Below are 445,036 nucleotides of genomic sequence, written 5' to 3' on the forward strand. Positions count from 1 at the left end.
TTCTCTAATGGAGGGCTTGTGCTCCCTGCAAAGGACACAGAGCATGAATGCCAATGATTTAAATGCAGCCTTGTAATACCAATCAGAGTATTATTTTATTATGTCGATGGCTTTGCAACTGCCAGTGAAAGATGGATCTTCAGGCTCTGACCAGATGTACTTTACATTTAATTGAGGGAGACTGATATAAAGCTATTCTTTTGTCCCTTTAGAGCCTGCTACTCAAAAAAAGGGGGGGAGGGGAAGGAAGTGATTCATTGGGATACTTCAGCAAGTTTGCAGTTTAATTGGTTCAAATAGAATTCCCCCCCCCCAAAAAAAAAGAAAGCCAAAAGCATCCTTTGGATTTCCATCCAATTCTGGCATTAATAGAAACATCTGCTTCATGTGAAACGTGTCACAGCCGTGATTTACGCTCTCCAGTTTCACTTGCAGGTAAAAATAAAACATCTGCTATTGCAATCAAGTCTGCAGGTATTGGTCCAAACAAGCAAAAGTTTAGGTACTTAAGGGGATTTAATTGAAACCTGTGGAGAAGTAGTTACAACTGCTCAGGGGGTTGAAGCATCTGGCAAGTAGGCTGTATGAAACGTCACCAGGGGCTGAATTATCATTTGTTGCTATATTACAAACTCCCCTCGGAGCCTTGTGGATGTAACCTGTCCTTTTCTAAGGTAGGACGTGCTCCAGGCTTGGCTCCAGGACAAGAAATATGGAAGCGAATCACATCCTACCTCTGAAAGCCAGCTCTGCGTTTCCCATCGCCCCTTGGTCTCCCCAAGGAGGGCCCGTGCAGGTTGCAGGATGGAAATACAGAGATACCGCTCAGAAAATGACTTTTTCAATAAAGCCAAGCAGCCAGCGAGCCTGGTTCTTTCTCTTGGTCAGAGCTGGGAGCTTAAGATTGCTGAGAACACTGACCCCAGTGCCCCCAGAAGGGAAAGAGGAGCACTCTGCATACTGCTACACATCACCTCTCCAGGAGTGAGAGATGAACACTGCAGCCAGGGGGAAAGCAAGCTTTTCATCTCACTTGTTTAATGCAATCTCACTTCAGCCACCTGCTGACCTATGTTTGAGGCAATGGGGAGCAATAACGCCCTGCCAGAGTGATCATATGGCTCATATGTGTTAATTGGAACTGCATGGGCTTCAGCTGAGCTTCATTTAAGAATGCTTTAAAATATTAGCAACGCAAGGTGTACACAGTACAACACTAAACAAGTCCAGGGCCGAGGAGTCAATGAGGGCCTTCATAATTGGTTGTGTGGATTGCGTGATGGATTCAAATCAATTTTGCAATTGGAGATGTGGACTAAGAGACAACTCAGATCTCTGTCCCAGCTTTGCGCTGCTGCTGAGAGCATGGCACTTCTCAAGCCTGATCCTTGCTTGGCTTCTGCCTTGCTGCAAGTGGCCACCAAGGGCAGCCAAGGAAACTGTCCTGTGGGGCCAAATCAAACAACGGTTCTCTCAGCCCTGATCACTACTGTAAATATTAATTGAGAGTCTGATAGGACTTCTTTGTCTTTTCATGAGAACCACAGTGGTGGTTTCATCCCGGCACTGGGACAACAAGCACGTTTGTAGGTCAGACGAAAGGCAACCAGGTCAACATTGCTCCAGGAGCCAGCAAAGCACAGGATGAGACCCCGGCTTGTCCTCTGGTCCTCAGCTTTCTTACACTGCTGCTGCTTTGTCAAAGAGGCTGTAAGGATTTGGGGGTTTTTAGAAGCCAAGAGAAATGTAAGCTCCTGTACTTCATAGTGGAATAGGGTTTTTTTTTCTGTTCGTGTGAGTTGGTGAAGGAAGAAAAATGGTTGTTAGATGGCAACAGCACATAGCATGATTTTACTCCCTCTTTCTTTGCAGACAACAGCTGTGATCTTGCATAGCTATAACAAAATATCTACAGCATATTAGAGGGGAGTGCAACAGAGAAAAGGAGCAGTGGGGAATGACAGAAACGAATTTGCCAGAATTATTATTCCACAACAGTATTTAAATGAAAAAAAAAAATCACTCTAATTAATTTAGTTGTTCGGGGAGAGGGAGGAAATAAGGAAGATGGCACTGAAATAGTAAGAACAACATTAGTATGGGACACGGCCAACACTAACTTACTCTTGGCTTTGCTCCTCACGCAGCTTGCATACGCAGTGCTGGTAATGAGGGAGGATGAGCAGCCCTGCAGTGCTGGGGACGGCCTCTTTAGGGGCCACATCATCCAAAATGAGCCCCCCTCCCAAATCTGTGGGGCTTGGGGGGAGCCACGGGAGGCCCTGGGTCACCCCAAAGGGGTATTGTTCTTAGAACAACCAGTCCTGTGTCAGAGTACAATCCTCTGGCATCTGAAAGCCAGTATGTGGCAAAATGGGAGGATGGGGCAGCAGCCACATGCAGCCCAGGATGAAGAAAAGCTGTGGCTGATGCTTGCAGCCCAGGGAGCAAAACCTGAAGCCTCTCTATTGTGCTGGGTTCCAGGGGTGCAGCCCCCACTTCATTTCCGACTGCTGGTTTAAAAGGCTTTTGGAAATGGGTCATCACCAGGAAGGTGGTGTTGGGAAGTAAGAGAAATCAATGGTGGTGCTCCCCCAGCTCTTATGGCACAAAGCAACAATCTGATCATCCACCCCAGCCTCCAATTTAACACAGGCTCCTGAATGCCAAGCATTTGGATAGAAAGGAAACATCTTTTAGAAAGAGTTGAGCTGACTCGGAAGAAAGGAGTGCACCTTCAGGGCATGAGGGAGGATTTATGGCACCGCAAACAAGAAAAAATCCAAGTGAAGACAGGGTAATAATTGAGGCTTTTACCTCCATTAGCAGGTCAAGGTGAACTCCCAGCCCCTCCACCGTCTCTGTCCTAGTTGCCAGCTGAGGGGTTTCACACAGCCCTGGGCTTTATTGTGCAGCTGTGGTTTCACATGCAGAGCAAAAGGGAGGGGTGTGCAGTGCAGGATGGCACACCTCCTCCATACCCACACCTGGTGGTTTATTCCTGTGCAAAACAGCCATGTACTGAAGTTAAAATGATACCAAGAAGACTGAAATCCAATTAAAGCAGATCCCTCAGGGCTGCACATCCAATTAGCAGAGCATCTTTAATTACACCCGTGGTGTTTCATCGACCTACGCAGAGAGGACCTTGAGCGCAGAGCTGCTGTCTGCCTGGTGACCCATATCCATGAGGACTGCTGAAGATTTCTAGGCAGCAGTGACTGGTGGTGCTTTAGTATAAACCAGTGCGTGTTGTCATTTAAAAGCATGGAGATACCAGGAACCAGAGCAGGCAGGTCTAGAGAAACCCAGATTGAGATGCAGTTAAACAGAACCTCTTCCTAGGCACCTTGCTGAAGGCTGCTCTTTAATTGAAGAAAGTAATATCTTTGCAGAGTTGCTCCCTTTGCAAACATTGCTCCCAACTGAGAGGTTTCTCCTGAAGCAGCAGGACCCAGCAGTGGGAAGCTGTGCTGTTTTGCCCAGATGCTCCATGAACCACAGCAGGCACCAGCCTGGTGCTTCCCAAGGAGCCCCTCCTTGCTGGGTGGCTGCAGTGGGAGCTGGAAGATCCCTCACTTGAGCTGGGTACCCTAATCCCATGGGATTGCCTCATCTATCCTCTGCTAGCCATAGGAGCAGGGCAAAGAAAAAACAAGGACAACATTTTCAGCATTTTAATAGCAATTTTCTCTAACAAGTGATAGCTGGAAAGCAATTGAGATTCAAGTGATTCTGAAAGAGAACAGATTTTCACCATCCTTTGGGCAGAGGGGTTTCCCCTCTTGCACGGACTGAACATTCCCTGCTTCCAGGAACCTGGAGGCTGAAGCATTTGAATTCATTCTGTTGAGAAAACGGATTAAAAAAAAAAGAAGTGCATATTTTCAATCCAAACCTTAAGAGATGCCAGAAACACAAGAATACCTCTGTGAGTTTCTCAGCTCTCTCTGGCATCTCTGCATGAAGTACTGGAATCCAAAATGCCTTTTCACCCTTGTTCTGGAGCATAACACCAGCAAGCAGCCAAACCCAGCTGAGAGCCAGCCAGGCAGGCTCAGAACCTTAGCCCCAAACCTGCTCACATCCATAGTCAGGCTGCCCTGGATTGCAATGGGCTGCAGGACCTCATCCTGTTCCCTAGTAATTCCTCTCTAAAATCCTGTCAAAGAGCCCGCAAAGCTTCTTCTTTGCCAGTTGTGCACACTGAGGGCTGGTGTATGTTAAAACCTCACAGATCTCATTTCAATGCAAAATCATGTCAGACTGCACCAAATCATGCTATCCTGTACAATACTGACAGGTGCCCAGAAGCAGGTGTTTCATGTCTTCACATGCTCCTTCTCAAGTGTTTCTTTAAATATCTCCAGCCTCAGTAAGATGAGCAAAATGGGAGACCTCGAGCTTAATCAGATTAACAGTTACCATCCATTGCCTTAAAGCAGGCTGCCGTGCTGCTGAATTCCTTCTGCTTCAGGATCTGGGGAAATCAGAGCTGAGCAGCCCGACAAACAAGGGCAGCTTTAGGCTCCCTGGAAAGGAGGAGGAGACCAATAGCTGGGGCTGACTTCTTTATTCACTTCTTTATTAGCCTTCAGAGCCTCCCTAGGAATTATGAAAGCTTCCCCAGGGAGCGCAGCAGTGCAAAGGGAGCATTTGCTCTCAGAGCGATGCCTCGTGCTGCAATAACACTCTGCAAACGCGCTGGAGTTGCTGCACCCGTTCCCTCCCTCTCCTGGGCAGCCAGGCTGTGCTCCTTTAACCTGCTCTCCACGTCTTCGGCATTTGAGAATCCTCATTATAGACTCAGCAAGCAACTTCTTTTATTTAACCCAGAAACAGCTCTTTGCTACGCATGGGTGGATGGCAAAGGCAAAGCTGGTAGGCTTGCTACAAAGCCCTTGGTTGTCAGTCAGAGGTTTGCTGGTTTAAAAGCAGCCTCCTCCTCGTGGCTGGGCTATAAACTGGGATTTACAAAGATGTGGCAGGACTGGGGAATACCACGGGGCTGCAGCAATGAACACATTCAGGGAGGTTTGGGGATGAACATTAGCCTGCGTACACACACCTACCATAGGGCAGTGGAAGCAGCAGGGCCGAGGATGCCATTTCAGACAGAGCTCATGTTGCAGCGATGGCAGGAATCCCAGGTGCCAAAAGGACATAACTCTGCCAGAGAACAGAAAAATGTAATTACTGGACGAGCCGGTGGGGTGACAGCCCTGACCTGTGAGACAACAAACCCATACAGCTCCTGCAGAGCCTGATGTTAGGGATTATTTCTCCACTGCGAATATCCTACACAGGGTAATTGCCTTGCCTGAAATCAGCTGGTGAGAGCAATACAGCACTGCTTCTCATGTTAGGTTTAATGGCAGGAACGGGTGTCATCCTTGTGCTGTTATATCTCTGTACTGCTCATCGGACTCATCCGGATGAATGGAAGCTGCTGTGTTTCATTCTCCCCACCATCCTCCCCTTGCTGTTTATGAGTTCTGGCTCAAGTGAGAGCTTGGACCATATTACAGAGCATGGTGTCCTGCATGGTTACAGGCAATATCTTACAAACCAGGTAGAAGCATGGCTGTGCACCCAGGACTGCAGATATGCAAAAGCCTGGGGTCATGCCGGGAAGATTTTGGGGGGAGAACTTCTGTTTTTGTAAGCTGCAGCTCAAAGCTGGACACGCTGTAAATAGGGATCATTAATCAGCCGTTCAGCAGCAAGTGGCTGCTGTTAGTTAACGTAACAGCATAAATCACTGGGAGCTGTTACCATTTAAATTTGGGTCTAGTAGGGATTACTAAGGAAAAAAGTAACCCTTCCCTGTTTGAAACATACATACCCATAGCTGCAAGCACATGGAGACATACTGGGGCGTTGCTCCTTGTTTTTTCCAGGGAAGCTTTGAACCCAGAGCTTTCCGATGGTTCAGGTTGGGCACCATATGGGACTTGCAGTCATCCATGGTTGTGGTACCTGGGGGAAAAGCAAGAGAGCGGGTCCCCAGGGCATGGCATGGGGCTGGTGCTCCCCATGCATTGCATCCTCCTATCCCTGTGGCAACTGTTTTCCTTTTTTAAAACATAGACTTATTTTATTTGCAGCTCAACTCTGGGTCACGTTTTCAAAAGGGAGTGATTTTAGGATGCTGAAGCCCTCTGCTCCCACACTTGGAAGGAAAGCTGAGCAGGCAGGAAGCACGTTAATTTAAAATACAGCATTACCTGCATATCTCATACTCTCCCAAAATGCCAGCTGCACTCCCTGCCGCTCTGTTTCCATGCCCTGTTTCAGCTCTGTTTAAGCTAAAAGTGGGGCTGAGCCACCCTTGCAGCACAGAAAGACCACAGCAGCACCAATAGCATCATGCCCAGTGTTTTGAGCCCAGTGTTTTGAGCCCAGGACAGCCAGGACTACAGGGATGGACCTTTGCCCCTATCATTAAGTTCCCACCCTGGGGCTTGGAAACAACCTTCAGCCTCCAAAAAAAGTCTTCAAGGAGAGGAAAGGGTTCATGTTAAAAAGCCATGGCACATTTCCCTCCAAACGTGCCCGGTGCCCACAGCCCCAGCAATATGTCTCATCTTGATGAAACCAAGCCCTGATCGATGTCGCAGAGCAGACAGCAGCCAAAAGGCGAATTTAAAAGTGAGAGCTTCAAAGGGACGCTCGGCTGTATGTCTTCAAAAGAAGATGTGCAGGGGGAAAGGGAATTAAATCCTGACAAAGGTGCCCTCATGGAAAGGAAATGCTTCTACGCTCTCTGTGCTTGCTGAAAAAAAAAGGATACAGCACATCGCCTCAAGAGAACAAGGCTTACAGTGGCATGAGTGGTGCCCACGGTGTGCAGGGTGTGATGACAGCTGGCAGCTCTCAGCTCTATTATCCTTCAGCACAGTGGTACCTGATGTGGGGGTTAGTCCCAAGCAGGAATCAGGCGCTGCTGGTATTTGGGGAAGTGGACATCTGGATATTTTTATTTCAACTAAAAGGGAAAGAAAAGGAATGTTATGTTTTGGGGTGGCCCATACATTTCCAGCAGGCTTCATGCTGCAAGGATATGTTTGAAATGATCGTCATAAATCAGATGTAAAGAGAATGAAAGTGATGCTGCACCCACACCTCGGCTCCCCCGTGTCCATCACCATTAATTGCCTCTGTCATTTTTAACCCGTGTTTTGTGTGTGCCTGATGAATGGGCATCCAGCCAGGGAGAACTTCGCCAAGCATTAAGCCAGGGCTGAGGCTTGTGTTAATTATAATTGGGCTATTTATAATAACACTAATATAATCATGATGGTGTAACAGGACTAATTAGAGCGGGCCTAGTAATAAGAGGGGTCACAGTACAGCAGCCCCAGCACATTAGGAAATCTGCAGCCAACTTCTTCAAAGGTTTTCCTGCACTTTCATCCTGCTCAAAGGTAATCCAGCATCTGAAAGGTGCTGCAGAGCTCTGCCTTCTCCCGAGCACCCAGGCTTGCAGCGCGCCAACCATATGTCTGACTCTGCCTGCTAGCAGATTGCACCAAATATTTTCCTTTCTCATCGTGGCTGAGCAAACAAACACCATCTGTGGGACTCGTCGAGGGAAATCCCGGCCCCCTGCACACCAACAGGATGGGACAACAGCTCTGCACATCTGCCATGTGGATGTTGGTGCCTGCCCTGGACCTCTGCTCCAACCTGTGACGAATTAGGACCTTGCCCTTTGGGATCAGATTCCAAGTGACATATAACTGAAATGCTAGATCCCTTCAGAGGAGGCTGTTTAGCACTGAGCATGCCTGTATCCTCCCTAACCAGTCTGCTGGTACTTTTTGGAGCCTGGGGGTCTGGGTGTGTGGCTGATGAGGTGCAGCGTGTTCCCTTCTCAAACCTCAATGCCTTTGTGAATAGAACTCCTGGGGGGAGGCTTCTTCCTCCCCCTTACTTTGCTTTCCATTTGAAACTCCTGTTTTCCTACCCTGCAGAGGGGGAGGAGAAGAAAAACCAGGTGGGTGAACCTCAATTTCACAAAATCCCTTGCAGTTTTGACTGAGGTGGGTATGGAGCCATTGGACCCACATGCAAATTACCCATCACCTCGGGGACTTTGTCACTCACCCTTCTGCAGCACCAGCTCCACAGCACTTGCTCCAGCCAGCTCAGTACAAGTGGCCTCTGGGTTTAGCAATTCGCATGGCGAGAGCAGAACCGATGAACCACAGGCAGCTGCTGCCTTTAATTAAAAATGCCATGTCTAACACCAGCAGATGTTCCTGCTGTTGAGCCTCGACTAATAATTTAACGCTGTGTAATGCAATGCTGACTGTGCTGCTTAGTCTGAAAGCCTAATAGACTTTTTGGTGGTTTATTTATTTATTTATTTAAATTATTATTGCTATTTCCTTCTGGGGATCAAATCCCTCAATATTCAAACTATTAACACTTGCTCCTCTGATAGCTCTAACCAGTTGCTGCAGCAAGTGATTTCCACAGCTCAATGTCTTTCAAGTCCATGCTGCCACACAGGAGGTCTAGAATCAAGCTCATGGGGCTTCCAACTAAGCACAACAACCACCCCAAGGGTGGCCTAGCAAGTGAGCTGAGCTCAGCCTGCGAAGGCTTTGATTCAGACATCTGAAGAAAGAGGGAATTCACAGTGCAAAGCTGCTTCTCCTGGAACGCTCTTTCAATCTTCTGTTTTGACTTGCCGCCATGCAATGAGTCTCATAGCAGTGCTCCACTTACTGAGAAGGGTCAGGGTAACTTATGGGAGCCTTATACTGTCCAAAATGGCTTTTCTCATGCTTTAATTACCGCATAAACCAAATTTAGCAATATATTTCTCACCCCCCCGTTTTCTGCATCATCTATTTTTTGCTCCTGACTGTCCAATTGCTTACAGTAACTCAATGCAGTGGAAGATGTTTCTTAGATTTCCAAGAGCGCCCACTCCTTAACCTTTATAAAACTAGGACAAATGAATCATTGGTGACTTTTACATCTTACTCGAACAAGTATTTGTTTGAGACTGGCTGCCCAGGGCAATACTTTGCCTTAGTTAAGCTTAGTTGTAAATGTTTGTAAATGCTCACACGATGTCTCAGCACAAAGGAGATCGTGCACAACACGAGTGGATTTACCGAGACGGACAATAACCATATTTCAGCCAAGGGAAAGGCAGATGAAGTGCTTACCTGTTTTATTGTCCTATACAGTATATATCGGCACCTCGTATTTTGCAAACATAAATGCCACGTTCACTTAAGAGCACCATGGATCATGTGGTGCCTGTAATTCTGGCTCAAAAGCTTCAAACCGCATTCAAGTTGCAGCTGTGCAGCAGGTCCGTTTGCCCCCTTCTGGCATGACGCACCTGGAGATCAATCACAATCACTCCGGTTGGAAAAGACCTCTAAGCTCACCAAGTCCAACCCCAACCCACCCCCTTCATTTGCACCGACCACATCCCTCAGTGCCACATCTCTATGGTTCTGGAACACCGTCAGGGCTGGTGACAGCACCACATCCCTTGGGCAGCTGTTCCTGTTATCCAACCAGAGCCTCCCCTGGAGCAACGCAAGGCCAAATGCTGGGCGCTCACTTTGCAGAGCAGCATCCTAGCGAGAGGGAGGACGGCATGAATGCTGGGAGCTGCTGCTGTTTGGTGGCCGTTGCTAGTTATTTTGTGAGTTTATCCTTGTTTCCCACAGCTTCCACCCGCCAAATCTGCCCTCTCCGCATCGCTTCTGTGATGAAGTTCCCTCACAGAACAGCCCATTTGCACCGAGATTTATGGCAGCGCCGCTCGCTCAGCGGCGGAGCTTCTCGACGCGAAATGTCAGTAAAGCCCGTAATGTATTGCTCCTGGCACTTCTACTCTATCTTTTATTTGGCTGGGACCATTTCTGCTTGAAAGTGATAAATTCCCGCTGGAGACGCTTTACGTGCCCCAGTAATTACAGCGCGCAGGGGAGGCGGCGCAGCTCCCTCCGAGCGGCCCGCTGTGAGAACGAGCCGCGCCGAGCGGCGGGGCGGTACCGCTAAACCGATTGGCCGCCATTCCGCGCAGCCCCTCCCCTCACGTACGCCCCCCCCTCCAAGCGCAGGAAGCGCTGCGGCCTCGAGGCGGGCTCCCCGCGCGCGCAGCGCTTGGCGCCTGCGCAGTGTAGGCGGGCGGGCAATTTGGAGTGGCGGCAGCGATGCGTGATGTGCTGCGTGGCCGCTCGGGCAACAGGCCGGCCCCGAGCCGCCAGCCCGGCCCCGCCGCCCCTATGGCAGGGTCATGGGCACACACCCGAACCGCGCTGGAGGGGCTGGAGAAGGCGCTGAGCTGCTCTCGCTGGTAATGGCGCCTCTTCTCATCCCCCCCCCCCGCTTTCTCCCCTCGTGCGCCGCGAGCCGCCGCGTTACCACTAACGCTTTGTTTTCTTCCTCTGTCCGCAGTGCTGGTGTGTTGCGGGAGCCCGTGTCCCTGGGGGGCTGCGAGCACGTCTTCTGCCTGTAAGTAGCAATAAGGGTCACCCAGGCCGCTCCGCGCTGGGCCTTGTGCGGCCCGGCCTGGTGGGGGCTGCGTGCTTCCTCCCAGCCCTACTGTTTTCTGAGTAAATAACTTTATCCTAACAGCTAGCCTGAATTCCTGCTCTAATAGCTTAAAGCCATCCCCCCTTATCCTATTGCTGTTAGATAGTATACAAACTTCCCTTTGACTTGCCAGAATCAAACTCCATAACCACAAGGTAGTTATAAAGTAGGTATGTTTAAAGAGTGATGCACATACACCCTGGTGCAAGGGAGATAGCTCCACCTCACTTGCACACCATTAAGAGAAAGCATACTTATACAGTGACAATAACATAAAGATGGTAGTAAATAGCCAAAAGGTTATTTACAGGAAAAACTCACCCGTATGGAAGCCTTCGGTCTGCTGGGAATCGCTGAGGCAGTCTCCACCAAGAAGCAACTTCCAAGAGATGCTGCCTTAGTGCTGGTCAGCCCTTAAATGAGGTCTGGAGGTGGAGACAAGCTCCACCCCTTCTGGGAGCACAGCTCAATTACTCTCACCTGTGCTCCCACAGCTGACCAACACTTGCCTCAGCTGATTAATCAGAGGTTCAGGCTGTGCTTACCAGTTTCCCATACAGTGCTACAGACGTAGGCTGAACTAATATGTAATCAATAGCTGGCAGGAATTTGGATACATCTTCTTTACATTCCTGAGACTCCATTAGCATGCAGTCCCTCACCACTTGCGTGTGCATACTGAGTTGTGGGGGTGGTTGTGGAATGAAGGCTCATTGTCTTAAGGTTCAAAGTCCAGTTGTAAACTTATATCCCAAATACATCACTTGCTGCTGGGTTATTTGTGCTTTCTGTAAACCAAGAAATTCAGCAAACTCTCAGTCTATTGTACACAGTTCTTTTGTTGCTGTGGCATCCACGTGCTGCAATAAAGTTCCACCCTGGGATGGAGGAACCCAGGTCTCAGGCTCACGAGTTGGCCAGTTCTCAAAAATCATTACGCTGTTCTCACAACACTGGGTAACACTGTCCAGGTTAACTGAGTCTCTTCCCGTATTAGGGCTTTCCTATTCAAAGGCAAATAACCTTAGGCTTCCTTTGGCCAGACCAGGCAGAAGAGACATCCTTCAATTCCAGAAGGTAAACTCCACCAATTCGTTCCTTTGCTCAGTCAATAAAGTGCATGGATTTGCCACCACCGAGTGTATCTGTTCAACGATTCTATGACTTGCCCTCAAGTCTTGTACCAAACTAAAGCACTCGCTGTCCAAAAATTTGGCATAATTGCAGTTCTGTACTTGGATTCCCATTCAGTTAGTAATTCAAACTCCAAAACATTATTTCTTTTATCCTTCTATAGTCACATATCCTCAAAGGGCACTGCTTTATCCTGACTGGGTGAGCTCTTTAACTTCTACTTAGGGCTCCATTTTTGGCCCCGATGCCCACACCCCTAAGTGTCTTATTTGAGATTGCTGGGACTCCTGGGGGTACAACATTGTTTTTCCCAGTTTGTGTTCAAGCCAGACTTACAGTTTCTAATCAGTCAATATTGTTTGACCCTTAGCTCCAGTTTTATTAAATTTCTTGCCAGAGTAACCAGGCATGTACAAGAATTTCTGTATTCCCACTTGTTTTCTTATCTCTTATTTAATTAATCCCCAAAGTAAGCCTTTTCTTGTTGGGCAGTAGCTTCTACTTCTGTTACAAAACAATCAATGGGTAGTAAGAAGCTCCCATATCCATCAGAAAATGAACTACTTTATCCTGCTTCCCTAGCTGCAATTTCATCAATGTATCTACTAGTGTAAACTTTCCAAGTTCTCATCGTTCAGCTTTGCAATCAGAGGCAGTTCCTTCTCACTCAGCTTAGTAGGATTTCTCTATCAGTGTCCCATTGCAGTTTGCACACTGCTTTCTTTCCAGTGAGGCAGAGCCCTCTCTGGGCTCTTCCAGCCCATTCCCCCCCCCTATTCCTGGGGGGGATCTGTGGGTCCTACGGCCCTACTCTAGTGCCACAACAGTAACAGCTGTTGTTATTCTCAATTCCCTGAACATCCCTGTTTCTCAATCAGGTGTTGTTGTTTTTTTCTTGTTTTTTTCTTGTGTGTTTGTTTTTTCTCCATATCATACACCTCTCTTCAGTCCTGACATCCCTGTTACACCTTGCTTATCTTTGCCTTCCTCAGCCCGGGTCCTTCCCAAACTTTCTCACTTTCCAAACTCCCATAATTACATTTCACCTCTCCAGAGCCATCCAGAGCTAACACTGGGATTTTGGGTTTCCCAGATCTCTGCACATGAAGGCTATTCTCACATCCAGTGCCCCATCCTCTCACCTCCCCCTTTGCTGTTTACAGCAGCAGTCTCTGACCCTGGCTTTCTCTCCCACTCTGATAGTTCTGCTTGCAGGGGAACAGTGTGGGGGGGTTGCTCTCATGCCAGCACAGATAAACTCACTCTCTCTTTAACCCTTTTTCCTTTGTACACTATTCCACTATTTGTACCCTCAATTACACTTCCACATACCCTCAATTATACTTCCATATACCATTAACAACTCCACTTTATCCCATTCCCTTCAAAACCCACAAATCAAACAACACAGTTCTTCAGTTTCCATAAACACCCTTAATACCGTATGACTTTCCCTTAGCAAACTGTATTGTTCAGTTATAAACATCTCGCCACAGAACCAGCACTGATTGACCCACCTCCCTTACATCTCTTTGCAAGCAGAACTCAATATCACATAAGTGGGTTGATACTCATTCCCTGAATGGAACGGGCATCCCTCTATGGGTCCACTGTCCCCATTCATAAATTCATACAAGACGTAAAGACAGACAGTCAGATTACAGTAATAGTCATACTGCACACTCACCCTGAGCTCTGCTGCATCTCAAGTATTCAACACATGCACTCATAAATCACAACGCTGGCTTAATTGAAATCTGAATTCAAGATGATATTTCGACTGTTCTGATAACAATAATTTAAAAACACGGTACCAAATACGTACACAACAGATCATAGAATCACAAGGTTGGAAGGAACCTACAAGATCATCTAGTCCAACCATCGTCCCTTTTCCATACCTACAGAACACCACTAAACCTCTTGTTAAAGCTGCAGTCGCTATGCTAATAAACGTGGAGAAAGACTCTCTGTCCCTACTGGCAGCCTGTTTACTCCTTGTCTTCAGCTGCACCTTTTTGCTGCAGCTTTCTACTGTAGGCCTGAATACTAAAACGGTAGCAAAAGATACCTTTCTGCTTTTGTAGAACTGATGACAGGGCAGATGCTCTCAGCATCTCTTCCCCATGGAATGGATCTTAATAGGAACAATTCATTTCCATCTGGACACGTGGATGGTTGTCCACTTTTGGTCCGTGATTGCTGTCGAAGGTTCTGCCTTCTGGAGCAATTCTTTCTTTCATTTCACTGCCTGCAAGCGGTGTACTTGAGGAAGTAAACTAATCTCCAGAAGCTTGTACAAAGTACTATGAGAATGTTCATATCTGTCTTATAAAGTGATTTTATGAGGTGTAATGTGGATTGCTGGAGGGTAGCATGACAGTGGTTTAGCAAACATAATTAAATCGTTGGATATCTGAGGCCTTGTGGTTTTATATTGGATAATGCTGACTAATTCTAGTGGGTGAATTTCAAACCCACTGTTGGGTGTTTATTAAGATTTGTCCCTGCAGTTCTGTCTGAGTAACAAAGTTAGGTACCGTTACTGGGTGGTGAGTGTAAAAAGCCAACAGCGTGGAGTAATTAGGAATGTCATCATGTGAAAGTCTTGTGTTTCCTTTGCACTGCCTTTTACAGACTTGGGATGCCTGAGGTCAGCTTTCCTGGAGAATGAGACCTATGTGATTCTCATCTTTGCTTAGAGTGATTTGTCTGTGTCACTTGGGATACATCAGAGCCAAAAGCTGTATGGCAGTCTTTGTGGTGTGAGGACACAGGGCCTTAATTCTGAGGATCTTTGTGCTATGAGAAGACCGATCAGTGCAAAACACAAACACCCAGCAGCAGCTTCTACATTCCTGTCTTGATATTATCTGAAAGCATGGATACTTGTGTGATGTTTAATGGAAAGATGCCAGTGCAGTTCTGCAAATAGTTCTCATAATGAAATAGGTAGTTGTTATGCTTCTGGTACTGTTAGCTGCTACACTACTAGATTTGGGCCGTATCATAGAATCACAGAATGGCCTGTGTTGAAAAGGACCACAGTGCTCATATTCTGTAGAATAGATTGAAATTGAGAAGTAACGCTGGATGACAGCAGTATCAAAAGTCATAAGGTTCTCTCATTGGACTAATGAATGAAAGATTTAAAGCTTGTATCACAATAATGGTATTACCAAGAAACTACAAATGTTAAATGACCTTTATTTAACAAACGGGTTTTTCCTCCATGTTATCTCTTTGTTGTTATCTAGAGACAAACAGCGATGGAACTTCAGCACACCTTGAAAACTGGGATCAAATTGTGGCTGTAGGAATCACGTGATAACCATGACAGCATCCTGGAAAGGCTTAGCTTGCTTAATTATGGCTTGTCATCTTGCCATGATAAATATGTCCTCTCCTGTGCTTGTGACTAGCTTACATTTGCTTCACAATAGTAGTTTGTCAGTGTTGAGGGAAGAGATTCTCTGTGAGCTTTTGGCTCTGAAAAGGCTATGTGTAAGTACAACAGATAACTTACACTGGGTAATAGATGTTTACTTTTGGCTTTCAGATCTTGCATGGGTGACCACATTGGCAAAGGGTGCCCAGTGTGCCATGTGCCAGCCTGGGTGCAAGACGTGCAGATAAACCGTCAACTGGATGACATGGTCCAGCTCTGCAGCAAACTGCGGCATCTCCTGGGTGCAGGCACCTCAGGTAAGAGCAAATACGGCCCTCTGACAGCCACTGAATCCAGACCGCAGTGTTTCATCTTGTGTACTTTGTAGAGAATGAGCAGTGCAGCTCTGTTTAAGATTCTGAAAAGCTGTTAGAAACCATGTTTGGAAAACTTGATGTGAGGAGAGCTGTCTGTATGGATTGCTTGTTCTTCAAATCTGTTTTACGAAGAAATCTGCATGAGCGGGTTATCCATAATTCATTAGAATCTGTCTTTCAAAATTAGATGAAAGTAGGATATATTCCCAAGTCTTGTGGCAGTTAGTTGAGCACACCAGGGGCACAAGATGTTGTATCTTGTGCTCCTAAGGGAAAACAAATGTGTAATATCCCACAGTACACACTTCCTTAGGAGGGTCCATTAAAGGATAACAAAGTATCATCATGCCTCTCAGTGATTTGCATGGTATCCCAGTAATTTTCATTTTGGGGTTTTTACGCACAGAAAACTCTGCTCTCTGCCTAGAGAGAGAAGGGGGCAAGTTTTAATGCATTTATTTTATTCTGGTCCCTAACTGAGCTAGTGTGCTGCAATGGAATTTTGTCCTTGTTGATTGTACAAGAAGACTGCAGAAGCTATACACTAGAAATTAATGTCTATCAAATTTCAGACCAATTGCCAAAGTAGGGAAAAATGAGATGAGTGTAGGTGAATGTGCGACTCTTCTGGAGCCTGGAGAGAAGCCTCTTATATAATACTAAGTTTTAGAAAACATTCATTTAGCTGTCAAATGCAGAAAAAGGAATTCTTGCTTCACTGTTGCTTCTTAATACGTTTGTCTAAATAAAAGATCCTTTATCAATGTCTCTATTCACCTTCATGTTCATTAATGGGGTAGCTCCTTATTGGTATCAAAATACATTGATGGTATGGGGTTGGAAGCCTGTTGTCCAACTGCAAAGGAATATCTTTTCTATAAATTAAAACATCTTGTGGAGCATAGAGAATTCTAACTGATGGCTTATGTGAGATATCAGGGAAACATCTTACGTGGTGAAGGCCTGTTAAAAGCTACTTGGAGGAGAATCTCTGAGAGGAGGCATTTGTGTTGCTGTAAGCATACCGTGCAATATGCAGCTGTTTACAATTATTGATACTGCTTGAATGTTCTGCAGAACTTACAGATGGAGTGACTCTTACAGATCGGTGTGAACTTTCACTGTGCTAGAAGTTGGATACTACGTGTAATGCTGTAGCTCTTCTAAAATGAGGTTTGTGTGGTGTGGCTTAGCCACAGAAAAAATGAGGCTCTTTTATCATTCGTTGTGTTTGGACTTTAAAGCAGGCTCTCGGTGAATGTTTACAAGAGTGTTCTGTTTGAAGCTGAAGATATGAACTAATGTGGAAGCTTGCTTTCCATCACACCTACTCTTTAGCCTTTATTAAGGGTCAGAGGTCTTTTGGATGTTATGCAATGATATTAAGGGAAAAAAATCAGAGCTCATTGTGATGAACAGTTTGGATACATGCATGAGCACTCTTCTAACAGAGTTGTCTCATGCTGTGGCAGATCGTGGCTTCAGATTTTGAGAACAACCTTCAGGATCTTTTGTCACTCTTATTTCTGGTAAATCTGTCACTTCTTGTAGACATCTGTCTTAAAGTTAATGTATACACAGTGAAATATGTATGAGTTTGGAAAGGTGGGCTCTTTTATTTAGAAGTTGCTATTGTGTTCTTACATGGCCACTTCTGCTCCGTCAGCAATATTTTCTACTCCTTCTGTTAGGCCAGCAGTCATATTCCTATGAAGGAAAGGAAAAGAAGCAGAAGAAAAAGCAGTTAAAATGGGAATTGTTTCATTCGCTAGTTTTTGAATATCTGAAAAGGTTAAAGTTGAAGCCTTGAAGTCCCACAGAGCGCAGGAGAGAAATCTTGCCTGCTGCTCCACTGGGATAAAGGACAGCTTTCTGCACAGCTGTGTTTGTTCTAAGAAACAGTAGCAAATAATTCAGGGAAGACTGCACAAAACAGATTATTATTCTCTTTTAATTTAAAGGGAAGCACAACAGATGACAGTACAGAATAATATGAGGGATGTGACCAGGGATGACTGGCAATTAGAACATGGATAGAATATGCAAGCTATAGGTAGCAAAAACTGAGTCTCAAAATGAACTCACTAGTGATGTTGCATCCTTTTCACTGCCCGTTGTTGTATCTTTACGAGGACAGCAGGAATCTGGCGTGATTGTTTCCATAGATGGGGTATTTGTACCTCAGTCTTCAGTTCTTTTGCCAGCACTCTTTTTAGTGCTGCCAACTCCAAGACATCTTGGGAATTGTGGCTGATGGGTTGATAAGCTCTATAGGGGCCAGTTTAGCAAAAACCACTGAGACTAGCTTAAAAAGAAGAAAAATGGCTTCCTTGGAATGAACAAGTTTTTCTGGGCTTTTGCTGGTGGTCTTACAGGTGAGAACATAGCTGCCAGAATTGCTCTGTTGCTTAGGTTGTCTTTTTTTGGTTGAACAAGAATGACACTACTAAAGTTTTGGTTCTGATTAACAGCATAGAAAGTGGACGGGAAAAATAGGAACATTTCTTATGTTTACACCTAGATGTTTGAAGCAGTGACAAAGAGGCACGGACCAAGGTTGAGAAACTTGCCACAGACCTCAGTCCATGCAAGGCATTTACACCGACTCACTCTTTTGCCTTTATTGAAGAGCAAATATTCATTGAATAAACTTCAAATCCAGTGGCTTTGGAAGCAACTATTTAAGATCATGATTTTTGTATAAGAAAGATCAGTGTTTCAGTTGAAGCAATGTTCTCCTCCTCTTGACATGAGGCCTTGGACTCGATGATCTCTAGAGGTCTTTTCCAACCCCTACAATTCTGTGATCCTGTGACTGAGGAGGAAAGGCTTAAACTAGATTGGAAGAATTCCATGGTGAATGTCAATGGAGTAGTTTGAACACATTATCACCTCACTGGATGAGATATGTTTCAATCCTCCACCTTCATTTCAGAGCTGGACAAGTATGAACAAATTTGTGTCACTTCATATTGAAACAGACTTGGACATGTGAGAGATGAGCTGCAGCATACCAGCTCCAATCAGTAAGTCTGTAAAAGCATGCACTGTCCAAAGTTACCTTCAACTTACATACAGCTCTTTCAAAAAACATGGTGTCTTCTTAATTGCTGGATTTAGCAAGGGATAAAGCTCTAGAAGGTGGTTTTGTTATCTCTCATGTATTTGCTTTGTTCAAGTTCAGGTTTTTTCTCTAGAGAAGTTTCCTACTTCACATGAAAAATAACTTCAAGGGAACCTTGGTGGCAAAAATGCATGTAGTCAGTTGCATCAACATCAGATTGAAAAGTAATCTTTCAATCTGTGGGTTATTTATCAGAACAAGTTACAAATCAGCAGCTTGTTTTTTTTATCTGGACAGTAAAGTATTGAGATTGCCGTATTTTACAGAGCTAAGGATGTGTTTGATGAAAGGCTCCGGGTGGAATTACTCTGTGGCTTATCACTTTCACATTTTGAGGACGTCTCCAAACTTTATAGCATCTTTCTCCTGAGGGCATGGCTGTTTCTGTATGAGCTAATGATGAGTATTAAGCGGCCTAATTCTACTTCTGACTTTCTTAGGGAAGAAATGTCCCCATCACCTTTAAATTAAAAGACTAAAGAAGCTGTTAGTTCCTGGAATATTTTCACTTTCTTGTCTACTATCCCTTAGGATTATGCAAGGTGTTTCTAAATACTACAGATGTTTGTGTGATATTCTTTGAAAATATCATCAGAAATGATCCCAGCGGTCACTTGGAGGTGATTTTAACCTAATTCTTTATAATGTGATCTGCTTCACAAAGCATTCCATCCCTCAGCCCTCTTTCTCACACAGAGCTAAAACTTTGTGGGTATTAGTCCAGTTTTCACGATCCTGTCTTGATAGTGGTGGACAGTAGGAGAGTTTAACTTTTGATTAGTCTTCATAGCATTACAGTTCAGTTTCTCGTTTTTCTGATGTGGAGGGGGGAGGATGAACTGTTGTAACAGATTGTGTTGCATTTCATGTATGCTATGACATTTTTCTTAATAGCTAAAACTGAGTTTTTGAATAGCTGGAATTTCTCCCTTTTTCTCCTGTGCTGAATACTTAACTTGCAAAATAATCATTCTTCAGTGAAGGCTCTAATGTTGCACAGATGGTACCAAAGCACTTCCCTTTGATTTTTAATAAGGGACTAGTTTGTCAAAGAGATTTCTCAACTTCTGTTCTGAAACCCATAATAGAGAATAATTTGAAAGGCACACAATGTGCATCATTATATTCCTTTGATGCAGATTAATGATAGCTAAACTACATTTTCTAATTGCTTCTTTTTTTTCCCCCTGCTCTGCTCTGTTACTGCACTACAGCAAAATTTGGAACTGTGGCACTCCAGTTGTATCTACCATTATTTTTGTCTACTCTCAGTCCTTTTTTTAACACTCAAGAAATTGAATTCTCTTAAGTGTCAGCAGTAAGAAACTTGTGTTTATTATGTGCAAAGAGCCTAATCTAGAAAGTATTCAGATAAGCTTGTGTATGTTGATACAGTATTTAGTATATAAGCAACGGAGAGTAAATATTACTTTCAATGTAGGCTCTTTCCAATGCTGCTGTTGTGGATAATCTTTATATTAATATAAATGTTTAAAATCTAGAATTGATAAGTAATGCTTTTCTGATTTACCTTGTCTCAATGAATCTCTAAAAAAAAAGCTTTCTATGTATTAATAAGCCGATTACATCTCAATCATACACAGTCATTTTTCCATTCCTGTTGAGATGCAGGCTCTGTGAGTTGGCTTCCGACTTCAAGACAGGAAAGAATTCCTTTGGATTGATTTTTCTATAAGCAATTTTCTCTGAAGGTAGTTTGACTGAATGCACTTAGCTACCAGATAATTCCCTCTTTATATAAATGAACATTTACATAGTAAGCTGCAACAACTTCCTTTCAGCTTCTAAGCACTGTCTTTTCTCTCTCTGTCCAGCTCTGAGTCCATTAAAGGAACAGATTTTCAGGGAGGATAGATCTGCCATTTGTCCCTCTTATTTATACTCCCTGCCTTGTGAACTTCAGAAACAGAAGAGAGGGAAGCAGAATTTGAGAATGGCATTTCTTAGCAGTTGCTATGCAGAACTGTTCAGGTAAAGCTGATGATAACTACAGAACATTCTGAAAAATGGAGTCGAGTGGCCAGAGGGCACCCACCACCCAAGCAAAGCTGCAGGAGCTTCCCTGAGTTTGCATGGCTGGCCTCTGGTGTGTGAAGGGAGTCTTTCACAGTCTGCCTGGCCCTTTGATCTCCTTCCGTTAATGCCTCCTCTATTCAAAAACATGCTCTCTGACATGTGAAGTAGTCCCATGTGAGGAAAAATAATCATAGGAAAGCATTTTTTTAGTCTATTTTCAGTTGGTGCTCAGTAACCTGACTACTAAGTCCCTGATGAGCTACCAGTAATGACCAGATCTGTTTAAAAACTTGGGGTGAATATTTCACAAGCTCTCTTGCTGCCAGAAGTGGTATATAGGGAGCTTATAATGTAAATACTTAATTGTGTTACACTGCTTTAGATCCTGCTTCTGAAGGACAGTGCTTTTGATGACATTTGTCACTTGGACTTTAAAGTCTTCCTGTGCTGTACACATCAAAAAGAATTCTGGCCATCACAAAATTGTTGGACAAATTACTTTTGCTAGCTGATTCCATTCTTGCTCTTTACTTGGAGATGGCTGGTAGTTCTAGCAAGGTAAACATTTTAGAAGGGAATCTTCTTGTTGTGTAAACAATGAAGGCAAGACAAATAAATGGTAACTCTTATATTTCGCATATGTTTCGCAATCAAGTTCTTTTTCTTAAGATGTTATTGTCAAAATGAAATTGGGTACTACATCTTCCTGAAGGCAAGCGTGCTATGAGATTTGAGCCTCAATTTCAGTCCTTTTATTCTGTTTGTACCAAGCCCAACCCTAAAGGAGAACCAAATAGCTGCAGTTCTGTACTTGGTAATTATCTTGCTGGTATGGTATAGCTTTTATTAAATAAGTAAATGATTGATTAGCTAGCCTCAAGCTGTATTCTTAAATACACTTTCGTCTGATGCATTACATATCCCTCCAGCTAAATCTCCTCGTACCTAGGAGTGTCTTTTAATTTGAGGGGTAAGTAGGGTAGTTTAAATCAGAATTAAGGAAACGTTTAACCTTGAAATGCTCCTTTAAAAGAAAAATGATGTTGGATTACTAATTGTACAGCTATGTTTTAAGTGAAATAATTATAAACATATTATTGTGTGTAATACTTTGTGTAATATCTCAGTTCATCCCGGTTTGTTGTGGAAAACAGGTTATGGTTATGTCCACAGAAAAACAAGAGAAGGCATGGGTAAGACAAATCATCCTTAGAAAGTTGACACACTAAAGGCAGTATGTTGTTGCAATCAGTGTCTGTCTTTCATTAACTAAGACTTTGTATAATTGGTTTTTTTTCTATATATATATATTTTTTTTTAAAGAAAAACAGCACAGTAATCTTGTTTATGAAAAACAGCAGCATCTTACCTGCCTTCCTAGGCAAAATGAATATTGGTTTTGTGATCCCAATTGTTAACACATCAGTAGGACTTCTGTGAGTGGTAATGTAGTTCTGGGGGCTTGGAGGTAATGAAGACAAGGAGATGTACTTGTTGTTCCAGTGTCCTTAGTGTGTCATGTTTACTTCACAGGACTTACCTAAGTAACCTAAAACAAGTTAGATTTCCAAGGAGGAATCTGTGATCTGTTTTAGTTCTCTTGCATTGAAGGAGTTGTTAAGTTAATGTTTAACGTAGAGGTCACTTACTGGTTTTTATTTTTTTAAGCCACTCAGGAGACCTTATAGCCCTTGTTCTCAACTGTTTTTCCCCTTACAGGATATTCTGATGTCATTTTCGCTATTGATTTGTACTTTGCTGTACAGTGTGACTTAAAAATGTGCAATGGAGCAATCTTATGAAGTGTTTGAGATGATCAAAGCATTCCTTGCAGTTATTAACTATCAAGGGTTAGAGGATCAGATAACAGGATACAATTGCTTGTAGATTTTTTATATTCCTCTGACTCATCTGCTCTATCTGTGGAATTAATCAACATTTGTCAGGAATATTTAACATCCTTATAAGCATTTTATTTTTGATTGCTTGCAGTAACTTTGCGTTTTTCCTCAGATAAACTGCAATATTGCTTCAGGAAATTGTTTCTGTACCGATGTCTGTTCACAGGCTACTTTGGTAGACCTGTTTCCAAGGACAACTCTGTGAGAGAAACAGTTTCTCTTGTGAGAGAAACAGTTTCTCTCCGTGTAACCTGGTTAGAAATTGTATGTGCGTGCTGCCTTGTTAACCCAGGGAATTAAGGAAATGTCTCAACCTGGGTGTTTGCTTGCCCAGCAAGGCAAGTGGTTGTGGTACTCTTCTGAAGAGTACTCTGAATTATTTTTCTTCTTCCCTTTCTTTCTTAGGTTCAACGGAATCTATGGCTACACCAACGTGCTCGGAAATTGGAGGAAACAGTAACAAGGGACAAATAAAAATGTGGTTCAGCCCAAGAAGTAGGAAGATCCGATGCATTGTGAACAAGAATCAGCCAAAGACTAGTAGTACTGACCTTTGTCAAGACTCGTCTTCAGTTTATCATTTCTTTCCTTCCCCTGTTGCTGATAAGCCCTCCCAACCTACAAAAAAGCCAACTCAGAGACAGAGTAAGAAGATGAAGAAAAAACGTCTAGCAGACATCAACAGAGTGTGGAGTTTAGAGAAGCCTAAGCAAAAAGGAGGGGTTCAGGAGAAGACTTCCAAGGAAAAGAGTGTGACTATTTGCAGTGAGCCTGTAGTCCTGTGCACTCCAGAAGCAAGTAGTCCCAAAGAGGCACTTCCACAGGAGTCTATACAGGAAGCTGACTCCACCAAAAACTTGGAAGAAGTGGAAGTATCTCCAGAGGTGAAATCCTCAGAGGAGGAAGATAATGATGAGGATGTCTGTCCTGTACAAGTCAGCAAGGAAAAAAACTGTGCCGCAGAGAAATCGCCATCAATAGAAAGTGAAGCAATGCCTTTGAAACGTGGAAGGGAGCAACCAGAACTCCCAGGTACTTCTCAGTCTAAAAGACAAAGAAGTGAGGGGAGCCTTAATGGGAGTTCAGACAGTCAGACTTCCTGCTCAGAGGACTTGTCTCAGGATCGCCCTATTCCCCAAGTGACTGAACCCAAGACACCTGTTCAGGTCTGTGGCAGAGTAATGAAGACGAGAAGCTCTGCAGCAAGAAGTAGTCCTTCACTTCCAGAATCTCCCTCTACTCCATCTACTCTCAAGGCTTGCAATCAAGTAGGAATACCACAGAGTCCTTCTGTGTTCAAGTCTCCTGGTAGTAACCCAATTGCCAGAAGAAATTACAAAGGGGAGACTTTACTCCATATTGCTTCCATCAAGGTAGGACTGTCATCTTCTATTTCACCTTTAAATGGGTTTAAAAAGGCAACATTGCATTTGAAATATCCTGAAAACCACCTCAGCATATGTGGGCAAAGCTCATTATATGGTCTTCCTCCTCTGTGTTTAGTGAGTACTTTCCAACTTGTCTCTCTGACTTCATAAAGAAATGACTTAGAATCACAACGATGCTTATTATTGAGGATCTTAGTGTATTTTACAGTGTTACTTAGACACATGCAGATGGAGTAAGCTGAAAACTTGCAGTCAGCCTCATCAAATGCGTTATAATAGCGGCTCTTTTCTGTGAGGGCATTACAAAGAGTTTGTACTCCAGCAATTGAAATGTTCTTTGTGCTAAATCATAATATAGAAATGCTGTGTTGTTAATCAGCTGCCCATGCTGGTGGAATTGATTCACCTGTAAGCATCCTGACATTTATACCGCGCTTCTCTTTGTCAAGACAAAGGCTGTTCTTGATAAATAACTGTGTCCTCTTTCAAAGGCATCCTAATAAGCCACTCCTGCTGCACATGAGACCTTTTTAAGTGGAAGTGGCAGCTGAGCCGAGTTCACATCTCTTACTTGATGCCATTAATACTGAATTAGGGAAGAGAAAATGAGATGTTGTCCTCACAGGACTCAAAAGCTTTAAAGGATAGATCTTGTTTCTTCTCTTCATAAGTCCTCTTTATTAAAACTCATGGTTACAAATTATCCTTCCACGATTTTCTGGGAATTTCTGAAGGACAGTATTGTGACTCATTCTAAAGATTGATCTACCTTGATGAGTGTTGACACAGTTGTGGTTTCCATGCCTGATGCTTCTTTGGAATACAGGTGCTTCATCCAGGAAAAGAGCATCAGTGTGGTGTATTGTGAGATATGGAGTAAAAACTGATATGCCAGTAAGGTGGCTTTTCATTGTAGAGCATTCTGAAGATGAACAAAAAGAAGATATCTGATGTTATAAACACAAGAATAAATGTGTTGCAGCTGTCCAAAGTTGGTAGTATTGATTGTCAGCATTGGTAATTGTGATTCATTGCCATGAATCTGCTGGGAATGTACAGCCAGTGCAAGAAAACATCATTGCATTCAGGCATCTTCAGTATAAGCTGTGTCATTCTAGATTTCTACTTGTAGGAACCTTGCTGCACTTTATAACAAATGGCAGGTATGTTCTCAAAGAAGTTGGTTTTGAAAATATTTGGTTGCATGCTGTATCTGCATTCCCATTGTGCCTCTAAAAAAATCCCTGCCAGATCTTTGGTTTCTGAAAGAAGTGTTTCTCTTCCAGTGTTGTGTTACAGGTGAATATTCCTTCATGTTTCCGCAGCCTGCGATGTTTTTCCATGTGTGTAATGAGAAAGCCTTGGAGCTGCCACCCTCTCCCAAGTGAAACAGTCTAGTTCTCTGGGACTTCATTAATTATAAAAAATATCTGTTATTTTCATTAGCTGTTAAAGTCTAATACTCTGGATGTAATGAAAGCTAATTGACTTCCCTGCTTTTTCTTATTTAAAATAGATAATTAACAACATTATGAGGCATTAAAATTAAGCGTATTGTGCTGTTTCAAATGATTCTGAGGAGTTGTTCCCTTTTAGTACTTCTACTCTGCTGATAAACTGCATGAAATCAGAATGGCTCTCAAGAAAGATTCTAGAATGGATGAACTTAATGCTGAGTTGCAGTAATAAATGAATATAAATGCAGCTCTTCCCTCAGCACACAGCAGTAGTGTTTATCTTCCTCCATAGTCATTAAAGGTAAAACTTCAGATTAGACAAGATACAAAATGTGCCCTTCTGCACTCCTAATATTCTGACGTTGTGGGAAATTGCCCCTTCAACAGTCAGTCTGTATGGCGTGCTTTGCTGCTGTTCCTCCTTACCCCTTAGACATTGAACAAACAGCATCCTTCACTTCAGCTGCTTCACACTGAGTTCATTCATCCCTTGGTCTGGGGTCTTGCCCGGGCCTGATTCTGTGCAGTAAGTGACTGAGTACTGCAACCAAAGGGAGAAGTGCTTGGTTGGTGTCATACGGGCTTTTAACCCTAATGCTTTGAGTTTCAGTTTTTGAACTGCTAGAATTTTTACATAACTTAATAATTTAAAGGTGACTTTCGGTGGAAAATGTGTATGGTTAATGGAAGCAGTAAAGGAGAAAATGTCAAAAATGTGCCTAAAGGGACACTTGCAATTGTTCTTAACCATCTGTTCTTGTTAGCATCGTGACACAACTGATGTTAGGACTTGTGTTGGGGGAAGAACCCAACATGTTGTCCAAGCCAAGTTGGGATGGTTTTCTGGGTTTATGCCATCAGCATCTGCAGGAGCTAAATGCTGACTGGGAGGGACGTGCTTTCAAAGCTGCGTGAACACCCTTCTCTCTGTAAGCTAATGCAGAGCTATCTTCTGGACCTGCCAACAGATGGCCCCAATGCCTTTCCTGCTTCTGTGACTTTTCTGAGCTCCCTTAAGCAGAGGAAGAGCAAACCCGATCCATTATGTTGTTGTCACTATACATAAGGTCGGTTATGAGCTTCTAATGTCCTTTGCTTTACTTCTTCCAAACAGATAATGTTATGCTCTGTGATAGTTTCTGACTCCTTAGAAGCTGGTTGTAATCTATCACTGATAATGAGATGTGAAAAAAAAAACAAACAAATCAACATTTCCCTCAGCTTTTTAATGTTAGAGCTTTTCTACCCGATGTTTGTCCTATTTGCTTCTGAACAAGCAGCATCTTCAGTTGTTGTGGAGAAAAGGAAGATGGTATAAGTTATTTTTGTGACTGGGCTTTGTCCTTACCAGGTGTTTACCCTTTCTTGTTTAGAACTGACCAGAGCACTAACTATTAGTTTTGACCACTTGTTAACTGGTCACTTTGTATGACCCCCTGGTGCCAGTAACCCTCCTTGCAGGAAGAGCTTTGTGGTGTTTGCTAAGAATCTGCTTCTTGAAATTCCTGCTTCACAAGAGGATAATCAATCAAAGAGTTACTTGGGGGCACATCATCACAGAACGGCTTGGTTTGCAAGGGACCTCAATGATCATTTCGTTTTGACCTCAAAAAGGCATGTGCTCCTATCACGTGCCATAGTCAGAAATGAAGCAGTCAATTCAATGCTATGCTTCTTCCAGTTTTGAGGCTGCAGTTTCTTAATGTATCTCTTGCAGTCCTGATTGACAGCACATCTGCAGTCACTGCACAGCACCGCTGACATGACAGCTTCCCTCCCTTCTGTCAATCTCATCGCAAGGTGCTGCTTGTGGGAAGTGGGTTCCATTTATTTACAGTTGAGGGTTGGGAGGATGTCAAAATACTTCTGTGAGCAGCAAAACACCGATCTTCCCATTGTTTTTGACTCTGTGGATGTTGTTCCGTTGTCCACGCCAGTTATGCTTCCTTTGGTAAAGCTACAGTAATGCTTTACGAATCAACATTTACATTGCTGTTCTGAGCCGCTGAGGTACTTTGGTGCCCACACAAATTATTAGCTATGCTTACTGCGCTAGAGGGGAGTACTGCTGAAATGTCAAACCTTTCCTGTACGTGTTTGCAAACTGAACTTTAAATGATAAGCTCAGATCTTGCTTAATATAGATAATTGTGTCTTCTCTCTGTAGAGAAAGATCTGATGCTGATCTCACCATCTTAGCTGTTTCCGAGTAACTGTTGAGATTTGATGTGTGTCTCTTACCTTGCAACCGTCACAGCAGCATATTCTTAAATTGCTTAGAAATGTAATGTTTGACTGGGACATCTAGGTTGTGAGTATAATGCATGAAACTTTCCTGCCATCTAATTTCCTTGGCTGCCGTAGAGTCAGTGATTCTCAGTGCTCTCTTTGTGAATACTGAGTTGTTGCTTGCAGGATTTATTTGTGCTGACCAGAGTCTGATAACTTCATATTTTCTCTAACTAGAGAGTGAAGACTAACTAGAGAGTGAAGCTGTTTTTCAGCAGTGCTCCCTACTAACAAAAATAAACGGGATTAAGTGTATTTCTGTTGTACTTAAGACAGTATTCTCACATTTTCCTAAGTTGTGCTGTAGAATAACAGTTCCTTGATGCTATGTGAGCTACAGAACTTTGTATATTGTGGAATAAACTTTTTTCCCTGTAGCTCATATTTATACACTGAAAGTAAGTTTGGTTAAGGACAAGGGCAAGATACCAGTTTACACGTTATTGTTTCAATACCTTCCCCTAGGGCAAGTGTTAGCTACTGTCTTGAAATGTCTTCACCAACTCTGCCCAGTAGCTTCTTTTGCCATATTGTTATGGAAGGAGATCAGAGGCCAAGCAGAAATCAGTTCCCATTATTTTCATTTCCTTGCCTATAGTAAAACCTGAATATAACGTGTTTTCCAAAAAAGCAATTGAAAACTGTTCTGTTAGAGTAAATGTCAGAGTTTCAGTAAGAGTCAATGTAAGTAGTAATTTCGGTGTTAAATAGAAATCTTTTCCTTTTGACTTGTGGGGGAGAAACAATCTACAGGAGCTTGTTTGGCTTATTAGTCTGTTTCACCTGCACATGATCCACCAGATCAAACTTTCCATTTCAGGATTCTGTGATTTTAATGTAAAAATGTATGTATCTGGGGAACATGGGCAGCTCCTTCTAACTGAACAGCAGTGATAAACATTTGTCTCCAAACCAGCCCAGTGAGGCTGTGAGTGCCCCCTCCACGGGGGTGTTGATGGGGCTTTGAGCAACCTGGTCTAGAGGGAAGTGTCCCTGCTTATGGCAGGGGGGTTGGAACTATGTGATCTTAAAGGTCCCTTCCAACCCAAACCATTCTATGATTCTATGATCCTAGCAGTTTCCAAATGGACGACTGATTTAATGTCATTGTCACTGCAAGTAAACTTAGAATATTGCATCTCTTAAATTTGTTGTCTTTGTGTGTCTTCATTCCCCTGTAATGGTAATTGTTTCTCACCTACTTAGGGTGACTTAGCAGCTGTTGAAGAGCTGCTGAAAAATGGGGCAGATCCCAACATTAAGGACAATGCTGGCTGGACACCATTGGTGAGTTGCAGACTTCTTGCCTTTCAATAAGATTTCATCCCTCTTTTTTTTTTTCATGCTTTGGTTCCCTTTACACGCACTTAGGTGACAAAGAACTGTTCAAGACAGAAGATGATGACACTGTGAAAGAATTTATTATTAACAGCTGCAGCCAAATCCAACTTTCCTCTGCTGGGTTAGAACCTGCAACTGATCTGTTTGAGATTCTGCAAATGCAGAAGATGTGACTGTGATACCTAGAAAGTGATCGGTTACAGACATCTGTATTTCATGAGTACTTCATGTCCTTCATGTTTTTCTTAACGTTATTGGAAGTAGATGAAGTAGTTAATAGAAAAAATATCACATTCTTGAAGTACAGAAAATAAATAGAAGGCTTTTTTCAGTGACTTCTTTCTCTCCTAAACAGTACTCTTGACTGAGTCTGTAATCTGTGAGGCTTTGTTCTTTGTTCTTAATTTGAACACAATTGGCCTTTGTTCACCTCCTCTCTTGTGCTTGTTATTAGTGCCAGGTTCCAAGGTTAGTTCATGTTGGGAATGTAATGTAGTATTCTTGCATCGTTTTCCCTGATTATCTTTTGAGGGTTTGAAAATGAACATGTTAACTTGTACGACAGAGGCCCTTCATCTGAACTCTGTTTCACTTGAGTTTTTTCTCTTTGCTGCTTGCGGACTTGCCATGTTAGCACGAGGCATGCAACCATGGGCACCAAGAGGTGGTGGAGCTGTTGCTACAACACAAAGCACTGGTGAATTCTACGGGCTATCAGAACGATTCGCCCCTTCACGACGCTGCCAAGAATGGGCACGTGAGCATTGTTGAGCTGCTGCTTCTGCATGGTGCCTCCCGTGATGCAGTGTGAGTAGATGTAATGCTATTTAAGCTGTAGCACCAGCTAGAGTATCCAGGATGTATGATAAGTAAATATAAAGCAAAGCTAGTAATAAAATGTGATTATTTGTAGTGGTACTGGAGATGTTAAACATTATATGCCGTGTTGTACTTAAATCCACTCCTTTTCAAGGTGTTTTGTTTCCATTTCCCTTTGTCCTAGAATTTTTGAAGATGCCTAAATCATAAATAACTGGGAACTGTCCTAGGAAAGTAACAAAACATCCTATTGTAACACTCTTCTGTTGATATTTTGTTACAGCTCAGTGAGGTATGGAATGCTGAACTAGATGAGCTTTGAACTGCTACAGCTGTTTCTTTTACTTTCCCTGCGCTCCTTGCTAGCAGAAGGTGTTTCAGTCCAAACTGCGTGCTGTTAAATGTGGTTGTAGGCATTTTAGTATTGTGGTTGTGCCAGGAGCACCCAACACATGTCAAAAGAAGGGTCTGTGTGCGTGTAACAAGACAGGATGAAGTCTTGCATGACATAAATTTCCTTCTCAGGAGCATAACAAAACATAAGCAGATTCAGTTTAATCGCTTCAGCTGACAGTATTTACTCTTGAAGATCACAGAACTAAAGTATTCTCAGGAAAAGCATGGAGTTTTCAACAAGTCATAGTCTTGAAAACACTGGAGTTGGAGAAGAGGGGAGGGGGAAAACACACCAAATAAACCACCCTAACTGTGAAAAAGGATCAGTTGTTCATCTTCACTTTGTTCTTGAACAACAAAGACCTGCATGTTACACCTTAAGTTGGCAACTTCAGAAACTAATTTTCAAACCACTCATGTATTGCTCTCTGGTTATGTGACACTTACCACTTGTCTGTCTGGTATCTGAAAGTGTAGCACAAGTAACAGCTTTGATGCAAATTTTCAACAGGACTCCAGCACTGCAGGGTTTGCATGGCAGACTCCAAATGCCAGCACTGGGACTTTTCAGGTCTCTTATTAGCCTTAATCTCTGCTGCGTGGGCTTAGATAAACTGAGACAAAGCTGATCCTGTTTCATCTCATTCTGTGTGAGCAAACATGACCTTCTGTTGAAAGAGGAGCTTTTTAATCATGGAAGGGAAAGATTTAAATAAATCTTAAACTTTGCCATAGTTTTCACTGAATATGGGTAGGCTTCAGTTGTGTATTAAGGCACTGGGATGTAGGCTAGGTCACAACTCTGCAACCAGCTACTTCCTTAGTACCTTAAAAATGGCTTCTTCTAAATACAGAGTGTTCTTGACTTAGCCTCCGGTGTACTCAAAATCTCTGTGTGCTGTTTATAAATATGCAAAAATATACTTTCTTCTCAAATCTTTTGGGGAACAAACAGAGCCTTTCTTGGTTTGTTTCATTGCTTTGGCAAAAAAACAGCCCTGCCTGCACCCTGCCCTGGAAAAAGTGAGGCTTCCAATTTTTCTATATGTTCTCTATCCTTGTCTGAAGTGTTACTGCATGTGTTCTGATCATAGCAGTGAAGGGAAGATGTTTTCTTTCCATTTTACTGAGAACATAAGAGACATAAAAAAAGAAGGGATCTAGAAGTGAGGTGTTCAGACTTGAATAGTAAGACTTTACTGACTTCTTCCAAACATTGCCAAGAAACAATATAAACAACAACAATGAATGTGAGACTTCTGAGAATGTCTTATACTTCCTTCCCTTTTCTACTGAGCCCTGCTAGTTTTTAACAACAAATTGCTTCAATTTAAATTTAAAGGTATGTGGTGTGTAAGCTAGAACTATAACACATTTTGCTAAGCTGCTGTCTTTGCTTTAATTCTTTACATGAGATTCAGTTTGGTAATTGCATGAGCTCATCAAGTGCTTGGTGAACTTTTAAGCTGGTTGAGGGCCGTCTTTATCCTAGTGTGTTGCAGTCATTCTTCTCTGCCTCATAGAGTGGGGGAACTTTTGAATGGTTCACTGTGGTTACTCGCATATTTCCTTCAGCTAAACTTGGAGAACTGTGGGCATGAAACATGTACTCAAATGTTACTTGAGATATGCAGCATGAAAATCCCCAGAAGTGGCTGATGCGGCTGTTCTGACCATAGATGTAACTTGATTATGTCTTAATATCCCTTGTGTGCTGGAGAGTTAATCTATTGGAATTAAAGTGAATATTACATTGAATAGCCTGTTTAGAGCAGTGGTTTTTAATTTCAGTGTGAATCTTGATTGTAGAAGACAAAATACATATTTTTAAAGAAATGAAGTATTTTAACTGAATACCTCAAGACAGTTGAGAGCTCCAGGGCTGTAGGGGATTATAGATACATCTGGGAACAAATACAACCACTTTCCAAGGGATCTCAAGGCATGAGGAAGTAACTAGGTATAATAGGAAGCAGCTGCATGTGTTTTGAACAAAGTGAATAGAGTTAAGAGCTACGTCTCTGTCTGGACTTCAGTTCTAGGATTTCGGACTTCCTTGGAAAGAATTGCCTTGGAAGTCTGTCAGATTTGGTAGTTGCGGTGCTTCTTTTACCATTTGAAGTTTCTTCTGACTGGGAATGGAAAATATTATATGCACCAATGAATCCATTGGTTGTCCCACTGCTCTAGTTCATTTTTTTTTAAAGTTAATCTCCTAGACGTAGCTAATTTATTTTTTACAGCTTTTTTTCCCATGTGCTCCCTCTCTTGAATTCTGCCTTTTTCTTTGCTTCGCAGCAAGCCGAGTGATTAGAAAAATTAGGTCTGTGCATTTGCAGTTTCACGGTGCTTTCCAAATGCTTTCACTCAAATGGGCTATCTTGCCAGTTCTTCATGCGCAATAAGTTTAGCATTAGTAAAAATTTTTAGGTGTTAGCAGTCTGAATAGTTGAGTCTGATTCTGAACAAACCTGGGGGAATGTTTTAAGGATCGGCTGTTGTCCCCAGTTATGAATGGCATAGAGGTAAATGTGATTCTGGGGCTTCTGAGGAGCCGGCAGGGATATGTCCTTCCGTCTGTTCTCCCCTGGTTGCTTGTTTCTTGCAAGTTCCCTGAAACATGTAGGAGGTAGCTGTTCAATTTCTTATTTGCTACAGCAATTAGTCTCTTTGTAGTCTCTGAAGCCAAGAATTCAGCAGTGTTCCACCATAAACTGAATCCCATTTGTAAAGCTTTTCTCAAGAAGCTCTTTGATCGGTCAGTCCTTAAGATATCACCTGTCGTCGTCTCATGTAAAGCCTTACTCAGAAGATTATATTGAGTTGCTCTTCATTGGGCTCATCTTTGTTCTCAGCACAGACATCCTGCTCTTTGATTGGAATTTGCTGGAGCCCTAAGAGCCCTCCTCTGAATATTCCTTGATGACTGACTAATAGGAGAGTGTTTGCATCAAAGGATACATCTGACTCTTGAACGTTTAAATCAACTTGCAAAAAGCCCTCTTACACTCTAGTAGAAAGAAGTGTGCCTTAGAGACCTTGTATTCTGGCTGAAGCACCAGAGGCACTTATTACTGTCTGATGGTAACACTTGTGTCTGTCATCCCTCTGAAGGTAGAACTTGTTGGCTCAGCAGTCGTATGGACCCATGCTCAGCAAACACAAACCTGTATGGGGAACATTATTATATTCCTCAAAATGCTGTGTTTGTGTTCCTATTGCAGACCTAGTGTGAATGGTGCCCAATTTCATTTCACAATATGGATTAAAAGTTTAAATCCTCAACAACATGGAGGGTTTCTCTTGTTCTTCAGCTTGGCTGCAGACAGATTTGAGCACGTTTTTTGCCAGTCCTGCTCATGGTTCTAGAAACAATGCATATTCCTAACATATTAGGAATAGCCCTTTTGACTAACTATACCAAGAATGGTAGTAGCTGAACAGAGAGCTATACTCAATATCTGTTTTACAGAGGCATTCCTTAGTTTTTCTTTGTAGAACAACTATTCTCACTTTTCAGAGATTCCCCCCCACCCCCTTTCCCTTCTGATCAACAAACTGCTTTGATACAAATATTCCAAACACTTAAACCCATCTCTTGGGCTGGTGGGCATATTTTTTTGCTAGCTCTGTTTTCTCAGGCTCATCACGGTTCACTTTAACTGTGCCACCTTAACATCCTGTGACTAGCCATTAATTCTTTGCTCGTAAGGACAGGATGGCATTTTGCTGTGCTCTGGTAGGAGATGATTAAAATGTTCTTAAACAATGGGAGAAAGGGGAAGAAGACAATCAAATGAATACAGAGGGACCGGCTAAAGCTTGTATTTGAGCAGATGTCTTCTGCCAATTAAACATAGAATAGCAGTGGCCTGAAGGTAAGTATTCATCAGGTGATTAGTTTTTTCATTCAGTAGTCAAGGATCTTACTGTACTTGTGGGAGAGAGAAAGGGCACCCCCAAATCTCTGCAACTAATGTGATTCCTCCCCCCTTTTTTCATAGCAAAAGTTCAGCCAGCCATCCAGTCTAAAGATGACTTTAGTGTATGTGCTACTGTTGTTTCTCTGCATCCATTGTTCAGAGGAACTGTCCTGCAGCAGTTTGAGTGGGAAATGACCCTTATTTAAAGAAAAGGCAAAAGCTACCCTGATGATGCATGACAAAGCAGGAACAGCATGACAGTATTTAATGGGCTACAACTTCCAGGACTGGGCCGAGGTTTAACCAATTATCTTTTAGTCTGCAGAATTTGTATTAGGCTGGCTCTCTGCTCATTAGTAAGGCAGGAGAGCTCTGGTTGGGCAATAATATGAAACTGGAAACTGCAAAATACCGGAATCTCCCATACGGGGTTTTTGTGGGTTGTAGTGTTCCCAAGAGCTAAAGTCAGCAAGCTGTGCTCAGCCACGAACATAGAAAGAGTCTGGGGTCAGACCTATCTTTTAACTTAGAGGTGGCCAAAGCCCCCCCAGTGTAGTCAGAATGAAGATTTAATGATTTGAGCTTTTGTTCAGGCTGGGTTGAGTTATGGCCTTGTGGAATTTGCTGTAAAGCTTCCTGGATTCTTACTCTGCATAGGAACGTGTGGCTAACTAAGAGACAGCTCTTGAAAGATGCAGCAGTTGTTTGACCTCTTTAAATGTTTCATTGCTTGATGACAAAGCTTGCCAGGTTTCAGGCACTGAGTCAGGGCTTTGTTCTTGGTGACAAGCTTCCCCTTCATAATGAGCTCTTACTATGCATTTTAACAGCCAGAGTTACATGAGGTGAGGAGAAAAGAATCAACTGGAATGGCTGTTATTCCGCATAGGTCAGAACAAGCAGAATATCTCCCAAGGGGGCTGGCAGAGGATTGGGTTTGTTAACAGCACTTACACCTGCAGTTCTGCAGTTTCCAGCTTTTCTCACTGCTGTCCTGCAAATGCAAAGCTGTGTGAGGAAGAGACAAAAGCCATGGCTGTGCTTCATGTTGTGTTTCAAGCAAATCATGTCTTGTCAGGGATGTTAAAAGAATGGGGGAGGTGAGGGGACTTGAAGCATATCTAATAACTATGAGATGCCACGTAGGATGAACAGTTTTCAACAAAATTACCAAAGAAACACAGATTTGAATGAATTGGCTCTAATGTGTTCTGTGGCCCAGCACAGATAAATAAGATGCTTACTCAAATTTTGGATGCGTGAGGGAGCTTCTGCTATCAGGAAGAATGCAGATAGCTTTTCCCATAAAAGCCTAACAACATCAAACTCCGGTGTTTAACTCAATAGGTGCAATCTTCCAGTGTTCCTTTTGTGGCAAGAGGGTAAGCTAAAAATGCATTTTCTTGATCCTGTGAGGCCAGTGAAAAGATGGAAGCAGAAATTTCTGGGACCTGTGAATGATATCAGTGTATCTCAAAAGAGTTTATCAAGAACTATAGCATACTTAACATAGCACTCTGAACATCCCTTATTCTTGGGCCGAATGGAGCAGCTTGTAATTCAGTATCCATCTGTCTTGGATACAATTCTTATTTGAGGCTTTGTGGTTTTTAGCTGAAATTGCATATTAGAAAGTGGTGGTGGGAAAGCTACCCAGCTAATGTGCTCAGTTAGTTGAGAAACAAGTTGCATTTTATTTACTTAAACCCATCTGTGCTTGTTTTGCCAGTAATATATTTGGTCTGCGGCCTGTGGACTATGCAGAGAGTGAAAAGATGAAGTCTGTGCTAATGTTACCAGTCAAGAATGAATCATTCCCATTTAGCCAGCTCTCTGAGGTAAGTGTTTAGTGTGGGGTGTTGTTGTTGTGCTTTTGTATGTTTGTTTTCAAAGAAAAGAAAGCCTAAGTTCATCCTGTAAGTGCCAAAGGCTTGGTCCTGGGTAGATTGTCTAAGCCTCTGCCTTTACAGGGAGATTTAAAGCCGACTGAGCTAACATGGATAGTATTATTTCTAGACTATATGCAGAACACTTACAAACTTCAGTATTCTGTGTTATGGTAGCTTTACCTGGGAAAGTGGTTTGTTATAGGAGAATGGGCACTGTTGTTCCTGAAGTATTGTTCCTTTGCTATTATTGATGTTTTTCTGCACGTTTAAATTTGATCTACTTGCCAAACTGCCTGAGAGCAGCAGTAGTCTTTGCTCCAGTTGCTTTTTTGCTTTAAGGTCTGTTTCAGTATTGTCCTATTATCCCCTAACCAACAGCTGGTAATGTTTCCCTATGAGCAGAAGATTTTACTGCTACATTGAGGAAACCTCCAACACTACAGTCAGCAAAGCTGCTTACACAGAGTTCAACCAACAAAACGTGTGGACAGCAGTCTGTTTAAGAAAAACAAAACAACTTTTTCATCAGCTTCCTGTTTTTGTAGCTTCCATAAACTAAACAAACTATCTCTAAAGTCAACCTTTTTTATTCCTCCTCTGGATCTGGCTTTTACAAAGAGATTTAATGACAGACCATTTCCACTCAACTTGCCATGAATTGTTTTTCACAATGCTTTTTCTTTATTAAATAACGCTGTTAAGCAAGGAAGTTGCATTCTTTGTTCCCAGACACTTGGCTTATACTGGTCTTTCCCTTCGTGCCATTGCAGAGTCCGAGCCAGCCTCGAGATGGACCTCTTGGTATCCTAGGGAGCAGTCTGAGTTCAAAGCAACAGAAATTGCTGAGCAGGCTAGCAACAGTTCTGAAGGCTCGAAGGTGTACTGAATTTAACAGCACAGGTAGGTAGTTTTCTTAAAACAGTGACAGCAGTTCTGCACCTTATCTGTTAAGGTGCTATCTGGGACAATTCCTTTTTATCTTTCTTAACTGTAGTTCCTGAAATCTCTGAATCGTAGCCATAGTCATGCATGGATGGCATGCAGTGTTGCATGAGAATTCAAGCAAGGTCTGCCTGGTTACTGGAGCGGAAGGCTTCTGGGGGAGCCTCGGTTTGACAGTGTATGGATTTTAAATAACAAGCAATAAGTGCTCCTCAGAGACCCCCTTCTCTCTGCACATCTTTTATAAACATTATCTGCTCACGTGAGACATACTGTGAACTTTTTATCTCCTTTAAGTCTTACACAGATGGTGCCTTTAGATAAAACTGTGACTATCAGTTGACAACTTCATTTGTGCTACCTTCCTTCAAATTTAATTGGTTCTTAATTTATTAAGGTGATGGAGCTGATTTAGGCTTCCTTTTTTCTCCCCCTTTTTGGGGTGCTCAAGCATTGCCTTAATACCCCCTTTAGTTTTTCTTTGAAGTGCTGCTTCTGCCTGTGAAGGAAATGCTAAAGTAGTTTTTTTCCTTGTCTCCTTTTACGCCCTAATTACTGCCCCATAACTGTGATTTCTGCTGGCTTTATGTGGTCACATAGTAAGGTCTGTGTCAGAGTTAAAGATAATTCTTCAAAGGCAACTCAGGTTTATGGGGTAAGATTCACATCAATCCTCTAAAAATTTAGTGGAATCTTTAGAACTGTAAAAATGTGACTATCACAGCAAGAATGTAGAAAGCTGCAATGTCTAATAGCACGCAGATGGATTCATATCTTCAACAATCACATAGCAACCAAAAGCAAATTATCACAGCCTGTTTGTTCATAAATAGCACTTGCTTCCTTTTCAGGCATGGTTCTGGGGTTCTGATTTTCATGTGCTTTTATTTCTCCTAGTAACCCACGTTGTTATTCCTGATATTCCAATGCCAAGTACTGTTAAATGTATGATGGCTGTGCTGACTGGATGTTGGGTCCTGAAGTTTGAGTGTAAGTATTAAATACGTGAAATTCTTTTTCTAATTGGAAATGATGGATAAGCTTCTAGAGAAAATTGTATGTGAACCACTTGTCAATAGCACAGAATTCCACACAGAAATGACATGCTGACACCTAACAGAGTCCTGGAATGGTTGAGATTGGAAGGGACTCCCCTCCCTAGGGTCCATCCCCTGGGCCATTCACCTTTTACAGCAGGTACATTACAACAGCTTGCCCTGGGCTGTGTCCAGGCATCTTTTAGAAAAGAATAGCTTGCTGTCAGGAGTGGGATTCGAACCCACGCCTCCAGAGGAGACTGCGACCTGAACGCAGCGCCTTAGACCGCTCGGCCATCCTGACTGTGTGTGTTAATTGCTAGCTTAACATAAAGCGTGGGGTTTTGTTTATTGAATCACCAAAATGAGGACATTTAATTCAGTGCAGCGTCTCCCTTCTTGGTAGTAACTAAGTGTGTGCACTGCATTGTCACACTTGTAAGTAGCAGCAGGGAATGAATTTGTTCATCGCTACCTTGGGGGTGGTTTGTGAAGATTCTGGAAGACCTCCTGGAAGAGAAGGAAGGTGTCTGTCACATCAGTCAGCTTCCTTTCAAATTGATAAGAAATTCTTGCTTTGGGTGTAGGATGAAAGCCTGTATGAAGGTAAGGTTTTGCCTATGTACGTCTAAGGTGAGATCTATTCAAGCTAGACATCGTAAGCAAAGATATGTTGTCAGCTGATATTAACCTCTGCTTGCACTTTCTCCCTTGGTTGAGAAAGGTGCCAGGCTCTGTGCAATCACAGGTAGGAGCTTGCAGGTACAGCAGTCTTGCTCATTCATCTACGAGCACAGAAATAACCCTAACTCTCAGTACTGTTTCTGTACATGTGAGCTGTGCAGACCGGAGTGCTCTCTTGCTTAGACAGTAACTTCCAAGGAAAGATTATTTGCACAGTATCACCTTAGTATGCAAGCAGTTGTTTTTGTCATCTTTTATGGAGCAAATGCTTTGACATGTAGTTGTTCTGTGAAGATGGACCTTGAGTTCTGATTTTTTTCCATGATTTCTAATGCACTTGCTATTACATCTGCTTTCAGTGGAGTTGTTAAAGCCAGCTTCTTCCCTCTGACCTTCGTGGCTAAGTCCTTTTAGCTAATAATCACACTACAAATGAATTAACTATCCATGGAAAGCTTATAGCCAAATTTCATTCCAGTTTTTCACTGTGTGACTAAACATCAGAGTTTAAGGATTCTCTGACGGTCTGGATTTTCCGCATTCTCTAATGCTTATGAAAGTATTGCTTAATGCTTCAAAAGGTGCATAGTAGTTTTACAAATAAGGCTCCACATAGTCATTGGGCTTCCTCAGAGTATTCATTTAACTTCCTGACGGATTTCTTTCTTCTCTTTCGTGATTCTTAAAGGGCTTGTAAAAGCTGTGTTCTCTCAGCAGTGTTTTCTGCAGTGCTTCCAGGAGTTTGTAGCTTGGTAAGCAAATACAAAAGGAAAACAATGTTGCCTTTTACCACCTGCATGTAACAAGAACTTACTTAATATCTCTCACAGGAGACACATTGTTTCTTCTTAAGGAGGTGGGTTTAGTAACTCCAGCTGCTGTGCTAATAAGCGGATGGATGATAGTTTCCTGCTTGGAGGTTGGAATAGAGTGGACAACTCGGGTCACAAGTGAACTTTGTAATTACTGTGCTCAGATAAACAACAACCTGCTGCAGACAAAGACCAAGAAGTCTTTCTGTAGTGAATCACTTTGATGCAGGTTCTTGGCTTCACTTGGTTCAGGAAGCCTGTGTACTTTCTATCATATGTGCCTGTACTTCGTTTTATCTTCTTGCTAGTAAGTTGCTTAGGAAACTGATGTTGCCAATAAAGGTATGTAGCTGCCTTCAGCTGGGTAGCAGGGAGATTAAATTAGACATGAGTTTAAGTCTTTGTGGAAGAACCTGGTATACATATGATTGGAAGAAAAGTAGGTTAAGGTGAGGGTTAGTCAAGGAATATATTTTTTTTGTTTGCAACTGAATTTTGTGTTCTGTGGTGGTAGAGTACTGATTAGTACAATCCTGACTGATAATGCTCCCAGCTTAGTAAGCAACATACTACTTAAAAGTGAGTGATTCTCCTCCCTAGTGGGAAGTGTTAGTAATAACTCATGGGGTCTGATGCAGCTAAGTGCCTATAATTAACAGCACCACTCCATCTGTTCCTACCGGTCTGTTATTAGTCTTCTTCAGAGTCATTACAAATTAAAGATTGTTATAACAAATAATGGGACTCCTGCTGATGGAACATTTGTCTAGGAAAAAAGAAGTCTTTGCTTTCCTTCTCCATAACTTTCTCTGTTTATTTATCATGGCTTTCTGACTCCTGTTTGGATAACTTTCCTTAAATGTGATGCAAATAAACTTTCAAAAGTATATATTCACTCTTGCTTATTTCTGTCACAGCCACTGCAAATAAATGGGAGGAGGAGTCGCTTGTAGTTCAGTGTTCCAGACTGCTCACTTAAAGGAAATTAATGTTCAGACCTACACTGAATTTGTTTAAAAAATAAACACTTAATGAAATGCTGAATATATGTAAAACTGACTGCTGGAATTTCTTTTAACCACATCGTAAGCTGCATGGTAGTGTTATTTCTGAAGTTATACTTACAGCCCACACACAACTATTCCACTTAAAAAGTAATTCATGCTTGCAAGCAAAATCATTGAAGTATATTTATGTTAACTCTTCTACTATAGCAGACTTTCAGGCTGCATGTCTAAAAAAAGAAAAGCAGTCTCCTTCATTTACTTCAATCTTTCTGTATAATTCTGTAGTGCTTCAGTTTGTGTGTGTCTGTATGTGCAGGTAAAATATCCTCCAGCATCACTTGGAGGAGTAATGTGGAGTTTTCCTGCTGTCTGAGCAAAATGTAAGGCCTCTATGTACTGGAGTCAGGATTTCAGCTGTGTGTCTTCTGGGCTTTCCTTTTGTCTGAAAGTGGAAATGATAAAAGGATATCATTGCTGTGGAGTGTTAGATCTTCATGGGTAAAAAATTAGAAAAATTCCACCTTTCTAGTTATATTTTCCATCCATGCTATTCTGTCAGCTATCTATCCACTTTCAGAGCAGCGTAGAATTCAACTGAAACAACGTTGTTGTCGCTGTACTCCTTGCCCTTGACCACATCTTTCATTTGTTTCATTCTTTTATTGCCCTCATTATTTCTGAGTCTGTATTAGGGCACAAAGCAGAGGATCATTGTACTTCTGCAAGTTGTCTGAGACAAAGATTCAAGTAATACTGTATTCCCTGCGTCCTCTTTGTAGATCACAGGGCCATAATTAAAACCAACAGTAATAGTTAATAGCTTTTCAGCTTTTCTTTTGTCTTAAGCACTTATTGTCATCTTTTAAAGCAGGGAATGAGAAACTGGCTTGGTAACAATAGGCATGGAAATAAGCTTGTGTCAGTCTTTGGCAAGGTAGCTGGGAGAATTCAAAGTATCCAATTGCTTTATTCCTTCATCTGCTTTGCTTACTTGGAGCAGCATCAATGACTCAGCTCTGACCACTTACAAGAATGCAAAAAATCCTGCCTTTCTTGTAAGGACTTGGAACAACTGGGAGTTGGCAGGAAGAGCCAGGGGACTGCATGACTGGCATTTCAAGCAAAAGTTTCTCGGAGCAGCCTTCTTTAGGCTATCAGATGAGGGAAGTGTCAAGTTAGTTTGATCTGGCTCTTCTTAGGCTGAGCTATCTGTTTTCTAGAAGTATTTTTAGATGAAGATGTTTATCTAAAGCAAAGCACTTTCTCCTTAGAGCAGCTTAAATTTTTTGACAACTAGAATTTCACACTTAATCTGCATTGGACACTTATTTCAATTGTAAAGGACTCAGAGCTCTGTGGGAGATGGTAGGAATATCCAGTGTGCACATGCGTGTGATTGAGTTGGCCGTGCAGCAGAGAGGAATGTTTCACATCACCCACCAGGGTCTAAACTTCTGCACTCCTACAGTGGCTGGCACCTCCTGGCAAGGAGAGCAGGGAAGCAGTTTTGTGTCAGAGTTGGCACAAATTTAGATTGTACAGCTGCTGGGATTCCCAGAGGAGAAAATAAGTGACATTTAACCTAATCTATTCAGCTCAGGTATGGCTAGCTCTAGTTATTTTTGTTCACAGCTCTGGCAAATGGTGACTGCTTAAAACCATTTATTTTTTTTTTAAAGCGAGGTGCTGATTTTCATATTACATGATCCTAGCTTCTGGCAATCAGTATTTAAGGGCTTCCTCAGCATCTGCTCCATTGTGTTTAATAAATACCACCTGGATTAACTTATTAACTCTCCTTCTTAAGGAGATTAATTTTAGTCTGCAGCATCTGGTGGCATTTCCATCTTTTGGAACAATGGACTGTGTTTCACCAAGTGAGGTCTAACCTCACTTCATGAAGATTTGCAGTTCTAAAGTTACTTTCTAAATCCACAATACAACATGCAAATTCTTTTCTGTGCTATGGCAGAGATGAGTAATGTTCTTAAGGGAGCGAATCGAAGCTAGCTCTACAAAATTCCTCTAACACTTCGTCTCAGTCCAATTTTCCTCCTTTCCTAGGAAAATAATCTCGTCAAGCTTTGCTCTAAATGCATACAAGTCTTAAAACTCGGAGCAGAAGCAGAGAGAGCTGAGGAAGCTGCAATCTCAGCTGGATCTTGTCTGTGTAGTATTTCATCTTCTTTGTTGCTATTGCATCTTTAAAAATTACTCTTAGCTGTTTCAGAAGAAATTTGTGACTAACCCTTGCTCTTTGCTCTATTAGTGCAAATCCAACAAAACCTCCACTAAGCTAATTGAGTTACTGAGGACTACCCTTGGGTATCTGGGTGATTACCTTCTTGGCATCCAGTTCTTCTTGTACTTTACCCTGTTTAAACTGTTTTTGCTGATGCAATTACTTTCATTATAAACCAATAAGACTTACATTAATAAGGATTACAGGGCTCTGATCTTAAATTTTGCAAGTAATGATTTCTTTATTTCCAGCACTGGTACCTACAGTTGTATCAAAGGCCAATTAACGGTATCGCCAGTGGGCTTCCTTTTAACCTCCTTGATGCTTAAATACTGGGAGGTGAGAAGGTGAGGCCAGATGTTCAGTGAGCTAATAAGGATCAGTTTAAGTAGTGGTGCTTTACTGATCTTGCTAATGAGGAGTGGGGTAGAGCAGTATTCTCCCCTCCAAATGTGGTGATGTCAGACTAAAATGCAGTGGTATTAAGCCAAAACCTTCCTCTGCAATGTTTTCTAGGTACCATTAATGCAGCCTCTATTTATGCTAGAATTTCACACAACTGATATTATTTGCATTGAAACAGTGCAAGCATGGAACCATTTAAGAGGCTCTCAAACTTGAAATATTCTTTCTTTTTGGTGAAGAACATTGCCTGACCCTTCTGCACGTGTGACATTTCCTCAGCATCATCTCTTGTCAGGCAGGCAACAAGCCTTATTAATGAGTGCTTGCAGTCTTTCATTAGGTATTGGAAAATAGCTCTGGTCCATATTGAAATGGAAGAGAGCCACTTGTATTGGTAACTGACGTCTGATTCAACTGCTGTGATTAAACTAGAGGACCGTTAAAGTATAGTTGCAGTAATCATCCTCTTTGCTTTTGGAAAAATTGGCAATAGTATCAGGGAATAAACCAAGATTTGCTGAAATCTTGGCTAAAAAGTGATCTCGTTCTGTTTTGTTATTACCCATACAAGGGATTGCAACCTAAGATGTTCAGGAAATCAATTTAATATGGCTACTGTTTAAAGTCAAGGGGCATTGTGCCTCTGACTTAAATAGGAGTACTAAAAGGTCACAGAGCTTCTGGAAACATCCTTATGAAAGCAGTAGAGTGCTGTGTCTTTGAGTACAGCGTGGTGTTTTATTTCCTTTTATATGTCCTCTCCATCAAGCTGAGTGTCATCCTGATTAAGAAGGTATTAAAAGGGAACTGTCATGTTGCCCAGCCACTCATACACATTCGCTGCTTTAAAGTTAACATGATCTACTCAGGAAAAGACTTGGGCTTTATTGAGTCAACTCTGTTTAGCACTCAGAGGTTGTCACACAAAATAATGTCCCTGCCTGTATTAAAAATATGAAAAACTAAGAAAAGCCACCAAAAGGCCTAGAGTGTACACTAATCATTTGCTTGTATTCATACTCTAACAGTGAAATTGAGGTTTTTCCAGCATGAGGTTGTCTTTGAAGAGTAATAGAGCTTGCAGTGTGCCTCCTGCTCCCAACTGACACAGCCAAAGCTGATTATTCTGTCCTGAACTTCACTGAGACTGTGGTAGCTGCTTGGAGTCACTGCATCTGAAAAGGGTAATCCAGAAGTAGTGATGTAGAAGCAAGTGACTTGGCACTTGGTGTGGAAAAGATAAGAAACAAGTCAGAGAGGAGGCAAATGAGAGTCTTAGACAAGTATATGTAATGAATTGGTTAGAAACACAACTAGAGTTTCAGTCTTTCTATCTTAAATATGAGAACGGAGGGATATTTCCGTGCCTACAGATGAGCTGGAGAAACTGGCAGTGTAGAATGGGCAAAAGTCTATTTTACCATTTGTTAAGATAGATTTTTCTCTGATTTTTTTTTCTGTCACAGAAGTAGCTGTACAGGAAGGCATTGTAGCCTTCTGTGTTTATTCAGCCTTTTATTACTTTGTTATCAAATTCACACTATTTATTGATGCTGGCACTAAATGAGTGATTTGTGATGTACTCTTAAACATAAACCTCAGCTCTGTAGTGAAAAATCCTTGAAATTGAGTTTTTGATGGTAAATTGAAATAACACATGCTCTTAATGAATGGACAGCTTTGCTCTTAAAACTAGCTGAGAAGATCTTTTCTTTTCTGTGAGTGATGCCCATTAACATCCAAGATCTCTTGAAAGAATGACCTTATAAGTGTGAAATAAATGGATGGAGGAAATCCAGTAACATCATGATGATTAAGTATTGAAATAGCCTTCAGATTTATTTTTTAGTTGGGAGCACTTTGAGAATAGCTTATCTTTAGACGTGGATGTTATGAATAATAAATGCAGAAGTTACTTTCAAGAAAATACACGACTAGCTTGCCCTTCCAGTTTTATGAGTTCATATCAGTGTTTCCTGAAGAAATTACCAAGTGCAGTTACCTTATACCTGTACATGGAAGGGGAAATATATATTGTAGTATTATCTAACCAGTTGTATCTTTCTGTGTAGGTTTATCTTTTTTAAGTAAATTGTAAGACTTCTGGTACCTAAAATGTGAATTCCTTTTGTATCTTGCCAGTTTGTGTAAAGCAGCAGCAAATCCAGTTGACTTTAAAGATCTCTGTAGATTCGGATTGTATATTGCTACTTATTCCCGTGGGAATCGAGTACCTTCATCATTGATGCTTCGCTTCATAGTCTAGGGCTTTCTTCTCTTAAGATCAACACCCCTGCTTCATTTCTGGTTTTGTTCAGTTGGTTGTGTTTCTTTAGATATTGTGGTTCCCAAATTTGCATAGGAAAAGTAAGTTGCCTGAATAAAAACACTATTTGAGGAATGAGAACTGCTCTGGAAGTTGAACCTTGACAACTGTAATCCTCACAGAACACTTTGCAAAGTTTCTCAGATAATTTTATAAATGAATGCAGGCAAAATGTTCCATCCTTGAATGGATGACCCCAGCGATTCCTCTTTCCAAAGTCAGGTCAGGAGGTACGTTTCACAAATGTTAGTGATACATCAGCATCAGTGCATTTTGGATTGGGGGGGGGTAGAAAAAAATGAGCCTTAAAACAAGGTAAGACCGTGTTGACTGTGAAGGACAATCTCATTATGCAGCAGTGGTAACAAAAATAAATGCCACTGTTGAAACCTCAGTGTAAACCTGCGGATTCTGCTGATCTTGGAGACCTTGAAATCCCATCTGATTTATCTAAGACCATACCTATTCAGAAACAGCTTTGTACTTGCCTTGTAATTGCTCTTTATCAGGCAATTGCTTCCATTTCTTAACTGGTTTCTCCTTGCTGGCTTTGAGTTTCCAAATGTTCAGCCATTTGACATTTGACATTAAGTGGTTGACCTTTAGTAGCAGTTAAGAGGAAGCGCTAATAATTCCATGTGTTTACAACACTGATCTTAGTGTGATATTGCTTCTCTCCATCTAACCTGCATCTTTACAACCACTGCTGTAAATTCCTTTCCAGGTTAAAATAAAATTGCTAAAGCACATGAGTTTTGATGCTATGTGGATGCAGTCCTTTGCATTACAGATAATCCTTTTATCCTAGTGCAGCTGTTTATTCCCTGAAATGAAATGCAAACCTGTTTACAAAAAATAAAAAGACTTCTTGTGTAAATTAATGGTGAGATTTGAAACTAAACAGTGCTTTCCTTGTTGTGGTTTCTACAGGGGTACAAGCCTGTCTACAAAGTACAGTTCGAGAACAAGAAGAGAAGTATGAAATCCAAGGTGGCCCTCAAAGAGGCCGGCTCAACAAAGAACAGCTGGTGGGTTTTACTGCTTGAGACAGATTGTGTTGATGACCTTTGGTTTGTGCATTTTTGCCCTTTGCCACTCGTCCAGGTGCAATAGATGTAAAATTTTAATGTGGCCTCCTACCGAAATTTGATTATGTGCAAGGTGATGGGAAGAACTGCAAACCTCCATAAAGCAGTCATTTTTCTCCATTAGTGGTTATGTTGCCATAACCTTGTCAGAAGGAAAACTCTGTTACGTTTATGGAAGAAGCTGCATGGGACAGAGAGTGAAGGTGCTTTGGTCCTCTCCGGTCAGCTTTCACAGAATCACAGAATTATAGGGGTTGGAAGGGACCTCTAGAGATCATCGAGTCCAACCCCCCTGCCAAAGCAGGCTGCCTACACCACGTCGCACAGGTAGGCGTCCAGGCGTGTCTTGAATATCTCCAGAGAAGGAGACTCCACCACCTCCCTGGGCAGCCTGTTCCAGTGCTCCGTCACCCTCACCGTAAAGAAGTTCTTGCGCACATTCGTGCGGAACTTCCTATGCTGGAGTTTCAGCCCGTTGCCCCTAGTCCTGTCCCCACGCACTACTGAAAAGAGACCAGCCTCGCCACTATAGCTCCCACACCCCAGGTATTTATAAACCTGGATCAAGTCCCCTCTCAGCCTTCTTTTCTCAAGGCTAAACATACCCAGTTCCCTAAGTCTCTCCTCGTAGGGGAGATGGTCCAGGCCCTTCACCATCTTTGTGGCCCTCCGCTGGACTCTTTCCAAGAGATCCCTGTCTTTTTTGTACTGGGGAGCCCAGAACTGGACACAGTATTCCAGATGAGGCCTCACCAGGGCAGAGAAGAGGGGGAGGATCACCTCCCTTGACCTGCTGGCTACGCTCTTTTTAATGCACCCCAGAATGCCATTGGCCTTTTTGGCTACAAGGGCACACTGCTGGCTCATGGCCAACCTGTCGTCCACCAGGACGCCCAGGTCCCTCTCAGCAGAGCTCCTTTCCAGCAGGTCTTCCCCCAACCTGTACTGGTGTATGCAATTATTTCTACCGAGATGCAAGACTCTACACTTGCTTATGTTAAACCTCATCCGGTTTCTTAGTGCCCAGCTCTCCAGCCTGTCCAGGTCTCTCTGAATGGCCGCACAGCCTTCAGGCGTGTCAGCCAATCCTCCCAGCTAAAGGAGTGTAGTCAAAATAATCTGAAAGCTGAAAGGAAAAATATGTTGTGAATCACATCATGTTTCCATATGAGAGCTTCATATTTAACCAGGCTACAGGAGGGGTAGCTGTGACTAATCCTGGGTGACAGTTGAAGACCTTGTTATACTGGAGAACAGTTAAACATAAGCAAGAATTTACCAGGTAAGCAAACTTTGGTCAGCTGTATGCTTATACTGAGGACCTTATGTGTTAAGTGGCTTCTCATGTTGATTATTTTCAGTTGTACTTTCTGTAGGCACTCACTGTTTACTTTCACTTTTTTCCTCAGTTTGGGAGGTCTTGTTTTTATACTTATTCTTATGTTCCTTCCCTTAGCTGCCTAAGCTGTTTGATGGATGCTACTTCTATTTTTTGGGGTCTTTCGCTAGTCACCAGAAGAGCGATCTTGTGGAGCTGGTTAAAGCAGGTGGAGGACAAATCCTGGTTAGGCAGCCGAAACCAGACAGCGATGTGACGCAGACGATCAACACGGTGGCATACCATGCGGAACCTACCTCTGATCAGAGATTTTGCACTCAGTATGTCATCTATGATGCATCTTCTAAATTCAAACCGGAGAAAATTCGCCAAGGCAAAGTCTGGTTTGCTCCCTCCAGCTGGATTGTAGACTGCATAATGTCGTTTCAGCTGCTGCCTGTAAAGTGAACATGCCTGTCTCACAACTAAGACCTTTTTAAAAGTGGTGAATCTTGAGCAGCTGGTCTGAAGCTACGATTTACGTTTTGCACTTGGTAACTCATTTACATGGTCAAAGCTCCTCTGTATTCCAAGATGACTGTGATAGGTTGGAATAAATGGCCTGCCAACGGAATAGGGGAAAAAAAGATGTTGCGTTGAAAAGTTGTGCCTTGGATTATTTACTAACCTTTATTTTTGCATTTATCTTCATGGTAATAAGCATTGGCATTTTATAAGTTTTTGCAAAATGAGGCCTTTTGAATTTTGAGTTAAATCAAGCTTTAGTTGGTGATAGAGCATGACCCTGTTTCTTTTGTTTGGTGTGCTTTGACAAGGATCTGCTGTGTGTGGCAAGACTTCCCAGCCAGGCCAGAATTTGTATGTATAAAGAAAAGTCATTTGCCCGTATAGACACTGATCAGATGATGTGTGATGCTCCTTGTAACTTAAAATTGAACATTATAGGAAATTCTTGGCATAGGATAAGCCTTGTAGAAACTGAAGCAGAACGACTGGCCTGAATTCATTTGAAAGTAAAGTTTGTGAAAAGTCTGTGATAATCTTGTTCTAAAATTCTTTTTCAGATCAAGTCATGCTTTATTCACTTCCATCTATTATCTCTCTTCTGTGTGCGTACTTGAATTCAGTGCTATTTTCTGAAGGTTTTTAAATGTCAGAGCCTTTATTAAATTATGATGAAAAAATTATTTGCTTAGAGATTGATTGCTATCACAGTTACGTGGAAAAAATAATCACAAAACAATTACGCCTTGCTTTGCACCATTGTATTTAAGTGTACTTTGCTGCATTGGAGCAGTACTTGATTGTTGATACTTGTTATGATCAGCTTGTAATTCCTTTCTCAAATTGATCATAAGTTATTGTCAGAATGTTGCTTCTTCCTTCCCTACTCTCAGGAGCTGTAAGCATTACATGGCATTTGTTGCCTTTGTGAATTCCTAACTTAAAGATGTTGTCTTTGCCACGATGTGTGATGAGAATGATGGCTGTGAGGGGGAAAGTAAAGTTGTTTGCGCTTGGTGTTTGTATTGCTTGTAATAAAACTTAGTGTCAGTCACCCTGAAGTGTCTCGTTGCATGAGCTTGGCTGTGGAATAAGTGCATAGTTCCTACGTGTGCCTCAGCAGGTAAATGGAAATGTTAAGTACTTTTCTGTGAACTTGATAAGCTGTCAAGATAGTATCCTATCTGCAGGCTCTGTAGTATGAGTTGTTTTGTGTAAACGCTGCCACTGGAGATCCCGTGCAGATTTTAAATATCCTCTGTAGAGCTGTTGGAAGTACACACTTCATGGATAATAGGTGTAGTTTTCAATAGCACCTACTAGAATTCAGCAGCTGGAGTGTCTTGATCTATCACTTACGCTAGACTGAATCATTGCTCTTCACTAAATGCAGTTCTCAAGTACTTGCAGGTCTGTGTGAGCAAGCAGAAATGTAAGGCTCATTAATAAGTGGAATAACTCATAGGATGAATGTGTTTTGAGTTTTTGTGCAGATAAACACTGGAAGCAAATAAGGTACTGAGTCAATACTGTGTAGACGTGGTCGTTTATTTTAACAATTGTAGCACATTTTAACTTGATGTTTCATAGCACATCAATATACCTAATGGGGTATCCTTTGCAGCAGTAGCAGTGAGTCTCTGCAGAATTCTGAAGCATGGAGCTTTTTTTTTTGCTACCCACAAGGAAAAGGGATTTGACACATCAGGAAACTCTTCCTGTGCTCTTTATGTAGAGGCAATAGATTTACAGAGCTGTTGTTCCTTGACAGCTGAAAAGAAGCTGTGCTAGAAATTTGCCTTTTCTTTTTTTAAAGCCATACTCAACTTGTTGCAAATTTGCTCACATTTAATTTGATTCCTTTGAATCAGATAATGTTAATAAGAATAGTTACTATCAAAGCAGCAAGTTTTGCCTTCATAATTGAAGTACACTGAATATTAACTCTCCCCTATTTGTCTGTCCTTCAGGGTGTGGGAGTCCGGGCCTGATCAACTCATGGGCACTCCTGCAGCACTGGAAGATTTTGATGCCAGAACTGAAGCAATTGTTGAACACTGCTGAGGCAAATGGTAAGCATAAAAAACAAAACCTAAAGTGATGCAGGCTTCTTAATTCAGCGCTGTTCATCATAAGCAGAGGTATAGCACTTGATAAAAGCACATTTGAAAAAAGTCTTGTAGTAAGGATAAATCAAGCTCCTCAAGCCAATGACTGGATTTTGGCTCACAAAAACAAGGTTATAAAACCATGAGTCATGGAGCAAAGGGTGTGCAGGGGTTATTTTTCACTGCCTTCAAGTGAGGGTGCATTAAAGGAAGTAGGAGGCAGGCTGAAAACAAAAGGTGTTTCATATGGTGTCAGCAGAGCAGAGGCACGGACAGCTGTGCTCCCTTTGGAGTGCTATTATATTTTGGCATGGCATGGAGTAGGTAGATCATCAGCAAACACATTAAAGGCTGCTAACAAATTTGGGTATAGCATCTATTTAGTGTTCTGAGAAAACACATACACTTAATGTGTGATTATTGGGTCTGTGGAAGAGGTAAAAATCCAATACTTGCATTCTAGATTATAGATGTTATAAATAAATTGGATGTTTTTACCTCAAAAAATGCTGTGAATCTCAGCCTAATGATTTTCAGGCCACTGCCCTTGAAATTTATCTCTGTTATTTCATTGCAAATTGCTTCATCTGTGGCACCTGATAACACCTTCAGTAGCAATGTCTGCAGTTCAGTGGCATCAGGCTATTGTTGATAATAGAAAGTAATGTTTAATCAATATTGCACAACCTTACTGCATGGTTGTGGTCTAAGGAAGAAAATGAGGTCAGGCCAGTATGTTTTCTCATTATTAGTGTTATTTTTTTAAGAATGGTTCTGTGTATTGACTGAAATATACCTGGCAATACTGCGAAGCTTCCTTGCATTGGTGTCTTGGGTAGATTCTAGAGAATATAATCATAAATAGCTCATGCTAATGCACGTTTATACCTCTGATTACTTGTTTTATTATATCTAAAATACCTTCCCCACCACTTAATTATACATGTTTAAGGGAAAAGAGATGAATTTTCTGAAAAATAAGTACATGGTGGGTGTAGGGGAACTGTTCTGTTGCAGCCTGAACTGAGGAGAACCTAGTGAAGTGGCTGGCTGGCCCAGAGAGCACAGGTGCAAGCAATTAACTTGTACACCCCAGCTGACCAGCCCTCCCTGGCCTCATTTGAAGGTTAGCCTCCGAATGAGGAACATCTGCTGGATGAAGGCTTCCTGAGGAGGAGTGTCCTACAGCCAGAGAACCTGGGTAAGTAAGTCAGCTTTTTTTACTTATCTGTGATTATTAGTATTCCCATGATTCACTATTTATTTGTTATTTGAGGAGTGACTTCGGAGGAAGAAGCAAGTGGCTTGTAAGAACATACAGTGTTAGGGAGCTGGATGTTGCATTGTTTAACGAGTGTTTTGAGGAAATAAGTAATACCAAATTTCATTTGGATACTCTATTTTGTCCTTCATTTTTCCAGCAAATCAGCTCTGTGTACAACAAAACTCCTCCAAATAATCTGCTCGAAACTAAGAAGCATTCAAACTACAGTCACATGAAACTAGGTGTTGGTGTGCATTGTCTAGGGAAAATGTGTAGATGCCCCTTGTCCCTCTGCCTGGGCTTTCTGCCCTGCCAACTGAGGGTGGGCTGGTCTATGGAATGCAGCAGAGAAAAGCTTTTTTGTTTCACTTTTTTTATGTTACTCTATACTTCGGGGCTGGAGGGTGACTTACTTTTGCTCTTGTAAATAAGATAAATTTGTTGTCTGATTAACTGAGATTAACCAGTTTGGCCCTGTTAGGGCTTAAAGTGGTGATGGAGCACCTGGTGTGTGGCTGGCCGTGGGGGGTGGGGGGCGGGCACAGACAAAGTGTTTGCACCTGTGTTCCCCAGCTGGCCAGAAGGGGACAGTCTGATCTGATTGGTTAATTAACTGGCAGCAGTCTCTTAGAGAACAAAGGACGATTCAGGTGTCTTTAATTGCAGTACAACATGTTCTGCCTTTTCAGACTTTGTTTGACTTAGATTAACAGTAGTTTGACTTGTGTTAAATTGTCCTTAAAAGCGGAGGAACACTTGGTATGTAATTAGAAGAAGTCTCGCAGCACTGTGCGATGCCATGGCAAGCTGCAGTGCTGGTATCTGCCTTGCACATCAGCATGGGTTGGAGAAGCTGAGATTTCTTCCTGATGGGCACAGCAGCCCTTGCTCAGGTTTAAGCAGGGACATAGCCATTTGTGTTGCAGTAGCTGTGTGAGGTCAGCTTTATTTGCAGCACAAAAGGTCTGGAAGAACATTTAAAACAAACAAACAAAAAGCACGAAACAATAAATTGGGGGCCTTTTAATTGAATTAAATATTAATATGTATAATGCGATCAATACCATATTGATTGTGTTAGCTGCAATAATGTTTAATTCAATAAGCCTGCGGTGCTGGACCTTTCCCCTCAAATTTATTTTGTGCTGTGCAGCAGCACAGTGCCCATATCCCACATGCAAACAATATAGGAATTGCTTATCAGCTCTGTCTGCTCTCTGCATGCCTGGCCCTGCTGCAGAGCTCCAGTCCTCCTCCTCACAGCTGTGTCAAAGCAGGAAGACTTCCTCCCCTGACGTGCTTCTGAAGAGGTGCCAGCTTCTGGTTTTAAACTCAGCCAACCTTGAAGGATTTTATTTGTGGTTGTAGCAGAAGGTTTTTATTAAATTAAGCTTCATGGGTTTGTTTCACTGAAAAATTGGAGGCAGATGCTCTTCCCACTTACAGTATGAGTTTTGTGGTCGTGCTGTTCTGCTTGCTGTGTACCTGTTGAATGAGTTAGTAAAAACATCCGGAATACTTGTCTTGGTTTGTGTTTTTTTCCCCCAATTATATCTTTGTATGAGCTCTTTTTGAGTGGGCTGTCGGTTTGTGTTTTCAGAAACGCTGCTTGATGAAATGGCTCTTGGCTCAATAACGAGAGATAGAGTAGCCACTCACTGAGTTAGCAGTTCCTGTGGTCTGTGCAGCAGCAGGTGCCATAGCCAAACTGGGCATTCACATTCCTAAGCTTAGGCACTGGGTCTTTGGAATGGAAGCTCACAGACTCTTGTGCAACGGAGCAAGCAACCAGGTGCAGCGGCTCGTTGGTAAGATGATGTGAGAATGGTACACACCACTCCAAGGGCGATGTCTGTAAGAGCCGCAAGTCTGAAGGAAGAACCATTCCTGATGAAGGTCAGCAAGGTAGTGCCAGCTTGGGAGCAGTCTCTGGGTTGCTCTATGGTGATCTGTAACTTGGCAATTTTGCTATGGGTGTGTGTGAAGAAGTGACAGTAGGAGCAGAGGAGGAGAAAAAAGTCTCAAAGGGCCATCAGGTTTCAACCCTCCTGCCACAGGCAAGGCCACCAACCTCCAGATTTGGTAATAGACCAGGTTGCTCGGGGCTCCATCCAACCTGGTCTTGAACACCTCCACAGATGGAGCATCCACAGCCTCTCTGGGCAGCCTGTAAGGCATTCCTTCAAAGATTTCACAGTTGCAAGAAAAATGAAATAAAATCAGAGTACAAGTCAAAGAAAGACCTAAGATTTCATTTTTCTGGATGGCAACCGGTGACCTGGAGAGGTTCTGTGCAGCGACTGAAGAACTGGGAGCTCCAACATCCCAGTTAATGTTGTCCAGTTCCAAGCTGCTGCCCTGGCTGTTGCAGGTTCCTGCTGATGGCTCTAGGTGGTAAATGAATTGGGGCTGGGGTATTCTGCATTTTAGGAGGCTGGCTGATAGCTGTGACTGGTGAGAAAGCTGAAGTGTTTTCTTCTGTGCCGTATAGGTGATAAATCTTTATGCATTTAAAAATATTTGACCATGGTGGCAAAACATGTTTGAGTGCAGTGAAGAAAGAGGCTGTAACCAGCCCTTGGGATGTGTTGCGTATTCCCACACTTAATTAGAGAACATTAAGGTAACTATTGAAACTGTCTTTGCATATTAAATGGTAATATCCACTTCTGGCTTCGTTCTCTCACATCCTTGAAAGAAAAGTACTTAAGTGAAGATATCTTCCCATATATATTGGGACTTGTTTCTGTCAGGAACCTCACGGTCACTGCATGCTCAGCTCCTGGTATTTCATCTTCAGGGCAAGCCTGGGCCCCCCAGCTGTTGAAAACAGATGAGACAAATTGTATCTGCTTGGACATCTCAGGAGTTCTCTCTCCAGATGGCTATTTCCAGGCTCTCATGGCAGTTCACCATGGTGGCCTGCAGCTCCCAGGGCAGTGGGCTTTTCCCCAAGCTGCTGGAGCTCAGGGAGCATTGGGACACTGCTCTCAGCCAGAGGGGTGTGTAGAGTCAGGGTTAGACTCAATGGTGCCTGGGGACTTCTTCCAACCCAGGATGTTCTATGATTCTATAGTTCTCCAATCCTATGGCAAGAAAAAATGCAGTAGCAACAAAGGAGGCTCTTGAAAGCTCTAACTTTGGAGTTAGCAACCAAATTGTACTGCAGAAGAGTCTGCTGCAGAGCTCACCTTCCAAATCTTCCCCTCCCCAGGCCTTTTATTGCAGACTTTCTCTGCCCAGAGCAAATCCAGGAGTTTCTTTAATTGTGTTGCACTTGCAGCCATCTTTGCATGGATCCCTGTTCCTGGTGTGCCTGCTGCAGGTTTTTACAGATGTCCCCTGTATTACAGCTTTTGCACACCATGGTTCCCAGACGTTTCCTTCTAATGGATTTTGCATTAGTAGAGAGTATCGGGAAGTCTAGTACCAAAAGGTTAATGCGCATCCATTAGTCCTTTCTTTCTCCCTCCTTTTTATGTGCTGGTAGAAGGCAACCAATTTCAGTAAATACATTAGGTTTGGAAGGAGTCTGGAAACACTTGAAATTCAGGATGTGCAAAGCTCTGGGACAATTAATATTGTCCTGTTTGAGCACTGTGGGGCTTGCAGATGCTGAGAGATACCTTTCAAGCATTTTCCAGCCTTGCAGTCTTTCTTTTCTTCACAAGCAGAGCTGGGGGCTTTGAGATCAGCTTTTCTATTTTTCATTGAGAGAACTGCTTTCTCTGACTCTGTTTTGAATGAAGCTGTGCTTTCACCCACATGCTCCCAGCTATTAGGCTAAGGACAATATCAAAGTAATTCCAGCTGTTGAGTGGACAGCTGAGCTAGCTTTGAAACCTAGACTGCCTCTGAACCTTCAGCAAATGATTTTCTCCCTCCTCCCCTCAAAGTAGCAATTTATTTCCTGCTAATTGGAGCAAAGTTGAGCCCTATCTGTATCTCATTGCTTTCCCTGACCTGCTCTTTAGACAAGGTCAGGCTTTTCCAGTCTATTACCCTAATGACCACAAGTAGCAAGTGGGAGGAAGGGTTGCCTGCTTGTTTTGCCTCCTGATGCTATGATTTGCAGAACTTCCTGTGTTCTTTAACTGAAAATTTACATTTTAGCAATGCATACTTTTGAAAGCTAGGAATCTGAGTCGTGATACTTTCATGCTCATTATCCTTACATTTAGCACTCAGACAGCATGGGCTGAGACTCCTCACCTCTGGAGACATCTGACTAGAGAGCCACACCCCCACTCTCATTCTGCACCTTCCTACTGTTATTTCCAGATTCCCTGTTGATGTTCAGGCTCTGAGTGCATGTTTCTGCATTAAAACCTGTAGTCCACTGATAAAATCTGCTCTGGTCCTATGGGAGTGCTGCTGTGGTCACCTCTGTGATGAACTCTGCAGAATCATAGAACCACCAAGGTTAGAGAAGACTTCCAAGATCATCCATTCCCACTGTCCACCTATCACTGCTATTTCCCACTAAACCATGTCCCTCAGTACAACATCTAGACATTTCTTGAATGCATCCAATGATCCACTACCTCCCTGGGCAGCCTGTATAGTGCCTGGCCAATCTTCTGGAGAATAAATTTTTCCTTAATGTCCTACCTGAATCTCCCCTGGCACAACTTGAGCCCATTCCCCTTGTCCTATCTCTAGTTACATGGGAGAGGTGGCTGATCATAAGCTCTTTTCAGGTTGTTGTAAAGAGCAATAAGGTCTCCCCTGAGACTCCTCCAGGCTGAACAATGCCAGCTCCCCAGCTGCTCCTTTTAAGACCTGCGCTCCAGACCCCTTGTTGCCCTTCTCTGGACACGCTCCAGGGCCTCCATGTCTTTCTCTTAGTGAGAGGCCCAAAACTGAACACAGCCTTACCAGTGCTGAGTTCATAAGGGTGATCACATCCCTGCTCCTGCTGGCATCGCTATTTCTGATACCAGCTAGGATGCCGTTGGCCTTCTTGGTTATCTGGGCACACTGCTGGCTCATATTCAAACAAGAGTTCCCTCAGCCTGTAGCATTGCCTGGGGTTGCTGTGGCCAAAGCTCAGTATCTGGCACTTGGTGTTGTTGAACTTCAGCCTGGCAATCCAATCTATCCACATCCTGCTGTAGGGCCTTCCTACCTCCAGGCAGATCAATGTATCTTCCCAACTTGGTGTCATCTGCAAACTTACTGAGGGTGCACTCAATGCTCTCATCCAAGTCATCAATAAAGATATTAAATGAGCTGCTGCAGGTTGGTCTATTACCATTCCTAGAGCTCAGTTCTGCAAGCTGCAGGTCTTCAATGTTCCCATGCTCCTGGTGTTAAGCAACTACTCTCCAAATTCTAAGTAAGCTCTCCTCTTCTGGGGGCTCACTAACTTAAGGATAGTCAGCAGAAACACTGGTAGACAAAGCTGGGTGCACGAGCAGCTCTGGGTCTACAAGTGCAAAATGTTACAGAATCTAGGCAGAAAGGAATAAAATAATCTCATGTGCTCTAATTTCACTTAATGAGAAACCATTCACATTTTACTGTTTTTGATCTGTATCTTTCTATTCTGATTCTAATAGTAATTATTAATAGAGAAATCACTTGATGGCTTTCACATACCCCCACACTTCAAGTATCTAACAACCTATTGATTCAATAGCTTGGCAGCACTCCCAATTGAGGAGCTGCAGTTTGATTTTCTCTTTTAAACACTTTGATCATTTCATATGCAAAGGATAATTATTTTTGTGGTTGAAGCAAGGGATGGATTGCAGATCGATGGAGTCTGGAGTGTGCTCTTGTGCGCAATCCCTACTTGGAACAAGTGGTGTCTGTGTTTTCTCATGAGAAAGGTCTTGAAATAGATGCAAGAGGTCCTGGTGGGCTCTCCAGTGAGTACTGGGTGAGTTTGCAATAGCACATAGGTCCAGCTGTGGTCCTGCCCCTGCAGTACCCTATCACAGGCACTTGTAGAGGAACAGAGCACAATAGACAAAGATTTGCTCTAAAAGAAGATAAACAGTCTCTGCAAAGAAAAGTTCTCTGTCTTTGCTGATTTTTTTTGCCCATTATCCTGAGGGGCTTCCCAACTGGTCTGTTAATCATCCATATGCAGCTGAAATGACCCAGTTTGATCATGCAATGCCTAGGTGACCTGAGGACCTATGGGGAATAAGACAGTAGGAGAACTTGAATTATGGTTTAGTAGTTTTCCCATCTCATATATCACAGACTGAAGGCTTTATGACTTCAGAGCTTACTGTATTAATTTTATGCATGAGTGCTTTATTTTTTTCCATACAAGATATATCACTGGCTTACTGGAGCAAAATATCATTAGGCCTGGAAAGGGATTTGGTCACTTACACTTTGTCACTGGGGATCGTTGCACATAGATTATGCAGGCCCATACTGTGCCATTTCTTATGTGTTTATTAAGTGATTATAAATATCGATCAGTGCGCCTTCAGGGGACACTTGAGATCTGTTATTGTAGCAACATTTCATTTAGAAAAATGACACACATGACTTGATTTGTGCCTTGGGAGGGCCTATTGAAGGGCTTGCCTTATAAGAAGGCAGTCTGTTCTGGTGGAATCAGCTCTGCTCCACTGCTGTGCATCTTCTCCCATCCCATGCTGAGTTGGTACATCTGATGCTGGCATTGAGGACAGGAGACTGGATCACCTGGAGTCCTGTCTTGTTTGGGCCTGAGGCATTGGTTTTATCAAACCAAAAGAGCTCCTTTGGTTTTATCTGTATCAGTTCAGGACATCAGTCTTGAAAAGATGACTTTTTAAAAGTGCTAAGCTCTCAGAGTCATTACTGTTCCAGTGATAATGACTGTCACATATATAAACCCATGAAGTAACACAAGCTAAGATAAAAGAGGTGGTGAGCATATCCATGACTGGAAGACACTCATGTTCCATCTGCTTGTGTCCATGGTTCCCCTTCCCATTGCAGAAGGGATGTGCAGGAATGCCCCTTGGAGCTCTTCCATCTCAGAGACCAAGCAGCATCTGCCATCTATAGACCTTGCTTCTGGTTTGTTCCCAAGATGGTTAGTGGAAGGACCACAGCTAGACCTGTGTACCATTGCAGACTCACCCAGCACTCAATGGAGGAGTAACTCCAAGTCAAACATTCAGAAGAATTATTTTCCTCTTCAGTCAATACAGACAGTTTGAGTTTCCAGGAGAAATAAAAATAAGAAACTTGTAAAACACTGCTCATGAGAATAACTGAAGGCTGGGGCCTCTTCTGGAAACTGATGCTTCTTTAGGTTGTTTCTTTTTCCTTAGAGTTACATTTAAAGTGTCTCACTTCATACTTAAAGAACAACCTAAAAATGTAGCTGGTCTCTGTTCCTGTATTCCCACTGAACTTATGACTGAACACTATAAGCTCACCTTTGATTAAGTAATCTATGAAAGAAAAAACAAGTGCTATCTGGCTCTTAAATGTAAATTAATACTTCCATAATTGATTAATGAAAAGGACTGAGATGAGAAGCAGTAGGTAAGCAGCAAGGAGCCTGCATAAATCCATGAACAAAACTGAAACTTTCAACTGCATCCTGAGACTGAGCAGTTTGTGCTCAGGGAAATGGTGTAAATATGATTTGCAGCCAGATACCTGGAGAAGGAGGAATTTCCTTGTGTTACCTGACTGTTCTTTTATTAGTTGGATGATGTACAGTGGGACTATTTCTCTTGGAAATGGCTCTTTGCTTAACATTTCATTTTCCTTCCCAAATTTAGCCCTCGATAGAAGCAAGATGAAACACAGCTTCCTGCCATCAGCTATCCCCAAACTTTATTAATACCAATTGTTGCTGCAAACGACCTGTTTCAGAACAAGTAATAAAGATCTCAATTTGCAGGTAAGCGCACACTCACCCTTAATCACGTGGAATTTCCACAGCAGGGGAAGAGTGAAAAATTTGTTAATAAAAAAATAATAAAATTCATAATACAATTACCTGCTGCTTCTCTTTAGGAATTTGAGACCGCAAGCTAATTTAATGTAATGACATCGGCCCATTTCTTCTTGTACACTACCTTAATGATGTGCTTGTTTGAAGGGAGTGTGAGTCAGCTGTTTTTTGTCCTTTGTTTTTGTGATTTCTAACCTACTCAGTTTCTCTTTTCTCTTTAGTTGTAACAGAAAGGCTCTTACACTTGAAGGTTTCCCTAGGACAAGGCTTGAGAATGATCACCCTCTGGCTGCCCCTGCACAAGAAGGTAACAAAATGTTTGCTATGCCTTATGTTCTTAAGGGTGTTTCCATGCCCTCAAAAACTAATGTAAAAAGTGACTTGCTGAGCAACATATGCAAAGTATCCGATGAAATGGCAGAACAAATATGTGGCATGCATGGATTTCTTGCAAACCTGGCTAGTGAAACATTTCTTGTTGGGTTAACTCTCTCCAAAGACTTGTGTTGACATCAAAGGTGGGTGTGACTTAATTTCCAAGCAAGATCTCATTTCTTATTCATTATCATCTTGTTTCTGCCCTTCCTTATCATAGATTCACAGCAGTAAATTCCCATAGTTCCACTACAAGGTATCACATCCACTGGCAGTGTACGAATGGTAGGTGATTTTGAACTAGGAAGTGGTGGCCTTTGTAATCCACTTTCTTAGGCTGGATGGAGCTCAGATTGCCACTAATGGTTTTGGTGAGAAGTATGACTGTGAATGATGCATTGGTCCCCAACACCCAGCTGCAGGGACAGCAAGCCTGGATCTTCACAGGAGAGCCCAAAAGGGAGCAAGAAGGGACACCTCATCATCTCATAGCCTTTGTGATATCTCCACTTCACAGGAGTTACAGCATGTCCAGTATCCCTACTCTAGCAATTAAATGAAGGGAACTGCAAACCATCAGGGAAACTTGAACTGAGCAATAGTTGAAAGGAAGTGTCTTTCCCTGAGTACATTGCTTAAGTTCACCTCCCAGGCGTCTTTCCACTTCTCATGCTGCTAACAAAAACAGTGGGATGCTGGAGCTTTCAGTAAAACCATGAAGCTAAATCGTCCAATGGGGCTTCCTGTCACAGCATGCTTTATTTTCCAAGTACATCACCATTTGGTTTCTTTTACTGCTGGAGGAGCAGGGATGGGTAACACTACTGTTTAGAAATGCACTGAACCCAAGCATAGAGGACTGCAGCAAGCCAAGAGAATAACCTTGAATCCAGAGAAAGTTAGGGGAAACTTAAAGCCATCTGCTGCTCCAGTGGGTCCCTGCATACCCCTTTTGCTCATGGTTTCTATTCATGCCGATGAAGTTCCAAAAGATATGCCATACAATAGAAAATTGCTTCTTTGGGTACCATAGTATCTTGGCTTAGAAGTGCTTTAACCTTGGCCTCATGCTTCCTATGGGGCCTGTTGTCTTTGCTACAGAAGTACTGACACTAGCCAGGAGCGTGCAGAATTTTTCATTTGAGTAAAATTAAAGCCTGAAACCTTTACTGTCCTCTCAATTCCAGGCATGTTCTATCAGCATTAAATTGAGCTTAATGGACTGCAAAACGAGTGTTTCAGCACACAGGGGAGCGGATTATTTGAAAGATAACAAGTTCCTCACATTTTGTATATCCCCTTCTTCCCTCTTCCCCTGGAAGTGCACACATCCATCCACATAGGTGACTGGGAGGAGGACACTGATTTAACACGGTATGATTCTGTTTCAAAAAGCCAAAGTTGGGTTTTCCTGGGAAGCTTTTTGCTGACCCCTCAAAAGAAAAATCTTAACACAGATTTTATACTTCGAAAAATGGGAAGCAATAGCAGATACAGCTAATTTGCAGGAACCCAGCCAGACTGAGGAAATGCCAAAAGCTGCTAGTGCAAGGCAGATGTTGCACTCATCAAGACTGCTCAGTAATAAGTGAGCAAATATCATCTGTTCCTACATATTAATCTGAAATGATGTTTCAGTGAACTGAGAGGCATTTTTCGTCAGTTCAACAACTCGCCTTCACAGCCACTTCCAAAAACCTCCAAGGCAGGATCCACATCACCAAAGGCAGGTCCAAGCCATCCCAGTGCCCATGGCAAAATGCTTCACTTCTGCAGCCTGCTCTAAGTCATGGCCTTCAGCCTCGTGTCTCAGCATCACCATCGTGCATCACTCAGCAGCAAATAAAGCCTGCCCTTCCTTAGAGTTTTAGTTTCCAAGTTCTATGGTTTGTGGTTTGGCTGTTATTCCAAACACACAGCCAAGGTACTGTCGGAATACTTGAATCAATAATCCCTCTGGGTGACTGGCTAACCCCTATGGCTAATGGGATGGGGGCATGGCTCAGCTGCTTCTTTTCAGGCTTTTCTGGTGTGCCACCATAAGCAGAAAAACAGCATGAAAGACTTCATAAGTGTGTGTGCCATAATGGACAAAATTACCTTGACTGTGTCCTTCCCAGTGCCAGATGCCTCACAATCTAAATGAATGCTGTTAATCATAGCAATAATTGTTATAGAAATCCTACTCTGTCCCATTGCAACAAGTCTAATAGCTCCAGCTCTCTCTCTCTCACTCTCTCCCTCCTGCTGGAGCAGGGTGGGGCCAGGTGACATCTAGGGGTCCCTTCCAGCCTCAGTTCTTCTAGAACAGAAGGTTTATGTGAGAGTTGATGTTGGAAAGTACTAGTTAACTTCTCTTGGTGCTGCTCTACCTGTGCTCTGCCCCCTTCTAGGGGCAGCCAAGAAAATACTGTCTGGCAAATCTCCAGGCACACAGACAACTAATTAGTGGGTAGCTGTAATACTATAACATGATGGAAATAGCAATAATGGCAGGGTGGCAAAGTCCTAGCCTGCAGCAAACAAGGACAAGTTCATACTCAGCAGCCATCAGTGCAGAAATGAAGGAAAAAAAAAATCTGCTTACCTTTAGAAGGCCTCTGATATGCAGGGATCTCCAGCCGGATGCTCTCACCTTCACTGTCAACCCTTAAATGGGGTCTGGGAAGGGGTGGATCATGGCTCCAGCCCAGGATTGTATCCTCTAGCAAGATGGGCTGTTGTTTCCAGTAGTGGTCTTGGTCTCAACCTAGAGCAAGCATTGCAGTCTCAGAACACATGGATATCAGACAGATGCATAGGCAGCACTCACACTTTTAGCAGCTGCCCACATAGTCTTCCTTGCAGCATACCACAACTTCTGATGTAACCAGGGGACAATGTTCTTGGGTTTCAAACCATAACACTTAAGCCAGCATGCCAGCTTCATTGTTTCTTGGTGATTGGAGGAATTGATGACCAGAAACATGGAAGACACATACAGCCTTGTGTTTAACCTCTCTCTACATGACTAACCACAAGTCTCTGCCTCTGGTAGGTTGTGTGTGAATAGTCCATTCGTGGGTGACACTTAACCATAGGGAACCCAGGAATCTCAGGATTTCCCCTAGGAGCTCCTCTTTCAGTGGGTTTGGGGTCCTAGTAACCATCCAATGAATGATTTTATTTATTTATTATTATTAAGATAATTCATTGTAAATGAGTATCTGCCTGACTTAGCAAGTGTAATGTTATAGTGTGATGGAAACAGCAATGATGGCAGGGTGACAAAGTCCTACATTGCAGCAAATGAGGACAGGCCTCAACACTGCAACCACAGATACAGGGGAAAAGAAAAAAAGAAAATTTACTTACATTTAGAAAGACTCAGACACAGAACTCCAGAGAGATACTCTCACCTCCACTGCCAGCCCTTAAATGGGGTCTGGGAAGGGGTGGATTCTGGTTCCACCCCTTCTGATCACTCAGGTACATTGCATACACCTGAGCTCCCCTGGGTTGGCCTTGCCTCTCCCCTTGTTGAATGAACACTGATGGAACCAAGCTGGCTGCCTGCCTGGAGGCTGAGATCTCTTGTGCACATAGGTAACCCACCCCAGCCTTGTGAGGAGAGCACCACCTCTCTCTGTGCTGTCCCAGAGGAGCTGAATTTGTTGGGCTTTGCCTTTTCTTCCAGTTTCCTACTGCCTAATTATGTCTCTTCCTTGTGTCCAGAAGCATGCTGGCAATGGGTTACTTTCATATGCTTTGTATTGGTTATGCACATAAAGCACAGTGAGGCCAAGAATCATTTTCATGTGAATTATTATGGACCCCTGGGCTATTTCATGGGCTATGAGAGCTAGCGTGTATTCTCCCCATTTCACTGTCAGCAGGCAAGAACATTTGGAAGCAGAGTTCATTTAGATGCTCTTTCAGATGCTCCCCACCCACAAATCCCTTCAGAAAATGCAGGAAGTACATCTGCAGATATATGTACGGTAAGGTTAATGTATGAGTGCAGGCCCCTTCCTTTCAATATGCTGTTGCTCCGTTCCCTGTGTTTTAAGAGCTAGCCTTCTACACTACAATGGTAGGCCTATTTTTGACAAATTTGTCATTTTCTTCATTGAATTGCTGTTGCAAAAACATATAATTTTGCTATATAAAAGGCATTCATTCACTATACATTCATGCAGGCCTTCTTTTCACTTCAGCAGTCACTGAAGGGAAGCACATGATGGCTCCTGCTGTGCTGGAGGCTGAGGTGTTGCTCTTTGGCTTTACGTTTTGCAGAGCCATGACTGCTGCTGCAATGGCCACAGCCTCCCTGCAGCTGACATCTGGGATGGGGAGGGTTGTGTCAAATAGGACTCAAGTCATGCACTGCTGCAGCCATTGCATGCTGCTGGCCCAGGACTATTGGTGCTCAGCATCCTGCTACTGGGTGGAGCTGGATGGAGAGTGCCCAAAACCCAGTTCTTCGCAGGTTTAGCTTGGTTTTAAATGTCTCTTAGTTGGGGACAAGGACTTGTACCTGGTGAAGATGTGCAAGTGATGTAGAGATAAGACTGCTTCCACCAGGATGTGGAGGAATTAATCTTGTTTCTCTGTGGCTGGGGTTTTCCTGCCACTGTCCACTCTGTTTCTCCCAGGATAAGTATTCCCACAATCCTTCTTCTTGAAAGTATCACCACAAAGAGCTCACTCTTCTCTTACTCCTTTCAAGAGACTTATTCTCCTTTTTCTATTCATATCTGTTAGAATGTAGCATTTCTACCTCGGTATCTGTACTCTTCATCATTCCAACCCGTTTACACCACCTTTGTCAGCTTTCTCCACTATCAAGTCCATGCTCTGCTCTATTCCTTACTGCCTTCCTTCCCCTTAATGCACCTTCTTCTCTGCCTGTCTCTCATGAATGTGCCTTGTACTTCCTCAGTATAATCCATCCACCCTAACTATGGCCAGTTCAGCTGTTAGGGAGCAGAGTCATTACTTGGTCATCATCCACCCACCTCTGTCTTTAGAATACTGCTATGGTGACAGATGTCCTTAAAATCGAGCATTCACACACACATTGGGCTTTGGAGATGTGCCCCCTTGGCAGCCTCTTGTCATGTGTCCCTATTGAAGTGGGTGCAGCTCTGAGCACAGTCCTATGAAATTGGGTGCTTTCAAAACTGACCCTGATGGTCAGCCCTTGGGGAATGGGAAGGAGCGGGGGGGAGGTTGTGCTCCCCCATCCAATAACATATGTTTCAGACAGCTTTCCCTTGAGACAGCAGCCTCTGGAAGCCCAAGATGAACTTTCCAACAAGATTAAAGAGATGGCATTAATTGCTATCGATCACAGGTCAACAAATTAAATTGCATCTGCAACCGCATCTCTGAAAGGTCTAAATGAGAATAGTAGTTAATGGGTCTGGCTGGCCCAGAGCTGTGATTAATTAAAGGGAGAAATGAACTAAAATGCAAAGGAAAAAAAAAAAAAAAAAAAAGGCAGAAAGACTGAGGTGAGATTGAAACTCTTTGGAAATAAGCGGGTTGTGTGTTAAAAAGAAATATGGATGGGAGTTCCAGTCTGGATCTGCTTTGTCAGGATTGAGATTGGCTGTACCAGAGATGGGGATTGCTCCAAGCACCATAGGTGGCCTTCCCATGGGAAGCTGGGTGAGGTCATTCTGGGCAGGAATATGGGTGCTCTGCCTCACAGGAAATAATGGAGTATCACAGCATGGAATGTTGATGGTGTTTAATTAATAATGGAGAAAATAATAAGAATATGCGGCACGTGTAGCACCGTACTTGTTCCAAGCACTGTACAAACATTAACTACAGTAATTAAGCTGTAATTAATTAGAGTAACTACTAATCAGTGTAAATAATGATGCATCTGGAGGTAGCAAAAGGAGTTTGTGAACGGAAAGCAAATTCCCACATTTGGGACATGGGGCTGAATATCAAATGGTGCCAGTAAAGGGAAAAGATAGTGTGGAGGTTGGGGGGAGGGGGGGGCCTTGGAGCTGCAGGCAGCGATGTGATGGTGAGCTGGGGTGGGGAAATCAGCAGAGGAAAATACACCACAGGTATCGAGGGTTGTTTTTTTTTTTTGCTGGTTCACACACTTTATATTTAACAAAATAATTTTTTTTTAATAATATATTCTTTTACACATCAAATATTGTTTCTAGAACTTCCCACCAACCCTTCCCCCCTCCTTTTTTTTTTTTTTTTTTTTCTTCTTTTTAATACAGAATAGTTTCTTGTTTGTTTGTTTTTCCCTCACTAGTTTCAGGCACGCTATTGTTTGAAAACCTTGAAAAGGGATGGATGGTCATTGGCAGAGAGCAGCTGACAAATCAAGGTGACACGATGGCGTTGTTTGCGGTGCCAGCAGGGAGCACATCCTCAGCCCAAGCACAGCAGTGGCTGCACCGGTGCTGGTCCCACCCCAGCTAAGGATCTGCCCTCTGCTGAAACACAGAATGGGGAAGAAATGAAAATACAAAGGCAGCTGTGCACCAACCGAGACCGCCTCAATGCACGTGCTGGTTGGATTTGCCATTGTCAGTGCTAAGAGCAGGTGCTGGGCTGAAGGCTGACCGAAATAACCACCCTCGTCCTAATGGCAGTGGGCAAAAAGCAGCAAACAAAGTGTGAGCGGTGACTGGCACAGTACTAGTGAATCAGAGGGAGAGCAACTGGCCCCAGCAAAGGAGCTGTGGGAGAACACCGCTCCTCTCCGACCTGGGTAAGATGCCATGCTCTTGACGTCCTTGGGAGGACATGGCCACAAGTTCATGGTGCCCATGTCGGTGTCCTCCACGTCACTGTCCCCACGTGGTGGGGAAGGTCAGCACAGACCCAGCGTTGGGCTCAGCCCCATCCCCACTGCTGGTCCATGCCCCCTCCTGTCCTTAGTGCCCCCCCACAGACACCACGGAGACCACCCGCTGCTTCGCTCATAGCTGTATTGCCCCAGCCATCCCAGCTTCGGCTTAAAAAAGTTATCATAAATAAATCACAACAGCAAAAGAAATGACTGTAGAAAACCGCGATCCGTGCCATCGGAAGTGAGAGCAGTGAGCGAAGCGGCGCCTCGGAGGCATCACCAGCCAAAGAGCTTGCACAGGACATTGCATTTTCTCTTCTTTTTCTTCTCCACATCTCACCACAGTCTCCCTACTGAGTGCCGATAATCACGAAAGCGGAGCAGCTACCTAGGTGCTGGGTACGTGGGGCCAAAAAGCATGAGGGCAGGGAGGGAAACCCTGTCCCGCCAGGTGGCCTCGGTGGTGACCCTGCAGCAGCTGGAGAAGCTGAGATGCGTTGGAGCCGTAAGGGGGTTCTGCAGCTACAGAGCCTGCTTGCCCTGGCACTCACGCTTGGAGCACTGTGCCGGCTTCCACCAGTCCCCGTTGTGGCAGTGGCAGATGTTGCAGTCGTCCACCTTCACCTCAATGCCCGCGGGGATGATGGTGGTTCCTGCGAAGCAGTTGGGACCTGTGGGAACACGGGCACATTGTAGAAATGAGTACACTTTTCTCATTATTATTGTTTTATAATTAATTTAATGACAGTGGGTAACTCCCTTTATTGCTGTGTATTCATTTAGTGCTGCTTTATCCCAAGGTTTGGCTCCAAGCATTGCTGCTGTAACCTGGTGATCCCATGGACTGGAGCCCACTCATCCTGCATCCTAAGCCCCAGTGCCAGAAGACACAGGTGATGTACAGCATCGGGTTCACCAAAGCATTTCATCTCCCATATAAGACTGAACAGGCTGCCCAGAGAAGCTGTGGCTTCCCTACCTCTGGCAGTGCCCAAGGCCAGGCTGGATGGGGCTGTGGGCAGCCTGATTTATGGGAGGTATCCCTACCCATGGTAGGGGTTGGGGGTGGTGGGTGGGCTTTGAGGTCCCTTCCAACCCAACCAACCTTCTGTGATTCTGTGATTTTATGATTTCATGAATTAACATCAGAGTCAGCAAATTGGGGTGGTCACATACAAAGTATCAAGGAAGCAAGAACACATTTGAGCACCCGGTGGCTCAGATAATTGCTCGAAAACGTCACAATGTGATTTTTAATCTGTTCTCCTATTGCATGGGATGCATTTGAAAGATGAGTGGTGAGTGGTGTTGCCTCAATTCTGACCACGTTTAAGTGACATCCCACCCTTTAATAAATGCTTCTTCAATTTTACATCAGTTCCTTCACGTTCAAGTGAACAGAGCCACAGTACAACAGCCTGAGGAATAAGTCCCCAATGATGCCTGCACCAGAACCTGCCATTTCTTGGTGAACCATGTATCACAGCTGCAGCTTCTGCTGGCCACACCCAGGCTTCATCCCAAGCCACACAAGGCTTCCTTACTCATCCTCAAGGCCATAAACACCACGACATCAAATACATTTTATTGTTCTCAAGACCCCTGCTTTGCATGTTATCTGCTGATAAACACAGCACTCGGCACTGATAAACCACTCCACTTTCTCACTGCAGTTACCCCTCCTTATTTGATCTGGGAATTGCAAGAAGGAACCTAACCCTGTTTTGGTCTTGCTGGAAAACTCCTCTGCAATGGCTGTGGTGTTTTCCAGCAACCCCTTGAAACTGTCATTTCTCCCCATGTCTTCAGGGTGTCTGGCTGTGCTGCTGCAGCAGTTCCAACAGATGTTAATTCTCTGCTTCACGAAGCCTGATGGATGCTGCTGTGTTATGACACCCGAGCAGGCTCCTCCATCAGGTAGGCTCATTTTCTGCTGCTAAAAGTCTGGGTCAAATGCAATGGAAAGGCCAATAATCGCAGCTGGCTGCATTTAAAGCTGCAGTAAGTGTCTGTACCTCTTTAATGGGACACCGTGGTTGCCTGCCAGTGTTGGGGATGCTGAGGATGGGCAGGCTCCAAACAACAGCCTGCTCTGCTCTCCCAGAGAAAAAAACCTTTTCATTAACATTTAATAACATTTAAACAAAACACTTCCTCTGAAGATTAGGGTGGTAAGGAAAGGGGAAGATCATTTTCTCTGCTGTTGCCCCCCAGCTGCCTGCTGATCACATCATTTGAGCATCCGGTACTGAACCAACACTGACATGCATTCCCAAACAGATCCCTCTCCTGCTGAGTCAGAGGAAGAGGAGGCAGTGGTCGATGATCTCAAAATTGCCACCAACAGTCACCAATCTCTTTCCTTCTGCACACCACAGCAAGCCCTCCCATTCCGCTCCGTTCCCCCTCTTCAAACAAAAAGCAACATTTCTGCCCTCCCTTTCTTTTAATCAACCACCCCAAACCCTGCTTTCCAGCACAATGGCTGGAAATAGGTCCTGGCTTTCCAAAACTGTCGGTAGCACATAGCACAGCCAGACTAGACCAGCAATGTGGTACTTAATTATTATTCAAAAGAAGAGGCCGCTCAGGAGCACTTGATGACACGTCAAGCACATCAAGAAAGTTATTTGTGGTAACAGCAGACGGAACAAGGAGCTTCTCTGGGCTGTCGTTGTGTTCTAACGGCAGCTGCAGCCCCCATTGCTCTGAAAGCAGGGCAGCAATCAGCCCTTCTCCTTGCTCAGGGAGACGGATGGTAGAAGTTTGCTGCTCCCACAGACAATGTAATTGTGAGATCTGCTTTGCTTAACATAATTAATACTCATAAAAGACCACAGCACTCCAGGCTGTTTGCTAGAACAGCTGTCAAGATTTTTATGGTGATATAGCACAGGAGTTCAGGCATTGTTTTGATGGGAGAGATGTAGCACAAAGAGAAAAAAAAACATCCATTTTGGTTTACGGGAACAGTGACACTGAGTTTTTCAACCCTTATGCCTCAGACTGGATCCTGGAGTGATGGCACACGTTGTGCCACTGAACTCACCTCCTGTAAGGGAGGTTGGAAGGGACCTCTGGAGATGATCAAGGCCAACCCCTCCAAAAGCAGGTTGCACAGGGAAGCATGCAGTTGGGATTCCACAACCTCTCTGGGTGAGGGTTTAATGCTCTCCAGCGTGGTGTCATGTGGATGCTGCCAGTGCTGTGAGTTTTACTGGGCTTGCAGCAGCTCTGGATTTAGCTTTGCGTGTGCAGACAAGCCATAAGAAGGAAGGAAAATGTTAAGCGAATCACTTCAGGCCAGCTGTGATATTTAGGTTTGTCCTAATGAGCATCTTGCACAAAACTAAGCCTGTCGCCTTCACTGCAGCTCCTGACAGTGCCCTGTCCCCTTTCAGCAAGGAGCGGTGCTCTCCTCATCACGCATCCCCGTGTTCCTGCCAGGACAGTCAGCAGGAACAGAGGTTTCCCGATACAGGGAGTTACTCTCCCCTTCCTCCCCTCCTATTTCAGAATGGATGCAGCCTGCAAACACCCCCACGGACACTCATTCAGATGAATGAGTCCTGATGAATTTGCTTTTGGAACACACCCATGAATGCACTAAGGCAAAGGGATTAACTGCTGGCAGTTTATGACAAGCAGGGGGGGGTGTTTCAAGTGCCCTAAGTGTGGGAGCAGATATTTTTGCTTGTCCCCATGATGATCTCAATGTGACCACGCTGCAGTGTTTCCAGAGTGCTCCCAGCATGACTCTGCCAACACAGCCACATGCAAAGCAAGGACCGGGTAAGGGTTGTGCCCAGGAACAAGGGCAAGCCTGCCTGTGGACACCTCCCAGCACAGGAGGATGCAAAACACACCAAAAACCATTAATCACAAGGGATCCTGGCACTCCTCCACATATAGATGCACTCTGGAGTTCTAATGAGGTGATGAGGGAGCAATGGCTGTGATGGCATGGATGGTGACAGAGATGAAAACCTGGGAGGCAACCAGGACCTTTTCTTAGTCCTCTTGCTTTGCCCTGGCACTGATTGCTGGCATTCCCACTGTGCCTTTGCACTCCTGGGGCTGAAATGGTCCACATTCCACTCCTTGGGTTGAAATGCTGCAGGTCCAGGTGGCTGAAGCCAGCTCTTCCCCCAGGCACGTCTGCAGGGCTTTACATGGTCTTTAGAAGGAGCAGCTACCCCATGCAGTTCAGTTCCTTCGTTTACCTTCTAGGCTTGGCTGTAGAAAGTAGAGATCTTGTGTTGCCTGCACTCTGTGACTTCTTCCCTGTCCAGGCTGAGCTCTGTGCTGGGGGTGAGCAGAAAAGCATCTTGTTTTTAATGCCACCCCCACCCACCCCTGATGTGCTGACCCTGCAGGATTTTTTCAGATGTTAATTTTGTTCTGTCGATGCTATTTATGCGATCACTTCAGACTGCAAGAAAAGAGCTCAATTTGTGGCTTTAATTAATGAGTCGAGGAGGGAAGAAGTCTTGTTTTTGCTGCCTCACATCAAGACTGAATGCCCCTCTCACCACGGGGGAGCAGAAGGCAGCAGGTGAAGCCAGAGGTGAGACATAAGGAAGTCAGCTGATGATGCTGAGGTTTGCCTTAATTAAAATTAAAGTTGGTGATGCACCGCAGGCTGGGCTGAAAATACCACAAGGAGACAACAGCCCTGGGGCTTCACTTTCATGTTAGAAAGAGGCCAAAGCTGAAGAATGTCCTAATGCAAAGCATCCTTGGAAGTCTGAGGGTGTACACGGAGCAGTGCTGGGGACATGGTGGCTCCAGGGGGTGATTTCCATGTGCTCCAGGGTAAGACAGACCCCTCTCCATCCAGCATCTTCCCAGCAAACATACCAAGCAAGAACCTCCCTGGGATCCCCTACATTTCAAACCAATTGTGCCATAGGTCAACAGAGCAATGCAGATGTACCCACCACCCTGAGAACATCTGACAGTGGCTGGATGCTGCCTCAACTTTGGGACCATCCTCCCTGCCGTATGCAGAGCACTTTGGTCTTTCAGTCACTCATCAGCTTTCAGCCTTGCCCCAAAGAATGCATCTCTTCCAAAGCCACTCATCAATTCTTGTCCCTCTTTCCTGCACCTTTCACCTCTCCCAATGCCATGCTAATAATGCCCCTTCTCCCCCCGCACTGCCTATTTACATGAGAGGTCTTCCCAGCCATAATTCACATTGCTGGGTGCCTGCAGATGCCTGAGAGTTATTTAATCTCTGCATTAGAATTACGCAGCATCCTTCTATCCTTCTCCCATCTAAATCCACATTGCTCACCCTCACAAAGCACTACATCATTCAAAGGAGTGCACCGAGGTGAGGCCGAGCTGAAAAGCTACATTCAGGCCAAGGGGAAACTTTTGCTAACCCAGTGGCACTGACTGATTGAATCCTTCCTGCTTTGCACCACATTAAGACCATTACTGATAGCTCATTATCATTCTTAATCAGGAGCAGCAAACGCATGCAGGACAGGAGACATCCAGTTGGGAACGTACCACATTACTCCTCCTTATTGATGGTATGGGGCTTAATTTGATGCAGAGACATAACTTTAGGCCTCACTAAGTACTGGAGCAGGAGCATTTTGGTGCAGCAAAGATCGATAGGTGCAATTTAAAGGCAGTTTGTTTAGGGGTGGTGATACCTGCCTGCATGGTATGGATCGGAGCAGTGTGGGCCAACGCGGGGCCATCACTCAGGAAGCTCAATGAAGAGGGCAGCTTTCCAAGTCAGGTATGTTCAGTACTGAATAAGGTACTGAGACAGAACAAATGCCACCTGTGGACTAAGGCTTCACATTTACCTGGCTAAAGAATCACAGAATCACCATGTTGGGAAAGACATCCAAAATCATCCGGTCCTACTGTCCACCTACCATGGATACTGTCCCACTCAGCCACATCCCTCAGTACAACATCTAAAGGAAAAGGATTCAACTCTTAAAAATCTCTCTGAATACAGCATAAGCCTTTGAGGGAATACTGTGGCTTTCTAAAATACAGACAGATTCTAACGGAAGGCAATGAAAGCTGCTCTTGGGTCATTCTAACCTTTCAGGTAAGTAATAGGCTTTTAAAAACCCACCTAAATAGATATTTCCCCAAATGAACTCCAGCCCCTCTGAAGGTACATTAATTTTTTTTAATGGCAAATCAGCTCTTTTGAGGAGGAGAGCCAGCATAAAATGGATTCAATCAAAACAAATCCATTAAGAAAAGCACCGCTGCAATCCTGCACTGTTCTCCTGCACTGTTCTCCCTGCGTCTGCAGCGGTGCTGGGGGGCTCCCTATTATAACCTCCATCCTTGAGCACCTTGGCTAAGAGGCAATGGGAAACCATCATCTATGGGCACAGATGGCAAAGCAACCATTGATCCCCAAGGGCTGGGTCCTTGCTCTCCGCCCGAGCATCTCCATTCCAAGGTGAAGGTTAATGGCAAGAGAAGAACAACTGGGACGTTGTCTCTGGGCCTTCTGAGGTTTTTAGCCAACTCATTCACCTCTTGGTTGTGCCATGTGTGAAAATTTTAATGGCTTTATAGCCCATTTTAACATTTTTATGCCTTTTTTTTTTTTTTCCTGTGGAAAAAAAGCCACATTTGGTGTAAGAATTAAAACAGTATTTCATCCTTAACTGCAATCAGGGATGATGTACGGGGGAGAGCTGGCTGTGTGTCAAATCAATATAAAGCCAGAATTGAATCTAACTTGGTCACTACAGCTGTGCATGATGTTTTATGGCTTCTTTTTTTTTTCCATATCAGTCATAAAATGAGGTGGAAAACTGTGACTGTGCTAATTTCAGACAAAACAAGCCTTCTAAAACCTGGAACAGGAGGAATACAGGAAGTGGGATTGCTGATTTGCACATTTACATGCGTAGTCAAACCAACTTAACCCAACATCAGATGAGGAAGGCAGGGTGGTCAGCTCAGGCAGACAGTAGTGCTGCTTCACACATTAGTTTGGCAGTGGTTGCTTGGCAGTATGAGAGGTGAAAGGGCTTTAGGAATCTGTGTGCTCTGAGGCAGCCTTTGAAACGTGGATATTTGGTGGGGATGGTTCAGCTGGTAGAAAAACGCCTTCATGCTTCAACCAACGCTCTTGACCCCTGGTTTTGCTCTTCTGAGGACCCATTATGCCGCCTGAATGTAATGGTATCCATGGCTTCTGCACAATGCTTCCAAGTGGTGCCCTGCAAAGAGTCAGGCTGCTAATAAAAATGAGTAGAGCTGGTTTTGCATGTGAATGGTTGCATTTAACTAAATCATCAAATGGAAAAGGATTGTGCTTTCCTCTGCTAATAATTCTAGGTGCCACTACAAATGCATTACCGCAATCTGTGTGGGCTTTTATACTCAAGCAGATGCCATGTGATATTATTCCAGCCTGACAGGACAGGACGGTTATTTCATGCTGCAAAGTAGAAACTGGGAACGACTATTAGCAAGCCTTCCCCGCCTTGTCTTCCCTTGCATTCCTCTTATTTAAAACCAGAAGTGGGATTTAGACATTAGAACAGCTACTGACCTGATACAACTTAATGATTTTACAAAACGCCCTAAAAATGCCTCGCTTTAAAAGATTGATGTTTCCTATTGTATTTTTTCAATGCCAATTAATTACTTAATTCATTAGCAATGTAACACAAGAACAGTCTTTGAAAATCCGGTGCTTTGTGTAGATGCCTTTAATTATGGATAATTAAATACTGTGGAAGGACCTGATTATACCTTTGAGCATTTTCTAATCTGGAAAATGAAACATACTCTTGTACTCTTGAATGCACGTAGCAAAAGCTGTGCTCAATGATGGCATGAAATAATGCGAGGGGGAAAAAAATATCCCCCACATCGAGATCCAGTGAAGGGCTGCTAAACCAAAACAAGGTAGGAACGGCTGGGGAAGCTCAAGGAGTCTGCATGTACTTCATCAGGGCTACGCATGGAAGCTGAAGGGAGCCAGCAAGCAAACAGGGTCTGGAGGCGAAGCGACGCGCTGCCTGCTGAAGTTGGGAGCAGGTTTCCAGATGGTCCTTTGTACGTACGGCTGCCATCGCCAAGGCTGCTAAAAAGAGCAAAGCACTTTCCGAATGAAATCACAGCTGACCTTGGAAGATGAAAACTTGCCAGTGCCAGGAGTCGGTCTATTTGTTTGGCTTCGCCTTCTCTTTCCATTTATTTTTGTTTTTATTTTCTCCTTATTCCTCCGCAGCCATCTCAGTAAGAAAGTCAGTGCTCAGAGGGCTGCAGTAAACAACGCCGCTGCCTCAAAAAGAGCTTTAATCTCTGAATAAAGCCAGCAAAATATTTGTTTTGAAGACAGCCCCCCTCCCTCCTGCAGCTGGGACGCACCGCCTGCCCAAGGAGTTTCATCTTGTGATGTTTTTGTACTCGCTGGGATAAACAGAGCAAGGATGCACACCACCATCCAAATAGTGCCAATTTAGCTGTCTGCCCTCGCTGCCCACCCCTTCCCTTCCTCCTCTCCCCCTGCTCCCCATTTACGCTGCCACCAACTCCTCCCTGCACCCCCATGGCTCAAAAGCAACACATTTCTTTCCCCCTTAATTAAAACCCACTGACCACGGCGACGAGTAAGAAAAGGAACTTGTGAGCTCTTTGCTGCTGGTGGTGGTGCTGCTTGGCTGGCTGGGAGCTGGCTGGTGCTGTGGGGCAGCCGGGTTGAGCCCCTCACAAACAGCGGGTTGGCAGAGCTGGGCATGAAGGCTGCAGAATGGGGCTCTTAACCACTGCACTGCAAGTGAGCCATCAGGCAGCAGAACCACGTGCTGCTACAGCCAGTCCTGGGGAAACTCAGCAAACAGCATCAATTTATCCCCCTGATTCCCATCTGCATCTGTCTCCCATGTGTTGTTTTGGTGGAGGATGCTTCCCTTCTGGAGAATCCTTATCTTTATGGAGCATAATCAGGACAGGTCTTGTGAGAGCTTACGGGCAGACTGACACTGGGGGGCAGGTAAATGGGTTTATACTGGCACAAGCTGATTGAGAACACCCAAAAGAGTGATGCATAAACTGCCTATCTTTGTGAGGAGTGGAAATATCAATGGTGACTTTCATAGAGTCATAGAATCACTGAGGTTGGAAAAGACCTTTCAGACCCCCAGGTCCAACCCCAGTCCACCCCATCATGCCCATAGAACCATATCCCTTGGTGCCACATCTCCATGGTTCCTCAACACTGCCAGGGATGGTGACCCGACCACCCCCTTGGTGTCAGTGAGGAAACCTTTGTTTCCCTGGTAGACCCACTTGGGGAACTCAAGCCAGCATCTGGGCAGCAAAATCCTTCAGGTATGGGGGAAACTACTCAAGATGAGGCCCTGGGGAGCACAGAGAGATCCTCCACACTTCTCAGCCCCTTAGTCTGAGAGATCTGGGGCACAGCTTGTCAAAAACCCACAGCCAAAACCTAATTTGGCTCTCTGGGGGGAGCTGTGAAAAGATGAGCTTCTGGTGCAAAACAGCAAATTCGTTATTGTTAGGGCAGACAGGTTTCCATTCCTAATCAGAGTTTTCCAAGTCCTTAATAATTACTGTTTGACAGTTCTTGTAATATGCTTCTATACATTTTTTTTTTTTTTTCATTCAACACGGCTTTAAAAGCAACCAAAAATTATCTATCTCTTTGCAGCACAGGGAGAACATGAGTGCCTTGCAGACACCTCCTGCAGCTCATCAGCCAGCACTGGATCAATCCCATCCCTAGTGGCCAGCAGCCCCTGCTCCAAGCTGGGACACCATGACAAGTGTGGGAAGGGACCGGTGCCCACACTGCCAGCTCTAGATGAGGGATGACGCATCGAGACTCTGCCACGAAGCCATGCAGGTAATTAATCTACATGCAGAGGAGCCCCTGGGATGTCAGCGGTGGCTGCGGTGAGTCAGAGATCACGCGGTGAGGCTCTTCTGGTTCCTCAGCCCTTAAGAAATTGGAGCACTGCACCTGAAAGCTGTGCTTGATGGCTGTGGCATGTTCCTCAGATGCAGGCAGAGGAACCGGTGTGGGATCCTCTCCTGCCTTTGCAGCCTTTTCTGGCTGTGCCAAGAGCTGAGAGGGTGGCACGAGAGCATGATGCTATCTGGGTTTCACAAGGCAGAAAAAAAGCAGCCCAGACAGACACACCGACCCACAGTAATGATGCACAAGAGAACCAATGCAGTACTGAACAAGGGCTCCTCCATCTGCCTCCCCCAGCATGCCCCAGGCATTTGCACAGTGGTCCATATGGATCTAACCCCGAGCACAGGCCACCACCTAGGAGTGCTTCAGTCCCACCTGGTTCTCAGTGCTTACCTGGGTGAGGATGAGAGCCCATCAGGAAAGATGTTTTCACATCAAAAGCGGAGTTTTGAGATCTCTGCTATTCTTTCCTCACTTTTTCTTTTTGGTTTAAGAAAGGTTATCTGAAAGTATCCATCATCAAAAAAGTCCCTGCCCCTTTACCCTCCTTATCTGAAATGGTCTGTATCCCTCCCCTGTCGAGGGATGGCTCACTGCAGGGCAGTTGAACTATGTGGCCTTTAAGGGTCTCTTCTAACTCAAACCACTCTGTGATTCTATGATAAAGATCTGTATGGACAGTCATTGTCCCAAGGTTAGAGTCAGTTCATTCTGGAAGCATTAAAATGGGGGGCTCACTCCCAAGTTTCCCCCCCCCGACCTTTTTAAGAGTAAGAACAGCAAGTCTGCTATCATTGGCCTTTTTCCCAGGCATGCTGCCGTGAGTCAGCACTTTCTGGCCAGCACACCCCCTTCCTCCTCATATACTCTCTACCAGATCCAGCAGTCAAAGCCTGAGCATGGAAGCATCTCAGAGAACTCTGTGTGTGCAGACCCATCTCTCACACTACAACCCTGCGTGTGACATTGGGGCTTTTGGCTTTGGTAACGTCAGCTCCTGCTTTATTTACTCTAAGAGCTCTGAGCTTCTCTACCAGAACAAAACTGCTGCCACAAAACATTTTCAACTGGGAGGAAAACAGGGCTTATTTTATGCCAAATGAGATACATCTATTTACATTAGCTGTGGGATTGTACTGTACCTTCGAGCTACGCGCTGAATTCCTTGTGGCAATCCTGGGTACCAATTGGATGAGCACATCCCTGAGTTTATCTAGCAAGGATAAACCAGGGGAGCCCCCCCCACAGTGCTGAAGATTAGGGTACGGTGGGTGAACTCACTGCCCATCCATCCCTTATTTTGTTCTGTTAGTGGGGCAGGAGGAATCACGCCACACCAACAAAACCAGCCAAAGCAAAAAGCACGATTCTCTCTTCCTCTGGGCTTTTATTTGCTGATGACTAAGCCTAAGCCCTTCAACCTTAGGTATAAATTCTGATCAACGCAGCACAAGGGTTTTCTAAATGCAAACAGAAAAAAAGCCACCAAGTAATTACCCTCAACCAGCCCAGCTCGTTGCAATCTATGCTGCAGCTCTGAGCTCCCAACACCTGCACTGAGAGGGTGAACACCCTGGTGCAAAGTGAGAGCACGAAGAGAGGGGGAGTATGAGTACAAGGGGGTGGAAGGAAATGGATGCTGATGTTCACAGGCAGAAGGGCGTCTCTGGACAACAGGGACCAGCAGCATCTGATGGCACAGCTGGGCTTCTCTAGGCAGCACAAGCAGTGTGTCCACCACGTATAAATAATGCTCTTTCACCCACACCAAGATGTGCTGTAACAAAGTGTGGGCCCCTCCGGCAAACTGTTCCACAAAACTCACCAACTTCTTTTCACTCTGTCCACAAAATGCACTCTGTTGGCAAATCAGGGAGAGAGAAAAGAAGAAAAATGCACTTTGCAAGTATTTCCTAAACCCTCCGGCCAAACTGGCTGCTGAGTGTAACAGGCCAGGATGATGTGCAAATACAGAGGAATACCCGGAGTGAGATTACTGCACTCATCTCCTTTGTAGAGATGTGTAAGTCTGGAAGAGTCAGAAGGCTGTGGGTGAGATGTGGGACCCTACCAATGGAGCAGAGAGCACAGAGACAGATGAGAAGGTGGAGGGAAGGAGAGGGAAGCAGGAGAAGAAAACTTCTTTTTGAATTCTAAGTTTTCTTGCACTTGCTCAGCTCTAATCTTTAATTCATGTTTTCATTTCAGTCTCTCTGCTCTGTAAAGTCTGCATTTCATGTAAAAGGAGCAGCTCAAACATCAATTATTTGACATAAGTCAACCTCTTGTTAAAGTCCCCTACTCTACATATATGTTGGCTCCAATAAAAGAAGTATTAAACATTCATTAAATTAGAAATACATGAAGACAGTGTCATGCCTCTCTTCTCATACAGATATGCCTAATAAGCCCAACCTTCCAGAGCAGCGAAAGCAAAACCATCTCTAATCCTTTTAAAAAGCCTGACCATGCAAAGCACCCCAGTCTTCTGCAATTTGCCTGTGAGTCACCCAGAGAAATTAGCTGCTGCAGGTCAGATCCTCAGTGGGAGTAAATGTGAGTCAGCTCCTCTGCTGGGGTTACACCAAGTACCACACACCTGAGACCTGGATGTGGGTTTCTCTTGCAGCAAAATGGATCACAGCAATGTAATTGGATAAAAACATCATTTTTAGTCTTCTGTGTTACACCCGGAATTCAGTTAGATGGGAACCTGCAATAACCACACCTGCTTGGATTTCAGTACTGTCCAGCCTGCTTGTGCTCTGCCACTGATTCCCAACGTCAGCCTTCTCCAAAAAAAACCCAACCAACCCACACCCTCCTCTACAAAATACCACTATGACGATAGTGGATCTTGAACTGCTGCAGACTTGTGCACACAAATTCCAGCAATGCTTCCCCAAGGGGTCACCCCCGGTAAACAGATGCTTCTTCACAACCATCTCAGTTTGAAGAACAATGTAGACCACGTATAATACATTTCCCACACCTCTGTGATCTGGGTCTGTTTCATAAGAGCTTTGGAGCAAGTCCCATCCAGCAAACAGCTTCTCACCATCCTGCCATTCAGGGTGCTGGAAAACATGGGAACATGTTTAGGATCCTGGGTACAAATTCAGGATAGTTTTCAACTCCTACCATCTCCTTCTAAGCTTTAGGATGTGTGGTACATGCAACCCAACTCCGCTGATGGCAAGTTTTACAAGGTTTATCCAAAGCTCTTCACCAGTTCTAGATGGCTTCCAACAGCTTTGTCCACAGGGTGCAGCTCACAGTCCTGAGTATATTTCAGCTGGAAAATCCAACTGTGTGAGACTTTCAAAACCAACTGAGGGCTTCATGGATACCGCTGCAGTTCACTCTCATCAGAAAATTTGGCATCTGTCTGCCTTGAAACACGTGGCCCCAAGTAATGGAGGAGAACAAACACCACCGAAAATCAATTTCAGTGAAATAACTCCTTTTTAAACAAACAGCAAAGTAAGCATTGAAGTATTTTGTCAGGTCAGTCATGGCCTAGTCCAAATATGCTGCCTTGCTTTCAATCTTGATCTTTTACCAGCTTTCAAATCAATCCCTTTCTTCCTCGGTTGCTAATCAAATCGCTCCTTTAATTGAGCTAACAGAGCACCGTAGTTTATGTTCCTGGTGGTAAACACAAAGAACATTAGCTGACAAACAATCAAAAAAGCATCCTTTGTAGTGGCAGGAATTTTCTCCCGTGTTCAAGCTTCAAAAGCATTGATTTTCTTAGCTAGGCATGAAGCCTTGACTGGCTTTGCTGTCACAATGTTAAGGCAGCTTCTACAAGCTCTGCAAAAATGGAAGAAGACTCCTGACTCGTGTTGGTGTCCAAAATGGAAGACTCTTGATTCAGGATGGAGGCTCTGCATCTGCACATAAGGCTGCGAAGCATCCCTCTGTCCACATGTGCTGGGCAAATGCTGCTTGAAGAGGGGTCAGGCATCCCTCCTCCGGCCCCTCGTGTGCCACTGGGATGGGCTGCTGGTGGTGATGGGGTCAACTGAGCGCTCAAAAATCCATCTGGCTTTCACAGATACTTTATCCACCACGAGCAAAAGCGTGACACGGCCACACCGCTCTACCAGCTTCATTCTCCAGGACCTATGGATGGAGTTGTGGAGTCCAGCAAGGTCCAGTATGGGGATACATCTTCATCTTGGTCGGCCACGCTCAGCTTGCATCTGCACAAGCAATCAGCACATTGCATAGACTTTGACTGAAGGGTTTTTAACTGCAACCTTAAAATCTGGCCATTTCAGGACTTCCTGAAATAAATTAGAAGAGGAATTTTATTTAGTTTTTGTTTGCTTGCTTTTTTCTCCTAAAGGAATTTCCCCATGGCTCCAAACCACCGTTTTCCATAAAGCAAATGAATATGAAGTCTTCTCATGTCCTCTTGCCACATTTTCTGTGTTGTCTCTATTCAGCAACAGTTGCATATAATCAAATGGCAGACAAAGCATCCTCTCCCCCAGACCTTCATCTTTTCCTCACACTTTAAATAACTTTTCTCCTCATCTCATCGATTTTTTTTGTCAATGGCCATGTAAGAAGCAGACGCTTTCCAAAACAATCACCTGGAGAGTCAGCGATCCACATCTTGCAGATAAATAACACGCTCTATTTATGCAATAAAGCACAGGTAACATAATATCCAGGCAATGGGTTATATGATATTAAAATCTTGGCACACTTCAAGATATCTGATCATTCAGAACAATGAAGACCAATGGGGATGTTCCCTCTGTCAATACTGGTTAACAACTTGCACTGTTAATCCATTGCCTTCAATTCAAATGCAATAACTCATTTACATTCATATGGAGCCCTTTCTCCCCCTAAATCCCAAAGGGCTTTGCAAAATTAACACCCGCACTGCTCCTGCAGCACAGTCCCTAGGAGCTGCTTGGGTTGTCTGCTGCTTCAGAAGGAACAGCTATGGCCAGCGACTAAACGGGCAATATCTAAGCAATGAGGTTTTGCTGTGAGGTCTCTCCACCTAAATGAAAGCTGTCTAATTTATGGAAGTAGAATAGGTTGAATGAACGTGCTTTCTCCTGGTGGATGGCAGGTTGGGAGCAGCCCGGCCTGGGGGCTGCCTGCCCATGTCCCCACATCATCTCCCCTGGTTACCCATCTGAAGGCACATGGAGCCGACTGGGGCACCTCTCTGGTTCTTGGGGCCGTCAAAAAAACACCTGCCTAGGAAAAAAAAAAGGCATTTGCACAGACTGCTTACTAGGAAAAGGCAGCCCCGAAGGTCAGTCCCTGGGTGCCGTTCCACAAAGCAGCATGCAAAATCCACTTTGGGACAAATGCAAGCCATGTTTGTTACAGGAAAGGCTGCTGCCCTCGGCTCTGATGGGCTGGGAAGGTCCTCAGGGATTTTCTGGGCAAAACACAAGGTGTGACAGAAGGAACAGGCCGGGCTGCAGAATGCTCATTTCAGATTAACTCCAGCTGAGAAATAATGAGCAGCAAGTTTACGTTCTCAGTAAATTAAGAGAGAAGCTTAGGTAAACTGTGGCTTTACGTGCACGTAAATAAATTATTATTTACTCAGTTTTGTGCTCGTGCCCTTAAATACGAAGAAGCTCGTATGGAATTATTAATATTTATAGCACATTATAATAAATATCTGTAACAGCTTCACCTGAATATACGCTATTTCACCAAGGTAAAATCTGCTGAAGGTCAAAGCAATCTTTTACCTGTTTGTGCAGGGCAGGACCAGCCTCTTTACTTTGAAGTCTGCATCAACTGTGATAATTTGAAGCTTTAATTAAAGACTGGGTGTCAGATTATCTAGGAAACATCTTCCTGCTGCCCCGTATTTCATCAGGGATGGCTCCAGAAGCCCACGCTGGAATAAGCACACTGACCAGGACACATTTAGCTTTTATTTGTCTTACTGTGTAACCAATGCTTTGGTTGTGGGTTGGTGGCATCAAAAATTGAATTAAGAGCAAAAGCCGGACTCCCAAATAGAAAGACGCAGTGCTTATTCTGTTCATCCCTCAAGTATATGAAAGTGCCAAGGCAAAGCCCAATATTTTAGCAGTTTTGTTAATGTATGTGTAAATGGGCGAGGATGCCTTTGAAATGCTCTGAAAGGAATTTCACACTTCAGGGAGGGCAAAGAAGTTTAACAATTCTATTGTGGCTCTTATCGGAAGTTTGAAATTAATTTCCCTGTCACAGCTGTGTCACAGAATCCCCCACGACAACACATTTTTGCTAATGTCATATGATCATTTTTGGATATGATTCTGGAGGAGCAATTTGTGAAACTGGGAGCAGGGTGGGCCCTTGGGAGTCCTGCCTCTCTCTGTTCTCCTCCAGCCCTTCCTCGTGCACTGTCAGCCTCACTTGGAACCACATCTGGTTTTTACTCCACACTTTTTTGCTTCTGCAGAGCAGCAAAAGGGGGACAGATGTGCAAGTGGCCCACGGCTTTGCAAAATGCAGGGGGGAAAGAGATGAGTGATAATACAGTAGGGATTCATCCTGTCAGAGAATCACAGAATGGCCTGGGTTGAAAAGGACCACAATGATCATCTGGTTTCAACCTCCCTGCTATGTGCAGGGTCTCCAACCAGCAGACCAGGCTGCCCAGAGCCACATCCAGCCTGGTCTTGAATGCCTACAGGGATGGGGCATCCACAGCCTCCTTGGGCAACCCGCGCCAGTGCCTCACCACCTTCTGGGTGAAAAACTTTCTCCTAAGATCCAACCTGAATCTCCCCTGTCTCAGTTTAAAACCATTCCCCCTTGTCTTATCACTACCCACCCTCATCCCTACAAATGCACCAGATGCTTCTAGACCACATCCAAAGGGCTAAAAGAAAGGCAAAAAGCAACCTTTCAGTGATGCATAAAGGACTTAACAACCACGTGCCATCATAATGAGAGTTGACTTACCAGGTGGAACAAGTGGAGATTTGGAAACAAAGAGTGCGGGGTCAGGGGGGTAAGAATGACACCTGGGCATGCCTATAGCCCTAGGTACAGGGGGATGGGGACTGTGGGGGAGACTGCTGCTTGGAAAGGCTGTGGCATGAGCTGCAAGACTGCTTGTGGGCAGAAGATATGGCACAGCCCAAGGAAGCCCAGAGATGGGACTCAGCCCTGGGAGGCAAGGTTTTTCTCCTGTAGAGGAGAGAGTTAACAACAGCTGACACACTTTTAACTGGAGAAGCAACAGTGCCTCGAAATAACGTCTCGGGGCCATAATTCTGCAGTCTGTCACTACCAGAAAACATGAAAACCAGTGACCTTTCATCTCCGCGACAGAAATGCTGTGCAGCACCTGGAGCCATCGCCCTCACGATGCGCTCTGACAAATGTGGCCATGGGACCCTCCGAAAATCACCTCCTACTGAACTCTGCTCTGGGTCCCTCACCACGCAGAGCCGGCTTTGTGCGAGCTGCACCGCTCTCAGCGAGGCAAAGGACAACAGTTCGGTACTTCTTTTGACAATAAGGGATAAATCTGCTCCTCAGAGTGCTCTTAAACGATGGCGGAGGGAGGGAAATTGATATTGGCTTTTTATGAATCTTTGGGTCAGGTACGTTCAAATCAACAGATTTTTGCATTAACCTCACTGCTTCGCAGCACTTTTGCCCTTGGCAAGACATAATTAAGAAAGGCATGAAAATCTATCTGAACGTATCGAGAGGAAATTATTCTCCACTTAATGGCAGCAACAGCAAAGCAGGCAGACCAGGCTGCTAGCAGAGCGCAGCAAATGATGCAGGGCTCTGTTTTAACCCCAAACACCAAAATTTTAAGGATCAGCTTCTAAAATGAGGATCTGCACTACGTGTGGTTCCGGGGATTAACTTTTTCTTCCCCCCAACTGCTATATCCCTTGAGCTCTTCTCTTTGCCAGTCTAAAAGGATGACCACAGACACAGAGGCTGAGCTAAAATCTTTTCATCACACTGAGATGTGGCACCGTAATGTCTTCACTGCTTTGGTAGGAAGCAAAAGCTTCTAGATGGAAGAGGGAGGGGGGGAAATAGACATTAAAGAAAAAGGGAGTTTGGTCATTTAAGTAGGACTGTCAGCTTGTGTTATCTTCATGCATTTGTGAAACCAAACTTTAATTGACTGGCTGCAGTGGAGAGCCAGAAGATAAAATTGTGGTCTCAAGATGAGCAGACAGCTTAAAGCATTGTGATCCTCATTCATTAGGATTTGTCAGAGGGTTTCAGAGGGGACGAGATGCAGCCATCTCTGTTATTCTTTCATATGAACTTACCAAAATGTTAGAGGGAGATGAAGGGTAGTCTCTGCTCCTGAAGCTGCATCCATGAAGAGCAACATGGGACAACAGAGATTATTTTGGCACCACCTTATTTCTGTCTCTTTGTGAATTATTTCCTTCTGCTCCCGAAGGGTAAAGCTCACCTTCATTCACTGCAAGCCCTGGTCTCCCTGGCCCCAGAAGCACACAAAGTGTATATGCTGCTTTTAAGAGGGTGTTACAAAATACTTCCCTGCCTAAACCAGTTTTCAGAGAACTTTCTATCTGTGTCTTCAACAGGAGAGGGAAGGAAAGAGTAGACAAAGCCCCAGCAATGAACCCCTTGGCATCTAGCTGAGGGTCCAACCAATACCCTGTGCAACTCCCACTGCAGGGTACCTCTCAGCAGTCATCTTCTAGTGCTGGATGGGAAACCTCACACCCTGCCACGATGGGCCATACCCCAAGATGTTGGTAAGAGCTGGCTACAAAACCTTCTCTCCCAGGTTCATCGATGACAAACTAACAACATTTCCTAGGGATGTTTTTCTGCTTTTCAATGACAACATACAATTCTAAACAAAAACCTTTATAAAACATTTTGGAGCCCAAATCATGATTTCACGTAGATGTCTTGATTTTGTCATACTTTTCCAAACTGCTCAGAATTTTGTCCAGTTCCTTATGTAGGAATACTTTGGATTTCCAATAGTTTGCTTTTTCTCTGCCTTTGAAGACCAGAAAATGTGCCAAAAATGTTATTTCTCTGTAAACATTTTCATTTGTGATCCAAAAGCAACCGTTACTCTTTCATTCTACAGCAGTGATGAGTGCAAGGGGAAATACATAAGGATAGCAAATTCTAAACATGAGAAGACAAGCTGATGCAGCCACTTACATGTTAAGGAAGCCATGAAAAGAATTATGTAAAGCCAGCTCACCTCTCAATCTGTCTTCATATCTCTATTAGGAGAAAGGTGCATTTGCAGAAATGTATGTGTCTAAGGGCTGTGGAATGGGACCAGAGAGACCTTCTTTGGAAACAGATTTATTTTCCAAAGAGGTACTTTCAGCCATCCCAAAGCCCTTTTTGGAAGTGTTGCCAAATGCAAGACCAACTCATGAAACTGTTTCAGCAAGACAGTGAGGGCCAAAGCTATGCACGCAGACTCCAGCACACCACTTACAGTGTTACTGGCTTGGCCAGAGTTTTAGCAGACCCACAGGGAGATTTGTCATTGATCTCAATGAGTTTTCCCCTGGCCTCAAGTCATAGTCACTGGCAGGGATGTACTTGATTTCATGTGAGACCAATCATGAGGAACAAATAAAGCAACGACATGAAATGACCATCACCATCATCATGACTCAACCCTAAAAAGCCTTACTTCAGCCAGCAATCCTACCAACATCAGTGAGAAGACACGGGAAGGGGAGCCTTAATTTTCAGAGCAGCTGTCTCGTGTCTGACACCCACACACAAAGACAAGTCACAGCCCCAGTGCCAGTCTGTGCCAATGGAAGCAAACCTCCTGGCGATGCATCGGTAATGACATTTAATGAAATGTTTCCTTTGTATCTCTGTGAAAGCCAATACAGTACTTTCTTACCATTTTTGCAGACCGGACAACACTGCTCTGGTTCATAGACCGGGTTGACACACTCGGGAACTGCGCAGTCTGCTACAACACAGTGAACTTCATTGCTGGGCTCGCAGCGACACCATTCGCATGGCGAGGGCTAGGAACAAATCTCAAATTAGCCCATTTCCTCCCGTAGCTCAAAAGTTTGCAACATTTCTATCTTGCCATAAGATAAACACATCAACATTTAATACCTCTTGACTGCATTGGTTCATCATGGGTAATACAGATCAACCTGCAGGACAAAATAGTAACATCTGAAATAGGCAACCAGAATATCAGAAAAAGCTGTGAGTGTGATGCTTTTCCCAGAGAGGCTGCATGGTTTTTTTTATATCTTTTGCCAGGAAGACCAAGCTGAGGCCACCAGGTGATACCACACACACCTCTGCTCTACCTGTTTGTTATACAGTGTCCTTGGAAGACCATGAATGGTGGCTCTTCCCAGGAACGGGTGGACCCAGAAGGACATGCTTATCTTCCAGGTCACGCTCATTATCTCACATAGACCACCACAGGCAGCAAACCCCAGGCTATCAGTAAGATGCTTTGGGGCTGGACCTTCCATCCACCAGCCCCTCTGTTTGGGTTTAGCTTCCAATTCTCATAGAACTGAATGGTGTTGGAGGGGCAAAGATGTTTAATTCTGTGTTTGCGCAGCACCTGAATCGAGGGTCTGTAAGCACCCCTATAACACAACCATCATACCTGGCCCTGGCCCCGCTTCTGCCTGTTTCAACAAGGTTTGTGAGAAAGTGCTTTGCACTGAGCACGTGAATAATTAAGAGCCTGAATAACTGCTGAAGTCAGTGAATTTGCGATTAAAGCACCCAGCTAAATGGCTTTGTTTAAGCTCCATCAATTCAAACAGGAATCTATATGCCTCCAAATGGTAGAGTTGTCACTGTCTCACTCTAAGAGAAGCTGTGAAAATCTGTTGAAAAACAGGAAGGAGGGTGTGCGAGGTTCCCACTACTCTTAGGTGTCTGCAAGTGCGATGAGAGGGTGGCAACAGAGCTAAGAAGGGACACCAAAGGAACCTGAAAGGAAAATAACTTCATTTTGGTACCTGTGGGTTCAACATCTAACTCCCAGCTCCTCAGCAATGGTAGATTGCTAACACTTGAGCTAGTAAACGTGAGCATTGGAACAAATCCTGCTTTGCATCTCTGGGAATCTGCAGCAGCGGGATTTCCTCTGCATTCAAAACAAGCAAGTGGACACAAACAAAAAAAGGCATCATCCCTATGCGCTTCAAACCTCAGTGATGCATCACCCACGTCTACAAGACAGGCACAACCCCGTGAGCCCTGGTTCTGGCAGGTAAAAAGCTTTTCACTTCACCTCTGAGAAGCTCCATATGTCTCACGTCAAATAATTTATTCCCTGGAAATTCATTTCTACCTTAAAACGCACTAATTAAAGCCTCCCTTGCTTTGTCTCAGCATCTGCAGTCTATAATTCCCATCACCTCTTATTTGCTCACGGCTTTGGCAATTTAGATAAAATCAGCACTCCTTGAGCAAGGGAAGAAGTCTGTGGAGGTGGAATTCCTCTCTCTAATTATCTTTCCTCATTCAATCCCGCTTTGATTTCTGTCTGGAGCACCAGGAATCTAAATTCATTTGACTGACGTTTCTTATTCAAGGCTATTTAGTAAGAAGAAACAATGCAGAAGAAAATAGACAGAACTATTTGCTGAGGGATCAATAAGAAAATTGCTGCTTTGTTTTTACTCATTTTAATCACTAATTATATGGAGCAGTAGAAGTAGATCTTATGATTCGTGGAGGCTTTCAGTGATGTATTCTTCAGGGCCTGCCCCCACCTCCACTACTCTGGTAGCTGCAATTCTAAGAAATAACGTGGTGCATTTTCAGAACTGCAGCTCAATCTATTGCTTGCAGAGGATCAGCAGATGCAGAAGATGCCCCTGAACGACCGTGCAACTGAGTAAATGAGACATGACATACACATCTTTTGCTATTGTGTTGTCGGTGTAACTTGAAAATGACACTGTAATAAACCATGATGCTGCTTGACACTGAAAGCAGCTTTTCAGGAGGGAAGAACCGCATACAATTATCAGAATAAAAGCATGCCTTGGCAGTGCAAGGAGCAGGCAGACAGCAAACAAAAAGGCTGCTCTGGCGTGAATTGCAGGACTTTCTAAGCCACCTCCTCTTCCTCACCTTACCAAGGTCAAATGACGTGGTCTTGCCTCCAGGATCTCCCTCTGCCTGAGCACTTTGTTCGTTTACTGGTGTCCCTGCACTGTGGCTCACCTCCACAGATGACTCCAGCCTTCCTATGAACATCACAGCACCTTCTCTCACTGTCTGTGCCTTGGGATCATTTTGTGGGATCTACTACTGCAGCTCTGCCAGTCTTCACAAGTTCCAGAATCTGCATTTAAAGATCTATCGCCTGTGGAAGATGGATGGTTTATCCTTTAGTATAAGTTCATCCACAAGTCAACAGCAGTTCCTGAGGAGACGCTCCCAGTCCCTACTGAAAAACATGGCTGAAAAATGACAGAGGGTTTTCTGAAGTATGATAGGGAAAGGACACAAATCAGAGGCTGTGCCACATTCCCACATGGACAGTGAATGCGCTTTACCGTGTCCCATGAGATGATGCTCTGGAAAAAAGTTGCTACGATTAAAGGATCATAAAAGGCTTGGGCTAGAAGATGATTTATACACTCCACCTGTCCAAGGCAGAACAATCTCTGAGAAGGTCTTTAGGGAAGGATTTGTTAAGAAGGATTTCAAGTCATACTGGTGCAGAAACATTCTTTTTCACCATTGTCCATAACAAAAGGACATTCACAGTCACAACAGACAGAACTGCACGGCCCCTTACTTTTCAGTGTGTGTTCTGAGAAATGGACTTGCCATTAAAACCAGAGGAGCAAACTGGTTGCTTTTGTCAAAGATTCCAGTACTGCATTTTGACTTGGAAAAACTGGTGCAAAGTACTTCAAAGCCTTTCTATCCACTTTTTGCTTATGGCGGGGGTGAGAGCACTAACTTTTGGGAGAACTGGTGAGGAAACACCCTCTTTGATGCTACTGTCTGTGCAGGGGACAAGTCAAGCCAAGATGGTTGTAGGTGGACGTAGCCAACATCTGGCCATCGTCCCATGGCTTCTGGGAACAGAGGAAATGGGAAACAGAGCCCAGAAGACCTTCTCATTGGCCCTGCTTGACCTCTTCTCCTACCAGTCACTTAAAGAAGACCAGAGAAGCATAAGGATGTTTACAAGCCACACTTAAGATCATGGCCCAACTTCCATTTCAGTTCTGGGACTACTGACCTCAGGGAGGGCTATGACCCCAGGTCTGGTTGGGGCTGCAGGAGGGAGGAGCACTCAATCCAATAGCAGGGCTGCAGAACCTGAGTCTCAGGTGTTGTCAAATGGGAAACATCTGCAATCCACTAGGCTCATTAACAACAGAAGAGGGAACAAAAATGAAAAGAGAGGATAGAGAATATGCAATGGCTAATAAAGATTTTATGTGAGAGAGCACATAATTATAAACTTGATAGATGATATAAACAAACAAATGGAAAAGGCAGCAAAGGAAACAGAATGAGAAGCAAGTTACGCTCTGAGCAGGGGAAGCCACACCAGCATGGATCCTGTATCTCCTAAACTTCATTCTTACTTCCCAGTATTTTCACTATCTCTAGGAGCAAATGCCAGCACATGTGCCAGAATGATGCTTGCTAACATCACCCAGCTACTCCCCACAATGACAAGGGATTTCCTTCCTTAAAGGACTGGGCACCAGCAGGTCCTTCCCCAGCCCTTAGGTTTCATAGGACCACAAACTTCATACCTCTGAGAGCTCTACACTGGAGGGCTGTAGCCAGACAGATGACACAATCAAACAGTTCTTCAGCCTAAAACACTAACCCTTCCCAGACTCTAGGGAGAGGTGGAGAAAAGAAAATGGATAAATGAATTCACAGTATCCTTGCACTCTCTGCCTATCGCACAATAGCCCTTCATTGATCACACACAGCTACTGCCAAACAGCTACAGAGTAATACAAACTCCACACCTATTATATCACAAATACTTGATGTTTTCTTTGAGGAAGGAAATAGAAAGGCTTTGTGTAAGTGTTTACATCCACCTAGCCATGTTACAATAGACACATACTGATCATCTCACGGGGCTGTTCAAGTTAGTAGGCGGCTAAGTATTTCCACTTAATTCAACAGGCCTGCAATTGGGTCTTCTCATGCTTTTCACACTTAAATAGGTACCTTTACAGAGTGCACAGAATAACTGGGAAATATGCTTGGTTGACTGCAGTAAGAAATGGCACAGAACAGACAGAAACCCAGTGGAATTTCTGGGAACTCAAGGATCCATCACATCACAGCAAGGTGCCAAGACTCTGGGTATCATTGGGAACCTTCATCGAGCTTGTTAACCTTACTGAAAAGGAAATGCTACATACGTATGTGCCTTTTTTAGATTATGCTGCCAAGGCAAAACTGCTGTTCATGGCAGTTTCACTGAACATAGAGCTGCTATGCTTTGTTCCCTGTAAGAGTTCACTAGAAAAAGAAGTGCAGATGCCTTAAAAGGGTAGGAGCTGCCACCATCTCCATTTCTGCTGGTAACAAAGTGGTTCTGAATGCAATGGACCCAACCCGGCATGTCTGCACACATTTGTCAGTCCTTTGCCTTATGTTTGGATCCACTAGCTGTATCCACATGCACCACAGCTCTCTGGCAAGGACTGCATGTGTCTCATCCCTTTGGAGTACTGAGACCCACGGAGGAACCCCAAAGACCATCTTCACCACCACCAATCTCTCCGTCTTTTAGATTTTGAGAAAGTTTGCACCAGTGTTCACAGAGCAATTGCATCCCCTCCCTTCTCAGATGGGCTCTGCTGATGGCATCCTGCTCCGCGCAGACAGAACAGCAGGGGAAGCAGAGCAATGCAAAGCTAAGTCTGTCAAATTGGGCACTTACGTCTTAAGAGCAGCTGTAACTTTTAATGACACGAAGGACAATAGCAATTCGGATGGAGATGATTTTTGTAGCTAGTTTCGGGTGGTGAATTTATTGGCAGGAAGCAAGAAAGGGAAGAAAGTGACAAAGAACCCGATGAATAAAATCGGAGGTGAAAATGGTTTCCACATTACAGCTAAGGTGGGAAGTCATAAACCAGGGGAGATGAATAAAGAGAAACTGGGACAGCGTTCATTGAAGATACTCTTGGACTTGAAATTAGAATCATTTTCATTGTTATTGAAATTGCCTATGATCTCAGGCAGATTAGCAGGAGATTGCAGGAAAGTTCAGAGGATGCTCACAATGGAGAAATTTGGCAGGTGTCAAACTGCAGAGAACAGCGAGTCCCCACCTGAAGGCAAGACAGATTCCAGTGCTGCTCCTTCTGCCTTTACTATGAGCACCACACAGGTCACTGCCTAGACTGTGTTAGAAGTCTGGCAAATGGCTCTGTGCATGTGTACGTGTGTGCCGATATTAGAATGTGCATGGGGCAAAAACTGCAGTCATTTTTGTCACTTAGAAAAACAACCAAACACATCCATCCAACTTGGCAGAGACAGAGTATCAGCCACACGACAGCAACCGCAATGGATTTCCCATTGGTGGAAAGTTGTTCAAATAAACAGTCTGGTGAGTGATTATAGACGGGCATAATGACAGAAAACACCATCGGGTTGCAAATGATTTTGCAACAGGAAAAAAGTACTAAGTCATTAGATAATTTACTTGCAGCGAAATACTGGAGCTGTATCCTACTCACATGGAGAACTGGCAATACAAATGAGATGTGCCATCCAAAGCTTGAAAAATGCTTGCACCATGCTGCAGATGGGCTAATACAAGGAGCTGGATTCCGAGAAGCTGATGCTGAGATGAGATTCTGTTTTAATAAGGGAGACATCAATACAAGACTGGAATGCAGTGACATTTCTCAGTGCAAAAGACAAGGGATGCAAACATGTTACAGATAACATTTTCTATAGGTGGTCACTCCACCCTACACTTAACGCAGTTACACCACAAGGAGTTTGAAGAGGACCTGCCTAATTTGTTTTGCCCAGAGATGCTCTAGTTTGTCAACCAAAGCACTGCTGTGGTTGTTCCTAACTGATACTCATCTATTCACAGCTACCACAGTCTCTCCAGCAGCCTGGCAGCTGGGCTTTGTGCTCCTATCTTTGCTACAAGTGATAGAACCCAAAGGGTTTGTGAGTCTCCTGGGCCTGGAGAGTCGCTCCATTATCAGCTGATGAGAGAGAAACCACCATGAGCAGAGCACCGGCCCTTTTTCCATGGATGCTGCACATCTGCAGGCTCATGGTTGCTTTTTCCCACTCAGAGCATAACAACATGACTCTGCACTTCTGTAGGAATGCTCTCTTTGTTTTGATTTATGTCTCACTTTAATCCTGGCAAAGGTTGTGGACCCCGAGGCAGAGGGAACCGAGGTCTGCACCGCTTTGGTGATGGTTTTTATGACTTATGATACTTTTTCAGTTCAGACATGCACAGGGAACAGGACTTCTTTCAAAAGACTACAAATATGACACTGGACTGTGGCTCGAATGTGGGATGTACAGCCCCTCTTGGACACAGGCAAAATGTCAGTGTGCTCTTCACATTTGTTAGGATCCATGTAAATTGGCCCAGCTGGCTGCTTTCTGCTCTCCATTCCTCCCTGCCTGCTCTCACCATTGCCCACAAAAGAGCTACATCAAGGAGAAATTCTCCTGAGGCAAGGAGAAGGGAACCAAAGACCTGTCTGGGAAGCTGATCCTTTCCTTGTTAGATTTCCTGACAGCTCAATCTGCTGCTTCCTTCTTCATCCACACCAGAAGATGGGAGAAGGAGGCAAGATCAGCAGCTTCTTGCTGACTGCTTTGCTCTTGCTCACCTCCACAAGCTCGAGATTTGCTCAGGTGCTGCAGGCAAGAGCTCCTTACACATCTCTGTTAAAGCCCTCTTGATACTTTACCCCCTTTTTCTATTCCCAAGAAAAGAGATGCTGGCTGAAACCAAGCATATGTCCAAGCAGAGGTCCTGAGCTGAGCTGTTTTTTCCACTTTATGTTGCTGACAGCACAGATGCCCAAGCCCTGTGTCCATACCACGGGTCTATGCCAGCCCTATGCACGTCCGCTTGGGTTTGCTGGGCTTTGGTTTCCTTTGTTCCAGGCTTTGACACTGGTACAGCTTTCATTGCATGCTGAAAGCAAGGAGAGGGCAAAAGATTGTATCAAATGCTGACTTGCTCCTGGTTTTGTCTCTCATTCTCTGTTATCTGACTCTTTCAGTGGTCCAGCCCAACTCGTGACTTTCTGGCAGCTGGCAGTGTGCATGAGGCTTCATCAGCAACAAGCAAAGACCACAGAAGAGGATCTAGATGGGACTGAACATCCCAGTGGGATCCACGTCAATTTTTATTTTGCAACTAGTCTGAGCACTGTCATTAGCTGACTTGCTTAATTACAGTTTTAAAAACAATAACTAGGCTAATTGCCTAATTAAGCGTTATTTTTAATCAGCACAATTCTGCACAAAGCACATTCCAGCAGCAAAAAGCACACACCTGTGCACTCCCTTGCTCCGGTAGGATATGACTGTCTAACCCTTTTGCTCATCATCTGGGAACATTTCTATGGGAAACACCCTTAGTAATAAGCTAACCAGAGGACCTCATGCTCAGCACTCCTACAGAGAGCTCAGGTGACAGAGAGGGACACAGCCTGGTCAAACCAAGGAACAAACATGCCTTTCATTGGCCTTCTCAAACACTGTGTCGGAAACCTTAGACTGGATTCTACCCTTTCTCTGGCCATGCAGACAGATATTTCCAGCCTTCTGGCCATCCCCCACTTCTGGCTGCAGGCAGAAGCAAAGGGCCATTTTCTGGAGCGAATATCTGAAAGCACAGCCACAGCCTTGGCCATACAAACATCGGGCACACGTTCATTCCTGTGTCATATTCACTGGAAGAGTACCAACCCTTTGGGTTTGCACGCACAGGCCAAATTCTGCACTGCACCGAGGGATGATGGACAGTGAGTAAAAATACTCTCAGTCACACTGCTTTGGGTCTCGTCTGTTTCAAATCAGGGGAAAATACACTTGTGGTGCACCCAGTGCCACCCAGCTCTGAGCTTCTGGGGCTCTCACCACATCCCTGCCATCTGGGGAAAACAACGGCCTTTTGGTAGCCAAATCCTCAGTGCAGCCCATCACCTTTCACCTACTATAAAAATACACTTGTAACGCAATGTAAATGCTATGGGATCGGTAGCTGAGCACATGATATGATTTAAGAAATAGCTATCGCTACAGATCAATCTCCAGCATGCCTATCTATTTTCGTATGTTTTCTCGGTACAAATTATGACAGAAATACAGTAAGTCAGTAATTTCAAATTCCTTTGCATAGACACTGTCACTGTAATTTTGCCAGGAGGGAGATAATAAATCATACTTTTCCATCTGACTGATGTTCTGTTTCCCCTGTCTGATTTCAATGGCTCTATGCTATCTTATGAGCTGGCATTGTTCATGGCTCCTTTTATTAAAGCACAGGCACGTTATTGAAATTTCTTTTGTATTATGATTTTCTAGCCATACGTGAAATTGCAGAACACACAAGAAGGGAAAATATGCCCCATTTCTTTGAGTCATAATAGGAAAAGAAAAACAAAGCTGCCGCACATATCTCAGAGTGAAAAATGCTAAGATTAAAATATGGGCCCCATGCTGGCTTGGGTTAGTAATCGGTGCCTTGCAATTTATGAGCAAAGATCTAGAAACCACTATTGATTTGGATCACTGCTTACCAACAGGTTTTACTAACGCTCCTTCTTGCAGTGATGAGCTCACCGTGATCTGAGCGCTTTCCAAGATGTACCAGGAAAGTGATCGCGTGGATGAGAGCAAACAGCTCCCTCAAGAATCTCCCCTTTCTCCCCACTTTGTTTTTGTTTTCTGCTGGCTCTTTTGGAAGCTTCTCAGCCAGAAGCTGTTGCACCTCTTGTTCTCTCACGCTGCTGTGATTGCTGGCTGGGGAATCACTCTGCCCTTCATGGCCTGCCTTTACCCTGTGGTAGAATGTACGTGCTGTATTTCAGGGACTGAGAGCTGCTGGGATGGCAGCTGAATCAACTCTTGACTCCGTTAAGGCCTTTTGATGAAAAGGTATTATTTTGTTAAGTTCTATTAATATAATTGCATTAATAAAACATTTTTTTAAAGAGCATTAACAAAGGAGAAGGAGGTGCTGCTATTCCAAAGCAGAGCTTTTCATAATGAGCTGAGAATTAGTATACAATAACGCCGCGCGTACAGAGTCCCTCATTCATTTTGGATCCTGATTACAACCTGACGATCCCTGCAAGTGCTGCGATCCCTACTGTGCAAAGTGCTGCTCAAGAAGACATCAAGTCAGTGAGATACAGGAGCCTGGGACAGAGGATTACAGGTCATTTGCAGACAAAGATACATTGGAAGGAAACACTGGAAAGAAAAACAAAGGTGAACTCCAGGAGTGAAGTCCTGGCTCTTTTCAAGTCAGCAGAGATTTTGTTCTAGAACAAAGCTAAAATGTGCCCTTTCCCTTTTCTCCCAACACAGTGCAATGGCCCATCCCTTCAGCAATGGGCTGTTCTCTCACCCCTCCACACCTGTGATTTAATGCAAGGCCAAACCATTCAGGCATCACATACAGGCTTTTTGAGCAAGGATGGGCCGGGAGGGGAGCAGTGAAGGGGGAAGATAGTGAGGAGGTGCGGCCTGGGAAGGGCCATCAGCAGAGAGGCAAGAGCAGAGGCTGAGCACTGTCAAAGCCACTGGTTGCAAGAAACTGCAGTTTTGTGTTTATCAGAAAGGAGAAGCAGCACTCAATAAATGTCCCTAGTCTCCCTAGTCCCTAGGTTGAAGGGAGCTGTTGTTCTTCAGACAGAAATATCACCAAGCTGGCAAAGCTGGGATACCCAAAACTCTCCCTTCCCCACCCACAGGATAAAAGCAAATGGAGAAATTCTATTACCTGTGGCTACAAGATTTCTGCTGGTGAATTTGAGGATGGCACCATGCCACAGGGAGCCGTGGCACCAGCAGCACATAACCTGCTGGGACAAGGAGCCAGTTCCCACCTGCATGGCCCAAAATGAAGAGAATGTTTCAAGACATCAGCTTGGCAATCTCTTGTGAACTCATCACCCACTCCCCAGCAGTGGCACTCTGCCACGTATTCACAGAGGTCTACAGATGGTTAGGCTGGATATGAGGGTGTGGGAGACCAGGATGTGATTACAGACTTTGCAAATGGACAAACTAAGAATTTCCCAAAGGCTGCGGCTACAAATGTACCTTCACCCAGGCCATAAATTGCATTTATTAATCCGGGTAGGCACGCACTTTTCTGGCAGTAAGTTATGCAGCTGAGTAAAAACTAATCAGCACTTAGGAAAGCTGTTGTCTCACTGACATTTGCACGATTTTCCATCAGCTGCCAGCGAACATTCATCACGCTGGCGGGACGCTGTCTCCTTTACTTTACATAAGCTGCTGTCTGGGAAGATTCATTTAACACCCAGCCATGTGCACTCCCAATAGCCAAGACTGCTGTCTGGTTTGCTATTTGCTTGTTTTTCCTCCCTGGAAGAAATGGGAGGGCTGGCAACCTCGCTGCAAGCAAGTGCAGGGCTCTCGGGACTTGGACTTTAACCTGCAGGATGGAAATCAAAACTCAAGCAGGCTGCAAAGTGACCCCATGAATGACCACCAGATTCCTCTGGGGAAAACAGACACAGTGCCCAAGACTTGCAGCATCCTTCACACCGACCCCGAGACTGCCATCACCCCAGGACTGCTCCAGGAAGAACTGCGGGAGACCTAAGAGAGCAGATTTGAAGCCAACAAGGAGAGAAGTGAAAAATGAGGTTGGGAAAGAGATCACCATAAAAGCAACCAGCCCTCCTCTTTGCCTGCAGCCTCGTCTGGAGGCACGGATGAGTCCCAGGCAAACAGAAGGGATGGGCAGGCTCCATCCATGCAGCTGGAGCCCAAAGCCCTCAGAGATCTCCTAGGACCCATCAACAGGCTATGAAGATCCTACACTGGCTTACTAAACCATCTGCAAGGGACACGAGGTCTTACAAAGCACGCAGAGAGACTCCTAATGGCTTTAGATTCACAACTGAACTTCAGTTTAGCATTTCATCAGTACGTGTTAAGGGGCACAAGCATAAACATTTGGACAGCTGTCTCAGCTGGATGGCTTGTTGTCGTGTTTATATGTTGTGCTTACGATCACTGTGAGTCAGAAAGATTAGAGGCACAAAATCAGCCCACTAGAAAATAAACAGAAAACTAATTCTTTAAGAAATGGGTCTTCAGAAGTATTCCTTTACCCTGAGATAGTCACAGCTCCTGTCAGTGCTAAGAAAATAAAATGATTAAATTGCATTTGGATTTTTCATCCTAAGCCTAAACAGAAACCCAACAACCAGATGGGAAAACACTCCCAAATGGAATCCTCTCACCAATTCTGATTTCCCAGTGAAAACCAATTTCCTCGAGAAAATAATAATCCTAATTTGTGCAGAGATCAAGCAACTAAAATATCTACATGGTGAGTCAGTCCAGGTAACAGTAATAGAGAAGTATGAAATGTTTGTATGCAGACACACAGGCTGAAAGACACTTACAAAAGGTTTTCAAGTGAAAGCTCTGATGGGCTGCCCAGGGAGTGGTGGAGTCCTGGAGATGCTCAAGAAATGTTCAGATGTTGTACCAAGGGATGTGGGTTAGTGGGAAATATTGGTGGTATGTGGATGGCTGGACTGTGTAATCTTGGAGGGCTTTTCCAACCTTGGTGACACCAGTAACTCTGCTTCCATTGGAAGCAGTCTGGTTTTGAGTTGGAATGGCTGGAGAAAGCCTTTCTTCTTTGGCAAAGACAGAGGTCAGTGTGTGAGGAATGCACTCCAGAAAGTCTGCAGACCCTATAAATGCACCAGGATGAGAGACTAGCAGAGTTCAGAGCCTACAAAAGCTATGGACTGCTCAAGATTTCTTCTACAGACTTGGCTGATAAAGTCTTGGTTCTGTGGAAGCAAACAGCACAATAACCCAATGCTTCAATGATGTCAGCATTTCCCTTCAGAGCAGCAATTTTCTGAATCTTGGAAGGTCTTTGTTCTTTTTTCATATCTCTTTTACCCCAAAACACCCCTGGAAGTGCACACTGATCTTCCACTGCCTGAATCTCCAAGAGGAGCAAGAATTACTCACTCTAGGTAAACACACAGGTTCCCCCTCCCAAAATCAGTTTCTGCCCTGTTGCACAAAGCATCAGACTCTCTGTAAAACAGGTTGAGATCAAGAGCTTGACTACAAATGGAGCTAAAGCTGAATGATCCCACATTAGTCCCAGTCTGGATGGGCCACCACCTACTCTGCCTTTTTGTGAGGATACTGGAGCTTTGCTCCCACACGATACCATGCAGCTGTTGAACACAACACCCTCCCTCCATCAATTCCACTTCTCTGCCTTCTAATCCTTTACCAGGTGGGATTACTTCTTGCAGGTAAAGCGATTAACGTGTCTGAACTTTCTTCACGTGTAACAGGTACTTCAGTGAGCAGGTCCATCTCAGTGTTCTCCCACTGCTTCCCTAAAATCCCTCCTAAACAACTTCTTGCAACCTTCCCAATCGTATGATAGAATAGGATGTGAGACCACTGGAGAACAACAACCATGGGACGCAATTGGGACAGCCTTTGTAGGACAAGAAGAAACTGTGATTAAAGCAGCTCACAAGATCAGCACCTGCATGCTCCTCTGCAAAGCAGAGAACAAGATGAGCAGAATGGCCCTCCTCATGTATTTGTTTTGCTTTGTTTAAGGCTCTAGATTGTCTTGGCCATAGTGAACGATTCCAGCTGCAGATGGATAGCAAAAGATGAATGTAAACTACATATCATAGAAGAAACTAAAATACTACCTTTACTGAGAATGACAAAAAAAAATAGCTAGGAAAAAGGGAATTGCAATCTATGCTACAAGAACTTCCGCAGTACTAAGGTCTATATGGAAGCATTTTCACTGTCAGAGAAGAAAAAACACTGGCCAGTGTATAATGAGATTGGGTATACAGCCACAAAGAGTTATAGGCAGTTGTTAATTAAGGAGGCATGAATTTTAATGCCTCGTGACCAGGGAGAACAAACTTGTGTATACCTGTTGCTTTTACAGACCCCATTCTTCATTGTGACATGCAGCTTTCCTTAGCAGAATTAAAAACATGTAATCAAACTCCTAAGAATGAGAGGTGCAGGTTGTGTAAAGGGTAATGGCATTTGAAATCTGATCTCATTTTCACAACGCATTCCCAAAGGGTTTCTTCACAACTTTTCCAACAGGAACTCTCCTGTTGTAACTGAGCTCCTCCGTACTTCAGATGGTCATCTTACTATCAGTTAATATTCTGCTGTTCTGAACAGCCTTACTACAGTTGCAATGAAAACATTCTACACAGCCTGCAACCTACTTGCATAATTGTACAGTTATGAGCAATAACCCTCAGTACTGTGTCATCATATTCTGTTATCCAAATTGGAAAAGGGGTTATTAAAGAGCACCCAGCATTGGTTTATCACTGTGTTTACAGACCCCCCTGGTAGCTCAGTTCATGCTGCGAGCAACCAGGGAAGTTGTCCAGCATCACAGCATCAGAGCATCAGCATCTCACTCAGGGACTTCTAGCTGATCTGAGTGCATGTGAGGGGGAAGGTGGCACCTTTTGCATTAGTCTGACCTCCATTGCAGCTGAAAAGATCCCCAGCAAGCCTTCAATCAATGACACTAACATGAAAAACGTGAATAAAAAGAAGCGTTCCATACCTTAAATTCCTCCAATATTTTGTAATTTTTTCCGTGATATTCACAAAAGTTTTTCACTTCCTTGCACTCCGGACAGCATCCATTGTGTTCCACTTTTGTGCACTTTGGGTGGATTTTAGGGCATTCGGGTTGATCGCAAACAGGTCCGTCCTCAGTACAAACACAGGGACAGTTGGAATGCCCCGGGAAAAAACGTTCTCCCAGTTTGTACACAAAACCACTGTCATCCACGCAACCCTTCCCTCGGTAGTCATCAAAGATCAGATTGTCATTGCTGGAGGTCTGGTCCCCTTCATCGGCGGGGTAGTCTTCGTGGTTGATGGCAGCCGGTGTGACCAAGCCAGGGATTACAAACAGCAGTATCCAGGCTTCATGGATGTGAAGAGCCATCCCCCTCCTCAGCTTCTCCATGGGATCTCAGGGCTGGATAGAAACGGCTGCTTCCATAAGGAGACCAGTGTCGTGGTCTGAAAGCAAACATTTTTAAGTGAGAACTCAAGGTATTAAGGAACATCGACTAATAAGGGCTATACCTTCAACCAGCATGAAAGAATAAATCAGTGCTTTCAAACTGTGCAGATACCTATCATTGTTTCATTTGGAATAAGCCTCTCCTGAGTTACGTATAATGAGAATAAAGCACATGAAATACATAAATTAGACACACTTCTATAAGCGTATGCTCGCACAACATCTCTATACAAATGGTGGCTCAGAGAATCACCTCATTTTTATTTCCCTCATGTGCAGAGTTTTCTGTTGCAACAGAAGTTAGAGCAGCTGCCTGGAGATGCATGGGATGGATAACCCAGAGGGATCTGAACCCCAGCTTATGTATGGCCTTAACCTCCTGCTGTAGCCACTGTCCCTCCGTGCTCCGTGTGGCACACAGCCCTCTTCATCAGTTGGAGGGGGACTGAAGAACAAGGGAAGCACACTCTGCAGGCAAATCTGCATCCAGTACAGGAGCTGGAGCTGGATTGTACTCGTTGTGTGAGAGGTGGAGCAGCAGAGTTTCACACGCAGCATTTAGGAAGAGGGGCTGCATAAGCTGCCTGAAATACTGAGAGCAGGATGCTCAATGCCTGTGTGTTGTGCAGAGCTGCTGAATCGTGGCTGGAACCTCACTAAAACTTCAGGAGCGCAGCAGCACAGCACAGGGAGCAGCTTTGCCTGGCCCCAGGGCTGAGTTCGGAGCGAGGCTCTGTGCATCCCTGGGTGTACAATTGGCTCCCTACTGTGCCACATCACTGCCCGGCCCCACGAGCAGCAGCTCTGTGGTGGGTTCTGACCCCTCCAGGGAGGACCGGGCAAAGTGCCACGGCAAAGTTTTCAGTGAGATAAGATGTCAGCTCTGTACTGAGGAGGGGAAGCACTCACCAAGCATGGCTCGTCTGTGGGCAGGCAGACGCACAGAGCACAATACGCATCGCCTACACGCACAGCCAAACATGCCCCCTCCACCCCTAGGGGGTATTCATTCCTTCAGCACTGGGATTTTGGACGGACTGCTGGTGTGGAGCAATTCATTCTCCTTAGCTGAAGGAAAGCAGCAGTGGCAGCAAGCTTTACTCCTGGAGAAGCACTTGAGGGATCCTGTTGACAAAGCAGTTTTTCCAAAGCCACAACAGAGGGAGACACCGGATATTACACAAGCTTTATCAAATTCAAAATATATCTTCTTAATTGAAGTGCTAGCTGCAGTCCCAGCACAAGGACCGGGCACCTTCTTACACCTGTCAGCAGCACCTACTGTAACGTGCTGTTCGGGATTTGGGAGGTTCATGCTGCTTTACTCGGCTCGAAAGTGGATGCCCACCTAAATGCTACAGGTAGGCTGTAGTACTGCAGATTGGTGGATATTAAGGAAGCAAACAAACACAACACAGCAGGAGCAAATAAAGTAATTCATGTCCAAGGAAATGTGAAACAATGGAGAGAAGGAGCCGAAGCTTGAGGAGGGACCTCTCCAAATTAAAACCCCAAAGTTCTCTGAAGCTCACAAATAAGAGCACAGTGTTTCCTACAGCCTGTGGCCATCCGAGCCGTCCCACGGCAACTGCCAGGTAGTGATCCTGGAAATCAGACAGACTGCAGACAGCTCTCACTGACAGACTGCAACAAGTAAACAAGCACCGCTCTGCTCACAATTAGTTTACAGCCCAACTTTCTCATCATTTCTCATCGGGAAAGGGACCAGGACCATGCTATGCGCCTGAGTAAAATGCTTCCATCCACCTTCCCTCACCCCGAGTGAACAATTCACACTTACCTAATCAGGCTCGGTCTGAAAGCTGCGAGGGGTCACAGGCCAACATGGACTAAAAGGTTAGACAAAAATTAGTGAAAGCAGTTCCTCCTAATCACATTTTCAGCGTTGACTCACGGACAATCCCTTCTCCTCCACCTCCCATGGCAAAATGCAGGAAAGCGGCAGCCCAGCAACCACGGCATGAGAATTAAGCTTTCACCCGGCGCCGAGGATTCAGAGCGAGCAGCGGCGCGGCGCTCCGGAGGCAGGGATGCCGCGGAGAAACCCCGATGCCAGCAGCGCAGTCATCGCGGAGAACTTGGGCTGGATTTCCTCAGGTCTCAAGTGGAGGGTAGGGAGACGGGGAAGGGGAGGGGGGAGAAGGAAAAAAACCACAACAACAGAGAGATCCCCTCCCTATGCCCAGCAGATCTCTTGCAGTGCAGGATTTGCCACAGCCGGGGAAGGAGGGGGGAGAAGCGGGGCGCGGGGGCTGGCGAGGCGGCGGGCAGGCAGAGGGAGGGCGGAGGAGCCCGGCACCCAGCGGGCCCCACTCCCCTGTGGGGACTCCCCAGCCCCGGGGATGGGCATTGCCACCCCGCCCTCTATTAGTGATAATAATAATAGTAATTAATTAAAAAAAAAAATTATTCTGTTTTTGAGGATGGGTGGGGGAAAAAAATTAATTAATTTTTAAAAAAGAGAGAAAATGGGGGGAAAACAAACAAGCAAACAAAAAACAAGAAGAATCCAGCTGCGGGGCCGTGGTGTGGGGAGCGGCACGCAGCCCTGCGGTGATCCCACTGCTGTCAGTGCTGCGCTCCCCAACTCGGCCTCTTTCCTGCCCCGGCGGCGGCCCGAGCGGTTGCTGCATCCAAAATCCCACCTTGCTGCATTATTAAAACTTCCCGTCTTCCCGCAGGCTGGAACAGGGGAGCCGTGTGCTGCTGGCTCCGCTGCGATACGCTCACAATCGATCTCCTTGCAATTCGGCTGCTCTGTCATTAGGCGTCATTGTAAAGCTATTTCTGCCGGAGCGACTGAATGAGGGATGCTGGATGCTGGGGAAAACAACATAAAGAAAGCCAAAACGGGGCTTTTATTGGGTTAAAACGCAGGATAACACTCCTCTCGTGCAACTATGCCCCCTGCAAACATTAACTATGGAAATGCTTTGCTAAGCCCTCTCTGCTACGCTGTTCTTTCCATGGAAAGCACTGAGGCTGAGGATCCTGAGGTCCAGAGGCTGACTGTGCCGTCGGCAGCCCCTGAGAGCAGCCGCTCTGCCAGGCGATGGAAGGCCACGCTCTGCACTTCTGTCTCGCCGTGGCCCCGCAGGCTATGGAGCTGGCCCAGCCCCGGCTGCACAACCTTCACAGCCCCATCGCTGCTCGCCACGGCCACGGCGTGACCTGGAATGGAAACACAGAGCAAAGTTAGCAGGTTTGGCAAGGGCAGTGGTGCTGGGAGTTTGGAGCTGGGCAGTGTACAGATGAACCAGGTCTTGCACGCCTCCGTTTGCTGAGATAAACGATGGGAAAGTTGAGTAGATCAATGACAATGAGATTGGATTCGGAGTGATTAAGTGAATCTGGAGACCTGGGTATGCCACTCATTAAGGGCTCAGCTATTCCACTTGTGTGCAATTATTTAGAGCCAGATTCTGACACACAGGCAGAGAAGCAGAGAAATAGATGTTCCACTGATAGCTGGAGGTATCAGAATCACACTGTTACACTGCTCTTCTTGAACAGCACTGCCCTAAAGTAAAGGGCAGTTCACAACCAAATTGTAGAGAGGCTGAGCATCCAACCGAACCCGAATACCCTGCTCTGTCAGAGCCTTATGGAAAAGCCTTAAGACAGAATCAGGGCTAACTAAGTCAAAAAGGTTCTAAAGGGTCTGCAGTTTCCATGTACATATTAACAAACCAGCCAGACCCAGGCTTCATTACTCCCAATGATGCAGAAAGTCAGTCGTCCTCCTGCTTAAACACCAGCATGGGTACCCGCTGTTAAGTGACATGTTTAGCACATTTATTTATCCTGCCACCAGACACAGGCTCCCTCCTTTTGGAAACTGTCATAGTCATGAGTGCCACATACAGAAAAATAATAATTAAAAGAATAAAACAAAAAGAAATCAAAGAAAAAAAAAGAAAGGATTGACACATTCATTTCAGAGCCAATGTGGTCCTCCCAGCAAAGAGATCCAGTCATGCCAAATGCCTTCTACTATTGGGAGCAAGTTCAATATACCCTTCAAATGATTACAGCTCTTTTCACGTATCAGTATTTTCCTTCTGAAAGCAGAGGAATGAGTAATATTGACACTGACAAAGTCCATCGGACACTACGGCCATCATTTTGGGGGAGTTTGTGAAAAATGGGAGAGATTTGGGCCATTTCAGTCATGTAAGGAATTCACCAAAAAGCCAGTGGGGAACAAGGTGAATCTGTCCTCCCAGCATGAACCCCATGCAAGCCACAGTGCTGGCTGTGACCAGACTATGTTGTTCATCCAGGAAACACATCGTCCTTCCACTCAGCCTAATTCACAACAATGACTGCCACACTGGCTCACTTGACAACCTGGGAAGCAAACCAATGCCACTTCTCCATCTCTCCAAGGAAACACGTAGTCTGATACTGCTCACAAATGCATTGAGAATAAATAATCATGCGTTACGCTTAGTGTAGTCATGGATGCCTCTGCAGGAAAGGCAACTGGAAGGTAGAGCTAACCATGATAAATATGCCCTATTTGCAAACCTTTACAACTACCCAGTTTCCTCATCTAGAACAAAGCCTGACACAGCAAAGATCTGTAGGATGGATTAGAGTGTCCAAAACAGCAGATGTGAATATTTATTACAAACTCTCTTCCAGAAAGAGTCTTTGCTGACAGAAGCACTGCATATGGATTTCACTTGCAGCCAGGCTCTCCAGGCAGTCGCTGGGATGACTTCTCCAGGAGCCAAATAAATGCCATTTTGCCTGGAGCCCTGACACCACAACAGCTGGGCAGGGGGTTAATGTCACTTTCAGCCTCCTCAAAGCCATAACGAAGTGCTTGTTGAAAACAGAGAAAGACAGGAAGGAGACAAAAATAAAAGGAAGGCTTGGACAACAGCAGCTTGCCAGTAGCTTATGAGGTGTGACAGCAAATGGCACACCTCCCCATGCCAGGGAAAGGGCTTGGGTGCAGAGGGCAGCCCTGGTGAGGAGCAGTGTCTCATCTCCCATTCATTTGGTGCCTACCACCCAGTGATGCATTGCTGCTGCTGGCTATGAGCACGGCAGCTCCTTGCTCTGTAGCAGAAGGATGCACTGCAGATACAGGCAGAGAGGGGAGAGGAATGCACCAAATGAGATCCTGTTCCAACACCCATTGTGTTACTGCTGATCTACACACACATAACACTTTGCTCATTATAATGTAATATTTTGATATAATACTCAGAGCAAGACAGAAGCCTGCAGATAACCCTTCATACACCTTTGGGTAAACTGTCGAGTGGGGCAGGTCTGTGCAAATCCACTGTGCTCAGCGGGTAACGCAGAACTGCATCAAAACAAACAGTTTTTGATTAGAAGATGCAGAGCACCTCCAGATCTCAAACTCAAGGTTGCAAAGACATCCAACTCATGCAAAGCTGCTGCAGATCTGCTGGTACGCCTACAGACCAGCAACATGGGGGATAACCCACCCAAGCTCCAGCCCTGAGCTCATTCTTCCTCCTTCACCTGTGATGGTGGAGTGATGACAGAGCACATCACCATGCAAAAGAGACCCCATGGTTGCAGCCCTTGTACTAATTACATCTTATCTGTTGCTGCCTATTGCTAGAGCAGAGGTATTAATTTTTCTGATGTACCCCTATTACATCCTTAGAATAACATAAGCTCTGACCATCTGGTCATTTGCTTCAAAAAGCATGCAGTGAGTTAGAAAAGGTAGAGAGAAAAGCAGCAAAAGCACAGGAAGGGATAAACAACTTCTGTACAAGCGGTCACTAAAAGGGATGGTGACTTACCCCACCAAAAATGTTTGTGTGCTAAAATGTATTTGGCTGTTTTTCTTTTCTCTCTATGCACAACCAAGCCCAGGATGCGGCTATGTTTCCATCTTAGGGACCCACAGAGGAACCCACTGCTAACCTCTATGGGGTTTAATAGCCCAAACTTTCACACACACGGTGTGGACAAAACCCTGTCAGTTTTGGTCCCTTCCAACCCAAACTGTCCCATGATTCTATGAACCCCACTCCACCTGGAAGCTGCAATGCAGCCCACGAAGCTGTTGGCAGATGGGACATGGTATTTCTGAACATATCTTTTGGGATGCAACTGAATTTCCCATGTGAACAGTGCCTCCCAGCTCTTTTTGTGTCCAGCATTACAGCAAACTCCTGCTGCACATCTCCAGACCCAGAGAACAGGCTCAGTTCCCAGCACCACACAGTCTGGCAGTGCCCTTCGCTTTGGGCACTGATCAATTCCTAAGGCAGTTCTGCTCTTTGGGCTGCAAAAATATTTGTGCCACATAAAAGCAATCAAAGTCACCCACGCTCTTTTATTCCTGGAACTAAAGACACATCTCAACATTGTTCTGAGAACAGAACTGGACCTTAAAATCAATTAGTACCTATGTTGCTACGTGAACACTATCAAAGCTAAAGCCATGTATGCAGGTACAATACAAAACCAATCTTCTAATTTCAACTGGGAGCTAAATTTCAAATAGTGCTGGTACATTGAAGCAATGGAATTTGTGACTGCGTTTCTTCAGAACACAAAACCAGACAAGATTAATTTGCTGGGTTGATAGAACCAAATTACCTGGGGTAGAGGGAACAAGACCTTCACTTGTCAAAAGACAGCCTGACAATTTATATTCCATAAGGTCCTAATAGAAATCACAGCCACAATTACTGTCTTCTTTGTAAAATGATTTTTGAATGAAACCCTGCCAAGTCAACATTCAGTAGTGCTCTGCTGGAGACAGCGACACCTCTGGGTTGGGAAGGCAGAAAGAGAAGGTCAGATTGCAGGCACTGGGCTCTGCAGTCGATAAACACTGTTGGCCAAAGCCTTAAGATGTCACCTGAACACCCCTGCAGCTGCGTTACCCAACAGTGGGATGCACTTGCTCAGATACAGAGCAGAACAAGGAAAGAGAAAGGCAGAGAAGGCGCCTACCTGTAGCAGCAGCAGTGACACCCAGAGTAAAGGATGCTGCATTTGGGTAATTGCTTCCAATACAATCACGGCCACTATTTTAGGCTTTATCATAGGTAATTCACAAGTAGTGGCTTTGCCAGTTGAAAAATACTTAGGCTGCCTAAGTGTAAGCAAGGCATCCATCTTCAAAGATGCAAGTCCAGTTATTTCCTGATTCATTAAAATCATGATCTCACATGGATTTAAGACACTCTGTTTAACATAACTGCATAGAGAAGCCTGGAACCATTACTGACGGCAGAGATGAAATAACGTATCAAAGAAAGAAAGAAAAGCTTTGATCAATAGGGAAATGATTTTTATACACATCAGAACCAATTTAAAGAATTCTCTAGGATCAATTTAGATAGACAGAAATGCTTCTCAGCATTTATTACCTGTGGAGGGAATATTGATCCCATTCATTGATTTTTCCTATGCGCATAGAGCAGTATCTGGTTTTGGTTCTGGTTTTTGTTTTGAAAAGAAAGATGCCCCAAAATGGAAAGTATCAAGAAACGACTTATATTTTAAGGACTTCCATTAATGGTTCAACCAGCGTCATTACTCAGAACTTCTCAACTCCAGCCCAGAAGAGGCACATGATGATCGTTAGTCGATACAGAGAAGGGTTCTGCGGTAACCATGCTCACTGAGGGCTACTGATTCCTTGATTTCCTTCAAGGCATCTTTGCTCAGGATAATATTTGAGTTCAGGCACTCAGCCCTCCTGGATTGCATACTCAAGTACTTCTAGTCATCAGTGGAGCAGCAGCCACGTGCACTGCCACCCAGTCACCCAGCCCAAGGGGTCTCTGGGGGCCAAGGCACCTTCCTGCTGCATGTAAAAGGTACAACACCCCAGTCCCAGCCTCAAACTGTCTGCAGTCTAAGCTTCATTTATAAAACAAAACAACAACCACAACAACAAATGCAGAAAATAGATCAGGGAGGACAAGGCTACAGGCAATTATGAACTTAATTAGCCATGATACTGCTGCCTTGCCATAGCAGAATGTTTTATGGGCATCCTGACAGCAACAGATGACCGAGTCTGTAGTCAGGTCTATACACTGCACCACGCAGAGGTACTCAGATTGATGACACACTGCTCCTCATACTCAGTGAGATCAGGAACACAAAGCACACCCAGAACAGCCCCAGCCAATGGGACCTGCTGCCCAGCCTGGACACAGCACAGCACAACGGCAGCCTTCTGACCATCCTGTGCTGTGGCAGAACATGCACTGCGATGCTGGGATGCTCAGCTGGGGAGCAGGAGGAAATCACAGAGCTGGCACACAGTCTGACTTGGGGCAAAGACAAAGCATTGACTTTGCAGAACCCTTGGAAGGGTGGAGAGAAAGGCAGATGGGAAGGTTTCCAAACACTACAGTGTAAGATTCCTCCTGCAAATGTTAGCATGCTTGTCTAAATAAGAGTAAAAAAAACGTTTAACAGATGCTGCAAACTATGATTGCAGCGGCTGTAGATAAAACTCTTCATTACTGTCACACCATGCAGAATGTTATTTACCAAGCAACCGACTTCACCATACGATAGTTGTTCTACTTGTTTTGTTGGGGGTTTTTTTGTTCCATAAACAGCTTTCAACAAATACAGCAATTATTTCTCATCTTCCAAATGCACACTACGTTCTGCTTAGGAATGCACTTTTTTAATGCTGTTCCAAGTCCAACCTCAACTGGGAATAAATTCTCCTCACTATTCCCCTCCTGGAAATGATGGCAACCTCCTCCTTCCTCTGCCTCCCCACTGTGTTTATTTGTGTCTTTCCTGGGAGAGGACAAAAGAACAGTCTTCAGCAGGCAGTAATTCACTTTAATAATCCTAATAATGGAGACCAAAAAGCAAGCTGGGAAAGAGAGAAGAGGTCCAACAATCTGCTGATAAAGGGTTTTCATATATTGGTATCAAATCAAAAAACTCTAGCCATTCTTTAGCATAATGGCTTTTTCCCCCTTCTCTGAGGTATTTAAATAGACGGAGATCTGGCAAAGCATGCTGGAGAAAATAATCTCAGAATGCACTTAAACTCGTGACTCACCTCATGCAGGTGAAGTCATTCAAACTCAGAAATCATCTGCTTAGATGATGGTAGGATCAGGAAACTGATACCAGTTCCTCATGGCAAGAGTGAGCTATAGCACCTGGTCTGGTAATGAACCAATTCACTATCATTTGGCAATAATCAGATCTGACACAAAGAAAGGCAGCTTTATAGACTGGGTGGGGGCATAGACTGGGTGGGGGCATACAATGCAGGTTTCTTAGACCCAAGTATTTAAAGAAGGCAATAAAAGAAAAGCAAGTGCAGAGAATTTTCTGAGTCAAACTGTTCATTTTAAGTTGGCAAAGGTTGAAGGCGATTTCCTTGGAAGACAGAAGAATCCAAACTGCCCGTGCAGTGTGTCGATACAAGTAAGTGTGCAGAGATCTGCCTTGGATGAGATCTAAGTGTGCAGCATAACAGGGCTGCAGAGAGATGGTTGGCCAGTAGGCATTGGGGACTTCACTTCTTACTGAGAGAGAAATGCAACCAAAATGAAGGGGCATTATTTCCAGAGCTTAAACAGATCTCAGGACTCGACAAATCCTTTTTCAATCAAAAACTCACCAGAAAGTCACTTATAGCAAAGAAAGCGTTTATCTGATAGAAGAAAATCCTTCATATAAAAGAACTTTAAGCTTTTTGTAAGGATTTCTAGACCCAGACCATTACTGTAAAGCTCCCTTTCAGCTGGACTTGAGCTTGTTTCTATTTGATTTTATTTGGCCTTTTGATGGCATTTGGGATTTTGAAAATAGTTTTAAAACAATACAGAAAAGGCAGAAACTTGAGGAGCAGAGTCTTCAAGATGTCCCAGTCTGTTTGGAAGAATTCAAGGAACTCCTGGATACATTCAGAAGATATTAAAAAATAACATATTAAGAATGAAAGGGTAGGAGAACCTCCATCTTCCGTCCAGAACTGGACTTCTCTTGAAAATTTATCCCAAGGGAGCATGTACACAAATAGATTACAGCATTAACCTTTGCAATTTATATGTGGGTGCATCTTCAAGTCAAGTGCCTTGAGGAAAAAAGCAAGTTGAGGAGCAAGGCAAGATGGCACTCTGGCAGCAATCCTTTGGCTGCTTCCAAGTGTGGGACCTCGGTCCCACTGAGCTCTTGGGAGATCTCAGATTTCAGAAGACAGTGTTTGGTTTCCACATCCCCACAGAAGGGAACTGTGCCCAGCAATGCTGGCACAGCAGGGAGCTGGCACTGCCATGAGCTCCTCAATTCTTGTTAGAGAAGCATCTTCAGAGAAGGTGACCTCAGTAACACTAAAATCTTATTCTGAACAACAAGTCGTACTCTTCTCTCGAATGCCTACATCAGAAGCAGCACATCCACAACTGTGCTGCATGTAACATTACCTCTGTAACACATCCACTGGTTTCTTGCTGTTTCAAGAGCCTGAGAAGAAAAATACCATCGCTCTTATTTTAAATAAAAATTTTCATTTAAAATATAAAACTTACTGATGGGTTAACTCGGAAAAATTAAGTTACAGCAAAACTGCTGTCACCACAAATTGAAATTTATTCTGGTTTCTGCGACAAGCGAGATCCCTGAATATAGATTTTAGTGTGAAAACATGCTTTCCTCTGAACTTCCTACTTGACTGCTATGTATGCATTTTGGGCATCAATATATGTCTCATTTTTAAGTGTTCAGCGGAGCTGAGAAAATATAAAGACGAGAATTCCAAGCATGCAGGAACCGAGCTCTGACTAATGGTAACACTGCTTTAAAGGCATTCAGAGAATATGAGATAACCTTTTATTAATTTTCTATTCTTTCTCCTTCCCCACTCTCTATTTTCAGATGCCTGCAGCCATTCAGTTAAAGCCGCTTTGGTCCTTCTTCCTTTCCCAAATGATGAGATGGATAGACTTACGTTATGGAAGAGAAGACCTGGATGTGAGCAATGATTTATTTTTCCCTTGGACAGCTTGTGCAGCATTCTTTCCATTAACTCAACAGGAATGACCAGATGCATAATAGCTTTTTGACACAGGGTGGGATTCATCTCATCTACCTTTGCTATCCCACAGCAGAAATGGAGAGCAGTTCATTCCCATGGGCTCCGGGTGAGCAGAATCCAGAGAGAACATCTTAATTTTCAAAGCAACACACCCACTGATTTCAGACATCTATCACAAGTGACTGCGCACCACCATGGAGGGACTCAATATATCTCATCTGCAGACAGCTGAGGCAGGGGGAGAGATTTAAATCCTGCTTCAAGCCTGCAAATGGGCAGCTCAAAAAAAAAATTTGAGAAAGAAATAGGAAGAAATGCCCTAATTGCTTTGATGGCAGTCTGGTGTATGCCAGAGCTGCTGCTTGTGACCAGGCATTTGCAGGCACCCTGAGGTATGTAAAAGCCACTGAAAGTCACACTTAAATAGGCAATGACCTCTATTAAACCCAGTTCTTAATGATCTGGTGCAATATTCATGCTGTAGCAACAATCCATGATCTAAGCAGCATATGGTAGCAAAGCAGATCCCATGCAGTCAGTGCTTTGTAATCCTAATAGCTCCAAGACAATGGACTCACCTCCAAATACCATCAAGAAACACTTCATTTCTGTCCCTAAAGCTTCTTGTTGTTATCACTACTCTTTCAAGCTTGGAGGATGATGTTTTGTCCACCAAAATGCTTCCCCTCCCCAGAAGCCTCTCAGTTAGTCTGAGGTTTCCCTGATAGCTCATCCATGCCCTGTAGGCTCCACAGATAGCCCCATGGCCAGCCTGAACAACTTACTCCACCTTGTAGGCAGACAGAAAGGTGAGTTCTACAGAATCCTTATGCTTCTCCAACTTCAGCTCTCCAAGCTCTTAAGTTGGTTTATTTTCACCTCTTTCTAAGCTTTCCTGAATTACAATAACGTGATTTTTAATCCTCTCTTTTCCTGATGTTTGCTCGGTATCTAATACAATGGAGCCCTCAGATGCTGCCTGCGCTACCCTGATAATTCAAGTGAAACAGCATTACAGAGCAATGAGCTTTCTTCCACATTTCAACTAAGCAGTATTTTATCATGATAGTAAAAACAGATGCACAGGAAGGGTACGAAAACAAAAAGAGAAACCAGACATAGAAAAACAGGCTCAATAAATTCTTCACTGACTACAAAAGCTCAAAGAATTGACTTCTAACATAAGCATGTTATTGTCAACAGCGGCATCTCTATTAGGCTTGTTCCCTTTCCTAAACATTCCTATTACTGTCATTTCTCAGCTTTGTCATATTCACTGCCTTGACAGCACAGACACTGTGCTGTACAATCTGTCAGAGAGGCCAGCTGATTTCCTCCGTCTTCTGACACTTGCAGGTCTTTAATATCAGGCTGTCAGAACGCCAAAGAGAAAGGCGTGCGCTTCCTCCTCCGGTGCTGCTCCCGTGACTGCCAGCACACACACTTTAATCATTAGCCTTACACTGCTAAGAAATCCTGGCTTTTGTGCCCTTGGAGTCCCATGCTAGAAAATGCTGCTGGCAGAAACCTAGGGCAGAGTTGCACTAGTCAAACGAAATCTTTACGTTCCACAAAGCTCACACTAGTTTACTTGCTGAAACTTTCTTCTCCTGGCTCTTTGAGAGGGGAGCTGCAGTAGCTGTAAGCCTCATTCAGTGGCAGGTGTAGGTGAAACTCAGCTGCTTAACACAGACCTGGACCGTCTGTCTGCAGGTCTCCTGCTACAGCAGATGAGCACAATGGGCAGCACCGTTTTCCACACTGTGCAACTTTTCTGATCCAGTATGAAACCAAGAGAGAAGAACAGGAGCCCAAATCAAGCCATGGCCTGAGGCACTGATGGCACTCACTGCACAGGTGGAAATTCTGCACTCTCCATCCCTGGAGGCATTCGAGGCCAGGCTGGATGTGGCTCTGGGCAGCCTGGTCTGGTGGATGGCGACCCTGCACATAGCAGGGGGGTTGAAACTGGATGAGCATTGTGGTTCTTTTCAACCCAGGTCATTCTACAATTCTCTGGACTCTATTATGACTCCTTGCTCTAGTCCTCCAGTGCAGCAAAATGAACCAGTGTCCAGACCCATAACTACGCTGGGTTAGGTCTTTCTGAATGTGTTCTGTTATAGCATCACACTTTGCATACAAAAGAAACTAAAAAGCTGATAAAGGAGATTTGGGGCCCACAGATACCATACAGGTCTGCAAGAAGCAGGAGCATGCTCTATGCAAAGCACCTACCTTCAGGTAGCCTGAGCTGGTAGAAACCATTGCTACATACTTGTCTAGCTTCTTACGGTCTGTATTAGTGCCCAGAGGGTTCTGATTCATGGAGAAGAATGAAAAACAATCTAAGCCTTTAGCACTCAGATTGCCAAGGAACATTTGCTGCAGGAACCTACTAACTTTCACAGGCACAAATCCACCAGCAAGTGCAGCAGAGAGACATCGCACCGAAGCAGAGACAGCTCCAGCAAGAGCCTTGCTCCCTGCAGTTTCTAGCACTTCACTTCTCCACGCACTGCTCCCCGACTGCGATGCAAAGCGATAGTCCTGCTTTGTGCAGCTTATCTCCTTGGGCTGGCTGGGGCAGGACTCTTACAGCCTGCCCAGCAGAGCCTCGAGGCATTATTAAAAGAGTCATAAATAATAACAAAGGCGTTTACTGCTGTGAGTCAACTGATCTACTGGCTACATGTGAGCACAAGGCATCGACTGAGCCATCGGAGATAACACGCGGTGTCACTGCCCTGGGCTGCCCTGCTCCTCCTGCTGCCAAAGAGCTCACCTCTCATCCAGTGATGGCTAAATAATGGAAGGAAACGTGGCCCGGCTGCTGCTGCTTGCAGTAATGAATGCTGCTGTCGAGTGTAACAAATGTCGTATGTCACAGAGCCATTTATGACACTAATACTGGAGCACTGGATAGCATCCAATAACAGTCTATGGCAAGGTAATGGGACGTAGCTGCAGAGTGTTGAAAAAGGACCCGAAGCTTATACAGTTCTTACATCACCAGGTATATGCAAAACATTCTGTAATACCACACTCAAGTACTAGTAAAAAACAAACAAAAACCCACCAAAAACGCACACTGTATGATACATAACAGATTTTGCAGATTTATAGCGCTTTACATGCAGCTCCCTGCCAAGGTTTTAAGAAGGGTTCACACTTCTGACAGTTTTATGGCATATCTTATCCATTAAATGCTGGAAATATCAGAATTGTGTTTCATTTGTTGTCATGCATCGGCACATTACTGCTTTTATTCAAAGCCCACAACATTTCTAATTCTTTATGGAATGCTTATCCATTGCCTGAGAAGTCACCAGAGCTCTGAAAGAGTATGGCACAGTCGCTGCAATCTGAACGGTCAAGTAACAACTTGAAAAAGAAACTCAGAGAATACAAGAATATCCTGAGCTGGGAGGGATGCACCCCAGGGTACCTCACCTCTAAATCACACCTTGCCTTTCCAGAGAAGAGCTTCATGGGTGTGATTTAAAAGGCTCAGAGAACAACCCTGTGACCAGTGGAACATACCTGGCAACAAGTGACATTGGCTTGGGCAGCTCCAGCCCAGCCTTGGGCATCAAACACTCACATCACAGTGCCCACACAAGGGCGTCATGGTAACACCTGACCATCTCCTACTGGAACCCCCAGGCAGTGCTGGCGGATTCCCCGAGCCAGCAGGCAGGGCAGACACTGGATTGCTGCACAAGTGGGTGCACGCTCAGTCTTTGGTTCAAACCAGACAAGAGGCACTGAAATGGAGACACCAGCTGCAGAAACAGCTTCTGCTTCTGATCTGGAGGAGCAGTTTGAGAGCTCAGGCTCCACTTCCACTAACCCAGCAGCTCAGAACCAAGCACCAGCTGGTCGTGCTGCTGGAACATCAACAGCGGAAGTGAAAGACTCACAAACATTTCCTGATGAAGAGGAAACCAAAGGTTTCCTTCTGAGCTCTACCAAGGAAGGTGCTGGCCAAGCCAGTGTCTTCTCACTCAGCTTCCCACAGAAACTGTGGGTACTGACCAAAAGGGACCAAGTGAAGAGCATCTGGTGGGGGCACGGACAAAACTGCCTCGTGATCGAGGAACAAACGCTCATGGTGGAAGTCCAGACCAAGGAAGCGCCTGTGAGAACATCTGGCTGTACAAGCATTGAGAGCTTTGTTCACCAACTCAACTGCTATGGTTTCACCAAAGTGCCATGGAACCTGGAAAGATCCCTGTCCCTTCCTGAGTTTCTGGCTGAGGGAGTAGCCACTGCTGCCCACAGGAAGGTAAGGACACCCACTAATCCCCATACCAACCGGCCCTCATAATAAACACACAATATCTTGTCTCAGTCAGCCCGAGCAGTAGGACTGAAGTTACCCATTGGTATTGTGATTACTGGCAGGTGACTTGGCACCACATAGTTTGTTCACTTTTCCCATTGGCTTTGGCTTTGTACAGCACTGCTTAGTATCAACTACAGACATTAACAGTTTTATCTCCTAGAAGCAAACCATAGCATCATACCAGGCACTCTGAACAATACAATTCTATCGCAGCTAAAATTAAGACACACATAAGCCTTGTCCATACCCACATTTGCCCTTAGCAGCCCTTGTTCCCGTATCTTCCTGTCCCTCAGCCCCACAATGACACCACCTAACTCTTCTCCTTTACCTTTTGCAGTTATTCCTTTACTCCTGCCCACGCTCCAGGAGAGATTACCCAGGGCTGCTGGAGTGCTGCAAGCAAAGAGCATCCCAGAAGAGAAGATCTGTGGCTGCCCCTGGCCTGCAGAAGGCTCGAATTGAGGGCCCCCAGAGGAGCAGCCCAGGTGCCCAGACCATGCAGAGAGTGGCAGTTGGGCCAAAGAGGAGCCTGCAGGCAGCAGAGCCACAAAGCACACAGGCAGCAGCAAACCTAGGGCCCCTGCCAGCCAAGATCCCTAAGACAGACAGCTCCGGAGGCCCAGCAGGCACTGCTCACAGCCTACAAAGACCTGTAGCAGCACCAGCACTGCAGCAGTGTCAGCCAGACGCCGGGTGCCACTTGTGCTCCTTCACTGCAGGGTGCTCTGCCCTTTGTGCTCCCTGCTTTTACACCTGGCTCTATTCAGCAGGATCTCTCCCAGGCCCCAGCAACGCAACAGCTGCAGGCTCCCTGGGCCACCGTGTCTTTCCTTACCTTCTGCTTTGCAATGGCCACAAGGGCAGCAGCCACAATGATGCTTCCCAACTGGCAGCCTCTCGCAGTCCTGCACTGCCCAATGTGCAACTGCAGCCAGCATGGGGCAGACAATAAAATATTTCAGTAAGAAACTTTTGGTGCTGTCTGGTCCATATTAGCCAGAGTTCAAGCATTTCAACAGCTTTCAAGTATGGTTCTACACTTTCTGCAAAGTTAAGATGCTCAGGATTGAGGTTTTAATTGCAACAATGGCAAGGAGAAAAGCAGCCAACATTTTCATACGCGAACTGTGGATCCCTGATATATATCTCCAAAGGTTTATTCAGATTCATCTCTGCCATACCTTGTACAGTGCTAATGGGCTTGTTAGGGAGGCAGGGTGTTTTTTCTTTCCACAAGAGCTTTAGCAACCTAACCAAAGTAGCTAGGCCAGCATGCATAAACGGAATTTCAACAGGCACTTTTAAACAGAACCTTTTCCCAAAATTGTTTTTTCTGTAATTGAAAAATGTCTTTCAAATGGAAGCACTTAGCATAGCTCTGAACTGTATCCAGAACGGTCATAAACTGCTGCTCACCGGCTAAGGGCCAAGACTTTAACTTCAGATATAAACGCATTAGTGGACGCCAATTTTGCTAGCAGTGAAATCTGGCCTAATATGCTTGATTTTAAAGAGTTTGTTTCTTTATTCTCATTTCTGCTTCCAAAATCAGGGGAAGCACTTAAAGCAGAGCTCAGATGAAATACACCTTGAGAAAACTCACCATTAAACCTCTATCCAAGCAGGCTGTGCTCTGCACTTCAAGCTCAGGAGCGAGCCTTCACCAGGCTCCCTTTCTCTTCATCGCCCACAAACAGAACAAGAGCCTCAGCTCTACCTCCTTCCAGTCATGCTCCTTCTATGACATTGCCCATGAATCACCTTCACCGTCTCTCAGCACCTCATCCACCTAGAAAGTTCTATGCTGAGAAGTCTGGTTTCGCACCATAACAATCCATGGGTGAATCACTGATGAAATCAGAGGTCCTAAAGACATCAAGTAATTGCAGTAAGTAGCATGAGAAAATCATTTAACACTCACAATCTACAGATTATCATAGAATTCATGGGATTCTTTTGTTATTATAAATACAGTTTAAATTAACCATCTGATCCGCTCTATTGAAAAGCAATTTATGGCAAAAGTGCATTAACTAAGAACCAGTTGCACAATGCGGAGACAGAATCAATCCAGGACTTTACTACTGTGCATTCACATGGAGGTGAATGAATAACTGCTTTTAGTTTGATTTAGAAGCTGAGCTGCTGGAAGCAGAAAGCGCATCTGTGATGAAGCTGCCCTGAGCACAACACCAGCAAAGCTTCTGCAGGTTTCTCCGGGCCTGGATGCCGATGCTTTTCAGGAAATCTGGAACTATTATTTCAAAGCTTTAAACAGAAGCTTTTAAACTCAAAATCAAACTAGGAAAAAAAGAAAAGCCCATGGATTGTTGTGGATGCTAAAGGGAGGTTGTGCCCAAAAATTAAATCCCATTTTTCCATAGCACCTGAAAACCAGCGACGCAAATACTTAAAGTCAGTGCCAAGTGTTTAGCATCGAATCTGAATGAACAAAAGAAATCAATGGTAAATTCAGGATTAAGGCCTGAATCTCTTTCTGAGAACATTAAATCAAGCCAGTAAACCTGCTTTTGAAATTCTCTTCGTGCTACATGGATCAGTTCTCATCACACAGACTCCCTCAGTAGGATTCATGGGGTAAGACCTTAATTCCTCTGAAAAGCACAGGCATATTACAAACAGTTAGCATCATCCATTGCCTGTACATGCCATTCCTAGAGCCATTTGTCTTCCGCACAACTGTATTTCAATCATATCTTCATTAGTTACTTGTACTCTATTTGGATTAATTATGAAATGAAAAAGAGTACTGTTAACACACAGCAGAGACGAAAAGCTGGCAAATGGAGGAGTGTAATCCACTCCCTGGCTCTCAGAACAAGCTATAAATCCACACCAGCTGAAAAATGCCACCACTATCTCCGTTCAGCTCCTCCAAGCTTTGCTGGTTGAAAACATAACGCGGTCCTCCCGGCCTTGCATTGCTTACTGGTATTCTTCCCTCCCCAAAATTCCATGTCACCACCTCAAAATCCAGACACAAAACCTGCAGTCGTTGTTCTAAAGCTTGGCCTAAGTTTTAAGTACGAGAACAATCAAAAGGGATGAAGTCTGAGGAGAGATTTCTTGATGCATACTGATTGCCTCTTACACCCTGCTCACTGCGACTTAATAGTAAAGGAAAGCATAGAAACCTGAAGCAATTTCAGATTAACCTGGTTGTACCTGGACTGGTAAATTATTTTTAAGTGTGTAATTAAGAGGCATAAGCTGCTTCAATTGCTTCCAGAGAAGAATGCGCTGTCTGGAGGCCTAAAGGATTTGGTTGAGGGATCGAAGACCAACTACAGAGATCCTAAGGATCCTAAACAACTGTCAGCCAAGATCTCCCCTGGGGGACAATGCCACAGGGTGGTGCTCCTCCAGCAACGATGGCTGGTTCCCCCTGACTTCCAGACTGCAATGCGAAATGGAATTGGCTGATTGATACCAGCCATTAGAAAAGTAGCTAAGCAGCAGCAGGAAGGAGTTAGGAAAAACGGCCTGCCAAGTAAGTGCTGTGATATCCTGAGATGAAGCATGAAGCTGTCTGCCCATACGTTCTTGCCATCGCTTCACAATTCAACATTCTCATTTCCTTCCCATCTATTCTGCAATTTCACGACAGAGCAAAACAAAGACAATGTTGTGAACGCATCTGATTTGCTTAAAGAACGGAGATTCATTTTTACTCATCTCGTTTGTATGTGAATGAACTCTACCGGCTGCATTTATATTGCCTAGTTTGCACAGTCTGGGGCCAACCGGAACGGTTTTAAGTAAGAGTTATTCATTTAGCAGGAGCAGGTAATTCACCGACTACCTGAATTGTTTAGGCAAATTCCCCGTACTATCAAAGCTTTTGCTTCTTATTCGTTTACGCAGTTTATCTGTAACTCTCCAAAATGCAGGTCTAGCATCATTTACTGCATACTCACAGCTGGAAATCCACAGCTGGGTTTTAAAAATCAAGGCATCGGAGGCAAAATACCAGCAACGCTGAGTCCCAAGAGTCATCTCTGTCTGCTCCCACTACTGCCAAGCTCCAGATGTCTGATCTTAAGGGCCTGATGGAGAATAAATACATGTTTTGTGTTTCATTTATCTCTACGTTATTAAACCCTGTTTGTGCTTCTCCCAGATATGTGTAACGACGTGAACTTATTTCACGCCACAATGGATCGTGTCATCCAAAGTCATTATTCCCATTGGAAATGCCGCGGTTGCTTGCAGGCTTGGGAGCATTCGATATTCCTGCCTCAAGATTCTGTGATGGGAATGAAATTCACAGTACGTAGGTAATTACATCTGGTCCTACACTGTGAAGATACAGGCAGCCGGAGCCAAGCATGTCAATACTCTGTGTTTATATTTTTGGAAGATAGGAGAAATTCAATTTAATTCAGCTATCTCCCAGTGACTTTCTGCAACTATGTATCAGCAGATTTTTTTTTTTCCCCACTTTTTTTTTTTTTTTTAAGATAAATTGCATGGTGCGCTATCAACGATACTTTGAATTTAAGAATAGAACCTATTAGTCTGTCACTCTTCCAGAGACACAGACCTTGAAGAGTCTGAAGAAGCAGTCTCAATGTGACAGCATAATAAGGATGTCAGGCCCCCTCCCTCCTCCCCAAATCTTCTTGAACGACATCTTCCCCAGCAAGGAAAATTAATACACTTCAGAAGTTATAAAGTGCAGGAAAACATACACCAGCCATCAGCATGATTTACTAAAATGAAGCAATGTGGAAACCACATTCTTAATCAACTTTCCTAAAACGTCCCCCTGTCTTTTTCTAAAAAAAGAAGGGAAAAAGGAGAAAAAAACAGCAACAAAAAAAAGCTTCATAATGCTTTTACCATGTAGCATTAGATTTGCTAGTGAAGTGTGGAATCTTTTTCTTCTTATGTTATTAAATTTCAAAGACACACTCCTTAGGGCTTGTCTTAAGTCTGTCATCCGCGCTGCTCGTAAAGACTCTTACCACTTGGACAGATCCATCCCTCCCTGTGGATCCTACCGGCAAATCAATCACAGCAGCCCAACCTCCGCTCCAGGCAGGCTTCCTCAGCATGCCAGAAAATGTTTGTATTTCATCACCGCTTAGCTGGCTTTTGTCATTGCTTGAGAGTTGTCTGTATCGCTTAGCGAGAAAGGGACACGCACAAAGGGGTTATCTCCTTAGTGTCAGAGGGAGCGCGGTTCTATTATTGGAAGGCAGCAAAGAGAGTGGCTGGCATCTTGGAAAGGATGGGGAAAAGTTACCAAACTAGGGCAGAAAAACAAGAAAAGGGAATGAAGAAAGCATAAGTGGAGATGGATGCAAACAAGAGGGAAACAATAAAGGATTAAAGAACATGAATCAAGGAAATGTTGCATCAACAGGAAGAAATAAACGTGCTGTAAAAACAAACTGAGGCAAAAGGAAAAGAATCAAAACCAGCAGATTCAACTTAAAAATAAGAAGCAAGAATCATTTTTTATGTTCTTCTACCCACCAATACCCTCTATACTGTTTTTGAGCTGCATGTAGAGGGGAATACATAAATTAATGCCCAGTTGCTGAAGAAAACTAAAGACAAGCAGCAGTTCAAGGAGAAAAGCACCATTTCTGACTTGCTGATGGTAGGAAGCCATACTGTTGGTATTTCTAAGGACCCTGCAGAGGGTCAAGCATCTGAGCAAGCAGAAGACAAACATCCTTGACAATGACTCGTAAACTAAAAGGATAAATATTCCAGGCACTTGCAAACCATCTGTATTCAAGGAAATAGGAAGACTTACCTACTAAGCAAACTTTCCCAACAGGGCATAGGGCATGTGATGGAGAATCAGAAACTAGAGAAGTCTGTGAGTAAACCATGGGATGACTGTCACATCAGGGATTTATCCAGGGGCTGCGCCCAGGTTTGGCATCTGGCAAGTGAAGTATTAGAAGGCCTAGAAAGGTGTTAAAATGGCTAAAATCTCAGGTTACAACATTTCAGAGCCAATACAGGACCAGAACAATAGCCAGCACCAACTACAGACCTAAGAGGCTCTCGAACACAGAGCTGAATTGAACCAAGCAGTCCCAGGAGCACCTTTGGAGAAGTACTGAGAAATGCTGGATCCAACTGCCTGAGTGCAGAGCTTCTATGTATTTCAGAAGAATCAACTGTTCTGAGGAAAAACTAATGCTGCCTTTGCAATGTACTGGAAGCTGAGAAGGCAACTGGTAGTTGACAGTAGCTGAAAGCACTGCCGGTTTCCTGACCAGCTCCTAACAAAGCAAGGCAAAGACAAGATGGATGATGAAGTCCCTAGCACTGAGCAACAGTCTTTGCTATGCAAATAATGTTATTTTGTGTTTAGAGGAGGAAATGCCACTGTACCACAGCAAGAACTGCTGACAGCTTCTGTTATTAATGGTCCCACGCGTGTCTCCTGCCATCTGATGGGCGGAAGATAGTGATCTGCAGGCAGTTAGTGATCTGCACCAAAGTTAGTTTTCCTGACTATTACTTAATGAAAAGGCAGATTTTTCGGAAGATCACAACTGTGTTACTTCGTGGCTGTTAAGAATGCTCTCGATACAGAATTGTGGCCCTCTTTGCCAGGCTACAGCCCCTCTTCATTTCAATTTAGTGTTAGTCCAGGAAACCTGACATCTGCACAACCGCAAATGAATGTGCCAAGAGACAGTGGGGCTGCTCTCAGTCTTCAGGCTGTGGGCTTGTCTACTACAGCATCTGCTACAATTGCAGTTTAGGCTGTGCTGGGGTTAAACCCTTTCATTAATTTTCTTTATTTTTGCCATTTCATGGCTTTTTTTTTTTTTTTTTTGTCTGATTTGTTTTTTTTTTTTCTTCCCAAAAGAATATGCAAGTCATCCAAGTTAGAGCTACGAGAGCAGACCCAGATTCCCTACAGCAGCCATCCAGCCATTTCAAAGACTCAACCTGAAAACTGATCAAAAAACCCCAGAGCAAGCTGCAAGATGACCTGGATTTCTTGATAAATCTATAGAGCCCAACTGGCACAGAGCTTGGTGACTGCTCCAAGCATTTCTGTAAGCACAGTGGAAGAGGCAAACATGGACAGGACTAAATTTCAGTGACAGGTCAGGTGCCAGCAGAGGTGGCTTTGCTGGCAGGCTAGTTAGGGATCCAATTTATCCAACATAATGAACACACTTACTCTCTCCATTCTAAAACAAAATTAGAATCTGCCTCCGAACAGAAAAGTTGCTCAGTCCTCTAATTTACAGACTGTTAAATACACAAAAAGTATTAAGCTTCATAATGTTTGTATGGAGAGTCTAATCATGCTAAAAATTGTGTCTTTATAGAAACCTTCAGGCGCAACATTGCAAAGTGATGGCTGGATTTGCACCTGCTTTGGCTGCTTTCAGAGCTAGTATTAAAGAAACTTACTTTAAAACAGGAATAGATGATGTCAAACCTTTCTTAAATGGAAGAAATGAAGGGTTTTGAAAGTAAAGAAGAAGAAAATTGGCCACAACTTTTGTGTTTTTTTCTTGAACCTTCTGACAAAGTAAAAACAAATATTTTCTACCCTTTGTTTATGAGGGAAGGCTGAAAACATCACTGTGAGGTCAATTACTGTACACAAAAGTGAATTATCGACAGTGCAGGAAATCCTTTCATCAGTTACTGCAGGCTGCTCTCAAAATAACAGACCCTGTATTGAATTACATCATACCAACTAATTTTCAAAGAATATTTAGGATGGAAACACTCAGAAAAAATAAAAGTAGGCAATAAAGTTTCTATCCTGAGATGCACTTGACCCTGGAAAGAGCACAAAATGACCAAGGTGGGAGATGGGGAGGAAGGACAGCCCAGCAAGCCAAGTTGACTTACAGAAGCTCAGCCTATGACTCTACTACTGCATTTGCCTACCATATTATTTAAACCACATGCAATTACTGACAAACAAAAGCAAGTCACAGCAAGGGAAGAACTGGAATAAAGGAATAATTAAAAGCATCCAGAGATTTCTATTAAGACCTGATTTAGAAGAGTCATTAAAAAAAAAATAAATAAATAAATGTTGCCAAGCTCGAACATAATTTAACCCATCAGAGCTCAGCTTTTATTTAGGTAATCATCCTACTAGATTAATATTATGGTTAAAAATAAATGGTCAATATTTGTATTTATTCTAGAGCTGCATTAGTTTAACAGTGCTCATGCTGTGTCCATTCTAGTGGGTGGATTTGTGGTCTAAGGATGCCCCATTCTGTGCCCAAAGCCTCGTCTCAGGGTCTCAGCAATGCAAGGATGTCAGCCCAGCCCACGTCCACCCCAGGTGTGTTCAGCTCTCATATCACTGCACTGCTATGGATTTTCAGCAGTGTCAGCCCAGCATAGCACTGGTGTAATAAGGCAGGGAATCAACCTCTCTCTTTTATTCCTGTCTCAGCGCTCACCTGGAACCTCACAGGCACAAAACAGAAAGCTCAGGATTTCCTCATGAGACAAAAAAAGGTGAGATGCTGCTGTCTAGCTACTGCTTTGCCACAAGATAATCCTTACAAGCATCAGAAATAAAGAAGGAGATCAAACTAATGCATATTCTCATTCGTTTACATAAGGTAACTTTGAGAATAAAGCTGGCTGCAGAATACTTGGAAAGAAATCACCGGAAGGCAGATTTGCTCACCGTTCTCATCTCATGGTCCTTTTGCATGCATAATTCCCATTAACTTGTACATTTGAAACACAGACAAGATTCTACACACATCTGCCCAGGCATCCTACATGTATATTCATTTAGGAACCAGAATAAAACTCCGTCAGGTACTGAATATTTCTCTTACAGAAGACTTCAAGAAATACAATCCACATTCTCTTTTAGATATTATGTTTGAAATTCAGGGGCTGCACTTAGAAATAGGAAGGTTTTGGAATGCAACTCCAGGTGAACCACTGCCCTGCTGTGCCACCACAATCTACATGTTCCTACAGGTTTCTGTATTTAACTCCATTTTGATTTCAGCTAAAAGGTTCATTTTACATAAACAACTCTTAGGAACAGTGGAAGAAAGAGAAGACAGTTTTGCAACAGTTACAATTAAAGTAGACCATCCAGGGCTTTGCCTCCAAATGCTTTTAGTACGAACCACATTACACAGTATCAAATGCCAAGCACTAGGAACTCAGGGCCAATTGGACCTCAACTGGAGAAGTTTGATGCCCACTCAGTTCCTCTGAAGGTGCACTGTGGCAAACCCTGTAAAAGGTTAACCTGGACTGCAATACTTTTAGATAGTAAAGAAAGCACTGAGCACAAAGCTGGGATGAATGCTAACTTAGCGAAGCTGATAGTGCCAAAAGAGTTTCTATCAGGAACAATGAAAAATTATCCCCAGGGTTTAAACTAAAAAGGGCACTGGATGACTTCAGAAGAAGTAAAAAACCTTTTGATTTTAAATCCTTGTAAAGCAAAGTCAAGTTGAACCTGTCACCATAATCTGAATGGCAGCTTCATTTCAAATCCCTCAGATGACCTACAATGTTCTGATTTTAAAGGTTAAACAAGCAACAGAAACACCGATTTATTAACCCTTACTGTGCCTCCTCCCAAACCAGGTGAAGCTAGCAGACTTTGCTAGCTGGAGGCCAAACTTAACACAGCACCCAGCAGCTAGTGACTAGAAGGAGGAAGGAGCTCAGCCCAGCTTAAAATGATGTTTTTTCCCCACTCATCCTAACCTTGCTGGCATCACTATGCCAGGAGGGAGAAAGAGAGTTTGTGTCAGAGAACTCTTTAACATACATGAACACACGATGAAAACATCTTGTTTCCCTCTGCTGTTCTAGTCTGTCAGAATGAACAACTCCCATCCCAAAGCAATTTCCTTCTATTTTATTAAAATGTTTTGTCCTACAGCACACTGGGTAAGGTTATTTACAGATCTCTGATTACTTTTTTTTTCCTTGAAAAAGCCCGGGAGCTATTTCTCTCTTCCCTCCAGAAGAGGGAGGACTTATGCTAATTAAATTCACTTCTCTGTGGGAAGGGAAACATTATTCTGCACTACTCTTTCCATTATGGCCATAGAAGCTCTCCTCTCCTTCACAAAGCAAGAAACACAAAACAACCTTTTCAATATATGATATCCAGACAAAAGGGATAAAGACAAAAGGGTTTAGAAAGATACGTGGGACATATGTAGATAGAGGAGTCAATTCATTAAAACTCTATTAAAGGTACATGAATTTTCAGTATATTAATATTTTCCATTAGCTTCCAGTGAAGGAAGGTCTTTCAAGTAGCTATTCATACGGGCAAAGGTAAGCATGTGCTTTACAATACTTACATAGATCTGGAACAGAATGACAAATGATTTATTACCTCTCTGGTTCTCTTATTAATTAATTCCCTGACAGCCTGCCACTCTTCCTCTCTTATCAATTCACGCACTCATTGGCATACAACCTCTCTCTTTGATTTTTGCCTCCTCTAAATTTGCATCACATGGAGCTGAATGACTGGGTGACAAAGTTCTGGAGATGTGATGACTTCACATCAATCACCAACTTGGCCCATTTTCCTCTTTTGCAGAAGAAAGGCCATACAAGAAGAGCAATAATACAAAATAACTGTCTACCAACCTTAGGAAGGCAATGAAGCTTTTCTTGTAGTGTGTAAGGTTCAACATGGCATTGATCCAAGACTGGCAGATCTCCAGCTCAGGGAGATTCACAGTTTTTCTATCAGAGAAGGAAGACAATTTGACTTCCTTCTGTCTGAATTTTTATCCAGATACATTCTTTAATAAACGCATCAGGAATTGCAACACCTCGCCGCATAAAAATCTATGACCTCTGTAACAGACCTTCCAACAACATCAGAAGGAAAGTGCTGGGTGGTTATGTGCCAGTCCCAGTTAGATGGAGCTGCTTTCCTAAAGTCCTAGGAAACTTAAACATAAAATGCTAGTAACAGTATAAGAAGAACCCATAGACATAGCAGAAGAGCCAAGAATGCTTCTCAGAGGGCTAGAATACCCTCCATTCCTACTGTAAGAAATATTTTAAGCTGGCTGAGATTGAAAAACCAAATCCTAAGGGATGAAAGCATTGATACATGGTATCTCAGTAAGGTTTGAGATTCAGAAGGGAACTTCTGAACAGATGCATGGGGATAGGAAAAGAAACACCATCACGTATAGGATAGATAAGCCCTTCACACTTGCTGCTGACATCCAGCAAAATACAGAACACAGATATCCACGTCATCTTGGCAATGCAAGAAAACCTGCTAAGGGAATCCCAGTTTTATCAAGCTGCATTAGGAATAAGTTGGAAATCTAATCACAGTAAGATCATTGAGTCCTACCACAACCCAATCACACTACCCTAACATCCCTCTGCTAAATCACATCCCTGAGCACCACATCCAAATGGTTTTTAAACACATCCAGGGATGGCGATTCAGCCACCTCCCTGGGGAGCCTATTCCAGTACTTAGCAGCCCTTTCTGTAAAGGGCTCTTTTAAATATCCAACCTAAACTTCCCCTGGCACAACTTGAGGCCATTTCCCCTCATCCTGTCACCAGTGAGAAGAGACCAACCCCGCTCTCTCTGTAAGCACCTTTCAGATACTGGAAGAGAGCAATAATGCCTCCCCAAATAGATAGATAAGAAGTAACTTATCTGTCCCTGAGGACACCCTTTCATTCTTACTATATGAAAAAATAATTTCCATTAGAAACATAAAATCAAGAGGCAAATGTTAAAGAGGAGTTATTTACATCACAAGAACCAATTTCACATCAGTTTAAATGTTCTGTCTTCATTATGCCTTACGTCTGTTAAATTAGGTTAGAATCTTGTCCATTGAGTGCAGAACGGCTTATAAATGAATCTTCCTAATAATATTAAGTAGGAACCCTTCGAACTAAGAATAGGATGATCTATTACCATTTCAAGCATACTTCTGTGCAGGGGTGAGTTTAACAATATAAACAAACTCTACAAAGCATGAGTAGTTTAAAAACATTATTTAGTAAAACCTGAAAACAGAACCAGCGCCTCATCAAAGACGTAGGTTAGGCTTCTTAGAGGACTTCCATATAATTTATTAGAGATGGAATCAAAAGTGTTTGGTAAAAGCCTAATGGAGTTCTGTAGAAATGATTCAGAAATCATGCTGTGGTGAGCAGAGAATACTTTTGACTCTGCATAATTGTAAAAGCAGTGAAACGGATAGAGAATTAAGAGGCAGTTACTTGGCACTGGCTCGGTGAAAGCAGGATGAGCCTTCCTGCTGTGGATCATGAGCTGTAGGTTTCTGTGCATGCATTTAGAAACACCATAGAAAAAAATAAAAGAACATACTTACCTTCCTTGCATTCATTCTGGGGTTCTGATAAAGGGAAACTAAACACAGTGCAACAGAGAAGTGACCACAGCCATAAAAGATTACATATCGAATATATCCTCAATATCCTCCACTACTTGCAATTACTTTCCCTTTTGTGTGCTTACCCCTGCTGCCTGCAAACTCCTTAAAATATCTGATATAAGCAAACATAACTTCTTCTCAATGTGCTTTTCCAGTGTAGAATGATACAACTCTTCAAAAACAAATTAGAAGAGCCTACTTTTGGTACACTGTCTGCAAGGATCTTGCATGTGCAATAAAAGCACCACCAGTTTTTTGTCACTTTCAGAGGTTTCTATCCCAGGCAGCCTACAAGGGGGGAGTCACATGCATTTAGAAGGTCAAAGTATGTTTGAATCACTATACACCGTATTAAAAACAGTTAAAATGAGCCAGGTGTTAGGATGAGATATGGGCAGAAATTCCTGAATTAGCTGGTTCCAACAGTGACATCGAGTAGGCAGAGGAATACAATTTACACAGACATAGGAACTGAAGCACAGGTTTTAGTTTCTGTCTGGTGTCTCCTGAGGACTCACGTTTAAAGCACATTAAAAAGCATCACTTTGCATTTCTACTGGCCATATACGTTTCCTCCCAATTGCAACAGAAAGCAAAGCAACAAAATCAGCATCGTTTCAAGAAAGAAATTACACGTCTAAGTGTACTTTCCATAAATGACTCCTAGCATGTTTGAAGCTATACATCAAATCCTTTGCTCATCTATTCCTATCCCCTTTTAATGTCGTACTTAATTATCTCAGTAATATGTTGTTTTTTGTTTTTCAGCACAAGCTAAGAAACAGTGCAGGATTCATGAATCTAAAAAGTGTTTTTGGCTTTGGCGACAGCTGTATGGGTCTGCACTTGGGATAGCAGGAGGTGTGCATGTGACCAGGAGTGATACCTCCTCCCGTACAACCTCCAGTTTACCTGACAGACCAGGGTTGTAAGATAAAGCCCCAGGATGATTTTTGAGGCCACAAAGATTCTAAAAGTCATTTTTATAATCCTTCTAATAGTATTAAAGAAAAAAATAATGGGACAGCAACAATACTACTGCTATAAATGACTTGGTGAGGAATCTCTCCTGATCTTCACACCCCAGACTCTCTGTCACAGGTACAAGTCTAATGTTTTCATTTATCATCTCAGCAAAGATAAAAATGATCCATTCTTTTGAGGAGCTTATTGTCTTAGGATTACTTCTTCTAAACATATAACCTTATCTATTCAAGGTGGATGCCTGGCTATACCGTGACCTTGTCAATCTCATTAAGTCTTGAACGAATTCTCTCAAATTTTCTTATCAATCAAGGTAATTGCTTCTTGCGGGAAATCCAATCTTCTGTTAACCACATCATTACCTGGTGATCGAAGTCCTCGTGCTCTCTGTAAGGTGGAATCACTCAAATCACCCACCTGAATAGATAAGCTTAAACCCACAAACAAATCTCCAGATGTCATTCCCATTTCAGCAGCAGCTATTCCCCAGTTTATCAGATACCCTGAACACGTTAAATAATTAAAAATACTTTGAGATCAGGGTTTCTACAGCTATAAAAGATGTCTCTATGCTTGCAAAGGCCGTTAGATAAGCAAAACATGAAAAGAAAAAACTCTCTGGAAGAAGTGGATTTTAAGCAAGGAATCAAAGAGTGTAGCGTAGCATAGTGTGATGTAGTATGGCATAGTAATTGCACATGCAACATCTCCATTTTACTCATTTGTGGCTTATTGGCCAGATTAATTCAGGCCAGAGATAAAACACTGAACTTTCAAACACTGAAATACATGAATGTAATGAAGAAGACTGTGAAGAATGGCTTGAGGAGGGCTGGGAGCAAGTGGGGAAACTTGTTGTCCTATTGATCATAGTAAGAAAGATTTACCAAGAGGTTCCCTACTTTCAGACATGGTGCTCTACCAGTGCTAGTGCTCTTATGTAGTACAGATTGGGGTCTTGTGCTAATGTTTTATGAATCATAAATATTTATTTCATGCACAAAGATACATTAGTATTTTACTCCTACATACATCAGAGCTCATTACACACACAAATAAGTGTCTACGTTACACAAATCCCTTATCTGTCTGGCTTTACGTACATACTTGATTTAATGTAAGAAAACACACAATCCAGCAATCCACAGACCCATTTGCCTTCAAATTTGCTGCAACTAACAGCTGCAAAAACATCAGTGCTTTCCACAAAGGAGGGCCCTGGCTGATCAAACCAATCCTATTTGGCTTTCTGAGGCGTTAGGTAAAATAATACAAAAGATGGTAATAATACAAGAAGGATAACGATAGATATCCAAAAGGTTACCTAAAGGGAAAATCTCACTAAAATGGACACCTTTAGTCTGGCTGGAAAATGCTGAGACTGATTACATCCAGTCTCCACAAAGGAGCATCAAAGAGATGATGCCTTAGTGGTGGTCAGCCTGTAAATGAAGTCTAGGAGAGGTGGAGTCAAGCTGCACCCCTCCCGGGAGCACAGCTGAATTACCCTCACCTGTGCTCCAGCAGCTGACCCGACACTTGCCTCAGCTGATTAATCAGAGGCTCAGGCTGTGATTACCAGTTTCCCATACATCAGGAAAACTTTAAACTTTCTCTGGTCTTGCATCCAGTTCCACACAACACAAGCAATTCATCACACTGCAGACCTTATTTTGTACTACAGTAAGTATTTCTCAGTCTGTTAAGCTGCAGATTAATTTCCCTCCCATCTCAAGTCTGGGATGTTCTTGTTTCCTTCTGCTCTCAAACTTATTAGCTTAATAGAATAGCTCAGATTAAATGCATGCAGAGAAAAGATGCCTCTTAGCAGCTAAAATATCTTCAGCTAATATTTGATTAACACAAGCATTTTCCTTGACCACTACATGTCTTGAAGGACCACAACTAATTCATATTCTCTCTTAAAACTTGCAATCACATTAGGATGCACAGCCGCAACAGAAGCACACTTCTATTGGCAGTGTATGTGAATCCACCACCTCCAGCAACCTGCTATTTCTATGCTAAGTAAAGGTGTCCATAGCCTTAAGACAGAACAGATTTTGGGTTGCTTGCAGATCACCCCTTGGCTCCACAGCAGGGTTGTACAGCTATAGTCACATTTCTGCTCTTCCTTTCCCCACCCCCTGTAAACCCAACACCACGACTGAAACAGAATAATCACTTTCATGGAGGCTTCTGTAAAAAAGATCACTAAGAAGAACTGAAAATATGTTATCACCAGAGAATAGCAGCTATCTGCCAGAGGAGTGAAGAGCAAGAAAATGACTGTGATTGTGCTTTACAGTTCACCTTTTAGATGAACACAAGGAGCCCAAGGACAAGGGCAGCACAGAAGAGGTGACGCACGAGTGAGCTAACACAAGGTCAATGGCAACTTTATTTTCCCTTCTATGTGACCTAAATCTTTCCTTCGTATCTCCTGCTCTGGTCTCATAAGGAAAATAAACACTGGGTTTCTTAATAGCCTGCACTTTTACTACGACTACATTTAAGCCTGAAGATGTATTTGTCTGACTGCAAACTTGCTGAAGACACACTTTGCATTTCAGACACATTGGGTCTTGTAATCATCAGAACAAATAACACAGCACATTTTTAAACAAGATTCCTTCAGTCTTTATGGATGACAGACAGAAGTCAAGCATTAGAAATATTCAATTGAAACTTTTTTTTGTTTTTTTAAATGCTTAATGTTCCTTCCCTATAGGTATGTAATGATGCGTAAAGCTAATTCCGAGGTAAAAATAAATATAAAACTATTGCTGAAGAAATGATTGTTTTTTTGTTACTTGTGCATCATATAATTAATACCATGATGCGATCCAACATGTTAAGGAAATAAGAATTTGCCATCAGCAGACTGAAAGAAATTTGTTTATTAGTTTACTGTGATTCAATTTATGAGAATGTGCTTCATTGATCTTTGCAAAAGAACTTTAATTGGAAATGAATATCACAATCTATTTACCACACCACTAAACCCAGTCTGCTACAGCTCATTAAAGCTACACCTGCTACTTAATTTTCCAATAAGGAAAAACTTTGAATTAATACAATAAGAAGCAGTGAGAAAGTAGGCTCAGTAGACCACTGTTTTAATCACAGTGTTCCTTGCGTGTCCTTATGAAATTCTGCTAGGAGCTGATTGGAACTTTGCGTAGCATTTGCATCAGAGCTTGAATTTAGTCACTATGTGTTGACTGCTACTTGCCAGATGCAAAGTCATTCCTCCTTTGCCCAAAAGATCTAAAATTCATATCCAGCATGCAGATTCAGTAGTGAGATTTGAACTCTTGCTGTCACTGATGTTCATGCTCTAAAGCAAGGGCAAAAAGGCCCAAGAGAGCCTACTCCGTCTACCATGCAATCTCTGGGGACTTAAATCACGTCTGTCTAGACAGATGAATCAAGGAAGAAGACTACAGGGTTTAACAGCCTCGTGTCCCCATACCTGCATGCAACCAAGAGTCAGAGCTATCCTAAAGATTCTGGAGTCTGGAAGCTGTATTATTTGTGTGTTTCCACCATCACGGATGGATGAGAGGAGCACATGCACAGTACCTAAATTACACATGCAGTGATTTGAGTGTTTTGATTGGGGTACAGAACATAGACTTCCTCCTCTCTTTGGGGAAAATGCAGGGGCCACTTTTCCCAGATACACTTGTTCTATCTGCCACATTCTTTACTGGTTGGGGCAAGGGGTCTGGACTGGCAGAGAGACTGGGGATGCTGAATCACCTGAGTCCATGTTCTGTGGTAACAATGCCCCAGGATAAGGGTTCTCTCTCACCCCCTTTTAAAAGACAGGGATAAAATAACCAAGCACAGTCACTAGGAGGTTCAGCTGCCTTGACTCAGGCCTTCCCACACCACTCCTCTGAGCCACAGCACACCCTCAGGGCTCCACTCAGAGTTACAAGCACTTACAGTTTGTCAGAGAGGCTAAATACCTCCTGTCATTGCGTGGTGGCCCATGACTAAATGCAAAGACAGTGCTGCTGGCTACACCACAGCCAAAGCAACAGCAGGGTGGTAAAGCAGGGTGTGCTGGAGGAGGAGAAAGGCTGGCTCTCAGTGACTGCATCAGCGCTGACCTGCTGCAGCCAGAACTCTTGCCCAAAGCATCAGTGGTGCCAGAACCACAGCTTGCCAATGCAACACAAAGCATCCCACCATGCAAAAGCAGTGACCAGCTACCAAACATATTCTGCATTCGAGATGAATGAAAAATTCATGGGGAATAACAAGAGGTTGATTTGGACACCTCTGATAATTTTTCACAACTGCTTCACTGGAGTCTTTGCTTTTCAACATACCAACAAAAAACAGCAACAAAATGGACTAGGATGGGGAGATTTCCCCCCCCCCCACTCATAATCAGCTCCTCCTGTTCCTCCTCCCCACGAGTCAGTCATTTCTGTGCTTAAGATTTCATCTTAATTTACTGAAGTTCCTCAACAGTGAGCATAGAAAAAATGCACAGCTCTTCTTGATGTAGTATGTTTACCCTGATTACAAGAAACAAGCCTGCAGTGAAACACTGTGCTCTCCTTCATAAAGCCATTTTCATTTTAACACTGTATCTAATTAATAGGATTCTTCTAACACAATTCCCCTTTGCATAATATTTTATGAGACTCTGAAAAATTAATTCTTTTACAGGTTATACTCAGAGTGCCGTAATTTTTCATTAAAGACGTGTGGTGAGGTCAGCTGTTGACCCCTCATTTTGCAAAAATGGAAGGCAGAACTACCTCAGGGTTATCACAGATGTACCATGTCAAGAAGACATGGTATGGAAAAGCCTCTGTGGGAACTCTGCCCTCTGGTTAGTCAGGCTGTCTCTGACAGAGTTATTTTTTTTCCCCATTGAAAACACTAATTTGTCAAAACTGAAGGTGCTCCCATGAACAGAGAAACTCCAGACTTTGGAAGAATGCTGGGAAAGATTTAGAATGTCTCATTCTGACTTTTGAGGTAGAAAAGGCAGTAGGTGGAAGAGACGGCCAAACCCTACTGAAGGCAGAAGATGGGAGAGATGGCCAGACCCCACTGAAGGCAGAAGGTGGAAGGGATGGCCAGACCTTATCTCCAAGTCTGTCATTTATCTGCCAGGAATGGAAGAGGCTCCACAGGCTGAACGCCATGATGTGCTAATGCCTCACCGCATCACAGATGAAGGAAAGCTCTTTAGGCAAGGCCCATTTTTTCTGACTTTCTGCATAAGCCCATGAGTTGGACCGTTACATTAATTTTCCTGCACCTAAATTGTTCCCTACTGGCTTGTGAAAGTATGATTAATATTCTTTAGTAATCTGTTATTAATTCTTCATTACAGTGTAGTCACACAAAGGCAAGGGGAATATTATGTCTGGTTTGTTGCACCTCACCAACCATTTCAATAAATATCTTAAGGAACGGAGGGTGTGCAGAGAATGAAGAGTACAGGGGACTGCTTACATCCCTACCCGCTGCAAAACAGATCACCAACTTGTCTGATTTAATAAAAAAGTGGTACAGAGCAGAGTTAAATCATAGAGCTGGATGTTGAAAAGTACAGTACTGTGAACGTGTCTTAATATATTCAGCAGTGAGATGGATATGTATTATATACGTTATTTATTTTAGCTGCACAAAGGCAAAAAGGTGGCTTTTATATGCTATACTGTTCTAATAAATATCTTGGCTCCAAAACAAAATTATGTACGGTATTAAAAATGAAGTACACCCAAAACACACGACCTGTAAATAACGAATATCCTATAGGGAGAAAAAGAGCTAAAAGAATTCACCAGTGAATAAATACAACGCAGCATAATTACGGGCTCTTGTGTTTTTCAGCCGGGTACAATCACGCAGTTTACTCAAAAGTCTTCTAATATCCTCTGGGTACATTCTGCATTTACAAGAAAGCTTTCTGTTGTGAGCTCGCTCTCTTCCCCGCCTGGCCCTCCACACACTTTAAATGCACTTTTGGGAAAAAGTCAGCACTTGAAAGGGGATGGATGTGGATCCTGGGAGAAACAGTGAGCTATTTGAAGTTCTAATTCTGTCCATTCACCGTTTCTCAGATACAGGTACAAATTTCACTGCTGTTCACAGCTGGCTTTTGGGCAGCTCTGTGTGGCTTTAGGTCACATCTTATTTGTTAAGCCTATCATTTTTTAGCTATTTATACCTTACGTATGCCTTTATCACGTTACTATTTTGTTAAGACTATTTAGCAAAGTCAATCTTTTAAGATCCCATATGCCATGGCAATCCGAGTACATGCAAGCACACGCTTAGTGCCACCTGTGCCCATTTCCCCCATTACGTACCTCCAAGCAACACCAGCACATATAGAAGCAGCCAGCCAGACAGGAGCAATGACTCCAAGTCACGTTTACGTGTGTGTTAATGCCAGCTGGTTAGGACTGCAGGCCTTCCACCACCAAGTCAGATGAGATCTGCTGGTGTCACCATTTTATCCCTGAAGGCCACAACTATACAACACAGACACTGCGAGCTGGGGGAATACATAAATGTTTGTATTTAGCACTTGGACTCATCTCTTACCCTGAGACTTCTACTAAAAATTCATATTGGAAATCCAGTTAAAACTGAAATCAGAGAGATCTTCTGTAGAGATTATTTACCTTAAAGGGACCCAAATTTAGTATCGTAAGTCCATCTCTCACTGATACAAATAGATTTGCCTCTTTCTTGCTTTGATCAACAGAAACTTGGTATTTTTAAGGCATTTAAAGCATTCCAAAGCATTCCTAAGGAGAAAAAAAAGGGTCCGCTACAGGTTTTGTTTGTAAAGCACCAACCAGTGACAGTGATAAAGCCTGACTGATTTGCTAAAGCATGAAATCAAAGCTTGCTTTGTTCGGAGGATTAGCACATTTTCTTTTGACTGAGCATTTATTACAAAAGGTGCACTTATTTAAAAAATAAAAAGGGGGAATAAATCTTTTGGGATCGAGATCATTAGGAGATTGATTTAAAACTAGGTTCACTCAACCACCAATAGAAGGTAGTGTGAAGACAATGCTTTAAAGCAGTCCCAGGAACTGAAAACAAGCTATCTGGATGTGGGTCTGAATCAGATGAAGAACACTGCTGCTATCAGAGGGAAAGCTGAGCTCTATGAATGAAGGCAGACTGGCTGATCCAAGGTATGGGCTGCAGACAGCACCAGCCTCACGCTGGAAGGGGCAAAAACAGCTGGCTCCCCTGATACGAATTACAGACGCTGGAGTAGATTAGGGAAGACACACATTGTAATGAGAAGTGCTGCAGAGTGAGCACTTGTGTGATGACAGTGAGATGAGAACTCCTCCCAAGCCCACTCTCCAAGCCTTTCCTTCTCCCAGAGCCTCAGCACTGCTAAGAGCTCTCATCACTCCTCTCTGCTAAGCACTTGCTGTCTCATTTTCCTCCTGCTCATCGTTTACCTGCTTCAGCTCCTTTTTTCCCTTTAGCAGCATATTAGAAGTTATTTCCCTCACCTCCAGTTATCTCATCTTCAAGCCTGCCCTCCAGCTGCTGCCCTCCTTGCAGTGGGAGCTTGGTGAGCAGCAGCAGTGTGCCAAGTGCAAGGGTTTGGCAGAAGCTGGTGCTGCTGTGCACTTCCCGCAGCAGTGCCCTGCAGCAAGGCCAGCAGGCGGGACCAGGTCAGGGTAGAAGGGTGCTCTGAGAAAGGACAAGATCCTGAGGTTTTTCTTCCATTCTACTGCCATCATACAAATAAGCCATGGAAGGAGAAGCTCAGCATGAAGCTTTGGAACACGAGTATCATTTAAGATGCACACTGATCACTTCAGAACATGGAATAAGTAGGCTGTGGTCTCGACCCTTGTCATTTTCAACAAATCCTTCATCTTCATAAGTATGTAAGAAAACTCCTACAGGCTCACACACCAAAGGCGAGGCACACCTTGCCTATAATCATCTACAGGTTCTCCATTCAGATGACACTGCTGAGGTATTTAAACTATTTTTGGATAAGCTGATTCACCATTCTGAAAATAGCTCTCTCCAGAGACCACTAAGAGAGCGGAGCAGCTTCTAGATGCCTACAGTCAGCTGAGATGGAGCCTTTCACAGACAGGTAAACAAGCTGTACAAATCAGGACGGGGCAATAGAACAGTTTAACTTCTTCCTAACCCAAGCAAGGTACCAAGCTAGTATATGCAAACTACAGCAGCAATACAAAATAAGTAGTAGAGCTTTGACAAAAGAGAGTGGTGAACGCAAGTGAGGAACATCATCAGATGGATCTGAAAAGTCTGCACTGACGTTCCCAATGTGGGCAAGCGATACAGATTTTGACCTGCTTTTGCAATGACCCAGGAATGCCTCTTTTATCAAGGACGTACACCAGAGAAGCTTTTTTAATCATTCAAATCTGCATATGCTATAGCAAAAAAAAAAAGTAAGAAAATTCTGATTCAAAATCAAATCTAAGTCTGTGAAAACTGTGATTCATACTGCATAGCCTGGGTGTGAAATAATGTACCATAGTGGTTCAAAGCAACTCCTACCAAAGTGGGCATGTATAAAGAGACAGACTTTGGTTACTTTTCTCACTGAATTAAGAGTTTCCTTTTGCAAAAAGCCCCCTCTTAAGTCAACAAGTCTACTCCCAGTGTGAAAGCAGCACAATCAGATCCAGTGCTCCTTATGTATTGATACAAGCACATCACAGGTGCCTGGTAATGACAGTGCCAGGTACCTGCAGCTATCCAGTATTGAAAAGTTGTCATCCTAACACTGAGCATCGGTTGGATTAGAGATGCTTGTTAATGACAGATCCAGACAACGTGCCCAAGTGGAATTAGGTTTCTCAAGAAATCAAAACAATTAAAAAAGCACATTATCTTACTTAGATTAAACATTAAGACACTTCGATGGCTTACAACAGAAAGATTTCCTGCACATTTAAAACAAAACTCCCAATGCAAAAAGAACCAAATTCCAAACGAATTACAGTCTAAGAGAAAAGTATAGGAGCCACTGCACACCTCTGGGTACCTCACCCAGCCACATTCACACCAGCACAACTGACTGCACAACTTGTGATGCAGGAGCTCCATATGAAATATACCACTACAACTCCCTGCTAATAGGATATGTTGCTTTCCTCTCTCCAGGGGACACAACCAACCTTAAATTTAAAGAAATTGTCTGCAAAAAGCAGAGAAGGTCCTTAAATTGGTTTACGGATCATCGATGATCTCACAGCAACACAATCCACTGCAAGCTCCTGTTTCCAGCTTGCCAGGCCTGATAAAGATGCATCTGATCACGGGATAAATGGGGGATACACAATGCAGTTGAAGCAGCACTGACATCATTTTACAAGTTCCTCAGGCTACTTCGTCTGGAATATTGTATACAGTGCAGTTTGACAGTTTAGTCTGAAGCAGGGCAGCTGGGAAGTCCAAGGAGAAGATGAAGGAAGCAAAGAAAAAACACAATGCAGCAGATAAAGAATGGGGTCTAAGCAAGGCTAAGCCCCATCTGATAATGCATACCACAAGAGTAAGCATGGAGGGAGAGAAAAACATCCAGGAAGATAATTCCGTACAAAATGACGGTATGCAACCTCATGTTTGAGGAAGAAAACCATCTGTAATAACTACGCTGAGAATGACACTATAAAATCTCTATGTTTTAGGATGTAAATTGACTGTGGAATAATGGACTGCAAGAAAAGTCAGTTGGCTTTAATAAGGTAATGAGTATATGAGGCTCTTTCCCAGTATGGCTGAAATGAGTGGTTTTCCAGTAATTTCAGTGGAATTTGGAACATATCACACAGGTATGCTCAGCATTTCATTAAGTTTTCACTTATACGAATGTTTAGTTAGCTTGCAATGACTGAAATTACTAGGCATACTAGTATTCACTTTGCCATCCAACCTTTTCAAAGGTCAGTAAGTTAATGGATCTAACATTTAGATGTATTTTACTCTTCACATGTTCCTATTAGCTTCCACAGAGCAGCAACGGGAAAGACTGCTGCAAAGTTCCTTTGTGTGGTTAATTTATCAGCAGAAAGACTTAGAAAAACACACGATATAAAAAGTGTTTCATTTTGGAAGGAAGAGGGAATGGACACAGACATTATACCGTACGGAAGATGGAAAGGCAAATAGAACGGGCAAGACTTGAAATAGTAATGTCTTGGCAATAAATGCCAACCTACGAGAATCTGAAGGCAATGAAAAGAAAAAGCAGATTAAAAAAGGTGCAAATAACATTATTTTGAATTGCTAAAGATATTGTTTTCTCTTTGGAGTAACAGTTTTATCCTGCACATTAAAACGTATGATTTGCTTCATTAATCACACTCATTTCCCTTCCAGAGGTACGGATACGATCACACTGTATTTCATAGGACCAATATAAAAAGGGTGAGCTTTTATTATTTTTTTTCATTCGAGTGTTCAGTCTGATTACTGTGAAAATCATTTCCACCCTAAAAAAGTTTAAATGCTTTGTATCTGAATGCGCAGGCTGCAATTGCCAGCAGCATCTTTTGCCTACCTGCAGTTTCAATTCCAAATTTCCTTTTCTGTCTCAGAAAAGAGAGATTTATTTCTAAACAGGCTACCGAGAATGAAAGGTCTGGTTTCAGATTTTTGGACTCTGAGAGCTGCAGCATAAGTTAAAAGGGAAAGGAGACAAGAGAATGTGCTCTTGTAGAGTGATGTGGCAGTCGCTTAAAACAACACCTATTAACAGAGTGACTAATGAGGACTGGAAAGAAAGGCAATTTACTGGAGAAAGGGGATGGAATGAACATTTTGGGATAGAAATATATGAGGACATTACTTACTGTACCATCCAAACAAAAAGAAATGACGTGCCATTTTAAGACGAAACTCAGAGGCAAAGTTCAGCAATACTGTGGCTTAAATGCTCGGCCCAGGATTCACTACATGAAATTCATTTAAGACAAAGCAAGCTTCTCCTAAATTAACGGGCAGAAAATGGCTTTATGCAGCCACCAAGGAGAAAAGGCAAGCAAGATCACATTGAAGAGCAACCAAGAGAAGAGCAGGAAAATTTCCAGAGATAAAATATGCTTGTGGAGGGTGGCCTGGAAAGGGAAGATGCTGTGCCCACCAGCACCATCTCTGGATGAAGAAGGGGTGTGCCTTCACAATACTTTTTCAGTCACTACGTTAATCAATTCAGACAGAACTGCTTTTACAAAGGAAAACTAGTCCTTAGGTATTTATCATTGCAAGTACTGCCTCGGTAGGAAATTACAGAAGATTCATTAAAAATACGCTCGTGGGCAGTTTCCTGGAAACCGAAAGAAAACAAGAAAAATCTTTAATGAAAATAAAAAAAGAGGCAAAATCATACAAAAGTAATAGAGGTCAGATTCACAGCTGGTGTTAAGTGGCAGGGACTTTCTGTCTTCCCACTGAGGGCGCACTTGTTTGAAGCAGCTGCCCTACCAGAGCAGCAGCCTGCGGTTTTTTAAATCAATTTATCATTCCTACATTCCTTCAGCCCCTGGGAATGCCTTGTCTCTTCCCAATACACTCCCAGTTCCTGGAGATGTGGAAGACAAGGTTGGATGGGGCCCTGGGCAATCTGATCTATTAACTTGATCTAACAGCAAGCAACCTTGTTGGTGACAGTGGGGTTGGAACCTGATGATCCTTGAGGTCTCTTTCAACCCAAGCCATTCTAAGATTCTATGAAACGGGAGAAGAAGAGAAAGAGAGTAAAAGTTGCCATCCCTATAATCACTTTATGCCATTATTTGCTTCTCATCTTTCAAGAAGTCCATGACTGGGATGCAGACCCACAGACTGGATCTTTAGGCCCTGGATTTGTACAAGTAGGGCCTGTACCACTGAATAAAGGTTGCTCAGCATGCTCAAAAAAATCATAAACCACTTCACATGTTATACAACAGCAGCCACACCTTTTCATTACACAAACGTCAACTCTCCAGCAAGGAAAATGGCACAAAAAAATGTCTGCTACTGGTTATGGAAGTTAGATGAACTCCCTGGCGAACTCTAAAGCTCCTAAATCAACAGGAATTGTTCACAGTAACAATTGGTTTTAATGAGTTTGCATCTTAGTAAACTGCAGCTAAGCTTAATATTCATTTCATTTTATGGAATTTGTTTTCTTCCCTCTGATAATTTGTGTGTGTGTTTACTCCCCTAAAAGCCGTAGGTATTATATTTTTATTTGTACGTTAACTTAAATTGCTGCTTAAACAGAAAGGACAGGACTAGAACGATCATAAATGTGAACACAGTCTACTCCAATATTCTCATCCTCTCTGCCACAATGGCATGTGTGCACTTAAAACGTTCTCCTCATTAAACACAAAGTGTTGGAGCAATATAAAATGCTGCCAGCACGCTTCTAATGCATCGCTGCTTTGGAATAAAGCTTTCCATTCTATTTGAGCTCAAGTGGCTAGGTTGCATGTGAATCATTTAAAAAGTACCAACAAAACAAATTTACCTCTGTCTGCAGGACAACAAAGCAAAGCCAAAACTGCAGTACAGCAGGCAAAGGGTAAAGAGAAACATCACCATCCAAGCCAAAGGAAACACTGAGATAGTAGCTGGATTGCAGCAACGGAATAGTTCCCTCCCTAAACCTACAGGCACGAAGCAGCACTGTTAGCATCCTTACAAAGCATCCCAAGGCTGCAGCAGGCTCACCTCCACATCTTTCATGAACTTCCATCCATTCTGTGACCATGTGAGCCCATCAGCCTGAAGTAAAGCTTGCTCTCTGCATTACAGCATTTCTCTGTCCAATTGGCGTTACACAATACAGTGAGATGAAAGGTAGAAAACCAGCCTGGTCCTTCATCTCTCCCTCTCAAAAGCTGGTATATCTTTACCTTGCCCTGGAACCAAATTTAAGGTTCTTCAAATAGCCGAGTTCACCCACGTAACAAGGGAAAAACTCTTGAATTTTGATGCAACATGAACACTATCCAGTAGTACAGAGGTACAGCGCTTTCAGGCTTCATTTTGCTGAAAAAATATAGTTGTTTGTTACTGAGTAGTGGCTGTACTGTGTGAGCTGTTTGGGCAGGATGCATGACAAGCAGTGTGAGCACACTGAAGCAGCGGCCCAGCTCTCTGACAGGAACACTCCTGCAGGAATACCTGTTGGTGTTGCTCTACTAGATGCACAAGCACAGCTATCCCTGCGCAGAGCATGACAGCTCACAGCCAGCTCACACCAGCACTATTCACAGGTATCTCTTTGCTGAGAAACACATTGAGCCAAGGGAGTGATTCTCTGCTAGGAAGGAAATGAAGATATCAACTCAGAATTATAATATGTAAAAATAATTGATATTCTCCTTAGCAGGCAGTCACACTAAATGCAGATGGTGTGCACTATATGATCCCATTTACTGACTATGAGAAGCTTGAAGGCACGCTAGATTCACTCCTCCGAATGGTCAGACTTGGATTATTGTTATTACTGCTTATTTTATGGCACACAAATAGTAAGCCAAGTGCTTCAGAGAGAAGACAGAGTCCCCTTCTCCCAGAGCTGTGTTAATTCATGGACTGAAACCCAGCACTCTGGAGCACTCTGTGCTCTCCTGCATGCTGGCTGGGTCTGGTTCTCACCATTTCCAAGGCGCTCAGAAACCAGAGAACTGAAGGGGAATGGGAAGGGATCCTTCAGGTCAGTACAGCATGAAGGCCTAAGGCAGTTAACACTGCAGTGGGCATACAAAGAGCTGCGCTCACTGCCCTGACAGCCTGAGATGTGCTAATTTATTCTAAAAAAACAAGGACGTTGTAAATGTGAACCTGAGAAGTTCAAGCACAAAACAATATCCAACTTTTGCAGGACAAGGCATGTGTCAGCCATGCTGGCACACCCATGTATTAACAAGGTCTAACACCTTGGGCTTGCAGCCCAGATCCCCTATGCCTTTCTACAACCTATACCTGCCCCGCTGCACCTCAGAGGCCAATGCAGTACTCACCAGCAGAGAAATCACTGAAGGCATCTTGAAGAAGCACAAGACACAACACACCAACAACAATACACTCAGCATATGGCTTCCTTGAGTTTAATTCCTACAAACAGGTTATAGACGATGCTTTAAAACAAAAAGCAGTAACAGAGCTTCTTGGCAAATCACAGTGGAGAAGTCACTGGTAAATGTATTATGGCAAAGATCTGTCTAGATTCTAGCAAAACAACCTCTGCTAGTAATTCTTGCATCTATTATAGAATCACAAAGGCATTCGGGTTAAAAAAGACCACTAAGATCTCCAAGTCCAGCCCCAACCCACCTCAGCATGCTCACAGCCCTCAGAGCCACATTCCTGCAGTCCAGGAACACCCCCAGGGACAATGACCCCAGCACTCCTGGGCAGCTGTGCCACTGCAGCACTGATCTTTACGAGAAGAAACTTCCTAACATCCAACCTGAGCCACCCCTGGTGCAACTGAAGGCATTCCCTGTTGTCCTGATGCTGTTACACTGGAGAAGAGGCTGCTGTACTGCCCTCTGGGAGGTGGCTTCAGCTCAGCTCTGCCCCAGCCTCTGCTGGATGCACATCAGTCACAGCTGGGCTGGAAATTAAAGCTTCAGCTCTGCGCTCTCTACTGAGGCACTGTGAAACCACGATTTGGGTTTCTGTGACTCTGCAACTCTGCCGCTAAAGTTGCTCAGCAGTGGCTCACACAAGAAAAATGTCCTTTTCTCTTTACGTTAATCATTTCTTGGTCTTAATAATAGCAAAGTTAGAACATCCATACAAAGCCATAAAGAACGGCACTGCAGTGCTGTGCGGCTCAGGCACCGCTGCTGCCCTGATGATGGAAGGCATGTCCAGCAGTACGAGCTGAAAGCTTCAATATATCGTATTGCCACAAATCCTGCACGCTGCGTGAGAACCCTCTGTCCAGAGCCAAACCAGAGCTCCAAGAAGTTCACTGTTATGCATGATGGACCCTTCTGGTCCCTCTCTCTTGGGAACTGATGTTTCCAGGAGTTGTCACACATGTCTTGTGTTTAGCAGAGAATAAACCAGCCTGAATGCTTCTTTTACTGTTTTAATTAGGCTCAAGCCTTCATCTGCTTACGTTTTCTTTAAAAAATGCATAAAACTATGAATTAAATATATGCATCATTACTCATCAAACTGTTTATCTCTGTACTAATTTTATATATACACACGCATCAAATATTCATGTGCCCCTTCTCCCTTTTACAGCGCAGTAACTCCTCATTCCTTATTCCCACACGTTTGTGTTTCCATTTGCATTGTTTAAGTTGAAGATCACTCAGGTAAAAGCATCCTTAGGGCATTCTGCCTAAAAATCCCAAATTAAGTGCTGTTTTTTTCCCCTATCCCGGTAGCAGAGAGCTGTCCATATGCTCACGTTAAGCCTCACAGATCTTCGATTACCCCTTAGCTTGTAGTTATGCAGCTATAATGCAGTTTAGATACATTCCATAGCTGTTAATAGCTCAACACACCGAGACCTTGAAGAATAACAACCAAGGTTATTTAGCAGCATAATGCAATAAAACGTAACAGACTTCGCCATGTATGCAAAAGCAGTAAGTACTCGGCTGATTTTAAGGCATATGTTTCTTTAAAGTTCTCAGAACATAAATGATTTAACTGCTGCACACACGCACAGACACAATCACAAGCCAAATTTACCGCAAACTTTGCAGGCTGCAATAAATAGGTAAAGACATAAATTGCTGGTAATTAGGAACTTACTGAAGAGGGTAGTTAGGGGAATTGAGCTGATTCAGAGAGATGAAATGCAAATATATTGGCTTACGTGTACGGGGCCACTGCACCTGTGCCCCAGCTTTCCTACTTCAGCAAGCCCTGTCCCATGCACAGCCCCCCTGAGGGTGCAAATCACAATGCAGCCCATACAGATGCTGTTGGGCACCTGTGAACACCACCACAAACAAACCCATACAAGCAAGAGCTGACTGCCACCAGCACTGCTTTTCCATCACGCTGAACGGTGCTGCTGTCCCACATGGAAACTGTGCTGTCACTAGCACAGTAGGACATGTCAGGCTGGTGAGGCTGAACTCCCATTAGCAGAAACACTTTATCAGTTTCTGGGGGTTCATGGGATGGGCACGGATCTCAGTGTCCCTGCTGCCTGTGGGTGAGCAAACAGCCACATCCTGACTGCTGTTACCAATGGAAACGGCTCTCCACGAATCACTGGGGAGCACTCTAAGCTGTGGAAAAGGGGATGAAGGCTTCATGGGACATCTCCTCCTTTCCTTCCCCTTTCACATTCCTGGTCCCAACCCTGGCATAACCCACATCCCTGCAGTGCTATGTAAGCGGCAGAAGAACCTCTACATAGAAGATATCTAGAGTAAATATCTAGCCCATGAAAATCCTTTCATCCCATCCCACAGTTCAGTAACCCAGCATTGGACTCTGTATACAATTGTTGGTGTTTGTGATTGCTTTAATGACAACACTGGTGCATAGCAAGGTCTTCTGTCCTCAGATCAAGTGAGGGATGGCATCTCGGGAGACAGATGTTGGCCGGAGTAATGACTATTGTTCGGATTCAGTCTATAGCTAAAATAAGCTGTAACACAAGCTAGGCACAAGGGAAATCCATTCAATAAGCAGCCTGAACAAATCTATGTTCAATTAATGTAGCTTTTCAAACACTGTGACAGTGTTTGTGCTCTAAGAAGATGGTTAAGACATTGCTGCCACCAATCATTACGGCAGTTCTCCTTCCTCTCGGGAAGCGGTGTCAGTCCAGGAAGGGAGCACAATTAGCAGTAACGAGAGGATGTGGGGGAGTGCAGGATGAAAGGCAAGGCTGAAATCACTGCTGAGACATTCCTTAGGAGAAAAGGAATTCATGAAGGGAGGATGGGAACGCGGAAGGGAAGACAGAAGAAGAAGTGTAGAGGAAAACCTGAGAGGTAAAAACATGTGGAGAAAGGAATAGGGGAGGAAATACGGAGGAAAATCTAACAGAACAAGGAGGTCGAAGAATTAAAAACACATGCTGTGAACCGTGGTATTAACGCTGGCCACTTTGGGATAGATCTGAACCTTCTGCTGCCCTGCTCTGCCGCCCTTGCCATAATTGCTGCGTTCCACTCCCTTGGTCAGAGCAGATGAGAAGCAGCACTGAGCTGCAGAGTGGGTATTTCTGGGCAGCCAGCTCATGCCTCATACCATGCACAAGGGCTGAACTCTGCTCCCTGCTCCTCCACAGAGCGCTCCTGCTCCTTGTCCTCTCCCCAGGCACTTCATTTCAGGAAACCCTGGGGACTTAGTGCCTCCTGCTGAGCTGCCCCTTCTTCTGATTTAGCTGCAATTAGCATACAGGTTATTAAAGGAGGACTGACAAACACGGGGAGGTCCCGACAGATGGACTAATTACATAAGCCTTATTTCCTTAAGCATCCAGGCTGAAAGAAGGACAAACCACGAGAAACAAGAAATCATGCTGAGAGTACTCTCTAAAGTGTGTGGGTAGAGAGCCAAATGGGAGGATGAGGGAGCACAAACTAAGTGCTACAGGAGTTGAAAGGAATGAGCAGCAGAAGGTGGGGATGCTACTAGAAGGCCCCTGGACTTGAATATCAGCAAAGACAGCTGGTTTTCAACGGAGCATTGCCTGTAGTTATAAGGATGCTACTGCTAATGATGAGAGGGGCCGGGGGGAGAGTTTGGTGGGAACGATCCAGGATATAACAAATGGGGAGAAGAAGTTAGGGGGATGAGGGAAAGGACATGGAAGATAGGAACAGCTGCTGGAGTCTTCAAGGGGTGAAGAGAGAACGAAGAAACGAAGAACAGAATAGATCTCATTTGCACAAAAGTGAGATTCACCCAGTTCAATGTTGCTATGGTGATTTACATCACCTGAGGACACAGGTCCAACTGTTTAAGACGATGCACATAATTATTCTTTTTATTTTTCCCAAATAAGTACTTGCAGCCTGCTTATATATAACGTGCTTCATAATTCAGAATTCTGCCACGGTTTGACAGATGATTGATGTGCTCTCATTACCAGAGCTAGGAGCAGTCTTAACTGGAAACATGCAATTAGGAAACACGTCCTGCAACAAATGGCCTTTACAACTTAAACGGTACCTGAAGAAATGTATTTTAATAGATAGATATGAAGAGAAGAGAAGCAAAAATCACTCTTCAGTAGACTGGTTTCATTAAAAAAGTCAAAGAAGGACAGTGAGCACAGATGGTGCTTCAGTGTGGCACAGACCCTGTGTAGGCAGCAAGGGTTTGGGAATCCCATTCACCATTGCACCACAAACACTTCTGCAACATTTGTCAAGTTACTGAAACCCCTGTGTTTCCGCTTCTCGACTTGAGTAACTGCTGGAACTAAACTTACCCTAAGGATGTATTCTGAGACTTTAGTAATAATTCCTAAGTGCTTGGGAAAGTGCTACATCATGTAAGTGAAGAATGTCATTATTAAAATTGCACTTCAGAACTGTTCGCTAACAAGGATTTGGTCTACAGCTAAAACTGTGCCAAAAACATCATTAGCTTGCAAACCTCAAGGCTGCCATGGCACGGCGTGGGCAGGACACATCGCCAGCCCAGTGGGGTTCACTGCTGCCTCCAGCAAACATCCAGCAGTGCCTCAGTTATGCAGCAAAGCCATTAGCACTGTATTTGCTGCTCTGGGGTCTCACCATCACTGGTGGTTAAGTCTGTGTTGTGACTGGGACAGCTCTACATCAGTTATTTGTTATTTCTCTTGTCTCCAACACGGGACAAACGTTCGTATAACCTGGTATCACTGTTACGTGAGCACCAGGAAGGCTGATTGTGTAATACAAGAAGGCCACCTGATGCCTTCTGACTGCCTGCTAATGCGAAAGGCTTGTTAGCTGCCTGGCTGTCTGGCAAATCTTAACCAGCTCAGCCTCCCAGTTCAGACAGAAGCATTATCACCTTTCTAAAGTAATTCTTACGCAGCAGATGTGTAATTATCCTCCTTCACAATTTCATTCAAGAAGCGGCATTTTGAAGATTTAAGCTCTGCTGTACAAAGGCAAGCCCTTGGACTTACTTCAACCTGCAATTCCGACCCCCTGACTCCCTTCAAACCCAGGTAGAGCCAAAAGAGCATGTGGGAAAATGAGAATAAAAGGAAGATTTAAAATCCTACCACTGGTCTGTGAGTTTCACGCAACAAGAACAGATGCAAATAAGACCAAACTGCATTTGTAGTGCAGGGATTATGCATGCATGAACTGAGAAGCTTACTGAGACACATGGCAGTGCTGAGCCCACTAAAGAGGAAAAGCTAATTTTGATGCCAGATGCACTTGAAAAGTATAAGGTTTTGTACCTTCTATGAAGTGGTGAGGAAAAAGGTGTTATAAAAGGTCTTCAAATTGAAGGCTGAATTTGTTTACTCTGCAGTTTTTCTGCAATACAGAATGTGCCTAACCTTTATAGCTGGGATGCCTCCCGAGGGAGGCACATCTCTCCAGCTGAGAACCATGGGCTTAAACAACATATTCCTGCAAACTGAAAATAGTTATATCCTTGATCTACCTGTTCCTGGATGGCTCTTTTCACAGCTTTTTGGGGCAACTGGCAAATACTTGCCCTGTGCTCACAAACCTTACTGAGGTTTGCTCCAACTGGCTGCAATGGAAGCACACAGACTGTTCCATCTATGTGTGACACATCAAGCAAAAAGCCAGGATTCAAAGCCAGTTTGGGGCTGATTTGCAAACTCTGTACTTGTCTTCTGTTTGTATAAAGATGGGACACTGTGCTGAGCTCTCTGCTGCTTCCCCTGCAGAGCAGTCCTAAAACTGCCTGTGTTGAAATGTAAACCGAAGAGGAGAGATAGAGAAGGGGCTTGTAAGCAAAGTGATTGGAGCTGGATTGCAGTTCTGCTTTGAATGCTTCCTTTCTGTTATAAATAAAACAGCAGCCGTGGCTAATAACTGACCCTGTCTTGATTTCTGATGGTGATGCCCCTTACAAAGTCAGGCAACTGCGAAGCATCCTGGGCCATCAGCACCAGGTGGGGCTCTTAATTGCTGCTCTAACATTTAATAATCGTAGCCAAAACATGAATAATGAAGGCGCACAAATATTTGGCAGGTTTGCACAAACACTCTCTCACAGCCTCTCTTTGTAGCATCCTGCAGGGTTTGTAAGCACACCTCTAAAGCTGGAAAGTTACGTTAGAAAAAAAAGGCATCCATGGCATTCTGGAAAAATAAGGCATACAAAAGTCACTGCAATCAATCCCAATTTCTTCCTGTTAAAATCGTACCCAGTTTTACAGCTTTGTTTTGTTATTTCTGTCAGATCCCTGGATTCATCTTGTAATAATGTGCTCTGCTCCCTCCCCAGAGACACAGCCAGTGCCTTTCAGCAGCAGCAGCCTTCCACAAGTTCCACTTAGCTCACAAAGCAAACACAATGTTTGGCACAATATTTCAAAAAAGGTCATACTGTGCTTCCTAACTTAATGGCCATTTATATTGCTTTACAACATCTAAATTCACACTCTGCTATCGAGTGGAGCCACGCCATCTAAAAATAAACGCTTAAAAGCTGAATAAAAAAAGATGCCCTAGATACCTGAGTTTGGGAGCTTTTTCTGCTTACTGGAAGACAAATTCTGATGTCCTTCTTCGCAAGTCCTTTAAGTTAAGGCTAAGTCCACTGCAAGTGGCAGGATAGATGCCAATGACATTGTTCCAAGGTACTGGGTAGAGCCAAAGGCTCCAAATGTCCCGTAGTCTATCCTGATGCCACCAGCACAACATCCAAGTTCCTTGAGTTTCATATTGACTTTCAGTTTCCTGCTGAATAAAGGAAAGGGCACCAGACCTGTCGGGCAATAATGCACAGACAAATGCAAAACAGGAGTCACAGAGCAGAGGCTGCTGAGCAGCTGAGATAGAAGCATTGGCCCATAGGCAACCATATGAACCAAAACGCTGGTGGTGATGCTTATTTTGCTGAAATGGAAATGTTTAAACCTAAACTTGTTTTCTTTGAGGCAGCACAACCTGATCAGCAACTACATGAAGCCTCACAAGGATTTAAAGCAAGCACAGCTTGGAAATACAGCCACCATCATCTACAAGCCACCCTTTACTGCTTTCTCACACATCCAGAGATAATGATGCATTGAATGAATGCATTCATCTAGATACAGAACCAGCTTAAGGACAGAGGGCATTTCTTTGCAACTTGAACCATCGCTTATTTCTGCATTCCTACTCTTGCTACCTGTGCAAGAGAAGCAGCTGGTGCTCTGCTGCTACAGGTGCGTGGGGCACAAGCAGTTAAAAGCCTGGCATTTCCCACATTGCAATTACCTTTGCTGGAGTACTTGCAGTGCATCCCCGTGCTCCGAGGGGGAATGACTGCAAATGTCACTGATCAAAGTTTCGCCTCCTAGTTTTGACTCACTAGTACCCATTTCATGTCCCTGTCTTTCAAGCCACACCAAATGTTTGCAAATTGTAATATGTCAAAACTTCAGACAGCCCTCACCATCAGATTCTGTGAATCCTCCATCATTCATTCATTCATTCATTCATTCCCATTTACTCAAACCATAGGGTTTCCCTCACCTGCACAGTAAAACAAACCAATCCACAGCTTTTAAATACGCATGGCTCAACTTCATGTTGTCATACTTCAAGTATGTTAATTAGAAGGAATGCTCTTCTATGAATGCATACTATACCAGGCTATGAACTGGCACATCAATATCCTCCTAGATTAAGAAAAGGCACCTCAAGTGAAAAATGTTACTCTGCTTATTTTATATTCCTTTTGAAGGGATTGTGCAATGTGATTGTCTGTAACTTCAAAAACCTACCAAAAGATGAGGAAAACTAGATTAATTTAAAGTTTACTATACCATGTGGTTACTTGCATGCTTCTTTGCCCCTGTGAGCCCTGAATTTTATGTGAGTTATTACCTTGATGGATTACAAACATTGTTTTTCAAATTCAATGCACATTTCACACAGATTCCAAGGTTCTGCACATTTTTTTCCTTCGGGCTGCCAATGAAATGGCAATTAAGGCAAGCTATACAGACGGTCACAAGAACATCTACCCTAAATCCAGAAGGCACAAAAGTCACGTTGAATGTTTCAAAAGGAGGTGGACTTGTGATCATTAGGCAGATCTCAGGCAGCTCCACTCAGCATGTGCCCCACAGCATCACTTTTCAGACTCCCTTAACTTCTGTCCCTTTGATCTCTCCCTAAAACACAGCCTGAGCTTAAAGACAGCCAGATATGCTGGCAGGCTTTTCATCAGCGTCCAAGGCATCCAAGCACTTCAGATGAAGATATCAGTGTGTACTTGAATGTCTGTCTCTGAGCAATCCAGGAACAAGCAGTTGCTCTTCATGGCGCATCAAGAGCATGAGGACACTAACACAACTGGAAAATCTGATTCACATAGCACTGGGGGTGGGAGACAGAAATGGACCCATTTCTTCTCCTTCCCCTAGATGACAGCAGTAAAAACTGCACATTTCCAATAGCTGCTCCATATGGACAGACAAGTGACAGAAGTCAGCTCCAAGAGCACATCCTATAAACACGATACCCTGCAGACCCGCTGTCCTGCACTGAGTAGGCAGCAGAGACAAACAATAGAGACAAACACCGTGACATCCCTAAGTTATCTGCACAAGCAAAGAGTGGTTGTGATGAATCATTTCATCCTAAAAACTTTCTTTGGGCAACAAACTACTTTCGGCACCCACCATTTAAACAAGTCAATTATATTCTTCGGTGAACAGAGAGAATAACCCAGAAATCAGATGCATGCTCATCTCCCACCACATTTTTGCAGATCTATAATGAAAATTTGAGTAACTGTATGCCACCCCTGATCAGAACCATTCTGTTCATTAGTTACAATTTTGAAAGTAAACTTCCAGCCACAGCACCAATTAAATCTACTTAGTTGTGTTTGCAAGTTAATTAATAGTAAATTGAAGTTCTGAATTTCATGCAATTTCTTCTCCCATACATTAAGTTTGTCTCGTGTTGACATTTTGGGAAGATTTTTTTTTGCTAAATTACTTTCATTTAATAAAAGAAGCTACTAAAATGTCCTTGGTGCTGCTTCATTTCTTCATGTCATCCTAAGAGATTCTTCAGGATATATTAACACATATTTTCAAGGAATCCTTTCTCCCTCATTGTGCTCTGGGTAGCTGGTTGCACTGCACTAGCATTAGGACTTCCATCAAAAACTGCACTGAGAAATCCTTCAAGCTCCTGGCTGGCTTCACTCCTATCTACTCTTACTTGTGGGATGCCTTTTCAGCCACCAGCGGTATTAAAAGGAAGGGAAACGAAACATCCCGGTCATCAAGCAAGCAGCTATATCTAAGATATGCTTCTTTTTTTTGGTCATGTTAGAATATTTATGCAGTGGATATGAATTAAAGCTGAAATGCATTGACAGAAAGAAAGTGAAGAACAGTTTAGAAAAAAAAATCAATTATTTCTGGATTTTAATGCTAATCGTCTGGTGGATCATTTGTTCTGTAAGTTTTCTATCATCTTCTTTTTCTCAATTAGCTAATTCCTTCAGAGAATCATAGAGGACTTAGGTTGGAGGGTGCCTTAAAGATCATCAGGCTTCAACCCTCCGCTATGGGAAGGGCTGCTCCCACCAGCTCAGGCTGCCCAGGTCCCCCACCCAACCTGGCCTTGAACACCTCCAGGCATGGGGCACCCACAGCTCTCTGAGCAGCCTGTTCTATTGAATCTCAGTCTTCTCTCTTTTAGTTTAAAGCCATTCCTCCTTGTTCCATCGCTACCAGACTATGTTATCTGCTTTAACAACATAGAAGACTCAAAAGAAGGACCACAGCCTTCCAGATTATACCTGTGCAGCTACGGTGATCCCCCTCACACGGGCTTTCCCATTCATCTTGAATGGATCAAGAGTCAACAGTACAAATCCGCCTCGCTGACCCCCTGGGGATGCTGACATCAGCAGAGCTGGGAGGGATGTGGAACCTCTGGTGACCACAATACCCCGTTCAAGATTGAAAATTGTTTGTTCCAGAGCCCATCATGATCCAGGAGTCAGTAGGAAGAACAAGGAACCACCAGAAATGGAACATGGTCAATTCATTTTGATAACAGCTATTTCAAAGAACAGTTGAGGTCAGCTGTAAAATAACGATATGCCAGCTTACACCAAGCAATCTGTGCTACAAAGCTTATGGAAACATGAAATTTGTGTTAAATTCCACTCTGTTTCAACAGAATGACACCCAGAAGGATGTCTGGAGGGAATGTTAGTTTATGTAGCAGAGCAGCACACAGTTCTGGGTTGCCAGCCAGCTATGTGATACAACTGTTAACAGGTTTTTTTAATGTACTTCCTATAAAAGTACTATGCTAAGTTCTCCAACTTGCTAGTGGACTACTGCAATTTCTTGTCACGTTAGCTATGTAATTCTAATGGTGACCTATCGAATTGAAGCCAGCACAGAGTTGTTACACCAATGCACAAGAAGCAATACAAGGCCAGTCACTCCGAAATAAAACGTGTTTTAAGTAGGTTTGTGATGGTCAGATCCTTCCTGTATGCTCCACTGTGTGCCAGTACGTCAGAAGACATGACAAATGAAGAGATCACAGATCTCCGTAGTTTCTTTGGTTATCGCTGTAAAATAATGCTTCATCAGACCCTCTAACTATATTTAAATTAATTAAACCCATTTATCACAGTAAGTTCTCTGAAGTACTCAAGGATGCAAAGTCAGTTTTTCTTGCTCTATCAAGCATCCCAGTTTTTCTGTGTGAGTAGGATGTGGCCTATAAATTACCATGATGAGTAACTCCATGAGTAAGAACTTGGGTCAGTTTTTCATTAAAATTAAAAGGTCCCCATTCCCTGCTGTCAGACTATCAAGTGCTGCTGCAAAGGGAAACAAAACGCTGTCAAAGCAGAGTGATGATATTTTACATCCACTTGCCCTGGTGTAAGGAACACGTCACGCTGCAGGACATTGTGGGCAGAGCCACTGCGCTCTTTTTCAAGGACAGTAAGTTAAATTCTGATGTTTTAACCTTTACTCCAAGAGGAGAAATAAATTCTCACTGGTGGAAATTCACTTCCGTGAATGCACGGGGTCAATGTACTACTTAATTCCTACATACATCTTGTGAAGATGGACAAATTGCAAGAGGCATGGTGGTGCATCAGTTCTGCCAATCTGAGGGAAAGGCAGCGTTACTGATAATTCCTCCTGCTGATCCGTGGGTTCTGAAAGCTGGAGAAGTGTGAGCAGGCTGTCAACATACGAAGACTGCTGGGGAGAGGCAGACTTTAAGGTGCTTTTTAAAATGCAGCAGTGAAACTTCCTGGCACTACTGAGCATTTTACAAACAGTGTAAGGTGTAGCTGAGCATGCTTAAAGAAACAGCTGGCAATAAACCAAAAGCATGTTCCAAAACAGCCTGAATACTCGCAAGGCATGACTTTGCAACTTCGAGTTGTACGATTTCATGATGGGGACAGCTGGATAGAAGCAAAATATTCCGTGCACCAGGGAATGAACCAAGGAACTGGAACATTCTTTAATTACTGTCCTGCTCATTTGTAAGAACGATAAAGGAGAAAAGCCCTGTTTGAAATGTGACTTCTTTTCCCCTGGCTTCTTTTTCCCTGAGTACCACCTCAGTTTGCACATGGCCTTGGTGCTAGTGGGAAGCACAGGATGAAACTGTCACATCACAGTGTCCACAACACTGGGCAGGACAAGAAATGGCAGCCACTTGCTCTGCAAGGAGACTTGTCACCTCCAGAATGCATTTGTGAGCAATGTGTGCTAAGGAGAGAGCCTCGGTGGTTCAGCTCTGCAACCTGTGCTGGAAGACACTTTGCAGATTTGGTGGTTGTTTACTGATTTATAAGAGTGCCCTTTGCAGGGAGATTTACAAGAGTGTATGAAGCAGAACAAAGAAATGTTCCAAGTATCTCATCTCCAGCGAGCGGAGAGAAGGAATTTTTAATGTTTGACCTTACATGTATTGAAAGTGTAATACGGTTTCATATGTTTTCTCAAATGAGAGAAACATCCATACCCAGAAACTGCAGAGGACATAAACAGTACCTAAAGTGAATTACTGACCTGAAAAAGAAGGCTTTGGGCAAAGATGTGAATATTAATCAACAGCCAAAGAAAAGGAGAAGTCAAGGAATGAGGACTTTTTCAATAGAAATAATGAAGATTTACTTTTTTATCATGCTTTTGTACCAAAAGGAATCTAAAGAAGAATAAAGATGTAAGAAAGATGGATGGCAGAGAAGTCTATTAGAAGTGTTACTGTACTCTGAATAGCTCATAAATAGGTAATGAGAAAGACAAAATCATAATACAGAATTACTGCCATCATAAATAACCTGTATATTCCATAGAGCAGATTACACAAATATCACAGACCATATAGAGCAATACCATATGTAACACATACTATGACAATCACTAGATATGTGAAGGCAAAAAATGTGAACCAATGTCTTTATGGTATAACTCACACAGATCTGCTCGCCGAATTGCTCAGAAGGGCCTTCTAAGACATTGATTCAGTCCACTTGGAGACTGAGGAGTGACACAGGAAACTTTTCCTAGCTTTAACACCCAATGTGAGTGGCTGAGGTACTAATGGTGAATACAGACTGAATTATCCACCCTACCTCCATGGGTTCACAAAGCAACACAGCACGGTGTGGTTAAGAACTGGGACAAAGAGATACAACAAGGAAAGGAAGTGCTCGGCATTGCTTGGGAGCTGCTGAGCTTCTGAGAAACTACAGAGAATTAGAGCTGCATTCAGACTGATGTACCAAAGATGGCTATCTGTGTCCCTGGTGAAGCTGCTCTGAGGCATTGCCCTGAGCCACCGTGGGAGGTGCATACTAACCACTGCTTGGCATCCCCAGGAGCTCAGCACACAAACAAAGACAAATGAACAAGCAGCTGCCTCTTTTTTTTTTTTTGTCTTTTAAAAGAAAAAGGGAACAACCTAGCTCAGTGAGGACAGATGTCAGCCTTCCAAGTGCATGAGTATCAGCTGGTTCTGCGGGTTTCATTGACCTGAAATACAAGTTCTAAGTCACAACGTGAATCTTTTGAACTTACATGCTCAATCCTACTATAAAGATTTGTTTTTAAAGAGAGGATTTCATAGTGAGCAGCAAAGCATAGTAATGATTAATACCCCGATTGCTAGCAAGAGCTCTGAACAGCTCTTACTTACACACACTGACATTCTCTTGCCAAAGAAAAAAAACACAGTGGCATTTCACGTTAAAAACACAATGTTCATTGAAACAGAAAAAGCACTAGCTGGCACTGAGGATAACAAATGACAAGGTCAGCTGAACAGACACAAACAGCCCAGAACATATATGCAACATAGTCTGCAAAGCTGAGATTTATTTAGCCTATGCAGCAACCACTGTAGCTGTATTAATAAAGCTTACATTGGTCAAACAAAAAGGTATTATTTTAAAATTCCTGACCAAATGCAATCATAGACTCCTAATCAGCATTTTTAGTGGGGTTATTAATGGAAGTGCATTAATTAATGCTGGAGACTCATAATTTTGCTCTATTTTTAAGAGAGACTTACTGCAGAAAAAAAGAATCACAGAATCACAGAATTATCAAGGTTGGAAAAGACCTAGAAGATCATCCAGTCCAACCATTACCAATACTTCCCAGCTAAATCATATCCCTCAACACAACATACACAACAAGAACACCCTTAACATACAGAAAACCCAATCAAAACTCAACAGAAGAAGCTGAGACTATGAGTCAGCAACAGACCATCAGCTTGAATGTTTCCAGCCTTCCCCAAATCACCTCAGAGGTAAGAACCTTCCCCATCTTTCTGCAGGGGTGGCAGAGGACAAAAAGCCAAGTTCCTTTATCTGATGCAAAGACTGGGAGCCACTGCTCCCTTTATGCACTCACAGAGGACTTGTGATACTCCAAAAAGGAGCTCAGACTAGCATATAAGGCAGCCCCTGAGCTTGACCAGTTTGCATGTATTCCTCTGTGCCATGGGCTCATAGGTGAGGCAATCTTATCTCGTAAAGAAAACATGTAAATGAAAAGAAATGTGGCGGCTTGATCAAAACTCCAGTCCCCCACCCCCAGGTTACTCTGCAGAGATATCAGACTAGATCATAAAACCTGGTAATGAAAATGGAAAAGGCTTTTCAAAGCCAAAATAAGTTAGGCTTCCAAATATTTCTGGATAGAAATCGGTACGTGGGGAAAAACAGGACATGAGAGAGCGAGAGTAGAAGAGAGTACAAGAATGACACTTATATAGCTGGAATCAAACAAAGCTATCTCTAACAGCTACAGATTTTATAATGAATCTCAAGAGATAAACCAAGAATGGTTAAACACAATGCTGAGTAGGAAACTACACAACATAAACAAGCCCTAAGCCCAGGAGTATTTCTTCATTTATTGAATTTCAAAAGCTATAGGAAAAAGACATTTGATTATCACCAAGTTCTGAAGAGAGAAAAAAGAAAATGAAATTTGCACATTTAATTGTATCCTCTCGCTGAAGTAAGATGAGGTAATTGTGATATTTAAGTAAATCCCACAGTAACTCTCCCATCACAGCTTAAAAATCTGGCCTGGCACATGCATGGTAATATGGTCAGGATCCTCACTGAAGGTGACAGAATAAGATGCAGTCAAAGAGAAACTGTCAAATGGGAAGAAGGACTGGCCCACAGACTCACTGTATGTAGCATTTTCATCAGTTATCATGGCACAAAACCTAAAAAATCAAACTAATTAAACAGTAATGGCATGTGACAAGCACAGCAATCATACACACAAATTGCTGATTGACATTAAGGACAGGAGCAACAAAAATGAAGAGAATTGTGATAGTAGGAAGAGCAAGATCTTATTCTGGAGATAAATACCAATTTCTCCTATAAACTGAGAGTGCAGGAGATAGATGGAGTGATCACAGGGCACTGATGCTCCCTCCAGGTGACACAGCCATATACATCAATGTGATGCACCCTTCTGCTATCACAGTGAGGCAGGAGATGGGGTGTATCAGCGCTTTCGTATGGCACTGGTTAAAGCTCATTTGTAATGCCCTGCACAAATTCCAGCTCCAGGTGTTGAGAAAAGATACATTCAGCTTGGTACAGGAAAGGGCCTTGCGTGAGGAACTGAAGGGCTGATCATCTGAGAAGCATTATAAAGCCTGAGTTATCCATCCCCAAGACAAGACAAAGGCTGACAGAGGATATGACTGCCCAGACAAATTCTGCTGAAATTTAAATACCAGCAAGGAAAGAAGGGCCAATATGCATAGGAGGAGAAAGGATACACTTAATTTGGGGCTGGAACTTGGAATAAAGTTTTTAGCACTCCGGAGAGTGAGGTTCTGAAACTGTCTTTTAAAAGCTAATAATTTTTAAGGCCAATTTTATAAAGAAGGATTATCTGACACATTTGCCTGCAATTACAGGGAAGTAAACAAGCTCACCCAGGAGAGTTGTCTTTTACTTCTGCGTTCTCTGCTCCTAATGGCCAAAACTAGCTCAGTAAAACAGATGGAGCTTCATTTCCTCTGCCAAGCCTTGATCTGAACTTGCAGATCTCAGAGACTAAGACAGCCAGAGACAAAAAGGGAATGCAGTCCACATCCCACCCTGCTGGGCTGCACCACTTTGCCCCTAATAGCACTGCGGATAGAACTCTTTGGAAACCTCTGCAATCTCTCAGCAAAACGAGGCAAAATGTTCTTCCTAGTTCTGAGCACTTTGGCAGCTGCTTTCATCCAACTCTCCCCACCATTTTGAGTGAAGGGTTTTTAAAACCTTCATAAAATCCAAGCATGCATTACAAGAAACGACCATGCTTATGATCTCATGTTATGTCAAATAATGACACATTAATGCCAATTCAAAAACAACTATTTTTCTCCTGATAGCAGCAGGAGCGCTGTACATTATGCCACACACAAACCCAGCATCTCGCTTCAGAATGCAGCAATGTAACAGATGTAACAGCAATGTAACAGCAATGTAACAATGTTCCATCTGACTTTGCACAGGGAGTACTTGGCGTGTGCTGCCCTCAGCCTGCCCTGCATTCTGCTCAGCAGAGGGTTATCCCATTGCCACCACAAAACATTACGTAGCAGACGTAAAAAGAAAGATGTGAAAAAACATTTAATAATACATAATATCTCATGTTCTCTCTCCACTTATCAATTTTTTCTTGTTTGTTTATTTGCAATTGGGCCAAGAGCAACCACTGCCAGAGACAGAACTATTAAAACTGCCCACGACTTACTGTATGTCCTGACTTCCAAAAGGCTATCCCTTAGAATTACACTAAAACACCTCAAGCTCCTCTTTCATAACTCAGAAGCCTTGGAGAGCAAGGCAGCATTTAAGAAAGGTAAATCTTCAACATGCTGAGTAATGTCTTTACTCCATCCATCTTTTACACTGTCAAAACATCAGCTTTTTGCTCTGCCACATTTCCTGTACCCCATACGGCCACTGTGATGTGACTGGAAAGAAAGGGAGCCCACCAGGCACGGTGTCCAGATTTCAGTGGGGCTGACAAGTCTCAAAGGACCCCCCTCCTGCAACAGCAGTTTGTTTGGCAGGGCATTCCTCACGGCCATGACACGAGGCAGTAATGAGCTTCACCAACTGCTTAAAAGACAAAGCTGCAGTGCTGAGGAAAGAAGGCAGAAAGCTGCGTATGATTTAAGAGTGAATCGTGGTGTAAATCTTGCTGGATATTTGCCAGTAAGGAATCACTGATTTGAGCTAGCACGTGTAGAGTGGCAAAAACTGTTTCTGATCTACACGAGGGAACAAAATCTAACCTCTCTGTCCAGTGTCATGACAGGGCAAAGCAGCAGCACCCGCAAGGCAGTCATGCACCCATCCCAAGACACTGCCTTTTGCTTCTGTCGTAACACTAGAAAGAACATTCTGATGGCCTTGTTTGCCATTTCTTCAAGAGCCAGCAAATGAGCAGAGAGAAGTCCATCTGTTGTAATGACTTACGGGCGTCTGTTGGACATGAAACTTGTTTGGGGCCAGTCAGCATTAATGCGATGCAGCAGCCTTCCAGCCCGAGGTCTGGAGCTGCTCAAGATGTCTTTCCCACGGCTCCCGGATATCCAGCAGGCATTTCAGCATCTCAGAAAGCAGGGCTGGAGGGATGCTGAAGAGGTCATTACTCCTTCTGCCATGTCAAGGCAAGATCAACATCACTGCAAGGATCTTTGTCCTCAGAGCTACCAAATGCTGGGGTAGAACTTCCAGCTGCTCTGGTTTCCAGTAATAGTTAGTCAACCTTCACTAGAAATTCACTGATACGAGACAGTTTGCACCTGAAAGGCTTAAGGAAAGAAGAGGTATTTCATTCAAGACAACACAACTACTGCAGTCAGTGCTGATGAGCACTGAGTCCGGAGTCCTTTCTGGACCCTCACCACTACCACTGCTAGCTTTTCTGCTGGCAAAAAGCCTCAGCACAGTCTCTCATTCGTGCACTTCCTGCTTCTTAAACTCTTAGAATGCAAGAAGATGCTTCTCTGATAAAGTTGATATCTAACATGAGAATCTGGAAACATTTTTCTGTACTACACAGAGATACTATGCAGACTAGGATGATTTACATTACAATTCCCGGTCCTACTGTTGCAAAAAGGAGCTGCAGAGAGCTTAGTGCAGGAAACATTTCACTCTGCTTGCTGAGTTTGAGCAACCTGTAAGGAGCAGTTCTGTGAAGGCTCGGAGAGCCCACTTGCTATAATTTGTGCAGGCACAATGCATCGCTTCTAAAAATAGGGCAGCAAGGAATACAGCGCTAAAAAAAAAAGAGAAAGTCAGAAACAAAAACGTATCCCAAAATCTGCTGTTTTTCTGTCTGGCCTGAGACTGTATCTTGTGCAATAAAAGGAGAAATGTGATTTCATGCCCCCAGCACTTTAGTGCCAGGGGGAGTGACAGCCAGCCTGCCTGCTGCCTAGTACTGGTCAGAGAACCACAGCACTGCTTGGGTTGGAAGGGAACTTAAAGAATATTTAGTACCATCCCAACGTCACGGCCACTGCTGCCACCAGCTCAGGCTGCCCAGGGCCCCATCCAATCCGGCCTTGAGCACCTCCAGGCATAGGGGCACGTACAACTTCATTGGGCAGCCTGCTCCAGTGCCTCAGCATCCTCTGAGAACATAATTTCCTCCCAACATCTAACCTAAATTTCCCCTGTTTTAATTTAAAGCAATTCCCCCTTGACCCATTGCTATTAGAACATGCAAAAAGTTGGTCCTCTTCTTCCTTGTAAGGCCCCTTTAAGTACTGGAAGACTACAGTGAGGTCTCCCCAGAGCCTTCTCCACACTAAACAAAACCATGTCCCCCAACCTCTCTACACAGAAGAGGTACTCCAGCCCTCTAAGCATCTTTGCAGCCCTCCTCTGGAACCCCTCCAACAGCTCCACATCCCTCCTGTGCTAGGGCCCCAGTTGGGAAGGTTAGGAGGGCTTACAAATGCTCCAATGTGGACCAGAAGGTAGGCAGATGCAAACTGCTTCACAGTGTACAATTCTTGTGCATGAAAAGGCAGGCTGAAAGGGGATAGGGCAACCACCCCTATGAGCATCCACACAGCAGCCTGAGAGATGGACTGCAGGGAGCTCAGTCCCTGAACGGAGGCCAGTGAATAACACGCCCCATTTGGCAACTGCTTTTTCAAGTGTAAACAAGTGTGCTTTTAGCATGAATCCCCCCTTCTTCTTATAAAAACAAACCAAATTTGCCATATCACCTCATGTTCTGAAGTACCTAAATCCTGACAACAAGCAAAACAAGCACAACTCTGTGTTTTTAAAGAAGCCTTTGCCAGAGCAGGAAGCACGGTTATCACTTCAGCTCTGGATAAGAAGGGTAAAACTGCAGTAAAACTGGGTACTGTATTCTAAGAAAGTAGTCAGATCAGGAGAGCCACTAAGATTACAAGCTACTGCACGACACAGTGCATATTCCATAGGAATTCATATGCTTTTGCCTTTTTAAACACCCAGAGGCATTGCCAGCAGGAGGCAGGCTCCCACCTGGGACACACCACACCAGAAACACAACCCACAGGAGAGCCCAGCATAGAAGGGGCTCAGCAACAGAACAGGCTAGCCGAACCTGTTTTGCCACCACTGCAGCAATGCTGCAGCTTTGCATATAGAAATCTAACCTACAGAAGTGCTAGCAAAGAAGAAACAATTCAACACCAACAAAAAAGAACCAGTACAGTCCTCTACAAAAAAGCACAGCGAGAAGTCACACATTTTTTGTCTTCTGAGACTACTCCTAGTGTGTTTCTGGAGTTAAGGTCAGGATCTTATTAAGTTTTAAGATGTACTGTGACCATGTCTTATATCTTCAGAAATGCCAAGATTTTCCTCACTTTTCCCCATTTATTGCAGCTTATTTCTCTTCCTTTTTTTTTGCTTACTGGTGAGAGAGCAGCACTGGGAGGAACACGTCAGCCAGGCACAGAGCACAGGGATGCTCAGCATCACAGCCTGGATATGCTGGGATAAAGGTGGGCAGTGGGTTTTGAGAGACTTCCCCATTCCTCCCGCAATAAAAAGAGCAGAGCTTGAGGGTTTTGTCAGGGACGGACTGAGTTACATCCACTTAAAAGCAATTTAAGTCCGCTTTACCTGTATTCATCAGATCAATAGCTCGTAGCTGAACTTCTGTAACCCACACAATTTAGAAATCACATTACACAATGCTTATTAAGCCTAAGCCATACGACCTTCTGAAGCTTACTTAAACTTCTAAAGCAACTGATATAAAACTCAGATTTTGGCATCCTCAGGAAAATACATTAATGATCTTTATGCTCATTTAAGATAGACAGCTTCTTCTTGATAGATTCAAGCGCTAACCAGAAAATTGTTTAGGTGATTTCAAGCGTTATTGCTCTCTGATATTAAAGCACCACCATAAGAATAAATAAAATGAAGCAAATTCTTCCTCTGGAACTCACATTAACAGCAATATTCCAAACTCATCCTGAATTCTATTTAAATTGGAGTGGTTGGGGTTGTTTTTTTTTACGCATCTGCCTGGGCCTGGATCGGCTTTCAGGAGATGCTGCATTAGCATATAATAGAGAAGTGCTTCCAAGAGCTCCCTTGTCAGGCATGGTTAGGATTACACACCTTGCCCTTGTCTGGGGAAGCACTTGAGGACCACGTGTCACATCTTGTAAAGTTGATGCAAAAGCCCCGCGTTCAACCAAGCACACGAACATGGGCAAGTTCATTATTTTCAGCACAAAATAAATCTATTCCCTCTACCTGCAGTCACAGAGCATCCCACTCATGCTTTAAGAACACAGTGTGACAGGGAATTAAAACAGAACAGCTGATGTATCATTCTTTGCTCAATCCAAATTGGAAACCTGCATGCCCTAATGGCATTTTGGTTTCCAAATGAGCTCTTTGAATAATATTCCCTTCCCCTCTTTCCATCAGGATCTCCAGGAATTAATAATTTAACCCAGCCTTACAGTAGGCCACTTGAGTGGGAACTTCTGAATAAAACAGTAACTATTCATACCCACATTTAAATTGCTGGGAGGCTTCTGAGGTTCAGTGCCAAATAACTAACCTGTCTTGCCATCTGCAGGGGCTGGGGCTGCTGAAAGGCTGCAGCTCAGTCAGCTGAGCTTCACCTTTGGAGCTGGGGTGAATTTGCTCTGTTGATTTGCGTGGGATGTTCTGCCCGCAGGGAAAGGAGCACATGGAGAACTCCGTGTGCAGGATCCTCTTGTAACGATACACATCTGCCTTCTACACACCACTCCTGAGGCTGCCACTCACTCCTTCACTTTGGGTGCAGGTTCACAGAATGGCTTGGGGACCTTAAAGCCCCCCCAGTCCCAACCCACATGGGCTGGTTACCCCCAGCAGCTCAGGATGTCCTGAGGAAGACCTGAATCCTCATGGCAACGAGCACTCCTAAGGATGGGGCACCCACCAGGGCTTCACCGCCCTCTGAGCGAAGAATTTCCTGCTGGTTTGCAGCACCACTTTGCAGATTCACCCTTTCTGTGAAGGTCTAACTAAGGTCACACTGCTAACTTCAGTGAGCGCACCAACAAACTGCACCCAGCTCAGAAACAACACCATGTAGCAGGAGATTCAGCCTAGGCTACAGCAGGATTTGACAGACAGGATTACAGGATTCAGTGCTATGTCTCTTACGCGCTACAAAGGTACATGGTAGAGGAAAGAAAAAAAAGGGAAACAAAAAAGCAGACTTTTCTGCACTCCACATCACTGCAGAAAGTTGATCTCTCCTGAGCCAGAGGCTGCATGGCTGAAAAGCTTTGCATGTCCTTACTCAAGCCTCCTCCTTCCACTGATAGACGAGGAGGATCCAGATGTCCCAGCCATCAGTGTATCAGGAACGGGGGCTGATGTTAGTGAGAAAAGTGCTGTTACACAATCCCAGATTTTCAAAAGCATCGCTTGTATTTTGCCACTTGTTTCTGTTATTCTCCTCCCGCTTATTCCCAAAGCCAATTAAAATGCAAACAGGAGATTTTAAAGGCTTGAGTTTGATAACAGGCAGCAAGACAAGCAAGGCATGGGACAGCACTGAAATATGGCTCTTTAATGTGTGCGTATTAATAGAAATAATTGGATTTCTAAAGTCTCCCAATTGCAAGCGTCACCTCTTATCGTCCATTAAATCAATTGACATCCTGCACTTGTTATTTCAAAAGTGTTATTCTTATTTCACCAGAGTGCTAAACATACTCTGTTTGCTCTAATGAAAGTCGTAGAGGCTTCTTCTATAGCACAGGCTTAGCACCCTGCAACCAAGACTGCAGCCTTCTCAGCTGCTCCTTCTCAGTACAGGAACGCTTAAGTGATGTGTTTTTATTACTGCTAATGCCAACTATGTCATTTTGCTGGTTGAAGCTGGGACAACTTTGTCACAGAGAGAGAAGTAAGAGCAAAAATGTGCCTGTGTTTCTTTCTTAATGGTTAAAAAAAAGAAATAGAGGAGCACTTTTGTTGTATTTCCAGGAATAGGTGTCGGTGGAAGCTGAAGAACAGCCAGCGTGCACCTTGTGGCCTTCAGCACTCATCACTTCAGCACTGGGGCTGCGTGGAAAATTGCTTTTTGATTCACGAAAAGAAAGACACTAAGAGTTGTGTAGGAGAATAAAGGGATTCCCCCAACAGCAAGTTAAGTATTTCAATTGAAAAGCTGTATTTTCTGAGCAAACAAAGGGAGAAAATAGTCACACAGTTCAGTTTCACCCTTTATGCCCTCAGTTCTGGATTTCTTATGTCTCCATATACCATCTCCGTATATATCCATACACCTAATTATATTGCACTGAGTATTTTTCATCTCAACGTGAATACAGTAATGAAATACAAAAGAAAAAAGAAAGTGTCCCTGCGCTTCACATCACTGCACCAAACGCTGCCCACATTACAAGATGAATAATCCAACAGAAAAGGGCAGACACTGAGGCCACCAATGCCACAGTTCTGGCTCATGCCCCCTCTGTGAAGCCATAAATGCAGACTGAGCACCTCGCTTCCTTCCCTGAAGTGGCAGCACCCAGAGAAAAAGCAGCTTTAAAGATTGAGCTTAATTTGGGGCCCCAAACAGGAAAATGCCTTAATGATAATTTCACAACAGAACTTTATGTCAGTGCATAGCGCAGTTCCTTCAACGCCTGAAACTGCTCATTTCCATAAATTAACATGCCTGGGTCTCTTTTAGCAGTAATCATAACTTTGCATTTCCTGCTTGTAATGGGCAGCCTCAACATAATTACAGTATGTTCCTTGTTTTAGCACTGTGCAGATCCCCTCTCCCTAGTCAAGCTCCGCTCACCACAGCTCTGTATTAGCAGAGACACAAAATGAACCTGCAGAGATTTACTGCACGCACAACACTCTCACATGTATATGCAAACTTGTATTTGCATACCCAAAATGTCTGTCTGCTGCTGCTAGCAAACATGCTTTATTTGTGCATGCAACGGCTGTACATGCAAATTCCCTTCTTCCAGCATCTATTATCCACTCCCTCGCAATCAATTTGTTCCCCTTCCAAAAAATCACTTTCAGATCCTATACTGCTTAGCTTTCACAGAAGTCAATAAACGGTGCCACATCCCTCTCCTCCCTCTCTGTTACGGGCCCTGCTTCTGCTCACTGCACTCGGAAGAAAGGCAGCAGCTCTGGCTCCCCTGCTGTGGGTTCCCTTCCCAGCTGCCTGCCACAGGGCACCCTTTGCTAAAGAAACAGCGTCCTCCAAAGGCACTGCTCCAAAGATCCACACGAGGCACTGGGATCACAGGCACCTGGCAAAGACAGAGCTGGAGAAAATACAGCAGAGACAAGGGGAGAAAACACTGCATAGATACATTGCTTTAATACCTACAGCAGAATACCAATTTTTACTTTCCTTTAGAGAAGCACTGCCCTTGGGAACAAGATGTTGCAGTCTCCATGGCCACATGGACAAGGGCCAGGACAGTGCTGCTGAGGGCTCTGTCATAGGGTTTCTGCTACACCAGGATCTGCAGCTCTTCTGCACTGCTTCCATCAACCAACTCATCACCAGGACGCATACATCGCCCTCTGCCAGCTCAGGACAAACCTCATTCTGGTGCTTCTGCCCTGCTGTCCTCAAGCAGCAGTGATTTTGCACAAGTGTGACCTGCTCGCACCCTCCTGCAGCATAATGCCAAACTATGCACTGTGCTGCCCTAAAGAGAAAAAAAAAAAAGCCCCTCTTGGCTCAAAGCCCCAGCTGTGTCCTCTTAGTTTAATTCAAGGTGGTGACATGCTGACATGCTGGCACAGAGAAGCTGTGGATTCCCCATCCCTGGAGGCACTCGTGGCCAGGTTGGATGGGCTCTGGGGGGCAGCCAGCCCACAACACGGGGTTGGGACTGCATGGGCTTCAGGGTCCCTTCCAACCCAAGCCAGTCTATGATGATTCTACGGTGTCACACCTCACACCTGAAGGAAGAGCTCTATTCTCTGCAAGAACTGTGCTCGTACCAGTTGTAAGAACAGCTAGCTAAACTACCAAAATTTCATTACTGATTGTGACCATTAAACCACTTTCAGATAGGAAAATAAATTCAAATGGGACTTGGTAAGCTAAATTTACTTTCAATTTTTTCCCACGTATAAGGCTTATTTGCCTAATTTAATGTTTTACAGCTATCTTCAAATGTGCAAATACTTCCTATGGTGAATAAGCAATATGAGGAGGAAGAAAAATACATATTAAAACATCAAAAACTCTCATTCTGAAGTTTGCTGTTTATTTCCTTCCAGAAAACTCAGCTAAGTGAAGTCAGGTTCATCATATTGTAGAATCACAGAATGGCCTGGGTTGAAAAGGACCACAATGCTCATCCACTTTCAACCCCCCTGCTACGTGCAGGGTCACCAACCACCAGACCAGGCTGCCCAGAGCCACATCCAGCCTGGCCTTGAATGCCTCCAGGTATGGAGTATCCAGGTTAACTGCCTTTGCATTAACAGTTACACCATTCTTCTGCTACAGTTGAGTATCCCAGAGCTACCTCAATGTGTAACTGTTATTCATTTCAACTGCTAGATCAGCACATGAAGATAAACACACCAACAGCCAACTTCCACAGTTCAATGCTGGTTTTCACCAACTTCCTATGCAGTGGGTGTAATTGTGGAGATGGTGCTTGGTCTAACGAACTTGGTCCAACCAATGGAAGTCTCTGCTCCCTTTAATATATTCTCTGCTCGCTGTCATCATTCATGGTGGCAGCAGCAATATGTTGGCTCATTATGTTGTGCTAATCTCGCTGCCCGATATTCTTTCCCCCAATCAATCCGCTGATTACAGCCAGTTTAAATCTTAGCAATAACCGGGATTCGGAGAGTTTCCAAAGGACGATGGAACTGGAATTAATTAGCATCCATTAGGGGAAAAACAAAGTCCTGCAAATAGCAGAGAGAAACAGAACAGCTCAGAAGGACAACAGTTTTGGAGCAGCACGTGGGCACACCTAGCTTTCACATCCTTATGGAGCAGGACAGCACAGCACCCTCAGCTCTCATCTTCATAATCAAGCTACGGAGAAGTTAATTCTCATACCAAAATTAATTACACCCTGAAATCCTACCAGTGTAGCTCGTTATTGGCTCCAGATCTCAGGCTGTTCTGATTCACAGCTCATCTTTCAAGCCTGCAGATAGGAGCAGTGGAAACGTCTGCCAGGTTATATGTGCTGTTCTACTGACATCACACAGGCAAGAGGAAAACAGTATAGCATTTACACAGATAACCAGGGGGAGTTTATATAGAAAGGGGAAAACAGCACACCTGCTTTCTTCAGACAGTCTTTATGCTGTGTGCTATTAACTCTATCACTTGTAATATTAGTGACTTCACACCTGTGAGTGCTTTTTTTAACTTAAGTTATGGCTTTTCAAGAAGAGAGAGGGGAAAAAAACACACATTATTTTTACCTGGCTGGCATTTAAGGAAATAACAAAAATCTTTCTCACTTTTATGGACAATGGTAACATTTGCAGACCAAAAATCATAAATGTCCTGTAACAGATGCTGATAGCCTCACTGACATGACAAATAAGAGGCATTTAGCTTTTAATGGCTTTTGTAATTCTTTTTCCTTCTGAGAGCAGCACACTGTGCAAAATGTATTTTAGTCATCAGCACTTGGAAGCAACTTGGCCCATTATTATTCTACATTAGCTCCATTTGTTGATGCGATGACAGAAGACCCGTTTGGCCAGCTGTGAGCACTGCTTCCTAACCTCAATCTGAAGGGCAGCGCAGCCACGGGTCCTTCCTTCTGCACCAAGGGCAGAAGGCAGCAGGAGGACCATTTGGGAAGGGATGGCATAGAGATGAACCAAACCAAGGCTAGGAAACCCAATGGACTTCACTTTTTACTTCTGTCGCACATGCATAAGAAGATAGCCCCTCATTCAGACATACAGAAACTGACTAACCCTTCCTTTCCTTCAAGTGAGCATTGGTTGAAAACACTGAAGCGTGTTAAGGGCTCGCTAATTGATGATATATTGCCTTTAATTAATTTTCAACTATTAAAGTTACCTAATAGAATTTCATATTTCTTATTTGAAAAATGACGGTCACACAAAGCAATGATGAGAGACAATTACAATTATCACTTAGGACCATTAATATGTAAATATATGAGTAAGTTAAGACTGCTAATTTAAGTTGCATAATTGCTGGATATTTCTGAAGTTGGAGCCTAATAGGCTCCGCCATTATTCGCATCTATTTTATGCATGTGCTGACAATGATTTTTATTCTTAAAATACCACGAATAATAGCATCACATTCATTTTATTAACTGATACAGGCACCAACGTCACATTCTGTCACTCAGTCAGTTCTATCTAAAAATACGAGAGGTTGAAAGCTTGTATCACTTGCACACCTTCACACTTTGGCTCCTGAGTCAGCCGCAGGTAGCTGGGTGTGAGAAGCAGCTTACTCACTGGGCAGATCGCCTCATAATCACCCAGCGGGGTTTTTTCATCCTTCCCCTGCTACATCTGATATTAGAAACTTTAAAGCACAGATATTTTTCAAAGGTCAAGATAGAGAATGGATTTGATCCAAGGATCCCCAGCTTAGCAATCCAAAAGTCAAGAGAACTCTATCAAATGTCAAGAGAAACTAGAGATTACAACAAATTATCTCCGCACTACTTCTCACTTATGCAACGTGTATGCAAGAGGGATGGTGTAACCAGTTGTTATTCAATGATATTCTACAGATCTCATCTTGTTCCAGATGACACATGTAAAAGAATTTAAGCATGGAAGATGAGAATTTGCTCAGCCGTGATTTTAAAATCAAGACTGTCCTTCAAAAAAACATAATCCTAAATTACGGCTTGCATTATGCAGACCATGAAAATAAATGAAGTATAATATTTTCTGTCTAATTTTATAATCCCGGGACATCCTTACGTTTTGTCTACAAAAGAGTACGTGTTCTACAAAGGATTCTGCACAGATCGCAATGCATTTTCCTCTTGGGAGAGAGGAAAAAAAGATGGTGAATATAGGAGATTTTTTAATTTTTTTTAAGGATTTTTTAATTATGATTTCTTTTTCCTTGAGGTAGATGCAGTGCAAATAATTGAGTGCCTCACAGAAAATGACAAGCTTTCAACTTCCAGAAGTGCAAGGAATTTTCAGTTCTAAACAAGTCTGATGATACTAAACTAAAATCATTAAGATTTCCTCCTCTTTGCCTTGTATGACTTAAAGTAATGCATGACAGTCTTAGACAAGGATGAAATCAGGTCATATCCTATTATCAGCAGGTGAAGAAATTTCTGGGAATGTCTGACAGACATTTAAAACAGCTACCTTCAAGCACTTCCTTCGGTATCATTAAAGGTGGCAGAGTTTCAGCAACAGCCCCAAAAAGTCTGGTTTTATTTCTACAATCTCCATGCTGCTGAAAATTGAGCAGAGATATGGGCCGCAAAGAAGCAGCTACCTTTGCTACTTGCCCTTTATTCTGTAATAACTACAACGTGGCCTTTCTGTAGACAATTCACTCATGTCACTAACCAAGATATAAAGAATAAATCAAGCTCAGTATCTGAGCCATCTGTAATAAAATTTTAACTACTGATACAAGAGATACTTTTCCATAAATTGACTCACCATACAATTGGGCTTGCTCCAAGCCTGTAAGACTTTATCTGCTAACCATTTGGAAACAGCAGATGATGACCCCCTTGTAGTTGACAGAGCCAAGTAGTTAAAAAGAGTTTTAGGCTGCGTCTTCAAAGGCCTCAACAGGGAACCCAAAAGCAGTCTGGATTTCTTTCGCTGTGACCTACTCTCAAATAGGAACCTTTCCTTTAATCCCTGCTTTGGATTGCTGGATAGGTTGGGAGGAATACTTTGCTACAGCTAAACAGTCAGAAAAAAGCAAATCCAGGTTCCTAAATGATAAGAAAGATATATATACACTGAAAATCTACCTAGAAAAGCCACTGTTAGAATAAGCAAAGCAAAAAACAAAAAATAGATTAACCTTGTTTATAAAGAAAAATACCTATCAAAGCAAAAGTCAGCACAGCAAATAAATAGCAGGAAAAAAAAACCAAAAAGCCAAACAACAGCTGAAAAAACAAGCCATAACAGTATGACAATTCCACTACAAAGTCTCTGACGGAAATTCAGTTCCTGAAGGCTACTGAGGAGAAAGCCCAGAGCAGTCTATCCACTGCCCCTTTCTGCAAATTCACTTCTTAACACGATTCAGGCATCATCTGCTCTCACGTACCACTCAGATACAAAACAGAAACACATTTATATGATACACCTTATGTTATGTGTATCTCCATGGAAAGGTGCATGAGTGCAGCAGAGGAATCAAGGCCAGCTCCATCAGAAACTAGCAAAGCCTTTAGCATGCTGCTGCCAGCACGGAGCAATCCAGCATTAATCAGCATCAGCTATTGTTCGCTGTCTCCTCTGTACAGAAGAGCCCCTAGGCAAAGCAAAAAGTACAGAGACAAATGTCTATAACCTCACTGGTCTTAAAAATCTCATCTCCTTCTGCCTAATCTTTTTTTGCCCTTCAGGGAAAAAATGTGCTAACACCCCAAATCCCAAAGGTTTTCAGTTCAAGATCAATCGGTCTAACAGGCCTGGGAGGAGCGCCTCAGCTTCCAAGTATCAAAAGCACAGAAACATTGGACAGCGGGTCTTGTGCAAGCTCCATCCTACCCCAGCTCTCATAGGAAGACAGCATAGTGAAAACACATCCCATACCTGACCCATGGCCATCTTACGTGAAGGGGAAACCGCCCATTTCATTCTCATCTCTGAAGTGTCCACAGGATAAATTCCTTAGTTATCATGCAGTTAGCCACTGCTTAGGATAAAGAGGTCAAATTGAAGGTAAAAAATAATTCCCCACAAGTGATGCAGAAGCCCTAGCAGGAACAGTGATGTATGGAAGTCCACGCGAAATCACTGCTAGGAGAGGCTGGGGAGCATCAATGTTTGAAGCTGGGAAAGGATGCAGAGCCCATGTTCTGCACATGAGATCTATGCCAACGACCCAGCAATGTGAAATGACTGGCTTTTCCAAAATACTGCCCTCTGAATACAGCATGGGAAGAGCACTGCGCTGCGCTCCCTGACTTCAGATGCTGTAAAGTCAAAATATAAAGCATATTTTGGTGGTCAGAATGGAATGACCCACCTGGCAGATGGCAGCAGGCTGTAGGAGAGCCTTCCAAGCACCTGTAACACCACCAGAAATGATTGGGAACTTTCACAAGTGAAGTGGATTAACTTCTTTCAGTTCCATGGAAGCTGGTAAGAAGAAGAACCTTCAAAATTCAAAACTCAAAATCAAAATTTCTTTGAACAGACCAACTGAATTTATTCCTTTCTGATTCGACCTCATTTTGTTCTGCATTTGTTGTGCCCCTACAGTTTATGTCAAGAATTTACACTTTGATAGCCTTTCTACAATGTCAATGAGATATAAAAGCTATGGTTTTGGTTTCACGATAGATAGTTGGAAGGCTTCAGATGAGAATAAAGGAGGATGATGGGGAACTAAGAGAAGAAATGCCTATAAGCCACTGTGAGTCAAAGGTGTATATAGGTGGTTTGCAAACATTTTTATTCATTACAGAATCAGAAGAGAAGAAATTCACGTAATTTTATATGCTGTCAAACATTTGTCTTGTAAATGTTCTAAGAGGCAGCAGTGAAAATATTAATTCTATCTTTTCTTATAAAGGAAAGAGAGAGAACAAACAGGAAGAACATCCTTGAATGATAAAATGTCTAAGGGACCTGGTGGGAATTCTTCACATAAGATGTATTCTTCTTTAGGGAACAGGAGAAGATGTAAACAGATGGGCTTATGTAAGTAGAACTGGCAGCTCCACAGATAGCTGCTTTCTTTTATATATGGTTTTTCAGATTCACCAGCGTATTCCGGACCACTCTGCCTAATTATTCTCAGCACTTTGCCCATTTCATATGCTCACAGTATAATGGCCAAATATAAAAATAATTAAAGCAAACTGTAGTTTAAATCTCAATGGAAACAATCCATTTTATTCAAACAAACCTCTTCAAAAGGGAACTGTCTGTTTTACAAATGTTAGTCCATCTGTTCATGATAACTCCTTAGGAAATATTTGTTTTGCTTAGAAACACCAAAGCAGATTACATATGAGGTATTAGATGGGATGGGGTGCGCTTGCTGCCTTCAAATCACTGAGCATACAAATGTTTTTTTTACTTTTGTTCGTCTGATTTATATGAGGAAGGGCAATGCCTTATTCCACAGTCACAGAGCAATACTTGTATCCATTGTCCCTGGGCTACACTGCAGGTACGTCCTGCAAAACAAACACTAGGGTGTTCCTCTTCTTAAGCTGATGCACCATCAAGTGTTCTGTTTCCATGAAGAAGGCCAGGCTGTACTGAGTAAGGTTCCCCCCTCTCCCCACCAATTATAAGAACAGAACGAGGACACTGCAGAGAAATACAGCTCTGCACCCCCCCAGTGCATGTATACGAAGAGCAGCAGTACGTACAACACACAGCAGGTAGAGCTGTGCTATCTACCATCTTACAGTGACAGGATCATAATGGTCCCTCTGCCACATTGTTACCCACACACCATCTAATGGGGTAATTCCTGGTAATAAAACCTTTGTCTAGCCCTCAGTGCATCACTCTCTAAAGCCCAAACTGATTGTAAATACATAAGTGAAGAGCAAATCAGAGCCAAAGGACTGTAATCTGCATACACTCGTACATAAGGTGAATGTCAGCTCTGTGTTAATGGATATGATTGGGCTCTCATCTATTGAGCAGCCCTGTTTATGTCACTTTGGATCCATTCCACTGAATCATTTAGACGTTCACCTCAACACTACTAAAACTTATAATTGTAGAGAACATCAGGACAAATCACAGAAGTGAACATCAAATCTAAGAACAGAAGAGCTTTCGCAGCGGTAGAAGGAAAACACTAACTGAAAATAAATGAACAATGAATGAAAAGGATTTATTATAGAACACATAACAGTGTCCCTGGATAGCATAAAAGTTTGAAACAAGCAACCCAAGAGCCCCCAAGCCAGCAGGCAGAGGAAATTTAAGCTAGGAGGATACAGCTTCCAGTGAAGGTCTTTGACAAAACGTCACAGAGCTGAGATGTCCAACCTAACAAAACCCTAACAAGCAAAGCAACCCAGCTGTTGCTTTCGTAGCTGAGTCCCCACCAGGTTTCACTGACAAACATTGTGGACAGACAGCAGAGAGCTTGCCAGCCAGCAGGCTGAGGCTGGGCTACAACAACAGCCACCCAGAGCTCGAGAGGAAATCCTTCATTGAGGTCTGAGGCTGCATTTGCTCTCCCTGGAAAGAATCAGCCCTGAGAGATGGCCCTCCAAACCCTGGCTGTCTGCAGAGAACCTGCTGCATGAGGCTCCCGATGCCAGGGGAATGTTTAGTGCTTCCAGAAAATACCATCAACCTTCTCTCCAATCTTTAGCTCTACTGACCAGCCAAGGCTTTGGATGACACTCTAGGAGTATTCCTGGGCAGCTCGGACTAAGGAAATGTTTAATAATGTCTGCGTGATCTGTTCTCACAGACTTCTGTTCTTGTCTCCTTTCCTTGTGTTCTGCACCAGTGACAAAAAAACAGCACTCACTGCACTCAACCTTGTTTCCCCTCATTTTGTGCTACTGTTCCTGCAGTCCTATCAAGCGGTAGAGTTGTCTATTAAGTTATGCAAACACATTAAGAAAAAAATCAATAATAAACGTTATAATTAATTCGTAATTAAACATTACAAGAACATCAGATCAATCACAACACCAACATCACAAGGCAGATACCAGGAATACTCCACATCAGCTGCAGAAGCTGTGAGAGGAAGGCTGTGTGTTCCAAGAGCTAGGCAGCTCAGTGCTAGCACAGGCTGCGCAGGGAGGACATGGAAGAGCCCTCCTGGCCACAGCCTGTTCCAGTGCTGGCATGGATTTGCTATCCCTGTGTGTGACTCAGAGGGTTTATCTGCCTAAATGAAGCTCACAGTTCTGCTGCTCCATCAGCCCATGACTCCAGGCAACTCTGTGTTTTGCCAGTGCTCAAACTTAGCTTGCAAACACAGCTAAAATATTCATCATTAATTACAGTCCCTACTAAAAATGCCCATTACGCATTTATTTAAAAAATTGTTCTGTTGCAGGATGCACATTCCAATTCTCAAATTCAGCTACACTTGTACTCCAAGGATAGTGTTAACGTCTGATCTTAGCATCCAACTACGGATGCACATCCAGATAAGAAGCTGAAGAACTCTGTATTTTATAGACAGATGCCTCTGGTTGAAGGAATCACACATCTTTACCACAAATAATCATCTGTTCAGACAAAGGTGAGGCCATCCTTGTACCAAAAGCCTACGCCCCTCTCCTCTATTACAGATTAGAAAGCCGCTTGTGCATTATTTCAACCAAATGCAACCAGCTTCAGCCATGCCAGGAAGCAGAACTATGCAGAGAGATGGTTGCTGAGATATACCTGCTCAGGCTGTTTTGCTGTTGTTCTTAACATGGAGCAGAAGTCATAAATCTTCAAATAAAATGACTAAATGCTTGCCAGAATCATCGAGTATTCAAACAGGTGCTCTATAAAACCTTAAACACAAAACTAACCAAAGCAGCTACTGAAGCAGGAAACCTACTGAACGTGTGTCAGAGGAATGTTTGGCAGCAAACATTACAGCAGTTTCCAAAAGGAGCTTGGAAATCATCAGCTGGTGAGGTGGATTTCTTTACAGCTCTAATAAACTCGCTCGTACAATAAGGAAGAGATTTAGTTGATGCATGGAGAAATGTCACACCACAGTGAAGAGTTACCGGTGCTTTAATATGGGAAACCACAGCTCAGAAACCTGCTTCAGTCTTTGATGGGGCTGGGAAGCACAGGAGGAAGGGTGACCTGACAACATCAGAACAGGAACAGACAGCCAGAAGAACGTGACATCTACTCTGGGACTTGTGTTACTCAGCATAATAATATATGTTTTGTGAGGGAAGGTGATATTGAAGTTCACTGATAGTGGAACGTTACTCGTGTTTTTTAAGACAACAGCACATTTCAATGACTTGCTGAAAGATCTCAAGGCACTGCGGGCTTAAGTGAGGGAACAGCAGATGTAACCTGATTCTGGGAAACTCAGAATGCCTCTGATGAACAAACACACCCTTAATCACACCAAGTCAGTAACAGACTGTGTGCTGCCCTTTGTCACTCAGGACAGAGATCTTTTCATCACTGTGGATACATCTTTGAGAACAAAACCAGGAAACCTCATTAAGCTTCTATTGAAACCAAGACTTCACCACGTCTCAAAGAGATTGTACAGGGCACTGTTCCTCTAGGAGGAATTAAAGGATTCAATCAGGCGTCTCCTTTCCTTCAATCAATTTCAGAGGGGAAAACCAACACCTGAGTAGATTTTCCCCTACTCCCCAACAGCCTGTGATACTCAGGGACAAAAGCTCCACACAAAATGTGTTTCTGCAAGTTGAGAGATAAGACAATGAAATGAAGTTAAACCAAAAGGAAAACCAAACAGTTCTAACAACCAGGCTGAGCTTTGGAGGCTGGTCACAGAGTTTCTTTTTGTCCTTATTTTCCCAGTCAAGATCATACACAGCATTTTTGCCACAGAAAAAGGGAATTAAATGCTTTATTTTGTTGCCCCAAAATCTTGGCACAACAGCTACTTTCTGCCCTGTTAATGGCCAGGCATTTGCTTGTGCACCCATTTGTGAAAGGACAGGCTATATCTGAAGGCTTCAGAATGAAATCCATCTCAAAAAAAAAGGAGTGTGCAAACTTTGCATTCTCTCTCCCCTAGGTCAGTTATCTAATCCAAACATTGCAATTTTCTCCAAGGAATAGTTTTGCATTAGCATAATTTAAAATGAAACTTTATCCAAAGCCTTAAATTCATTCCATCTGAAGAACTTCAGATGCCCAAATCCCTTTTCCTTCATGGACAAAGATAACAGGCCACGTAAATCTCAAGGTTGTACACAGAAGAAAACCCATTGAACTTTCAGCTGTGGGACAAAGCTACAATTCTTGCTCATCCCTAGTCCTCAGAAGCCCTTGAAAAGTCCACCTAATTAACAGCGTGTGTAGACTAGAGCAAATCCATGTTTGCTCCTGAAGTACTTCCAACACAGTTGGCTCACTGGCTTCAAGGGATCCATCAGGTCCCTACTTGTCGGATTTAAATACCAATCTATGTCTTGTTGAGAGCGGAGAAGAGGAGCAGAGGGACAAATGTTCCAAGCCAGCAGTTTGTTTTGCTGGCCTACAGGCCTCCAAAAATTAAGAGGCTGTTAGTGGCAACAGCATAACTGCTGATATCCTGCACTTTGTCTGACTCGCCCTTTTCCAGCTGTGCATGCAAAGACTCTCAGTCTGGTTCATAAAAAACACCAAGTACTCCCAGGACATCTAGATGGAGATTATATTGCTAATCAATTTATTTTGCATAACCTCATGGATCACTTGCAATTGATGATTAGGCATTTTAGCTCCTATGACAATTTGTCAATAACGTGAAAACAAAAAAAGCATACATAGACAGCATACATAATTTAAAGATGATCTTTTGCTTGAGAGGAGATGCCACTTTCAAAGCTACGAAAAGAGCCAGTTTGTGAATGTATTCCATCTATCGAGTGGAAGAGCTATAGCAAGGTATCAGATCATTGCTTTTTTTTGTAATTACTATATAGGCATCCATAGTGAGTTACCTGTTAACTAAATCAAAGGTGAATAACTCTGTTTTGGAGTTCAGTTATCTTCTAAAAGGTTTACTGAAAAAAAAAACAACAACCAGCAAGCTTGATAAAAATGTAGTTTTTAAGTAGCTATAAGTATGCTATTCAAATTCAACCTAGCTTGTACCAAAAAAACACCCAACTAAAGTGGAAAGCTTAATCTTGCTTCCCTCCTGTTATGGACCGTTTAAAGCTCATTTTATATGAAAATACCTGACATTTAGCTTTAAAATATTCAAAAAGAAAACAGACAATTTGCTTCTAGAAAAAACAGGAATGGTGGCTAAACTGACCCAACTACCTAAATTACTGATTATTTTTTTTCTCCAGTATTCAATCTGAACACTCTGTCTCCTTCTGCATGAGTATTTGCTTCCCCTAAATCAGAATGTCCAATTGCATCTTTTTTATAAGCATAAGTACTACACCCTGCATAATTCTGGATCAATCCACAAAGTTACCAGCTAACGAATGACTCTTGGTTATTGATGAGCAGTGATGAAGGTGCAAATGGCTGCTCCCTTACGTATTACCTGATCCATCCAGTCCTTGGCAGAGAATGCCAACGCTGTTCTTGCTTGCTTGTTGAACATACACAAAGCCCACACAAGTACTAGATCAATATAATATCTTATTTCAGAAATCCTTGCTTTTTATTACAGGTATGACTGATGAATTCAGTATTGATTCACTTCTTTAAATATAATAGGGATGCTCCACTCGGAACACAAGGCCTGGATAGCTGTGAGGCTGTGATGACCTTCAGGAGCCCTTACCCTGAATGTCTGCAGGAAACAAGCTAATCAGGAGATGAAGCTCTTGTATCTAAGCCAGGCTTGATGTGGAGCTGTGTGATTTGAGTGAAAGAAACAAGTTCTCTTTCAATCACTGTAAATATGTTCAAAGTGGGAATTTGCTAATTGTAGCACTCTGTGAGCTGAAAGTAATATAAACAATAAATATAAAAGAGAATACACGGGCCTAATAAAGTCATAAAAGCAGTAAATGCTAGAAATGAGATGCTGAATACATTCATATTTTAAAACTCGTGTCTAGTTTAAGTGGGATTATAAAAAAACAACCTGTTGAAAACCCTTTTAATTCAGTTTGTGGGTAGCTGCTGGAGAATCAAATTTTTGATCAGCTATGTCCCACTTGGGATGCATAAACCTCCAATTACTTTCAGCTTCTGTTAGTTTAATACAAGGATGGCAAAAATCATGTGGACGTTCCCTTCATTTACTACTGGAACAAACAATTTGCTCATCACCATGTTTTGGCAGACTGCCTGAACAGCTGAAACTGTTGCTCCTCCTTGAAGGACAACATTTCACCAGTCAGACAGTAATCTGTTCAACCTGGGGTCCCCCCAAAAATTCCCGACAGGATCATTGCTCTAATGAAGCACAGTCCTGGCTTTCAGAACACTGTTTTTCTGCTGGGTCTATGCATGCAAGCAGGATGGGAATATTCAGTACTACAGTAGCTACTTGCAAAAAGGCTGGCTCTATTAAATAGCTGTCCATCTCCTTTGCACTCGAGGGAAAGATGCATTCCTCTCTAACAAAGATGAAGGGAATATCAATGGGGCTAATCTCTTCAAAGTGCTCAAAGCTCAAAGCAATTGCCTGCAGCCCTACACAGTCCCCACCCTCATTAGTTCAGCAAAGAAAACACAGGCAAAGAAAAATACTACCCTGCAACTAGAGAGAAAATGCAAAACAGGGCTTCCAAGCCACCTCCCTTCTCTTTCCAAAGGACAAACATTTCATACATCTCAAATTATGTGTGTACTGGCAACAAAGTTGTATATTTTGAGAGTGCCTTCTAACATATTTAAATATTGTGGAGTTTGCTCGTGTTGAAAAATGGTTATGACACAACAGAAATACTGCGTGGCACAGCTCTTCTGATCAACAGAATCGAAAAATTAATTGCCAACTTTTTCTCTTTTGTAAAGCTGGAGCAAACAGAAAGCAGAGCAGTGATAGTTCCACACCCCCATGGAACCGGGAGACAAAACCATCTGTCAGTCAACTCATATTTACACAAGTTCCACACCACCCTCTGCCTCCGAAGTAGAGAATTTTATGGCCAGGAAAGCAAATGTTGAAAACAAGAAAGGAAATGCAGCAGCACTGGAGGAAGAAGAGAGAAAGAGAAGAAAAGGAGATTATCAGCAAATAATGAACGCAGCCCTGTGGTGCATCCCTTTACAATGACTGTAGGAATGACAGGTGGTCAACAGATGTCCAAAGCACCCTTCAAAGGAAGAGGGCTGACCCAGGTGTGTTGCTGAGCTGAGCTCACCACCAGGCCAAGGCACAACTTTCTCCAGGGAGGCCACGGATGGATCTCATAGATCTCTCATGCCAACTGGTCAGGCTACCCATGGACAGAACACTGACACTGCTGCACTGCCTACAGCACACAGCTGGGGTAACAGTGCTCACCTACTGCAAGAGCCGGCATTTCAGCTCACAAAGCACTACGGGCCTCTCTCAGCATGGCTGAGGTTTGCCAGCCCACCAGCACTTCACCCTGAGCTGCAATTTGTGCAAATACGTTATTTTTGTAAAACTAGCTTGGACAATAAATGGTGGCCCTGAATGTTTACTTTCTGTAGATCAAGCCTAAAGGAGTCACGCACATTCAGATACTGATGAAAATATGCATCACAGCCCTCTTTTAAAGTCTTTCATTTTCCTTATCCTGTTCTCTGTGTCTGATTGTTGAACGATGCTTCCTTTTGTATAGAAAGTTTTCTAAAGGGGAATTCAAGTTTGGTGTATTTAGAGAACGAGAGAGCGAGGGGAAAGGAAAAAGCAATAGAGACCCTCCATTGTTTGCAATGAAGGAAAGGAAGAGACTTAAGAGAAAAGAAGTAAAACAGGGAGGAACCAGTCTCAGTTTTCAAATTGAGGAGCAAATATTTCAAAGGAATTGGAAAGATGTGATCTATAATAGGGCTTCATCACCCTGCTGCCCTGGTAGGTAGAACTACAAGAAGCCCAAAATGATAAACAACTCAATCATGAGCCGTCTGAGCTCTGCTTGAAAACCTCAGTGCCAGGACAAGTCTGTACAATTATACCCAGACCTATTTCAGTCCATACTAAGCTCTCTGCATAGCAGCATTAATCTGCATTTTTCCAATCAGCTCATGCATGAGCACCCAATGGACCCCTGCATGAGTGCCCAATTCTCTTCTGCATGAATGCCCCACCACTTCACGCATGTCTGCCCGAGCACCTTATGCACTGACAACCAATTAATTCAAACACATGCACCCAATTAACTTCAGGAAAGCCCCATCAGCACATCCAGGGTGCAATATGAGTGCACACGTGGTGCATGAAGGACCATGCCTGCAGTGACAGCCAGTGGGATGAGCTGAGGCCAGGAACGTGAGAAGAGAGACATGGGTCGGCTTCAACTGAGAATGGAACAAGCAGTCACTTTAGTGCTTGGTTAATTCTTCATATTTCAATTCCCAAATCAGTCACTAGAAGTTTGTTTTAATTGGCAATAGCTTAAATTAAAATCAACTGAGTTGATACCGTTTAGACTACAACAGCATGTACAAACACTGAGAATGAGGAAGGACTTAAGCGTTGAACCACAAGGGAGAGAGCACCCTAAGCAATCAATTGCTGCTATCAAGTAATCTGCCCTAGAGATTAAAGAACACAAAGCAATAAAGCATTGTAATGAAAAAAAAGGTTTTTAGTGAGAAATGGGGGTCACAGAGAAAATACACATTAATTTCAGCACATAATCGCACTATGCGGACAAAAGCAGATTGTTGCTAAAATGATTACTGTGGTGAATTCTGCACTAGAGATTCTTCGCCCATCAAGTGTGACTTTAACTGTAAGCAAGAGGGCAAGAGATATAAAAAAGAAGCTTCAGAAACTACACAATTGCCCAGTTTTCTTAATATCTGGATCACTGCAGGTACATGCAGCCTCTCCAGAGGCTGGGGAGGGGCGGTGTGGGCCCAGCCCCCTGTGCAGCCAGCAGCAAATGGCAGAACTTAACTGTGCAGCTTTCCAACATGGGACAGCTTCTTCCAGCCCAGAAAAAAGCCCTGGCATTTGGAGATCAAGCTGTATGTGCTCCACAACACTGGAACATTATTGACCAGAAATGTGAAGGGAATGGACAAAGAAAGAAGAGAAAACACAGCTTGACACCTCAACATGTGCTTGGCTTTGCAGCAAATAGATCTACTGAAACTGAAGTGTGGGAACCCTGTGCTTCCATCCATGTGTGGATCACCCATGGCTTTAATAGTGTTAGAACTAGCCCATGCCTAGTGCAAATGCTAAAGATGCTTCAGCAATGACATCCCAACAAGTCCTGCTAAGTGTAATTCTACATTCAGTATCACAGATACACAAATTCTTTGGATCACTAACACCAAAACCAGACAGCAAACAGTTCTGTCACCCACTGGGCTAACTCCCACTAATGGTCCTGTCATGTGAGGGTGCAATTAAGCAAATTAAGCTGGCTTTCAGATAGCACAGCTGAGCAGTTACCCCAACCCCACCACAGCAGAAAGTGCCATTGGCTCCACAGTCACTTCCTAATACTATCTGTCTTCTGCACCCCAGAGCTCCTATCTTCTAAAATAAACCACTTCCTTATATCAGAAGATATTGCTGACTCTGGCATTTCATTGTTTTCACACTAATTTGCAACCTTTACATTCTTTTAATAGACTCCCCCTCCATAAAAAAAATAGGCACATAGTACCCTCTGAGATGTTTCACACCTCTAGCACAGAGATTAAGGCTGTCCAGTGCAAAGTCAGCTACAAGTGGTGTCCCTCCAGTGTAACACCTTCATCAGTAACACTGACAGTGGGATGGAGTGCACGCTCAGCAAGTCTGCAGATGACATCAGGCAGTGCGGTGCTCTCAATGTGCCCAAGGGACAGGATATGATCCAGAGAGATCTAGAAAGGCTCAAACACTGGGCCCAGGTGAATCCTGTGGGCTAGAGGACCTTTATGGGTCCCTTATGTCTTAAACCATTCTGTGATTCTGTGATGCAAAATCATGAAAACTACAGGTATGTACATGAAACATTCCCTTTTTGCAATAAGTAGAAAAGACTAACTCCATGCATGGCCAGGTGTGCATCCACCACACAAATATTACCAGACCAAAGAATACACTTTAGCCAACGGTGGTGATCTGAATTTTCTTTCCCTGCCTATCTAATCTCTCTTCTCTCTCTCTCTCTTCTATTTCCCTTTTCAAGTTATATTTGAATGTAACACAAAGGCATGTCGTCATAGCTTACTGCTAATAAAGTATAGGTATGTAGATACACTCCACGTCTTGTTCTAAGTAGTGGGACACAAAGAAAGATTCAACTGATCGGTTGGTTCCATTTCACCTTAACTTAGTCCAAGGTAATTTCAAAACCTCAGTGATCCTGATCAGACTAAGTCATGATAGCAAGAGGAACAGAGAAGGCAATCTAAAGTAGAAACGCTCATTCCCAACTTTTTCTTCATTAACTCATTTAAGATACGAGTGTGGCTCTAATAAAGAAGAAAATGGTTTCATCGTCAAACATTTATGCTATGAACAGCATTCAGCTTGTGAAAGTCAGCAAGACCCATCTGCTCTAAGGCCACTGTGTAAATCCCAATAGCTTTCATTCTCCTTCTTGGTGCTATTACTTTGTTGAGCAAATTCCATGCAGTGAAACTAACACCTAGGAAAGGTATTTCCACTTTAAAATGCCAGGTTAACATGTCCTCATCTACATTACGTTTGCTATTATAATTACTTAAAAACAATACAAAGGGAAAACAAATAAAATCTCCCATAAGTTAGGCCTTACTGTCTCTGACTTGAGTATCATTTGCTGATACAGACAAACAGTTCATAAAGCTCTTCTATCATTATTAGCCATAATTTAAATAATTACTGGGCAGGATAAAAAAAAAAAAAAAACCTGTTCAACCATGGCTCTCTAATCTAGTAATTAAATCCACCTGCAGGAAGCTGAACAATTTGTTTCCTGCGTATGACTATTAATGCAGTCAAGTATTTTACACTAGGCAGTATATCACCAGGAGAGACGGAGCCATACAGCCAGTAATTAAGCCACACTTTGATAAGGTCAGAAACATCCACCCAAGCTTCTCCACAGACGGAGGTCTCAGATGAGACAGTTCTGCCAATGCCCATCAGGCTGCTAGTTAAACATGGGATATATTCTCCCATCGTCATCTGGGTAGATTTCTGGCTGTTTGATTTATTTCAGCATAGTTATTACTTCTTGATAAGCCCACACAGGTGACTGACTGAATAGTTTGACCAAGTCCACGTATGGATGAGTACATTATTAAATAGACAACGTAGGAACTGGCTGAATCATTTTATCAAGTTCTCTGTGTTGCAACAAACACATCAATTACCACTCATGCTAATGCATCAAAAGCCATCACCGGATCACTCAAGATTAACTCTGGTTTAGTCAGCCCTAGTCTAAGCCAGAAAATAATTGACAGCAAGTTGTCAGCATAAGCTACACATCCACGAGCTTTAGGGCTGAGTCCCACGCTGCAGTTCTAGCAGTAACCAAACTGGCCGCACATGGCTTTGCTAAAAGATGCTACACCACACCACCCAGATGCAGTGCTGAGAATGCATTCCTGCCAGCCACAGCACCCGTCAAGCAAATGGAAAGCTGCTCCACAACAAACAGGTATCTGCCAACAAGGCCTCCTCTGCGGATAAGTGTTGCCTGTTCAGTCGGGGTGTGCGTGTGGGCAGTGCCAGCATGCCTCACCCCAAGTCCTGTTGAGGTCATGCAGGCATGAAAAGACCACAACTTCTGTGTCCTGAGCAGAAAGAGCAGCTCAAAACATAGATGTTGTATAGGTCTCTCTCAGCCAGATATCTCCATATCTTTAGCTAGGTGTGTTTGTGTCCTTTTACATTATGTCTCATTCTGATCATCCATCTCAATTTGATATCTCTGTTTTGTGGTTACTCCTGCAGAGAAAACCCTGGATTTTATCCAAATGATGGGAAATTTTGCCCATTTAGATTACCTGAAGCCAATAACCTTTCTACTGGAAAGCTCCCATCTGGCTAGAAGCACTGCTGCTGCAGTTTTCAGCTATGTGATTCCTTTGCAAATGACCCAGCATTATGCTCCAGACATGAAATCTTCTTCAAATCCTCCTCAAGAAAAAAATGTGCTCTTGTTCCAAATTACGCACATAAATAGAACAGTGGTTTAATTTGTCTTTAGGAAGCTGTCGAAATGGACAGTGTCAATGTATTTTATCCTTGGAAGCAAAAATACCTTATTATTTAATGGTACAGTAAAGAGATCTGTGAAAATGCTACATAAATACCATAGAGTTTGATGGCAAAGTTTTCTGCCAAGTGGCTCAGATATTGATATTATGTATTCTACAGTATGTGGGTCATGATGACAAAATGTGTTATTAGTCTTTCTCGAAATGATCCCTTAATTCTCCCTCATACTCTACTGAAACATCACATTGCTCGCATATAACACACAATGCAAATGCATACACATTTTAAAATAAGCCATTAGCAATATTTATCCCTTCAGTATTCAATAAGCAATACTTATACATTATCATATCATCTCTCCTTTGAGTAACAATGACTTTCAGAGCTAGGAGCAAATTTTGTGCTGCAATATAAGTGCTTGTCCACGCTTTGGAATAGAGAATTAATATACTTTTTATAACAACAAAAAACAACAGTTTTCCAATAGTCCCTCTTCAAATGAAAACGCACCTTCATTTGCAATATTGCTGACACAGCAACGCATGGCTGATCATAAAAAATACCTGGTTACTTTGTGCACTGTTAGCAATCCTGTCAACACAATGAAGTTCTGAAGTGATTATAAGAGGACTCAGTAAAGTTGGTTATGAAATGCAACTACAGAATTAGCAAAAGAACAAACAGTACTGAAGAATAAACAGCACTGAAACAGAAGCGATCTCACTAAGTTTTCTACTCCCAGTGATCATTTATGTGTTTTACTTAATAATTTTGTAATTGCACTTCTTTTTCTTGTACGTTTTTTCTTCTAAACGGACAATTAGTCCAAATTACCAATCTAGTCCATAGAAAATGAGTGCATTCATCACCAGTTGGTATTAAAGGATGTCTTGTCTTTCAAATGAACACATCTATGCTGCTTCTCATATGCTAGCTAGCTTCAGAACTTCAGAGACATTCCAAAACAAAACGTGACTTAGGCCAAATAAAGTTGTGAAAGCATCCTACCAGAGTGATCGAAGGCGACCTGGTTGGCAGAACGGGGGCCTGTATCCACAGACAGGATGGGAACCGCCTGCCGCATGTCCCACAGCTTCAGCACACCACAGGTATCACCGGAAGCAATCATATTGCTCTGTCCAGGTTGGAAACAAAACCAAGGAGTTAATTAGATATTTTGGCACAGAAGAATGCAAATGATACAGGGCTGCATACCTCCAGATGCCAGGCACTGAAACTTATGTATTTAAGTAAAAATAAGTTAACATGTTTGGTTATCACAGCCTCTTGATCGCTATATTAACCTGAAGACTAGCACTACTAAAGAAAACAGTTTATTAGAAACCTTAAGTAAAAGAGAGAACAGAGGTCATTTTGGATTTTGATACTACAAGAATACGGCTTGTGATTATAACTCTCACAGAGACACAGGATTTACTTCTTATTTAAACCTCCAGTATAAAGATTTGAAATGCCGAATCCCCAAAGCAGCTCAGCTGGTGTGTATTCAGAGTCATTAAAGTCAATGTTTTTTTCCAATTCGTGCAAGGGTTAGAGAATAGATTAACAGATACTGTTTTGCAGGAGAATCACAATGAAACAGAACTGAGACTCAGGTAAAACACTGGTCAGGTGCCACACCAATAGCTTTGTCATATTCAGTTAATTTTTATGCAAGGAAATGCGTGTGGCCGTCTAGCAAAGAGGAATTAAGATCAGAAAGTATCCATTGTGTTCTCAAGCAGCAAGGAACAGCCTGCAAAACACTATCATGGTCAAAGTTTAATGAAATCTTTAGGTCCATTTGCAGGGTACTCAGCTGTCAGAGCTCCATTCCGGCTTGTTATAGGGAACAATATGGAGTAATACATAGAAACAAAGCAGTTATCTGCCAAAATTTAGCTGGCAATGCATAGCATCTCAGCACTCACTGCTTTGCAAAAAAGCACAGTTACCCTATCTATATCGCACCTCAGCAAGTGTGGTGCTGCTGAGCTTGATGGAGGAGCTATTCATTTTACTATCTGTTCAACCATACTTGCCCAACGCTTTCATTTCTACAGTGGTGAAAGTTTAAGTTCAGCCTGTGCAAATGATGAGGTCAAGCAAGCCATGCACGAAACAGAACAAAATGAGTACAATAGCTACAGTCTGAATTGCGGCATGGTTTGATCTCAATCTCAGTAAAGCATATTTTCAGAAGAAAAACATCGCCATGCATTCTTCCCTGTCCATTCCCTATCCTCTTTTGATCTCTTCATTCTATTCACTACCACATTTATTTTCATCCATCTCTGTTACATGCCAAATAGCTGGTAGGCACCACGTATCAGATACACTGAAGGTCCCAAACCATTGCTTAAGTCCTCTCTGCAGGTTGCAATGTGCGGCCATGCCAGAAAGGATTGTCCTGCAGGATCCTCACAGATCCGTGTGAATGAAGCAGGGCTGAACAAACCTAGTGTGGGAGCAGCATCCCTCTCTGCTTGGTGCTGTGCAAACAAGCTACAAAAGATGGTCCTGCTCCAAAGGGTTCGCAGTCTATCCCAGAAACACTATCAACCAGCACCTACTGACAAAACTCTGCAGACTTTCTATCCATTTCTCCCCAGGTGCCGAGTACAAACACACTGTACATCAGTGCAACACACACAGTAGGATATTGTGACCAGTGTGCATGAAAAGGAGCAAATCTCATTCGCAAAAACAACTGAGAAAATACAGGGTTCTGATGGCAACCTGTATCACATGCTAACGTACAGGACTCTGGTGGCAAAGCACTACCTATGATAGCAGGCATTTTCTGTGCCTCAGAATACTCTGCCCACAACCTTATTATCCAGTGCTTTAATTATTACTGATACCTACGCAGTTCCTACACCAAAAGCATACCAAAAGGATTTGTTAATGAGTCAGCTATTGCATTTCACTTCTTCACTTGCCTTGACCCCCATTACACACCTTTTCTAAATGAAGAGATGAAGATGTGGGATAACAACTTCTCAACAGGAACAAATAAACTGTGAATGTAATCAAACTTAAGGACAATTTGATGCTACATGCCATTCAGAGACAAAGAAAGGAATAAATCTTATGTTAAATGAACTCATTTGCTTCTGGCCATGGGCCATTTTCAAAAGCTTTAAAGTGGAATCATTATGAATTCTTGTATGAGATTTTGGCTTTTTCATTCCTTTCGTAGCTACTGTTCCAGTCATTCCCAGAAGAATGAACTGTCTTGCTCTTTGAGAAGATTTTTGCTTCCTGCCACAAAAACATCCCTTTTTATGATGGCTTTTCAATACTATATTTTACCGAACAGCAAGCTGGACTATTAGGGCTTGACTAATCTTCCTACATTTAAAAGCAGGGTACAATGAGATCCAAGGATAAGATGTGCAAAAGGAGCTTTACATTGTAGGATTATCATTCAGACTACATTTTATACTGCATCACCAAAGTTCAATAGAACAGTGGCTGTTCCAAAAGTAATGCCTCCTAAACAGAATTCCTTATGTGAAAAGAACAGCACCCCCTGACAGTCACTGACACTTACTAAATGTTTACAGAGACCAAGCAGTGGGTGTGAGCACGGTGAGGTGGTGGGTGGTGTGTTTCAGCAGTGGTGACAGTGGATCATCTGTGCTGGTGCAGATGATTACGAGTGCAGCGTGCAGCCTTTTGTGGTTCACTGCTGGCAAAAATGCATTGCTAACAGAGGTGACTGTGTTGAAAAACAATGTTCTGTAGATGAGAGTTTGCTCTATCATGTAGTGTGTAGTGTTATTGTGCTCTTTGTATCGGTTGTAGTTTCCAGGGAAATAAACAGGAGGCATCTCTTTTGGCATGACCTACATATGATATTCTCTAATCAAGGAGCGTGTAGAATGATTCATGAAACTGGTGAGAGCTCCTTCCTAGCCTATACAATTAAGCTGGCACTTTTGTGTGTGTGCATGCTCAAGTAATTAAAAATTTATACAAGGATTCAATTAGTTTGAATTGAGAGACTGGTTCCAAGCTGCAACAGACTTTGCCTTTACAGTTCTACCTCTTGACTGCCTTTCCTGCCTCCTAGTACACATCCCTATATTATGGGAGATCCCCTCTACAATGGGTACGTGCAACATAATCTCAATCTCAAAAGGCTCTTAAAAACCATTGTAAAATAATTTCCTGTAGCCTCAGGATGACATCTGCTAATGAGAAATTAACAGATTTATATCATTTCCATTAAGTTTTTTAAATCTTCTTTTCCTTTTTTTTTTTTTTAAATACCTTTTTTTTTTTTCTTTTTTGTTTCTAGTGAATATTAATAATGATTAACAATGAAATTAATCATCAGGTACAAGTTAATTTAATTTCCTGAAGATTACCATATATCATATAACACATGAACTGCAGCAGATAGCTTTATCTAATTTCGACTGCAATAAACCCCTCCCAGCAGTATTCTCATCCAGGTTTTGTTCTGAAGGAAGGTCAGCAGTTGTCCCATGGCCATTTGTGAATATTTTAGGTGAAACAGTTAATGAAGGAGCTCACTCTGTCACTCTGAGAACTTCTTTTGCTTGCGGAGCATCAGGTAAGGATACCGCATTCACAGCTCCCTGCACAGACCCCATCTCCCATCACCTACCTGGTCCTGGCCTGGTGACACAGCACTGCTGGTGTCTGTTCTGTGCTTGAGCAGCTGTAGCTGGAAACTGCCTGTCACGGAGCCGCATGAGGAGCAAACTCAGCTGCCTCAGACTGAGACAGAGTGGGGAAATAAGCATTTCAAAGATGCACCCTGTGGGACACATCCCAAGTCACTTAACTCTACCACCATTTTATATGCATTAAGGTATTTCTAAAGAGGAGGAATCATTACCTCCCACATTTACAGCATGAAGCACATCAGGAACCTGGTGAGAGCTGTTAACCTCATGCCTTGATGTAATACAAAAGCTAACAGCAGTCAGAAAGTATGATGGGGCACAAGCAGCCAACAGTCCTGTGACTGAGCCATCACATCTCGTGGGCTGGACCGAGGCTTTCTGAGCTGCAGAGAGCCAAGGCAGGGGAATCCCAAGGGAATCCAAGCAGGGGTGGATGAATGTGGTGCAGCTTTCACAGGGAAAAAGACTTTAATGTCCTATTAAGCCAAATGAATTATGCAAAATATCACACAGATGGAGGAAAAAAATGCAGATGTGTTCCATTATTAGACTGATGACTAATCAATCACCACCCATTTTTGAAGCACTGGGTTTAAAAGCACTCTGGTTTCAAATGAAAATCTTAGAAAGACACGGAGTTACTTAACTTGGTAAAACTACAGAACAACATGACCACCTTGAGAGTGTGGGGGTATTAATACTTGTCTGCATCAGGAGTGGAGATTACAGGCAGTGCCAGTACCTTCCCATCTGATTTTTCCTTCTCAGTTTGGATCTTACATCACGATCAAATTAACCATATATGCCTCAAGGCAGCTACAGACCATAAACATCTAGAGCTTAGGCAACTAGGGCCTGGTACTCCCTCCCTGTGGCTTTTTCTTTCTTAACCTAATAGATATCAGTTGGCAGGAGGGGAGTCAACACAGATGAAGAGTCTTCTCAGAGCTTCACAGTTGGTTCTTCCAGCTTTATTTGCAGTTGTCAAAAGACAACTCCTCATTCTGCACTGTGCAGTTGACTATTAAAAGTTCTGCAACTTGCTGCAATAATTCACCTGGCTGTTTTTCTCTTAACATTATGGCTCGATGTGCAAGTTTGAGTGCACTGACTGTGCATGCTCTGAGGCAAAAGCAACCTCCCTCACAAGCACAGCTCTACATGCTCTGCAAGCATTTGATAAAAGACAATATCTATTATTAAAAACCATTATGGATTCATAACTACAAGAATTTGCTCCAAGCTCTCTTTCAAGCTCACTTACAAAGCAGTCTCAGCACCTACCCCACTAACTGGAGGGAGATTACTATCTCTCAGCACAACTGGTGTTTTCTGTCTGTGTGAGCACAGAGTAGTTCTGGTCCTGGCACAGATCCTGTTGCTGGCTCTCCTGACCTTCAGGAGCTCCAAGGAGAGAGGGCTGTGACCAAGGGATGAGTGCTGTCAGTGCAAACAACACACAGCATGTGAACAACCAGGCAGCCCCCGGGAGCAGGAGGGAGATCTCTTACCGGAGAAGCACAGTGATGTGTTTGCTCTGTGTGAGTAGTGACCAAAGCCCGTTGTTATTGGAAAGAGGAGAAATAAGTATGTTGGGAATGGGAAAAAAGATGTGGATGAGATGTGCGTGCTGATAAATGAACAGGTATGTGGGCCACAGCACACTAAGGAGCTTAAAGATATCACAGTAGAAATGTTTATCTCATTCCCTTTTTCTCAGCGATGATTTTGTGACAAGGTGAAGAATATATCCTCAAGTGCCATTATTTCTAGATTATTAACTTTATCCTTTCAGAGCATGCAGAGACCCATAAAGAACATTCCTTCTGTTCAACAAAGGAAGAGTTCCATTGAAAATAATCAAAGATGACGGCAGAGCTTTGCTGCAGCAGAATCTCCATTTCCAACACCTTTAAAAATAATGATGGATCATGGGTCTCTCACTTGTTTACATGCACTCTGCAGACTTTCCTCTCGCTGTGAGAAACAGAGGGAACCACTCTTCTCTTTGCCACATCAAGTAGTGTGAAGTGCCTTGTGGTGTTTGAGGAGAGCAACACATGCCAGGTTTGCAGAAGCCCTTTGCATAAATTTACATATGAAACCCAAGATCACTGCACTCCCTGCAGAGTTACTGCTAGCCACCGTTGACATTGCACTTGAAACGGCACTGCAAAGAGAGCAATATCTTTTACAGAGAGGTTTAAAATAATCAATTTTGTTTTTCCTTTTTAACCATCAAAGAAGGGCCTTTGAATTCTGGGAACTGAGCAGCGAGAGGAGATGAATGATAATTGCCATTACTGGCTTTTCTTGCTCTTCTGAGAGCCAACATGACTGAACTGAAGCTGGGTGACATCATTACCTGATTAGACACTCCTGAAAGCAAAATGCATTGCAATTCTGAAGGTGTGCCATGTTCTTGTACTGGGATTTTGTTGTCATTCAAATATAAATCACTTGATTTTCAAAAACAGGGAAGCATTCACTGCAGTAATGTGAATATATACATGTGCTACGTGCTCTCATAAATACATAAATTACTGTTAGTGCCAACAGAGCTATTGTTGAAACTGTAAACTGTGGGCCATTTTACAAAATACAACATCTGAATGGGGAAAAACACCTATGAGTAAACTACAGGTGCTTTCTTAAAACACAGAGATCATCAAAGGAATGTGGAAAGTGAAGAAGTTCAACTTGATATTTGACTATAACGTCCTTGGGCATTCTGTAAGGGAATCCAAATGCACAAGGAAGGAATATCTACACTTTGTAAACGTACTCACGGATGTCTGGATGTTTGGCCCATCTCTGTACTCTTATGAGCACATGAGCGGAACATTTCTCCTGGTTTCAAAGTATTCCAATGACCAGTTCAACAAATTGCATCCCATTGGTTCAAGGTCTTCCTCAAAAAAACAATAAGCAAACTATCAAAACAGAATGATCTGCATTCCTCTCCCTGCTCGATTTCAGCTCTGCATTCTCAATTATTTTCAGATTAAACCATTATTCAAGGGCCTTCTAACAGTGATATTTATTCAACTACTGATTAACTGCATCTTCAGAACAAAGAGGCCTTTCCAATTTTGCCCCTTCTTTCATTCTTGCCTAAATGCAGTTAAACCCAGCCCTGCTATGGAATGAAGCCACGCAGTGCACTGCCAGGTGCGCAGTGCTGCTCTGAGCACTTTCTGGCCACAACTTGATGCTAAGGGGTAAGTGGCTCAAGAGCCCTCTTTGAATGCAAACACTCACTCACTCACCAAACCACATTTTGCTTAATTCTGAGGAATTAGCTTTGTGCAAATGTGCTTTATGTTGGAAGAACTCTCACCTCTCCGCATGGAGCAATGCAAAACCATACCGACAGTAGCCTTCCTACCAGTGTAGGGGGCTAATGCAGTGGGAGCCCATCCATGCAGGTGAGCAGATGCAGGGCAGGCAGCCTCATAACTAAGCTCTCTCCTATCCAAGTCAGTGGTAACAACAGCTTAAATCTCACAATTTACTGAGAAAATTACTGTTGCAAGAGGGAGTTACATCATAAAGTGCAGCGACACCAGCCTGCCTCCTCATGTACTTTAAAACAGTATCTCCTGTGAAACATTGTATATGAAGGTGAGTTTGACTGTAATTCAGGTGGGAAATCGAACTTCAAAAAGCCTGGCTGAATCCTGGTATTCCGATTTTGTTTATATTGTAAAACGACATGTTTAAAGAACAGCTGTTAAAATGAAAAATGAATTAGGCTGGGGCCCAAAATCCACAGCATAAATCTGGCTCTGGGAGGTTGGCCGTGCTGGGCCTAGGCCAGGAAATGCCATTTTTAACAATTCTGATTCCTGCAGTTGCAACTTAGGATAGAGAAATTAATTCTTCTCCTCTAAGAAAGAAGGGCACGTCTCCTACACTGTTCACAGTCCTGCATGCTAAGCAGCGTTTGCTTCTGGGGTTGTATACACAGAGGGTCACATTCACTGCACAACACCACATTCTGCAAACAAAATCACATTAAGGGAGATAATCTCTTATTCTTTCAATTACGCTTATGAGCAAGTGGACATAACAGTGTATTTGTATCTGTAAATTTGAAGTCTGAAAGCAAAAGAGAAACTCCTGCATGGTCAATTCATTAGCTGCTCTTCCTGAGGATCTTTCCAAGGATTACATTTCACCTCAGGCACACAGCATGTTTTTCATTTTGGCTTTTGTTTTTGTTTTTTAAGTTGCTCAGAATCAAATTAAGTCAATGCCATTTAAATATGATGCCACACTTTCTGCTTCAGACATCAGAGCTGTCTGCAATCCAATCATCTGCATCACAGCATGTATGCTGCAACCCAACCACTATGCCTAGGAGGCTCCAAAAAGGAGGCATCCAAAAGCACAAGCCATCACTGATGTAAGAAACGACAACAGGCTAGGTGCACTGTTAGACCCACCAAAAGAAATGTTCAGCTTTTAAAACATCCAGACCTAAAACATTCCAGAATATTTCACGGCATCCTGTAAATCCAGTCAGAAGTTTAAGTAAATGCGTATTTATATAGAATCACAGAATGGTTTGGGTTGGAAGGGACCTTAAAGCCCACTCAGTTCCATCCCCCTGCCATGGGCCAGTTGCCCCCCACCAGCTCAGGCTGTCCAGGGCCCCATCCAACCTGGCCTTGAGCACCTCCAGGGATGGGGCACCACAGCTCTCTGGGCAGCAGTGCCAGGGTCTCGCAGCCCTCTGAGTAAAGAATTTCCTCCTAACCCCTAACCTAAACCTCCCCTTTTAGTTTCCCCTTGTCCAACCAATACTGGACTCTAAAAAAATCTGACCTAGCAGTGGTGGGCAAAATTAACCGATATATTGTCTTGTTCAAATAATAATGAGCCAGATGAGTGTTAGCCATGGCGCAAATGAATTTCATGGCAGATTAAGCAGCAAAGCCCTCCCTGCCTGCTGCCTGTTCCACATTTCTCAGCCTGCCCCATTCCTACATGGGGTACCTGCTGGAGTACAGAAGTCCCACTGAACATGACTAGAAATCATGCCCTTCCTGGCAGGTTGGAAATACCATTGCAGACCCCAGTAGGAGGAAGACAGAATGAAAGCAAATCTCCCCCTGTCGAAGCTTCTGTGTGTTTGCTTTGCTGAACATTATAGGATCTTCTGCAGGTATCTGTACAGGGACGACAAGGAGCACCAGAAAGGGTTCCTGGGTTTAAAAGCAAAGCTAACCCTGTGTCAAATGGAAGGAAGGCATGAATCCTACAGCAGGAGGAATGAGGCAGACTGTTGTGGCAGAAAGAATTGGTGCATTATAACCCTGACAGTAAAGGTCTCTAGGGCAGCATCATCTGCTCTGTGAGCCACAATGAGAACTGCTCTGTCACTGATTCTCCAAGGTGTTCTGCACCTTTGTTAGCAAGCTGCCTCTGTTCTCTGGGACACAGAGATGCAGTGCCATGTAGCACGGTCAGATAAGAGCATACATATTGCTGCTTCCCTAGAGAAAGAGCTGGGGACATTCTTGTAACTTCACAGCTATTTGGTAGAGATATTCTTGTTTGTTTATCCAGCCTTCTATATTAAGACTCTGGTATCAGAGGCAGAGAGCAAGAATATTTACGCCGATCCTGCTAAAGATGGGCCTGTCTGAGCCTTCTGGAGTGCACTTCAGATCTGCTCTGGTCTATAGGCAGCGGGTACCACAGGCACGTACTCGCTAGCTGGAGGGATCTGCCAACAGAAATTGCACCAAGGATGATGGGAAGTGATTAAATGGAATGCCCGGCCAAAGGAAGAATGGATTCCAGGAAAATCACTTCCAAAAATAGGGAGCAACATGAATATTTCAGAGAATGGATTGGAAGCGTATTTTAGGACAGTTCTCTGAGTTCCACCATTAGCAGAAAGAGCTTTTTGCCAACAAAAAAACAGTGTTTTGATGCAGACTTTGTTTCCTGCTGTGACACAGAGACAGAACAGATTTCTTCTTCCTGTTCTCTTTGTTTTACTTCTCACAACTGTCAGTGGGCTGAAAATGGTTAACTAATGATACCAAAATCTGTATTTAAAATGCAGTTCAGTTCGGTAATTATATTCCTTATGCATGGAGACAGAAATAAACTAGAGGAAGAACCCATTAGCCCTTTTGCATGTATAATTGAACACGTTTGATATTACTAGGTAACCTTTGTAAGTAACTGGCTTTGAGTTTATGCAAAGAAGTGAACACTTTGAATACATAAATAACAATAAGAGCAGATACTTTTTTGAGTTTGCATTCTGTCCTTTTCTTGTTTGTGTCTGTGAGATGCAGTCAGACATCCTCAGCTTTATGTGGCCATCCACAGAAACATCGCAAAGATCTGACTTTTGCATCATTTTGGCGCAGTAATGAATAAGAACTGACATCAAATATCAGTATTATTGGCCCAGCTAAATGGTAGCCGACATCAAACTGGACTGTTGAAGAGGTAAACAAAATTGAAATTTTGTTTTTGTTTAAAAACTGTCTGACATTATTTGTCCTTCAGTAAATCAATGGCAGAATGAGATAAATGCTTTTTGCATTTTGGCTTGAGGAGATAAAATCGGGCAGTTGGTACCAAGCATATTTTTATAGTCTTGTAGGCTTTCCTAATACAACCTGTATCTTCAACATTTGTTTTGTTGTATGGAGCCCTGGTAACCTCTGTAATGATTTCTGAACCTGCAAGCATCACACAAACACAACATGGCAGACAGATACAAACATAGGAGCACAGTAATTATACCCTTATCTTACCATGAGTGCATACGTATAAGCACATAAGGGAGTGCATTTTGTTCTAGTTTGAAATTGTAATGATTGAAACAACAACTATACTATTTGTATTTCAGTAGCATATGGTGATTTGCCAAGCTGTGAAAGCACTGTATGAAGTACGTGCAAAACTTTGATTTCCAGTGCTCTTAAGGCCATGCTTAGATTTCCTATCACACAGTAGAAAAGGCTGGACAACATTCAAGAACAGATCACCACTTCTTGTGAGCAACCTATTATATGAAGCTGCACTGCTTCCCCATTTCCCCGTTTTCCCTGATTAAAAACTTGTACAAATACAAAAGCGCTAGTGAATTGAATTTTCATCTTTGCTTGAGTTACACAGATACATATTAATATTCTCCATAATGGGCACGAGAGAAGATAGCCAGGGCTGACATAGATATCCCCACTGCAGCCTTGGATGCAGGAGTGCAGCTCCTCCAGCACCTTCTTCCCATTCCTAGCCTGCATTTAGGCAGTCTTATAGAACCAAATTATTATGTGGGGTTGCCTGAAATCACAGTCATAGAACGGCCTGGGTCAAAAAGGACCACAATGCTCACCCAGTTTCAACCCTCTGCTGTGTGTAGGGTCACCAACCAGCAGACCAGGCTGCCCAGAGCCACATCCAGCCTGGCCTTGAATGCCTCCAGGAATGGGGCATCCACAACCTCCTTGGGCAACCTGTGCCAGTGCATCACCACCCTCCAGGTAAAAGTCCTTGTAATGTTCCAAAATCATGGAAATTACCTCTACAGTGCAGTCTCTAGAGGTTGGGCATCTCTAAAGAGGGCACCTTTGGTTTCCCAGGCAAGGTATGTTCACATATATAAGATACATACACCTTTTAGTGCACTCAGAGACTTTGAAGAGAGGTTGAACATGCACAGCGGCCTCTAAAAAATACATCCTTCCCACCACACATGCACATCTCCACCCAAAGGCTTAGCCTCAAGTGAAAACGAAATACCTGAAACAATTTTCTCAGCATGACAGTAAAAGGGACTGTAAAATTAAGGAAAGATACAATTTTCTACATCAATTCAAAAGCAGCTGTGTGGATTTTGCTCCCATTTTCCCAAACGTTTGACAGGCACAGAACCAGCCTGCCTTTTAATTCCTAATCCAATCACAGCATCAGAAGGCAGAGCAGAGCATCCGTTCGAACAGAGGCACTCAAGCCAGGCTCTCCGCAGAGCTTGTGCCCAACAAGGCAGCCCCCAGCAAATGGCTGCGTATTTTGAGTGCCACACAGCACAACAGTTCTACAGAAGTATTGCTAATCACGGAGTCTAAATGCCATTGAACACTGTACACCTAACAAAAAACTGTTAACTACAGTCTGAAGATGTATGGTATAGTAAATAACTTACATTCTAGGGAGCTGAATGAGAATTAGTTCAATCTCTATAGAGGCATTATTCATTTTTACTTTTTCCTCATACAATACTCTTCTCCTAAAATATCCCTCTGTCTTTGGACACGCTGCCTGGGTAGCTCTCAGATCTAACTGGAAAATGTGCTCTTTGTTTCTGCATTCTCTATACAGCACACTGTGTAATCAGCATTTCATGGTCCTTCAGAACTCCGTTGGCACACAGCAGCCTCAGCTACAGCTATCACAAGCTCACTGAAGTGACTTAGGGGCCTACTTAAACAGACTTATATCCTGGTAAGGAAGTGAACCTTCAGGCTGTTTCACCATTACAAGCGCTGCACCTTCAGAATCCCACCCTGCAGAGAGGACTCCTAATGCAACATGGGAGAATGTTAGTGCTTCAACAAAAGCTTTTTCCCTCAAAAACCACACGTTTTAACAAAAACTTTCTCACCCAGGGACTTATTCAGCTCGCTTAGGGTGGAATATTTTCATTTTATTGGTGGGCAACCAAGAGAGGAGAAGAAAACAGTTCCTTGGTGCTACAGGAGGTTGAAACTTAGAACTTTCTTTGCCAGCCAACCAGTGTCATAACTGTAAGTTGTGCAACTCAGGACCAACCACTCAGCCCTTTCAGTAGTTTTTCTGTATATATAGGGTTAATTTGTGCAGCTGCAATTACAGCTCCTGAAATTATATTCTTCACTCAATTTAATGAATGCTGCTCTGGATGTTTCCATTTTTACTAATTCAAACATTAAGAATGTCAACCAATGATTTTAGTCTAGGGTTTAATGCCAAATATAATATTCTTTACCAAAATAACATGCTTAGCTGGAAGATTATCAGCACAAGCCTTCCAGCTTCCTGTTATTTATTACAAACTGCATTAAAGCATGAGGCTCTCAGTAAATACTCAGGTTAGAGACCATGCTATATTATTGCCAGGTACAGTGAAGCTTTCTCTCACAATTCTTCTTGGTGTCAAATACTATCTTTACTATACTATCATGTTTCAAAACACTGAGAGGCAGGCTGTGCCTGTCAAACATACATACACGTGGCAGAAAAGCAATTAAGATGCCTTGGGAATCCCTATTCACCTCCTTGAAATAAGCCTACCTCACACTTTGTGCTGTATCAACCCCTAGGGTTTGCTCTAAAAACACATACAGTTCCTATAAGTGAATGGTACAGAACAAGTGGATACTGCACAAGAGAAAATTCAGGATCTCCTACAGCTGAAAACTGGTACCTTGCTATGCTTGTAATGAAACAGTAGCAGTGAGAGCATGGGGAGCAGGAACGCTGATGAGGTGCTTTTCAGGAAAGATGACAAAAAAGCCAGTTCCTTAGAGAGGAGAATTCAAGTGGTGGCAAGAAGCAGCACATGCTTTATCATTTCCACACTGGTTTAAAGAGCAGCACAGGCAAGAGAGCCAAAGGAACCATAAACTGCAAAAGCCTCAGTTTCTGAATATTTCAGATGACTTCTAAGAAACATTCCTGTACAAATGACTTACCTTACAAAGTCTGTAAGCATTTTGATCACAGCCTGTCACCACCCCAACCAAAACAACCCACTTTTGACAACAACTATACCATTAACCATCCAAGAAAAACAGCAAATGTCACTGAAGTAAAGTAACTAAAGGACAATGAAAAAAGGAGAATGGTTTAGATTATCTTGCAGTGATGAAAGGAACATGGACCCAGGCACAAGGAGGGGCAGCTTCATTTAACAGTCTCTGGGAATCTGCCCTGGTGGGGAGGTGTGTGCTGCAGCAAAGTGCTCCAGATGCTGAGCTCAGCTTCAGGGCTATCTCCTTCATGAGATGGTGTTTACCAGAGTAAGGAATGTGGTGATAATAATTTAAAAGTAAATAAATGAATGAATACATACACATCAGTGCACAGAACTTACCTCCAGGCTGAATGTAGCATGATTACAGGAGTGCAGGTGACCATAGAACGTACAAACACGAAGACCCTAAGAATTAAACATAAAGAAAGCACGTAAGTTATAGTGCTATCCATTATTCTACATTATCATAAATCCAAAGACCTCAATTTTGTGGCTGTGTGAAACAGAAGGCATACTGTGTGCTGAAAACAGAGTCCAGTTGCTGGAAGAGCAATACAATTCTCACAATTCCTAAGGATTTATCTATCTCCTTACTTCATGTAATTGCTTCCAGAAAAGGTGCATTTAAATATCATGAAAAGAAGTCACATCTACCAAGCAGGAGGGATTGAATTAGAAAGTGTAATCAGTGCTTCCAAAAGACTGAGCCCTGCTCTTAGGCTGTGTTTCAGTATGTGCTTCTTGATACTCCACACACACCATTAAAGTCTTCCTTAAGGAATCACAAGCATGAAATCAAAATTAATTATCTTTTGTCATCACTCACATTAGGCTGTAAGTGACCTACATACTTCAGGAACATATGTCAGATGTCATCACTGATACCTGACTTGCTCTCCCAACGCAGCAAGCATCCAACCACAATATCTCATGCTAAAAAGAAGTCTTCATGTTCTTTGTTTTCATAAAAACCACTGGTTTAACAGTTAACAGCAACAAAAATACAACAGTGAGATTGGAAAACTCTCCTCAACCTCAAGCACTGGGAGAAGACGACTTCATTGACTGTAAGCAGGAGCCTGACAAGCCTGGAAATGAATGACTTCCTGCATGTGGCCAAAATCTGGAGGTCAAGGTGACTCCAGTTGCATTTCCATGGCTCCAGGTTAAAGCCCAGTACCAAAACCTTCACAGAATCTATTTTGTTTAGAAAACAGCAGGCAGCAAGCTACTCCAGCAAGCCCCACTTTGTACGTTCCCATGTTTTTCACTTTTACTTCTTAACTAGTCTCCTCTTCAAGGCCATTTCCGCTGCTGAGATCAAACCAGGAGATCAGCGTTATCCTCATGCAGGTCTCACAAGAGAAACTAACAAAGAACAAGACAACAAGAAAGGCTCTGGATCACTGAAGCAACCCAGTATCTTCAAAAGAGCAAGCGCATCAACTTCCAGCACAAAAAGGTTGTCAGAGTGCAATTCTTTGATTCCTCACAGTTATCGACAGAATTACAGGTCAAACAACCCCTAACAGAACCCCTCCCAGGCAGGGTTACTTATTTAAGTGGTTTTAAATAACAAAGCCAAGCCAAAATATCCTGATAAAAAGAAAATCTGAATAATTAGTATCCGATTATAAACTCACTGCCGGACTGGAAATGTGATCACACAATTCCCAAGATACTACAGATACACTTGATAAAGATAACACAGTTGGAGACAACTATAACCAAGCACATGTGAACAGGAAAGCAAGAGCAAATTTCCAGTACATAAAATCAGCAGCAATATCAACGCACTCAGCCCATGAAAACAGCCCAAGCATCAGCATATGTTTTGTGTGTAAAAAGTAATGCCTGCACAACAAGTGTGTTGCTCAGCAAGGTACGGTTATTTATCGTCAGACACACTAAGACACCAATATACACACAGTAGCCTTTCCATGAACACAAAAAAGCATGCCACCACAAACAGAAGAGATGAAAAAGTGCACGGATGCTGTGCCACACAACGAATGGGAACTTCCTGTTTTCCCTTCTGCCAGTCAATTCAGCATAAACCGCCTGAAAAGGATTTTAATGATAGTAATAATAATAATAACAAAAGCTATACAAAGGGAATGGTTCTGTAAAGTGTTTTTCAGTGTTATTGCTAAAACTTAATTTCCGAAACACCACTTTATTTTTATTGAAGGCACAGCTAGCGTTTCCTTTACCAGCACCTGGAAATCAAAGTCTCCCCCTATTTATCATTGAACTGAACTACTTCAAGGTTCAAGACTCGCCTAGGAAATGCACTGCAAGGCAAAGAGCAGAGGAAATAGGAGGAGCTTGTCTTAATGTTTATGCTGGGGAGGTGTCGTCAATTAGGGAGAGTGGCCATTCCATTGCAGCTACCCTCAAGTCTGATGGGACCATAATCCTGAGAGCGGGAGAGACACCAAAGTGTTGGAGCAGGGCTCTGCAACTGCACAAGGGCACATTTTTGCCCACATTTAACCTCCAGTGCCTATCCAGTCTCCTTGAATCTGACACCCGAGCCGTTGTAAAAGGGCAGTGAATTAAGGAGAATGCATTATTATTAACTGAGTCATCGGGTCTTGATTGAAATATTAATGGAAGAAATCTCAGTTCTATTCACTCCCTAAGCTACTGCCCAATTACATTAATAACCATACATTCTTCCTCTGCAGAAAATACACAGATAATAGCAACAATTCAAAGAAAACAAAATATGAAGGGTTCTGCATCATGTTTTTTTAGATGGCTATTCAGACATGCACAAACACGTGTAATTTTCCATTTTGAAACCCAGAAATTAACATTAGAATCAGCAGTTGGAAATACCATGGCATTATTTTGTGAAGCCTATCAACATCTCGGCTTCCTCTGAACACAGATATTAATTGTCTTGCTTCGGATGGAGTTATCTAAGGGACTTCAGATAGAGAACAAAAACACTTCTATTTTTCCAATGCGATCCAGCACCGTACCACAAAAGCAGACTGACCTTTGGCACTGTGGATCTGTGAGCAGTAATCCTGCAGCCAAAGTGATTAAGCAAGGAACCTAAATTCAAATGATTTTTTGTTCTTATTTTCAAAGGATAAAAGCCTATGAGTTCTGAATCAATAGCAAAATTCTGCTTCAAATCCACCCTCCTGTTTCCATACAGATACACAAATAGTAGGGCAAGACAACAGAGGCAGGAGACAATTATAACATATATTCCACAGCCTCTTTGCACCTGCAGAATTAAGGTGAGCCATTAACTCATTCAACTCAGCAGTTCAGAATTCCTATACTTATTTTAACATACATACAGATTTTACTCATACTTAGTTTAACAAAGCAACCAAACAACCACAACACTTAACAAAGCATAAGTTAAGAACTTTGGGAGAAAGCAAAACACACCCCAAACCTGTTGAGCATCACTGAAGAACTGCTTGTGTTTTCTTGGATTTTAAATGCTCTACTGGATGTGAAAATCTGACAAGAACAAACTTCCTTTGCCAAGTTCAAAAATCAAGATAACAAATCCATGAGATTAAACAAACACATGTAAGAGGTAATTATTAGCTTGATATGATACCAGCTTTTAGACGAGAACATCTGAGCATGTGGTTTATTAGCTAACAGTGCTCAGATGAAAGACCTATTTGTAATTCTTTGGTTCACTTAGAAGTTAAATAAACATTTTCATTTAGACAGACTTAACTTATGGGGTGTTCAAACCACAGGGGACTGAACAGTAGAACTGGTCACCACACATTGTTTACCACAAAAAAGATCCAAATAAAGCAGTATCTCAAAGGAAGTATTAATCCTTAGGGGGAGAGGGTGAATAGAACAACAGTGCCTTGAATAAAACTTCTGACTCATATAGCTTAAAGTTTCTCAGGAAGTCAAATAATGTGAAGCTTAGGAAGCTCACTCCGCAAGATCTAAGTGTACTGCATGCACTAGCTATTGACTCACCAGGGAAGGCTCTCTCAGTCTCTCTTGCTGAATATAGCCAAGGACCTCCATTTTACAATCAAGTGTAAAATGAAAAGGATGCAGCCCAGTCCATCCCTTGCCTGTTCCATGCATGGTCTGTCTACGTGGTCTTTGCACAGATGGGTGCCTGGTTTACATGCACTTTGTGTCAGCGAGGCACTAGCAGGCTCTCCAGTGAATGTATGACATCTCCAGTAGAAATAAGGACGCTGAAGGCATCCCATGCTTTGTAGTGGATTCTTCTGCATTGTTGCCTTTAAGTAGGTACACCGAGAACACTAGAAGGGATTTGGATCTCCTTATTAGAACAAAACCTATATTGCAAGTTTATTTTCCAAAGAGAGTAAACCCACCAGGGCTGGATAAGATGAAAACACAAAAAGTGAAGAAAAGAGTCCGAAACCACTTGCCCCCTCCACTTTCACACAACGGCTCATTTCTATCAGTCCCTTTGTCTCACCCAGCACTGCCACAGCTGACTTCAGAACTCTCCTGCACCCTGTGATGTCCATCTGCATGCGCCTGCCAGCAGCGAGGTCTGCTTTCCATCTGCCCCATCCTGCAACACCTGGAGCACACCAGGCAATGCAAAAAGGTATCCACCCCCAAGAACCTCTGCCAAGGACTTCTAGGAGCACGTGGCATGTGTACAGTAAGCAGGGAACAAACAAGCAAAGCAATTTTACCAGCTGTCACTGCAGGTTTTACTCTATTACCTCAAACACGGGACCTGCAGCACAAGGTTTGTTTCTGTTCTCCTAGCTTGGAAATAGATCCTAAGGGGGAAAATCATGCAGAGAAGACTGTTTCTTGAAGACAGAGCAAGGAAGAAGCCAGTGGATTACTCAGACATTCTGTAATCCAGTATGTGAGGGAAAAAATTAACCTGCAACTACAGTTTGTGTGCTTTACTACACAAGGACTCGCAGGTGTAGCTGTGTACACTGAAGTCTAAACACTTCAGCTGCAGAGCTACTTGCTATTCTTATGCTGATCTTCCTCTCTCACAGACAGCCCCACTTTTTTTTCCCCAGTAATTCAGTATATCTTCCTAAAGAAACACAAGAGAATTTTGAATCTCTTTAAAATGCATGCACTTATACAACAGCTTTCATTTGGGGAATCATAAAAACAGGAGAAAGCTGCTTGGTAATGCTCCAGGAGCTCTGCCAGCTAACCCTAATGCTGGACTCTTCCTCAAAGAGCATCTCCCCTCCTCTTCTGTTAGCAATACTGGCTGTTAATAATGCAGAAAAAGCTAAATGAATCTTACAAAAAGGCTCCTGAATTCCCACGTTTCTGCATCCCTTTCACCTGAATGTAGCATGAATGTGTCCCCTACACCAAACATGCAGTCATATTCCTTCTGCTTAATTGGGAAGAAAAGCATGTTTCTAGGCCAAGACCTTGTATGCAAAACCTGTTCAAAGGAAACCTTTAAGACTCTTCCCTAAAAACACTGGAAGCAGGGGTTTATAGTGGAAATGCTGACAGGTGGGATTCGTGCCAGCATAACATAACCTGACTCTAAGATAAATGTTTCATGAATTAAAAAAGTTGAAAAAGGCTTCTCTGTTCAGCTTTGTTCTTGAGATGAAAGTGAATTATCTTTTTGTCTTCTACTGACACTTGGATTTTTGTTCTGCACTCTGCTGAAACCTGTAACCACAGGCAGTATTTAAATAGACATGGCCATGTGGGATTCTCTCCTCACTGAAATCCTGCAGGAGAAGTTCACCTTCTAACTACAGAAGGAAGGAAAAAGGTTTCCTAGCAAAGAGATGCCCTCCTGTACCTGCTTCTGTGAAGAGAGAGAAGCCATCTCTGCTTAGAGAGACCACAAGTAGGCAAGGCTCCAGTGCACAGTCATGACAGCATCCAGAGACAAGGATGGAGAAAGCTCTTTCCCGCCCCCATTATTAGAAGAAAATAAATAGGGGGGGAAAAACCTGAAAGGTATTGAAATTCTTTCACTAAAAGCAGACCTGTATATTATTTCCTGGGTTGATATTGGCAGGTGGCTTCAGTCACAGAAGCTGCAGCATCTTAATAAGGACTCATAAGGCAGGTGGCCATACATCACCCTGTCACCTCCAGAAGAGCCAGATTCAGCGATGGCATTGCTCCTGCCCAGCGTCACTGCAGGAGCAGCAGTGGCCAGGGGTGTCCTGAACGTTGACATTCACAAACTGCTGATTTCACAAAGCAGGACGAGGCCTTTGTCCTTGACACAATTACTAAATGCATTTTGTTTTGTTAGTTTTTTTTTAAACCATATTTTACATGAAATTAACTCTGAATTCCAATACCTCACAAAACAGCAAATGTTTTCAGGAGAGTAAGACACGAACATCAGAAACCCAGTGGGTCTGTCTGATACCAAATACTATGGGCTCTGTCATTTTAACCTAAAAAAGGATCAAAAAGATGAATTGTAAACTGGCAGAAGGTGACGGTGGAACATAACTAGTTAAGTTCAGTTCAGAGTGCAGTGAAAGCACAGAAAAGAAATATAAAAGAATTTTATGCTGGCTGTGAAAATGAAATGACATGAAAGAAGAACACTGAATATATAAGTTAATTTAGATATAAGAAACAGTGAGCGAGCTGCATGGGAAACCTTTCTTCCTTCTCAGTTGTAAAGGCAGAGGGCCTGAAATTTGGGTTTCCTGCTTATCAAATTTTCCTCATCCTCCATCCAGAAGTACGCACTGTCTGGGCTGCAGGAGGGCTATGGAGAGGCTTGAAGTTGACTGTGTGCATACAGCCTTGCACAGCTGCTGCACCAGAACCCGACTCTCCTACATCTGACTTCAGTGCCCCAGTTCAGCAACTGGTTCTTCGCCTGGTCTTCCTATATGCTGCTGTAAAATACTGCACGCAACAACCATCCAAAGAGAGCAATACAAGGCACTATCTCCTGATCTCATCAGGAGGATGAAAAGTTGAGCATCCGTGTGAAGGATTTCAGGGCTATACAGTGCTATACTCCCCATTTTGGTCCAAGTGCCAAACTGCTGCCTGATGCGACTTCACACCAGAGCATCGGCTATTCCACATAAAAGACAAAAAAACAACTGTTTTTAACTGAAAAAGACAGTACAGAAGAAAAAGCAGGTACATGCACAACAGAGGTTATTAAGTAAGATAAATGAGGTGGTCCCAAAAATGGGGAAGGAAAAGCAAGGCTGCAGAAGATCTTCACATCACAGTCAGTATAAATCCAGACTGAGTCAATGGGATCAAAGTTATCACTTGTCTGAGTCGCTTGGAAAGCATTTACTTTCATTGGTACAAAGGAATTTGTAAGCTCCTTGCGTTCACACTGCAGATTTTGTTCTGGCACTCATTAAGCATCAAACACAACTCAACCAAACTTAACTCAGAGAGAAAAACACCAAAACAAGAAACAGAGAAAAGGGCAAACTTAACAGAACACGTTTGCAGTGCTTTTTCAGCAAGCTGCGGTTGCTGAATTGTACTCTGCAAGTCAGGTCTTTCTCTTATCTCCATGTTTTCCACTCACGGACCCAACGGGGCAGATTAGCTCCCAAAAGTAGGTGCCTCTGCAAAGCAACTCAGATATGAATGGAAGGAAACAAACAGCCCTTTCTCATCACGATGCAGTTCCCAACTACTGCCACTTTGGGAACAACAGCACTGCTGACCTGAGAGACAGATGCCAGAGCAGAAAACCAACCGAGAAAGTTATGCACTGGAAAAACAAGTCATTGAAATAATACAAAAGCTTTGTTTTGAAAAGCCAAATTTTGAGAGCCAGAGTCAAATTTTGACTCAATCCTGTAATTCTCATGTCACTGTGGGCCTTTAATGTTTTCAGTCTCCTGTTAAGCTGAAATACAGATATGACACAAAAAGGCATCAACCTGTTCAATACAGCCCATTAATCCTTCAACAGAAGAATTATTTTAAGACTAAGCTTTATCGTTAAAATTACATTCGATTGGTTTAGCATTGCTAAGGCTATTAATGATTCCTAACAAACTTAATTTAGATGAAATACAAATAGATGCATTTTTTAATACAAGAGCTGGTGGCTGAACCTACAGGATAACAGAGCATGCAACCATCTCTGTCACCTTCAAAGAATCACGTGCAGAGGGCTGAAGGCAGAAAATCTTTACTTGGAATATGCTGTGACAAAGCTGATGTCAAAATGAGTTATAAATGAATGCCTGGCTTGATATAACCTTCATATACAAGAAAGTGGTGAGACAAATATTAAAATTTTGGGGGTAAAAAAATGAAAATGAATCCAAACTAGTAGGAGCACTTTGCCCAAAATGTTCCAATCTGGTGCTAGCAAGGTTACCGGGGAGATAAAATGAAGAACACTCAACATCTGATAAGCAAGAGCTCCTCATCTGTCTTAGCGCTGCTTTCCCAAGGCACTCATGTTGTGGCAAAAGAAAGCAGACAGACCAAGTTATACACCTGCTAGTCCTTCCATAGATACCTTCTGAAATGACAGTATGATTACATGTTACATTAAAGAAAAGTTCCCACAAAGTTCAACCTGTTATAGCACAGGGATGGTATCTGCAACCACAAGTATCATGACGAGGCTCCACACTCTATAAATGAGAGAAACATTATTTAGCAGCTCACAGCGCACAGCAAGCTTCATTTTCCATTGACAAAAAATCTCCCCACAAAACATATTTCCCAGAATTTTTCCCCAAAAAGGGCTGTGATGGGGGACCCGATCTCAGAAAATAAATATGTATCTACACATGAAGCCAACAGGTTTGCACGTATGCAGCCTGAGAGCAGCAGCAGGAACGTAGCCCCAGACAAAAGGATTGCAGCCTTGGGTTTTTGTGAGTTATTAACAGCAGCCTGCTCTGTAATTGTCGGTGAAATAATCTCATTGACACATACAAGTTAGGAAATAGAGGTCTCATTAACAATGCCTCTCGCCTTTATTAGATCATATAAATAACCACGAGAGCCTGCAAAAGATCGATTACAGCCTTTAAACGTTTACAGAACCAGTGTTTAATTAAGACCATTTTAATATGCAAATCAAGCCTAATTATCATCATTTGTTAATGTTAGTCTGCCTGGGCTCTAAACAGCTTCAGCTACAAATATAGTAACAGTATCATATTTTTCCTGCTCTTTTCTTTATTCCTAGGAGGGATGGCAGAGGAAACAATCAAGTTGTGCCACCAGTACACACCAAGGCTTTCAGAACCGCCCTTCCATTTAACCATTTGGAGATGAAGGTCAAAAAAGCGCTCAGCGTAGCATAAAATCGAGCTGAAATGATACGCTTTTCTTCATCCGCTATTTTTCAGAGTGCTTTAATTAATGCATTTTCCTTCAAAGTATGTAACCCCTCTGGGAGCTTCTTTTGATGAAAATCTGCCCTTGTTCAGAGCAGTGATTGAACAGATCGGTTTGCAACACGTTGCCAGTCAGGAGCTGACATTGGGACTTCTCGTCTTCCTGACTCCCACTCTCTGGGAATGACAGGTTAGTTTTACCCTACTGATGATGTGTCGTTGCGCTAGTAATTCTGCTAACCTGCACAGAGAAGCCACAGCACTATAGCAAAGCCCCTGGAAATTCCAGACTGCAGCAAACAAGAGAGCGCAGCCTTCAGTAGCACAATGGGAGGAGCGGTGGGGAGGAATAGAAAGCAACATGGGAGAAAACAAGAGGCTGCATTTTGGTTTTCAAGGAAGTAAAGAATCAAAGCACCCAAGAATGTGCTTTGGGAAGCAATAGCAGAGGGACAGCTACAAACACAGCCCTTGTAAGAGCAATTTCCCAACATGGCTGTTCTCCTGTGAAGCTGTGAAGCCTTGGGCTGGCTGAGGATGGAAGAAAAGCTTCCTACTTTTAATGTACTGTGGCATATTAAGTATTCCTAAGTACACGAAATCCTAAGAAAGAAGAAAAACCAAACCCCAAGGATGTGTAATTACAGCAGGTAATGAGTCTTTCAGAACAAAATGAATATGATGGAAACCTCAAGCACAACTTGCAACGCTCCCACTTCAAACGGGATTGGAGTGGCGTTCAGACATCACCCCAACCACCCTGTGGATGGAAGGACTTCATAGAGAAGTCACATTTGAAGCTCAGCCACAAGAATATGAGCTGCCTACCCACAGAAGGGAGAACCAACAAAGCTTAGTATTCTGAAGATCATTGGTAACTATAATGATAGGTGGTGGTACTTTCCTGCTTAGCTTTCATTAGACAAAATAGCCAGTACCTTCAAAGAGCCTATGCAAGCTTGAATTTCAGTGGCACTTCGTAAAACAAGTGAAAGAAAGAGATTTTCAGGAGAACTCTGCAAACCCAAGAGCAGGAAAGGCTGGAAACAAACACAACCTGTGACACCATGCCACAAGAAACTGCTTTCAGAATGAATGCTCACACTATCCATGGATATCATTTCATGTCCTCATTGTACATTCTCACTATGTATACAAATGCTCATTTACTTTTGTATCCTGCTGAAGCTTTGGCCCCAGAGTCTCAAACCTTGCTCCAATGATGGGAAGTTAACATCTCCAATCCCCCTTCTATCTCTGAGTGCTGCCATGTACACTCAGGAAGATGAAAGAGTACCTGAGTCAGACACAAATCTGATAACATCCTAGGATGCGGAGAGATATCTTGGAGAGTGGATATTACTGTCAAAAACCAGAGAGTTTTAAAAATTAATTTGGAAAAAGAATTATCTGCAGTAGACATGCACATCAACAAGCCTGTTCCATAACAACGTTCAGGCACCTACCAAATTAAATGCCACTTCTTACAGAGCGATCCTCTCAGCGTTCAATCATTGAGGGGCCAAGATGCAAGAAGATAGTTATGGGAATGGCCATAAATAAAAGCTGCAACTTACACTGCACTTCGTGCTGCGGAAGCCTTACTCTTCAACGAAAATGGAACGAGCCCATTTCACAATGTGAAGAAAAGGAAGCGTGCTGGAATACAGGTTTGAAAGCCAGGGGGAGAATCCTGATGCTGCATTCAAAAACAGCGCTAGGCAAAACTAAACTCGATTTCTCAGACAGACCGAGCAACCTGCATGACTCTCAGCTTATAATTTTTGCAGCTCAACATCTTCAAAAGCATGGTTTTGTTTAGTAAATAATGAAATACAACGGAAAGTTTTCTTATCAGAAGACACTGTCTTTTTTAAGATAGGCATCTTAGATGTTGTACTGAGGGACATGGTTTAGTGGGGATATATTGGTGGCAGGTGGACAGCTGGGCTGGGTGATCTTAAAGGTCTTTTCCAACCTTGGTGACTCTATCATTCTAATAATATGTGGCCGAGCAGCCCCCCTAGCTCCAGCATAGGCATGTATCCACCAAATAGGGTGGCACAGGAAGCACAGTGAGATATCACACTGGGCGCATTTTCTCTTCAGTGAACTGAACTGCAAATAAATGACTCAGAAAGCAGCATGAAATGAGGACATATCACCAGTGGGGCTTTATAAATATTATTTGTTAGCAGAAGCAACGCTCCTAACAATATATGACCTGTGACTAATTCGGGGGGGTCAGGATGACCTTTGCCCTCCCCCTGTGTAGGGCATTATTCTTCTCAAAGGAAGTTCAGAGGTTAATGAATAAAGTGTCAGCAAAGAAGAAATGAGACTAAGCAAGAAAACGCTCGTTCTTGGGCTCTGCTATAAATAATGCCCTCATTAAAATTCTGCCTTGGAAGAAAGGCAAGTCCATTAGTCTAGGAGCTAATTTTTACTGGCTCCTTAGATGTATGCATATTAAAAATTCAGCTTTTATAATTGCCAGCCATCAACCACCTAGTCAGTGCTGTTCTTGGAGTTTTTAATTATTTACTTCATTTGCATAGACACTCCAATTTATGATCAACCATTTAGTTATCAAGGGACAGTTTTAGTAATTCCTCTTTTACATTTTTATTTATTCCCTCTGTGTCCCCAGCAGGAGCTCAGGGATGCAGTGTGGGATGAGCTTCGCCCAGCACCCTTCTACCCATGATGGAGCAATGCTCAAGCGAGGGGGGAAGAGCTCACACATGTGGTGCTTGTACATTGCCAGCACTCTGGCACTCTGCTCCAGACCTGTTCAGCTTTGGGTTTTCACTTTGGGACTGCTTTTTCTTCTCCTACAACATGGCTGAGGATAGCTTAGCTCTTCCTAGTGTCCCAGCCTGCCCTGTTCACACTCATGAGCAGACATGGTGTGTCTGCCCAGCTCCTCAGATATGCAAAAAAGAGGAAACATGAGAAGATGTAAGCTGGGAGAGCCACTAGCTCCCCTCCAATACATGCCTGGGCAGCTCATGAACCCTTCACATGAACATCAGTCCTGAAACCCAAAAGGCACCCCAGTTTCTCACTCATCCTCAAAAGCAAAAAAAAGACCGGTGTTGTTTGTCAACAGCAGGTTGCAGCCACAACAGGAAGGATTGGTTTGCAATCCCCGCTTCCATCGTGCTCCTCCCACCTGTACTGTCTGTGCTAGCTTCCTGCAGACAGCAAATGTGAGGGGAGTGGAGCAGCCTTGCCTGGTAGGAAGGGAATTGATTACCAATCCTTCTTTCTGCCAGGCAGAATTTCTTTGCTGCAATTCATACTTTTCAATGGGCAGGCTACAGACAGCCTCCAGATGGCTTTGGGGGAAAGTAAGGGCAATGACACTGGAGCTTACAAATCTATCACTATTATAGAGCCTTTTATTAGGTAGAAGCTTCCGAGCAGAAAAAAAAACCTAACAAAAATATATAATACGTTCCAATTTTTGGCTTGCTGTTTCCTTCCCCTAAGCTCTTTTATATCCTCTTTTCCTCCTGACACCTCTTCTTTCTCTTCTTCCACTGCTTTTACCTCCATCTCTCTTGACACATATTTCATTTATATTTGATTCTGTCCTGCTATCATCTTTCTCTCTGCTAACCTACTCCATCCACAGTTACCTGATATGGAAGTAAAACATGATCTTTCTACTCCATTCTGTTGTCTCCTCTGTTTTCCACATCCAGATCCCTCCCCTCACAAACACGGATGGTGACAATGACAAAGAATGGAACAACGTCTACCCGATTTTTGTTGTCCTGAAGCTGCCCCATTTATCATATTGATTCCTTTTGCTCACGCCAGGATGTCAGGTATAGTACAACAGGACCCACACAGTGTGCACAGAAAGCAACAGAGAGCAAAGGAAGGTCGTAACCCCCCAGCCACAATGCAAAGCATCCCAGTAAGCTCCCTGTATGTCAGCGCATAGCCACTATCATATCAGTGCTTCAATTTTGTAAAGGGAGATCACAAGTGAAGCCCCAGGCAGGCAGAAGAAATGGGAAATGCTACCATTTCAGAGACCAGCCCTGAACAACCAGCATGGTGGCCAGGTTTCATTCCCATCTCTGTCTTCTTCCATGTTTTAGCTCATGTCCTTTACTAACAACCAGAACAGGTGAGCTAAATACTAACTATACATTTGTTGGAGAGAAACAGAAAATTTTTACACAATATACCTGACCAAGAAAAAGATCAGTTTAAAAACGTCAACTGACATGTAAACAAATTTCAGAAGTGTTTCCCACATGTGAAACATCCCCTAAGTATCACATCTCCAGATCTCTAGAACATCTCCAGGAATGGTGCCACCTCCCTGGGGCAGCCTGCACCAGTACCTCAATACTCTTCTGGAGAAGAAATGTTCCCTGACATCCAACCTGAACATCCCCTGCCACAACCTACAGATATTACCTCCCATCCTATTACCATTACCTGGAGCAGAGGCTGACCCCCATCTCACTACAGCCTCTCGAATACTGTGTCCCTTCTCATTCAGACTCTGAAGGAGCACAGTAAGACTCTGGAGGACCTGCTTTTTACTCAAGTGCATTCCATTCTGATAGACCTCTGGTTGCACAGTGTTACGCTGAAGTCAAGAAGAGGAGGGAAAAAACAAAGTCGGCAATGCTCATTTTGCACATAGAATTCAAACAAGGAAAAGATACAAGTTTCCACTTACAACGGATGTTTTGACAGCACCAATTATGGTCAGCATCCTTGGGATCCAGCCCTTCAGCATGAGAGCAGCCCATTGAGGGATGACAGGCTCTGGGCTCTGCACACTTCTTGAGCCTCCATGGGGCTAGCACTGAAAGCTCCATCCCAGGGCGTGACTCTGGGATGCTGCCTAGAATTAAGAGAGCTTTGTAGAATACAGTTGTTCCCACCGACTGTATTTGGGTGAATCACCACTTTGGGACAAAATTCTCTTTGACCAGAATGCTTGCAAACAATGTCAAAAGATGCTCTGTGTTTAGGTTTGTGGCAAGCCCTTAATCACTATCATTATTTAGGAAGCTATACACTACCATAATTGCATTTACTCTATTGATTCAACTATTGGAAATCAAGCCATTCTGACAAAATATTTCTTCTTATTATGCTATTCCTGACAGTTGAACGCTGCTGAAAAATAAAAAGCAGGCAATTATTTTAATATGTTCTTACTGAACAGAAGATTGTTCTAAATTGCTAAAGACAGAACCAATTTATCTAAACAGAATTATTTGATAACATTATGGATTAGCATTACGTAGTTAGGCAGAAGCTATAGACAGAAGCTGCCACTCTTCCCCCATTTCATTCTTAAAAGGGGGCCTGCTTTAAAAACAATCAAAAGATGGTTTGTTTTCTTTAACAGAAATTCCATGTCCTCCTTCAAAAATCTCTCCTAATTTGTTAATGCTCAGAAAGCTTATGTTATTAGACCATATTTGCAATCCATGCCACCTGTACCTGAAAGCTCGATTGTTTCTTCTAAGCTCGTAAGCTTAGGTGGAGATTTATAGAAAAGGAAACAACTCTGGTTTTTCTCCTGGCACTAAGCCACTGTTTTTCTGATTCTGTAATTTTCATGCCTCTGTGCTAAACAGATGTTTATTTAAATCATTTAAATCTCTGTCTTTTCCGTTTTAGACACATTTAGTATTAAGGGATGCTCCCTGAATAACAGCATACATTAAAAGTTAATTAAGAGAAAGTTAAAGGATAAGGAAAGTAATTACCTTTTCCATACCCTCAACAGACATTTATTTTACTTTGGCAGGTTAAAAATGAGAAAATTTGAAATACAGGTATGGAAATTGCCAATACAGACTTTTAGGAAAAAGCTTTATTATCAATTTCCTTACGTGCTAATTAGAAAACACAATCTGATTGCTAATGTTGACTGGGACTAGCAAGTAATGCTTCATTGATTTGAGTCTTACATTACTGAACCTCTCAAATGTGAGTGCCTAAATCAAAGAGCAGATAGTTACAGACATCATCACCAAAACCAAGACAGAGGTTTTGATCATGATGCTATTTGACGCTACTAACTTGTTTTGTAGAAGCTGTGCAGCATCCAGTAATAACATATTAAGCATTTCAGGCTTACTACAACTATTTACTCTTGACTATTAATATAGCGTTTCAGAGAGCAAATAACCACAAAAGAAGTCTATGCTGACACTCCCTGGGGGTGTTCCAGAAACATTCAGATGCTGTGCTGAGAGACATGGTTTAGTGGGAACTACTGGTGTTAAGTGGAAGGTTGGACTGGGTGATCTTGGACATCTTTTCCAACCTTGGTGACTCTATGATTCTGTGACTATGACATGGTTACCATCAGCACTAGAAAGTAAATGGTGTGAATGCATGATAATTTCTGCTGGAAAAGAAGGGGAATTAAAAAAATAAATTAAAAAAATCCACAATCACCTTGATTATAAGGATGAGCACAAAAATATCTGAGAGGTATATGCACAAGGGCACCTGACAAGAGGTCACATGCCTCCCAAAGCACAGCCTCCAAGACAGCATATGCCCCCTGCATCTCCAAAAAGCACTAAGCCCCAGCCCTAACTTTCCATGGCTCCATCCCAACTCATACTCTCACCGCATTGATGACAGCCCTAGATAGGTGGTGGGCTCGGCAGCAGGTCCCACTGGTCTAACTCCAGCTCTGACCACTCACTGCTTTTGCCCAAACCTCACACAAAATAGAAAGCATTTGAATAAAAAGTGGGACTGCGGCCCAGCCATATCAGCATACGTCACTGAGCACCTCCAGCCCCGTGCTGAGCCTGTTCCCAGTGGAAAATCAGACCACTGGTATTTATTCTAATCACCAATAGGGGAAGATTATGTCCAAAGGCTTTGCCGCATTGCTAAATTCTGCTTCCTGCATATCAGCTTTGTCCCAGTGTTTCCAATCTGCGTGTGATAAATGTCTACTTTTTGAAAGATTGTTGCTTCTCTGCAGAGCATTTTTGAGGAGAGAGTGGGGAAAGAAACAATCAGCTGAGTAAGGGACTGGCATGTAAAATACTATCATTTGCAAAATGCTGGCCTGAAATGCACTTGGAGGCAGAGAAGCTGGGCTTAAGCCACAAGAGGGGAAGAAGAGGAATGCAATAATTACATATTTATTTTTAGAGAAAACAGAAAGCCAAATAAACCATAAAACCAGTGTTTACCAGTCAATGCTTTCCATCCTGAAAACCACACTGAGCAATGCAGGAACGGCCAGTTCTCAAGGGATCAACTGGTGGGACCTTTCTGGCAGCCCCTCATTCCTCCTGTCTTTGTGCCAGGAGGCTTCAGGTCATGAAACAATTAATTTAAACTGTGCTGCAGCAAACTGTTGCCAGAAATCTAAACTTGGGAGACAATGATGCTGCTGCTGCTGGGGCTTGTTTTTCTGCCACGGCTCAGAAAATATCTGAATCACAATTAAGATGGACTCTGAGGCTGCACTCATGAATTGAAGTTGATGGAGCCCAGACTGCCAGAAGAGCGGGACACAAAGCACCCAAACTCAGCATTTATGATGGGATTAGTGTGCTCACAGTTGGATTTGGCATAGGACAGTGTGTGTGACTGGGGACTTACGGTAGGATGAGAAACTGCATCCCCAGTGCTTTAATAGATGTGCATCCTCGAGGTATGCCTAATTGTTGTAAGGAAACAAAGGAGACAACAGCAAACACAGGAGGAGAAAACAGAGATGAAATTCTAAGAGCTCCCACCATGCTGACAAGAAGCCTGCCTACAAATGAGGGAGCTCAGGCAAATACTACACTGCTAGAGAACCTAGCTGTTGACTGGAATGATGCAGTAATTCACACCACTGATTGCAACACCATCCTGTTGTGAGTGAAGTGCAGCCCAGCATGGTGACACAGATAGATCTCTAACTGCTTCACATAAATTACAGTATGCAATTAGCACAGCCATACTCATCACTGCCAAGTGGGAACAGTCGGGGCTCTCAGGGTATGGGCACCGCACGCAAGTCATCACTAACAGTTTCCCAGTTACCACACCATCCCATCACTTCATCTGCAGAACAACAAGAGAACACACAGCTATATTTCTGCAAGCTGTGTCTGCTTTGACAGGATAAGGGGAAATGATTTCAAACTAAAGAAGGGGACCAGGCTCTGAGCTGCAGATATCCCTGTTCACTGCTGGGGAGTAGGACAAGATGGCCTTTATGGATCCCTTCCAACTCAAACGATTCCATGAAACCCAGTTTACTGGAGCAATTGTACAACTGTACAACACAAATGAAGTGCTGCATCACTACTGCTGCACTCCCATAGCCCATCCTAATGCCTCCAATACATCCACATTAGCACTGTATAGCACCAGATGCTTCCTTGCAAGAAAACTGGCACCTTCTTCTTCACCATCACTGCACCAACCAGGCCTATGTCATTTACATCAATTTAATTTTTTCTACAGAATAACCCAAAAGGCAGGAATGACTCCAGAAAGACAGAATTGAATGTGTTTGCACTTTAGGACTTCAGCTAAATTACCTTTGGATTATTAGGACAGCAGGCTGTACGATCGCAATACTTCTAACTTTTCATGTGATTCCTCACCTACAGTCTAGGCAAGCAAGAAAGGGTGAAAGGGGAGACAGAAAAGAGATGAAGTCTGGATGAGGAGCTATGAGATATGGTTTAGTAGCTTGTGGTAGCAACGGTAATGGGAGGACAGTTGGACTAGATCATCTTGTATGTCCTTTCCAACCTTGTGATTCTATGATATGTCTACAGTGCATAAGCACATTCCTGGTCATGTAAGGAAGAAGTATCTCCCAGATTTCATATCTGTTTCATATTAGACAAACCATGCTGCTTTTTAACATAACATCCTCAGCTGTTCACTGTGCTTTCAAACATGGAAGCTGAAATGCAATTATAATCAAAGAGTCACATGTTGGACTTAGACCATGAAATCTGCGTGCTGTGCCCTTGGAGGTATCAGAGCACAGCACTGTTTTAACCTCTGTTTGCTGGCCTCTGTGCGTTGAAAATATACTACATTTCTATCATGGACAAAACATTTGAGGTACAAATTACTACTGCAAACTTTCACTATCCATTAATGTGGGCATCCTACTCAAACCATTTAGACAGGTTGCAAAACCAGGACCCTCAACCATTCTGTCACGATGATCCTTGGTCTTTATCTGACTACTCCGTTTTGACTGAAACAGCAAGAAAATATCTTTTTAGCCAATAAGTTGCAAGCTCTGAAATCCTATTTTTCAATAAATAACAGAGCAGAAGTCATCCCAAAGGCCCGCCTGCTTTACAGTTCATGCTTTTTCCCAGATAGTATCTCTTTCTCTATTATAGTAATGATGTGTGAACAGGAAGTTTAACAAAGCCACTCACTGAGGTTGTGTAGAACCAGAAGAGGAGTAAATCTGTACGCAGACTCAATTGGTTAGACTGCACTGATCTATATATGAAGCTGCAGATGGATTTCAGGCAGGGCATACACCAACACTTTCATCTGCTATTTACTAAACTGGAAAGCTGTTTACTGATATTAGATAAGCTGCAGTATTTCTGTTAACAGATAGAAGGTTGGATGCATTTTCTTTTTTAATAGATCTTACTGAGAATGCAAAGTTATCTGGCTGGTGAGTTTCTTAAGTTTAAGCGTGCAGAGCTGTCTAGAATAGGACAGTGGGTTATTCTGATAATACAACAGTTCATATTGGAGACAGAAGTTTAGTGTAGTCTTTGATTCTGCAAATAAAAGCCCATTATCATATATTCAGAGTAGACAAATTTGAGAAGACATCTTACTTCAGTGTGAGAGATCACAGAATTATTTGGGTTGGAAGGGACACTTGAAGATCATCTTGTCCATCCTGCCATGGGCAGGGGTACACCTCCCAGGCTGCCCAAAGCCCCATCCAACCCAGCCTTGAACACCTCCAGGAATAGGGCATTTATAGCTTCTCTGGGCAGCCTGTGCCAGTGCCCCACCATCCTCATCACGTAGAATTTCTTAGTGATGTCTAAATCTATCCACTTTCAGTTTAAAGCCATTACCCCCAGTCCTGTTGCTACACTCCCTAAGAGAAAGCCATCCCCATGTCTCATACAAGCCATTTTTGGCACCAGTGCCAGATGAACAAGGCCAGCTCTCAGTCTGCCTCCGCAGGAGCTCTGCTCCAGACCTCTGAACACCCTTATGGCCTTTCCCCTCTGGACTCACACCAGAAGCTCTTGGGCAATCCAGACAGAAGGAAACATAACTAACTACCTACTTCTTTTCTTCAGCATAACACAGTACGTGCAGGGAGACAGGAGAAGATACTAACGCACTAGGAAAGCTCTCCATAAGAAGCTCATGCCTAGAGTCTGCTCTCCTCAGCCACATGCGGAAAGAAAATTCCACAATTAATTGCGGAAAGAAGACAGATCATTTCATATGCAATGCCTTTAACTTAAAAGACTAACAGATTTACCTTTCTCATATAATCTGAATGATACAATAATGTTTCCCCCCTACTGCCTTGTCAAGAACAGGCTTTAGTTCTGAGCAACCTAACTGAACAAAGCACGACAATTCCTGTCTAGAGAAAGGTATACAGCTGATGTGCACAGTGACTACCCACAGAAAGTCAATTTCCAATATGTCTATAAAGCCATTGGTATCAGGCACCTCCTAGATATCCCGACACACATATTTCTTTGATGCACATGCTTATCTGAATTCTGTCTCCCATAGTTTAATGAATTACCCTGGGCATGGGAACACATGCGAATCAGCAGCCGTCTGCTGAGCAAACTTCCACATGTACACTTCAAACTGTGGCTTAGTTTCCAGTCAGCTTCCATGCACTATCAGCAGAGATGCTGGCCTATGTTTGTCAGCAGGTGCCAGAACAGCCAGTCTTCAGAGTTAGGTACTATCACACTAATTAGCTACTTCTGCAGGGATACATAAGCTAAGCTTTTCAGGGGGTAAAGCATTTGTAATAGAGCTTTCAGCTCAAATGTCTTTTGTTCCCTGGCCTGTCAGGACACAGCTAAATTTCAGTGACAACGCAAAAACTGACTTTACTTCCTCTAACATTATGAGCACTGTCTGAAAAGCCCACAGAACGCAGCCAACACAAAACACAGGAGTTCTTCCTTCAGGGGAAGGTAAGCAATGCCTGTCTGCCTAACTTGCTGCTATTGACAAGTTTTCACTTGTAAATTCAAAACTTTACCTGCTCTTAAGTCCGTCAGCATCACCCCTCCCTTCTGACAACCAGAATCAGGATGGTCCCACTGACATTTGGTGCTCTCTTTGGCCAAAGCTGCTGGTTTCTGCCTTGGTCACTGTTCTGAGCAGGACCAAGCTACGGCCATGGATCTCCTTAGCACTTCAACCAATGGAGCCTGATCTGGGAAGGGAGGCATTAATATTATACCTCCTAAGTAAATTTAGCTAATATTTTTAATTAATGGAGGCATTGTGTGGCCAGTAGTAATCTGGTAATAACATTACTACACGTACACACGCACTAAATTGCTATTTTACTAATGATTCATTTGCTTTACTCTTGCTTCTTTCAAAAAAACCGATTAAGTTGAAAATGACCTTTTGAAGATTGTACTTGCGGACCGATCTTTTCATTTTTAATTACCTACTTTGCTTTAATTGTTAAATTAGGAACTATTAAGAAAGCAGCCAGCTTCATAATCAATAATTTAATTAGAGTTTAAGGACCAAGAAGTCAATGCAAACGTTATTCTGCAGTCAGGCCTTTCCCAAAGCCTTTGCAGAACTTGATTCCCGTTTTGTTTCAAAGTGACATTGGCGACATCAAAATTAAATTCATACGGCCTGCAATACATCATGTGCGCGCATTATAGACGTACACAGGCAGTCAGTAAGAAGTTCAGATCCAGGTCAATCTATTTGCTGCCCAGACAGGAACGCATTCTGCTTCTCTCACTTCATTTCTAAATAATGGGTGACACAGCCAAATGCCATCACACCGCACACTCCAGCAGAGCCTGCTCCTTGCTCTGCATGCCAGGAGCCACCACAGCAAAGTGTTTACTGAAATCTATAGCAACACTTTCCCCCCGGCTAGAACTTAACATATTTTACATTTATCTATTTATAGCTCTCTAATTACTACTAATATTCCAAGATAACCAGCGGCGACTGAAAATTGATCCACTCTAATTTTACAAGCGATGAGATCTGATTCAATCAGCAGCAAACGAGCACCCTCCTCCATCCCATCTTGCTGCAGGCTGAGAGCAGCCGAGCGATACCGGTGCTGTGAACACAGCAGCAGGGATGCAGTGTCATGTACACCCCTATGGAGGGGGAACCAGAGGACCAGGGGGTCCTGAGAAGGCAGCTGAGAAGCCTTCTGAGATGCCCAGAGTTCCTGCAAAGGACCCTGCTGCTCTCTCCTCTATAGCAGCTCTCCTGGCTGAATATCACGATGAAAAGGTGCTACTTTAATCTAACTAAATAACGGTATCAGTGCCAAGATAAAGCCATTTACAAATTCCCCATGAAGTGGGAGGCAAGCTAGGTATTAATCTTAAACTTACAGAACTCACTTGTCTTCTCAAAGGCTTCCCTTTGAAATGAAACAGGAACGTGGCTTCTTTACATTGCACAGACATGGCACAGGAAGACAAGGTGTTAAATGGGGCTGCTTTCCAGCTGGCAAGAGGACCCCGCAGTCCAACGGACAGGAGCAGGCATGTCAATGAGCAGGAACAGCTTAATGAAACTGCAATTATAACCTCTTAAGAGCCGCTAATTCACCTGGAGCTTTGCAAAACAAGGTAACTTGTCTGATCTAAAATGTTTAGAGCCTAATTTAAACCTAGTTTAACAGGAGAAGAAGCCCATGAGATCAACTGATTATACACTTTGTTAAACTTTGGATTTAATGGCTTGATTTGGGAGCAAAATCAAGAAGGCAGAAAAGGGAGAGACAAGTCAGTGAGGGAAAGCCAAATTGGACAGGCAGAGTCCCAGCTCCATTCTGAGGGGCATTCTTAGTACAACAGCCAAGTGCATTTGGAAGGCTAACAGTTCTTCTACCTCCGAGGAATAAAAAGCCACAACAAAATAAACATACAATAAACCAAACACAGAACACCTTCCTGCTTCCATCTGGGTCAAGTGATTCAAACGGCAGAGTTATATGCTCAATACTTGAGATAGTTTGTTCTAATTTGCCTTTTCCCCCAGAAGTTGTTTTGCAGGAAGGTCGGAACACAGCTTGTATTTTTAAATGATGGTGACCATAACCAAGTTGTTTTCCTGCTATTTTTCAAGACTAAAAAGAAATCAAGACCCTTTTCCTCTGCTGCACTTTTGTCTTCAAAAACAAGCACTCTGCCTCTGTGAAGGCTTCCCAGGCAGCCATCACAGAAATCTATTCAGGTTCTACTTTTCCATGTTACTTCTTGGAGCAAACAGGCTCTGTTCACACCTGTTTGATCCTGATTCCATATTTTACAGTGACTCGGGAATTTCTTTTCATTTTAAGACAGGGACTTCTGAAATATGAAGCCATTATTTACGAACACGTAGAACAAAATCAGGAACATCAAATCTGTTACGCTTCTTGCCAGGAACTGGACTTGATCACGCACATCCCTTCGGCACAGCAAAGTAATTCAATTACACTAAGAGCTTCAAAGTTCTCATGGAAGAGCTCTTCATCTCCAACAGTGACAACTTCAATCTTTAACCCACTTCTGCAGAGGTCTGACTCGAACCATAAACTGCCTGTCAATGATTTTTTTTTTTAAATGACCTATGCTGTGTATCCACTCAGCTCTCAAATTCATTCCTCTGGAGTTCAAAAGGGGTTCAAATAAAAGTGACAAACCCAATACCCTGAGGATCTTCTGATTGATAACTTTGTGTCTAAGGTGCTACTTGGTGATAAATCAACCAGACTTGGCCAAAACACGTGAAGAGAACCAGAATGGATTTCAAAATGACTTCCCTTGGCTGCTCTGTGCCTCATCCTTAAATACTCTGACAACTTCCCTGAATTCGTCCAGCAAATGCCCACCCCATAAGGTCAAGTGAACAAACACACAGGCACCAACGCAAGAAGCATCCCTACAAAGATCTGTGTGTTCTCACATACAGTGCAACAAGTGAAGAAAAGGTTCTGACAAAACCCACGTTGAAAACCAACTAGTGTAAAAGATAACTCGTATTTCAGTGGAAAAAAGAGAACAGGTTATTTTAGGGAATTCCCAGTTCAGAGATTACTGAATTCTGACAAAATGAACGCTGAAAAAGAAGCGGTCTAAAAGATAGTTCATATTTCATGAGAAGAACAAATGAAGGTTATCCAAGGAAACTACCGATTTGGAAGAATCCCACTGAATGCTAAGCAAGTCAGAGCTGAGCACTGCTCAGGCACAATACAGCAGGGCTGCCCTGTGCCTCAGGCATTACATGGGCTGCACCTTGAAGAAAACTGAAACACTGGAGCTTAGCTCAGCAATTTGTATTCCATACAAAACACATAAGCAGCTACGTCCTCATTGCAGAAGGGCAGTGGGGACAGAAGACCCCTGCAACATGGGTGCCAGGCAGCTGGGCTGAGCAGCCGCCGTGCTGGCCCTAATGTTTGGTGTGTCCTATCATACAAAGCATGGCATTACCATGCTCACAGACCTCTTCCAGTGGCTGAGAGAGACCCAGCTGATTTGTGTCCACAAAGAGAGTCCAGCTCAGGAGGAAGCTCTGCCTGGATTCTCACTCCCTTCCCTCACCTTGGGGTCTTATGCCAGAATAAGAGCATTCTGGACACAGCCAGCTCCTAGCTTGATGAGAGCTAATTTTCACTACAGGGAATTATTTCAGACTTGGGACCACCTCATCCTGCCTTCCCCTATTTCTTCAGAGATCGGTGCCTGCATTATTCATCAAAGAAGACACTACCTCGGAGCTTTTAACTTGTGATCATGCTGTTCAGCCCACAAATTACAGCCCGTGATAAAACTTGATGTGCAGAGCTGGAAATCACACCCAGTCACTGCAGAGCTGCCTTACCCCTATTTAAATCAGCTTTAAAGCAGATTGGCAAACAGCTGAGATGCCCAATACCCTCCTGTTTGGGTGTCACGGAGCTTAGTCTGATAGTGGGGTGGGTGTGAGGTTCTTTCATTTGTATTATTACCAGCAGCCTTCTGCAGAAGGAAGGCAGAAAAACAGAGCTTAACTTAAATTGCTGGGCTTCATTGGAAAGAAAATCATAAAGACAGAGTTACATCCTGAACAATTAAAATATTTCACTACAACCAAATGAATAACTGTAGAAACCAAAATCAAGACTCAATTTCACACCAAATAGAAAGAGAGCACTGCCCAGTTAAGAACACACAGAAGTCCTCCTCAGTCTTGATTGGATGCACTGCTTCGGGTACTGCTGCTGAATGTTGACTTCTATACAGCAATCAGAGCCCAACTTAAAAAATGAGATATCCAGCTGTAGAGCCTGACATTTCAAAAAGCAGAAAGCAGGTGAGATAGTTACTAAATCAATAAGCTTAAAAAATGTAGAATGAAAAATGCAAGTCTTTTCCTCTTTTTTTTTTTTTCTTCTCCTCTATTTAATTATTTAAGCGTATAAACATTAGGCATTTTATCTGCCTGAGAAAGAGCAAAGATTCAGCTTGGCTCGAGTGTTATCCTGGCAAATCTGACCAGCCCCAAGAAATCCCTCATCAGAATGCGGGCAATGCAGGTGAGTGGCAGGCTGCTTATCGCAAGAAGAATTAACGCAGGCAGGTGAACTCATACTCTTGGGGTCTCGTGTTCGTTTGCACCACTCGCATTTATCAGCGGATGCACTTTGCAATTCATGAGCAGAGATGCTCACTGTGATGTGTCAGCAAGAAAATATTTTGGTTACAAGCCAGAATGATTGTCTTTCTACGAAACTGGCATAAAGAGACATCAAATCCACAGCTTATCTTGGCACAAGTGCCATCAGTTCTACTGGCAAGAAATCCCTACCATGAATTGCAGCCTCAGCCTCATGTGTACAATCCAGTGGGAGTCTGGCGCAATGCAAGGACGGTTCCTATCTAAATCCAACACCAACTCCATTTGTCTGCCCAGAATGCTTGGAAAGAGCTATAACCATCTAAATACTGTCAGTTCTGTGTTCTCATTTCCCTACAGGCCATATATAACTTAGTTTTAAAATTACAGTCATTGTGCTGTAAATTTATTTTAACCATTAGATCTGACCCTGCGTTATCTAGGAAAAAAAAAATAAAAAAGCAGTCACATATTTCCAAAGTCTGAAGGCTGCATTATAGCCCCAGCTTAGTAATTACAAAGATTTATGTTCCATTCTACCCCAAATCCAGAGCTCATTGTCCATTCAACTTACACAGCCCTGACTTACAGTTCTCTGCATCCATTATCTTTAATAATAAAGAGCTGACTGAAGTTAATGATTGAAGAGCAAGATGTGATTAATAATATGAAACTAATTCATGAGAAAACAAACCGGAGTATGATTTTCATGTTTCATTAAAATTATCTTAAATGTACTCCTTAATGCTAATTGATCTCAGAGAGGTGAGAAAATATTCTGTTCCAAATTAATGGGAGAAAATCATTCATCATCTTTGTGGAGAGAACATTAACTATCATTCCGGATTTAGGGAGATAGCATCTTCACAGAGATTTTACCACCTAATGTGGTGCTTCAGTGTGGGCACTTCTCTGAAACTGGCAACATTTCCCACCCAATGGGGAGATAATTGAACTGAATAAACACACAACAGGATGCTATATGCAGAGATCTGGTTTCACACAAGGTCTCTCCTCCCTTCCCCAAACCACTCATTGCTCTAAAGCAGAGCTGGTGAAGGGCTTTTGTGTAAGTATTGTGTAAGAATTTTTCTTTCAGGATGTTAATTTGCTACAGACAGTAGATTACTGACATTTGCACAGTGAAGTTCCATGCAGGATTTTACTAAAGACAAAACAAACCAGGAACCTTGTTTTCCAATGAGCCTGTATTTCAATGTTTTCTCTGATTGAATTATTCATATTCAGATATCAAATATTCTTACAAACCAGGGCATTTAATAATAATGAGTCTTGACTGGCTTCATTCCAACTTGTGCTTTGTGCCCAGGACTGTTATTAAACGACCTTCTATTTGGTCTGTTTCTATGATCCGTAAATAGAAATTGCATAATGAACATCTCAAATATTCCACTGTCATTTTCATGTCAGTTTTTCTCATGCTGTGTTTGTAGAACTCTGATGGCAATATCTATTATTACATAGCATTAGCTCCGTGCCTCTTTCCTCTCAAACCCCTTCCATCAACACAGCCTTCTGTTGTGAGCTGGAATCCTGTATTTAACACTGTGAAATGCCAAGTGACCACATTACCATCAGAAGTGGAAACAGGAGAATTTCAAGAGTTGCTATAAGAAATACCACAACAGCAGCAATAATTTCTGAACTTTCTGATGAAAGAGAAGAAAATGTGTCTTGCCTCCTACTTGTATTTCACCTGAACAGGATTTACATATTCAGTCTGCAAAGCACCAGGGACAATTACGACCTGCGTAATGGTTCTAAATCCATTTATACCTATACCAAAGAATGGAGGTATAGAAGAATAAAGGAGTAGATGCAGTTTCTGACACTGCCTACAGCAATATGTTCCAGAGAAAAATCATACATATTGCATGAGAAATCAGCAGTGAGTTCTGAGGGGAATTCCTTCTAAATGAAGAAAAATATTTCAGACTTCCAAGTTACTGCATCTTATATCTCTCCTATGTTATCTCTCTCCATTTCCTTAAAGCACACGCCAGCACTTACAAGAGAGGCCAGACAAAACCGAACTGTCGCTATTCTGTCTACTGACTGGAAAACTGAACCGTGATGCATTCTAATCCAGACCATCACTTAGACCAAAGTCTGCCTGTTTATTCAGTTATTTAGGTGCAGATCCATTTGTTGTGCCAAGAGGACTCTGGCACTTCAGATGTCCAGGAAATGCTAAAAGGTGATATATTTGGTCCATGAATTACAAGTTGTGTTAAAGAATATTCCATTGCCACATCACCCTTACCTTCTCCTTAGATTTTGAACTGAATTTCATTTTCTCCTACCATCATTTCACTTGAATTCTAGAAAGACCAGGAAGAAGACTGCTTACCGTTCTGGCATCCCAAAGAGATAAAGTCTTGTCAGCAGAGCTTGTGAGAACGATGTTGGAGAATGGAAGAAATTCAATGCTACTGACTGAGTCTTTATGGCCACGCATGGTATATCTGCATCTCTCACTGTAAAAGACAACAGAAATATAGCGCTTGTCATTCAGGATAAGAAGTGACGAGTTAATAACAGACCTTAGGTATTTTGCCTAGTTACTATACCACCTTCTCCCTGTTGATCAGCAATGAAGTAATATCCCACAGGTTTCTGTTTAGCTTTCTTCTGCATTTGTTTGGTTTTCTTATCTTTCAACAGGTTAATTTCTGAGAAAACACTACTAGTTCTTCTCAGTTCAGGGTATGAACCTGACACAGATGGAAAACTATTCTGGAAGCTCTTCCTATTGCTCTTTCTAGAGAGACAACAACTAAAGCACAGCACAGAACAGGCTGGAGATGGCTACAGAGTGCTGATGTTATACAAGGTTTTTGGCTTCTGTTCTGGTGGAAACAGTGATGTCTAAAATGGAGTCCAGGAGAAGAGAATGAAGATCCCAATGGTGATGAACTTGGACAACACACAAAGCAACAAACAAACAGATCTGGGATTATTCATGGCAGAAGGAAAGGGAAAGGCTTGGATTCTACACAAGATAAGAGGGGGACCAGAATGAATTGGCATTCACTAGTCTCTGAGGCTGTATACAAGTCACCCATGCTGATATGGGATTCATCTGTGATTTCATCAGCCACAGATAAAACACCATCACTTAGCAGTGTTTGCGTTGTTAAGACCTGTGAATATGTACAAGGAGAGCATACTATGGAAAAACCTAATCAAGATCCAGTCAGTAGCAGCTCTATCCTCTCTATCCTTTCTTTGTTTTTTTTAAAGTCAGCTCAACAAAAACAGTTGGAAAAAAGAAAAGCCAACAGCCCATCATAAATTACTACAGCTCTCAGTGACAGCTCAGAATTTTATTCCCTGCTCATGTGATTCTGACAGTAGAAATGCACCTCCCGAGCTGGCTGCTGAATATATCACTGAGGCTTGCAAATTAGATTACTGGGTGGCTCTTAACCGAGAATTTCTTACAATATTTATTAAGGAAGCTGTCAGCAGAGGGAATTAAAGATGTGATTTTTTTCCCTTCTGCCTGCATGTTGCCAGAAGACTCACAGCTCTTGCAAGTTTGGTATCAACAGCTCTGAACATCAGACGCAGGCCAGCAGAGCTCACAGGTTTTGATGGACACCCCCCCCCAAATCACTGATGTAACTAAGCGAGTTCTCAGCCTATTTCACTGTCTTTCCATTTCCCAGAATGAAACGTAGACGCTGTGCTGAGCTGAACACCAACCCCATCCCCACAGAAGAGATAGCAGAAGGGAGATAAGTTACTTCTGAGCAGAAATATTATCCAAGAAATATATGTGAAAGGAATACTAGATTCTACATGTATCATTTTACAGAATCTATGTTTTTCTATTATAGGTAATACATTATACTCTTCAGTATTATCTATTATATAGACTACATGTGTTATTTTATCACCAGGACTCATTTTAAACTATTGATAAATTATCACAGCTGTTAGCACTCAGTGCACGCTGTATCTGATATTCACGATCGCTTGATATATGACAATAAAATCATTTCAATAAAATAACTTTTTGTTTCACAGCCTCATAGCAATGTTTTACACCACCAAATGTGCCCTTTTCATCTCCGCTCATATAGTTTTATTTGTGTAGAGGAATGGCATATTTCAAAAGGGGTCTGTGATTTTCTGCTCGCCTGTTACACTGTAAAGAGTTTCAAGTTGCTGAACATTTACAACTGAAATCATGCCATGTGCTTTTGTGGGCACTTACCAGTTTTGAACAACTTTACAGAGCACAGTGTGACAGTGCTCCACTATCTTCCCGCAACACAAGTGTGCCAAGTGTCCAAAGGCAGAGGGAGAACCACACCTTCACCTGCTCAGGGAGCTTGGGGATGAACGACTGCTGGGAAAGGATGGGAAAGAATGGAAATCAAGGGAACGGTGTCCCTGAGTCAGTACCTTAAGATAAGGGACACCCCAGGCAGACAGGCTGCAAGAACAGGCTTGCAAGAGATTAATTAGGTGCCAAAGCAGGAGGGCCCATTCAGAAGGTGAAAATGGACTAAAGTGATGGACCATGACAGGAGCAGGAGGGAAGGAAATGATTTGTACTTTTCCATCAAGAACATGCACAATCAGACCCGCTGCAGTTGTCAGTCTCTCTCCTTGCCACTTCCATACCGTTGCGTACTGATGAGCAAGCTCTGGCTCTCAAGACTTAATTTACCACTCTGGGAACTGGCTGACTGATATTTCTAAAAATCTCCAACTGCTATATAAAATAAACTCATCTTTCCTTCCAGCTGAGATATAATTTCAGCGAGACTGTTGTGTACAAGCTATCTTTCAGAGAAGAGGAAAACATTTTATTTAGGTATTCTTTTTGCCAAAAAAAAAAAAAACTTGATAAGAAGGGTAGACCATCATCCTGTTTTTCACAGGAGCTCATATTTCTATCCAATGCCTTGAGTTTATCTATAGTAGAATAAATCTGTAGCAACGTGAATTAACTAACACTTTTTTTTTTTCCTATCAATGAACACACGGCCTTATGTATATAAGCTTCACTCGCTCTGAAAAAGTTAATTTGGAAGAAAGGTGGAGCTGTCTATAAACACTTAGTTCATAGGCATTTGCAATTCTCTTGGTGCTTAAATCTAGAGCCAAAGATGCTGAATGAGCCTGAATCATGTCACGGAGAAAATACTGCCCTGTAGCTCAGTATTTTGCAGGTTGCACTGTGAAGGTGTTCACAGATCCTGCATTTTGTAGTATTTTTTCAGTGTAAAACAACGCACATTTTCTTGACTCATAAGCAATCATCCTCAGTGTTTTCTTTTTCTCTACCAGGTCGATTTTCTTTCCCTTAAAACCAGATACAGTAACAATGCTCTTCAACAAATCAGCACCTTTGTTCTGCCCTCTCTGGGTTTAAATTATTTCTAAGAGGTCCATACCAACACCTGCAGGTTGTTACAGTCATAAGCACACCTACACCATTACTGTCAGCAGTGAAATTAGTGTAACCCTTAGCAATATCACTAGCTTAACTTCAATGGAAGAAATTTCCTTGCTCAATTCCTAAGAGACTTCTCCTTCAAGAATCACCTTCCAGAATGGCCCATTCAAATTCAAAAGCTCTTTTGGTAAATCTGCATTGAAAGCCGGGAATGCGATGTTGCCACTTACTTAAGGCTTAACCGAGCATTACCTACACTAAAACACAAAAGCAGCCAAATGATGCACTACTTAGCTGTTCCATCTGCAGAGTAACTGAAAAGAAAGCACAGACAGCAGTTAGATATCTCTTACACTGCACTTTCGCATCCAGAGTTAAGAACAAGCTGGTACTACCTGATGGGAACATTTTACGACTGCCTGGACATATTTATTGCTACAGACCACGCAGGGCATGAAGCAATGGAGAGCCTGTGATTTAGAGCAAATCGGAGCAACAGGTGTTGTCAATTCTTTTACTATTTCAATTATTATGTAGGTTTGTGTTGTTTTTTTTTTTTTTTTAAAGCAACACTCGTGGTTACTAGCAATCCTATTGTAAAAAGTTGGTGAAAGTTTGTTCATTGTGTTGGGTATGTTGTTGTTGTTGTTGTTGGGGAGGGGGCTGCGCGGAACGGAGTCAAGCGGGCTTCCGGGTTTTGTAAGCGCCCCTGCGGCTCCTGCACTTGCCGCCCCTGTTTCTGCGGCTTCTGTCTACCCGCCACGTGGCAACGAGTGGCGGGAAAGCATAGCGGCGGGGAACAGAGTGGCGGGAAGAATGGGACCAATCAACAAGAAGAGAAGAACCACTCGGAGCAATACTGCCCGGCAACAAGGGAGCGCAGGCGTGGAAGGCCAACACGGCAGCCAATCAGAATACAAGAGAGACTATAAAAGCTGGGGCCAGCAGGGGGAGGGTGCGCCACACGTGCGGAGCTGTGACTCCCGTGGTCGCCCAGCGCTGATTTTGTTTGCGGTCGCTTACTCAAATCAATAAATTATTCATGATTTGAAAACGGATTTGGTCCAATTCATGACAATTTGGTGCCGTGACTCGGATGAAGGAGATTTGATCAGGGGTCCTTCTGGGGAGGCGCCCCGCTGATTTCAGCGGCCCCAGGAGTGGAAACTCCTGCTCAAGCCCTTCACCGACGAACCTAAAATAAGGACGCAAACAAAATAAAACCGGTAAACCCCTAGTAATCTTTGTGCACGAAGACCGAGCGAAGACCCACGGGGTGGGTAAGTATAGGCCGGTGATCCGTTCGGTTGGGGTTGGGTATCCCGGAGCACAACGACTGAGACGTCCAATTGTGGGCGGAGCGAGTGCGGACCCCTCGGTAGTGCGGTTCCCACATCCCGCGAGGGACTGGGCCACGACAAGGGGGAAGCGTTGTGAGTGTGTGTGAAGGTGCTCCGGAAGATGGGACAGAAGAAGAGTAAGCCTTCTGGTCCCATGGGTGGGGGAACTAGTGGTGTGGGTATAGGTATACCCCCTATTCCCCCAGACAGTCCATTAGGGCTAATGATTAAGAATTGGAATGATTCCCCTTCTAGGCGGGGAAAAAGTAAAGTCAAAATGATTTAGTGTGGGGCAATAAGCCCATAAAAGGGGAGAGTGTATTTTGGCCCTTTTTGGCTCCTCTGAGGACTGGGTAGTTCAGAGGAAAGTGAGTATGCCCACGTCTGGATACCTTATGCATTTATACCCTCTAAAGAAAAAGGAGGGCGGAAGAAGAAGATAAGGGATTTAGAAGTCCCAGTGTCACCACCGCCCTACATACCCCCCACCCGAACCGACGGCCCCGTCTGCCAAGGAAGCGGGGGGTTGGCGGGGAGGGTGTCGTCGCGCCGGGGTCCGGGAGCACCGACCCGCCCCCCTCGCTGCGGTCTTCCCCTCTTTCCTCTCCTCGCGCTCTCCCCGCGGCGCCGGTCCGTCGCCGGTCCGGTCCGCCTCCGGGTCCGGACCGTCCGATCGGTGGCCGGGCGGCTCGAGTCCCGCGCGGGCGGGGCGGTCCGAGCCGCGCTTCTCCCGGCCGCAGTTGCCGGCGGGCGCCGGGTTACGGAGGGAAACCCCGGGTCCCGGGAGGAGGGCGAGGTGGTGGCGGCGGACGACGGGTGCGCCCCCGCGGGCGGACGCTCCCCCGAGGGTCGCCGGGGCCGGTTGCCGGGTTTCCCCTCGGCGCGCCGTCCCGGACGTCGGGCGACCGAGCGGGCGGGTGGAGGCACCTCGCGGGGCCCTCGTGTCGTTTCCCTCAGCCCAGGGCCAGGTACCGAGTGTCCGCGGAACAGGGCGGAGGTTTACAAAATAAGTAAAAAAGAAAAAAAGGAGGATGGCGAATACAGGCTGGTACATGATTTAAGGGAAATCAATAAGAGAACTGTAACCAGGTTTTCCGTAGTGCCAAATCCTCATACCCTATTAAGCCAATTGCACCCAGATGACCGGTTGTATAGTGTAATAGATTTAAAGGATGCATTTGGGGCATGCCCCTTAGACAAGGACAACACGGATTATTTTGCTTTCGAATGGGAAGACCCCGATACTCATAGGAAGCAACAGCTAAGATGGATGGTCCTTCCCCAGGGATTTATAGAATCCCCAAATTTATTTGGTCAGGCCTTGGAACAAATTTTACAGGATTATAATAGAACACCGGGAACAACAATGTTACAGTATGTGGATGATTTGTTAATAGCACGGACAGATGAAGATAGCGTGAGGCAGGCTAGTGTACAGTTGTTAAATTTCCTTAGTTTACAAGGGTTAAGGGTTTCTAGATCAAAACTGCAGTTTGTGGAGGAAGAGGTGAAGTATTTGGGTCATTTGCTGAGCAAAGGGACAAAAAACTGGACCCAGAGAGAGTCGAGGGGATCTTGGCCCTAAAAGCCCCAACAACAAAAAGGCAGGTATGACAGTTGTTGGGATTAATAGGATATTGTCGACAATGGATAGAGGATTACAGTGGAAAAGTTAAATTTCTTTATAGTAAATTAAACAAAGATGGATTACTTAAATGGACAGAAACAGATGAAGGACAATTAAATAAATTAAAGAAGGAACTTGTGCACCCTCCAGTCCTGAGCTTCCTGGAGTTAAAGAAACCATTTCTTTCTGTTTGTAAACAGTGTGGAGGGGACAGCTTATGGGGTGCTTGCCCAGGATTGGGCAGGAGGCAAAAAGCCTGTGGCTTACCTATCTAAATTATTAGACCCTGTTAGCCGGGGCTGGCCTAGTTGCCTGCAAAAGTAGTAGTAGCTGCTGCTCTCTTGCTAGAGGAAGCACAAAAGATAACCTTTGGAGGGGAAATTAATCTCCCCCTATAATATACGTGGAGTGTTGCAAGTGTCACGTGGGCGGTTCCAGCAGTCAGCATGGTCACTACACAGGATGTTTCACGTTCCAGTTGTTGCACGTGATGTTGTACAGAATTGCCCAGGTTGCCATTCGGCTGACAGGTTTCCTGCAGGGGTGAACCCCAGATGCTTCACATTACAGTTGTTGTTGCATAGGTTTGAGACCAAATAAGGTTCGGCAGATGGATGCTACGGGTTTCCCAGAGTTTGGGTGTTTCCATCACTTGCATGTCACAATTGACACATGTAGTGGTTTTCTCTGGGCTGTGGCACAATCTGGACAGACTGCCATGCAGTGCATAAGAGTGTTGCACATGGCTGTCGCTGTCATGGGTGCACCTCAGGAGTTAAAGACTGAAAATGGCCCAGGATATAGAAGTGCACGTTTTGGACACTGGTGTACAGCTTGGGGCATTAAGCATACCTTCAGCATTCCTGGCAACAGCACTAACAAATCTATTGTGGAGCGTGTGCATCAGACCTTGAAGGGGTGTCTTCGTGCGCTCAAAGAGGGGGGAGGGCTAGAGGGGCTTGAGCTGTGCCCAGACGCTCTCCTCCTGTGTGCACTGTTTAGTTTAAAGCATCTGGAGAATCGGATGGGAGACCATCAGCTGACTGAACAGACTCCAATAGGTCAGGTCCTGATCAGACCTGACGGAGGGTCATGGCTCCCAGACCCTATGCCACTCCTCGTCATGGGCAGAGGATACGCCTGTGTCGGGACCCCAAGTGGGCCCCGCTGGCTGCCGGCACGTTGGGTTAAGCCGGCACCAAACGATGAGCCATCCTACACACCGTGAGGATCCGAACATTTCAGCACCGGTTTTGGTCAACGTCTCCTTGGTTAATGTCTCCAGTGCAGCCAGTGATTTGACGTCAACTGGCCAGCAGCTTGCTGGTAACAGCACATGAGGCAGCGTTGCTCCCAATGTGCCTGAAGGTATGAACTGGGAATCTAGTCTTCATGCCGGACTGATAGTTTGTGAGTGGAGGAGACCTTGTTCCTAAATAATCCCCAAGCAGTGGACATTTGGAACGATTCTGCACAACCAATAAGTTTTTGTCTTGTTATTTGGTTATGGAGTGTGATATTTGTAATGCACACTGGACTGAACTGGAATGCCACGAACAAAAAGCTGACAAATGGGTCACAGATGCAAGATTGTTAAAGTATGAGGGAATTCTGATTTCCTCCCCAAAACTGACCCTAGAAACAACTTCAGTGCAGACCCCAGCTCAGTTTCTCTATGGTGAACCCAGCGAGCCCCTAGAACATGATTGCCTTAGGAGTATAGAGGAGCAAATAAAACTGAGACCCGATCTAGATGACATGGAATTACCTACAGGGGAAAAGATATACATAGATGGTTCATAGAGTAGTTGAAGGAAAGAGAAAGTCAGGCTATGCATTGGTAAGTGGAAAAACATTTGAAGTGATAGAATCAGGACTATTAAGCCCGAGCTGGTCTGCTCAAGCTTGTGAATTGTATGCCCTGTTGCAAGCCTTAAAACTATTAAAGGGCAAAAGTGGTACAATATATATAGATTCTAAATATGCGTATGGGATAGTACACACTTTTGGGAAAATATGGGAGGAAAGAGGACTTATAAACTCACAGGGAAGGGGGTTAATTCATCAGGAATTGATCCTTAAAGTTTTGAAAGCTATTAGAGAACCAAGAGAGATTGCAGTAGTACATGTAAAAGGTCACCAGCGAGGACTGGATCCGCAAATTAGAGGAAATAATCTAGCTGACTAGGAGGCCAAAAGGGCCTCTCTTATGTGTATATATAAGGTAACCGAGAGGGAGGATTGCCCGGCCATGTTTGCAGAAGGTGGACAGAATCCCCTTCCCCTGCTTTGTTTCACGTCTGTGGAAAAAGAAATGATACAAATGGGGATTCGGGAAAATGAAACGGGGAAATGGATACTACCTGATGGACGAGAGGTTTTACCAAAGTCAGTAGCTACAAAGGTGCTACGGAGGTTCCATGAACAAACACATTGGGGTACTCAGGCCTTAGTGGACCAGTTTGCTAATAATTATATGTGTATAGGGGTATATAATGTAGCAAAGGGGATTGTCAATGGATGTATGACCTGCCGGAGGGTAAATGTGAAAAATATGAGGAAAAAGGATCCCAGGAGGGCGAGAATTGGCATATCGACCCTTTGCAAGGATCCAGCTGGACTTTACTGAACTCCCCAAAACCGGGAGATATAAATGAGCGATGGTGCTTAGGAGTTCTCGCAGTAATCACGTTTTGTGTGGCAGCACAACACTGCTCACATCAACCTTTCCGGTGGAGTCTAATTAGGCTTAAGGAATATATCACATGATTTTTGTATGCAGGTGATAATTATACCAAGGATTCAATACCACCCTGAGGATTTAGGAGCTGCAGGAGCTGGTACAGGATTCACAGCTCTGCGCATTGCTGTAGATGAGGACTTGGCTAAAATTGAACAGTCCATCTCAGCGTTAGAAAAATCAATAAGGTCCCTTTCAGAAGTAGTTCTTCAAAATCGAAGGGCATTGGATCTGGTTTTTCTGAAAAAAGGGGACTGTGTGCAGCCCTCCGGGAGGAATGCTGCATGTATGCAGACCATACTGGGGTGGTAAGAGACACAATGACCAAATTGAGGGAAGGATTGGAAAAACGTAAAAAAGAAAATGAGGCTCACCAAAGTTGGTATGAATCCTGGTTTAATTACTCACCTTGGCTCACCACATTATTATCTCTGTTGTTGTTAATTATGGTGTTAACCTTTGGACAATGTATTTTCAATTGGGTAACCACGATCGTAAAGAACCGATCAGAAGCTGCTCATTTAATGTTAGTAGGAGCTAAATATGAGACCATAGAACAAGATGATGAAGATAACGAGATCTATGCATTAAGCCGGCAGGCACTCCAAAGATTCAATGAACAAAATAAGTTAGTTTAAAGAAAAAGGAGGGATTGTAAAAAGTTGGTGAAAGTTTGTTCATTGTGTTGGGTATGTTGTTGTTGTTGTTGTTGGGGAGGGGGCTGCGCGGAACGGAGTCAAGCGGGCTTCCGGGTTTTGTAAGCGCCCCTGCGGCTCCTGCACTTGCCGCCCCTGTTTCTGCGGCTTCTGTCTACCCGCCACGTGGCAACGAGTGGCGGGAAAGCATAGCGGCGGGGAACAGAGTGGCGGGAAGAATGGGACCAATCAACAAGAAGAGAAGAACCACTCGGAGCAATACTGCCCGGCAACAAGGGAGCGCAGGCGTGGAAGGCCAACACGGCAGCCAATCAGAATACAAGAGAGACTATAAAAGCTGGGGCCAGCAGGGGGAGGGTGCGCCACACGTGCGGAGCTGTGACTCCCGTGGTCGCCCAGCGCTGATTTTGTTTGCGGTCGCTTACTCAAATCAATAAATTATTCATGATTTGAAAACGGATTTGGTCCAATTCATGACACTATGAAAACGGGATAATCTCAATGTTTTTTTTAACTAAGTGATTTCTTCACTGAGCTCTCATTGCAAAGAAACGTGGTAGGATGATGCTGTTTCAATGATTAGTTAGTTAGTCATAGTTGTTTTACTGCAGAGCCATATTAAATCTCATTTCAAGCATGGTAATTAAGAGCATCCATACAACCAATTGAATTAATGAGATTACAGCACGTACTTTATGTCAGGGCCTCCAGCAACCATCTTTTTACATGCCTTCTGAAACCCACATAAACCCTCTCAAACTGTGCCATCTTCTCCAGCAGCTACCCTCTCAAATCCATTGATTTGAGTGCTAAACTAAGCCCTTTTTCACGCCTGTTGAGTAATATCCTACTATGTGACCTGCAATCCCTATCAAGCAAAATGTCAAAGTAAATTACACTGGAAAGTCACTTGCAGGAACAGGGACAGAACATTCCTGGGGAAGCTGTGTAAGGTCACACAAGATCAGCTCTGATCGTGTTATAGGATTGCAGCAGTTAAAAGCAGAATACCTTTAACAAAAACAAATCCTATCAATTTCCCATTATATGGCTTTATCTCCAAAATGTGCTTAAATTAGTCATAGAACTTTCCTAGCCAAGATCAATGGACAAGTATAGCAAGCGGGCTGGCTTAAGACATTAAAATGCCAGTTTGTTTTATGCTGTTATAAATGCATCCTATCATGTCTTTACATTTTATGACCTCTATTTTATTTCTAGGTAGCTTCACACATGACACATCCAATTATTCATGTCAAGAATGTAAAACTACCAGTATTTCAGTAAAAAGTACCTACCATCATTTATGACAATGATTTTTCTCTTGACCCATTATTTCACTAAACGCAACACATTTCCTAAGACGTTGACATGCGAGGACAGTTTCTCTGCAAAGCACATTTGTCTCTAGAAAGATATTTGTTGGTGTGGTGCTGTCAATATGAGACACTTCATTCAATTGTTACTCATCTTCAATAAGATGAAGCTCTCCTCCAATTCAGGATATTCATTTATGCCCTCTTTCAAACTAACACCTGAGACCTGGAAAACCAAAGGCTGAAGCACAGGCTATGAGTGTTTCTGGCAGAAGATACACAGTCCTTCTAATACTTAAAATGTTTAGAAAAGTCTTAAAAAGTATATAAATTCAGTCTTTCTACGTGTAACCCTTAGCAGTCAACATTTGCGGAAGATGTTAATCTTCATAACCTAAGCACTGTGCAAAACAACAAGGAATGCCCTGGCCTGGAAGAAGCTGTGAGGCACTGCTGCACTAGCAAGGACCATTTTGCAGAGCTGTCTCTGACTTACTAAATTATCTGAAATCATTTTTAACTACTGGTCTCAGACAATGCTCATGATAAGAGTTTATACCAAGGTGGCAGGATGGCTGCCACCAAGGTCAGGGTATGCTCTGCAGGGACCAGTAGGGCCACCTGAAGCCCGTGAGCACAGCCTGCAGTCCTGCTTGCTGCTGGTGTCAGGAGTGGGACCATTTCCAGGTTCATCGGTGTAGGAGCCTGACAGCTCACATGTGTGGTGTAGTGCACAGTAAATTGGGCGTGCAAAAGAAGACCAAGCCCTGCAGTGCTATGGACTGAACTGATAAGTTTAAGGGTGAAGTTCTTTCCCTTCTTCTTTCCTTTTGCTTATTCTTCTGCCAAAAGCAAAGGAAAGACTTAGCAGCTAGGAAGGCTTAGCCACAGAAGAACGAACCTCTGACACGTTAAATGGTTAACTAATATTTTCTAGATATATAAACAAATATTACTCATCTGACTCTGCACATTTACAAGCCTGCAATCAAACAGAATCATAGAAGGGCTTGTGTTGAAAAGGACAATAAAGATTATCTCGTTTCAACCCCATTGCCATGGGCAGGGTTGCCAACCACCAGACCAGGCTGCCCAGAGCCACCATTATTTCTGCCCAGAAATACCATTAAATCATTTTCTTAGATCTCATGGGGAAACAGGAGAACTTACAAGTCATGGTTTAACTGCTACCTGCCTAATCTTGAAACATGAATGTCCTGAAACTGATCAAAACCTGCTCATTTTAATTAAAAAGACATGAGTAATCACTGAGATCCCTGTCCTGCTTGGCAAGCTTTAAGAAGCTACAGAAGCTTATACAGTACAGACTTCTCCTCTGAAATTTAGCCCTGTTCATATCCCTGTGCTTTCCCCAAGAGATGAACTGAATCACAGAAACACCTTGGTTGGAAAAGCCTTCCAAAAACACCCAGTCCACCTACCACCAGTATTTCCCACTAAACCACATCCCTCAGTAGAACACCTAAAACTTTTCTTGAGCGCCTCCAGGGATGGTGACACAGCAGCTTTCTTTCAAGGACAGTTTATGAGGACTCACGCATCCACCAGCACTGCTGCTGCAGCAAGCAGTGATAAGCCCACAGCGATTCACCAGCTGAACAGACACAACACTGCTGCATGCAGGATGCAGAGGCATTCCCTTCTCCAAGCTCTGCACTACACCTACAAATGCAGGGCAGCCCTCCATGTGCATGACCAGGTCCGCCCACAGTCCAGATCAGATTGGCTGCAAAGCTCTAAGAGGAAACTGAAGGGCAACATCTGAGTGTGGCTGGTCCCTACACTTGCATTTTGCCTTATGAGTGCTCACTAGCAGAGATATTTTGGAGGTTCAGCCTCATAACCATCATATCAGTGTTCAAATCTACCTAGAGCAGAAAAACCAAGTCCAACATTGTGCGCTCAAAAGCTTCTCTGCAGACCTCTTCTCCTACTCAGCACTTACAATCAACTTCTGTGGCTCCATGATGTCACCTGAACAAGTGGGGCACAGCCCTGCTGCCAGGTATGGTCCAGCTGCTGCTAACAAGCTGCTCAGCCAGCAGCAACATCCAAATCGAACAGGATAGCTCTTTTGTTGTGTTGGAGATTTATTTTGTCTCCAGGGACCTTGCCTCCCTACATATTTTGCTGTTCTAAAAATTACTCTGTCCTATTTCTGATAGTTGGAAGAGCCTCTCTGGCAAATAATGCCCAGAACAGGAAAACCAAACATAAATGAAAACAGAAAAAATAAGAAAGGACATACAGAACAGAAAAAGAGGGCAATGCATTATAATAAATGAAATCTAATTACTTGAACTTCAGATTCAGCAAGGTCTAATAGTGAGGGACATTTGGTCAGAACTTCACTAATAAATTTCTAATTAAGCAGCAGAAAAAGCAACTCTCCAGTCAGATTTCTGTTCTGCAGTGAAATTGGGTAACAGCCAAATAATCACAGTCCTTGAAATATTGTTCTACAATGGAGGAAAAAAAGAGGTCGCAAAACTGTGCCTTACCTTTGGGATTAAAATGTCTATTTGTCTCAGTTCCTTGTAACTTCTGTAACAGAACATGTGTTACTGGAAAAGAAGCCAGTAATAATTCCTAAGTGTTTTCTGGAAGAGCTCAGCTATATGTTTTTTAGTAGACGCCGGCTATTTATTCAGTGTTTGGAAACCCACACTATTAGTGAGATACTGCTCAGCCTTCTAAGACACAGCACTGAAAAAATACTCACTGAGAGAAAAAGGACAAAGTTTTAAGGACACGCTGGTTGCTATGGCACTCAACACAGCTTTTAGCACCTGATGCTGCCCTGAGATAGAATAAGAACCCTTACTTTCTACCACTGAGTATGGAGTATGTTTCTGCACAGAGTGCAGGCAAGCTGTCTTGGTTCAGGTACTACAAAACTAGAGACTTCCACTACATTTGGTTGGAGCTAGGCAGCAAATGGCTACAAAACAGAAATACAATTACATTATGTTCTTTGTGTGATTCAGACCTCACCCAAAGCAAAGATGTGGTTTGGCAAACACTAAGAATAGTCAGTATCAATGACAGTAGCTCTGCATGTTTCATGTGACTGATAAGTATAAATTACAGAAATAATAACACTCAACTTTGGTCTTCTCCAGAAAGTGTGAAAAACTAATAGTCTGTGCCAATCACACTGTCCTTGTCAGTGGCTGTCTATTATCACTGTCATAATGAAGATTTAATTTCTTAACATTTTCCATTTCTTGGAACAAGTGTTGCGTAGAAATCACTGAGTGGCCTGGGTTGGGAGTAAGAGGTGTTGCTGTGTTATTTTCTGCTTGCACAAGAAGAGTTTGAGTGTTTTTACAGGAAAGATAAAACTGTAAGGCATCAGATTTCTACTTAAGAATGCTTTACAGTGCTGCTGTTCTTTTCCCGCTAATGGTACCATTTTAAATCAATATAATTAAACACACATAATCATGGTGTGTACCCAAAATAAGTGTAATTACCAGAAGAATAGCACACAGCCTGATTTCCAAAGCGATGGTGATGCAGAAGAATCCTTTACAGACACAATCTGGATGTAACTGCATCTTTACATGCAAGCATTTTCTTAAACATTTAACTGATCCAGAACCAGAAGATAAATCGCTCTAACAAATCTAGCCAAAACATGGCCACAGAAACCACGATTTCCACAGCTATTTCAACTGAGAGCCCCAAAAGGCATAGTCAGAACTGCACCACTCTGCACTTCCATATGCAGTAGAAAACCAACTGTAGTTTGTTCAAAGAGAACGAAGGCCAGGTGAAAAGTTTTATACAGCATGTGTAATTTCGTACCAGATTGCAACACATTCTTTGTAGCTTCTTATTACGCAGGCTCAGTTAAAGCCCATACCTTGTCAGGATTTCCTTACTATCCCACTAGCCAACACCTGATTGCTGGCAGCACCAAACATCTTTCAGATGACAGCAACTGCTGCGAAAGCTCATTTTACATTGCAGCTGGGCTCCAAATCCACTCTGATAAACTACTGCAGCTATTTTCCTGTGAACAGAAGCATGTTACATTTGATCCAAATTTTTCAGCACTTTCGTATGCTTTGACTTTCAGTTATTTTCTGTCTCTAAAGGGGCATATTTTCCCAAAGCAAGAACTGTGTCAACAATTACGACTTGGAAACAAAGCATGAGACAGGAATAAGACATAAACATTTCTATCTGAAATACAGATCCTGGGTTCTTTTCAAGGACCATCCTGTTCCTACAGAGAACCTTGCTATTGCTTGGGAACGTCAGAAACGTTTGACCCATCTCACCCCTGAACTAAGTCAGAAATGAGAAATAAATTTCTCCGTTCTACTCTGATGAACTCAGCTTCCTAAGCACTTCTATAACATCAGTATCAGATAAACATGGGACACGGACTCTACAAAAACCATACTGCTAACTACTCCTATCCTGATGCAGGAGCGCACAGCTTAGATCCCTGAAGCCAGCTTCAAAATCCAGGTTCAGTTCTTCCCTCTGCCTAAGGAAATTCAACACATGTATTAAGTTTTCTGATCATGGGTGTATCTTCCTAACCTTCTCATGGAGTCTGCCTACATGCAGAAAATAAATACAGCCAGCTGAAACGAAGTTTCTGTAGACTGATGATGTGGTCTGAAGCGGTCCCCTCCGAGGTCAGCTCTTATATTTCATACTTATTGACCAAAATGCCACTTCAGTCCTTAGGACAGAAACTAGAACTCAGTCTTCTCTTCCTCTGAGATGCCCGGTACTATTTGGAAGGTATAAAAGTATTACAGGATTATAGACAGCAACTTAACTCAGGCTAGGAAAGGTTCTCTGCAATACTTATGTAATATTCTGACTCCACCTCTAAGTGCTCAGCACTTTCTGCAAATCAGGCTTCCTTCAGGGATTTTTTGGTTGGACAGTTTAAGATGGGAGCACCAGAAATCACTTATTGAAAACCATAGCCTTATTTTATTAAACAATTATCTCCTACTCCCTCAAGGCATATGGGTACCAGATAATCAGATAAGCACAATCTCAGTAATAATAAAATAGATCTAAACCATTTAAGCCGACATTAAACACTGCAGAATGACTGTGAGCGTGTTTTCTGCTCAGCAGTTCTGCAGGAGAATAAGCAGAGGCTCGCTCCCCAGCGGCAGTGGGTTATCCACAATTACCATTCCAGCTGACATCAGCATTCAGCCCATGCCCCACTTCAGCATCAGCGTGGATGCTGCCATTTTTTGTTCATTTGCTTTCCCCTTTGAGAAGAATTTTAAGGGTAAAGTTCCTGCCTTTTCTGACTAACCCCAAGTGTCTTTACCGGTTCATCTGAGTACTCAAGGATAATAACATGCCTGTCGTTTGATAGATCGCTGCCAAGCAATTTTGGTTTTTGTGTGTGCATTTATGCTTACACTGGATCAGTTCTATTCAGACAGGTTGCTGTAAAGGAGCCATCTACACTCAATACTCAGCTCTCCATTCTGGTGCATTTCAACTATTTTGGAGACTCTGTCTAATCTTCTATGCTCCTGAGTCCCTGAACTAAGTGCTCTGAAGAAGGAAACTCATCTTACCTTTGCCACACAAAGTGAAAGGAGAAATACTGATCATTGCTATTTGCAATAACAAACAATTGCTTTGTGTAGGATTGAAGTCTGTTTCAATACATAAAAAGACATTATAAAAAAAGCTAGTCCTGTAACACTGAAGTTTAAAATAACTTGTTAGCACTTATTCTGAGTCCATCCTGTAGAAATCTATAGTACCATATTTCTCTGCAACTTTATACATTTTAGATGAGACTCTCAAAATTCCCTGACAAAGCTAAGTCTCAGATTCTTTTAGCTTTTGGGTGCCTAAATAATCAATTAGGTGCTTAATGGGATTTTCAGCAGGCATTACGTGCCCGCTCCAACAGATTTTTCCATCAATCCTGCAGGCACTTTTAAAGATCCAACCCTTTGTGCATGCTAAATGAAGGGAGCCCACCCCACCAACATCTGCTTACGTGAGAACTTCTCTACGTGACTTTGTCACAATCAGGTAGAAGCTGACAAGGGGAAGGCTCGTCTTTCTAGAGGACAGCAAGCACCTCTCACAGGGCGTCCATTTGCTAAAAGTCAATATGAAGCCACATGCGGATGCCACTGTTTCTAAAACAAATTATTTGCCTCCCTTCCAAAAAAAATTAACTGCTGATGAGAGGTAATGAATGAAACAAGAGCTATGCAGAAGAGCAACAGAATAAACCTACCGAGCACAACCACGAGCAAGCAAAGAGCACAAAACAAACTGCCATTAATTTACCTTAGAGCCTTTTCACTGGTCCAGTTTTAGAGCAATGATGCTCCACATGGGGTAGATAAAGCAATGCCAGTAGTTCCTAATTTCCACAGCTCCTTGTTTTTATATGAGATCAGACATCTCTACACCCCAATCCCAACCCAGATAAGGAAGAAACAAGCCAGCAACACAGGTACAGCGCAGCTTTCAGTACGCAGCTAAGGGGGCTTGGGCCAGCTGTGCTCACTGAGCTTCACATACCACTGCACAGGGCACAAAGCTACCTGTACACCATGAATGCTTCTACCTGAAAGCTGTCGCATTATTGGAAGACATACAGAAGAAATCACCTCTATATTAAAAAAAAAAAAAAAAAAGCCAGAGAAAAATCAAAAGTATCAAATTCAGAAATCTGACAACAGGTGAACACTGAAGGCTTCTTTTTACTTGGTGTTATACAGCAAACTATGAACTTAAGTCCTTCACCTTTTACATATAAAACGCTGCTGTATATTCATTAGAAAATAACAGTCGCAATAGGGCAAGAGGACTCAAAGCCTAGGCCAGGACTGTGGTACTGTCAATTAATACGCAGTTACTCACAATATTAACGGATGGGTTTAATCTGCAGAGCAGAGATTCACAGCACAAACAGCAGAGCTGCCCTTGTCGGATGGTAGTTCATTTTTTTCTGCATTTTAAATATGACAGAAACTCCTCCAGATCTATTAAATGAGAAAATCCTTTCTGAAAACAGCACAACACGGCTGAAATACAATAAATATAAGCACTTTAATATTTAAGTGAAGAAAATGAATTTCAGTGTGTTTCCAAATTGGTTTTCTCAGTGCGGAGTTTCTTTATTTGTCCAAATAAAATGGATTTGAGTGGGTGGCAGTTTTAAGGAGATTCGCAGTGCTATTCGGTGCCGTTGTGAACCTAGGAAGATATTATGAATAATGGATTTGCTGTGCTCTTCGACACAGAGCCACAACAAAAACAATATCACTCTGGGTTCTCTAACAGGCAGCTGCTGGAGCGAGGAATAAAACTCCTGGCCTCCTCATTGAAGCTACAGGTGCTGGCATTTTCCTTCAGCGTGTTTTCATCATCACTGTAGCAAGCCTTGGGACCAGCCATAAGTTTTCAGCAGGGAAGCTACTCAAACACAGAGCATGGAGGGCTGCATTCCCAAGGCTACTCCCTCCTCATTCTGAGTTACCACTTTCTTCTTGAGAGCACATTTTTGTACTATACCTTTCCTCTTCCAAATACAGCTGGGAAAGGGCTGTTTTCCTCTGGCAAATAGCTGGGAGGAAAGGTTACCTTGAAACTTGCACACAGAAGAACTGATCTGGTTCATTTTCCTCCTTCTACGGGTCTGAATATATGAGAGCAGCTCTGAAAGAAATGCCTCCTATTTTTTTATATTAACATCACCTCACACACATAGGAACAGCAAGTAGCACCTCATATTAGTTCAGCTAAAAGCACATTGGAGAGAAGCTCATTCAGCGACTGGGATCCTGAGTTCTGGTACCAAAAGGCCAGCTAGGCCCTTTGCTGTCTAACTGATTTTAATACTGGCACTGTATTTCTGCAAACTGTGACACATTCTTCTCCTTCTAGAAATACATATCCTGCAAGAGACTATTAAGATCTTTAGCTGCAGATACCAAAGCTTAGCTCATGCTACTGACGTAAGCACTGAATATGTATCTGAAGCACTGCCAAGGCATGGGTGATAACCTGGTAAGAGCTACAGGGAAGGTTTACACATGGAATTAGGTTCCCACCAAGTCACAGTGCTGGCTACTAACATCCCACCCAGTGTTGTTGCATCCTCAAGCCATCACCTTCATCTTGACCTTCCAAACACAGCTAGCTCAGACCTACATTACTGTGAAACAAACTCTGAAATGAAAAGCTATGGAAACTGTCTTTTACATAGTAGAACATCATGCATACTATTTCTTTCAAGATCAGAAGTACTGCTTCAGAGGAGATCCCAGTAGAACTCCAGCTATGTTTGCACAGTGCAGCTTTACTGCGTGCTCTCTGTGCAAGAGGAATGGTCTATGACTATCTGTTGCGTATTAAATAATTCACTATTTCTGTCCATGTTTTAACACAGTCTCACTATTAAGACCTAGAACTTCAGTTTTGGTGACAGAAATAGGTTTTTGAAAGATATCCTAAAATACAAAAGAACTCGGTGATTTTTGCACCATCTGGATTATTCAAAAGAATATTTAAGTATGTTTCCAATAGATACACATGCCTTTGCAGTCTCTGAGTTCAGTAAACATATGCATAAATATTGCCTTTCAGATGGTGAAAAGCTTCCTAGATGTGAAAGATACTGGCTGGCCTAGAATGAGATTTTTGCATCATATTGCTCTGAAGAGTGGAAGTGCAGAGAGAAAGATGGCTGTTTTTTTTGCTTCCTCACTTACACTGAAGCTAAAAGTGAAGTGTTTTCATGAGAAGCTTCAGACTGCCTACGTAAATTGTTTGTATGCTAAACTCTTCTGTCTTGTGGATATCACGCTTCTGAGATGTGTCTTGAAGAAAAACTGGCACATGGTACCGAAGTAATTTTATTATGTGTGTATTCTTCTACCTGGCATGGAGATTTAAGGTTTAGGTCAGAAGTTGCCCTGAGACTTTTGAAAAGCATGACTGATAAAACAATCCACTACTGGGTTGAGAACTATATATAATTCACACCATAAGAAGATAAAAAGACAGCTCAGTGTCTTTAAACTTCAATAAAAGACCCAGGAGACCTATTTTTTGTACATAAGGAGTTATTGTCTAAGGTGTGAGATAAGAGCTGTGTTCTAACTTTGGACATAGCAAACGAAGGATGAACAGTTTGCTTTAACTGGACGTACATGGTAGGACAGTTAGAGCTACAGCTTTTGGGAGAGAAAAAAACTTTGTACAAAGCCTGGATTCTGAAGTAATAACAGCGAAACAAACAACAAAACTTCACACACATCCACTCTGAAGACTGCGTGGAACCAGAGGACAAAAACTCAAGACATTTATTTGTTTAAAGACATCCATTAGTGCAGACCTTCCTTATGAAATCTATTCACCAGTTCAGCCAGATTCAAACTGGAAGGCATACAGAGCTGACAGGAGTCCAGCATTCTAGCTGCCTATCCAAGTTTAGTTCTCATGAGCAGTAAGACATAGTCCTGCTCTTCTTCCTTCCCTGGAGATGTAAGCACAGAAAGCTGGCAGCCCCTTGTATTGCAGCACACTCCGCATCACAAGCTCTACATGTAATATTTGCCCTAACTGGTACTGACAGGATATGGTTGTGATGATTGAAATACTTCACTTTAATGAACTGTTGTCTTCAATAAATTCTGTAATAACAGCTGACAGCTTTCACTGTTGTATGAACTGCTCTCTGTTGGTACAATTTTTTGGCTTTTGTTTCGGTTGAGATACTCTAAGACAGTATTTCTAGGAAAAGAGGTTAAATGACAAAAAGACTGCCAGTAATAAGTGAACACAACACAAAGGAGAGGGGAAAAAACAAGATAATGAGCTAGGATATGTAGTGAAAAACTGTATTAATCCTTAAAATGTGCTGGGTATCTGGGTGCTATTCCTGCACATTTGAATGAAGGACAGGGGAAACACCCTGTCAAGAGCAGAGCATTATTTAGCAGGAGCCATAATTACACCACCTGCACACTTGGGAATAAGACAACGAATTCATCTTGCACATTGTCACAGAGAGAAAACAACTGAGGATCAAGAATTGAAAAGACAGAAAAAGGACTCATATTTGATGGTAAAACAAACAAACAAACAACAAAATCTTATCATTGTAGTTACTAAGAAATTCAAGCATAGTTCTCACATACAACCAAAATTACCACAGACACAGTAAAAACCCACATCAACAGATACCACTGATTTACCTGTAGCCAACACCACTTCAGCAGAAGCCACACAAATGCTGCAGCATTTAACATTGCTTTATCACTATCTACTTCAAATTAAACAACTGTTTCTTTGTTTTAATGGGATGCCACTTTTTAATCAGAGGATGGTTTTGGTTAGAAGGGACCTTTTTAAGATGATCCAGTCCCAACTTCCATGCCACAGCACAGCATATAACGCTCACTTCAGTAGTAACTCACTAAACAGCTTTCAGTAAAGCACTGCACCCTTCTCCTTACCAAATGTAAATAACTGCACCACTAACGCAGCTGAGCAATTCTGGAAGAAGTAGGTCTGACTTGTTTCATTACCTAGACTCTCAAATGCACAGCCATAGTGAACATCTCTCATTGCCAAAGTTCTGCACTAAGTGTACAAGTTTAAGTAAGTTTATTATACAGAGCTCAGGCTACACTTCTTAATTTGTTTCTGTACTTCAAGATTAATCTTTTACAGTATTATGAAGATTAAACCATATTTTCCCCTTAACCCAAAAACTATGCTTTGGAAATACATACATATACATCTTACCTGATAATTCACCATCTTTAAATTGATATTTTAAAATTGGCTCGCTGGGAATCATAAAAAACAGGTTTTAGCTTTCCTTTGGTCCTGACAAATATGTCACGGAACTCTTATACAAATATAAATTTGGAGATTTAAGCCCGGGCCTCTTTTGTATAGATGGACGGATAGCAGGTTGTCTCTGTAGCGCTCCTCAGAGGATTCCAAAGGGAATTCTCCTTTATCAAAATGGCAAGTGCTTCCTGAGGGGCTGTCAGCGCACAAATTACAAACTACCCAAAGATGGCCCTTCCACAGATCCTCTGAGTTTTTTTCTGCCTGCCTTCCAATTTCCTGGAGGACATCTGTCTTTTCTGAAAATAGATTAGCCTCACTTTTACTGGAATCAATTAAACATGGTATCTGGCCAGCAGCTCTTGGTGCCTCTCCCACTGAAATCTGAGGCAGGTAACAGTCATCCAGGAAAAAAAATCTTTATGACAACTGATTATTTGCCCCTGTACCTGTTCAACATGATCAAGTGGGACTCCATTTTCAATTCTTTGTGGCTTTCTTTATCGAGTCCTAATGCAGATGTGTTGGGTGTTGTGAAAAATAACTAAAAATCTAATGATAAATATTTCATTTAAGAGCTTGAATAAGAGAAAGGCAAGAAAAAAAGAAAGAAGTGAATGTAAAAAATGCCCAAGAAAGATGGCTAATATCCATGACTTCACCTTATTTTGATGCTAAAAAGCAACCAGTTTGGCCAACTTGAAACATGAACCAAGGGACATTAACTTCTTTACTGAGACCAAAGCAAACAAAAATACACCAACAGAGCAGTTTAAAATCCTTTTAAATGTGCCTTGTGCTCCACTCTGTCAGACTGTGTTAATAATCAGTAGAGTACAGTATCATCATTTCATGGTATCATTCCAAGTGAAGCTATAGTTGATTAGGGGCTTCTAATTAAACAATCCATCCCTGTTTAGTTTCTTTTAAATCCACTCTACCTTCTGAATTACCCCAAATTAAAACGTTTCTTATGAGAAAAAGTAAAACTAAACTCAGCAACAATCAAGTGGAGATGGGATACCAGAAGGTAAGACTCTTCACATAGGCTTAGGAATGAATGAATTGTGTACATATAACAAGAACTGATTTGCGTCATATCTCACACTCCATGAAGGCAGAAAAACTCAAGTTTACACCTGAATAAACGCACCAGAAGATACTAGCCATGACTGGACATCAGTGTTCACTATTTCTTGAACACTTAAATAAAATTTTGAGCATGGGAGAAATAACGGGGACTTAACCAAAATTTATTCTGCTAGGACGAATTGAAAATAATAAGTGGCAGATATAAAAACAGCCTACAGAAAGCAGCAATGGATCCCATTCTGAGACCTTTATTCACCTGGAGGTCTGCTGCAGGGCAGCACTGAATTACATTTCTCCATGGCCTAATTCCACTGTGTTTTGCACTACTGAAAGGAAGCAGAGAAAAATGCAGAACTGTATCAATTACAACACAATGGATATAGCGGAGGGGGAAAAAAAGCTTTCACATTAATTCTGAACGTTCTGGCCTTGCTGCAAATAATTTCTCAAGCTTAAAAACATAAATAACATTTTTTTGCATTTAATAGACAGTCTACGACATATGTTTACAAAACTAAATAACCACCTCTGTTTACATGAGATATACGAAGTTCAGTTTGATTTGCATGTCAGAGATCAGGCTGTGAATCTCTGATGATATTTACAGTTGGATAATTGAAATTAATCCTACCAAAATGACTTTGACAGTCCTGAATTTATGGTCTGAGAAAACAATCCTAGAACTGTTTGCTGAGCTATTAACATGGCTGGCTATGTATTTTCAGTCTAAGCTACACTGATGAATAAAATCAATTTGCAAGTCAGAAGCCTATTGCCTTCTTTTTCTCCCTCACTTCCTATTCAAGTTGATTCCTATAGATCATAAAGGAGATGGGATAATCTTCAAGAGAAGAGAGAGATCTGGGTTTTGCTGCTTTGCTTTTTATTTTTCCAACCATGGTAGATATGTTACTCATCTCTTCTATAGGCATTATGGTGTTGTTTTTTCCAGTTCCTCTAAAAGCAGCCAGCTCCCCCAGGAGGACACACACAGCCTCCAACGCCCTCAAGCCCCACCATACATTGGATATGGTTACATCTTTGCATGTGCTCATCTCTTCAGGGAAGATGAAAGGCGCTTGGGTTTGTGTTTGTTAATGTTTTCTGTTTTGTCTTATAAAATCAGAACAGACCTTCAAATAAAGGGCACGTAAACTGTCAAGGAGGAGAACACTTAACAACAAAGCTACCTCATGTCATCCTCCTGGTAGGAATGGCATTTGTGGCTTGAAATATGACAGAGCCTTCCAACCTACCCAGAACAAAAAAAGGCTTGAGAAAAATATCTATTAAAAATTTAATTCAGCAATAGTTTCACCTCCTAATAAAGTAAAAATTAAGCACAGAGAACATTCAATTTTCTTATCGTTGGCAAACAATAATATAATTTAATAAAATGGCTGACTACCTTTTCCTATTTAAAAGGTCTTAGGCCCTGTATTATTTGGATTCCAATAATGGATTTGGTGACTGTGCAAATTGCACTTGGTTTTGGTACTAAAAGGGCAAAAAAACACTTTCAGGACGCCAGGTTCTGAAGCAAAGAAAACTGTTGTAGGAATCTTAAAAGTTATCCTCATAGATCTCTAAAAGATCCTAACATACAACAGCATCTTCATGAACTCTGGAAACAAAAACAGAACTGCCAATGTTTACAAAATATAACTGCATGCAATTTTAAGTATGTATTTGCATATCCCTTTTAGAGCTGATACTTGACAACTTTGATGTGCGTTTCACTTCCCCCTGCCCCTACAATACGATGCTTTCCAGGAATACTTAAATTGGAAGCGGGCATACATCCAGAGACACATTAGGGATGAAAGAAAGCTCTCGTTTATAAATGTTGACTCCTTATTCACAGAAAGAATTAATCACAAGATTAAGCAGAGTAACTGCGATCCCTGATCATTATCCTATCACAAGTATGTTATCTCGTGCTCCGGCCCCTGTTCAGAGACAGCTTTGTGAGAACTGGCAGACATCTGGAGCAGGAGAATTTTAAAGATGAGATAAAACATTCTAGGAGGATGTTTTTCCCCAAGCACTGTGAACCTTTGTGGCAAGCCTGCTCCACCTTCCTGCCTTGTTGCACACACTCAGACCATAAAAAGCATCTGAAGGAGGTTACACACTGATACGGTACACTGAAGAGACAGCTGCCTTCCTTTTATCACAGAACTCCAGGCACGTAAACTTACTGGGTCACGCTGGACAACACCTCAGATTACTTCTGCCAAACTCAGCCCATTTGCATAGCAATTAGTACTGCAAGCCAAAATAAATTCCAAGTTCCTTTCTGTAGCATTTCTGTGTACAAGTATTAATAAAACAACAATCCAAGCTGAAAAAGACCAGGTTGCTTAATGAGGAAGTAACTTTCTCTTCTTGCCCCCCTCAGTAAATACATACACTGTCATATATTCTGTTTGAGCTTATTTCTCACTTGAAATCAGTCAACTGATTTGTTGATTGTTGGCAGCTGACTGTTCTGCAGAATTATGTCTTCAGTCAGGCTGTCTATAGCTTGAAATCATCACATCACAACAGACCCTGCCCTCTTTGGCCATGGAGACTTCAGCATGACTTAAGGTCTCAATAATTATAAGCTGATATATAAACCTTCCACATCATGGCTGCGCTCCTTATTTTCAAATGTGAAATGCACTACAAATACACTAAAGGTAGAAATGAGAGTTGTTAATGAGTGTGAGTGGGAGGCATGGGTTGGCAATGAAGATTTGCTTTGATATCTGACTACAGAAGCTTCCTCAGCTGCAGAGATACTTCAGAATGTCTAAATAAAATCTCCCTTATGCAAATTCAAAATGATTTCGACATAAAACCAAGAATATTCTTAGTATTATTTCTTAAAAGTCATGCAAATGTCCTAAAGGATAACTGAAGTATTAAAATGCTACAACAGGTTAAGAAAAGAAGCAATGAACAATGCAACAGATTCCAGGAATTTTCACAGCTGAGAAGAACACCGACCATTCATTTCTATTACTGATACTGAGGGTTGCTTTCTTAGTGAAGCTTCTTCCCCTGCTTTAGGCAACAAGCTTGAAGGAGTATTTTGCCTCATTCATAAGCAAAGGAAAAGAGGAAATGACCAGCCCATTAGGACTGGATCAAAACACAAACTAGTCTGGAGAATTCCGTGGACAGGCAACATTCAGTTACTGAAAATCACACTTAACACAGTAGAGTGGTTTCAGTAATGCTATTTCTAAGGTATCCATGAGTCCAGAAGCATCATTTCCAAACAGTATCCTTTAAGGCACATTGTCTCAAACACTACTGAAGATAGATGAGGAACTAATGATTAATTGGTAAGCAAAAATGTACTTGTATTTCTCTAAGTACCTTCATAAAATACATTTGCCAGAGCAATAACGAAAATGAAGAGGTGTAGTTATTTATTAATCAGGAGTCACCTTGCCAAAACTTAAATAATGAATAGAATAAATTTCCACTTGTCCAACTTCAAATTCAAGTGTGTTGTATACTCATAAGTTAGAAATATGAAATAGAAAACTCCCTTGTATTTTCGTTCTGTTACACATTTACTTTACATACCGAAGTTCCACAAAACTATGACCTTAAAAGCAAATAAGCAAAAACCAATAACAATAAAAACAACTGCAGAATAGCAGATTCCAAATAAAAGGAAACACTCTTTGTGTCATTATCTTAAGTCCTTCCCAGCTAATTTGAACAGCCTTCTCTAATAAATTGTTTTTCCTGCACCACTCCCTTTAATTTAATTATGTTCCTAAAGGAAAGTCCACAAGTTGGTGTTAGACATCTCCCTCTCTGACTGGGCTGAAGCATAAAGCTCTGATTACTAGTTACAGCTATCAACCAGACAGTAAAGAATCTCGAGTAATTCCATACCTGTTGACATCCCATATTTTACTTGTGCTGTCCTTCGAGGCAGAAGCCACAAAATCACCACACGAATGCCACGAGCAGTCCCATACGGCTTGGGCATGTCCTTTCAATGTCAGAACGCATCCCCCTTTTGAGAGGTCCCATATCCGTACCATTGCATCTCCACTTGAAGTGACCAACTGAGTGCCGCTGTTAGAAGGAAAAAGGAAGACTACTTTAGAAAGACTAGTTAAGTAAACAACAGTACATTTTACATTAAAACATGGTATTTAAAAGAAACATTCATATTTTCCGATACAACGTAGGCAAAGCGGCCACATATTAAATACCAGGAGAGCAACGTATCAATAACAGGAAACCACTTTCAAAGTAGAATAAAATAGCTTCAGGGAAGATTTTTTTTTATCTCCCAAATCCATACAATTTTCTATATATGAATTATCATTTAATCATAACATACTTCTCTTCTGACTCACTACAGATAATCTCACACGCTTACCTATTATTGACTTCAGATATGTACAGTTCCACTGCATTTAAGCATGGACACAGCATGTCAGACTCAAATCTCACCTAGTTCAGCAACTTACATTCTGTCACAAAAAGGAGAGGATTCTTAATGGGAAAATGGTAAGAATGAACATGCAGAGTGGTATAATACCCTCCCCAAGGTCTCTGTGCCTCAGGACTCCTTTGAGACAAACACTGTATATTGACCTGAACGACCGTCCATAGGCTGGTTTTCTCATACCACTTATTTCTGAACATACGTGCACCTCCAGTACCCACAATCTCTTGTGTTAACGAGTTCCAAAAGGAAATCTGGCATTGCACAAATAATTATTTTCCTGTCCTAAATACCTTCATTTGATGCTTCTAATCCTATTGGAATCCATTATGATGCAAAGTAAACACTGACTACACATGAACCCTCTTCACAAGCCAGTAATGTTCCCCATCTCATTATTTTACCAGCCAAGCTGGAGGCTCAGCCTGTGGACTTATTCCTCACACCAAAGTCATTCCATATCTTTGACCATATTTTACCATCCTTTTCCACATCTTTTGAGATGAAAAAAGCACTGAGGAAACAGGTACTCAGCGGAGGTACCAGCAGAACAGCACTTCTTTCAGTTTTGTTCCTTATTCTGTTCATTCAATTAGCATTCTTAGAACCACTACACAGAAATCCTTCCTGAGTACCAATAACCACTGTAGAGAAACTACTATTTATTTTCCTCATATATTACTTCACATTCATCTGCATGAATTTCATTGTCCACTTCACAGCCAACTTTTCCTAACTGAATTCCTCTCCTGCGCTTCCTCTCACACAGATCCTTCACTTTTACTGCCCTCATTATTCTGATCAGCAAACTTTTCCACCTCTTTCTCTTCCAGTGTCCAAGATCATCCTAATAACTTCAGTCCCAGCACAGATCCCTGAGGGACACAAGTAATTTCTCCATTCAGAACATGACATTTTATTCCCATTCTTTCACCAGTTTTTAAGCTCACATGAGATTTTTCTTCTTTTATTCATGGCAGTTTTGCTTTTCTCAGAGTTTCTGTTGAATGACCTTAAGAATCTACTGAAAATCCAAGCAGGCAGAATTGATGAGATCTCCCTCGTTCAAATGCTCAGTGAGCCCTGCAGAGAACTCTCATGGATTTGAGACAGTTTCCTAACTTGTGTTGAAATTTCCCAGTGTTTTGGTATAACAAATGCATTGAGCTGTCCCAAAATGTTGCCCTCAATATCATTTCTACCGATCCTCCCCATATAAAGGTTAGATGGACTGATCTACATTCACCCCATGCTCTTTTAAAAACACTAAAAAAGAAATGGTAATTCACCTTAAGTGATACAAGTAATTGTGGAGGTTTCCTATTTTATTTATGGAAAAGTTAGTTAAAGGGCAGAAATCCATCAACCTTGGGTATTCAGACTAATTTCTTCACAGTTATCTCACCATCATCAATACAAAGATTTTGACAAAGCATATACGCTTAGATCCCGAGCGAGGGCTGCGGGAGGAGACCCTGGTTTCATCAAGGAATAAATGTGTTTTCATTAATGGAACACTCATCATTTTAATAACTCAAGCTACATCACACTTGTGGAGACATAAAATTAGCAAAATGACAAATGATGGTACCCTTTATACATTTAGGAAATCAGAGCTATTTTAAAACAAATTCTGAAGCAGGTATAAAGTGGGACTGATGAAATCTATAATTGATTCAGAGGGTAGCAGGCACTGCCACTGTTGTGAATCACAAAAGAAGATTTATTGCTTATGCATTTTTTAATATATAATCCCCCAAATACCACATGAGGAACTCGTTCCTTGGGCTGAATTTTAAGAAGATACTGTCCAGGCAGTGATGAAAATCTTTCAGGAAACAGATATGAGCAGGAAGGTAGTTCAAATGGATTCAATTTGGCAATCTGCGGCAGGGGAAGGAGTTACAAATGAGGTTTAGCACTCCTTGCAGATCAAAGGAGAGCAAAGCAGAGACACAGAAACAAAAGCACAGCTGGTGGAGGAGAAGTTAGGAGAGAAGGACTGATAGCAGCCAAGGGGCAGATGTGCTCAGAAGCAGAGGGATCCCAGCAGCCCAGCCACTGCAGCACAAGCTCCTCAGCATCCCCCTCTAAACTGCATCTTTACTCTGTACATGTGAGACAAGGTTATCTGAAGAAAAAGAAAAGCATTAGGGAAAGCTGTTTTTTTCTCAATGATTCTAATGATTCAGCCTGTCAGTCTATAACACCCATGCAATCCTCTACAGAAGGACTGATCGGAAAACAATTCTTTAAATAAAATAACATATGGAAATGCACCGCTATATGCTCAGCCTTAAGTTTACCAGCAGCTGTATACACACCTCTATTTCAATTTGAAATTGATCACTAACAGAGAAAGCTCAAATTAATTCTATGGAGAATGTACATATAGAAGGACAGTAAACAGTTTTAATTATCTTTTTTTTTTTTTTTTACCAAACAAATCAAGGAGGCACTGAACATATCAGGAGAGAACAACAAGCAAAAAATCCTATTCTTTTTGGTCAGTTCACAATGGAGTGTCAATGATATCTGTAATCCCTAAACTGTTTCTATGGATAGGATCTATCCTCCTAATAGTAAATAGGCACAGTTCTACTTTTCAAGGGACTTTTTAATGGATTCCCAATTGATGCCATAAGCCCACTGTTCCAGAAAGTTATCGTACAGTACTTCGGGTGACTGATTACACTCCTGAAATACCAAAAAAACCCCACAGGCAATTAGTACACTGATGGTGCAGCCCTATGCATAAAGACCAGCAGATGTGCCTCACTGCTATGCTGTGGGATATGGGCTCTGCAGGTAGCACTGAACCTCATGGCTCTCCAGCAGGATTACCGAGGCTTCCTCTGAAAACAATGGAGCCAGCAGGCTCTTCTGCTTCCCTACATCAGCTGCCAAACAGCACCACAGGCCCCATCCTCCAAACTGTACGCAGACTGTCTTTTACCAACTGAAATAACCAATATCCAGCTGCCTAAGACCTTCCTCTTTCAGTCACAGCGACAGTTTTCATAACCTCCCCTGAGTACCTGGTCTGCTTTATCCCAAATCCTGGTGCACAGACTTTATATTTGCTTCCTCTACACTTTACTTGGTAAATAACAGCAAGGTAGATTTCTCTGCCCGCCATATCCCATCCTCAGGGTTAACCTCAACCATATGAGCTTCAGCAGATGCCAGCGACAGTACTGCAATTTTGTTGCTATGTCCTACGCTACATTAAGTGAACACAGCACATCTGTGGTGCTAGCACTTGTATGTTTTATTTATGTAGTGGCACAGATGCACCTGCAGCTCTGCAGACAAAGTAAAATGCAGTTCCTTTCTCGAAACAGTTCCATGCTAAATCAGAAGGAGGTGAGCAAAGCCCTGTAAGCAGTGCAGGCAAATACAGGTTCTCAAAACAACATGCTAAGACAGCAATTGTGTTCAAGTTGTGTTCTAGAAGAGCTGCAGCAGCAGGTAGCCACCGACTGGAACTCAACAGCACATCAACATCAGCAGCATATCAGCTACTTTTAACAATGCCAGCTAAAGCACTATGGGATTAATGGCCTTTTATCATGGCAATTGAAAAACATTTTAAAATCAATTTCAAGCAACTGGAAAAATTGTGTTTCTTATTTACTTCTATTTGTGCAATTATTCCAAAGCAAAACTCTAAAAGCCACTGGACAATTTGCAGTATCAAGGCAGGTAGACACTAAGCACAGCCAAATCCAAGGGCAGCACTGTAAATACTGTTAAAAATTACTTTAATTTTGCTGACATTACATGCTAAGCCAGAGCAGAAAGAAGCATCTACTGCACAGCTGCTTCATTCACAACTCTTATTAGAAAAAAAAATGAGTTGATCCATGAAAACCAGAACTAACGAAGCCTGAATATCTATAGAAGTGCATTTTGCCTCTTAGCACCATCACCTTAGTTGCTGACTCAATATACATACTGGGAATTGACTGATCTTTCAGACTTCGAGCTTTGTCAGAATTAGCCTGCGGGTTAGAAGTTACTAGTGAGCATGGGAGATTGTGTCAGGAACCGGCGCAGAGGATGCACATAGAAGGTGTAGGGAGCATATCCTTGTAAGCTTCATTTTCCTCAGAAACAAGGCTAAAGACAGTGAGGCAAACAGTTACAATAGGAAAGCACAGACCTACCACTAACATCACAAGAAAGCAGCATCTCACATCTTCATTTAATACTACATGCAACACAAAGGATGCAAATGCCAAGCATGAGTTCAAGCAGCAGTCACTGTTACTCTTCTGTCCTACTATGCTGGTCTCTCATCTTTTTTATTAAGGCTTCCTTGAAGCTGCAATTTCATGGCTGCAGTGCTTTAAATGTAACATGCTCCTACTACCGCAACAAGATTCCCAGTGTGATACATACAAATTCTACAGAATGACTTTAAGTTGATGATAAGCACATCCTAACCAGTTCTCAGAATTCTAAAGCACTTTCCTTTCCTGAACTGAGTACTGATGGCAGAAGTTGGCATATCCAACGATACACAGACAGAAATAGCATTTCACCTGGTGTTTCCCACTGCTCTGACCAGCTTGTCTCTGCCACAGTGTGCAATTAGTCCTTTATTTCAGGGCTTTGGCCTGCTCTAAATGCAGCCTACAGGATCACTATGATGATATTTTGTCACATCCACAAAGTTACACATTGTTCCAAGCTCAGGTTATAATCTACACAGCCCACAGTCAGACCTGCTACATTGCAATCCATTAGCTTGCTAAGATTAGCTTGGTCCCTCTGCAGAAATATGGAGTGTGTTACCACTCACTGCAGGCTACTCTCTTTTTAAAGTACAAAAAATGAGCTAGCTGTCTTTCAATGTCATGTAATTAAGAACAGTTAAATGAGATTTTAAAATAATTTAGGCACCTTGTAGAAGGCAGTCTTAGCCCATACAAAATAGCTTTCTAGGAGGCTTTGGAACCATACCAGGTAAGGAATAAAAGCTAAAAGATAAAACTAGCTACAATACTTGGAAATTAGAGGTAGCAAAATGCACAGACAGCAGGCACTGGACAATGCAGGGCTCTGTGGACTTGAAATCCAATGAGTAATTACCTTTACAACGAATACAGTTTTCATGAATAAAGTTTTCACATCTGGTATCCCTTACGGCAACTGCACACCCTACCTGCCATGACATAAGAGCACTTCCCTATATGTGGTGGAGCTCATACTAGCTTGACCAGGAAGACCAAAATTGCAAATGCTGCTTACAATGAAGGCAGATGCAGTTTCTGGCCATACAGCTATGCCATCTTGCTTTAGGATATTGCCAAAAACTAACATGTTTTCCCAGAACTGTTATCTGTTCTATACCAATACAATGTTTTCCCTCATCAGAATTAATATCAGTTGAATGCTTCCTATAGAGTATTATGTTTTAAAAACAAATTATGGTAATTAAACCACATAAAAACATGCACAGTGCCAATCAATAGCCATAAAATACATTAAGCAGCATGTTAATAGTGTGCAGTGCTTAATATCAACACCCATCTCATTCAGCAGGTCTTTTTTTGGAGAGACTCCAAAATCTCAAATTCTAATGAAGGGCTGTTGATGCAGGCGAACGTGTGGCTTGGAAGGAATTCAGATACATGAATCCCACATACAGAGCAGATTTATGACCCACATTAACAATGATAAACTTGTGCCACAGTTGCTCTGTAAGGCAAAGTTGTGCATCAGCCATTTCCAATCCATTATCAGTCCCAAATGGCTGTCCAGTAATGCCTAATTCCAATCAATGGGCAGTAATGAAACACAGTCATCCATCTCATTTGCATGCTTCTACAAAGCATCATTTTTAAGCTGCATATTTATTATGCATAGAGAGTTCAGAGAGTGCATAAAGATTCCCTGGTTTGTGAGAAGTTCTGCACTGACATTTGAATGTTTCCCAGGAACTTGGAAGACCAACTCATGCTGTGGAATGATCTCTTGATAGCAAAAGCTCAAGGAAGTGCACATGACAGTGCACTAGTGCCCATATTCTGGGCAACTGCTGATCTCAGAGCTATGCCTTGCAGAAAGGAATATACCCAAAGGCAGGGGATTAGCTAGTGGAGGCAGTGATCAATAACAAACAAAAGTGTGAGAATGAAGGAGGAGTTGAAATGCTGAATATTAACACAATCCTGGCTATAAGAAAAAGCAGCGTACCAAATTCCATGCTTTAAGACAGGGGCTTCATATGAGGTCATGCAGTCTAATATCTAAACAATCAAGAGGGAGGAAACAATAAAACCAAGAACCCACAGAAGTCCAAAACCATCTCCTTTTAGAGCTGATCCAAGACATGGACGCACACTGTGGCCCTCTTTCTTTCTAGCTTCCATATCCTTATTTGCATACTTATGACCACTTTGAATTCATCCACAATTGAAAGCAAAAACATAACATGCAAGCCTGGAGAGAAGATTCATGCCAAGAAAACCAAAAACTCCTTGGGCTAATTTCAAAACACACTGCCCAAGGGTTGGGTAATCAATTACATATGCTTTACTAAAGAAGCATATTAAATACTAAAGGAACACATTCCACTATACAGTGGAAGGAAACAAGATCAAGAACTAAGAAAGCATAATAAAATCCTTGCAAGGGTTAGTTTTCTACAGGTGAACTAAAATATCAAATTTTAATTTTCTGGCCAGAAGATTAATGGAACAAGTCTTCCATATTATTAAAAACAAAAAGCAAGCAAGCAAGAGGAGACAAAAATACCAGACACCTTCAACTCAGAATAGAAATTAAACTCAGTGTGAATATTTACATGTAACCTAACCCTCTTCTCTTGAAAGGGATGCTTCCATATGATTCAATTTTATAAAAAAATAAGCATTCAAATATTTTGGGTTTACTTTCAATTCAAATATCTCATAAGCTGCCTCACAATTGAATTGCCTTTCTCTAGTCAACTCTAGCACTATAATGTCTCTTATTTTAACTGCTACACATTAGGAAATGCACATTTTAACATAACAAACATAGACATCTCTCCTCACCTACTCCACTAGAAACCCTTACAGCAGACTTTAGGGATAAAGCAATTGCCTTTATTGCACAGAAGAAAACAATAATGAAACAGGAATGTTAAAGACATCAAGATTATAATTGCAAACAAAGAAACATAACACAAAAGATTCTATTATAAGAGATGTTTTCATGTGTATAACAACCTTGGAAAGAGCTAGAGTAAGATGTTTAGCAGAGCCACAGGATTAGATTGACAGCACTGCAACCAACCCAAGAAATAAATCAGTCAGCTTTTTGTTTTTTAATTCCGAACTCTCAAGAACCAATGAGGCTATAAAATGAACCTGAACTACCCAAAGCCCAGAGTCTTCCGAGGGAACAGTATCTTTTCCTCAAAACCAAAGCAAATGACTTGAATATCTACAAAACAGCATTACCTCTGGTGACTCACGGGCAGCAACTGTACTGGGAACAGCTGAAACTAAAAGCCAGGGCAAAGTGGACAAAGAACTGTCATGAAAAGCCATCAAATTTCAACCAAATGTTCATAGAGCATATTCATGGCTCCAGTGAAGCAAGTTCACACCATCAGAGAATGCCTATAAGGTTACCTCTAAGGTAACATTCACCTTATAGACAAGATAAGAATTTAAGTGACATCATAAAGATAAAATAGTTAACAAGTAATGTAAACAATGCTATATGAAGACCAGCTATCTTTTTTGTACCATTAGGAGTTCAAACACATTTAAGGTCATACGTTACAGGTATGAAGACTTGGGTCCTTTAAAAGGAGGCTTCAAGGTGATGTTTTGCTTTTGTGATGGAGGAGCAATGAATTCACAAGTAACAACTGCATTATATTATCTGAGAGAAAAGAAAGAAAGGTGCAGATGCACAGGAAAGAGATGAGAGAAAATAAGCCCTGTAAGAAATCCCAAAGAATTCCTGAGTCTGAATTGAACTGTTTGATTTGACCAAATTCAAATCCATTACTGCCGTAATTAAAACTGTTTTCAAGACAAAGCCAAAGCGACAACATCAATCCTTTGGAATTCTCTCTCAATTTGTCATGGAAAATTGTTAAAAAATGCAGCCAAAGACTGAGTTTTATTTAAGAGAATTCATGCATGTGAGACTGGCCAGACATCAAAGAGAAAACATTAGTGGTTAAATATTTACTACACAGAAAAGCAGAGAAATACCATCCAATAAAACATATTACATAATTAAATATCCCTTGCCGTTACACATTATTTATTTTGTGAGGGAGACGTAATCCCTCCTCAGACCCCTAGGAGCACAAACAAACAACTGGTTTCAGCAGAACACTCCAAAAATGAAGCCTTAATGTTAATCCTAGCATTCATTTTCCAAGCGATTAGCACTTGTGGCTGTGACCCTGCACCCAACCCCTGGCTGGAGAGATGGGATTCTACACAACGGCCTGAGGGCTGGTTGGGCACTGAGCTGCTTGGGGGCTGTCACTGGGGTGCTGCTCTAAGCCATTCCCAAGGCGTTCCATCAGTCCTTACAATATCCTTCTAAAGCAAGATCGCCTCCAACTCTTTTTGTCAGCATCTTACAGGCACGTTAACCGTCTGCTCTTGCTTAGCTGCTCCCTTCTGCTGACAGCAAACCACCATTAGGACAGCACTAGCTCTGGGGAACAAGGGACAAACCTAAGTTGGTAGCTTGCTTGCAGGCTCACATAAACATCCTGTGAAAGGGAATTTACGTTTCAGAAGCCACATTCCTTTCTCCTTCCCCCAAGAAAACAAGAAAAAAAAGTTATGCCTCTCTGTATGTACATAAAAAAAGGAAAGTAACATGTAGGAGACAAAACATGCAAACAAAAGAATAAACCAGCTATGCTTTCCACAACATTTACAACTATACTCCTTTACAATACACAAGAAACATAGAAAAGACATAAAACAATCGGTGGCAGCATCTTATAAATTCCTAAAATGCAGAAGACCTGACTTCACTTCAGATGCAAAGAAGCCCCGAAGCCTGCTACAAACCACTCACACAACAACCAGACTGCAGGCATTGAAAACAGCTCCCGTTGTAACACAGCTTTTATGAGTCTGAGCCACATGTGCAAATCAGCAACAATATCTAACAAGGCACTCAACAAAACGGTACTGATACGAACATATTGTTCTTAGGAACAGGATGTCAGTTTTTACTGAGTTATACATGAAGATTTCCAGATGTTAAACTTAAAGTCAGTTGCTGGAAATAAGTATGTAAAACCACCTGTGAAGGTAACCACAGAGTGGCTTCATCAAATGGCAGCATATGAAATACACAATTGGACTGCTCAGTAGGACTGCTCCTTCGGTCGGCTAGCTTCCTCTCCTGGCCTGCCATCAGCATCGCTCTCTCCTGCTGCTTGCTGAATTATTGTAATGGAGATATTATTAGCAAATCACTAACTTGGAGTGGTCAATATTTCCACCAACCAAGGAGAGAAGCCAAAGATGGTTTTCCAATAAAGTGCAGCTGTAGTGGGTGAATGAAGCCTATTCAGTTACCACGTTATGGAAGCGCAGATTGTTTGCTTTTAAAGAAAATCAATGTAATGTCAGTCTTTTAAGATTCCTGATATAAAAGAAACACGTTACATTTTGGATTTTGACCTGCAAAAAATAGAAGCTTTGAACAGCTTTTAAAGGACAGTTCTGGTAAGTGAAGAATTCATTTAGAAAAGTAGTGCACATTCCCAACAAATCTCCACAACTGAAGCAGCTGAGCCTCAAGTTCAAGTCTTATACAATAGCAACTTGTTGATTTCTTCCTATTAGTTCGGAAAACTATATTTCTTTCAAGTAGATGCAATAATCCTTGTAGAATGCTACTAGCCTAATTATGAATGAGTCTGAGGTCTAATGATGCAGATAGCCCACAGTCTGCTGGTACAACCAGCACCAAGACAGAAGATAAGGTGGAAAAGGGTGACTTGACAACAATAAAAACATCTAGAAGTTTGGACATCTGCTTGATATCTGGGTCACATAAGGAAATGCTCCTCAGCATGGCAGGTGCAGCAGAAAAAAAGGCCAGTTCTGCACAACAAAACAGCATCTAAATGTGTAGCAGTTACAGTGATGCCCATCCCATATTTCCCAAAGGCACATTGCAGGAAAATAAAACAAGATACACATATCGCTTTTTCTTAAAGCACATACTCACCAACAGTTAACACGTCACTCTGAAATGATATAAAGCTTATTATAGATACACATCCCAGAAAGCCACAGGGAATAACCAGCAGTTCCACGTGCCAGAACAGATTAGTATGGGTAGAAACATTTGGCTTATGAGAGTGGGTAGAAGGGGAAAAATTTTAATCAAATCCATTACCTGGTTATCGATTTCTTTTTGCCAGACTGATCCTGTAGAATACTTATAAAGCTTCTGACATTGAGATGTTTGGCCAAAGATATTGGATTAGTCTAAGCAGAAGCTGGGCTTCTCATGTAATCTCTCATATTTCATTTATATGTGATTTATTCCTTTGTCCAGCAGAGGCTTTTTATTGATAAAAAATAATGAGATTGAGAATCCCAGAGGAAATGTAATGCCCACCCACTCAAGCATGCTTGTGAAGTAAAAATAGTAGGCTTTGTTGGCTTGAGAGAGGATGACGTTATGCAAAGACTGTTTCCTTGCATAAGAAGTTTGAAGCTTGCCAAAGACTTCTGAAATAAACCAAACTACATTTGAAATTAAAATGCTATCATGCTTGAAATCCTGCACCATAATGTTGCATGCCATGGAACTGACTGAAAGATTACTCAAGTAGTCTTTTCCCTGCAGAATAAATGCAGAGTTTCCTGTATGAGTTCAGTTTGATGAGACGTTGTACCATATGTGTAGCCTGCTAAAAGCGACGCATCACACACAGCCTGCTAGGTGACTGAACAATCAATCACGACACTCACAAGAACTTTCTAACCATTGTCAATCTGAATACGTAACCCGGTAACTGGAGGCTTTGTTGAACTACAGGAGAATCAAAGTTTCTCTGAGAAATTAAATCATTATGCATTTGTAACAGAAATACTGTTCAGAAGTCCTAAGGAAAATGTGCAGGTCTATCTCACATTTCTCACAGTAATAAAAGAATAAAAAGCATCTGTTTCTGTAGGAATATTCCTGAATATGGCTTTAAAGCATCTATGTCAAGGCACAAATCAGAAAAATTCTGTTTCACTGATAGCCAACAGAGACCTTTGTGACTAACAGGAGTCTTACAGCTCTTTCTTATGTTAATTCTCAGAGCAGATTTAGCTTTTAGGTCTCAGCCTTGTTCTCTGCAGAAGGTGCTACTCAATGTTTATGGCTGAAAAACTAGCAGAAGAAGTCTTCTAAAGATCATAATTCATGGACCAGTCATTTACAGCCACTCTGAGCTCCCATCACCAAGAGGACATTACTGAGAAGTTCTTACATACAACAGGAGCTCTCCTGACCAGTCTTATTTTTGAATACAGACCTCTTATCAATGACCTCTCTGAAACCATCTCAGGCCTTCTCCACGGCTTTAGTATGGAGTTAGAAACTATTCAAATAGTTTTAATGTGACCAAAGAACCAAGCTATGCTCAATGTGTCGAGCCCTTTCATTTGCTGAGGCTTCTGGGTCACATATTGTGTTAGTTATCTAAAAGAGTATCAGTTGCAATACATAACCACGCAGAAGCCAGCCATTTGTTTTAGTGTCAGGTTATCCGTCTCACTCTCTTCAACCCCTGAAGCTGTTTCTTCACTGAGCACTGATATATGAGCGCATTATTATTGTCAGGAAGGCTGGCATGGATCAGCTCATCAGTATCTACCAGTAATAGAGCCCTCCTCACCAATTTGGTCAGTAGGGAGCTAGGAACTGCGGAGGTAAGGGATGAAAAAAGAAGAACGGTCCTTATTTGCAATTCACCTTGATAATCAAAGCACTCCACCTCTCAAGGTACCCAAGTGCGTCCACCATGAGATGCTGAAATTGTACATATACCTGCCAAGCTGTCGAGTCTTGTTTTTGCTCCTCAGCATCTCCCTCCTTCTCCAAGCACAAACCTTCTGGGACTCAGTGAGCAGAGGGCAGTGTCAGATTCTTCCCAATACTGTTGAAAAACTGATCACAGCTGTCTTAAAATCCTGCTCTCTCCTCCTTCCTATGAATGCCCCCCCAGCTCAACCCAGCCTCTCTTCCCCACTACTCCATCAGAAGGTTCTCCATGCACTCCCTCCATTCCTCAATTACCACCTGGCTTTAAGGTCAGTGCTTTCCTCCTTGCACATTACAATTCACCTCTGCATAGCTTTTGTTTTGTTTTAAAACAAGCCCAATTGATGAAACAGCAATAAAATAAAATAAAATAGATCATGTTAAAATAAAACCAAGGACTTAACTGAGCAATAACTCCTTCCAGTTTCTTGGTTCATTCTGACTTTCAATTCTGCTCAGGGATTTTTCTTTTCCTAGTTTTTTAACGCTTAGAAGTTTCTGTGCAATGAGGAAATGGGTTCCACTCTAACAGTCCTACATCCAGAGTTGCGCATATATCGTTCACTGCCCTCCAGAGCTGAGAATATATCATTATTGTTCTCTCATTCAGGATCTCCAGTAACGTTTTGGACTTGGGAAGCCACCATGCTACTCAGGTACTTACAACACCACACATTTCAGAGTGGAAAATGATTATTCCAAGCACCCAACTGCATTTTCCATATTATATCTTACACTCCTCATACCTTAAACTTCCCCTGGAGGTACAGCAAAGCAAAAGCAAGCAAGCTTTTGGCAGCTTCTACACTGGCCAATACAAGCTCAGTAGCAACACTGCGCTGCTTAGCTTTAAGCAGTTGAAAGAGACCTTGGTTTTAAAGGCCAGAGCTTTCTGCAGACCAAATATTAATACACATTTCATTGCTGATCATCACTAACCTCTCAGTCACTTCAGGAGCACCAAAATCTCTGCTGTCAATAGCCTCTTCTGATGTTCTGCAGAATGCTCTAAAAGCTTCTGTACAATTCAAGCCCAACTGCAAATATTAATTCCTCCTTACCCTTTATTCAAGGCCTCACATCCACCTTTTTAAGACATTTTGCTAATTCTTGCTGCTTCCTGTCTTTGCATGGCACGTTCCTATCCACGCACGGGTTTTTGTTGATATAACATCACCTCCTTTAGCTTTGACTGACACAATCTAAAGCTGCTTCTGTTCTAGGAGAACATGGACTGTGCTTTCAGCTCAGCATCTCATCTTTCTCTTGCTCTGACCTTATCGTCTCCTTTTTCCAGGGTATTGATCATAACTTCCTTTATTTGTAAGATGTCTGATGATTCACTTCCTCTTCTTCCTCTCCCTTAATTACCAAGAAGACAATTCCCACCTGCCATTTTCCAGCAGCAACAGAACTCACAGAAAATCCACGCAGCTCAAGATAACTGTTGTGGCATTTTTTGTTACAATAAACAAACCGATAGCAGTTTTGATTTCTTTGCTCAGCAACCCCTTGAGTTCAAATAGTGACCGAAAAGATGCAAGCAATTTGGCCTCTGTCTCAGGTGAACAGGCGGCTACAAGGAGCTGACAATCTGACAATTTTCAGTGCAAGTTTTAAACAGCTTTCAGAACCTACAGTTGGTGCTGTTTTGTTCCCCCTCCTCCCCCCCGCCTTCCTCCTCCAATTCAAAGGTTTGTAAATAGCAATTGAGTGTATTCAATTCCCCTCAAACAGAGGGGAATGCTTGCAGGAAAAGGGCTACAAACACTGCACAAGAGTTGACCTGTTGAATATTTATAAATGCATTAAGAATACTACACATTAATATGGACAGACATATGTGCTTAGCACAAATATAGTGTTCTACAGTTTCTAGGACATTAACACATCACCACTACCCCATAAAGCTTAATTTTCCAGCCATTCTGGAATGGTAGTGATGAAGATAAGTAAATTCAATACATGCCTTGAAATATCTTAGTGCAATCAGACTGAAGTTATTGAAGGTATAGCAGAAACATCCCTATCCTATTTGTTGGAAACTCTCGGGAGATGCAGCTTTCACCTACTACCCCAAACAACACAGTCCAGCTGGTGTCTATAGGCAGACTGCACAGCTCCTCAGCTAACAACAAGTTCACATGGATGGCTGTGGCAGCAGTCATTCAGGCTCTCTCTCTCCTTCATAAAAGATGGAAAATACTCCTATAGCAGTAACATAATTCCTGTGATAGTTTACAGCAGTGACAGGCACTTATAACAGCTAATTCATCTACAAAGTACCATTCAGCCGGACTGGAGTCGAAACAGTGTTTGTTTTTGAAGTCTGACCAGTTGCCATCCAACCTTCAAAGAGGAAGCACTGTTCTCCTCCCTCCATCCAGCTACTGAACTCTGTTGATGACTGGACCTGTTTGAAGTTCTACTTTTATTTAAAAAGCTCAAGGCAAAATTCTGCACTCAGATCTGCAGAGAGCATCACAACTGATGTTCTGCTCTCCTTGCACACACAGAGCTGGTCTGCTCCTGCTCCAGTGCCCCAGGAGCAACCACCATGCGAAGAGAACCTATAGGGAACAGATTCTTTTTACAGACGGAAGAGCATCAGGCACAATGTAACAACACAACATGACAGGATATCCAGCACATCATGTGGTCTCATCTACCCACTACATACAGAATACCTTTCAGACTAAAGGTGAAGATTGATCTGAACCTGATTTTATAGATACAGAAAATAAACATTAGAAGACAACAATGGAAGAATGTAGAAGTGAAGGAACTTAACCCATACTTCCACATCACAGTTAAACAGCCCAGACAGAACTATTTTTCTTTTCAACTCCTGGATGAGCATCCTACTGGATATTTAAAACAGAAATAATACTAGGCTATCGATATTTGATTCCTCAAAACTTTCCTGAGAACTTTCCATTTCTACTTCATTATTTTCATTTCTGGAATACCTGATGTACAGGAGGGGGAAAAAAAAAAAGTATGATTAAATGCCTTCTGTCACATTATATATTTTCTCCAGTAACATAAGACAATATTGTAGAAGCACTGCTTTTGAATCACTCCAGAGCATTCAGCAGGAGTCAATTTATACTGCAAGTGAATAATGATGTACCTCAACTCATTTTAATTTCAATAATTGAATGAGAAATAGGAAAGTCTATTGAAAGGACTGTATTCTGGTCAAAGACTAATGAGAAAACAGTTTTGAGACTTTGAGTCAGCGGGTGTCATGGTAACAATGCATTATCGAAATCTGATTAGCATGCCCAGCAGCTTTATAAATGATAACATGCTCTTCTAATTGTATTTCCCTTTCTTTCCCTATGATGAGTTTTATATTCATAACTGGTAACAAGCAAGGCAACGTTCTGTTCAGCTAAAAGTTAGTCTTAGGATGTCCAGCATGCTCACAAACTTGGTGCAACTTGTCACGCAATAAAGAGAAAATTTTTCCTATGGCCTTAACATAAGAAGCTGAGACTTCCTTTCTCTCCTCTTCCCATCTCAACTGCATGGTATTCTGAAGTCACGTATCACTCCTCCCTTTCAATTCCATGAGATTGCTTCTGAGGGTAGTCAAATGAAATAGAATATCGTGAAGCATGAGTGTCTTATGAAAAGGACTATGTTTCACAGGAGGAAAGGGTGCGAATGTAAAGCAGGTGGGCTTAAATGCTGACCCAGGAAACATTACTCCAGGTTCCTGAGGTTTTGACAGGTAGGATTTTAGAGTGTTTGGAGGACAGCACACACATTGAACTCATTACAGTATCAAAAACTGAGAAATTATGAAGTTAAATAGGATTCTTTTCCTTCTCATGAAAGAATGAAATAATACAGATTAATAAATACAATGAAAATAGGAGGTTAGATGCTTAGTAATACTCCCCTCTTATAAGCGAACCAGAGGTGAGTATCCTAACAGACCTTCATAAACAGTAACAATCTCTATCACAACTGCAGCCTCAAAAACGTGAAGCAAGATCATTTCAATGCGCAGAGACTCAGTCTTAAAACAACATTTTCTTACAGTATGAGAGCACTATTTTCATCAGAACAATCAAAAAATCTACTAAACTTCTGGCTTATTTCCAAGGACCACCGCACCCCAAATATTTGTTTCTTATTTTCCACGTTCACGTTATTAATTCAGCTTTAAATCTGTATAAAAAAAAGAGAAAAGCTCATGCTCTTATTCTCCAGGTAAGCTAGGACTCATCCAGTCATGTGACAAATGATACTTCATACCGGAAAACAAATTTTGAGTATTGTTAATGATGGAAATGTGTTTGTTAAAATGCATGAACACAAGGAATACATGGTCATCTTGATCTAAAAGCTTATTACTTGCTGTTACGTGCACTGGCACGTGGACTAAGTTTAAGACGTACATAATACTAAAAGCAATCAATGTTAAGTCAACACAGCATAAGCCAGAGGAACACTTATCTACATGTTTGGAAATTCAGCAGAGAGCGCAGGGTTACACTGAGAATAGAAAGTCATCAAAGCAGGCCAGTGAGCAAAGAAAGAACAAACAAGCACTCCCCAGAAGAGATTAGTGCTCGTTATGGGGACTGTTTGCACTAACCTTGGATGGAAGCAGCAGCCTGAAACCCAATCAGTGTGACCTTCACCAACCATGATGAAGTCCCCATCAGGTAAAGCCCACATTTTCCAGAGGCGGTCATCACTGCCAGTGACTACCAAGTTTTTCAGAGGATGTGAGGCCAAGCTGCAAAACAAAAGAGAGGCAGGTCATATTCTGTATCAGTATCATTTCAGCAACATCTAAACGTGACTGCTTCTGGATGGACTAAATAAGCAACATAATGCTCTCTATCACAATCAGAATTTAAAATACACGCTATGCAGATGAGTTTCTGCTTATACTGTTGAAAAGAGAAGAACATGACTGACATCTGTGAAACCAGAGTTGTTTCCACACCCTCCTGAAGTTCCACTGGATTAAAACACTCAAGTATATGTTTCTAAGCACTCTGTTTTTAGAAAAACCCAACAGGATAACACATCAACAAGCACAACCAGTGAGAATCACCATTTCCCACTCACAATAATTTCAGAACTTCTCAGCCTGCTGCTGACAGCTGAAGTGAATAAGGACAAAAGGACTGTTTTCTTCACTGTCCCCACAGGTCTGAAGCTCAATTTGCAGTCCAGTAGCTACCAGCTCTGCCATCACTTTAGCACCAATTCACTGGGATTAGGCTACGGCCAGAAAATCTATTTCAACTCTGTACTCAAATAATGTAAACATGTTTTCCATTTTGTATTATACAGCACACCGGGACATAATGGAAATCACATACTTATCACGTCCCTATACTGCAAACTTGGTTTATTTTTGATTTGGCAAATGTAGCACAGCCCAAAATGGATCTAGAGAAGAAAATAAATCTGTTGGAAAAGTAACAAGTGCATATTTCATATAGATTTGGTTATTTGATTTAAATTATTGTTATGCTTTACCATTTGTCGAACATCAAAAAGTGCCTAGGAGCTGAATGAAGTCCCGGTATTATTTAAATAACTTAATCTGGAGTTCAGAATTAAAATGCAATGAGGGAGAAAGGAATCACAACCTGTGCGTGCACCTATTTCAGTTGTGCACCAGAGCTGACAGTTTTCAGAGAGAAACGCTTATGAAACAGTACCAGAATAGAGAGAGAAGATGCCAAGCAGACAAATGGGAAGAAAAGGGAGGTCATAAAAGGCACACTATTACTCTATTATAAAAATATCTTTTTTAAAGCAAGATCTTCCTCCTGCACTGTCATTATTTCACAGAATTCCTAAAACAGAACTGCAGCTTCTACTATATGGGGAAACACGATTCCCTCTGTCCAACTGATGCCAAAAACACGCTTATGTCAACTAGCACATCTGTTCCTGCAGTTTGAGACACAGTCTAGGAAGATTCCTACAGATTCAACACTTGGATTCATCTGTTGGAACCAGATATCTGGGTTTTACTCATTCTCTGATTTCTGAGAGAGGAAAAAAAGTGGTTTTTGTCTTGACCTAAATAAATTCCTTTGCATTCACAGGGAGAAAAGAGGAGGAGGGAATGATGTTATTTAAATTCTCCAGAGATGCACAGACAGCAGCTGTATCATTTGGATTGGCCATAACAGATAGGTAGGAGGGCAAGGAGGGAAGAGAGATAAAAGGAGAGAAATTAAAAGCTTGAAAAGGCATGCCAGTGGCTTGCAAATGGATGAGAACTACTCTCCCAGAATTCCCCCACGATCAGGGATCTCTGACACACCAAAAATGCTGATATTATGACACTTTCTGGAATACACACAGGCTATGAAGTGCCAAAAAGAAGATCCAACTTGCCAGAAAAATGAGTGGAATATCTATAAAAGATAAATCCATCAGGACTACATCTACTCTTTCCTTAGGCTCTGAAACATCAAAACAGGTTGCATTAAGTAGAACCTTTATTGGCATGCACACAGTAGTGCACCGCATATAAGCACCACATCGATTAGCTAAAGTTCTTGTAATCTATTTCAGATAAGTCAGATCGAAAAACCTCCATCTCTCAGTCTCCAGTTCTTCCCTTAAGATATTTTGCGTTAGTTGAGTGCATGCTTATTAAGACTTTCTATCAGTTCTTTCTCTTACAGTCTTCCTAAATAGTTGCCTTTGTAGATGCATTATACAATTTCTACTAAATTACCATGTAATCTCTCACAGTAGATTCAAAGGAAAGTTGACACAATGACTTCCTTTGGATCCCTCCATGCTTTCTGAACAGACTTGACTCCTGGCTCGGCTGCAGCTGCCCATCAATACGAGCTGTGCTGCCAGGCACTCTGCCTCATCTCCTAGGAACACTTCTCCTTTCCTCCACCCTCCCAACACATTTCCAGTCCAGTTTTTGAGAAGCCTAAACTTAACCAGTGAGAAGAGCTTAAAGATGATCCATCAAGTGTATTTCACGCAGAAGAAAATTTCTGGTCATCACAACCAAGCCCACAGGAATATATTTCACAGACTTTTAATTGCAATACTCTTATAAAAGTTGCTGTACAACTTTTTTTTTCCCTCCACGCCAATTTCGTAGGGACACAGTGCACACTATTTAATTAACAGCAAGCATGTGACATAACTGCTGTTGCTCAGCTTCTGAGAAAGGGAAGCCCATTCATCCAAAGAGAGACCTATACGCAATGTTAATTAGGCATCCTTCTCTTCATTTCTGGCAATGCAGCACTCTATAGATTTTTGCTTCATCTCTGTTCACAGGCTCTAATTATTTCCAGCACAGGTGACTTTGGGTAGATTGCAATGAAAATCAATAAAGGAACACGCGTGATAGAAACATTGGTTTTCTCCTTCTCGGGGATGGAAGTGGGATGAGAAAAGACTCAGTCAAGGAAAAGAAACCAAAGATTTGCTGCTGTTCAGGCTATACGTACCCACATTTACACAACTCATTCTGGCATTATAAACCATTCTCATTTCTTTAGCACTTGCCATCAGAGATATATAGCGCTCCCAGTAATTCTCTTTCAAAACAATCATCAATTATTCTAATTTATTTTGAGTAATACATAAAAATACGCTATCTTCAAGATGCAAAACACTTTCAGTCTCAATACGTACTGCATTTGATCACTCCATACATGCAAAATCAATCTGCTAGTTACAAAGTGTTAAGCTGTCTGCATAACCTGAACTGTGAGCTCGCTTTAACACCAACACTAACTACATTGCACTGGGGAAGGGAGAAGTCTGATGATAAGGAAAGCTTTTTGGCAATAAATCTCTGCAGCAGTGGAACCGACAGCTACCTGCCATCATTAGGCTAGTCTTAAAGTTCTTAGAACGCCTTGCACCTATTACCCAGGCAGACCAGACTGGTTGATGCCTGAGGTACCGACAGTAGCAAAGCTCCTTTGGAGTCCCAGCTCATTCAGTGCACAAAGCAGCACTCATACCTGAAGGGCAATCATCAACTTAATAAAAGCACCACCTCAACCCACTTCTAAGAAATAACTGCAGTTAACCCCAATTTCACAGATGCAGGACGCAAAAGCGTAAGAAAAAAAATCAGCTGCTTTTCAAAAATAATTTCAGGGGCTAGAATAGGTCACCATAAAAATTACTGGATATTCAGCAATTCTAGCGTACAAGATCTCAGGAGACCACAGGAACAGCAGGAGTCCAGAACACTAAAATTAACACAGAAAATGTCTCTCTGAGGAGCAACACCCTGGTGAAATTAACAATGGCTCAAAACCCAGCCTTGTAATGGAATCCTGGGGAAACGCAGATCTCCCTACCTCTACCATTAAGCTCTCCAGGCATGCTGGAATGGAAAAGTAGAGCAGGCTTTGAAGGCAAGAATATCACAGGCACTGAATTCAAGAAGATGGCTATTCATTAAGGCCTCAAAGCAAAACGACACGTGCTTAAATTTTAGGAACTGTTTTACTGAAATCAGGGTTCCTCTTCACATGCATGCACCTAATCACATTGCTGGAATAGGGCCTAAAATTCTAGAGTTTTTAAAAGTTGAAATTTTATTCCAGCCCCAATTTTGCTGGCATCTAGCTAGTGCTGAGACCCGAGAGAAATAAACCAACCCATTATCAACATAAGATGTGCAGACTGCACCATTTAATTGCATTGCAGTTTTTTAACCTCCTGTGTTTACAGGAAAATGGGGGGCCAGAAATGCATGGCAATTCAGGTAGGCCCCACATGTAGCCTATGGCGTGAGGAGGGTCCATGCCACCTCCCCTCTGCAGCCTTGCTCTCTAAAGTTAGGGCCAATAGAGAGGATTTTACATCATTAGAAAGGCTGACTGTTATCTGATGATAGCTCAAAAAGGCCTCAACTGGCAGTCAGGATGGGCTCTTTTCTCCGCCATCACAAGCACTGCGCAGAGGGAGCAACAGGACCGAGTACACAGTCAGCTCCTTTCTCAAGCACCTTTTAGCACGCATCTTTTCCTCTGTACCTCTGTAACAGCAGCACAGACAAGAGGATATATCAAAATGACTCTCAGGCTCAATTTCCTGTCAAAATCTGGTCCTCAGTGTAAAGTTTATCCAAGCTGCAAAAAGCAAAGTGCTTCCCTGAGCCAGGCGCCACAAGCAGCTCTCCCTGCCACCCAGCCCATGCAGGGCCCCTGCCAGAAGGATCTTCCTGACAGGAATGGCAGTCTGTGCAGATCCTGTGCTGCATCAGGGGAAGGTTTTCATCTAAGTTTCTCAGCCTCTCTCCTCCTCCTGCCCTGCTGAGCAAGCAAGAAGCTGGATGTGGTCTGGCCCTCAGCCACATCACCCAGCAGACACACCACAGAAACCTCATCAGCCATTATGCCCATTACACTTTGCCCTCATTTGTTTTCTTTGAACCACATCTCACTACTACAGTTATTTCTACCACCTTTGCATCTTGGCTTGAGTTATCTGGTCTCACCTGACCACTTGTACTTGAGCAATAACTGTAACCCTGACATTTAATTCAGAGGCTTATTGTGCAAGGGTAGCATAAATGAAAAGCTTTGCATTTCTGTTTGAGGTCTTAAAATCTCGTTGTAACCAAACAGGAAGAAAGCTTTCAAAAGAGAAAAGAGATGAAAAGGATTCGTTGATGTAAATGCAGTCTGTGACCGATCTCATTCACACTCCTGTTTAAATATCCCAGTCCCATCTGCTTCCCAAGCTCCTATGACACAGGAATTGGGAGCAATAGCCATTGCTGGAACCTTACCATTCCTTGTTTCATCTGTCTTCCCTGACCGGCAATCTGTGAGACAGTAATTAGAAAACAGCCATACAGAAACTTCAACCCACGTTTCTAAAAGGCCATAAGACTTAATAACTTAAAATGCTATCTCGTGTACTTATTCTCATCATTATGCACACAAAATCTTCAATCTTAGCTACAAACATACTTACTCTTGTGGAAAAGCATCAATTCACACGCTTTCTAATTTGCCCAAATCAGCCCTCCTCTTCAGAAAAAAAAACAACTTCAAAAAAATGAACACCACGCAGCATACAAAGCCTGCACAAATAATTGTCCTGAACGCATCACTATCACTCACAGATACAGACACGGTTGCAGTGATAAATCAGTAGAGCCTATTTTGTGATGCTCCGTGCTTGATCACTTTACCTGCTGTGTTTGCTATCATCAAAACCCACTAATTTGTATTAGCTTTCTGACTATTTGTAACCTACCTAGGCTTTACTGCATTAGATTTGATTATGGACATGCTGGGCCACTCTAAAATCATTATCTTCTTAACAGCTAAGCTTAGCCCTACATCACATCCTTGAAAAATTCAAAACTATCATGTTGATTTGCCTGTATTTTATTTAAGTTTCAGGCCTTTGAAGATACATGCACATTCTTGAATTATGCACTGCCAGGAGTCCTGATCATTTCACAGCATATTAGCTTAAAAACATACATAATCCTTTTCAAGATAGAGCCCTTAATCATGCCACAGAAAGAAAATTTTCCTAGGACCTATATGATAACACACAAATCATCTGTGTTGTTATATACTCATGTACTGCAAACCTCAGCAACCCAACATGAAACCTTTTATCTAGAATTACTTGCAAATAACAACAGGCATGAATCTAAATCGCTTCCTAGAGAATCTCCTTTTATTCATTCCTTCCTCTTGCTTACAAGGTTGTTGATAATTACTGCTGGCCCAAAAAGTCACTTTGTCTACAACACTGGCTGTTACACACTACAGGAACTGCACGTCTAACCTGCCTTAAACCAAAGCAGTAAGCAATCCAGGCAACCTTACTACAGAGAAAGCTACTGTTCAGACTGTAGTTTATTATCATTGTGCTAATCTTAGTTTTGTTTTTCTTTTTAATATTTCCAATGCCCTACCATTCAGGTGACGACAAAATTGGGCATAGAACAATGGACAGAGATCACATAGTTTAGAGATACTTATACAAGACTAGATGTTTAAAAGAAAACCAACACAAAGCAACAATAAACTAATCTGTGAGTCACTTTGAGTTCACAGGTTCTCATTTTATATGCATCTGAATCCATTTTCCAAGCTGAGTCAACTTACCAGGTACCTGCTGCACTGCAAGAAGTATTTAAGCCAAAAGAAAGAGCATGAGAGCAGAAGAAAATTAGTAGCAATGAAAACGTCTTCCCGCAGTGACTCCAGTGGGGAATGAGAACTAGACCCCCTTACCAGGCATGATTTAAACCATGGTTGGTACTGTCAGCAGCATACAATTAAAGCATTTAAAATAGCACTGAAATCAGATTCCCCCAGGCATGAACGGTCTTGAATCCAGATCTGAAAGAGATTTCACCTCACTCCCCAACTCAGGACACATCATAGGCCAACCTTCACCTATATATATTTTTTTGTTTTAAACCAAACCTGTGACAATTAACCACTTCACACACACACACACACACACACACACACACACACACACACACACACACACACACAAGGCAAAGAGAAAGGCAATGCAGGCAAACTTGCATAAACCTTTCCCTACTCAATACCTACTTGTTGCCTGTTTTTGACCTGTGCTTGTGGGGTACTGAGATAATAGCTCGTCTTCCCTTGTAATGAAAAGCAAACTGCTTTTCTAAAAGGCAATTTTAGCTCGACCAACTTAAAAAGATGCAGACTGCTTTCTCAAAAGCTCCTATCTGTGGCCTGGTTTGAATTAGTTTTCATCATTACTGTTAGCAATTCCCAGGCTCCTGTTGCATGGCAGCTTTTTCACAGATGATTAGGAGCAGTGTTGTGGTATATAAGAGTTTAGAATGAATACTATTCGAAACTTACCAGTTGGTAAATTCTATTAAATTATCAAGGTTGCTGAAGAAAATATTTATAAGTATAATTTGCAATTAGAGCATTAAAGTGTCGGCTCACTTTTCTAAATTAACAAGAAACAAATGCATTAACTTTTCAAGGTCACTTTCCTCCTGTGTTTCCTTCACACAAACTTTCAAAGCAGGGAAGCATACGCTCTATGCTCTGATTCAGTACCACAATGCAGAAGAATGCAGAAGAATGCAGAAGAATGCTTCCGGCAACAGAATTAATGGAAATTCTCGTGGTGAGAAAGTCGCATAAGTAAATAGTTTCTTCACAGTTAGGACTCCAGTTGCATCCAGTACCAAGAAACAACTCTGATGCACAAAAATCACTCTCTGAACTCTGATAGTATTTGTAAGTGGACATATGTGTATGAGAAAGAAATGGATTCTGGGCTCAGAAAGGACCACAGTAACCCTCTAGCCCCTAAAATGGAAGCTGCAGACCCCAAAAGAGCAGCAGAGCCCCTCACACTTAGCTGCACGGCTTTCCCAACAAAGCAGGCCATTCAACTTGTTCTGTCACATTTCAAGAGAGACGTTTTCCAAGCTGTTTGTTCCACTCTGGAACCCTGCACAGAGTTACAGATATGTCAGCTGACATATTCCAGTTCGGACCTAGGATGGATTGTGCAGACTCACCTAACAAACGCTTGCACAAGCTCTCCTTTAAAATGATGTTCCATATAACATGTCTAAGTGTTTGAAGAAGGGAAAGGATTCTTTTTAAAAGTGTCTTCTGAATGCTTACCTCTCTGAATGCAAATTACACTGATTTCCTTACTTCTCTCATGAACACAGACAACAGTTCCTATTTCCTTAAAATCTCCTTTATCAGATGGTTGTTACTAGTACCTTGAGCTCGGTTCAACTAATTCATCCAGTTCACTGAACTTTTAAGAATGTCAAGACCAAAACCAGACAGAATATGCCAGCTGAAGTTTCATTAAGCCTAACGTGGTAAAATCACATCCCCCTTCACACACTGGCACAGGTACCTTCCCCTAACTTCCAGAAACAGGACACTGAAGTCTAGGTTTCCTGTTTTCTCTCAGCACATATTCCATTTTACATGAGTGTATCTCAACTCTTTTTTCCTCAGCATATCACATTCATTTCATTGAATTTCATCTTGCTGATGAAACCTGGCCAATTTGTCAAGCTTATGTTGAATTCTGATCTGATAAAGAAAGTTATTTGCATCCTCTAACTTGATGTCATCTGCATATTTTATAAGCTATTCTGTATTCCATCACTCTCACTGCTAATGAAACAACTGAACAGAACTGATTTCCCAAGGAAATTCTCAGAACGAAACAACGACTGGAGTTCAGCCAACAAGTTCTTGCACCCATTCCATACCACTAGTTTGCACTAAAACTCACCTGGTGGAAATGTGCACGATAAATATTTAAAAACCTTAAGAGCAAGAGAAGCCAACATTTGCCTTGCTGAACTGCTGCAATAGTTAATAATCTTCTTTAGGAAAGGGGAGGGAACTGAAATTGAAAATCTGGCCAGCTTTGTACTCCAGTGGCACATAACATGCAGTTTTACTATCAAAGAGAGAATACCCAACTTCAAGAGCTATAGACTTAGTGACTGATAGATTGCATTAAATAATTGCATAAACATTCTATGGATTAATATTTATGGATTAAGTACAAAGTGAGGTTAAGCGCACCTGAGATGTTTAGGAAGACTTGAGCAAAAAATGATATGTTTTAGGATAATCAAACCATCAGTTGGCAGCTGATAGGTTTGCTATAAAATTATGTATCATCTCTTGGGAAAAAAAAAAAAAAAAAAAAGACATCCTAGTGAGAAAAGCCTTTGAAAATGCATGACATGTGAGCAGTGTATTGATTATAATCATGTAGGACATGATTTAAGTATTTTCTATCCACGTTGGAAACCAGAAGAGGACATTAAGATAAATTTCTCCCCCACTAGAGTGGTGGAGCACTGGAATAGGCTGCCCACAGGGAGGGACTGGAGCCACCTTCCCTAGAGGTGTTCAATAAACGTGGAAGTTGTATTACGGGACGTGGTTTAGTGGGGAAATATTGATGGTAGGCGGATGGTTGGACTGGATTTTGGAGGTCTTTTCCAACCCTGGTGATTCTATGGTTCTATTCTGTAACCCCCTGCTGCTGGCTATTCCTCTCCCTCCTAAGCCAAGATGGTACGCAGGGTCCTCTGGAGCAGACTTAACCATAAAGACATAAAGAGTTTTTCAGCTTTATTCCTATTATCTACCACTGAACTGCCTTTTGTCATCAACAATGCATCTCCATTTTAGCTCCAGCTGAGGTTGGCTTTCTTGATTTTGTCACTGAGCCCTCAGGAAATGCTTTTACATTTCCTGTCAAAATTTCTACTTCTCCTACTTCCCATATCCTGCCTTCTCACATTCCAGTTAATTGAGCAGCTCCCTGCTTAGCCAGAGAAACCTCCCACTACAGTACCCTGCACAAAGGAACTGTCTGCTCCTCAGCACTGATCCGTATTCCTTAAAAATCAGCCATCTCTCTGTGATGGCAGTGTCACAAGACATGCAGCCCAGCAGTGTCCTAGGCAAGCCCAGGTATAATTCCATGAAGTATACAGAGCCCTAACACTGCTGCTCACTACTTTCCAACCTCCTTCTGGATCCTGTATTTACTTAGCTCATGGTGACCACAGCCCAAAGCATCCTTTGCATTCATATTTACTGTCCATATGTGCAAGCAGCAGACCAATCAGAACGTTACTCCAGATGGGCTCCAGCATATCATTTAGGCATCTATCAACAACACAGGCCAGAAACACCCCATTGTTTACACAGTGGCATGTTTCCCCTCCCAGGCATGGCAAGAGGCATGGCTGTTTTCCCACCTTTGTATCAGCCAAACTCCATTTACACCATTAACATCTCAGCATCGTTGTACTGAGTACAGAATTTGTATTTTGACAAATACCTGCCAATACTTCATATGATGATGATCTCACATAGAATAATAATTCACAAGACTCTCAGTGTCACATCGTTCTCTATACCCTCTGAGATGTACCAAACTACCTACCAGAGCCTGTACATTTTTAGTTTTTAAGATCCATCAAAAGAAGTTGATGGAAGAATTCAAAGCTCACACAAATGTGCATATATAGTTAAAAATTACTGCTGGTAAGCATGAATCACTCTTACCTATATGGGAGCATTACAGTCCAGTTGCAGACTATCACCTCATTAGTGAAGAAGTTCTCTAAAAGGTATCTTCTCACTGCTCAAAATGTGATTCTTTTCAAGACCAGCATCTATAAAACAAACCTTCAAGTCAAGCCTATTTAGAACAAATGCCTTTTCTCAAGTCCAATCCAAATAAAAGTGATGGGATATCAAATTACAGCTTTCCACCTTAGCATTCCACTACCACCTGCAGCCCCTAGCTACACATTTGGAAGTGGTACTAAATCTTAGGACAGTCCTAACAACCTAAATCTTCTGCTGTGCCAGGTCATCAGCCCAGCAGCCAGCCTGCTAGGAGCAACCTCCTTTAACACAGGAGCACGCAGGATTCAAGGACACTTTCTAGCCCTCATCATAACCATTATGCTAGCTGCAGTTGTCTAAAGGTTAACATCCAAAAGTGAGACTCCTGCATAGACAGTGTTTATATACTGTGCTGGAAGAGTAAAAACATACCAGTGACTGAAATGATTACTTGTTTTCAACAACTGCAATTTTATAGCAATACTTACCTTAAGGGTCAGCATTTATCCTGCTTCCAAATGGCTCTTGATTCGTTTCAAACTGAGCTATAATGAAGGATAAAGATCAGTCTCAAAAGACCACCACCTTCAATGTACATTAATGAAAAGGAACAGATATAAACTTCTTAAGTATTCAGCACAGCCCTGCTTCTGGAGCATGAAAAAGTAAGAAAGATGGATTGCTGGGAGACCAAGTCATCAGTGGGAAGAAACTCTCCATTTACAAATCAGTTTATAGAATTCTATGACTTTTAAAAAGTGTTTAGCATCCTACATCCAAGTGATAAAAGAGCTAAGGAAGCCTCATTTCTATTTTGCCATCACCACATCAGGTGATGCGCATACAATGTCACGCATCTGCTTACAAGAGAAAAAAAGAGATTCCTGGACCTGTGTTAGCAGACAAACACTAGCCTGCAGATTGCTAAGGATCTCTCAGAATCTGATCAAACACTACCAAAAAAACACAAAAAAAAAACCCTAGGTTTTCTACATATAAAGAGTAGCGCATCATTCCAATGCCAATGAATGAGGAAAGATCTACTTACTAGTGACATGAGACCAGACCTATAGGATAGGTGGCATAATAATGTTTTCCTGTTTAAAAAAAAATAAGCATGGCTGAGAAGAATCTGTTAGACACAGGACACTGCATCCTGTGCACCACTTAGAAAAATATCGTGCTCATAGCAGCAAGACTTGACGAAGCTCAACCTGAAAGCAAAGGTTTCTATTAGCAGTAAGGTACATCTGCATTGCTGCATATTTTACTGAGATACAAGATATTTAGCTAACAGGAATTGGGACACTATATGAGAAGTGTTGCCAGCAGCTGCTCTAGAGAGTCCTTCTGAGTGAAATATTAAGATACCATTGACTGCCTGTTCAATCACTGATGAGGCTATATTCTCAGCAGTACCTATGAGCGACACCTCTATAGCAATCCCAGAATGAACATGCTGAACATTTCTGAAGGTCAGACCCAGATTCCTCTGAACTGAAAATATCAGAAAACCTTGTAGACTAAAACTAATTGTTTCTTACAAATAAAAACAAGCAGGCTAAGCAAAGCTCTTACTAGCTTTACACAATACCCTAACCAGCTGACCAAGTACATGAATCCAGCTCTATCATGTATATTAGCCTTAATAGATAAATGTAATCCTTGACTTTTCATCAACATACATTGCAGACCAATGCACAGCCCACCCTAACCTATGACAAGCTCAGTGTTATTTAAGAATTGCTAGGAAGCAGAGAGAAACAACAGAACTCCATAAACTATTTGTCACAGGGGGAAAAAAAAATCATCAGTATGGTAATTGTAGAAGAGCAAAATACTGTTTAAAGACCAATGCTGGCAAATTTTATACTCCGCATAGTGAGAAAACTAATGAGGCACATCTTGGATTAAGTTTAGTTTTATATACAGTAGCAACATGTTGAGACTCTGAAAGCACTAAATAATGCCTCTGATGTAAGCATTTTAAAGTAGATTAAAGATTACAACAAGATCTGCTCTACTGTTACACATTAACAAGAACTTAAATCATCAGTTACTCAGGGATTCATACAAACTATGCTACTATTAATTGCTTTAATTTGCCAGAAAACTTCGAGTCACTTCAATTTTAATATTGTTTCATTTTCTAATGAAAAATCCCCTAAGATTCTGGCAAAGAGCATGACATATATACATATATATATTAACTAATACTCACTGGGCAAAAACATCAAAAGGAAAAGCAGCTGATGAAATTACTGAAACCACTACATATAAAACTGTGGTCATCTAAGAGCAGCCTCATGATTTCCCCTACCACGTGGAGTACAAAGGGAAGCAATCTGAAGGCAAAAAGTTTGAACTCTCCATCTTGAACTGGCACCTGTGCAGACAAAAATCCCTTACAATAGCTACAGAGAGATGGAAATGGAGTGTCAGTCAGCAAGCAAGCTGCGCCAACACTCAAGTTCAGCACATCAAGTAAAGGTGACAGGCACAGAGCTCCTTCCCGCACAGCTGTATGGTTTGGCACTGTGCACTGTGCAGCAGTTTACGTATAGAGGAACTTTGTAACGCCAACAGAGATGCTGAGCTACTTTTTCCCCAGCTTACACCAAAGTGATCCAAAGGAACATAGCAAGTCTAGACATACAGCTGCAAAACTCATCCTGCACTTTGAAAAGGGAGCAGGTACAGAGGCATGCCTAAAGAGCAACGGGATGTCTGTCCTCTATCACAAGCTTCCACATGCATCTGTCCTGATATATGGTTGCTCCTAAGACAGTTCACATTTGTCTGCATCAGCCACAGCGCATACATGGTGAGCAAGAGGTAGGCTTCCAGGGAGAGCAACAGGACTGTGTCATCACGCTTGCCTTGGGACAGTTTTCTCTCAGGTCCTTGCAAATGCTGAGCTGTTTACATACCAATATACCAACTGCTTTGTGTGTAACATGCAGTTCTGCAGTGTTCATGCTCAAATCCCTGCTGCCAGGCCCTCCAAACCAGTGTGACCGACAGAAATGCTCTATTCATTCAGTGTGACTTGTATAGACAATCATGTAGAAGAAAAAAAAAAGCCACTGAAATTAATGGCAATTTGGGCTGACTTAGTATTTCAGCTGGCAGTGCTATGCAAACTGCTCCTTCACACACTCCCTCTGTAAATGCCACTGATCAGCTGTGTGCCACCAGCAGCAGGAAACAATGCCCCACATCCTAATTCCACAAAGTAATTGCACTTACACTAAGAAAACTGGGATTTATAGAAACATCTACTTTAAGCTGTTTTTAAAGCTTCTGAAGTAACTGGTCACGTTTATTCTACCTTTGGAAACCTGCACTAATAAATGTAAAGCCTTAACAGTTTGAGTACAAGAGAACGCTGAAGGCAGCTGTGCCAAAATACTACAGCCTGTTAAACCATACCTAAAATCTCCCTTAAAAATAATAAATAAATCACACGTTTGAGTGTACATGGGTGTATAAAAGCACAGCTTTTTAATGCTCTATTTAAAACCTACTCCCACACACACAAGATGGTGAGGAATTTGCGCTCTCTGTACAAATTCAAGGGCTCAACATGAGTAAATTTGGAAGAACAAGGCTTTTTGAGGGGATACAGAAGTGGAGCATCACTGGTGTTTTAAAACGCCATTGAATCCTGTATGATGATGCAAGTTTTGATGCTAATGAAACCCAACATTTAAGCTGCATGCAAAACTTTATGTAGAAAATTCACTCCAACAACAAACAACAGCAATTTATTTTGGTGTCAGAAGGATTAATTACACCCTTAAACTTTAACTACTGTCCTGTGCACTTCACTATGCACTTAGAGGCTTCTATTCGCAGCTCCCTAATATCCAACCTAAAGGCTCCACCTTCTTGCCTGAGCTGCATACCATCTGCATTCATCTGTTGAAACTGAGAAATAACGCCTTGCCCCATTGTTGTATACACATTACCAGAGCTTGCAATTGCAGCTGGCCTTCATATTTGGATATACTTACATAGAATACTGAGAACAAGTATCCATGTAATTAGCACATCAATCATGTTGTTCTTTAATGTAAATGAAGCACTAATTCACTCCTCCATAAACTCCCTCACTATAACTAATGCACACTATTAATTAAACGACCACAAGCAAAAGAAATGCAGAAAACCTCCCAAAGTACACAGACTGCAGCAGCTCAGGCAAAGTCTGCAGTAATGGCCCCCATTCCTGCAGCCACCATACCCTGCAAGTTCACCTGCAGCAGCTTGCTGCAGAGCTCCACTTGCCTGCATGGCACGCTGCAAGCTGCCATATTCTTTGCAGCATCGCCACAGGAAAGCTCTCTTTTTTCATGTTCCTATGCCTTGTTACTCACAGCTCAACACTCTCTTTCCAAAGGAAGTAAGACAAGCTCAAGCATACCTAATTTTTATGAGGGCCCTGCAGAGATATCATACAACCAGAATGGTTTAGGCAATTCTTCAGAAGTCTTTGCTTGGGATTGATGGGTTTCTTCCCTCGATGCCACTGCAGCTGCACCAAAGCAAATTCTCATTTGCACAGCAGCAGGTACCCTCTGCTTACCTTTTCTCTTCTTATTCCAACTCATAAAATTATGCTACCCTAAAAACTTAGTGAGGGCCTTCCCTTCAAATGCATGCCCATCATCAACACAAGCCTCTCTGAATCCAGATGGGAAAAAGCGCAGGATTTATTGCATTAGTGTCTACAGCCATTGGAGAAGCTTCTCCCTGCTCCCCAGCTGACAGCCTGCTTGCCCCGCTTGGACAAGCACCAGCTGACTGTTCAAATACCACACTGCACCCCATTTTGCAATTTGTTCTGCTGGTACGCACTTCTCCATACACCTAATTGTTCCATTTCACACTGACCGTGCGAGTGAATTTACCTTGCCGTTTTCCAGATCTTAGAAGCATTAAAGTCACCTCTAAATTCACCCAGTCCAACACCACCCCACCATGCCCACTGCCCACATCCCTCAGTGCCACATCTCCACTGCTCTGGAACAGCTCCAGGGAAAGTTACCCCCTCCACACCCTGGGCAGCTGTGCCACTACACTATCACTTACACAGGAGAAGCATTTCCTAAAATCCGACCAGAACCTTCCCTGATGCAACTTACAGCCATTATCCCTCACCAAATCACCAGAGAATTAATTTGTTTCTTCACGCCTACAATGCAGGTCTGTGATTCATGCACATTTTTCACCAGGACTCTTAGCCACAGACAGCAATACCACCCTGCCTTTTTCCCCCCTTCCCCTCCAGTCGATGCACTGACCTAGTTTAGAAGCCCTGAGAACATTGAGAGAGTTATTATAAAACTGAAAACTGGAAACCCTGCTGAGACACATCCCTCTAAACAGCACAGATAGCTTTTCCCTTAGGGACTTCCCATTTTAAATGTCATTTTCTTACTTTTGTTTGCAAGAAGATCCATTTTACTCTTTCTGCATGCGTTAGCAGCAAATCACAAATTTCATCTGTGACATTTTGAACAGGCAGCTCTAAGGACGGTGCCACACGTCCCACTTGGTCAGCGTGTGTTCAAGCCATAGAGCTCCACTGGTTTCGTGACCGCTTATCACACACCACAAGTTTCAAACAATGTGGGGACATGATGTTCAGTTCCTTCCATTCCTACCTCCCCATCCCCAAATTTATTTCAAACAGATTTCTTTCAAAATAGTATTCCAGCTCACAAATGTTGGGGTTTTTGCTAAGGTTTTTAGATCTCACTAAATTTTATGATTACATTTGACTTTAAAGACATGCTGGAAACATTTTCTCTTTTCTACCTGCAATATACCTACAAAAAATCCTTCAAAAAAAGAAGAGCTGTTTACACCATGGCAATGAAAACCACTCATCCAAAGCAGCTACTAAATCACCTGTGGCACCAAGTGTGCAGACACAGGTCTGGAACCCCAACCTTTGCCCTCTGCCTGCCATGGTGGAGCCTGGAGCTGAGACCAACAGCAGTAGGCAGTGTGGCAAACACAGCCTACAGACACGGGCAACCCACCAAAAGACAAGGTCTGTTTTGCCACTTGGTTCAGCTGCCCTTGACAGTTAATTAACATCTCTTCCCTGGCTTGCTAGATGAAAGAGTTGTACTGAGGTCAGACAAATGACAATGCAATTTACTGAGCCTCCTTCTCCTTGCACCTTTCCCAATAAAGGAACACCACAAATGAGCACAGCCCGGGCAGTGCAGAAGTCAGCCAGTACCAGGCTTTCTTTGTGCTCACCTCTCACTGTCACAGCTTCTGCTAATGTGTGTGTAGAACCAAAGAGAAACAGGAGATGGAAAGGAAGAGGCAGATGCAGCAAGTTTTACCCGAAGACTACAAGACTGTGAGCTACTCTGCTGCAGTACACAGACACGGATGCAATCACATAAATAAAAAGATACAATAAATATACACTGGGAACACAGAACCAGTCGCAACAGACCAGCAGGGCTTACCCCAAAGCCTCTATTTTCACAGGTGGCTCTGCTGAGTAAAGCATGTCCAAAATAAAATCATTAAACACAGCATAATGTGCAACAAAGGGCCCATCAGTGGAAAAAGGAGAACAAGCAAAGAGACCACAGTTCTTTCCAAGGGCCCAACTCCTTCAAAGCAGTAACCCCATGTTCCACAATCACCACATCAGCAATCACCAGATGGCAGAATTTACTCACAGAACTGAGAACTACTCCCACACCTTTCAGAAACAGTCAGAGAGCAGATGAACACGAAACACACATTGCTCACCTACCACAGTTTGTAGCCTGGGAGAGCAGAGAGGTGAGAAAGGAGCTAATCAGAGATGCAGCAGTGCTATTCAGATCCAAACACATTCAGCTCTTTGAATTCCAGCTGAAATACCTACAGTTCAGTAACTGTTTTCTATTGATGCTCATTATCTTTTACTCCCTGAAGGACCATGCTTCCACAGAAAGAACAGGATGTATCTAACACAAACCAACTTCCAAACTCATTTTGTTTCCCCCTCAGATATGCAAATAAATAAAATACTCTGGGTTTACACCTTAGATTGGTACCCAGAGTCAGCAAAAAAATTACTAAGTCTTGCAAGTGAGGTCTCTATTGCTGTCTGCGTTTAAACTGGCAAATGACTGTGGGGGCTGGTTGCTTTACATAAGAAGGTTCAGCAAAACTAATTCCAACTGAATAAATAAATGCTGCCATTGTACGTCATGGGTCATCTTTTCTGCATTTTTCCAGTGTTCTGAACGTTAAGCATGGAAGAAACATGCCATGCACCTTTAGACAATATGTTTTTTTAAACCAGACCACAAGGGATGACAGCCCAAGTTGTGAAACCGCCTTTTCACCACAACTCTGATGCAGAAGGTTTAGCTGCGACATGCACATAGTGATGGGGGAGAAGACAAAATACAGTTCAAGCACAAAACAAAATCTAACTGCAATCAATGCATGAAGAACATATTGTGGCAGATACTCACAGAAGGTCTCTGTAAGGTAAGAAATGTGAAAAGGGCATTTCTTCAAATAAACAAAACTGTGACAGCTTTTGTTACAAGAAAGAACTGAGGAAGAGCTGGGCATTACAGGAAAAAAATGGCAAGAGGGAATCATGTTCCACAGCAATGCAATAAATGACTGCAGGGGCAGACAACCTCAGAATAAGGCATTCTAGGTCCCCCTCCTTTACTGTGACACAGCTAATCATTCTGATACAATGCTATGTTACTCATACGTACACACACATGCACACAAGAAATACTTTGATCTACAGCAGTTCTGGATGAATTCAGGCAAGTGTAGCAATGTATTTCAGTTCAGTCCCCCCAGCACCAGCAGACTACGGAACCCTAAAGACCAGTTTCATTAGCTCTATACTTCACACATCCTCCAGCAGTACAAAAGATCAGTTTTACAATATGATTTATAGCTTAGGTCATTATTCCCATCATTGTAAAGAGAAGACAACTCTTAAATTTGAAGTGCTTGTGTCAGGAAGAAAGAAATATAACAAATATAACACTTGGGATTCTGCAAGGAACGAGGTTTTCAGAAAGCACAGACACACTGGGGTGGTTTCCTGCCTTTTAGAGGTCAGTTTGGTGTATTTTCATTTTCTCTTAGTGACATCTGATATATGACTGCTGACAGTACTCAACAAGTTCCCACTGAGATCTGGACACAAAACTCACCCTACTTGAAGAGAGCGGTAAGACTGCATGTAACGTGCCTTGGGATGAAGATGGGGAAGGTGACTGAATAACTCCCACAGGACAGAAGCGGAGGGCTTTCTGACTGCTCAGCACAGTGGCAGCAGAAATCTGCAGGGCAAGGAAACTGCTATGTCACACTAACTCTGGTATGTTGGAGAGGTATGAATAGATAGCAACCTCATATTTCACACAAATAAGAGGTGGACTTTACTGACCAGTGCTTGGGGGTTTCTAGCATCAGGCTTCATGCAAGGTTCTGTGGCAGGAGGGAACACACCAATCAGTATTGTCAAATTCCTGTTAAGCTGTAAACTTGCAAAAAAAATCAATTATAAGTTGGATGTTGAATATTTAACCAAGAAATTGGTGTTGTTGAGCTATTCCACAGTGCCCAGAGCTCCAGGCTGGTGATTTAAACATCCAATAAATTTATAAATAACTCAACTGCTTAATTTCCAGAAAACTTATTTCTGAGCTTAATTTAATATCTTTCCATTTATTTCTTCCCCTAGGTTAATGGGGAAAAAACTGCATTTCAGAAGATGTTAACAGAATTCCTCCACACTTTCTCTTACAGACATGCACTCATAAATAACTTTACATATCCGAGCAGTATGAAACAATGGTCAATACATCCCACTGTGAGCACTGCACTGCATTGGATAGATTGAAGACATGAAACTAAACCCCATTTCTGAAGCTATCTGAATGGTCTAGCAGGCTTACCAAAACACTCTGTTCTGCCTTCATCAGAGAATTGCCGGAGTAACAAATGCTTCAGACAGCGTCTGGCAGTGTTACAGAAGAACCAAGTGGGGGACACAAGGCTTAGCAGAGAAGAACAAATGGGAACAGGTACAGAAATAAGATCAGAAGACATGAGAAATAAGATTTGGGGCGCTTCGTCCATAGCACAATAGGCTGAGAATACCACTGGCAGTAAATAAGGAAGCTCAGGCAGTATTTGCTGTTTTACAGTTTTACAAGCTCAACAGTACGTGATGTCATGTTACAGCTAGACAGCACACAGTTCCATTCTTCCAAACCCTGGGATAAAACCAGTGAGTCAAAACATCACATTGCCAGCTGAGTTACATATTGAGACACTGCTGCTATGTATTTCTTACTTTTTCTATTTTGACATCTCCACCTACAATGATTTCTAGTAGATAGCTAAAATTAAATAGTAAAGCAGGTACATTCAAATGTATTGTGAGTGTTTTTTGGCTCTGGAATTTTAAACCTCCTTATTTCCATTTACTGAGCACAGATGACACAGCCAGTAACTGATATATTTCAATGGATTCACCCAGTTTGTTTTTCAAGTGCAGAACTGCAGATGAAACTTTCTCGGTACATACATCATCATTAGGTTTAAAAGAAGATGGTTACCTGCAATGGATCAAGGGCAGAGATTCTAGTTGCACTCCGCATGGCCTGAACATGGAGAATACAGACTGAAACATTTCAAGTGAGCACAGCGACAGGATGAGATGTGACACACAAACAGTTGGGGGAAAAAAATTAAATCAGATTAGATTGCAGTGAAAAAGTTTTGCTATGATGGTGATTAAAGAGTGAACGGGAAACCCATGAGGCTGCAAAACACGTATGCTCACAGATAAGATGAAGTCCTTGACCAGACTCATCTAGGTTGACATGCTCTGAGTGCTGCACTGAACCACACAACTTCTGAAAGCCTGTTTAACTTCAGCAAACTTCCAAGAAGCCAAGTCACATCTGAAACCTGAAGCATTAAAGATGGACACAGCGGGCAGATGCACCCCTGGTCACCCAGGTCCTCTTAGAGCTAAAAGGAAACAATCACACAAATAGAGATGGTAAATGTCATCTTCTGATATGCAGGCAGGACTGGTGATCAGTCTGGATGTGTGTTCAAGGAGAAGGACCACAGGATGCCCTGAACAGGGTATTCTATTTGCATTGTAATCAGATCCACTGAAGTCCAATGATCAGTCTTAATCTTCATCTTCCTCCAGGCACAATAAAAACAGTACGCATCTTAACATTTAAGAAAGAATGAAATGAGGTGAATGCTTGATTTTAAAGAACATGATTAACAGAGTAGAGAATTCTTACACTGGTTGCAATGAGAATTCTCAGAGTTCAACTCCCATTTCATGGAAAGCCAGAAGGGAATTCACTGAATTTTCTAAGATTGGACTGGGTGACCCTGTGGGTCTTTTCCAACTTTGGTGATTCTATACTTAGGAGATAAAAGGACGCTCCATCAACTCAAGAATTGCTACCTTCCAAGAACATAAAGGTTTTAATAAAACTACTCAAGGATGCATAGAAGCTGTGTGTCTTTTAGTCAATCAACCAGCTTTTATCTTTTTCCCATAGGGTTAATCCTGTATGTACTTCATATAAGGAACAAAATAAGAAATTCAGCCTTGAGTTCTGTTTTCCTACCAATTTCAGTTCCAGTATTCTGGTTTCCCCCCAGAGCACCCACATTTCAATAGCAAATTTAAGGAAGGCAAAAATGCATTACAGAGTTCAAAGAAATTGGACTGGAACAATAAGCAGCCTGTTTTAATGTCAGAGAAAAGAGCCACAATTAAATAGGTTGTAACAGAAAATCATTTTTACCGATGCAGAAAACAAAGCTATTTAAATTTGTTATTTCCTTTCCGTGTGGTCCATAAAGGGAATCCATAAGAGAAAGGTATTTTAAGACAGAACAAATTAACATGGTCTACAAAAAGTGATGGAACTACTGGAAAAAGTCAGCATTCTGCTTTTCAAGAAAGCGCATCAATTCAGAAAGAAAAAAAACTGACCTATTATACGCTCATATTCCCTTACCATTATTCTATGGCATTTTTTGTCACATACTCTGAGTATGAAACTCTGGCCCAGCAGACAACCAAACAGATCCCACTGTTTTCACTGACATCAGAACTTCAATCACCTCTGGTTGAGAGCTGGAGAGTTCTGATTGTTTTAAATGCTGAATTAAAACCTAATCCTTTAAGAATCTGATCCGTATGGATGATCATTTCATCCTTACCAATATTTATTAGCACAAATCTTCCTGCTCACATGGATAATCCCATCACGTCCAAAGCCAGAAATAGATATGATGCTTTAGTAAGGTTTTTACAGAGGAAAAGAGAGTTTGTCAAAGACACAAATAGATGCAATGAAAACAGCAGAGTTCTATCTCTACCGATAGGTAAAAAACAGGAGTGGAAAGCTCAAGTGCTGATAGATGAAAGGCTGACATCAGCTGAAGAATGAGTGACACAGCCCTGAGAAGTGGGAGAAAAGGGCAATTCTGTCAGCAAGGTTTTCTCTGAACAAATGGGCTGAGCATGAATGAGATGAAGGGGAACCAGGAAGGAAATGGTTTTAATTTGTACAATTCTGACCACTGAAGACTCCTAGCAAACATTAGCAAGCCTTCTTCAGTGGGGAAAAGAGTACTAACAGCATACAGGAACAAGAAATACCAAATCTGGAAGTATATTTGGAAGAGTAATTCACCAGTAAAATGAGGGTTGAACAAGTTAATATATAATGAGTTGAAATGACTGCTTTCTGATGGCTGCAAGTTCTTTATCTGCATCTGTGGAAAACTAAAACAGTGCACTTCAAAATGCCTGTACAACAAGGAGAAATCCTGGGTGGTAGAAGCAAAGCCACATACTGTAATTTCTAATCCCAATTACTCTGTTTCATAATGTGGTTATTAAAACCCCTGAAATATTCCTTATGTACTGGCAGTGTGGGTGACAAGAAAAAACTCTGTCTGAACTCAGTTTCAAGGTACATTTCCATGATGCAGGCAGCAAAAAGACCTAAGTGGAAGAATGTAGATGTTTTAAACTGATTAGTTATATCTTATGGATAATAACTCACAGGAAATTTCAGTCAAAAGAATAAAAATACATAAGTAAAATGGGACAGCTCAGTGGGATTATCTGATTGCCTACATATATTCTAGGTTGTGTTGCAGCTCAATACAGTCCAAGGAAAGAGGCAAAGACAAGGCAGGTAAGGGTTATACCAATGACTACCTGTACTGTACTTAAGTCCTAGTCTAACACACAGTAAAGGGAAGATGGAAAGTAAGAAGCTTCAGTGAGTGTTTAGGTTCTGCAGTCCATCATGTAAAAACTGGAATCCTGTTTTTCCTCCCCTATGACTCCTAAACATCTTGTTAGATGCAATTATCTGCTAGTTAATAACAGCTTAAGTAGATGACAGTGAGGGCCTTCTTAAAGCAAAGAAAAAAGGTCTTAAATTAAAAATGCAAGCATTGTGCTATGTAAAAGCAGCATGACACACAAGTGAAAAGTACCTTGAGCTCCACACTCACACCTCACAGTGCATGAGCCCCTGGGACAGAGGTGCACAGGCTGCCAGCAGCTGAACCTGCTCTTCCTTAATGCACAAAATAAGTTGATAGTTGCTCTGTAGCTCAGTCTTATAACAGTGTTGCTGTGAACTATAACACCAGCAGTGAAGCTGAAGTGAGGCTAAATGGGTGCCACAGTAAGAGCTGACGATCTTCCCACTAACCACTTTTTGGGTTACCCAAGGAAGGCATATAGAGCGAGTAATGGGGGACACCGCTTCTATAGCGTGACTATCACTCACACTTTGGGAGCTCCAGTTTCTCCACCCACACAACAACCACTGTAACCTTTCTAGTTTGGGAAACCTCCTTGAGTTCAGTGCAGCAGGAAGTTCAGCAATTTCCAGGGTTCGGCCACGATAGCCTCAAATAAAGGCATTTTTTAAGAAAAATCCTACGGTGTTCACACCTTCTCCCTTGGAGTGTAAGCTTCATGTTAAAATCTTGTTATCCCAAATTGACTTCGCAAGTAAGCAATTTAACTGACAATTCTTCCTTGTATACCCACAGGGCACAACAGATAATTTAAAAGCAAAACTTTTGAAGAAGGTTTATTAAGATTTTACACATTCTGACTATCAATAAGCTAATAAGAAATAGAGTAGATTACTTAAAATAAAACCTTTCTAGAGTAGAAATTAGCAATGAAAAAGCTCAAAGAAATCTACATTATATTTGCCATGACGCAACAAAAGACATACAGAATGTGTCTCAGAGGCTCAAGCATTCGTAACGTTGCATGTCAATTGAAAGAGGACTTCTAAATGCAATCTCCTTCCGAAAATCCAGGCAGAATAATACTTTAGCTTAGAGCTGAACTGTCATAAAACAGCACATAACCATTTGGCAGCAGAATTATGGTATGTTACAAGCCCTGGAATAACAAAAGGGTATAATTTTCTCACTAAGACACTGCCGAAACAATTTGACACTGCAACTGTCTGGATTTAATTAAACGGTGCAGCAGTATCTCAATATTGCTGCTAACAACATCAACATTAAACAGTTATCGATACAGAGGACCAGGAAAAGCCCTCTGTTTACTACTTCTAACTAATCCCCACATAGAGGTGCATGCAGCACTTCATCACCTTGCAGCAGGTAACTTCCTGCACTTAGAGGCAGCAGCCTTTGCTTATTCGTGCATACAACATCACAGGCCTGATTCCGTTGTTAAGCTTTTCTCTTCTTCTCTGAAGACTTGAAGTAAATCTGTGCCTTTCATTAAGTTATCATCACCCCCTTATAAGCTAATTACCTTTTTCGTTATTTTTTTGGCGCTTTCAGCAGTATTAACTTTCCAGAGGGCATGTTTTTAGAGGTGACTGATCCTGAGGGGAACGTCTCTGGTGCAGCCACCCATCAATACCTTCAGCAGTTTGATTTACAAAACCACAGCCTTGAAATCCTCTCCTTGCTGTCGCTACTTCAAACCCAGCATTAATCATCAGCTTCAAAGAGAAACCATTACGTTTATCTAAACTAGCTTCAGTATTTTGTGAATTATGAATAAGAAAACTAATAGGAGAGGGCAAACAGTAGCAGGAGCAAAGAGCTTTCTTGTTTATTTTCCTTAAAACCCATCCACCTTTCACACAAAATGTAAGCACAAATGTCATACTATTACCTTAATAATACTTATGCTAATATTTGTGCTAAGCCTCTAAATCTTCCACAGTAAACACGGCTTTCCCTAAATCTGCAACAATCTGAATAAGCTTTGTGCTTACACAGTTCATAAATCTCCTCTTGATAAACCTGACTCCACAGCTCTTTTTAGGTCTTTATGCAAGCATGGAACACTCTTGTTATTCAGGGTATAGAAGTATGGAATAACCACAAAGTTTCAGTGCCTAGCTGAAAAAAAAACATCCAGATCCAATCTCCCCTTTCTCCAAGTGGTTTTTAGGTCTAAATGATTAAGGCTAAAGACATCCTTTAAAATCACCATCATTTATGGATATTCTTTAGCACCAGCATGATTAACTTCATCATAGCTGACACTACTCATCTGTCAATAATACAGTATTAACAACACTGGAAACCATGTAATTAAAAAGAAAAGGAACACCTGCTGTAAAATCAGGATCTCTCTGGCCCTGCTTTACCCTTTCAGCCTACTTCCCACATCAAGTCTATTAGCTCAATTACCCCATGAATACTGGCTTTGAGTTCCTTAGCCAACCATGATAATTAGGACTAAAAATTCACAATCCATCCTGAAGTCTCTCTAGGTTTGTTTTTAACTAAAGCAGCACAAATGCATCTTTATTTCATAGGGACGGACTCACCCTAAGTGACCATTAATTCCCTGAATATTCAAAATGGAAATTCATACACTTACAAGGTTTTTTATTTATTTTTAATCATTTAGACTGTCATAACACTGTCAACACCAGAAGTCCCCATCGTACTCCTGGATGCCAGTCTGCCTTTGATTTTGGCTATGAAAAGTACCATTGTAAAGATTCCACTTCTGTTGTTACCAGGCTGAGACAGAGGAAGGACTTTTTTATCTTGGTAAGCTGCTGCTTGTCTTGTTTCACACAGAGATGAAAAACTGCTAGGAAAAAAGAGAGGGACAGCTCTAGGAAGCCTCGTGTGGAGCAGAACTGATGAAGCAACCGAAAGGCAAAATCTTCCAGCTTATGGGAAAACCTGCAGAGATGGCTGAAGGAAGTTCTTAAGGCTTTTAAAGGGAGGTTAAGAACAGCAGGCTGTCTTGTGGAAAGTACTTCTCCCAATCCCAAACGTGGTACGTCCTCCTTAAAACATCACTACAGCCCGCACTTACACCAGTAACAAATCAGAGGAAGCAGGTAAATACAAAAACACAAAACTATTGTGATGCAAGTAAATGACTAGAAACCTAATGTTTGTCTTCTCAAACCTAAAAAACACGCTGCTTCCCCAAAGAATGACATGAGGAAATTACAGAAATCTTCACAATTCACATTCCACTCAGCTCTCGCTCCTACCTGGGAGAGCCAAGACGCTTCATTTGCAAAGGATGTCCAACAAACAGTTCTCACAGTCAACAATCAAGTTTCCTATTGTATTTCAGTGCACGGGAGGGATCAGGGCCTTTTGTTGTGTTGAAAGAACTTCATAGATTTCTTAAGAACAACAGCTGCCAAATTTTCACTAGTCTAATTGCAATAAACATTCAATATGAACTGTAATTTCCTGTGTATCTGCACAGCAGAATTCTGGATTCCGTTCCTTTCTGTTTTCAGCAACACCAACTACAATCACCTATTGCTAAATATGAAGCTTTTGTGCCCACTCTACCACAACACATTCTAAAATGAACATGAAACCTTCAACTTTACTTCCACTCACCTTGCTCATTTAAAAGCAAAGAGAGCATCATGAATCCCACTTTTGGTCCCCATGTCATTGACTCCATACAGATCACAAAACAAATTAACACTCTGAGTTTGCAATCTATAACCCAAGTCACGCACATCTATTTACACACATGTATACAGATATATACAAAAACTCCAGACCAGTTTCTGCTGTACTACTACAGCCACAAAGAGACTTAAAGGACAACAAATTGATTGTCACTTAGCTGTCACCAATTTACCAGCTAGCAAGCCCAGATTGCAAATGAACATAGAGCAGCAGACAAAATTTAGGGTAAGCTTTCTGAGAAATCCACTTACTTCCCAACACAAATAAAGGAAATGATATTGACAGAACCTGCCAAAATTAGCCCTTATTAATCAACCATAATTTGCTCAAAAGCAGGCAATAATGACAACTGCTAGCTGAGCAATAACACGTTAATGGAAATGCCACTGTCCTCTTTCTCCTAAATTGCAGGGTACAAGTAACTACTAAACCTTCCACAGGCAGAGCAACTCAGTTCGGGAAAAAGTCCTTGGCTTTCATAGAAACGAAAAGTTGGGTCTCCTTGATTGAATTATAGAAACTCCAATATCACTCTGCAGCTCTGAAAGGTGTTTTTTCTGCTTTCATGCTGAAGGAATGCTTTATCAGTTGCTCTGAAGAATACAAATTGCCACACATTGCAGCAAATGGACCTCGTTCAATACCTGCACCTGAAAGAAACGCTCCAGAAGAGAATGGGAAAATTCAACTTTAATGAAAGCCTTTAACAGGCATCATCTGTAATGCAGTCATTCAGGTGAGCAGAGCTTTACATGGTGCACATCCTAACATTACACACGCATACCCAGCACAGACATATAAGCCTTGGATATTCTGTGACATTTCTCTGCTTCTGCACTGCAATTACAGTCCGAGCCTGGTTTATTTAACTGTATATACATCCCAATACATGTACCTTACAATCTCGATACAGACATGAAAGCAAGCCAGTCTGCTTCTCAATTACGTTTCTCGTACTCTATATTTTATAGAGGAGTATAATTACAATGCTCTCCAAAAACAGGTTGTACCTACTACGGACCTTTCCCCACCCTATAGGCTACAATGAAGCTAACCAAAATGAATCAGCGGAAGTAACCAACCCCAAGGATTTGCCCTATTCTCACGTTGGGAGGAGACAGTTAAGCCTCCTCCATCACCCACTTTAAAGTACTTAAAGCTCAGTTCTTTTGTATTTCTCTTGTTTCTCAGTTTCCACCAACCCCTTTGGGTCCCAGAATTTGGGCCAAGGAACACTCGAGTGTGCAGATACATTTTGTGATAGATTTTTTGTCGTTATTCTTTTATGTTTAGAGCATCTTGTGTGTTTCACTAAGTTTCAGAAAATGCTGGTCCTACTGATATTTTTAGAGGTAAAACTACAATGTAAACTATATTCTTAACAAGACAAAGTAATCCCAAACCCTTAGTGAAAAAAATCTTTAGCCAAGACCAGAGGAAACCTGTTAGATGCTGACCTTGACTTATATCCCTTAGAAATCTCCAAATGGTTTCAGCTGCTGTGGTGTCCTTTATAGCCCAACAACCTTTTTGATTAAGTGTTAAAAGAACCCTTCTCATTACTTCTGGAAGACAGTATTTCTCCAAGGTCTGCTGATTTAAATGAACATTTGAGCTTCCATCTTTTAAAGACTGTTATTTTCTACATCCATTTTCTGAACTTAGAACAGAAGATCCCTTTAACTCCTTTAATCTTCTTTTTAGCCATACACGTCTGTCCTTGCAGGAATCTTACAGAGCATTGAGTAACGCAGCTCCTAATTTGAAACTAACATATAATCATTAGTTTCAAAGTCACATCTCAAGTTCTTCAGCTTTAGAAGGAGAACAGCTTTTCTCCTATGACTTCTGGAACTGCGTTCTAACAACTTTGGAGACAGTGATCACAGAAAAGTACTTTAAAAAGTTAAAATGAAACTGAATAGATGATTAATAAATATTTGCACAGACAGTATCCTCAAATAGAAGAGTCTGTCTAAATGGAAAAACCACACCTGGAGATCAGAAGAAAAGGTCGCATTACAGAGGCAAAGATGAATGGACAAACAAAAAGGCACCACATTTCCTGTTTCCTCGCTGCAAACAAGGGAAAAAAATGACAAGAAAACAACCTAGTACAACACCCACTGATTTATGTACTGAAATCAGTAATTCCAAATCCATCCTAACCGGATCCCACGGTTCACCAGTACAGATATAGTCCCTAAAAACAGCTGCCAGAGCAACTGCGTGCACAACCTTGAGTTTCCTGCAGCTTGGAGTACCCTCCTGTGAACTGCAGCATCTCTCAAAAATACAAACTGGTTTATCTCATCACATCACACAACTCCCCAAGGATAAGAAAGCTGCAGACTAGTAAAAAGAAAGAAGGACAGAGCAACCCAGACCTTGCTTGCATGAGAGAGACCGGCTCGAAGTGACTGAACTACCAAGTTTATCAACTCACAAACAACAAGGGAAGATATTTACTAAAGAGGTCTGTGATTGTGGAAGCTGAACTGAGTGAAGGACTCAGTGTATAATCCATGAAGCCAGAAAAAATGACATAACATGGAATTTACTAATTGAACTGCAGTTGATCCAATTTGACCCCAAGGCAGAAGGCTTCCCACAATATGATCCCACAACAAACAGCAGGCAGGCAGGCACTGTGAGCAGGCCACGGAAGGAAACCACACAGTACTGCTTCCTACAGCCTGGGGACTTCTGCTTTCCTCATTAGGAATTCCCACAGTCAAAAATAATACAGGTGATTACACATTTGAGAAACAGAAATAAATAAACAAGTATACTTGCAACACGTACATATAACAGCACAAGCAGCCTAAGTGCATATAGAGCTATATGCATAGCACATGAGCTTTCCTTCATAGCATGTTCTGCTACAGGAACCCTCACACTGCTGATGTTTCTGTTTTTCTATTTGTTTAAATAACATACAACTAGGTATAGTGCTCTATCAACTCGAACCTGATGTAATAACTTGCTTCCTAATTGAAATTGGCAAACACAACTGGAGCTCTGACCTCACATATTTCTCACATATTTCTGGTGCTTCAGAAGAACCAAGCTATCCAAAGAACACCAAACATATCTCAGGATGTACAAGTTCCAAGTCAATTGGGCACTCAGTTGCACTCAGCTCACCAAAAAAAAGCCAGTGCAAACTCTGGGTTGGTTAACAAAGAGTGCACCGCCACACAAACACACTCACAGAGTATCTCACCACTGCAATGCCTATCCAGCAACTACATATCTTTCAGTGTTATAAGAAAGCAGCAGCAACTCTCAAAGTTATCTTCAATGCCTCTTGGCCATTTGCAATTACTTAAAGCCTCCCCCTTTATCGTGGAAAACAATGTGACCAGTGCATCAACCTCTCCGCAAGTTGTGTGCTGCACAACCCTACTTAGTTTGCTACCCTTATCCTACATCAACCATACATTAATAGAAAAAAGGTTTATTAAAGTAACTTACTGCACCAACTAAGAGAGACAATAAGCACGCCTTCACAAGAAGTCAAAAGAAATGGCTGGAAGAGCATTTAGGGAAAAATTCTAAGATAGGACATAAAGATCTGGATTTCTTCACTATTTTTATAGTCTTTCCATTTCAGGATCCAAACCAAGTAATTCAGTAAACGCCACAAAGCAGAAGGGAACAAAACTAGCATCCTGTGGCCCAATTTCACTTAGTAATTTCATATATGCTACAGTTTGCTGCAGAAGTTCTACACTATTATCAGTTCATGTTCTTAGCATAAAAGGAAGGAATTTCACCAGCTAGTCACAGTATCCGGATGGAACAGTATTAAGACTGAACCCAAGAGAAGGGGAATGACTTTTTATAAGATGCTGTATCATGGAATACCTTCACTAAACAAAACAGATCAGAAGTACATCCAAAAACAGGGGGGTGGGGGGGAACAGCAGATATTGCAATAAAGATGCTATTCATCTCTGTTAAGATTATATTTACTTTCCTGTTGGCCTCAGTATTAGGATTGCTCACTGTAGTATTTAAATACAAATCAGAACATATTCACTCATTAAAAAAGAATACTAAAAAAGGAAAGAACAATTATTTTTTCCTTAAGTTTTTTCCTTGCTATTTTTCAACATTTTAGATCTTTGACAAAGAAACTATACTCAATGCTGAAAGCCAGAGCTTCCATGCTGCCAAGAGATGGAGAAAGTTCATAAATCAAGCCTTTCCTACCTTCTGAAAAGTTACTAATGCCCATATGAGCTCCTACAAAGATGCCCACGACTTACACAGATAACAGCTTGAAGAGAAAAACACTTCAGTGATGCTCACAGCCTCTACCCTTCCAACAGGGTAATTCTCTGTGGCGACCAGGTTTTGGAGACCAACTGCAACCAGTTGTGCTAGGCTGAACTGAGCTCCACACTTAACCAAGGGATCTTTCTACCCCTGTAAATACAGCCTTGTTCATTAAGATGTTCTTTGGCTAAGAGCCTTCTGTCAGCCATAGTGACTTTCATCTACAAAGGATGGACACAAAATCCCATCTTTCCTGAGTCTTCCACTACTGATCCCTCATTTTCCAGGTAAAAGGCTGACTATTCCCTCACTACTAATGCATGCTGGAGGTTTTCTTTGTTTTTCACAGTTCCTTCAACGCTTCTACTTTCTGCAACTTTAGGAAACATATTCTGCCTTTTCTCTCTGCCTGCCTCCCTGCAGCAAGCTTCATCTTCAATGGCATCGACATGTTCACTGTTAAGGAAGCTGCTCCCAGTCATCATGCTCCCCCTTGCGGTAGGAGGGTAGAAGGACACAGATCAGCAGTTCCACATTTTCTCCATTTCTTCAGAAGCAAAGATTCACTGGAATATGTTATATATGCCATTACAAAGCAAAGAGCAGAAAGCTGGGAACTCATCTGTTTCACAGGAAGAAAAGGCTTACTATGCAATAATTGTGACCACGCATATCGCAGCAACAGACCACGGGGCTAACAAATGAGGCCAGCCTTTAGAGCAATCAGGCACCATTCCAGTTTCCCTGCCCTACTCACCCCATCAAGCCACCCATCATCTGGGGATAGATCACACCACTTTCCAAGAGTGAAGCATCCCCCTCTGCGCTTCCAGGGAATCTGATGAAGCTTTAGCATTCCATTCACAAGCTGCATATATGAATGATGCCACACAGACACTCCGACAAACAGAAGCAGCAAAACAAACTGTTCTTTGCCTTCTGCCCTGCAAGCAGTGCTAAGCAGCAGACCTGCATGCCAGCAGGAATAGTATGAGAAAAGAGAACCAAAAACCAGCAAGAAAATACAACAAATATATACCTAAGAACACAGATCAGGGAAATTCAGGGAATAGGGTCTCTAGATACTATTTAACTAAGATACAACAACTTATCATACAATCATCTTAAGCATCACTGGGACTTCTAAAGATATCTTACAGAAAAACAGCAGAAATAGATCATTTTAGCTTAACATTGTCTGCCACACTCTGCAGCCTTAGTGTTACGACTAAGAAAAAGACTTTTATTTTCTTTTCTGTGGTGATAATGTAAACCTTAAAAGAAGATCCAGTGAGAAATCAATTTCCATATGCAATTTGCTGCAGCGTGATCACCAAAGGACACCACTTCCAATAAAAATGGAAAGCTATTCTTATATTACCAATGACAAAACATTCACCATTACAATCAGCTACGATACCTGCAAGGTTTTGAAGTGAAGTCTTCCACAATCATGAGCCATAATTTGCATTTGGATTTGCAAGAAATAAAGGCATTCTTTGCTTGCTTTGATGTGCTAAGCGAGAAGCTAACAAGATAGTCACTTCAAAAATACCTTACTTGACTGAAGGACCTTAACTTCTGCTATCAACTGCGCCTTGGCTTCTTCCCAGTAGTCTTAGGTTATTGGGTGGCATAGTTTTTAAGCCATCTATACTCACAAAAACCAGAGTCTCATATAAAAAATGATACGGAAAACAAAGAGCAGCCTGGCCATCACAACCCAGTAATACCAGCCACAGCTGATGAGCTTGTAATTTTTTGAGGTGTCATGCAATGGACATTTTTGTCAAAACCAAAGCAGATTAATACAGCTGCACCCTAAGGGATAAACATTACATTACGAAAAACTTGTTTAATTTATAAAGAACATAACTTTAAAAGCTCTCTCTAAAGGTGCTGTGTTTAGTTTTTCCTTCCCCAGATGAACAGTTGGGCACAGAGAGTTCTGCTTGATGCCAAGCGAGTATTTCAGTAGGAAATCTGGCATTTAACTCACAATTATTTTTCACTCAAAAAGAAATGCCAAAATTGCACGTGCAGAATTAAAAGTGTGTTTTCAGTCAAAATGATCTTTAAGGTCCCTTCCAACCCAAATCAGTCTGACTCTGTAAACTCAGCCTACAGGAAGGCTGAGGAAGGATAATTTACCAGAGAGTACAGTGATGGACAAGGAGTAACAGCTTAAACCTTAAAGAGGAGAGGTTTTGATTAGGTAGCAGGTAGAAAGTCCTCTCCACACATTCAATTTTTAAAAGACACAGTGAGCAATTCAGCTTATAGCTCACTGCATAACGATTCACAAAGCTCACAGAATAAAAAGAGATTTGAGCACTTGAAATTTACTTTATTTTGATGTCAAAATGAGCTGCCTTGTTAGCTACCTAAGTGAATAAAGGCCAGTAGAGTAATTGCAAAACCAGCCAAGTTCTCATTTCCATGTATAACAAAGAGGAGATGTTGTGACTGCTCTCAATTTTTGCATACCTCCTTTAAGAAAAGTAAGCAAGAACAGAACACCCTACATCTTACTACTGATGTTTACAGCAATACGTTCGTCCTGTAAGTCATTCTCATACTCTTCAGATACCATAATGGAGAAGATGAAGATGTTCTCTGTTCTCAATTTAAAACCTCTTTTATTATTTTTCTGTGTGTTGTTCATGGTTGTTTTTCCTTCAGAGAGTGAAGAAAAGTCCTGACAAAGCAGGTATGAAAAGCATCTGATAAAAATGGAACAAGTTTCACCTGCTCTGCAATGGGGGCATTATTTCATCACCTTATGGTATATTTACTATATGTAAATCTAGATGCTGTAATTTAACTAGAAAGAAGTTTTACATCAAACTGACAGTTATTAGCCTCAGAAGAAAAGGAAAACAGAAGCAGCAGCTAATATGATGCATGCCAGTTTTTGCTTCCCTCCCCTGCCTTTTCTAACTACACTTGGGTGTTATTTTTTAAAGGATCTCAGTGCTCCTAAGGAAACCAAATTAACTCTGACTCTTACAGCTTAATAATAAGAAAATGGACACAGGGCTTTTCTGATTATAAACACATTTGTTTCTTCACTCACTTATAAAGAAAGAGAACAGCTGCTTCATTCACTTATACAAGGAAACTTTAGATTTAATACTACAGGTTTGCTGCTAAAAAATAAAAAATGATTAAAAAGCATTTCTGTTATGAAAAAGAGCCTTGCCATGAGGATCACAGCAAGCCTAGAAGTGAAAATAAGTCTAAATTCACACATAGAACCATTTGTTGGGGGAAAAAAAATGATTAAGAGACACAGCATCTCCTGTCAGTGCAGTCTTTAACCAAGAAATTTCCTTATAATTGCTAGCATTTTATAATTTGATAGAGTAGAAGTTATGATGTTTGTAATTAATATCCTTGTTAGGTTGCTTCTCTACTGGTCTCTCAATTCAATCAGCACACTAAGTCCCTTTTATGTTACTGTGGGACTGTGGGTGCACCATCCCTGGGAGGTGCCCAAGGCCAAGTCCAGTGAAGACCTGGGCATCTTGAGCAGGTAGGGGGCAATTCTGCCCGTGGCAGGGGGTTGAAACTGTAGTTCATCTTTACAGTCCCTCCAAACTGAAGCCACTCTGATACTATACATACGACTTTAAGAAAGCTGTACCATAGATCAGCAAATACACAGATCTATTCCCAGACCCACCAATGGAATGATGCAGATCCTTATCATAAACACTTTAATGGCCTCAAGTCATTCAGGAGTCATTACAGTCTTCTTTTTTCTTCCCAAGGAAACTAATGTTATTTAGACATACAAGAGCAGAACTAAGTCTAAAATATAGCAATAATGAAAATGAAAAGCCATTTTCAGGCTCATAGTAATAGATTCTATGAAATCACGTTCACAAAATTGAAGTAGAATTGCTATCCAGCTTACAACCTTAAATCCTGTAGCTGAGTGATATAGGAAAACAAACTATAAGCACAAATATATGAGCTGCTGTGACTTGTCATAGCTCCATTAATCTCAGCATTCCACCTAGAAATGTTCTTACCCTAACACTTCGATGTGAATATCTGCTTTCTCTCTTTCCCTCTGAATTCCAAGTAGCTGTACTGCCAGTTTAGCCATTGCTTAATGCAAATTTGCTCATTCTCATTTCAACTATAGAAAAATGTGTGCAAGCTTCTACTCTATCACTTTTTTTTTTAATAAACTATAATGCATCACTTTACCAGTTTCCGAATTCTTTCTCCTTAGAAATATACAATGCACTACCAGAATTAAATGCTCATCAAGAAAAATTGGAAGTCTATTATAACACATGAAATCTTTCAGACAGCGGGCTTTATAGATTATTAAGTAAAAACGGGCAACTTTCAGCATTAGCAAATCATGAAGAAGGACTAAGATGGCTTACTATGATACACAATTATGTCAGACAAAGAAAGTAAGGTAACCAACGTTAGTTTTATTAATTAGATCTTGTTACTTAAAAGAAATTTGAGGGAATCACATAGCCTGGATGTAGTGCCATAGAAAAAAAATAGAGAAATCATTACTGGTGATAATTGAGTCAATAGGATCTGTTCTTAGTGACTCTTGTCATCCACTTACTCCACAATACAGAACCCCATTCTCTCCCAGCAGACATTCAGATCCAAGATATTCACAAGGAAGGATTCCCACGTGACAGCTCAAATTTCTTCCACAGCGAACACGGGCAAAAATAATTCATTAAGATTCTCTACCACAGATTTACACCCCTTGACTGTGAACACACGTATCATACACAGGATCGGCTCAGACTTCTACTACCTGTCTTGCTCCTCACTGGTCTTACCAGTCGACCACGCAAAGGAACAGTCACGATCCTTCAGTGGAAAGTATACATGCACAATTTTCCCACTGCCTTCCATGCATGGAAATCTGTGCAATCTCATTCCAGCATCTGAATTTGGTATGCAGTACAATGTAATCTCCAGCTAAACAAGTAAGCATAAAACCCAAAAGAGTGTATTTGTAGAGAAAAGAAAACCCATGAAGTATTACTGATAGCAGTTCAAATATCTCGTGTTTTAATAGTGTAAAAACTTGCAATAAAAGAAGGCAGTAAAAACTAAGTTCTTGGCCTTATCTTATTAAAGAAATTAGATAAATGCTGCACAGATGGCTAACAAGAGATATTTATGCAAGATGTGTGAAAAAGTCTTAAAGCCACAAGATTAAGAAATGAAATTTGAAGGGAAAAAGCAAAGGTATTTCAGAAAGCATGAAAGCACAAAGAAAGAAATACAACCAAACAGTTAGGAAAACATCCTAGAGAATTACAGGAAATTGAGGCAGAGCACTCGCTACCTTAGAGGGTCTCAAAAGCTTCACAGATGAAGAAAGCTTGAAGCTATTCACTGACAAAGAGAAACAAATGCAGAAAATGGTCTCCAATGAGCCAAGCTGTGCCAGGTTAGAACAATCCCAGCAGGAGTGGTTAAAACCAGACAGGCTAAAATGAGCAATGGTAAGGAAAGTAATTAAAATAATGAAAACGGAACTTCTGAAAATAGAGGATGCCTTTTGTTTCCAGCAGCTGAAGATGAGGAGGGAAAATAGTAAGAGCTAGAAAGAACCTAATAGAAATTTGAAGTGTTAAGAAAATGACACTGAGAACACATTCTAGATGATGAAAGAGATAATGGTGACGATAAAACTAGAGCAGAAGAATTCATAACTGCATGTGTCTAGATAAGAAACAGCTGACTGGGGGTGTCAGTAAGAGGATGAGTGTGGGATAAAAAGCAAGGGACACAAGAGAGCTTCGGAGGGGGAGATACAGAGCTCTGCTCTACCTTTGTTATCAGCAAGCTGTCAAGGCAGAAACACTGAAGATGCCAGATGAAAAGCATGCCTGAACAGCAGCAAACAAACCACAGGCTGACAAACAGATTTGCAAATTATCTGCATAAAACCAGCATCTGACCACGTCTGAAAAGAAGAGGTCATCCAGTGATAAGACTCACAGAGAGAACAAAGTCAAAAGCAACACAACATTCCTACAAAGTAAAGAACAATGAAAATGCCTGCAAAAGAAAAGAACATGATCGAGAAGCTGAATGCCAAAGCAGAGAAGTGAACAGCAAGTAAAGGAATACAAGTTATGTCTGGGGGGAGAAGGAAATGAGTGATCAGCATTATGAAGAGAAGCAGATAGATGAGAAAGCAAGAAACAAAGGCTACAAAGGAAGGAAGAATAACAACTGAAATTAACGAATTACGAAGACTATAGGTTAAGAACGCAAACTTGCATGTAGAAGAAATACATGCTGGCATTGGACCGAAAGCATCAAAAGCAGCTATACAGCATGAGTTAGGATTACGTTTGAGATGGATTATGCAGCAGTAGCAAAGTAGGAGAAACTGGAGTTAAAATATTGACTGCAAAATTATTAATGGTAACAGACGTGGTAAGGAAGAAGGAACTAAGAACTGAAAGAACCATCAGTGGGTCTTAAAAGACACTCTATTAATTATGAACTATGGAGAAGAATAATTATTCAAAAATAATTGAATCAAAGAATTAAAAAATGCCTAATAGTGCAAACGGATGAAACTAAAAGAGAACTTGGTGTGCTTAAGAAATGATCCAAATTGTGAAGTCAAACAAGAAAGGATGATGCAAAGCAAATTAAGATGAGGGATAAAGGACTCATCGTGGAGCCAAAAAATGGGTTGGGCCCCACAAAATATCCCACATGCCCTCTGAACATTTTATCACTGTATTTATCAGTAGCCCACAGTGATGCTCAGTGCACCAGGAAATGCTGTGTGCTACATCAGGAAAGGGAAAAGCCCAAGGACAGCCTGAAGTGGCCACTAATTACAATACTCATGTCAGCGTGGCTCTCATTTCATCAGAATACAAGAGGCAAGATGACGTTATCGCTGTGACTCATCTAAAGAACTCTGTCTCATGGAATATGCAAGAACTCATGTGTTAGTCACAGTACATCTGCTAAAATTAGGAAAGCTCTGAGGTTTACATCAACCAGTATCCAGTTCAATCTCCTAACTCATCACCCTTTGAGCCTTTCGTTTGCCTTCCTGTGCTCTAATCCCATTTCTGCTCTCTGAATGCAAAATTAGATGATCTCTCCCGTACAAAATCTACCATTAGTCACAAAAAGATTCTACGGATTATAATGAGCATTTACTTGACAGGTGTTTTCAAGTCCCTGCAGTCAATGTATTTTCTTGTTATCTAAGCAAGCTTTATAACAAAAGCACTTCCAATGAATCCTAGAAAGGGAACGCATTGCAAATGAGAAAGCCCTAACATTACATTTCTTCATGTGTTCTCTTAATGTCTGATGTGAATGGTTAGTTAAAACCCTCCAGTCACATTAGACCTGTGTTTTTCCCAAGTTAACTACAAGCTTCCTAAAAGAATAGCCTCATCAAAATCAATTACCCAGCTTTTTAAATAAGATGTTCTTCACTGAGAAGGAGCTAAAGACTATTGCAATGCATTCATCAGTGCACTTCTGGAATTCCCTCCCACCAATGGGATATCCAATAAGCTTTAAGAACAAGCAAGATGTCAAATAACAGATCACTTGCAACTATGAACTTGAACCCATATAATCCCTAACAGCTGTTTGCATCCATGAAAATGTTTGATTCACTCTAGAGTCAGTAAGAAAATTCACACTGGTACAGGAAATACAACAGTTCTTTGTCATTTCTTAGCTGGGAGCAAACGCTCCTCTTGCCATTATGTCTTCAAAAATACATAAGCAGCTTGGAAGGGCTCACCTAAGTGAAACACAAGGTTGGTATATTCCCACCAACAGACTTCTTACAAGAACACAGACAGAGCAACATAAAATCTTTCCAATTCCTCTCCCATTTCACACTAAACACAAAGTGACCATTCTCTACTGCAAGTCGCACAAACACATAAGAAGCGATGAGCAGCTCCGTGCAGAAACTTACATCAAAAACCAGAAGCTGTAGACCTACACTGGCATAAATTAACCTCATTCAGCTGCTTTCAGTGCAGTAGTTTAAATCATTTAGCTCTAGAGAGAGTGCGTACAAACACACATGAACACGTAGGAGACTAATTGTGGTGTTTGTTGTCTGCACTGTATTTACAGTTGTTTTGCATCAGTAGAGCAGCAGAAAACAACTGGTGCATACCAGTTAATCTGGCTCATTTATTTGTTCTTTCATTTTGACCAACACAATTTGTTTCGCAACATTTGAGCTGTAACATAATTCTACAGTGAACGTAATATGGAACACTCCATAAAGCCAATAAAGTCAACTGGAAAAGGAGACCTCAGTACAACATCCTGCTGCTAAGCAGCAGGAAGAGAAAGGAACGTTTTCTGTCTAGTGATTATAATGTGAGAGGATTAGCAAGGTGTAGCTGCAACGAGCAGACTGTGCTCCACAGCTCCTGGGTACTTGTTTCCGAACTGAAAATGTATGATTGACTTCGAGCTGCATCTGGTCTCTCTGCAGCATCCTCATCCACTATCTGTGGACTCCTCAGTTAAAAACCTGCTGAAAACCTATATGACTATTAAACCTGCTCTGTAAGGCAGTTAACAACAGGAATGTATGGGAACAAGGCACCATTCTCCCCTTATTTCTCTTTCAGATCCTTTTGAGCTAACAAAGTCACTCACATTTCAGACCTCCAAACGCTTCCCAAACACAGGTATGTGGTGGGGAGATGCTAAGAGCTGCACAGAGCTGCACAGCCCTAGAGGGCAGGAAGAGAATACCATGGGAAAAAAAGTAAAACTGTAATCATTATTTTGCCAGAAAAAAAAATAAAAAATAAGAGCTGGGATGACAGAAGTTAAAACGACATTTCTGTGTAGGACTGTATCATTGTTTTGATGATGATAGACCACAATAGCAAACACACTGTTCCACATGTAAATATGCAAAAAGCTTAATCTTATTTGTATTAAAACGGGACTTGCAAGACTTAACTGAGTCTGTAGCAAACAATAATCAGATTTCATTTCTGCAAGTCACAAAGAAATTCCCCTCATATGCAAAATCTGGAGGGAAAAATTATAACGTATCACAATGAAAAAGGGATAATTTCATTATCATCTGGGTATTAAGTAATTATGCCTCTTCAGACTGAATTATTTCCATCTTCTACCACATATCCAACAGACAACCAATCCTTTCCCTCTGCTTGCCCAAACATACGTTACAGATTTAAGAAGCTACAGGGAAGCTACAAAATGAACAAATCCCACCACACCAAAATTATTCTAGTTGAAAGCTATCATGGGCTTTATAAAAAAAACATTCTGGCTTTCCTAATTTAAATGGCCTGGGAACAGTTTTATTAAAACATGACAAAACTGGGTTTTTTGTTTTCATGAATTTCTATTTTAACCAACTAGTGTTTCTTCTTCATGCCTTTTCTTCCTCCCATTTTCTCTTCTCCTAAGATAACAGTATTATTCTTTATATATTTTAAGCAGCTTTGCAGTCAAAGTTTTACAGTCATCACCAGACAGTTACTACAGATGTCTTCTAGTTTAAGCACAGCATAAAGCCAGGCAATTTCAGACACAGCAAACAGTAGGTGTTGTAAGAAAAGATTTTTAAATACAAGCTACTAATTAAGTGGGAAAAAAAACCTGAAAACATGAAGCAGTGCTTCCTGGCTTAGTTACCTGCACAAACAGAGCTCGTCAAGATCTGCGCTTTATGATTAGGCAGGTAAGTTCAGTGCAGCAGCTGTGCCGCATCTGGAGATTTCCAATAGCAATCCTGCAGTAGAAAAACTATTTAGAGCAATATATGGACATGCTTGGCAGATTGCCAATGGACATATTCCATATGGTTCCCCATAGATCTAACAGTATCTCTTTTCCTACACTAATATCTTGCACGCCGAGTTCTCCTGCAGTTCTGCAGTAAGCAATGATTACAGCAACTCTCTATGGGGAACTCGATTTGCAGTCATCCCGAAGTTTGTGGGATATTTAAAACATTCTTCTTCAAGCCTAGCCTGGCTGTAACCCAGCTTAACCGTGACCAATTTGCTTAGATGCCTGCTGGAAAATAAGCTCTCTTTTGTTCCAAAGATCTTTGCAGCAGGCCAGTAAATTCTTCCAAGTTCAGCCTAATTGGAACTGGAGCTCAAGGTAATTAAGAACCTATTCCAGGGGCTTCAGTAAAACTGGCATTTTGAGATATTGAGCCACTGGTACAGCACTACCTACCAGCTCAAAAAACACAATCCCACCTGGAGGCAACCAAACAAAATATCACTTCAGTGTTAATTCTTATGTATTCTTCTAGGTCTAACACCAACACGTGTTGCCCTGTAACTAAATAAGAGTTTTGAGGAGCTAGACAAATGAACAACTCATCTCCCTGAAACAGAGTCAAGTAAGTGGAAAAGAAAAGCACCCATTATTAATAGTTGTTGTAAGCACATTGGAAGAGCAAGCAGAAGCTGTTGGTTTATTTTGAATTAAATGAGAAAAAGAAATAAAGAAAACAACATTAGATGCTGAACCCCAGCAATAAACTGAGAAAGCATTTTGGCACAGCTTTAAATCCACGCTCTAAGTAGCTGCACTAAATATTAAAGTGCATATTAAACGCTATTCCAGAGAACCTTCTGACCTTTCCTCACTTACAGTTTATTGTAATATCTCACAGACTCTGACAGACACTGCAAGCACGTTCCTTTCATTTTGCAGATGATGACATAATTGAGCCATTTGGCTCCACTTTCTCCTTGCCCCTTCCCAGCACCTCTTTTGTAATTTCAGTGAGCTGCGTACTACGACAAGGAAATGCTTATGAAAGACGGACCGCTCTGTGGTTTTGCTTTTTCTAGTTCACTTTAAAAAAAAAGAAAGTGAAGTTTTTTAAGAACATACATAATGCTTATCCAGATGTGAAGGTTTTGCTCCAAGATATACTATCTTTTACCTATGACATCACTGTATCCACACACTCTCACTGCTCAACACTTCATCCATCTGGACCTTGAACACTTCTGAGAAGGACAGAGGCTTACAGCTTCTCCCATTGCTCAGTTGCCCTAAGGATGGAAAAGTTCCTTCCTACATCGAGTCAAACTTGGTCCTCCAGCAACAGCTTTGTCATTCATGACCCAGAAGGTCAGCTCATGGAATATAACCTTCAAGTTTTGAAATATGACCTTCAGATTAAGGAATCTGCTCAGGAAATGAAAGGGAAAGAGGAGCAACATGAACCTTCCGAGCTCAAGGGCCAAATATACATTTAGTTGGCAGGGACACCAAGGCCCTCATTCCAGTTATTTGCATACACACAGCTCTTAAACATTTCAGAAGGAAAAGTACTTCATGCTCAAGAGCAGAATATAAGAGAAAATGACTAAACTCTATCTGACATTAATACCACAATTACAGTTCATGCACTGTATCCGGTCAATTCCCTCAGCTAAATTACTTCATCTTATTTACTAATCATTTGGAGTTGGATTCACGATTTTATGATGATGGCAAAACGGAGAGAGAGAGACAGGAAAGTCATTGACTAAACCTCTATTTTCACATTATTGTGATGAAAAATGCTCATTTTGAGAAAAAATAACTTGATGAGACGCCTGATAAAAAAACTCATAGGCATGGTACGAAGAAAAAAAATAATGTTTTAGTATGAAAAAAGATTGATCTTAACTACACAGTTTTAAGGTCGATAATGGCTCCACATCACAGTCATTATTCAGACACAGACACAGACACAGAATGACCCGCGTTGGAAGGGACCTCAAGGATCATGTAGTTCCAACCCCCCTGCCTAGCAGGGCCACCAAACATACGCCTTTACTAGATCAGGTTGCCCAGAGCCCCGTCCAACCTGGTCTTGAACACCTCCAAGGACGGGGCATCCACAACCTCCCTGGGCAGCCTGTTCCAGGACCTAACCACTCTCCTAGTAAAGAACTTCCCCCTAACATCCAACCTAAATCTTCCCTCTTTTAACTTAAAACCATTTCCCCTAGTCCTGCTATTATCAGCCCTTTCGAAGAGTTTGCTCCCCTCCTGGGAGTAAGTTCCCTTCAGGTATTGAAAGGCTGCAATGAGGTCACCCCGCAACCTTCTCTTCTCCAGGCTGAACAAACCCAACTCCCTCAGCCTGTCCTCATAGGGGAGGTGCTCCAGCCACCTGATCATCATTATTCCCCATATTTCACTGAAGATCTTGAACAACTTCCATATAAAGTACAGAGCACAGATGGCACTGGACAATATACACTTAATTAAAACATTATTTTCTTAATAAATTTACTAAGCATTTCTAAAGCCATGAAATTTCTGACTCTGTGAGACAAAAACTGCACCCCAATGAGCTTATAATAAAGAAACAGAAGCCTAATCCCAAGATAGAAACGCTATTACTATTTGAACATAGAGATGATGTTAAAACAGCATACATACATCCTGTTCAACCACCAGCACCGTGACTGAAGGCACTTCATAAACTTCAATACAAAAACTCAAAATGCACACAAGTCAAACTAGATGCTCAAGCAGCCAACAGCAGTTTCACCATGAGCAGGCTCCTAGAGGCTTATACCCACTGCAATTATTATGGAGCCAGGGTGCGCTGAACAAAGTGGGAGGGTGGGTATGTACACTGTTGGGCACATAATCCTATAGTAAATACCCCAACAAAAATTCCAATTGTGCCTTTTGCAAACACACACACACCACACCATATAGCTTTCCCTCTTATCTGAGCAGCAGTAGTGGAAGGGTTGATATTGCCAGCCTGCTCAGATATCACATGGTGAAACCTAGGTACTGATGTGAAGCTATAAATCAATAACAATATCAAGGGGAAGCAACTGCTCCCATAGTCGTGATCATGCAGCACTGAAACAAAGATAATGCGAACCTCAACTGTGAGAGTACTCAGAACAGAGTGCGTTCCATGGCATAACTATTTGAATTTCATTTAGAATTATTGGAAAGGAGCTGCAAAAGTTAAAACTAGACAGACATGACAATGGAATACGTTAATTCCTCCCTCAGTCCCCTACCAGAAAGTCACGTTGCAGTCCGTAAGCACCGTCCATGCATCTCACACAACTGACTTCTCTCTGCCAAGTACCATCACTGCCCTTTTCATTTCTCTGTGATACATCTCCACAATTTTGCCTTTATATTGCTCCCAATTCTAACAGTGTCAGGCTTTCATTCACTTTGAAAAATACCAAGAAAATGAGTTAAGAACGTCAATACAAATTTATGGAGGTGGCATTGCAATGTCAAATCAAGAATATGGTATCAAGATGAAATACAATAGTGTCAGGATAAATGTACCAAGCTGACAGCACAAAGTCAAACTGGAGCAATGTCACTGCAGATCTGCAGAAACACCATTCATCTGTCAAAACGAAATCATGTCATTATACATTAAACAGCAGCTTAAATAAACTGGAATGCAGAACTACTCATTCAGCCAGCAAAATCCCACCCACGATCTCCAACCAGCAGGTAAAAAAAGCAAGTGTTCAGCAGAAGGAGCCAAGTAAATTAATATGGGACTTAGCACCACAACATCAGCTACACTCAGTGCAGGAATGAGAACTAATTAAGGATATTTCTAAGCAAGAACCAAAAACCATGCTCAAACCACTGAAATAAGGACTAAAGTACCTGTCAGAGAGTGGCCACAGAATGAGTAGTGTCTAATCCTGCAGGACCAAGTTCATCCACCTACCCATCTTCAGCCCTTCACACTCATACAAGCTGGGTATGTTTCTCCATACATTACAGTCTGGCCCCAAATACTTTTTTCCTCCTCCTAAAATAAAATTGCTCAACTCCTCATCCTCACTCAAGGGAGGTGAATGGATGAATGGAAAATAAGACCTAAGAAGAAGGTCTCTAGTAAGCTTTCTCAGCAAGCAAACAGATCAGTGATGCCACCTCCACTACTCAAATCAGGCATGGAAAGGCCATAAGAAAGCAGTAAGTCACATGAGGTTACAAGTCTCTCTGCTTATACAGACTTTAGTATAAACCTATGACAAACATCCCTTTCTTTACTAATGACGATAATAACCTTGATTTCAGTGTGATCCTGCAACTTCTTCACTATACCAGCTCTAAATCTGACATGAATCTAAAACATAAGCAACTTCCACAATGCTAATGGCTGTATTCCTCAACATACATTCACACTGTTCAAAATCTGGGATGAAATACAGCATTAGGAGACCACATAAAGAAATGCAACCTGTAAATTAAACTGAAAGGTACAACTTCAAAGCCTGTGTGCCTAGGCTTCTAGTGAATTAGAAAATTAAAAGAACATATAGAAACATGAGGAACACATTCTCTCAGTCCTACCTTTAGTATAAAAGGAGCTACAGATATGCATAAAGTTAAACACTGTAGCAATGCTTAAAGAGATTTATTCAAGGATAGGAAAAAAAATGGAAGTTAGTATTTTCACTTAGGGAAGTCTAGCACTGGTCTTACTCTAGTCTTCTTCAGGACATTAAGTGGAAATATTCATACTTCTGATATTCCAATCCAGAAAGCTCTTCTAAAGCTATATTTTCTTTCTAGGTATCACTTTCTTTAACTTTCTGGCAAAAGAAATTTTTATCAGAGAAAGGAGGGGAAAAAATGAGAAGGGAGGGAGGGCAATAATAGGAAGGACAAAACAGGAGAGCAGAAAAATAATCTATTTCTTTTCACTGAGAAAGCACGACAAACATTGATTGACACACTGCAGGAGACACCAGCTACAGATGTTAAGTGTAGGTTAAGCTCCACAAAGGCCACATGCCCAAAAGTTAAGTAAAGATAATTGCATGTTATTTGGAATCGTTATAGAACACATCAGTTAACCAAGCGGAACACTCACACTTTCCTGCATGTTACTATTTTCAGACGTCTCCAATTAAATCTAGATTGCAGGTGTTAACAATTTGCTTAGAAACATCTGTGCTAGCCAGACCTCTCCAATGGCTACAGAAATTTTGGCAAGAATATGTAGGGACAGAACAAAAACCAATCTTCAGAGGTAGAGAACTATGCCATACAATTTCTAAGGCAGAACAAACCCAGGAATGGGCACTGCACTCCAGAGAACCACGCACAGCCAGCTTCCTTTCCCTAAAAATTTCAGAGACCCAAAGTGAATCTTCAGTTTAATTCAGGATAATTCTTTTTAGAGGAGCCATTTTCCTCAAAGAACATCTTTCCCTTGTCTATAGAGTCTGAATCAAGCTAAGAGAAACACTAGAATATTCTAATAGTAAGTAGTTAAACCTCATGATCAGGTGAAAAAAGGTGTGCAAGTGAAATTATTTGCAAGCACAAACTCATGTGATTTATATTCATTGAGTTCTGATCACAGAAGAAAATTTAAAGGTTATTTTGAGGCTGACAGTTGTATTATTACTCACTCCTCATCAAAAGAGCAGGAAAATGATGAGCTTCTGAATGATGCATTGCGTGAATTCTTTCACAGTCCACGACCACCTGCTCACATAACCACAGACTTCATGTTATTTCTTACAATAAAGGGAACTTTCTTGTTCCTGTAGAACTCTGCTAAGAGCACTGCATAAAGGAAAGATCAATGATCCAGTGATTATATATATATATATTTGCTAACTTCCTACTTGGTATCAAAATCAACAGGAATCATCAGGGAAGCTGGTTAAATAAAGACAAAGGTTTTACTATGGAAGTACAGAAAATATTATCCTGGTATGTCACAGGAAAAGACCCAACACTACATATGCACCCGAAAGACGGGATACTGCAAAATGTCTCAGCAGTCAGTTTGCCTAGATTCTTAATTGTGAAACAGTCACCTAATACTTTCAAGTTAGGCTTTATTAAATGTTTCTGAAGGAGAGCAAGGACAAAAGGAAAGAAGCTGCAACCCACGATAAAGAAGGTATTTATAAATCAATTCCTGCTTAAACATGAAGAAAAGTAAGTTCAAATTGCTGCCTGTTTTTTTGTTTACATATGGCAGTCCAATTATCACCAGGTAGTCCAGTTTGCAAAATGCTGCACAGTGAAGTCTCTGCCCCAGTGAAGGGTGAGAGAAGGGCCCCACAGCAAGGGAGAGAAAGAAACTGTCACAGAAACTGGGACAGGGGGACTGAAAAGATAGTTTATGTAGAAGCTGTTAGAAGAATGGGGAGTGCAGACACTGAGTCTGAAATAGCAAGGGGGATGAAGGCCATGAAGATAAGGGTGGAACAGCCAGAGAACACTGTGGCAAGCTGGAACCAGTTTGGGGGGTGGGGAAGGTAATGAATATGTATCCAAATTCCTGCAAACTATTGATGATTTATTAGTTCAGCCTATACCTGTAGCACACTTTCTCCTAACAGTGTGCAAGTGAGGTGGAGCTATCCCCCTTGCACCAGGGTATATGTGCATCACTCATTAAACATACCTGCTTTATAACTACTCCATGGTTACGGAGTTTGATTCCGCAAGTCAATCTGGCACCCCAGATGGGACCCCCTCTGTTTGGCTGCAGGACTGGCTGAGAGAGGGAATGCCTTTGGCGCACCCTGAGATTTCTTGAGGGACTCCCTTTCCTCACCCCATCACTGCAGGAAAAGACAAGGACCATCCATCCGCAGACCAAGTATGTGTAAGGGAAGGGGGAACCCGTAAGTCATGAGGAGACATCCTATGCAGGGTATGAAGGAGTGTGCATGCTCCCCCCCCACGCAAGGGTGGACCTTGTGGGTTTTGAAGGGAATGGGACAAACTGTTTTGATGGTATAAGAAAGTGGAGTTGTTAATGGTATATGGAAGTATAATTGAGGGTATGTGGAAGTGTAACTGAGGGTACAAATAGTGGAATAGTGTACAAAGGAAAAAGAGCTAAAGAGAAAGCGAGTTTATCTGAGCTGGCATGAGAGCAACCCCCCCGCACCGTTCCCTTGCAAGCAGAACTCTCAGAGTGGGAGAGAAAGCCAGGGTCAGAGACTGCTGCTGTAAACAGCAAAGGGGGAGGTGGAGAGGATGGGGCACTGGATGTGAGAATAGCCTTCATGTGCAGAGATCTGGGAAACCCAAAATCCCAGTGTTAGCTCTTGAGAGGAGGTGAAATGTAATTATGGGAGTTTGGAAAATGAAAAAGTTTGGGAAGGACGTGGGCTGAGGAAGGCAAAGATAACAAAACACCTGATTGAAAAACAGGGATGTTCAGGGAATTGAGAATTACAACAGCTGTTATTGTTGTGGTGCTAGAGTAGGGCAGTAGGACCCAGAAGTACCCCCCCCCCAAGGGAAGAAGGGGGGGGGCTGAAAATACCCAGGGAAAGATCTGCCCCATTGGAATGAAAGCCATGTGCAAACTGCAATGGGACACTGGTACAGAAATCGTACCAAGCTGAGTGAGAAGGAACTGCCTCTGATTGCAAAGCTGAACGATGACAACTTGGGAAGTTTACCCTAGCAGATACACTGATGAAATTGCAGCTAGGGAAGCAGGATAAAGTAGTTCATTTTCTGATGGATATGGGAGCTTCTTACTACCCATAAATGGTTTTGTAACAGAAGTAGAAGCTACTGCCCAACAAGAAAAGGCTTACTTTGGGGATTAATTAAATAAGAGATAAGAAAACAAGTGGGAATACAGAAATTCTTGTACATGCCTGGTTACGCTGCCAAGAAATTTAATAAAACTGGAGCTAAGGGTCAAACAATATTGACTGATTAGAAACTGTAAGTCTGGCTTGAACACAAACTGGGAAAAACAATGTTGTACCCCCAGGAGTCCCAGCAATCTCAAATAAGACACTTAGGGGTGTGGGCATCGGGGCCAAAAATGGAGCCCTAAGTAGAAGTTAAAAGGAAAAGGAAGAGCTCACCCAGTCAGGGTAAAGCAGTGCCCTTTGAGGATATGTGACTATAGAAGGATAAAAAAAAGAACAGATAATGTTTTGGAGTTTGAATTACTAACTGAATGGGAATCCAAGTACAGAACTGCAATTATGCCAAATATTTGGATAGCGAGTGCTTTAGTTTGGTACAAGACTTGAGGGCAAGTAATAGAATTGTTGAACAGATACACTCGGTGGTGGCAAATCCATGCACTTTATTAACCAAGCAAAGAAACGAATTGGTGGAGTTTACCTTCTGGAATTGAAGGATGTCTCTTCTGCCTGGTCTGGCCAAAGGAAGCCTAAGGTTATTTGCCTCTGAATAGGAAAGCCCTAATACAGATTTAATGCAGCACATGGATGCCACAGCAACAAAAAGAACTGTGTACAATAGACTGAGAGTTTGCTGAGCTTCTTGGTTTACAGAAAGCACAAATAACTCAGCAGCAAGTGATGTATTTGGGATATGAGATTACAGATGGACTTTGAACACTAAGGGCTGCCAGGAAAGAAGCCATATGCCAAACCCCTGAGCCACAGACGGCCAAGGAACTCCATACATTCCCAGGAATGACAGGAGGGTGCTGACTGTGGATACACAGCTATGGACTGATGATAGACTTCAAACAGCTTGAAGTAAGAAATGGGTGTCCAGAGTGCCTGGGAGTGGTGGCTGAACTGGTGCTCAATATTCAATAAGCACGTAAACCTACACTGGGCCAAAGGATACCAGTTTTAATATCTCATACAGTGTTAACCGTATTGGAGACAAAAGTGGGACATTGGCTCTCACCCCAAAGATTCCCGAAGTACCAGGCCATCCTGGCATAGCAGGGTGATGTAGAAATAATTGTAACTAATATTGTCAACACAGTATCTTTCCTTAGCAGAACTCCTGGAGAACCAGGATTACACGACTGCTTTGAAACAACTGAAGCTGCACGTTCCAGCCGGTCTGTTGGACCTGAAGGACGAACCCTTACAAGATGCAGAAGTCACCTGGTTTACTGACAGCTGCAGTTTTATGAGACAAGGAGGCTGTAAGGCAGGACATGCAGTAACTGCTACTGACTGGGTAATTGAAGCACAACCATCAGCTGTGGGGACTTCCCCTCAGAAGGCTGAAATAACTGCCTTGACAAGAGCCTTAATTATATAGACAGATGCTAAATATGTATTTGGGGTGCCACACGCTCATAGTACCATCTGAAAAGAGTAAGGATTGCTCACACATAAGGAAAACAGCATAAGTCTACCAGTGGCTATTATATGTTGTAAAGAACATCGGAAATGTAACATGGTACAGAAAACAGAAAATAAGACAATAGATCAGGTGGCAGAACAGGTAGTTGAAGAAGGCTTCAGTTCCAGATGGTAAAAATAAAATCCCTGAACCCAAGTCAAAACCTGTAAAATATTCTAAAGAGGACAGGAGTCTAATTAATGATTTAGAAGAAAGCAAGCTGACAGGTGGGTGCATGCCCAGATGGACACATTGTTCTGCTCTTCAGTATTTTATAGAAATTGGTTATAAGGGAAGATAAAACACTGGGCAAACCAACACTACAAAGTACAAAAGTATCTGGAACAGGGCACAAGTGGGCCTAATGGGAAAGGACCTTCCAGGGCAACAGTGGCAAATTGATTTCACAGAACTCCCAAGAAAAGGGGGGTATCGCTGTATGAAAATTTCTGCAACCTTAGAAATAATTGAGGATGCTGCAGCAGATGCCCGATGGACAATCCAGGAGGAGGTACCCTGTTTATCCAAAGTTGCATTGCAACATGGAGTAGGCAGGGATAACAACAACTGGGGAAAGGCTTTCTCTGGATTATGGGATAAACTTACTAGTTGCCAAATTTAGGATGACTAAAACAGCTTTTCTTAGCCTGCATCACCTTGCTACTTGTGTGTTTTACTTGTGTTGTAATGAGATGCTCTTTGTGTCTGAGCCAGGATACCAGAAGGGAATATGAGGTATGGCAAAGGCTAAGACGAAAGGTAGAGAGCGGGGCTTATTTCAGGACACATAAGAAAGAATAAAACAATCCAGCAGGTGGAATTCCTGCTAAAGAAAAGGGGGAACTGAAGGGTGAGAGAAGGGCCCCACAGCAAGGGAGAAAAAGAAACTGTCACAGAACTAGGACAGAAGGACTGAAAAGATAGTTTATGTAAAAGTTGTTAGAAGAATGGGGAGTGCAGACACTGGGTCTGGAATAGCAAGGGGGATGAAGGCCATGAAGGGTGGAACAGCCCCAGAACAGTGCGATGATTAGATGTCCACAGGGCAAGCTGGAACTAGTTTGGGGGGGTGCCCCTCCCGCAGGGCCGAAAGTTTACAGCAAGGAAGACAATGAGCATCCCATGACCACCCGCCACGACTCACTATGCACGTGCAAAGGGGGAGGGACCGCATGCTAATGGCGTCTCAGGAATGTAATGAATATGTATCCAAATTCTTGATCATGTATTAGTTCAGCCTATATCCTTAGCACGCTTCCTCCTAACGGCGTGCAGGTGAGGTGGAGCTATCCCCCTTGCACCAGGGTATACGTGCATCACTCATTAAACATACCTCCTTTATAACTACTCCGTGGTTATGGAGTTTGATTCCGCAAGTCATCAAAAGCTCATAGCTTAAGATTAGGAGAAGACAAAACAGAGTGAAGGCAGAGCTGAGCGCTGTAAAAAACATAAAAAGAAAAAAAAAAAAAAAAAAAAAAAAAAAAAAGCAAGCAAAAAAAAAACAACAATCTCTCCTCCAGAAATGAATACTCACATACCTGATTGGTTCTTAGTTGCTTTATCCTGATTTGCTCACCATGTTCCTGGTCCCATTGACACACACTGGAGCTGGAGCCTGCAGACTTGCTCTTACCTTGGATATCTTCTCAGGAAGAAAAGTTCAATCTAAAGCCCTGAAATACTGATATTTTTCACAAAATAAAATAATTTTCTGCAAAATACTTAACAGAACTTGAACACGTGTCTTAGCGCATAGAATAACTCCCCTCTTGAAGCAGCTGCATTCTCAAAAGAAACCAGAATTTCTAGATTATCAGAGACTCCCTCCGGCAGGAACCTAACAACTCCTCAGAAACGACCGTAAATTGCTCCTGTTTTGCATATGAATAAGCAAAATAGCTTATGACGGGTTCTTGGTGCTACCAGACAAAGCATTCACAAACAGGCCCATAACCAAATGCAAAAAAAAGAACTGAACTCACCCCACCACTGAAGAAGCTCTGTAGCCATGCAGCACCCCTTCTCACGAAGCCCCTGCTCCAAGAAATGCCCTCCCGTCTCTGGCTGGTCCTTATATGAGCTCCGTGTGGCTGCCCCTGGGTCCGCCCCTTTCTGGCCAGCTGTGGAGCACAGGTGCTAACGGTTTAACGGTTGTCTCGTGCCCCCCTGGGCAGCCACAGCCCTTCACCAGGTGCTTCATCAATAATTCAAGCCTCGACATTCAAAAGTTACCCCATGCTGAGTTTGCTGGCTTTTAAGAACATTTAAGTTATCCAAATCTAGTCCTTCTATCTGCTAATTTTGTGTCACAACCAGTTTTCCAAGTAAAATCTCAACAACACTATCAGTTCTGCTAAGGATATCCCTACATCACTGGTTTATGAGGAACAAGATTAACTACACTCTTCCCTCATACACAGTGTCTTTATTCTATATCCCCCAGAACACAGACCTACACTGGTCTACTCAAGAAAAAGACCTCTCTTGATCTTTAAGAACTTTTCTTACACCTTAAGCAGCAAGGTATTTCTCCTGTGCAATCAACAGAGGTATAACAGATGAGTGATATGCCACACAGTCTCCTGTATAGTTCACAAACATGTCAAAAATATCTTTACAGATGTCTATATCACAATAAACCACCTGCTAAATAGCCCACACAGCAAAACAGATAACTTCAGGTATTGATAACATTGTATTAAAAAGAAACTACAGCAAGCTTTTATCTTTGTTCTTGATAGAAGAAAAAACAGTTTTACTATTGTGCTCTTGAAAAAGGGCATCTGTATATTTTGCAGTCCTGACTGATAAGAGCCCTTCACTTTGAGTGTTACTGCTTCTTCACTCATTAAGTTCAGACCCCATGGAACTGCCAGCTCTGTGCAAAGCTTTACACAAGGGAGGGCTCAAAACATGAGAAGCCAAATGTTTAAAATCTTCACATTGTGGTTTAGCTGTCCACGATAATTAGAAAAGCTTTGAAACGTATCTCACATTTGGGTGAATGTTGCATTCTCTTCTGCAGCAGTGTAAACAGCTACACAGATATGAAAAGTGCAAGTCAGTTACGATCACATAAAAGTGTGTTAACTCTCATATTTCGTAATAAAAAGAAAAACATACCCTATGGTTTGCTTTTCCCATGAGGCAGCAGGGCTGCTGATGTTAAAATTATGGTCTACAGATATAGCCAGAATACCAGAATAGCAGTTGAAAGTACATTCTTGACTGGCAGATTTATCCTGGCCTAAATAATTGCAAGTGTACAAATACACCGTTGAAAAGCTGCAGTGTAATGCACTGAATCACAATCACTTCAACCATGTTACCCCATACCTCCATGCCTTCTTCAGCAAGCACTACAAAGTTTCCTAAAAAATACATAAAAGGTCTGAGAGATGATGGTCACTTTCTGCTCAGTACATAGGAATAGAAGACTGCAAGCTGGCATCATTAACAGCTGTGTTACAGTGCCCAATTAAGCACTCCCTAATTAGCAGGTATCAGTTATCAGGGACCACCTGTACAAAGGTCAAGCACTACCAGCATGAACGCTCCTACACCTGGTTATTACAGAACAGCTCTGACTAATCTGACATGGTAAAATGGACTCCAACCAACTGTATTCTAAAATCTCTACTGCACTCTCAACACAGAAAAGCATAATAAGGCTGTACGTACCCACAAAGGAAAGCAGACACTTATAAAACAGAACAGGTCAGCTGACAGCTGGAATTAAGATAACAAACACACTCTGAAAGTTTGTAGAGCTTTCAGAGAAATACAGCGACACATACATTCTTATGTTAAAATGAGGACACCTTGTTTCTTGTTCTTAAAGAACCGGGATCCAAGGAAGCAAATTACATCAATGGGTACAAGATGCTACTCCAATCAGCTCGGCACTTCTAGCTACCGAAATCTCTATGCCTACCAGAAACCCTGACAAGCATTAAATTAACTTTACATATTCCACTGGAAGATCACTGTAACATAATGTCAATACAGAACTGAGACACCTTTCAATGATCATGCAAATTATCGCAACACTCATTAATAATCTTTTAAAGTCTAAGCAAAGTCTGCATAGTTTAAGTGATTAAAAAAATGAACAGGAACTTGGTTTTGCAACGCTTTTGAAATCAATTAGGTTGCAAGGAGATTATGTCAATGATGAAAATTGTTAATATATTTACTCAGCATACAGATTACCTGAATACGTTATGCAAAAATGCCTATGCAATGGAACTGAATTACTGTCAGCAATGTACACGCATATACAACGCTGTTACACATACTGAAATACAGACAAAAGTGCCCAAAAAATATAGCAGCAGAGGCACAACTATGTCACAGAAAGGTCCAGGCAAGTAAATTTTTTAGCAAGATTTTAAAATGGGAGATGTTCTCCTGCTTCTGTGGAGCACCAGGTGTAAGGGAGCAGCAGTACCACTGAAGGTCTTACCAGGTACCATAGCACAAAGGTGATGACAGGAATAAAATCAGTGCTTTCATGCCATTGCCAACTTGATTAAATCACTGAAAAATGTGCACATAATGTGAAAGCAGAAAAACATAACCGATGTTCATACAGATTAGAAGCCACATCTAGTTCAAATGCTCTGCAACCACAACCCCACCCCAAGAACAACCATCAAGGCCCCTCTGATCCTCAGGTGGCTCCTTTCTCAGGTGGTCATTATCAACGAGTCACATGCCTATTTGCTGCCAGTCTGCCCTGACTAACGAGTATCTGCTGTGCCTGTATTTCATTAGAAATCAAGCATGGAAAACAAGGGAGTGTGGCTAGCCAAAAGTCTCACACAGCTGTAATCAGCATGAACAGCAGTTCCAACTGCAGAGCCCTAAATATTATACTTGCAATTCAGATTTCATATTACCTAGTTTGAAGCTTTGCATTAACACAGCATGAGTCCAGTGTGAGAGCTGCCATGTTAATTTGCACCCACTTGTGGCAACAATCCTCAGTGGTCTCCTGCCAAATAACAGGCACAGATTAGCCTATTTTACATTGGCCATGATGTCCTGCCTAAGAAAGTATATACAAGTCTTTGCACATGCTACATCCTGAGGTCCTCAGCTTCTACTCATTTTCAGCCTCAACTAAGTCAAACAGAACCCCATTTAATGCATTATTTTGAAAAAGGAAACAGTCCCTGAATTGTACGTATAGGAAATTTTCAGTACTGGTTGAGTATCAGGAAGTAAAACTTAGTTCTAAAGCATCTATATTCACTACAGCAACATCAAGTAAACTCTGAGTGTGTGTATGTATATATTATGTATTCTGAGTTCCACAAAGCAAGATAAAACCGATGCATATATATGTGTGTTTGATAAAAAAAAACTCTTAGTGACATTAAAACACAACAGTAAGAGAAAACCGTACCAGATCTAATGCAGATATGCACCTGACAGATGAATGGGTTACCCCGAGAATAACTCAGTTTTTAGTATGTTCTCCAACTGTGTTCCTACACACACCTAAAGACAGAATCAGACAGCACTTAAACAAAACACTGCAGCTCCATTTCCTGCTTTTTTCTTCCCTTGTCATCTCCTTCTTTGTGTTGGCATAAGAACGTGTAAAATGAATCAGGTCAGCGAACTTGTCTGTGTTAAAAATAACTGCCTTTCATTTTGCTGGCTTAATTTTAATCTGTATCAGCCTTCTGATTCAGTTCACATCACAGCCATCTAAAACTCTATGCTGCTGCAAGCCTGAGGATGGCAAGGAGGCTGGAATAAAAGGCTGAGAAATGAGTGAGGGAAAGTTTGCTCATTCTAGAAGCAACACCTCCCTATGATCCCCCTCACATGCTCACAGAACTCTGCTGTCAGCTCTAACAAATACTTGCTCAAAATTCAGGAGAAGAATTCAGCCTCATCCTTCCATCACAGCATCTGTCCCAAGAACAGCAGACCAACCTTTGGTTACTGAATTCCAAAGTCTATAAACATACTGAGTAATGCATTTGTGTTTATCTTATTTATCTTAACTTATTTATCTTCTCTTAGATTTGTGAAAGATTAGTATTCGTTGTGAGGTTGTTTTTGTTGTTTGGTTTTTTCCCCATAAAATACCTGTATTTCCATTTATGTGATTCTTCCTTAAGAAACATAATGAAGCACACAACACACAGATGGTTCAGAAGGTGGGATCTGGAGGAGCAACTCTCCATGCATTGTAAGTGAAGATCAGGCTTGTGAGGAACCTAAACATCCTTAAGTTGATGCATCCCAGAGTCAGAGGGAATTGGCTGATGTAGTCATCAGGTCACTCACAATGATATCTGGAAAGTCTTGGTGGCCAAGTGAAGTCATAGTGACCAGAAAAAAAAAAGCAATGCAGCACTCATTTATAAGAAGGGCAGAAAGGATGACTCAGAACTACTGATCTCTCAGCATCACCTTTGTGCCAGGGGGAGATCATGGAGCAGATGCTTCTGGAAGCTAAGCTAGAGCACATGGCAGAGAGGGAGACAATACAGGATAACCACCATGGCTTCAGCAGTGACAGATCCTACCTGATCAACCTTGTGGCTTTTTATGATGGCCTCACTGTCAGCAGATAAAGGAACAGCCACTGATGTCATCTATCCAGACTGGAGTAAAGCCTCTGATACAGCTGCAGGTGGATGGCAGCTGGATAAACGTCAGCAGTGTGCTCTTGCAGCCAAAAGCCAACTGTACTCTCAGCTGCATCAAAAGCAATGTGGCCAGCAGGGGAGGTGACCTTGCCCCTCTACTCAGTGCTGGTGATGCCTGACCTGAAGTACTAAATCCAGATGTGGAGTCCTTAGTGCAGGAGAAACATGGACCTGTACAAGTGCATCCAGAGGAGAACCATGAAAATCATCCCAGGGATGGAACACCTCTCCCATGAGAACAGGCTGAGGGAGCTGGGGCTGTTCAGCATGGAGAAAAGAATATCCCAAGGTGACCTGAGAGCAGCCTTTCAGTATCTCAGTGGGGGTGATAAGAAAGAAGGTGACAGACTCTTTAGCAGAATTTAGAGGTGGTGGATACCCCACCCTTGGAGACGCTCAAGGTCAGACTGGATGGGGCTCTGGGCACCTGATGGAGCTGTAGGTGTCTCTGTTCATTGCAGAGTTGAACCAGATGATCACTAAGGGTCTGTTTCAACTCAAATGATTCTATGATAACACTTTTCCAAAATAAATGTATTTGAAATTTGATGTTGTAACGCTGAGGTTGAGCGCACCCAATCAAACCACGTAAGTAAGAGTTATTTCTCCTCTTTGTAAATTCACACAGCTGCCCATACTAGCCCAACAGGAATCGGTCAGCTCTAGAAAGGTGACACAAGGTAACCATCCACTTTGTCCTTAGATGAGCTAACCTGTAGTGAGAGCAGATCCTTCTTACAGAACTTGCACTACCTGCATTGTTTCAGATGCTCACGTTTCCAGGCAGGAGAATCTGGATGGAGAACAGCTTTCAGAAGCTTTTTGCTACATTAATAATTTTGAACTTTCCTCAAATAGCAAATCTGCTGCATTTGTTCTATGGGACACTGAACAAAGTTACTGTTCAAATGTTTTCTTCCAGAAATAAAACACAGTAAAGACACTGAGAAAATAGCTTATCTCTGGGGCTAAAATACATGTCTTAAACCAACACAGAATCACTGCACCTGATCTTGTCCCACCACAGCTTCTTTCTTTGTTTCCAACAGGGAGATTCAGTAACAAAACTAAGCTGGAAAGTGGCAGGTTCATCTACAGACGCCCTGGTTTTGTGGCAAACCAGTACCACAAAAGAGATTTTCTGTGACAGGTCATCAGTAGTTTTCCTCAAGACATAGATGTGAAGCCTTGCTACTACAGAACTGATTCTACCCTATCATGGTTTACCTCTAATAATTCGCCCATTTAACAGAGTGCCATTAAGTGTCTTCACGATCCTAGCCTTCGAACTGAGTGCATTAAGACACATTAAGGCATCAAAATGTAGGTTAAATGGATAGGTCTATTAAAGAAAGGCTACCAAAAGAGAAATGAAACACTATATTTCCAAGCGCAATCCTGCAGAAGGCTGCTACTTGGAAGTAACTTTCCCATAAACTCACCTGCCAAAATCTAGAAGTGAAGTTCATTTTTTTTAGCAAACACTTCTACATAAAGATACCAACTATTCTCTTCCAGGACAAAGATATTTGCTGTAATATTCCGTGCATGGAAGATGCCCTTGAAACAAAGAGAAAAGAGACCAGGTACGAGGTTTGAAGCTCAGTTAACACGCTAGCTAAGATGAATCACTTAAGTCTTGAAAAGAAAAATACATCATCCGTGCAAAAGGAAAGAATAGTCCACCATGGAAAGAATTATGGAGCACTGTAAAGCTGCCCAATAAGCCCTACCATAAGCACAGTTTGGACATGAATAGACAAGGGCAAAGTCATTAGACAAAAAATACAGAAAACAGGCACATTTTCTCAATCATAAGACCATTGTGGCATGTTTTTAACAACAGCAACAATAAAGCTTCTAGCTTATACAGACAGTTCTCAGCAAAGTACATATACATACAACACAAAAACAGCAAACTATCAAACAAGAAGCATTTATCCTGGCTTAAAGTGAAAAACCACCTCACTGCTGCAATGGATCTTCTCCACATCTGAGAGAGCGCAGGTGCTTTTACTGTTATCTATTCCTCCAGCCCAGGTAAAGCTCCTACCTACATACTGTGGAGCTACACCAACATCTACAGATACGACTGAACTGTGCTGCAACCTTCCAATTCAGTACCAACTTACAAAGGCTTTATTTCCCGCAGATTCTATCACATACTAAATAAGGTATCCCAGAATATCTTTGTCATTTGTCAGTGCACGATGCCACTGTTTTCCTTCTGCATATTTCAAAGTAAGGAGTATTAAACTGAAGAGCAAACATAACTCTTTTGTATCAGATCTACAGATAATTCAGAGGCCTTCTCTCAAGCCGTTTAATACTTACAAACACTTTTTCCCATTCCTTATTGATAGAAAATGACTACTACTCCATTCCAAAGGAAATGATCAGAGCATGCACTGGTGGCACCAAGTGAAGGTGGGAACTCCTGTGCAGGTACAAGGTCTTAAACATTGGCTTCCCATTTACATTCCTGCTAAAACCCCATCCTGTACAATATGCCTCCAAACAACCAGCACTCCTGCAAGTGTTTTATTTGTGCACCACGTCCTTGCACACCTCTGCTGTATAGCTACTGAACTGCTATAAAGGCAATATGCCAAATATAAAGAACACTGAATGTATGATGTCTCATCTTCACATAACTACAGCTATTGACAAATACCTCCCTATCTCCTAACAAACTCAAAGTGGTAGTTATACTTGGCACTTACATATACTTTACATACTGAAAGCACTGTATAGATGCTCCCTCATTAGTCTTTGTCTACAAAAAAAGTGTTATATTTATTTCAGTTATTAGGAACTAAGTTTATTAATAAGCATTGTTCTATGTATTTATTCAATTCTGACACCCCATTTTGCCCCAGAAAAGAAAACACAAATGTATCTGCCTTGAGGAGTTCACAGTCTAAATTGGGAAGAATTTGATGAGGAATAGTAAAAGCACACATTACACTTAATGCAAAATTCAGCAAAAGGGAAAAAAATAAGATCACATTACATCAGAAGCCAAAGCCAAGGTCATGATGGAAAATTCAAATTATTTCAAGAATATACCGAGTATTTTAAACCTAAGACATTCACCTTAAAATCTCAACTGGAAACAATCACAACGGGATCATTAGGTGCTCTATTACCCATGATGCAGTACAGAAGCACACAGATTTAATTAATTGAAGAAATGTGACTAACCAAAAAAAATAACACAGGAAGCTGATACATAGTTCTGAATAATCAGCCTGTTTCAGCTACATATTTGATGGTAGTTGTTGTTCCACTGAATTCTGACGCCACACACAGAATATTTTATTACTACAGTATCACCTTCTCTTGGGATTGGACAAGTTACAACCATCACACATCTTAGCAACCTTTAACGTGGTGTTGATGAACACACACATAATTACACAACACAGCTTCAGGAATCTTTTTAACAATTAGCAGCACTTAGCAAACTTGCAGGCACCAAGCAAGACATCTGCACGTCAGAGTTAAAATTCATCTACCACACTTGTTTGCTCAACTTCACAAAAAAAAACAGATTTGTGCTGCTCACATAGGCATCCTGGTGTGACGAACCTCCTCTCAGATTTTAACATCAAAAAACAAAAAAGAAATGGGTATCCTTCCTGGAAAAGTCAACACTTCAAACTCAGCTGGGGAACAGGACTGGATGAGAGTTATAATTTGCACGTAGATGAGACAGCACACTGCACATTAACTCCATATGCTTGCACTCTGATAGAGACAATGATCTCTTTGAGCCACATCCCTGCAGCTATTCATCTGACTGTTTCAGAACAGATTCCCAGAGTTTAGAATCCAGCAATATCAAAATCAGGGGCTTAACAGCAATAAAAAAAAAAAAATCCAACTTGATTGCTATTTGTTATCTTCTCAATTAGGCTTATGTTTGCGTCTTATATGATTCCAACCACTATCAAAGCTGAAGACACGAAGTCACTTAAAGGGCACATAGCTGTGTATTGGACACCTTTCCTGGGAAGATGCATTAAGGGGTGGGGGGGGAGGGGGGGGCTATTAATTTATACACTGCAGTTTGTACTGTTCTGTTCCTAGCACTGGGACAAACATACTTAACTATTGCCTTAGGCAACTGGCTTGAAAATGGCCTTGGTGAAATATGAAAACAGAGAAAACACAAGACTCTAACTAATGAAGAAAGAAAATGAGACAGAAGTAAAAAAAAAACAAGAGTACGCTTCTGGAAAACAAAATGGCAAGCCATAAGACAATGGTAAGATGCACTAAAAGTTTCCATATGTGATGCAGAGGCTTCCCACTGCTCAGAGTCCCAGGGCACGCCAAGGTGCCCCAGCATGTCACACCTGAGAGCAGGATTTCCTAGCAACTGTCACAGCTTGCCACCTCTTGAAAATGCTGGATACATTTCTGCAATAGGGTAAAAACGCAGATACGCAGCAGAGCCAAATGCTCAAAAATTGATTACTGAGCATTTCTTAATGAAATCACTCCAATTCAAAAATGACTCTGCCACTTTTTCTTACTAAACACAATGAAAACAAGCTAGTACCATCTTAAAACACCATTTTACCTAAAAAAAGAAAACAACAAAAAAACCACCAACTGTTGTTACCTTTCATCATATCACAGACTCACGTAAAAACCAACTGATGGGTTCTCAAGGTAAAATAGCACTTAGGGAAAGAGCATGACAGCTCTTTTACACAGACAGTAATTTGAGCTAAGCATGGGTAGCTATTGAGATGAAAATGGGAACTGGGTAATAAATACTTTTCTTAGATGAATGATTTTCTGCTTTTCCCCACTCTATAGACTGCATGTGGTGATTTCACCATTCAAATTATATTAGCACATTAGTACTGGATGAACCTAGAAAAATCACGTTTAGAACTACTTGGGAATACGATCAACACAAACATTTAGAGGATCCCAACTTTGGTTGCATGCGATTTGTCACAGAAACTGAACTAAATGGAAAAACATTTCTGTATTACATGATATGCTTTCTTCTAAAATACCATGAGCCAAATACTACTTTAAGTAGCTACACTTTGAGCTCAGTTAACCCAGCCTTGGCTTCTGACATGAACTGAGCTGAACAAAAGCTTCCCACTTGAAAAAAACTAAACACTTCAATGGTCTCTGAGATACCTGGACACGATCTGCTGGCAAGGCTTCAACAGCATCCCTTTATCTTTTCAATTAAGTCATCTTAAAAGACACAGAATCACATTCAGAAGCTGATGAAGGAGAATAAATTGCCACAATACCAAAACCATGAAAAAGAATATAGGAGAGAGAGGGACACCCTTAACATAAGAACAAATCAGATTTAACTGTTGTTTTGATCATCCCTTGCCAGAGGGCACAGAAGTAGGGGTGGCAGTGCCATTCCTTGTTACTGCAATTGCATTTTCCACACCGCTTGGCTGCAGTTCCATAATACAGTACAATATCTTGCCACCTGTAAGGTACCGCAGCAGCTCACCACTGTTTATCAGAAGGCAGATCTTCCTAACACAACTGGAGTGGTTAAATCTGACACGAAGATGTTAAAGGCTTAATCCTACAGAAGGGGGTCAAAACAGTTTGTCTCAAGAAAACGGTATGAAACACCCCCACCCAACATCCACTGAGACCACTGAGAAGATGGTATTTTCCAGAACTGTGGGGTGCATCTGACTATTTCAGTTTCATGGAAACCTGGCTTTTTCCAGCAGCAAGAGGACTATGTGTTAATATCAAGAGCAAGGCTGCACCCGCCTGTTAAAGAATAGCCCTTAGCAAAAACTAGCAGCAGCCCTGAATTTAAGCAGTCTTTATGCCACGAACTGCTTACTATGCTTATTATCCCAGTAGCACATAGCTTGTGTCTAGAATTCCTGCTTACCTTTGTAACCCAGGCAAACACAACAGACTCTGATTTAGGAGCAGCCACAGCACAAAGTCTCCTGAAGTCTCCTGTATCATAACTGAACAGGAAACTGCAGCCAGCATGGACCAACTCATCACTGTAAATGAATGCGTAGCAACAAAAGGGGCCACAGGTCTCTCTTCTATGTAGTAATCTACTTCTCTAGACACACGCTGTTGAGCAATAATTGGTAGTCCAAACCTGTTTCCAACTTGCGCGTTTTCTGTACTGCAGCTTTGAACATCATGAATTCATCCTCTCAGTAAAAGGAAGGGTAAATCACACAGGGATTGAGAGGTGTGGTTTTTGAGGAGGTAGTGAAGTGATGGTGGACACCGTAATGCTCATGAGGGCTTCACATACACACTAACACACAGCTTCACAGGAAAACTGAAGAGAAATCAAGCAAGATGAATAACTTCACCTCTTCAAAATGATTCTTTTCCCTACAAACCCATGATAGGCTCAGCAGGACCAAACAGGCCATGGAAAGGAGACTCCCTGCTCACATGAACGGGAATAGTTGACACTGACTTCAACATAAATATGCTGATTTATATCAGCATCGAACCCATGGCCTCATTAAGGGCCGCTTTATTACATGTTACCTAAATACATTCTCCTTAAACCTTGACAAAAAAAAAAAAAGATGAAAAATCATAGTTGTGCTTCTTAAAATTCATTATGCAATGCGCCCAGTTTGACAGAGTCAGGCTTTCATTTCCCCTACCAACAACAGTTAAAATGCACACCAAGTGCACCAAGAAGATACATAGATACATATTATTCATAACTTATTTTAAATTCTTTCCTACCCTCCTCTCTTGATATTGCTCCCAACTCATTATTTCAGATCTGAAACAATGCTGCAAACCCTTCGGAATATGGAAGCATATTCTCTTCCACCTGCAAAACGCAAGCCCTTTTAAATACTGTATCAGTGCAGACCCTTTTTCTGAGCACAAAGAAACATATTTGAAAGATGAAGAATGTATTGATTGGTCCTGGAGGCAGATTAGTACACAAAGTCAAATCAGATTTAATTAACAGTTACTCAAATGTGTATTGACGGATAAGATTTACTCTAGGTCTGTGTCTTTACTCTAGGCCTGTGACACAGAGACTGCCCTGGCAGATCTCTGTTCTCAGATATCAATTAAATATTATGAGTGTGACACCAAGGGAATGCCCTAGCAGCCAGGCCATAGCCTCTAAAGCCCCACTGCAACAGCTGTTTGGCATTCATGTTAATTATACCTATGTCAAAGTCACCGTTCCCTTGACATTTCAGAACAGAGAATGAATAATCCCACAAATAAGAAGAGATAAGCAGTGTTTCTTATACTGCAACATAAATCAGATTAAAACTAATACTCTCTTCCTGTACATGAGCCAGGTACTTTGCATTACACACCAAAAAAGCCCACCCAAATGTATGCACATGCACACAAGTGTATATGAACTGTCTTTGAGACCAGTAAGCTTGGGGTCAGCATTTCCCCATATTACAAATGAAGCAGCTACAGAAAAGTTTTAAATCAGCCAATTATTACAACAAGCTGCCCACAGATGTAGAGCCACCTTCTCTGGAGATATTCAAAAGCCATCTGGACACTTTCCTGTACCACCTACTACAGAAACCTGCTTCAGCAAGGGAGTGAACTAGATGATCTCCAGAGATCTCTTCCAACCCCTACAAATATTAGAACTGAAACACCGTTATTGTGCACTGGTCTGACTTTTCAATAGCAGAAATTATTCTAACAAGAATATCTATATATTTTTTCCATTCCCAGTCCAGGCCCCACCACTTACTTGCCGTGCTACCAGAAATATGAGTGACTTGGATTACCCTTACAACTTTCAGTATGGATCTTTGCCATAGGAGTCCCTCAAGAACAACATAAGGAAACCTAACCCTGACCAAAAACTTTAATCACACAATGCAACTCAAGTATGAGAAGTAACACAGAACATAAACTAACAACAGCAGACAAGCAGTGGTAAAAATATTAATGTTAAATATAATTCAAGAAAGAAAAGGAATAAAGCCAAAACACAGTTTTCACAGGTGGGAAAATCAGTTAACAGTACTTCTTCCAAAGAGTCTTATTTCACCTCTTAGACCTCCACCTTGGTCTAAAAGGCATTTATTTCCCAAGTTTTTCTCTATTTATATGTTTAGCACAGAGAACATTTAGACTCATGGCCGGCACAGACAATAAGATTACAGCAATCTAAAATGTAGGTCTGCACCACAGCTTTATCCCAGAAGTGCAGTTGTGCACAGAATACGGGATCTGTTTCTGAAGGCAGCTCTGAGAACAGAAGCAATGGATGTTTCTGTTGCAGTTATGTTTGGCACCATTACCACATTAAAAGGAATAACAAAGGATGTGGCATTCCCATCTTCTATGCAGTAACCCTGCTCTTCCAGACATTTTTTAAGCACTAATACATACCAGCATAAGTGTGGATATGGGCGCATAAAACATAACTACCCTGACATTAAGAAACAACAAGAAAATGTTTCAGGCTTTTAAGTGTATGAGACACACTACTTGAGGGTATGTATGTGAGACACAGCTAAGAAAACAGCTCATTCATTATTCAAATTCAGGAATGGACTCGGAGGTTTTATTAATATTCCAAGTAGTAAAAAGCCAGAATCTCCTTATGCAGAATATATCTGTCTGAATCCTGTTCACAGCACAAATACCTGGAAACATTACTGAAGTTCTAAATTACTTCAATAGTGTGGCAGTACTTCAGGTAACTTTTTTTCCCCCTCATGTATTAAAAACAATCTAGAAAATAACCTTCCGAGGTCATTTTACTCAATTCCTCATATAAGATAAAATAGCACGTCCAGAAATTATTGAAACTGTGAAATACTGTGAAGCGTATACAGAGTTCAGTACCACAAATTGCAGTGAATCATCTTCAATCAATTAACAGATTACCTTAATTCAGCAAAATTCAATACCTGCATTTTCCTGATTAATATCTTGTGTACGTCTCGAGTTCCAGTAATTACTGCAAGAAATATCCACTGAAATCAAAGATAGACTACACATGTGCTGATACAGAATGCAAGAGCCTGTGAAACTGGCAGAAATCTCCCCAGAACAGGTAGAGCTGCACGTGTCATCCCAAAGTCAGGGTTCTCATCTAGCTTGATTTACCAGGGGCCTTAATGCTGTCAGTTCAGATTTGCTTAGAATGCTTGGTATGAAGATTTCTAACACACTTACAGGTTAGGGTACACACACACATTGGCATGTACTCACTGCCATCATGGTTTTTCTCTGGGAGACTCCAGTGCACAAGTCCCTGCATCTCTGTTATCCCACCAGAAGTTCAACAGGATTAGTGTGGAGGTGCCCTGATGCAGATACTTCTTTCAAACACCTCAAACTCAATGCAAAGTGCAGCTGCTTCCCTTTGTGCAAAACAAAGTGAACTCAATTATAACCTGGGATGACAAAGAGCCAAGGATTCCAGACTGTGCAACTGTAGCTCCCTTATAGTAATTTCTATGCCAGACCTTCCTAACAGCTTACTGAAAACTAAAAAATCTGTCTGACATAAGGCAAGTGAAACAACCATTATCAGCTCCCAGATGGAATGCTGATAAGCCAAGGCTGAAGATGGAGGACCAAGGAGATAGAGGAGCTTCAAGTATTGTAAATGTTCAAGGTATATTAGGAGAGCCATAAGCAAGACGGCTCACTGTGATGAACATATAACACCAAGGTAGAAAATGGAGGCAGTGGGAGCAACAGTTGGCAGCCAGCAGAAATAGAGCACTTGCGAGGGACAGTATCAGCAGATGGAGGCAGCATGCACAATTGAGACTTGCTTTGCCCTGTAAACAACACAGCACTTGGTTTCTGCACTTTTACACTTGGTGAGAACTTTATGCCATAGATGACACTCAAATACCACTGCACTAAAATTCAGAAAAATATCAGCAGCATCTCAATAATCATCCAGGACACAAACAAGCAGTAGCTATGCCTGTTACCACACCTTTCCACACCTGGCAGCACACACAACACTAGGAGCCTGGATCCTATAAGAAGATCGCTGTGATCACAACTTCGAATGAAAGTGCTGGGGCTAGTCTTAAACTTGATTGCAACAACCAGTAATTTTGCTTTGGCAGCTCAAAAATCAGCAGACAAGTAAAGCAGAAATTCACAGTAGGTTACCCAAGAAAATGCACAACATTCAGACACTTATCCTGAGCTAAACCTTGTGCTGCTGGTTCCTCTAAACATACGCAACATGGTCATCACTGGGATGCTGTGTGCTCAGGCCCCTCCCCAGCCGTGAGACCTGGAGTGAGCACTGAACTCACAAGATAAAGTCATTCCCATACTGGGGAGCAGGGGAGGGACACAGGAGTCCTCATGCATACAGGGAGGTACCAAAAAAGAGGAGATACCTCATGGCATTACTAATTTCATTTTCTTTTAAACTATTTCGTATTTTCTTTTAAGTTGTTTATTGCCCAATCTTGAAATAAGTCATGAGGAAGCAACTGGAATAGACCTTCATGTTGAACTTCAGCCCTCCTTCCTGTACAAACTGAAGTCTTCTGCTTCTCCCAAGGAACAGCTACCTCTCTAGCTTCTCTGACACTGCCTGGAGGCAGCAAGGAGCCCAGGACCGTCCACACAGAAACTTACTGGGCACCAGTCCCTGTCCTGATCTTCTTCTCAGAGCTCAGGGAGGAAGCTGTCAGAGCTCACGAAGTGTTTGGACAATGCTCACAGTGTGTTTGGGGAGGTCCAATAAGGAAACAGGACCACCCATCAAAATACATGAAAATTGCTGCTCATTTCTACAGTGAACCACACAGACTTCTAAACACATTTGGTAAAACTCCATCCCCTGCAATTCAGCTGTTTTACTGCAAAAGCAGGGGAGTATCATTAAGATTCAGAACACAGGTTGGCTCTGAGATAACATTAACATGTACATGAACTGGAATTTACCAGAGGAGAATAAACTAGAGACTCAGACAACAAACTTTGGTATACCACAGAAGTTAATGAGAAGGATGAAACCAAGGTTACACAGTGCATCACAGAAACTATTTCATTCACTCCCATGCATGACAATTTCTTTCTTGGGCAAGTATCTAAATGACAGTGAAATAAATAGTCTGCCATATGAAATAATGCTTTTAATTGATTAGACTTTCAGATTTTGCACATTTTCCTATCCCAACAAAGCATACGTTAATAAAGCAATATACTGTCAAAATAACTATACTAATATTATTTTACATGAAAACAAAAAGAAAAATTAACATCTGATCTATAACTAAAATTGTATTATCCTGCTTTAATTAAGATATTACACACTCATTTTCCCTGGATGCTCACAATCATAATTACTGCATGCGTGGGTGAGCCCTTGAGTTACTTTTAATAGAATTTAACACGTGTTGATTCCCCACAGGCAATAGCATATTAATATAAAAAAGCCACCTCCTATCAATAGTAAAAGTAAAAATAGAGATAGACAATAAATCTACAAAAATAATTTCAAGAGACAATTTTAGTAACACTTCTTTTCCCTAAGCCCCTCAGGAGTATCACTGTCACAGCCCTTTCCTTATTTAGCTACCAAGATGCCTAGATTCCACTACTGGCAATAAAACAACTAATACAGCAGGCTCGAGTCTTGAGCCATTCCCTGTTCTTAGGAATATATCATTTTTCCCCCAGTTTCTGAAGAGTTTTACATACATTCAAGTGGAGACGACCATATGCCAGTTGGTGCTGTTGATTAAAAAAGGATATCAGTTTCTTTAGCACCTGTGAAGTGAGTATGACAAACTTACATGATTACATTATGCCACTAAGTATCCTTTTGAAACAGCTGCCAAGAAGAGGAGGTGATTAAACAGCCATTATTCATGTGATTACTATTTCTAACGAATGCTAGCAAGAAATACTGCACTAAAAACTGCATAATAGACTCTGTTATCCTTATATACATGTGTAGAGCAAGAATAATCTTATATATCAAATACCATATTCAACACATATTCCAGCACACGTAAAAACACAGATATAAAGGTTTGAGTCTCCAGCTCAGCATCACACCAGCTCTACTGTGTTCTGAGGTTTAGGTGCTATAGGTAAAACCACCCTTGTATACAGGCTGGCTGCAAGAAAAAAACACAGCAAAGCAAGCTCAAGTTTGTATTTCCCTCCTGCTCTTATTCTAGCACTCTACTACCTTGATCTTTCCACTAACAGAATGGAGTACCCACTTCACTTCTGGTGTCCTTACAAGATTCTTAAAGGAGCCTGGATACTTAAGTCTAACTTTCCCAGCCTCAAAACCCAAAAGCTGCAGCTGACTCTCACTTTTACTCCCATATGAATGATTTTAAAGGTGTGTAGATCTCTAATGAGTTGAACCAGTTTTTTAAACAAAGACTTAACACAGAACAGTATTGACTTCGCACATCACAGTTGTAAGACATCTCAGCCACAGGCTACAGGAACACAGAAATTGTAATACATTCAATGACTCCATCTGAAGAGCCATAGAAATATGTCTGGGACAGTTAACCTGAAAATGAGCCACCCCAGCTAAGATGATGATTGTGGCAACAGAGCCAATTACTTGGCATCTGGGTCATGGTATTCAATGTCACTGAAATCCTCTGTTTCTGAACTGTCTCCAACTGCATTTACTTCCACTTAGCTACGCAAGTGGAGCTTTCAAACTTCAGAGAGTACTGCATATTTTCTCAGACAAGTTTTGAACGCCCAGGCACCCAGTGCGAAAGATGCCACAGAAACCTTCTGGCAAGGGCATCTGAGGAAAGAATGTACTTTTTTCCAATTGTCCCTGCTATTTCTGTCCAGAAGCTTCCCCAGGACAAAAATCCACTTACAAGCATAGCAGAAGAGCTGCTTCCCTGAGACAAGCGCATGCTCTCTTCTAAAGAGCCACAGTTACCAGCCCTTTTCACTGCCCCTCTCCCCTGCACCCCCCATCATTCTAACAGACAGCAATCATCTTTACTTGTTTATCCAGTATTCTTTCATTCACAGTTAGAGCAGATAAAACTAAATTATCACCACAACTCCTAGACTGGAAATAAATCTGTCATTTCAACCTCCAATTCCCATTTTTAATTGTGAGAATCATCACTTGTGGTTTGCTTTCTTTCCTTAAATGCCCTTACCTGAAAGAAAGGAGTGGTGAAGAAGTGATCTGCTTCTCAATTTCTTCTACTAATGTAGCAATTTTGTAAAATATTAACTTACTTGAGTACAACATTACATGAGCAGCCATCTAGCTCTTTGCCTGTCAATGCTCAATGGAGCATGTCACTACTGGATTGATGATGGCTAGGTGTGTCCTTCTAAAAATGCTGTGTTAGGTACATTGTTTACACTCAATATCACCTTAATTCTGATTCATGAAGTTGACTTGCTTCAGAATCGCTCCGTGCTACAGATGTATTTAATTTAAAAGTGAATATAGTTATTGAAGCTGATAAAATGAGACAAATATTGCCAACAAGAGAAATGTCAGGGCAGAGCCTTGACATGACTGTCTGCAGTGCCTGAATAGAAGCAGAGGAAGCTAGACCAGGAACCCAGCACCCACAGTACTCTGCCTTTCTAGAAGGTAAGAATAGCTTTTCTCAACAGGAACAGAAGAGAACCCAGCCCTTCTGACACTGAAAGGAATCACCAGCAGTTGAGGAAGAATAGGAAGAACAATTAAGGTTCTTCTGAAGCTGCTGCTATCCTGCAAGTGCGACACCTCCTCAATGGTTTGATCAGCATTTAATTTTTTCAAGTTTTATGTACCTCCATTTACTAGCCAAAAGATTAATTGATTATAGAGTACTTCTTCCAAGTGAACTCTCCAATTATCAAAAGTGAGGCTACATTACTAAGTGATTTTAGTTTAACAAGGTCTTTCCATAGCTAGCAATCATCTCATTATATTACAGAAATAGCAGCACCATGGCTCAATTCCCGTACCAACATTAAAAGGAAGTGGATTTTTCACTACACTTAATTTCACACTTCGAAAAAACTGCCTTGAAAGGGTATCATTTGTTTAGATAAAGGGAAAAGAGCTTTTGAGTACCAACATCTCAGCCAAAGAAATCTCACATTCCTCAAGGCAACCAAAACACTGAATTCCCAGCTGTATTTTTTCCACCAAACTTATATTTTACCATTCAGTAAATAAACTTCTGGTTGTTTTGTTTTTGTTTTTGTTTTTCCATTAACAATTAAAAGGATCCCTTATGTTCTGCGTTTTCAGTATTTTAAAAGATACAAGTGAGCAAGAGTTGAAGAAAAACTGAAGCACTGAAGCAAATCTCTAACATACCATTAATGAATCTCAGGTTATTTTCAGCACTTAAAAAACTGGGGGGAAAAAAAGTTAAGAACTACTGCAATCCTTCTGAGTACTGGAAGTCATCAGCAGGAAGTACCATCCATTGAAAACAGTTTTATGAAGAAGTCACTTGCTGGGAGGCTCAGATGCGAAGGCCATTAAATACAAAAGTCATAGCAATGTACTCAGTGCTTCTATTATTTTCAGACTGTTAGAGAATGACCATCAGAGACAGCAAACTGTAGGAGAGGTGCCATCCTACAGTGTATTTCAATTTTTATGCCTGCTTCTGGGGTTGAGTCAGTAATGGTATCATTGCACAGGGAACTAAAGCATACTGCGAGCACTGACTTATACACCAAGATATCTGAGTGATGCTTCATTAAAACTAGATTACAGCAGCATTTCCACACTATTATACATAGAGCACTTCAACTTGGATTCTGCCTTTCAGAGATCACCATAGGAAGCAGCCTGTTTTTCCCCTGCACCAAAGTTCTGCTTCAACTTGAAAAAACTCAATTTGTGCTCAGTTTTTATGCACAGCAATGTTGGATTTGCCTTTATTTCACCAAATCACAAAGGTCAACTCAGACAAACGCTCTGAAGGGAATGCATAAACATTCAGCTTAGGAAGACTTCTAATGTAATAAGAAAGTTCAGAAACATCAAAACAAGAAGATTTATGTAGCATAGACCCCAGCAAAACATGCTTATTTACTTAAACTCATTTCTCTTGCTTATATGAAGAATATGACAGCAGTGCTTGTGGGCAACCAAAATCTTTCCGGACTTCATTTCAGCTGTTGAAACAAAAAAGATCTCAGAACTCCACTCAGAGCACTACCAGGCAGCAGTGGTAGTTGAGGATCTACAGGAATCCACGGTTGGGTTGGGCTTTTTTTTGTGCTAACAGGAGAAACTGGATGCTAAGAGAAGAATTATAATTAAATTCAACTCAAGTTTTGGGTTGACGCCACTGCTAACCTTTAGTCTGCTCACATAAGCTCAAAAAACCCCAAAAATCAATTTATATATTTCTCTTAGAGTGTGATCTTTGAAAAATATGATCCATTTAAGAAAAACATTAATTGCTTTAGAAATGAAAGAAAGAGACAGAAGCACTGCATGCAGGAATGTAACAGTTCCCTAATCCGAACTATGATTTCTTTAAGAAACAGATCTTACATGTACAGCCACACAAAGCTAATACATGTAGCTAATAAATTGGAAATTAATACATGCCTTAAACAGTCAAGTTTATTTTTCCATCGAAATTGCAAACCCAGTTGGTAATGATAAAGCACAGAAATTAACCTCTCTGCTCCTCCCTTTTCTAATACTGCCCATTTTTCACTGTGCCTAAGTTAAAATTTTTTAACATCAGTCCACAGTTCACTTGTATTGTGCCAAACTAGAAGAGCCTTGCAGTCTTAGGTACTGTATTTATTAAAGCGTAAATCAGTGTACACGTGGGTAATTTATCATTTAATTGCTCGGTAATAACTGGAAAAAGATCAAATGATTTCTCCCTTTATAGATCAGATAATTATTGGTTATTTCTATGGTAATTTGTCAAGATCCAGCTGGAAGAATTAGACAACTATAAAGTGAAAGTACATACAATCATTTAACCATTAACAATCTGAGCAATACAATCATTTCTGCGATTAAACACGGCTTAAGGTTCCAACTCCTGGCCACTCCAAGGACCTATGAGGGAATATATATTTTTGAGGTGTCCCAGTGGACACATCACTGGAAGAGTTATCAGTTTAGCAAAGCACAAGATTAAAGAAAAACTCAGCAAATGCCAGGATGGGAGGGGAAGATGCAGTACTGTTGAGTTATGCTGGCTTAAAGTACACATCAGACTGCAACTAGACCCCTAGTTCCCATCCTGCAGGAGGGATCCTCTTCCACCACACACAACTCTTGAGAAGGAAGAGAATCTGACAACAAATCTATTTTCTACCATCTGCTATTTTCATACTCATAAGTGAACTACTCAAGTTTATAAAAACATGGCACCAAGATACAACTCCATATGGGTTTTTTCCCTTGTTTTCTCTTTAATATGCTCTTAATAAAAAAGTGTATTGTCTATTTAGGAGAGTGTGATTTAAACACCTGTTAAAAACGTCAGGGAAAAAGAGAAACAGAATCATGAGAGAAACACAAAACAAACACACAGTTCCTAGCCACATAGCCCCAGTTAAGAGGAGGGAAGTTCCGACCAGGTCATGTTTTCACTATACAGGTTAAAACTCCTTCAACCAAACCTATAGTCTCACTCCCATACACATACCTGTTTAATGTGCAACTTGAACTTAGAAAGGCTCAATCAGTTCTGCACCAACTCATAGCACTGAATGGAGGCACTTGGAGTGAGTCAATGCCAGCAAAGTCCTGAAGAAGTTGAGCCTTTACTCTCTGAGTTTGCCCTGAAACAACACGCTGGGCACAGATATCAGCTAACACTGAGCTCCACCTGGACACACTCCTTAAGAACGCTTTCTACTGTAAGCTGTGAGATGAAAGATTCAGTAAAAATTTCATCTTCTGTGAATTACACCGCAGTAATAAAATCCAGTTGATAGCCTGCAGTAGCTTCTGGCTCCCAGCTTCTCTTCTACCCTTCCTTACTGCTCATTTTGTTGGCTCTTTAAGCAATAAAAAAAAAAAAAAAGCAACAACTATAATAAAGAGCATGTGTATGAGCCAGGAAGTGCACAAGAAGAGTCTTTGTAAAACAATGCATTACACACTTCTGTATTTTCAGCTCTACAGAGACCTGGATAAATATTCTCATTTGATCTTCAAATAAATATCTTGCTTTTAGTAAGGAAAATTAGAATAATGCATTTTCTCCCCTCGTTTAAGGCACTTAATACTGGAAAACTGCTACAACAAATTTGGCATCAGTAGCTTAAACCTGTTTACACTTGTATTACTGGAATGGTTTATGGTATTGTAAATTTATAATACTAGAGGCCACATATACTTCTAAGATACATAGGAAAAACAGGGCCTAGCAAGCTAGAAATATTAAAGCAACAACTCAAACCAATCAAGAGTATGTGACTTCTCAGGTTCTTGGTATAACTACCCATTAAAGATCTCTCAAGTGCTGAGCCATCAGGTTCAGAGGAACCCAGGGCCCAGCTGGGACACCCACTCCATCACAGCAATGTCTCCATTCAGTTTTCATTTAAACAGGAGGCATTCCACCCAGTTCTGACCGACTCCTGTCTAAGGAACACAGTTAAACACAGTTAAGCTATGATTTTATTCAACTGCAGTGTGCGTTTGAATGCTGCACTTGATAAGAAACTTAGGCCAATATTTGCTAGTCAGAGGAATTTCAAGGAGACTGGACAAGAGAAGACAGCTACTGAATTGTGCAACTCATCCATCATTTAAATGAAAAAAAGATCATTGGAAGAGTATTTTTTTTTCCTTCCTTGAGCTGAGGCTATATGAATTCTCAGAGTGGAGTGTGGTCCATTAAAAGAAACAAAGACAAGGAAAAAGCTGTTTGAGAGATTTGCCTTCACTCCAGAATAATAAAAGAGCTGGAAAAGAAAAGGTAAGTCCATTAGCTAGGATTTTAAATAACACCAGCCCTGGTGCTGCTCGACTGGAAAAGAGCAACTTACGATAACAGAACAAACACAGCCTGAAGCTGTACTTAGGGCAGCGAAATAAAGCAGCTGGGACATTTCAAAAGTCAACGTGATCTCAAAAGCATGTAAAGCTTAAAAACAATCCTTAGAGAAACCTGTAATTAAAACACAGAAGTGTCTGAAGGAAAACAGTTTCACTAAGCACAATGTTATAGACCTAATTTAGCGACGTATCTGTTTCAGAGATGGTTAATCTGAATGCCATCTGAATATTTCAGTAGGAGCTTCTGCTGGAAAAAAAATAATGAAAAAACAAACTGCTCATCTTGATAAAGGCTATTCCACTCCCCCAGAGACCAGCTTGGGGGCAAGCGTTATTTAATGCTTCCTTTAAGCCACTGTTGAACAAACAGCAGCACTGTAGTCAATCACTGTGACAAGGGGATGAGAGCTCACTAAAGAGGCTCACACAAACAGGACCAGTGGAAGGGAAAGCAGGACAGCAGTGGGACCTCCAAAATTCAACCTTTGAATTAGAACAGATATCCAGTGCTAAAGGTGAACGAGAGGAGACAAAGAAACTGACTTACAAAGCTTGGTAAACTAGAAACAGAAGGAGACACGGATGCTTCCAGCGTTATTTACTTGATTAAATTATAGAAGCAAAACAACAATACTGTAAGAGTTATACTTGGCATATTTCTCTCATTATTGCATTTTAACCTGAAAACTGAAAGCTGAGTGATTAATAGGCATGAAAGGTTATTATGAAGGTGTCCACTATCGAAGCATCTATCCATTGTCTACATGCAAAGATCTGAACTATATGTTGATGACCTTAATGGTTTGGGAAGGTTTTCACCTCCCTTTCCACTTTTTCTGTTGGATATGCTCCTTTCCCTACCTCATTTTTACATACCATAAAAGAGACCATTTTGAATCTGGTCACCATTTTGCAGCAAAGGCTGCAGAATGTCTAAAAAAAAAACAAGTGAAACATTGTTAGATATTCTGCTCTCTTTGCTGAGCAATGCATTCTTGATGCACTCTGGACAGATGAGATCAGAAACTCCTTTCCACAAACCTCAGCATCCAGTTGCCAAGAAGAGCAAGGCCTGGAGCTCTCGTTTCTCCCTAACAATCTCCCTTCTGGACAGCAGCGCTTGCAGGAGAAGCAGAGAGATAAAATAACAGTGCTCTGAAGTAATTTCTTCTCAAAAAGGTAGAGCTGGTATTTCCTTGGGGTTGCAGGCTTTATGGCTCAGTTTACACTTTGTGAGGGGGTATATTCTACACTGGAATTGCACATTTGATGTACTGTAAAGCATGCTAAAGTCTTAGGCAAACAGAGCTACACGAACTTAAAACTACCATTTGATGTGCAGATCACTGGCTGAGGTCATCACACCACCAGGACAGGAGTACAAACCTAAGACTTCCTGGCTCAACCTAAATTAGTTTTCTTCCATTACTTTGGTGTGCATGAGATAAGTATGTGCAGTAAATAAAAATTCACCCCATGAATATTGGTATTCATATGGAACACCAATCACTCGTCCACAGACACTTCAAACTTCCCACTTGCTTGAATAAGCAAATAATGTGACCATTGGAATAAGCAAATAACGTGATTGTGCCGATTTCCTGGTTGTGCTCCAGCTGCTTTCAAGAATTTAACAACCATCACTGCAGGGATTTTCTTAAAGTGCCTGTTTATTTTCAGTGCAGGTCTAATAATTTCAGTTGTTCCCAATGCACACACTGGGATGCAGCAGGCAAGGCAGAATGCTCCTGCAACAATCCCAGCCATTAGCTAAGTTAACAAATCTGCAAGAGATCCACTTGCATTCTGCAAGGCAGGAATACTTCAGAGGTGATTTGGAAATTGGGTGTCTAACTGTAGACACAAGCAGTGGATGCTGTAGGCAGCAGCTGAACACAACAGATTCCTTGTCTAAGAATTAAAGGCAGAGTGAGGACTTCCCCCCTCCTTCTCCCCCCCCCCACCCCCTTTTGTGCTGTTTCTGCTGCTGTTGTATTTAGAATAAACTGATTCCTATTTTAAATTGGTTGGTAACTTCTGAACACCATGTTCAGAAGTGTTAACTTCACTTGCCTGTGCAATGAACTACGGAGATTTCTTGTAGTAGTACTTCCCAATACTGCTCCAGTCAGTAAACTTGACCTCCATTTAAAAATAAGCAATCAGCTAGCATACAGACATCTGTATGGACATCAAGTATTGGAGATTCCCCACCACTGTGTCTTATACGTGAAGTAACCCCACAGCATCCACTCAAGTTTTCAAAAGAGAACAAAGTTACGTAACTGACACTGAATCCAAGTCCATTTTATCTCCTATTACTGAAGGCAAAGAAATTGGTTTTCTTTGCAAGTTAAGGCTTTGGCAACCACTGAGAACCTCTAGACAGCTTACTCTCAAAAGCATATATCTAAATTCTTCGTATGCAGTTAATGAGAAGTGATTTCCAAGGGACAGTTATAAAATTTCTTTAAGCTTGCATATGGTTGGTTTTTCAAAAGCAGAAACCAACAAACTGAACAGTTTAGCACTTGCTGTCAAACCCTTCTTTTCATCGTAAAAATAAAGCGATACCACCAACACAACAGTACTTTTTGTGCCAGTCAGAGACTTGTACCAGCCAACTTCAGCAAATCCTCATGATGTTTTTTTCAATACGTGAACGATATTCATATGAGCACTCTCATGAAATACGCAGACCAGATAATGGACTTTCAACAGCTGGTCATGCAGAACAGATGCATCCTGTAAGCCCTATTTAGCCGTAACCCTATCATAGACTTACACATTCAACTGCTAAATTTGGGACTGCCTAATTCTGCACAGCTAGCTTTTAGCTTTTTCCCTCCTGTTTAGCACCACACATGGAATATGAAGTCTTGACACAATGCCCACCTACTGGAGCAGATTCCCTGCAGCCGGTGGGGAAGAAAGCACCCAGGTGGGTTTTGAGTATCTCCAGAGAAGGAGACACCACAATCACCACGGGCAGCTTGTTCCAGTGCTCTGTCCCAATCACAGTGACAGAGTTTCTGATCCGTTCAATACTTAAAATGGAAAAATATAAAATAAAATAAAATAAAATAAAAATAAATTATCTGCCCCTCACTTTCAGCCATTCCAAGAGAAAATTACAGTTTGGGTATTTCATGCTGAATGCCTTTCCTTAAAGAACTTTAAGAATCCTGTTTCTAGGCACTGAAAGATTTCTCAGTTTTAATTACTTCATATTCAGGAAAAATTACCAAGTTAGTTAAGCTTGCAAACTTTCCATGTATTAATTAATTTTTCCGCTTGGTTTGAGGACTTAAAACATGAGCGTGTTGCACAGAAAAAACATAGTGTCAAATTAGTATGTTTAAGACTTATAGTCAGTATCAATTACCGTACGGAGAATTAACAACATCTTTATTAATGCATTAATGTACTCTGATGCATTAATGTAATGCATTTTGATGGAAAACTATCAAAAGCCTGAACTGAAATCATGAAGCTCTGAAATACAGCCTCAAGCTTACTTTCAAGTTTAAATACAGATTTTACACAAGTATTTCTGCATTAAAAATAATGGAAGTTCTGCAGTTGAGTTGAAGTGGCTCTTGGGTTCAGAGAGGTGCCCAATAACTGAGCTTGGAAGGGAGCCCTGGAGATCATTTGGTCAATCTCTGCTCAGAGCAGGAGCAGCTGGACCAGGTTGCTCAGCACAGTTTCAATTCTGAGCATCTCAAATGTCCACGGGGATTCCACAGTCTCTATGGGCAATCTGTCACCACACTTGACTAACCTGAACAGAGATTTTTCCCTCAGATTTAAATAGAAATATCTTGCATTTCTTCTTGTGGCCAGGTTCCTGAGCCTGACTTTAATCCACATCTGCTGCCTTTTATAAAGGTGTCTGCACAACTTAGTTTACAGCCTATAGCTAACTCAGATAATCCTTAAAAGCAGAAGAAACTGCAGCATTTTTGAAGTGAGAATAGCACAAAGATAAATCTTACACTTGTGTTCAGACTAAGACTGACAGCATTCATCATCAGTGATGGCCTAGAAACTTACATATCCTGGAAGCATCAGTTAATGAGCAAACAGACTGCAAGCTGCCATCGCAAGCACCATCAGTGCCTGCATTTCAGTGCAGCTGACAATCAAAACTAAGGTTTTAAAACACCTCCTGACCTTATGACTCCACTTACTATTCTTAACTGAGGGTAGAGTTCCTTCCCTCTTTGCATTTTTGCATATCAACAAGGCAAAGAACACATGAACTTACATATAAGAAATAAATAACAATTTTGATCACCTCTATTAATGCAATCTCTAACCAATCTTAGTCAGATAAAATGGCTACTCAAAATACTTAACGTCGTTTTGCCACTCCTCCAGCTGAATGAGTCAGAGACTAAGCCCCAGATGGTCAAGAGAACTCAGAAGTATTTATTTATAAGCCATTTTCAAAAAGTAAATAATCTTAAGATTTTGACGTACTTGTTAACATCATCTGGATCAAATCTAAGTTCTACTTTCAGCTTCTGAATGGCAAAATATTTGCCACAATCTCTTAATTCACTATTAAGTGTTCTCCTAAGTTCCCCTTCAGGACAGCAAGTTCTGTAGTTCACAAGTCATGGTTTGAGAGTCACTGTAAAGCACATGGAATTGGGCAATTAGCTGTAATTTCTATGAAAATCTAGAAGGCAGCTTAGTGAACAATGCTTCCAATGTAATAACTACTACAAAAGCTGAAGCCTAATTTCTGCTTTCCCTGCATACTAAGAGAGGCAATCTGTCAAACAAAACATTTTTTCTTACAAAATGTACTTTCAAATATTCAGAATGCTTTACATAGCAGTGCAAACATCCCATGATAACACTGTATTCCTTTACCAAGCTACGCATTTCATCAATAAAAATCAAAGAACTTTATCTCAAATCTCATTACACTTCAACATCTCAATGCATTGAATTTGTCTACAGAAATATTCTTCCAGCCTCCACTACTTGCAGCCAACCAGAAGCACTGCCCTTCAAGGGCCGACTTCCCAGCAATGAAAAGAACAGTTATTCCTCTCTTGCTTTGCCTCCCTGCAGAACATCAGGATGTGAGACAATAGTTACACCACTATGATTTGATTTTCATTTGATTCGCAGCATACTTGGGTCAGATAATGAAAGCCTGAAAGTAAGGACACATTAGGAGTTTGACAATCCTATTTTTAAACCTCTCCTGCTAGCTATGTACTTCTCCCTAGTTTTTACAGTCAGCATTTAAAATAAGCATGTTCTGACTATAAAGGCAACAATCCTGGCTCTGTGGACTCCTTAGTATGAATCTCTATCCTGGTACGTAAATGCCTTCAAACTTTCATAAGCAAATGAAGCCAAAGCCCTGCATGTCTATTTTATTACTCACACAGAGAGCAGTTCACTCCATCGGTTTTGATTGCTCACACGTTCTGTAGAGATCTATACTACAGCTTCATAATAAACAGAATTTGTAACTCTTGCTGTAGGACTTGCTTTTATCATGTAGGCACACACTAACGCAAAACTTGCTCTGACTCCAAAAATATTCACCATTTCAATACCAAGGTTGGGATCGTAATACACAGTTAAAGTACTCACTGCACAACGTAGGTCTCGGTCTCACCAGTCAACAGGAGAGCTGTGGAGATTCACAAATCACATTTTGACCTCAAGAAAGAGGTAAATTAATATTTCTCACCAGAGAACGTTTGTATTTAAAATCATATGGGCAGTCATTCAGTTTAAAATACTAGTTTTAGTATAAATATCAATACTTTAAGAAAACACAGCATCTTGATTAAACCACAGTACCTCTCAACGAAGAAAACAGAAACAAGGGGCCTGCATATAGAATAGAACTGCAGTATTTGGACATGCTGCAATTAAGCAAGCACTTCACAGAATAGCTGCAAGCTTCTAAAGGGCAAAGAGCCATGTTTCACAGATACAGAGAATTGCTTTGTAGCAAACAACTCCCATTAAAGAAAAGGTGTTCTCAAGCATTTTCTTAACTCACATAATAACTCTCAATCATGCATGTTATTTTTAAATTACAAATAAGAACAGTAACATGTTAAGACATTAAGAAAGGGAAGAAGTTTCCTATTCTGCATTCTTTCCTAGCCAGTAGATGTTAGGCTTCATATGAAGGAGAAGAGGAAATGAAGCATGAAATGCAGCAAAAGGAGTGAAGTCCTGTAGCAATTCTGCTGTTTCTTCCATCTAGAAGTTATTTTATTGACTCCTTCAGCACTCAGTGTTATACATAAAGGAAACCTCAAAACACTGAGACCCTTCAGACTGAAAAAACATCAACCCTACACACCAGAGAAACTTAGAAGTGAGCCCTTGTGCATACAGTAGCTGAAATCAGGCAGCAATGATAATTTCTCCCTGCCTAGAGGCTTTCCAGCCTAATACCTCACATATTTTTTTAAGCTGTACCGAGAAAGAAGGCATCTCTGTGGCAATAACTCCCTGCAGAAAATTACTGAAACAGAACGGCATTTGAGATGTTACTTATGGAGTCACAACAGTTGTATTTACACTGTAGGTTGGTAACATTGCAGCAGAATGAGTTACAGAAATAACCCATACACTTACAAGGGTTAGAATGTAATCAAGTGAACTACATTGTATCACCAGAAACCACCAGTAAAGACACCAGGTGTCACTTGGTCACACATACTTAGAGAAAACACCTACTAACTTAACTTCCTCTAACTGGATTATGAGAAAGGTGACAGCACTGCTTTCATTTAATTGGGCATGTGTCTGGACACACACTGCAAAAAAAGATCAGAACCTCGAAGTGCTTGTAAATGCTACCCAGAAGGTCTGTTCGGTCCTCTGCTCAGTCACAGCTAGAATTGAAATTGAAAGAACAGCATCCCCATCACTGGGCATTTATTTTTAACCAAAAACTTTTTCTCCCTGAAAAGAGATTTGAGTTTTTGTAATAATGAAAAAGGCATTAAAATTTATGATCCTGGGTGGACAGAGAAGGCGACTGAAAAATAAGAGAGATTTTGTCCTTGCACTAATGTTTTTAAGAGATCCCACCCCGAGTCTAAGCATCAGCATAAGCTTTTTTTTTTTTTCCCCTTATTTCAAGAATGTGTTTAACTATAGGAAAAGAAAAAAGAGTGATCTCATCAAGCAGTAAAAGCAGCCTGTGAGAAAAGCAAGCTGCTGGTAGATGTACAACCCTCACAGACAGCACCCTTGGCAGAAAGTTCCACTCAGTCTCAAGTCTTAGAAGTAGCAGGACAAGTAATTCTGTAATGTAAATGCCATTCCAGAGGTTTAGTAGGACCAGGTTGTTACAGGACATTACAGCACTATGGCTGTCCAATTTTGCACTACTCATTCCAAAAAAAAAAGATGGCATCCTCAAAATCCCTTCAGTATTTCATAATGCTGACTGTCCCAGTACCAACACCCATCATTACAAAGTGCACAATGATATGGCGACAGGTGGGTGGATTCTGGACAGGGACTTAAAGAAAGAGAAGTCTGGATTGACAAAATTCTTAGCTGCAGTCTGTATTATTCTGAGTAAAAAAATAAAAGCATCAGCAGCATTAAGATCACTGAATTACTAAATGGTTATGGCATATGGGTCTGCTAAGCTGAATGCTTTTTATTACCTAAGGTTTCGAAGCATTGATTTCTACTGATAATTAATTCATATTATTAAAAATGTAATATTAACTACACATTGTTTAAAAGCTCAAGCAAAGGGAAAACTGCTTTGCAGGTTGAGCAAACTGGAAGTGTTTTCCCCTCATCGCTTGGAAAGAAAACAGCCACCCCAAATCAGCAAATATCTCATTCCCAGCTTCCACACCCATCTTCAGAAGGGGTCTTAATTTTAGTAGGAATTTTGGAGGGGGAGGGAAGTCAGAATCCATCATTCTGAGCATCTATCAAGGAAAATACAATAAAGGTACCAGATGTCTGCTGCAGAAACATACATAACTTATGCTGAATTCCTATAACTGTCTCCACTCTAAACAATTACTTTATATCCTGAAAATAAAATGTTAGTGCCTTATCTTGTTAAAGGCAAAAAAGCTGCTGTATTCATTATACTTGTTACAGCAGAGCCTGTCACATTTCATTAAACAGTATAATACTGTGATGTGCTTAGTAATAAAAAAATGTGATAAAATTACATATCTGAATTTCTTCTGGGGAAGACATCCATGATTTATGCAGCCTTCCCACATTCAGTGGAGCACACAACCCATGTTCATCAGGAAGGCCAAATCTCTGTTTTTTGAAGAGAGCATCACTTATATGCATAAGGGTACATTTAAAAATCAACAATTTACTCAAGACAAAGAGTAACGAAAAGGTTAAACACCTTTTTTTTTATTCAAGCAAAGCCTACCGTGTAGATTAAATGCAGATCTTGACATTCTTTCAAAGATTTGATGTCAGATTCTGTTAGTGGTTTAAGCTTTTGTTGTTTCAGTAATGCTCCATTTAACAATTTAATAGAGACGAGAAAGTTGAACACACAAATATGTTTTGACTCTTAATTACATATGGCAGAAAATGGAACTGCACTAGATCTACACAGCCTGTTGACAAACATCTCCTGAAATGCTCTTGCATGTCATACTTGCAAGCATATTAATTAGCATGTCACTACCATTTCTGAGAAGCTTTCTTGAAGTGCTGGATTCCCAAACTCTGCTTCCAAGTAGAGAGCTAAATTTGATTCGACAGCTTGCTACAGAAAGCCTACTCAGAAGGTGAGAATAGACTTGAAATCTAACCAGTTTAAGAGAAGAAAAGTGTAACTTTGGACAGTGAATATCCTACTGGTTTTTGCTTTCTTTTGTTATTACAAAGATTTCTTCCACACAAGCAAGAATTTACAAAGTTCTTGCTCTGCTTCATGATGAAAACAACTGTCTATAGACCCCTACAGTACTACCTTACAGCAGAGATCCACTGTAGTTCCATACACAAGAGGTTAGCACTTACTGCTCTCCCTCACACTTCCTGAAAAGCCAAAACTCTCCACAACTTCTTGGCTAACAAGAAGGGAATAGGTAATTTTTTTAGATTTCACTAGAATTTTGGAAAATTATAGAAGTACCTACAAGGTTTTGTTAGATAACTTGAATGCATTCCAGCCTTACTCGCTGCTGCTGCTTACTTACTGCTGCTACAGGCTCAGTATCGCAAGTTTCTGGACTGTTCTCCCAATGCATCGATCACCTGTTATACAAGACTTGCCTTCTATTTAACAGGCATTTCGGGGAGGACAAGAACAACATTCAGAAACAGAAGGGCTTTTCTTTCTATAGTTTCCCTGCTGATTTGAGATGAACAATATGTGAAAACAAACCAGCAAAAGAATGGTAATGATGCCATCAACCTGCTTTATTAGCACATGTCATCTGAGTCTGTATCATCAGCCACTAATGCATCTTTCTGAAGTTTCCAACGTTTACTTCAAGGTATCAGAAATACTAAAGCATGAAATTGATGGTTTCAAACTATAGAGTACCAACAGATGGGCAGTAATTGTCTCCCCTAAGCATTTGTTAATACAGTTAGGCAAAAACCAGTTGCCAAGTATTTTTACTTGTTTGCTGAAGGGGGTGTACAAAGATGTAGCTGAAAAACGCGTAAGAAAGCTGATGAAGTGCTTCATCAGGAGACAAACAAAACATAAGGTCTTTTTACTTTTGCCATACAAATTAATTCTGTTAAGAGTTTGTCAAAGCTACAGGGGAAAACAATAAATCCTATTCATTGGACAACGGAAGATTAAGACAGTTAATACATCACCCAGGGCTGTGGATGTAAAGGAAATACCAGCAAGGTACATCTATATGATTGCTATGGATCAATAGCTACAACAATAGCAGTCACATGATAAAATTCCATGTACAGAGTATCACTCACTGCCTGCAAGCTCTGTGTTTAACCAAGGGTATCCTGAGGGACCACATTGGCAGCGTAAGCAGAAAGGGAGTTGTGGTGATGGCACAAACAAGTGGCACGCTATGCAACAAGAAAGTCACGAGAAATTGCCCAAGGCCTCACCTGATGAAAGGCATTAAAAGCCCCAGAATCTGACATTCTCTGTCATTAAGAAGCAGACAACCTTATTTAGGAGCCTCTGCTGTCAGGGCTCTGTGAAAAAGTTTGGATTTTTGCCTAAAACACAAAACTGCATTATAAATTCTACAAAAACATTGATTCTAACCTACTGAAATACAGTCACCAGAGTGACAGTCCGTCCACTCACCCCCCCCCCCCCCCCCCCAAGTTATATTTTACTCACCTCAGAGACATGCATCAACTAAATAAGTTCTTGTAACTATCTGTATAACAGAAACTCTGTAAGCTATCATTACAATCTTGTACCATTCTTTCATGTAAACCTAACGTTAACACACAGATCCTTTAGATCCTTTTCTGCAACATTCCATTACAGTACAGCAGTTAAGTTTCCATTTATGATACAGACTGCTGGACCATTACCTCTCTGCACATGGCAGGAAATCAAGAGATAGCCACATGCTAGCAAGCCATGCCAGGAGAACTGTTGCTCAAGAAAGGACAATTTCCTCATAATTCATGAGCACCATCCGGCTGAAAATTAGATAGTAAGTAACTCCACATTCTCTTCTCCTCCTCCTTTTACAGTGCATACAGAAACGTGCACTGGAAGTGCCAAACTAATTCTTCTTCCTCACACAAATTCTCCATCCATAGTCAAGCGCTTGCAACTCAGAGGTTAGCCAAGGCATGTGGGGAACAGGTGGAGCAAGCTGAAGGCAGAAGGGAAATGGCTACTTGTGGAGGACACCTAGTGCTGGAACTGATTCAGGTACCAACTGGCCATAGGAGTTATAATAGCCATACAGAAAGATGGAAAGACCTGATAAAAAATAAATAAATCAGGCATCAAAGCTGCAGAATTAAGAGTAAGATCAGCATAACCGCTGCATTCCTCAAGCAGCTCTGCTACGACCACCTTCAAATGCTCTCCTACGCCAGCTTCATTTTTCTACAGACAAACCCACCTAGAAAGATGCCTAGCAGACAGCCATCCCATTCTTATATGGATAGTTATTAAGTGCTTCAGTCATCTAAACTGAAACCCCCCAGTATAGGAGCACATGCACATAAAATTATAAAGATCTTCTCCCAAACTCTGATTGTTTTTTATTTCATATTTCAGAAAGTGAGCTTCAGGAATGTACATTAGGCACAGCGAGAGTCAAGACATCAAAGCACAGCTACAGGAATACAGGTGCTGTCATTACTGCATTTTTGTATGGTTCAGAGAATGAAATGGTAATGGACAGCTCGGATGTGGCCTTTGGTCATCATGAACAGTAGGAAGAGCTTTTTACATTTGAGACATTCCATCTTGATACCATATAGCCACAAAAAAAGGCAAAGATCAAGAAAATCAAAGAATGGTCATCAATAGAAAATCCTATTATCTATATATTTATCCATTTCAATTAGAAAGCTGCTGAGAAAACATGCTTATGTGAACTAACATACAGTTCTCAGCTGGCATTTTAACCTTCATTTTTAATACCTGCAATGTGCTGGGAAATTGAGAAGCACAATGAAATCTATATTCCACAGTGCAAAGAACAGCAAAAAAAATGAACTCAAAACAATCCTGAATAGAAATTCCTGAAGTGCATCAATTGAGCATCAGAAGCTAAATATGCTCATGACACAAGCTTTATGTACATTATGATAGCTTTCAATGTAACCACGTGGCACATTAGGATGGTCACTGCTCAATTAGTGAGCAGTCAGATAGTGGCCTTATGCTATAAAGCAAGCAAGTTATTGTTATTAGGTCACATTTAGAATCTCAGTGGCACTTTACAGAATAGACAAAATTAATGGCTTCAGAGTTGTTTTCTCCAGTACTTTTTACTGACACCATCCAAGCAATTAATCTTCTCAGTCCAGTCTCACAAACAAAATCATATTTAAAAGCACAAAGATGCACAAAGACTAAACTTCAGAGCCATAGTACTCAATTCTGCAAAACACTGGTGCAGAATGTGCAAACAACTCCAGCCAACAAATACAGCCGCCACATGCTCAGCTTCTGTGCACAGTGTGGTCTTAAAACTGGGCATCAGCCGCATACAGTTTGCACTCTGAAGTCAGTCCAATAGCTTGCATTTCACCACAACTGCAAACTCCTGCAAACAGGCAACGCACAAAGAACCTTTGGTCATCATTTTTTACAGAACTCTAAATTAAAAGGAATCAGAACTGCTTTCTCTTTTGCTTTTTTTTTTTCCCCACGTGGTAAATCGCTTACATTAGATAGTATGCAACTACGATAGCTCAGTACAGGCTCCTTAATTCTTAAGGAAAAGCATGGTACAGTCATTGTTGTAAGTAAATTTGTTCAGTGCTATACTACTTTTGAAATTCAAGCTGCATTTAGTATAGGCAACATAAGCATATAATAAAACAAATCAGTGCCCTGAAGAAGTCATACCCACATGCTCTTGGAGCTGAGACATTCCTTCCATAGTGCAGCCCTAAAGCTAAGAAAATGTTAAAAAAAAAGAAGTTAAAAGAAAAAACAAAGAATAAAAACTTTATTATGAAAAGCTGCATCAGCTCTGTCAGATTATATCACCACTGCTCACCTCCTCTTAAAAACAAGCTTTCATTTGTTTGGTATTCCTCCCTGTATGAATATTAAAGCATAGCACTCAGCACTTGATATATTCCTGTGAAGTTGGTATCTGGCAGCCTCTACTTCTTCCCAGCCAGTGCCATTTCAATTGGCATATCATAATAAGCATTAATTTTGTTATTACGACATGTTTGAAAACTATTAAGTAAGCGTGAATAAAATGTTGCCAGTTGCCACTGTGCCCTTTTGGAAAGTGGTATTTGATGATAGCAATCATTTGCATATTTTGAGCTGAGAACTTCCCCTGCAAAGAGATAATGTAGCAGCATTTGTCAGAGCTCCACAGAGACAAGAACTACAAGTGCAAATCAAGTAAACTGTGGGACACAGAAAAGCTACACGAGACTGAACTTACATGCAGTGAAAGCAGAATGGCATTTGTAAGAAAAGTCACACTGATTTCAAGTCTGTTTTTTGACTAAGCATAAAAGTAACAAGTTAAGGCAATGAATCCATTCACGCCCTGTAGATCTACAGAATGTTGCTAAGGGAACTTAACCCCAGAAGTGCACAAAACATTTGCCCAGCAGGCAAGAGACTGATAAGTCTTCATAATTGGTTGCTATCCAACTCAAAAATGCCCCAAGATAATCTTAATTAGTGCTGAGTTGTATGCCACATAGCTTTGTCTATTCCATAAACATGTACCGTATCCCCAGTACAAGAGGCAAAAGTGACATGTCATACATGCTGTATGTGCAGTGTTTAGAAACTCCTGCCTGCAGATCAGTCCACACCTGAATGGACAGAAGAGCACGACTGTATCACGGCTTGGAACCCACCTAAAAAGGCAAAGATGCCTGGAAGAAGCTTCTGAAAGCCTTAGAGGCCAGAACAGGAACAGGTAGCAGCACTGTGCTGTGCTCTGCTCATAAACCCTTCTACTCACTAAATATGAAGTTTCTACCATCAGCAACCTTATGTGACACAAGGTGGTCCAACGTCTGGTAAAGGGCAGCCTGAACAGCCACCATTGCTTTGCACCCAGTAATTTCAATCCCCAAAAGAGTAAATAAGAGAGTAAAAACAACTACAGCACAATTTCCAATTATCAATAATGCCTACTGCTAGAAAAACTGTTTTGCAAAGGCTAAGGATGCCAAATATCACCTCCAACTTCCCAACTCTCCTCCTGGAAGTAGGTATCTTAACTGAATTAATGATCTAAGAACTTTTGGTACAACGTATTTCCAAAAGAAGATGCTATTTTACTCCAGGGGGCAGGGATCATCACCATGATCACCAAATGGAGAAGAGCACACTATGTGCTCCCCCCATTCTACACACTGACATCTTTTAAGTGAAATGTTAAACATCTGATAACAGAACCACATTTTGGTTTCAATGAGCACAGCTGTACCAGCCACCACACTGCAGCCATCAATAAAGCGATCACTCCCTTGTTACTTTTCAGATAACTACATGCTACTAATGAACTGCAATCATTTGACTTAGCCTGCTAGAAACCACAAGGAAGAAGAAATTAAAAGAATTTCCATTCACTTTCTAATCTGGCAGTGAATAGCAAACCAATGCTATCATCATTTACTTTCCAACCAATTGCTATTTAATGAAGCACAAAACCATGCAGATGAAACTCACAAGGGTGATTGCAGTGTGGGGTTTGGTATCATATTATTGAATAATTAATGTTAGGATAACTTACAGCACAATTTCAACATGGGGAAAATCAAGGTAGCTGGGAATTTCAGCAACAATGCCTGCTTGTGGCACAGTGAGGGCTGATTGGCTTTGCTCCAGCGACCAGTGCTCCACCAGCATTCTTCATCCAATAGTAACACAGGCTTCACTAGGAAGCTTTGATTGTCAAGGGATGCAATGTCAATGTAAGGGAGATGCATGTCAACACTATAGTAACACGCTAACGGTATGGAGCTCAAAGTTCTGTCAGAAACTTCTATCTAACTGAATGGCTAACCCAAATTATATTGCTTGCTTAAACCTTCTACCAAATAATGAAGCCAAAACTGAAATCAGAATTAACGTATTTATCTTTAGACCAAGAAACAAAGTACCTCCCATTAAGTCACAACCACTGTCCTGCCTTTTTCTTCCATTATTCAAACTTCTGACAGCATCCACAGAAAAAGTTCTTGAAATAAACCCAAAAACTGTATAAAATGTCAGGTTTGATATATTTAAAAAGCAAAACTGCATTTCTTTCTAAGTCAATTGACAGTAAACAGACTTGCCTGTCTATCTGTCTTTGTCTAACTTTTTCCAGCTGGATAAACCCAACTGTTATTAAAGTTGACAAAAGACAATGATATTATTAATGAAAGCAGCTACACGATGTTAAGACTTTTCATTACAGGCTCCTAGTAAGCTTCAATTAACTGCATGGCTGCTTTGCCTAAAAAGGCTGTAGATGGGAATAAAGGCTGGGAGGAAGTAGATATTTATAAACTTCTCACTTTAAGGTACTCAATCCATCCTCAATTTTAAATAAAATATTGCTTCTGAAAACCACTCTGAAGATTAACTGTAAGCTTGCTTCTACTAAGCATAAACATATTAAATTACAAATCTATTTCCAAACTATTTGTACACTTTCTAATACAAAGAAGGTTCACAGCCCATCTTTAGTAATAATGCATTTGATTAAAAGAACTCATTTTATACAAAACATTTCTGAAGAGAACACAGAAATAACAGCAGTACTCCCATATTATGCAGACGTAGGGAACCCTTTTGCCCTCATGCTCCTTGATTACTCAAAGGCAATTCCTTCCCCATTAACTTTTACCTTAGCAGCATGAAAACCCAACCTGTGCAGCTTAGTTAAGACAAGTTCCAGTACATGAGGAATATATCAGGACAACAAACAGTGCAAAATGCTTCTGTTATGCTCTCTAAAAAGTGATGGTTCTCCAAGACATCAGTGGACACCACTAAGATACCTTTATCTTGAAATCATAACGTTAATGTTTCAAAAAGAAACCCACAAAACAAACTATGAACACATAAAGATTTCTGAAGGAGTATATGAAAGGTATTAATTATCCCTCTCAAGAAAAAATTCCAAGTAGAGAACTTAGCTGACCAGCTATAGACAGAAAAAAGCCATAAATGACGTGCTGATCCACGCCCCACACCTTATTTCATGGATGATTTGTTCCTCCCGGCAACTTTCTGACCACCTCTGCTTTGTCTGAAACTATAAATACCTCTTCAGCAAAAGAGATGCAGGCAAGAGCTATGCATGACTGAACTGTTCCTAAATTATTAATAACGCACATTACAAACCCTCTCATTTCAGAACGCAACACTACTTCCTCTATGAATCTTTCCTATACACTTGGAGCTTTGTACTTCCTATAAACACCTACACCAGCAATTCAGACAGACATAAATTGAATTAATCCTTGCACTTCATTAAGGAGTCTTAATTACTGCTCTACCCATATTCAATTACCACTTAAAAATGGCCAGCCTTCTGCCCTAGTTTTGAGGCATACTAACAGATACTTAAAAGAAACCCCAGACTTACTCAGCGTAAGAGCAATATTTCTCATAAGCAGTTCCTGACTTCTAATCTCAGCTCTTTTTTTCAACACAGATTTAGGAAAAGACCACAGAAATGAAAGTTATTTCTTGTGTCATGAATTTTTTACTTTGTAAAATGTGCCTGAATCATCCTTGCCCATTCCTACAAACGTTAAATCCAAATTCCTCTCAATTAATGCAAAGCAGCGAAGCTTCAATAAGGTTCCTGGAGCATTATTCCTTCTTTCACTTTTAACTTCACTTGAGCATTTTTCCAGTTCAGGAAAATACATCTGAATCCTCCTCTTTCTGCTAGTATCATCACATCCCTTATGAACTTGCAATGACTTCAGTCCAGCCTTTATTTTATCCTACCAGATTGCTGCCAAATTTAACTGAGCACTCCAGGTCTCCAACAATTTATTGACAGAAAAACAACAACTGGTCAAAGCAACCTGTGTGACCAAGTCATTAACTGTTAATTTATTCCCTTACAGCTTTTAATACTATGAGAAGGCCTTTCATCTTTTTACTGTTTTCCACCAAGGAAACTGAGCAGAGTTTCACAAAGCATCGTATAGAAGTGGAGAGCAATGGTCAGCCACGGTAACTGTTCCACTCCTTTTCCATTAATGAATAAGCTACGATGCACTTTGAACAGTGCAGCTTTTGGTACTGATGTCAGCTATGAGGATTTAAAAAGATTAGTAACTCATTTCCACACCAGAAAGGTGAATAACTAACATTGTTAGCTACAGCTCACAATGAAAGCAGTTGCTTTAGATGGCAAAGATGAGGGTATCAAAACACATGGTACTGAACAGTTGCCATATTCTTGGCTTTAAAGAGTAAGAGAAAAGAACTGTAGCAGCATCTATTACTGGAGAAAGAAACTAAGATTTGAAATACTGAAAGGAAGGTACATAACTATATCTAGTGTCAATCTTTGGAATTTTATTTTAGTATTCAATGACAGACACAATATAAAACTTCAGAAAACCTGTAGGCAATAGCTACACTTCTCCTCACTGGAAGTGATTTCAGTACGTCAGAGCTCATTTTTATGTCCTTTTCTAAGCATTTTGTAAAAAAAGGAGCCTGAGAAATCTGATCTAACTATAAAACTAGATCTCCTAACACAGGTTGGTCCAGACAACCCCTGATGATCCCTTCCAGCCTACATTATTCTGTAATTCTGTAACATCAGACTGGCCACAAGAGAAGGCCTTTTAGAGCAGTAATTGCATCTACAAAGTGGGTGAAATGGAAGATTATAAACATGGTTATTTACTTACACAGGTAAGCATTATTAGTTTCACTGAGCGTACATCTGCTCTTCTGTTATTTCTCTGTGCCTTCTTATAACATCCCATCTACTTAATGGACTAAAAACCACACTTAAAGGGCCTTGAAATATTTCAATCTAGCAATAAAAAAAAAAAAAAAAATAATAATAATAATAATAATAAAAATAATAATTTAAAAAAAAAAATATATATATATATATATATATATATATATATATCCTTCCAAGCCACACTTCCACAGCTGTTAAACTGGATAGTTCATACATTTGATGATAAATACAGCTGAACAAAGCTGCAACACACGAAATGCTTAACTGGGGTATCGCACATTGCCCTCAGTCTATTAGTCTTAGGAAATAGATACTCTATTACAATTAAATTGAAATATATGCATGAAGACATGCTAGGCGTAAGTAAGGGATATGTATCATCTCCTTAGAGAACAGCTGGAGCACTCCGAACAAGCCTCCAATAAAGGAATACCCTGCACTGAAACTGCACAGAGTGAAAGGCAATGTCTCACTATCTCATCCGCATTACTCAGGCTTCTACAAATGCAGAGCTTAGACATATTTCTCCTTGTCAGCCCCCAATTTTGATCTTTGAAACCTAACAGATTTTCCTGTTCTAGAGGAAAACGCTGGAGCTCTGTTATATCTATGCTGTTTGGCCCATAGTTTATATTTCTCTTCTCATTACTCCTTGAATAATAATGAGACTTCAGAAAACGAGCCTTGTCACCAGTGATTCTGTACACAAAGGAGAGACAGAAAGCATTACCACAATGCTGTCTCTTCACGTTCCTGAATTTTAGTATTTCTAGTCTTTGTGAATGTTGGATGAGGACAGCACATCTTGGCAAAAATAACACGAAAAGCTTTCCAACTGTCCAAATAGCATAGCTAATAAACGTTAGCATAGGTCTACATTCAGATGGGTTACATTCAATTTCCTGTTAAACAAGCATTATATTACCATGTGGAAGCCATCCTTTTGATAATAAGCAGTGGAAGACACATAAATGGTCTATTAAAGGATAAAAAGAGGAAATGAAATAACTGAAGGTCTTTTAAATCACTTGTGTGCCATTTTGATGCATTCAGTGCGGTACTTATTTTAAACTCTTTCTTTCATAAAGTACATGAAGCTCACGATTTAAAACAAATTTCCTAAGAGACTGATTTGCTCCTTTTCTTCTCACCCATTTCATGACTGAAAGCAGCAAAGCTGTGGGATCATAAAAGGACATGTTATCTGAAACTCACTACCATTGCTCATCCTTTACATTAAACGACTTCATTAGGGAATTTTTTATTCACAATCACAAATACACTCCGCTTAACAGTTTTAATGACTGCAGAACTGAATGAATGGATTGTCAAAGGCAGCAATTAATAAAAACTCCAAGTGATCCCTAAGGTCTATAACATCACTGAACATGAATTTACTAAAACACTCTTGTTAAGAAATAAAGTATTCTACAGATGACTTGCTAATCTTACAATTGCAGACATATGCAAAGAAAAGTTAAGAAAAAATCAGTTTTATTCCCATTTTGTGCAGTTTAATTTCAAGAACTGACAGTAACAAGCACATCCCCAGCAAGTGTAGCCCTTCAGCTGTTGATCAGCAGAAATCAAAGCTATGGGAGAATTCCTCTTTAAGTATTGAGTTGTTAAAGCATGTTTTACTTATCTTGGATTGTTATTTCATCATTTCAAACTGAATGAAACTATAATCAGAACAGCATCCTTGCAAAAGATGGACGCAGTACAGGAAAGCTCCTGCATTGAATCCTCCATCAAACTTCTAAATGTATCTTCTTTTAAAAGTACATTTATTTTAATCCAATCACTGAAGCATCACTTAAGAGAAAATCATAAAATGTGCAGGGATGTTTAAGAGAACATTAAGAACTTGCAGAAGTCGCTTCTAAGCTAACTTTCTGCATTCTTATGCAAACATCTTGAAATGCGTGCCTGTTTAGAACACAACATAACTCCACTCTGGTATCACATCATTAAAACGTTAACATTCCATTAAAGCAAAGAAGCTGCATGAAAGTAAGAAACACAACATGCACAAATACCTATTTGCAGACAGATACAGAAAGCATTCCAGAAGCACAGGAGAATAAAGGACAGAGTTGGACACCCATATGAATTACTATCATCCCCCTGAACAGAGTTCTGCAGTTTTACACTACCCTCAAATAAATGCTGCCCATATGAGTTGTAATTGCCAGCGTGTCACTAACATTCCTCAATTTCCTTAGATCCTCCTGAATTGTTTCTGGAGACAAAATTTCACCTGTAAAATGAACAACTTGATTTTCATACTGATACTTTTCTTCAAATTTTCTTATATTAATACAATGTACTTTCAATAGGAAAAGCTATCTTGTATGGTCTGTTTGTGGCTGTTTGCTTTATTAAAAGGAAATACTCAAGTTAGAGGTAAAGAAGAAGGAGATATCAAGAATCCCATCAGGTGTAAATGAAATCAATTCTTAGAATAACAGACTCAAGACTAACAGCAAGACAGTACCAAAGATAAGAGCAGCCTTCCTGACTCCAACTTGTACTTGCTTTATTGACACTACAGCACTGTGCTTGCATGTTTGCTGCCCTGCTACTGTCCACTTCACTGTGATATCAGAACATGATGTTTCTAAAATCTCTAGCACCACGTAAGTACTAATAGCTACTACAGCAAACTGATCCATTGCTTTCATGTTGTCACATTACAACGTTAATTTCAAGAGTACATCCTTGTTCATTCTTTATATTTCTTCTCTGTGAAACACAGAAGTTGTTCTCAGCTCAGTTATCCTTGCAAGGACCTGTCAGAAATAATTTCATTCTACAGTATAAAGGAAATAAAATGAACAAATAAGTAAAAGGTTGCTCAGCTCCCATGCTCTCAAACTGCACATGCAATGAAAACTAATGGTAAGACAGAAAAATGCTTGCTTCTAGATGTGACAGCAAATTTAAAAGTTCCCCTATAATATGGCAAAAAATGTGTCTGGCAAGAATCAAGTCACCTCTGCTTCCAACCTCTCGCACCCAAATCACATTTTCTGCTACCTTTAGACCACAAACATGAGGTTTTTAAAGTGAAAAAACAAGCCACAGAAAAGGGGATATAATAGCTTTAAATAACATTTAAAGCAGGACAAAGTTAATTTGTTCAACTGTAATTATTTTGTAAGGTCTACCATAAGTGACAGTAAGTAAAACATCTGGCTTTGGAATAGGCTTTATTTGGCTGTGGGTATTCAAAACTGAACTCCCTGGTACCATTTCTAAGATCAGAAAAACGCTGGTGAAAGTGAAAGAGAAAAAAGTGCACTGTAAAGAAAATATTAATAGAATAATCAGAGCCTGGTTTCTAAGGAGAACTGTCCTCTACATTCCCATTTTTCTTCTGATGAGAAAGCAACTAAATCCCTACAGAGAACAATAAGCAATGAAAATGATTTTAACTGTAAAGTTTTACAACACAATTTACATAAAACAGCTGTTGAAACTGCATGAGCAGATTTGTGTGACTATAACAGAGTTACAGCCGCTGCTATTGTTACAGTAATTGTCACTCCAGCAAAAGAGAAACCCATCCTGGCTCAGTCAAAGTTGCATTTGTGCTCTTGAAGGCCAGAAAGAACAAAAGCATCCATGGACACCCACTGCAGCCCATGTCTCCACCAGGGTGCTCTCATGGCAATAAACAAAACAACCCTGCTCCGTGGTATGCATCCTTATTCAGAAGCTGTACAAAAATAAAGCCCTCATTCATTTTCTGTCAGCAGAGAGCAGCCTAGATGTTCCATACTAAATTAAGGCAGTCATCCTCAGGTCAGAAATTATTCCCAAGAATGGTAATTTGCCCACAATTAACACACGGAGTTATGAAATTCAATTCAGTGCATTGACACTCTCAACACAGTTTGAACACGTCATACAAGTTTGTTCCGAAGCAGCAATTCACTACTTCAACAAGTCTACATCTGCATTTGGTAGCACAGGGTAACACCGTCAACCTACATACAACCTACATTTGCACTACCTGGGAAACAGGTGAAGCTACACAATCTCTTGCAGACTATTTAACAGAATAGAAACACTTTGATAGCCTGTTAGGCCTTGAAAATATTAATTACAACGTTTCTTTTCTTCCTAGGAGAACTTACTGCTGATCTCAACCACCCTGCTGAAAATTTCAGCCCATTTCCATGAGATGAGGGTCTTGGCTTACAGCAGTTATTTAGAGGAGCAACTCCAGTGATTTTTATGAGCTGTATTTGTTACTGATACAGAACCGTACTTAGCAAAAATACAGTCCCTGCACACTGAGATACTAAGGAGACAACTTACAACTGCAAAGCGACTGCTCTTTCTGAGGCATACAGTGGCCCATTGCCAGATGTCACTATATGCTGGAAAAAAACCTCCCTCAGCAGCCAGATGCTGCATTCAGGACCAGCAGGAGCCCTCCCGCAGAGAAACACATGCACACACGGTTCTGCATGCTCCTGCTGTCACAAAGCACAGCAGAGATGGTGCTGTGGGTAGAAATGCAGACACTGGGCTCGCCGAGAAGTGCCACACATAAATCTTGTCTTAATAGATAGAATGGCCCATTTTTCCATTTAACAGTCTTTATTCTTCTTTTCTACAGACTGTCATTTTAAAGACATTGAAAAGACATCAAAGACAATGTCACTTAATTTATTCAGGAATAAAATACATACCTGTCCCCTACAGCCATTAGCAGCAGCACCATTACAAGCACACTAATAGACTCACATAGTCTCATCCCACAGCTCTTTAGCAACAGTGGAATTGAAAGGAAGCAGGGCAGCTGGGTTTTATGCAGAACTTGTTGCTGACAATGTGCTGAATTTTTACCAGGAAAAAGTTGCCCTCAAACCACTTCAGTGCTGCTCCAGCAGCACTGCCTGACTGCAGCTCACACAGTCCCTCACTGCAGTACCAAGAACACCACTTCACTAATGCAAGAGGTCTTGTATTTTCCAGCTGATCTCCACATGTCACATCCTTCATTTCCCTATAACCATGCTGAGGTGAGGGACACAAATACAAGAGGTGGTACCTGTGACACTTCAAAAATGAAGTCTCCTTTTCATATAACCTATCACTGTTTGATTCATGCTCTACAACAAAATCCATCACTCTGGATTTACACACATGCTGACTCAAGGCTTATGCAAACCCATACCAGAGTCCTTTCACTAAGATACCAACAGCATGAAATGCACAGAGGCATTTCACACAAAACGAAAGCTTCCACTGCCTTTGACTTTCCCATCAGGCAGACACACTCCTCAGGCTGTGTTTATACAGTACCCTGCTTTGGAAGGGTCTCTTAAGGACCACGGGAGTCCAATTCCCAGAGCTGTTGTTCTCTCTCACTGAAAAAGGCCACTCTTTCAGATCACATTCCACTCTGCTAAGTTGTATCAGATGACTGATACAACTGTAACAAGCAACATTACACCTAAATTCATCTCTATCTTCCAGATACTAAAAAGGCAACACTGAAAACTTCAAGTTTCAGTATCTGATACATAACCTCAACCTGAAAACCAAAAAGAAAGGCTGCCTTTAGAATCCATGAAAACGAAAGATAAATGCAAACATGCTAAACAAGCAAACACTTCTGAACATCAGAAATGATATAAAAAGTGAATGCTGTAAGAAAACTTACTCCCTGACCTCCTCAGAAAACTAAGTTCCAACTTGAGAATAAAACTAGCTTAATAGCAGATGTTTGATTAACCAGTCATCTCTTAGCTTCATATTAACTTACACAATAAACCTGGCCTTGCCACCCTTATCCTCCAGAGATACTGAAATGTTTCAGATAGAGAACAGGGTCTGGACTAAGAGCACTGACTTCTGTAGAGTTACCACTGATTAATATGTCTATTTCTAAAGAGCAATCACATTTTCCTCTTCCTTCTTTAATTGGCATCTTTTCGGTCAGAACATTTAATCTCTGGACCTTTCAATTCTTATATGGCTTTCTCATTCACTCTAAGCAATTACATCCCATGCACTTTCCACAGTTTAGATTCTTCAAAAACAGAAATCTCACCTTTTACGTGACCTTAGTAGATGTGGTTTGGTTATTATTCCCTTAAGCCTTTAAATGTAAAGCAGACTTTGACTCATTTTCATCATTCATCTCCATGCAGTCAGCTCTTTCAATCCCACAAAAGGCCTTTTAAATGGTTTTCATATACTATATCCATTCCACTAAACACACAATGCAAGATTAATCAAAGAAATAGGGCAATAGCACCCACAGTGTACAGCTGCTGTCACACGCAGGGCTGTCAGCCTGCTGCTCCAGTTGTCCCTGCAACAGGGAAGCCCTGACACACTGGCAATTCTAGGAGATGTTTCTTACCATGTCTCTTCACTGAATCACATTTTTAGTACATACATGTTGCTTGTCTGGCTCACTGCTAGCAGAGGGCTGTTCAGTAGCAAAAAGACAGAATAGGTTTTGGGTGTTATTTTCCCCCTGGTTCAAACTGTACTCAAGTAGCTCAAATTCCCTCAAGGCAGGCAAAAATAATTACACTTAGCAGCTGGAAAAAAAGCTATGAGGATAACTGAATTCAAGTTTATTAAACAAAATATTAGTGGCATGGGTATAATAGTTACCTCTCTCACAGCACAATGACATAAACCAAAGCCATCAAAAGTTTAAGTACACGATGCTTCTGCAGTTCTTCCTGTACTGAATGAAACGTAGATGTTAGTTACAGAATGAGGAACTATGGAAAGAAAATCACCCCAGTTTCTGAAGTAAAAGCACATAAATCCCACACTCGCCAATTTCAGCAATTGAGAGATAAAATGCAAGCTTCAGGAAATTGTAGTTACAGCCCCTGAAATAGCCATAGATTAGGTTATCTAAATGTACAAGGAATGGTACTGGACATACAAAGTTTCTCACTCCATATTTACACATTCACAGTCATGGAAGGTTTGAAAAAGCCATCCAAAATACAGCCATACATACTGCTGATTTTAAGCCTGTGACTGCTTAGTTCTTGATCCTAGATATGAGATACTACAGGGAACCATAAGGAAATCTTCAATGTCTGTAAATCAAACTTCAGTGAAGTTATTATTGACCCAAGTGGCACACCAACATGATTCCAGTGCGCTACAAGACCCATCTGATCTCTGAAAAACAATCCCGATAAGGCCAAGTGAACACATTGTGTCAGAAAGCCAGAAAAATGAACACGACATGCTTTTCATCAAAACATATCAATAGAAGCCTACAGAAGCAAAGGCCAGAAACTGCTCGAGTTCTTTAAAGTAGGCCACCGTTACTTGCTGAACTGTAGTAAATTGTTCCATTTCTTTTAAGTTTTCCATCTGAAAGAAAACCTGTAAAAATTCCAGTATTGAAAAATATATATATAGAAACAGCTTTGAAACATTTCAGTATGAATATGGTTCATATGAAGATGTAAGGAATTTCAGGAGCAAAGGAATTTACAAAGCCCTGTGCTTTATGGTATCCATTTCATCATGGACCAAAACCTTCCTCCAGATCCTTCCAATTTTTCTAACGTCCATAATATCCCTAAGTCACACAGATTCTCTAGCATCAAATCCAAGTGGGATCACAGAGCAATCTTGTTCATTTTTTGCACTTCACATGATTTCTCTTTTCTTTCTAATCTCAATTTTATATGGCCACTGATTCCTCCAACAAGTGCAATGACAGATAAACATAACACTCTCACACACATCATTCCAAAAAACTCCTTTCTTCCAATAAGTCTAAGTAGTAAACATGAATTCTGTCAACAGAAATATACCATGCGCCATACATAAGTTTATTTCCCATCCAATTTCTTTCCTATCCTGCCTAACTTATTAGGAAGTTCAGCTAAAACAAGAAATGAAACACTAATTCAACTTAAAATCAAGTATTCTAACAACAGCACATTGATCCCATGTGACCAAAACAGATTTTTGTCACACAGATGCACTGCAGCATGAGCAGAAAGGATGCTTGACTGCTCTCTATTGGATGAAGCATTACACCAGATGGGATGGGAGAGATGGATTCACCCTACAGCTTGCTTCCAGTCCTGCCATTTGTGCAGCACCATGGCAAAAAGCACTACCAGAGACTTACCATGTCTGCTTTGGAGTAGCTGTAGATTGCATTGCTTCTGCCCTTACGCAACTTGGCAGATAACTACAGCTCAGAGGCATGCAAGACTGCACTCATCTCTTCACAGAGCAGCAGACTGCTTCAGCCTCTCCTACAGAACTAAGTACAGAAAGTGAACACAGTCCTGCCATCTCCCACACCCTGGGAGACTGCTCCATTCTTGTCTGAACAGCATTCTACCCTATGTACAGTTCCTTAATACCAAGCTATCTCACTATCAGTGTTAAAATTACAGATGATAACTAACTGAATGTAGAGTTGAGCTGCAGAGTTAGTAGGTCTTCTAATCAAGTTCCATTTCCCAAGAATAAAAGAAACAGAGGAATCCAATACTAGAGCAATATGAAACACACTGTATATTAAATCAGGACTGTGACTTTATTTCAATGCAATTACTTGTTAATTTAATATCTCTGAATAATTATTGCTCTGGGGCTTTTGCCTGTAACTCAATTAACTCTTCGCGTTTTATTCAGCTTGTAACATACAAAACTATACTACATTAATGGAGAAACTGCAATTATTTACTTTCTGCATTTCCTGCTGGCTGAGGTTATTGTAGCATGCAAGATGTGTCAGCGCGTCAGAATAAAATACTGATACCAGTGCAGCATATAATAAGAGACTGCGGTTCCATCATTTGTCACAGAATTTTGGTTTTTTTTGGATAAGCAGAAAGGCATTAATTGGTTACATGAACACACAGCACTACTGAAAGCCCATCCTCAGTTTCAACGTGAGCTAGAGATTTTTTCCAAATACCATTTAATGAAATGCAATAGTCACATTCTTCTCCCTTACGCTAATAAATGCTGTTTAAAGGGCATATGTGAACACAAAGGTAGGTTTATAAGAGATTAAACATTAAGCTACTTTATTTGTTTAAAAGAATAACAATTACGTTGCATTATTTTGGATTAACAGGTTATTTAAACATCAGTAATACAAAAAATAGTTAATGAAAGTAAAGATCATGCTGCCAAGCGCTACAGGATCTTTGCCCAAGTACTATTAACGTTGAAGAAAAAAAATATTAAGCAAAACAAGAAGTTTTCACATACTGGCTTATTGGTATGTGACAGTTAATCATACAACGTGATATTTTATTCAAGCAAAATGAAGCCTGAGATAGCAGTGCTGCGAGGTGGTTTGTGAGGAGTGGATTGCTCTCAGAGAAGTCACAAGGTTAACAACTCACCAACGTTCCAGCAATTTACTCCAAACTAATTCACAAGATTTCCTCTGCAGTGCTAAGGATGACTGCTGTAGTTTACATTCAGTGGCCTTTTAGAGACGTACCAATAAAGTGAACCAGCCTTACAAGATTTAAAAACCTCCAACCAATGGAAGTTAAGAGAAAAAGAAACAAAAATTCATCATGCATTCATAAGAGAACAAGAAATATTTACTCATGAGAGGGGAAAAATAAAATACATCAAACTCAAAGGAATCAAAAGCAAAAAGTAAAAGCCTTGAGTCAAAAGTCATCAAAGCATGAAACCCCCCTTTGTGAGATGGAGAACACAGATCTGAATTTCAAGCAGAACGAAGGACCGGACCCTTAGCCCAACTAAACTGAACTGCTGTCAGAATGCTGACTCCTAAAATCACAAAATCAGAATTAAAAGAACAGATATTAAAAGCCAAGGAAGGGAAAAAAATAAAAATAAAAATAAAAAAATCCAGGCTTTGAATTGTTTTCTGTAGCACCTTCCTGCTTTTAGATGTGTGCTTTTTTTGTTGTCATTCTCTTCTATCAGATAAAAGGATTCTCACCATCACTCAAACAAAATAGGAGTTAAAACAACAAGAAAAAGCAGTAAGCAGGCCAGTTTCATGAAACTTCCATCTCGGTATTAGAATCACTGACACTAGCACAGTGTGAATTCAGCTCACTACAAATGAAACCTGGCATTGAAAGACCTGATGGATTTTAAATAGGAGAACAACTGATTTAGGACTGCATGCTCCCTGCTCACACTACTTAATGACAGAACAGACTCAGCTTCTAAAAGCTGATTGCACCAAACCAACCAGCGCCTTACACCTGCAAGAACAATTCTCCAAATAAAAAACTGTGGGGCAACTACGCTTTTAAAGATAGTAATATAAGAGTTCTGGCTAATTTAATAACTATCTAAATGCTTTTATCAAATACTCTTCCCCTCTAAATAAATACTGTTATGCTATCAAGGGAGAAAATGGGCAGAAAACTTCAGGAGGAAAAAAACAAAACAGTAAAATCTATACAGCCTAATTTTGTTAGCAGATGCTTTATCATGCGATTTTTGTGAACTTCTCCATTTTCATAAGATAAGATGTTGAGATTTCTCAGCTCCTCTACCTTTTGTGCCATTTAATTCACAGAGGTTCCCAAAATCCTTGAACATCCAATTTCTGTAATGAAAGAGCATTCAATTATCATCCAATCACCTACCACTACTACTATTCCATTACTTTCAAATGCAGTAAGAAGCATAAAACACGCTATGGGGCTTGTAACAGCATGGAATGAGAACTATATTAAAGCATATGTCCCTTGACACAGTAAAAACATATTCCCTGATTGAATGTTTCACACCCAGGGTAAAAACTGTCCATCAGTTTTTCCAAGAAAAGAGCAAATTGCTCAGTAAAGCAGCAGGTATCTCAGACTTCTAGAAGGCTTGGAAACTGAGGTTTTCACTGCAAATTAGCATTTTAAAATCAAACCTAACTAAATCATTGTTATGACATCCTTCACACCACAGAAAGTTTCTGTTGATGGTACAAGGCAGGTCACATCTAATTTAAGTCAACACAAAAAGTTAATTTCAGATACGGTGATAAGAACTAATTCATAGTTCTAAATTAAACGAGTATGAAACTTACTGATAGCACCTCAGGAAAGAGGTTCATATTACTTCATTTCAGCAGATGTAGCACAGCTCAAAGGTCTATCTTTTATCTAGGAAATATGGCTTTCAAGCTGATAAGCATCCACGTATGTATGCTACAAAGTATATAAAAGAAAAATTTTCAAAGGCAAAAGGGACAGCAAGGAGCAGTGAAAAATTAATGCCGAGGAGCTCAGAAAGCCCACAAACCGCACTCTGTTCCTAACAGTTATAGTTCTTACAGTGGTATTCATCCGTGATCCTTGTTACTGTCTGCAAAAGCATATCTCAGACTTGGCCTGGCCTCATCAAGAGGGAAGAAAACATATAAAGAATATGTAAAATAAATGATGCACGATTCTTCTTTTCATTCTTCAAGAACTGCAGCAGAAAAAGTCATGAAGAGGCTTCGTGTAATGCAAAAAAAAATCTGTGGAAGGGCAAGGAAAAAAGGAAGTTTTCCCCAAATCTCCACCTAATTTCTACTAGGAATGTGATTCACAAAGAACCTGTAAACAGGCCAAAAGCCAGATGACTTGCAACAAAAAATTCCCAAGACACACCATATAAACCACCCATCTGAAAAATACACCTCAGAACGAACATTTCTATAGGCATTCAGCATCAATATATATATGTATTAATATACAAGGAGTATAAAGCGACTTCAAGACAGACATATTTCTTTCCAAGGCTGATGAAGCTGCTTTCCATTGCCTTTCCAAAGACTAACTTCATTCTTCAAAAAGGACACTCATTAATGAGGGTGTCTGTGCATCTTCAATGAGTAGCGAAAAAGGGAAGATCAACCCACATTCAAGAACATATGCCAGCTCTCCTCCTATGTGATTCTTCTGAAACTACTGTATAGATCAGCATTTTCACCAAGCTCCATTCTGAAGTGCTTAAAACACACCCTTACAAAAACCTGAGTCATCAAAGTACAAACCACCTTCACAACTGCTACAAAGAAGATTCAGCCAAAATCTGAAGAAATTGGTGCTCTAGTATGAAGTGGTCATCTTCCCGCAACTGTGCTGCTTCTATTTGAAAGTCAAAGTAGTCTATACCCTGACATTTCCTAAGGATTTTCCCAAGCAAGCCAAATCCCATTTTCCTGCTCAGGATGCCTCCAGTATCACTCAGGTTTATAAGTCAACTTTGGTTCCTGTTACAGAGACTACCAGGTGTGTATGCAGTGAGGGTAGATAACACACCAAGTGGTGGAGCTTTTCTTCCAGTAGGAGTTGTTCTCCTCAGGCTTTGTTTGGAACTGTTTCCCTCCCACTTTAATCCTTCTAGTCCTTAATGTTATCTGAGAATTTCTAACTTGCATGCTTTCTGCAGAAAGGGAATATAAAATGAGTATAAATGGGTGTTTTATCTTTACCGTGCCTCTTGTGAATTTCAGCCCTTCTTCCATCAACAGATAATGTTTAATCTAGTAAAGTTTGGCATAATTTAAAATAATGCTAGTCTCAAAAGCCTTGCAGATCTCTAGCATTTGGAATGTTATTCTTCTGGGAACCCATTAATCTTCACAAAAAGGTCTCAAAGGGCCATATTAATTAGCAGATCCAAGTAATCTACAAAAACTAAAATACAGCCAAATCACTCCACATCCACTGCCAGCTCATTAAAATACCAAAAACCTCAGTTCAACATGAAACAATTCCCACAAGAATTTCAAAAAGCTTACTCAAGTACTATATTTAAAATCTGTTTAAATGCTAAGGAAAATTGCTCTGATTTATGAACACAATTTTACATAATTAGCCCTTTAGAGCTCAGGTTCTAATGTAAGTTATTGCTGCTACTATGCAGTAAAGTTACAAAGGTAGTGTCCTTTCCAGCAAACTTTGTGCTCCCATTCTCCTGTTCTTCACAAATCATTTTCTTTAATCTGCCCAAAAGAAATATGAAGACCCATAAGTAATTCACCTGAATGTGAATTTCAGTAGCTACCAGAGCTGCTTTATCTGTTACTTCTTACCAAAAATAAAGGCATACAGTAGGTAGTTTACTTCCTATTTTTTAATGCACCATTTCCTTGCCAGCTCAATCAGAACAGAAATACATTCATAAAATGACTTGCATATCAGGTCCAGGCCTTTTGCTCACACAGACTAAACATCACACTATGATCCATATTAAGACGGACAAGGATGGAGAGTTCAAGAAATGATACAAAAATATGGCAAGAACCAATCCTGAAACAAAGACAATATAAATAAGGACAAACAGGATTGGTTTTCCTTTTCATTTTAAGAACAGGTTAAAAATGATACCTGGGGATTAGAAATGAATTTTAAATACTTAGCACCTAGAGTTCGGTTGAGATGGCTCTTCCTAAATCTTTCCTCAGGAGCCCCTCAGGTTACCTACGCCAAGCACGACCATGCCCAGTTCGACCTTTTTCTCAGGCTCCCCACTGCAAGGTCATACAAAGCTTCCCTCTTTACAAAGTGTAGGCACTAAGAGTAAGTAACTCTTCTTTTACAACCTGTCAAACACAAAACACATCTTGAAGGAAAAAAAGACCACTTAAAAACTCTGAAGTTTTCAGCTTCTGCCTTTGCTCCCTTTAGAGAGAGTATTAACAACACTTCTTGGTCTGCAGCTGAACATGTCTTTGGATTGATCCTTCAGGTAAGTACCCTCTTAAACTTGAAGAATGGAATTACGAATAACACATTTAGTGCAGACTGTCCCACAGACACATGAAAAGCATGTTCAAGTACTCTGTCATACAGCAAACATAAGGTACACAAACTGCTATGCGTATAAAAGTGCCCTGTTACATCAGCATACAGCATGCAACGGACAGTAAGACAGAGTAACTTAAATACCTGAAATATACAGATGTTTTGCTCTGCACTATGAAAACAGGCAACAAAACGGAATTGAATGACATTTCCACACTGTAAACCTGCACATCATTATATAGTGACTTAAAAGAGCTTGTCCAGAAACCATTAAGTCAGAGTTACTGCTTTGTTTTCTGAGGCAAACCAAGTTCCACGCATGTTTAACTGTCAGTACATCAGGATAGTGTTGAAAATTACATATTCCTTTGATACATTTTTCCCAGCTACTCAGAAGCCCCAGGAAGTTATTTTTGGATAAAAAGCTCTCACTGATCTCAGTGGCCATCAATCTTCCTTCATTTACTGTTGTCTTGTTTGTCCTCTGCCTGCGCTGTCTGCCTTCTGATAGGGAAGAGAACCATTCACTGTTCAAAGCACAGAAGTTTCCTTGTTCCCTAACTCCCTCTTGAAGAGAGCCAGTGACACCACAGCCAATGCTGTACTGGGATGTGATTAAGGATGAAGGATGCTGCATAAACTAGTTTTTAAAAAAATGCATGAGATTCCAGCAGCAAAATTCTGGATGGGTGAAACGAGGGCTACTGGTATTCTGGCTGATGGCACCTCTGCATTTTGAAAGTGTTCCCCCAGCTTCTAGTTGCCAATGTATCTAACAGCTATATAAATACACGTTTAACTACAAAAAGGCATTTTTAGAAGTGTTTAATATAACACTGTTTAGGACAACACCATGGTATTGCGCACCAATAGATTCCAGTAAAATTTTACCAACTGTCCTAAAAAAGTCCTAAAAGCTCATTACAGTTGTTTAGACGTCAGAATTGGATTTTGTAGCTCTAAAGCACATTCAAACCTCAACATATGCAATGGCGTAATACCACTTAATAGCAGTGCAATGCTCTCCAAACCTAGCAACCATACGTGACAACAACACCAGCAACGAGGGCACGGACATAATGTGCAACACACTGAACAGAACCCCGATTACACTACTACTACAGCAAAAGGTCAAGTCCTAACTCAAACTCTGTAATTAGAAAATAATCAGCTGTCAGCTATTAAAGAAAATGATTTCTCAAGTAGAAGATAAAATTCTCATACTGGAATGTTCAGACTGGATGCTTGAGAAGTGGGGAAAGAAATCAAAACACCCACTAAGACTTATTTGAGTTTGTGGGTGAGAAGCTTTCCACGTGGTATCACTGCTGGGAGAAAAATCTCCTGTTGCTGTGTATTAGAAAGGAAGGAGCTTTTGCTCAAAGTCAGCTCTTCCCAGATGAGGCGAGGCCATCTGGGCTGCCCAGATGTCTACCACAGTAACACTAAAAAGGCTTCTGACTCGAGTTTGTGTGGAGCACTTTCACCTTCATTCACTACATCTAGGATGTGGAATAACTTGTCAGGCACTCAGACACTCATTTTTTGTTTTGTTGCTCTCTGAACTCTGCAATTGCAAAGGCTAATTAAAAAGGAATGCAAATAATAGCTAAAAACACATCTTAGATATTTTCCTCTGTGAGACAAAGTACAAAACTGTTCAACTGAAGAAATTAATGGAGAACATTAAAAGTAACCTATTTCTGAACTTCGTTTTATAACCTAAACATTAAAAAGCAGACCAAGAACACTATCTGCAGCCCCACACACACACAGCTGCGAGCTGTAAACTGTAATAAAGCAAACACATTCTGCACAGTTTCTGCCTAAAACACGTCACTGCAGACAGATGGATTTATTTCTATGGAAAAACAAACATGTTTCACCAGCACAGAAGCTCAGTCTGGCAATCACCCTGATAATCACCTATTAAATTTCATGACTACAAACACTCACAACTAAACAAGGATAATTACAGACTTCCACCTGCATGACATTTTTGTTTCTCAGATGCAGATTTCCATGTCCAATGCACTGGGAACTGAAGACTCCACTTTTTTATTATGAGTTGCAAAGTTGTTTTGCTGTAAAATGTGAGAGACTCCATGAAATCTGGCTACCACTCTCGTAGCATTCAGCATCAATTAATGTAAATGGAAAATCAAGATGTTCTCTTGACTGGATCAAGAGAAAGAGTTTGTGAGCTGTTTAACCCTGCAGATGATCTGCCCTACATTGTTGACTACAAAATCATAACTGTATCATTAACTGAATTTAAGACTGAACTCAAAGCTCCGCATATCTTCAGATTTTATCAACATTTACAACTAGGATCACATTTTTAGAATACACCAGATTTCCCCAAGGCAATCTTGTCATTTTGTTCAAGACTCTACGTGGGAGTTGTTCTCATCTGAAATATGTTCACTTATTTACACACCTGCATACAGAGTTTCTGAAAGATGGGTCTGAATTCGACTCTGTGCACAAGTGATTTAAGAAGTGCACAAGTGTCAGCACTAGCAGAACTACTAGAAAAATTACTACTTCCATTGGTCAGCTGTACTTCAGTTTCCAAAGCCCTGAACAGGGATTCATTACTCCTTAGCAAATCCACACTGAAATAGCGTTGGCAAGAAACATGAACCGATATAATCTGATCCCGATGCCCCAAAAATTAGCTAGTTTCAAGCCAGTCATAATTAGCTATAATAGCAGCAATTAAATCCCATTCTGTAAGTGAATTCGTAGTTGTAACTCATTGTCAGCTGAAAAGGAGATAAAAAAAACAAAAGCGCCCATTAGAAATAGTACACAGCCTATTACTCCTTCATGAACAAGTTTTATAGTGTGTCAATCAATTTGTGGTAGTGGTACCCTACTCTCAAAGCCCTGTTACGAGGCATGCAAATTCTCAACCTAAAATACTCCTGTAGGTATAGGCACCGAGTAGGAATTTCTTTTTGAGAAGAAAGAGAAACCTCCCCTCTTCCAGTTTAAAGCCATTTCCCTTCATCCTGTCATTATCTGCCTTCATTAAAAGTCCCTTCCCAGCTTTCCTGTAGGTCCCTTCAGGTACTGGAAGGCCGCAGTAAGGTCTCCTCAGAGCCTTGTTACGCTAATGAAAATAAGAATGAAATAATCAAGGAAGAAATCATGTAGAGAACAAGCCAACAGGTGAAATGAATATTCCTAAGGTAATTTCAGCGCTCAAACTAAGCCCACTGGAATTTACTCCCCCCTCACCCCATACCACTAAAAGGCATTGAAAGACAAGCTTGAAACTTCACCTTTCAAGCTGAATTCAACTCCTACTTTTTCTATTAACCTTATCAACAGCTGCACAGCTCAGAGAGTATCAATACTGATATTGTCAGAATATTCCATACAGAAATTAGAATGGAATTAAAACAAAAACATCTGTGGCAAAGAAAAAAGAAACATTTTGTGAGCACAGTCAATATGCATGCCATTACAAAAAGGTTAAATGCAATAGCACACAGGCATAACTGCAAATAGGACAGTAGTAGAAGTGTGCAGTAATTCCCACAACCTGCTCAATAAAGAAATTAACAAGTCAGCAATAAGCAATCATAACGGACCTTCCCACAGCAACGTGCCTTAAATTTCATTTGATTGTAATACAGCCTGGAAAGCACAGCAATGTAACAACACAGTGTATTTGCAAGTTCAAAAGGAACAGCACCTGATCAAGACTGCAGAGCCCAGGATACTGAAGGTTTAAGGTTGGAGTTGCTTTTTCTGGGCAGCTCAGATTGCTTTGTAACACAAGGCAGTGCTGTCCTGCCTCATCTGCAGGCACACTTGGCAAGTAAAAAGAACAAGCAATCCCCCATTCTTTTAAACACAGAACTTCATGCATGCTGATCTTGATGAGGTGCATACAAAATTGGCTAAGATCATGTTTGCATCTCCACTACCCTGGACAAAATCCTGAAATTTGTCCATGCAATAATCCCAACAATTTTATAACAGTTTGAATATTATTTCATGGCATGTAAAATACAGTACCTGAAAAAAATGTGTGTGTATATATATATATATAATGAATTCTAAAAGTGAAGCACAAATCACATGAATGTCCTGAGGGAAAGCTGCTTTACCATTCTTGCAATGACTCCATTAGTTCAGCACTGTTGGAGATATTTCTCCTTATATTCTCATCACATTCCCCTTCCATTTCCACAGTATCACAATATATTAAGCACAGAACAATCCAGTTCTCAGAAATGCCATTCATCAATATTCCTTCCTTTCCCACTAAGCAAACTTTGTATCTTTTTGGCTTTTCTTTTTTTTTTAATCTATGTTTCTGCCTCAAATATTCACAAACTCTTCACACAATTACCTAAAAAATAGCTTTAAAAAAACCATTCTTTTCCCAAAGATGCATGTGAGCTTCCTTATATGTGGAAATCCCAGAAACATTAAAACTGAAACATGGAATCAAAACAAAGGCTCTTAAGTAACCACTCCCTCCATGTTTCTAAACAAAGAATAGTTCTGAATGGATGCTGAAAACACAATACAAGTGTAAATGAATTTTCATGTGACAAGAAAAGTCAGTACTATACATTAATTGAGGATTTTTGTTGCAGATAGGAATTAAAATCTTATCAGACACTGAAGCGTAAAGGCTGATATTACTCACCTTTCAGAAATCCTGGAGTTTAACATTGTTCTATTCTAAAACAAATTGAGAACTTTTTTTTTCCAACATTGCCACAAAGTGGATTCTCTCACACAAATGACTTTTTGCGCTCATTAAAATACTTCCTTTCACTAACATCTCAATACCCCGTTTACACATCATTAAAAGAAATTCATGAGTTATTTTCTAGCAGCTCACCATAGACCGGCTGTTTCTTGAAGATCAGAAAACTATTGACCCAATCTATTCAGCCCTGTTCCTGTCCACAGATTACCAATAATAAGTAAGAGACCAAAAAGATAATAACCAGAATTCAGAATTGCTGACAGTTATCAGGCATGATAGTTTTCAGTCTACAGAGAATATAGAGGAACCTTCATAAGGGTAAGACAATGTTTTTACAATCATGCCTTTATAATCAAGTACTTCAAGGACTTTCTGCAAAGTTTTTGAAGCAGACTATGAAGGTAACCAATAAAAATATACTTTCCCTACACTGACCTTCCCTGAAAATATCCTGTTCTCTGATGAAGATGCTTGTTTGCTAACAAAATTACAGAGCTACCCAGCTCATTTCATGGGTACTCCATAAAGTAGCACAATACAACTTCATATTATTACTGTTATGGCTTCAAGCTGCCCATTAAAGTGATGGCCAAGGCCTTCCCACAGGAGCCATCAATGTGGTCAAAGCTGCAGACAAAGCTAAAGAGAAACAAACTCCTCACAACTATGGCAGCCAGAAAACTTACTGAGAGGGACAGGAAGGGACTTTCACCAGGTGACTCAGAGAAGAGGCAAATGCAGAGCTAAAGGAAACACACGCCTCTCCTCCAATTACTGATGTTAGTCAGGATAATGCTGGGATGGAGGGCTGTTGCCAGGAGCAATGCCTTCCTACCTGTGCTACACTAAGCCCTCGTAGAGCTTATCTAAGTGTGACCCGTCCTACAATTTCTGATTATTCACTTTTTCCTTACTAAACTGCATTACAAGGAGCTAAAGTACATTTGACATATTCCTACAAGTACTTCTTCCTCATAAGCTGCATTAAAGCTCTTACAGGGACGTAGTATGATAATGAACAGACTGAAGTCCGTGAAATAATCTCTCTGTTATGATGGGGTCTAAGTGCAGAAAAAATTAAGAACTTAATTTCTATAGGAAACAGTGATACTCTGAAATAGAAAGCTAGAGCATTGAGCTGTGACGCAAAAGACATGAATTCAATTTCAGGATCTTCTCTGTATATAATCTTACAGGAATTATTCCCCATAAGAATAACAGAGCCACACAGAACATCACTGGGGATATAGAAGTGGCTCAGCCAGCAGGGCAGGCAGTCACATAAGCACATACACAGATACGCCTTCTCTGTCTTCATAGAGCAAAAGCACTAAATTAAACCTGCAGAGCCCACTGCCACCTGGCATTCCACGATTCAGGTTTTGCAGCTGAAGCTGATGGCACACATGAGTTTGTGAGCAGCTCAGACTCACCTTGAGCACACCTCATTGTGCTGTGACACCTGCAAATTGCTGAGGGTGCCCCTGTCCCATTCACCAGGTCATTAATGAAGATGCTGAACAAGAATGAACCCTGCAGAGTCCCATGGGACTCACCACCAGTGGCTGGCCTTCAGCTAAACCTTGTGCCACTGATCACCACCCTCTGCACACAGCCATCCAACCAGATTTCCATCCATCTCATGTTCCATAAAATAGAAGTGAGAGCTGGGAAGCATGGGGCTGAGTAATCTGTATGAAGGTGAGACTCACTTTCCTCATCTTTGATATAAGTCTTTTATGCCTAAATTGAAAGAACAATTACAGATTTGGCTTTCGGAGAACAATAACAGAAGAGAGAATAGAAAATTCTAATAGAAACAGTAAATTCCTTGCATAACATCTTTAAGAGGTTCAACATTATAGACTATTTACTTACACAATTACATGGACACAGATTTGTTTCAGTGGCATGTCTAAGCCCTGAAAAGTGTCTTCCTTCCTGAAATGATTCTGAGAAAGGTGCTTTTTTGTCACAGCCAATTTATAGAAATGTTTTTCATGTATTAACACAAAAGAGATTACATGCTGGGACAATCAGTTCCAGAAAAAGATACACCACCAGGTTCCAGACCAGTTTGCTAGGAAAACTTCCATTCTGGAGCTACCTCTTTGTCATCAGAAATAAAGCTCTGAAATTCACACTTGGGAAAAGAAAGAAAGACAATATTAAAAAGTTACAAACTCGTGGGTCTTGAGTATGAAACACCTACTGCAAGAAATAATAAGATACTAAGCAAACTGAACAGAAGAAGAAAGGTAAGTTCTGAATCACTGGAGTGGGAAGGCAAGGAGTACAGGACATGCCCCATAGTTAACATGGGTCAAGACTTCAAAGCCTGCTGTGCTTGAGCTAAACATCCACAGCAGTTACACTGTATGTTAGGTACCTCTAAAATCAGGTATAATTTCAATAGGAAAATTAAGGAGCAACTAACACTGCTAAGGCAAATCTTCAATTCACAGTGTCTACTCATTCTTTGATGAGGAATTTCACCCCACAAATTCTGAACTCCCTTTTTCTAGCTTGCATTCTCTCAGGACACAATACGATTCATATGACTGATCACCCCTTGGCAGATGGACCGTGTTTTGCCTGGCATCATACAGACACAGAACAAAATTACCTCACCAGCTGTAAAGAAACAGAGATAGAAACAAATGGTTGGAATACAGGAAAAAGGGAGACAACATTCATCAGTCTGACAGGCAGCAGTCTCAGCAAACCATCAAGCCACCCAATAACAGAAGTGTACGGCATCACAATAAAAAAGAAAATCAAGGAGAGAAAAGAAAGCCATCTTGAAATGTTCATATGGAACCCTCTCCAACTACAGGTAATAGAGGAAAAACTATCAAGGCTTTTGCTTATAAACTGATCTACACTACTTCCATTACCTCGTCCATACCCAACAAATCTTAACAGCCTGCTTCTTCCATCTTTTGTTAGAAAAGAGTCAACAAAACAAAATTAAAACTAAGCAGAGTGCCCAAAGGAGACTTAAAGCAAGACATTGACTGAAACATTGTTCTGTAGATGACTGCAGAATTCTCTCTGCATCAGACTGAAACTAAGGAAAAAACACAAATCTGCACCACTGTACTTTACAGCCAACTTCAGACTAGTTCAAAAGGAAATTCCTCACGTTAACACTCAGCAAGTCTTTCAGCAAAGGTCATTCCTCTGCATGCATGTGTATGTATATCTGTGTACCAACACAAAGGTATTTACACAAAGGAGGAAAAAAGTAGTAAAGGAGCTAAAAGGGAAAAGGTCCAGGGGGTTGCAGCTTTGTTCCATCTCACCTCTGTAACTGTGCACAAGGCACCACAAGACTAACTTCAGTTTCAATTTTTGAATGAGACTCATAAAATCACCTACACATTTTATGCTGCAAGTCAATTTGCATGGTTCCCAAGGAGATAAGCTCTAAAAATCTCATCTGGAATCCACTGATAAAAATAATAATAATAATAATGGAGAAAACCAGCATAATAAGATATAATGATGAATTAGTCCCTATAGAAAAGTTATCTCTTACTGGACCCATCAGGAAAGCCTAGATAATCACTAAACATTTTGTATTTGCTTTTCTTCATACTTATCTCCAGCTTCGTATTTTACTGTGTCCAGGCAGAATGGGTTTGATATTCTTTTTCTTTTACAATATATTGAACAGAAATAAAAGACATGGGGACATTAAGTTACTTGTAAACAAGAATATGTATTTTCTATTTGTATAGATATACATTGAGGTTATTAGGTCATACACTTTAACTGCAATCAAAAGGCATTTTTAAAGCAATTGCCGAAGCAAATATGCTTTGAATGGAAGACTGTAACCTATGTCTGCGATGTGTGGGCAGGATGGAGAAGGAAAAGGAGAAGACATCTTAAAAATTTAACAAAAAGGCAAGAAAAAGTCATGGAGCCTTCACTTGTCATTCTGCTTGAGTTACGGGTATTATTAAATGCCACAGATAAATACCAAATACCCACTGTTTTCACAACATTCATTTTCTGATATAAAACTTGAACAAACAACAACAACAAAAAAAAACAAGAGAAACAGGAGGTTTTTTTAAACTACAAAACATATCAAATTACATGCAAAATACAGTATTGCACTGTTGCCGTGACTCCTAATAAACGCCATTTTGCCACCTTTCTTGATGAGTCACGGTGGTCCTTTTGGCCCTAGCGAGGGTTTCGCTAGCACCTGGGCAAGTATGGGGTTTGGATTATAATTGTGCACGGCAACATTGCACTAATCTCAAACTCATGCCATCACTGTTTTCTCTTCAGCTGCACTTCACATAAGCATCTGTCCAACATAATACTCGATATTTTTCTACTTTCCAACACCATGCTAACCACTGAATGACGTTTGCTTAGGCATCTTTCTTTTCCCAAGCGAAGACAATGTAAACTGTGACAGATGTACCGCACAGAGTGACACAGAAATATCTTTCTTGGTAAGCCATCCAAACCCCTCGGGAAGCAGACAGCAAGTTAGGAGAAAATGGACAGTAAGCAAGTAAGATTTAGAAGATCATTTATGCATTATAGATCTTACAGCCTTTCTTGCAGACGGAGTAAGATTTACTAGGATACTTGCAAGGACACTTGAGAAATGTGAGCTTAATGCAGAAGAGTGTCTGTGTGAATATTTGAGAAGTGGGAAACATTCAGCTTGGCAAAAAGCAAACATGGCTTCCCAAGGGATTTTTTTCCCTACCCAAGGGAAGGTGTTAAATTGAAGGTCTTAAAGCATCAGCTTTAAGGCATGTAAAAGGTCTGAATTTGGATTTGCTGGAGTTGGATTTTCTACAGAAACGTAAAAGATTCTATTAATACAAATACAAAATAGATTCAATTCTATCTTTATTAGACGCTGCTTCTGGTAAGAAAAGACTAAATCCAAAACGCAAATCTGGTCTCCTCCTAAGTCAACAGGATTATTTCTATTTATCCTATCAACTACAAGAAACTGTTCTCATTCAGTACCTATTGGTTTCTTTATCTTCTGTCTGTAAACCTGCACAGACAATCATCATTACTTTAAGTTTAGTACAAGTTCAGTATTTCTCCAAATGCACAGTTTTCATTCAGTTCCTTACACAGAGAATTGAATCTAAGCCATTCTACAAGAAAAAAAACACCACAATTTATGTATTTAATAACCTCCTGGACTTCTGAGGAAAGTCAGCTCCAGGATCGAGTAGCTACTCTACCAAACTAAAAACAACCACTACAGCTCTGTGAGCATTAGCTGTATGCCTCAAGATTCCCTAGCATCTGGTAAGGTACGAACTCCAATTCAAACTTCTCCCAAAACTTAAGTATTCGTAACTTCTCTCCCCCATTTAATCCTTCACCACCTGCTGCCACAGAGATACTATAAGCATCCTTTTCTTCAACATTAAGAACTGTTCTCTTGAAGCACACAGGAACATTCCGGGTTTTATTCCTCAAATAGGGAAGGGTGTTAAACATACTCCAGAGGAGCCACTGTCAAAAATGACCCACTGATACAAAACTAAGCAACGATACAATGTTTAGCAATAGCAAGACAAGAAAACAAAGCCTTTCCAGTCACTTACAAGGATTGATTTTAAGTAGTGATATACAGACAGAAAAAGCTTTTTAATTAAAACAGCCTGGAGTTTTGAATGTTCTTTCTCATAGTTAAACACGTAGAAACTGCAATCCACTATGTTCATAAAGAGATTTCTAAGCAAATGAGAGGTTCAGTTACAGTCTGCATTTATAGTGCTTATATTTTTGCAAGAACATCTTAACATTCCTTTTTTCTTTTCATGCTTTTACATTTTTATGTTTTTAAACAAGCAATTCAAATCATTTCAGAGCTCTATTTGAGCCCTCACTTCCCTTAGAGCACTACCTCCTGATGAAAGTCAGTATCATATTGTCAGTACATGAAATTAAATAAATGCTCCAAATCATTGGGTTTTTTTCTTTCTAATTTAGTTGCTGTTTCTTCAAGCAAGTTGTTAAAGAGTTTTCAAGTAAGTCTAAAGACATCCAATTTATTTTTAACTAGTAAATTACTTTCTTGAGTGGTATCGTATCCTCAAGGTGTGACATCCATTTACTAACTGTGGAAAGTACTCAGAATTTCCAGTACATACAACCATCTCTCCTAGCAATAACTAGAAACACTGGATATAAAGATCTAGAATAATACTTCCAGCAAGATATAAAAGATACCATTCAAAACAGATAAGAGATGCAAAGAATATTCTTACACCAACACACATTACACTTACCTTGCTTTTCCTGAAGTACGCAGAACTGCGAAGTTTAGGTAGAGGTATCCTTCCTTGATGAGCTTTTGAGCAACCACCACTTAAAATTATACATTACACATTTTAATACTTACGTGTAATTTGCAACACAATTTAAAAGTAGCTTTTAATAAATCTCACTTTCTACTATAGGTAAAAGGACACTGTTGACAAACATTAACGTGGCAACTGTTACACTATTGCCTCTCGTGTGAGTTTTGGGATGAGACAACCTGGAAAGATTATGTTTTAATCTTTATTCTACCTGACTCACTGAAAATCCTGCAAGGGTGGAAAGGTTTTCCTCCTCTGTCAGTCTGGGCTTTCTTTCCCCCCCACCAATACACCATTGTTGCACTGACTGCTTTCTGATAAGCCCACTAACTCGATAACATTTCAGGTGGATTTGTTACAGTCTCTTCAAAGCAGCAACACCGATTTTTTTCCCAACTGGCCTCATCTGACTATACAGTACAGGAGAAAATTATTCCAAATATTACCTTACGTCTTTGAGGTTAGGACTTAGCCAGATGGAAAACCAGAATCAAGTATCTGAGAGTCTAAGGAGGAACCCTGTCAAGCTAGAATAAAACAGTACAAAATGTGGGCAGCCAACTGAAAGTCTGTGAGCTTTGCACTACAGTTATTAAATGCATAAAGACTGTTTCCCATTTCACAGACAAGACTTACTTGACACTCACCTACCCCAAAAACTACTTTCTAATTTGTGCCGCTGCTTTACTTGGCTCTGCTATTCTGTACTGCTTAAGCAATGTAATCTTTATTTTTCTCAACACTGATGTTTGCACAAGTCAGTCAACTGTCAAACTTCTACCCTGTATGAGAATTGCTCACACTTTTAGGCCGTTAAAACATAGCTAACTCGGATTATGTTTCTTAGATGCAACAAGAAATTAAGCTACTCAAATTAATTCTAAGAATATTGGGTTTTGTTCTGTTGTGCTTTTTTTTTGCAGGGACACCCTCAGAAGTAAACTACTAGCAGCTGGACTGCAGTAAAGAAAGTATTGTTCTACATAAAACTTACTTGAAATATAAAAATAATTCATTATTTTTAAAAAGATTAAAATCATAATTAGACAATTTGGAATCATCATACTAGCACTTTCTTCCTCGGCCTGTAGCTAACAAGCCCTGAAATGTCATTGCTTACAGGCTGTTGCACACTCTAGCTAATCTAAGTTTAAACTCTTCTGATTTTTGACCCAAGGGAATAAACTGTAATCAAATACAAATAGCAAAAATACTCAGCACTTTCGTTCAGCATTCCAAAACCAGACTTTATAAAAGTGGGAATCACAGACGTCTGTATCTGCTAATCGAATCCCACCCTTCCTACAAAGAAGATTAATCTCAATCTGTAAGCAGTTCTGCTCATATATTTTAGTGCATTTATGCTCCCACTCAATTTCCCAAACACTTTCTCCACTTTTATATTCTTAGACAATCTCCCCCTGACCGGGGCAGTTGGTTTCTCCAAATTTACTTTAATTTAAAGCTTCTGAATGATCTGCTGAAAGAAAGAAAAAGACTCAACATGTATTTAGCAATAAAATAAATGTACTGTTAGCAGCTCCTACCAGCTCACTGCTGCGTCATGCAGTTTTAAAGTGTTCTCCAGTTTATACTCTCCATGTTCCAGGAACTGGCTATACTCTTTGGCAGGAGCAATGTACGAATTCACTTGAGAATCTACAGGGAACTCTGAATCCTAGAGGAAAAAAAACAGATATATAATTTTCAGAAAAGCTGCATAAGTTCATGCAATGCACTGCTTATCATGTTAACCTTAAAAGCACAATTTTGTCTCTTTGTTTTTCCCCTCTGCTCAATTTTTATGCGTTATTAAATCACTGTTGTCCTGATTTTATCCTGATACGTACTATTAAAAATGAATACAGGCAGATCTTGAAGACTGGTGCCTGTAACGAACCACTGCATAGTATGAGAATTATTAATTTGCTCTTATAAAATTATATTCTTACGAATGTCTACACAGTTACATGAATACAACATAGCTCAAGGAAGAGATCAACCATCAATATTAATCATTATTTGTAACCAAACATAAACAGTGGACTTACATTTGTTATAAGAACACAGAAGTTCACTGCTGATACTAGCAAAACTCCTACCAATACCCCAAAAAAGCTTGTATGTTTTTCAGAGTAGCTGCTTTGGGAAAGATGCAGCTCTGCAGAATGGATCTTTTCAGGTAAAGTGGCAAATGTGCTGAAATTTGACCTCACCGCTGAGTTTGTGTAATGATGGAGGTATAAATAACAAACTTGGCCTGATGTTTTTATCGTAAATTAAGTACATAACGCTAAAAGAATACAAAAATCCATGAAAGCAAATCATTTCTGTTCAATTCACCATCTCCGCACTCATGAAGTATTTGGTGGTAGGCAGTCAAAAGTCAATACCGATCTGATTTCAAGTAAATGAATTATTTTTTCTTAAACAGAAAAAAAAATTAACAAGTACAAAACTACCAATGTACGATGCAGTGCTCTATCCTGCACCGTACCACCTCCTCAACAGTTAACTTCTAGAAACCTTTTCATTCCACTGACAGAAAAGTTCCTTCAACTAAAAATGGACAAAGTTACCTCTCATTTTCCAAATTACTCAATTTATATTTCATTCCTTTCGCTTTATCTTACATACATCTCCTAAGCAGATATGGAAAGAGTAAAGTCCTAGCAACAAACTCAGTACCACAGCACCAATGATGTAATCACTGAATAATCAGCTAAATAGAACAGCGTTTGTTATTACTCTAAATTGAAAAGTGACAGAAACAGACAGAAGGTTGCCACATAGGCACAGATACACCATACAATGCACAGGAGAGCAGACAAATAACAGGCCACGCCACTTGGACAGAAGATCCTTCCTTCTACTAAACCAGTTTCACAGGCAGCAACTTTCCAACAGGATTCCCAGCACAGCAGCACTTGTAGAAGAGAGGACCAGAACCCCATGGTGCAGCTGCAATGAGACATCTGCCTAATCAGCTGCTGGTGCTGTTCTATGCCAATGCCTATGTCTAATGGGTATTTTCAGATTTGCAGCCTTTTATTTGCCTCTCCAAGGCAGCAACACAGTGAGAAAGCATCTGCACTTAATCAGCCCCTTATAAGATCCCATTCAAGACATGAAGCCAAGTCAGTTCTTCAAGGCTCTGGTGAACTCATCATAAAATACAGGAAAAGACGGATCATTTTTGCTGTGCAAGAGGGTCTCTGTCCTCGAAATCTGTGGCTTCAAGATGATTTTTTATTAAGATGAAACTAATTATACATTAGATAAGAATTTAGAATGAAACCTGAAGATGATTTTCTCTACAAGACATCCAGAGTACGGTGTATGTACTTAGCTCATTTAGTAATAATGACAAACAGCACAACATCAACAGATAACGGAAGGCAAAAAAGTCAGGTGTTGATTGAAGTAGATGGCACAGCAGAGATACTTGGACAACATGTTTAAGATAAGATACACTGCAGGGCTGGATTTGTACAAAGACCCACATCCTTCAGATCTATCTGTAGCAGACATAAGAACACTAGAAACTGAACACTAAAAAGATTTTAAAGAGAATACTAAAATAGCTGGAGTCAGGACTGGCTCTGCCAGGTAAGAGGGACTGAGAACGAATGAACGGCCCTTCTTTCTGACAGCCAAGTCAAAGAAGCAGACATCAGATGGCTGTTTGGACATCATCTGCACTTGTCATTTAAAACAGCTTGAAACAACCATTCAGGACTTCAGACAGGTAAACTGCATAAAGCTGTACTCAAAACTCATCTCTTCAAAAGATCAACTCCGCTAAAGAGAACTGATATCACATCGTGATAATCTTCTTCATACATAGCTACTGTATATCCATCATTATCCAGATACAAAGTCTTCCACTGCATTTGAGCATCAGCTTAACCATGTGCTTTCAGGTAACCTGGATGAATTCTCTGCACTAAAAAACTACTACTTCAGAACTGAGTAGAAGGCAGATCTTCTGCATACTTCAAAACACATTTGTCTTGCAACTACAAACCCAAAAAAACAAATTACATATAAAAATATACTCAATCCTTAGAGGTGGACTTTCAATCAGCATCTATTTGGACTGGACTATATTTATTACCAACTCCAATTAACCCAACTAAACAGATTTATTAAAAATAGACTGCCATTAAAGAACGTAGGGAGGGTAATAGCACCCAATATATTCTAAGTACTCCACCAGTCATTCCAAGATGACTTACAGAGGTTATAGTTTTCTAACAACTTGTAATCCTTCTCACCTGCAGCATTTTCAGGACATTCAGTTGGGAGAAACTTCCAAAGAATGAAGTTACTGTATTATTTAAAATGCCCACAACAAAGACAAAGAATGAGATAAAATCTATGCATTTTAATCTGAAAATGCGCACACTCAATAGGATATCTACATTTGTTGTTTGCACTTAACTTGATGGCAACAGTTAATTTAAAGGAATAAGCATACATGTAATTTTCAAAATCACAGACTATCAAGAGAATATCATTCTGTTTCCCACCTCAGAAGCTTTCTACAATGCACATCCTGTGAGGATGCTATAACCCTGAACCAAACTCCTTAAATGACTATCAGAATTACTACTAATGTTAGCTAATGACATTACTAACCAGTGTCAGCGTAACTATTACAGATGAGACCTAAGAGGTACTTTCCAGCAGTCTATGGCTTCAAATCTTACAAATAAGCCCAGTAAAATGAGTCCAAAATCCAGTGATGTTTTTTTGTTTTCTATTGTTTTTTCAAACTTGACTATTAAAAAAGCAAGACTGGGTCTCACAAAAGGTTTAGATGTTCAGTGCCTAACATACTTGATCACAGACCTTGATGTAAGTTTCATCCCGTCTAAACCACGTTTATGTTTTCCCAGTGAAGCTAAGAAGCTACATATTTGTTTTGTTCATGTAAAATCCTCTGTTAATTTCTGTGTTTTTTGGGGGTAAGGTTTTATAGATATGCAAAACTTCAGCTTCAAGTAGCCTTAATGCTGCTCAGCTATTCCATTCCCAGAACAACAGATTGCATTTCTAAAGAACAGCACAGGCTGTTAACACTGAGAAACCCAGGATGTTTGTCTTGCTATTCTTCTGACTGAGAAGGAAGACAGACACAAGGGAGAGAGAGCAGAGCAGGTGACAAAAAATCATCCTCCTTGTCTTAACTCAGGTATCAACAAGGCACCTGTATCTTGCACTGAGCTGATAACTAAACATACAGACACCGAACCACCCACTTCACACAGATTAGCCATCTAAATGTAGTTTCCTACACTCGCACTTGTTTTTAAAGACATTCTAAGTAACAAATAAGAGCTGAGAAAGAACTGCAAACATGCTCTGAAAAGCATTGGGATTTCAGAGGATTTAAAGAGTACAGTTAGAAATGTTTGCACCTGATATTTGTACCTTCATTTGACTAACCAATTTACATCTCCCTTGGATTTCTTCCTGTGAAAGTAGACTGTATGTCTTTAAAAGCAGTAATACAAACATCCATTAAGGAAAATCAACCTCCAATTAATACCTGAATGCTCACAGTTCTATTTGAAACTTACGTAAGATAACAGAAATAAGATTTCTTTGTACCTTATGTATAATGGCAATTGGGGAAAGGGAACTTAAACAACGGACGAAAAACAGAAACATCCCAAATTAGAAAGTAAATACGTAAAGCTCCCAAACCACTTAAATCTTGTACTGCCATTCCAGGAAGAAATAACACATTTGTGGCTCAAATAATGTTGTTTACAGAAATACAAGTCAAGTTCTAATTATATTTCAGGCATAATATTCCTGCAGGTCTCTGAAGCCAGCCCCATACATTGTTCAAATCTGTGAGTAGTTGAGTCTACACTACTTACCATACAGAGGCTAAAAAGCGAAGTAAGGGGATTAACTAAAAATCAGGATACTCCCAACCTGTGCCACTGCCTTTGTGCAAATGCAAGAAGCTGTATGTGCTTGTTGTTTCAGAAACGTTACCCTTCAGGAACTACAAATCCACACAACCAAACTAACGACATGAAAAAGCACTGAGAACAACGTAGCTCCTTCACTCCCTCTCAGTAACTCAGACTAAAAATTACCAAATGTAATTAGACTAGAGTACTCTGAATGAAAGTGACTGAAAAAGTCTTGTGTTTTTCAGTAGAAAAGAAAACCAAACAGATGCCGTTTCAGGAAATGCTGCTGCGAATGACTGCTGCAAAATACACAAATGCAGTTAAAATAGAGGATAATACGAAATATTGGCATTTCTTTCATTTTTCACAGAAGGCAAGTCAATAAAAAAGTATTTATCCTCATTTTCCTCATCTACGATGCAATGAAGTCCTCTGCATTTATTTCTGAAATTGTAGGTTTGACCTCTTGTGCTGCAATGATCTCTTATTTTACTAGAACAGGAGACTCAGACTCAGCTGCAGAGGCAATTCGTATCTATGGCTCAGCCTTATGGGTCTGAACAGCATGAATCACGGGGTCATTTGCCATGGCCAGGTGATTCAAGTGCTCCCCAGAACACAGCAGTGGAAGCCAGTTAGAACACAGCGAGTCTGCTGATGCCATATATTGGTTTTTGTTCACCCTTGTATCTGCTCTGCACTAGACAGCAGCGCTATGACAAACATGAAAAGCTATTTAGGCATTCTCTTACATCACAATGAAAGGGAAAGTAATGCATTTCCTGCCTGTGAAATTAAACATCCTGTTATTTTATCAAAAGCAAGGAACATTACATTCAAAATAGTGTCCAAGAAAGAATCTCTGTGAACCATAACCATTCTGAATGCATGTCCTCAGTCACTGACAACAGCAGAAGCAAGTGGTGCATTGTACCTGCCCAGAGTGTCATTTAGAAACTGCACTATTTTGTTGTCTAAAGTTACAGGTGATACAGACTGTTAGCTGCTGATAAAAAGTGGCCCTGTCAACCAATTCATTTACAGGTAGCATTGCCATGGCTGTCAAAAATACTAGCAGGAAAGAGCAAGCACCATCAACTCCATTTGTTCTGTAGGCAGAGGGAAGGTATCTGAATGGTAGATCCTTGGCAAAGACAATAGTGCAAAGACATCCATACCCTCACATAATTAAGGTTCCATTACTCATGATTTACCTTGAGAGCTGTACAGAAACCAAAGTTACATGAACTTAAAGAAGCATTCCCAGCTTTAATAACTCACAGGTTGATGCACAAAAACAAAACCTCAACAACAGAATATATGTATTTTTTTTCCTTCCAGGTAAGAACCTGAGCTTTGATACGTGGTATGTGAGAAGATGGTGATCTATTGCAAACCACAATTTGATTTGCTACAAGAGCTTACAAACCAAGCTGTCTCAGGAGCCTCAGACCATTAGCTCCCCCTGAAAAGATACAAATCTTGTCTTGATGGGAATCATTATGCAATTGAGACAATTCACCCTTAAAGCTCCTTTCTTGTCTTGAATTTTTAAGTGAAGATGGAATCTTTTTGCTTCTGTAAGCAAGGTTTTTCTGAGCAAGTCTGCAGCTTTCATTTTCCTTGAGAAAAATGCAAGAGATTCTCCTTTGTCAAAACAGAAGATAATAACAAAAGCAGAACTTATCCCAAAGCTGAGAATAAATGTAGCCTACTATAACACAAAACAAGAAACAGCCAAATCTGTTTATCTAAACAACAGCTTGGCCTTTTTTGGATCATTGTTACAAAGTTTTAAGTTACAGTATACAGTTGTGGGAAATTAAAGTCCACACAAACTGGCTTCACTATGCAGTCGCCAGCAAAGAAATCAGTCTACAACCGAAACAAGGATCATTTGCCAGTCATTTGTTGGAGCCAAGTCCTCCGGTAAGGGAGGAGGAGGAGCAATCCATCTCTCCTTGCCAAAAAAATATCTGAGTTCTATAGCATCAGTAGTGGTTCCAAGTTGAAAATGAAAAAGCTTGTTCTCAGACTAGATCTACACACACTAAGGCACAATCATCAGCACACCTCCTAGCATATCCAGACACAATTTCAAACAAACACTAGATATTTTGTTCAGAAACAAAATCTAAGCAAGAAAAATGATGTTATTGTTAGGGTATAGATACTGCATTGGTCAACATCTCAGTAAAATATCATGACTTGTGTTACTGTCTAAATAAATCTAAGTAAGTGTTCTATTCTTGCCCTCCAAAATCAGGGATATCTGCACCCTCGTATCTTGGTCAAGTTCTGGGTTAATCACTGCTATCCACATTCATACACCAGTTAAATCACCTTATTCAAGTTATAAAGAGATGACAAATTTAAGTCTCTTGAAAAGAAAAACAGTTTGAAGGATACCTTTTGGTTTTTCCTTTTCTTACTTTACAGGATCCAAATTTCACTACATTTCATTTTCCATATCTTAGTTCTTAAAAGTCAAAGTAGTTCCACAGAAATCAACGGCCCTACTCAAAATTACATATATATACATATATACATATATATTCCAGAATAGGTCTTCATATATATAATACATATATATTCCAGAATAGGTCTTCAGTTTTATACTAAATCTCAGCTCTTGACCAAATTAGAACTGCTTTCAATTTCCGTGGGCTAAGAAATACCAAGATCTCACATATTCAAACAAAAGATATAAAAAGAAATATAAGAAGAAATTTTAAGGTATAAATTATAAACCAAGGGAACACTAATTGCTCACAATGAATGCACAAATCTAAGTTATTCAATTATACACCAAAAAAAAAAAAAAAAAAAAAAAAAAAAAAAAAAAAAAAAAGTCAAGCAAGAAAATATTAAAAAGCAAATAGTAACACACAATTTCCAATCCATTTATTTCCCCTGTATTTAGAACTATTACAAGAATCAGACAAGTCATGGTGAAAGACATGAATATAAAGCACTATTATGATGGCACACAACATTACAGAAACTTATTTCCAGGTTTGAAGCTCTTATGAAAGATTGCAAACAGTGCCTATTTCTCTCTTTCCTGTGATGAAAACTCCCATATTCCACCCTATTCTGAGTTCTTACCTTTAGCACAATTTCCAATTTCATTCAAAAAGACTGAAATGTTAACCAGGTATTTGTTGAACTAGTATTAATTGCTTCCCTGCAGTACTGACAGAAGATTAATATAAAATACAGTCAACCAGAATTATGCCATCTTCCCTATGTTTTCTGTAACTGAAGGAACAGCACACCCAGCAGACTGTAAAACAATTCTGAAGGTATTCAGCACATCCAGCAAACCGAATGCCATCAGCAAAGCATTCAGTACCCTGTGTTGCCTGATAGTTGACACTGAAACAACTCAATTTCAGAAAGTGTCAATGTCCATACTGAGTGTACTCCAAGTTTACACTTTATTTTACTACATTAATCACGACGACAATTATATCACAAACATCTGAAACACATGGGAAGGAAGCTGAAAGCAATAGCAGGAGACGATAGTAAAACTTTTACTGCATACTACATCTTGCCTGGCTTGCTAATAAAAAACAAAAAAAAATCACCTATAGAGGCTGTGGCAACATAAATCCGCCTTGTTCAGTATATAACTCTGACAGATCATCCTTTTGGTGTGTGTTTTTTTTTTTTAATAAACATGAAGATAGGATGTAATAGGTTGTAAAGTCAGATTAATTACAAGAGCCCCTTCAGAACTGTTCTGATGTTATATACAAGGCTGTCTTCATGCAACTCTTCAGAGTTTGTGAAGTGGTGCCGGCTGTAAATTTAAACCTGAAGCTGCTTCTCGAAACGGCAGTTTCAATGGTGTGACAAAACAAGCCTTCTACTGCCTATGCAATCAGGAAACTAGAAAGCAGCAGCACTGTAAATAAAGCTGTATTACACACACAAAGCTTTTTTTTTTCCACTTGAGCTCTTATTAGCAGCCACTGAAACTTACAGAAATCATCCACCATAAAGGGGATAAACTTAAAGCCAGAAAGCTACTGCACCGCACTAATATTTGGTTTCTTTTATTGCAGCTACTAAAACTGCATTTCTCAATTATTAATTATCTGAGAGATTTGAAGAATAAGAAGCAGCTAACGATTACAAAATGTTCCATCACTGAGAAGTCACAATTTTCTTCCAATTTTTAGTGCTAGGGCTTAACTGTTATTGCCGCTGTTTCAAAAAGTAAAAGGTATCAAAAGAAAACGCCTCACTCTTCACAAAACGCACTGCCAAACTCCACAGAAATAAAACAACTGCAACATTTTAACTTCTTGTAAAGCTTGCAAACTGCCCAGCACCTCAGTTAATCACATCTCCCAGTTTAAAGCAGCATGACCATGGATGATGCTCTCAAGGAAAAGCACACCATTTATGTGGGAACATGCAATGTGATTTGTACATCCAACAGACACATTCATCTAAGAGTTCAAATAGGAACAGTCGGGTACACTAAGGGCACAACAGCCATGCTTGGGTGTTTCTGAATCCTTTGCTTTAGGAAGTGGTCTCTACAAGGCATTCACAGCCAGCCACAACACTCAAGATCACACGTTACTATCAATGTACACCAAACCTAGGGGATATGCCTGTGAAACCTGCAGAGCTGCATGGGTATCCAAATAAACCGTTCACTGAAGATCTGTCCCATCTTTAGGAGGATACCTGTGCCATGCAGCTTCTTTCATTCCTTTACCATCTAATGAAAGATCATTTCAGCCCCTTCTTTTGCTTACCTACTGGGTAACAGCACAACAACAGACTCCTGTGAGCCAGGAAGATAAGGGAGGAGCCACATAGAAAAGGTATTAAAAGTTCAGAGTGGTAAATTCAGTTAGTCTTGAAATAAAGCAGTGATCATCCAACCTTTAATTTATAGCTCCTTGATGGGGGCAACATCACTTAAGACAAACAATTAATTTTAATTCTTCAATTTAAAATTACATAATATTACTACTCTAAGTTACAAAATCTCTTAACAGTACCACCATGTACCATCAGCAGAAATCATGAATATAAAATTAGCACCATGGATGAACAAATTCAATGTATTTTACTGGTAGCAATTCTGAGTGCACTGACTGGAGTCTGGTCTCATAGCACCACGGCATAATGATAAAACATATTCCTGTTTGTTTTACAAAAAAAAACAGAGTCCTGTCTATCATACAGATAACCAATCCCTTCTAAGGTATAAATTCTATGTTCATACACCATAAATAAACACCATAATTTTACATGAACATGTGAACACGCTGTTACGGAGCTCAACTGGACCATTTGCCATGGAGAAATGACAGAACATTAATGAGAACACTGCAATAAGTTATGATGATACCAAGCACGTATTTGTTGCCTGGATTTTCATAGCAGTTCTGTAGGTCACAAATAACCATATGTTATCCCTAAAGATGTTACACTCCCTACACCCTCCTTTAAACAGCCTGTACTTGAAAAAGCTACCGTTATTTATGACCGATGGTAAAATAAACAATGGTGCAGTAAAACACACAACCTTCCTCCAATTATAATTTCATTTTCAGATTTCAATTTTTGCTTACAATGCAATTAAGGTTCAGTACTGCTTTAAATTGCTGCAGTACACGCAGAGTGTGCTACACAGTTCAATTAGGCATGTTAAAGAGGTAATTTTGATTATATGATAGAGATCAAATTACTTCAGTTTCCTGGCACATCTCAAATACACTGCAGCATTGACATTTTATAGAGATATTAAAAACCAATCACAGCCATTAATATGAATGCTCTCTACTACAGAAGTATGCTAGAGTAGAGTTGATTACCAATGTCAGATGCTTTCTTAAGCTAAGTTATCTAATTCCTGTTTCGTTCCTTGAAACAGGCACGTGAATCAACAACTATAGGGATAAGGTGCTATGACAGACAGCACAGTACCATTTTTATTAAATCACAAGCTATATCATACCTATGCCATCCGCTTCCATGTCTACAGAATCCCAAAGCACCTTACAAATATACTACTGTAATTGCACAGTGGGCTGGAAAGAGGAGAGATTTACGCAGAAAGACAAATAAATATGGCAAGACTACATAAAAGTACCTCTGAATACTGTTAAAAACAGGTTTATTTGTTACAACAAATAGTGGGGCCAAAGCATTACTGTATACTACACGATATACATAGTATCTACACATGTGTATTACACGTTACAGTGTGGAAGATACAAAGAGACAGAATCTGAATTTATTAATGTTAACCAATACCATGTCTGGAAAAATGGAAAAAATCATCTTTGAAAACCTTCTTGCTGCTGGACATAAGCGCTGATGTTGAGAAAAATGAGCAAGAAGGAGACTGCTATGCACACAGACCCTGTGATGCTTTAAGCTGGATTTTTAATTGTTAAAGTTCATTGCAAATACTTTCCCAACTCAAACTTTGCAAGCCAACACAAAGCTCAGCAAAAAAAACCTATAATAAGATCATTTTTAGCAGCTAGCAAAATGTTTTGATGGTACAAAACGCTGCCAAACATTTCTTTACGGAATCCTTTCTCAGGCAGATCACAACCTTAAGTACTCTGAAATAACACTAAGATCTCTATCAGGACTATTTTCCTAGTGTGTAAGAAACTGGAAAGATTCAACATCAAAGTCAAGGACTGTCTAAACAAACAATGTTATATTCTTCTGCTCTAAAGGTTTTACTATATTTACCAGCAACTTCAGAGATTTATGTAGACTGTCTATTTAAGTTAAGAGAAAGCACTTGTAAATTGTTCAACTCCCAGAATCTAAGTAGCATCAACACAAATTATGTGCAAAGACAATAAAAGACTCAAAAACATCACAGAAGTGGTAAAGAAATTTCACAGAAATAGCACAGCCGAAGAGGAAGACAAAACTCCTTACAAGGTAATACAAGTTATACTCATTTCTGGATGTTCCAAAGTACAGTTCATCTGCATCACTCCAATTTTACTACTAACACATGCAACATAAAATACTGCAGAAAAATGTATTCTTTTCAGATTTAGTTTGACACAACCCTATTTGGGACTTGCAATAGAAGAAAATGTGTTTCCTGCTGTCATTCAACGCCAGTGCTAAAGTGTCACACAGGTCTTAAAGTTCACCATTCTTTTTCCTTTATTAGCTTCCCAAACCTCCACAGGAAAGTTTCCATTTTCCTGAAATTAGCATTCCAATTCTAAGGCTTTGTCAGGAACCTCAAAAACTGCATTTGCCTTCTCAGTATCTAATAGACATTAATTTTTCATGTGTAGGAAAGCACTAGCTGTGATCATCTCAGTAACAGCTATAAAAGCACAAAGGATTTACAGATGTTCGTATACCAACTACTTCATATGCAATGTAGTAGTAAACACATTCTGGGTCCATTAGTTACTGATTTATTTGCAATTGCCCCTTACATACACTGTCCATATTACTTCAGTCTGCATTTTATCATGCCAACTCAGTTCCAGGACAGGTAGTAAATTGTTATTCAAAGCTCCACACAATGATTAATAATGAAAACAGAGCTCTAACTACTTTGCCATGGTTTCTGAAGGGTAGACACAACACACTCTATGTGCCAGTACTGGAGAATAATTAAGTCTCCATAATAAAACGTTGGTTATTTGACCACGATATGCGTTAACCATACATACCGCACCAAAATTTGATAAAGCTATTTAGTCTTTACTGCAGCTCAGCAGAAATGTTTTCAGCATTGCAGAAAGGAGATGGTACGGAACAGGCAAGTGAGGTACGCAGAGTGATTTCACAAACTGGCCAGTGAAACAGGAAACTGTCAAAAACTACCCTGAGGTTCAATCAAGATACATTATAAAGCCAGAATGGACATCATAAAATCCAGGCTGTTGTACTTAACTGAATTAACAGTGACTGAATCAGATGTAGCTGAATAAGACAATCAGCTATTACTTAGAAATAGGCACAATGTCTGTCTAAATGCACCTACAGTATGATTGTGAAATGCTTAAGTACATTCTCTGTTCAAAAGCAACACCTTATTTCCAGTCCCAAATTTCTTCACACTCTGCTTCCATCTACTGAATCATATTCTACTTTTGTGTAAAGTAAACACTCCTAATAGGACCATTTGCTGTTCCCTTCATAGGCAGTCTCTGCCAACGATGGAAATGCTCCTTAATTGAATTTGTGAAACTAAGCAGATTACATAATAGGATATACTTGTCAAATTTTGACTAACCTCATATTCTTCACCCTAATCATACCACCATAATAACACAATTTCCCTGGCTTTCCCCAGCATTCCTAGCAAGATCTGTTACAAGTTCCCCAGCATTCAAGCTAGACCCATTAGAAGCACATCACACTTTGGCAGAGCAAAAGCATAGGGGCTTCTTGCTCTGCTATCTGAAATATTCATTTCTGGCATGACTCTCTTCCTGTAGCAAAGCCTGTTCGGAACAAATGTTTTTAGATACTATTGTCATTGCTGCACTTAAAGAAAAAAGTACACTTTTATTTGTGTGTAGTTTACATCAGCTCCAGATTTCTCTGCCTTATTTACCTACCCTCTCTGTGAATTAAGCCCTCTCCAGTACGCCACCTTTAAACTTTATGAGCAATTCTATATACAATCCGATTCATATTTTTGAGATTTTTTTCCACGTCACACATAAAAAGCACTAAATAGCATACAATGACTACAGCATATCTCTGAAAGATGCCCTAACAATATCTCATGGTTCTTCGTTTAATATGCAAGTCATTCATTGTCTTACCAGCAGCAATTTTTAAGTTGAATTTGTGTAACAATTGCTTAATGTGGATAAATCTCCTTTTTACAATCACAGGGTGATTTCTGTTACCATTAGTAGTAATTACACACATATTTCTTTTGTTGTCTGAATTAATCAAGTTTTTCATCTCATGAGTCATTTTTTAATACCTAAAAAATAGTTCCAAAAGCATCCACAAGCTCCTAGCAGAATCATAAGGAGACAATTGGTTTAGTACAGAAAGAGATGAAAGAACAGAATCTGACTCCTAGATTGCAAAGCTAATACTGAGCTGCTGCGTGGGATATCAAAACTGCCAGATGTTATTCCATTCTTGAGAACCAGACCATGTACTATCAACAGAAAGATAATTAGTTTATGTAAGCTCGAACAGACGGCATGCGGAACCTAAAACAAGTTTTACTCCCAAACCAGGTACAGTTCACCCAATAGATCTGTTCTTCTTTTGTATTCAAAGCAGCATCTCCTTGGAAACAACGAAAGTAGCATTTTGCATTGCCTTTCTTACTATTAGCCCCCTCAAAACCCACTCAATTTTGAAAAGAAACTAGATTCCAATTGTCTTTTTTTAGTCTCCCTTTTCACTTTAGAACTTCCCCCTCACACACAGCAGCTTGCAAGTCCATCCTCTCTAATTAAGTCAGAAGAAATAGCTGAAACTAAACCTCCACAGCAGCACACCCAGCAAGTGAACCAAAGCAGCTTATTTCATTGCATCATTTCACCCTAGGCACTGTGGTACTGCCTCAACACTTCCAAAGCCTTTATTGGAGATGCCACACTTCATTCCGCTCATCAGTAGTTAACACCACGGGTATGAAGAACAGGGGCATTAGCTTTATTAATTTTTATGAGTGCTATGTGTCAGTGGATCTCCGTGGGCTCTGAGAGTAACATCGCTGTCAGCTTTTATGAGATGAAAGTGGTAAAACCCCACAGAATTGACAGGCTGAGGTTTTGAGTTTAATATTTAGATAATAGCAGAAGTCTATGATGGAGAAGAGAGGTAACACACAAAACTGCTTGGGAAAATAACAAACTGTCTGACCACAGGTTGAATCAGCCTTTTCTAATTCACTGGACATTGCTAAAATTACAATCTGGACGACAAGTCTTAGGAAGACTAGAAGGACAATCTGGATGACATCAGAGTGAGACAACCACAAGGAAAAACAGACAGATATGCCAAGGAATTCTGCCTCCAAGCACACAGAAGGTAGCAGCATACAGAACTAGTATGGAGAAAAATAAAACAAAGAGAAGAATAAAAGAAATTCTCATCCTGGACTTGCACTCCAACTTCTATTATGAAATAACTTCTGCTTATGTAAATGCCTATCTCCTGCCTCATCTTGTTGGCATCCTTCTTTTATGTCTTCAGTAAAAGCTTTAGAATAGCAAATCACTTTAAGATATTCCTCATTATAGTACACCCAGCAGGACAGGGATAGGCAAAACAATATTCCATTGCCATTATTCTACTTGTTTCACAAGTCCTCTCTTAGTCTCCACTGATTTCAACGAGCAAGAAATCCCCTGTACCTTTCCATGTACAAATTCACCTGTAGTTTTCTCATTCTACTTATGCACTTAGAAATTCCAAATAGATCTTCCAGCTGCTTATTTTTTAAGCTCATCTAAAAGTCGTAGCTCAGTCACAGTCTGTTTACTTCAAGGTCACAGTCACCTGCCACACTCTTAACAACTTTTCACTTCATTATTCTCTGTTCCAGCTTCCATGTTTTCTTGAATACCTAAACGGTACATGGAAACGAACCTAGAATGATTACTTCAGTTACATAACAAAAAAGACCTGCACTGCCATCATTCCCCTTTTTAAGGGCTACTCCAATTAGCATGTATTTCAAAGTGTCCCTACAGTGAAAATAGCATCGTAAGAAGAGAAGTTGCATCAAAACAGTTTTTCAGGAACATGTCTTTTCGATCCTAAGCATAAAATCTATTTCTCCAAGCACATCATCTTCAGTTAATCACTCCCAATCAGGAATGCGTGATCTCCCACTTGTTGGTGTTCAAGCAAACATCCCATCATTACAGCTCACTTTTCATCTACTTCACAAGATTCACAATCACCTGACCAACTGTTCTCTGTGCTTCTCCAAGCTTACCCTCCTTTTTGTATCAAGTTACAAATTGCCTTTTTATTTCCAACTCTCCGAAGATCCAGTCACCGGACCCACAGAACTGCCTCATCTTCCTCACCTGTTGTTTCATTCTTTTATCTCTCATTTCTACCCCTGGATGTCAGAGGAACACCTTAAATCATTCCTGTTCTTGTTCTGCTTTTGTCTTCAAACTGCAGACACTAAAAGCAATGCCTGGCAAGAGCTTTAACTTATTAAAACTAAAAGAAAGAAAAACCACACAATTTTTACTGAAAGTAACCACAATAATTAAAGGCATTTAACAATTTCAAAGTATTTTTTCAGTGTGACAACAACTACTGCTGGAAATGAGATAGAAGGCTTGTAATGGTTCAGTCGAACTGCACTCCTGGAACCCCCAGATGTGCCCTGAAGGAAATCCAGACAAGCCTCAGATTTCCAGCCCCTAATGGAAGGCGATGTCTCCAGTTCTGTCTCCAGATCACACTCAGAAACTTAATGGAATCGCACTGACAATTTTTTTTAGCTATTACAGGAGTAGCTTTTTGTGGCATGGAGAAAAACACAGGATGCATTAAGAAGTGCAGCATGACAACATTTATCAACTCTCACTAAAACATAACAAACTTCTACCTCTCAATTGCTACATTTCCTGGATTAGAAAAAAATAAGTCAAACATACATAGACGAAGAACTTCAATGAAAGATAATGACATTACGTGATTGTGTTTTTTCAAGTGTACCTTAAGACTAAACAGCTTCTCAAAGCGAAGTGTATTTATTCAGAACAAAAACACCTAAAATAGGACATTTTAATATTTAAAAAAACAACCACGTGTTACGCTACCACATACTCTACATTCACTTATTAATAAACTATCCAGAAAGAGCAGCTAGCCTAAAATACTTCTGGTCCTTTCCAGAGTCTCCTACTGAGAGCTGGACACATCACTGCACAGAGAGGCTCCTTTAAGACATAGTATGATGCTCTTCACTTTCAAGTCAGGTCATTTCCTCCTTTCTAGCAAAGCAGAAGCTCAAATAAAGTCCTAGAAGTTTCCAGAATTGACTACAATGTCTAATACACACAGCAAAAGCAATTATGGGGGAGAAACATCTGTGGTACACAACCCCATTTTTCATGAGAAAAAGGAGAATCAGTGCATTGCAAACATACAATTAAAACTGATTCTCAGCCATGGTTGAGTAACAAGGATCCTAACTCCTCATTTTCATTTGTCGAAATTAAGCTGCACAAGAATTTTTCATCCAAGGTTTCCGTGCTAATACAGACTCACATTTTCTACATGCCTGTAACTCTAATACCGCCTTAATCACATTTTTTGGAGGCTTCCATCAAGTTGATAAGCACATTCTCTACAGACATGTCCCTCTTCTCACTCAGAATCTAAGGAGATTGTGAAAAGCAAAGTGAAGATAAATTCTTATCACAGAAACTCTAAGGAGTAACGCTTCATAAATTTAAGGTTTCTTCTTGGTAACTTAAGGTTCAAAAATGTGAAGCTATAGCACTGTTTAGAAGACATGAGGATAAAACTGCACTGAATTATCTGTATAGATCTCAGGAAAAATTATGGCAGCAGCCAAAGCAACAGTCCAGAGATGTAGTTTGAATATCTACTGAAGAGCCACTGAACAGAAAATCCCAATAAACTGCTTTGCTTGTGGAGTATTTTGGTTCTGATAAATAAGGCGTCTGCATCTGCAGCTTTGCTAGTTTGATAGCTAGTTAAAATAAAATGATTCATACAGCAATAAGTCTTCAGAATTTCAGGTGTCTGAAAACAAAAAGCCCTGAACCAAGTGAGCCTTACTGCATTGTGGTAGGACCAGACAGACCCTCTAAATACGATGATTAAATGAAAGTTACAGAAGAAAACTTCTGGTACAAAGCCCTCTACATCTGCACTACTTCTCACCATTGGCTCAATTAGCCTAAATGATCCTCAACAGCTTCAGCAGATTTCTGCCTGAGATGAACAAAGGCTTTCAGGATTCCCTAAGAAACCATCAAATTTTAACTTCCCTTCATACACCGTCATCTACCATACAAAGAACAGAAATGAAAGTGAGATTTCACATCTATTATTACAAATTTAACAGCTAACAGCCACAGAGATGATGCTTTGCCCTCACACATACTTATTCAGCTTCACCTTTCCTTGCACTGACTGACTGCTTTTCGATCCCAGGGTGACCCTGTTGACCCAACTCCAGTAAACAGCAGCCACCACGGAAACAAATTATTTCCTGCAAGCAACAAAAGAAGAAAAAAGGAAACGGACACAGAACTGGAATTTTGTCAGTGGCAAGAAGGGATTAGATTTGTCTAACATTATTAAGGTACTAGCTAACCAGAAAATCAGCCTTTGCAATACATTACATAATTAACGACTCTGAACAGAACTTGGGTTTTTAACTCTTCAGCACATTCAAAAGAGATATTAGACAACGGTACTGTCATGGTTCTGTAGTTTTTCTATTGGGATTCCATATCATACCATCACGTGGAACAGAGAAGACGAACTACACGTACCAGAGGACCTCACATGAAGGGACAGAATCAATCTGTATTTCTGGAGTTACTGGTGGCTCTCAAGAATTGACTGTATTAGAGGCCGAAATAAGCCTCACTGGTACAGACTGGCAAAAACATGCTATTGTGACTGGCCCAGGGGCTCCATGCATACTTGGTATTGATTACCTCAGAAGGGGGCATTTCAAGGATCCTAAGGGGTATCATTGGGCCTTTAGAATAGCTGCTGTAGATACGGACAACAATAAGCAGCTGTTTTGCCTGGCCTGTCAGAAGACCCATCTCTTGTAGGGCTGCTATGAGTAAAAGCAGCAGGTACCGATTGCTACAAAGACAGTGCACAGACGGCAATACCGCACCAACAGGGATTCCTTGCTCCCCATTCATGATTTTATTTGCCAGCTGGAGAATCAGGGAGTGATAAGCAAAACCCACTCACCTTTTAACAGCCCTGTATGGCCAGTGTGTAAAGCCAGTGGAGAATGGAGGTTAATGGTAGACTACCGTGGCCTGAATGAGGTCACAGCCCCACTGAGTGCTGCTGTGTCGGACATGTTAGAACTCCAGTATGAGCTGGAGTCAAAAGCAGCCAAATGGTATGCCACCATTGACATTGCTAACGCCTTCTTCTTCATTCCTTTGGATGCAGAATGTAGGCCACAGTTTGCCTTCACCTAGAGGGGCATTCAGTATACTTGGAACCTTTTGCCCCAGGGGTGGAAACACAGCCTGACCATTTGCCATGGACTGGTCCAAACTGTACTGGAAGAGGGTGGTGCTCCTGAACACCTGCAGTACATTGATGACATTGTTGTGTGGGGCAATACAGCAGAGAAAGTTTTCACAAAAGGAGAGAAGATTATCCAAATTCTTCTACAAGCTGGTTTTGCTATTAAGAGAAGCAAAGTAAAAGGGCCTGCCCAGGAAATTCAGATCCCAGGTATAAAGTGGCAAGATAAACATTGTCACATCCCAACAGATGTGATCGACAAAATCACTGCCATATCTCCACTCACTAGCAAGAAAGAGACACAGTCTTTTCTGGGCATAGTGGGCTTTTGGAGAATGCACATTCCAAACTACAGCTTCACTGTAAGCCCCCTTTATCAAGTGATGCGGAAGAAGAGTGATTTTTCATGGGGCCCTGAGCAGCATCGAACATTTGAATAGATTAAACAGGAGATAACCCGTGCCATGGCCTTGGGGCCAGTACGGACGGGACAGGATGTAAAGAACATCCTCTACACTGCTGCTGGAGAGAAAGGTCCCACTTGGAGTTTGTGGCAAAGAGCCTCAGGAGAGACCCAAGTCTGACCCTTGGGATTTTGGAGTCGAGCGTATAAGGGGTCTGAAGAGTGCTACACTCCAACTGAGAAGGAGATCTTAGCCGCGTATGAGAGGGTTAGGGCTGCTTCCGAAGTAGGTGGTACTGAAACGCAGCTCCTTCTGGCACCTCGACTGCCAGTGCTGAACTGGATGTTCAAAGGAGAGGTTCCCTCCACCCGTCATGCTACTGATGCCACCCAGAGCAAGTGGATCATGCTTATTACACAACGAGCACGGATGGGGAACCTCAATTGTCCAGGAATTTTAGAGGTGATCATGGACTGGCCTGAAGGTAAAAAGTTTGGAACATCACCAGCAGAAGATGTGCGTATGTAATGCGATAATGTGATGGAAAGTACAGCAACAATAGTGGGGTAGTGATCACCTTCCACCAGGTGATCAGTCACTGCTTCAAACTGCGACAGCATTTCCACTACACTCATACATTGTTTCTATCCTGACAATTATTTTTCTTATTTAGATGAAAGCAAAACCAAGGATAATGCTGTGATCTATGCTGAAACACAAGTGGTGTCTATCATAGAACCAGAGACTAGCATGGACTGGAAGCAAATTGAAGGATCACCGTGCTGCTCTCTTTCTGAATATTTTATCTGTCAAGGAGGGAAGCTTGGAAAATTTATTTACTTCTAAGAACATCTTTTAATGGCCATTTTCTTACAATATGGGCATGAAAAATGCAGAAATGAATATGAGACATGACACATGAGTTTCTACATAAATAACTACAAAAGCTGAGCATTGTACCCAAACTTAAAAATACTAATGTCAATATATATCACAAGTGTGGCAATGTATACACAAAGAATTCTCAGTTGAACAAACTGTACTGTTGCATGTGACTGGACTTTTAAAAACAGTATAGCATTTTTTTCCTTTTCTTCTTTTTGCACGTTTTAACCTATGGAAACTTGTGGAAATTGCTATTGATGTTTAAATCACAACAGTCTCAATTTTTGCTGTATTACTTCAAGAGAATGATTTCTTTACTGGTGCTGCAGAATCCATTTTGCAAGTTTGTTATGCTTGTTTGCTTTCTAGAATGAGTGAAGCATTCCTGAAACAATAAAAGCTTCTTTGGAGTGTAGTAAATGTCTGACTGGCTGATCTGCTTCAGATGATCTACGGTGTGTAACATATTATCCAAACTGTATACACCGGATAAAAACATTGCAAACACAATAAACATACGAAAGTACCACAAAGTAGAAGAGAGTAACAAGGTAATCTGGCAGATGAGTTTGTGGTAATGCTTGTATCACCTCAGCAGGGTTCCATTGGTGTTCTGAGCAACAAAATTCTATTGCAGCCTTTCCAACTTTCATAAATATGTATTTTTAAAAACTTAGTACCTCAGCTCAAAGAACTGAGAGCATTTCCAAAGAGTACAAGTGGAAAAGTCACCTGTAACTGCTAGTGAGAAGAAAGGAGGACTCAAAGGAAACAACTGAAGAGATGCAAAGCTACAATAAACTGAATGGTGCTTTTCCCAAAGCACCCCAAGACATTTGCAACGGAATAGGAAAACACTACAGAACTGTGGTCTCTTGTATAAAGTATGTTGGCTAAGCTGTTCTTAATACAAGTGATTGCCTCTAGGTGCAGAAAACTTAATCCACTCTCAGTGTCTAAACAGCCCTCTGTAAATGACTTCCATCCCACCCATATACACATTGCATAGGGAGGATTCCAGGAGGAATCCTTCACCAAGGGACGGTTCCTCAGGAGAACAAAACCCTTACCTGCAAGTAGTGAAGTTGTTACCATTTTGCAGTTCCTTAGAATGCTAATAAATAGAGCTCAAGCTGATTCAAGGACAAGCAAGAGGGAAGTACAATCAATGGTGAACGGGGGCAGCCTCAATGGGCCTTTCTTAAATAAGGCAAGGCCAACACTTCGCTTTCAGCTGTCCCACTGATATCTCTCCTCAAGACTGAAGAAATGGTAAGTTTTCAGCACCCTGTTAGACCTCAGACTCCTTACTGCTTATTGAGGTTATACACTCACTTCGGTTATCGCATTTAAGGGAAAATAAAATCAGCAAAACAATGCTTACACTGAAACAACTTGTCTTAATCATGACAAAGCTTTTCAGGCCTAAATTTGAACTGGAAATCCAATTATGAAAAGCCCCGTGACAATTATTATTACTTTCCTAATACTGTGATACTCCAAAGAAAAACAATAAAACTTTTTGGGGAAGCAGCCTGATTATTAATTCATAGGCTGTTTGGAAGACAGTCTTAACATTTTATTTCACTGCATCTCCACAGCATTCAACAAAAACAATTAAAACTATTTTCTACTCCCAGAAGTCAAGCATTATTTGAATACACAAGACAAACAGCCCTGAACATGATGAGCAGCACATGTTCCTGCCACAGCACTTGCAGCGTGGTAGAGAGATTTGTTACCATGAAGACTAAACACTAACTCTGAAATTCATTTTCCTTAGCGATGTTTACATATGCAAAGGCTTTGTTTAAATATTGGGAAAGGACTGAATCACCCAAATCCATAACTTAGTATAAAATAGTTAATTTAAAAAATAAATACCACGGTTAGTTAGCACCTGAGCCCTTCCTTCAGGAGTTTGAAGTCTGAGTGCTTATTTCGTATTTCAGTCACATTTCTGTAATTCGAAAGGGATCCGGTTTCATGGATGAATAATTTAAACAGAACCAAATTAAAATGGAAAAGCAGAAAACAATCAGTGTTGTTAGCTTTGGTCTCACTCAACCTACATTAAGCACTTTTATTTTTTTGAGAATACATCATGCAGTAGTTCACATTCTGCTCTGCTTCTTAACTGTATCCCTGAACAGCAACCTAAGGTAACCACTGGATGTTATGTTGCAGGTGGCTCTTCTGGAAGAATATTTCCTTTAAAATAGCAGTGATGATTAATCCTCCCCCCATCAAATTCCATTCGCATTCGGAACATTTTGACTTACAACTGTGTATCAACTGCAATTAATTGTAATTCATGTATTAGTTGAATCTTATTAATATCTAAAAATAACAGATTGTTGTTTTGCTGTATTAGAAACGATGCACATAAGGTTGCCAAAATTATTAAATAGCTCTTTCCACCTTTTGCATAGTACATTCTTTTACAGTAAAACAAATCCTCAGTAATAAAAGAATTATAATTGGAAATAGACTTCTGTGGAGTTCATTTCTTCCTCTCCCGCATGGAAAAAAATCCCTCTGTTAAAATGTACATTTTTCAGCTGTAATGAACTCCGGAGCAATTGCATCGTGGTCCAGGTACCCAAAAGATACAATACCATAAGTTCTGTGCAGTTCTCATACTGGTGATTTCTATTTCCCCCAAGGAATATACGCCACAGAAAAAGTTAAACGCTTGAAAAAGCATTACAACTGCAGAGTTACAAAGAAGTGGACTGGCAGAAGCTTGTTTAGTGACATTCCACATGAGTATGTTTAAGAAAGCATGCTGTAAGCATGGTACATTGCTCTGAGGAGGAACCAGAATAACTGAGCCATCCTCTTCCTTGTCCTCTCCAAAATTCCCAAACAATAGCTGAGAGAATTGTTAAGGTTTTGACACTTTAACTAAAGGGAAAACAAAGCACTATTCCACAGCTAATGAAATTACTCAACTACCGTCTCAAAGGCCTAACAATGCTGACAACACTGACAGTTGTACAAGCATAATTCTGTCACCCGCTGTGTGCGCTTCGTATGGGGGCTCTTGTCATGCTGTCAAATTCTCTCTTAAGTCATGCAAAGCCAAAGCCTGCCATAAAGCACAAGGCAAATGAGAGAGCGCTGCAGGAAATCCTGCAGGATAAGGAAACGCTAAGTACAGCAGTTCTCTTCCCATCTGACAGGGCTGTCCTGAGGAACACCGCAGCAGCAAAGCTCTTTTTTTTTTAACACTTAACTGAGTTATCAGTCTGCCTCTGGTTTTTGTTGCTGCTGCTTCTATTCAACATAATTTCAGCAAGTCACTTTTCCAGGAAACGGAACCATTGGCACATTAAAACAAGAGCAGTTTTACCATTAGCACTTTCTGCAACACATGAAGGCAGCTGCAAAAGTAACGTCACTTGTTTTATGATTTTGATATCAGAGGTGGACGTTGGTGGTATGGCAGTGGAAGTTCAGCCTTCCCACCAATATCCTGTCACATTCTGCTGCCATGTGACAGATGGCAGCAGGGAGGCAGGCTAACAGAACGTCCTCTGACATGGAAGCACAGATGAAGCAAAGGCATGTCACTGAATTCCTCCATGCAGAAAAATGGCACCCAATGACACCTGCAGAACATTCATGAAGACCAACCACTGGATGTCAGCACAGTGAGGCAGTAGGCAGTGCACTTCAGAAGAGGCAACAGAGACGTGAAACACAAGCCACCTTCCATCTGGCCATAAACAGCTGTCACACCATGAAATAAAGAGTGTCTCTATCAGCTCATCCACACAAACTGGCAAATTATGACCAGAGGACTGTGTACAAAGCCCAGTATTGGCTTCAATGGATCAGAAAGAATGTTGGCAAGACTGGAATATCACAAGGTTTGCACCAGGTGGGTTCCACAAATGCTCACATGGTCCAAAGACTATGGAGTACATTGCCAGTCTTGCCTGGACTGTCCTGTCTTACACACCAGACTTGGTGCCTTCTGACTTTTACCCAATGAAAGATGGACTGCGTGGGCAATGTTTCTAGCAATGACACCATCACAGCAGTTGTGAAACAGGGGATCACCTCCACTGGTATGGATTTTCACAAGCATGACATGCAGCCTCTTGTTCAGCACTGGTGAAAATGCAGTCAGTGGTGGTGGCTATGGTGAAAAATCACATCTTGTAGCTGCAAATTCACTCCATCAAGGAGTGATAATGTAGTGCTCTTTTTATCTGTTTTTTTTTTGTTGTTTTTTTTTTTATCTTTTTATCAGTGTCCATGGAAACAGATAGGAGCCATTACTTTTGGAGCAACTTACTTTAGAGCAAGGATGAGATTCACAGCTTCCCAGAAGGTGTACTATTATTCTGAAGTCAGTCACACCATTTGTGTTCAACAACACAAAAAATAGATATATGAATATGTAAAGCGTACCTACAATTAGATCAAATAAATCTTACTTTCCAAAATTATTCTGTATTGTTTTCAGTCTCAGGGGCCTGTTATTTTATTATGCTTAGCAACATGCTTGGCTTCTTCGTACCAACTACCACCACAGCAACCCCAGTTGCATACCTGATAGCAGTCCTCTGGACGAGAGGCTGTTCATGCTCTACTTCTGGAGTCACAGTCATACTCATTGGTTCTCAAATAAACATCTACAGGCTGCCATATCATCCGACTGCCTTCCCATCTGCAGACACTAAGTTAGGCAACAGCCCTTTTCTTTGCCGTTGAGTCTAACTATGGTAGAACGTAATTTTGGTATCACTGTTCTATACACAGTTAAAAGGAGTCTGCGTCTTTAGAGCAAGGTGGAGATATTTTCTGCCTAAGTATAATTTTTTCTTATATCTAATAATGGCAGGCAAGGAAATCCTCTGCTGGTTGCTCAGTGTATCCTCTTTTTCCCAACTACACCAACATCATTCCTCAGAAAAACCCATCCGTCCCATTCCACTAACAGGAGCTCCATAGGCAATGTGATCCAGAGCTGCACTACACTTACTATTACAGATTTTAATATGTAATCAGAAGTTCTCTTATTTCTTACGGGAGTTCAACCTTATTACTTCTTGTTCTATCACGCTATTTCCTTTCTTTTTTTTTTCAGAATTCATTTACATTTTAAATACGTACAGTCCTTTTTTCGTCTGTAAACTATGCAGCTTCACTTCTTTCACCTTTTCTTTCACAACTGAGTTCCATAGACTTCTCATCATTCTTGCTACTCTATTGCAGATGCAACATTTCTCCCACAAGAGAGAACTGTGAGCCAACTGAACACGACACTGCACTAATGCTACATGCCAAGTGAACAAAGCAAGGGGGTTATTTCACATTCTCCATACAACATTTCTGGTTTGCACTGCAGTACAGCATTCAGCTACTTTGCAATATGTCACTGTTGATCCATGCTAATTTTGTTTTATACAACAAATGCTAGATTCAATTCTAAAGAAGCAGTATTTAATCAACTGCTTATTTTCATCTTGATCCACGTTTGTACAGTTGTTTGTTTTTGTGAAGTTCTGATCCTTTTCTTACATTGCCTCTTCCCCCCCCATAAATTCACTAATAGGTCAAATTTTGAATTGTACTCCTGTCTTCAGCTACACTTATTGTTCCAGTCGAGCCCAAACAGAAAAAACTGCTTTGCAAATTTAGTCAGTGTATTTTATTTCATTTCCCACGTCATTAATGAAAACATATCCCTGCAAATCCCTGTTCAATACAGTTGCATGATATTTCAATCTGTCTTGCCTACATTAAGAAAGTTTCCATTAGGTCAAATTTCCATGGATTCTTGTAGGAAGGACCTGAGAGACAGTAACCAAAGCTTCATTAGAAACATAGAAGCACTTACAAATAACAGTAACACATAAAGTAACAATGTTTACTGTTTCTCCTCTACCCACAAGGTCTCTTGTTTCTTCCATACCTGCAGACATTTTCACTTTTTCAATCCAGAATTCTTTAAGAATTTCAACTCCAACGACCAGTCTATAATTTCTTCTTACTTTTTTCCTCATCTGTTATGCAGGCATGCACTTTCTTTCTCATACTCTTGAATGAAGCCTGTTGTAGTTCTCTCTGCTACTAATTTTCTTAGAGATCTGACTGGAAATATACTATACCAATGAAGGACCGTAGAAATAAGAACACCTGACTTATCTGTCATCTTTCTTCTCTCTACTGAAAATCAAATCACTACCTTTGTGCTAATTCCACTGAAAACCTGGAATGATTGTCCATTTCATTTACTACCCTTCCTATTTCTCCAATTCTGCCCCATACACCTTACATATTTACATATATTCAAGCTCAATAATTTGATCAAGAAATCATTTTAGCTTGTCTTTCGTTTCACAATACAAGAACACTGGGACTTCTAAACTGTGTATACTGTCTTGCACACAAGTAAGGAGAAAACTGGGTTTCACACAGGTAAGCATGCAATATTTGGACTCCAAGCCTCATCAATTATGAAAGCTAGCAGTTACTCATGTACACTGGGTTTCACTTCCATAATTTCTTTAATATGCCATTTACCACAATTTCCAAATCCTTTCCACAGAGACAAATAACATCTCAGTCTCTGGAAACGTCCTGGGCACCTTTTGATACAGTTTTATACTAAATAACATTCCAGAAAATGAAACTGCTGTAATACGTTCTATGTGGAAATTGAATAGACCTGATATAGAGAAGCTAAAATTGCCCTGCTAATGACTAATAGAAATCATACAGAGAATATAGTCTGTGGGGAGCCTGACAAAAATTAGAAAGAACAATATAAAACTGGAAAAAATATATTCCTAGAGAACAGCGGAAATCAAATTATTAAAGCTTCCTTAATTTTAATGATCTGTGAGTGCATTTTAATTTATTTAAATGTTTAAAGCAGTACTTTGAGCAAATTAACAATCTAATAATATTGATGCTATCAATACTGTTTTTTTAAGGACTAGATAAGTAATCAGTTCAGCTTAACTGCCTGCTACTAGATGATCTGAGTCTCGTAAAATAAGACTTCAAAATCAAGAGAATACAATCTCTCAAAAAAAACCTTCCAGTTGTTTTTTCACTGCTTCAAGGATAAATTTCATCTCAAAGGGACATGAGGTTTTAAATTACATGTCAGCTAATACAGCGTATTACAGTAAGGCAATATATGCCTGTCCTTCGAGTCAATGTACTACCTCAGCTATGAGTCATATCTGCATCTACTTAAAAGTAAGCAGAGGCATTTCTTAGATCATTATTTAGCTACAAGACACAGACAGACTTTAAATTATTTTAATCTCCATAGGTGCACAGCTAACACAACATTTACAATTTTGGCTCAAGGATATAACTTCATGACAATATCTTTGCTTTTTACTATACTCCTTACTTCATCTGTGGTATAAAGCAAGTGCAGCTTTAATTTAAATATGTGTATGCAATTCCATCCCCCAAAATACATTCAGAGAGTTACTGTCATCACTACAAATGAGAACAAAGCTATTATTTATAGTATATTCTTTAATAAAGATACAGCTTCATTGAAGTGGAACATTATATGAAAGAAGCTAAGTCACATAAGAGAGAGTCAAATCGACCGGATCTTTTGATGTGGGCTAAAGGAGATGAGGTGGCATATATTTATTCTATTCCAAATGTCACATAAATTGATCTGAGGATGGCAGGGTGCTCATTTACACCTAATCCTGTCCATGGGAACAAACACTTTGAGAGCCAAAACGTTTAGCACGGGCACACTATTTATAAAGTTATTGAGCTTAGAACTGTAATTCAATAAATGCACAGTACAGACCAAAGCTGTGAGAGTACATTTGTTTTAAGCAAACTTACCCTCCTGCCCCCTACAGACTCATCATTTCTTCTGGTGTTAATGTGAAGTGGAAACAAAAAAAAACCTACCACATATGATTTAATTCTCAGAAACAGCCCGTTGTTATCCTCATACCTAAAATCTAAAATCAAACAGTCAAGACAAAAATCTAGCACATTCAAACACGTCCCTATTTTCTGATGTCTTATTTCTGGACTTGCTCCAGTTTTTTAATACATTGATTAAATGAAGACATCTGGGCCTCCGTTAGGAGTCATTTGGGAACATAAGATCCGCAGAAGCACAGATGCTTGCCAGAACCAGTCAACTAACAGAGCTCATGAATTTCAAGAACCAGAGCAAGCCAGACAGGCAGACTACCTGCGTAGAGTTTATATATTCTGGGGGTGAAACGTAACTCCAGTAAAAGTTACTATAAAGGTAGTGATGACTTCAGTAGGAGCAGGAACAAAAATGGGATTTTGTACGCCAAGAAATATTCACCTATTCACAATTCAAAATGAAAGGAAGAACTATCTAAGAAAGTCCAAGATGAACACTTCTAAGCACTGGATGAAGAAGACAGAAGGTGGAAAGGGACTGGCAGGTAATACTCCATAATACTGAGCAAGTAATAGGTGGGCAAACAGTAGAGACAGCGTTACTTCCATGAGAAGGGAGTGTTTTTAAAGCAAGACTATGTATAAAGAATCTGGACTTTAAAGACACTGAAAAGGGATGAAAACAGCAATAAATTGAAATATTTTTCAGAAGCAGAACTGCACTGCTGGTATCAAACAAAATAAAAGCTCCTGAAAAAAAAAACCATAAAATGTGAAAAAAGATACAGACATATCCTTGTGGAGACATGAAAGACTGAAGTCGATTGTCACTAAGACAATCTAAACAGAAACAGTGATGTGCTTTCTACAGAAACATTTCAACCCTAACAGTGGTTCCCAAATGAGAAAAATAAGCCACAGCAACATTTCTAAGAGCCTAAAAAATACTACGTTTTACAATGCTTACCTTGATCTTTACTATTACAGAGCCCCCCAAATGCAACTCCCATAAATAAATAAATAAATTAAATAAAGCAAGTAAAATAAACCAAGAAAACAAATATTTCAACAAGTAGAAAAGTTCTGTTGGGAATTCATTTATGTACAACCTGCAAAATGAAACAGCAGCACATCTGGGTACGCTCAAGTTAAGAAAATACCACTGACCATTACTAATTCACCTTATTCTTTTTCCCTTTTAGTATTCTAGATCGAATACCTTTTAAAAATCAGTTGAAACAAGTTGAAATGTTTGAGAAGTCCTATGGATTACACTGAGATTTCCCCCAAATTACAGAAGACACAGAACAAGAAGCAGCAATAGCCAGTGCTCTTTGTGGGGTGATTACATCAGGCTTTTGAAAAGCGCCTTGCTGGCTTCAGCTCATAAAAGGATCTATCATTCCCAGAAAAATTACTCCCAATAGAAACTCACACTGAAAAATCAGAACTTGCTACGTACTGACCTCCTTACTTTCACAAAACATCTGTCATTACAAACAGACCGGTTTTAGCCATGTTGGACAACATCTCTGATCACAGCTTACTCATCATTTCAAGCACAAGCTAGATTAGATACTGAGCAACTAAGAAGAAAGGTGCATACCTTTGGATATCTCTTCTTCTCTGAATCTTTAGCTGGACCAGCATCAAGCGTTTCTTGTTGCCTTGCTTCCTGAAGAGCTTTCTGGGTGGAACCTTGAAAGCCCTTCTTTCTTTCACATTCATGGCCAGCTATAAAACAAAACCAAGATAAGTGCCATCAGGATACATTTTTCACTTTCCTGAAAAATGCTTCTTGATATTAACTAGACATAAAAAGTTTCAGCAGAAAAGCACCACTTTAAATAGAAAGATATCCAAGGTTACTGCAACATACTTTTTTAGTATTCCAAGAAGGCATATAACTAACAATCCACTAATTGCTTTGGTGGGACCTATTTCAGTTTAAGTAACAGGTAACAGATTTTGCCCTCAAAACATTGCAATAATCTTGAATATTTCTGTACAGGACAGAGTCACAATAAAATGGATGCAATTCAGCATCTCACTGCATCCTACCTAATATCTACCACAAACGCATTACTCTGATTTACAGCTTACATTCCTTTTACTTCTTTGCCCTTTCTCACAATATACCTTCCAGACAAGCAATTACTTACACATTGACAACAGCACAGAAATCCTAAGCAGTTAAAATAGCTGTAAGTTGTCAGAAGAGATGGAAGGGAATAAGAGGAAAGATACGGCTCATACGTCCATGTGTATCTGTACATGTACATACACACAGCAAATCTGCCAGTATCCAGCAAGAAGGACAGCGTTCTCCAGCAACCTCAGCAGTGGCAGCTTCCATGCACCTGAGCGCAGTCCATTTCTATCCCTGTATCTGTATGTAGTTACAACAGTCTGCAGTACGTACACACAACAACAGGAAAATACGCAAATCCAATAGGATTTGGGCAGTTACACTGCTCCAGAAACAGATTACACAGCTAAAATAAAGCTGAAACAATCGAAGTGAACACTACAAGTCCGATTGTGTGCTGTCATACAAGGAAATTTGAGGAAAACCTTGTCCACAAAATATACAGTTTTTGTAGAAGAGAAATGAGAAAACCCTCTCTACAGTTATTAGTGGTTGGTAACCCTGCCCATAGTAGGGGGGCTGAAACTAGATGATCTTTGAGGTCCTTTTCAAGCCGGGTCATTCTGTGATTCTCTTGAGACAAAAACCATGGGTTTTAAAAGTACAAAACTTACCTATATATCAAAACAAAGTAAAACTGACTAATACAAACAGGTGCACCGGTCTAACAAAACGTCTGCATTCTCACTGCTTAGGAAGTTAAAAGCTACTATCACAGACACCCTAAATAACTTCGTCTAACAAACTGTATAATGCAAAACTGTTTTGTAAACAAATGCTTCCTCCTCACTCAGCAATTGTGACTGATGGGCTCTCCGAAATGCACACACTTGCAAATGAACACAGAGTTATGGAAGTTGAAGGGCTTAGAAATCTGAAGCCGTTCAACAACAAGAAGCCAAATTGCAAAGAACTGCTAGGATTGCATTAAGATGTGAACAGCTTGTGTTTACAGATGTTGCATTCCAATTGCACTGCAGCTAGAACTGCGACTACTAAGTTGAACTACTTTAGCCAGTGCCTTTTAAATTTCTTCTTACATGACCTTCTAAGAGCAATTACAGCAGATCGAAGGAAGGAAAAGAACAGTTATCAGGCTTAGCAATGAGTTAGTTCAACCATGACTAAAGAAGCTCACTGGGTTCAACTTTTGAATATAATTGGGTAATAAATAAGCAGTTCCTGTTTTCAGAAAATTCAAGAAACATACTGAGCAAATAACCATTCTACAAGTCATTCAGAGAACCAGTTGTTAGAACTGCACACAGCCTGCTTTATAAGTAAACCATTACCAAAATAGCTTAGTTCTTTCAGGCAAAAGAAGGTTTTTTTCTTAAAGAACCACTTAACATTATGCCTTGATCCACAAGTAAGGATGTGAGTGCTTTGTTAATACATATCAATATCCTAAATAATAATAATAATAATAATAATAATAATAATAAAATAAAAAATCTGGGAATTCTCTTTGATAATTGGATTCTTCTATGTATGATGACAGCACCATTTTTCTGAACAGCTTTAATGCTAGTCTTCTTGCAAAAAACATCCAATCCTTTTTAAAAATAATCTTGACTCAAAATATAAAATCAACATAGGAAGATCCTACCAAGTGGCCAAGTCCTAATCCTAAGCACAGATTAGTTTCTCTATAACTGTCAACTGTTCTTCCTGTCAACTCTAAATATGATGAGCAAACAGAAAATAAAGCCTTACAATGGTAAGTATATAAATAACAGCTGAAGACAACCACCTCTTGAAGATTTGGGTACAAGCACTGTTTGCAAAGCTAAATAGCAGCCTGACTGATAGCAGGACAAAAACAAACAAAAAACAACCAACCAAATAAAAAAAAACACATAGTAAATAAATTAAATTACATGCCCTGTGTCACAGATGCTAGCTCATTCAATTATCTGAAAAGCATCAGGCTACAGGCTGCTATATCAAATGCATAAGTAAAATATATAGAATAGCTGTCCTAAACATTAAATTCTGTTACTTTCTTTTCTACCTAGCTGGCAAATACACATTTATAATGCAAACTCTGAGAAGCCTCCCTTTGATCTTAATTATACTCTGTATGGTTCACTCTGAAAACAAACAACCCGTAATGGACTCGTTGTGCTGGATCTCACTGCTACTACTCAAAACTTGCACTACTTGAGCAGCTCCCAACCTAGGTACCGGCCACTTTCAAAATGCCCTCCAGCCAGACATTGTTCCAGCTGTTGCACCATCAAGCTACTGTGTGGGAGAAAAGCAGCAGCAGTGATAGGCAACCTCCTGCTGCCAGGTGAACAGCCATCCTCTCACCTCAGAGCTCCATGCTGCAATGAAAGCAGGCAGCTGGCCAGAAAAAGCATCTCACCTTGGCAAACTTAGCAATCTGAATGTTCATTGACTTCTAAATGAAACGTACCAATGTACAAAGTATCAATGTCCTGAAGAGATGGGAACTGGAAAAAAAAATGCAGCCCTACATCTCTTTACAGCAGAGACTTGCCAGTCCAACAGCACTGGTTCCTGAATTAAGAACTTAAATATAGAGAGAAAAGCAGCAAACATCTCACCAGCATCCATGCACTGCTGCTGCTCAAGGTTTCAATTACACCAGCACGCAAATAAGAATTCAAGAGGCAACAGAAAGTATCTGAATCAGAGAACATCACCCACTGAGACATGAGTGTGACCTACAGAGTGCAATAAGAATTATGTAATATTAGAGGGCAAGGTACTGGCAAGAAACAAACTGAAATACTGCTTAATTTGTAATACACAGGCCATGAGGAAAATTAAAGTTTTTATAAGCACGTGGGTGGCTGATGAGCTCAATAATTTGTGCCAGAGACTAAATGCTTTATTTTTCTATTTCTTCAGTGATGAAGTGCTCCCCTGCTTGTCACTTTCTGGTATTATTAAGTGCTCTCAGGATTTCTGAAGAATAAACAAGAACTGTGAGCAGCCAGAGAGCAGTTTTTGGAATCACTCAGATATCTAACAAACGAAAGCATGTGTAGTAGGAAGGAGACAGATGGGGCATCTATAATGCAAAACACTAGCATGGGGAAGAACCCACTCTATATATTTGCTAACTGGAGTACAATGAGAAGCTGACTGCTATATGCCCTTCACCTAAACTAACAAAACAAAAAGCCCATTTCTCTACCTCACTGTCTGAAGTGGAATAAAAGTGAGTTCAGCTCACTCCAGCAGGACACAGGTTTGTATCTTCAATTGTAACAAGATTTAAAGATTAGGAGAGAGCACATCCAACACACACAGCCACAGACAGAGATTTTGGGGGCTCAAAACGCACCTTGCTGAGGAATGTAACATTAATTCAAACAAAAAAAAAGGCATCAGAAACCAAATACAGGAAAATAACAATGTTTTACAGCTTTAACACGTGAAATCCACATTTACAGAACTGTTTGTTTGTTTGAGTAGCTATTTGCTTTTACACAGAAAGAAAATAATAGCTCAGTTTATACCAGTAATCTACAGAACCCTTCCAGGTCCATACAGAATTAAAAATGGGTATGTTCTTTAACTAAACAGAAAAGACAACTGGGTGCGCTTCAAGGAACTTCTTCAAGCCCTTGTTGCAAGAAAGCTGCATGGTATGTAATGCCTACATAACTGAGAAGTTCATTGAGTTCCCTAATATCAAATCTAAAGTACTGTTCATGACTGAAGCTGGGTGCAAAACACCCTTATCCTATGAATGCTCTGTTGTCAAAGAGAGCAGAGCTTACTGCTCCCCTTCATCATCTCATCTGCTTTCACAAGTCATTTTTAAACCTGGTTTCTTTCAGACTTATCTCTGTACATCAAATTCAACTGAAATTGGAAGCAGGCACAAAATTATTAGAAGAGGTGCTCACAAATATGTGGTAGCACAGGCTTCACTTATCGAGCAAACCAGAGAACAACAAGGTAACAAAATATTTCTTGTGATAGAGTTAGGAAAATTTAATAATTGCGTGTTGATTCAAAGCAACAGGGAAGTTGCTTGAAGCCATGTTATACAGCTAAAGGTATACAATAGATACACTAATACCTTCAAAGTGTCCCCATAACACTGCACACACCTTCTCACAGTGAACTAAAAAAAAAACCCACTCATGAAAAAGAATATTAGTAGATAAAATAACAAAATCAGACAATACAGATTCCTAGTATTAAGACCTTCCTCAGTTACTCATTTTCATGTTGTCATGAGCAGCCAAAGTCCTCAGCCAGAAAATATATTCACATAATAAAATTGCTGCTTTGTCACCAAGACAGCTGATAAAACTGCTGAAAGTGTGAGTACTTTTAATTTACTGTTACACCAGATTTTGTAATGCACCACAACATGAAGAAGCCCATAAAGTCTGAGTCTGATGTTAGAAATATTTTACCTTTTTTCACAGGAATCTGAGATGCACTTCCGGACTCTAAAGTACATAATATAGCTTGCAGACCTGTAACCTAATGTAAAGCAGAGGAGAGAACAAAAAGAGGTTAAGTGCACTTTGATTTTGTTCCGTTCTCAACATGCATCACTGATATCTTCTTAAGCTACGTGCAATTGTTTTTAAACTTATTATTATCTGTAAATTAAAACATTAAATCTAATCCTAGATTCTGGGAACACCCAATGCAACAGTGTGATAAAAGACGAAAGTACTTCGAGAAATAGTGGACGGCTTATTATTTTATTAAAACAAAGCAGCCATACATAATATTGGGGACCAAACCACACTATCAGCTTTTAACCACTGCTGTCACTAACCTTGGATTTCATGGTACGATATGGCATGCAGCTTTACCACAATAAATGCCACAATGATGTTGTTATAAAAACCCCATCACTCTGGAATTCTCACAGATCACCACTGGATAGCTGTTTACAATCCTGACATTCCACAGCACTGGAACCATTTTATGTTTTGTTTTCCTGAGTCGGAATAACTACATTTGGACAGTAACCTTTCCTTTACTTTAACACATTTCCTTTTATTTATTGAACACTTTAAGTAAGCCCTCAGGTAACATGAGCAAAACAGGAGGCAGAGGAAAGAAGGAAATGAGAGATGAGGACTATTAGAAGAGAGCATCAGCATGCTGAGTTCCTTTCATGTCACTCAAGCACAGCCAACGCTACTGCTGAAATGCAATGCTGTTTCAGAGTTTCTTCTTCCTTCTAAGCTAACAACCTATTAACTAAACACAGCAAGGATAATTTTCTGTTCTCTGCCCATCCTATCTGTGCTTATAGCTCCTTCTGCTAATGGAATGGAATGTCATGTATACCAACCTATACATCAAATAAGATTGCAGAAGCAAAACAGTACTCCATTATTCCTGTTGCAAGAACTCTGGTACCAACCAGTTAGGAAAAAATGCATTTAGATAATTCCTAGTTACAACCAGGAGAAAAAAAATGAATAGTAATAAAGTCAAGAGATTTCTAAAAGCATAGATGGAAACATACAAATCTGTAGTAATAACACACCTTTCCTCACTCTGTTGACAAAGAATGAATGTGCAGAAGCTGCACATTACTTAGTGCTGCTCTTCAAGCATTAGCAACAACTGACAGCCACTACCTAGAGCACTAAGATCCACATATTTTCAATATTAACATATGACCAAACAAAATGAAACTCATTATAATATCCTGCTTCAAGCCATCACACAAGTGAGTTGCTCTACCATAAATATTCTGTTTATTTACCAAATTATTCACCAAAAGCATTTGGTACAGCATTGCAAGTAGTGGTTGCCATCATTTTACCTGCCCAACTGCTCTGTCTCTCTCCAAACTAGTTAACATTTTCTGCCTCAGTGCAGTCCGGTATTTCTCAGTCATCTGCTTCAGCACTGGTTCATATGAAGCATAATGCGCCTTCAGCCTATGAACAAGAAGTGACAAATGCTTCCTCAAAAATGAGTTAAATCAGAGATTTCTGTCTATATAACTTCCCCAAACTGACTAAGATCCCAATCCAGGCAAAATGTGTAACACGGTGACGATTTGTTAACTGCAGTGAACATTATATTTAGAATACTTAGCCACTTCAGTTCCTCAGACCAAATTAAAGTCAGATATATAATCTCTCAAGAGAAACTGATCAGTACAACGCATGACACTAACAGCTTCAAAAAGACTGCATTTAGCAAAACGCTGACATACCGAGTCAGTGAACAGTGCTCTCCTGCATTAATACATATAAATTTGAAAGTTAAATGCATAGAACTCATCACTTCTGCTGCATGCATTGCTAACAATAGTGACAGGCCAGAATTCTAGGAAGTGTTTGGAGCTGTGGATACAAAGCACTCCACCATCCTGTTTTACAACTAACAAATGTACAAAAAAAGATTCTAGACTCAACTCTTTTAGCTGGCCCAACGATCTTCATATGGACAACATACAAGGTCTACTTGTTGAGGGAAAGAGACACAACAGCAAACTAAATTCTGTTACGTTTTCTGAATGACAAAACTATGAAATTACATTTTCTAAAATGAATTAGTTTAACTCAATACCAACGGCCTAGTTTGGGCTTCTTTGCAATCAAAGCATCACAGTAAGTTTCACACAACTATCTTTACTTCAGCACTTTTAACTCCTCTATATTATCTTATTTCCAGGTGCATCAGGTGAAGAGAAATTGGAACTTTCCTAAAACCTGGTGAAGGCCAACCAGTGAAAAGCAGTAGTCATCAGCCAATACTAAGAAAAGAACGCCTTACCTCATTCCAAAGGTGAGGGCTCACCAAAAACTCCCAGAGAGACGTGACCTCCCAACAGAGATGTTTCCCTCTCAGCTACCAGCTCTCAAGTGTGGTTACAGAGGGGTAGTCTCTAGGTCCACACTTTCAGTCGCACAACTGAATGATCGCACCTGTGCTCCTGGGGCAAGCCATGCCTCTTCGTCAGATGCTCGATCACTGGTTCAGGCCATGACCTAACAGTTCCCATACACCAGCTAACAACTGAAGATGTTATTTTTACATCAATAAAAATCCTTTTGTTTTTTACCTTTTAATGTCACATAGGAGTCTGTTTTTCTCCTGGACCACTTGCTTATGATGCATTCTATGGAAGTCACGTTCTTTCTGCATTTTCAGGAAAGCCTCTTTTGCTTTGCTACATGTAAACAGAAAATACATGAGAAATGTATTAGCTTCCTCCTGCTATGTGTTGAATTCACACAGGATACATATTCAGACATGCACATATGTACTGTATCCAAGTGTGAGACTTGCTAGTATGTGCTGTTTTGTTTTCTATGTTTGTTTTTTTTTACCACAGGGTACACTTTGAGGTCTTTCTGTAGCTCAGTGGTGTACAAAACAATGGAGACTCTTCACCTCCTTACCTTTCCTCTGTTCCTTTAAGTGGAATCCATAAGGATTCTGGCATTACAAACCTCAGAGTTAGCAGGACATATTAGAAAGACACAGACAGATGGAAAAACAACCCATTGCCCTACAAATACATGTGTTTAGAGCATTTCTGGAAGAAAACTACACTAGAGAAGTTCTAGGCTCTACCCAATATCATGCAGCCTATTCCCAGGCGTTATCTTCTGTACATCACAGCAGGGAGGAAAAGATCAATATCAGAATTAATTATAAACATACCAATAACCTGTTTTTCTTTAAGCATATTCTACATACAGTCAGGGGACACAGACACATTCCTCTGCAAACTTAAAATACCCTTCTGCATATTTACAATACACAGATTTTCCTCACTCTTACTTATGCGTATTTGGTAGGAAAGATTATTAAGTGCATTATTTCATTACAAAGAAAGCTTGAAATTACCTTGCACTGAAATCAGATATTTGCTCTTTGCAAAAATAAAGCTCACTTCATCCTCAATGGAGGAGTGGAATTGTTAGGAAAACCACTATGACAACAGCGCATGCAAAAATTACAGGTCCAGGAACAGGACCTGTAAGTACTACATATAAAATGCATTGTATTTAATAGCACAAGTAATACATATCCACTACATATGCACATTTGCTTTATTTACTACCTATACAAACTACCGTATTTATATCTGAATCACTGCTTGTAGCAGCAACAGTCAAAAAGACCTGAAGAAAAGCACAGTGAATTTAATGACACTGTACTGCAGTCAAAGCTGGCAGAGAAATGCAAACAGGCAAGAATTCCCCTGCAGGAACCACTAGAAAAAGACTCCATAAAGCTACAGGCACGTACATAACTTTGTGTATGCACACACACTAAAGTTATGAAACAGAATATCTTGGAACATTCACATAGGGATATAAAGTACAGATTAATGACTCCGCTGAAGCTCATGAGAATGGCAAACAAATTGAGAGGTAAGTGAATCATCACTGATTTTAGTATAGTCCTGCGAAACGCCTCCATCATAATACCACTCACATAAAATCTGACTTGCCATTAGACCCTGAATACAAAACCCATCCCTTCTAAGCTAAGCAGATGGCTTGGTTAAAATACATGTCAGAGACCGCACGTCTACCCACTTAAACTCTTCTCAAATAGTTTAAAAATGGCAGAAGAGGACAGAGCTCAATAAAACCAAGTAAGGATTGCCAAAGGTAAGTTTCATGCCTTGTTCCAACTCATAAGTCAATTCTCCAAGATGCTGACAGTTGTAGCTTCAGGAAGACTAATCAAAATAAAGAGAACATCAGAAAGCATATGCCCTCCTGCTTTTATTTCATCAGTCTAGCATCAAGAACCTTAGAAGTACCACATAATTAACAGCTGTGTTTAGATATGGTGCGCAACACAAAAAAAGAACTGTTGTATTTTTTATGGTGTAAATGAATAAACAAGTGCAGTTAAAATTTTGGCAGTGAGGTAGGAGATTAACTGATTTTATTGCCGGTGATAGCAGGAATAGCGATAATCAATACATTTCCCTAGATTGTTTTGTTTTTAAGCATGACACTGCCTGTAACTGGAGTGAATGCTTGTGAGCATGTTTCCAAAAATCAGGGTAGAAAACTACCTGCAAATATCTTCAGTTCCTAATTGGTATTTGTGTACTAAGAAAATGCTCTAACACAGATCCCATACAATTTCTATTCAATCTACTAAATAAATTCCTAAAAGTTTAAAGCATTTGTATCACATCAGTCCATGTGATTAATGCAATCTTATAGTCCATTTCACATCACATTGTCTACCTATACATTCAAATGCAGACACTCTTTTTTCTCACTGCTTGTCATGCAGTCATGTAAATAATGCATTAATATACCCAAATTTATCTAAACACCCTTCTGCCAATTGTTAAACACTATGGCAGAAGAGAATTGGTTTACAGCCATTAAACCTGGGGCCCGCATACTGCTTTCAGTTGCAAACACTCTCTTTTCAACTATAGATTGTCAAGAGAAGCAAGCTCAGAAATACTGAATGTGATTAAAGCCATCTTCAAATATGCTTCACAGCACCGCATTCTCACCACAAAAGCTTTCTGAGCACTCCACATAGCAAAATATGAGTCTTTCTTTGATAAGGAATCATTATATTCTAGCCAGTCAAATCAGCATTTCCTCAGAGCCCTTAGGTTTCCTGATGTGAGTGCAAGTTGGTGAATTCTTTCTCGCAATAGTTGAAAACCCAAGTTGTCCTCTAGGTAATTTAGGCTCCTGACAAATACTAGCTTTATCGTAGCAAAGGTACTGATTCTGGTTATTGAATGGACAAACAAGTAAAACCTCATTAAACACCTCAATAAAAGGAGTTAGAATCAGGTGTCACAACCAAGGTGTAGCTTAAAGACAAGGGATCTACTAACAATAATATGTTTCAGAAGGGCTAGACTTTGTACTGCTGTCTTCTACTGTGCACGTGAGAGCTCCTTGCCCTCTGATGTACATAGGAGACACTCAGCACTCAAAACAAATGCCCAAAGAAATCACAGAAGAAAATAAAGGAGTGTTTTGTACAGGGCCCATCTTCCAGTCTAATTGATGGTGCACAATTAGACTTAATCATTATTAAAGCTGTTTACATGCTATTAGACAATAGTCAATTCATTTTTCTAATTAAAAGGCAATAAATCGTTATCACTGGAAAATAATTTGACTATAATCACGGCTGGTGATAATGACTACTTAAGACCTAAGTAGCCATTTTTCATACAGAAGAGCAATCTTAATGAAAACAAATACCTTGACCAATCTAGACGAAAACCAGAAAGATGGAGGGTTTCTTTGTTTGGCTGATAGTCTTATTCGTGGTTGTTGCTTATATGGTTACTACAGGCCCATCTTTTGAAATTAAGCAGTAGGAAAAATCAAAGTGATGAGTGATATTCTCTTTTAGAGTTAATTCCCAAAGAACACATGCAGATGGACCTTTCTTCAGAAAAGACTGCATCTCCGCTATACAAGCTAGATACTTTAACTCTCTTAAACCTTTTACTTCTAACATCACCTACTGTAATTTACACATAAGCGTAATCAATGAAGGTTATTTATACTGACATACTGCTAAGACCAAAGTGATTGATTTTTTGCTTTCTTTATAAAAAGAGATTAAATTGCTTTTTTCTATGCTGACATTCTGTAGTAGCTCTAATTTATAGTATTTTACTGCATAATACGTACTAAAATTTTCCTCCTACTTCGACAAATTATAACCTCTTGATTCTTTGTCTTAATTTATTCTCATTGCTGCATCTTGAAAATTATGTTCTATAGCCCAGGAAAGATAAAATTAAGATTTTGGTTTCCAAAAGAACACAGGAAAAAAAAATAAAAATTAAGCTTTAATTGTAATTGTCACCTAGAAGTATAAATATGTGCAGCCAGAATAATGAACACGAATTTATTCCTCCCATTAAGCACTTGGATTTCCTTTATCTGGTCATTTACTATTGCATATCAAAAGTTTCACTAAACCAAATAACATACTTAGCAGCACGTTTATAGTTGTCCAAATCTTCCCTCAAACGCATGTTCTCAGCCTTCAGTTGCTGGTTGCAGGTGTACACAGTTGGCACAAACCCAATGTCTTTGGCTGTGAACGCACCTCTCTCTACGAGTTCATACCTAGGAGAAGATGGAAGATTTCAATCCACATTTCCCATCTCTCACCTCACTGGTGTTTTTCCTCTCTTGTCAGCATTTACATAAATTATAAAGGTGGGTATTTCCTAACTGAAGGCATTTATACCCCATTTATAATAATCATCAATTAGCAATAGTGCTATCCCACACCAGTGGGATTCAAACCATTCAGTCACAGGTCAGTACCTTCTAGTAATGTTCACCTTTTGAAAGGATATCAACAGAACAAGATGAGAAGAATCTAAGAGGCAATAAAAAGACAAGCTTTGACACTATTAATTTTAGTCTAAATTTAAAGACATTTACATGAGGAGCAACAGGAAGTACCTAAGTTACTTCTATACAAAAAAAAAAGAAAACAGTAATGTTAGAAAGGATTCAGCAAAAAGGTGAATGTCATCACAAAAAACGTTCTGCAGAACCACACTTATTCAAGGAATGATTGTAAGCGATGAGGATCTGTCCAAGTATTCCAAAACATACCAAGGTTCCAGCACATATATACAATCATAAGATACTCCCATGCATGCACATGCTGCAGAGATTCTTCTGGAATCCAGTTAACCTAAGTACAAAACATTTATTTCTTTGTTTGCTTCTATCCTGAAAGAAGGAAGGGTGAGACCTTGAGCTAGTACAAAGTTCAACAGACACTGTGCAGCTCCACATAAGTTCAGCAAAACTACAAGTAGTTCTTAACAGATGAAAACCAAGCATACAATCTTTATCCCTGCTCATTCTGAGTGCAGCTGGAAGATGCTCTGTGTATAAACTCACAAAAAGGAACAATATGAACATTATTTGCCTTTTGAGAGGAAGCACAGCAGTCAGTAAGCACGGCATTCCTACATCAATAAACCATGCTGCAGAAATAAAAAGTTCTACAGAACAGGGGACCCTTACTTAGTAAACAACCATTACCTGAGACCCTTTAAAAAATCAAGGGAAACGTTAGAAACTCCTGTATCCACATTACTTCCTTTAATCAGCTGCTTCTCTGAATTCTATGGGTACCTGTAGAAACGCTCACTCCTACAGATTAAGCTGTCGTTCACATTTGACACCAAAGGACATTAGGATTCTGAAAGATTAAACTAAATCTGTCCAAAGCAGAACTCGCTGCTTCTTCACTTTGTTTTCTTAAGCAAATTACAGTAGCAACAGACTTCTAACGCCAAGAAGGAAGCTCATTTATTTTATGAGTACTGACTGATGCACAGATACAATTCCTACCAAAAATACTGAAGGGCACTTCTCATTACCAATGATCATAAATCTATGGACTGCTCTGTTTGCCAGGAAAATTTCTTCACTGAACGCCCCAAATGCACTACATGAAAAATACCAACTTTGTACATGAGGACACGTCAGAGGCAGATAACAGATGAAGTCAGCCTCCAGAAGAGCTAAAATTTCTGAAAGCTAATTTTAATGAAATACAATTAATGCTGATAAACTCACTCTCATATAAGAGCCCTCCCAGAAATGAAGGTTTTGGGGCATGCAGTTGAACTGGAATAGAAAACCATAGAACAAGACTACAGTGTGAGATTTCATTTCACCAAGCCAGACCTGTAAAGCTCAGACAGCCCCTGCGTGCCTAACCGACTGCCAATTAGTTGTTGTTCTCACTTCATTCCATTATAGAAAAGAACTGTGACGCAAAATGAAATTAGTTCTGTGCACACATGAACATTTTTCTAAGGTTTTCAGAACAAATGAGTTGTAATTCTTGAATCGCTGTTTACAATTAACTAAGAATTTGGAAACCACAGGAACAGATGGCCAACTATGATCTTACAATCAAAGACCACAGCAGACCGACTTACAATAATACATTGCTACTTCATCAATTACACTGAATTCAAGCTCCTAAGAGTTCTAAGGCAATCAGGTTGCAGACAGGCCATGCAATTAAACTAACTGATAGACAGCTGAGGATAATCTTGTATCAAAGGATAACCCACCTGGAGATGCATTCAGGGACTATCATTTCAAGTTTCAGCTTATACAAGAATTTCTTACAGAAAATTATCATTTTAATTGATAACCTCTTCAGCAGTTTCAACAGAAGGCTAATAAAGAAATGAGCACAAAAAACAAAGCCCCAGTGTATTCTTCCAATCTATTATTGTGGCATATAAGTAGAAAATTCATATGATCGTGTTACGCTTGCTCTGTAGGCAAGTGACTTGTGCAAAACTAGATTAAGACAAAGAGGATCTAAATTTTCCTCTCCTGCAGCAGGAGACCAATTAAATAAATATAAATTTATGCTTCTGTGATTAAGTGAGAAGTTACAAACAGAATGCATAACTAGTGTATACAAACAGTATCAGGAAATACTTTTATTTGCTCCTGATCTTAAATATGCAAAGTGTATTCACTTACTGCACTTGCAAGTGCCCTATAAATCCAAGCTGACATTTATATAGGGACATGTCTCAATCATAAAGAAGCTCAAGCTGAGAACCAGAACCGATTCTTCTGAATGACGTCAAGAAGGGAATAAAGGAAAGGCTGGAAAGAACTAATTTTTATTCTCATCTTTGTAGTCAGTCACTCTGCATGACACCCAGCACCAAGAGCAAGACAATACGGAGGTCCACTTGGGTTTTGCAAGCAAACTTGAAGCTACTTGAGTATTCTCCACCAGCTCTAATAAAAAAAACTGAGTCTGTTTTAGTGTGATGCTGTTCCAGAAGTAATAAGCCCAATTTCTCTCAGGGTTTAAGAGGCTGGGACACAATGTACATTAACGGGACTAAGACTTTGAGGCAAAGGAGGACCCACAATAGGAGATACTCAGGTATGTCTGAAATAAGCAGATTGCTTCCACTGTCCTCAGGCAGTTATAACGTGGAAAATCATAACCTAATACCTTTTCTGGTAGAGGAAAATGGATATGAATGAATCTACCCATATACTCAGGGAGGAAAAGCAGCTTTGGTTCACATGCTCTGTTATACATGACCCAGGCAATCCTTGAGAGGTATACAAAAGAAATCAGATAGCTTTTCACCTTGTATGATCATGTAAGTTTATTCACAACTTTAACCACATTAAAAGAAAATAATTTTCAAATCCTGTTTCTGTAATTAGCCTGCTGGGGTTCATTTTATTCCCAAGTGAAACATCTCTAGGTCTCTAAAACACTTGGAGATAACCTGTCAAATGAGTTTACTCACTAAAGGCAGTGATAGCTCCATGCTGTGTGTGAGCAGCAAATGGCTCATCTGCTTGTCAGACTAGTACCAGGCTGCCAGCAGCAGTGAGCTCCCTGGGATTAGGAACTATAGACTGTGGGATCCATCAATTCACAGCTGATCAGCTCACGCACTTCATATTGCAGAGCTGTCAATCCAGTGTAATTCATGAGCAACAAAAGCACTATAAATTCTTGTATGTCAAAGGAATAAAAAAGTCATATTATTTTTAGAATACATGATTTAATGTTAACTGTAATTTTAATTTCTTTAAAGTACAGTTGGAAGAAAAAAAACTGTGCAGAAAATACTTAAGCGAAGAAAATCACTGAGAATGTTAGATGTCAAGAAAAAAAACTTCTAAGAAATAATGAGTTTGCCTTAAAATAAAACATTCATGACATCTTATATAGCTGGACAGCATACCAAAATGTTTCTTCAAACACTGAAATAAACAGATAATTTGCTTCAATTTAAGTGACCTTTAGATCTTAGACAGACAATTATTTCAAAGCAGCCTTTCCGATAAATTTTCTCTACGTTAATTAATTTCTCATTTGAAATTCCATTAGTACTTGATCACCACAGCATGAGACCAAGAGAGTCGTCCCAATACATAATGAGGAACCTGAGTACACTAATCTGCTCTCACTTTCATTAATATTGTAAATTATCTATCTCAAACCAACAGGAAGTAAGGTTTTGAAATAAGGCATTAATGCAGCCAGTTGCTATACAGTAGGATCGTATCCTGACACACTGAGCTTATTTGTAACACCACTGAAATTAAACATACTACTCACAGAGGAACAAAAACTGCATGTACACCTAAGGATTTACAAGATAGAGCCTGCTAAAACCTGCTCTTGCCCTGTTAAAAAGCAATTTGAATTTTGCCACTGTTATAAATTCAGACAGTAAAAGCTCCAAAGGAAGCTGTAGTTTCACAAAAAGGTTGCTATTTATATCCACCCGGTGTTAATTATCTTTTCCCATAAAAACTACTAAACATTTTTAAACTTAAACTACTCATATCAGCCCTTTTGCTGAAACAAGTGCAGAAGCACAGTGCTCCTTCTCTAAGGATCGTTTAGGTCACACTGAAATTAATGAACATAAGAAAGCAACTTACCAAGTCATGCAAAGTGTGTTTATTCTACCATAAAATACAAGGTCTATGAAAACCATCCAAAATCATACAAAACAAGTAAAACAGCCAGTACTACGATACACTATGAAGCATCCAGGTTTTGGAAAGAAAATAACAGAAGCACAGTATATCTCAGCACCACTGAAATGAAACACTGGTCATTTTGCATTGGATTTATTTCATCCATTAACAACCTCTGGATTGCAGCCGGTTTCTTGTCTTCTTCAGTAGTCAATGGAAATGTGAGTGTGTTTAAACAAAACACTGCAAGTGAGGTATTTCTCTCCCCTGGTCACAAAAAGAGACCCAAGGCTCTAATCACTACAGGCCTGCAAACACCTGGAGTTAGGTGAAATGCAGAGACATCTTCACAGCTACCTGTTCAGCAGCTCCCTGGATTCAGTTATTGGGAAAATCTGTCCTAAAAAAAATAGTTTTCACCTAATATATTTATTTGTTCAGTAAAACACTGCATATTTGGGACTCAGCCTGAAAGTTTACTGGAAATAAACCCTGAAATACCTGAGCTCCGCTTCCTATTATTCCTACTATATCCTATTATCTTGTTATTTAAAATGTCTTACCATTCAGTTTGGAAGCAGTCAAGGGTTCTGGACATACCCAGACTGACCAGAAAATTGCAGAAGAAGTCATCCATTGCTTCAGGTACTTCAGACACTGATTTCTCTGAAGTCAGAACTGGTTTGGAAGCCTGAAATTAGAATATGGTATTTTTTATTAAACCTGCAAGAGAAACGTAGTTAACACTATTTCTGAAGTCATCCCAAGTCACAGATCTATTGGAGTACAGTTGAATGCCTCCCTTCTCTTTGTTTATCAAATCTGCAATCAACAAGATGTAACACTTCCTAGCATCAAGAACTAAGTAAAAAAATTCAAGCAAGTACTCTGAACTTGGCATAAAGTGATAAGGGTCTAAAACTATTTGAACTAATGGATGTTTTTCTGCCACTGAGCAGAGAGGAAATCTTAGTCCACATGTCCCTTTGGCAACCTTCAAAACTACCCACGAGGAAATCAGTGCTCCACCTTGCACAGCTGCATTCTTCGGTAGGTGACATAAAAAAGCCATTTTACCATAAAGATGCACACAACAGAAAGACTGAAAGAGCTGCTATCTCCATAACGAGACATCTTAATTCAGAAACCCCACAAAGACCAGTTTTTCCTTTTCTTCACAACATCCATATGAAGACAACGAAGTGTCAGACAACATCCCTACAAGCATTAGCAGAAGGCAGAGGGACACCAAGGATCCTCCAGTGCCACCATTAAGATAAAGAGCTACTAAGATAAGGTCAACTCATGGGTCAAGGCCAGCTGCCAAAAGCTGAATCAAAACAAAACTGAGATTTTACAAGAGGAAAAATGCCTTTCAGACCTTACTGTTGTAATATCTATTTCTGCACTTAACTGCATTCAACCAACTCAGTGCATAGCTTGGTATTAAGCTCATTCAGAGGGGTTTCAATAAAGTCTGAAAGTTCCTCTCCCAAAGCCATTTGAAGTTTATCAGGCGAAGGAGACTACTGCGACTCAGCAGGTACCTGACATACCTAAATGTGTTTAGGGAACCTCACAGTGGGCAAAATTAAACGTCCCTCTTGTAAAATCAAGAAAGAACAAAAACTGAGCTCAACAACTATCTAGCCTAAGCAATTGTGACAATCCCACACCACTGCAGTCTATTCGTGTCCTTAGTGGGACCACTTATGGGATGTACATGCTGAGGTTTTGGTAGAGACAGGGCTGCAGAGCACACCCTGAAAGCAGGGCCCAGTACTGCCCTATGTCATATCAGAGCCAGCTCCAGCTGCTCCCAAAGGGACTCACCATTGGCCAGGCTCAGCTCTAAGTGATGCTGGGTGCACCCTCCAGGAGAGCAGACTTCAGGAAGGGAAAAACTGCTGCACAACAGCAGCCAGAGAGAAGAGTGAGAAATGGGAGAGACAAAGCCCTGCAGCCACCAAGGTCAGAGAAGAAGGAGGGGAGGAAGTGCTCCATCAACATGACTGCATAAATTACCTGGAGATAAAAGCATTTCTCCTGATAAAATAAAAACACACAGCATTCTCTACACTGGATGATCTCATTGCCATTTTCCATGAAACAAAGTGTTTGATTCAGGCAACCTGCCTAATAGACTGAAAAAAGTGGATGTGCAAGACCAAAGCAATAGTAGGGATACTACAATATGCCAAGTACAACACAGTATTTAGCATATCTTCATTACTGGAAAGTCAGTGTATCAGACACGTCTACTATCTAATTGTGGCAATATGTGAACCAAAGTGTACATCTGCAGACATGGCAGTCACACTCTTGCTTTTCTTTCTTTATTCTAAGTCTGATGTCTATGTTTAATATCATTCCTACTAGTTTCCGAAGCACATCTATAAAGCCAGTCTTTGGAAGAAATAACACAGCTTGATTCCTTTAATAAATGGAAATATGAGAGGAATCCATTTCATCTGTGCAGAGGAGAATTTATTAGCTAGCTACTAGCACTGAGAATCAGTTCAGGAACTGAGCAGAGAACAGCAAAGGGAAAAACAAATGCAGTCTATTTGTACACTATTGGAAGAGGGCTTCAGGAACGCAGGGGAAAGTCCCAGTTCCTTAGCAGCCCTCACAAGCAATATCAGGCTAACCACTTCCTTAAGATGACCATCCATAGAATGGTAAGCAGTGATTTTTTTGTGTGTATATTTACCTGTTTAGACATGGGGGCCAAACAGACACCCAACAGTAGCTACTGTTATTTGTTCTCAACTAAATACTACTCTTTGAATTAAAATCCTCAAAAGACTCTGGACATAAGGATTGCACACGTGACCAACAAATTAATCACCAAGTGCTTAACCCTATAGATTTCCACAATAACTTGGAGGACTTTTTGCTTTTTAACATCAGATAAACAAATAATTTCCCTGGAAAACAAGCTGGAAAGTTTCTGTAAAACTCAGATTGGAAAAGCAGGCAAAATAAATAAATAAATAAATAAATAAATAAATAAATAAATACTCAAAGACTTTTAACAAGATCTAACAAAATAATCAAACTTAAAAAGCAAAACAGAACGTTAATGAAAGCAATGTGACTTCAGGTTACCACCAGTCTCGGAATGCAAGTGCAAAAGTTCTGTCAACTAAAGTAATTTGCTCTGCTTTCTTTCATCTGTGTGATTTTCTAGAAGTTCTGTAACCTTTTCTTAGGTTCTCTACCAGCTGAAAACATCCTTTAATATGCAAAATATTCTGATACTCATTTTTCAAAACACTTGATATAACTTTATGATGTCTTGTAGCAAGGAGAACAAATGAATCATGAGTTGTGACAGAAAAGGACAAACGGAACAGAAACAGTAAGTACAGTCACCACTATGCAAATCATATCTTGGTTTGCACAACTCCATTTCATATCAGCTGCCACCAACTGGGGGGAAAATGGCATTTAGAGATGAGGGCTCCATCTGCATCATCTCTCCCTGAAGATCCAGACACAAAGATACACTCTGCAAACAGCAACTTGAGGGTGAGGGAGCCCCAAACTCCTCAAAAGCCCAACAGTTCCACTGCACCCAGGCACAAACCCAGGAGAGGGAGGAAAAAAAGCACCTTAATATCCCCTGCAGAGACAGCTTTAATCCATACACACTGATAATTTTTTTTATTTATTTTTTTTAAATGGTAAAATGTATAATTTCATTTGTTCATGTTTGCTCTCCTTCGTTTAGTAATTAGTGCTAATTACTTCGGAAGGAAGTTTGAAAATAAGATTTTTCCTTGATTTTCCTGGTTACACTTGACCTTTTTCTTGCACAGTGTACAAGAAATGGCTTTAACAGCTGTTTACAAGGCTGGACAGTGACAGGACAAGGGGGAATGGTTTTAAACAGAGGCAGAGGAGATTTGGGTTGGATCTTAGGAGAGTTTTTCATCTAGAGGGTGGTGATGCACTGGAACAGGTTGCCCAAGGAGGTTGTGGATGCCCCATCCCTGGAGGCTTTCAAGGCCAGGCTGGATGTGGCTCTGAGCAGCCTGGTCTGCTGGTTGGCGACCCTGCACATAGCAGGGGGTTGAAACTGGATGATCATTGTGGTCCTTTTCAATCCAGGCCATGCTATCATTCTATGATAATTTTCTGATTTAACACAACGTAGCAGAATCATTCTTAATATAGAAACAACCTTCTTCAGCCAAGTATTCAGATACTCATTTCTGTGGGTGTTAAGTGCAAGCAGTTGCTTTCCTGTGTGAAGGATCACATTCTCATTTATTCTACTCACATAATAAAACAAAACCTAATTGATTTTACTAATGTTTTAAAACAAATTATATATTTGAAATATGACCTCGTTTGCAGGCTGTGAAATGAATGCAAATTAAAAGAAGATGGCACAGAGGTAACTGGTTATCTTTTCCCACTGTGGTACATTCAGTCCTAGAAACACCTATGAAATGTAATCCGTTCCACAAAATATCTCATAATCCAAATGTGTGACGATGTGTACTTATTAACCTGATAATACCAGCTAAATTACAGACAGTCCTATTGATTCAACATAAAATTCTTACTAAAATACGAGCATCTTCAGCCTGCTCTTGTACAGCCTGCAGAGCCTCAGACAGGTCCTCATCACCTTCCTGAAGACTAAATTCATCATCTGCTGACACCTAAAGGAAAGGATTTAGAGCACCAGTATCAGTGTTTTATGAATCGTTCTAGACACAAGCATCTCTATCTCTGTTACCACTACTGAAAACAATCCCATTCCCATTAAAAATATTTTGCCCTGTTTACACTTTGTTTCCAGTCCTTGGAGACACTGAAGGTCAGGCTGAAATAAGCTCTGAGTTATGTGTGAAATGATGCCCTTCTTGAGGCCTTAGAAACCTCATCCCAGAGTTCAGGGATTAGACAGTAGAAGAGTGAGGGCTGGTATACAGTAAGCTTTTTCTGAGTACTGCAATTGCAAGAGGTTGAAGTTTACATAATCATTTTTAGGGTCTCATCAGTGAAACTATAAAGGATTTTCCTTAGTCTCTGGAGTCCCAGAGAATTCTGAGCATCCTGAGCTAAATGTAAGTTTCCCTGTTCATCACAGGGGAGTTGGACTAGATGGCCTCTAAGTGTCCCCTCCAACTCAAGCAATTCTATCATTCTATGCATTAACAAGAAGCTGAAATGGAAATACCCCCATCTTTTTAATACTTAATTTTGAAATAAAAGGCCTTACAAAAGCTCACCCAAATCTTCTTACTCTTGACCACTAAAGATATCAACAAACTTCAGAAAAGGAGGTTCACGGCTCCTCCTAGGACACTTTCATGTTGAAGTGAAACAAAAGAATCAGACATGAATACTACAGAGATCACATAAGATAAGCAATTTAGCAAATTACCTCTTCATACTGAAAATCATCCTTCATGTAGTCTGTGATAGTAATTTCTGCAGGCTTTGTTAAGGCTGGAACGTTTGATGCACATGACCTGTTAGAATTTGAAAGAACACCAAGGGAAAACCAGCTGTGATGAGCACCCTCACCCCTGCTCTTAACCACACCAAACGTAGATGAGTTCCAAACTGAACATCTAAGATCAAACAGCAAATACTGCATCATTCGCCAAAGCCGATGCAAGTGCCTTAAATAATAATCACAGCACATCCACAATACAAAGATAAGTGAGCTCTGCAATGGTAAAAATCCATTGCAAATTATTTACAGTTCTCCCAAACGCTTCAGAGTCAGGCTTTTCATTACAATAACAAATGGTGTAAAACAGAACTAAAATAAACATCTCATCCACCAGCCTCACAGCTTCTAGAAGTATAACAACAATCTTTTATGTAAGATGCACTGCTGTTTCCCTAGGAAATCACTTAGCCTACAAATGACCCACGTAAATAAACTAGAAATTAACTTCTGAAGAACAGTGGGCAATTCACTTCTTCGCATGCAGCTATTTTAAATGGTAGCTTCTTTTTACAAAAGGAAACAAAATAAAAATGGGAAGAAAAAAGCCATGATTAGAGCTTAATATCACTTCCCAAATCTGAAGTCTTCAACTAAAACTAACAAGTGTGTATATATATATATATGTGCATGTATATATACATATATGTATATGCATATATATGTGTGTATATATATACATGTATATATATGTATATACACACACACACATATATATACATACACACACACATATATATGTATATACCTTTTTGCTGCAGTTTGTGCAGTATATGCAAAAGTACCATCTGGATTCAAGATCCCAGCACCACAGCACACAAGCTATCAGTTGTACTGTAACCATCCGGAAGGCTCACATGCCTCATCCCAGAAAGAAAAACCACCTCTGGTTTGTAAATACGTGAATCTTAAGGTAACATTTAGAAAGGCATCATTTTCCTTCCTAAACAAACCAAAAAAGAGTGAAAACTGCATGAATATAGACCTCACTTTCAGTAATCAAGTCAAAGCACAACTGTGTACCTGAAACTGCACAATGACACCACATGCTTTCTACAAAAGCTGTACACATAAATAGCAAGCAGGCACAATTGCTTCTTAAGAACCTCCTACCTAGGCTTAGGTTTGTAAAGGCAAACGCCTGTAATAGACATGCCCTCAAAATTTCTTCCCTCATTGCTGCAGATGTGGAACACAGCACCCGAATGCAAGTCACCTGCAAGAAACCTGCACCTCAGGTTTCCTCCTTTGTAAAAACTTCATTTTCTAACTTGAACGATTCTCAAATTTAAGTTCTAAAACCTGAATCATGCAGGAACTCATTAAAGAAAAAAGAAAGTTTCCTGTTTTCTTTCAGAGGGATAACAGCCAGGGACTGGGGCATAGGGCTGGTTTGCAGCTGTCTGCCAGCTCCCCAGAACAGGAACACTGAGGACCAAGGTCTGACCACATGGCAGTGAAACAAATCCCAATTCCTGCATTTTGTACATTCAATGCAGAGAGAGAAATGCCCATCTGAACTGCTAATTACACAAGAAAGTGGGAATGACAGCAAAGCACGAATGCACAGCATAAGCAAGGAACAGCTCTCCGTTATTGTTCTAAAAACAGGGATAGCAACAGATGGGAATTGGAGATAAAGACAAATTAATACTGGCACGTTAGGGTAATATTATAAGACGTGCCTTTTTGATTATGATACTCCACCATGAACCAAAGGACTACACTGTACAGTGCAGTCGCATGGCACAGTGTGACCACCTGGGTGCATTTGCAAATGGAACTCTCATTATTTCCAATGCATGAAAGCTCTGCTTGCTTGCATCACTGCAAATAAAAGTGCACAGACTACAACTTTAAATGGAAAATACTAATGGCCAGGCATACAATTAAAGCACAGAACACTGTTTTAACAGCTTTAAAACTATTGCATCGCCCCCCAACACATGCCGTGTTGCTGCTGGACTGATTTAAACATGCCCAGACAAAGCGCTCTGTTCAGCTCACCATGCAGCCTGGAGACAGGTGTTTTTAACCGGATAGAAACTGAGGCACAAGCTCACAAAAGCCAATCTTCCACTTGAGGGTTGTTTTAATTTTTCTCTTTTAATGGGCTTACATCCTAATTCTAGCAAGAGAACTAAGGTGCCGACAGTGCCTGACCAACTCTGAACTAAGGATTACCTGACCCTTAGCACTGTGTGGAATTGGCAGCTCACAGCTAAGCACGGCTACTGGGGGAAGAACAGAACCGACCCAGCAACACAACCAGAATTCAGGTCATCTATGCAAAACCCTCCTTGCAAAGCTGCCAACACATAACAGGCTGCCACGGTTCCATTTTGAGAAGGATCCGAACCCATTTTGTTAAGTATAAAGGCACAGCAAACAGAAGGTTCTAGACTCTGGATACGGTGTGCTAAAACCCACCACGTGTTCAGCAAGGAAATGGGCTCCTGCTCGGGGTCACCTCTGGTGTTTCACCACCAACATTGAGACACAGGACACAAGAAAAGGCTTTCAGTAAAGAACTGTAACGTTTTTAGCCCGACGGCGGGATAACGTTACCGCGAGGCTCAGTCAGGGTGCCTCAACACCAGCAACGGCTCCACACGTTCCCCCTTCGCAGCGCTATCCCGTCACGTTTTTCTTCCTTTCCTCCCAGCTCCACGAGGCAAGCGGCTCCAGCCCCCACCCTCCCCGAGGGGACGGGGAACCCCGCAGCCTGCCCGCCTTAGGGGAGAGGAGCACCCCGCGGCGAGGGGGAAGGATACTCTGCAGGCAGACGGACACCTCGGAACCCAACGCCTCCTCCTCGTCCTTCTCCATAGCGGCAGCCGCCAGCCGTTACCGGGGCGGCGGGGCTCTCGCGAGAGGAGGCGGCGTTTGCTGCCCATTCGGTTTCTCACCCGCTGGGCGCGAGGCGGGCTCGTTCCCGCCGCGCTGCTGGGCTGAGGAGCGGAGCTGCAGGGCGGGAGCTGCTTCGGTTTCTCAGGTGGCTCCTACCGGCTTTTTGCTGGGAACTTTCTGACTGGAAAGTGCCCTGTTTCCTTTAATGGGTGAAAAACCTGCTTCGGTTTCCTCCTCAGGGGAGAATTCCTTTCTGTCTAGCATCCCATCACAGAATGCTAAACAGTTTCCTTCTCTGCTTCAGCGTCGCCTCCCTCTGCAGTCCTTACAAGTGCTTGCCCGGTCTTGTCCACCTGGCTAAAACATGTAAGTGTGTGGTATCCCCCACCGAACACAACCGGTGCAAGCTTTAAAAGGGCTTGGAGAATTACTTCAAGAGAGATTAAGAAGGAAAAACAATTAATAGGAAGAATCTCAGTGC

At 41.4% G+C, this 445,036-nt stretch overlaps 4 protein-coding genes, 2 long non-coding RNA genes and 1 other non-coding gene across 9 annotated transcripts; 4 read left to right on the forward strand and 3 right to left on the reverse strand.

Moving 5' to 3' along the window:
- Positions 1-10,102: 10,102 nt before the first annotated feature.
- Positions 10,103-50,470, forward strand: BARD1 (BRCA1 associated RING domain 1). 2 transcript variants are annotated; one of them, XM_072342032.1, is made up of 11 exons: positions 10,103-10,333; positions 10,435-10,491; positions 15,266-15,411; positions 22,939-23,906; positions 28,874-28,954; positions 29,643-29,815; positions 35,876-35,984; positions 36,806-36,935; positions 37,875-37,967; positions 46,421-46,518; positions 50,392-50,470. In XM_072342032.1, the coding sequence occupies exons 1-11, from the start codon at positions 10,191-10,193 to the stop codon at positions 50,410-50,412; spliced, it is 2,019 nt and encodes a 672-aa protein (XP_072198133.1). In that variant the 5' UTR covers positions 10,103-10,190; the 3' UTR covers positions 50,413-50,470. The 2 variants fall into 2 exon arrangements, with proteins under 2 accessions (XP_072198133.1, XP_072198132.1); XM_072342031.1 differs by lacking the exon at positions 50,392-50,470 and adding an exon at positions 48,035-49,479.
- Positions 38,236-38,318, reverse strand: TRNAL-CAG (transfer RNA leucine (anticodon CAG)). Its single transcript has one exon. It is a non-coding gene; the product is annotated as a tRNA-Leu (tRNA).
- A 15,849-nt stretch (positions 50,471-66,319) lies between the features above and the next one.
- On the reverse strand, positions 66,320-104,043 carry VWC2L (von Willebrand factor C domain containing 2 like). Of its 2 annotated transcripts, XM_072342186.1 has the most exons (4): positions 102,976-104,043; positions 100,704-101,170; positions 86,742-86,871; positions 66,320-67,574 (listed from the first exon to the last, which is right to left on the reverse strand). In XM_072342186.1, exons 2-4 carry the CDS (start codon positions 101,112-101,114, stop codon positions 67,426-67,428), a joined length of 690 nt encoding a protein of 229 aa, XP_072198287.1. In that variant the 5' UTR covers positions 101,115-101,170; positions 102,976-104,043; the 3' UTR covers positions 66,320-67,425. The 2 variants fall into 2 exon arrangements, with proteins under 2 accessions (XP_072198287.1, XP_072198288.1); XM_072342187.1 differs by lacking the exon at positions 86,742-86,871 and having other exon boundaries at positions 67,383-67,574; positions 102,976-103,114.
- On the forward strand, positions 67,202-77,310 carry LOC140254980 (uncharacterized). Its single transcript, XR_011904353.1, has 4 exons — positions 67,202-67,302; positions 67,704-67,796; positions 68,713-68,820; positions 76,586-77,310. It is a non-coding gene; the product is annotated as an uncharacterized lncRNA (long non-coding RNA).
- Positions 103,182-112,729, forward strand: LOC140254979 (uncharacterized). The gene is made up of 3 exons (XR_011904352.1): positions 103,182-103,306; positions 103,877-104,397; positions 112,071-112,729. It is a non-coding gene; the product is annotated as an uncharacterized lncRNA (long non-coding RNA).
- SPAG16 (sperm associated antigen 16) lies at positions 104,146-444,665 on the reverse strand. Its single transcript, XM_072342185.1, has 16 exons — positions 444,480-444,665; positions 441,634-441,680; positions 440,807-440,905; positions 436,793-436,920; positions 431,697-431,834; positions 427,802-427,909; positions 426,551-426,668; positions 425,172-425,241; positions 420,223-420,350; positions 390,823-390,953; positions 272,127-272,270; positions 254,917-255,102; positions 228,332-228,458; positions 201,128-201,193; positions 187,367-187,493; positions 104,146-104,366 (listed from the first exon to the last, which is right to left on the reverse strand). Exons 1-16 carry the CDS (start codon positions 444,532-444,534, stop codon positions 104,146-104,148), a joined length of 1,893 nt encoding a protein of 630 aa, XP_072198286.1. The 5' UTR covers positions 444,535-444,665.
- Positions 115,738-120,025, forward strand: LOC140254797 (uncharacterized). The gene is made up of 3 exons (XM_072341833.1): positions 115,738-116,518; positions 116,919-117,207; positions 119,832-120,025. Exons 1-3 carry the CDS (start codon positions 116,003-116,005, stop codon positions 120,023-120,025), a joined length of 999 nt encoding a protein of 332 aa, XP_072197934.1. The 5' UTR covers positions 115,738-116,002.
- Positions 444,666-445,036: the final 371 nt, after the last annotated feature.

The sequence above is a fragment of the Excalfactoria chinensis genome, chromosome 7, assembly GCF_039878825.1.
Source record: "Excalfactoria chinensis isolate bCotChi1 chromosome 7, bCotChi1.hap2, whole genome shotgun sequence".
Taxonomy (NCBI): domain Eukaryota; kingdom Metazoa; phylum Chordata; class Aves; order Galliformes; family Phasianidae; genus Excalfactoria; species Excalfactoria chinensis.

Excerpts from the sequence above, each read along its gene's own strand:
- SPAG16 (XM_072342185.1), bottom strand. The coding sequence starts at position 444,534 with ATGGAGAAGGACGAGGAGGAGGCGTTGGGTTCCGAGGTGTCCGTCTGC. Across the intron at positions 431,835-436,792 it reads GACTGCTTCCAAACTGAATG|GTATGAACTCGTAGAGAGAG; the intron begins GTAAGACATTTT and ends ATCTTCTCCTAG. Across the intron at positions 425,242-426,550 it reads GAGACAGAGCAGTTGGGCAG|GTTACAGGTCTGCAAGCTAT; the intron begins GTAAAATGATGG and ends GCTTTACATTAG.
- BARD1 (XM_072342031.1), top strand. The coding sequence starts at position 10,191 with ATGCGTGATGTGCTGCGTGGCCGCTCGGGCAACAGGCCGGCCCCGAGC. Across the intron at positions 10,334-10,434 it reads GCGCTGAGCTGCTCTCGCTG|TGCTGGTGTGTTGCGGGAGC; the intron begins GTAATGGCGCCT and ends CTCTGTCCGCAG. Across the intron at positions 36,936-37,874 it reads TACTGAATTTAACAGCACAG|TAACCCACGTTGTTATTCCT; the intron begins GTAGGTAGTTTT and ends TATTTCTCCTAG.
- VWC2L (XM_072342186.1), bottom strand. The coding sequence starts at position 101,114 with ATGGAGAAGCTGAGGAGGGGGATGGCTCTTCACATCCATGAAGCCTGG. Across the intron at positions 86,872-100,703 it reads AAATATTGGAGGAATTTAAG|CCCTCGCCATGCGAATGGTG; the intron begins GTATGGAACGCT and ends ATTTGTTCCTAG. Across the intron at positions 67,575-86,741 it reads TTGTCCGGTCTGCAAAAATG|GTCCCAACTGCTTCGCAGGA; the intron begins GTAAGAAAGTAC and ends GTGTTCCCACAG.
- LOC140254797 (XM_072341833.1), top strand. The coding sequence starts at position 116,003 with ATGGAGACACCAGCTGCAGAAACAGCTTCTGCTTCTGATCTGGAGGAG. Across the intron at positions 116,519-116,918 it reads CCACTGCTGCCCACAGGAAG|TTATTCCTTTACTCCTGCCC; the intron begins GTAAGGACACCC and ends TACCTTTTGCAG. Across the intron at positions 117,208-119,831 it reads CAGCTCCGGAGGCCCAGCAG|AGAAGAATGCGCTGTCTGGA; the intron begins GCACTGCTCACA and ends AATTGCTTCCAG.